The following is a 560,185-nucleotide window of genomic DNA, read 5'->3' on the forward strand; positions in this document are numbered from 1 at the left end:
GGCTCTGGGTATACAATTCCTTTGGCCTTTATCTTAATCTCAGAGCGATTTCCGCATTTGGGTCCATCGGGGAATTAAAATTAATGATGCAAACCTGGCGAACATCTCTCGTTCACCCCGCCGGATGCCAAAAGGTGTAAAATGCACACAAAATAAAAATAAAAATTTATTGAACACGAAATTAAAAAAAAAACAAAAAAAAAATCGAATTACAAATCTTACACAAAATTTGTTGCAAATTAAAAGTCAGGCTGCGCGGGGCATGGGCATGGAGTCTACATAGAAGTGACATTCGCTTGGGGACCGCGTCACGTGCCGCTCATTAAACGCATCGCTGGAAATCTGAGAAATCAGCTGCTCCAGGAGCTATCCCCGCTTGTCAACAACTGTGGGGGGGTGTGGGGGGACGACAACGGCCCCGGCCAGGCCCAGCCGTACCCGGGAGTCTGCTTAATTACCGACAACGTCGCGAGTCGCAAAATCTGCGGCTTAATGCATATTTCAGGGCTGTGCCAACGCCAACCCTTCTCTGGAGCAGGAGGCGCGCACGGCTGGCTACTGGGGCTGCTGGGCTGCTGGGATCTCATCTCTCGACAGTCAGCTCTGGAAAAACACGTTTAGACGTTGAAGTGCGTTTGAGCGCAAATTAATTAGGCCAATTAAAGCGGCTTAATTGAGTTGTTGCGTGCCTGCCTGGCTGCCTGGCTGCCTGCCTGCCTGCCTGGCACAAGGACACAGTAGTCGACATCAGCATCTGGATCTGGAACTGGGTCTGGATCTGGATCTGCCTGCCCCGCGCACAGATTTGCAACCATTTTGCTTTGCTTTTGTCAGAGTCCCTGTTTTATAGCCTTTTATCTGTTGCCCTGCGTCTGGGACAGTGGACAATCTGCTGCCGCCCGTTCTCTCCATCCTCTTTTCGCAGCTGCATTACTTAAGTCATTTGGGGAACAAATCAGTTCCAGTGCTGTCTCTGTCTCTGCTGCTGACAGAGCGACCTTGCCCCAAACTGTGGACGGTGCCCGGCTAATTGCATTTATTTCGAACAGCCCGGTATTTATCTCGTCCTGATTTGCATTGGAGAAGCACTCATTTGTCAGGCCAAATAATTGAGAACTTTGCTAATCACTCGCAATCGAAGGAGATATATGTATGTATGTAGGTGGTGTGGTGCCTTGATGCGCCAGGAGGACATGTCTTCCGCAACATTAGCCACACAGCAAGTTTTCCCTTTTTTTTTTTGGTTTGCTTTCAAGTTTTCACTATCAGGCGAGGCGGCAAAGCCAAGTGGCAGCAGCCGTTGCACTGGCCGCAATAACTTCAAAGGCAGGAAGCCTGGGAAGATGCTGCTAACAAAGTTCTTGAAAAGTCAAAGGAAGCCAGAGTGGCAAACGGGTTGAGACAGAAGGATAAGATGGCAAAGATTCTGGCGAGGAGATGGAAGTCGAGAGCCGTCAGAAATTCCCCAAAGTCGCATAACTCCAACGAGGCAGCAGCAGGAGGAGGAGGAGCAGCAGCAGGAGGAGGAGAAGGAGCAGCTGGAGCAGCAGCAGCAGGAGTGGTGGCAGCAGAAGGAGCATCCAAAGGAGTAAATTCTAACTGAAAGGAAAGTAGGAAATGTGGCGCGAATCCTTTCTGATGGCTCTTCCTGGCCTTTTTGCCAGTTCGTAGTACTCAGTCCCACAGTCCTCAGTCCTCAGTCCACAGTGCCTGTTTTTGTGCGTCACCATCGCTGCCGCTGTGGAAAAATGGTTAAAGCGAACTTTTCACATTATTTTTGAGCCATTTCGACCTCATTGAAGCGCAACACAAAGCAGCACAAAGTGCCACCAATGCCGCGCACACGAAAGGCAACATAAACTTCGGTCGGTGGCAGGCCAGGCGCCAGTTTACCACCCCCCACCCATTTGGGAAATGGTGGCAGAATCCAGGGGACTTTTTCATCCAAGAAGGCGTCTCGCCCGAAAGTAAAGGCAAGGAAATCTATTTGTGATTTATATTTAGTGATGGAAGGCAGCCCAGCGCAGCCCAGCCCAGCCACAGTCCCCAGCCGGCAGGGCACGACGACGAATCCCATAACCAAAATTGTGTGGCTGCCACTCGAAGAGTGAGAGTGAGACCTGAAGTTGGGGCAGTGGCAGTGGCAGTGGCGGGGGTCTGTTGCAAGGCACAGCCCGAGGACCATGAAGTGCAGGTCTACCCTAAAGAATGAATTTCAGCCCCAAATGCTGCCCGCTGGCTGGGTCCCTTTTACAGGAACCCCTCTACGCCGATGACGTCTAACGACTTGTGAAGCAATCGAGTTGAAAGCTGAGCTCACTCGGCAAATTCCACAGACCACGGGGTGGCGGGGGCGGTGGCAAGTTTCGGGCGGACATGATTGCGTTGCCATTTCTGTTTATGCAACTCAATAAATCATGGCCCCATTCCGGCCGCCAATGTGGTCAAAAGCAAATCAAACGAAACAAAGGCTGAAACGAAACCGAAGGACTATTCAGGGGAACGAACAACAGCATAAGCACGGGAGGGGGACAGGAAATAAAAAGAAGAACAGGAAACTGAAACGGATTTCACGCCGTGCGAATATCAATTTCGAAATTTACCAAAGCCCACACGCAAGGAGCAGCAGGAGTCGCGGAATCCCTGCCAGCAACCGGGCACAAACATGGTAGACAGCGACAGGGGAAAGGGTTGGTTGGCGTTGGCTGCCGCTGCCGCTGCGTCTGGCCACGCGTCTAATGAAGTGGCGGCCGTAGCCTGCAGATTGTCGAGGGCTCTTCAACAACTTGAGGGACTTGCAGACAGCACTAGAGCAGCAGCAGCAACAGCAGCAGTAGAAGGACCACCAACAGGAGGTCGCCCTGTGTGGCCATAATTTGTTTGACCTTTCAATAGGATTCATTTAAGTGCTGCACTGTTGGCCAGTGTGCTGCGGATGCAGTGGCTGCTTGCCGATGCTTGCCGCCGCCTGACTTTGTTATCTTAAGCGGCGTGCGTGGCGCGGTCGGTCGCGTGGCACGCACTACAGTGGGGGATCAACCATCTGGGCATAGATACACAGACAGATCCTTAAACCGATACAGTACATATGTATTAGCTTTTGGCACTATACCATTTTCATATTTGTCGCTGGTCTCATTGTCTGGTTGTCGCCTCCGTCTGTCTGTTGGCAGCGTGCAAAAATAATCAGTTTCTCATAAATTCAAATCAGTTTGTGGCACATACGAGTACGAGTGCGAGTGCGAGAGCGCGTGTGCCTCTCTGTCTCTCTATTGTTTTGTGAGATTTATGTGTCTGGAACGAAGAAGACTGAAATATGAGCACATAATAATTTGGAGTTTTACACACAGTAATCGTACAGGGTACAAGGCATATTGTTTTTATGAATTTGCAGGCAACTGATGAGAATATGCTGAATAGATTTTGGAGACTATAAGAGCTGTAGAAACAAAATCTTTTACATAAATAAATAAAGAAAACAAGTTCCTAGTTGGTTTATTATTTCTGCATTCAGAAAATAAAACAGAAATATATAAAATATTTAAATTAAAAAGTCTACAAATTAAATATTCATATTATATTTTTTTAGCATTTTATTTTATTTGGTTTATTTTGTATTTTATTTTATTTATTTCTTATTTATTTTGTATTTTATTTTTACATTTAATCCAAAGTGAATTCCAATTAATTTCACTGCAGTTGTATTTGAAAGCCCAATATTTCATTTCAATGTTTCTCTTAACTATGGCAAATAAAAAATTAATATAATAATAAATAATAATAATAATAAACAATAAATAAAATAGAGGGCATGGCATAGTTCGTATATTCGTTTTTATTGTTTCTTTCTTGCCTTTGCTTGGATTGCACTTTTTGGCCCGCCATGATGGGTGGAGGAGGCGGCGGCACTTGTGCAAGAAAGTTGCCAACTCAAAGACAATGCCCGGCCACGCACTTTCCCCACTCGCAAAGGACTGGCAATCCTGCCAGTCAGCCAGCCAGCCAGCCAGCCAGACCCGACCAGACCAGACAGTAGAACTGCCAGCAAAGAGTCGCTTCCCCCATACTCAGATGCCTCTCACATGCAATCATAATCAGCGACCCCTTGTCGGTCCCTGATTTATGCCTTGCTGGCGTCTCTCCAAATTTAATTACAAAGCATCGCTTTGAAGCGCCCAAAACAGGCAGAAAATTGATAAACAATGAAAATTGAATTGTGCTGCGCCTCATGCAAAAGATTGGGGGGGGGTGAAACTTAAAGGGGAAAAGCCGTGACAAGCGAGGGTTGCGACGGGCGATGGGGAAAGTAAAGGTTGCAAAGGGTTGGGCGGGCACTCCCCTCACCCAGACACATACACACACACACACACAGCTTGTTAATAAAATAAACAAAGTTTTTTACCAGCAACCCCCAGAAACACACGCACCCACCTTGTGCACCCCCGTCACACTTACTTATGTGGTGCAAATTCATTTGTCGCCCTGCAAATCACGTAATCGCTGCCGTTGCGCGACTTTCAATAATCAAATTTAAAATATTCCTTCTGCCCATTTTTCACTCTCTAAAGGGGGGGAAGCATCCTGCCCCATACTGCCACACTGCCGCAGCACTTGCTGGCTGTTTGTTTTTGTCGTACATGCATGGGATTGTGGGGTTCTGGCTCTCGTTTTGTTGTGCGACTTTTATTGAGATTTATTGCAGTTCATTGGGAGGCGCCATGCAACCATCGACGACCACCCGTGTAGCTGGATTTTTACTCGTTCTATTTTATATGGATATATACTCGTACGATACCCTATCTTTCCAGTTGCTACAGACTGCCGTGGTGCTGGTGCAGAGCTGCCAGCCGTTCAAGTCGGGCATTAGTCTAATCCCGAATTCTGACATTTGTGGAGACGACGCTGCAAGGGGGGGCGGGCCAAGACTTCTTGAAGTCTATTTGGAAGTGCAGCTAAGACCCAACCAGGAAAATTCAGATGGATTGCAGCTGAGGCCTGGCCTTCAGAGAAGCTCAAAGAGTATTTAGACATCAGCTTTTGTGTGAAGGAATTTGTGTTTTTTTTTTTTTTACAAATACTTTATTCACTTTGTCTTTGTTTGCGTATAATCTCTGGTTTATTGAACATGTGCCCAGCGTGGCTGCCGGGGCAAAGGGAGATTTATGAACACTCTCTCCAACCCGTACACTTGACACCCGGAGGATGAGCTCCGGGGGGCTGCACCTTTAAGCACCGGGCATGTACGGCGGCGTTTGTATGTGTTGGTGAAATCCGACAAAGGAATCGCGCAGTGTGTGTTGTGTGATCGGCTCTAATTAATTTCATTTGGACTTTAACAAGTCGCACCCGCCCAAAAAAGGGGTGGGAAGTGGACAAACGGACACGCAAAAACCAGGCCAGGGGACCGTGTTGTCCACAAGTAATATCGTATTCCAGTCGCGACTTGATTTGACTTCCTAACTGCCCTGTCATTAGGCCTTCATTTTGTATCTGAGCGCAGCTCATTTCATTACTGCGTTCATTAATTTGTTCGTGTTCGTTCTGTCTGGGTTTGTCACGGGGTTACATTTTTTATTTTTTTTTTTTGATACACTATACTCAAAGAGTTTCAGAGGGTATATTGGTTTTGCGTGAATTCAGTTCGTAGACAAAGCTCACAAGTAACACAACAATAATAAGACACGCACTTTTGTAGGTGCTAGCGAGCGAGAGAGCACAAGAAGCCGATTACTCTTTGCAAAGCAAAGCAAAGCTTATCTCTCGAGCACAAACATACATACATATGTACATACACAGTAGCATCTACCTGCTTGCCTTTAGCAAGCTTCAAAGAGGAGACGAAAAAAGGGTCATTGCTTGCATGCAGTGTCGTCTGTTTATTTGAGAGTGTTGAGTGTGCAAGTGCACCAAAGAGATTGAGTGCGCTGCCAGCTCTCATAGAAAGGAACCGATTAAAAGGTATGCGCAAGGTCTCTACCACACAACTCTCCAATATGCTCAGTGTGCCCGCTGGCCGTGACTATAACGCACTTGCGTGTTTAAATGTTGAAATGCGAATGGGGATGGATGGATGGATGGATATATGTGAATCGAGCGGGGCGGGGAGAATGCACCATATTGCAGCAGTCCTCAAAACCCGACCAAATGAGGGGGTGGCCTGTGCATGCAGGGGTGGCGGCACCTTCGACTGGGTCTCTCGCATGCAACGGTAATTTGTTTTCATTTAGCTTAACGCTTGTATTTGGCATTTGGACATGCACACGGTGCGGCGCGGCGCGACGCGACTCGGCACACACCCAACCAGGGGTTGCTCCACTTTTACTTCTGCCAAATTCCCATTCCCATTCCCATTCCTGGTACTGTGTTCCCACTGTTGTTTCGGCTTGGGCGAGTTTTTTTTTCATTTCGGGGGTCGCTTCATAAATGTCATATGAGTTGTACGTTTCAATTAATATTGTTTGTGGATCGTTTACTTCTGGTTCTGCTTCTCGTTTCTGGGGTTTTCCGTTGTTTGCTTTTGTGCGCCTTCCTGGAACTCGCGTGTCTTAAGTGATGAATGTGGCGTAACATTTGGCATAAGTGATAGACATTTGTACATAGTCCCCACCGAAACGGAGTGACCCGACCGACTTCGTTGAGTGCTACGTTTTTGGAGGTTTTTATTCCTGGAATCCAATGCACTGCAGCCGCTCACGTTATGAAATTTTAATTCGCTTTATGCCAGAACGAGCCGCTTGGCTTGCGTCTGCAAAGTTTGATTCCCAATTGTCTCAAGTTTATTTTGGTGCAATTATCGTGGGCCCAGACAGTAGGGGGGGGCGCAGATCCTGGGGCCTGGGGCCAGCCAATGAATGGCAAATGTCTGCGAAAAGTTGTCTGTTTGCTGGCGTCTGTGCTGCACAAAACAATCCCTGCAGTGGTGGTGGCTGGGCAAGGATCAGATTTTTGGGGCGGCCCGGAGTTTGGTGCCGTTTCTTTTCCTTTTTATGTTTCTTAAGCGGAAGCCGGAAGTTGCTGTTGTAAAATATGGCGAAGAATATGCAGGAAATGTAAAGTTTTGCATCCAAAAATCTCTGCCTCTCTCTCGCTCGCTCGCTCTCTCTCTCTCCTGCTCTGTTTTGTACTTTTTTTTTTTTTGTGTATTCAAGCTAAAAGTTAAGCCCCAGATTCATGGATAAAAGATGGAGCTGCTGAGAGTTTGGCTGAGATTCATTAAAAACATTTCAAGTTTAATGCAAAAAGTTCAATGTCACAAAACAACAACAGCAGATCCACGTCCAGAGCTTCAGCTCCACGTCCAAGTGTTATTCCCTTTTGTTTCTTGGTTTTTATCCAAACTTCCGTTCTGTGTTTTCTGTTCCTGTTTTGTTTTTTTCGCACACATAAAAATGAAGAACTTAAAACTCTTTGGCAGCACAACTTTCCGTGCGACTGTACCACTGTATGTACATATGTTTGTTTGTTTGTTTGTTTGTTTGTATGTACTGTGCCTGGCCCAAGTGCTGTGCATAATTTTCAAATTCACTTTTATGTGTCTTTGGCCCAACACTCTTTCCCCCCCCTGAAAGAAATTGACTTCCTTCTGGGCTGGTTATATGCGCTGGACATGAAGCTAGACCCTCAACCCACCCTTCAGTCCCGGCTAATCATAACGAGATCGGCTGGATGGCAAAAGGAAACCTGCCGCATCATTGCAAAAACATTTCATGCGCTGCCATTTCCCATTTTCGCCCGTCTGCCTTGCCTTTCCTTTTCTTTGCTGGATCTCACACACTCTCCCTCTCACACACTCTCCCTCTCTCACTCTCACTCTCCCTCTCCCACTCTCTCTCTCTCTCTCTCTGTGTTTTTTTTGGGCTTTCAGGTTTATTTTGCACCTTACATTGCAATCGCTGTCAGAGACGCCACCAGCGCCACATCGTGGCAATAACACTCGTTGCCACGTCTCTGGCCAGAGTGCTACGACTGTTGCTGCTGCTGCCACACATTTTGGGTTATGCCCAGTCCCCAGTGCCGTATTACCTTTTTTTTATGTTTATGTGGCAAAAAGTGCCCGAATCCGATTCGTACATTTGGGGGGGGGGTTTACTTCGAACGCTCGCTCTCCCTCTTCCTCTGGTTTTTTTTTTGTTGTTTTTAAGAGGGCGGAAGTTTAAAATGTTTCACATATCTGACAAATATCCATTATCACGCCACGTACTTGGAAGTGGTTGTTGTTGTTGTTGTCGTGCCTCAATATTCGTAATTTATAGTTGATGATATTGCAGAAAATATATATTCCAAACCAAACCAGAACGAACCCCTGTTCCAGTGCCAGTGCCAATCCTGTACCCTGGCCACAGCATTTCTTTTACAGTGTTTCATTTTGTTGTTGTTGTTGTTGTTGCTGGCCCCTTTTTGCCAATTCAGCTTTTAATTCGTCGTCAGTGCTATTTAACAGCCGTAGAATAAGTGGGGCCCACGTGTCCGTCTGTGCTGCTCTGCTCTGCCCTGCCCTGTCCTGGCTGCCATGACTGTCGATACTGTCGCCCCCAAACAGGCAGGAAGAAGAGTACGAGTAGGAGTATGAGAGTGCGATACAGAAACTGGAACGGACATTAAACCTGACAATGGCCAAAATGGTGGATAGACGTCTGGCGGGCAGTATTTGGAGGCGCGTACGTGTGGAACATTTGACGATTGGACGGGCCGTGAATTGCGTTTTTCCCCTAGCTGAGAGAGAGAGAGAGAGATTGCCTTGGCCTTTAAATCTGGATTTGGCTTGGATTTAAGCCGGATGAGCAGGCTAAAAATGATGCGCAATTAGCCACCCCCAACAGCCAATGAAAAGTGAGGCCCAAAGTGCAAAGTGAGGGAGAGCGAGCAGGTGGACAGACAGGCGCTACTGTGATTGAGTGGCCATCACAAAAGTGTGACTAAATATTTTGGGGGGTAGAGAAAACATCAACTTTGGCTGGCTATATCTTCAGGTACAGTCATGGCAACGACACGTATCAAAATGTTTATGAAAGTTCATGCAAGTCTCTTTTCAAGCCATCAAATTTGGGTGTATATCGTGCCGAGTAATAGCCTGCTGCAAATGCATCAAATGCTGCTTGAAATTTATTTACCCATTCGAATCAACGAACATTTTGCTGTTGTGTGCAAATGAAACCACAAAGCTAATTAGCTCTCAGCGGCAAATTTCCGCACGTTTTAATTTTGCAATTTCCTTTGTGATTGCTTTTGGTGCTGCTCGACAGCTCGGCAAAAACTTAATGATTTCCATGCAGCAGACGGGGAGGCCAGGCCAGAGCAGCCACCGAGGCAGATTTTGCACATCTCCGTGGCAATGTTCGATTTGTATTTATCTAAGCACTCTGCAAACGACAGAATCCGGTTGGTTGCTAGGCTGGGTGTATGGTGGAGGAGGCTTTCACATCAATTAAACTTATCATGCAGACATTTGGGGGTGGGACTGGGGCCTGCCTGCCCTGCCCTGCCCTGCCATGCGTGAACTTTTGCATTTCCCACATGGATTGCGCTCTAACCATTAGGTAGAAGTTTACGTACACGTACACGTACATACATACAATACGTAATATTTATGTTTCATTCGGTTGCAAAGAGAGTGCCGTGCCGTGCTCGACAAACAAACAAACAAACAAACAATTAGGCAAAGCATTTCCCACAACTCAATTCTCAATTGGAATTATTGCTGCATTGAATTTTGCAAACGTTTTCTGTGGTATATTTATTACAAATGTTTATGCTAATCTATGATTGCCCTGCTGCAGACCCTGCTCCGCCTCATCGAAATTCCCGGAAGATGGTACGTAAAGCATCGATAAAATAGTTTTGGAAATTTGCTCAAATGAAACGAAAACAAATCGAAGACAGGGCCGAGCGGCCCGAAGATTGTGATTGAGGCAAACTACTTTGGATTGCATTTGAGAGGTTTCTAATTGGATTTCTCTGACCAAGCACAAGGGGGGGTTAAAGTTAAAGCCCATTCCAGATTCCCAACCCCATTGCAATTCCCACCCATCCACAGGCGGACCTTGGATGATGCCTGCACGTCTCCAGAGCTCGACATCGCCTAATGTCTGCGACGTGAATTGCATAAAACTCTAACGGCGGCCAGACGTTCAATGTCGCCCTCGTGTCGCCAACGGAAATAGTCCGCCTCTCCCTCTCTCTCTAAAGTGCAGCTTCACAAAAAAAAGTGTTTAATATTCGGCGGGAGGGCAAAGAAAAAGTTAGCAGGAGGTGACATCAAAGTGACATGTTCGATGGCCATTTCGCGATATTCCTTTTTATTTGAGTGAACCCAAAAATCGTTGTCTGCATTGCAAAATATCCTTGGAGCTGGAGAGGTCGCTTAATTATTTTCAATCCACAATCAATAATCTCTCACGGCAATTGTTCATCTTTATTCACTCGAAATTATCTGCCGTCTACCCTGACATGTGTCAGCTGTCAGAGAAAAACCGCAAAAAAGCTTCCTTCTTGCAGTAGCAGCAAAACGAAAAAAAAAACCAAAAAAAAAAAATAATCATTGGGAAACCCAAGAGAAAGGCAGCAAAGAAGGAGGGGTCGGAGAAGGTGAAGGCAACGCACCGCAGAGGAGGTAAAAAACATTGGGGAAATCTCTTTTTCGAGATCAAAGTGCCATTGTGCAATACAACGGAGCTGCGGCGGGCGCTGGCTGGTTGGCTGGCTGGCTGGCTGGCAGACAGCGGGAAAACTCTGGGGGCAGGATAATGGAAAAGCGTAATCGCGTAAAATTTGCCTTGTACATCGTTCGGTGATAAATGATTGTCATAAATAAAAGCGCAAAAGCGGTCAATGGCGGCGGTGAGCAAAGTGGGTGGGGTGAAGCAGAAGCAGCCAGCAGCCAGCAGCACCCAAAAATCCACGATGGATATTGATGCTTAAGAATTTTTATCGCACGATTTTGTACGGCTCGGCATTTGCTGGAAGTCCTTCTGCTCTGTCTCCTGCAAAACTGCCATTTCCACTACCCCCGTGTGCCCCCGCTTTGCTCAAGTCATTAATCACAAATCGGCACAGCAAAAAGCCAAAAAAAAAAAAAAAAAAAAAAAAAAAAAAAATGAAACCATTTGTACAGTTCACTTTGTGGCTTGGGCCTGGCCTGGCCACACTGCCAGTCTAGCTAATGCCAGTTTTAATTGTGAAAACTTCAGCCAAGATTTGGCAGTGCCAAAACTACAGGCAACTACAATTAGTGGCGACATTTGAGGATAAGGTTTTGGTCGCCAAGAAAACTGCCAAAGTGCGAGGCACGAGGCACGAGAATGATGCAAAGCCAAGGTATTTTCAAGGAATTTCTACCTTTGAATTTGGTTGTTACACACACACACCTTTAAACCATATCCCATAGGTGTGCTGAGGCTGAGTGCCTGATTTTTTGTTGGGGCTTTTGCTGCGCCCCCCCCCCGGCCTGCCCCCCAACATTATTAAATATAAGGCAGCTTTCGCATGGCTCAATGCGCGGCAGGACATCCGCTGGACCAGCTTCAGCTCCTGCTGCTGCTGCTGCTGCTGCTGGTCTGCTGCCCCCGAAATTGTTGCCTAAAATATGAATAGTGTAATATTGCAATAATGTCGTGAATGATGTGTGACACGCCCAGCGGAAATGAGATTCAGGGGGGTTGGGGGGGAAGTCCCGAAATTGATGGTAATGCATTTTTGCATGTCGTCGCCTGCCCTCGCTGGAATGTGTAGAAGTCGTTGTGATATTAACTATTGATTTACAGTTCCGCATGCAATTAGTTTTGTTAATAATTCAGCGAGTGGGAGGGGGGAGGGGGAGCACAAAATGCCAATCCAATACGTTTCATTCATTTAATTGAAACAGCACCAAAGTTAGGGCCATTCCTTTGATATGATTTTTGATGGGGCGTGCCGCACATATGTGATTTTATTGGATCTATATTTGATTGATTACCGGGGTGGAAGGGGGACGATGCAAACTTTAATTGATCTGCGCATTAGCTGCGGATTGTAGCAGTCCACGAGGCGTAAAAACAACTCCCCCCCTACCACCACCACCCGTACGAGTATGCACATAATTATTTGCCATTAAGAAGGGAAAAAACCTCAAAACAAATCGCAATTACCGCACAAGAGCAATAAAGCAAATAAAAAGCAGGCAAAATGCGAGTTTAGGGACAAGCAAGCTGCAGGAACAGAAGGGACAGAAGGGTCTCCTGGCTGCACACAAAAACATCAACAAATGACAATTCTAAGCATATAAATTATTGCCTTTTAACACCTTGCAACCACCCCCCTGAACCCAGACTCAGACACACTATTTTCCATTTGTATGTTTGTTGCTGCTGCTGTAGCTGCTGCTGCTGGTGGTGGGTTTGTTTTCCCAGCCCCCTTGGCCATTTGCAACGTAAAGAAGTCAGTTGGGGTGGTTGCAACATGAAAAACTATTAGCACTTTTAACGTTTAAGCGGATTAAATGCTGGCAGCAGCAGCAGCAGCAGGCTCAACGAAGGACGTTTAAGAGCGAGAGCAGAGGCCAGAAATTCAGACCCAGAACCAGAACCAGACTGTCACTGTCCTTGTCGATGTTGCTGCTGGTCCTGCTGCTGCTGCTGCTGCTCCCACTGCTGCTGCTGCTGCTGCTATTGCATGTCGCATGTGGTCGAGGCTTATGCCAGAAAGTGTCAAACAAAAACTTTCATCAACCTCTCCTCTCCACATCACCCCCATCCAAGCCAAGCCAACAGCCCCAGGCGCAAATTCAACTAATTTGCCAGCAGCAGCAGCAGCGGCAGGAACAAAAAAACTAAAGGCAGCAAATGTAACCACAGTAAAGCAAATAAACAGAACAACAAAAGTAAAGGTGAGCACCATGCCATAACGACTAAAAGGTACCCTGCAATGGAAAATAATCTAAAGAAAATAACTCGAAAATTTATGGCATCGATTTCAAAGCGCTGAATCAAACAAAAGAGGGCTTAAAATTGCTTTAAAAAATATTGATAATTATGCAGAATATGGCTATGATATTATACATATGTGAGGTTACAAATTGTACGTTGAATTTCGAGCGGGGCATCCTTTTGCTCCTGTCGCGTATACCCCTCTCTCCATACCGGGTATACGCACAAAAAACAGCAAAAAAAAAAAAAAACCAAAAAAAGATTTAGCAGCAAAGAATTGGAAATGTGAAAATATGCGCGCTGCGAGTGTTTTGGTTGAGGTGGTGGGTGGGGGGTGGGGGGTGGGGGTCAGCGACTGTTTACATTGCAAAAAGCATTGAAGTGCAGTGAAAACAACACACGGAAGAACAACCACACCCACTGTGGCAGGAACAGCTCCCCCTCCCAGGAACAGTGCCAGAGCCAGAGCCAGAGCCCGGGCACAGATTGGCCATGTTGCAGCAGGAGAATGTGAATCGGCAGCGGCGGCTGCACGCATATCCTGCTGCAGACTGCGCCGAGGCATGCTTAATGCTATCAACACCATTACCGGTCGAGTGAGCGACCCTCCAGCAGTGGCAGGCAGCAGGGCAGCAGCAGCAGCAGCAGGGGGAGTGTAGTGACTGTGGCAGTGGCAGGCAGCCAATCTGCCCCTGGTGGTCTGTTGTTGTCAATTCAATTGAATTCAATTGTTTTGCCTTTTTGCGCTGCTGCTGCTGCAAATGTGCTGCAATCACGACGCGGACTGTTCGCTTGTTTATTTGTTTGTTTGTTTGTTTGTTTGTAGGTCTCTGACGCAGCCACATCTCCAGCTACTGACGCTGCAACATGTCCCGCCTGTTTACCTTGCCAGAGCACTCCCCCTGTCCATGCCCCCTGCCCACTGCACACCACCCCACACACAAAACTGTTGCCTATTTGTAACGCACCCGCATTCTGACTTCCTGGCGACACAAAGTAAATCGAATCCGAAACGTAATCCGCTTGGCCTCTGTCCAGAGCCACAGCTGACTGGACACCATCCATGGATTCACCACCCCCCCGCGCACTGCACTCAGGTGGCCCACAATCTTAATGTTCAATATTGGCTGGCATACAGTGATCAGAAGCAGCAGCAAATATGCAACTGCCACTGCAACTAATTGAGGAATTTTTGTAATAATATTAAAGGCCAACCACCCCCGCACCCGCCTATAGAGCGCATCAATATATTTGCCAATTTCCAGCGACAGTCCTTAGATCCTTGATTTACAGCTTAAAATTCAGCTGCAAGCGCCCTTGGGTCTAAGGTTTCCCCCTTTGAAGTCTGATTAATTTCCAGTCAGCTTATGGCATTTAATTCGATTTTAGTGCAATTTTCATAGCATCCAAAACACAAACTAAAACTAATCAAAGACGCTAGCGAAGGGATTTACAGGGCACAATCAAAAATGGCAGATGGCTTTGCATTTATTGTGTGTGTGGCAACTGATTCTGCATATGCGCTCGTAAATTAAATTATACGCATAAATATGAACATGAAACTCCATTAAATGCATTGATATGGGGACTTCAACAAGTCTTGAGGCCAAAGGCTTTAATTAGGAAAATGCTTTTCCCTCAGTGTTTATTGTCTGCCGAAAATCCAAAGCACAAGCAAAATATTCGACTCGACACACTGGGCCTGGTTTTTCCCCCGCCCCGTTTTGATGGGCCCCTTAATTTGTGCCTAAACCTACCAGCAGACATCTACCAATTTTCCAACATTTCCACCTGCCACTCCCCCCTCTCACTCTTTAGGCCAGCCCACTTGATGTTCATATTTTCGCAAAAACAAATTTATTTTCAAGCGCGTCCAATAAATTGAGGCAGCTGACCCCCCAGCCCCGCCCCCGCCCCCACGCAGCCTGTTGACCGTTGACTCTTAGGTTATTTCCATTTCCGCCTGTACCGGAAAATATGACTGCTGACTGGCCCCGCGCCGTCTCTCTGGGCCGGGGACGCTGTGGAGCGGCGGGGATTATGTCTTTATGTGCATATTTTAAAATGTTATATCCATCGCGCTACACAGCGTGGGGGCTGTGGGGGGTGGATGGCCGCAGCGGACACATTCCTGTTTGTTCACTTTTGATGCAAAATCTGCCATTACTTCTAATGAAGTTGAAGGTCCATGCCGTTGCCGTTGCCCGTTGCTACAGCTACGGCAACAGAAAATAGAAAACAGCAAAACTGAAACAGAAGACAAAAGAGCCCAAAACGGGTCGGCAAAAATATTCAAATTAATTTCTGTGTCGACTTTTGTCTGCTGTTTCCGCGTTTCGCTGTTCCGCTGCTGTCGTCGGCTCCTTTGACCAGGTTGTCGCCGTTATTTTGCGTGTTGCTGGCGACTGACCAGGCGCTGCGCCGTTTTTAATCCTGACTTATGGACTCCGTATTCGGTTTCGTCATCGTCCTAATATCCTGCAATCCGACAGTTGCCTTTTGTTTCCTGACAACGTGGCAGGAGGAGCAGCAGGAGCAGGAGGAGGAGCAGCAGCAGCAAACTGCTGACTGCTGGCTTTTTATGGGTGCCATCAGCAGGAGCGTACGCGAGGTTGTTTTTGGTTCCATGTTGTTTAGTTTTAATTACACGCGAGTCTGCCCTTCGCCGGTTACGCATCGATGGCTTCATTTTCACTACATTCCCATAATAAGAGGAGAGTTTCAGGAGAGTGCAGGAGAGTTTAGCGTAGCTTTCCAAGTTGGGGCAAAGGTTCAACTTCCACTCAACAGAAATGTACCTGGCACATATGCTCGAAATGTTGCGGGCGAAATTCGAAATGTTGCCAGCATATTTCCAGGCATTTTGACTACCCCTGCGATTCGGAGTCGCTTCACACAGTGGAGGGGCAGTGCTTGACAGGCGCTCTCTGTGAGTGGCAGAGCGAGATGGCGCGCGGCGAAGAGAGAGCAAGCGAGCGAGCGAGAGCAGCGAGAGTAATCTTTACGAGTTGCGTGCGACAGGTGAAGCAACGCACGAAGAGAGCGAAAGATCTGTGCGAAGGATCGTCCAAAGAAATTATTTAAGCCTGATTTGATAAATAGTAAAAAAAAGCACACTGGCAGCGACTTCTCATTAAAAATTTAAAATATATTATTAATTTAATTGCATTTTCGAACATATTTTGATGCTGCGACACGATTCAGATAGGGAATCCAATTCGCCGTGGCACAGTTGGACCTGCGGCGAACAGCACCACAGAGAGAGAGAATAACCCGAACCGACGAACAACCACCCACTCGTGCGCGCGCTCTCTCTCTCTCTCTCTCGCGTCTAGCAGTGTTCGGGTCGTTCGTGCTTAAAGCCCGAACCAACAACGAGCACAGAGCCGAAGCCGCCCACGAGTCACGAGTCCGTCCAGAGCGCTGCCAATAATGGCAGGCAAAAACGGTTTCAGTTGCTTCGAAACAGTGACACGATTCGCGCGCGACACGCTTCCACCCATAATATCGAGCAGAGCAACCAGCTACACAATTTCCAGCAGGAACAGCAGCAGTAGCAGCAAGAACTGAGAACAGCTGTGTGTCAGTGGCAGTGGCAGTGACAGTGGCGTATAGGGATTCTTGCAGCAAGAGTGCAGAAATTTTCGCAGTGCTGCCTGTTATTTGGGTCTTCGTGCTAGTTAGTGCCAGTTAAGAGTGGAACTCAGCATATAACTGAATGAAATAAGTGAGAGAGAGCAAAGCAAACAAAACCAACAACAGATACGAGTAATAATAACTGAATCAAATCTGTATGTTATAGTGACACAAAAAAAAAAAAACTAAGAATTTGTGTGTGTGCAAGCAACATCACCTGAAGGACTCCCCAAAACTCGCTCAAAGATAAGGTAAAATAATTTGCACAATATTAGTAAAGAAATATTTTGGTTTTGGGTACTTTTGGCTAGCAGTTTTTGCAAATATTCAAATTTTGGCAGCACAACGCGAAATGTCGCTTAGAATTTAAGCGTGTACGTGCCTCGAAAGGCACACCACACCTCACCACACCACACCGTCGCCTTGCAGTGTTTACATTTTGGATTTTATGCGATAATACTCAACACCACCCATCCAAAGGGAAAGCCGGGCCGGGCTGGGCTGTGCTGAGCTGGGCCCCCAAGTGTAATTGGGAGTTTTTGGCTGACTGGCGGCTGGTGGCTGGCGGCTTCTTTTGCAGCTGCCAAATAAATACAGCAACAATAACAATGGAAAGGAAAGGAAGGCAATAAAAAGCCACCGCCTGAAGGGCCTGAAAGCACACAGCCGCAGCGGCAGGCCAGCAGGCCACCAGCCCACCAGCCACAGTCGCATCCGCAGAGGAGTCTTAGCCAAAGAGCCTTCGAGGGCTGCCTCCGTTTTGGCGGAAAGTAAGCAAAGTAACAAAACCAATTTTCATTGTTTTGCGGCGGCTTCCAATTCGCTTTCGCTTGAAGGGGGGAGGTAGGTAGGGAGAAGTTGTGGCGTAGGTGCCCAAGGAACCGAAAAGTAAGAAACCAAAAAGTATAACAAAATTTCCATCAGCATATAAACACACACACACACACACACACATACTGAGACGCGTATATAGACTGGCAAAAAAAATGTGAAAATGCCAACATGAAATGAACTAGAATGTGGCATGTGGCGGCGTCTTCGGGTGGGCTGGGCAGGGAATGTTGCTGAAAATGAGAAATGAAATAAACACATGCGAAGGCGAAGGCAAAGGCAAAGGCGTTGGCCGAAGCAGGAAAAGCTTAGGATGCCCCCCCAGCCCTGCTTAGGCAACTGATTTTGATCAGAATTTAATGAAATATTTTGTACAATTTTTCAGCCAAAAAACACAAGTTTTAAGGCAAAAAAATGTACCCCCTGAAGTTTTGGGCTACGAATAACATTTGATTTATATACTTAAAAAGTATGTGAAGAAAAAAAAAACTAACTTTTTATACTCCTTTTTCTGACTGGGAAAAAACTTTTTGGCCAGCACTTTACATACGCAAAAGTTAAAGTTAAAGAAGATTTATAAATCAGCAAAGACTTAAGGCAAGGATTCCGTGTGCCGTGTGTTAATCCCCAGCTGTAATAGGGATATCATTCCAGGACACAATAAGCGCAATTCATTGGGGAGAACCAGCCCAATGCCAGGCCCATGCCCATGCCCATACCCCAGCCAGGGGCATCCGTGTGAGGCATAAATAAGTCGTTTGCAGCTGTGCGTCGGCATTTATTTGGTAGCTTGTTCAACCGCCAACACTTTTCGACTGTGCCAATTGTTTTATTTTCTGCCTGGGTGTGAAGCGGGAGGGTGTAAGCCTACATCGTACAATTTCGTATGCTAAAATGTTTTGTGGCATACTTACGCGTCGGCAGAGGCAGTGGCTGTGGCCACACATACACACACACAGACACACAAGCTGACAGCTAGACACGCGCTAGCTGCCATTTAATGCAATTGATTTGTGTTGCCTAATTCGGTTAGACGCGCCTGCCTTGTATGTATTATTATTCGAATGTGCCACTCCAAGCACTCCACTCCAGCCACACGCTACGCAGCAGCAGCAGCAGCGGAGACGCCACAACACAAAGGGCAGGTTTGGCGGTGCCAAAAATTGACAGTTTTAATTCCATTATCAGAGTCAGGACAAGGCCACTTCTACGACTTCTGCTACGCCCACGACGAAAACCAAAGACCATCCTTTGTTCTCCGGCTCCCAATGATTTTCTCCAAGGCCTGCTCGCCATTTTCCCCACGGGGCACGATTTTGGGACGGCACAAAAGTTGATTGATATTCAATTGGTAGGCTTTTGGTAGACCCGTTGTTGGGTCCCCCTTTTGTTTCCCGCTTGCGGTTTGGATTTGCTGCTACATGATACGCTTTAATCTGCCACGACAGCAGAACGGCAGAGTGGCAGAACATATTGTGGGATTCCCTTTTTGGCCGCAACGGTCACGCCACAAGTTGTTGGCCCAGTCCGACTCCCACTCCCATTTGCTGCCCCTCTGGCTTGGCCTTAAGCGCTTTAAGTAATTTATAAACGCCTTTTCGACCAGGCCAAATACAAAACGAAAGCAATAACAGCTTTATTGGATTTTCTTTTCTGCCATGCACTTCCATGCTCGTCTTACCAGCATTTCGCTTTGTCTAGAGCGAGCGAGAGCCAGAGCCAGAGAGACTTTTCCCTCCGTTTTCTTTTGGGTATTTTCTTGTTTTGTGTGTTAATTGAATGCGATTAGACAGTGGACAGCGGACAGCAGCAGCAGGAGTGTGTGGCTGGGAGAGGCTTTAAAGGCTCAGCAAATTGCTAAAGATAAAATGTATCTAAGCTGGGGCTAACGAGCAACGTTGCTGCCGTTGCCGCTGCCGTTGCTGCTGCTGCTGTCAAGGTGACGACGCACCTCCAAGTATTTTTGCCTCATTTGCCTCAAGGGAAATTCCATCCCCTGCAGAAGATGGCGCAAAGAATAGGCGGATGGGCTGGAGTCTACAGTTCATTGGAAATTCAATGCGGTCGCGATATCATTTACGACATCGCCCATTAAAAGCCAGGAAAGCAGCAGCCCAGCAGCTCAGCACAGCAGCCCCGTGACCACGTTTTTAACATTTTAATTATTGTACGCAACGCAAAAGCGAACGCGAACGCGATATCTGTGTGGAATCATATTCCCAAATGGTGGCTGGGGTGGCCGGTGGCCCGTGGCCCGTGGCCCGCCCCAGGGAAAATCAATATACCTGCAAGCCCAGAAATTGCGTAGCTCAGGATTGAGGACTAGGGACTAGGACTAAGGGAATCGTGATGGCAGCGCGCAACCAGCCTTACACTCAGTCTCAGTCACAGCCTCAGCCTCCTAGAGCTACGACTACCTACCTCAATTTCCCTGCGGTTGGGAGCCACTTGCTTTGGCTCTCTCTCTGTCTCTTTCACTCTCTCACTCACTTTGCACAGTTTTTCCTGCCAATTTGCTCAATTTGTATTTCAAATCATGCCGGCAATTTAAATGGGGGAGTTGACTGAGTAGAATGAAGCTGGCTGGCTGCTGCTGCCCTGAAAAACTATGCCACACTCCACACTCCACTTCCGCCTGCGCCCCTTCGCCACCACCATGCTACGCATTCTTTTATTCCCCAAGTTTGAGGCTTGAGACTCGGCTCTCAAAGTGATATATATTACAAAGACGTGGTTTAAGTTCGGGCACAAAGTGGCAGGAATTTCATGAATTTCATTTGAATTCGTAATTGGTTTTTCCTTTTTGCACGCCGCCGCCGCCGCCGCCGCCACCACCCATCGAAAACTGAGAAGATGCTGCCATGCCATCTCCATTGCTATTTCCAACTGGCATTTTTATTTATTTAAATTTCACGAAGAAGTAAAAATAAGATAAAGAAAGAAAAACTCACTTCTAAGCGCATTTTTTTTCTGCTGGCACTGCCTTTTCAATATTCTTAACAAAATGTATGTAAGTAACTCCAGCAAGTTCATAGTTGCTTCTTGCCCCAAATCCAAATCCAAGTCCAAGCCCAAATCGGTAAGAGGCTCAGGTACGAGGCCCAGGCAATTGCACGAGGCACGAGGCACAGCTACGAGACTCGTACAACATTCATTTTGTTGTACGTGGCCTATGTCTTTTTGCGCCTTTCGCTGCATTATGTTGCTTCATTTTGGTTTTTTTGTATTTTTTTGGGTGTAGGCACTGCGCCGCACGCCCCCCTCATACCGTTGTGCCGTTGTGTAGTTGTTTCAAAGTTTTTAATTAAATTTTATGTTGACTTTTGTATGTCTGTGCACGCCCCCACCAGCAGCCAGCCCCACACCAGCCCCATTGCTGCTTCCTAGATTCGTTTCTTGTAATATATGCCGCCTACTGCTCCAGTTTACACACACATATAGACACATCCCGCCAACCTTCTTGTTGTCCTGCTCCGCCTGCTTCTTGGTAAAAGTCTCGACTGTCATTATTGCAATCTTTGTAAATGTTCAACGACTTTACACAAAATATTTAGTAGCTTGTATCAAAATATTTGCGCACAAATTTGTTTGTTGAAAGCAGAAAGCAGCAGTAGCAGTAGCAGCAGCAGCAGCAGTAGGAGTGGCAGCAGCAGCAGCAGGACTAGCACCAGCAGCAGTAGCTACCATGGACCACCCGTCCGTCGGATAAGCCTGGAATGGATGTTTGCATCCAAAAAATCTCTGCATTGGCAGCGGTTCAAAACTTTGCCTCGTTTCGGCTATCCATTAAAAAGTTCACCCAGTGGCACACTCAACTCTCCCTCTGTCTCTCTCCCTCTGCCCAGCACTTTGATTGCCAAAAATGTTCTACGTTCGCCGTGCTCCTCGTTCCCAATAACTTTCATTAATTTTCGCTTAGTTTTTCCTTTGGTGTGCCCCATGCACACACATTAAGACTCTAATTATCTGCATTAGTAATGGCTTACGAGTGCGCGCTGTGCTAAAAGGGAATGTAAGAGAGAACATGATCTTGATAGAAGGAACAGCAGCAGCTAGGAGCCAGGTGGGAGCTGGGAGCAGCAGCTAGGAGCTAGCAGCAGCGGGGAGCATACCTACCGGAAGCTAATATGTCTTTGGGGGCCACGCTACGCCTGAGCTCCTGAAAAATGGTGCAACTTTAAATGTAGAATTTGGTCTGACTTTGCGCGCCGTCGCCGCCGCCGCCGCTGCTGCTGCTGTGCTACGTTTGTGCGCCATTTTCACGCCCAATTTCCAGTCATTTTTCATTGCCACAGCCCCAAATTTTTTTCACTAATTACTTGGTAGGGGGTGTCCCTGTCGGTCCCCCCTCGTGCAAACTTTGCTTTTAATTTGACAAATCATTGCGAGAGGGCTACACATTTCACTCACTTTGACGCGCGGGGGAAGTCCGTCCCTTGGCAGCATCCCTCTCCCCCCTTTCTGCTTGTATCTGCCTGCAGTCAACTCCTTTTGCTGCTTTGCCAACAAAAAGGGTTTCCTTCTTGAGTTTGCTTCGGGTTTTTTTTTGTGCTTTGCTTTGCTTTTTGGAGCGGCGGGCCTGAAATGTTTCAGCCATTTTCCGCTGTTTGCATTTCAAAATGTGCAAATAAAACGTAGACCCAAACTCAGCTTCTGCTGTTTGCTTTAATGCTCGCTGCCAGCTGGAGTTTTTCTTGAGTTTTCTTCAATTTAGTTTTTCTTTTGTTGTGCCGTTGGCTGGAAAATAGTTTTATTTGCATTTAGATTATTGTTTGTCTTGTGATACGATCTTCAGTTTTTATCCATTAGCACTTGTATGGGTAGTGTGTGGCATGTCCCCTACAAGTGGCAGGGTTCCCATTTTTTTTTTTGTGTGGTTTTTGTAGCCAGGTGGGCTGAGCAGCCCCCCATTGTCGTGTTGTTTATATGCCCATTTGAACCGAAAAGATAATGTGTTGACTCGTGGCAAAAGGGTTTCCGTTTGTGCCCATTGTACGGCAAAGGATCAAGCGCCGATGGAATATTTTTCACCGGGCATACACTGGCTCACAAAAGGAAGCCCCAAATTAATCAAAATATTAAAAATAGCCCAAAAGGCAGTTGCAAAATTTTATGAATTGTGTGTGGCCACACACCACAAAGACAGTCCCGTCCCCCCCACCCACAGTCCAACCCGTCCGCTTGCAATGACTCTTTAAGCACGTCTGGACCTTTGCCACCCCACCACTTTTGCTTGCTGTAGACTTTTGCGACAGGCTAAGCAGCTGCAAAAGAAAAGGTCTGCCGGAAAACCTCAATCACGCAGAAACAATTTCACTGGGCTGGGAAATAAAGAAAGGAAAAGCGAAGAAACCCCAAAAACAACAGAGGCGGAGAGAGCAGTGAAAAGCATTTCAAGCAAACAAAAGGGGCCGCAAAGAGGAGAGGCTCCTCGTTTGAAGCGGTAGGATGTTGACCCACAGAAGAATCCCTCAGTCCCGTGGCCCATTGTACTTCGATCTCTGCCACAGAGTGTGGCCAAGGTCTTCTAGCTGGTCTTTCCGCCAGTTGCCAGTCTGGTGTGAAATTGATTTAATGAGTTTCCATCAAGGTTTCCATATACCCCGTGCTCTGTGCTTAAATTAAAGGCTGCTGCTGCTGCTGCTGCCTAAGCCTTGCCCAGCTTTGAGGCGTTGGAGCGCAATGAATGAAGTTTTCATTTGGTTCTGTTTTTGCTTTGCTTTTGGCTCCAGCTCAACATCACACAGCAGACTCGGACGGGCGAGTGTTGTCTCTGTGTCTGTACCTGGGGCCAGGGGCCAGGTATGACTTTGACATGCTCCTTCAAAATGTATAAATTTTCTGCTCTTCACAAAATTGTTGTGTGTTAAATTTAAGTTTTCTTATTGCCGCTGGCGGCTGTGCGTTTCGATTTATGCTCCTGATTGTCCCTAATGCTGGCGTGGGCTGTCCTGCCTAATGGGGCGCCACAGTAAATGAATTGTATGCTGCGGAGGGGTTTTCGCTGCTAATTAATGGGGCATAATTGAAAAGCCATCGCAGTGGAACAGAATCGAGCCAGCAGTGGAACAGAAATGAGCCACCACTGCTGAGTGGTTCGGGGGTGGTGGTGGTGGGGTGTTGTGCCATTTTGTTTGTGTCTGCGCTGCCATCGCTAGTTAGCTGCCATTTGCATACCAAGCGGTAATTACTGCAGCCTCTCTACCTCTCTAGTGCCTTCCCTCCTACCCTGTGCCGCATTAACCTGTGCCTGTCGCTAGCTGGCTGCACGTGAAGGGCTCTCAAAGTCAGGCTCAAACACGGTACCCGAGTCGCGCGCCTCAGTGCTTATGTGTTTTGTGTTGCGAAATAATTGATATTATAATTTAGAAGCGAGGCGACTTTTATGTCTGTTGCCCACCCATTCAGCGCTACGTGCCCCCAAAAGAGACAGCAGGATAGGTGTATGCTGTGTGTGTGTGTTTTTGTGTGTGTGGCGGGGACATGTGCGCGTGGAATTGAAATTAATTTCAACTACTTAAATGGCAGCAAGCAGCAAGTTACAGCTCTCGACTCTAGCTACTATTTTATTTATTGCCACTGTGTGTGTGTGTGTGTCTCCTGTCTCCCGTCTTCTCTGTGCCACTCCGCTAGCTATGCCTCTCCTGCTGCTGCTGCTCCTGCTGCTGTTCCCACTGCTGCTGCTGCTCCTGCTCCTGCCACTCCATTTCTGTTTCAGTTTTCAGTCCAAGGCTCTCGCTGTCGTGTCATGTTCTGGATAGTAAAGTCCCAGCCCATCCCTGCTCCTGCTCCTGCTGCTGCCCCTGTCGTCTACGTTATTAATATGCAAAATTAGCGCTTTACGTTTCTTTAATTAAAATTCTGTCAACGGGTTTGACTTTATAAGCATTCATTAGTTTATTGAGTTACTCTGTGTGTGTGTGTGTGTGTGGGAAAAGTCATTTCCCTGGTGAAGCCATCAGCAGAGCCACATTATCATTATCCCCCTGACAAAACGTTTCATGGCATTAGCACAAATTGTGGCTGAAGAGCTGATTGCCTGGCGACGCTGGCAGCGATGGGCTTTCCAGCCAATTCCCGCAATTTATTTCATCGATACGAATTCGATTGCAACCCACAAACAGACAGGGAGACAGAGAGACAGACAGAGAGACAGATGTAACCTGTCGTACGGGCCGGGCCGTACGTTATTTAGGCCCGCACGTTGATCAACTTTTATCAAAGAAAATCAAAAGCAATATAAACACTAAAACACAGTTAGTGAAATAATTTGTACGCACTCAGACATCATTAAAGCCAGCAACAGCAACAGCAGCAGCAGCAGGTCACAAAGAGTGGCCCAAATATCGGTGCCGCCCCACCCCCCAAAAAAAAACTTTTCCAATAGGCCACACCGCAAAACGACCAAGACACGCATCGGAAAATAAGAAGAAAAAAGAAAGGAATGCGGTTGAGGCAAAAGAAAAGAAAACTTATAATTGAATATTAAGACACTTTGGCGTTTAATGTGGTAATTAGAGTTAATAACGGGACAAAAGTAGGGCCAACGGCTTGGAAGGACGAACCAAGGAACGAAGGAACGTATCACACTAAAGGACGGTTCGTTGCCACAAAAGGACCCGGGCGTAAGCCAAAGAATTTCAAAAGAAAAACTTTCCCCAGAAGCATAAAGGCATTCAGTGCCAGTCAGGGCCTAAGCGGAAAAGCAAGCAACAGCTTTTGTGGCACCAACACACACACACACACACACACACACTATAACACGCATATTCATAAAGTAAATGGAAACTAGAAGAAAAACCTAAGAAAAATCTAAGAAATCCTCAGGATTGAGACTAAAAGTTACCCTACAAGATTAACTCCAAATATTGCAGAATTTTCAGATCATGGAGGTTCCAGGCGTCATTCGGCAGTGCCACTCGGTCTGCCCGTAGCAAGGTGCTGCTGCACTACGATATACCCTTTTAATCTGAGAGCTAGCCAGGGTACATGAAACTAGCAAAAGAAAAGAAAACTGGAAGAGCTACGGCAGCTGGCGACGAAGGAAAATTGCCGCCCAGGAAACACCGACTGCGCAGACCATTCCAGCCAGTGTGGGTAGGGTAGTGGTGGGGTAGGGTTTAGCATTCCCGGAATGCGGCAAAGAACTATGGATGTTGTTGCTGCAGGCCAGACGCTGACGCCGGTTACAGTTGAAATTTCAAGACAGCAAATTTTTAATTGCCTGGGCGGAGTCCAAGTCCAAGTCCATGCCGCACCGCACCGCACCTCCTTTGGTCCGTTTCACCCTGAAGGTCGTTGTCTTTTATGGGGTGTGCGGGCTGGGCTACTCTGTCAGCGTATCTGGTGGCTTGTTTCGCCTGTCCCTCCCGGGCACGGACACGGGACACGGACACGGGGCATGGGCACGGGCACGGGCAAACAATTAAAGAGCACAAACAGTAAATTAGATGTTTACCCTCTTTCTCTCTCTCTGCCGTTGGAAGACGGCGCGTGAAATGGATCCGTAACTGGCACAAAAAACAGACGAGCAGAAGGAGAAGGAAGGCAACGGAGAGCGTGTCACTAAGCCAATATGCCTAAGCTTTTTCGGGGCCCAAACGAACTTCCATTTTGGCTGGCATCTTTTTCAGCCACTTGCACTTCCATTTACATAAACAATTTGTCAAACTGTCAGTATTTTGTGTGCTTTTTTTTTTTTGTTTGTTGTGCTCACCGTCGACCTGTCAGCAAAGACATGACCCCCGCACAGGCGGGTCGCTTCTTCCGCGGGTCAATTTACGTTGTCAACTGTGATGGGAGGCCCGCGGTCAGCAACCTCCTTGCCGTCTGCTGCCGTCTGCTGCTTTGTTTGTACCTGGTTTGTAGTCGTCGTATTTAACGCCTTTTTGCAGGAAATTGCAAACGAAATGAACTTGTTCCCGTGCCCAGTGGCTGTCGCTGAAATTAATGAGTATTAACATGGGACGGGGAGTCCATCAGATGGGCCAGCGACAAGCCCCCAAGCCAGACAGCGGACTAGACCTGGAATGGTGTGGAGTGAGCTGGCGAGCTGGTGCTGGAGGCAGAGGCGGAGGCGAAGTCTCCGTCCGTCAGGAGGAGGTCGTCTTCGTCAACATGCGTTGACATTCTAATGACACTTACTTGACATGCTGTTTGTTAATGGTAATCAATAAATTATCTCTGCGCCGTGTGCGTGTGCGTGTCCGTGCATTGGGACGTTGTTAGAGGCCATGTTTTTGTGTGCTCCGGCTATAATTGATTTAGGCGGGCAGGACAGTGTAGGCGGGTTGGCGGGTAGGCGGGTAGGCGGGTAGGCGGGGTGGATAAGCCAGTGATTTATTGAGTAGCGACTTGGTTTCGCTTTTGGCCAAAAGGTATTTCAATTTGTTTATTAATCACAGCTGCGACTGGAGCAGGGGGCTGGAGCAGGGGCTGGGCTGGGACAGGGGAACTGTGGGCTCGACTGGGGGGCTGAGCCTTGACTTGGCTTTTGTGTTGACAGAATCGTTGCATGTCATCGGCTTGGCAAATATCCGGAATAAAGTCAAAACCTGCCGCATCATGTGCGTCTCGAGTGTGTGTTTGCCTTCGATAGTTGTGGGAGGGGTGGTGTGGGGGTGGTGGGTGTGGCAAGGAATCCCATAATGCCCGAAAACCCGAAAGTCATTTGGGCGTAAAACAAAGAACACCTGCTGCTCCTGCTGCCGCTGCTGCTGCGTTGCTCCCGGCACTTGGCTTACGAGCATTTATCAGCGCATGGGCACCCCATCCCGCCACCCACGCGTCATATGCCGTCATGCGACGAGCAAAGCCAAAATCCTAGCACGCGTCTGCCACGAAACACGGAGAGGGTGTTTGGATGGGTGCCCCTTAATACAGGCAATCAATATATTCCCAATAACGTATTATTATTGCCATTCTCGGGCAGGGCAATGACTATGGCTCTAGCTCCAGCTCCAGCTCTAGCGCTCTGGCTTGGATCTCCCACAGCTGACGCAATGACAACTGACACATGGAAACAGAAAAGGAGAGACAGAGAGAGAGAGAGAACAGAAGGGAAATATTACTAATACGTTGTGGAATCCTTTTTTTTGCGTGGCATCACCCCTTGTGCATTTTTCGTTGTGTTTTTCACATGTTGCGTATTATTTTTTATGTCATACGAGGATTTTCATTCAATCTCGTTGTCTTTTACATTACGGCTGCTGTTACTTCTGCTTTCTGCTGCTGCTGCTGCTGCCGCTGCTGCTGCTATTTGTGTGTCTGTCTGTTTCTGCCCCCACTTTATGGCACAGTCAACAATTTTATTTGTTACACACACGATGCGATGTCGTGGCCAGCCTCCAGATCCGCCTCAGCTCAACCATTTCTATGTTGCGTCATTTCCGTGTGTTTGTTATTTTATTGCATATACCCTTATGGAGGGTATTAGGATTATAAGCAAATGTTTGCACAGCAGTAAAGGTGACTTCTATGGTGTTATGGAAGATATTTAATTGGGTTCTTCAATAGCAGCAGCAGCAGAGCTTGTAAATAATCGTAGGCGAATGTTTTCATTGAGTTCTACTCACTGCAGCTCAAGCCAAGCAGACACGATCTCTTATCTTCCACTGAACCGCACTTCTTTTCTACCTGCGCTTGGTGTGGTGCTCACATCTCGTGCTTTTGGTTGAACACGATTGAAAACGTCTGCGTTCTCACAATAGCAACAACAATGAGAGACACATTTCGGCGTGTGCTGGATTGAGAGAGAGAGGCAATGCACTGATCTCTCTTACAAAGCTTATCTCTCGAGCACAAACACGCGCATGCATGCATGTACATATTTATGTATTGTATGTACACACGCACTTTAGTCAGTTATAAACAGAACACGAAAAATGAAGCCAATTCTGCGCTGGATCTCTGTTCATATCATTCGCTTCTGGGATGCCTAATTTAATGTAACCAAATGTCTCTCCAACGCTCATAGCGCTAATAAGCCTGCTAGGGTATCCACAGCTGCGGCTGCCTACACTAGACTTGCTTTCATGTTTTGTCCCTTTTTGTGTGTTTCGGTTTGTTTACAATATTTACTTGGCCATTTATTTATTTGTAGGTGTCGAAAGGTTAACGCTCCCCTACATACATATCCACCATTGTACTTGTATTGTTCTATTATTATTACCATTGTTTTTTTTTTTTTTGTGCTGTCCCTAACTGCTGATTGCCTTTCAAATGCGGTTGCGGATTTTATGTCGAATTCGGGCTTTGAAAAATGCCAATTTTTCCAATTCTAGAATAATGGCTGGAAAGGCCCGGCCCTGCGGTTGGTTTTTTGTGTTTGGCAATTTTTCATGCTGTCATTTTATTGATTTGATTTATGGATTTAGTGTGCATCGAATTTGCAACAAATGTCGCCGTGCGGCTGGCCCCGAATGTGAATTCAGCGAGAGATGTCCTGACCTGACCAGAGGACAATGCCAGCACTAGAATTTGCATTTAAACTGCACTGAAAAGCCAACAACAGACCAGAGACCCACTGTCCACTGCCCACAGTTCAATGTTCCATTCAATTTCAATTTCAAATGCTTATTTTGTTTAATTTAATTGTGTGCATCGAACATATTTATGCAGGGCGAGCTGCTTGTGGTGGTGGGTGCTGTTGGTACTGGGAAATTTCTATTTAAATGGAAAATGTAGCAGGTTTTGCTTGCTGTCTGCCTGTCACTGGATTAGATGCTAGGGGGCAGCGGTATGCATAGGCCCAGCCACAGAGTCCATGCGCCTTCGTGCCTTGCCTTCATGCAAGTTCCCACTCGGGCGACGACACAACAAAAGCTCTGCACATAGAAGAGAAGGAGAAGGAGAGTGTGCGAGAGAGCCAAGAGAGAGAGAGAGAGGGAGGTATGTCAGAGGTTAGAGCTGGGCTGCACGGCAAATGCTTCGGTATGGAGGGTACAAAAAAAAAAAAAAAAAAAATGTTGACGGCACAAAATAGCAGCACAAGCAGAAATTGCATCCCAGGGCACTAAAAGGGATAATCCATTTCGGCATAATAAATAAAGCAGTAATTGCCAAGTGAATACGGCGCCGAGGCAGGAGAGAAACTCTCCATGAACTCTCCAGAGCCAGATGGATGTGCCGCTGCTGCTGCTGCTGCCTGTGCGAGAGGTTCGTGTTCGTTGTTCGGTGTCCATGTCCTGTGGCGCAGGCCTAGGCTGCTCGGGCTCCCCAGACTGCCTGCCTTGCCTGCCTGCCTGCCTTGCCTGCCTGCCTGCCTGCCACCCTGCATAATAGACGAATTATGTTTGCTTCAGCAAAAATGCATAAGTATCAAGCGGCAGAGGTCCCCCTGGTTCCTGTGCCAGAGATAGGTCTGGGGCGGCTGCATATTAAAGCAGACGTCAAACGCCTTAATATATGCAGAGATTACTTTCATATTTCATGTACGAGCAGGCGAGCACTATTCATGGCCCTAGAGTTTCGGGCGGCAGGCATTGTCCAGTGCCCCCGAAGCTTGAACAGAATTGAAATTTTTCACCGCCTTCACGATGATAACTCAAAGTTAAAGTTAAAGCAGCCCCTTTTTGGCACGACAGATAACCCCAAAGTTAAAGCCTTGGGCGACAGGATTTCGCATTCCACTCGAGTGCTAGATGGGTGCTTGACTCCGCCCACTGCTGCCTGCCCCCTGCCGCCTGCCTGTGGAAAATGTCTGTCAACTTTGTAGACCCATACACACACACGTGAGTCGAGTAGGAGTCAAGGAGTGTGTGAGTGTGTGTGTGTGTGGTGTATGGTGCTGCAGATAACCTTTTGAACCTTTGACAAACTGCTGCAGCGCAACTTTTGCCATTCGTTTGGAAAATTTTAATAATCTTTTATCGAGCGGGACTCTGGGCTCTGGGATCTGTAGCACATCTCTTTGCCACATCTTGGTGCTTCTTCGTTTTTTCATTAAAACTTGTTCAACTGCATATTAGGGGGGAGCACTGGCTCTGGCTCTGCCTGCGTGTGTCAGCCATCTTGCCACATTGTTGCCGTGTCAATCCCCGGCACAGGCTTGTGTGGCCGTGGCAAGTGCTCCAGCTTGAACTTTGCACGCAGCCGGAGCCCAGCCCATCCGCCTTTGTGTGTGTGCCAGTATGAAGGACTTGCCACACACACACGCGCGCGTTTTTTTTTAACATATTCTTTTTTTTGCTGCCAGTCGGCCTTTGTGCTGAAAGTTGGCTTGTTAATCATTTCGATGACAATGTGGGGTGCCCCAGCGACAGGACTTTGTCGTTAGTCGCACGGCTGTCATCGTCGTTGCAAATAATTCACTGCCAGCGGACCGACAGATGAGGTTCTAAGGAGGGGGTGCGGGCTCCTCCGCTAACCGTGTCTTTCCGTTTTGTTAATTTTAATGATGCACTTGATAGTTGACAAGTGTGGCATCCCAGATAGAAGGAAAAACTACGCATGAGAAGAAAACTCCCAGCTAAAAGAACACCCAACACAAAGAAAGTTGCTGCTGCCTTCGTCTACAGGGTATCAACGAACGTTAGAGAGGACACACAGCAATTGCAGATTTTCCTTTTTATCGCAGAAGCCAAAGCTCAAATCGAATCTGCTGCAGCAAGCTCAGTTGTCTTATTGCTGGTACCCCAACCCCAGCCACACCCCCCTGTGTTGCGCTGTGCCACTTGTTTGCCGTTTGTTCGTTTAGTTTACAATGCAATTAACCCATTTTAAAGTTGCGCCAGCAGACCGCAGCAACGGCGCTTGAGCGCTGACAGAAGACGAAGCTATTTCTTTTCGCTTGGATTTAGTTTCAACCGTGCTCCGATCCGCTCCTTTCCGCTCTCCCTGCTGCCAAATGAAAATCAGTTGCACAGTGAAACCAGCAAAAACTAATTACGACTTTGCTCGTTGGGTCGGTTGGTGCGGAGGGGGGGTGAAAACTTGTAGCACAGAACGAGTAGCTGTGGAAATTGTACCGCAAAGTGCAATTTGGTGGCGAAAGTCGAGGCGTGTGAACTGGCAAAAGTCGAGACTCAAGTTGCGATGCGACAGCGAAATGGAGCGCGTAAAAAAATTAAAAAATCTTCCAAGCGCCGGCAGGACGTGCAAAATGTTGTTTTTAAATAATTAAATCCGCTTTATTAGAATATTAAACTTTTATGGTTGCGACCGCAACCGCAATAGCAGCAGGAGCAGCAGCAGCAGCAGCAGGACAAAAGGGTCCCGATAAAATGTTGAAACGTTTAGCCAGACCGTCTGTGACCGGAACGCGACTCAGAGATCAACTTGCAAGACAAACGAGAAACGAACAACGAGACACGAGAAATTTGTAGCCAGTGTGTTTCGGTCGGGTGTCATAAATAAAAGGAATGACCTCCCCCCGCACAGCATGTGGCACTCGTATAAAAAATCTGTAGGCACAAAGCCCATAAAACTGATGATAACCTTGGCCGTCGACGACACGGTCGTGGGCCGTAGCCAGAGCCTGGCGTGGGCTGTCTCCAGGCTCTGGCTGCGGCTCTAGGTTCCGGTAGCCAGCGGTGGCGATGACAACGCTCCTATCCTTGCCCCCGTTCCCGTGCCTGTGTTGGCGCATCTTTTGTTGCCGTTTTATGTGCCGCTGCCTGTTTATTTACGGCTATTTACCGCCTACATGATAAAAGCCTTTTGCTGGGCATTGAGCCTTTATATGACTCCTTTCTCCTACCTCCTCCCATGCCCCGTCGCTGTGGCACTTAGTGGGGCAGCAACTTTTTGAGTAATTATACGAGTGTGGGCCAGTGCAGATTTGTGGCGGCTCCTACGCGCTGCCAGACCCACATAGATACAAATATTTTATTGCTCCTCCAGGATATGAGCCGGCACCACGTAGCGTATACTTGATGCCAGAGCCTGAGGTAATAATGAAAACGATAGATAATTATGCCTACCAAAGCAAGGACTCCAGCAAGGCCTCTCTCGCTCCCTCTCTCTGTCTGTCTGTCTGTATCCTTCGATCTGGCGGCATTTGGTGCGACTTTTAATGGACTTTTCAAGCGTCCCAGTCGGCCAGTCCTACCAGTCCTGGGCGGCCAGCGAAAGTGAGTCCGCTGCATGGGTTAATCTAAATTTATAACTTAATTTTTTTCATGAGTAGTCGCGCGCGTCCTTGTCCACTTCTCGCCGTTTGTTTTTATGGCTTTGGAGCTGCTTTTTTTTCTGCTGGCCATTTCGAGACTTGAGGATTATCCCGTTCATAGACGGCGGCAGTCGATGTACATAGTAGTTCGGGGCGGGGCACACCCTGCACGGAAGTGATAATGAAATAATTTGAATTTTTCTGTACTGGCTGAATTTTTTTTTTTCTTTGGCTTTGGCTTGGGCCACTCGCATGGCCCAGGATAAAGCTGCAAACTCGTAAAATTATGCAAAACTTTGTCATTAAATATGGCACAAGTGTGCGAGAGAGAGAGCGAGAGAGAGAGGGTGCGGGTGAGGGGGAAACTCTGAGGTCCCTGGCCCTAGGAACAATTTGTTATTTGGCTTTGGACTTTGCTCTTGAAGTGTTGTTTACTCGGTTCGCCCCATGGCCCATAGGAGTCTACTTGGCTATGCAGCGACATGTGTGCGTGTGTGTGTGTGGGGCCCAGGATCAGGACTGCAGTACTCAGTACTCAGAACGAAGGGAAAAAGGTTAAAAAACGGAACTTTTATAATTTAACTTGTGTGCTAATTGCACTTTGTGGGGTAATTTTGCGTGTCAGTGAAGTTTTGCAGACGCATTTTGGTACGCCTGTTCGTGTGTGTGTGTGCATATATGTACATACATATGTATGCTGTGTATGGGTGGGTTTATGGAGCGCATGTGAAAACTGGCGAACTATTCGTGAACGAACTCTTTAATGTTCGCTTGGAGCACCAAAAAAACCTTCTCGAGAGCTGCACTTGAAAGTTGGCCGCTTGGCAGTGGCAGCCAACGACTACAGCATACCCTTACGACTCTAAGAAATATCTGATTTTGGAATTTTAATATTACAAGAGGAAATTTCTTAAAATAAAAATTATATAAAATATTATAAATAATTATATTAAATAAAAATAAAATAAATAAATAGGCGATTCCTGTCTTACATTACAATTAAAACAATATTTGTTTAAAATGTAATTCATATTTTAATTAATTTTTTCACATTCAGGTCAAATATACAGATTAAATAAAAAAAATATTTTTAAAGTGTTTTATATTTAGATGAGTTTTGGGCAACATTAAAAACACAAAATGTATTGTATTTAAATCAAAGGGAGTTATATTTAATTTAATTTTAAAACTGAATTTTAAATTTAAAATAATTACATATAATATAAATAATTATAAATATAAATATAATATAGAAAATATAAATATATCGTTTTACATTGCCACTTTTCTCTGAGTGCTTATTCCCAGATCTATATAAATACGGAAGGCAAATTGTGGTTTGTGGTGGTGGTATTCAGTGTGTTGGAAATGGAAATTCTGGGCTAAAACTTTCTCCTGTTTGAGGCGCTCCTTCTGCAACTGAAACTAATATTTATTTATTTATTTATTGCAGATACAGATACAGCCAGACTCTGTCGTAAGCTGGAGCTGCGTAAATAATGTGGAAATTGGAAAACATATATGCACCCAATGATAATTAGTTGGTTGGCACAACAACAACAACAAAGAGCTCTCGCTCAGCGCAATAAAAATTAATTAGAAAATATATTTCAACGCTGCACAATTTGTCAAGGGTAAAGCAAAAGCACCCACCACCACGACGACGACAGAGTTTGCGGTCTTGCGCTCAACTTCTAATTAGAAAAAAGAATAGAATACCAAAAAAAAAAAAAAACCCAAAAATAAACTGCAAATTAAACAAAGCAATAAAGCAGCAGAAGCGACTAGCAGGGAGCAGCAGAAGCGACTGGGAGCAGGCAGCGACTATGCAAAGTATGTTGGCGCTCAACTGAAATGAAAACTTAAAGCGAAAAACGCCAAACAGCAGCAGCACCACACAGGCGCAGTGGGGAAACTCCAGAAAATTTAAACACAAAAGCAGAAGGAACAGAACCAAACACACAAAAAAGAAAAGAACAAAAAAAAACCATCCTTTCCACCTACGGCGCGGCTCGGTCGCACAAAACAATGAAAATAATTTCGCGTAGCATACGTTCGGGCGCCGGTACTGGCGACCCTGCACCTTGGAGCAGGCAACAGCGCCAGCACCGCCGTTGCCGCGCACCGCACCACACAGCGCTCAAAATGAATTGCCCCATTCTGATTGTAATTAGCCTCGGATGGCTGCTGCACACCCACGGCGGCGGTGGGGCAGCCGAGGCCGCCATTTCAAATCGAGGTAAGTGATTCGTGGCACCCGCCACTTGCTACTGCTACTACCACTACTACTACTACTACTACTACTACTACGACTGCCACCCATGTTGTAGTCACATCTAATTTAGCTGCCGACTCTGAACAATGACGACGATGCAACGAGTGGTGGAGTTCTAGAGAGCCAGAGGGGATGCTCCATGCCTTCTCCATGCCCCGTCCATGCCTCCTCCATGCCCCCACCATGCCCCTCCATGCTAGGTGCACGTTTTTTTCTATCCATATTTATTTCTATCCGCCAAGCACTCAACGCAACGCAACGCAAGTTGCATTTATGTTTTTTACATAATACAAAAGGAGAGCGAGGGTAAAAGCGCTTAATATACATATACATATACATGTAATATAAATATAATAAAATAAAATAAAAAAAATAAAATATGAGCACAGAGAGAGCACAGAGAGCAGAGTACTCTGTACCTCCGTAATCCCCTTTTGCTATTTTAATGCCAATGTAACGCTGCATAAATCCAGGCGCCGTGGTCCTCGAGCACGTTGTGGTGTTTAATGTTAAAGCCGCCGGGAAGCAGCGCGAAACAAAAAATGAAAAATAAAGAAAAAAACCGCTAAGCGAAAAGCTCTCTGAGAGATGGAACCCAGCGAAAGGGAAAGGGAGCGAGTGGCAGGTCATTTGTGGGGCTGAGGCCACAACGCTAAGCTTGTGGCATAGTTTGCTGCCCACTAATCCGTTGCACATGCTCCAGCCACCCGCCCCGCCCCGCATCAAGACAATTAATAACTCGTTATGGGCACCCCAAGGCATTAGGCATGAGCAGGACTCAAGCGAATGCCTGCCAAAAAGCGTAGAACTTTCAATTGAAAAGTTTTTTTGGGGGACCAACAGGGGGAAACAGTGAGCAGACAGCAAGACAGGAAGAAAGCAGGACAGAAGGATTCTTCTAGGACCCAAGGACCAGCACAAATAGTTGGCTTATCTTTGGCGCAAGTTTATCTGGGACTTGTAGGCGGGACTTTTCCATTGTCTGCCGACGACCATTTTGCTTGCCTATTCGAAAGGTCAAACAAAAAAAAAATAAATAAACGAAGAAATAAATTGAAAACTCAGGTGCGCCAACAGAGCAAAAACTTAAAGCTGCAAGGACTACTAACGGAACTGTACGCCTGTAATAAAAACGAGAGCTCCCAACCAGGGCAATATTTTTGCCTTTCTTTCCCTCCCTTTTTTTTTTTTTTTTCTGTTAACTTTTGGCCAACCAATCGATAAATTTAAGAGCACAACATTTGTCTCCATTATCGCAAAAATCCGAAGGCAAACACTGTGCAAAAAAATATGGCAAAAAATAAAAAACGAAAAACGACAAAACTGTGGAGCGCATAAAAGAGCCATCGATGCGTGGCACACACACAGAGAGGAGAGAGGGCTTTTGGGGTTGGGGTTTTTAGAGTATGCGGAGTCCGGTACGTACCTTACACCTGTACACACCCCATAGAGGCAGCCATGCAGCTAGCAGCAGCAGCAGCAGCAGCAACAACAACAATAGCAGCGAAAGGGCGTGCTCAATAAAACAGAGCAAACCAAAGACAGAGACCCCGCCTTTATCCCTACTCAGGATCTGTACCGCCCCCCAGGCAGCCCGCATGCCGCGCAGCCACCACCAGCCACCCCCCCAGTGTACTTGCCAGAGCGACAAAAAAAGGTGCAAAAGCAAAAGGCAGTAAAGGTATATCAAAGGTGAGAATGTGCTTTTGTCACTGATCATAAATTTCTTCGTTTGCCAGTTACCTTTGCTGCCAGTCGGGTGTGTGTGTGTGTGTGTGTGTGTGTGCCACATACTGGATGTGTTGTGTAACTGTATCTGCGTGTAGTCAATGCAAAGGACAAGGCAATAAAACGTAACAATTGACATCGAAACGCAACGAAAGAGGCGTGGGGTGGGGTTGCCAGACTCGAAAGATTGCTGAAGGTTGCTGGCTGCTGCACCGCCCTGACAAATGTTTATTGAGTAACACGAGCCATAAACTGAAAGTCAGCGCACAACCCCCCAAAAAAAAAAAAAAGAAAACTTTCTTTGACCCATTTTGCAGGAGCAAGAAGAGCAGCAGGAGCAGCAGGAGCAGGAGCAGCAGGAGCAGCAGCATCAGCAGGAGTCGTCTGTTTGGTGCACGTGATGCACTTGAAGGATGCGCAGTGGCTTCATGTCCTGCATCACCATTTTATAAACTGACAACAATTTTTCATAAGTTTTGCAGCAGCAGCAGCAGGAGAAGCAGCAGCAGGAGCAGCAGTAAACACAAACAACAGCTGTTTTCCGCCTCGAGGGCTTCGGTTTTACGCTGCCATCCCCCCTCCCCGCACTGATAAATCTTATCCATTGGGAAACACCCATAGTGGGTGGGTGGGTGTTCATGTCTACTCTATATCCAACAACCCAGACTTGTGCTGCATTTTTGCATATCTTGCTGTTTTGTTTGCCATTTTAGTGATTTCACTTAAATTTTCATAACAAAATATGCACAGTGCGTGCTTGCAGCACAGTTTTATGATGGTAGAGCAGGCAGCAGCACCAGCAGCAGGGGGGTGTGGCAGGCACTGGCAGTGGCAGCAACATGTTTTAGCTGTCATATATTTTTCCAACAGATTTTTTTTTCCCGCTTGCTTCTCGGTACAGATTTTCTCTCAACGGCTAAAACCGCATTTTGTATGTTTTTTCTGATGCTTTTGGGAAATTGTTCATAGGTTTAGCCTGCTCCCCCTCCCCCTACCACCCACCACCCTGTCCCTACCTCTTTCGCGCTCAAACTACAGTGCCACATGTTGGCATACCAGCCCGGGAACGGAGAGGAGTGGAGTGGAGTGGAGTGGAGGTGGACCGTAGTGAGGCTTGGGGCCAGGCAAATGGCATGACAGGGGGTACGTGTTAGTATGCATTGCGGATGGGGCCCCCCACCCATTCCTGCCTCCATTTTTACTGATCCTAGCTCCAGCTACCGCCCACTTTTACCCGCTGTGGATGTAGTATTATATTTGCGAATCCCTTTGGGTATGTTGCCAGCAATAAATTTCCATCAGTCGTCGTCGTCGTCTGTGACTGTGTCTGTTCGGCCCAGGAGCGATTTTTCCTAGCCCCCCCACCAAACCGACTGCGCCTCCATTTCCATTAACTCGCTGTCGCCCCCATCTGGATGCCGATGTTCCAAATGGTGGACCTGTGTCTGTAGTTTCGAACTGGCACTGGCACTGGCCCTGGCACTGGCACTGGCAACTGCCGTGGTAACAAATCTCTGGCTCAGCTGCTCGTCCTGTTTTGCGGTTTTGTACGGAATACGTTCCGACTGTTCGTCATATTTCTGTGCATACAATTCATTTTCTATTGGCCAGGAAAGCCGCTCTCTCAGCCTCGCAGCCTGGTGTACGGCTCAATTACGTGACCAGGACGACCCCGGATAGCTCTTCTCCGGGCTGACAATCTGCCAGCTAGGCCTGTGGCACTCAACTCAACAAATAGTTGTATATTTTTGTTTGCCATTCCGCCCCCACGCCAACCCCGCGTTTCGATGAAATATGTTCAAAAAAAAAAATGCATATAAAAAATGACTGAATGTAACCTCTGGAGAGGGCCGTCTGCCATAACTTAAAACAAATACAAAAAAAAAAAAAAAAAAAACGCGGAAAAAATCTACGAGCGAGTGGGTGAGGAAATGGAAATTGAAAATATCCTATTACCAGGGGGATTGGCGCCGACAGCAACACCAAATGTAATTGAAGGCATCACTTGGCGGGGATTTGTAGAGGGTCTCTGCTCCCTCTCTGGGATTCAGCTTGGGAGCTCGCAGCTTCAGCTCCGTCAGTTTATTCAGTGTTCAGTGTTTCGGTGTTGCGGTGTTCAGTGTTTCATGGGTAGATACTCGCAGTCGTGTATTAGCATAGACATTTTGCACATTATACGCGTATACCCCAGGCGATTGTCATGTGATAATTATACGAGGGAGTTACGAACAAGACGAAGCGAGAAATCCCCAAGAAATTTATTAATTAGCGCCCTGCCACATTCGACTAAAACTTGCAAGCAGTGCCGGGAAGCCGGGAAGGAAGGTCATGTTTTGTGGCATGCTGCTCTGCTGCTGCTGCTGCTGCTACCAAAAACATTTTACCAATTAAAGCTAATTTTCCAATGTTTCCTCGGCATTCAAATGGGGGCCGAGCTCCAGGACTCGGCGGGGCAAGAGGCGAGGCGGTTTCTGAGTTGGGTCGCTGGATCGGAATGGGTCCGTAGCATCCACTAATCGCATTATTAACGCGCCGTTAACATTTTGCGACATTGACTTGAACTTTGGAAGTGACTTTCATGGCTAAAGCATGCCGCAGGGGCAGGGGCAGGGGCAGCAGAGTGGTGGGGCTGAGGGCGGTGTGGATTTGTTTGGCATTCAAAATATGCTTAGAAGTCTTGGCCAGGGCCAACATTTATATAATACCCTTGAAGTTTTCGGCATTTGCCAAATTCCGGCTGAATGAACGCCAACGAATATGCCAAGGGGGCGGCTACTCGTGAGTTGGGTGGGTGGGTTGCGTTTTGGTTTGGTTGTTGCTGCCTGGAAGAACTCCTTAGAACCTGCTACAAAAACATGGCATGTGCCATGGCGGCAATGCCTGAGTGTCTTCGCCCAATGGGCACCGCACATCCACCCCCAGTCATAATCATAATAATTAATACCCATCTATACGTTCTGCCAAACTGGAATCAAGTCATTATCGCCCATCCACTTGCCGGAGTGATAATTACGGCCCCGCAGTGCACAGATTGTCGGCCGTCCCCCCCCCCGAAAAGTATGCACTACTAATGGCAGTCCTCCAGTATGCAATGCGGTTTGCTGGAGCACAAAGGAATGCCATGCCTCCCTCTTGGCTGGTGGCTGGTGGCTGGCAATGGGAGTGGGAGTGGGTGGGTGTGGGTGTGCATAATGAGTGCACATAAAGTTTTATTGCTCTGCCTGGGATAGTGGAAGGCAACACCTGTGTGGGGAAACACCTGTGAAAGCCATTAAGTTCCCGTTGGCCAGCTATAGATATCGTGCGTGCCAGCCAACAATGTGCTCTGGCCACCAGCCATTGACAGTCCCAACCAGGCATCAACCAGCAACAAAAAATTGTCGGGATTTTTATGGCCATCACAGCAGAGTATTATGAGTATTATGATGTTGACCACAGGTTTGGCCATGGAGAAAATTTCAGACTAGCTGAAGGCATCAAATGTCCAGTTGTTTGTCGAGAGCCACCAGCCCTTAAATTAGAAGCTTTAAGATGGGTATCATTCTGTCTGTGTAACAGACACGACTCTGCGGTAGGAAGACTCAGCCAGAAACAATAAGCAAAGACAACAAAAACAAAACAAAAATAAAATCAAAGCACACCCAAGCCAAGCTTCGTTTCTACCTGCGCTTGGTGTGGTGCTCGCTTTCGTGCTTTCGGTTGAGCACGATTGAACACGTCTGCTCTCACAGCAGCAGAAACAATGAGAGACACATTTCTGCGTGTGTTAGATTGAGAGAGAGAGAGGCACCGAACCGATCTCTCTTGAAAAGCTTATCTCGCGAGCACAAGCACACTCGTGCATGCATAATACATGCATATGTACATATGTTTAGCTGCATGTACATACATATGCAAGACTTCTTTGGCAGCAAAGTGCCCGCAAGCAACAGATTCAAAAAGGGGACTATAAAATTGTCAATGCTTGGATCTAAAATAGAAGAAGAATAGAATGTTTATTTATGTTTGTTCACTTTGCATTGAGTGCGTTAAAGAACTGTTTAAAATTAAATATTATTTTCGAGCTCTGGTTTCTCCACGGGGTCACCAAAATCAAATCAAAATCAAATGCCATGCAACGATCGCTGTTCAAGGGTATCTTAATGCTCGACTTGCGCATCTACATAGTCCACATTCATTGCTATTGTTTTTTTTTTCGTAAAATATATGTGTAAATTTTTCAACATTTTGAAATAATATTCGAGTGAGAGCGAAGTACGATGGTAGCGGTTGTAGGAACAAATAGCGGACCAAATGACTGTAATTTGCATTGGCAGCCCACCCATTGGCATCGCAATGAAACACAAAGAGAGTGAGAGGAGAGTGATAGGAGCGTGATAGGAGAGTGGAGAGCGGGCGTAGTTTAACACCTGCATGAGTGTTGGCCAGCTTCTGTTTGTGTTGGACCTTTCAATTTAAATACAAATACACTCACAGTCATACAGAGAGAAACAAACATGCCTCGAGTGTGTGTGTGTGTGTGTGTGTTTGCACACGGTCTGTTTGCGGCACGTCACAAAAGTTTCCTGCTGAATTTCCCTTCATTTCCTGCCCGAAAGAGATTATTATTTTCATTTAATGGCCGTAGCCAAACGACACAGAAAGTAGGGGCAGAAGTCGTCGCTAGGGGAGAGAGGGGCAGGCCAGAAAGACAGAGAGAGAGAGAGAGAGGTTCATTTTCATATTAATGCTGTCGCTTGAAACTGTTTACTTACTCGTGTACTCCGCACCGCAGCGCTACGCCCTTCATTAACGCTTCATTCGCGGCAAACTTTTAATTTTCGCCGCGACCTGTTAAGGCCAGGGCTTTGTCGGGTACGGGCCGTGGCTGGGGCTGTGGCAGGGGCTGGGCACCTTGCCACATCCGCACATCCGCGCACATCCTTGACGAACAAGAGCCTTGTCCCCAAACGACATCGACATTGCCATCAGCATTGGCCAGAGCGCCCTCGTCTTTGGTCGTTCCATGTCGCGTATATTTGCATACTTCCGGTGCGCGGCAAAATGATGATCATTATTATTTCTGTTGTTTGCTGCTGTCGTTACCGTGGCCATTACCGTTATTGCAACAGCACTTACTCTCGTCCACGGACAGGGCCCATCCCAGAGCAGCAGAGCAGCAGACCAGAGCAGAGCACCAGCAGAGCACCAGCACGCTCTTCGGGCTCGGCTCTCTTACTGCTTGGCTTGGGAGTTCTTTCCGAAAATGGCTGCCATCGACCGACATGCGGTTATGGCTTATTTGTGCAAATGAGCTGAACGCCCGCCCCGCCCCGCCCCGCACGAGAATTTCATTGTCCGTGGGCAGGCGGCATGCAAATGATTGTTTTGTCGCTGGCTGGCTCAATGTCTGTGCGGCACAACAAGGTCACATCACATCACACAACATACTGGCCTGGGCCTGGGCCTCAAGGACGCATGTGCCAGCAACAACAACGAACCAAGGAACGCATCAATTGCGGCTTAAGGACTCTCAAGCGAAAGCCCAGCAACGGCCTTCGCCCTGGATTAGTCGTTGCATGCAACCGCACCCAGCCGCTCACCACTCACCACTCACCCTCTACAGGTTCTCCAGCATTGTTTAAATGCAACTTTACTGGACAGAAGACGTCCTCTTGCCAAATTGCTGGCCACTTTGGTTAGCCGGTAGCCCCCTTCCAATGGGGGCCTCTGCCTGCAGCTCAATTGATTGATTCGTGAGGCGTGCAAGTGCTGCTATAAATTGCAGCATTTACTTATGCTTGCACTTATAAATAAACTGAATAAACTGGAGGAACGAGCTCTTTAAACGCGGCAAAACTTTCGACCACAAAATGGCTGCCAACTTTTGCACGTTGCCCCAAAACAAATTGCAGCTGCTTGAGTTTGATTGGCCACCTGCAGGTCCTGCAGACTATGCTCCTGGCTCTGGTTCTGGCTCAGGCTCTGGCTCAGGCACTGGCACTGGCCCACTTCCACCCACCTCGTAAAACACTTTTGCCTATTTCGCTGAGTTGGTTTACTTACCATACCCTGTAATTGGAGGGGAGTAGTTGAGTATATGCGAAGTATTTTTGCTGCATTTTCCTGTATTTTCATCTTGAATCTACTGCCCGACTAAAGGGTAGCCTTTAGTCGCCTGCCACTCGCCGCTGCTGTTGTTTCAGCGACTGGTACTGCCACTGCCACTGCTGCTGCTGCTGCTGCTGTTGTTGCTTTTAAGAGCCATTTGTCCAATGCCCGCGGCTATTTACAGCCATTGTAACAGACTTGGCGAATTTATCAAGCATGGCGGCAGCGGGTGAATCGCTCAGTGGGTCACAGCAACAGCAGCACCAGCAGCAGCAGAAGCATCTGCTGTGGCTACAACGGATGTTTCTCGCTCTCTCTCTCTCTCTCTGTCTGCTTTGCTCTTCCCTTTTTTTCTTGGCTTAATTTCAAAACAGTTGCGCTTATATTGGCAGTTATGCTGCAAATTTATTGGCATACTCTGCAAACTGGGTTAGATGCATATATCTGGGCGGTGCTGCGGGGCAAACGATTAGCGTTCATTTGGGTTAATGGATGTGGCCCCCCATCAACAGCCACAGCCACAGCGAACATCATTTTTTACCACTCAACTGGCGCTCAGCCGCTCCAGTCTCTCCGCCTCTCCGCCTTTCCAGTCTCTCCGCCTCTCCAGTCTCTCCGCCTCTGCAGTCTCTCTGCATTTCAGCTGTGCTATCAACCAAGTTTCGGTGGCGGCATCGTAATGGCCACCCATAACTTTTCATACATTGTCAAATAATGGCAAAATCTTGTCGGTACCACCCATCGCACCCCCCTAACCACAGCTGGCACAAGTTTGAGCGTAAAACTTGCGCTTTTGCATTGGAAAGTGTTCGAAGCAATCAATCTGGCAATAAAACAATGTTATAGAACATACATACATACATATGTACATATGTATGTGTAATGTATATGTATCAGCTCGTTTTCCCTTTCTGTGGGCTGTTGGTCTCTGATTTCTACTGACAGTAGCAGTGCCAGTGGCATTGGCAATGCATTCATTGGTGGGCAGTCAATGCCTGACACGGGTTCAATGTGGAATGCGAGCTGCTTCTCATTTGCCGGTCATTAGCATAGCGCCCCTCGCCGCTGGGCTGAGCTCTTTTTGGTGCTTTTGGGCTGGGCAGACTCAGAAGACTGAAGACCTTCGTGTGGTGAGAACTGCTGCGCGGCTCCTTTTTGGCTGCGGCATAGAGAGTATTAAGAGTTTTAATAACCCTTCCGCTGGTGTAAAGTAATCGTCAAGGATGCGGCAAAACATCATTGTTCACCTGTATGGCCTGATACGGGACATGTATGCCGAGCATGGCGATCCCCGTGTGGCCCACCTGCCACTGCTTGGCAATCTGTGGATTGTCCTGGCCCTGGTGGGTGTGTATCTCGCCTTTGTGCTCCACTATGGACCCAAATGGATGGAGCACCGCAAGCCATACGAACTGAAGACCGTCATGCAGGTGTACAATGCCGTGCAGGTGGTGGCCAACACGATTGTCTTTCTGTATGGCCTGACGAACACATATCTGCAGCCGGGCTTCAGCTGGACCTGCCAGCCCTTCGACAAAACGGACACCTCGCCCCGTATGATGCATGTGCTGTGTGCCACGTATGTCTACTATATGCTCAAGTACTTGGATCTGCTCGACACGGTCTGTATGCGGTTCTCGGTTATCCGTTCTCGCTTCTCGATTTTCCCGTTTGTTTTTTTTTGCGAAATGTTTTAGTGTAACAACAAAAAATGCCTTTATCCTGCAGGTGTTTATTGTGCTGCGCAAGAAGAACTCGCAGGTGAGCTTCCTGCATGTGTACCATCACGCCGGCATGGTATTCGGCGTCTCCATATACATGACCTTCCTGGGCGGCTCGCATGCCACCATGCTGGGCATTATCAATCTGCTGGTGCATAGCGTTATGTACGCCTACTACTACGCCTCCTCGCTGGGCGCCCTGCGGCACATACTCTGGTGGAAGCAGCGCATCACACAGCTGCAGCTGGCCCAATTTGGTTACCTCACGCTGCACTTTCTGCTGGTGATCGTGCGCAATCCGTGCCGCTTTCCCCCATTCATTGCGTTCATTGGCTTCATCCAGAACATCTTTATGTTCTTCATGTTCTTTGATTTCTACTACAAGACCTATATACGGAAGCAGAGGCAGCAGCAGCAGCCGCCAGTGAAACGGGAGAGTCCAGCAGAGGCCGGTCTAAAGCTCAGCTGAGCTCAGCTGCATTGCCCGTTTCGTGTGTATCCGCCACGTAGAAGTCTTAAACGCAGCCACACACTCGCCATTTGCATATTACACTCACACGTATAGCACACACACACACACACACACACACACACACACACACACACAATATACATATAATTTGCGTTGCTGGCCTAGTCGCTTATGCAAATATATCCACGCGATATAAATAAACATTCGAACTTGCTACCTCGCCCCGCCTCGCATCGCCTTTTGCAGCGTAAATTGTTTTGCTTTGGTAATCAATTTCCATTTGCCAGAAGCTACATTTTTTTGTTTACCCGTGGTGTAGCTGAGTCTGGGGCAAGTTATGAAGTTAGCTTGTGGATTCTTTTCTTGCAGCGGGTTAAATAAAATATCGATGAAGTCGACACAAGTAATGGCCGCCGCCGCCGCCGCCACCACGTGTGGTCTGGCCTGGTCGCCCATCTGTCGCACTGGGCCCGGGGGCCGCCTTTTAACTTTCTGGCCAACAGAACAAACAGTAAAAATGGAAACCCAGAAAGCAAACATGGCAGCGTCACACACCCACCCAGCACCATGTTAAACACATTTGCCTAGAAGGCTGCTGCTGCTGCCCAGAGAACTCATGGCATAGCTTATTTAATTTTCCTTTTTTTATTATTATTTTTTTTTTTTCCAAGCACAATTTTTCCTTTTCCTCAACTCCATGCTGAAGTTTTACATCTGGTTTTCTCACGCTTATACAAGCTTTTGCCCCCAAAAAAAAAAAAACCCAAAAAAAAAACAAACAGAAAACAGAAAACAAAAACGAAAGAAAAACGTGGGGTAAAAACGCTTTAAAAATGCTTGTAAGCGGCAGAAAGTTGTAGGCCGCAGGGCGACGTTTGTGCCTCGTTTAGGAGCAGGCCCAAGCCGAAGCCGAAGCCCGCACAATATTTTTACAGTTATGTAAATTTTTTTTGTGGGTTACAAGAACTCAGGGCACAGGCATCAAAGTCCAACCCCCACAGTGTGTGCAGTGAAGCGAGGACCAGGGACCCTTCGATGGCAAATTAAAAGCCAACAAACCGAAGGTCACACAGTCTTTATTTTTGTTGTGGCAGGCACAAATGGAGCTTATTAAGTGGCACAGGAACAGGCACTGGCACAGGCATAGCCAGGCAGGATCATTCGCAGTCACTTGTGGCCATCATTGGTCTCCGATGGAGTTTCCTCGAAGGAAGCTGTTCTGGCAACAACGACAACTACAACTACTACGTGGGTATCTATCTGCATGTGGAGGCCCAGAGAGTGTTGTGTTGCTCTCTCTCTCTCTCTCTGTGTCTGGGTGTGTGTGTGTTCGTGCGTTTGCCAAAGACATTAAAACTTTTCTAATAATAAACTTGTGCAGCTGAAGCCGAGCGTAAACACAGAACGGAAGCAGGGCACAGTTAGAACTTATGTTGTCGCTGGCCTGCCACAATGTTGCCCAGCATCATCATTAACATCAGAGAGCTGGGCTGCGCTGCGCTGGCTCGAATGGCTATTGCCCAAAAAAGGGGTTGAATGAACCCAAGGCAGGGCATCGTATGCCCCTCTCTTGGAGCTATCAATCAGGCAAAAGTATTGCGGTGCAGTTGCTTCTCTTGCGCTATATCTCTCGCTCCATTTATGACTCCTCGCACACAGTCCAAAAAGCAGTCGAAGGCAGCATTTAAGTGCGCGGCCGTAAAACTGTTATGTAAACTACGAGTGCGAGTACGAGTACGATACGAGAGTGCCAGTGCGAGTGCCCAGCGCCATTGGCAGTGCGATTCTTTACGGCAGCACTCCGGCAGCCATTGCAATTGCCATACATGGCCTGGCCATTACTCAGCATAAAACTGAGGCTGGCCAGAGGACCAGAACCAAGGAATACTTGATTGCACAGCCATATACCCATGTATACCATGATGGTATCCCATACATACATGTACATATATCGAGTGTGTCACGATGACTGGGCCTGCGACAATGTTGTGCCTCGCCAGCCCCTACCCCTCACTTCGCCTGTAAGTAATAAGAGCAGTGGAACTCCACTCGTTCCACTTTTACGACACGTGCTTTGCTCTCTCTTCTCCCATTCCAATCAATCCCATGGGATAACTTCCGCATCCAAATGGGGGCTAGCCAGGAGGCTAGGACCCGAGGGCAATTATCTATGAATGTGTGTGTGTATGCGCCCTAATCCTGTTTATCTTCTAAAATTATCAAGAGCAAATCAATTTTCTATTGATGTTTGGGCCTCGAACATTTAGTAGCCCTAAGCGCTCGAAGCGCTTTATAATCTCATGAAAATGAACCGCCCAAAAATGAAGGTAAATCTGGCATGTGGAATCTCTTTCATGTGTGTTTCATCTCCCCCCCCAACCAACCAACCAACCAGTCACAGACAGACAGGTAATCAACTTGGGGACGGCAAAAGGTTACGTTTTGATGCTCCTTTCACCTGTTGCTGCCTGTAGGCGGCCCACGCGTCGTATGCGTAATGAAGAAATTCAAATTCCATTAAGTATATGCCGCTCGCTCCCCAGCACAGCACACTTCAGTTCAGTTCAGTTCAGTGCTCAGCCCAATGAAAAGCACTTAGAGTGACCTTTTCTACCACACACAAGGCCCACGCCCACCAAAGAGGAGCCACGGGCAGGAGAGCATGTGAGCCCAAATGGGTCACAACATTTTTTCGGTAAGCTTAACGTATTTGCCTAATGGAGATTAGCCGGCATTTGGTTTTTATTTGAATTTGTGTGTGTGTGTGTGTGTGTGTGTGTGTGTGTGTGCCGTGGTTGGGAAATTTATGGCCGATGCCTATCGATTTTTTATCGATGCGAGTGTCTCCTCTTTCCTTTGCCCTCCCAACCTACCTCTTGGGCTGGGCTCTTCCGAATGTCGCACTTAAGCACTTTGTATGTTTTTATCGCTGTAATTTTTGGTCTAACAAAACAATAAATTCTCCCCTTGTGTGTGCAGAGTGGATTGGAGTGGAGTGTGTGCTGCCCTGTTCGCTGGCTCTTCATGTCCTGCCAAATAAGTTGAAATTTGTAATAAATCTACTGCCAGAGGGGCAGGGCGGACGGTAGTCGCGTTGCTTATCTGGGCGCCGCCGTGGAGGCAATTTCGTTAATTTGAAAGTACACGAGTGGCAGCACAAGGGGAGGAGGGAGGTGTAATTAAGAGCGATTTGAAATATGTGACAGCCGGTATCACGCATGTGAGTAACTCTCGAATAAATCAAAGTAATTAACTGGCAAGCGGTGCAGGGACATGCAACAGGTCAAAGGGGTCAACAATTGCCATACCAAAAAAAATGTATCAATATATCACATTCAAGTAGGGTACAATAAACACAGGCCACAGGCACAGCCCCACACCCACACTCACAGCCATGCCTCACACTCACAGCCAACTGTTATTTGATAGTCGCACCAAAAGCGGAACGAAACGGAAGCGCCCCGAAAAGCAGTTCCGTGTTCATTCAATCAATAAACTCAATTAATATTGAAAGAGCGTTATGCCATGCTGGAGCTGGGCTGGGAGGACTGTGGCTGGTGGCAGGATAGCTGGATGGATGGCTGGATGGATGGATAGCTGTGTCAATCGAGCAAGTGTAAAAATCAATGCCCAACGCTTGGGTCATTAATAATGCAGCAGCCAACTAATGCACTGCTAATACCCAACCCATTGACATTTTCCCACACCAACACCCACAACCCACAGGAGGAAACTTTGCTATTTGACTTTGACAAAGTTTACGGCAGGAGAGGGGGAGAGTGAGAGCAGCAGGCAGCAGGCAGTTGGCAGCAGCGACCGAACTTATGACTTATCAATGACCATACTGTAGCCACAGTCAGTCAACCAGCGTATACTTCAATGAACTTTGAGCACGAGCCACAGCCAGGACAAACTTTTCAGCAGCACCAGCAGCAGCAGCAGCAACACAGTCACAGTCCTAGCCAGGACCCACGACCACAAAGTCTCCACCTTGGCAAAGTTCTTGAGCTGTGGCACCACTTGCTGCTGCTACTTCTGTTGCTGCTGCTGCCATAAATCAATACATTTCAATTTCTCCATGCGAATGCATTCCATTTCAGTCAAGTCGAATCGAGTCGAGTGCTCCTGCAGAGTAAATAACCAACAAGGACTTTGCTGAGAACTTGAGCAATATCTCGCATAAATAAGCATTTGTCTTTTCCACCCACACCCCACCACCCACTCAACAGTTCTCAGCACTCGACATTATCCATACAAGCGATAATGAAGAATCAAAGGCAAGACACAGCAGCGCGTTTAATGAGCTGGAAGCCTCTCTCTTTTTAGATGCACTGCCACTGCCACTGCTCTTTGCTCTCTGTGTGTGTACGTCTGTGTGTGTGTGTGTGTAGGATTTCCGAGTAAATCACGTAGCTCTTGCACTCATTAGGCAGCGTCGTCGTAGTCGTCGCCATGTACCACGGGGAGAGAAAAAAAAAAAAAAACACTTTAGCCCTGCCAAATGGCTGCCAAGATGTTGCTGGTGATGGTGAGAGGCCTCCCTCGGCCAGCAGCAAGTAAAATAAATGCTGAAATAATATGCTTTATTGTATTTGCCAGGCGTTGCCATGAATTTTATTTAGCTTTATTTTTATATGGCTGTTTATTTTTATTAGCCCTATCCGTGGTTATCCCCGGGTAGTGGGGCAGAACGAACAAGGGGCAGTGGCCAGGTGCTGGCGTGCCAGCCACCTCAAGTCGAGTCGATTGTATGCTTACCCGAACGCCAAACAGGCAATGGCCCAATGGATCCATGCGCAGCTCCAGAACGAGTGCTGGACAAACATATATCCGGGTTGGACAAAAACAAATATGGCACAACATTTTGTGCAAATAAAATAAAAATGCTAATGCCGGCAACCGCAAATATTTTGCTACAAACTGCAACAAAAAAAAAAATACATTTTACGCACTCCTGGGGCGCAGAGCAGAGCCGAAGAGCAGCAAATGTCCTTCACAATAAACTGGCAAAACAAGAGTCCAGGGGGCAGGACAGGGCTGCGCCTCTCTATGGACTGTGGATCCTGTCAGTGTCAACGGGGGGGAGTCCAGGGAGTGGCAGTTGGGGCATGGGACACACGAAACTCCAGCGTGTTTTTGGTCCGGTCCGGTCCGGAATGGTAGCCCAAAAATTGTTGCCGCACGGACACTGCCCCCAGAATGCAGTAAACATAAACTACAAGTGCAGAGACCACACCCACAACAACCAGAACGAACGCAACGCCCATCGGAGCGCAGTTGCTGCTAATAACTTAGTTTTCTCCACTGTTTTCTCCTCTTTTTTCTATTTTTTATTGTGTTTTTATTTCTTTTATTTTTTTTTTGGGCAGCTCAAAACTTTTCAAAACCAACTCCGTCGCACTTTTCGTTTCGTTTCGCTCCATGAGTCATGCACATTTTTCGGTTTATTTGCGAGATGCTGACCCTGCGCCCCCCCGCCGTGCCGTGCCGTGGCATTGGTCATGCTGCTCACGTAGCCACCGGAATATATAAACCAAAAACTAAAACAAAAACCAAAACCAAACCGAACGGAGCCGCACCGCACCGCACGGAAAACAAAACAAAGTAAAACCAAAAGGGATAAATAGCCACCAAGAAGTTTGCTTTCGAAGGATGAAAGGTGCCTGGCGGCGCAGTGCCCCAGTGGCAGTGGCAGTGGCAATTGTGCTATTTAATTAAAACTACATTTTTGGTTTAGCAGGGGCAGCCTTAAGCGGACCAAGTCCAAGTTCAGTTCCAGGTCCAGGTCCTGGTCTGAGAGCGCTCCTCGGGATGCCGCCAGCCACCAGACACTTGATGCGCACAGCAGAGTGTCAGAATCGGTACTCGTGGCCATAAAAAAAAAAACCCAAGGGAAATGGCCAGGGAAAGGGTTACTTGGTTACTTGGTTAGTTGGCTGCTTCGTGCCGTGAACCTCTTTAATTTGCCCTTTTCACATAATTTACTTTTTCAATAATTCACACAACTCCAGCTGAGGCAGCTCCCCAAGTAAATTGCGACCAAAACATGGCCAAGAAATTAAAAATACAACAGGGTTGGGGGCCAGAAAAAGGATTGCTCTGACAGCTATACTAATTGGTTTGTTTTACTCGTGACTCTAATTAAAAAATTTACTTTACGACTTTGCCACGCCGTTGCCGTCGCGGCGTCCAGCGGACCTAATGACGGTACGACCGGAGCGTGCAACATTATTATTTTGGAGGAGTAAACAAAAAAGAGAAGAACGAGAAATGTAGAGTGTGGCGTGGAGTGGCATGGAACGAGAAGGAAATGCCACGAAAGACAAGATGCTGAGCGGGATGGAGCGACCGGAAGTGGTCGCTGAAAGTGCATGAAAAACCCTCAATAATGGCAGCGAAAATTGGCAGCTAGCTGGCGGCCCCTGCCAGAGATCCCATCCTGGTGTTGCCATTGACATCATCTGTTTTCCGCGAGCATGTGCCACGGCTGGGCCATATCGCCGGCCACAAATCTGTGACCAGAGGACCAAAAAGGGAGGCCAAAGGCGGAGCGCAGCACAGTGCCAAAATTGCGGCACCTAATGCCACACATTTAATTAGAACGAGCGAAGGAAGGAAAAGAAAGGCAAAAGCTGACCATTTCCACTGCTCGGGCATAATTCTGTTGGCATCATTTAGATGAAGATTATCAAGAGGCAGCAAAGCAAAGGATGCAAACAAAAACAGAGAAAAAGAAGAAGAATCAGAAAAGAAAAAGGGATAATTGTGAGAGAATCGCTGTTTGTAGTTTAATTAAGGACTCGCTGGGGCGCAAAAGTATGTGTACTCCAGACAGGAACAGGCGGCAGGGCAGGGCAGGGCAAGGCAACCGGGTAGAACACGGTAGACGGATGTCCGTCTGTCCGTCCGTCCGTCCGTCCGGGCGAAATGTCATCACGGACTTTTCCATTCCGAGATTGAAATATCCATCTTCGTCGCGTTTATCCCTGACAGGACAGAAATGCTCTCAGAGCACTTTGTCCGCCGCAACAACCAGAGACGTATTAAATCGAGTTAAATGCAATCAAAGCAAAGATAAACCTCCCCATCCCCCATCGAAGTAGCAGTGGGAGTAGAATCAACTGCTGTCCGTGCTCCACGCAATTATCGACTGATGGGGCCGGGGCCTGGGCCTCGAGGCCACACGGGCGGGGACCGCAGCCCAAAGAGCTAATTTATCGACAGACCATCAGAGGATAGTTCAACATTTTTTGTTTGTTTGTTTTTTAACAAGTTCGTTCAAGTTTGTTAAAGCTTGGCAGCAGCGTCATGGGCCCGGGCATCCGGCGGATCAGAGACAAGTTGCAGGCGGTGGAGGCGGAGGCGGCCAAAGGGATGGCCAACGGAAAAAACAACGTTGGAAAAACGAAGCAAACGAAGGGATAATTCTGTTCAATGATTGCAATTTCAGGTTGCGCGTACTCTCGAGAAATCAGGCAAACATTTCGAGTATTTCGGTTCGATTAGTTTTTTCCGGCTTTCCGCCACAGGTCTGGCCGGTGCGGGGGCAGGTGTAGATGTTCGTGTGCAGGTGCATTTGCTGCTGCTGCTGCTGCTGTTCTTCTCCTGTTTGCCTACATCTATATCTGTGTCCGAGTGCGAGCACGAGTCCGTGGCCGTGTCCATGTCCATGTCCATGTCCTTGTCTGTGTCTACGTCTATGTTTATCTTCCGTTTTCGTGCACAAATTGGAAAAGTTCCACGCGGTGCGGCTCACAAAACAAATCCAACAAAGCAAAAAGTTCATTTCCTATTTATATTAATTTTCAGCTCGATTTTCCCCACACAAGTGAAGTGGGTGGGTGGGGGTGCTGGCCTGACCCGGGCACTGGCGCTCCAAAGCTTCTTTAATTTCGCTTAAATTAGTCGTCAATTTGTCAGAGCAAACACAGTTTTCCAGGAGGAGGGAGTGGCCGGGAAAAGCGGCTTTTAAAATCAATAATTGTATGTGTGCCCCCCGTCTGGTGTATGTATGTAGGTGGTACAGCCTGTGCCTGACTCTCTCGCTCTCTCTCTCTCTCTCTCTGTTTCGGTACGTGTGCTGTTTGGGACATAATGTGCGCCATAATCATCTCAAAGGACACACAGGATTTGCATATTAAATACATTTCCACTCCACGCCACTGCACCCCCTTCCCGCATGCGGGTAGCATTTCTTTTTTTGGCTTTTGCTGTTGCTTTTGCTGTTGCTGCTGCTGCTGGTGCGCTGTGTGGGGAGTGTTGTTGGAGATGGGGGTGCCCCCCAAAGGAGACAATTTCACTTTGTTTCCTTTAAACAGACAGTTTTGTAAAAATCAAGTACAAAGTGGTGGGCGTGGGCCCACATACATATGCCTTGTGCCTCGTTTGTCAGGATGTCGTCATCAGCAGAATGATAAATAAACAAACACACAACTACATACATTCACAGAGCATACACGTATACGTACATATCTGTTAACTGTATGAATAACTGAGGAGTGTATTACTTTTCGCTTGTTTATACTCTTACTCTATAGGAGACATTTTTTTTTTAATTTTCAGCACTTGTTTGCAAATCAGACTAGAATATTTGTACATATGTACATACATAAATATTAGAATAGAATTTTATTAAAATAATTCCCAAACGATACTAAATTGAATAGAGCTTGCAAATAATTGTAAGCAAATATTTTCAATGAGATCTGCTCACTGCAGCACACCCGAGCCAAGCAGACACGATCTCTTATCTCCCACTGAACCGAATTTATTTTCTACCTGCGCTTGGTGTGGTGCTCTCTTGCGAGCTTTCGGTTGAGCACGATTGAACGCGTTCTCCCAATAATAACAACAGCAATGAGAGACACAATTTGGCGTGTAGTGTGCTGATTGAGTGAGAGAGAGAGAGAGGGACAAAGATCTTAGCGTAGCTTAGCTCTCTTGAGCAAAAACAAAATCAAACCTAACTGCTGGTGCCCTTTTTGCATAGAGTCCGTGGGAGTCTGGAAAGTTGCTTCATCTTTAGAGTATTGTGAGTCTCGGCGAGCAACTCTTATTTTTCCTTCTTGGCTCTTTTTTTGCTGCTTAAGCTTCCCATATTAAAATCTGAATTTAGCTGAAATTCATTTACTTATTGACATAATTTGGCATTGCTTACACACTTCTGGGGATGGCAGCCACAATGCTGATAAGACAGTGCCAAAGGGGGGGGTTGGGAGCTGGAGCTGGGTGGGTATAGCATTTGGGTGGTGAGCCCTTGTGGATGATACTCGTATATCCCAAGCAAAACAAGAAAAAATCAAAGCTAAAAGTTGTCACACCCCTGGGACTTTGGGACTTTGCAGGGGCGCCCCCGACAAGGGGCGATGGAATTCTTTTTATTATCGGCTCGAGATGGCAACAGCAGTCACCCGCACCAAAAAAAACCCGAATTGAGATGCTAAGCACTGCGCTGAGATTCCGGGTGGGCCCCCCAGGAATGCCACCGAACACCGAACACCACGGAACACCACAGAACGGGTGACATCGCTGTGGCAGAGACAAGAGCGGTGGATAAATTACGAGCAGAGCAGCAACAACAATGGACCCCCACCCCATTCACGGTACCGGCGAATAAATGACTCCGGGAAGATGAAGTTTCGCGTGAGTTCTGCTCTTCGCATTTCTTACCCCTGTTGTTTCGCAGTCGTTTTGCTCACCACCGCAAACCGAGAACAGTTGCGTGAAAAGAAATAATGAAGAATCCAGCCACCACCTCCCACAGACCAACCCACAGACCATGCCAGGAGCAAGGAAATATGGGCAGATGTGGGGCACACACCCAGGTGAGACGGAGGGCTGCTGGCAAGATTGAGATAACATGCGAATTTGTCGCGCTGGCAGATTTGATACAGCGACAATGATAAGCCAGCGATTGGAGTCGAGAGTTCGCCAGAGGAGTGACAAGTCGCTCAGGAAACGGCGGAAACGCAATCCACGATGATGGTCGGAGGTGGAGTAGAGCCTCAAGATGACAACAGCCAATGCCAATCACAACGACAAACGAGGACGAGGAACCTAACAAGGCCGCTGGGACAGATTCTCTCGGTGGCTACAACAAATTCCCGGCGATAAGTCAGTCTAATGTCTGGTAGTAGATGTGCTAAGGAGTGCCCTGCCCCCCACCCCCCCACCATGGGTGCCATTTGCCATTGTCTCTGTGCTTTGCATACTAAGAGCCAACACGTTCTGGCCAAATGAGAAACGAAACGTCAACTGCGGAGGGCTTATTGATTTAAGCGCTTTTAATTGCAGACAACAGGCAAACGGACGGACGGACGGACGGACATCCCACGCACTGAACGTAAGAAATTCAATTGAAGATTGAGAGAGAGGCTTGGGAGTTGGAGTTGGAGCTGGGAATGGAGCTGTACGTGATGGTTGCTTTTAATATGCAAGGCATAAATTTGAATTTTAAATTAAGTTCTTTGACGCGCCAACGCCCAAACCCCCTGCAGCATGTCCTGGAGTCAGAGAAGCCCGAAGGGCACCGGGAACGAATTTATAGAAGCTTATGTTTTCAATTAAGCAGTTTTTGCACATCAGGTGCGTTTAATGCCCATCCACTCAGACGGTCAAACAACAGCAAAACAGCCCAACGACACGAAAGCGAACGGTGGCCACAAGAGGGGAAAAGGCAGAGAGGGAGAGGGAGAGGGAGAAAAGAAAACATAATGACAAGGACAACTAAGCGGGCCATCGTTAAGCTTTTTAATGTACAAATTTTGTCGCCAGACGACGCCGTCAGCTGTTGTCAGCGGAGACAAGTCGAGACACCACCACCACAACCCTCCAAAAAAGAGAACTGAGAAAACTGAGAAACTAGACAGAGATACATAAATATAAATATATATTAAAAGCGACAAACCCGACAAGTGCCGAAAATGAAATGAGAAATCGAGTCTCGGTCGAGTCTGGGAAGCGGAGGAGACACTCCGAGCAGCAGGTGGCGGCCATTGATGCTTGGCAAATCCTGCAAAGGAATATGTACAATATTCGCTGGCATAAATGCTGGCCAACTCGTTGGAACTGAATGTGTGTGGGGCTGTGTGGGAGGTGAGGCCCGAGGTGAAGCTGTCACCCAGCATCATCAAGTGCAAACAATGAGCGCTTCAAGTGGCCTGGCAGCAGGGGGGGCGGGTACAGGGTGGATGGGATTGTTTAATGAAAGGACAGAGTATCAAGCGAAAGCAAAACATATGAGCAAAGGACTGTTTAATGAATAGCCCCAGGTTAATATTTGCCTTTGCTTTCTTTCTAGCTGCTGCTCCGGCTCCGGCTCGCTTTTTGCTCTCTCTCTCTCTCTCTCTCCCCTGTTTGTTTCTGGGCAGAAGGGACAATATTGAAGTTTCTCGTTAGGAGCATCACAAAACAGACACACACACAGACAAAAAAAAAAAGAAAGGGTAACCCAAACAAGTAGGAATGTGTGCTGCTGGCTTCAGATCGGCTGCTGGCTGCTGGCTACTGGCTGCCTGCCTGCCCGCCAGTCAGCCAAAGGTTGACAAACAAAGCGGCTTTTGTTTTCAACAGCCAACGGGGGGTAGAGGGGCAAAGGGGGTATGGGCTAAGGACAAAAATGCCGCAGGTGTAAACTTCAAAAGGAGCACTCGGAAAAGGGACGACGACTGCGACGACAGCGAAGACTTTTCTGAGATGGCATGTGGGGGGGACGGTAATGAGGAAAGCGGTTTAGGGTGGGACGACGATTCTAATACGATTTATGTCCATAACGATAGACACATAATACAATAAATCACTTATCTGGAGAGATCTACGAGTGCTGTCCCCCAGAGGGCAGTCATTTAACTCAGCCGATGGCTTATCAAATACATAGTTTCATTCGGGAGTTAATATCAACTCAGAATGATAGAAGCAGCAGGGGGAGCAGTAGCAGGAGCAGCAGCAGGAGGAGAAGCAGAAAAAGAAGGAGCAGCAGCAGCAGCAGGCTCTGGGGAAAGATGTCACTGAGATGAAGTGAAAAGAAAAACAAATATCTGCCGAGAAATAGCAAGTTAATAGCAAAATGCTGTCAAACACATATCCCAGACACAAACTCATTGGCAGCATCATTCATCTCTGCATACGGATGGACAGTAAATACGGATGGAGAATATGCTGAGCCAACGGATAGATGGATAGACGGATAGTGAGATATCCAGGACACGCAGGACAGAGAGGAGACACACACACTTGGTTTTTTCTTTTTTCCTTTCTTTTTTGCCTTGGCTCATCTCAATGGCAGCTTGTTGATTTGCATCTGTTTTTGTTGCGCTACGGAATCCGGAATCCACTGGCTTTGGCTCCTCCCCAGAATGCTTGCTGCATGTTCATTTCCATACGGGGTACAGCAGCTGGAGTATGGGGGGAGGGCGGAGACTTACCCTACCCATCCATCAAATGGGAAATTGAATGGATTTTGATTTCATATTTTTGCTCTTGGCATATTTTAAAATTTGATTTACTTGCCACATGGCAAGGGCAAAAACAAAATGTAAGTCCCCCCCAACCCACCCCCCATGACTGTGTCTTGAAGGGCTGATTGTTGTTGTTGTTTTTGTGGCAATCTTAAAGTTGCATTTTATTTAATTTGTTAGCTGGAAAAGCTTTTAGACAGGCAGATGGATGGATGGGTATTTTATTTGTTTGCTTTGATCTGTTGTGAGCTGGTGGAGCTATTAGGGGTAATGCGGAACAGACATCATCGTCCCCCCACCCCACGCACCCCGTATCATTGCAGAGGAGCTACTTAGCCCCAAGGGACGGGGCTCACGCAATTGCATGGGCAGGTGGGTGGGGTGGGCAAAGTTCCACCCTGATTCCTTGGCCGTGTCTTATGCTTATCCATAATCGTTGGACTGTTTTGCATAATCGTCGCAACGACTGTGACATGGCCTTTTAATGTACAACACACGCAGCGGCATTCCAGCCGAGGGCCACACCCACTGGCACGGGAACAAAAGGCAGCGACGGGAGGCCGTTGCGCGGGGCCCCTTGTACAGTTTTATTAATCGACGCGTGTCACTTATTAGCCGCAGGACTTTTCATATGCAGCACACGCACACATGGAGTCCATGGGTGGGGCGTGCCCACAACCCTTTGAGGGCAAACAAGAGCACAGAGCACCGAGCATTTTGTGCCTTGATAAATGACGCGCACACATACAAATTAACCCGCAGCTGGGTCGCAGTTGGGAAACTTGCCACAGCGAATGGAAATGGAAAACTAACAATCGCATAGAGAAAATCAGCCACAGAAGCCGAGCAACAGCAGCAGCAGCAATTAATTATAATTTTTGCTTACTCCAAATTAGATGTGCATGTTTGTTGCTCATATTTTATCAGATAAGCCACTAAAAGAGGCAGCCAGCACAGTGCCACAGTGGGGCAGGTAAAACTAGAAAACAGTTGGCAGTTTGCTGTGTAAATTCCACACTTTAGTGGAATCAAAAATTCATGCAAAAACAAATGCATACAAAATATGTGAAAATTCAAACAAAGAATTGGCAAAAATATTTTCCTCATTTTTGGCCATGCAAATAACTTCAATGGCAAATAATATTTTGTATTTAAAAATACGAATAGGTAGGCATATATTTAAATACATTTCCTCGGAGCATATATTATTTGTTGGTTTTATCACCAGCATTGTAAATATTATTGAACATTTTGTATTAATTACTTAAACATTTTTGAAAAAAGTCAACATTCTCTGATGCATTGTGTGGTTTTATTTATTTGCAGGTAAGTACCGGCCGGACAGGACAGCACAGTACAGTCGTTCGGTTCATTAAAAAGAATGGCGTAAAACAAATGGGTAAAATACACAACACAACAAACAGGAAAAAAGAGCAAAACTCCACAAATGAATCCGTATATTATTTATTTATTATAAATGGGGGCGTTTATTGTTTAACTTTTGTGCGAGAACTTGAACGGGAGAAGGAATGAAAACAAGGGAAAATAAAATCATTTAAACAGACATAGGGCTGGGCAGGGCTGGGCAAACGAAACGCCTCAATACAACTGAAACAAAAACCTGCTTATTAAAAATGTAATAAATTCCAAAAGATATATGGATGTATTTATCTACACATAAAATATATGTATGTATACGTAATTACGTGTCTGTGTTTGACAGCCAGTCCATAAAAAATGCAACGCCCCCACAGCAGCAGAGGCAACAGCAGCAGAGCAGCAACAGCAGCAGAAGCAGCAGCAACAGAAGCAACAGCAGCAGCAGACAAGCAGAAAATGTTCTGGCTGGGGTTTGGCTGTAAAATGTTTTCAAACTAATTCCTGGCAAATACATGAGAAATATCTCGGCCAACTAATCACAAATGCAGCCACAGCCGGAGGGTATTCCCCAGTCAGACTCTCATCCATACTCGGCACAGAGATTGGCAGCTCTGATTCAATTATAATTGCCAGGCACGGCACTCGTTGCTCATCCCTAAGCCCATCCGACGCAATATTAAAGTCTTAAAAATTCATTAAAGCCGCAACAGCAGCAACAGCAGCAGCAGCAGCAGCCGGATGCTGCCTCGCGTTGACTAAAGCGAAAATCAATAAAATTTATTACATGTCACTTAGCAGAAGGCAGCCAGGACTCTAGCTTACACCCCAACCGCCTCCTGCCACTCGTATCTGCATGGGATGCAGTGCAGCAGCAGCAGCAGCAGCAGCAGAAGAGTTTGTCTATCTGCGGTTGGTGTGTGCCTGTGTCTGTGTCCTGTGCCTGTGCACACATTTGGCACAGTTTTCAATTTCATTTTCTATGCTGAATTAAAAGCAAACTACACTCGAATGCCTCCGCACACACACGGCGGTAAGGTAAGGAGGTAAGAAGCTTTTGGCGTCGTCTTACTCTTACGCTTACTGGCGGTGGCGGCTCTCTATTCAACTATGCCACATTCTGAGGCTGCTTCCCGGATTAGAGTCGTACTCTGCCATTTCTTTTTATTTTTCCGCTTGGCTTTCAGTTCGCCCCATTTGCTGCAACGACTTTGCTGACTAACTGTGCCAGCAACGACAATCTTCAGCACAGCTTGTCCTCAGTCCTTAGTCTCCTGCCTGGAATGGCTGGCTGGCTGGCTGGCACGCCTCCTCCACTCGTGTGGCACAGCTTGTTTCCGTTTCCGGCGCAGACAACATTTGCTTGGCCTCCACTTGGCCGCCGATAACTTTCCTTTCTATCCCACTTGCAGCTGCTGCTGCTGCTGCTGCTCGACCCAGTTGCAACGTTTGCTCTTAGCCTCGCCTCGCCTCGCCTCGAAATTCTCATTGATTTTCGGGCAGAGCATTATCGAGCCAGCAGCAGGCAGCAGCCTTACAAATGGTTTCCTCTTTTTGTGGTTTACAAATTAAAATAATTAGAAAGAGAGATTGTCGAACGACCCTTCTCCCACTGTCACTTTGGGGAGATTAAGTAGAGCCACCCCCCAGACGCACCCAGACGCTGATGCCAGCAATACATTGACACATATCAAAATCCAATATCCTTAGCCTTATCCTTATCCCTGGCAGGACCATACATAATTGATTTGCAAATATGCTAAAGAAGAGCAGAGACGACAAAAAAAAAAAAAAAATATACTGCCCAAGTCGGCTGGATCAGAGCCTGGGCAAACGACAAAAAGACAATATATTCATGCATAAATAAGCAGAGAATTTGATTTTCTAGGTCCTGCTGGGGTGCTCAGTGCTAAGTCTGGACTGTGCTCTGTCTGTCTCCTGCATAGCTGTACATGGGGCCATTAAATTTGGCTTAAATATGAAATAACTTTGTGTGCCACAGAGTCGCCTCCACCTCTCCACTCTACAGCCAGCCAAGAGTCTGCCAAGTGTTTATCTTTAAAATTGAAGCAGACCTAAGAGCTCTGCTGGGGCGGTACAGATTGTGCCCAGTTTCAACCCTCCCCACCCCCTGGAAATTTCTGCTTGATTTATGCCCAGAAAATGAAACCACAAGCAACAATGTGAGCAGAGCAGAGCAGAGACGAGCAACTGTGCCGCTCTTGTCCACTCGTTTAGCCTTGCATGGGGGATCTGAAAAATTGCTTGCCCAATTTGTCTGGCTGCGTGTGGATGCACTTCCACATGGCATGCCTTTGATGTCTCCTGCACTGTCCTGCACTGCCCTGTCCTGTGCTGTGCTGTCCTGTGCTGTGCTGTCCTGCCTCACATTTGCTGGCATTTAAACAAACCTAAATGATGACTGGCCCTGGCAACAAATTGAAATTTACGGGCTCCTCCACTCTTTCTTGACATTGCTAAATGCTGCAGCTTCTGTTTGTGCCCAAAAATCCTTTTGAGTGTCACCTACGAGGGGTCTGGCTCTGGCTCTCCGGCTCTCCGACTGATCGGGGCAACCAAACTCATTAACATTTTGCCTAACAAACGAACCACAAATTATCTGGCTTAATTTATTTTCAAACTGTTCGTTTTACACATTCTACAGCTATACACACAAACAAAAAAAAAAAGACCACTCAACCACTCTGGCAAACAGGGAACAGAGAGGGACACAGCGAGAGGCACTCACAGACAGATAGATAGAGAAAACATGTCTAAATAAATGGCCAGAAATAAGCGCAATGCAAAGTAGCAGACAAACATTAGTTAGCTGAAAATTGGCCAGAGCCACACTCTGCCCTGTCCTGTCCTGCCCTGTCCCATGTGCCTGCCTGCCTGTCCCCTGAGGTTGTGTTTCTTTTTTTGCCCGACCACATTCACCACCCTTCCAACGTTTGTGATTAAATGCACGTAATTATCCCAGTGCAAATGCGGACCAAAAAAGGGACCGAACCCACAACGAGCCGAAATGAGTTTTCACTCTTTAAAGCTTTTTTTCCCCAAAAGTTGAATCCGATTACAGCGAAAACTTCTATATCATGTTCATTGGGTATTTATTTATTCGATGGCTGGCGAAACTTATCAAAAGATATATGGGGGCCAAATGCTAATTTGGAGTGAAATGGCAGGGGCGGCGACAGGACAGCCACGGCCACGGCCAGAGACAGAGCCAGAGCCAGAGCTAGAGCCTTGTTTGCTTTTCGTATTAACAATATTGGGCCGACGACACTCGGCTGACCCTCATAATAAAATAATAGGATTTGCGGGGGCGGCCGCCAAACATTTGCATTTTGGCCTCAAAGAGCAAACACACACACACACCCACACACCCACACACACACACACACACGCATACATACTGTAGCCAAACCGTTAACACAAATATGAGATGAAGGCCCAAAGACAAAGGTCGCTCGTTGTGGCACGAACGCCGCCAATATGGCCGCCGCCGCTGCTCGTTCTAGCGTGAATGTGGAGCCCCCAAAAAATATTCTGCACTTTAGGCTACTTTCTGTGGCAGAATCAAACTCGGCAGGCGAAATTTCCCGCCTATAGTTGAGTGCATTTTCCATCTGCGCTAGCGACTTTCTAGCCTCCAGCTTAGGTTTTGGCTTAGGCGCTAATTAAAGGGAAAAAGAGTGCACGCAAGAGAGCATATCCTATGACAGGCGCCGACCAAAAGACACAGCTGTATATAATGCAGCATTAAATTTGTCAGTCGGTTAAGCAGGGGACGGTGGCAAGGGCAGGGCAGCCATGTCGGAAGCTACTTCAGTCGAATTTTTTATTGCAAGAAACAAATCTGATACATGAAATTGCAGATATCTACAGGAAATAAAACAAAACGATCGCAGTAGCGAAATCAAATTGAAATTTCGTCCAGACAACGGGGCCCAGGAAGCAGAGTAGACAGCAAAGGAATTGATAGGAGGGACCATGGTACAGGGTACAGGGAAAGGGCAGGCAAGAAAAAATCAAGCCAAAAGCGAAATCGAGCGAACCAATGCCCGCCGCCGTCTTCTGGCCATAATAAAACCGACGGCCAACAGGCCAACGGAGCCATGGGCCAAGAGCCTGCGACAGGAACTGGACATGCGGCGCGGAAATGTCTTGTACAAAAAGTACAAATGCTCCACGACAGCCGAAAAAAAGAAAGACGAAAAGCGACAAGAAATGTGAAAAGTTCAAAGACGACGACAAAGATGGGGGGCAAGAGAAAGAGATGGAGAGAGAGAGAGGGAAAAAAAATGAAAATTGAATGGCCACGCTCGGTTGGGTTTTTCATGCTCTGCCCACAGCATCGTTGTGCGCTTTGCTAGGACGACCAGGAGACCAGGAAGATGGCCATTATACTTTATGCAAATCTTGTGGCAGCTTTAACAAACCAAGGCCGGGGCTGTGCCACCATAGCTGCTGCACAGGAACAGGAACAGGACGTACAGCAGACGGCAGGACGGCAGGACGGCTGCTCGGTGTTCCTCCGTTCCACGGTCGATGGTTGGCCAAAAGCCGCAGCCGTAGCAGCAACAGCAACAGCCCCAGCCACGCTCCACGCATTTTAATTTAATTAATTTAAATTCTTAATGTGATATCTTACGCCATCCACATGGCCCTGCTCTAACTATGTGGCCGTACTGTGTGCGGTCTGGTCGGTACTGGTGGGTGGTAGGATTCTTGGTCGCAAGGCTACCCACTACTATGTCTTATATTTAATACGATTTCTTCTCTTTTTTTTCGCTGGCACTGCAATTGCTTAATGTTTCGTAAACAATTTTGAGGCGTTGCAAATTAATGGCCACGCCGACGACGAATGGCAGCGTCTTAAGTGTCGAATGTATCGTTGCAGGAAGTTTTTCCAAGCAATTGACATGGGAATGGGTGCTCGGGTAAATGGTCTTAAAATTCAAATTAGCACTGTGCGCCGCGTCGGCCGAGTGCCATAAGCAGCGACACCCACAGCGGCATATAACTCATGCGCCGTGCACTGCAGAAATGCCAGGGAAATGGGGATTTTTTTCAATGCCATAAAACTTATTTTTTGTGCGGTTTGCTGCGCTGTAAATTATTAGTGAAAATTCCTGTCAATACTCGTACATAACCGCACACGAGCATTGCTGTCTGTCTGTCTGTCTGTCTGTCTGTCTATTCAGGCAGTTTGATTTACGGCCTGAGCAGGGATGTACATATGTAGCTCCTAAGCCACTGGTAGTTACGCTTCGATATCCCGTGGCTTGCCTTCATTTCTGGGGCTTATTAGGCGCACAAATGTATGCGTGCGTGTGCGTGTTGCCCGGGCAATTGGCAGAATTTTCCGGGAATTTACAAAAACATAAACTCCCAAGCAGGGGATCGACTCAACTCGACTCGACTCTCGACTCTCGTCTCAGCGGCGGCGACGGCGGCCACACGTTTGCCGTTTTAATATTTTTATTACGGCTCTTTTATCTGGTTTATGCGCTTAACCCAGCATTTCCCCTCCCTCTGCCATCTATCGTCCTGCCTGCCAGCCGCCGCCGCAAGGGTGCGAAAGGGTTTTCCACGCTGCCGTTTGCCGCCTCAGCGAACTAGTCGGGGAATTTTCCTTCGCCAGCAGCGAACTGGGAGCATGGGGGCTTGGCCAGCATTGTTTTTATTATTTAATTTAAAGGGTTTTCGTTTTGTTGTTGTTGTTTTTTGCCAATGTGCCTGAAATATAAATTGCCAAATAAATAACCGAAAATTCGTAATATGTTTATGGCCCGAGCGCATAAGATATCCTGCAAGGATGTGTGCTGCCATGACAAGGCAATAAAACAATTTACGAGTCGCACCCCGGCATCAAATATGCGGCAAGAGTCGTGTGAGGGGTTTTGGGCTGATGGCTGGGGCTGGCTTGGGGTCTAGGGTTGGGGTCTAGGTTTTTGGGGGCAAGTCACAAGCTCACACGCTTATTACGCATACGCCGAGTGCACCGTCAACAAGCGTAAATCAAACGTGGCTCTCGGCTCGAACTGGGAATGCAAATTGAGAAACTGTCAGCGCCAGCATCCAGTCAGACAGTCAGACAGCAGACAGTCAGCAGCATTCAGCAGCAGCACAGAAAAGGATGCACAGCGATGGGTTGGGATGGGCGGGGTAGGGATGCCAAAGTGCAACGCCAGCTAAGTGCAAACGTAAACGAAAATAGCTCGAAAAAATAGCATTTCGATGTGCGGATTTATTTGGCATTTCAAAATTTAATGCGCTGGGCGGGACAACTGGGAACAGCACACAGGATGCACAGGATGCACCGGGGGTAGAAGCAGCGACACTGCTGCCTCCCCAATAATGTTATGCAAATGATATGTGCATAAAAGTCAATCCGGATTCTGACAGCGGCAGCAGCACCAGCAGCCGGCCACGCCCAGCAATGCAAATGGGCGGATGAGCGGATTTTAGGGTCGGGTCGGGTCGGGAATGTGTGGCAGCTTTCACATGTGAAACCAGTTAGAAAGATGAATAGATTGACTATCGACAAGCGCGAGGGATTGACGGGTTCACGCCCAGCAGCCAAAATGCAGCAGCCAGCAAACCGTTAGAGGTGGAGCAGCAGCAGCAGCCAGCAAACCGTTAGAGGTGGAGCAGCAGCAGCAGGAGGATCTGTAAAAGGACCAGCATGAGGTAGGTGCAGAGCACGCAGCAGGAGATGCTGCCAGCATTTGCATATTTCGGGTGTCAAATGGCTGGGATGGCCATGGCGATGGCGATGGCGATGACGATGACTTCTTGCAGGTACGAGTAGGTACGTAAATGGCATTCGCTGCTTGAATGACATTTCACTCGCACGGTTTTTTGTCATTTTTGTACTTCTTTTTTTTTCTTTCACTCCAGCGAAATTGCTTGGGAATTGCCATGCCGATGCAGCACAAAGCAGAACGTTTCCTCCTCTTCCACGCTTCCACTGTCGTTGACATGCAGTTCCAACCTTTTTGCAGGCTCTCCGTGTGGGGTGGTGGGGGAGCGGAGAGGATTTTGATAAATGCTCTTACGACTCGGGAAGTCAACTGGGTTACACCTATAGAATCCAGCATCTAATGTACGTCATCAGGTGCGCGCTGCGCTGCTCAGCTAAAATTGCAGGCAATAAAAAAATGGAATTGGCCACAGAAAAACAGCGCTTTAAGCCAGCATTTGGGGTGGCAAAAGGGGGTGGTGCATGGTGCATGGTGCAGGGGTTGCCCCTTGGCTAAAAGTCGACACTGTAAATAATTTGCATGCATTAAATATGCAACAAAGCAAAAGAGCACAAAATGCAATATGCTGAGAGTATGCTGCGCGAATGCCATGGATCCGTGGATATAGCCACGTTGCAGGTGTGGCAATGAGCCCCGCGGCTACTGCTCTCCACTCTACTCCAACCGCCCTACCGCTTTCCATATGCATGGAAATCTCGGCTAACAAGCAAACAGTTTGGCCAAAGAAACCGCCCAAACACGAAGCACGAAAGCGAAAGCAGCAACAGCAGCAACAGCAGCAGCAGAAAATGTAATGAACATTCCCGCAGCAAACTAAATTTCTTTCTTTTCGTTGCCTTTCCGCTTTTCCATTGGCTTTTTTTTTTGTGTGTTTTGTTTCCTTTGCTTGGGATTTTTCCCTGCTTTTTTTTTAGTTGCTTCTATGCATATTTTAAAATGCATTGAAATGCAGATAGCGTATGTGAAAGGTAAGGTAAGGCAAGGGTTGGCTAAGAGGTAGGGAAGGGCCCACAGTAAACACTAAACAACTGCCAAAACAAGCCAAGAAATTGTATGTTCAGGGCGGCATTAGATACCCTTACAGATGGAAATATACGCTGACAGTGCCAGCTAAATTCAGGGTAAAACCGAGCGACTCTTTTCGAGTGTACAGCCATGCAAAGATGCTGCTGTTGCTGCCGCTGCTGCACTTGCGACACGTGGCAGAAGTTTTAATGAAACAAAGTGTGGTGGCTGCAACCGGAGGAGGATAGCCGCTCTGTCAGTGGCATGTAAACTGAACCACAGAGCACCCCAAAAAAGAGCGAAGTTAGACGCTGCGCAACCACGCAACGGAAATGAGAAAAGCTAAGCGCTGCATATGCGGGCTGCAAGTGCGGTGCTGTGCGGCTGTGTGGCAGTGTGGCAGTGTGTCTCTGTCCGCTGAAAATAATGCAACAAATTCAGTGCCACGGGCGTTGCAAATGGCGGAGTGTGGCATGCATATTTCAGTCGATTTCTGGCGACAGCAACTCATTGAAAACCGCGCCATGTCGCCGTGTTGCCGTGTCGCTTGTCGCGCGAACAAAATGCCATTCGAATCGCGCGAAGAGTGGAACTGGCAACTGAAACTAAAACTGTTGTCACACACCCCAAGTCGAGGGAGGGGGACATGTGCATCTGATTCCGGCAAAAACAATTTCGAATGCCTCAAATCTAGTGCCGCCACCACATGGCGGGTGAGGGGGTGGCAGTGCGAAATCGAATCCGAGGCAGCCGTGTGGCAAAGTGCTTCGTGTGTTCTCTGTGCCATGATGTGCTGCTGCTGCTGCTGGCCACAGAACTGAGGCCGTTTTTCGCACAAGTATGCCAATGCGTTTCATTTACAAAAGCAAGCGAAAATGCCACAGAGCCAACGATGCCGATGCCGATGCCAATGCCGTTGCCTCCTCGCATCCCCATGAAGAGGCGACACAGCCATTACCTTGTCAGGGGGTAAGCAGCAGCAGCAGTGTGCAGCAGCAAGTGGCGCAGATACTTCACAGCCAGTATTTATGCAACAATGTTGACTGTCCGCCCCTGTCCGACCGCATTGTCATTGCCAGCTAAAACAAGCCTCACCGCCTCATGGAGTGGCGTGGCGTGGCGTGGCATGGGGTGTGGAGTGTGGAGTGGCGTGGCGTGGCGTGGAGTGTTTGTGCAGCAGATAAATTATTGAAGCAACAAACTGCGCTTTTTCTCATCACTTTCGATGCGCGCCATTGTGGTTACGAGGCCACAATCGAGCCAGCTGCCGATGGAAATCAATCAGCATTAAAACGTTGAAAGTCTCCAAAAAAAAAAAAAAAAAAAAACTTGTGCCACATTGTTGAACCGAACACTGGCGCTGTGTGGCGCACTGGGAAGCTGTCGCAGGGTATCCAATGGTTCGACACTCAATGCTGCACGACGTTGCATTCTTGTTCAAATTGAGTTTATTGTGTGGTGGCAGCCCGCTGCCGTTGCCATTGCCGTTGCCGTTGCGGTAAGCAGACGATGCACTCACTCACTGGCAGTTACTCACACACAACCGCAGAGCGCTCTGCATGCTATATGCATTTTTGATGTAAGTGCTCTACACACTCCAACACGCGTGTGTGTGTGTGTGCGTGTGAGCCAACTGGCTGGCGGCTCATGTGACACAGTTTCGCGACACTGCCAGTGCAGCGAGGACACAAAAACCCCATTCGCGGACAGAGAGAGAGTGAGAGAGAGAGAAAGTGTTCGGCGCGGAAGTGGCGAAAGTTTTGTGCCACACGCCACACTAGACTAGAGCTACGTGTGTGTATGTGTGTGTGTGTGTGCGTGTGTGTGGCATGCATTTAAGAACACTTCGAGTTGAGTTCTCTCTCTCTCTCTCTGCTGGCGCCTTTAAGTATGAAACATTATTGCGAGTTGGTCGAGAGACAACGAATAAAGTTTGTCGTTGCATCGAAGCACTCTCTCCCACCCTTCACCCCTTGCACGCTCTTTCACAGTTTTTAATGCAATTTTGTGCATACTTTGAAACCAGTTTAAAATTGTTTAATGCGCCCACAACTCGTTCACCCCAAACCCAAACCCCCAACCCAAGCCCAGCCCACACACCCATCACAGCCATCAGAGCCATCAGAGCCATCACAGCCATCAGAGCCATCAGAGCCACAAAGGCTTACGCACACACACGCACACACACACGAACACCTCTGCCTTTTTGGAGCACTCCGTGCGAGGCCAGGACGAAGTGGCCTGCATGTTTAATGCATTTCATGCATGCAATTTAAGGCCAACTGCATTTTTGGGCCATTTGAGAAATATGTGCAAGTGCCAGTGCCTCGACATGTGCCACTTGGGCTCGCTTTTTGGGCCCGAATGACCAACGTCTGTGGCCCAGCTGCACCAGCCTGCACCACACAGTTTTGCATAAACTCTAATTTCGGAAGGCGCAAACAGCCAAAACACAACAACCCGTAACCTGCCACAGATTTTCTTTTTTTTTGGGGGGGGGGGGAAATTTTTAAAAACCCTTTTTTTGGGGGGTTTTTTTTTTTTTTTTAACAAAATTTTTTTTTTCTCCTTTTTTTTTTTTTTTTTCTTCCCCCCCCCCCCCCCCCCCCCCCCGCCCGGCCAAAGGGGTTTTTTTTTTTCCCCCGGTCCTGTAAAAAATAGGAGTCCAAACGGGGCCTGGCCCGGCCTGGCCTGGCCTGGCCGGAGTGTGCTGCATATCGCTGGCGAGTGCAAAACATAGAAATATTTATGCCTGGTGAGATATTAACGCCGGGAGCGGACTCGTATTTCGACAGCCAGTCCGGGGCTGTTCGGGGCATAAAAGAGATTTAAAGTGGCACTGCCGGGCACTGCACGACACTTTTTACAGCGTCCTTCCCTCGCCACACTGAATGTGTGTGTGTGCTGCGTGCAGTACTTTGTCTGCTTCGTCCAGCTGCTGAAGCTGGGAATTGGCGCTGGAATTGGGGCTGACCCCTGGCTCTAAAACGCAGCGGGGCGGAGGACTGGCGAGGCGGCGTCTTAAAGTTCATTTAGCTGCGAAATTTTCCACAATTTTACACAAGCGTGCACTCTAGTCGAGAGACAATATAAAATCGGAGAGACAGAGAGAGGGAGCTGCGTAGAGCGACAGGGCAGAGCAGGACAGGACAGGGCAGGAGCAGGGGCACGACCAGGTCCCAGCATTAAAGTCTGACCAATTTGGCGTCGCTTCCTTTGTGCGGCTCTGCCCTCGCACCATAAAATGATGATCTGCGAAAATGTCCTTTTATGTCTGTTGGACGCTAAGGACCTGTAAAAGTGTCTCTTAAGAATGTAACTGCAAGGGGCTGGGCGGCTGTGGGGCGGCTGTGGGGCGGCTGTGGGGCGGCTGTGGGGGTCGACTAAAAGCAAAGACAACCAAACCCACCTGGCAGGAGACCATGGCGTGGCGGCAGGACACGTAGTAGGGAGCCAGAATGGCCAGGACCTGCGTCTGGGTGCCATAAAAGATAAAACGAAAGCACAAACGGAAAAGTGCAGCCAGCAGCCAGCCAAGGCGACTTTTGGCCTGTTTGCTGATGCTGCCGTTTTTGCTCAGCTTTTGGCCCCAGCTCCTTGGGGCGTCCTTTTTTGGGCTCGCTCTCTCTCTCTCTCTTGCTGCCGCTCTCTTTGTTGCAAGCAAACTGCAGCTTGCCCCGTTGTTGCAATCAAATTTGTTACGCTGCGTTGGTGTCCCTGTCCCCGTGTCCCCGTGGCACGGGACTTGTGCTCTTGAACTACATGTAGACACCAACCTTTTTTGGGGGGGCATGCCCCTGGCTGGTGGCAGCAGGCAGCAGGCAGCAGGCGACAGGCATTTGCTACGCTTCGCTGCGCTCATTTGTCGCCAAAAGCCAACAATGGCCAGGACTTGCTGGCTGTGTGCCTGGGTCAGACAGTTTTTCCTTTTTCTCTTTTTTTTCCCCCATAGAAATTTTGCGCCTTTAAGCTGCCTTGGAGTGTGTGGGTGTGGGTGTGGGTGGTGGTGAGGGGTGTGGGTACTCTGACAGCAATTTTCACATTGGCCATGTTTGGCGCAGCCCCAAACGATGCCCCAAGGACACCGAGTGCGTTAGCATTGTGCCACACACGCACCGTGGTGTGCTGGCTGGGCCCAAGTACTGACTTTAGTCCACAGACCATTTGACACTCTGCCAGCTCCATAAGCCCCCCTCCCTAACACCGTACGCATTTATTGGCATCCTGGGAGCCATGGGCGCCACCGTATAGGCGTGAGGGGCAGGCAACACATTTTTATGCTAATTGAAAGCCATTCATATGGAAACAAACTGCCATCGATATCGGGCGTGCAAGGAGGAGTGGCGTGGAGTGTGACCCATTATTGAAACCGAAACAAAACCCATAACTCAATGCTCTTCTTTCGCTCTCATTTACAGGCAGCAACAGCCGCTCGATGAGCAACGTGCAACAGTCGGCGGCCGCACCATCATCGTTGACCGCATCGTTGCCGCGTTTCCTGTCCCGTGGCCACACCTATCGCGCCGTGGTCGGCGACACGCTCGTCCTGCCCTGCCAGGTGGAGAATCTGGGTGAGTTTTGATGTCCAATAATGTCTGATGGTTTTGTATAATTAATCCGATGGCATTAGTATTTCGATGCCCCAATATTCGATCATAAAAATCAACAGAGAAGCCGAACAAAAATAATAATAATAATATCAGCGCAGCGCAGCGCAGCGACGTGAAGCAGCATAAAATTATGCAAAAATATATGCAAATATGCTTAGGCAGAATGTCAATTCACATAAATTTAATTTACAACAAAAGCAGAAGCAGCAGCAACAATGCCAACTGGGTAGGCGAAAAAACCAAACAGCTGTCAGCAGCTTGTCGTTTTGGTTTGCTGTTTTGTGCCACCCATCGACACATTTTTCCCTCAGCGCATTTCACAAAAATATTGCAAGCTCACACATATTGGCATTGGCACTGGCATTGGGGCAGCAAATAAATTTGGCTGATTAACGTGCTGCCCAGATGCTGTCCAAAATGCTGTTTAGTTTAGCATCAATTTCCAATATTTGATATGCCAGGATATACAGGAAATATGGGAAATCCGAGCGAGCAGCCATGCGAAAAGGCAGCCGGCCAGCCAGCAGCCATTTTGGTCTTTAAATGAAATGAAATTTGATTGCCCATGGATGCATGAATAGTGGGCAGCTAAAATATGCATCAATTTCGGATATATCTTCGATTGCCAATTGATTGAAATGCAATTTTATAGATATTTTGTGGCAAAAGTCTTAATTAATGAAAGAGGCAAGCGGCAGGAAGCTGTCAAGACAGCAGTCAAAGTCAAATGAGTGGGACGAACCTCTTGCTATACATATATGTACATATGTACATACATACGAGCATTATGTGCTGGAAAACAAGTGCTGGAAAAACTGTTTGTCTGCTTGGGTGCGCTTTGTTTGTGTGCAAACAAACAGCAGGGTTGGCCGGGGGGGGGTCTGTGACGTGTTCCAGTTAGGGCTGGGCAACGTACTTTAATCAATTATAGTTCACAATATTTGCTACGACTAAACAGTTCAACTAATATTTGTACCAGCAGCGAACTTCCGTGGTGATTATCGTACGATCCGCTTTAACTTTGACCCAAATGAAAAGTTGCTGGCCGCCCCTAATGGGGTGGGGGTGTGGGGAGCTGCTGGGTGTGCGGCTGGAAAAAGCTTCAATTGCAACTGCTGTTGACATGCCAATAAATAAAATGCAATTAACCGTTCGCAGCAAATGAAAATAAATTGCACATTGATGGCAATGCGACGACAGTGGACAGTGGACGACGGCGGGCACTCCAACTGGCAGATTGACATCAGTCAAAGGTCCTACCAGAACTTTCCCAGGCGAAAGCCTGAACAGGGGACACAGACAGAGAGAGAGAGACGTACACGGTGAAAAAAACTATGCAACTTTCGAAGAGAAAGTAAAACAGTAGATTAAAGTAGATGCTTTACCAAGGGTAAAGCAGACTCCTCCTCCTGCTGCAAATACGCGCAGAAATTAAAAGTAAGCCCTTAGTTTTTTTCTTCAAGTGTAGGCAACAAACAAATGCCGTGAATATTTCCCGTTTGTGCGTTGTTGTTGCATTGAAAAGTATTTTCAATTAATTGGACACACTTTGGCTGCACAGAGATTCACATTAAACTGCAATGATTTCCCATTAACGCATGATGTTTCGACTTGTTGTTTGTTCTGACCAGCTATTTGACACCGATTTTCCAATCTCTCTGCCGCAATCTGCCACGTCAGTGCACAGATTGCAATTTATAAATTTTTGCCTGCATTTATACGGCACGGCACGGCTCGGCTTGGCTCGGCTCGGCCTGAGACCAGGCAAAAAGCAAACACATAAATTTTAGCTTAATGCATGGCGAGAAGCCTTTGAAGTTCGCTCTCATCGATTTCGATTTAAATGGCAATGTAGAAGCAGTGACAGACACACTGAGACTTTAATCGACCAGCAATTAAATTCAAATAACTTTTAACATTTGTTGCTAAATAATCAGGATAATGCCAGAACGACAAATGACAGTGGAGAGTGGAGAGTGGGAGTAGGAGGAGGATTAGGAGGAGTAATTCTATAGCATAGACAATGCATCGATTGCACTTTGTTCTGTTTGTATTTCTGGTTTTGATTGTCACTTCTGTTGCTGTTGCTGTTGCTGCTGCTGTTTTTCTCTCTAGCTGTTTCTGTTTCCTTTGCTGCCTCTCTCTCTCTCTGCTACTGCTTTTTGTTCGCTGCAGTGTCATCAATCCGCATCAGCTTTTAGCTGCGTTCGGTTTGAGGGCGAGGGTTTGATTTGCAGCAGATCCGGTTAGCTCTCGCCCCAGCGAGGGCGCGAGGTCAAGCAGAAGGTGGAAAAGCCCTTAATCCAATAAAAGAAATTAAGTATCAAATGGTCTATGAAGCCGTTCATTGATTGCACGTCGGAGAGTCCATACATACACACATACATACATATGTGTATATGTATGTGCCAATCAAATACGTATACGTCATGTTGTCACCCGTTGAACGGCGCACCAAAAGTGCTGGTCAATAAATACTGAGCACCGTTTCAAATTGGATTTTCATTGGTCTTGGCTGGGGGTGGGGGTAAGCCAATCCCATAGAAGATATTGACTTTCCAAATTGCCTCCACCTCCCGCTCCCCCACCACCACCACAGACCCATTGAAAACGGTTGAAAAGAATAAGTAATTCATTTAGGAATGAACCCGTTTCGGCTGTGGCTACTATCTCCGAGCAGGAGAACGAACACGCAGCCAGCACTCAAGCTGCGGACAGCATAAACCCAACCCAAAAACGATGGCCATTCTGTGGCGGGCAGGGGGGATGGGGTGCTTTAACGTCCAATACAAATTCATATGTGAATCATATTCATTGACGAGCTATAAAATGAAATTTTTATTGCCTGCGCTGCCGCTGAAACTCGGTCTCTGCTGCCAATAATATCAATATACGACGCAGCGCAGCGCAGCGCAGCTGCCATTGGAGTCTAATAAAATGCAGGACCCACCGAGTATGTTGAGGGGACTAATATAAAATCAAAATAAAACCCACCACCACCTGCAACCACCAGTCACACACACACACGGACAATCATCCCACAAAATGCCACGGCAATTGCTGTGTAAGACTCAAACCGATTCAATAATAATCGAACCCAATAAAACGATGATTGTGGGCGAGTTTCTGTTGGGTGTTTTGAGTACGGTTCGGGTTTCACTTCTTCGAAAAGGACTTTACTTTAACTTTACTGTGGCTGTGTTGCCTTACGGCTTACGGTATTTGCATTTTGGGATGGGGGGATGGGCCGGGTCTCTGCTTTTTCTTTTGTACTGTTAATAACCGGAAGGAAATTGGCACGCGCCCCACTGAACACGCTCATTATGAGTGCGTATGCATTTTTAAATCGGCCATCCATAATGCATCGCTTTAAGCTGTGATTATTTAATGGCCAGCTTAAGGTAGGCCAAAATGTCAGCTGCCGCCACACCCCTCCCCCAGCCAGCAACAGCAATACAACGACGAGTGGGCGTTCGCCCCCGGGGCTTCGCTCATGCGACAAAGGCCCCTCACCCCACCACCACACGGAACAGAAGGTTGGAAAAATGAAAACATTTCATTAAAATTTTATATTCGAATGCTGAAATCATATTCCAACAAACGGTCGAAGCGGCCAATGGCCAATGGCCAATGGGCAATGGGCTGAAGGACAAACGAGTCCTCTACCCTGCCACACCCACTATTGACCTCCCACTCTTACGTATGTACATACATACATTGGATAAACGTTGACGATGTCGTCGTGTGTTTACACAACTCTGATTTTGGGTTTTATGGCACGTATACGTAATATGTCCATGCGGCGCTTTTTCACGTTTTCCACTCGTACGTACGAGTGGTATATTCCTGTATATTTTCCTGTATATTTTTTTAATATTTCCATAATAAATACAAGTTCATAAATTGTTCGAGGGATTTTTGGGTGCGATGCCTGTCGCTGGCCCTGGCCCTGCGCTCTGCTCTGCTCTGCGCTGTGCCTGAACTCTCGAGCAGAGCACATAAAATAAATAAACATATTATACGCCACTTAATCTCATTTAACAAATTCTCGTTTGCCCTTTTGTGGCAACATCCAACAATAAGAATAAGAATAAAAATAACAAAAACACAAAACAGCAAAAAGAAAAACCAGACGGGGGGTGGAGTGAGGGCTTAGGCAACAAACAAAACAAAAAACTAAAGTGGTATAAAATATGCAAAGAATAACAAAAAAAAAAAAGCAAAGAATTATGCCAGCAACATCTGCAAAATTATGTCATTTATATGAGCAAACATACTAAAAATGAGATGAAAACAGAAGACACACACACACACACACACACAGAGAGGACATACACACACATACGCACACACAGGACACAGGACTCCATGCTAGATCTTGCTGCCATACATAGCCAGCGATTCCGTAGACAAACAGAAGTGAATCTTCACAGCTCAACGGGCGCAGGGAGAGTAAGAGAGAGGCAAGGCTAGGCAGGAGATAGATAGATAGACGTAGATATGCCCCAACATATACATACATACATGTATCCGTATATGTGTGTGTGCGTGCAGACAAAAACTATTTCATCTCTCTTTCACTGCTCTGTCATAGTGACAGCTAAAAGTATATATACGCACACACATTCACTCGCACTCGTGTGTGTGCCATGCCATGGAAAATGTTTCATGTTTATATTGCGGCATTTTATAATACATTTTGTAGCCAACAAGCACAAGATACATTTGACTCCATATATTACCCTCTGTGCTCATGAACCGAACCCCCAACTGTATTCTCTACTGTATTCTATACTGTATTCTACACTGTTTTCTCTCTTCTCCTTACTGCTGCACAGGCAATTTCGTTCTGCTGTGGCGACGGGGAACAAATGTGCTCACTGCCTCCAACATAATGGTTACCAGGGATGAGCGCGTAAGACTGATAGATGGTTATAATTTAGAGATATCCGATTTGGAGCCACAAGATGCCGGGGATTATGTTTGTCAAATCAGTGACAAAATAAATCGTGATCAAGTGCACACTGTTGAGATATTGGGTGAGTACAATGTTGACATTTTGGGCGGCGGCATTAGGGTGCCACACACACACACACACACACACATTAATGCTGCACGATTTACACATTTGACAAGTGCCACACCCCCGGCACTCAGCACTCCACACACTACACACTGCAATACATCAATTAATAACTGATTTAACCCAATTAACTGAATGGCCATTTTCACAGTTCCGCCCAGTGTACGAGCCATACCCACATCCGGACAGCTGCAGGCCCGCAAGGGAGGACCCATCACGCTGGAGTGCAAGGGATCTGGTAATCCGGTGCCAACCATTTACTGGACCAAAAAGGTGGGTTGCCCTCCCCTACTCCCCTACTCCTCTACATTTGTTCTTTGTTGTTCTCTGGCTTGCTTCCCACTTTGCAATTCCGATGGTATTTTTAAGTGAATTTCATTTCAGTTTAATTGAATTGAATTTACCCAACTGTTTCGCTTCGTTATGTAAATTTAAATTGTGTTTTCTCACAGACAAAGGACAGTGGAAAACGTAGAGCGTCGAGCGACCATTGCTAAGCACTTTTCCTATTCACTTTCACGGTTCGAGCTGCCGCTTGGCCACCGTTTCTTTTTGTTTTTGTTTTTTGCAGTTAAGCTCCTTAGCAGCGCTTCTTGGAATCATATTTGGCAGGGGCAGAGAAAAAATGTTTGCACTAGGAAAACTTTTTGTTATTAATTAAAAATAATTCGCCAACATTAAAAATCCTGCACAGCAAAATCGCATTATAAATCAACCAAAATATGCCATAGCATCACTCAAAGAGTTTTCAACACACATTCCACGTTGAAATCTGTACAAAGTGAAATGATAAATTGTAAGGCGGCAGCATCCACAGAAGGAGGGTGGGCCAAGGGGCACACAACCTAGGCAACAGGCAGGCAGAGGCAGGCAGCAGGCAGCAGTCAGGCAGCAACAATCTACGATTGTGGCATGTGGCTGTAATGGGAGGCAATTATGAATTCAACAAACACATAATTTTACGCATGAGCCAACAAAGGGATAACATATTTGCCAGCTATTCAAAGTGGGTCAAATGGGTGTGCGGGGGGAGAGAGGCTGCAGCTCCATCTCCATCTCCATACTTGCCACATCCCCGCTAGCATCCTGTCGGGTTATACAAATGAATTTATGCCGACTTATATGACTTGCAAATGCGGATGCGGCTGCGAGTCTGCGAGTTGGCAATTAGTTTTCGCTGCTAATTTGCAGGAGTTTATCAACTTGCTAACTGGCACACCAGGCACTCAATATATCAATTTCCCCCATTTACGATTTACTATATGGAGTGCAGGTCGCGTGGAGTGCAGCCCCCCCCACCATTACAAATATTCGACATTCAGGGTCTGATTCTGGCATTCATTCGATCCATTTAGGTGCCAGAACACTGAGGCATACAAACTAAATCAATGTCAGTGGCAGGCAGGCAGGAAGGCAGGCAGGAAGGCAGGAAAAGAAGCACCAGAAAGCACTGAGATGGAGAGCCAGAATCTGTTCTGACTGTTGTTGAGGCGTATGCAAACAAGCAAACTGTTCACCCAGTCGAACCTGCAGTCAAATTGTAATTAATGCGATTCATAGACCCACAAAAGTATGCAGACGGGAATGGGTATTGGGACAGGGACAGTGTGTGGAGTGTGTAGTGTGAAGACTGGCAAACAGAAAGTGACCCACTGCCTGTCAGTGTCACTTCAACAGATCGATGCCTTACGGAAACCGAGATAGGGAGAGGGAGAGAGAGAGCGAGCGAGCGAGAGTTGGGGTAGGTGTAGGGGACAGGGTCAACAAGCGCACAAACTTTCAATAAAGCAAGTGTCGGAGCAAGGACTCCCCACATGGGTATGGGGATGGGGATGAGCATGAGAATGTCCTGGAGCTGGCTTCATTTTGGTAAGAGTTCCGTTTGCATTACTCTGCACTTTGGCGCATTTGACATTTCCGTTCGATTTGTTTGTCTGCATGCAGCAGGCAGGGTCCCTGCCTCTGCCTTTGCCTTGTGCCCCTCCTCCTACTCCCTACTCCTACTTCTACTGCTATGCAAGGTACTTGCCAGAGTTGCCATGGCCACGCCCACACCAAAGACACTGCCAAGTTATATGTCATTTCGTTTTGTGCCTTTCCTTTCCGTTCCGTTTCAATCTATCCTCGAGTGTTCTTCGTTCTGGCGCTTCCGCTGCTGCTGCTACTGCTGCCCCAGCGTGGCGTGTGTTCAGGTTGTCTGTGGAGCACACGTTGACACGTGTTCCCCATGGGTTAGGGGTAGGGGTAGGGAGATGTCGATGTGGCAGCCAAATCGGTTGCCAAAGAAAAGACGCTCGCTGGCAGCCAGCAAAAGTTGACTTGCTACAACGCCCATTCGTCCCATTGGGACCTGGGACCTGGGACCTGCCACAGTCGTTTGCCATCGCCTCTGTTCGATGTCTGTGTTTGCATACAGTTTTGCATGCTCCACATCCAATATTTGAGCGCAACTTGACTTTTGCCACGACATTGCACTGCATTCGCCCTCAGCCTGCAACCTTTTCTCTACCCTGCCCCTGTGCCCGCCCGGAGTAAGTTTTTCGCTTGCAGATCTCTGCTCTTCATTGGAGTCTTGTTACTCGTTGTTTGTGTCGCTTTCTCATAGTTTTTTTTTTCGTTTGTCCTTTGACATTTGCTACTTCATTTTCACGTTGCTTCGTTTCGGCGATTGATTCAATTTGTGTGTGGTGGCAACCCTGTTTACAGAGCGTCCTTTGCTAAATCGTTTCCCTTTTTTTTGCTTCTCGTTACAGAGCGGCGCTAACAAGTCCACCGCCCGCATTGGCGACGGACCCATCCTGACACTGGAGAAGCTGGAACGGCAGCAGGCGGGCGTCTACCAGTGCACCGCCGACAATGGTGTGGGCGATCCAGTTACCGTCGACATGCGTCTGGATGTGCTCTGTAAGTATGCCACGAGATGCTCAACTGCTGTGTCCATTAATCACAGCGCGAATAAGGCGGCAGCTAAGTCTGTGGCAAGGGATAACCAAATGCCAGCTGCGATTGTGAAATGCCAAAAACCGCATAACCAAAAGAAAGTGTCCTTCAAGGGTGTAGGCAGGCAGGCAGCCACAAGCTCCCACATGGCTCGTAAATCAGGGAGACGCCACACGGATGCAGAGCTGCGAGCCACACGGATGAGTGCAACAGAATGCAGCAGCAATCGGAGTGGCAATCCAAAACCAAATCGAAGGCTGCGGAAAAAACAATTTGAATGGCGAAAAAGAAAATGAAAACGGAAAATCGAGAGCCCAGAGCCCAGAGAGCTCAGGTCTTAGCAACTGTATATAAATTGATTTTTGACTGTAATCAGATTGCTGCTTTCATGTGCTAAATTCTTTCTCTCCCCTTCCTCTCTCTTTGTATTTCTTTTGTCTTCCATCTCTTCATCATGCAACCTGACGGATGCCTTTGTCTGTGCTTGTGCTTGTGTGTGGATGTTGGTGTGTGTGTGTGGTACTGCCACAGATCCACCGGATATACAAGTGGAAAAGTCCTGGATACACTCGGGCGAGGGTTTCGAGGCGAAACTCGTTTGCATTGTCTACGCTGATCCAGTCGCAACGGTTTGTTTGGCTCTTTGAATGCATCGTTTCATTCGTTCCATTGTATCCAGCAGATAGTTTTTGTTATTTTCGTGGATTTTTAGATTATTACGATTACGGGGCAATGGGCATGGAGCGGTAGCATGGGGCACAGAGCTAGAGCTGTGCCTGCCCCCAACGCTCTGCCCTGCCCAGCCCTTCCCTGTTTTATGCAACAACTTTGTTTTCAGGTCACTTTTTCCTTTTTTTTTTGTTGTTGTTGTTGTTGCTGTTGCAGTTATTCAGCTTTTCGTTTCTTCTTTCAATCCTATCCTTGCACGGTCCTACAGCCTTGTCCTGTTCTGTTTTGTTCTGCTCTGTCCCGTTTCTCTTCTCATGTTTTGTGCTCTGCTGGCTTGCAGTTTCTTATACTGATTTTTTTGTACGTTCGTTTTTTGTTTTTTTTTTTTTTGTAGTTTTCTGTGGCAAATTAATGCCATTTTTATTTGCCCAACTTTCGTTTCTTTTCGTTTGGAATTGTGGCAGGAAAAACTTCTTGCAAGTGGGTCAAATTTGAGCTGAATTTATTAGTTGCAATCGTTGTTGCACTCAATTGACATGTCCTTTATCATCGTCATTGCCACCACCGTACCACCGTACCACCGTACCACCGCACCCAGCTAATCCCCAAATGTCTGCCCACTTGGGCATCTTTCACGCTGCAGGTGTCCTGGTACCAAAACTCATTTCCGATACAAACGACCGATAGACGAATCATGAACACCCGGGCCAATCGTCACACACTCACCATACGCCACATCCAGCAGGAGGACTTTGGCAACTACAGGTGAGGAATCGAGTCCTGCTCAACATTGCAGATAGTTTGCAGCCGTGGAAGTGAAGGGGCGTGAGGCAAAACTTGGCCGGGGCCAGCGTTGATTTAGTCAATTTGGTAACTTTTTCTACAACTTATTTCACTTTCTGCCATGCCATTCCCACTGAGCCACTGAGTCGCTGAGCCACTGAGAGAGGGGTTCAAAGTTCCCAGCTGACTGACTGACAAGCTGGAATCAGTCCGAGAACAGCCATCGAGCCATGCAGCCATCGAGCCATGCTGAAGCTGAATACAAGTTGGGCGATGCTTTATTTGCTATATGCTTCCAGCACCCAGGGAATTCTCCGTGTGTCCGTCCAACTCGTATATATGTGTGGGTGGCAGGGGGTCTGGGTCTAGCACTGGCACTGGCACTGCCACTGGCACTGGCACTGTGTCTGTGTCTGGGCGTGTAGCTTGCCCATTTTGCGGACAAACAAGTTTTCCACATCAATGTCAATCTGTCTGAAACATATTAAAGAAGCGGAAGTTTCGCCATGTTGACACAACATTTCATGCACAAAGTTTTAGCCATCTTCCATGGGAATGATGGTGGGGTGGAGTGGCAGGGCGGTGCCACCTGGCCCACCCCACAGTGAGTGGCTTTTGTGCACACGACGTGTCGACGTGTTTGGATTAGTTGGAGTCGACTACTCGCTCAGTCAGTTGCTACTGCCACTGGCACTGGCACTGCCACTTGCCGACTGCCAGTTCGATGCGGGCTCATTGCCACCGACCCGACCCGACCGCCCGCCCGCACATTGTGCCAGGGAGTTGAGGGTCAGGCGCACAGGGCGTATGAGTAATGTTGTCAGAATTTAATGCAAAATTAAAAGGAAATGAGATTTTTTTTTTTTGCTTTTTTTTTTGGTTGCATGGCAAACATGACACACGAAGAAAATTAGCAACGGAAACCCCAAAAGCCAATTAACATTAAAGTCAAATAGGATAAGCCACACACTCCACAGGGAGTACTCCTCTGTGTCTGTGTGTGTGTCTGTGTGTACTCCATTCCCGTGCTAATTAGAAATCGCTTTCAGCTGCGTGGCCGACAACTCTTTGGGACGATCGCGCAAATACATGGAGCTATCGGGACGTCCTGGACCCGCGGAGTTTTACTCGCCCAAGTGGGGCCGCTCGCCGGACAGCTACAATCTGACATGGAAAATCGATAGCTACCCGCCGCTGGAGGAGGTGCGTCTGCTCTATCGCCGTGTGCTGGTAAGTGGAAGCGGAAGGAAGGGGTAGCCAATGGCCATCCGAGGGTCAATCAATGGGTGGAGATTTTTCTTTTTTTTTTTGGGTTCTTGCTCTCTCAATTAATTAATTGTGAAATATGCGCAAAAGCTGCAGCAATCTAGACAATGCCGAAACCTGCCGCAATGTGGAAGGTAACCCGATGCCATGATGCCACAGCGTTGGGGTGGGGAGACGTCGTGACAGGCGACAGGCGACAGGCGACAGAGAGTGAAATGTGCACACTAATGAAGCACGTGATTAAAATAATATTTCGTACGAAAATTTCTAAAAATCGAGCACAAAAAAAAAACAGACACCAAATACCCATGGAAATAAAGAAGCTCGCATAAAACGGCGGGCGCTGAAAACGAAGCAATTATGTTGGAAATACTCGTAAAGCAAAGTGAGAGACAGAGTCAGAGAGGTAAATACAGAGTCAGAGGTGGAGTCAGAGGCAGAATCAGAGGCAGAGTCAGAGGTAGAGACAGAGACAGAATCAGACACAGAGTCAGAGACAGAGTCAAACTCAGGGGAAGCAAAGGTAAAAGGTAAAAGGAGCACAGACAAAAGTGATTTTTAATATCAACGAAAATGTCGCTTAATTGCAACTTGTGGCTAAAAGGGAGAAATCGGAGTACGAGTGGGTGTGGGGTGGGGAGGCGTAATATTTAATGAGATTTTCACTTACGCGCTCTTGACGATGAATGTCAAACTGCACAGTGGCCTGGTCTGGTCTGGTCTGGCCTGGCCTGCCACGCTGCGAGTGCTCGGCGGCTATATTTATGTGGAAGTGGGCAGCCCTGAAGTGCAATTATTGGTAGGATATTCGAGAGGGCTGGGGGGACTGGGGCTGCTTAATTGATGATGTCGCTGTCATAAATGCATCGATCGGATGGAATGGGATGGGATGGATGGGTCATGCCTGGGTCTTGGCTTGGGTTCCTGCGGCAGGACATGAAATTAATTAAGGAAATCAAAGGAAAAACTGTCAATGGTAGAGTCTGACACTTAATTTGCTTCTCTCTTGTTCTCTCTTCTCTCTCCCTCTCTCTCTCTTTTCACACTGATAGATGAATGATACCTTCCAGCAGCCGGGCAGGTGGCACGACTTTATACTCACACCCGAACACCGACCGGCCTCGGAGCCCCTGACACACATCATGTCCTACACCATTAAGAATCTCTATCCTGGGGCTTACTACGAGGCGATTGTGCAGGCCAAGAATCGCTATGGCTGGAACGAGGTGAGTTCTCTCGATGTTCGATGCCAAAAGACCTGGCATTAATCTGAGTCGCCGTCCCCTCCACCCACACAACACCCTGGACGGTGTTCGATACTCTGTCTAAATTGCACGCACACGCCCCCTTTCCAGTTCCCGTTCCCTTTAACGTTCCCTCTCCCACTCCCCTGACCGAACACTGCCACACGAGGCGGCTACTTAATCTTGATTTTGTGCGACTTTCTGTGTACTCAACGCTCGCCGCTTTGCTTGCACTTTCACCCCTGCAGGTCAGCGATATATTTCAATTTATCGTCGCCAGCAACAGCCTGGACATTGCCCCCGAGGACGCCGAGGTGGTGGCCAGCTCCAAGTCGCGCAGCAACAGTGGAGCCATCAGCAGCCTACAAGGCCCACTGCCCCAATGCCTCCTGCTACACATGGCCCTGCTGTTGGCACTGGCCTTGAGTAATTGTCAGTACGACAGGCGTCGACTGGGCCTGGGCCTGGGCTAAGCGACACACACCCACACAGAGATCCCAACACTAGAGCAGCAGCAGCAGCAGCACCGCCAGACGAGGCAGCTCATAAGTACGGGGGCATGGCATGGCATGGGAGGCATTGGCATGGGTGGCCAGAGTGTGAAGAGTCAGAAAACTTCGTGTACGACTGGGCCGTCATTTAATTTGTTGGAATTTTGTACATCTGTTTGGATTGACTACCGCTAATTGTATTCTACCCTACCCAACCCCTGGCCAACCACTTCCTACCACAACAACTACAGCAACTACAGCAAGCTAACCAAAGAGCAAACACCAAACCAAACAGTAAAACTAACAAAAAAAAAAAACTACAACAACTAAGAAAGAAAATGGGAGAGAAGAGAAAGAAAAAAAAAACAAGCAACACATGTAAATAATTTTTGAAGAGTTTTGTCCACGATTAAATTAGCACACATATTAAATGGAAAATGGATAATGCAAAATGCAAAAATGGTAAATGGTTAATCGAAAATGGAAAATATGCAAATCTGGTATTAAAACAAAATCCCCTCCCCAAAAAAAAAACAAACCAAAACCCCACAATGATAGCATAAGCCACTCGAAATAGGTCATGTAAATAAGCATTAGATATCTGAATGTGAATGTGAACTACATAAAGATGAACTCCATCAAGATCCAGAAATTATGTGTATGTAAATTAAGCAAACAACATTATATAGTGATATTATTTAACATAAAAAAAACAAAACAAACAAAAAACAAAATATATATATATTATATCGGTGGGTGGTGGTAAGCCACACCGCGACCTAATGTTAGTTTGTAAATTATTTTCCATATTTGTGTTTAGATGCCCCCCTACCTACCCTACCCTACCCTATGGATTGCAGTTGTTCATTCTTGTAATTGTAATTGTAATTGTAATTTTATTTTAGCTTGTAAGTGCACACCAGCAGCAGTAGCCCAGCAAAAAGAAGAGGCGACGTCATACCAAAACACCACAGCAAAATTTAATATAATGTTTTCTTCGATGTAAATTAGAATTTAAGCAAAACAAAAAAATGTTGTACCACCAAAAAGCGAGACGAAACGAGACGAAAAAACTAAACTAGGCTAATAATAACACTTTGCTCCCACAAAAAAAAAAAAAAAAGAATAGATAGAAGAATACAGGATAGAATAATACTCTACGCGTAATCGTATTTGAATGTGAAATATTTGCATATTGCGACACACATACACGTACATACTCGTAACGATAGGCAGGCACTGTAAATACATTGAACGAATACTTACTTATTGACTGTTGCGAAACGAAACAAAACGAAACCAAGAGCAAGCATTTTATCAGCTTTTGCACCATTTTTCAATTGTACGATCCATAACAGCCGTACAGCCGTTTTGTTCTAGGATCACGCACACCACAGCTCTACCACACACACACACACCTGTACATTTTTAGCCAGCTGAACTCCGAAAATAAAGAAACCGATAGCCAGAACCGAAAACATATGAAAATCAAAGCGTTACAATTTATCCACATAAATGTGTATGTATGTATGTGTGTGTGTACCTAAACATAGCCAGATGAAAGCAGAGAAGCAGCGAAGGAAAAAGATTAACTACAGAATAATCTCTCAAATAGCATAGGAAGGGCAACCGAAAGAGTCTCGCAAGTGGTTATGGTTATTCTGCCAAGGAGTCTGTCTGCCACATTTTAGCGCAAGCAACTAAACTCTAACACATACTCGTGCAAGTCCGAAAATATATAGATACACAGAAGGAACAGAAGTAATAGCAGAGCAGAGAAGAGAGCGGAGAGCACCACTTGGATGGCCAACCGAGCGGTGAAGCATGTTCGTTCATTAATTACTAACTACTTAGTACGATGCTAATTGTATGATTAATGCGCATAAGAAATCCCTAAAATATCCAAAAATTATAAATAAAGCATTAGATGTAAAAACTAAACACTGCCAAATTGGTTTCATTTCCCCCCGCCCGCATTTTATAGGTCAAATCGCTGCCGAAGAACCACTCCACATTCGATGAGGCATGCCTCATGCAAGTTTAAGCACAGTCTCCAAGTGGCGGGCATGAAATTTAAATGTTGCAATTGCCGACTGCCAAGTGGCAGACCGGGCCGGGACCGGTCCGGATCGGTCCGGACCGGACTGGGCAACTTTCTGAACAATTTTGCAAAAGCGAAGAGTTTTTTTTTAATATATAATCGTCAATGGCACTCGCGCCAGCCCAAGCCTAGGGACCTGCTCAGGCACTTCTCCAATATTTTTTCATCATTCGAACTAAGGACATTACCTCGAGCACTTCTAAGCTTTTGCAAGCACAGCGGGCTGACCAGTGGACCAGGGACACACAGGACACAGTGGACATCGGAACAGGGGGGCATACGTGCCCGGCTTAAATTATTAAAACTTTTGCATTTCGCAAAAGTTTATGCATGAAATTTCATGGGGCGCACAAACTCCTTGAGCTGCGTTTTTCTACAGCGTTGTCGTAGTCGTCGTCGAGTGAAGGCATCGTTGAAGGCGGGACGGAAGCTAGGCAAAAATTTTGCTACCATTGCTGCCAGCAAGTTGCATTTGGAACGCAACGGAACGAAGCGGATGCCCCGGATGCCGCTGCCAGTTACAAGTTGCCGTTGCCTCTCCCGTTGCCTCTGCCGTTACCTCTGCCGTTGCCGCTGCCGTTGCCTCTGCCGTTGCCTCTGCCGTTGCCTCTGCCGTTGCCATTGCTGCACTCCTGCCGTATCCTGACGGTATTTGCATGTTGCAAGTAAGCAATGCGTCGTGTGGGAGTGGCACACTTGAGGGCCCCAACCCCACCCCCCTCCCCACCTCTGCAGCCCAGCCCCTAGTTGAGGCACACTGCAAAACTTAGTGACCATTATGCATGCAAGTCTCAATATATTTCACATGAATTTTAATGAAATTTGTGTCGTTGAACTGGCCTGCCCCGCAGCTCTCCTGTTGGTCTTGCCGCTGCCCAAGCGGGCGAGGGTGGACCCCCCTGTACCCACCCTGGTACATGTCATGTGCTATGGTACAGAATTTTTGTGCAAATCATATCGCATAATTGGAAAGCCACAAGCGACTATTTCCAGCTATTTGCATTGCGAAAATCTTGTGCCATTGGTGGCCCTGGGACAAGTTTTGGCGCATATTAATTAGCTCGTTTATCATCTGAACACTTTCCCGACAGCCCGAACAGCGTCGTACTCGAAGCAATGTAAAATTAATTAAGTTGCGCCACAAGGAAACTTTTTCCGCTCTTCCTCGCTGCGCCGCGCCGCGCCTCGCCACTACTCTCTTTGCCCATCCACTACGCTGTCGCACATGGAATGGAGTGCAATTGGTATTCATTTCAAATGTACTCTGAAATAGGAAAGGGAAACACCCAGCAACCAGCACCCAGCATCAGGCGAAGCAAAAGCAATAAAAAAAAAATTTCTGGCAAAAGAAACTGTTAACTAACGAAAATGAAATCATAATTAATATTGGTGGAATCGGCAAAGTGCAGAGCTGCCACTGCCACGCAGCCGCACCCGCCACCCCCACCAATGTTGCACTAATAACAGTTTGAAATGGCTGCGATTCTCCTGCCACTGCCCCCGCGCCAATCCGCAGACAGGACGAGTCAGTCAGGCAAGCAGGCGTCAAGGCGAGCAAGATTCAAACTTTTATAATTAAAATTTTGCAGCTCAGTATTTTTGGATGTTTTTTCCTTTTTTTGTTTTTTATTTTACTTTATTCGCTCGCCAAAAGAATAAAACGCAGGCAAATCATAAAGCTACAGTGGGTGGGCGAAACTTTGCCGTTCGAGTGGGAATTAAATTAATTTTCAACTGATTTGATTTCTGCATAAAGTTATTGCTAAAATGTAAGTTTCAGCCATTGCCAATGGAAAAGTTTTGTCCCGTCCGGCAATCAAATGAACAATTTTTGGCAGAGAATGCGATCGAATTAAATTAACAGAGACAAAAAGGGGTACAAAGAAAAGCCAAAAGAATTTCATATGTTGCGCCACCGACCAGAGAACAAAGGCAAAGACACCACAAGCACAGCACACAAAACTATAGCAACAGAGAGCTGGCCAATAGACCGGCAGCAGCAGCAGCAGCCCCAGCAGACCCTGGCCAGAATGCGTTGCCTGGCCAACGCACAATAACTCAATGAAATGGGCCCAGATAGGAGTCTCAGGGCCAGCACGGGCAGTGCTGTGACCAAAACAAATTTACATAATTCCTCAGTTGGCTGTGCCGCCAAGTGAGAGGCGGCGTTGTCTGATATTTATGGAGGAAACTTAATGGCGGTTTAAAACGTTGCAGCCGAAAGCAGGAAAAATCGCTGTCGGATCCCATCTCCATCCCACTCACAGCCACACACTCGCACAAGCATTATGCTAAAACAAATCTACATAATTTAGGAGTAGGCCGACAGGACGGAACAACAACAAAAATGGCAGCAGCAGCAGCAGCATCAGCGCTGATGCCCCATGCCTGTCATTGCCGCACAAATCAAAAGGCAGCCAGGCAGGCAAGGCGGTTCCTTCGAAGAAAATTATTTGCGGATGCTAAGAAAAATTTGTACATCAATCGATTTTGTTTGATTTTTTTTTTTCTTTTTCTCTGGTTCTGGTTCTGGTTCTTGCTGCCACTTCAACTTCCATTTCTCCGTTGAGTTGGCCACAAGAGATTTGCATAATTCATGGCGCTGATGGCTGGTGAGGATTTCCAGGATGGGAAGGCTCTTCTTCGAGAGCTGTGTGGCTGAGTTATTGGGTGGGGCGGGATGTGTCTGCCTGATTGCTTTGAGTGGCTCATTTCGCACAGCCTGCACCCCCCCGCGCCCATCCGCCATCCGCCCATCCGCCGTTGCTGGTTCGGGCGGGCAAATTGGAAAAGTATGTCTAAGGCTGACACCCTCCGCCCACCGACCCATCGACCCACCAATTCCAAAGAAGTTCTGCTCTTCTCAGCTCAGCTCTGTTTTGTTCTGTTCTGGCATTCGAGCCATATAATTTTCGCCTTGGCCTGCGTGTGGCACGTGAGTGGAACATGTAGTTTTTTAATCAACTTGCAACATGCAAAACCAATGACAGTCGCTGTGCCTGCTGGCTGGCTGCTGGCTGGCTGCGTGCCGGGGAACCGCTACGCTGGCCGAAAAGAAAATACCAACGAAAAGCAAACAAGTTATGCCGTCAATTTCAATTTATATTCTAATGACATATTGTTCCTGCCATTGTCAATTTTTGTTGCGCGTGTCACAGAAACCGAGTCGCAGATGGAAATGGCAATGGAAATGGAAATGGGTAGCTTCGTGAAATTTAAAAACAATTTTCAAAAACTTACCCCAGAGATTCCGTATTATGTTTAACTCATTTTCATAAAGCGCGGACAGAAACAGGCTGGTGGGGGGCTGTACGGTGGGGCAGGCTGAAATTATAATGCGAAAACAGCAACAGCGGCGACACCAAAGCGCGACAAAGTTCAGGCAGAACAAAAGTTTATCTCGTACTTTGTTTGCATACACAAAGCCCCGGACGGAGAAGAAGCTCCGCTCAGCTCTGCTCTGGTCTGGTATACTCGCTTCTGTTCTGGCAATCGTTGCATGAAATTCAGCGCAGGAAACACTGCTTTGCGGTGGCTGCCATCTCATCTATCCACCCAGCCACCCAGCCAGCCAGCCAGCCAGCCAGTCATTCCTTCTGTGGGATAAAACAATGACGCCCCCAGGGCTGAGCGTCGAGTGCTGAGTGCCGTGTGCCATGTGCCGTGTGCCGTGTGCCGGGCGTTGAGCGATTTCTTTTCATAAAGATAAATGCCAGAAAGTTGAGGCTGGCTGGCTGGCTGCAGTTTGCAAGTCGTAGTACAGCAATCTGACGCCGCTTCAGGAGCTTCAGCACGAGCTGCGCTCAGACCGCTACGCGCGAGAGGGAGAGAGTGAAGCTTAGTTCGACTGCTGCTGGGATTCTTGCCTGGGGCTTTGTTAAAGCTCGCCTCTCTCTCTCTCTCTCTCTCTCTCTGTCTGTGTTTCCGTCTCTCGATCTCGCTCGCGCGCTCGCTACTGGCGAGAGCATTAATTCGGGCATGTAAAATAATTTACGGCGCTGCATTGCAAATGACATTGACTTTATACTTTTGCAGCTTTGGTACCCAGTACTTGTTTGAGCAAAGGGTGTGCCTGTGATCTGTGTAACTGGTAAATGGCCCATCAGTCAGCGTGTGTAGAGATTTCTCTGTAGAGATTTCTCTGCAGCGAAAACTTCCACTGCTGATTCTTTACATTTTAAATTGTTACAAGTTGTATGCCACAAATGAAACACACTGCTTCCGTGTAGTACTGGGTATCTTTTAGTCGAAATATGCTCTACAGTGCCCCTCTCTCTCTCTCTCTAGTTCATATTTCATTTGAGCAGAGTTCGCGTTACTTGCACTGCGTCACGCTCGCTTCCGCGGCATCGCCTGTGTGGTGAACATTTCGTCGTATGTTGCATGCGCCGCCCGTCCAGCCTGTGCCGAGAGCTGGGCCAATTGACCAATGGCTGCTTATCAGGCGAGAACATGGTTCTATGGAATTTCATTAGGCTTCACCTCCTCCGTACCCACCCTGCTGCCCTACTCGCCCACGCTGGCTTGCTGGCGGACTTGCTGCTGCTTTTCTACTGCCTGGTTAATGGTCGGTTGTTGGCCTTTTTTATTACCTCATTGTTCGTTGTACGTTGTCGCAACAGCCGCGCTGGCCTAATGGCGTTAGTTCGTTAGCCAAGCGATAAGATTGCCCGCCGAAGGGGGGCCATCTCCATGCCAAGCAGGCGGCAGGCAGGGCAGGGCAGGAAGCCCTTTAATTATGAGAAGTAAAATCCAGTTTAAATCGGTGACCCTTGCCGTCAAGTGTCAGACTGGGATTCCTCACTTTTATTACATTTCTCAGTACACTTCCACAACTAATTTTTGTGATTTTGTATAAGTTAGCATAAAAAAAATCATTCGTTGCCATTATGGGCACTTCACTTGGTAAATTCCTTAATAGGAGTCCCGAATGTCATTTCAACGGCTACCGGAAATTCTTAAGATCCTACAAGCAGAAGCACTCGGAATTGTCGCAGCAGCAGGCGAACCTACAGGCTGCACAGAACTGGGGCAAACTCTCCACATCGCAGAAGATGAGCTTTGTCGATGTGGTAAGCGGTGATTAACCATTGACATACCATTGCATAACATAACATAACAATTCCTACAGGCCAATACAAATTATGACAAATTGGACATGGGCAACCGCACTAAAGCTAGGTCCAGGCGTCGCAGCAACAAGAAGCGCGGAGGCGCCTTGGGCGTGAAAAACTCCACGTCAAGCGTGAAAAACTCCGCCTCTACTGTTCTTAACTTGATTGAAAACGCTGATATTGGTGTCCCCGCCTCAACTGATCTAAACTTGATGGAAAACGCTGATAGTCGGTTCCCCAATTTCATGAATCAATATCGTTTAGCGCACGCTGAACTCACCGCGTCGGACCTACATCTGAAGGGCTGCAATGCCTGGAGGGCACTGACCGAGCAACAAAAGAGTCTGTTCAAAGATAGTCCCAGCAATGCGGAGCTGCTGGAACACTGCACCTGCTCGCCTAGAGATTCCTGCTAAACACACAAAACTTTACTCAATAAATGGCCCGCCCGCTCGTGCATGGTCGCTTGTCACGTGAGAATCCGATTCGGAATTAAGCTTAGCCAAGCGCTTACACAATCGCAGTCTGTCCGGGCTTTCGATAGGTTCCCGAACACGTGTACTCCTGTCACGAGTTTTGCACGCAACTGCCGCCGCAGTGGCACGAGAGCTGCGCTCTAGTCAGAGCAACAGTCAGCCCAAAGTCAGAGCCAAAGCCAAAGCTGGAGTTTGAGTCTGAGCCACAGCTACAATCATTCACATTTAAATTAACATTTCCCGGCCAGCGATTATCCTAATTGGGAGCTGGCCTTAGCCAACTACTAGTAGTAGTTGCTGTCCCGTCCCTGTTCCCGGTCGCTTGGGCCACTTGTTTGGGTGGGTGGGTGCCAGGTACAGTCGGCACGCGAAAGTCTGTTGAAAAATGGATTTAATGTGACGCAAAACAAGCGCGGCGGACTCATAAAAATGAAATGGAAATTAATCAAATTAGCATTTTGTACAAATAGCAGAGCATTACATTGCTTATGCCAGCGATTTGTAATGCCAGACTTGCGGAAGGAGGAGGATGTTGCCTGATGGCTGTAGACGTGGGCTGAAGACGTGGGAAAAGTCGAAAATTACTGGGGGAAAAGGCCGTACATGCAATCCGGCCACGCCAAAAAGTGATTGCATAATTACTCAGAGGGGCAGGGCCCAAGTGTGCCAAGTGGACCACAAAAGTATCTCCGAATGAAAATTTAAAAGTAATGACCACCGCCTCAGGCCACCCCCGAATCAATTAGGCAGCAAGCAGGGGGTAGGGGGCAGGGGCAGCAGACTAAACCTAAACCTAAACGCTGCCGTCCTTCGTCCCTCTGCGAGGGTCAGCCTCTGAGTTGTACTTTATTTTGGGCTATATTTTTGCTGCCAAACGTACAAACATTTGTGTGCTCTCCTTGTGCCAGTTTATTGCAACACAATGGTATTTTAAGTGCAAACAATAAAAATGATTTATGAGCACACAATGAGAGCCGCCGCCCCACCACCACTCCCCCGTCTAAGGTGAAGAGCGAGCCAAGTGAGTCGTGAATATGTAGCAGTTCCAACAGCCAGCTCGGTGCTCGGCATTTTGTTTCAGGTGTAATTACAAATAAAAAATGCATGCCAACTCGAATGCTCCATAACAAATTGAATGATTCCTTGTTTCTGTTTCTATTGGTGTTTCTGTTTCTGTTTCTGTGCCTGTGCTGTGCATCTCCCACCCACCGTCTCCCACCTGTGCCCGAATACACGATTATACACTTAGGCTGAATTATTTAAACGGCTTTTGGGGCAGCATGTCTGAAATGTTCGATATTCATTAGGGAGAAAGAACAGCCAACAGCCTCAGCAGAGGCGAGCATTTTACTTGCTAAGTGCAGCCTGCTGCAGGGCAACAATGAAAGGAAAGCCGTACAAGAGGAGGGAGGGCAAGGAAAAACTATGCCAAATGTGCAAGATGAAAACTTTTAGGAAAACAAAGAAACACCCACAGAGTGTGAGACAGAGACACAGTGAGAGAGGGGAGGTGTTAAGAGAGCAGAAGAGAGAGCAAGCAAAAAGTAATGTCAAATGTGGGTTAATATGATTTATGGAAATTTGCCAGCTTCGCATTGGGAAAAGCACTCGACCCGCTCAGCCTTTGCCAACTCAGGTGGCTGGCCCAGCTATTCACATTTGCGTTTAGCCCCTCCAGGTGGAAAGACCGTGCACACACACAAAGTCGTTTGTGGCGCTGACTCCTCTCCTCCACCACTGCCGTGTCTGGAACATTTTTACTTTTTGCTCAAATTTGTCAACTGAAACAGTTGACGTGAGACTCAATGCAGCCACCAGCTCCGCATAATGCCAGGCATTTTTGGTGTCATTGTTAAGGAGCAGCAGCAGCCGCCCATCCACAGACATCCCAAAGCAAGCACACGGAGACAGAAACAGGGTGAGGAGAGACAGGGAGAGAAAGAAAAGCCAAAAGGCGTAGACTCGACTCCATTTGCCTGTCTCTGGCAATGTCAGTGTCATGTTGGGAGCTGCGCTCGACACTGCTCCTGGTGAAAGGTTTTTCATTTGACAAATGCTGATTAAGCGGCCGACTGAGAGTACAAAAATATTTTCTTATAAGCAGGCAGAGAAGGTTAGGAATTACACACGAGAAGTGGCAGTGGAAGTGGATCCTGAATGCCTGTGTGTGTGTGCACTTTAGATGTCTGGCCATAGTCTAGGCCCATTCAATCAAGTCTCATCTCACCCGGTGAGTGGGTTCCCGGGCACCATAAAGATGTCCTCCCCGCCCCCACCGAAAATGTTTTGCAGCATTAACCAGATTGCTGCTGTGAAATCTCCAGCGTGGAGCTGGCAGAGTTTGGCCAGATTGAAAAGTCAACATGGCCAAAGGTGACAAAAAAAAAAACACACACACACACAAAAAATAAATAAATGGACATGACACGCATATTTAATACGCCCCCCCAAATACACCCACCCCTAGAAACGTACAGCACCCAACCACTGAGGCGCGTGGCTTGTGCCACATTTTTGGCTGATAGGATCGCTAGGCGCAGTGGCAGTGTCAGCGGCAGGGGGCAGGTGGCAGGGGCAGGGGCAGGGTTCGCCCTGCTTGTCATGATATTTGTGTTGCCTTTTCAACTGATTTTATTGTGTGAATATGTGGCACATTATTCATGATTAGGTTGAGGTCGTTTGCTAGTCGTTTTTGTGTATGTGTGTGCTGCGCCCCCTAACTGTATGTGTGTGTGTATGTGGAGTGTTTACCCACTTTGATTGCTTGACAAGGTGGCTGTCCCCTCTCCTGTCCTGTCCTGTCCTGTCCTGTCCTGTCCCACTCGTGGAGCATACGCTGCGTAACCCTGTCCCTTCGTCAGTCTGTGGGGGCGTAATTAGTCGCTCAAAGTTACGCTCTCGGCTCTACGCTTTTCGGTAAGCAAAAAAGCCAAAACGCTAATGAGGCCAATAACTCAATTGCGGCTAAATGAAGGGACAGTCACACAAATCTCAGAAGTTTAAAACGTTTACACACCATTTAAATCAAAATTAATGTCCGATTGCAGGCGGAGTGAAAACCTCGTACCTGCCAGGGGAACGGGAACGGCTGTAACTTCCAGCCGACTCGTGGCAGGGACAGCAGCAGTAGTTGTATTAGCTCTGGAAATCATTTCATTTTAATGACTCCACGCTTCGAATAAACTTTTTAATTACAAACTTCAATTACAATTAACGAGCGGGCAGCTAAGCCAGAAAAGAAAGCCCGCAAAGGGACAGGGACAGGGACGGGGTCTGGGGGCTCAGGGCTCAGGCAGGGCAGCCCAGCTCAGCTCAGCCAGAGCAGCAAAGATTCTGCTCCGTATAGCTGTGTTGTGTGTATTTTGCTGGCTATGGCTACGGCTCCGGCGTTTGCATAATTGCCTCGGACCAACTACGGCCAAACGGGCTGACAATGACGGGCACAAGGCACTGGCTAAGCTGCTGCTGCTGCTGCTCTTCCTTGGCCCTGGCAAGCAACCCATCCATGGATAATTAAGAATAATAATTACCTCCCTTTTTCTGCAGTTTATCTGCGTCTGTCGGGCTCACATTTTTTTCATTTTCTCGGCTCGCCAGACATATACCCAACCCAAAGCTGCAAATAATGTTCTTCGGGCATTGTAGGGCTGTGTGTGGTCTCTGCACAGAAAGCGAGTTTAAGTATACATCGTATAACTCGAAATATACGAGTATTTACCAATTAATGTGTTAATGCACTCGTTCCCTCCGATTGCCCGATTCTATATGCAAATTTAGTCGCAATTTGTTTGCTGACAACTTCTTTCAGGCTCTCGCTCTCTCTCTCTCTCCTCTCTTTCTCTGGCTGTGGCAGGGGAATAAAAAACTTTCTGCGCGAATAAAATTTAAATTGAAACTCAAAAGAGAACACGAAATGTCAGCTTTAACTTTATGCGTTATGTGCCGACGTCTCCCTACCGTTCCTACCCGCCCGTTCCACTCTTCTAGCAAGTTTCAGCGGCTATTTGTTCTGGCTCCAGCTCAGCATTGGCGTTGGCAATGCCAATTGGCTTGCGTATCCCAACTTTGTTTCACTTTTGTCCCGTCGCGGCTTCTAATTTCGACTTTTTGTCTGGTTTTTTTTTTTTTTTTTTTTTTTTGTTAAAATAAAAACTTTTCAATTTGACTTCTTGTTTGCCGAAATGTGAAAGTTTCGAATGAGTAAAACAACAAAACAGAAAGAAGAACAGAATATCTGAATACCTGGAAACGAACAAAAGACTTGAAATGGCCGGGCTGACAGTTCAAAGGAATCTGTCCAAGGCAGCCTCGGCAATAACTTTATTCAAATTCAAACCACCGAAATAGGTCTCCCCCCCATACGTATCTCTCACTCTTATTTTGGGGGTGGGTGTACAAAAACTAAAGGTGAGTTGTCGCCTAATGGCTGGCAGTTCAATTATATTTTGTTTGGTGGCATTGCTCTTTTTTGGTTTTTCGGGCACTTTTGTTGTCACTCTGCACAGCCGTTTTTTGCGCATACATTTTTCAATTTCCATCAGCAACAACGGCGTCCCAGACAACAATAACCCCAGACGCCTGGCTATTCAATTTTATCAAACACCAGGCAATAAATAGGAGCAGCCAGCTGCTTGCTAGAAAGCAGAGCAATCACTGCGGTAACGCTGCTGCATTATCCCTAGCCCATAGCCCATCATCCGCCCCTGTCAGACACGCCGCAATGTGTGACATTCTTTGCATGTCTTACTGACATTTAACATTTGCGTTTCGTGTTTCATACTCGAAACTCCCATGCTCCCATGCTCCCGTACTCAACTCACGGTTGTGTCTCCTGTGTTTGCTGTGTGGCGGTGGTTTTTTTTGCGGTCCTCGCAAATAGACAATCAATGGCTCCCAGAGCCAAATTGAAACGCAAGCAATGGGTATCACTGTATCGCTGTTATACAAGTTTTAGATTGCGTGTACTCGTACTCGTACTCGTACTGGTACATGTCGCTGTCCTGCCCTGCCCTGCCCTCCCCAGCCCATCCCTGTCCGCTGTCAATTCGGCTGTAGGAGTAAATTGAATTTTTTACCCTCAACGACAAAACAAAACAGCTCAATAAAAGTGTCAAATGGGTCAAACGGTACAGACAACAAAGCTTTACTCCCCCCTCGACTTTCCACCATCAGTCTGAAACATTTTTTTTTTGAGTAACTTTTGCAATTGGCTCTCGGCCTCAAATGGGAACAAAGCAAATCCATCAATCAATGCAGAGAGAGAGAGAGAGAGTGTGGCAATCTTTTAACTACTCATTTATGTGCTTTAAGTGTGCTTGAGCCGGACGGGGGGAGAGGTGAAGTGCTGCTGCTACTGCTGCTATTAATTGGCTGAGCTGCAGCAACACTTCTCTTGTTCCTCTCTCTCTCTCTGGCTGCAGTTTCAATAAATTGTTTTACACTGGTTGCCACTTGCAATCGTCATGGCATGGCTGGGCAGGGCAGGGGAGGGCAGGGCAGGGTAGGGGAGGGCGGCTCTGCGAATCGACTACAACAATAACTTCAACAAATACCAGTAGCATAGCACAGCAGGCAACGGCAACGGCAACGGGAACAGCAACGGCAACGGCCAACGGCCAACTGCCAACTGCTACTTCAGCTGGCCATTGTGTGTTGGTGTTTGTTTGTTTGCTGGCCAATGGACCGACGTGACGTATACGTAATATTTCATTTCATTTGTACAACGCACATACGCGTAGCCCTCTCTACATATGTCTGTGTGTGTGTGTGTGTGTGTGCTTGCCTCTGGCCTAGCAATGGGCTTGTGGCTGGGATGGGGTGCCCTGCCATGACTACGACGGTCTTCACGTCTGCAATTGCTGCACACGGCCTACAAACGTTTGCACAAAGGTTCAACACCGTTATTTATTTAATTGCATTCAATTTGCGGTTAATTGTTAAACAATGCCCCCGGCTACAGCTACGGCTACAACAACGGCTACGGCAATGACTACGCTGCACTGCACTGCACTGCACCCCGAACCTTTGACTCTCGCACAAAGTTCGTTTCGCATAATGTCCAAAAGGTGCGTACAGCAGGCCCGCTGTATAGTTGCGGGTGGGTGCTGGTGGGGGGCGTGGTCCGAGTTGCTAGAGTGTGTGTGTGTGTGTGTTTGTTTGTTGAGCAAACAACTACAAGTGCGGTTTTAATTGAACTCAAGTGATGCTGAGCACTGAATGGGCAGACGGGGCTCGCTCACTTTTTACACGGATGCGGGCAAAGCAAAAGGAGCGGCAGAGCGCACAAAGAGAAGGCGTAGGCGAAGGGGGGAAAATAGAAAGAGATAGTGTTCGTGTTAGATGGAGCCCCTCTAATGAGCGGTCAAATATTTACACAGAAATACTCGCTGCGCTTCAAGTAATTAGCTCTTAAATTAGCCAGCATATCTCACTCTCGCAATGCCATAAACTACACACGAATTGCGCGTTTGGCATACTCCCACACTCCCCGCCCACATGCCACGGAATGCATGGACCGGCAGCAGCGACAAATTATAAATACAAATTGCCATTGGTAAAACTAAAATAAATAACAATTATGGGAAACAAATCAGGTTCAGGTTATCAGCCACCTCCGCATTGTTGTCTGGCAAATTAGCGGCCGGACTCGTTGGCCAGTGGCACTGTCCCTGGCCCTGGCCCTAAACCATTGTTATCGCCGACCAGGCGCTGACCAGAAAAAGAAATTTGCATTTCAATGGGAAATAAAGTAACTGCGGACTCTCAACTCCATTGGACGCTAATCGGCCCAAATGTGTGCACAACGGGACGTGGGCCGTGGGCCGTGCCCGTGTGCCGTGTGCCGTGTGCCATGTGCCGGTTGGCATCCAATTAAAATGCATCGCTGTTTGTATGGCAAGTAATGCTGAATTTTGGGTCATTGCTGCTGTGCCAGCCCTCGCACCACCGCCATTGAAAATTGAAACAAAAACTATAATCGCTTTGGCAGGGATTACAACACACAGAAACATGTTGCAGATACCCCCGCGCCGTCTGAGATTTGCTGGACAGAGCCAGAGCAGAGCCCAGAGCCGAGAGCCATAGCCACAGCCACGACAAAAACAAAAATAAAACCAAAATTCCCCATTGATTCTCGGCCGCTCCTGTGGTCATGTGCGACAAGCGAATTATATTTGTGTGTGTGTGTGTGTTTGTGTTTTATCGCAAATTCAATTCAATTGCGATAATAATAATAAAATTTATTTGCAGCAATTTGTTTCTATGCGAGAGAGTTTGGAAATTTAGTGGCTGTCCGCTGGCAAATTATAATTATGTGCCTGGCTGCTTCCTCTGCCTGGCTTCTGCTGCTGCCTAAATTGAAATTATATATAATTATATATAATATTAAACACACAAAAATTCACGCACACAAATAAAGGTGGGTATTATATACCTGAATTTGAATGCGCGCGAATGTGGGCGAACGAGCGCAGGCAGCACTTTTTATCAGCATGGGAAAATGCCATGCCATGGCCTACGGCAGCGCCCATTAAAAGCCGCCCAAAAAGGGCTCCAGAATGTAGCCTTGACAGCAGAGCCCACACGAGAGTTTATACAGGGTATTTGGGGGCATATTAGAGAACAATATTAGAGCAAGCTACGGGGTAAACAAATCATGTTCTAGCAATAAAAATTTAGCCTCCTTCGTTGATCATTTCAACACGCCAAAGACCATCTTGTATATATTGTACAATCAACTGCCAGAGGGTATCCGCTGCTTCAGTGCTGCAGTGCTGCAGTCCTGCTGCCTGCTGTCTCCCCAGCTTATTGTCTGTTTACCTTTGAAGCATCTTTTGTTATACTTTATGTTGCCCGACGGCTGTTTGTGCGCCAAATGCATTTGTTTCGATATGCCGCCCATATAAAATAAATTGAATACATATTTCTATCAGCTCGAATGACTGTATCGAGAGTCAACGACAACGACGACAACGACGTCGGTGTGGCTGTATCGCTTTGGCTTTGGCTCGCCAATAGAGATGCAGTACAGTGGAATGCCGCCGCTAAAACAAACATCCGAGTCATCTGCCGGAAATGGGATACATGTTGAGAGCTGGGGTAGCTCCATCCTTGTGATATCAGCGCATTTGCAGTGGCAATAAATTCCCTCAAGAAACAGCAAAAAAAGAAAACTTGTAAAGTGGCAAAGAGTTGTGCGAATGTGTAGGCAAATAAAGTCAGTGGTGTGGCCAAACAGCTCACAGGGGCTCACAGCTATTATTCTTCTTTAGCTGAATGTTTCCCAGAGCTCAGACTTAAAGCCATTAAATTAACCGCTTGATAACAATGGCAGCAGGTACATGGTTACCCAATTTTTTTTTTGGGTGATAACTGCTGTGGATAGCCAACAAAGCCGACAGCAGACATTGGCTCACAAATGTTTATGGCACTAATTTTATTTGTCAAACTAACAGAAGGAACAGCGCGCAGTCAGGGCAAATAAATGTGTCTGCGAACCGATTGAGAGAGAAGCGCACAGAGAGACAGTCATATAAACAAAGGGACATAAAACTCATACGACATGTGGGCCGGGCCGGCCGGGCAGGCACTCGGGAAAGCGTGCGTAAGCGTGAGAACATGTCACTTCATTCACACCCCCAACTCCAGCTTCCGGGTCTGGTGTCTCTCGCTCAGTCCAAAGTTGGACCAAAAGAAAGACAAACTGAACTAGAAACAAAAGCCAGGGCTAGAGCTGTGCCTGCCGAACCATTTATACGACTATTTGAAAGCTGGAGCGGAGAGTCTGAGTAAACGCTGCTTAAGTGTGCGTAAATCTATAAGGAGCGATGCCGGGACGGCACAGCACACCCATCACAGAACCTACAGAACCGAACCTATTCTATTGAAAGATGTTCGGCAGTCCTCATTGTCACCCCCGCCGCCGACGACATCTTGCTCCCAATGTTAACACATCGTTTGTCGTCTGCTGTCTGTCACAGCCACCCCTTTACGACGCTCCCTCCCCGGCCGAGGCTTGGGTAGTTGTTTTTATGCTGTTTTTAGTTTCATTCCCTTTTTTTTTTGACTGCCTTTCAAGTGCGTTGAAGCAGGAGTGGGGCGGGGCGGGGCGGGGCGTTTTGCTGCTTGTTTGGCTGCTTGGAAATTGATAGTTTTAGCCGACAGATTATGATCTGTTTATTGTGCAAAGTGCTGTGAAGTTTCGGGGCAGCAATTAAGCCGCCTAAGCGACGGGTGTGAAATGTGTGTTTCTGGTGATAGCTGGCGAGGCGCCCGTCAGGCGTTGTCCTTCATGTTCGATGGCCGGGCACCGATAAGGGAACTTTAACTTAATTTACTTGATGGCAGGCAACAGTGTAGGGTCCCCAAGCTACTGCCTAGCCAGCGCAGCTCCTTCAACAACAACAATTCAACTTATTTCCGGCGGAAGTATCAGTATTTGGCAATTTCCGGTCTACCATTGCCTTAGCATCGTTTTTTTTTTTGTCTTATTTTTTTTTTTCTCCTTTCCACACGCCCACGCCCAGCGCCCAGCCCCAGCAGCTTTGACGAAGCAATAAATGTTAATACATATTAAGCGATTTCCTCTCAGTCAGGCAGAGAGCCAGGCAGAGCCAGAGAAGAAGACAATAAAGTTTGCCACGTCCGAGGAAGTCAATTTCCCCGAGTCAAAGTGTAATTAAATGCTTGGAGCAATGGAAGATGGAATCAAGTAAAGATGGAAAACTACAGGCAGCCACTCAGCGTGCTACTCAGCTGTCGAACGGTTATCCATTAGCCTCTGCATTCATTAGAGTCCTTGGCCCCATAATCATCATCAATAATATCGCTCGGAAAACACATCACAAATTAATTTTGACAGCTCTTGGCAACGATTAATATCAATTATTCAAATAGTTTGCAAGCGGCCAAGTCTTATGCTTTGGCATTGGCATAGCTGCTGCTGCTGCTGCTGTCTCAAAGCTGCCTCAATGAGCATCTCTATCTATACGTATTATTATGGAGCGGCCATTGACAATGTCATAAGCATGCCAGCAGGCTGTTCGTGGCCTATTCGAACCCTGGCTTAGGGCTTTGTTATTTTCCCCATTGAATTAAGAGGCAGCGCTTGCATGTGAAGGCTTTTGTGGCAGCCTCTGATCAATGGATATGAATGGCGCGGAGCTAAGCTCCAGCTCATTTCTAATTGGATTCTTATCACTTAAAGCCGCTTAAAGTGCATTTGCCGCCACGCCCTTAAATGTTGTATTTTTATGCCCGTTTTAGATTCTATGCAAATGGTTTGGTCTGATTGTCATGGCTGTGGCTGTGGCTGTGCCCCCTCCCCGACCAGGCCGAGTGTCACACGATTTCCCAAAAATTATGCATGCGCATGTTGCAAATACCAAAATTGACTAATATTTATTTATACAATTTTGCGGTCCACGCTCCATGCAGATAATTCAATTCCTGTGCCAGGTAAATTTACCAAAATGTTCGTGTGTGCACCTGTGTGCTCTGTGCCGCGCTCACCTCAAATGCAATTGAATTTTTGCGATAAACCAATTTAAAGCAAACCAAAAATCGGCTGCAAAAAATTTCCAAATAATATAATTTATAATTTGTGTCGCTTTATCAGGCATTTTCGCTCGCATTCGCATCACTGCTGCGGTCAGAGGTTATCAATCGTTCGTCGAAGTGGCTCATATAAAAACCCACAGAGCTTTGTAGTTGTGCGACAGTCGAAGCGTAAGTACACACACATATATATATACCAGATGTGGTTCTTGTGGTTCTAGTGGTGCTTGCAGGGCAAACTACCATTTAGGCCACGACCAGAGTGCTGCTGAGGACAACAAAATACAGAGAGTAAATTCATGCAAAAGGTCCTTCATATTATTTGTAATTATTTTTGAGTAGTCTGCTGCCTTCCACGCATTCCAAATAGCAACAATAAAAACTCCACGAACTGCTGTCCCACAAAGATTATGCCCCGCCATTGCCCCCAAAGGCGTTTTAAAGGGTAGGGACAAATATTTTCGCTGTCCTGACACGCCAAGTGTCAAACACACCTTCCAGCGGTTGTGGCACCGTCACTGCCACTGCCACTGCCACCGCCAGAATTATGCCACCAAGAGTCGCCCAGTGAGTGGATATTAAAGACTGAGTGAGCAATTGGGAAATGGGCAGAACCCGGGCTGGGTTTCGGGTTTGGGGTTTGGGTTTTTGCGGCTCATGGGCGGAGTCAACAATTTTGTCTAATTACGACACGAGAAACAAGACGCCAGCGACAAGCCATAAAAAATATGCCATTTGCACGAAAATAACTGTGATGTGCTGTGACCTGTGAACCCCCGCGCCCCGCCCCACTACGCTCTGGTATCGAATGCCTAGCAGTCTGAAACGAGCCACAGATACAGATACGAGCCAACAAATGGCTTCATTTGAGCCAGGAGGAATGTTTGGGCGATAAAAAGTACATGTATTAAAATTAACAAAAACAAGGCAGCAGGCAGCAGGCCTAGACAAGCGACAAGAGTCATGAATGGGGGAAGGGTGGGGCATCTATGTCGGAAGAGAGTCAGAGAGAGAGAGAGAGAGAGAGGAGACCCATCACGTGATTGACGCACATTTCGAACTGGAATTTCCAACTGCTAATTCGACGCACCCAACTACCTCCCCCCCCCCACGATCTACAGCTACCCCATCGGGAAGTGGAAATTTTATGTGTCTTCGTCATGTTAATTGTTTTCCTTTTGTTGGTATTCCTGGCTATTGTTGCTGTTGCTGTTGCCGTTGCTTTCCACCCGACTGCCTTGACTGGCTGGACTTGGACTTGGCTTTGTTATAAGCCATAATTTGTGCGCTTATAACTCAAAAGTTTCGCCGTCAAGGCGAACGCAACTAACTTTATTAACCGAAGGAGCCCAGTCTCAGTCGCAGGGCCCAGGCCCAAGCCCAAGCCCGAGACTTCATTTCAGTTCATTCTTTTTGTTTTCTTGATTTCCGTTTCCGACGACGCAACTTTCTTTAGCTTGTTTTTATGGTAATCGGCGCATAACAAAAACCACAATACGCTCCGGCAAGCAGCCACGCCCACAGGCCCTCAAGCCCGAGCCATAGCACACCTGTGTGTGTGGGTATGGGGGTGTGGGTGTGGGTGTGGGGGGTGTGTGGGGGTTTAGCCCCTTGGCATGGCATTTGGAAATTAAACAGCGCATAGTCCTTAAAATTTTATAACTTAATTTCTGTTGGTTTGGCATTTTTGTGAACTTTTTGATTTGATTTCCGTTTGCCACTCGCGCAACTCCTTTTGTGGCAGTATCGGTTGGTGGTCTGAGTTTCTGAGTGTGGGGCAGGATGGCGGGTGGCAGGTGGGTCCTATGGCTGTGGCTTTACCCAAAGGTGCTGACGTGCCTGGCGTTCTCTTTTTTTTCTGTCGGTATTTGGCATGCGAATTAGAATAATAAACTGTTGGAATTTATTTCGCACAGGAAAATACTTTGGCTGCGCTGATAAGGTTGATCTATGGCCGGTGGCACTTGAATGGCCGCGATAAGGCGGCTGGGCTTATGCCTGAAGGATGATGGGGCAGGGCAGCATAAATTGATGCGCCTTGCGGGGGGCATGCTATGCGGCCATTTGCAGGCCGAACATAACTCAATTGTTAACTCAATACTTGGGCTCTTACGCACTTCATTATGAGTCTTCTGGCTGGCTTCAATTATGAAAAGTAAATAGCCAATTCCCTTGAGTGTTGGCCGGGGCCAGAAGTTCCATTTTTTTTGTTTGCTGTGTAAATCTTTTGGCGTAGCACTGTCATTGGGTGCATGGCTGGAACCTAGTTTCATTATGCTAATTGCACGGACATCAACTGCGAAAAACAATGCAACAAATAACAAAGAGATAAGGCAGGGCCAGAGACCAGGCAACAGGCAACAGGCACCAGGCAACAGGCACCAGGCAACAGGCAGCAGTCACCAGGTACCAGGAAACCAAAGAATTTTCATTAAAAAAATGTTCATTTAGTTGCACAATTATTTTTGTGCAGCAATTTTAATAACACTAATTTACCTTCAATTTTCTCAACTCTTTTGCCATGCCACACAAAGGCGACCAATGCCAGCAGCGAACAGAAATGTTCTAAGAGAGATAGAGACGGGAGAGAGAGAGAGAGAGAGAGAGCCAGAGAATTTCCAGTTTAAAAATATGCGCAGCTGCACGGAATACAACAAAAAAAATGATAAGTTTTTTTCCCTCTCGATTCTGTCGTTTTTTCTCATCTTTTTTTCTTTGCCGTCTTTTAATTTGATTCCTTTCAGCATTCACTCAACCAGGCCACAGATGAAGCCCCGACGACCAACTACCACTAGCGTCGGACGTCATGCGAGCGGCAACGGCAACGGCCACAGCAAAAACAAAATCATCAAAAGCGGACACAGGACACAGGACAGCCCGCCAGCACTGAGCCAAGTTCATTCTAAGCCGTTTGCATTGCAAATGGTGCATCTGCCCATCTGCCTGGCGACAAAAGCAAAGAAGATGGCAATTGCCCCACGGCACAGGCACAGGCAGAGTCAGAGCCAGAGTCTTTGGATGTGGATGTGGATGTGGCCTCACAATCACTTTTCAATTAAATGGCATTCTTCTCTTGGCCATTATTTCATGTTTTCTCCACTCGGCTTTTTGTGTGTGTGTGTGTGTGTTTTTTTTTTTCTGCTGTTTGCTGATGCTCTGGGCCAAATGTTCCTGCCACAAAGGCAGCAGGCGTAAAAAGGCGTGGGACAGTGGGGTACAGTGGGGGGGCCGGCACAGTTCTTTGAAAATAACGAAATCATTTTGGGTTCATTTCATTTACTTGACCAACTCAGATGAAAGTCTTTGAGCCTCTGCCCCCGCCCCGCTCCCGCCCCATAGCAGCTGTTTCAATTGTCAATCATTAATTCGGATTGATTTGACATGATGGGCAAAAACACGAGTAAAGACTCCGGCAAACCATTTAAATCCCTTAAAATTAATTAGAAAATCAATTAGCAGCGGCTTCAGTTTCGGGATTAACATAGATTCCAGTCATAATTAGGTGCCGAAAAAGCTTTTCTTTTGAGGCACAGCTAAAGACGCTGAGTGAGAAAAACAATAAAGTCTTTGGCCACTTTTCAAAAGTTCGCTAGGGCTGCCGGGTGGGTGCCGCCGTGTTAGTCCGCCGGGATTAGGGGCTCAACTTTTGTTAATTCAGGGCAAGTTTTTGGGGACCCAGTGCGCAAATAACTGGGAAATTAGGCCAATAAAAAAAAGGTTCTCCGTGTGTACTGCTTAGATTGAAAACGAATTGAAAAACTTACCTCGAATCTGGATCCAGGGTGCACGAAGCGGCCGTAGCTTAAGGATATTTCGCTGTAACTTTTCGCATTTAGTTTTATTTTCATTTGCACTCTGTATGGCAACAACATAAGTACACGCACATAAGTATAAGTACTACACAGGCTAGGGGTAGGTAGGTAGGTAGGGGTAGGTAGGTTATGTAAGTACAACCATCGACACAGTTGGATTAAAAACTTTTAGCTGGAGGAGTTCTGGTTAAGTGAGAGAGTTAAGCCTAATGGCATCCAAATGCAGGGCAAGATCGTTACCCCGCAGCAGCAACAGCAACAGCAGCAGCTCCGTCTATGCCCTTTTGTATGCGTTTGAGGGAGCTTCGGGCACAATTGTAGTTGGAGTGGGGGAGGCATCGGTGGCCTCATCCACTGCATCGCCATGTTTGAGCCAGTGCGGAGCTAGCCGCAGCATGAGAATGGCGCCCAGTGGCGCCGTGAATATAATCGCCAGCACTGAGATGATGAGCACATTGCCCGCCAGGGCCAGCTGCGCTTCGTTGGCCACGCTGGCAGCACGTGCCAGATCCAGTGCCACGGGACCCAGTGCCGCCTGGAGGATAGACAGAAACAGAGAAAGAGAGGGCGAGAGAGGGAGAAAGGAAGGGCACACTGATTAGATGGCTCAAATTAAGAACAGGCAGCCGCTGCGTATGAGTGATATGAGCACAGCGCAGCGTCAAGCAGATTAAATACGGTTTTGCTGTAAAATTTTAATTAAATCAGTAAAACAGCAAGCCAACAACAACAACAAAAAAAGGAAAACGGAGGTGGACAGTGAAATATGTGGCCGCCGCCGGACCGCATATTAGGGCAAAAGTTGAGCAGGCAGCCAGCGAGCGACAGTGCCACATGCCACATGTTGGCTTTGGCCCGAAAACTCAAAATAAGACACATGCAACAGCAGCAGTAATAGCAACAGCAGCAGGCGGCTTAGTAAGCCAGCGGAACATTTAAATTTCAGACAACCACAGACACAGATGCAACACACACAGCCACACACACGCATTGGCCAGGCGACATAAACAAAATGTCCGTTTGCGGTTAAACTGCAAACAAAAGGCTTCCATGCCAACTGCAGCCGGGCGAGAGAGATGAGAGAGTAGACATAGTCCTCGACGTAGACGACCTGCGAATTCGTGTATAACTTAAGCATTTTGGTCGAAAACAGAGACAAAGCCCCCCAGCAGGGCGGTGCTGGGATGGCCAGGCAACGGGCGCACTGAACGAAGGGGCGGAAATAAAAAGTTCCCACCAATTCAGGAGACGCGCAGAAGGGCAGAGGTCGAGCTGGGGGGACTGGGGACCAAACCGCAGCAACATGACACGCGGAACGGGAAACTTACTTGGACAGTTGCTTTGGGAAAACCGGAAATTGTAATGTAGGCACGTTCCTTTCTCGACAGATTTCCGCCATATGTGGATAAATATGCAAAACCCAAGCGAAACTGCAAACGAGAACAAGAAAAGGGTCATCTCTGGTTAGTCGTTTCTCTCAGTTCTCTCAGTCATTTTTTTTTTTCGTTCGTTCTCCCTGCTCCGTTCTCCGTGCTCTGTTTTTTTTTTTCTTTCTTTTCTGTTGTGTGCAGGTAACATTTGCATTGCGGTGCCCGAACATTTTCATTTCGGTTCACCTCACCGCTGTACGTTTCGTACCCCTTGCCACACACCACCACTGGGACCGCGGGGACCGTCACACAGCCGAGTAGTGTACTATTCCCTGCACAAGCTGAGTGAGAGCCGAAAAGAAATTAAATAAGTGGCAAGGCGAACGGCGAACGGAGAACGGAGAACGGAGAACATTGTTGCATTCCCCATCCGCAGAGCCACCGGCAGGGCCACCGGCGGGCGACCGTTTTAATTACCAAACTTCCGACCAGCACCAGCAATGCCCCATAACCGATTACATGGCCCTGCAGCACACTGAAATTAATTTCCTTGCCAATGAGTGCGAACGAGACGGGCTTGAGGAACTTCCACAGCAGATCCAGACGCTTGGGGACACTGGCCTGCAGCAAAAGAAACAGAAAAACAGAAAAAGAGAAGGAAAGAAAGAGAGAGAGAGAGAGCATGAGATAAAGTTCATAAATTCTGATTAGATCAATATATTCCCAATTGGCATTCAATTAGGACTGCTGCTTATGTCGTTTCCTTCCCGTAAGGAGGCAATTAAAAGCCATTGGCTGGCCAGGCAGCAGCATAGGAAAACTCTTGGAAAAACTTTAACTTGTAAGTCAAGTGCAGTAACAGAAATAAAAATGAAGCATAGCAACAACAACAGCTGGGCTAAAGGTATTAGCCAAACGGTTTCAAAAGAAAACAAATCGAGAACTAACATCCAGCTCTGACATGGCACAAGGACGTGATGTCACAAATTACCTAGCAAAAGTCACCACCAGTCTCCACACACACCCAAATGGAGGCTGATGTTGCTGTTTCCTGTCCATTGCTGTTGCCGTTGCTGTGTTGCTCCTTCGTAGGCGTACGAATCATATAAAAAATGGCACGAAATTGCATGCTACATTTTTCAAAAAGGCAAAGCGAAAAAATAACAGGTGGGTCCATATGGCCATGCCCCCAAAGCACTCAGTTACGCAAAGGCTCGACCAAAAACACTCTCAAGAGCATCAAAAAAAAAGCTAGTCACAGTCCCATCCCACCGTCCCCTTTTTTCAACTTACAATCTGATGTGCCTGCAGTTGCTGCGGTGTCAGCTTGCTCTCCTCCCGCCTCCAGCCAATTCTCGCAATAAAGGCAGTCGTTACACATCCCAGGGCACCGGCCGACGTATAGCCAATGACGCGGCTGCCCATCACGGCGATGGTGCCGCCCAAGATGGTCAGCACGAAGCGGAGACCATTTGCGTATGTCTGCAAGGGATGAATCAAAAGACAGATGTGAAAAGAGTGGATGGGAAAATGGTTGAGTTAGGCAGGCAACAACAACAACAACAACAACAAAGAAAAAACCCAAATCACTTTACAAAACTCTGATGGAAACTGTTTTTCCTCTACCACACAACCCCACCTCCATTTTCCCCATTGTTTGAGCTGTTTCTGCTTTGATGGACAGTGCGCCGTGTGGTCAGGATGCGTATACGCAACGTATCGAAACAAAAAAAGAATTCTCTCTCTTCTTCACATTTTCCTTTCCCCGTTTTCCACCGTTCTGTTCGTTTTGTTCGTTTTGATGTTCTTTTGGCTTTTGCTTGCATGCTAAATTTTTTAGTTAGGAACTTGAAAAACTTGTAGCTAAATGGCCTGAACAACGATTTTGATCTGATAAACCTCGCCTCCAACAAAGCTATCTTTTCTCTCTCTGTTCTGTCTTATATTTTGTATATTTTACTCGTTTTTAGTCGTTGCAGACGTGCAGCTTGTTGGTTTTCTGGACAGGTGTTGAAACTGATTGAAATCTTTTAATTTTGCAGCTGCTGGTGCTGCTGCTGATGTGGCTTCTCGTCCTTTGCTGGCTTTCCCTTGCCCCCCAACCCCCCTTTCGGAGCACTCACTTTGGCAGCCACCGCAAATCGCTGCAATTCAATTTTCCTTTACTCCTTTGTCCACAGATTTAGAAGGTTTAAGCTGCATTTTCGCTCAAATCGAATGAAATTGCATTCAATTGCGCTTCGTTAGGCGACCAGGCGACCTGCCTGGCCGGACACTCGATAAGCGAAGGCGAAGGCGAAGCAAAAATGCGACTTTCCTTTCCTCTCCAGCGCTTGAACTTTTAATTTTTCTAGTATATAATAAGTGCAGTTTTCTCTCTACACCAAGGAGTTGGCGACGTTTGCCCCCGAATGTCGTATTGAACAAAAAAAAAATGTCAACGCAAAAGAAAAGCGTAAAATGCGAAGCGTGGAAAGGTGACAGTGGAAATTACAAGAGACTGCGTAATCATAATAAAATAAAAGCAGCACCAATGACACGCGAGAAGATGCTGAGACCAAAAACCGAGGCCTGATGACAGTCACCAACACACACACACATACACAGGGCGAGTCCCTCATCCCCCAACCCCCACTGATGCGCACTGTGAACTGTGAATAGCCTGTAGCTCTATGTGTGTGTGTGTGTGTGTGTGTAAAATATGCAAGGATATAAGGATGCAGCGACTTCAACGTCGCACAGCGTGAAATTTTTGTACAAACTGCAGCGCCGCGTGGCTGCGGATGCCACTTGACGACGACGACGACAACGATGGCAAAAGCAAAGGCAAAGGCGAGCCAGCCCGCGCGTTACAGAAAACAAAAGTTATGAGAGGTCTATGTGGTGTGTGTGTGTGTGTGTGTGTGTCTCTGCATTTGGTGGCACCACCCATGGCGTTTGATTATGCGCGCCATTAGCGGTGTAAGTTGCGGCAATGAGTTTTGTGGCACTGGCTGTGGCTGCGGCTGTGGCTGCCACAATGTCCCCAGCATAACTTCACATAGATGCTGGCAGTAACTGTCGTCGCAAATGTCGCCAGCTCCGTCCTCGTCGTCGTCGTCGTCGTTGCCGCTTTGCATGTAAGTGTCTTTTTATGCAAAATGCACCCACACACACACACACACAAGACAGAGAGAGAGAGAGAGAAAATCTTCTACTGGGTGCATATGGCACCCACTGCCTGCCCAATCCCATCGGTGCTTGTGCGCGTTTTGCATCATTAAATGCGCTGATTGAGTGTCTAAGTGTTCACTGAATGTGCATTTTAAGTGCAGCCGCCTCCACGGACTCCAAAAGAGTGCGCTACCACGTCTGCCGTATACGTGTACGTCTACGTCTATGCCTTTTGTCTGGTATGGACAGGGCTTACCGCGTTGCGAGACGGCAAGAACTGGAGCATCATGCCATAGAGATAACCAAAAACGAGTCCAATTCCAATGCCAATGGGTCCTTGCAGCACTTGCTGGGTGAGCGAGGCTGTAAGCAAAAGCAAAAGTATTTATTTCTCATCCGTAGACAGGCAGACAGACACTCGAGCTGTGTGGCACAACGCACTTGTGGAGAAGATGACGCTGATTATTACGCCGAACATGAAGATGGACACCACATCGTTGCATGTGGTCATCGCGTAGATGAGGGTGTGTATGCCACTGTTCAGTCCCAGACGATCCTCCTTCAGCTTGAGCATAACGGTGACCACCACATTCGGTGATATGGCGGTGATGACCAAACTGTGGGGATTACGCAATGCACATTGATAGCCAATCAATCAACCCAAGCCAGAGACAACCCAAAACCCCAAACACTCACCCCAAAGTAATGCCCCAGAGCCAGGGCATCGAAAGGGTGAGGTAAGCCAGTCCGGCGATGGCCGCCACCTCGGCAATTGTGGGCAGCAGCGTTAGGCGGAGAATCATAAACCACAGGCGCTTAAACGCATCCCCGTCCAGTCCGAGGCCAGCCAGCAGCATGATATTGATCAGAGCCATTTCCCTGTTAGAAGTTTAGACACATTTCGATTGGGAACTGCCCTCTTAGCCCGCACCGCAGCGCACTCTTACCTCAGAAACAGTTCAAATCCCTGATAGCCTTCGAAATTGGCCAGCCCCAAATTGGCGTAGAGCACGCCAAAGAAGAGCATGCCCAGCATGTCGGGCAAGTGCACAAATGTCACCAGAATGCCGGATATCTGGGCGCCCACAAATAGGAATGCAATGCGCATGATGACGGTCTGTGGCTCGGAGAATTCCCGCAGCAGAATCCAGGCCATCGCCCAGATGCCCAGAAAGATGACCAGCAGGGCGACATGCTCCGAAATCAGCGACCAATGCAGCACAATGTGACGCCACCTGCAAGCAACGCATCAAAATGGTTAATTCAATAACGAGTTTAATGATAGTCAAAAACGAAGACCATGCCATGTCCAGCTTGGCTCCGCATTCTTCGGACCCAACCTCAAAGTGCATACAAAAATATTTGTGCGCAGCCGAAACCTAAAAGCTGCTTGCCTTCAGCCGCCTACCTGCTTAATAAAGCTCTGCACTTGCTTGCTTGCCCTAAAAAGCGAGCGCTCTCCCTATCGAAGCGAGCTCTCTCTCTGTCTATTTCTAAGCTCGCTCTCGCTGTGTACATTATCTGCTGTGTGCATTTCTGTGCCGACCGAAACTGCTCTCAGCGTGCGGATCGGCATGCATAAGCATGAATATTCATGCTTGCATTTTGAATGTCACGAACTAAAGAACATTGAGAATTCTTTTTTTTTTGCGCCATTTTTTTATTAAGTGGAAACAACTATTCGGCCAACGGGAGATAAGAACTAGTAGCTCCACAATGTGAAGAGAATCGTCGCTACTGGAGTTTCTTTATGCAATTTAATCGTTAACGCAGAGGAGGTCTGGAATCTGCAGGACGTTGAGCAGAAGAACACAGGCTATATATTTTGGACATACCTGGTCATGTCAATATCTCTCATGAGAACTCATCATCTATCAAGAGACAATGCTGCTCTCTGTGTACACTGAGCGCAGGCTGCATGGCCAACAGGAAGTTCCTCGAAAAGGGTTAAAACTACTCCGTTTGAGCGCTCAGAATATACTGAAGAAGGGAAAGGAAAACCAACCGTGCGGGAGTTTCGTGTGTCTCTGTTTCTCAGGTAAATTATGTAAATATAATTGCTGCTAATTGCCGTGCTCCTTGGGCACTATAAAACCCCCCCAGACTTTAGCAACTGCCGACAAACGCTAACCAAATGGACAGCCACCAGGATAGTATTTCGTCCATGCACCTGATTCTGCAGGTCATGCGACTCTTTGGCCTCTGGCCCTGGTCCTTATCAGAGGGGGAGCGGTGGACTGTATGGAGCTTTGTGAAGCGAAACTATCGCTTTCTGCTGCATCTGCCCATAACCTTCACCTTTATCGGACTCATGTGGCTGGAGGCCTTCGTCTCGAGCAATCTCGAGCAGGCGGGCCAGGTGCTATACATGTCCATCACGGAGATGGCGCTGGTCATCAAGATACTCAGCATTTGGCATCATCGCTCGGCTGCCTGGCGGCTGATGCACGAGTTCCAGCAGGCGCCGGAGCTTCAGCTGCGATCCCAGGCAGAGCTGGAGCTCTGGCAACGGGAGCAGCGCTACTTCAAGTGGTTCTTCTACATCTATATACTGATCAGCCTGGGCGTCGTCTACAGCGGCTGCACTGGAGTGCTCTTTGTGCAGGACTACGAGCTGCCATTCGCCTACTACGTGCCCTTTGACTGGCGCAACGAGCGTGGCTATTGGCTGGCCTATGGCTACGATATGGCGGGCATGACGCTGACCTGCATCTCGAACATTACACTGGACACGCTGGGCTGCTATTTCCTGTTCCACATCTCCCTGCTGTATCGAGTGCTGGGCATGCGATTGAGATCTCTAAAGGATACGTCGGATGAAGGCTACTTTGGCCAGGAGTTGCGTCAGATCTTCAGGATGCATCACAGTGTGCGCAGGTTCGAAGATTCTCATAATAAATATATAATAAATATTTTATTGCTACTCCTCCTTCCTTTGCAGATTGACCCACACCTGCCAGACAATTGTGTCGCCGTACATTCTCTCGCAGATCATTCTGAGTGCGCTGATCATCTGCTTCAGCGGCTATCGTCTCCAGCATGTGGGTATCCGCGCCAATCCCGGCCAGTTCATAGCCATGCTGCAATTTGTCAGCGTAATGATACTTCAAATCTATCTGCCCTGCTTCTACGGCAACGAGATCACAGTCTATGCCCATCAGCTCACCAACGAGGTCTACCACACCAACTGGCTCCACAGCCGGCCCACACTCCGCAGGCTGCTCAATGGATACATGGAACACCTGAAGCGGCCTGTTGCCATCAAAGCGGGCAACTTTTTTGCAGTTGGTTTGCCAATTTTCGTAAAGGTTTTTATCTGTTTTAGGAGGTGCACCACAATATAGTAAACTAATTGATTTTCCTTCTCTTTTGCAGACCATCAACAATGCCTACAGTTTCTTTGCCCTCCTGCTGAATGTCTCCAAATGAGATGAATGATGAATATTTAACATAATTTGAATAAAAGGTGTTACGAGTTGCAATAAAGAATATTAAGAGAAAATAAATGTTACTTTTAATTTAAATAATTCTTGGCCTTTAGAGTAAATAATGGCAAATTTTGAACGGAGATTTACTTAGATATATTTCGAAAGCCACGACAGACCAACAGATTCTATAGCTAGACTGAAGGTTACGACTTTGGAAATGGCTATAACGAATTTTTCTAAAAATAATAATATTAAAAGCGATTAACAGTGGAACAGTAAAACAACAATCAGAACAGCAGAGAAGGAGTAACAGCAGTAACAGAAGAACGAGATTAGCAGCAGATCAACAGTACACAAGCAGTCCAGCAGAGAAGCAAGCAGTAAGGGCAGAAAACAAAAGCAGTCCGCAAAAAGCAGCAACAACAGAAATTAGCAAAGATCGGGCAGAGAGCTGCCAATCAAGTAATAAATAAACATTCAATTAAATAATATCGTACATAGATTCAATAAAAATATTTCATTATTTTTAATTCAGAACATTTGTCAAGATATTCGGTCAAAGGGCACATGAACTTCCTGACAGCCTTTGATGAACTGAAAATTTCAAGTAGCAGCAGCAGCAGGATGTCTCCTCAACTCAAGTCTGTCTGTACTCCACCCACTCTTGTCCGGCATTGCGTGACTGATACATTTTGTAGGAGACACAGACAATCAATGGCTCCCCATTATGTCAGTGGGATAATTATTGTAATTGCTTTTGCCTTAGATGTGTATAAATATTTTGGCTAATTAACTAAACGAATCAGGGCTGGAACATCATTGGAGCAGAACCAGTTCCACTCGATTCAATGATAAATTAAGTAAAAATAAATCATTCAATGGATTCCAGCCACCTTCTTTGGGCTTTATTTGTACAATTTAAATGCGAACTAGAATCGAAAAAGTGTGCTCCAGCGGCAAACGAATCAAGAATACAACCCTAGTTCGGAATTACGTGAAAGGGTGACCGTTTTGGAAGGCCAAAAGTCTATAAAGGCAGCCAAAAGTCATTCGTTTTTCCATTTTAAAATTATTTAAATCACTGAAAATGGAGTCCACGGATCGTTTAGCTGCAGTTCGATTTCTGATTACGGTCCAGCGCTGGGCGGGTCTGCTTAAGTGGCAAGACGAGAATGGAACCGACCTCTGGGCACGGATGAAACGCATTTATCCATTCGTGCTGCATCTGCCGCTGACATTCACCTACATTGCGCTCATGTGGCTGGAGGCACTCACCTCAGCCGATTTCGAGCAGGCTGGCCAGGTGCTGTACATGTCGGTGACGGAGCTGGCTCTGGTCACCAAGCTCATCAACATTTGGTACCGGCGAGAGCAGGTCTCACAGTTCATTCACGAACTGGAGCAAGATCCCGCCTATAAGCTACGCAGTCGCGAGGAACTGGAGTTCTGGCATCGCCAGCAGATGCACTTCAAGCGCATCTTCTACGTCTACATCGGGGGCAGTCTATTTGTGGCTTCGATGGGCTATTCCAGCGTGCTCGTTCAGGAGGAGTACGAGCTGCCCTTCGGCTACTATGTGCCCTTTGAGTGGCGCACCCCGAAACGCTACTACTATGCCTGGGGCTACAATGTGATTGCCATGACGCTGTGCTGTTTGTCCAACATCCTGCTGGACACCATGGGCTGCTACTTCATGTTCCAGATCGCCCTGCTCTATCGGGTGATGAACCTGCGCCTGAGGGCGCTGCAGCAGGCCCCCGAGCAGGTAGCCGCTGCCCAGCTGCGTGCCATTTTCCGGCTGCACACGCGTGTGCGTCGCCTGACGCAGCAGTGCGAGGTGCTCGTCTCGCCCTATGTCCTCGCTCAGGTGGTGTTTAGCGCCTTCATCATCTGCTTCAGCGCCTATCGGCTGGTCCACATGAGCTTCAGGGAGCAGCCGGGTCTCTTTCTCACCACACTGCAGTTTGTGGCCGTGATGATTTTCCAGATATTCCTGCCCTGCTACTACGGCAACGAGCTGACCTTTCATGCCAGCGCCCTGACCAACAGCGTGTTCCACACCAATTGGCTGGAGTATTCGGTGCCCACGCGCAAGCTGCTCAACTGCTACATGGAGTTCCTTAAGCGACCCGTCAAGGTGCGAGCCGGAGTCTTCTTTGAAATTGGTCTGCCCATATTCGTGAAGGTGAGACAGGGGAGAATATCAGCCTGCACTCTGCCACTGTGCCACTCTGCCACTCCATTGCTAACTTTTGTGTGTGTTCCCTCTGCAGACAATCAACAATGCCTACAGTTTCTTTGCCCTGCTCTTGAAAGTATCCAAGTAAACGGAGAGCTAAAGCCACACAGCCTCGCCACAATAGAACAAACCCCCCCGGGGGCCAGGCCACACAAATTGTGTTAAACACAACACCATAACCCAGCAACAGCAGCTACACAGCAGTAACTCATACGCCACGTTGTGCCGTTGTCTGCACCCCGCACGGAGAACAACATCGAGAATAAATGCCGGCAGCCAGCAAGGCATTTCGCCAGCTATTAAAGTAAGTGTCACTGCCAAAAAGGAGACAACAAAAATACAAAAAAAGAAATCAGGCTTGACTGCGACTAGACGACGACGGCGACGACGACCCGGGAATTGGGACCCAGTCGCGAATCCACAGCCAGGCGGATGCACGCGCGGGTGCCTAGTGTGGCAGCAGCAGCGGCAGCAGCAACCATGAGCACCATTGTTAGCGCATAAAAGAAATAGAAATAGAAAACCAAATGCAAAGCAAGGCACAGTAAAGCAAAGCAAAGACCGGATATGCGAAAAACGCGTGCAATGCAAGTGTGAATGGCGGCGCGACGCGGCCTGGCACTGCCTGTCCCGCCGGAAGTGCATTCAAAGGGTTAAGCATGGATCCGCACAATGGTGCAGGAGTCCGGAATCCGGGCCACATGAGCATTTCACTTACCACTTGGGTCCTTTGTATTCCTCGCTCTGGCCTTCTCCGCCGCCTCCGCCGCCGACGCCACTAGGAATGGGCAGGGCTCCCGCATTGTTACCGGCAACATTTTGTGTTGTATTTGTTGTTAAATTTAATGATGTCGGCGTTAAAATTATTGTTGCAGCGTTTTGTGTGGCATCGCCAGCCGCTCCACCCGCACCGACACCGACACCAACTCCATTGCCATCCGTCTGCGCTTTGTTGTAGTCTTCCGGGAATTTTTGTATGTCTAATTTCGTATGCAGCGCGGGGGGAGTGTTGCCACTCTGTGTGTCCTGTGGCACAGAGTTGCCGTTGCCGCTGCCATTGCCATTGCCGTTTCTGCCTTGATCCTGTGTCATGTTGTCAGCCTTTCTGCTGCTGCTGCTGCTTTTGTTGCTGTCTGCTGCGCTTAGCTGTAAGTGGCAAACAGATTTAAATGTTTTAATAGATATGTCAACGTCAGAGCCGCCGCTGCAGGACAGCTGCAGAGTGCACAATGTGTGTGTGGGGCATGGGGCATGGGGCATGGAGCATGGGGAACCGAACCGAAGCGAACAAAACCATCGAATGGAAGCGCTAACAAGCTGCATTTAACCCATTTTGCATTCATTTCTGCAGCTCATGCATAAGTAAAAACCGGTGCAGAAGAGCCCCCACGTCAACGGTGCTGGCATCTCGGCAGTTGGCAGTCGGCAGTCGGCACGTTTAAATTGCAAAGTGCAGCCGAGTGCGGCTTTCATACAACGTACTACGTACTACCTGTAATACCCGTACTACGTACTACTCAAGGTGGTGTCGACGATGGCAAAATGAAGATTGCAACAAAGATTGACAAGCGTTGATTGCGCCCCAGCCCCAGCCCCAGCGCCAGCACCAGCACCAGCTCCAGCGCCACGGAGACCCTCAAAAGAGTGGTGGATGCAACGACGACAGCAGAGCAACGATGCAAGGATGATGATAACCCTGCTGGCGGCAAGGAAATTGTTTTCGCCAGGCCACGACAAAGCCTGCCAGTCGACAGGTGTGTCGAGTTGGCTCTGGCACTGGCTCTGGCTCTGGCACTGACTCTGGGGCCACAGCCTCTGCGAGTCTGCGCCATAATTGCCCTTATTGTTGCCGCGACAACTTCACACTTTTGCACTCGGAACAGGGTGCAGGACAGGGTGGGAGGTCTGCCAGGAGCCTAAGAAATACATAAATATTTCCATTTATAATTAGCGCACTTAATGCCGGTCCGCCTGTCGACAGCCTGTCGAACCATTCCGGCCAATTGACTGACTTCCAGCCGTGCTAATTGGATGGGAGACTTCTGTGGCTCCTCCTATTTTGCATATGAAGCGCTGCTCTAATAACGACAATTTTTCAATCTCAATTCTCACAATTATTATGCAAGACTGTGACTGTGTGTCTATTTGTGTCTGTGTCTGTGTATGTGTATGTGTGTGTGTGTGTGTGTGTGTGTAGGCTATGCAATCAGCAGTTGATTTGATTTTGGATTCTGTTACATTTTTTTTTTTTGTATTTCCTCGACACCATTGACTCGTATTTGTATTTGATTTTAGAAGACAATCTGCTTGTCATTTGGCATTTGTCACCCAACTGCCGGGGCGCTGCTACGTGTTAATTGTCCGCAAATATTTAGCGCCAATTCGAGCTCCAGTTCGACACCGTGTGACAATCTGGCAGTCTGTTTGCGTATCTGTATCCCCTGGATCACGTGTCGCCGCTGAGTCTTCAGGCTATCATGCGACCTTTTCATACGCACACGAAATGAAATGGGAGATGGGGTGTCATAATCCCAAAAAGGGGGGTCTCTTAATCAAGATATGTATATCCCAAAATGGATTTAATGTATTGAATTGAATCAATCAGCAGAAGGTTATATTTTTTTTTGCTCACTTTATAGGAAATCAATTTAATTCTCTGTAAATATTCCATCAGCATTGATTTATCTTAGCAGATGAAAACATGGATCCATGCATAGATAACTATCTCAGAGATCGATTCCAGCATGGGCACTGCACTTAGTCAGATATCACTCATACGCACAGGTGGCTATCCACAGCTGATCTTCTGGGGTTATCCAACACCAATCATTCAGCGGGAGAGAACATTAACATAGTATAACTCTGCTCTAAAATCCACACATAAATTCAGCTCTTTCCATCCCACGCGAGAGATTGGCTCCCTTAGTCTTTCCATTCCATTGTTGACCTTAGATTTATTCATATATTTCCTAACTACAACCACAGCTGATCTCTAGTTAGTATTTCCACCACTGCTGTCATCCAGCGAGAGCAATAGGAAACTAATAAAAACTCAGAGGGAGAGAGAGAGAAAGAGGCAGCAACAGCCGTACCGACAAAAGCGAACCACAACAAGCAATTACCCAGCAAACAATTTCGGTAGACAAAGACAAAAGCCCTCTGCTGCTGCCCAGCTAGTTCAGCACACAATTTAGTTTAAAATTAATTTATAATTACATTAAAAATAAATTATAATCAGCCATGGAATGGGTAAATGCCACCGTTAAACTAACTGAATATAAAATATTAAATAAACAAATTTTTAAAACAAAATAATAATAACCAGCAATCTGAACTTTTTTAATAATCTTGTGCACTCTGTGTTATACATTTTTTCCCCATTATGCGTTAAACACACACAATTATTTTTAATAGATTTTGCCGAAATGTTGAATGAAGCTAAGTCAATTTGTTGTCGGCTACCCTCCACTCCGCACCCCCACCGAAGCGAACACTCACCTGTACAATTTTCTATGAATAAATGAGTTTTTAACCAGCACAAAAATTAACAATTTCCATGGAACATTACGTAGTAAATTCTATGCAGGGAGAAGCCCAACCGAACCGATTGAATTAAAGGCCAAATGATAACTAATCGCATTCGATGCCGGCTGACACCTGACTTCTCCACTGGTTCCTACTATAATTTTCATGGAAAGCATCGCACATCTCGTATATGAAGTCTGTGCCGTATATACATATATATTTTATCTTATGCTAATAAAAAAAACATACAGACACTCAGTCTCTGAGAGAGAGAGATACATAAAATATTTGTTTAATATTTTAAAATTAGCAAACAAATTGGAAGACAACGGGCGAGAGAGCGCGCGCCGAGAGTGAGAGTGAGAGCTGTGAAAAATATGGGATTATTAACAGGAAAAAAAACAATGGAATTAACAGCAGCGTGACATTGAAAGAGTTGCCTGCTGCTAATAGGGAGAGCACTGGGCATGCAATCAAGTTAGTAAACATTAAACAGAGTTAGAACATCGATTAACATTTAAGAGAAGTGCACTGCCACTCCCCTACCCCTACCCGCCGTTAACAAGCCTCTTAGCCTCGAGCATAATTATGATTACGAGCGTTTGCTTATCAATTAATTAGCCCCCCACCCCAATAATCAACAAAGAAACTTATGTACGCTCGGTAAATATTTGCCATTTCAGTTCAGTTGCGTTCAGCAGCGGTTCAGTTGTGGCTTCGAGCCTATTGCAAGTTCAATGAGAAGTTCGCGTTTGAGCAATGGGCAAATATTTAAGTTTAGCTAATTAATTTAAAATATCTTCGCAATAACAAACTGTCTAGCGGCATGGCCTCAGGATGGCACTCAAATGGGTAATGGGAAATGGAAGATGGGAAATGGCAGCAAAGCAAAGCTAAGGGAATGATAGCACATCGCCCCCCTGCACCATTTTTTTGAATTATGTGCCTCATTTAAAAGTTCTTCCCACACCGAAATGTTGTAGTTCTTTTTTCTTCATTTTTTTTTCGTCAGGCATGGGAAAAAAATTATGCATAAATTGTGCAAAGGTGTCAGCAGAGATAGCGAGCAGAGAGAGAGCGAGCGCAGCGCAGCACAGTAAAGGTATTGTAAGACAGGACTTTCGGCTGCAATCAAGTGGCTGGAGAGCCACTGGTAGAGTGCTGAATGGGGGGGAGTGGCAGGGGCAGGGGCAGGGGCAGCAATTCTCTGTGATATTTCATATTCATGCCCTGCACTCGGCAGTGGCAGGACAACAAAAAGACAGCACAGAAAATGTTGAGCCAACTTCAACTGCAAGTTGGGCGGGTCATTAAGGCTTTCTTTGCACTCCAAAGACCACGGTCGGGGCCTGGGCCTGCAGCTCGCCCCATTGATTATTACCTTTGGGCAGAAGAGGGACACCACACCTCTCCCACCATTGACCAGGCAGGGGGGGGCGTATATTTCTTGAGACTTTCGTTCACGCCCATTGTTGCCAATTGAGCGGGGGCTATCGTTGAGCTTTTGCGCAGTTGCCCCGTGCCACTTTTCGGAATTTTATCTTGTCATATTTTCAGCAACTTTCAAGTGACCAGGCACGAAAATAATGCAAAAGTTTTTTAAAGCCAGCGCGCCATAGATGCGATGCACAGAATTTCGCTTTTCAATTGCTGGCGAAACTTTCCACACAAATTATACGACAACGACAACGACGACGACGACGACGACGACTGGCACTGCAACTGACGCACAAAAAACAGACACTCCGCTCTCACGCTGCCCCGGAGATGGCGACGAGTGCATTTCCGGGCGACTGTAAAAGTTTTTGTCATTCGCTTGTCATATGCCCGAGCGTACCAAAGTCTGGCAGCATCGTTGCACTCGCCTTTGCATCGTGGACAATGAGTTGCGTACACATCTGAGGTGTTAATTGGAATCAAGGCAAACACTTTTGCCACAGGCCACAGGACACAGGCACCGGGATTCAGGGCTAAGGCAAAAACCCAAACAAGTTTGGAAAATCTCACCCGAGAGAAAAAGAGAGATAGAGAGAGCGACATCGGTGCAAACTTCTTAAAGATCTAATGGAAAATTTATTGTTCTTGTTGAAGTTGTTGAAAGATTTTGCTCTTTCTTCTTCTTTATCTTCCCGTTTTTTTTTTGTCACTTTTCATTATTAGAATTGTTTTTACGGGGAGAGTCGGGCATGGAGTGGAAACTGCAAAAAGTGTCATAAATTTGTTTTATATATTTTACTGATTCATTCACTGCTGCTCCAGTGCAACTATCTGGCAGTACTTCCTGGGGTGGGCGCCCTCATAACTACTTCAAGTGATTTATATGAGTTATTCAACTATTCATTATTTACAGATCCCTTTTTTCAATATGTTTAAACGGTAAATTGCACAGGACGACGACGATAATGTGGATGCTGATGCTGATGATGATGATGACTGCTGCTGGGTATCCTCCCTGCTCGCTGTGTGTGTGTTTTGCTAAAGAGTTTCAAGTTCCAGGACTCTTGTCTGAGTGTGTTGTGTCCGTGTCCGTGTCTGCAGCATACATATATCAATTCACTCTTTTTTACCCCGTACCTAACATACATTTATTTTGTTTATGTTTACTTAAGCGTGCCACCTTTTAACTATGCCACCACCCCATCATACTTTCTGGAACGCACCCACCTTGCCGTCTGTCGGAGTCGGAGTCGTCGTTGTCGTATTCTGAATGTGTGCACAGAAGGATTCCTGTTGCATCCTCTTATGTACCTGCAACTTGCCTGTTAACCAGTGCGTGGAAGCACATTCAACAACAACAACAAAAATATGTAATTTCTTTACGCAGAATATATTGTATGTACAGAGCACTGATGGCTTCCATCGAGCATCCCAGCAGCAGCAGCAGCAGCACCACCACCAGCACATTGCATTCCCGCCAAGAGATGAACTCACGCTTCAGCGATTCGCATCTAATTTAGTGCTCATGCGAGTATATTGCAACGTCAACAGCAAATCAGTGGAAACTGTCAGCTTCTTGGCTCCAGGCTTCAAGCTTGCAGAGACAGAACGCAACGGAAAAAAAAAATAGATAGAAATAGAAACAGGTCAGCCCCAAAGCCCATTCACAGCTAAGCAAATAAAAGGACAGATTGCAAATGCAAAAACCAAATAAACAAAGTACTCGGCAGTCACTCGCAGAAAAACATAGAAACAGCAAAAGAAAAAACACAGTCAAAGATGATATGCCACACACACACACACACACACACACAGACACACAGACTGGGTACAACGATGGGGAAAGCGCTCGATTAAGCGTAGTTTAGAAATTAGCTGTGGCACTCAAAACTCAGTCAACGGTTTGCGTGACAAGTGCAAGTGCAGCATACAGCGTACAGCATACAGCAAGTCAAAGCGAAATGCTGTGGGGCAAAACGCATCAACGTCAATGCACATGGCGTCGAAAGGAGAGTCTCTCACACACACACACACACACACACATCTGTGCCACAAAAGTCAGGGGCGTCTACACTGTGCAGTGTACACGGCTATGGGTATGTAAGTTGAAAATTTTCCCATTCATTTGGCAGTCATTATGCTCAGTCACAGCGCAGCATCCAGCAACAACAACAACAGCCACAACGTTGGCATTTATAAATGTCATACACTGCGTATACGTAATAAACCGACCTGAGCGCAGTACCGTACCCATACAATACTCTCCACCGGTACAGACCAGGCACATGCCTTGCATTTATCAATAGTCGAGAATGTTTGTGTGTGTGCAAAGCGTATATCATGTTGGCTTTAGTTAACAGAAACGTCGCCAAAGTGACAGACGACCAGAGGCAGCAGGCAAGCAGGCGGCAGGAGGTAGGAGGTAGGAGATCGGGGTATACATCCATTTAAGATTGAGCTTGAGAGATTGCCTGAAACGCAGCATTTAAATGGAATTTATTTAATATAAACGAGCTGGCATTAGCTATGTAGGTGGCCCCCTTTTGTGGCCTGCAGCGAGAATCTATTTAAATATGACTTTTTTCGAGCAGAATCAGTTGCGGGATGGGATGGTGTGGGGTGGCGCAAAACTCGAACTGAATGCACAGGAAATGAGCTCCCCGACTAATGCATATTCATGGAAACATACTTTTCCGAATGGAATGCCTGTGGGACAGAGCCAGGACCAGCATCAGCATCGGCATCAGCGGTGCCCAGAGTGAGTCCGGGACTTTCGTGTTAGTTTGTCTGATTGTGGGCATTTGTGCGCAACTAAAACAGCTCATTATTCGTGTGAAATATTCCATTGCTGGCAGGCAGTGTTAACCCTGCCACAATAGTCCAAAAAGCACAGCGCCGAAATGGCACTGGTAAAAGTTTTTACCCGGACACGGACAGATGCAAAACAATCGCAACTGCATGAGCATTTCAACAATAATAGCTGTTGGATTCGTTGAAAAACAAGCCGCGACCGACCACCTGCCAAAACAGGCGAAAGAGAAGGGCCAACTGACAAATAAACACACAGAAAGTAGCCAGAGCTTGGAGTGCACTAGTCCAGGCGGCCATGAGCATTGGGAGGCTCACATGGGCTGGGCACCCAGTGGGCACATTGGGGCCTTGAATGCATGCTGCTGGTAGCCAAGGGATGTGGCTGTGGCTGTGGCAGTGCCAATGACAGCCCAAGAAAGTGCATGCGAATGAGCCGGGACAGGCAGCCATGCCAATTCCAGACATTCTGGCGTCAATATACGGAAATATTACGTATACGGCTGCCAAGCGTGGAGTATCTCTCTCTGGGAGTATCTATGGCTCTTACAAGCATCCCAGCAGAATGCTCTTTGCAGTATCTGGAGTTCACTTAAAATCGAAATGCCTCAATCAGCTCATGGCAGCTCTGAGCCGGGACTGTGATTCGACTTTAGACACAGCATGCGGCACGCTTCTCCTCCTCCTGCCGCCTGCCTGTCCTCCAACTTGCCAGCGCTGTTTGCACAAATTCAAGCGCAGACTGCGGAGTGAAACAAAAACTTTGAATAAGCAAACTATGAATATATGCTGATACATACATATATATATGTATATAGTATATATATATAACTGTATCTGTATCTACATCTGCATACTCGCATGCACATCTTCTTCATGTGTGCAATGTGCCTTTTGTCTGCGCTCTCTCTTCAGACCCACTTCGCTTGGTTGGCCAACAAAAGCGTTGACGTTGTGCGGAAAGTATGTTCATTTGAATGTCTCTCTCTTTCACTCTCTCTCTCTCTCTCACTCTCTCTCTCTCTGGTCCTGTCATCCTCCTTGGGCTCTTGTGTCTGTGCGGAAAACGAAAAGAATTTCCGTTGCAAATATTTTTGCTCTGCTCGAGCACCAAAATCGTCGTTGCTCTCCATGACGACAATCCCATACGAGCTTCCTACTACCTCCCTCCCCGCCCTGCACACACAAGGCACAATTAGATGTATCACTCACCGTCTGCCAGCATGGGGACTGAGATTTGCTGCCCCTTGAATGTTGACTGGCCATGGCTGCGTGGCGGTGGCTGGGGACGCTCCCTGTTCGACCCAATGCCAGCACATTCCCCCAACAGATGCTCCTTTTCGGGCTCCAAATCGGCAAGTATGCTGGCGGTCACTGTTTCGCTGGCTCGCCGCAACAGTTGCATTGGCAACTGATGGGCATCCTGCTCCTGCTCCTGCCGTTGCTGTTTGGGCATCGCTGGTGCCTGATAGGCGTCATCGAACGGGTTACTGCTGCGAAAGGCCTGCAGCTGGGGGCCAGTGTCGCCGGCCACCACATCGAACACATCTGTCGGTATGAGAGTTTCGGTCATTAGTAGGTAGTTGGCAAAATCAATTTCCCGAAATTCGATTTATTTGCACACGATTCATTTATTGGCACTTTGCCACAAGCACACACAAAAAACAATGCGTATTTAATTGATTAACCATAAACTCGTCAATTAACAGCAGTGGCCAAAAAAAAGTCCACATGCTAAATATAATAAAAATAAATACAGAAAAAAAGATGCGAGTCGCGCATTAGATACCCTTGCGGATCTGTTAAGCAGGGGATAGTTGTTTGTTTTTGATGGAATAAATACATGCTCATGCTTCCATAATACTTTGTATTATGTGGCACTATTTTAACTTTTTTTTGGCTATATGTCTGAGTGTTTAATTGTCAAATTAATTGTTTTTTTCGATTAGTTACAAAATAAATACCTAACACGAATATTCCCCCTTAAAGGGTACTCACCAAATTCGCTGCTCATGTTTCCCTCTCTCCCGCTTCAGCACAAGACTCCACGGCACAGCAACAGAAGAGCCAAGCAAAACAAAACTGAGCAAAAATCAAAAACAACGAAAAAGCACAAAACAAAGAGAGGTCGCGTCGCCGCCGTCGCTGATACTCAATGGATGACGTATGCGTTTGGAGCTTTATTGACAGCCGATTCCGAGAGAAGAACGTACGAACGACAGGGCACAGAGATAGAGCGATAGCTACGCAATCGACCGAGCGACCGCTTGACCGAACTAGACCGAACGCTGCACTGCAAGAAAGAACAATAAGACGCGCGACGCTCGAGGCGCTGAGACACAGCCAGAGTAGGGTTCGGTCTGTGTCTGTGTCTGCTGCTGCCGCTGCTTCTGGGGCCAGCGGGCACATCGGATTTCATTAATTGTATTACACGTGCTCTGGCAAATATTGGCGCAACGCATTAATTAGAAAAGCAATTGAGGCGGCGATTGTGCACTTGCCCGGAGAAGCGGCTGTGGGGCGCTCTCTTCGATTAAAACTAATTGGCAAACAAAATAAGCGTCGCAAAACAAACGTCGCCTTGTCCGCGAAAATGGAGAAATATTAACAAAGAGGAGAGAGATTATGTATGGGCAAGGGTCGTGCGCGTGGGAAGGGTTGGCTGAAGAAGAGAGAGGAAATGGGAGAGTTGGCCTGTCAGCAGGAGTCTGTACAGGCAATGGTAGGTGTGTTAGACAGTGAGAGCGTTCTGTGAGCGTTCTTCTCCTTGTTTTAACACCCCTTGAGCTGGCCAAGACGGCTATGAAGTTGCACAAAAAGTGTGCCGACTGGGAATGAAAGAGGATTGGAATGCACAGTTGAATGCAAAGAACGAGAACAAGAAGGAGTTCTTGGGCGGTTAGACACTTGGGTCAGTCCTTTGGCTGCCCCACTCAACCCCAGAAAATATTGTGAGAGCACATTTTGTGGATTTGCTTACCTCATTTATTAATATGCCTTGCTCCAAGGCGCTTTGCAGTTGCGTGAAAGCTTTGCTGGGTTGAAGTCGAACCGAAGAACCGAAGAACCGGCTGAACCAGAAACGCTTATCTCTCCTACGAATTACGATTGAATTTCCCATATTTTTCTTTTTTTAGCTGCCCAATAACCCGATAAATAAATGAAATGTTAGTACGATAGTAAAATATCCGGAATTGATAAAGAAATGAGCGCTGGCTACTGAAATATTGCGCAACTTGGGTATGTGGTTGTCAAGCAGAGAGCTTCTTAGATTTCATTTCAGTAATAAGTACCCGATCCGGACCGGAATAAAAGTAAATACTTATCAATTTCATTAACTTTCAATCAATCAATCAGAATCTGATTTGTATATTTATCAAGTATCATTAATACTACAAATTCAATTCCATTTGAGAGTTCAAAAACTAGCAACGATTTTTTCGTATCCAATTTGGCAGCTTTCAATCATTTCTGTTGCATTTCCTGAACCAATTGCTTGCATTACCTCTCGAACATTCTTTGATATCCTTAATGGGTCGACTGTCCGCCAAACGATGCATTTTTTTGGTTTTTATAATTGTTTTCTGAAATTTGCATTTTTACTGGCTCATCATTTTTGCCAATTTTTTTCGTAATTGCGATCCGGCATCGGCCTTTTTAATTTACCTGATGGACCGCTAAGGATGCAGCACAGTGTTTTCATTGTCCACCTCCACCCCTCCATCGACCATATTCCGTGTTGGCAACCAGATCATCTCCTCATCATCAGAGGCGCACATAATGTGTCAGGTTGAGCGACAAAAAGTGTCGTATGCAGAAATTTTTAATTTATTTTAACTATAAACTCGTAGTTTTTTTTTCTTTTTCTGCACTGCCCGATACACATGCATGCCATACCTCAATGGCAGCGCAGTGCATAAGATGTTGATGATGATGATGATGGCTCATCAAAAACAAACAGGCGACAGCGTGGAAAGGCTACAAAAGCAAACCGAACCAAACCGAGGCTGGGGTCGAGTGCGCACAAAAAAATTTATAATAAAGCAACAAAATAAAAAAAAACGTTCCTTTATTTGCACGTGCACACGCAGTCAGCGCACCCAAACATGGACTATATAGAAAGTCTGTATGGTATAGCATAGTATAGTATAGTATTATTGTATAGTATAGTTGGTGGGCACTGTGATTTTTGTTGTATGAAAATTGAAGTTTTTTCCTTAAATATGGTAAACATCGATGGTGCAGAGATTTATGTATTGCATGGCACTGATGAAAATTACTCATGGGTTTGGCCCCCGTGTTTACTGTTTGTCGGCCAAACGCACACGGACAGGGCAACAGGAGGAACACGGAGGAGCAGCAGGAGCAGCAGGAGCAGCAAAAACAATATCGGGGCAAAAAACATTAATTTGCATGCAAGTCAATTATCAGGAGGCAGCAAACAGACAAGCGCTAGTCGCTGCTGCCCGTTTCTGGTGGTCTGCAATGCAAATATCGGTGTTATTTTTCAACAAGAAAGAAACATTCACCCATTGAGCCACGAAACCGGAATACTCTTGACAACAACAACAGCAAAACAAAATAGCACGTTATTAAAATATCGGAAAATGGGAAATTGTGCAATAGTGTGTGCATTCCCAACGATCCAAAAATACTGTGGTATCGGTGTGCGAGGTAGCTGCAACTTCCTTTATGCCTTACCAATTCCTAACCAATTCAATGCAGGGTATTTAAAACATCGATGTTTACATGACGTTCAATTTGCGTGGCCAGCAAATTTCTAAATGTTTTTATTAATTAAAAATATTGCACATTAAACACATTTCCAAATTGCGTTTTGCATTTTTGCGAATAAATACACGAACGCGAACACGAACAAGAGCCGATCCGTTAAAAAAATGCAAATATAATTTACAAAGCACACAACCGTCAAGTTCGTCAAGAGATTTTTCATTCCCATGGCTCCACTTGTGCATATTTTGGTATTTCGGTTTTTATTTCAACTGTTTCAACATGGAATGCCATGAAAATTGGTTGCAAATTACACAGATTATAAATGGGCGAAATTCATTTGCAGTCTTCGCATTCCACACACACAAATTAATATTCTAAACTAAACACTAATTAGGGTTAGGCTAAAGCTAAATAGCGGAGAATGCTGGCCGTAAGTCTAGGGCTGGGGGTACTTTCGTTTCACTGTGATATCAAAGGCTGCGCAGGCGTTCTCCGGCAGGTTGTGGCAGCTGAGGAAATGGCCAGTGGCAGCAATCTCCGGCCAGCTGCGCCTGAGTGAGTGGGCGGCACCAAACCACTTGACACGCCCGCCCTGTGTCTCGATGACAGTCTCAAAGTGTGGCTCCTCCTGTGGCCGGTCCAGGTGCCAGAGGAAGACGGCATGCCCATGCCCTGCGCTGATCGGTATGACAGCCAGGAAAAATGTGTGCACTCTGACATTCTCGTGGCCCAAACTGACATCCTCGCTCAGACTGAGGCATGCCACCGTCTGCTGGGACGGCAGCTGGACGTGCAGCCGCTCACCGAACGTGCCGTAGGAGTGCAGCACGGCCAGGCGGTGTTCGGTGCTGAGATGCCTCAGCAGCTGCCACTCGCAGGACTTTATTGATGACGACGCGCCCGACCCCGACCCCGACCCCGAAACCAGCGACGACGTTGCCTGATTTACTTCAGATGCTGGCGCCTGTTTATGGCTCCCCACTGATAAGGTGGCCGCTGCAATTTCGGCTGCCACAGGAGCTGCCACTCCGGCACCCAGTGCCGCTGCGTCTGCGGTGGCGTCCCCATCTATGACGCTTGACAATTTGTTCCGAGAGCCAGCCGCTGGCTGGGAAAGTTTCAGCAGCGCGACGCTGCTGCTGCAGCTTAAGATACATGATTTCCCAGTGGGGCAATGATAATTTTGAAATTGCAGCTGGCCTTTGCCGCCAGCTGACTGCATCACCTGCTCCTGCTTCTGCCCCAGCTGCTCCTCCTCCACCTTCTGCCCCGTTGCTGGGTGTTGCCCCGTATTTATGTTTGCAACTTCATCACAGCGCAATCCGTCTTGATCTTTGCCTGTAATCCGACAACTTTTTCTACTCAACTTTAACTTTGGTTTAACGAGCATATTGTTGCTCTCGAGCACTTCCAGCGCCGACTTCTTCTGCTGCTCGTTGAAACGACTCTCCTGGTGCTGCACTTTTATCAGTGTGCAACGTTGCAGGTCCTTCTCGTCCTGGCCCTGACTGTGCCACCTCCTGGTGATGCTGCCGTTGGCGTTGCCGTTGCTGTTGCCGTTGCTGTTGTGGTTGCTGTTTCTGTTGTCGGCGACATTATTTCGAATTCGAGCATTTTCCTCATTTCCCTTTGGCATTTGCTGGTGCTGGTGCTGCTGCAGCACCCCGCCATTACCGCCATCCCCATCTCCATCTCCATCTGCACCTGCACCGCTGCTGTGTCTGCCATTCAGAACCACAACTGCCACTGCGTCCAGCTGCAGTTGCCTGGAGATTTGTTTGCCGCACTTCTTGCCGGAGTTTGACTTGGCCAGCGCCATTTTTGGTTGATTATGATATTCATTTGTGCACTTGTTGACGCTGCTCAGTTTTCGCTGGACCTGCGGGGCCTGGTCCTGGTTCTGGTCCTGGTCCGTAGTCACCTTGTTGGTTTTCCCTGCAACAACAAAATGGGTAAAAGTTCAACAACAACAGCAACAGAAATGGGTCCCAAAATGTAAATGCAATAACTGTTGCCACGAATAAATATCCATGGGCCCACCACTGTCATTCACTGTACATTCAGCTGCCCCTCAGGGTGCCCCCCTCCATGGCATACGCACAATTGTTGATGGCCTCAAAATTTTCAAGTTTTTCTGCAGTTGGAATTGTCCTTTTGCGCTCGTTAGGTCCCTACACAAACCAGCCCTGCACCTGCCCCTTGGCCAGGCAACTCTCAAGAAGTTTAAGTGGCAAATGAAAATAGAAGCAGAAGAAAAAAAGCAAAGTAAATAAATTTCTTCATCTTTATATAAATATGAACGGGATCAGGAACCGGAAGAGGAGCAGAAAATCTCAGCAAAAACATAAAGAATGCACACTTAATGTAGAAGAAATAAAAACTTACTAAGCAGAGACTAAGCTAAACAAGAGAGGAAACAAAAACAGAAGTGGGGAATACAGTTCATATAATTGCGACTGTAAGATACCCGCTAATCGGTAAATAGTATCCCTGAAACCCTCTGGAATTGCAACGAAAAGAAATTCACACTAAACACCCCAAAACCATTCAAAATCTCATAATTCACTTCTATAAAATATAAATATCTTAAGCTTGCTGTTGCTGCTGTCTTTTGGCTGGTAATAAACCCACGTACTCTGCTGGTACCGTGTACAAGCGGAAAAGAACGCACAGGAAGTTGGCAAAAATGAAGACCAACAAGTAAAAGCAAATGCAGACAACGGCGAAAGAATCTTTCGTGTTTGTTATTGTTGCCGCTTGTTACCTACGATGTAAACTTCACTTGAAGTTGAGTTGGGCGGACGGACGGCGGACACGACACAGATTGAAAATGGCAACGAGGGGCGTCCAAAACTTTAAGCGTAGCCAGAGCTATAAGCAGCAGAAACAACAGAAGCAACAGAAACAACTGGAATATGTAACGCAATGCCAAACAATATGGCAACAGCATAAAGCGTGAAAAACTTTAGCAATTTATGTTACATAATTATGCTATAAAAAAAAAGAAGAAGAACAAAAGCAGAAGCAGAAGATGAGCCATTGCGCTCCATTTCAAGCACTCTTGACTTGCCGCTCCTCACCATTTTTGCTTTCATTTGCTTTCAGGACTTTCTCTCAGTCTCGCTGTCTCTCTCTCTCTGTCTGTTTTAGCTGAGATTTAAGTGAAAAAATTGACACTTGGCGCTACTCAAAAGTTTTTGGGCACAAATTAAATGACAGCTGGATGATGATGATATATCTTTTGATATATTTTGGCTCAAGATCCATCCACTCACACACACAGACGCACACCCAAGACAGATGTCGCCTAATGACAACGCTAATTTGGGTATCGTTTTACCACGATTAGTTAGATAAAAGTTATAAATACAACAAGTAATGTGGGTTGAACTTACCGCCATCGCAGGGAAAACTCTCTGCCAGCAGGGTGAATAATTTATCCGACAGCAGGCAGCGTCCCCTGGGTCCCAGTGGCACACGACACACCGGACACTTGACGGACCGGCTGCGGCAATTATTGCAGAGCACGTGTCCGTTGCAGCACTGCCATCCAGGTGGTTTGATGACCTGATTTTTTGTTGTTGTTGTTGTTCGTTTGCCAGTTGGAGGGAGGGAGAAACCAAGTCAAAGGAAGTGCAGCCACATAGTGAAAATAAATCAAAAAAAAAAGAAATAAAGAAGAGAAAATCTTTATGAAAACATGTACGTTTAATTAATACAATGAGGCATGGGGGCATTGGGGGTTTTATTTCATTTAATTATAACTATCATGGGCAGTGAGCAAACTCAAAGGGCGCGCTGCAACGTTCTCTGATTGCTTCTTGATTGTACACTGTACATCGAATTGGATTCCGAAGAAAGAACAAAACCAATTCTAGTCATATGTAATGCTCAGAACTCAAAACTAAATTTGATTATTGCTTGCTCGTACATATTTTTGGCAATCCCCTGCAACATGGTGCCGCCTTCTTACCGAGGCTGCTCCTGTCTTTTTTCCTTTACTCGCATTGACATGAAAAATGTATTTTATTGGGTATGTTGTGCGCAGAAAGCTTTCCATTTAAATTGAAAATCAAATTGAAAATATTGCAAGCGGATTTAAAATAATACAAATGTACGGGTATTTGATGCGCACAAAAATACTTTTGCGCATTTCAAGCTGGCCCTGGCCCTGGCCCTGGCCCTCTGACAAAAAACACACAGAAAAACAACAGAAAATACCAAAAAAAAATATATATAAAAATAAAACAAAATAAAAATAAAATAAAAGAAAAGAAGAAAAACGTAAAGCGGAAAATCGGATCGACTGACAGACTGAAGAATATGTATTGAAATTTGGATGATGCTTTTTGTCTCTGCCCCTCCATAAAAGGGGGCGGCCACGTGTGCGTCTGTGTTCGGTAGCAAAAACTGTTGTAAATATGCAGCCAAACATAAATTTGGCTGAATAAAGAAACAATTTCTGGTCTGAAGCTTTCAGACTTTCTTCTTTTTTTTGTTTTTTTTTGTTTTGGTATAACGATTTGGCCAAACTGCTTTGCAAGTATTACAAATGTAAAACGATTCGATTGCAATTTAAACACAAAAACAGGTACAGCAGCAGCAGCAAGATTACATCTCTATCGAATGGACTTTCAGATGTTCACTTATTTGAGCTTGGGAGTTACAAAACCCACTTGGAGCTTACTGTCTTTCCTTATAACTAGCGTACACTCTTCTAGTATTCTTCTACTCTATATATGGGAACTGATATTCTCTATAAAATAACAATATACCCTAGCAGTACTCTTTTAAATAAAGCCAGCACCAAAAACAAATACGAAATAAGAATACTGGCTGCTGGGATATATATTCAAGCACGTGTACGTGTTCGGAATAGGAGTTTTTAGTTTGGTTCGTATTTGATTGTTTGTTATTGGCTTAAATGGCCATAAGCAAACGCTTTCAATTTTAATACCCCTGCATACATAAACAACGACTCCAATTAGTGATGGAAATCAATTAAATGATCTAAGCTAAAACAATATTGATGGAAAGGGAAGTGGAAATGGAAATGGAACAGGAAATTAAAACATTCGTTGTACAAAACAAGGAGAGCTTATACAATTGTTTGCACTGACTGAGTGGATTGTTCATTTTCTAAATATATAGTATTTAATTTTTGTTTCGATTTTAAAATCTAATTTATACCTGATTTGTACTACTTTTAATTATTCAGCTTAAAGGTATGCAACACTTTTAGTGTGTTCAACGCATGTAGAATTTATGTAGCATGTACTTGGTACGTAGATATCATGTAGATAAATACCAATGAAAGTACATTTGAAATTTTTGTATAATTTTTAACCGAACATTCTTTTTGCATTATTTTTTTTTGTTACATAAAAGTGAGCTCTAAATTTGTGGTTGCCTGAATTTGGGGATTGCAAATGTTGTTCCACGCGAAAAATTCATGTAAATCCCTAAAGCAGTGCCTAGTACATCCAACCAATAATTGCACTTCTGTTGTGTGTGTGTTTTGCCACACACACAAGTGGGTAAAGGAAAGCTAATAAAATTCAAATGGCAATGCACTTTTCACAATTTGCTCGTTTACTTAAGCCAAGCAATGGCCTTGGGGCCGTTTGGTTTTTGGTTTTTGGTTTAAAGTGTAAAGAGTGTAAGTTAATCATCTCCTTTTGATGTTGAAAGCCAATTTCATGAATTTTCAGGTTTGCTGTTTGCTTGGGAAATTTATGAAAATTAAATGAACTGAAAATTTATGCATATTTAAATGAAACAAAAACATTTTCATGCCCGATTTAATGTCAAACAAGGGAAACCTAATGCTAAATCCTTATCCGACCGCCAGGAGCATGCCACAAGGCAGGATGGAGCATGGCAGGATGGCATGGCTAATGCAGGCGATTATCTTTGAAGGGAATCGAGAATGCACACTACTACTCGTAGTATTGAAAGGCTAGCAAAACAAAATCCCTTAATAACTTAATGGACTTGTGTGTGTTTTTGCATACATAAAATAGCCCCCCAAAAACACGCTCAGACACGCTCGCACATGCATGCATAAAGAATATGGCACTACCATATAGCATATAGCATACATATACACATATACATATGTACATATGTACGAGTGTATGCTCTCATAATACAAAACTCGTATAATGCCTGCTTCGTGCTTCAGTAATAATTGCCAAATCTAAAGGACACTCTCTCTCTCTCTCTCTGTCTCTCCAGCAACTAAGCCGCAGGCCAGTGAGGCAAGGAAAGTACGAGTAGCAGGGTAAGTCCCAGAGATAGTGATAGTGATGGAGATAGAAGACGGAAGAGATGGGTGGGTGGAACTAGCGTAGCCGGCATAAACTGATTTTGGGTTAATAAACAAATTATTCAGTGCAGCTGCAAGTGGAGTTCGAGTCCCAGCTCTCAGCTCTCAGCTCCCAGACACAGCTCTGCGGCTGGCTCTAGCTGGCTGCCCCACTTTGAAGGCGTTGCAGCGTGGCTATTTCTGCTCTTGGTACTGGCAGTGATGTGTCCTTTACAGTCCCTGTCCCTACTCCGCTCCACTCCGGACCGGTGCCGGTTCTCCTGCACATGCTTAATTTATAGCCACACACTGACACTGACACTGACTGGCCAACACACGAACAGTGAGTGCCACACGAAGAGATGTGCTGCAAGCGAGAATTTCATTTGAAAATAACTTTACATTTTAAATGGCCTGCACGGCAGTGCTGCAGTGGCAAGTGGCAAGAGCGGCAAGCGAGTGTCGGTCGGTCGGTTGGGCCGCCTGCAGGTCCCGACACTCTTTATCTTGTCTAATTAATTAAATTTATGTTTTTGCTGACAAGCTGGACATAAATAAATTTAAAGCCCCCCGACACTCGCCGGCAGCTTCAATTTAAATGCACAACGAGCTCTGGGCGCAACAGAATGAGTATCGGGAGCAGCCCGAAAAGTGGGTGGAACATCCGCAGGCGAATGACACGATTAGTCACACTGACTTCCACTACATATGCACATATGTACATATGTATATATGTATACATATATAGCTGTATGTGCACACATCTGCCTAATCGTCAATATTTGATTTTTAAACGACATAATCAATCACATTGCCTGATCTGGTACGCTCTGTACTCGTACTCTCCTATATACATATACATACATATGTACATATGTATATGTATGTATTTTGCCAAACTAATCAAATCACATGCCAGGGCAAACATTTATCAAAAACCCACTTCAATATAGCACGAAAAAAACAAAAACGAAGCATACAAAAACAAGCAGGAAAAACTGGCTGGAATCGATGGCTAAAATACCCTTGCAGTGCCCTTTTTTGTTTTGGAACAATAACTATTATGATTTTATGATACAAATCAAGCGGTTTCGACTTTTAAATAAAGCACTGGAGGGCACTGAAGGGCACTGGCATGCGGACTCAACTGTTGCTGCTGCGCAGGATTAAGTATTAGTTGCAAACAGCTGATTAAATGCATAGTACACTGCTCAGGTAAGGGTGCTCATATAAAAACACTTGGCCAGAACATAACCGACGGCCATTAACTGCCAACATGACGACAGGAAGGCAGGCGGATGCAAAGGCATAGGCGGAGGCGGCTCAACTCGGCTCTGGCGTGGTGCGTCGTTTGAGTAATTGAGTAAACAATGCTAGCACCGTACTATACCTGCTTGACAGAGAGGCTGTGTGAGAGAGTGAGAGAAAGAGAGCGGCGGGAGAGGCGGTAACGGGTGACAGAGCCAAGAGTCAAGGGGGCAGCAATCACTGGCAGGCCAACGTTGCAAAACTTTATATACAGTCAAGTGATTAGCAACAAACTTGCGCAGCAAAATCAACGCAAAACCGGAAGGGTATGAGGATGGGTATGGGGACTGGCACTGCGACTGGGATTGGCACTAGGATTGGGTTGGGATTGAGATCAGGACGGGCAACAGCAGCAGCAGCAGCAGCAGCAGCAGCAGCAGCAGCAGCAGAGCCTCTCAAAGGCAAACAAGCGGCAACTGCTGGCAACTAAGTTTTGAGAGAGTTCCGACGAGTTGAGTTTAGATAATGACGAACTAAAACTAAAGCTACTCCAGCTACTGAGGAGTCGATGCACGGGCCAACCAACCAACCAGCCAGCCAGCCAGCCAGCAGAGCGACCTCATCGATATGCAACGCACATGCAACAGCGGCTGGATTGCCCTTTTCGTGCCAACCCCACACATCCACCCATCACCCATCCACCCACTTACCTCAAGGCACACAGGACACTCCAGTAATTGGGAAATATGTTGAAGGCATGTTGCAAACTTTTGCAGCGATTGTTGATTAATTCCATGCTGCTGCAAAGACACAAAAGAAAGCGTACGAATACTTTGGTTAATTTTAAGGGTTTTGCTTCAAGGTGATCGGAATTCAATCGAATGAATGAATGCATCCAAAGAATGCCTTTAATGCTGTTAAATGCATCCATTTGAGCTGCTGATGTCCATGCAACGCATATTCAATTATCAAAACGAGCAAAGCACTGCATTATTGTAATTCAATAAAATGATTAAACAGCCACCAGTAACACATACATACAACACATCAGTCCATCCATCCATCCATCGGCATGGCCAAGTTTAATCTGTTTAACGTGCCACACACACACACACACACACACAGATACGATGCAGACAGACACTCGGATTGATTCGGTTGCAGATGCCTAGCATAGCCTTCAGCCTTGATTGAAATGGACTTTCCACGTGTGCCATCAGCCAGCAGGTATGCACTCAGCTATTTGTGTGTGTGTGTGTGTGGACTGTCCAGCCAGTTTCCCATTTCACCCTCTGAGCACCATGGCTCAATTGAATTGTAATAAAGTACACATGATGTGTCAAGAACAAAATTGCATTATTTCAATTCAATTGAATTCAATAATAAAATAAACAGCTTCACTGGTCGACAGACAGACAAACAAACCAACACGCCCAGTGGGCAAAGCCCGAAGGCGACACCTACAGGGCGTGGCTGGGATGTTACAGCACGAAAATGAAAAGCATTCAATGTGCGTATCTCAAGGATAGCTAAAGGTACATGGATGCATTTTTTTTTTTTTGTTAGAGCAATACTCTGAACGGGGAAAATTGCTTACGCTGCCCACAAAGTAAGTGGACCAAGCTGCGGAGCGACTAATTACTAAGACAGAGCCACAGTCATTAAGCCAATCAGCATTACGTAACGTGCAGTGGCACGTGAACAGCAGCGGCAACAAGCAGCGGCATTACGAGTACTGCTGCCCACTTTGCAGCAAATTCGTGTATGACAATGCCCCATTTAACCAATCGACAAATCAGCTACAAGTACAAGCTGCCAGCTGCCAGCACTTGAGGCATCAGAATGGCCATGCCAATTATGCAGCGCGTTTTCGTACTCACCACAGCATGGGATGCCTCCTCAGCATCTTCGGGCGATGTGATGGCTGCCTGCTGGCGCCACATCATCATGGTCACACACTCGGCCCCACTGTGCCAGTGCTCGGCCAGTCGATGGGCCAGCTCACTGATCCTTAAGCCGAGTATGTCCACTCCATTCAGCTCCAACAGAGTATCGCCAATGCGTACACCGCCGCGCTCCGCATTTGATTTCGCCTGCACCCCGCTGACCCATGGATACGGATCCCAGGGGGCGCGACTCAAATTCAGGCCCAGCGTACCATTGGCGCACGCGTAGATGGTGCACAATTGGAGCATTATCGTTCAAGTTTAACTGCGAATAAACGGAGAGAAATTGGCTTGAATTAAATTCAGAAACTCTTACAACGACAGCCCTCAAGGTCGCACACGTCTGTGGCATTTCAATGCAATTTATGTCTCGGCACACACACGCACTGCCAAGAGGCCAGACCAGACCGGGACAGGCCACACAAGACCAGACCACACCAGACCAGACCAGACCAGACACTGCTTTTTGGCCGACATAAATATGGCCAATTTTCAACACTTGAGGCGTTTGCCAGACAACTCACACTCGCACTTTCACACACACACCCACACACTCAGTTACATGTCTAATTACCTGCACACACACACAGAAATAGAAGGAAAGACAGTGAGTGAGAGGGAGAGTGATAGGGGGAGAGAGAGGTATGCCACAACGTCTCGTGCTTAGTTTTGCCTGTGAAAAATGGTGCCAAACTGTTTTATATCCCCTTGCTGAGTGGGCGTGTCATCGGCGGAGGCCTCTTCCTGCCTTTGACATTCCCATCACGTACACAGCCACAGCAGCCACTTGTACATACATATATATATTATACATGCGTGTGTGGCTGCGTGTGTGTTTGCATGTGTGTGTACATGTGTGTGTGTGTGGATGGGGCAACCACTTGTATCATTTGCACCTTTATGTGGGCAATTCTTTCACCTTTCGGCAGCTGCGTCGAAGCGCAATTAATTAGCAAAGCTGCTACCCGAAAGGTGGCCAAAAAACTTTGCCACCAAGTGAGGCCGTAATTACGCATACGCCACCGCGTTGGCCTGCTCTGAAATTTGCTCACATAAATCAAAAGTTTGGCCGTAGCGCCAATCTGAACCGCAGGCAAAAACATAAGGGAAAAAGGTTTTCTTGATAAGTTGCACTAACTACAGAAAATCAATTAAAACCCTGGAGCAGAACCCAAAACCCACAACCGGAACTCAATGGCTGGCAAGGCAAAAATTGGAACCACATTTCATTGCAATTCGAGTACCCAGCAGCTGTCGCAGATGTTCTAAACGTATCTCATACAAAACTAAGTTGCATTCCGGACATTGTCTGATGTCTGTCGCATATGTTTTCAGAACATTTTCATTCTGTAGTAGGCAACAATTAGACCCAGAAGCAAAATCTACAGACTGGCGTTCAATTCGTACCTGGCAGCGACTTTTGCAAACCAGATTCTTTCGTCTAGTCATTGACATTGTCGCTTCCAGTCTCCGGTTTCGTGGTGCGTCAGAGTGCGGGGCTGTCAGTTTAGAAGATTCTCATCATGAAATTGATTATTCGTACACTCGAAACTCTTTCAGCGTTGCGTTCAAGCATCTACATACATATATATGTATATCTGAGACTGTGGAGAAGGGGACATGGAATCTATCTCTCGCTCTCTGTACGCACGCGGATACAGATACAACAAACTTGTTGAGCGCGCACTTCACTTCACTTCTTACTGACATTGGCCATGAAATCGCTATGACGTCGACAGCGTAAAGTGAGCGCGCACAAAAATAAAAAGAAAAAACAAAAAAAAAAGAGTTAAATAAATTATTAAACAATAAATCGAAATAAGCTGTAGCAGCAATTAAAAGCGATTGATACTTGTCTGGCCATTATTCAATTATGCATTATGCATGGACACATTTTTGTTGGATTTTTTTTCGTGCATTTTGTATACCTTACTTTCCCCTGAAAGTTGAGGGGCAATTAAGGAGAGTGATTTAATTATTTTTCAAAGCCGCACAAAATTAATTAAAGTTGCGCCCCCAAAAAGTCCATGCCAAAAAACCACCAACAGTTTTGGGGCCTCGGCTGAGTGGGCAACCGCAGCAGCGGAGTTGCATCAATACGAGCAGTTGGTAGGTACACGAGAATCGAGAACAAACCATCGAGAAAGCAGAAGCGACCACAGAAAGCCACGTTTCAGCCATTGTTTTTGGGTTGAAAAGTCAATGAAGCGCGGCAGTTAGCAAACAATTACGAAATCCAACTAAAGGAAGAGCAGCACACACACCACTGCACATTCCGCCGCACGCTCCTACCCATTCCTTACGGGTAGGTAACGCTCCAATTCGAGCCCAACTTTATTAATTAATTGCCACATTTATACCGTAAAGTTTGTTCCTCTATTTATTTGTCTGTATATTTCTTTGTCGGAAGCGAACTGTGCTTAGGCGCGTGCGAATTGCAACTAACCTAACTGGAAGTCAGTCGACGGATCAAGCCAGCCACTTGAAGGTAATGCACATTGCACACGGCAGAAACAGCTACATATAGTAGTACGAGTAGTAGCTGCATCTGTAGCGCAGATTTTTTTTTCTGTATTTTTTTTTGCCGCTTTCGTTTTCAGTACTCAGCAGTATATCAAGTCGTGTTCAAGGGGAGGGGTGGGGGGGGCAGGGGCGCAGCTGACGGTGCGAGACTAAAACAAACTCACACGAAAATTGCGTCACAATTACACGAAAGAAACCGCAAGCGAAAACGTACGACAGAAACAGAGGCAGAGGCGATGGCAGTGGCAGAGGCAGAGGCAAAGCGGAGACGAGAGGCAGAGAGACAGAGACCCAGAAACCCCAAAGCGGGCAAAACTGTTGCGCATGCGCCATTGACGTTGCTGCATCTGACTCTCTCTCTCTCTCTCTGTCACTATCTGTCTCTATCTCTGACTCGGTCTCACTCTGACTCAGCCTACAATTAGCAAGCTAAGACTTGCGTTGCCGTGTAAATTTCCAATTGAATATGATTCGTTGATACTGCCTGGGTTTTTTCGTTTGCTTGTACCCTTGTAGAGAGTCTTACGATGGTGAGCAGATGTTTGAAATGCAGAAAAAAAAAGGCATACCGATGTCCATATTTTTATTAAAATTAATTTATAAGTGCTAAAGCCAGCTGACTAAGATTTTTTTAAATTTATTGAAGAAACAAGTCTTTGTGGGACGAAAGAACTGGTTTGTTGTTCAAGAATCTTTGAAAGAACCAAGCTTAACAAGCCGGAGTTCTAGTTAATATGTGAATTTAAATTAAATACCTAAAGAGTATCTTAAGCTTCGGTTCCTCAGTCTTGCCTGCCTGCCTGCCTGCCTGCCTGCCTGACTGCCTGCCTGCCTTGTTTGTCTTCACTTTGTTTGGATTTCGCACAGAGTGTGAAATTCGCACAAACATTGCGCATGCGTAGAGGCACAGAGACACAGCGGCAGAGGCCCGTCTATGATTTATGAGCGCTTTTCTAATTCACTTTAGACTCGTTTCGTTTGTAGTAGGAAATGAGAATCAAAATAGAATACTCGTAGCTTCAGCTAAACAAACTTGTTTCATGTCTTTAATTATGCGAAATGCGTTTATAATTGTGCGTTACACTTCCGCATTGAAAAGTGCTTCGTAAGGGGGGGGGAGGGGGTAGGGGCGAGCAATTACCACGCAGATTGTGAGGTAGCTGCCGCCTTGACCTAAGACAACGTTACCAAAGCGACCAGGCCAGGCCAGGCAGGCCAGGCCAGACCAGACCACCGACAATAGCTCAGGGCTAGCCGTAAGCGTAAGGTCATGTGGCCCATTAGAGAGGTATAATTTTACAGCATAAGGTCTCGTATGGCTTAACCGAACAATCGTTAATACAATCATTATGTTTGATAGTTACACACACACACGCACACGCACACAAAAACACACCGTTTTATTTTGTAGACGAGCACACAACGCTTTTGGTTTGGCTTCAGCGCCTTGCTGGGAAATCAATTTTCACAACTTTTTCCTTGTGAACTTTGCGGCTTTTCGCTTCGTCACCTCCCACACACACGCACACACACACTCGAAGGGTGGGTGGGGTTAGCTGATGTCTCAATTCGATGTCTTGGTCTGAGCGCCGGCGCCACGCACTTCGCGTCTGCTTGCGGAACTTGCGGAGGCGCGTGCGCACTGCTTGCGAGCTGGGAAGAAACTGAGCAGCTGCCGATCCGGCGTCTGCGCAACAGCTGACCAGCACACGAGCACGAGCAGCGACGAGCAGCGCCCTCTGCGGGCAAAGCTCCGCAGGCTGAGCAAGCTTTCGAACGGTTTTTCAAACATGTAAGCCATAAATAAGCCCATGGCTTGAGCACCAGCCATCCACAAATGGAACTGGATGGCGATGGCTCATGGCGTGACTGCACTTGAATTGGGCCATTTGCCTTTAAGGCCGCTGCCTGCCTGCCTGCCAGCCAGCCTGCCAGCTTCTTGGCTAATTGCTGGCCCGATTAATAAAAGTCAATTGCTTGACTTTGCTGCCGTGCCATAAAGTACGCGTAGGCGTTCGCAGTTCGCAGTTCGAACTCGTCTCTGGCTCATTGAGAAACATGAAATTTGATGTTATTGGCTTTTGTAAGTATTTGGTTAATTTTGACAATGCCGACGGCTGACGTCTATCGGCTGCCGTCCGCTTCTGTGGCCACTCAAATGCCAGGCCATTCTGAATAGCACAAATAAATTCAAATGAAATCTAATTGAACTCACAAATTGAAAACCCCAAAACGAAATCAAAAGCCAAGCCGCGCACCACCACCCAGGGTCATTTAGCTGGGCGCAAAATTTAATGAAATTACCTATTTCAATGTTATTTGGGCAGCAACCTATGCACGTTCATGTCCGGCTAAGCGCCAAACAAAAATTGCCCCATCAATTGGCAGCAAAACAATGGAAAGCAACAAAAAAGCGAAAGTCAATTGGGGCAACGCTTCGGTATGGTTTGTTGTGTTTTGGTGGCAATTCCAAATCCATTTGTCAGCTGCCAATTTCCATCAGTTATCATTGTTAGGGTTAATGGACGAGCTGGCTTTTGGGGCCAGCTATTTATTTAGGGCCTCTTATTTATGTTTATTCTCGCTTGACACCTCCACCTACACTGACACCACCCCCCCCATCACAACCAAACGATTCGATGTTTTCATTTCGCCTTCTGATTTTGCGCCACTCAATGGCAATGCACTGCCATTTGACACTGGGGCTCTGGCACTGGTACTGGCACTGGCACGCAATTAAGCTCCAAAATAATCATATTTATTTTCAAATTGAATTACAATGTTGAAAATAAACATCATACATTTTTGGGCGTTGTTAGCCACACAAAAATTAAGCCAATAAACACAACTTTAAACGTGTAGAGAATGCGGCAGTAAATGTTTGAAGTGAACACTCGGTGGGAATATTATCCAATTATCATACATTATCATTCATTAAACAGCCGAAAGTTAATAGAAGTTTTTATGTCTGTTCTCAATCTGCTACTTCTTTTAGTTTTTTAAGAAGTTTCAAGTATTTTCAGGTAATATTCGTATTATTTGTAATTTAATTTCATATTAGATGAGATTGGCGTGTAATTCCAACAGGCTATTGATAGCCCATGTACTTACCTTATGCCCCCCTATCATGAATCTCCCTCCTTAGTCATATCTGAGTAAATATATATGTGTGTGTTTACCTTTATCTTGGTAGCGCACACAAAAGCTGCATATGTCTTCATACCTCGAGCAAAAGTTCAAATATTTACTTAGCCCCAGCAAGCGGCAAGCACACACACATACTCTACACGTAAGAGTAATTTCCATGCGCACAACCTGCTGCTGTCAGGCAACGAATCTGGCGGCCCTGGTCGCAGCCACAATTCGGCGCCGACAACTTACAACACACATAGACGTAGGCTAGAAGCCGCGGCCAATGGGTGAGAGATGCTGCGAGCGCGGCTGAAAGCTGAAGCCAAAATTTTGTTTCATAGCCGATTGCGTCGGCCCAAAGCGCTCGGCAACTTTTCAGCCGGCCCACATAGACGGCGCGCGAGACTTGCACGAAAAATAAAAATACAGACTCGAAAAAAAAACAGTTTACCAGCTGAGAGCGCAGGTTGAACACGTCTCGCGCTAGCCACTTTATCGGTACCGTCTGGATTTTGGCTGTATGCAACGCGCGAGTCTTTACAGATCTCTGAGGATTAGGAACAATGAAACTGACCGATCGCAGCTCACGGCCAAATGCAGCTTCGGCCGAAAGCGATACGGCGACATCGTGCGTGCGACTCTTGCGGATACCACGTGCTGCACCCAGCATTGAGAACTATGGGTTTCATCTGACCCGTAGCAAGTGGGATCCCTATCCATGGGTAATAAAGGGAAACCATAAGTGCAGATCCTATTACGATCTTTAATCCGATATTGTGTTCACATAAAACAGGTCTGCGAGGTGGCCGCGGGCACACCTGCAGCACTGTGTGGCCTCAAGACGGGTGACTGTGTTCTAGAGGTAAGATGTAATGGGTCTCCCCCCTCCTTAAGTGTAAGTCTCTTATGACACATAGATTTACATATATTATATTAGACTTTGCCTTTTGTAAGCGTTGATTGTTTGCTTTAAATAGCAATTCAATACAGCTTAGTTAATTGTCATCTTAGGATTTTTATAGTAGCTATATCAGATGGTGAGTAGAAAATAGAAAACACTCACCTAAAACTCTGAAACAGTTGGTGCATTCAGAACCAGCTTTTTGCCGGGACAGGCACTAACGACTATACATACATACGTAATATTCAACGCAGCAAATCGGAAAAGATTAATTAGTGCTAACTAAAACAAACAAAGTGGAAAGCAAACAAAAACACTTAAACGACATACAGCGGCGTCAAAGCGCTGTTACTTTGCTTAACAGTGCATGCAGTTTGCTTAAGTTAACAGTGGCAAGCGGTTCTGCATAAAGCAAGCAGTCGAAAGCAGTGCACTGCTAATCAAGCATGCAAGCAGTATGTGAACTTGAAATGTAAACAGGGGGGCAATATTAAAAAGTCTACTTAGAAATAAACGTTTAATTTCATGATTTTTAATGATTTAAATGTAAGAAAAAAAACTAGCTTGCAGCGCAATAAATTAGCTGTGAGAAAATAGGCGAAAACCGCAATCAAAAGATGACAATTGCCCAGAAAGAATGAAATACTTAAACATTACTCACACATTTCAGGTCAATGGCGTAGATGTCCTTGGCCTGCGTGTCGCAGATGTGGCCAAAATAGTCAAGAGCCAAAAGGACTGCGTCACAATGCTCTGCTGGAACAGTGGCTGTGAAAAGGACTGTGATAAGAATGTAAGTAAATCCAATTGAGCGCTCAAAACCGAACTTAATTTTGTGAAACCCAACAGAGCATATGCTGTGCACCCATGCCGACCAGCCTAAGACGGCTCTCCACTGCCCTTGAGAGTATATTGCGGCTGGTCGAGTGCCCCATCTGCAATCTGACCATAATTCCGCCGGCCATGCAATGCCAGAACGGACATGTGCTCTGCGTTGATTGCCGCATTCGGGCCGAACGCTGTCCCATCTGCAGGGACTTTTACACGCCACGCCGGGCCTTGTTGGCCGAACAGATTTACTTGACCATTGCAAATGCCTTTGAGATGTGTCGCTCCGAAGATAAATTGCGACAAAAGCTCTTCGCGGGCATCACCAAAGTCCCAGCCGTGACGCAGCCGGCGCAAACACTTGCTGACCCAAGCATTTGGCGGAAACGAAGGCCGCTGCTGCCAACGAATAAATTTCTGACCAAGCTGCTGGACGGTCGCACTGACTCGCTGGAGAATCTCTTCGAGTCCAATGCGGCCACACTGCTGCGCACTAATTCCACAGACAACTTCAATGCCTCCAATGAAACGATACAATCAGCAGAGACGACAGAGCCGACACAGCCGACAGAGCCGACACAGCCGATAGCCAGTGCCACAATGGCAAGGACGACAACAATGCATCCGTCACATGATGAAATTTCGGGGCATCTTTCACTCTCAACAAATGATTTACGGCATGCAACAGTTAAGCTGAAAGGGCAGCCCAATGCCGAGAGTAATGTCCCAGCTGAAGGCGATGTGGAGCAGGAGGAGGAGGAGGAGTCCGGCAGTAGCCACAGTTCCGTCTCCATCTGCTCCTGGCCAACGCGTCCGCAGTCCGACAGTCTGCTTTTCATAGGAAAAAGTCGACCCCTGGCACTGGCCCCGTCGCAATATCCCCTAAACGAGTATCGTATGCCATGCAATGTCAATGAATCTTCGAGTACGGTCCAGCTGGCAGCAGCACCACCTTCTGTCACGCTGAGTAAATGTGGCACGGATTTGCCCGAGCAGGTGGTCCAAACAAAGCCAGCCTCTCTGCTCTACTGCGAGTGCGAGTGCACCTTGCCTTTTGATGATGAACTGACGCTGCACCAGAACCAGAACCAGAGCCAGGACAAGGATCAGCAGCAGCAGCAAAAGCAAAAGCATCAACGAGAAAACTGCTGCTACAAATCCGCTTTTCGTCTGCTTTGAGCATTCAGTTGCCGCCAGCCAACTTAATCAACGGGCATGCACTTATCAGTGGGACGTTTGCTTTTGGCTGTATTTCTTTTTGGTTTGGTTTTGTTTTTGTTTTTATTTTTGCTTTTTGTTCTTGTGTACTAATTAAATTAAACGCCAGTTGCTTTGCCAAAGTTGCTTATCGCCCGAACAGACCAGACCTTACCCCCATCGGGCACTTGGGCATCTCTAAAAGAAATCTATGCGAGAGCAGAGAAGGGCGCTCCATGAATGCAAAGCAGACTGGTTGGTTTTGCTGCTCCTCCACTCGATGCCAGTCAACCAGGAGGCAGGCAGTTAGAGAACTTGGGCGATGAAGATTTCTAATTTAATCACTGCTGAACGCTTCAATGATTTTTTGTCATTTGGCGTGGCCCGATAATGAAGTTTGCAACGCTCCCAGTCCAACTTTGATGGACGGCTGGACCACAATGGAACCATTTGTACGTATATAAAGGATGCTTGGTGCACTGCAAGTACTTGGGGCCCGCAGCTGCTGGTCAATCAAGAGTGAAGCGCGTAATAAGCTTTACTTATCATTAAGCCGAACAGACTGGCCACTGGCGGAATACCCTCCCTGTCCTGAACGGTCCTGTCCTGTCCCGGTTGCAGCCATAATGACAGCCGCAGAGGGACAGCCATTATGTCGGCCATTTACCATTTAATATCGATGCAAGGCAAGGCAAGGCAAGGCGTTGAAAGAAGGCAAGATGTCAGCTTGGAGTAAACAACGCCAGCAGCAAGCATTCATCCTAGTCCGGACAACCGCACAACTCGTAGTACCAGCAGAACAGAAGTCCAGTCCCAGCAGCAGCACCAGCTACAGTCCCAGCTACAGTCCCAGCTATAGCCCCCATGCTGCCTGCTTGGATTGCTATGAAAATGTCATCAAAACCGGAAGTGGCAGTTTAATTTAAGCGCGTTAATTGAATTTTATTTTCTGCCATGTTGATCGCCCCTGACAAGGCCCAGGAGCCAGGACCCAAGCCAGAGCCGTAGCCGTAGCCGTAGCTGTAGCCGTAGCCCGACCGGGCATCCGGGCAGGATGCGGAAATTGATTTGCTGCTGTTGCATTGTGTGTGTGTGTGAAACGGCCCCGGCCATATCCCGTGGCGTCGTCACTGGCTGGCCGTCAGCGTCACCGTCACCTGGCCTCGGCAAACTTTAATTACAAACTTCTATGCCACATTATGCGGCAGTCAGCAGCTGTAGGAGGGGTTTTTGTTGCTGGGTTGGAAATCTGTTTAAATTGCTGTTATTGTTGCCAGTCTTGTTCTCTCTCTCTCTCTATTTCTGTCTTCTCCATGGCTCTACGTGTATGTGTGTGTTTGTGTGTAGTGTGTGTGTTTGTGTGTCGCACACTTTCTAATTGCATTTCATTATCTATTCGAAATTACAGCAATTTCGAGGGTCGCCATTGATATTGGTAGCATTAATGGAACCGGAACAAGTGCTGCTCCTCCTCCTCCTCCACGTTAATTGCTGCGGTGTGCAGTTCAATTAATTTCTACTTGTGAATCAAAAGAAATCTGAAGGTAAGCAGCCGCTGCCGGGGAAGCCACAGGGAGTCTCATCCATTTGGTTTTTAATTAATGCGAAGCACTCATTATCGACTGCAAAATTGTACGTTGGAGGCACAGGACTTGAGAGATTGTTAAAGCATTCGGTTAGGGCACTTTAGAGATTCTGATTTGCATCCTTGGCCGCACAACCACAACAGCAGCAGCACAGGCAGCAGAAGCAGCAGCAGCAGCAGGAGATGCAGCAGAGGCAGCAGCAGCAGCAGAAAGTTGTAAGTTGTTCGCTTGCATAAGAATAAACGGCACTTTGGGGCAAGTTTTGCAGCCATGCACCAACAACAGCAACAGCACAGGAGCAGTGGCAGGAGCAGTGGCAGTGGCAGTGGCAGGGGGCAGGGGGCATGGGGCAACTCACTAAGTGGTAATGGCCAAAACAATAAATTTACTTTGGAGCAAAATTTCGCTGCCACACCCACTTGAGCACTTGCTGCAATGTTTTTGGGGGTCACGTCAGTGCAGCAGCATACCACACGGCGTATGAGTACCGAACGTACCCTGCCTGCTGCCTGCCTGCTGCCTGCCTGCCCCAAGGGCAGCTTATCAGCCGTGGCCGTGGCAGCCAGCTTTGCAACAATGTGACCATCACCCCCGCTCCCTCCTCCCGCCAAGGAAGGGGGCAATTGAAGCGTGCAACAATTCGGAGAATTCTGCCCTTTTTGGCGGCACAGCTGTTCCGTGTACCGCCACAACCTTAGAAAGTTTCTAACGAGCCACCAAACCCCAACACCGCCCATGCCCCCCGCCCACGCCCTCCGCCCACAGACTGTGCTCTATGTTGCACGCTGCTGGCTGTTGGCTGTTGCCTCATGGCCCGTTATTGTTACTGTTTAGGCGGCAAACAACATGTGCGGTTGTCATAAATTTAACGCCAAAGGAGCATTTTAAGCACTCAGACAGAGTCCTGCCCCGCCCAGCGCCAAGTGCGAGCAGTATATAGAGGGCAGGGTGGGGGGGTCTGTCGTCTAATTACTCTCAGGCAGGGTAAACTTTCGAGCAGGCCCCTCCCACATACATACACACGTGCACATATGTAGATATATCTACATACAGATGTATGTATGTATTTTGTGTAGTGAAAACTTTGACGAGCCACCGGAAATGTTTAATTAATTACACAATGGAAAATGTAATATGCAGATGCTGCGTGCAAAATATTTTCATATTTAAATTTTTGTTCCTTCGAATATTTGAAATTGTCAGTTGTGTATATTGTGCAGGGGCAATACGTACATGTAGTAAATGGAAATTATTTATTGAATTAAATGTTGAAAAACGTGCGCCACGGATGTTTTATTGCATTATCGATGGGGTGCCGGGGCCACAGTAAAATATGCTACATACAGGCATATAGGCGAGTATGTCTGATTTATTTTATTTCTCAGCATTATATCTTTGCACAGACTGGAGGGTATATCGTGTTGATGGCAGTCTTGTGGCATTACGAATATGGCAACTAATTGTGGTCTTTCGTTGAATGATATTGCAGCTTCAAGTTTATTATTTCCCCATTAATTAAATCGGTGATATTCTCACATTAATTGGGTATCTTTTGGTCGTAAACGAAAATCTTATCCACTGCTTTCTTTGCTGTTGTTCCATTCATGGTGCAAGCAGTGCAAAGAAACTTAATTATGGTTGAGCGACGCAGCGCGGCAGCCAGCCTGATTAAATTAAAAATGTGAATACGAATACGAGTATGAAATGAAATGAATGCAGAGCGCTACCATTCAGGCGGCACTGCTCCCATAAATAGGCAACAAAGCGCTTTACTTGCCAGCCACACTCCACAGGACATGTGTGAGTGACACATTTCACACTGAGATTGAATTAATTGAAACATTGCAGGCGCGCCCCTTTAATCGAAAACTCAGCTGGCGATCGGCTTCGCCAAAATGGAAAGTGACATGACAGGGCCCAGCTACCAGCTACCAGCCACAGCCACAACCCTTTGACTCCTTTCCTATCGTAAAATATGAATGTACCATAACCGAGCACTTTGATATCTCATTCAGACCAGAGACCAACCATTTGCAAACAGCAAATTAAACAATTTTTCGCCGACCACAATTACAACAAAACGTGGAAAGACACATTGCAAACAAGGACAAACAAGGCAAGCAGGAAAAATCAGTGGGTGTGGGGGGGTTCCGTTTGAAATTAAAATTAAAATTCCATTGATTAGAAAATTGTAAATGCATGGAATTTTTGTATATCGTTGTGTGGCGATCTTTGGATTTGCATAATTGCGGAACAAACCGCCGAAACGCACTGAAAATCGGAGCCACACAACAGGAGGAACAGCGGCAGCCTGTGGCAGCAGCAGCAGCAGCAGCAGCAGATGCTTATCGGAGTGGAACTTGCCACCGGGCACTGGCGAGCGAAACTCCTCTCTCTTTCCTTCTGCCTTCTGTCGGGTTCTGTTGCAGGAGGCACATAAATATCAAATATTCTAACACATGGGGTTGCTGGGGGGATTGCAGGGGGGTTGGGGTAGCGCCGACCGAGTGCTTTGGCTGGGAACCGTGAAAGCTGCTCCTGCTTTTTTGCATCCTACACCCCTGTACCCCTTTCCATTTGGCTGTGGGAGTTTTTAATTAAAATAAAAACGAACAGCAAAAACGGCAATGGAAATGCCACATAATTGTCGAATTGTTGCCACTTGCCACGCATATGTGCACGGCTATTCATTCGAGGGCGTGGCGCGTCGACTGGGTGGGACTGCTGATTAACAAAAATAAATTGTGAGCGCGCGACTTTTGGTATAACAATTACTCCTACAAACACACACGCACACTCGCACACTCGCACACTCGCACACTCGTACAGGTAGCGGCAGCCATTTTCATAAAACTTCTCACAGCCTCCAGTCAGTTTTGTGTGTCTGCGAGTTTGTGTGCTGTTTGTTTGCCTGTGTGTGAGCTAGTAAATATTTAGCTGCCATCTCTCTCGGTGTTTTTGCTGCACCAATTTCTGCACTTTAACCTCGGAAGCGCAAAAATTCATTTGGGGCCCAAAACCTAACATCCAAAACGGCAGCCCCAACCGAAAACAGAACTTCCAGCCAGCCAGCCAATGACCACTTGTAGCCCACAGCAGGCAGTCCGTGCAAATGATCAGTAAATGGGATCAAGTATGTGGGCATACCCCATTGAGATGTTTTATGTAACATTAACAGATTTATTATGCATAGTGGCATATGGGGAAATATTTATTAAAGAGTAACAAGAGCGATTAATAGTCAATCCAGCAAAGGGATTCCACATTATTTCTACCTTCTCTGAGCAGAAATTCAACTATGATTTTTATTTTATTTTAGAGTGTAACAGCTGTGGGAAATACTACTGCTACCGCTCACGCGCGCTTAGGGGTATCTTTCAGTCGCATCGCACAGACTAGAGAGACAGAGACACAGGATAGAGATAGAGAGAGCACTACATAGTGATTGTAAAAAGACAGCTCCGACAAAAGTCAAAATCATGTGCCCTGTGTGCTCATGTTTTATGTGGAGGATATGCCGCGCTATGTTCTGCGGCGCTGCTTTTAATTGCTTTGCATTTTCGTTGTTTATTTTGTTGATGTTGTCCCTGTGTAGTGTGTGTGTATGTGTTTGGGGGCATGTAATGAAGAGCCGTGTCGGTCTGCATATTAACTGGCACACTTGCAGCATTTTTAAATGCAGCTGCATGACCAAAAAACACCCGCCCATCCCTAAGCATTTTTAGTGCTGTTGTACAGCAAAAACAGAAGCCGCAAAAGGAAACGAGTGAGTGGGTTGTGTTGGGTGTGGCTGCAGCAAGTAAATTTGTGCACGGCTTTCATTGTCTGTCATAAGCATAAATGGTTATTAATATTAAAGTTCATAACGGCCAATGTTAACTGCTCATTTAACGGGGCCATGGTTCTGGCCACTTTATTTTTGCCTGACTGCCTGGCTCTGCACTGCCCTGCCCTGCCCTGCCCTCTACTGTCCTGCTCTGCTCATTGATATGTTGGCAGTTGTTTACACATTAACAGCCCGCTGTGTGCACCATGCACCATGCACCATGCACCACCGTGGCAATTTCCAGCCAGTTAACGAAAGAGCACATTTGGGCCTTATTAAGTCGCTAAAATTGCATTGGCAATGCAACATTGCTGCAGCCAGTAGCGGTGGCAGTGGCTCTAGGGCATTTATGAGTCCCGCATTCATGGGGCAGCCATTCCATTAAGGAAACGAAGGAGTATTCGCTGTTTAATATTAAATCAAATTAGAGGAAAACTTTCTCAATCCATTCAGGCTCGCTGCAAAAAAAAACATTCAATGCGAAATCAATGCACAATCACAAATTAATTGAAGGCTTAAGCCCATTTTTATGAATTTTATATGTATGAATCGTAAATGAATGCGAACGAATATTTACGCGCATTTTATGTGTATGGATGGCGCATCTGAAAATGTGTTAAATTCGTATAATAAATTAACTACATAAATACATACATACAGGGGGGAGGGGGGAGCGGGGTAGCTGCTCCGCTGGTGTAAATTATTTTTTGAATGCACAGCAATTAAGTGAAGTCAGGCGGGCAAACATGAAACGGAAATCCCAGCATGTTGTTTCGGTTCTCTCCCTTTCCGTGTTTTTTTTTCTGCTTCGAGTGTCAGGTGTAATAAACCCATACACACACACACACATATGAAATCGAAGTGGAACCTAAGGGTCATCGGTTACCCAGGAGTGCATACATTTAAGTGGACCCTGCCCTTCCCTTCCCTTCCCTTGCCACTGCAAGATATGAACGTATAAAAAAGTGGCCACAGAAATAAATCTACGGATGATATATAACAGATTAATATGGGATCAGCAAAAAGGCTGCACGTTCCTCTGCTCTGTCTATATGCTATAAAAGTGATTCCGAGGGACAACAAGGGAAAAAAGTGCAATAGATGGGTTGATATTCCCGATTCCCATTTCGGCCTGCACTTGAACACCTTTCCATTGCATTGATTATTCCATTAAATCTGCTTTGATCCAACACATTAACTTTATACGTATATATTCCTTATATTGTCTGTATATATATATTCTCTGTGTTCTGTATTCACGCAGGCAAAGTAATTAATATGCATATTTTAATATAATTACGTTACATATGCAAACAAGTTGCGTAAGAAAAAATCATCGAAATTAATTTAATTAATATGGTAAATGGGCTGGTTTTTTGTTTTGTTTTGTTTTGTTTGAGAACCTTTAACTGCGCACTTCTCGAGTGTACTTAATTGTAGAGCAACTAAATTGATAGTTCACCTCTCGCATGGCTCATGACTGAGCAGGAGGAGAAGGAGGGTGAAGGAAGACGCTTCTAATCACTGGAACTAGCGGATATCTAGGAACGTTTCTTATGCTTAAATAATATGCTATATACAAGTGGTGGTTGGTGGTGTGTCTCTCTTTTTGGGTATGAGGCTTCCTTTAGGGGCTCAGGCACTGAGATCTTTGGATATAGAATTGCTGACTTTTGGTGGGCTCTAGCTAGGAACTAGCAAAGTAAACTTAACCAATCTTAATCTTAATGTCTACAACTCAGATGAACTCCTGAAAGTCCAGCATATCGAAATTACTATCAAATTCCGATTGTAATTGTAAATTAACTGCCGGGCTCTTGGACGTTGTGGGGTCGTACGTGTCCGTGATATACTTTGTCACGTACTCGAACGACACAAACTCGCTCAAATGGCATTTGCCACCCTGTGTGTCCTCCACGGTGCTAATCCCATTAGCTGAGGCTGAGGCTGAGGCAACTGCCGTCCGTACCGTACGGGGCCCATTCGCTGCTGTCAGCAGTTGTTCGAGCTCGCTTAATTGATTAATATTTTCATGGCTGCCATGGCTGTAGCCATTGTAATTGTTGCTATTGCTATTGCTGTTGCTGTTGCTGCTGCAAACGCTCAGCGCATCCGTTTCCGTTGCGGGCGCCATGTTGCCGGTTGCATCGTAAAGAGCATATGTTGTTGCTGTTGTTGCTGTTGCTGCTGCTGTAGTTGCTGCCGATGCTGTTGTCTGTACTGCTGTGGTTGCCACGTTATGGCCGGCTCCTGTTACTGCTGCTCCTGTTGTTGCCTCATTCTGATTGTGCTCAATGATGACAATGCAATTTGACAACTCATTAAAGTTCATTGAATTGTTATTAGCTGCAACATTGCCGCAGCCATTGCGGTTTGTCCTGTCCGCAGTCGTTGGCCCGTTCTCAAAGTGAAGCATCGAATCGCTGCAACTATTGCTGCGGTGCTGTCGCTGCTGCTGCTGCTGCTGCTGCTGCTGCTCACCTGTCGCCGCACCTGTCGTTGCACCTACGGGCAGCACACCACCGCCCAGAGCCAGCGCCTGAGCTTGTGCTTGTGCCTGTGCCTGGGCCTGGGCCAGTGCCGATTCCGAGTGACGGCGTGTTTTGGCCGCCTTCTTGCTGCAGGCGCCATTGGCATTCGATGGGCCAGCCCCGCCGACGCCACCGCCGCCGCCGGCAGATTTGCGGCGCACCAGCTGTCCATTGGCATTGCGCAGCGCGTGATTCTTGACATGTTTGCGCAGGCTGGAGGGATCCGTGTAGCGCTTGGTGCATCCTGGCAGCTGGCAGGCATACGGTTTCTGTATCAATAGAGCGAGAATAGAGCAGACGCGTTGCATTAATATTTGCCAGCTTCAATGGGGACCGCAGCACAGGCGAGCGGCTGCTGTAGCTGTTGCTGCTGCTACCTAAAAGTATGCAATTGATTTGTTCCCCTGCCCACACATGACCAGCACACACACACACACACACACTACAATAGGTACATGGTTAGGTAGGTAGTGGGGGACCTGCATATGGCTTGGCATATTTGCCAAGTCAAATCGTTTTGAAATGTCATGCTGCATTTTGTTTGTTCTGCCAATGTCCTGTGTCCCGTGTCCCGTGTCCTGTCCGCGGGCACCAGGAGCAGCACCCACACTCCAAACCATCCACACATTGTATCCCTTTCAGATCCTGATTGGCAGCTCCCTAGTTGGGTGGGGCGGGGTGTGCGCTGCTAACTCGTTTAGTTTATTCGATTTGCCTTCTGCTGCCTGACTGGTCCTTCATGCTGGCTGTGACCTTTTTTCCGGCTGTACCACGCGCTGACGCGACTGTTGCTGCTGTTGCTGTTGCTGCTGCTGCTGTTCTAGCTGTTGCCGTGTTGGGCCCTTGCCGTGGCTGTTACTTTTGCCGCCGGGGCAAAACTATAAATCACTCAGGCAGCGAAATACGAAATGTGCACATGTCATGCTGGCAGCAGCCACAACAGCAGCAGCAGCAGCAACTGTGCCACACATTTTTGTACTCTTGCAGAGGGTATTGTGATTCGGACCAGCATGTCTGATGGCCTGAGGTATCAGCAGCAGACGTAGAGTCCATAGAGCCAGGTTTATCAATCTATCAATTTGCATTTGTTTCACAGGATCGGATTAGCACATAAAAATTCACTTTTCATGACCCATTGCAGCTGCATCAGAGTATTTAAAGCTGCGACCCACGACCATGTCCTGCCCTTGCATTGTCTTCTTTTTGTTTTATTGTTCTTGTTTTTTATTTAAGTGACTCTGTCTCAGCTGTCTGGACGGTGCCGCTAAGCGCCTTGGCATCCATTAAATCTTTAAGCTGCGCTTGGGAACCCCAACTGCTGCATCTTGCTGCTGCTGCTGCTCCTCCAGCCGCGAGCTCTTCAATTTCCTTTTGACACGCATTGCAAATTGCTTGCCCCACGCACTCACACACACAGGCACACATACGCTGGGGCATGGGGCATGTACTCACCGTATCGTAGTGGGTCCTTTGATGTTTCGCCCGATCCGAACTATTGCTGAACGCTTTGAGGCAACCTTTATACTGACAGCCATAAGGCCGTTCTCCCGTGTGCGAGCGTTGATGAATTTTCAAATTTTCCAAACGCGAGAATGCTTTATTGCAGCTGGGAAACTGTAATGGACAAAAAAGAAAAAACAAACGAAAACAAAAATGAAAGGTGTCATCGAAAATTGCAATTACTGTCGCAGTAGAAGAGAGAGAGGGGAGCAGAAAGCAGCTGCATAAAGGAGGCAGTTTGAGATGAGTGGAGGGGAGTCAGCAGTGGAGGGGAGTCAGAAGTGGAATGGAGTGGAGTTGGGTTGAGTGTCCGAAGGACGTATAAAATTGTGACCTCGATGTTGCTCGTTTCTGTCCCCAGGTGTCGCGCAGGTAGCCATTTCCACACAGACCCTCCCTCCCCCTGACACACACACACACACACACACCTGTCACACACCCAGTGAAAGGGGCAAATTACGCTTTTGCAACACAAACGACAGGAAACAAGTGTAATGGCAAAGGCAGCTCCAAGCTGCTGATGGACATGGGGAATCTATCCAGAGTGCTGGTTATTTTTTAACCCAACCCAAAAACAGCCAAGAATCCATCAATTACTCAAAAATCAAAATGAAAGAGCATGCCGGAGAGAGATGGGACAAAGCAGATAGAGTCAGAATCAGAGTGGGTTTATGTGCGTGTGTGTGTGCCCCTAATAACATTCTATTTCAAGGTGGACTTTCTGGACTCCTGCTCGGGTCCTGGGGCCTGGAGCCTGCAGCCTGCAGCCCCAGAGCCTTACTCTAACTCTGTCAATTTCTGTGATTGCTTTGCGCCGCACAATTCATCATCTGAGCGCTGGCAGGCCCCAATGCCGCATCAAATGTCAACACGTGCATGATAAAAGGAAATACGAAACATTTAAACGACTATAAGATGCTCTCTATATATATGTGGGAATTATTTGGGTTAGGCTCTGACGCAGCAAAGAAACGCTGGAAATCTCTTTGAAAGATTTTACGCAGTGCAACTGATTTTGGGTGGATAGTTAGGGCGCACAGTTCACAGTCCGGCTTTGACTCCACAAGTGCAGGGTATCGTATCAGAAAAGGAAACTAACACAACAATCTTGTTGGGGGTTGTGTTTGGTCCAGAGCCAGAGGATCCTTGAGTGGAAAGTCCTGTTGCGAACATAAACAAATACGAGTATGGCAGCAGCAGCAGCAGCTGTGCAGCTCGCAAAACAATATAAACTCCACTTGTCTGATTTTGAGAAATGGTATTCCAGACGAGATTGGAAAGGTTTTGCCACTGCAGTGGCTGGTTTGACTGGCGACCAATTCTTACCGGACATTTATTTGGCTTCTCGCCGCTGTGGACACGCATGTGAATGAGCAATTTGTAGCGGGCATTGAACGGCTTGTAGCGCCTGGGACAGTCCAGCCAGAAGCAGGAGAAATCCTCGCCCTTGCGCACATCAACGTGACACTTCTCGATATGCTCCACGAAGGCCTGCTGGTGGGGGAACTCCACATTGCAGCCGCTCCAGCGACAGATGAGTGGCAGTGGTTCGGCCTCTGCCTCTGCCTCGACCTCTGCCGCATCCGCATCCGCATCGCAGCAGCTCTCCGGCTTGTACTCGCTGTCCTTGGGCTGGGCAAACACCTCGTTGTCGAGGTCGAGGTCGTGGGTCTCCTCCTCATACTCATTGTCATCGTCCTCGCTGTCCAAGCCCATGACTGCCTCAGTTTTGATCAACTCATCCGCAACGTAATTAGCCATATCGGATTCGGCACTTTGGGATTGCGGTGGCCGCTGATTTGCTGCTGCTGCTGCTGCCGTCGCCCAGCATTAGTTCGTCGAGCTCGTCAATCGTCCAGATGATTTTGTGTTCACGGTTCGGCTTTTCGATGGCGTGCGACATATTATTTTGATAATTTTCGGCCGCATATTGCGCACCCGGGCCCGAATAGAGATTTGAGTAATCGTCGTAATTGCTGGCGCACATGGGAATGCATTTGGGTGTGCCAAATGTGGAGCTCATCGATGGCAGTTTGGTGGGCGAGGACTCCTGCTTGATGTGATGCTGATGCTGCTGCTGCTGCAGCAACAGTCCATCGTACATGTTGCACAGTTTGGGCGATGATGTGGATGTGGATGTGGCGGCTGCCGTGGCGGATGTGTCTGCCGTGGCAGTGACTGGCATCTCGCCGAGATTGAAATTCAACCAGGCATCCAGGTGCGGTGATGAGCACGGTGATTGGTTTTTCGATTGGCAATTAATTTCATCATAATTAAAATAATCAATATCCAGGTTAATGGAGTCGGCCTGCGAGGCGGCCAAAGACGAGGCAGCCGCGACCGCCAACTGGCTGGACTGGGCGCTGCAGGGCGTGTAGGGTGTGTAGGGCGTTGGCGGCGGTGGCTGCAACAATCCGGAAAAATCGGGCTCACCGGTTAACCGGGCAATGTCCTCCGGCTCGAAGCGGAAGATATCCTCGCGATTGAGCTGTGTGTACTGGCCCTGCTGGTACGGCATGCCCGTGTGGTCCGCCGCGGCGCACACAATATCATCCTGATCATGGTCAAAGTCCCGATCCCGATCGTGATCCTGATCCTGCCCCACATAGTTATGGCAGTCGCTGAACACCGAATTGGGTGTTTCGGCGGCAAAGCAGAGGTGCGAAAAGTCCGGAAACTGCAGCTCACCGCTGGTGAAGTTGTTGTACGCCTCGCTGCCGGCTGGCTCCATCTTTAGCGGCGCCCGAAAGGTGTCGTTGCGATGTGCCGATCCGCCACCAATTGTGGCACTCAGCGGGGGCGATATGAAGCCACTGTAGCAAGTGTTCTCCTCGAAGGCCTTGCCGGGCATCGATGGTGCTGTCTTGACGGCGTACATGCCGCCGCTGTGGCTGGGAATGCTCAGTGGCAGTTGCTGTGACTTGAGCGTGGAAGACATATTATGGGACGTCGTTGTCGTCTCTGACGATTTTGCTGATTATTTTATTTTGTGTCACGATGGGGCGACCGCTTTCACTTTCGCATTTCCGGCAGTTGTCTAGCTCTACGATTTTGGCAGCGGTATTGTCCAAGTTTTGGGCCAAGTGCCAATATTTTTTATGGTCACAGAACGCGGGAAATCCCAAAAGAACAGACACACACACACGGCACACACTAACACCACGGCACACTCGCACACACACGGCAGGAGGAGAGAGAAGAGTTTTCTTCTATTTCAATAATCGCTGTTCTTTGGCTCTCATTAGTTGTTGAGTTGAGTTGAGTTGTTGGTACTTGTGATGTTCACGCCACCGCGTTCTATCTGACAATAACCCGCAGCGCTGGTGCCGCACGGTTTTTAAATGCCCGGAACGGGAATGGGAGCGGAATGGATACGGGAGCGGAGATGGTTAGAGGGTAGGGGTGCGGGTACGGGGTACGGGAGCAGCATTGGATCCTGCCTTCGGTTCTGCTGCTGCTGCGACTCGCCCTCTGCCATGATCGGTGTCGCACTCTTCTTTGGTTTTTCTTCTTTGGCACGCACATGTGCTCCCGCTTCCCCTCACTCTTCTGATCGCTCTGCCGAGCCGACGCCGCCGCCGCTGCTGCTGCTGCGACTTACCCCTGCCACTGTCCCCCCTAACTTTCCGTGCGTCCCTCTGTCCATGTCACGGTTTTCCTGTCGTGTTTTTAGTGCTGTTGCTGTTGTTCTTGTTAATACTGTTATTTTAGGCTTATGTTTGTGTATAGAAAATTATGCGTGAGTCGTACACAGAGTGCCCGGTGGGAAATGCGATGATCCAGAAAGGGAAAACTGTTGTGCACGGGCGGAATGGATACAGAATTGAAGCATTTTATTATGATGGGATTCTTTAAAACTGCTTGTACTTTAAGCTGCTTGAACTATTACTTTACTGCTTGCAGTGCACTGTAAATTTTACAGCTTTGACTGCTTGCTCATAGTAAAGCAGTTACACCTTTCACGAACTGCATATTCTGAAGCGAATCTTCTTTCAAAATGTATTCTCTTCAGAAAGGCAGCTTTTATTCATAAATATGTGTAAGCACAAGTACGAGTATGTGTATTACTATTCAAGGAACCACGTATATTTTGTTTAATTTCCCATTTCCATCGCTTTTCCACAAAAGTTTGAGTAACTTCGGTGAGAATTTATGTACGCATCTGGTTTCTAATTTCACTATATGTACTGTATGTTTACATATGCTTCTCCTTTTAATGTACATCTTCATGTGCCTCATTTTCCACCGAGCACTTGACCGTGGCACTGTCTGATATCTTTGCCTCTACGCGCACATTTCCAGCGGTCGACTGCGATGGCAATTGCCGCTGTGTGCCGCTGTCGCTGCTGCTGCTGCCTGCCGATCTTGCCATTGCACCACATGGTGTGCAAGTGTGCTCTTGCCTTCCTTCCACTGCATCGTCATCGTTGCAATGATGCTCTGCTCTTGTGCTACTTGCTGTTGTTGTTGTTGTTGTTTTTGTTGCAGCTAGGCTGTCGAATGTTTTAGCACTATTTTTTATTGCCACATAATTCCCATTTTTTTGCCCCCTCCCATTTTATGTACGTTGGCTTGGCAGGCGGGCGGAAAGTACAGTAAGTACAAGCGAGCGCATGAGCTAAATTTATTAAGGCTCTACAGAAGGGGTGGAGGAGGAGGAGGAGTAGCCGCTACAGAAGAGACAAATAGCACACAGGCAGGCACTCCCTCCCCAACAGGCAAATTGGTCTCTGGAGCGGCAGATCTCTCTCTCTCTCTACCTCTCTCGCTTTTAGGTTATTTTTAGCTCTTAATCCTGAGAGTGTAAGTGGAGTGCCGCCTGCCCGCTAATGCCTGACAATATGTTTTTAATTTGCGCCACAAAAATGCAATTGCGAAACTATTTGCTTGCCCCCGTCCACCACCCCACTCCCAACTGCACTCCTTGTTGTCCTAGGCTCCGGAAAGTGCAGCTGCCAATCCGCCAGTAATTGTAATTGTTGTAATAGTGACATATCCGGAGCATGAATCACCTCCAGCTTCCCATTTCCAGTGCTACCAATATCAATATGAATCACTATACGTTCTAGTTTTTCCCAACCCATCCACAGTGGCCTGTGGGCACTTCATCATTAAATGATGCCATCTTCATTTTCCATATACTCGTAATCTTCATATTTTTTATGTTTTTTGGCAAGCATCACGACTTGGCGCACGTTCGTCGGTATGGCAGCAGCTGCCCCTCGGTCCTCGGTCCTCGGCCTGGGTCTCGGTCTGTGTCTGTTCCTGGGTCTGGGGCCCTCTGCCCCGGTCGCGTCAAGTCAATTCAGAAACGTTTAACACACAATTTTTACCACTTGCGCGTTTGTCATTTTGTGTGAAAGTCGACACACACAAACAAAAAAAATTGGGCTTCTGGCCAAAAAACCGTGTGGCCGCTGCCTTTGTTAGTCGCTCAATTGCGACAACTTACATCATTGTTAAAATTAGTCGATTTTGGCCATTCTTTTTTGTGGCATACTCGCACCAGACCTGTGGTCAGCTCCTGGACTGCGACCGATGCCAATGCGACTTGATGTTTATGGTACTCTATGAAAGCCGATGACGCGCGTTGACTTTTTCTTGGGAAAACACTCAACCATTTCCGCTGTCAAATCCTGCTGTGCCGCCCCTCTGTCGAATATTAATTTTCACAAGATTTAAGGTAATTTGTCTTGGGCGTGGGCAGCACAGCACCGTGCTTCGTGCCTTGCCGTCTCCCAATTTTACGAGTATGATTTTGTCTGAGCAAAAGTTTCAATTTCAATTAAATTGTGGCCGTGAATCACTGCACTGCACTGCACTCTCTTCTCCTTTCTTTTTTTTGATGTTTTTTTGGTGAATGCAATTTCGTTTGAGTGAATTTGTATGAACGTTATTTTTAAAAACTCATCAGATTAATTAGCTGTATAAGCTTTCAACTCCACGAAATGAATGAATGACCCTTGCCATGGCTGGCCACACGAGTGCCTTTACGCAAACATTTCCAATGAAATTCTCATATTTTTTTTTTTTTTTTTTTCTCCTCCCGACTGCAGTTTGCAGACTGCAACAAATACACAACATTAATGGATATACTCGAATGCCGAATGTTTGGTCAACAACATAAGTTCATCACAGAAATGTGGCAGGGGGCGGTGGCACGGACCGCACGTCGAATGACTTTAATGAAAAATCGTAAATAAAATTGCGAAAAAAAAGCGAAAAAAAAAATTGTACTTAATACAATTTATTTGTTGCCAAGTAATGAGACTGTGTGGCGTCGATTTGTTAATGAAATTTTTAACATTATGTTTATCGCTGAAAAATATACATATACATACATATGTATATATACACTTGTGTATATGTGCATGCGACTGGGTTCATAAATTTGTCAATGATTTTCCACTTGACAATGCTGGAAATGGGCGCATTTATTTCCTTCACATTCCCCTTTGACAGGGTCTTGTTTGGTATTGTGATTGGGGGTCGGGGGGCCGTGTCAGATCTAGGGTAATTGTAAGAAAGCAGAAACGAAATGGTTATGGCCTTTTTGTTTATTTCCAATCATAGACATCATCTGGGGGCCCGCTGCTTTGCATGTGATTGGAAAATGTGTTTAAATAAATAAATAAGCAACCAATTGGATTCTGTTGGGTTGAGTTTTACACTAGTACACACTCATTTGTCAAAATAGAATGATGTGTAAACAAAGTCCCTTGATTACCAACATACAGCAGAGAAATCGATGCAGAAAATGGCACCTGATTGAAGAAGGGTGATGCAAGCCCAGAGCAACTATATTGTTAGCTATCAAAATTGTAATGCTGTGATGGCATATACATATGTACATATGTACCTGTTCACAGCATACCTTTAGCTGTGTAAGCCTACGATTCTAGAACAACAACAACTCGTACCATGATGGCTACAACCTTTTGGCACTTGCCTCAAATCTGAAATTGGTATTATTTTTTCAAGAGGTTCTTCGTTCATGTGGCTTCCCCAAAATCCAATTGCCTGAAACACACAAACAAGAAGGCTACAAAAACACTTTCCCCCCGCTTGCTCGCAACTTTGGCAAAATTTCAAAAAATATCTTTGCATTTTCTGTCTGACTGGGGAACTGGCAAAATTTCTCGTCAATTTGTGGAGGTGTTTTTCGAGCATCATCATCAGCATCACAGCTCTGCTGTTTGACTGTTTCCCCATGGATATATCTCATTCAGCAAGTAAATTTGTCAGAGCGTAATTTGATTTTGTTTAGCCAAGAGAAATGAGTGGAGGGAAAACACAGAAATTGTCAATGTTTAATTTGTAATATGAGACGCGCCGGCGCGACATTCAACTTGAACTAGCCTCCGCACATTGCTCTACACTCTCCAATATTCTGTGCCCTCTCTCTCATTTTCCACACACCCCCCCCTCACCCTCTTCACACAGTTTCCTGTCAAAATGTCAAATGATTGCGTTGACATGCATGTCGGAGCAGAGCCGCAGTCGCTATCGGCTCCGTCTACGATTTGGTGCAGCGAAATATGTATGTTTTAGCATAATTCGAATATTCAAAAACGATTTCTGGTTGGATTGTTTGGCTGGTTTCGCTCTCCGAATGTGTCAGTCACTTTGGTTTAGGCGGGCCGGCGGCGGTGGCATTATAATGAGCTGTTGCCGTTGACCTCTTGACATTTTACAACAGCTCGAAAGCCGAAGCCGAACACATGTGGCAGGTTCAAAAGTTGACAGCAAATTGACTGTATTTATAAACATTTTAAAGGCGTCGCACAAAAAAAAAAACGAAGGGAAAGGCAAAGGCAAAGGAGACGATCTGTGGGTAGCATAAAGGGAATCCGAAACAGTTCACGCCCCCCGAATGAATTTTAATATGCAATTTTTATGATTATTGCACCGGGGGGGGACGGGGCATTCGGAGATCCCATCTGCAGCCAGTATTATAATTTTTATGATCGGCCACATTTGTGTGCCCCGAAGGGCGTTTAACGGTGGCATTTTGTCTACTCATTAAACCCCGACATGGACGACATACTAGACGGGACAACAACATCAACCAGTTGACCGGCCCCCAGATCGTTATTTACCGTTTCGTTTTAATTAGTTAAACCAGTGATTTATGCCACCTAGCGAGAGCTAATGCCTAACCAGCTCTCCTCCACTCCCTGCCCCACGTATCTCGTATCGCATTGCAGGACCCTGAAATTTAATGGCCGACTGTCGCACGAGTTTGTGTGTCTGTGTGTGTGTCTGTTTGTGTTTTGCATAGCAAATCAATGGACCATCAAAATTGGTAACGTGCACCTTATCCATGACCATGGCCTGGAATGTTTTTTAATTAGCTTTCACCAGCAAAAACAGTCCACAGTCAACCGTCGACAGTTGCGAGATGCGAAGCCGCAAATCGAAATAGAAAATGTAAATGAAAATTTTGTGAACATCCTGCCAAACAACTCTTCATTAAATTCATTTGGCAGATTGGCAGATTGACAGTTGATATACGCCTTTGATTAGGATTCCCAACTACCAAAACAATGCAGTTCCACTAAGTTTGATTGACTGCTCGACTAGGCAAGTCAGGTCAGGTCTGTCATTTGTGAGTTAATGCAGATTCGAGTGGATATATACAACAGGTAATCCAACTGCTCCCCCGGGGCACCCACGGAGGGCTGTCTGTGATGCATCAACCTTCCCACGCATTTCACATAGCAGCTCATAATTAAGTCGGGGAAGTCGATCGCTGGAGTCGGCAATGAATGCGCATCCCTTCCTTCTCCCAGTGGATGATGCTGTGCCAGAAGCGATAATCAGGCACGGAAATGCCTCGTTTGTCCGCAGACAACTCATCGAAATTAAAAAGTGAGCTCTGCCGCAGCCGCTGCCGTTGGCTCCGCTGGCTCAGTGTCAAAGAAACAGAACAGAACATCAGGGGCGGCGGCACACAGAACTGGGTGTCTCTGACTCCATCAGTTTTGGGGGCAGCACATTTGGGTTTTCAATCAGTCTGCCATTGAGGCGTTCAATGCGACACGTCTGGGGCTTCGATTCCGTTGGGGGTCTCGTCTGTGGGTAGGGGGTGGGGGATCACGCATCATTAACGGCTTTTTAATGGGGAATTATGTTGGCAAGGGCCAGGAAGTAAGTGTTCCCGGGCTAATGCTTTCCCACACAATCGATCCGAATTGCTGACTGAAATATTCTTCTCTCTCCCATACACGAGTATTCAGCTTTTATTTTACAGGTTTTTTTTTTTTTTTCTAAGCTATGCAAAAGGATAAAGTTTTACTCATTTCTTGATGTTGGTTTTTCGCATGTCGCAGCATTATTTTTCCATTTGCAAAAAAGCGTTTCCTTTCTCTGCTGCAATTTATTCTTTTTTATATTATTCTTAATTTTACTAAAATTTTCATGCATATGCTGTGACGAGCGCACAGGCCTCTGCGCCTGTCCTGCCATGGCCTGATGTCCTGGCCTGATGTCCTTGGCTTGCCAGAAACTGAAAAGAAAAAAAAAAACAACAACAACAAAAAGCAGATGCAGCAGGAAAAGAAATTTCGCATAAAAGCAGTTCGTCTCCATTCCCTGTCCTGTTTTATCTGTGTCTCTCTCGCTCTCGCTCTCTCCCTGTCTCTGTCTCTGTCTGTCGTGTACATATCTCTGCCTTTGTATCTGTGTGTGTGTCTCTGCCTGTGTGTGTGTGTGGCTAAAGCATTTCAGGTTGCAGTGATAGCATAAATAAAATAAAAGCGTCCTGGACAGAGAACCCGTGCAGAGCGTGGAGCCAAGGAGCATAAGAAAAGTGCGACGCGTACCAGAGCAGAGCGGGGGAAAATATGCAAGAAATGCAGTGTGTATGTATGTACAATGTCTGTGCTCCCAAAATAAGAAAAATGGGAAAGTCTGCTGCAGCTGCAGCTCCAGCTCTGACTCCATTGCTCCCACTACCACTACCACTACCACTCCCACTGCTGCTTCTCCGCAACGCTGGCAATATTTTTCTTAATGTGTTGCATTAATTCTGCCAACATAAAGATAAAGAAAAGCAACGGCAAAGGCACAGGCAGTCGGGTGGGGGAACTGTCAGGCTCTTTCACTCTGCACAATAGCGAGAGGACAAAAAAAATCTTTTTGGGGGAGGTGGGTGGTAAAAAATCACTTTAACCAAAATAATACAAGTAGTTCTTTCTTCATTCCACTCTTTTTAATGGGCCGCTAGCGCCTGCTCCTCGCCCCCCGCTCGCATTTGACCCTATTACAGAACAATGCGAGCAAGTAGTACAAAAAAAAAAAAAAATAGAAGAAATGTTGCAGGTTTCTGGAACGCGATCCGAAAATGCTGTTCCTAAAACCCTGAATATTCAAATGAAAGCGAACACAAATGAAAATGCAACAGACAAATATTTGTTGTTTGTGTCATGAAATTTTAAAAACCTTTGTAAAGCTTTTTTAATTTTGCAAAATATATAAATCACGCCGCCTCAATGACCTCATAAAAGTTGTATAATGAGATTCAACCGAGATGAAAGAAAAGAGTGTGAAATGGAGAAAAAAAACACAAAAAGAGTCGCAGACAGAGAAAAGCAGCGCAAGAGAGAGAATGGAGAGGAGCAAAACGAGTGCTACGCCTGCTGACAAGTTGATTGCATGTCGCCGCACAATCCTGCCCTGCCGCCCAACTGACAAATGCAGACATCGAGGCACTGTCCAGACACACACACACACACAGGACAAACAGGCGGACACGGACCCGGACGAAGCCCGGATGAAGCTGCAAAATTAAAGCAATGCTGGCTGGCGCTGGCTGACTGGAATTAAATGAAAGAAACACGTGAACCAACCAATCTGTAGATTGTAGACCTGTAGTCCGTAAAATACGTGCCATTTAATCGGTTTTAAACCAAATCTATCCACTACCACCTGTACACTTTACACCTCGTATTTACAGCGCTAAATCAATCGTGAACTCCGCTCAGTTGCGTAGCGCGATGTACTGCTTAAACCTACTGCCAGTACACAGGATCGTCGATCGATCCTGCCAGCTGACGGGCATTAGGGTGATCAGACGATGCAAGAGAGCGGACAGCTCGGGCAGCATTATCTCCCGCTCACCTTTGAGCATACCATCCACAATCCGGCGGGCAGCGCTCTGTGCGCTGATCAGCGGAAACAAATCGGCGATCTTGATCTGATGGGAGAGCTGCACCACATCCTCGTTGGCCTCCAGGAAGGTGGGCATGGCCGTGCACACATGAATATCCCGCTGCTTCTCCAGTGTCAGTTCAATGCGCAGCGCCCGCATGTGAGCCGTCGTGCCGGCCTTGGTGGCGCTATAGGTGGTGTTGTAGGGCATCGGAAACAGTCCTGCAAGCAGTAGAAAGCAGTAGCAAAGCAGTAGCAAAGCAGAGCAAAGCATGCGAACGAACGAACGAACCTGCTAGGGAACTGATGCTCACCAGATAACCTCGGCGCAATGTTTTCATGGTGGGCAGAAAAACCATTTTGGTCTGAAAAGAAAGAGAAAATAATGCTTAACTATAGCGGAGAACTCTCTCTCTCTCTGTCTCTCTGGGAGAACTCACCCAAAAGTGCGCTGCTAGGTTCACATTAATCATTTGCTGCACTTCGGCCGGTTCCGGATCCACAGCGTTGCGGTGCAGCATGATTCCTGCATTGTTTATCAGCACCGTTACTGGCCCCAGATCGCTAACCACTTGGCTGTTTAGCTCAACAAGTTCCAGATAATTGCTTACATCGGCCTTGATTTAAATTAAGTGATTTAATTATATATTATATATAGTTTGATCAAACCCGTTTGCGTACCTTATAGGCCTTGGCACGAACCTTTGCCCTCTCATGGATCTGCTTCACAGTGCTCTCCGCTCCTGTCATATTGATGTCCACAACGGCTATGTGGCAGCCCTTGTCCGCCAGTTCCAGGGCTATGGCTCGGCCCAGGCCATGGCCAGCGCCAGTAACCTATGATGGCCGGAAGCAAACCTCATTGAACTGCCAGCTTTAAACTGGAATTTTGCTGGGCGAAAAACTCACCACAGCTACGTCGCCCACGATGCTTCTGGGAGAGGAGCAGCAGAATAGTTTGCAGAAAAGTTTCCAAAGCAGCGCCGCTGCCACAAGAAGCGGAGTGAGTAACGCAAGGCTTGCCAAAGCGGCAAGAGCTTGCAGCTTCACCTGAGACTTTGCTATCGACATTTTCCGCTGAGCTGGCGAGCGACGACCGGGCTGGGAGAGTTGCGAAAACAATTTGATCGCTCGGCTTGGCCCAAGCGAATATCAGTCAAGAAACGGCATCGACGACGACGACGGCAGCGACTGGCGATGGCAATGGCGCGCAGCACGCGTGAAACTTGTTCAGCGAGCCATTCAATCGACTGCATTCAAGCCATTCCATTCCATTCCATTTCATACCACACTGACCCGGTTAGCAAGTCGAGTTAAAAAAAAAGTTTTTGGCAATTAGCTGAAATGAAACAAAGTGGCTCAATTGCTACGCATCTGTGAACCTCTACGCTTGCCCCAAAAGTGCTTCAAACTCTCAAATGACGAGCCATTTAGAATGTCAGGCAACCCCTTGTAAAAAACGTACACAACAACAACACATTGTCAGCAAATAAATAGAAAATTCACCTCCTGCACAGATGAGACGGCATCAGCCGCAGCAGCGTACGCGGTAAGTAATGTTCAATATGCACAGCAGCAGCAGCAGCAGCCAGACGGCGCCAGAGTCGACTGTTAGATACCCACTAGTCAAATTAGAAATTTAACAGCCATAAACTATATAAATAATAATCGCAAAAATTGTGATAAAATTATTCAAGTGAAAGTAAATAAAAATTGCAGAAATATTCAAAATATTTTTAGCATTAAGATCGGCTTGATCGGTTATTGCTTTCCCTTTTTATGTTGCAGATGATAAACATGTATACAATATGCCCCAAGTAATATACGGCGTATGGCACCAACATTAACAACAGCAGCAGAAGTAGCAGCAGCAGCAGCAGCAATACCCAACAACAACAACATAACAATATACAGCCCATTAGTAATAAATAAAAATCCAACAAAAAGACTACAACCCGCACATGTATGTACCTACATACATATATATTTATGTACATATGTATGTATGTAGATTTCTCTCCTATAGCTAGAGCTCAATAAACACAAAGATGTACAACAAAAACACGCAGAGATGCCAACGAAAAAAAAATGTTCTGATTTTCTGACAATAAAAAGACAAAAAAAAATTGAAAAAGAAAATAGAGAAGAACCCACACCAAAATGGAGCATAGAGACATAGAGGCAGAGCGAGAGCCAAAGGATAAATTGATATTGGGTAAAAGAGAGATGGCAAGTGCCGGAATAAAGTAGTGCCACGGATAGAGTGCGAGTGCCCAAACGGAGTATGGCCAGTGTAGGGAATAGATGGAGCACACAGCACAGTGCAGCGCAGCACAGCACAGCATAGAGTGGAGCGTAGCAGTTGCCGGCTGTGGTTTTTAGTTAAAAATAGCAGAGAGCGAACGACAAAAACGTATAACGTGAAATATGTATATTTCATATTCAGTTTGGGTCCAGGGGATGCCCACAATAAAGGTAGCACGATTTGGGCATACATTTGGTCTGGCAGTGGAAAAAAATGGGGGCTCTGATTTAAATTATATTGAAGGGCATTCAAGAGTCGATGCTAACAAACGTTTAAACGTTTTACACTTTCAATCTCCTCCTTCCCCTCTCTCTCGCTCACTCTTTCTCTTCTGCTTGGGTAAAATAGCATTTTAATAGAGTTTTAGTCCCACAAAGGTGGTGCACGATTTTCCCCTCCCTCCCATCACTTGCACCAACCACATTTCCACTTGCGACACTTTTTGTATCAATTTATTGCACTTGACGCACTCGAGGGCATGTGTCGATCGCTGCCTGACTATAAGGCGTTCCGTTCCGTCTTTTTGCCCTCAGCTTAATGCAAAGCAATATAAATTCAGAGCAGAAAGAGCTTATTGAAGGTTGCAGCTTTGGATACTCTTGCATTTTTATTTATTAATATTTATGTCCAAGTGTGTATAATATATATTTAAATATATATGTAAATGTTCCTACATAATGTACATATTATTTTATTTATTAGTTAAATATAAAATAAATATATAGGCATATAAATATGTTTTAGTCTTTCCACATATCGATGTACACCGTTTAGTAAATTTTTGCGATAATTTTCATTCATAGAATTCCAAAGTAATCCCAAGCCACTCTTTTGCATGACTTCTGTGCGTGGCAAACATCTAGTTAAAAGTAAGGCCACCCTCTTGAAGCATATAATTACGCAGCCGCCAACTCGCACTCCACAGCCATATGGAGGCATGGCATTTTGCCCACTGCTATATCTTTATGCATTTTTTGGCGCAATTATCTGACTGACAATTTGTTCCTTGGGCTGCGCTGTCTGTGTGTGCTCCCGTGAAGAATTTTCCGCATTTCTTTTATTTTCGATTGGCGCTGCGCTACACGTGATGCAATTTTATATTTATTTTAGCGAATGCTCCGTCACTTCTTTTTTTTTTTGTTTTTTTTTTAATGTGGCCAAAATCGGGTCAAACTTTGTGCACGTGGTGCCGCTTGGCAGGCGCTTTTTTATTTGTTTTTTTTTTGTTCCTGTGACGATTCGATTTTGATGATTTATGTGCGCAACGTCTGCGTATGCAAATGGAGGAGCAGCACATGGCTGACACTCCCCCCGTCCGACCGCCTTATCGGGAGTCGAAAGCTATAAAGATACATGCCGTGCTGGCGGCACCACTTCACTGTGTGACCCCCTTAATTGTCAAAACTCTGTGCCACTCAGAGCTGCACTGCTGCCGGTGGCTCGACAACAGGCACTTCAGCCTCAAAGGGCCCTAGAAGAACGAACACTGGCGGCGGGCGAAGAGCGCAGTGGAGTGGAGTGGAGTGGAGAAAAAAATGCAGCAAAGTACTTAAGGTAAAGGATTAGTGCTGGTTAAAACCTGAACACCGAACACCGAACTTTTCCCACGGCAAAGGGGATATGGAGCAGGAGCAGAGGCAGGACAGGGTCCCCGTCTGACAGAAAGTGAAAAGTGTTGAGCGAAGTTGGAGTGGCTCAAACGCGTTAATCTTGATGGCTTCTCCATTTTTTTCCATTATTTCTGTAATATTTCACATTAGCATGTACCGGGTAGGCAAAGGGTCGGGGGGATGAGAGAGCAAAGTCGTGGCAGGGCGAGGCAATTTCTCAAGGCAACTGTCAACACCAAATTTCAAGTGCTACTGCGGCAAACAGGACCTAATGAGCCAGCCACTGGCTGGCGGCGGCAGCATCCCATTTTGATTATTATCCTGGAACATGTGTTGTTCCCGTTGAGACAAAGAGAGGAAAACAATGTAGTAAAATTAAGTAAATAAATTAGCTGGTCGTGTAATGCGTAAGGATGCTCCAGGATCGAACAACATTTTGCCATACGACACCGCTAGCTACGGGTATGAGTACGCGTATGTAGTAGCTGTCTGAAGGATCTGTGGCACAGCTACTGCATCTCCATTTCGTATGTGTTTGTTTAGGTGCAAGGATAACAGTTTCTCACGCCTGCCAGGAGCAGCAGCAGCAGCAGCAACCACTTGACTCTGACTCTGACAGTTGCATGTCATAATTTAACAGTTGGAAATGCGTGGCAGGTTGCCAGGATAATCAAATTGCAGCTCCCGATCCTGATCCTGCTCCTGCTCCTATTTTTCCCCTTGTTTATTTTAGCTGTGGCTGCGGCTTTTCCCCCGCTCTCTGCTATTTTTCCCTTAGTTTTTTTTATGGTTTTTTTTTTTGTAAGATTTCTGTGCGCCTTGGGGTTAAGGGAAAATCCTTATTGACATATTTATGCACGGTTCAAGCAACCAAATGGAAATTTTTGGCGTCGCATGGTTCGTTGGCCGTGCCCGTGCGTGGGTGAGGGCGTGGGCGTGGCCGCGTCCTAATGGGCAACACATGTGTCTCTGTGCGTCCTAGGTGAATGAATTGATGAACCCGCCTCTCGCAGACAATTTCTTGGGTGCAGCCTGTGGATGGATACCAATTTTTCGTATGGGAATTATCTAAGGAAAATACGTTACATTTGTGAGTGCCAACATGCCAACACCTGTGGCGGCTATCAGTCCTTAGTTGCAGCTTAATTCCTGTAATTAATTGTGCATGCCACAGACAGAACAGAACAGGGCAGAGCAGAGCAGGACAGAGCAGCACAGTGGCAGGGCACAATGGTGCACGGCATTAAGTGAGCATGCAAACGATGCGTCAACGATGGGGCTCAACTCGACACGGACACGGAGCAGAAGCCGGAGCCGGAGCAGAAGCCGGAGAGGTAACGCTTTTATTTACCCAACAAACACTTGTAATTGTATGCCGGTGTGCGACAGAGATGGTCACAGGCCGGAGACAGCAGAGCCACAATTAAAAGCGAAAGGATAAACACAAATATGTGAGCGACACAAAAGGGGGGCCGAGGCTGGGACTGGGGCTGACTCCTGCCCTGGAGTGGCAAAGACAAAGGCGACACAGCCCAAGCCCAATCCCAGACGCCAGTCCCAAACACAACGTTAACAAGAGCAACTGACGGACGGACGGACGAACGGACGGACAGGCAGAAGGATGGCATTAAATAATTGCTCATACACGAGGAGTGCTACGCACAAAAGCAGTTTTAGAGCAGAAACAACTGAGGCAAAAAATTGTCAAGCACGTGCCTCCCTCTCTCTCTCTCTCTCTCTCTCTCTCTCTCTCCGTCTATTCGCCGTAGCCTTGTGCCCCCCTCGCACCCTCTCCACTGTCGCTCTCTGTCTGCTCTTCTTTTGTGTCTTGGTGTGTGAAAACTAGTTAACAGCTTTTATTTACTTGGCAAACAGACTGAACCGTTGTAAAACAACAAATACTTAAGCCGCAGGCTATAAGCATAACAGCACACACACACACACACTCCCATGGCTGCCCACTCAGACTCACACACTCACACACACTCACACACACTCACTCAAAATGTAAAGCCTGGCCAAAATACTCACATTGTCCACGGCCTGGAGTGGCCAAGTCGGGTCACGGGTCAGGCGCTGTGGATGAGCTGCCGCACAGAATAAAGATGATGATGGTCGGAGTGGGGTGGTAGGGGTAGGGGTAGGCAAACGTGCAACTGACTACTGGGCGGTCCGCTTTGGACATTTCATAGCCCAAGTGAAAAGTTGGAAAACAATAACAGCCAACGATGCACTGTCCGGCCAACAACAGAGGAGTCATGTCCAGGCAGGACACACACAGCCAGCCCAAATGGGGGGCGAAACGATCTCGAAGCCGTGACAAAGTTTATGAACTTTATTTAAGAGTATGTAGAGCAGCAATGCCAGACCGTCGCCTCGCCTCGCCTCTCCTCTCTCCACTCCGCAGCTGGCCAAGACGAGGACGAGAACTTCGGGTACGTGGCCCTTGCACACCATAAATGAAATGCCTTCATTTGGCCAAAACAATGTAAAAACCAAACGCAGTAGCAGCAGCATCAAGCTGATGACGAAAACAGAGCCAGTGATGGAGTTAAAGGAGGCAGCAGAAGCAGGGCAAGGATAGCTGCTAGGGCCGAGCCCCGAGAAGCCCCCAGTTCCAGTGGAATATAGCAGAACTAAGGTACGATTGCTCACAGAAAGATGACACAGGAAATGCTAGTTTTTCTGTGTGGCTAAGATCTTTTCAATTTCTAAGTAAAAGGTTTTAAAATTGCCCACAAACAAACGATGCAAACGAAGCGGCGCTTTCAACTAATAACGAGGCACACAATTGTGGGGCAGATCTTAAAATGCATACACGATTTTGCTGCAACAAAAGGAAAGACAGCAACAAGTGTGTAAGGCCTACAAGGTTCCTACATTTTCGGCCTTAAATTGTGCGGAAAATGCAATAACGAAGCCGATGACAATCTCAAGCACAGGCCCAAGCAAAATCAAACAACAAAAGCTTAAGGATGTGAGGAGAGTGAAAAATGCAAGCATACATAAGAGACAACGTCACACAACAAAAGCCTCCTTAATGACAATAATAACAGATTTGAGAGTAAGCCACAAAAGAAAACGTCAGGACGTCAGGAGTCGCAATGGACGGACCAAGCAGGCCGGTTAATGGTTGTGTGTGTGTGTGTGTGTGTGGCAGGAAGTGTGCACTTGAGACATTTTGAAGCCGTTGGAGTGGACATTCTTGTTGCAGTCACTTTCAATGAAAATTAATTAAGTTGAACACGACAGAGTCAGCCAAGAGACAGCCCAAAAGTTGGTCTACCGTTGCACCGAGCGAGCTGGCCAACAGGCACCTGAGCCTGTTAATGACAGGAAGAAACCGGAATCATAGGGCAAGCCACAAGCAAAAAGCCATTTGCTTTTAATTCAAAGTTAATTGCGGCAACTAGCTCTTGTGGCAAGTTCTGTGCCACTCCATCTCCACTCCGGCAGCTCTGCCGCAGTATGGGGCCAAAAACAAACAAAAAAAAAATTGATTTTCACTTCGGTTGCACGCCGTATATTTATTTATAGTTTTGGATTGTCATTTTCCACACCATCCACGATACGATGAATGCTTCATTTTCTATATGGAGTACGGAGCGGCTGTGGAGTAAATAAAAATGCATAAATATTCTATTTTGAGTTGACATTTTGACAAGTGAATATGAATATTGCAAGCGCAGCGCACCGATTTATAATTGTTGTGTATGAATAATGGGCAGTGGCATTTTGTAAATGGATTTAATGTAATCAACGATTTAAGCGTTTTGTAATGGTTGCTCATTTTCAAACAAAACATAATATAATGGTGCTGAAATCAGGTATGACAACTATCAGATACCCTCTGAGGAGAGTTCTCTACTGTCTGACCTAAATTCGAAATGTTAGCATTGGATTTAAGGAGCATTATATTTATTATAGTATTTACCATCATAAAGTAAGTTGGACCGTTAGTTAATTTCCATGTACCTAGTTCCTGTAAGTCGTTCTGCAACTAATTCAACATAACTCAACAGAACTTGGACAATCAAACTTATACTGGTACAGGCTGTTCAGGCTGCTCTTCTTTAAATTAAATACTATGCTATATTGTATAATGGAACTGAAGGTATAAAAACACTTGACACTTGATATTAAGTTGAATAATTCTTTGCATCGTTCTTCCAACAGGTGCCAATAAATCCCTGCAAGAAAAACACGATTAAAAAGCGGCTAAGCCGTCTGTTATCTTTACTAAGTGCAGAGAGAGGGACAGAGAGAGACCGAGAAATTTGTATCCATAGACTAACTGCAGAGCCCATCAGTAGAGCAGATATATATATTTTTTTAAATTTAAAATTAACTAGAAAAGCGCAGCAGAAGCTAAAGCCAATTTTTTATTAACAGCTTTAAATATTTCCCATTGTTTTTTTTTTAAATCAAAGTGAATGGAATTTGCTTTACACTTCAGTTTAGCACACTGTAAAAATAACATCCAAATTATGCAGTCAGCATAGCAAAAATTGTGTATTAAATCAATAGCAGTTTCCATTTGCATAGTCGAGAGTTTGTGGCCAGCGCTAAAGACCCCCAAATGGACCGCAGGGAAGACAACGGGCAGTCGTACGAGTTGCAGCGGCACAGAAACCGAGAACTTAATGCCAGCGTTGACGCTTTGGTGATCCTCAGAAGGAACACGGAACGCATTATGGACAGTGTCATTCTGAATCTGGATGCGCTGAATAGAGCGCTGGATCATCTGGAGGAGCGTACAGATCGCGTACTCGCCCAGCTGCGACAGTATATACAGTCCATGGACGATCTGGATGAGTCGAATACGGCGCGCTGGCATGGTGGATACGGCGATCCAGATGCCACAATTTAGACAGCGGCAGCTCGCCGCCAACAACTCGACTGCAAATATTGAAAATACAAAAAATTCATCAACATCGAATTGAACATGAAGCTGGAAAATAAAATCTTTGCGGGGGCACAAAGACACAACCAAAAACCAGAAGGGCTGGGCTGGGGTTGGGGGGGGCAAATACACAGAAGAAGATCCATAAAAATGCTCGACAGTTTGTTTGTTTTTTATGTGAATTGTAACCCTAGCATACAAATAATTAGTGTGCTATTTTTATGGATCGGATCGGGTTAGAGTGGAAGCCACCGCTGCCGCTGCCGCTACTGCGCATGCGCATGGTGAATGCTGCAGGTGCTGGGGGTCTTCTTCCATGCACACTCGTACATAATTGTAATTAGAATTTCTGACTTTCTGAGATATTCCCTCTCTCATTCTGTCTCTCTGTCTGTTTGTACGAGTGCGAGTATTTGTTGTTCTTGGCGCACATGTTGCCTTTGTCTTTGGAGTTGCCTTTGGAGTTGCAGTTTGCATTTGAAAATTTCAACGTGCACTTAATCACTTGAGATGCATTGCTGCAACATATGGGGGGGGTCCTTTGACGTTGCTTCTGGTCTCCGGATCGCTGGGGTTTTTTTTGTGTTCGGGATAACCTGTTACATCGTGGCCCAATCGTATCTCATATCGCGCATCTGACTAAAGATGAATCGAAAAATATGCCACAACATGGCTGTGGCGTTCTGGCACTCGACTGCGTTTAATTAACAATTAATAATATTTTAATTTGCGCACGATTGGCGCTGCCATTGGCCGTTGACAGCAGCGAATATTATGTTAATGACAGTCGGGTAGCTGGGAATTGGATAATGCCCACAGATCCCAGCCATTTGCCCTGGTAATTCTTCATTAATCATCAGCGTAAAAAAGGCAGAGCGGAGCAGTGAAAATCCGGCTGAAAATCGAGCGACACCAAACCTAATTGCAAGTTATGAATATCTCATCGAATATTAAATCGCTTAACTCCCAACAGCCATGTACTACGCATGTATATATGTATATATATATGGATGGATGGATGTGCTGCTGCTGATGCTGCTGCTGCATCCACAAGCTGATGATGGGGATGGCGATGATGGCGATGATGATGTGAATGAATGAGTATGGTCTGTGTGGCCGTGTGGCTGACTGTTTGGCCCTGGGCGGAAGTGGCGACACTTAATTGTGTATTGAGTGCGTTTTCAATTTTATTGAGCTGTGTGCACGCCGCCCGTGTGCACTGTACTATTATGAAGTATTGCGGTTTGCTCATTAAAATCTCTCTCTCTCTCTCTCTCTCTCTGTGTGTTTGTGTGTGTTATCTGCTGGAAAGTATGCTATGGAAATCTGTTGGGGAGGAGAAACATAAATGAGTGGCGCGTAACCTGACATCGTCGAGTCGGTGGCTGTCGGGGCTGTCGGGGCTGTCGGGGGCGCGCCTCACCTGCAAACTCCCAAACTCATCAACATTATCTCAGAAAATTATCACGTAATATTCCAGGCTACAAGGCTAGGTTTCTTATCAGTTGGTCACATGCAAAAATATATTCCGACAGCCACTATCTACAGGCAGCCGCACAGCAGCCAGTCTTGGGAAACAATCGAAGCAAATCGGTCGCACAAAATGGCAGCGAAAAGCAATATCTTCTGGCTCCACATTGGAGCGCTGCTCACCTTCACGGGCCATCGAACTTTGGCCCTGGACTTTGAGGAGTGCGCCAGTGCCCCGCAGCTGGGTGTGTATGTGGCCAGCCACACCAACTGCTCCAAGTATATTTACTGCGCCGGCGCGGGCTCCTTTGAGGCCGAGTGCCTCGGTGAGCACTACTACGACGACATCCTGGAGCGCTGCGTGGATCGTGCGCTGGTGAAGCGATGTCAGGCAAAGGCCTTGGATGTGGATGTGGATTTGGCAGGCAACACAACCGAATCGCCAACGAATCAGGCGAATATTTACGGATTTGATAGTGAACACAGCGACATCACCACAACCGCTGGCCATAACGCTGCGATTGCTGCACAATGCTGGGCCCTGTTATCCCTATATGGTGTGCTACGAGGGCGCGGGCCTGGCCAAGACCTGCACACCCGCCCAGCTGGTGTCGTGCGCTCAGCGGCAGCCGGCCAGAGCCATAAGCAGCTGCCTCACCGGTGTCTATGGCTTCATGCCGCATCCGCGCAATTGCGCCTACTTCTACTACTGCTCCAATGGCTACAAGATCATCCATCGCTGTCCCCTGAACTACAGCTGGAACTACGAGCAGCGCTCCTGTGTGCAGAGATCACAGCAAAAGTGCTACAGTCAGACGCTGAGACTGCGCAAGCAATAGATGCCCGTGCAACATGGTTGGCTGCCACATTAAATAGATTTCAAAATAGATTTACTTTAAGTTTAAAGTTTAGAGTTAGTATAAATAGCTAAACGTGTACTCCATCTCTACAATTAAAAATTAAACAGCTGCAAATGCCGGGCAACATTCGAGAGCTTGTCCATGTAAATGCTGATATGTCCCCTTCCTGCCTTTGCTTCCTTTACTTCCAGTAGAACAGGTGGGAGCTGCGCACATCGAAATGATAGAAACGCAGCAGCATATAATCCTGCCACTTGGTGGGCAAAAGTCTACGAAAACAGAATGTAAAATGAAAATGAAAATTAAAATTGCTGCTGCTGTTAATTCAATTCAATTATTATTACCTGAGCAGCCAAACACTGAGTGCAAAGATTTTTGGCACATACACCATGCGCTCATTGAGCAGCACACCCTTCACAATCTTCGCCGCCACGTAGGGTGTGGGCAGGCCCGGATAACTGCTCGCAATGCTATGTGGGAGAGAGAGAGAGAGTGAGTGCCTTGAATTCGTTATGCACACAGCTGGATTGGGGGCCAGCAGTTTTACCCGGCATCGCTGAGCAGCGGCAAATCGCCGCTGGTGCGCATCAGATAGGCATTCGCCACTGTGGTGCGGACATAGTCGCAGTCCGAGAGACGCAGCTCAGCGCGCAGGGCGGCCATGAAGCCCTCAATGCCATATTTGGTGGCCGTATAGATGCCAGCGCCCGGCAACGGAACCAAACCTGTACAATTAAAGGAGAGGTCATGGGAGTAGGAGTAGGAGGAGGAGTGGCACTTACCCGCCAGGGCATTCACTGCCACCAGGTGGCCGGACTTGCGTGTTATCATTTTGGGCAGAAACTCCTTTGTGGTCTGCAGAGCAAAAACCAATGCACATTAAATGAAGATAGACAGAAAAGAAAATGGGGAAAACGGAAACACACACACACCACCATAATGTAGGAGCCCAAATTCAGCTGCAGAATTGTATCAATTTCGTCGCTCTTCAGCGATGGCGTTGAGGTCATTGGCATCAGGGAGGCATTATTGACCAGTATATCGACCGGGCCCAGCTCCTTCTCCACTTTGGCGGCCATCAGCTGCAGTTCACGCGGCGAGGAGACATCGTTCTGTAAATGGCAAAAAGTTATGGCCAGTTATCAGCTATCCTCTATCCTCTGGAAAGCCATTTAGCCAAATTTTAGTGTTAACTCACCTTGTAGGCCTTGGCCACGCAACGGGGTATCTTGGTGAGCAGCTCCACGGTCTCGTAGCAGCCCTTGGAGTTGACATCGACGACAGCCACCTTGCAGCCGCGACGGGCCAGCTCCATGCAGATCTCGCGACCCAGGCCGCTGCCCCCACCAGTCACCTGGCAGATTAAAACGCATTTAACTCTAATTATACTCGTACCGTACACAGATTAATTGCCTTAATTTGCAAACAATCAACTTAAGCTAATGTGGCTTTGCATTGAACAAAAAGCAACCCTCCAACCGCTCCAAACCATTCCATTTAATGTCAATTATGTGAACAACAGGCACAGAGAGCAGCGACTTGAGCAGCAGTATTACTCATACGCTCCATGGGCCTGGGCCGAACCCTCTCTCTCTATCCACGGGCACATACAATTGAGTGACTTTTGACCGTAATTAAAGCGAACTGTGACCTCAGCTACCCGTTGGGGGTGCGACCAATGCAATGCACGCTGCCACACAGCTCACATTCAGCCACAACTCAAAGTTTTGGCACGTTCGTGAACATATGTGTGGGGGAAAATAAAACACAGAGAGACAAACTAGACCAGAAGATACCTCGACAAAAAAAAAGAACACACCGAAAAACTAGACTAACAGATACGTGGAATTAAATTAATTAAATTAAATTAAATTAAATTACAATTAGTAGTAAAAGATAAAGCAGCGCTGTTAAGGGTGCTCGTATATAGATACATATGTGTGATGGATGATACTAGAGCCTACATGAGCCTAGCCTCATGGCTGTAACGAGGCTGATCAGATAGATACATAGATCGATCACGCACACCCCAAAAGCTGCCTTCTTTTAATATTGGAGCTGCGTACAAGTGCTCGCACCTGAGCTTCCAAAGCCATTGCTTGTGCCGACATACCCTTCTACCCTTCTGCCCCAGGGTATGCCAACAAAAAATCATCGAAAAACGAAAAATAACAGCCACCGCGCAGCGCGCACCTGGCAACGCAGTTGCGACGCTGCGCAGTTGTTTTGTTGATTATTCTATTCCTAAGGAATTTCAATATCATATGCAAATTAACAACAGCAGCAATAGCAGTAGGTAGGCACATAGCTATCTGTCAGTATCAGTATCGGTATTTGTAACTGTATCTGTATGGGGTTGTATCTCAACAACACGCATCTGATAGATACGCCGCTTGCCGCTTGGAGCGAGCATCTCTCGCTGGTTCCAGTGTTTTTTGTTTACATGCAAGATCGACTGCAAACGTCATCGATTTGAACTGAAAACAAAAGTGAAGTTCCTGAGGTTTGCATTTTTTTTTGTATTTTACTTTTGCCTTTTCTTGTTATAAATAGCGACACACAAAACCAGTTTGTGGTTTTCACAGTGGCGTAGCCAGTGGGGGGTAGCTCTCAGCGCTCCCAAAACCAAAAAAAAGCAAAACTCTCAAAAACAATGAAGTCGCAGCAAAAGGTATCTTTGAATGTTAATCTGCTAATTGGGCTGTTTCTCACAGTTAAGTGCCTGCCCCGCGCCCCTGTCACCATCATACTGTATCTGTATCTGGGAGAACGATCGAACAGTCGGAGACTCAAAGCAAAACCCAAGCTGCAATGACTCACAAAGTTATGGCCAGCACACGCCCACACCACACCACACACGCCACAAAAGCTGGCAGACAAGAATGGCATGCTAATGGCCATTTTAATTTACTTATATATAAATTTGATCAGGTTCTTCTTCAGTTGCCCGCACACTTGACCTTGTAACCCCCGCCAATTGACTTTTCATAATGATTCAAAACCAAAGTAACGCCGTCTGCCAGCAGCCATTGGGCTGGCCAGCCCATGTGTAATATGTGATTAATAGAGCGCGATACGATGCCACAAAGTGTTTCGAAATTCAATTAGAGATATTCTTAGATATACAATATGTACAATGGGTTCGGTTTACATTGAATATGATGTCAGATAGAAAAGATAGCTGACCAAAGAGCACCTTTAATAAGCAGTTGAAAAGGAAAACAATCCACAAACATAAACATAAACAGTTGGCCAAGCCAACACGGCCTGGTACCAGACGCGTAAACATTGACTCAAATAACATGGAGCAGCCAAGAGCCAAGAGGCAGCCAACCGATCGTGCCGCACCCAGCTCAGATAACTCGGAGACATTCCATTCCGACAGTGCCGCGAAAGAAGTGGTGGAAAGGTGGGTGGGTGCAAGCAGCCACTGGAAAAGGAAAGTGCGTGACGTTTCATCTATGGCTGGCTGGCTGGTTGGTTGGTTGGGGTTCATAGCTGACTATTGATATCTGACAGTTCCAACGACAACCCAACGACGAGCATTATTAATGGGCCAGCCATGGTGTCTAAGTGAAGCTGCAGCTTCAGTCGCACTTACCAGCGCCACTTTGCCGCTCACATCCTTCTCCTTGAGGCCCAGCGCAAACAGATAGTCCAGCAGATGCTTCAGTCCCACGGCGAGCAGTATCAGCGGCAGCAGCACCAGGAAGAAGATAATTTTCAGATTAAAGATGGCTCGGGTGGTCTCATCGTTGCGACGCGCCTGCGAGGCTGCCGTGGTAGCCGTGGCAGGCGTGCCAGGCGTGGGCGTGGCCGAAGATGAGGGCACTGTGGCAGGTCCAGGCGGTGCCGTGATGGTTGTACGCGTTACAGTCGTTGTGGTAGCCATTTCCACCATTTTTATATACAGTCGTCAGTTGCACTTAACAATGTTATTTAATTACACGTTTATTTACAGCCAAGAAAGCAGCTGAAGCGAACCCACACTCGGATATTTTCGCGGTCAAAAACAAAAATATGGCACAGCTTGTGGGTTGTTCAGGGGTGTGGGGATCTCTATTTTGCTTGGTTGTATTTTTTTTGTTTGTTTTCTCGCCAGCTCCACAGTTCCAACGTAACGTGCCAGCGGAGAGAAGATCGGACAATGCACTGAGTGAGCACCAACACGACAAACGACAAACGACAACGCCAACGCCAAAGCCAACAACCGAATGCGAACGCCAAAGTACGCCGCCTCGACACTGGCCCGGCCCGGGCCCGGGCCCGTTGCTTGTCAAGCTTTCGACTCTTTCTCCCACGAGTGAAGATCGCTTTTGGCTCGAGAGCAGCGCCGCCGTTTGCTTGATATCTGGTTTTTGGGATCTACATCTACAACTCGTACGAACTGCACATTCGAGTGGGCAGTGCCACTCTTTTGAGTGGAATGGAACGAACATTTAGCATGGAGTGGAGTCGAGTGGAGTGGCGTGGAGTGGAGTTGCTGCCTGCAGTCTTCGTTTCACCTGACTTTCTGTTTTTGTTTGCCCACACAGTGGGCATGGCTCTGCCTATGTTGGCAGATAATTCGGTGTAAATCTCTGCCTGGTTTATCTGGCCCTTTATCTGGGCATCGCATCGTAAACTTGAGGCATACGATAAGCAACAGATTCCATGCCCAAAATAAAGTATATCTGCGCAACTGTAAGCTTTACTGCCAGGAAGTCGAAATGAGATTTTGATAAGACATTATTTTTTTTTTTTAAATATCCGTCTTAGATGGCCTTTAAGTCTTCTAATGAATCACCAAAGTTCCATCGAAATCTTAGCTTTTTTTGGGTAAGTTTAGCTAATCTGTTGTTTATCTTGAGAGCTGGGATCACTTAGAAAAATTACCATCAATTCACATTCATAGATCTATGTAGCTCTATCCGTACATCAACTAAAAAGCTTTCTTGTATTTCCCTTTTATCCTTTTATGCCATGTATTATAGTTTTTCCTTCAGGCAATCCTGTAAACATTCCAACAAGACTTTGATAATTTTCGTAAAATCATTAACTCTCGCCCACTGTATCAAAACTTTCCAACTGTCAACATTTTGCCAGCAGCCAATCGAAACAAAACTCAAATATTTAATTGGTTAACTAAGGTGAGTGCGTCGCCAAAGACGAGTCTCTCTCCCACTCTCCCACTCTCCCGCTCAAACGAGAAACGAGAGAGAGAGACTTTGAGCAGTTTATCGTTTCGACCCATTTTCATGCGGCCAATGCCAAAACTGTCGAAAACTGGTAAGGTGTCCGCCGAGGTTATTGTAAGTGGAAAAGGAAAGGCACCCAAATGGAAGCCGATACATCCGCTATGCCTGGCTTATGGTCATGGATAAGAAGGCAACGACAAACGGCATTTGAACATAGTATCATGTGCCCTGCCCTAGGTCAATGAACAGCACCAGCAGCAGCAACAGCAGCACCAACAGCAACAGCAGTCGGTGGGCTGGTTGTGGCGTAAACATTCAGTTGCCGCATGTGGCAAAAGCTAAAGTCGCCTGCAGCTGCGGCATAGTGTCAACATCTGTTGTTTTTTTTTATATATATTTTCATTTTTTTGCATCCTCACGCACATGTGCAACTTTGGCGTGGGCAAAATGCAACGCATGCGCTATTTAACGTAGCGTTTTTTTTTTATTTTTTAATAAGCATAGAACTAAAACCAAAGATGCGCAGCTACGAGCATGCGTATAAATAAAATGTGTGCTTAAATGCAGCAGAACAATTTGCAGCCTAGCTGCGGCCTGAGTCTGAGATAGAACACTGCGGAGCAATGACCGCACCACACAAGCCACATATGTCACAGAGCCAGAGCCCACAGAGCCATAGCATGCGCGATGATGATGATGTACATATGTACAGTAGGATCTGATGTACATTACCTCGGCTAGAAAGTGGGGAAACATCAGGCAGGGGCCTGAACTACACTCGCCTAGAGATTAATCAAAACATGTCGCAGGGCCCTCACAATTGCTGACAATAGGATGATTTCAAGAATGATTAATACGCGCTTTAAACTTAAAAAAAAAACGCCAAAATTGCCCAAGCTGCCAGTCGTACACTGCAGTAGCTATTGAACGCCACCTCAACCTATGTCAATATGTGTCTCTTCCACAGAAAATATACAATTAACTACACAAATACCTGAATGAAACAAATATATAGCACTACAACCGAATGCATAATTTAAACAACATTATTACAGCCTGGGTAATCTCTAGGTAATCAAAAAATGTCTATAAATATTCTGACACATAGTTGGCAGCTAGCTTTATGTTAGACTTTGATTTATAAGAAATTTCTGACATCGCATTAATAAACTTAAAACATTTTTAATTCACCTTCATGGCTTGGCCCTTGCCCAACAGTTTAGTTTGTACACGTTACGTATAAATCAATACTGCGCGTTAAAATAAATCTATATACATATCTGTACTATATTATCTTATCAAAAATAATGAAACTGTATTTTCCTCTGTATCACTTTTACTCCTCAACAACTTGCATTCGCAGTTGGGCAGAGTTTCCTTTGAACTTTAAGCAGATTTAAGCACTTCGTTCTTAATAATAATAAAATAATTAAATATTAGCTTATTCATTTTGGAACGTTGTCAGACTTTCAATAGCCAGGCATCAGGTCATGGCAGATCAAAGGCACGTTCTGGAATTAGATACAAATATGAAATGAAATGGTTTGCATGGGGTGGATGTGCGAGCAAATCTTACTTTTCAGGTTCAACAAATTGTTGGCATAGCTACGCCGCTGTGGCTCGGTCGGACTGCGCAGCACTTCAGCAGCCGATTCCTTGAACATGCCCTCGATATTCTGCAATAGCCATTCCTTTTGGGGCACGTTATGGGCTAGGCAGTATTCACCGTCATGGGTGCGCGACACCTGCCAGTCGATGGGCAGTGCTTGCTCCGTATTATGGCTGTCATTGCTCTCCGTTTCATCCTTCACATCGCGCTTGTACGACACGGTGCGACGACGTTCTTTCAGCGGCTTTACATCGGCATCCTCATCAAGGTCTGATTTGCGTTTCCTGCCATTTACATGGCGCTCGTCCTGAGTGCAATCCCTTTTCGGACACGTGCAGATTTTCACTGCCATAACGTGCTGTGCCAAAATATCACCACTGCCAAAAAAGAGAGTATTAACCAGAGTTGGACTATTTCGCATTCGTATCATTCGCCTACACACCTCGAGTTCTCTAGACAAAAGAGCAAGCTGGTTTCCTTCCGGCCCAGGCACGAGTTCTGGCAGACAAACTTAAAGGCGAGCGTCTGGCGTACGTAGCCGCCGTTGCGACTGCTAGAACGCGACATATTCAATGGCACCAGCACCGAATACCTTTCCGAAATGCCCTTGCCCTGTGCCGAGCCACAGTACGTGGTACTGGGATTCTCGCAACGCACCAAACTCTCGCGCATCTTAAAATTCTGATTCGTAACTGCAAATGGAAATGGAAATGGAGTTAGAACTACATCCTGTATGCCCCTATAGAGAGTTGCTTATGTACTTGCCTGGCTCTGTGCTCAAGTGATTCTGACAGCGCAGCACCGCACCGCTGACGTCTTTATTAAAGCACAGAAAGACTCGCAGATTGAGCGGCTGTATGGGCATTATGGGCTTGAACTGCACATCTATATTGAATGTCTTATCCATGCGTATATAGAGCTTGTTCGTGACATGCGAATACACCCAGTGCGACTTGGGCGGTTCCTTTAGTACCATGCTGAAATTATAGCCACCAATATTGTGGCTTTCCAGTTTGGGCAAACTGTTGCTTTGGTTCTCGAAATCCTGCAGCATCATCTCGCGCAGCACCGATTGCTAGAAAAAATACATAAAAACAGTCAATTAATGAGAGAACAAAACAAGAAAAGAATTGAGCGGATCACACTTTTCGTTCGTAGAGCTGATAGAGCTTCATGTTGCTGCTGGGACAGGTATAGTCGCGACTGACGGCCGTAGCTCGTGAATTGATTTTGTTCTAGTCTTTCGCAAGTGTATGCAAGCTGTAATCTTTTTTTCTTTTCACACTGCGCGGCATACACACATGCAGTATTTTCTGTTCTGTATAGCTTTGTGGCTGTGACGTCATGTCGCTCTTGTGAAATTTGCTGCAAGCACAATCGTGTCTGGCTGCTGAGTCACACGGGGGGAATGTCGCTGGCACGGCACTATACCGCCGCTCCTGAACGCAAGTTCAGTTGATTTCCAACCACCGAACATTAAGCAACTGCTACGCAATGGCATCTGATAGTGTCGTGTCCTTAAGATGGCATCGGTTCGATAATGGGAAAACAATTAAGCAGCCATTAGCCGGCATGCTGCTGGCCGTGTTGTTCGGTGTGGAGCAGAACCTCCGACTAGTCTTTCTTTTGCGGTGAAACAGCATGACATCGGCCATAGATGTAACGCATAGGCGTTTGGTGAAAGTATTAACCATTACACTGATTGTGTTAATGACTGCCTTTGGACTGCTGGCCAATCGCTATGATGAGCGCCACCGGGAACGCTTCAAGCTCTCAAAGGCATATCTGGCGTATGCCATGCTGTGGACCATCGCCTTTGCTGGCATCTATGGGCATCAGATATACCAGGACTATGTGCAGGGGCAGCTCAACCTGCGCGATGCCGTGAGCCTGTATGGTTACATGAACATTATAGTGGCTGTTATCAACTATGTCACACAAATGTTAAAGCACGACGCTGTGGCGAAGAATATGAGTCAAGTGCCATTGTTTGAGACCCTCAAAATGTTCCATTTGGACAACACATCGCTCCTTCGATCGATTGCCATGGCTATGGTGAAGTCAGTCGGTTTCCCCCTGATACTGGAGACAGCCCTCATACTGCAGCAGCGGCGACTGCAGCCGGATTTGAGTTTAATTTGGACCGTGTACCGTCTGATGCCTCTGTTCATCTCAAATCTGCTTAACAACTGCTACTTTGGTGCCATGATTGTGGTGAAGGAGATCCTGAAGGCGCTCAATGAGAGACTGGAGTCGCAACGCCAGCTGGTGAATCTGATGCAGAGGGAGGATCAGCTAAAGCTGAACACTGCGTTCTATCGCATGCAGAGATTCTGCTCATTGGCGGATGAACTGGACATACTGGCCGACCGATACATGGTGATCTATGTACATTCCGACAAGTACTTGTCGCTCATGTCACTGTCGATTATCCTGTCGTTGATCTGCCATCTGCTTGGCATCACGGTGGGCTTTTACAGTCAGTACTATGCCATGGCGGACACATTCATTGGTGGCAAGCCGTACGACGGCCTGGGAGCGCTCATAAATCTGGTCTTTCTGCTCATATCGTTCACCGAAATCACAATGCTGGCACACTTGTGCAACAACCTGCTCGTGGCAACTAGGAGAACAGCCGTCATACTGCAAGAGATGAACCTGCAGCATGCCGACTGCCGGTACCGCCAGGCTGTCCATAGTTTCACCCTCCTCGTGACAGTCAGCAAGTTCCAGATAAAGCCAATGGGTCTGTATGCGCTGGACATGCAGCTGATCATAAATGTGTTTTCCGCCGTCTCTAGTTTTTTGCTGATACTCGTGCAGGCCGATTTGTCGCATCGCTTCAGAATGTACTAGCACTCACCTGGCTAAACTGCATCAGATTTCCCGACTGCACAAAATAAAAGAATATTGCTTGTTGGTGCACCATAAATCTTGCATATTTTTATTTCCACTTACGTTTAGTCCCTGAAGGAAGGCCATCGGTTCGGTGGTTCTATGAAGGCAAACATAATATTAGTTGGAACGCACAAGCCACCTGTGGCCGGGCATACTCACAAGTCGGTGGCCTCATCCACAGTCGATTCAGCTGATCCCACGGAGTTCTCAGCGGTGGTGGCAGCATTAAAATCAATCTTCACATCCTCGCTGTGGTGAAACGTGTCAGGGAGATAAGTAAATAGTTGATAAACTTAAACATATGATGCAAGGCTCTGGCACCTGTACATGTTTGCATTGATAACATTAATACCTCACTTTGTGCCAGGACATGGCTGCAATGTGCACATTACTGGCACTCCTTTTACCAGCTGGCAGCTTGCGGGGAAGCCAACAAATTGTGGATTATTTAAAAAACGCAATAAACAAAACAATAACACCAAAACAATATGATATTCGCGTTAGAGCTGGAGAAACAACGATGTTATCGATGTTGGAGACAGCTGCAGACATCGATGATTTTTCTCAAGCATCGCTGTTTTTCGAAGCACGTTTTTTTTTAAATTAAATTTTAAACTATATTATAAATGCTTACCGCCTATAAACAGCTTTTCGGCCACAATTGTTTACATTTTTTCCAACCTTTTTGGCGTATTCCAAGGAGTTGCCAATGACCGATATGCCACTGTTGTTAGTTGCTCCTGATCCGCTCACATTATTATTTTTATTGACATTTGTGACTAAATTGCCGCCATTTTGGAAATATTCGACCTGAATGATGGCCGGGGGCACGTGAGGCATGCCGCCGGAGTTTATGTTTCCCGATCCGTACACATCACCATTATTGGTAGCGTTTTGTCCACATTGGTTATAATATACTCCGTTATTCATATTTTGTCCGCCATTGTTAAAATATTCGCCCTGCAAATCGCTGCCTGCTACGACAATAGGAGCTAGAATTATCTGAGGCGGCACGTGCGACTTGCCGACGGAGTTTATGTTTCTTGATCCGTAAACATCTGCATTATTGTTAGCCATTTGTCCAGTATTGTTATAATAAACTACATTATTGTTAATATTTTGTCCGCCACTGTTAACATATCGGCCGTAGGTGTTTGCCGTATCCTGATACTGCTGTCCTACGACAGCACTAGGAGTCCACGTGTAAGCCTCTTGAGAAACGGTACTGGAGCTTATCAAATGGGATCCGTTTGTTGAAAAGCCACTGCTGTCCTGACTGCCGCCGGCAATTTGCTCGCTGCCGAAAAACTGCACTATTGTTTGGCTGCTGGTGCGTGATATACCACATGCATTTCTGGCAAAATATCAAACTATATACGGGGCATTTGCGTCATTTATATATTTATCTTACTGTTCCACAGTCAGGGTAAGCGACGATGTTTGTTTGAGCGACATTTTTAGGCCAGGTTTAAAGCCTAGTACTCAGATCCAAAAAAAACACCTCGCGAACAGAATCAGGGTTGATATTCGTATGAAACCGATAAGAACCGCAAGCAGCGGTCTGAGCAGTGTAACCGTTCGGAATGCAGTGCACACCTCTGGTCACACCACTGGCCGCTCGAAGAATATATGACATTTGTTTGCTAGCACACAGTTTTTTAATCTGAGTACTAGGCTTTAGAGACAACTGGTTATAAAAATACTTGCTGGAAATATTATAAATTTCTCATATCACTCATATCTCATATCACCAACTGAATTGCACCACCCGGCTTGTGGGAGCACTGGCACTGCTTGGAGAGAACTAGTTCTAGAGAAAGAGCCTTGTACGATTCAAAATTCATTCAAATTGCGCGCTATTGGGCCATAACTAAGGGCGAAATCATAACATAACATATTTAACAGCCCAAAAAAAAGACATCAAAAAGGAAGAAGAAGAAAAAAATGTAAGTGTTAAATGCTTATCGATACTTCTCTAAGCTATCGATGAACTATTTCTTAAGGTTTTTCGAACGACTTGGCATCCCCATTTGAGCTTGTGCAGTAAAAAGAGCGGCAAGTTTGAAACATTTTTTTAATACGGAAATCTGTTTGGATGCTGGCACAGTTTACGCATTATTAGGACCACTGGTCTTAGTGCATATTGCGAAACATGTCGCTTCACTCTCACGTACGAGGTAGCTGTGCTATAAATAACAAGCATTACGAGCTCTTAGAATACAAAAATATAATCGGATTCCAATCTACAAGTGTTTTTATGAGTATATGAAAGAGCTAAGCATTTATGTATTTACAAATTCGAAAATATACAAATTAAATAATATAAATAGGCACACAAAGCTAATACAGCTACTACGACTACTACAGCACACAGATAAAAGCGCTACTAATATTTCTCAGTAGTCTCGTGTCTCGACTCGATTGGTGTTTGATTTGGGGCTTCTGTAACGGTGGTGAGGTCAGAGTTTGAGGACTCTCTCGAGTGCCTGTAAAAGGTAAAATGTAAACAGCACAATAATGATCAGTTCAGTGTACAAATTGCCGCCATGAATTCAATCTACATCTACTGGGATGGGTAGGTAGCTAAATTAACTAAGTAAATGTATACCAATTGCCACGCTCTTGTTACCTGTAGAACACATAATGCTGCAACATGAAGAATATATCAAATAGCACAGAGAAGAGGCCCAGGCCAAACTTGGTGGGATCGCCGAAAATGGAGGCCCAATCATCTGAAAGTGCAAGCGGCTTAAGCTGCGAAAATCAATATAATACCCAGTGCCTACCATAGTTGAAACCATTCAGTATCATTTGCAGCATACTCAGCATGCCGCCCGTAAAGTCCAGCAGGATATTGCCAATGCTCCTGCAAGTTGGAATTTTCGATTTTCGAATAGGAATCGCGAGTCAGGCAATCATTTGGCATCACTTACCAGCCCGCTGTGCTCTTGCGGCGGTAGTTCATCAGTGCCTGCGGCACATATTTGATAATGGTAATGGCCAGCTTCACATAGCTGCAGTAGTAGAGAAAATCCAGCCAGTGGTGCACAGAGGCAGCGGCCAGCGAGGCGGCAACGATCACAACCACAGCAAAGACACTCAACAAGGAATAGGCTGTCCACGAGACCCTTTGACCAGCACGCTATAAAAATGCCAAAATCCAGTTGAAACTTTAAATTCATTCAAAGGGAATTTTTACCTCATAGATGCAGCACTGAACGATCGTTATGATGGTGGCGAACATGGCATGCAGCGAGAAGACAACATCGTTCAACATCACCGGAATGAGGCCACGCGAATTTCGGCTCTCGTACTCCTGCTGCATGCTATCAAAGAAGTACAGGCCGCAATTGAACATGCTGTACAGCGTGAAGCCCACAATGTTCAGCATGACAAAGTCAAAGTTTAGGCCCTCCACCGATTTGCGCTTAAAGTTGATCCATATTTGTGGATAGAATGAAACCGACCAGGCCACAAAGTACACCCAACCGAACACAATGGAGGTGTAGATGAGACCCTTCGACACGGCCACAGTGACACGCAGATAGACATCCTCAATGCTGCAGAGCACACACACAAAAATATAATAATAATAAATCCAATCATTTAATGGGACATTGATTGACTTACATGGCATTGGAAGCATCGATGGCGGAGACAACCACATGGCCAGCCCTTAGGCCGGTTATCACCACCGTCTGGTTGGCCGCTCCAGCTCCCGCTGCATAGACAAATGACTCAGGATCCAAATTCAAATGATCGTCGTGCTGTTTCACCAGCCTCACGCTCACAGGCTCGGTTAGATCTTCCCTGTAATTAATTTGATAAGAGAAGATCGAGTTGCAAACGATGCCAAGCAAACTCACTGGGCAAAGACAATGAAACTCTCGTTGCTGTTCAACAGAACGGTGATGTCATGGGAGTCGACTGTCAGGCTGCCACTTCCACTGGTTTGTCCATTTACCAAGGCAACTGCCGGTACACCATGGAGAGGAGAAGACAAGTTGAAGTTCCTATTACTAAAAAAAAGTTGTTGGTACAATTAATTACCTGTTGCCCAGCAGAACAGGGCCCACCAGCAAAAGGGTATTCATTCTAATTCAGGTTCTACGGAAATTAAAGTACTTGCGAGCACTTAGATCAACTGATTATGCCCAATGAGTTGTGGTTGTTGTTGTTCTCACACTGAATGGCATTTTCATCGGTGACGCACTAAAAATAAGGAATCGATTTAATTGAATTAGTTTTAATTTGTCGCAATCAACCAGCAGCCAGCAACTTGTGAAAGGGCAAACAAAGGGAGTTGGTGTTGGTTGGGGTTTTCTGCATTCAATTGCCGTATGTTAATTTTCTCCATGATTTATGGCTGATTGCAAGTTCAGTGATCAGAGGAGATATATGTATATGTATATAAATAATCATTAGATAGTATAAATCTATTTATATATCTTTGCAGCTCTTACACTTTACTCCAGTGCGATGCGTGTGTCTCTCTCTCTCTCTCTATCTCTCTTAATACAACTTTCGTGTTAACAATTTCATACGAGATAAAAAAAAAAACACTGTGTTGTGGGGCAGGCAACCTTCAACAGTGCGCCCCTGCCACTGCCCCTGTACCCCCGCTATTCCACACTCAATGTTACAGCTTGGCAATTAGAGCAAAAAGTTTTTTTTTTTTTAGCACGGCACTCGATTGAGGTGCATGGCATCCAGGAGGAAACACATGGCCATAAAACACATGAAACACACAGAAATGATTCCCGGACAAGTGCTAAACTCGTATATGATGGTGATAGGGGGAGGGGTATTTATAATGCGTTCCATGACAAGGCATTTATATAAGTCAAGCCGCCTCAGAATGGGCGCTTATCTCAATCAATGTCGCGCGCTGATAATGTCAATCGGTTTATTCGAATTATTGCCAAAGCACTAAAATTACGCCAGTCCCTAAGACCCATGACCAGATACCCGTCCAGCCGTTGGCTTGAGCAATGCATTGCCAGAGGCAGGGGGGGGATGTGATTTACCCAGGGAGTGTTCTTTAGTTGATTCACTGGAAACATTATCTTGGTACATATATTTTCACAGTAATTATATTCTTGTGCATCTGCTGACCTAAGGTTCTTATTACAAAAAAGTTCTCATTCATTTGAAATGATTCTTATGGCATTTCCCCGAATTGACTTATTGATTTGCTTTATGCATTTCTTGAATTTCTTTAAGATTTATTGCACTGATAAGAAATACCATAGCACTCCACTCCCCTCTAATCCACTCCACTCCACTCCAATCCAATCCACACGTGCGGATCAGAGGCGGAGAGAGAGAGAGAAGAGACCAATTGTGTAAATAAAAATATTAAAAACAAAAGCCAATAAAATAAATAATTCAACACTTGCTGGCAGGGGGGTGTAGGTGGCTGGCGCGAATGTTTAGCGAATGTTTATAAGTGTCTTTACAGCCGGATTAGAACTTTCACTGGTTGCGGACGGAGCACACACTCACTCTCACATATGGGCACTATGGGGGGGCATCAAATGGTCGAGATCCGAGTCGAAACAATGCAGACCCAAAGATCTCGACTCAGAACCGGCAAATTGTTTGCTTAGTAATCAGCGAATATTTCACTTGCCACTTACCGACCGTTTAAACAGAAGTTAAACAATGTGTTTAACCGACAATTAGGCTGGTCTGGGCAGGTCTGGGGCTGGTCTGGATGTTGATGTAGATGATGATGCGAATGAATGCCCCAAGCGATAACGAACGATGTGCCTGCCGACTGTCAAACGACTGAGCGCGTCCCCGGCCAGGCCAATACGTATAAATGGTGCCCATGCCATGCAGTCGCTGCGCAGTTTGCGGCGACAGAGCGACTGACTTCCCATAAACAACAACAACAGAAACAATTGGAGCGAGAGCTAAACAGCAAGAACAGCTTGGCATGGCTTGGCTGGTGTGTGGGGAGGTAGCTTTGTATTACAACTTATGGTTTAATATTACTAAGCACACATTAATATTTAATACTCGTATCAATTCCTATAGAATTCCTACAGAATTTTCTGCGATCGAAATGTGATCAAAAAGGGTATCCGAAAAATCTTCTGCCACCAGCCGCTCGTTTCTGGTTTTGTGTGTAGTTTGCTTCTTTTTTTTTTGCACTTAAAAAACCTCTCCATCAATGGAAAGGGTACTCAAAAATGTTTCTATAAATATTCAGGAGCTGCCACAAGCATTGAACATCATTTTTTTGTAGAAAGGTACGGAAAGGGAAATTTCGAATCTCTAAGCTACAGTCAGTCACATGTGTCTGTGTACCATAAAATACAATTTACAAGATATAAGTCCATATGTACCCAAAACAAAAACTTTTGCTATCAGCAAGCGGGATAGAGAGAGAGAGAGAGCGAGAGGTTTGGCGGAAACTGCAGAACTACCCAGCAGTAAAATGTTTTTATGCGTCCGTTTCTTGGTTGATAACGGTCTTCGCTACGTCTACGGCACTCACTAATCAAGTTTGATCAAAACAACAACAATAAAAAGTATAAATAAACGAAAGATTTTTAGAACTCATCCCACATGACGCGGCGCCCAAGCGAAAAGTGCCAAAGAGAATGCCCAAGAATTTTATATATAAAAACAACTTAAATTGCGTGTGCATGATGCGTCACATAAATGGTCGCAGGTTGTTGTTGTTCTTGCTAAACAGCTCGAAAAATTAAAAACAAAAAACCTGCCCAACGCTGATAAAGAGATTCACTTTCCATAGTGTTTTTTTTTGCCAACATTAAAAAAACTTTGTGCTAAATGCATAAATTTTGTTGCAAACGTAGCAAAAAAAACTTGGCAGGGCAAAATGTGGAAAATTGAATGGCAAAAACTTGGCACAGCACAGGGTATAGCCGAAACGATCCGATTTCCCCATGGCTCCTCAGTTATCAGATACTTACCGAGACTCCCATTGATGGCATTCCTTGGGCGACATTCTGGCTGTTCTGTTAACATTCTTCTGCTGGATATTTGAGCATACAAAAATATTGTTTAATTTGCACAATACAGAGTACAAAACAAAGCAAAGTAAAGAAAAGCAAAGCTCAATTCACAGTACACAATAAAGGGTATAATCGAACGTAAAACATTTCTACGTTAAAACTAGGTTCACAAACGGGCAAACGGATCTGATCTAGATCTGGCTGTGGCTCTCTTTACCTCGTAAAAGTCTTTTCTAAGGCACTGATATCGTTGGCTATTTTATATGGGGGGTTTAAATAAGTTAATGGGTTGTCGATCGTAGGATAACTAAGGCGAGTATCCGGTCTGTTGTGTGTGTGTGTGTGTGTATCAGTCGTCTTCGGGCTCTTCACTACTGGCTCTGGTTCTGGCCGGCGCGTCGATTCTTCTCGAGTATTAAAGCGCGACTGAAAACGAAATGAAAGAGAGTCTTAAAATGGCGGAGAGATGGAGAGAATCGGGCCACTCACCGATAACGCTCGTAGTAGCCCACAATGGTGCCCAGCTCTTGCTTGAAGAGACGCACCAGCATGCTGTCGAAGCCCTCCAGCTCGGGCAGGCTGAACATATTGAACTGCAGCAGATGGTCCTTGGAGGAGTCGGCCTCCGAGTAGACGGCCAGCCACTTGGGTATCTCCTCGAGCAGATACGGATTGGCCGGCACCAGGGCGTTGTGTGTGTGGGCAGGTGGCGCGTACATCGATGCCTCTGGCATGATCGCCTTGGGCGGCTCAGCCGATGTGGTGTACACGTAGTAGGATGTGAGGCACGGATGCTGACGCTGGCACTGGCCCGTGTACTGGTTCTCGTAGTATGTGCCATGCAGCTTGGACACGACGCGACGCCAGCCCACGGGCAGACCCTCGCGCTCTAGCGGATGATTCCAGTGCGTTGTGTGGGCATTGTGATCGATATAATACTTTCGACCGTGCAGCGTGTACTGCGTGGCCCAGCCTGGCGGCAAGGGCAGCTCCTCGGGCTCCGTGAGCGACTGCTGTGACGCCACCTTCTGCAACGAGCCATTCACACTCCCCGCCGCAGCACCACCACCGCCCGTGGGTGCTCCGGCAGCGGCTGGCGGTGTGGGTGGTGGGGCGTACAGAGATTGCACTGAGGTAGAGGCTCCACGTATGCTGCCAGAGCTGCCGCCGCGACCGCTGCCACTTAGCGATCCACCGGCCGAGGGGAACCGTCAGATGGTGATGTGCCGGCACCACCGCCAGGGTGGCCGACGAAGCTGTCGTGTTGCTGTAGATGGGCGACTCCGAACGCTGCGACGGGGTCGCACGCATCGAGGAGACGCGGTACGGATTCTCATATATCGGATAGGAGTCGCTCGAGTAGCTGCCGCCCAAGTGTGCGGCCAACTGCTGATGGTGGAGCTGCTGCTGCTGTTGCAGTGGAGATCTGTGGGATGAGAAAGCACAGCTTGAGGTAGGAATGATTGCCGGGCTAGGGGCAGGGATTACCTTGTCGGCTGATAGCGGGGCTGACGATCCCTGATGGACATGGCAGCCGGATCGAATCGAAGCGTGGATCCGAACGGCGTAGAGGCGTGTTGCTGATGCAGCTGGTGCTGTGACTGATGCTGCTGCTGCTGTTGCTGCTGGAGGGCGTAGTGGGCAGGAGAGTGGGGACGGCGCGGCAGCTGCAACATGTTGGCATAGGAGGCACTCAGCAGCCCCTGATCGGCGTCATAGCTGGCGGCTGCCATGTGTGGATGCGAGTGCTTCGGGGTGGTGGAGTAGCTGCGCTGGAAGCCGCTGGTGGGCGTCTGGAGCAGCGGCGATGACTGCTGGCGCCGCATGCGCTCAATATGCTCGATGTTCACGTAGTTGCTGCTGCTGCCTTGGCCGAGCTGCAGCTGGTTGCTGCTGGCGCGGTACTGCAGCGGCGGCAGCGGTGGATGATGGGCGTGGGTGTGCGGATTGAGCGGCAGCTGGCTCTGGGCACGCCGCGCATGGTAGTAGTCCGGCTGCGCATCGTTGCAGGAGTACGTGTTGCGGCTGGTGCTCGAGCTGCGCGGCTTGAACTCACAGCTGGGCGAAGTGCTGGCGCAGCGCTGGAGCGTCTTCTTCTTGGATCGCTGATCGCTGGTCCACACATTTATGACCGGTATCTCCGGCGGCGTGTCCTTCTTCACATACTTGCCCACCACGCCCTCTTTGTGTTGGGATTTCTCCTTGCTCCGGCGCGAGAGCATCGTCGGTTTTCGATTGCACAGCAAAATTGTTAAATAGTTCATGCAGCGCGGCGATCCTGCGAGAGTTTTGCCTACTATTATTATGTTCCTTCCTTTCAGTTACTTTTGAATTGTTCGACCCGACGCGCGCAGCAACCGCTCAGTTGAAAAATGTTGGATAAAAAAATAAATAAATAAATAAAATAAATGAGACGAATTAGAGGTGGGCATGGACCGTGTTTTCTTCGTGTCACGTCGTGACACGATGGGCGCACGCGTGTGCGTGTTGAAAAATCGTTCAGAGCAAAATCGGCACGAAAAAACACGACGAACAAAAAAATTAAGTTTTATTGCCAGATACAAATGTACTAAAATTTTGGAAGAATGCAAATAACATGAAAGCGTTACAACTTTTAGCTAGAAAAATATTAAATATTCCAGCCAGCTCGGCTACAAGCGAGAGGGTGTTTTCTACCTCGGGACAAATAATAAATGAACTCCGTACACGCTTATTAAGCTCTAATCTTGATAAATTGTTATTTTTATACAAGAATATGTTAATAAAAACGTATATGTAATTAAAATCCATGTTAATAAAGGTATTAAAAAAAAAGTATAATAATTCGTGTTGGACCGTGTTCGGAAATTTTTTAGCCGTGCGTTGCTTTTTTTCTTCCCCCCCCCCCCCCCCCCCCCCCCCCCCCCTTCTTTCCCCTTTTTTTTTTTTTTCCCCTTTTTTTTCGCCCCCCCCGGGGGGTTTTTTTTTTCTTTTTTTTTTTTATTTGTTAGTGCGTATTGAAAATTTTAATTTTCGTGTCGTGTTGGGTCGTGTCGGAAAATTGCAGTCCATGCCCATCTCTAAGACGAATGGTAAGTGGAACTTTTGATTGCGCCGCAAGGTGTGTGACGTATGACGTCACAAAATCCAGAGCTATCAAGAAAAATACCCACCTCACCACATAACTCACCGTGCGGGATTTTGTGCTTTCGCGCAAACATGGTATATTTATTCCGTCGGGGCTAGGGTGAGGTCCTTACGAGGCCCTTAAAAAAGTTTGGCCGTCTTAACACTGGGGCCATACCTTGGCATGACCCAGTCGAAAGACAGCACTCAAAACGCTCTCCGGACTCATTTCTGCGTTAAAATTATGAGCCACTATCGATAGTATCGATATTTTGATACGTTTTGTGGCGCTGCCAGACTCGTGCAATTCGTAGTTGCTGCGGGCTGCCATACCATGATATTTTGTGATATGAAATTCGTTAATTTTGATATTCAGTTTAATATTACTAGATAGCTGGCCCTCTCAGCCCTAAAAAAATTGTTTTAATCAATTCCTCAATGAATTTTGTTAAGGATTGGCTAGTTTTCAGAACTATTTTTAATGGGATTGTTTAGATAATAGGGTTCAAACAAAAACGGCCAAAGCATACGGGAATGTCGCAACAATGAATCTACGTTCCCGTAAGATGCATGTTTCTCACACCACGAAAAGAAGGGGAAAGTCACCAAGAAAATGCTCTCTTCACCACAATAAAGAGAGCGAATTTTGAAAACCCACCACGAATTGAGAGCGAAAAATGTCAGCATTTTTTGTGCGCTAAGTGAGTTTGGCGGTCATTTCGAAAAGTATATATATGGAAAAATAAATAGTTCACTTGATTTGTTTTGTCGAGTGTGACTGGAACCTCAGAAACCGAGAAAAAAAATAGCTTAATAGAGCGGGGCTATTTAATCAGGTTGGTAACCAGTAAATATCAACAAAAAAATAATTAATTATTTGAGCTCAACAGCTATTTTTGGCCCCAATTGCTTTTGTTGTGATAAGTGTGACCGCGCATGTATCGATCTAATATACCCTTCAAGCCCTCAAAAATATACCGCAAATATTCGGTATATTGTTAAATGTTCATGTAATGTAAAATGTAAAAATACACACAATTTGTAGGGCGCCACTGTGAACACGTCTGATCAAAAACAGCGATAATAGTGACAAATAAAATTTTTCCAACGGGAAATATGGGTTATTTTCAAATAACCACAGTTTCAAATGTAGCCAAATTCGTTACAGATTTTGATTTTTTTTTCCCACATTGATACGCCAAAAATGAGCTGTGGTATATTTTGAAAACAAGAAGGTATGCTTCGGTATATTTCTGGGGGTCAGATGGTATGCTTTATTGATGAATCCGCGTTCACACTGCTCTTGTGTTTTGATAATGATAACATATGATTTTTGTTCGCGGCAGACACTGCACTTGTCCCTTCCCGATATAGTTATAATTGTGGGCCAAAAGAAAAACACGCAGCAGATAGTTCAAGTGCAGCCATCCAAACAGTTGGTCAATGAAAAGTCAGTGCTAATCGCGACGCCCCGCCATCCCCCCGCTCTTATTCATTGATCTATTTCCGAGCTGAAAGAAGTACGTACGCGTCGCAGAAACAACAACAAAGAGCCCGTGACCGTCGCGGCGTAACAATTTTTTATATAAACAAAATAGGAATCGAAATCACATTTGCACACACCTGTGAACCACACAAAAGCCAACGAAAGTGCCACAATTGGTTGTGTTATATAAATGTAATCCGTAAATTACCAATATCGAACCCCCAATTATGTTGATTTGTTTCCGAAAAGTGCACAAGATAAGCAGAACTACTACCACTACGACAACTACTAGCACTCGGTGCCATTAACATAGTTCTATTCTGAGAATCCGACAACGCGTGCAAAGAAGAGTAGCCAAAAAATACAAATACAAAAAAAAAAAAACTAGTTGTTGCCAACCGGGAGTACGCTCTTCCGCCGCCACTCTTCCAACCAGTTTCTTTGGGGGCTCATCCTTCTTCAACTTCATTTGCATTTCCTTTGTGGATTACCGCGGCGTGTGTGTGTGTGCGCACGGACCAGTCCCTGAGAGCAGACGTCATCCAGAAAGCAAGGTTAGTTCTATTTTCGATATCTTTCCCAACTAAAGTAGCTCCAAACAGAATCAACCAACCACAGCAGCCTCCCTCCCGCTCGACTTTCTCTCCCGGTTCGTCTCGTCTCGTCTGATTGGCAATTATATTTGTAATTTCCCTATTGGGGCGAACGGAACTTTGGCTGCTCCTCCGTTGCAGAGGCCACTATTTGGTTAGTTATGCAATTGGGTTGATTGGTGTTTCCACACACAATCTTATCAACGTCTGGCGATGCGGCGGCGGCGTCTATCACAAGTTCTGGCCCATGCATCAGGCCCCGAACATATGTTGGACAACTTTCTCCGGTCCCCTCTATTGGGACGCTATTTCCCCCCACCACACCAATCAATGTGCATTTCCTCTATGTAATCCCACTTGAGGAGGCACTTGAGTTCTTCTACTATTACGAAATTGAACGAGTGGGCGCCGCCTCTGAGCCTCTGGGCCTGTGGGTGGTGGTGCCGCCATGTCCATTGCCAGAGGCGGCATCCTGTTGCGTTGTCAACTTTTCTCATTTCCTTCTGCCTGCTGCTGTCGATGCTGTTGGTAGAAAGTCACTTGATTTCCTTGGCCTGTGTGTTCCCCGTTTCCCTAGTTTCCAGTTCCCAGTTCCCTGTTCGCAGTTCCCAGTTCCCAGTAGGATGCCAAAATTAAATTTGCGACATCTGGCAGAGACATACAGAGACAGCAACGAGGACGATGACGATGACGAGTACAGGCACTGACACGCACAGAAAAAAAAACTGGCTGAACGGCCTGCACCGATATTACAGTTATGTGAAGAGCGGCAATTTATCCAAAATCCAAAATAAATTCCGAATAAACATTGGCGGATGACGACTTCGCTATAAAAAGCAAAAGTGAAAAATACCTTGAAGTCCGCGACCGGCACAACAACAACAAGTAAAGCAAGAAAGGATATTCGAGCACCGATGCTAAGATGCCCTTACATATTGCTTTTATTTTACTGATCTGCTCTGTTACTTATCTTTTACCGAATGGCACAAACATCTGCTCAAAGCCGTTATGCCGCTGTCTGTCCAGGGTATTTGGCAGCGGCTCTGTCAAGTGCATTGGCGCTTCCTACTTTTTGTTGTTGCTGTTGTTGGTGTTTCTGGTGTTTCGTGTGGCAAGCCAACTAGAAATATTATTCAATTACAAGCCAATCCAGTTGCCTTGCCCCGCGGGTGGTGGCCGCCTCAATTCGTTCGTTATTGTAAATTGCGAAAGAGTTTTTTTCCTTTTCTTTCATTTTATTTTGTATGCATAAAAGCGAAAAGCGGCAGAAAAGAGATGGCTGCAACCAGGCTGTGCTCGGCTTTGGCTGCGCTGCTCAGATCTCCCTCCCTCTTGCTCGCACCATTTACATTGGATCCGAATATTCGAATTTGAGTTCGAGTTCGAATTCCATTGGCGGCGATTTCATAATTCCTCTGCTCTCCACCCGTTTCTGCCCCCGAACCGTTTCGACCCGACTCCTATTTTGTTGTTTTCTTTTTTTTCCAATTTTGTTTTTTAAACAAATTTAGTTTCGAGCGCGCGCTTCTGCTTTTGGCTTTTTTTATTGCTTTTGTGGCCAGCAAGAGCTTGGGCAACAGCAGCAACAACAACAACAACAACAACAATAGGCAGACAACCGACCGACCAAAAAAAAAGTGGCTTAAATGTTGGTAACTTTCTCCGCCACCTGCGGGCCGCCGCCGCACAACTTACGCGCGTTTTCAGCCGCGCACGCAGCCGCCTCTCTAGCTGTTGCCAACTTTGTGTCTCTTTTACTCCTCTTTCTCTTGCTTGTGCTTTGGGGCTTCGGCAAAAGGGTATATTAATTAAAAGGTAAGGTAACCACCTCTCCAGCCACAAGCATCGCAGTCTGCTTTACCTTAGTATCAATATTCCCCCTGGGATCGTATCCGTATTCCCTCTCTCTGTCTTTTCCTGTTATGCTTCAGCCTCTCCGTTTTACTCCTAAGCCAAGTCATGTATGTGTGCGGCGTGTGTGTGTTTGATTGCGCGATTAGCAAAAAACGCGCGCGCAACTTTACCACCGCATGCAAAACGCGTGCGCGATTTCCAGGCTGTTTGCTGCAATTTCATCACCATCAAAGCGAAAAAAGCATAATTGTTGTTATTTTCAAGTAAATTGCGCTGTTAAATTGTTCAGCGATGAGTCGACACTTGGGTGGAAGTGTGGCATTTCAAAGAAAACCCCCAAGGGAGGGTAGGGCTTTTGGGGGAGAATTGAGAGCGGCAGGCAGCTGCTCATGGCGCAATCGATTTGATTCAAACAATGCGGAGGTGGATCACCTTCAAGCCAGCCTTACAATAGCCGCCCGCAAAGCCTTGCATTGATATGCTTCCGCTGGTGGCTCCCATGAAGGCCTAGCCTAGGCCTGACTTTACCATAAAAATGGGCCAAATCAGTCGAAACCTGTGCAGAGCTGGAGGAGGAGGAGGCTTCACTTTAGATTCACTTTGTAATGCAAATATGTGTGCTCGAAACAAATGCAAACGCAAACACAAACACAATTCTGGGCCATAAACATATCAATGTTTATGGTTATTGGACCCGCCATCTGTCCCCGTACCCCCCATCCCCATCCCCAGCAACAGCAAACGTTTTGCATAACTCCTTGATTTTTGTTGCCGTTGTTGCTGTTGTTGTTGTTGTTGTAAAATGAGGTCAACACTCAAGTGGAGGACAGAAGAAGACATCGGAAAAGTGTTGCTGCTGGAGGTAGCTATCATCCGAAGAAGTAGAAAAACCTGTCAATATTTTCATGTTCAGGGTTCACAAAGTACATAAAAAAAACAAAAACCACCGTTGCAATTGCAACTGGGTTTCAAGTTGCAGCCCCCCTCCCTCCGACCCACATCTTGATATTCGGTTTTTCGCCTTTCTTGGCCTCTCAACCCCAAGTCCAGACGCCAGTCCCCAGTCCCCAGTCCCCAGTCTCAGTCCCAGTAAAACTCGATTTGGTACGCGGGCACGTAAAACCCGACCGAGCCAGGCAATTGGCACTCAAAAATCGTAGTTGACCGCCTTGAATGCTGATGACTCTTAATGGTTAGCCAGCCAGCCAGCAGGCAGCAGACTGCAACGACGCAACAGTACCTGTCCAACAGTCTCCTCTATCCCCACACACTAAGCAGAAACCAAATCCAATGCGTAACTAAAGAAAAAATGCATTAAATGTGGAACTGTGAATGGAAGAACTTTGTATACCCTGAGGTCTTCTTTTTATGGAGTTAATTTTTAATTAAAGTTTAAAACGCAAAATACAAATCGCTTTCGAGTCGAAAATCAATGTGCCCCGTGTCATGTGGCACATAAAAAAAACTCCTACAATCCAGCTGAAAACTACAATAAAAAAAAGGTCTGTTGATATATTTCTGAGCAAACCAATTATTTCCATTGGTAAATATATGATTTGATGGTAGATACCTTCTTTTATGTTGAATTTCACACCTGTCCTCACCTCTCACCTCTTGAACTGTGAGAATTATAGTCGTACAGATGGATGTATCGGGGGAAAAGGTAAATCAAATAAGACTTACCCCATTTGCGGATGCACAAATCCCTTACCGAAATCATGATACCCCTGCCGCTTGGCAGGGCATACAAAAATGCGTTCGCCTTTGGGTTTCGTATTGGTTTATGGCATAATCAAGTTGCACCAGCGCCAAGTTCGGGGCGGATGCATGTGCATGTGGCAGCCAGGTTGTCTATGTCACATGGCTGCCCGCTGTTGCTGTTGCTGCTGTTGCTGCTGCTGCTGTGGTGTGTGTGTTTTTGTTATTGCTGCCACCCATGGCTGATGTTGTTGGCCCAAGTTGTATATTTACGCTGGTCAAACAAACGACAACAGAGACAACAGATGACAACGATGCAGTCGAGGGGTGTAAATATTTAACCAATGCAGAAGCTAGTACCAGGCTACGGTCTACCACATGCATAATTTTATTATCCAAAGGGGATACTTCCTTCTCTCTCTGTCGCACGTTCTATGCTCATCGCGATGTTTGTTTGCCCAACTCTCAGCAGCGATAGATATATCATCCAAAAGGTCTCGCAAATATTGCACAAACGGACGGCTGTGGGGCTGTGTTTAATCTACACTCGTTTCGTTGTTTGTTGGTTCGTGTCTGGAAGTCCCAAAGACAGCCTCAAAGCCACACACAATATGCCTCCAAGGAATGGAATATCGATGGACAAAGACCCATTTGGATTGACCCTCACACTGGCTATATAATCAAACTTCAAAGTCAGTCTGGCACATTTATTGGCCATGTTTTTGCAGCGATACTCGCACGAGAAGAGCAACAAATATTTGTGCAATTTATTTTGTGCGGCTTTGATTTAATTAATTTTTCACAAGGCATGAGGAATGGGATGTGTGTGTGTGTGTGGCACAGGAAGAGCAGCAGCGACAACGGATATAACATCCAGATAAGCCTGTAATTACATGACATCGGGGGGTGAAGTAGAAGTGGTGCTGGGTGGTCTTGTAGCTTAACTCGATTTAAAATGGTTCATCATTTAGAATTTATATGTGAAGTTTAAGGTAATTTGCATACGAGCTTGTGGCATAAATATTCACGTTCTTCTAGGCAGAATTAAACAGGTTATACAACCATTTTTATAGAATTATATAATTAATCTATTGTGAAAACGATAGTCTTTGCTTGATTTTGGGTAGCAAAAGGTAAAAGGTTCCGTTATCTGTGTCGCGTGTCATGCGGCAGCAGTCCACACATTTTGTGTTGCTTGGACCATTAGATCAAGGTCCTAATGGAATCACTTACATAAATATGTAAAATGAAAATGTTTTGGATCGAATTATAATTATCAACAGTTATAAATGTGCTTACTTTATGGGAGTGGATATTGACACGTTCTGTCCATAGCACATGAGTCGCATTACATGTAAATTTATTTATCACGATTGCTATTCATACGTTTTTATATATTTTAAGGGTATTTTGGATAGAGGAAAAACCGCTTGGGGTTCTCTTTCTTTGTGTACTTTATTCTCTTTATTTTGGTCTGCCTTCTACCTCCCATCTTTTATTTTGTGTGTAAAGTCTATGCAAAAATATTTATCTATAGATTTATCTACATATGTATGTATCTCTATGAATTATCTGCAGACTCTCTATAAGATTCCCCATCTGCCGATTCTCACGCTACATCCAAAGCGATGATCTATTTCCATTTCCTGGGAAATGCTCTCCATTCACCAATGTGATCTATTATACATATAGGAATATATAGTGGACCTATAAATCTCTTATCGTAGATCCCCCCACATGACTCATCTTTCAATCGAAAGCGTGTCAAAAGTATTCGCACACTTATAGCAATGAAATCTATGAGAAATCAACGATTTGTTTATGGTACGGCCGTGTACATACGATTTACGATTTTAATTCAACGAATTCAACGAATGCTGTCCAAAGTTCACTTAAACAAATTTCAGGGCACGGGTAAAAATTCATCATCAAGAGAGAGATTTGCATTCGTGATAAGATTGATAAGTCTTCAATGAACCCGCATGGAAAGCCAGAACACCAGAAACAGCACACACAACCCACTCGCATGCGCGTCTCAAATTCAGTTTAAGCCAGGATATGAGGGTAGGCGCAAGCCCACCCCCTTCCAGCCATGTAACCGTGTAATATGACTGGTGATTGGAAATTGAAATTGCATCCGGCAAAACCCATACACGTACACGTACACATCAGAGAACCGGTGAACGATAAAAAAAATCCTTCTTTCCTTTTTTTTTTTATACAAATTTTTGCAACATTCCAACAAGCATCCTTTTTGCCACTTTATGAGCGTTTTAGGCTGCAGATGACAGCCCACATATGATGATGATAATTTCCCCCTTTTTGATGGGCCTCTAATGATGATGTGTGTGCATATTCATGAGGATAGCAGAGAGGGAGTGGAGTCAGTCAGTCTGTCTGCCTGCTGTGATTAGAATTGCCATGGCTTAGTCGTTCGTTTTATTTTTTTTTTTTTTTTTGTTGGCTAACCGAGCATGAAGGCAGGCAGATTTATTTAGCTTCGACACAGAAACTGATGCCTGATGGGCATCGCATGCTGGCGGGCCAATCCCCAAGGCATCTGCCATGCGTCTCTTTAACACACACAACACGAAAACCTTGGCCAAAAACATAAGCAGTGGCAGTGGCGGCATTTCAATTATAGTTTATTTAATAATGGCTTTGATTGCTTAATTTGTTAACAAAGGTTGATTTTATATATGTACATATTTTCGAGTCGCATTCAGCCAGCATTCATGTTAATGGGCAATTAACCGCTGACTGCACGGCGGGGGCTACAGACTACACCAATTAGCTGCGCCTCCGTCTGCACGCCTGCCTGTCTGTCTCGGTCTCTACCCTGGAAGCTACTACTACAGTTTAAAGCCACTAAATAATAATTTATAATGTATGCAATAGACGCAAATACAGATACAGGAACAGCTACAGCAGAAGGCACAACACAATGAACGTGCCGGAACGAGCCAACCAAAAAAAGTTCATTAACAAAATAAAACGAAGGAAATACCTTAATAAAACCGAAATTAAAATGCTCTAATTTTGAATTTGGGATCTGACACGAGTTGAGCAGCAGTGTGCATTGTTGTGCACACGACATGAATTTTGTTTTTGCATTCGTGGGCATTCTCTTTGGTAATTTTCGGTTCTGTATCGGTTCACGAAGAATCAATCTCAGAGTAATGGAAGTAATTGGTAGCAAAAGACATTGTTCAACAGATTCCCACTGAAACTTATAAAAACGAGTGCCACAGGAAGTTTACAATTATGCAATTAATTTATGATTAAATTACGAAAATCCTCGATTTATATTGCTTAAATAAATACTTATGTTAAATGCAGTTTACTTCTGGGCGGGCTTAACATTTCAGAGTAGTTTTTGTACTTAATTCGGAGTATGCTTTGAAGTATTCCTGTCTTTTCCCTTTTTAAATTTCTATTACCAGAGATAAACTTCTATCTGAAATTGAACATTTTATGGCCCTGCGCAGAGAGTTTCTCCATCGCATACTCTACTTAAAACCTAGTTCATGATTTCTCATGGCACACAAAGCGCTCGTTTTTTTAGCTTAAAACCGAAAATACCCCGAAAAAAATATACGTAAACTTTCTATTTCATTGCGTACGGGTTCCGGTTTTCGTCTTTGGATGGCAGGCAGCCAAGCGATCTTTGGTCAAAGTGAATCAATGAATATGATCCACGAGTATTTGGGTCAATGTCAAGCACACGCTTCGAAGAGAAGGATGACGACGATGATGATGATGATGATGGTGATATTGCGATGCTGAAGCACCTGATTAACATATATGAGAGATGTGTACACACTTAATGGCAGTAAGAGCAAAGAGAGAGAGAGAGAGAGGGAGGAATAGGGAGTGTCTTGCGACCTACCCTCATCCCTTGACTGCTCGAAACTTTGATTCGGTTTTAATTTCAAATCCCTTTAGAGGGCAAAACTTTTTACTTGTCTTACGTTTGGCAAAGAAAAAGCGAGGAAAACTCGAAGAAAAGCGCCTGTGAAAAAGCCTTTTGATGTGCCAGCCAGTCAGCCAGCCAGCCAGCCAGCAGTTTGTTGTGGCTTTAACTTTTGCTTCAAAACTGAACGAATTTTTTTGGTGCTGTGTGTTTTTTTTTTTTTTGGCTCTACCGCTCCGCTTTGACTGCATACAAATTAGCAGCAGGCATGGCTCGGCAGTCGCATTCGCATTTTTGGTAGAAAGTAAAACTGTTTCTTGTGTGTGTTTTTTTTGGTTGCCGTTTTCTGTGCGTCGTTGCTTCTTTTTTTGTTGTTGTTGGCTTTTTTTTTTATTAATTTATTTGATTGTGTGGCCCACACGACGACAACTTTTACTTTTTGTTTGTGGATCCAAACTTGTAAATTACACAAAAAAACAAAAATGGGGGAAAAATAATACTCGTACAAAATTGTTTCAGATTTGTTTCTTTCATTGGTGGCCAGGGGGAAAATCTTGTTAGCCTCTGCTTATCCGCCTAATGCCAGGCATTAATCTCTGTGGCAAGTGGTTGGCGACTTGACTTTGCTTTTAGCCAAAAAAATCCTGTTGAGGGGATGGTCAGATAAGAAATTGATTGGTAAAAGCGCAATTGACAGCAGATAAAAAAACATATCGAACTTCGATCTAGATTTATGGTACACCCAAAATTGTCAATATTGTTTATATCTGGCTTTGACCCTGTTTCATTCATATCTAATCGGATGCCAAAAAATTGGGGCCACTTTCTATGTGAACAATTACCCATCAATCCTGTCAAATCTCATCACTCTTCCGGCAAACCAAACGCTTGCAACATCAGAGTGCGGTGTGGTGTGCCCTCAATCCCACGGCAATTGCAATTACCCAGTCTAGGCCACAGTTTGGCCTGGCCTGGCCTGGCCTGTCTTCTCTCTGGCATGAGTCATGGATCGTAATCGTAATCAAGTTTCCCTCAAAGAAGTAGAACAAGTAAAGGCAAAAGAGTAATGAGTCATGAATCCATGGTAGGATCAAGATCTATCAGAAAATGGGGAACTACTTTATTAAGGAAAAAATACCATTGGAATGCAGTTCCCCCACTACTGCCTGAGCGGCAACTCTGTGGCTGTCGGATCCAACAGGCTAACAGGGAGATCCGTGGAGGTGTTTGCTCTCTACCAAGCGAACTTTTATAGTTTCTTAGCCAACAGCTTGAGACTGTTAAAAACAAGCAACAGATTCTTCCAAAATGCACAAAGCAATTCGTTCCCATAACGTTTACATAAGTCAACATCAAAACAACACATATCGAAGTGGATTGTTGTGTTCTACTGACGGATCGATCACATGTCTGTTGAATAAATTGGAATAATATGAAAAACATTTGCCCTTTTTGCAGTGGTGCACATTTTGTCGACTTCTAGAACAAGCAATTTATTCCGAAACTACTACGATGTTGTTCAGAGTTTTCGTGGAGAATCTCAAGACTCACAAAATGTATTATTAGAAATGGAAAACAGAAATACCAGCAGATAAATAGGAAGCAGAGGCACTGCCACTGCCACTTTATATTTCCCCCCCTGGTTAAAAATAATTTAATTTTTTATTGAAAAACACAAAAAAATACGAGGAAAAAACCCCCCCCCGCCCCCCCCCCCCCCACAATTTTTCCCCCGTTGGGGCGGCCCCCACGCGTAAAGAAAGCAAAAAAAATTCAGTAGTTTAACCGACTGCCTAGGAGATAAAAATAATGTAATTATTTATTGAGCATACACATAAATATTTCGGGAAGAAAACACAGCCAAGTGTGCCCCTTATATAAGCGATGTCTAATAAGGTAATCCATAAAATGTCGTCGGAGGAGGATGAGGAGGAGGAGAAGAGCAGAGGGCCCCAAAATATTAATTGGAAAAATTAATGCACGCACACGCCGGGTTCCGCAGGGAGGGATCTGATATTGATACTGCTCCTGCTGCCACTCCTCCTCTCCGATGTGTATTCCTCTTTTTTGGGGTAGAGACACACACACACAGATAATATATCTTTTGGCACACATTTTATGGCACATTTATCAAAATGTTTGTTGATTGTTTTTTGGCATTCCCATCTCAGGTACACATAGACCTGAGACCAAAACAAATCGTTGCACATATCCCACAATTTTTGGTTTATTGCAATCGAATTTTTCTTCCCACATTGTTCGGACTGGCTGCAGCTGGAGAGCAAATATTTAAACAAACAGAGGCAATTAAATTTAAATACTTGACGAAAAGAATATAAACAAAAGGCGTATCGTACGACATGGCATGGCTCTCTCTCTCTCTCTCTCTGTGGGGGGAAAGTACTGTATATACTGTATATAAACAGGCACGAAAAACTAATGTAAATCAAAGTCCAAAGCCAAAACCAAAACCAAAACCATTGCCATAATTCCATATAACGAATCAATCGAAACGAAAGCCAAAAATTCAATAACAAACAGCTATAAATTAGAGGCGTTAATTAGCAATACGTTTAGCATGGAGCCTTTTTTTTGCAGTCCATGCGCAACGGAAATTAATTTTGTTGGGATGGGGGGGAAATGTTTATTAAAATTCCATCCAATGATTGTGTATTTGTTAAAAGAACCTTCCAGAGTGGAGATAATACGATTAGAACAGCAAGGAAAACAGAAATGAATACAGACTAGGGATATTGAAGATATATTTTATTTTTTTTTAATTTGGGAGCAATTCAAATAGCAAAATAATAATAAAAAATAAAATATTAAAACAATTCTTATCAACGAAACGCGATTTCGTCCATGAATGTTCCTCGTTATGCACATGACATGTATTTGGTTGTTCTTGGGAATTCTTTTTTGCAGTTTCGCTTGTGCGTATCGAGTCGAAGAGCAAGGCAAGGATGTGCTAACCGCTTGCTTAAACAGAATGGGAAACAAGAAATTAATATAGCAGGATATATAGGGTTACTTATCAAATACTTTCCATCCGAGTAAATAACTTGTGAAGGAAGTCTTTTTCCGTAACATTTTTGGAGTCATATGTTCACACGATCTTGGTTTGTTTTGCATTATCTTTTAGCAGGGCATTGCTAAGTGTTTTTTGGTTGCTAATTGCCAGGCGAAATTTGTTGTGCCAAAACAATATAGAATTATGTGGAAAATTCCCAGCGGGGGGCCATAAATAAGGCGCGCGCTTTCAGCACCAAAGATTCCAGGAAACCCTCATACGAATACGTTCCGCTATTCCACCCACACCCCAAACAGAGACAGGCAGACTTGCAGAGTGAAACTCTTGGGTCTGACGCATCCCATGATGATCTTGTTCTCCCCCCGAGTTTCTCGGTAGCCTGACAATTACCCGCGCACTCAATGGGCATATTAATTGCCTGCCATCCGTTGGGATATTCCAAGAGGCAGTGCCGCCCAATGACTGTTTTAATTTTGGAAAATGTAAATGCTGAGCGCGTTTCAGCTTAAAATTTTCGCAGAATTCATATTTAAGGGCCGATCCACGACTCAACTGTGCAAATGGCAATTGGATATTCAATTGTGTGCCCTTTGGGGGCAATGCAGGACAGCCGAGCTGTGTTCCAATTATTCATAATTTCGCCATGTGAATAGAGCCAATGGGTATACAAAAATTCTTGTAGCACTGGGATAGTGGAACAGATAAATAAATACAATGACAGAAACAAAAACATTTTAGATCTTTCCAAAAATCTTACAATGCTCTTTTATCCCTATGACTATTTAAACTGATATTTGCATATATGTATATTATGGCTTTTTTCTGGAACTATTTATCTGCAATATATGTACAGGGTATACTGGGTACTGGGTATATTTACTCTTTTGAAAATTAATTCGCTTGTATACTGCTCCTGGAATAGCCCGTGTACTACATAAAAGTATATTCCCCAACTATTTGAATAGTTATTCCACTTCCAAAAACCGCAATAACCCTCTCAACCCACAGCAGCAGCAGGCAGGCAGCATCAGCCATAAGGTTGAGGTCGTCGCCAACATCCGTTCTGTCGAGAGTGCTTTCAAATGTAAACGAAAACAACTACAACACCAACAAAATCATGCAAAACAATGCAGCAACAGCAAAACTCACACGGACAGACCTACAAAAATACGCAGAACGTTTGTTGCCAAATAGAAAAGGTCTTGCCTGCCCGCCGCTGCCGTCCTTGCCCCAGCAGCGGCAGCAGCATCCAATCGTTTGAGAGACATCCTCCAGAATTGTTTTTCCCTCTATTTTCTCCAGTTTTTCAGTTCTCTATTCGAACCGGAGGCTATATTTAAGCATTTCGCCATTCAGCAGCCATTCAGAATTTACCCGGCGCCCTCGTTAATTGTTGTTCTAGAGATTGCTGTTTTGTGGCTGTGGCTATGGCTGGTGCAAAGACCGAAACGAAACGAAACGAAACCACGACCAAAAATAAACAATTTGAATAAAAATGAAACATTTCTGTATAATTTGTTCGGTGGTTCGGTGTTTGCTGTTCTACACCGGATTTGGCAATTCCCATTTACATTTCACACTCGTTCGTGCACTTTTCTTCCATTTTAAAAACCAAACTTCATCATGGCAATTGGGGATGGGGTTGGGATTGGGGTTCCCATTCTTCACACCCAGCTTGATGGACTTTTAATAACAACAATTGGTTGTTTCTCCCTAGAGCTAGGTTCTATTGCAAATTTAGTAGCGGGCAGAGAGTCTTCCGACTAGTCAGCAGTTCAATTACATTCAATGATGATGCTATGCGAATTAGTGGCAGGAAATTGAAGAAAATTGGACAGGAAAGAAACCAGAAACGATCAATGAAAGCTCACAGAGAAGCAGAAGTCAATAAACCCTCGCATGTACCTTCTCTTTCATACGTCGAATGACATCGTGACGAAAAATAAAGCGAAATATTTTACAATTTACAAGATATATTATCACTAATCGAATTTGTATTTTCTGCTTTCTATTGAGATTAAAATCAATCGGATATACTAAGTAACTCCCTTCGCTTCACACCTGCGTTTTCTCTATATCGATCAATACCTCTTCTTCTTTCCCAGTGTGGCTTAGCAGTAAAGGGTTGGCTTTCATTTACTTAAAAAGAGCGCACCACCTCTCTCACTCCACATGTAGCTCTCTACCGAGGAGACTCATACTAGTTAAAGTACCCACTGGCCAACACACTTTCGCTTACAGTATTTTTAATTTTTTTCATAGATATTCCCATCTATATAAACTGAATATCGGGTGGGTATCTGTACTGTCAAAAGTTTCGACTGTTTTTATTTAACTGAACTAAAAACTATCTGTCTGTCGGCTGGAGCCAACATCATTACGCAAATGTGGGAATGCTAATGGAACTTGTGGTACGAGTATCGCAATGAAATGATAATGAGGTAACTCCCAGTCATGTTTTTAAATTGAAAAACTTCTTATAAATTTCTTTTAGTAATCATCTATAAATTGTAAATATTCCCAGTCGTTAACTGCCGTTGTTCCTCTACTGTTCATCAGTATAAGTCTTTGGTCAAACAAACACAATAATGGGGTTTTTTCTTTTGGGGAACTTCAACTTAAGTTCTCTTTATTTAACAAATCAGTGACTGAAATACCCAACTCCCAAAATGTGTCAAACATTGGACGTTACTTGGAGTATTTGCACATTTGATGCCCAGTTTGGTGTACGTGCTTTTTCACAAGTTTTTGCTTTTGACGTAGGCAAGTGCAAAGTATTTGGAACCATTCTAGGAATCTAAATCTGAACAATCCCCTGCCAAAAACAGATTTTGAGAATAGACAAGGCAACAAAATAAGTAAGATCCAAGGATGAATCCCACATTACGTATTCTATTCGGAGTGCCACGGGCACACACACACACACACACACACACACACACACATTCATTCATTTACATGATCTTGATCTACTCTTTCAGCCCTGGCCTTTGGGCAGTGCAACCCCCCGGTGCGGCACGGCTGCTGCTGCTGGTTGGTTTTTTCGCCATAAAAAGCTTTACCAAAAATAGCATCAACAATTGCCAGCCAGGCTCTCATATGCGGGGCCTTTTATTTCAGCCACAGAGAGCAAAGAAACATCATTTCTGTTTGAGTTTGAGTTTCTGTTTTTTTATGTTTTGTATATTAAAAAAGGCATTTGTTTATGCCTCGGGCACTTTTTACGATGACCGACCCCACAGTTCCTGGCACTGCCTGCCTGGCTGCCCCTTGAGGGTGCAAGATCCATTTCTATGACTATAAAAAAAAAAACTATATGTCTGTGAAAGTTTTTGGGGCCAAAGTTGTAACAGTTCCGAAGTGAGAATTCCCCAGAGATGTAATTGCTTTTTCTGTCTAATGAAAGTTCTGGCTGTGTGCACTTGGAAGCAAAAAATGCAAAGGGGGAGGGGGTTCAACAAATGATACGAGTATACTAATGATGTTGTTTTGGAGTTTGGATTTCTAGAATTAATTTAAGTTAGAGTTAACTTTGGCTTTGTTTTGGGTTAAATTGCTTTCTAATTGCAATTTTAAAGGCAGTTTGTACTTGATGGCATCAAACGTGTAATTTGGCAGGGCTTGGATTAATATTCGTTGGGGTTTCACTGCTTTTATTAGAGATAAAACATGGCTTTTGTTTTTGCATTCGTTCAAACGCGATTCGGTCCCAGTCTCGAGTCGAGCAGCAGCAGCAATAGGGAAATGAAAAGAATAACGGAGACACGACACACGATGGGCCTTCGGATACGCGCATAGTCGGGTTTTTTGTTCACTGGAAACAAAAATCTTTTAAGCCAACATATTAATAAAGTTCAGGAACTGTTTAGCCCCCCAAAAATTAAAAGGTAAGGGGGAGCTCTTTAAAAATAAATCCCATTTCCAATTGAATTCGAATTTCCATTGAATTATCCAGTACATCAGTCTCTAGTGGATTCTTCTCTTAAGAGGCGCTCTCTCAAGCACGCCAAGTACTCCAAAAGGACGCCTCTTCAGTCTCTAGAGTGCTGAGGTATTGTTTATGGCCCAAAAGGCTTCGGATTACACAATCTAAAGCCGTAGCCAAAGCCATTGCCTGCCACTCGTAAATCCCATACAACACTCTCTGGAAGCCGAGCCAGAGCCAAGCCAAGCCAAGCCGAGCCCCAAATGGCATCTGCCAAAGTGGCATTTGATTTATTTAACATTTTTTTGTGTGTGTTTCTCCGCTTGAAAACATTGTTTATGGCTGCAAGATAGGCACCCCCAGATACATATGTATATGAGGAATATGCGCCGGCGCATACAGCTACAGAGATCTGGACAGACTTTGAATATTTATGGGGCATTGCCTAACGGCGGGCCAGGACAATTGCGTATGCTGGGCACGTGGTGGGCGAGAGGGGCGAGATCGTTCAGCCACGCCAACTGATGGCTTAATTAAACCAGAGCGAAACGAAACGACACGAAGCGGCGGTATGCGGAACTTGGTCTGGAGCCAGCGGCTTAAGCCATCAATCATGGATTCCCCTTAACACCTGACTGGGAATGGGTATAAAATGGCGTAGGGAGAGGCGTACAGAGGCGTTGCACGCTCAAGGACGACATACGATAAAATCCGCTTAGTGTAAATAACAAGTTTCTTTTTTTTGTTGCTGTGTAAATACCCTTTCTTATAGCGAAAGGTACATCATATCCTACAGAAAGGGACCAAAAGCAAAGAAGAACTGGAAACCAGTTATGATTTATGGGGTATTTATACATGGCAATGGCTATATCTTATTCGTTACAGAAAGTAACATCTCCGATTCCTGTATCCTTTTGTCTGTCTTTCTGTTTCTAGGGAAGTTCCATAGATCTATCTATTCCACTTCCCACTACAGGCTTGAAGCCTGAAAAGAGCGGGTTTTGTGCCTTCAATTTCAGACCCAATAATAATTTTTATAGAAAATTTATTATTTGTTTTTGAAATTATGGGTACGAAGCAGCCAAAATATCTAGAAATGTGGCACTGTGCCACATTTTACTCCCGGTAAAATTCTCTAAAGTTTGCTGGTAAAAAGGAAACCCTCCCTTATGGTTAGGGTATTCCGCATCTGGAGCCTCGTTTTTTTCTTTCTGGTTTCAGTGCAAGCCGCTTAGAGGTCGTAATTATCGCCTGAGCTTCAGCCTCAACCTCAGCCTGTGCCAGGTCCTGTGCCTCATTCTGTGTGTGTGTGTGTGTGTGTGTGTGTGTGTGCCTGGGGCCGCCTTTGAAAGTGTCAACAAGCAAATCGATACGTTTCAGTTGTTTTAGTTAATTCCTTTGCCCTTCCCTGGGCATCCTTCCCAGCAGCCGCTGCTGATGCTGGTAGCACACACACACACACACACACACAAAAGTTGACTGGCCTCCTACTGCCCCTACTGCTGCCGTCGTGCAACGTCCTTGTGGCGGTGGCGGCTCTCGAACATATTGTAGTTAAATAATGTGGAAAAACTCGATACTGACAGGCGGATTTCCCATCCGTTTTTTCTCTCTTTCTTTCTATTTTATTCAACAGCCTGCCAGGATTGGCCCGATCTGGACGAGATTTGGATAGAGGTTCCGCTTCGCCCACAATGATTGGACGTTTGTTTCGCGCCCATGGCGAGTTCTGTGCCTCGCATCCCTGGGAGGTGATTGTCGCCCTGCTGACCATCACGGCCTGCATGCTGACGGTGGACAAGAACAACACGTTGGACACGAGCAGCGGCCTGGGCACAGCCACCGCCACGGCAGCGGGTCCGGCTGCTGCGGCCGCAACTGCTGCTTCGGGTGCAGCCGCACCAGGCACAGCCATACCCATGGATATGCCAGCCACTGCATCGGCCACATCGAGCCGACACAGGCCCTGCCATGGCTGGAGTCAGTCCTGTGATGGTCTCGAGGCGGAATACAATGCCGCCGATGTCATTCTGATGACTGTGGTGCGCTGTACGGCGGTGCTTTATTGCTATTATCAGTTCTGCAGCCTCCATCGCATGGGCTCCAAATATGTGTTGGGTGAGTAGCTCCCAGAGATAGAGACAGAGAGAGAGCAAAGATTACATCACTTTCAACGTCTTGGGTTCCGCTTTGGGACATGGCACGTGTGTTGACCAAAGTGATTAGAATGTTACCGTGCCGTCTCTGCCTGACTGCCTGCCTGAGTGCCTGCCTGCCTGTGGCCATTCATTGTTTGCCTAAAACTATTTATGCGGCCCCCAAAAAAAAAGCCGGCTATATGGAATGTTTGGCCAATGTTTTAGTGAGGCAGGCAGGCGGGTGGGGCACAGGTAGCACAGGTAGCACACTCCCCTGGCATTTCTCATGTGCCCTCTAAACGATTCGACCTCCGCTACGAACTCTAACTTATTGAATGTGTGTGTGTGCTGGGTTCCCTTTTACAGGCATTGCTGGTCTCTTTACGGTCTTCTCCAGCTTCATTTTCACCACGGCCATCATCAAGTTTCTGGGCAGCGATATATCCGATCTGAAGTGAGTAAAACCTCGCGCGTACAATCCTCTAAGGGTATGTGATATAAATCCTTCTGTTTTGCGCTCTTTCAGGGATGCTCTGTTCTTCCTGCTGCTGGTCATCGATCTGTCCAACTCGGGGCGACTGGCCCAGCTGGCACTGTCCGGGAACAACCAAGCGGAGGTCACACAGAATATTGCCCGAGGGCTGGAGCTGCTGGGACCGGCCATCTCGCTGGACACCATTGTGGAGGCGCTGCTGGTGGGCGTGGGCACGCTCTCTGGCGTGCAGCGACTGGAGGTGCTCTGCATGTTCGCGGTGCTCTCGGTGCTGGTCAACTATGTCGTCTTTATGACCTTCTATCCGGCCTGCCTGTCGCTGATCTTTGATCTGTCACGCTCGGGCGTGGACATGTCCGTGGTGCGGGAGAAGGCCAAGGGTTCGCTGCTGCTGAAATCCCTCACCGAGGAGGAACAAAAGGCGAATCCGGTGCTGCAGCGGGTCAAGCTGATCATGACCACGGGCCTGATGATCGTACACATCTACAGTCGCGTTGTCTTCTCCAGCAGCGACTACGATGCGGTGGACAAGACGCTCTCGCCCACGCTCAATCTGAATGTGAGCAACAATCGCACGGAATCCGGCGAGATTACGGACATAATCATCAAGTAAGTCTACCCTACTAAGAGATCCATGTCCAGAGTCAGAGTTCTAATGATTCCCCCTCTCACCTGCGCGCTAGGTGGCTGACCATGAGTGCCGATCACATAGTCATTTCCATTGTTCTGATCGCTTTGGTCATCAAATTCATTTGCTTCGACAATCGTGACCCATTGCCGGATCAGCTGCGTCCCGCCAGCACAGTGGAGACCCAAACAACGCCCATGGAGTCAGCAGCAGCAGCAGTTGCTCCACTGCCCGTGCGTGCGCCCCTCTTCACCATCGAGGAGCAGAGCTCGGCCAATGCATCGACACAAACAGATCTGCTGCCCCAGACACGCAAGCGACTGGCGTCACATGCCAGCCAGAGGCCGGCGCGTCCTGTGCAGGAATGCCTGGAGATATTGAACTCCAGCGAGGAGGGCAATGGGCCCAGTGCCCTCAGCGACGAGGAGATCATTGCCATGATACAGGCTGGCGGACAGGCCGCTGTCAACTGCCCGCTCTACAAGATCGAATCGGTGCTGGATGACCTCGAGCGGGGAGTGCGCATTCGTCGCAGGATAATAGCGGCCCGTGCCAAGCTGCCCGTCGAGCGGCTGGATATGCTGCCGTATCAGCACTTTGACTACCGCCGGGTCCTGAATGCCTGCTGCGAGAATGTGCTGGGCTACGTGCCCATACCCGTGGGCTACGCGGGTCCTTTGATACTCGATGGCGAGAGCTACTACGTGCCAATGGCCACCACAGAGGGCGCCCTGGTGGCCTCCACCAATCGCGGCTGCAAGGCTCTGTCCGTGACTGGGGTGCGCTCCGTCGTCGAGGATGTGGGCATGACCCGGGCGCCGTGCGTGCGCTTCCCCAGCGTGGCCCGGGCGTCGGAGGCCAAGCTGTGGATCGAGGATGAGGTCAATTATAAGGTGATCAAGCTGGAATTCGATTCGACGTCTCGGTTTGGTCGCCTCAAGGACTGTCACATTGCCATGGATGGCCCGCAGCTGTACATCCGCTTTGTGGCGCTCACTGGCGATGCCATGGGCATGAACATGGTCTCCAAGGGGGCGGAGATGGCGCTGCGTCGCATCAAGCGACAGTTTCCGGACATGCAGATCATCTCGCTGAGCGGCAACTTCTGCTGCGACAAGAAGCCGGCGGCCATCAACTGGATCAAGGGTCGGGGCAAGCGTGTGGTCACCGAGTGCACCATTTCGGCGGCCACCCTGCGCTCTGTGCTGAAGACGGACGCCAAGACACTCGTGGAGTGCAACAAACTGAAGAATATGGGCGGCAGTGCGATGGCCGGCACCATTGGTGGCAATAATGCGCATGCCGCCAATATGGTAACCGCCGTCTTCTTGGCCACCGGCCAGGATCCCGCCCAGAATGTTACCTCCAGCAACTGCTCCACCGCGATGGAGTGCTGGGTGGAGAACAACGAGCATCTGTATATCACCTGCACCATGCCATCGCTGGAGGTGGGCACTGTGGGCGGCGGCACGGGGCTGCCGGGACAAAGTGCCTGCCTGGAGATGCTCGGTGTGCGCGGCGCACATCCCACACATCCCGGTGACAATGCCAAGAAGCTGGCGCAGATTGTCTGCGCCACTGTGATGGCCGGGGAACTGAGTCTGATGGCCGCTCTGGTCAACAGCGATCTAGTCAAGAGTCACATGAGGCATAATCGGTAAAGAAAAATATTTAAAAATTATATTTTGTTCCAATTTCTAAACTTGTGTGTGTGTGTGTGTATGTGTTCTCCTCTTTGCAGATCCTCCATTGCCGTGAGCAGCGCGAATAATCCATTGAACGTGACCGTTTCCAGTTGCAGCACAATCAGCTAAGATTGGGTTCAGGACGGGCGACACGCCCCACTCCTCGCCTCTCCTTGTACATTTCTCTTTAGGTGTTATTACAAAACAAAAAAATATGGTTAAATGTTTCCACATTGATGATGATTAATAACCAACCAGCACATACATTGGCCAGGCCAAGAAAGCCGCAGCAGCAGCTACAGCAGCTGCAGCAGGGAAGTCTGAAGAGTCTTCGCGTCTCCTCTCCGTGTGCGCTCTTCGTTGTTATAGCTACTACTATATCTCTACTTCCATTTAGATTGTATAATTCATCATAACGATAATAATATTTTTCTACCTATTATAAATGAAAGAAAAGCAGAAAGCAGCCAGCAGCCAGCAAATATCAAAGACAATTATAATAATAAGATGCGTAACGACAAAGGCCAGAATAGTTGGTATGCAGTGGAAGTTTCTTAACTTTGAGAGCGTACAAATGTAAAATCTGGAGCCCGAAGACGTTTCGCATCTTACTATTTATATTGTCTTTGGGCAAATGTAGTTCTGCAGAGATCAGATCGTACTCCAGACAATGCGATTGTCTTTGAATAAAAGCAAAAAGCGTATTCCTTAAGCGAATAATTAGTAAATAGGGTTTTTGAATAGTGGACTAAATCAAACAGAAACAAAACAAAAAACAAAACGAAAATTTAATTAGAGCAAATGTTATGAATCGTTTTCTTCTACTCTCCTTTTCTCTCGGTTTTAACAAATTTTTTAAACGAAACAAAACAAAGCAGAAACGAAATCGTAAATCGTAATGGATATAGAATGTCTTTTGTAGACGCAGCTTCACTTCATTTATTATACTTTTACGTTTTATTAATAATAATTATTAATAAATTATTATAATTAATTTATAATAATTCACTGCGGATCTCATTCATTTAGTTGTGGGGGGGTTTTCTCTGTTCTCCATTTATATTTTGAAAAAAAAAACACAAACGTAAGCATGCGGCGGTTAATTCTGATCAGTGGACGAGGACTCCTTGGCCTCGGCCTCGGCATCGGCAGCGGCATCAACATCTTCGCTGGTCACCTCCATGACCGGCACGCGGATATCATCGCTGCTGTCGGGCTGCTGGACGAGCACCTTCTTGGGACTGGGCTCCATGCTGTCAGCCTCTGCAACGGCGGCTGCATTGGTGTTGATTGGTGCGACAGCGACGGCGGCGGCTTCGTCATCCTCATCATCGTGTGTGGTCGATTCGGGCTGCAGGCTGGCGGCAGCCTCAGAGGCAACACCATTTTTCGTGTCCTCGACGGAGCATTCTTCGGGATGGGCTAGCTTGCGGCGGGCAATGCGGTCACAGAGCGACTTGTGCAGCTGGGCAATGTCCGCCGGACGGCCCATGGCAAGGAAGATCTTCAGGGAGCCCGTATTATCGATGGCAGTCAGACGCAGTGACTTGGGGCTGGCCCGTTCGGCCACCATGGCCGCCCAGACTTTGGTATTCAGCAACAGGCGGAGGTTGCCCGAGGTACGGAAGACAACGCGCGAACAGTCACGTTCGCCCTTGACATCGTTGAGGCGCAGACTGCCGCGTCCCCGCTCCTCCCAGTTGCTGTTGACCCAGGCGAACAGCTTGCAGCTGACATCGACAATATTCAGTTCGTCCTCCTCACCGGTGAAGGTCTCCACCTCCTCGTACTTGCGCTTCTGGGCGCGGCTCTCCTCATACTCACGCGCCACATCTGTCAGGCTCTTGGCCTCTAGTGCCTCAGATTTGTTGTTGTTGCTGCTGGAGCTGGAGGAGGCCGCTTCGCTGCTGTCTGTGGATTGGGCAGCCTTCTGAATGACGCTGGAGAATAGAAGCTGCGAGGAGGAAGATGGTTCCTGTGTCTGCTGCGATTGCGATGTGGCGGCTGCCGCCTCAACATTGTCTTGGTCTGTCTCGGTTTTCTCCGAGGTGCTGCCTGGGACGGCAGAGGCCACATGGCCGTCATGGCCAACCCCGATCACACGCTCATGCACATTCTGACCGAAGACATAGCCAGTGGTCTGGACATGTGGCATATTGGTTTTGGCCGCTCCGAACATACTGGATCGTTCGATGCCATTGCTTCGAAGCTTGGTCAGCGGATCCGGCCGCTCATCAACTTCCTCGTCGTCCTTCTGTTCTGGTTGTTTCTCAGTGGAAGACTCCGGTGCGGCGACCGGAGGAGCAGCGCCAGCTGCGGAATCTTCGTCCCCTTCATCCTTGTCCTCGCGCAAAAATGGATTGTTTGAGATGGTCTCATCGTCCGACTTCTCGTTGTTGCCGGCCAGCGATGTGGAACTACTGTTGCTGCTGTTGGTCTGGGCACTCGAGCCAAGAACGGAGGGCCCAAGCACGGCCGGACGTAGCACTGCCCCGCCCAGTCGTGAGGCCTTCAAGGTGAAGCCACCTCGGAAACAGTTACTTTCAACTGACGCTTCTAAAATAAAAAACAACAAGAAAAAACAAGACTCGGATTTAGCTTCACTTTTTGGTGCAGTTGCCATGTAGGCGCTGCACTCTTTTGGACGCAGTGCCGGCGAATCGCGGAACAATCCATGTGTGAGCAGTTTGCTGCAGCACTTACCATTGTTTTCCGACATAGCGTATTCACTTTGTATCTATCAGTTTTTATTAAATATAATTTGCCAAAACTTTTCCACAAAAGAGCGTTCTCTGCCAAGCCAGAGATAGTGTTTCAAAGCGAATTTACACTGCTATCGATAACTACTTTTTGTCTTTGTCAGTGGCGCCGCTTCGATAAGCGGGACCTTTCCAACACTGCGCCTAGCTGTCAACGCCAGGGCACTGAAAACAAGAAAATTTACAAGTCATCGACAGCAGAGATCGGCTATAATTTTTCATTAAACTTAAATATTTGTATAGAGCGTTGAATTTGTTTTGCAAGCAGTCCACAAGGTTATCCAAAATGGCGCAAACTCTGGAAGACAAATCAATATGGGAGGATGGCGAGGAGTCGCTGGGCGAGGAGGTGATGCGTATGTCCACCGATGAGATTGTGAGCAGGACTCGACTGATGGACAACGAAATAAAGATAATGAAGAGCGAGGTGATGCGCATCACACACGAGATACAGGCGCAAAACGAGAAGATCAAAGACAACACGGAGAAAATCAAGGTAACCTACCAGAATACATAAAAAGGGGTACAAAATCTATACTACTTCTCGCTCTTTGTAGGTTAACAAAACGCTGCCATACTTGGTGTCCAATGTCATAGAGTTGTTGGACGTTGATCCACAAGAGGAGGAGGACGACGGCTCCGTCACGGTGCTGGATAACCAGCGAAAGGGCAAGTGCGCTGTAATCAAAACATCCACGCGTCAGGCGTATTTCTTGCCCGTCATCGGGCTGGTTGATGCCGAGAAACTGAAGCCCGGCGATTTGGTCGGCGTCAACAAGGACTCGTATCTTATTTTGGAGACCCTGCCAGCTGAGTATGATGCTCGCGTCAAGGCCATGGAAGTGGATGAACGACCCACAGAGCAGTATTCGGATATTGGTGGCCTGGACAAGCAGATTCAGGAGCTCATCGAGGCCGTGGTGCTGCCCATGACGCATAAGGAGAAATTCAAAAATTTGGGCATTCATCCACCGAAAGGTAAACCGATCCACATAGAAATTCTAGTTGATGCTTTAATCTTTTATCTTTGATTAGGTGTTCTTCTGTATGGCCCACCCGGTACCGGAAAAACTCTGCTGGCCCGTGCCTGTGCCGCTCAGACCAAGTCGACTTTCCTCAAGCTGGCCGGACCGCAGCTGGTGCAGATGTTTATCGGTGATGGCGCCAAGCTAGTACGCGATGCCTTCGCTTTGGCCAAGGAGAAGGCACCGGCAATTATCTTCATTGATGAACTGGACGCCATTGGCACGAAGCGTTTTGACTCTGAGAAGGCCGGCGATCGTGAGGTGCAGCGCACCATGTTGGAGCTGCTCAATCAGCTGGATGGCTTCAGCTCGACGGCCGACATTAAGGTCATTGCCGCCACCAATCGTGTGGATATTCTGGATCCCGCTCTGCTGCGTTCGGGCCGTCTGGATCGTAAAATCGAGTTCCCCCATCCCAACGAGGAGGCACGGGCCCGCATCATGCAGATCCATTCGAGAAAAATGAACGTAAGCACCGACGTGAACTTTGAGGAGCTGTCACGCTCCACAGATGACTTCAATGGCGCCCAATGCAAGGCTGTTTGTGTGGAGGCCGGTATGATAGCCCTGCGTCGGTCGGCCAGTTCGGTGACGCACGAGGACTTCATGGACGCCATCATGGAGGTGCAGGCGAAAAAGAAGGCTAATCTTAATTACTACGCTTAAGGCAACAAATTTGCAGTTGAATCTAAACCACATTGTCACTTGCTTATCGATCTTTAAAAAATTTAAAAATAATAAACCATAAAAGTTACAAAATTCTAACACACAAAGTATTTGGATATTTTCACATTCTGGTTTTGCTTTCTTTTTTGATCAGTACAACATTATAATTGGATCGTACTCCAAAAGGTCTTTTTTAGAGTTAATAAAAAATATTAAATCGGGCGAAATTAGATGATAAATATTTACACGCACACTAAATTAAACTAGGAGGGAGTGGGGGTGGTGGTGGTGGTGGATGATTAAACCAACTCTCACTAAGACTAATCAGTGGGATCGAGAGCATTTGCATTGGCATTGGCGCTAGTCGACGGCGCTTCTGACGCGCCGTTGACATTGGACGTCGCCGCCGCCGTCGTCGTCGTCGCCTTGGATGTGCCAGCAGCCGTTGATGGTTCTGGTTCAGGTGACGGTGCCGGTGCCGGTGCTGGTGCAGCTGCAGGAGCGGGTACCGCTGCTTCGGCAACTGCCGGAGGTACCAACTGCACAGGCGCAGCAGCGGCCAAATCATTTGCCGGCTGCACATCAGGCTGCTGGAATGGCCGTCGAGTGTACATGATGAAGCCCAACAGAAGTGTCAGCAAGGTAATCGTGTACAAGTCCCAGTTGGCGGCAATGTTTTCATCCAAATAGAAAATGAATCTATATGGGGACTGTGAGACAAAGTAGATGTTAGATGTTATGAATAACCTCTCTCTATATTTGTATAACCTACCTCTTTGATTGATTCAATCTTGGCCAGCACCTGCAGCTTCAATAGCGCAATGGCCACTGGTACTTTGGCGTCTGCATTGGTTTCGGCAGCCAGATCATACAGCCTCTTGGCCAGATGCCAATCCTTCTTCATGCCCAGCCCCTGCTCATGCATGTAGCCCAAATTGAACATGGCCTGGGCATTGTACTGCTGCTCCGAGGCTTTCCTACAGAGATTATAGCACTAGTTAGCAAGGTATAAAGGTCAAACACAAAGAATGCAGGCACCTATATAGAGCAGCAGCCGTCTCGAAATCCTTTGACGTTCCCCAGCCATAATAGTAGTAGTCACCCAGCTTCACTTGGGCAGCCGAATAGCCCTGGCCAGCAGCCCGCTTCCAGTAATAAAAGGCACGTATCAAGTCCTCATGCCGGTCATTGAACACATGCACCTCCTCGCGGTCCAGCAGGAAGGCGGCATTGCTCTGGGCCACCTCATAGCCAACCTCGCCCATCAGAGAGTATTGCATGTAAGCCTCATCGATGCGATTCCGCTTGTAGTCGCCATACGCATGCATCAGTCTGCTGCTCCAACGTCCACGCTCCGCCACGGACTTGAAGAACTCCACAGCTGCCGGGCAGGAGCGCAGCATACCCATGCCGTAGGCATGCATAACCCCAAGATTGTAGTAGGCCAGCACATGGCCCGATTGAGTGGCCAGATTGAAGTACTTGAGGGCCAGCTTGTAGTCAGTCTTGACGCCATTTCCAGCTGATAAAGCAAAAAGAAGAAGATCCCTCATTAGCGAATGGCAGCCAAATATTGTTGGCAGTTTAAACACATACTGAAATACATGGTGCCCAGCTGGAGCTGGCCATCAACCCAGCCTTGGTCGGCTGCCTGTGTGAAATAGGACAGGGCCTTGACCGGATCCTTGGGCACACCCAGGCCCTTCAGGTACATGACACCCAAGCCGCTCTGGCCCACAGGATCACCCATTTCGGAGGCCTTGGAGAAGTACTGATTTATGGGCAATTAGCAGGGGAAATCAATGATTTCGCTCGATTCTCTCACTCACCTTAAAGGCTGTCTCATTGTCTGCCTTGATCTGTTCACTTCCCTCCAGATAGAGTTTGCCCAGAAAGGCAAAACCAATGGCATTGCCCGCATTGGCCGCCAGTGTGAAGTATTCCAATGCCTTCTGATGATCCTGCTGAATGGCCTTGCCGCCCTGATAGTACAGCTGCCCCAGTCCCACCTGCGACTGCACATCACCCTTGTCGGCCAGCAGCTGGTAGTAGTCGACAATCTCAGTCTCGTGACTGCCGGGATTCTCCAGTTCATCCAGCAGCCGCACGCGATGCACAACCGGCCCATTGGCGAAGGTTACCTTCGAGGCCACCTTCTTGGCCACGCGCTTGTACTGGATCAGTGCCTTCTCGCAGCTGATGGGCACATTGATGCCGTACAGATAGCGATAGCCCAGAGCCATTTGGGCCAGAGTGTCGTCGCCCAGGGCGGCCAGAGTGTAGTGGATTAGGGCCAGTGGCTGGCTCACATTCTTGCCACCAACGCCGGCCGAATACATGAATGCCAGTCCCATGTGGGCCGAGGGCAAGCCCTCGTTGGCCAAGCTCTCAAACTCGTCAGCGGCATGATGGAAATCGAACTCCATCCAGTGACCCATGAGCACGGCCCATGCGAGCGCCGCTCGGGCGTCCTGATGATTGAAGGCCGCCGCCTTCTTCAGCAAAGTGAAGACCACCCGTTTGTCCGTGCGCGGCTTGGCGAGCATTTCCATGGCATTGTTGTACATCAGTTGGGCTGAAGGGGAGATGAACCTCTTGTTAGTTGGCATGCCGTAGAGGTGGGGGAACACAACACACACAACACTCACCTTCCAGCTGCTCGGGCGTTAGCTCAACGGCGGCCGGTTCGGCAGTGGCCTGTCGCCTGGCTTCGATTTTCTCGATCTCTGCCTTTAGCTTCTGTTGCTTCATCAGACTATCGTTCCAGAGGCGTTCGAATAGAGCAGCTGGCATCACTCGTGGCACGAACTCTGTGGCTTCCTTTGGCTTGGACGCCTTCCGCTCATTGCTGAGGGCCGGTGCCCGCGACTCTGTCTCGGCTGTGGTTACCTCTTCCGTTTCGGCCTGACTAGATGGCTCACTTGCTGGCAGACTGGCGGCAGTGGGGGCTGAGGGTCCTGTCGTCGTTTCGCTTGTAGCTGTGGGGCCCTGCAGCTCGGCCCGCAACAGCTGGCCGCGCTTGGCCAGGAGGAGCATTAGGAGACACATCCAGCTGTTTAGTTTCATGGTGCTGCTGTGGTCTCTGTGGAAAATTGGGAAATTTGCAACATAAATTATAGTGCAACACAAAATTTGATCTTCGACTTTTCTTTGCCTCTCTTGACGTCTTTCTTTACTTCTGACGTGTTGACGTTATTTACTTCTTCTTCTTGCGGGAGGGGGGCGGGTAGGAGTGCCCAGCAGATTTCTAGCCTATTCACTGTTCGATTGAGCCGATTATCGCAGGCGCATTTTCAGCCACATATGATTGGTGATTGATTTACCTAGGCCACCTTTTATTAATTTTTCACACGTAAGATTCTTTAATTTTCTTTTTTTTGTTGCAATTTATTTGGTGTTTAGTGTTGCGAGCTGCCAGCAGACAGCTTATTGCCAGTGTTGCACAGCGGCGGGGGGAAAACATACGTTATGCAAATGGTGCGGGGCAGCGCAGGTGGACTGGACGTATATTTCCGACGGAATTGGGGTGATAATTTGGGCGAAGTGTATACTAATTAGAAGGCGAGGAAGATATTGTACACACGTGAATCACACTATTGTCTCGACCGACCAGCAGCTGAGTAACCGGCATGGAGATGAGTGTAAGTAGCGCGAGATTGGAGCCAGACACGACTGGACAGCCTGCTTCAAAAGCCGCTGGCTCATCGCAAACCGAAACCAGTTCCAAAGCGCGCCTCAAGCAAGACAGACAGACAAGACAACCAACGAACCATATTCTGTATTAATGCTCATCTGCCCTCTCCCCCGAACTTGGCTGGTGAAAGTTTACAGCTGTTGCGCGCGCTCCACTCTCCCCACGCTGCCCGAAAACGGAATAATCCATTCCAAATATAATTTAAGGCTGCCATGTTCGCCCGTGTGTCCTTCTACCCCACCCTGCTCTACAATGTCCTGATGGAGAAGGCTTCCGCCAGGAATTGGTACGACCGCATTGATGACAATGTCATACTGGGAGCACTCCCCTTTCGAAACCAAGCCAATGACGTAAGTAAACGCAAATTGAGACGCACAGTTGCACATCTAAAGCCTGGCTTGGTCAACAGTTGATTCAGAAGGAGAACATGAAGGCTGTGGTGTCGATGAACGAGGACTATGAGCTGACAGCCTTCTCCAACAACACGGAGAAGTGGCGTAAAATGGGCGTCGAGTTCCTACAGCTGGCCACCACCGACATCTTCGAGTCGCCCAACCAGGAGAAGCTCTTCCGCGGCGTGGAGTTCATCAATCAGTTCCTACCACTGTCAAATCGCATCAGCGGCTTGAGCTCTACGCATTTGCCAGAGAATGTTGGCTCTGTCTACGTGCACTGCAAGGCAGGAAGAACGCGCAGTGCCACCTTGGTCGGTTGCTATCTGATGATGGTAGGTTAAAGGTTCAGGTTTTTCAAGCAGGGTTTTATCTTTTAAATGGGGAATGGAATCTTTTGTTTTGCAGAAAAACGGCTGGACCCCAGATGAAGCTGTGGACCATATGCGTAATTGCCGTCCGCATATCTTGCTGCACACCAAACAATGGGACGCACTCAGGTTATTCTACACAAATAATGTTCAGGCAAAGTCATGACCTAAGGTGTACAATAGCACAAAATGTTTATTGCCTAGATTACCATACGTAAGTGGAACAACACAGCTTGTTCCCCCAGCTTAACGTTGCCCAACTAATTAAATAGGTGCAGTTGTTCGAAAAATACATTTTTGTAAAAACATGTGCGCCTTTTCTCTTTATACAATTTATTTATTTACTGCCTATATTTGTAACTGCCGGGCCGTGGATTTTGGAACACACAAAACTATCAATAAATAACGGGTGTGGTTTTGCGTGTCTGCGGAAACTGGATTGAATACTTCGGGACTTAGGACTGCTTCTTCTCCTCAGCATCCTTGCCCTTGATGGCCCAGAAACGCTTAATCCCATTGGCCAGACCCACGTCGTTTTGGATGAAGTAGAAGAGACCTCCCAGTGTGGCCACCGAGACGACGATGAGCGCAATGTGAGCCACCTTTGGCAGAATATTGCCCACCACAGATGGACGCATGTAGTCGACGACCATGGCCTCAACACCCCTGCAATATGAATTATAGCTCAGTGATTTGTATTCGAGCAACAAAATGGTATTTACCAATGAGCGTGAATGACCACTGAGATGGCCAGCAGTGCATCCAGTATCTGGGATGGGGCAATGAAGGCAGCTGGGATAATGGCCAAAAGACCAGCCGATACCAGGCGTTCCAGTGTCCACAAGGCGGTGTGGCTGGACTCAGCCGAAGCCATGCGTGGTGCACTCACAGAGATCTCACGAACTACAGGCTGAAAGAACAAAAGGCAGGGCAGGCCAGGGATTAGCATCCAGTCGGTCATTTGTTCCGCTCATCGATGCACTCACCGCGACTATCTTGGTCAGAGCCAGGGGCTTGAGAGTCTGACGTTGGGCGTTAGCCACAATTGTGGAGTAGGCCTTCAGTGGCGTGATGCGCGCCGACTTAACGAGATTTGCGGCTAATTGCGGGGATACCAACAAACATTTTGGTTATATAATAAAAACTGTTTCCTGTCAGCTCTTGCGGATTCTGGCAATTCATTTAATGCTCACCATTAAAGCGCACGGCGCCACGCAGGACCAAGGAAAGAGACATGATGCTTGTGGTAGGATATATGAATTTTTTTCAATTTATAAAAATTCACTTGTTTCGTTCGGCAATACGTCCGACCAGTTTTAAAATTGTACAACACTAGAAGCAGAGGTGCTTGGTTTCGTTTCTATCGCTCATTGAAGTTATCGAAATACAAACGAGAAATTGCTTCACACATTTTATTAGGCTGCTTAAATGGTTTAAGCAAAAACATTTGAGATTCATTCGAGGACGGGACGGAATGGCTGATACTAATTACAAACTTGACATGGATTGTTATTTTTTCTTACAAACTAGCTTACAAATTTTCTCTAAAAAGGCAGATATTTGCATTAAAAGGCACACCGATATTTTCAACGCATAAAAAAGACACTATGGAATGAATGTTAAAATGGACGGAACGTAATTCCTTCGTTGGTAAAATTAAAAATACTTTGAACTCAGTGAGCGACTAAATATGTGAGCAGCATACAAGCCATGGCAATGGCCGTGGCCAGCTTTCCATTTATGGCCGACGCTCCGGCTCTATAGAAATCCCAGTCAAAGATGATGTTCGAAGCATCTGATGGCCGCCAGGGATTCAAGCCATCGTCAAAGTACATGGGGCAATCGTCGCGCTCACGCTCGTATTCAACAGCATCGATGGCCACCGCTGCGCCCTCCGAATGATTCCAAGAGGTGACATCCTGTTCCAGCTTACAAAAGGCGCCCACAGCCTGCGACATTAGCACCCGATTGAGGTCGGCGCGCTGATATACCCAGCAGCGGTACTTGGAAAGCGGATCCAAGTCGTCGTAGGTAATCATATAGGACTTTAGATTTTCCTTCCAGAAGCCAATGCACTTCATGCGATAATCCGGATCACTGTAGATGTCCACCGGTCGTCCCAAATGATCCACAGACAGGCAGTAGTTTTCATCGACAGCCAATTCCTTTTGGTCCGTATCGCACACGGACAAATCGGAGATATTCTGCTTGCAATGAATGTCCGGACGGGGACTCAACGTGACACCACCCAGGATCCTGCAAAAGATTCACGATTAACTATGTGTACGTTGAAGAAATCAATTTTTAAACATGCCTCGTTCTGAAGGGATGCTCTCCTCGTTGTGTAAAGTTGAATTTGCCAGCCACCGGACAACGGACGGGCACTGGATTTCTGGCTAGGAACAAGTCATATTTCCAGGCCTCCGAATTGGGGAACTGCACCCAGGAGCAGACTGTACTGAAGTCATCTTTGATCACGGCCAAGCCCCTGCGGTAGCGTATGATATTATGATGGCGGGGCATAAAATCGAAGCACACATAATCCTTTTGGCAGCCATCGACCGTGAGACGGGCCATCATCACCCGGTTGCCACGCCGCTCGCGGCACACATAGATTGTCTTGCGGTAGCGCGACTTGTCGGGATAATAGGTCTCATTGATGTGCGTCTCACTGATGGACACATCGGCGTCAATGTTAGCCGTGTTCACCCACTCGCCGCTAAAGTTTTGCGGCAGCGTGCAGCCCGGTTCCACAAACTCAGCTTTGACGGGCGTCAGTTTCAGGCGCTCCGGCGATGTCTCGGGCGTTTTCAGTGTATTGCACTCGGCGGTGATGGAGACACCAACGTACAGATCATCGTCTCGATTCTTGAGGAAGCAACGATATTTCTCATCTTTGCGCGACTCCTTCGTGTTGGCCACGGCAAAGTAATGGTTCTTTCCCACAAACCAATCGCCCAGGCAACTGAACTCAACGGGGCCGCTGAATGTGCCCTCCATGCCCTCGCATTTCTGATAAGTGATGTTGAACTTTTGGTTCTGTATAAGAAACTGGGTTCCAGCTGTTTGGCACGACTGTATGCGTGCATCCGGTTGATCGCACACGCCCGTAAATCGGAAACGATTCTGCACAGAAAGAAATGTTCAGAGACGGTTGCTGGCTGCTCTTAATTGTGCTTAATTAATTTTTGTTTGAAAGACCTACTTGATATGTAAAATGCCACACACCCTCCAGTGACGAGCGGCAATTGATAGGCACAAAGTTCTCGTTGAAGAGCGTTATCAGCTGCTGGTCATCCTTAATGCCCCTGCAGATGTTCTCTACGGTTGGCTTCTGGCCGGGCGGCAAGCTCAGGCACGGACCCTCGTACTTCTCAAAGACATTCAAAGTACGGATTTTGGTGTTGACGCAGTGATAGCAGTCCTTCGTGCGTTCCTTGAACACAAATGAATACTCATCTCCGTGGTGGCGCTGGTAGTTGATGCAGTAGCCACGACTCGACATGGATGTGGCATCGATGACCGTCTGTGTGGGCAGGCCAGTCTCCCATGAAAACCAAGATCCCTGCAGTATCTTCGGTATAATACAGTTTCGTTGCTCAATTTGATTTTGATTGAATTGTGCAAGCGCTAAAAATAAACAAAAAATTTAATGATAAGCCGAAAATCACATGAATCACATTGAAGCTGATTTGCATCCAAAGGCGGGGCGCGCTTGGGTGTGGCTTGGGAATGAAGCACACGCGTAGCGTACTGACCTGAGCTCAGGAAGCCCAAAAGGCAGATAGCCCTTAGACAAACATTCATATTGAGACTAAAACGGTTTCACTTAACAACTAAACATAGTTTGAGAATGTAAATTCGTGGAATAAATGGACAAAAGACGCAGTTTTACACAAAAACAAACACGCAACAAACAAATTATACCAAAAACCAAGCCTGGCTTTACAACACTGCACGAACTTAAGCCAGCACGCCTAACAGCACTGGCCCTGGCCTGTATTTCGATTGCTAACAGTTAACAGTTGAATTTGAAATATTCAATTTTCGCTCTATGTCCAAGTCTACAGATCAAAGGTTTACACTTACATTATCTAGTCCAGGCTCCTTGCTATTGTAATAAAACAATGTGTCTGGCTGATTACAGAAATGAGCTACATAGCAACCGACACAGGCACAGACAATAGCTATGCCGCTAAATTGAATTTAACGCTGTCTGGCACGGGCAGACTCGGACTCCCGGTACATCGACCTGAACGCCCCCGCAATTATTTTGTTGAACTGCAGTTTGGACTCGCAGGGGCTCATTCGTCACTTGTTCCAAATTAGCGCCATATAATTCGATAGTTAATCAGGCGATTACGGCCAGTATAATTACGAGATAGACATCAAGTGATTCACATGCTTGGAGTTCCTAATTTAAACACACGTAAGTACATATGTGTGTTTAATCCGGTTGCACTTTGGAACTTATTCAGAGCTTTGCTTTCTATAATGGCATGGCATGGCGTGTTCATGATAAGCATTGGGAAAAATTGTCGAGTCGAGGTGCACGACGGTATTTGTGCTTGCGAAGAGCGAGGCGAGAGCGTCCCGTTTCGTTTCATCCTTATCGCTCGCTAGTGTTAAGGGTCAAAGCGAGCATGATGCGAGTGGTGTCCAGAAAGTGGACGAGTACCCCGTGTCCGTGCAATTTCGATTTAGTCTGTATACACATTCCGTAACGCTTAAAAGGGAGGCGCGATCGGTGCGAACAACTTAGAACGCGTCGCGATTTTGGGTATTCAAATACAAGCACGAATCTTTCGCAGAAGCCAGTCAGTAGCAATTCAGCCTGCGGCCGGAACAGTTCGTTTACCAAGCGACTTCTTCACACACACAAATGGGTTAGTTAGTGGCACGCGCTCATTGCATCATGTGATCTAATCCTAATCCTTTTAAAGCAACTGCAACTATCGGCAGTGGTCTGCACCTAGAGGCCATCGATCGCATTGGCTCCATACCATTGGTGGAGTCGAGCGTCAAGCGGGTGGAGAACATCTACGGCAAGGTGAAGAACAACAATCGTCTGTTCTCGTGGTACTTTGACGCCGCAGAGGCGACCATTTCGGCTGCCTATGGTTCCGTCCAGCCAGCCGTGAAACTCTTCGAGCATCCGCTGAAGCGTCTGGACAATGTCATGTGCAAGAGTCTGGACATACTGGAGCAGCGCATTCCGCTGGTCTATCTGCCACCCGAAATGGTAAGTACACGGCGACTGGCCACTGTCCGCCAATGTGGCTTAGTTCGCTCACAAAAAGGCAATTATCTTGTGCTTAAAGATGTATTGGAACACTAAGGAATACATGTCGGATCATCTGGTGCGGCCAGTGCTCAAGCGCGCCGATTCGGTCAAGCAAATTGGCAACGCTGTGCTGGAGAGTCCCCTGACCACCTATGCGGCGGATCGGATCGATGGAGCCTTTACAGCCGGCGACAAGTTTGTGGATAAATATCTGGTGCCCATTAGCACGGATCAGGATCAGACAGACGGTGAGTAACCTTGAGACAAGGTGCACTCATCTCACGCTCTGCTGCGGCTCGGCTCATAGTTTATATTTAAACTGGCGACGGCGACGATTACGGCTGCTAGTCGTGGAAAGGTTATCTCTTGTGAATTATTCGAGTCACGAGATAAGCGATGGCTCAGGGGTCCGTTCGATCGATCGCTGAGCGAGGCGCTCAATTCGCTGTAACACGAAACAAATCTACAATTCATGGGGGGACCTAAAATGCTATTAAACATTTGAATATATCCGCTTTGCAGCGCCGCAAGAGGATGATAGTGAGGCGGCGAGAGCGGCACTGAATGAGAAGGGTGCCATCAAGGCGATCCATCACGGGCAACGATTCTCCCGCAAGCTGAAGCGACGCCTCACACAACGAACGATTGCCGAGGCGCGCGCCCTGAAGAAACAAAGCAAAGTGGCCATCCATGTGCTCATCTATGCAGTGGAATTGGTTAGTAAAAAGGAGTGCCAACAACCATTACATGTCTAACACATCTTAAACGTGCTCCTGCAGATTGCCTCGGATCCCAAACAGGCCATGCAAAAGGCCAAGGAGCTGTGGGCGTATCTTAGCGCAGATGAGCCCGAGAATCAGGCCAGGCCAGCCACCCTGGAGCAGTTGATTGTGCTGCTCACGAGGGAATCGGCCAGAAGAGTCGTGCATTTGGTTAACTTCAGTGCCACTGTGGCATCCAACATACCCAGGTGAGTGTCCCGTAGCAGAGATTATCCTGACACACTAATCAATGCACTTGATGATCGCCAACAGAAACCTGGCACACACCACCACAGAAGTGGCCCACCAAATCGTATATATTAACCATCGCATCATCACAATATCTCGCCTGGACAAGGTGAAGAGCCTGTCCAAGGAGGAGGCGGAATCTCTATTAAAGCGCGCGCTTGCCTTCTATGGCAATCTGCAGGGCCTGTCCAACCGTTATCTGGTAAGAATGATGCAACCCCCCCACCCTCCTCGACTACTTACCAACCAATTGAATTTTCTAGGAACGTGTGGCCAACTTTCTGTCGGGACGCATTGAGGCCGAGAAGGTGACGGGCACCGACAGTGCCACAACCAATCACAGATCCTCGAGAAGGCGACAGGACAATAACACAAACAATTACTCAGCGGCCCACAACAATATAAATGGTGTCTACTAGGAAATTGAGTTTTTTATTGCAATCGTATTTTTATGTCTTATAATAGAGTTTTGGTTTTGCTTGCATATCCGCACAAGCCATTAAACGATTTTGTTTTTTACACTTAACACTGAATACGTTCCTTCTCGTTCTACTTAAACAAATGCTCCTTATAGTATTTTAACTCTTGTATGCTCTCCATGATATCCTCGAGGCTGCGGTGAGCAAATACCTTGCGCGGTGCAGCTTTTTCCACATCCGGATACCATCTCTTGGCCAGCTCCTTGATGGTGGAAACATCCACGATTCTATAGTGTAGATATTCGTTGACCGGTGCCATGTATTTTCGGAGAAACAACCTATCCATATAGACAGAGTTGCCGGCCAGAGGACACTTGCCCTTGGGGATGTTTTTCTGCAGGTAGGACATCACCAGATCCACTGCCTTGTCGGGCGTTACATCAGAGCTGCGGCACCGGTCGATCAGGCCAGACTCGTTGTGGTGCTTAATGCACCACTCGTTCATATTTTTGTAGACATCCTCGTCTGGGTAGTTGATGGCAAAGCAGGGTCCCTCGGACTTGATGTTCAGGTCCTTGTCGGTAATGATGCACGACACCTCCAGTATTTTGTCCGTATCAACGTTGAGGCCGGTCATCTCGAGATCCATCCAAACGAGATCCGTCTCGACATCGCCCAAACTTGGGGTTGTGCTCATTTTTTTACTTTCAATTGTCACACGCCTACTCTGTATCTGTAGGAACCTACCGCCCACAAACAGTCCCAGGCGTTTCAATTCGGGGAGCATTAAAAATTTGTATCAATTTTCCACAGGTTTGTTTTCATCCGCCATGTGTTCAGCGTGACCGCGCCGATAACGATAAAAATACCATCCGGCTAAAAAATAAATACCATTTAATAACATTTCAGTTTCGAGAAATACCATTTAAATACCATACCATAAAAAACCGGGGCAAACGAGACTTAACCCACTTAACACCCCTTTATTTAAAAAGCTGAGCACCCTTTGTTAAACCGCGGAAAATAATACGGATTTTAAATGCTCCTTGTAGCTCCATCGTCCTCTTTACTTACAAAACAAAAATGACCACCGACATCATTCACCTGTAATGCGTAAAATGTGTTAAAGTTACATAAATTTGCGTGGATATATTAAATACCCCTTCGGTCAACAAAGCGTTAACGTTCTCTTTTATTGATTGAAATCGTATTCCATAATTTTGATATTTAGTTTAATATTACTAGCTAGTTGGCCCTCTCAGCCCTAAACAAATAATTTTATCCAATTCTTCAATAGATTTTGTTCACGATTGGCTAGTTTTCAGAACTCTTTTTTATTGGATTGTTTACATAATAAGGTTCAAACAAACACAACATAAAAAAAATGGGATGTCGTTGTTGGTGGCGTTGCCAGGCTCGTGCCATTCGTTGTTGCTGCGGGCTGCCACACCATAATATTTTGTTACCCGTTTCATTACCAGTTGAGAGCACTGGAAATGAAATCTCTGACATTTGACAACACTGCGCCCTGGTACAGACAGTGCGTTTTTAACAAAAAGTCAATTTTATTGTTAGGGGAAAGCGGAAAGTCATCAAAATATAGTAATATAAGAGATAAGAACGTCACACACATAATGTCCTCCTCATCAGCCAGAGAGCAGCCGAGCACATCGAAGGAATCGTTTGAGGACTTCTACACCGAAGTAAGTTTAATGGATGGCAATGCCAGCGCAATAGCCAGGTGTTGTGGATGTGGGGGGGCCCTCCCATAACAGCACAGGCCAACCACACATTTATTATTATTTTTTGATTGTACACCATAAATAAACGATTTTGTGACTATATTCGCAGGTGAAAGAAATTGAAAAACGCGATTCTGTACTAACTCCTACTCAACAAATTGATCGTTTACTTCGTCCAGGTTCCACATACTTCAATCTTAATCCATTCGAAGTGCTCCAAATCGAACCAGAGGTCGAGGTGGCCGATATTAAAAAGCGCTACCGCACCTTATCCATTCTGGTACATCCGGACAAGAATCACGATAACCAGGAGCGCGCCCAACTGGCATTCGACATTGTATCGCGTTCCTGGAAAATCTTGGAGAATGATTTGTCGCGAAAAAAGTGCCTGGAGGTGTATGAGGAGGCCAAAGGACGAACGGATAAAATGGTTTGGACATGACATTTACCCCATTCTCACAAACTCGTAATTTGAATACCATGCCTGGGGCCACTTTTCAGATTGCAGAGAAACGCAAAAAGCTTAAAAAGGAGGGCAGACCCATGGAGCCCATACCAGAGGATGATCCCACGAAATACAAACATGCCATTTACGTAATGGTTATGAAACTGTTCGCCGACATGGAGCGTCGACGCCAGAAACTGGACCAGCGCGACCAGGAGGAGCGCAAACGGAAGCGAGAAACCGAAATCGAGGAGGAGGAGCGCATCAAATCGGACCGCGAGTGGCAGCAAAATTTCGAAGAGTCCCGCCAGAGTCGCGTGAACAGCTGGCATGACTTTCAGTCGGGCACCAGCAAATCAAAGAAGACTAAAAAACAGAAGCACATGACTGGCATGATGGTGCCGCCCAAATTCAAGCCAGAGTCACGATGAAATTAACCTCCAGCGCGACGTTTGTTCCATCGTTCCGCTGTTGCATGGGTGGCACCCACAAATATTTTTACACTTTTATAAGTCTCCCATTTGGAATTGTAATTGACACACGTGCATGATAAATAGTTTTAAGAAATCCAATTCCTTGTCTTGAATCTCGCATCAGGGCTATGCCCCATTCCCCGTTACAGTTCCGTGTACAGGCTGGCTGTGAATACAATGTCGCGCTTGATGGCCGCCGATGCCTCCTCCATTTTGGCCTGCAGGCCGGGATTTCCAATGCGTATGGCCGCTGTCTTAACGTCACGCAGCGTCTCGTCCAGCTGCTGGATGCAGCGCACAATGATGCCCTCCTGCACTTCGGTCAGTTTCATAATCTCGGCAAAGGGCTGCAAGAATAACCAAACAACAATCAGTTTCAAAACAGAAGCTGCGCTCCAATGCTTCCTACCTTGTTCCTGGCCCACTCGTAGACCACCTCGAGCAGGCCAAAGTTCAGGCGACTCTCCGATTCAGTGGACGCCTGGAAACGCTGCTCCTCGGCTAGAATTTTGTCGCTAATCTGCTCGAAGGCAGCCACGCATTCCTTCAACGGCTCCGGTATGGCTGGCTCGCCCTGGATCTTGGCCTGAAACACCAGACCCGACAGCAGGGCAGCGATTTCCGCTGGCTCGAGATCATTGAACATGTTGCAGAGTATCAATTCCGTGATGAGCAGCTCGTTCTGGCCCATCTCGCAGGCTACTTTGCCCTTGAGCTTCACCTCGTTCTGCTCATCGATGTAGTTGAGGGCGTGCAGGACCTTCAGCTTGTTGCAGTAGTCCGGATAGAGGGACAGATTCTTGGCCGAGTTCTTGAAGCGCAGCTCCTCGATGTGCATCTCCAGCATTCGTCGCTCGTAGACCTTGGCGAACTCCTGCTCGAATCCGGCAATATTTGTGTGTGGCAGCAGCTTGGCCATCTGGCGGCCTAACTGCTCGACAGACTGCAGCAGATCCACTTCGGTGTCCGCATTCACATTGATTTCCTTGGCCAGATTGATGCACTTGATGCTGTCCGCATTGGCGATATAATTCTCATTGAGCTGATGCAGATCGGCGACCGCCTTCACCACCGTGGCACCCGGCGGTGTGTCCTTGAAACGCTCCAGCTGCCGCTGCTCCCAGTTGCGTATGATAATGTCCGCGTCCACCTTGAACGTGGACTTGGTGATGCTCACAATATCAATGGCCATGATGTCCAGCACAGCGTGGCCGCCGATTCCCTCCGGCTGGAAGAACTTGTTCTTGGGCGTCAGCGAGAGTATCTTGTAGTAGAACTCGCCGCGATTGAGCAGGTGGAGGCCCCCTTCGTTCTCCTTGGCCTTGAACTGATGATCCAGGACGAGCACTTTGTACATGGTGTCCTTGCCCAGCACGGACTTGATGTTCAGCAGAATGGCCAACTTGTTGAAGTGCATGCCCTGCGTGATGACAATGACGCGACCCACCTTCAGTTCCTTCTGGATTTTGGCCTGCGTAACGATGAATTTCTGCAAAGATCAGGCCATTAAATAAGCGACACAAACAAGTGGGTAGAGGGGGCTAACCATAACGCGATGCTTCTCCTTCCAGTACTGTATGGACTTGTCGTAGAACTGAACCAGCGGCTGCAGATGCTCCCCCAGGGCGGGCAGCATGGCGAACTTATCCTCGGCAATGCGCAGCTGTTTCTGCTGCGTTGGCAGCTGCAGTTTCTGGTTGAACTCCTTGAAGCTGAACTGCATAATGTCCTCCACCTTGATGCTCTCGATGCGCAGGCAGGTGAGGATGACGGCATACCGCAGGATGAACTGTGATTGCAGCTTCTCCGGCAGGCCGAGTATCATCGGACGCAGTTCCATCGAGGGCGGCACATTTCCCTTGCACAGCACAATGACGGTGCCGGTCTCATCGTGGCCCCGGCGACCCGCCCGACCAGCCATCTGTATGTACTCGCCCGGCTTCAGATTGCGCACCTCCAAGCCGTCGAATTTCTTGTGCGAATCAAAGACGACCGTGCGGGCGGGCATGTTGACGCCCATCGAGAAGGTTTCGGTGGCAAAGAGCAGCTTGACCAGACCATTCTGGAACAGCATCTCCACAATCTCCTTGAGTATGGGCAGAATGCCGCTGTGATGGACACCGATGCCCCGCTCCAGGGCATCCTTGAGCACCAGCACCTGCGGAATGCTGCGATCCGGTGGCTTCAGCTTGGCCAGGCACTGCAGAAAGAACTTCTGCACGGCTCCCTTCTCCTTCTCCGTGTTGAGATCGACCGACTGAAGGGCGGCCACATTGGTGTCGCATCGATTGCGCGACAACGTGAATGCCACCACGGGCATTTTGTTGTTGCGCTTGAGGAAATCAATCAGCCCAATCCACGTGTACTGCTCCTGCTTGGCATTCACATAGTTCTTGGGCCCGCTGGCACCGGCACCGCCCTTCGATTTGCCCTGCATCTCCTTCTTGCGCTCCACGGCCTTCTCGTAGTTGCCCTGCAGATACTTGCCATTGGCATCGACCAGCAGAAAGATGTCGTCGCGACTCTTGCCGCCCGCACCCGTGTAGAGGAAGTGCTGCAGCGGCACCGGACGCTTCAGCGTGCTGATCACATAGACCTTGCGCTTCTTGGTGCTGCCCACCCAGTCGGCCAGCTCCATGGTGTTGGGCACTGTGGCGCTCAGCATGATGATATTGACATGGTCCGGCAGCAGTATGATCACCTCCTCCCACACATGGCCGCGCTCTGGGTTGTTGATGTAGTGCACCTCATCGAAGATCACGTACTCGAGGTCGCGGGTGATGTCGCTGCCGCAGTAGAGCATCGAGCGCAGGATTTCGGTGGTCATGATCAGGCAGGAGGCGGTCGGCTCGATCTGCAGATCGCCCGTTATCAGGCCCACATCCTTGAAGGTCTTGCGAAAGTCGCGATACTTCTGGTTGGAGAGCGCCTTGATCGGGGACGTGTAAATGGTGCGCGTGAGATCCCGCTTGGACAGTGCGATGGCATACTCGGCCACCACCGTCTTGCCGGCCGATGTGTGGGCCGCCACAAACACATACTGTCGCTTCTCCAGCTTGAGGATCGCCTGCTTCTGGAACACGTCCAGCTCGAAGGGGAAATCCATTGCGGGGCAGGGTATCTGCTCCTTGAAGTTGCTGATCGGCTGGCTAATGTCCACCATTTCCGCCCAATCACTGCTGAACGTCTTCGCCGTCGTCGAGATGTTCAGGATCGGCTTGAGATCCGCTTTCATAATCTGATCGTCCACATCCTGGTACTCGGTGGAGGGGGCGGGAAACTTCAGATCCAGCTGCGGTCCCTTGCCAGCCTCATTCTCAGTTCGCGTCATCTGCATCCATTCCTGCACATCGAGATCCTGCTCCAGATTGTCCAGCAGATCGACTGTCGTTGCTGCCACTGGCGGAGCTCCATCCGCGGGTTGCCTCTGGGCGAAGTCATGACCTGTGGCAAAGCCCGGCGGCACCGTCAGCAGACTGTCGCCAAAATCAAAGCAATCCACATCCAAGGCAGCCATCTGCTGTCGCTGCTCGTCAAAGCCACCCGGCCAGAAGGGATAGTTCAGGTGGGAGCCACGCGTCGCCTCCTCCAGCAGGCCCGGCTCCCGTTGCATGGACATCGAATTGTTGGCATTGGCCCCCACATCCTCCAGATCCACCTCCACGAACTCGAGTATCTCTCCGCTCAGGTCACGGCGCGGCATCAGCTTGGTGCTGCCCGGGCATTTGGGGACATGCAACAGGCGCATCGGATCAATCTGCCGTGGCAGCACATCGGGCTGGGGAATGGCTATATCCGGCCGCAGTATATAGCTGCGCAGCTTCTCCACGTTGTCTTCGCCGCTAATCTCGTTCATTTTTCTTATTCCAGTTTGTTGTTTCGGCGTTTGTTTTACATCTGGCAAAACAAAGTGGCGTATAAGAGAATAACACACCGCTTTGGTCACACTAAGGAATATAAAAACAAAGCAATAGCTCTGACACTTTTGGCTAGAAATAGATTGAAAGCCTAGAGGGGATGGAAACCCAAATCACCAGCAGTGTAGCTCGGATTAAATTTAATAATCTTAGTCTGCCAATATGTACAATTTATTTATACATTTAATTTCCATAATTGCATCACATGTGACTGTTAATTTTTTTAAGCCAAAAGTCTGCGCATCTCTATCTTATACTCAAGATTTTGAACGGAATTCCGCTGGATCGGGTAATGGAAACTTTCCTGCTACTTCTTGCGAAAAACCTCCACCTTCAGAGGGTGACACTTGTCGTCGGGCACCTCCGCTCCCACCTGTATGGAGACATCGCCCTGGGGACAGGCACTCAGAGCGACCAACAGATTCATGTCCGCCACAAACTCGATGAAATCCCCTTTGCGTGCGGGACTCGGCTTGCAGAAATACTGCTGCGTGTCCCTGGTGAAGCCGGTGCACATGAATATATTCCACACATCGTGGACATCCTGCTCGGTCAGGCCGCGCTCCTCCACCACTGCCTTGACCAGCGAACTGTGGCAGCTGCCGACGCGATCTCGGCCCGTTATCAGCTTGTAGGTATAATCATCGCAGCGCGTTCCGATCACATCATGCAGAGCGGCACCGTCCTCGTCGATGCCATAGCCGGCCAGTGAGTCGAACACAAATGTGGCCATGGGGCGCAGGTGGGGCAGGCAGCTCCAAAGGCGATCGTAGACCCTCAGGTGGGAGGCGTGCAGCTGACGCGTCTTGCCCGAGTAGAAACGCTCCTGGGTGTTCTCTAGATTCCAGAAGTTCAGATCGCCCACCTGCGCGCCCTCGTGTACTGTGATGCGGCAGAGATCGCCCGCCTGCATTGTCCAGGTGCGCGCCTCACGCTTGGGCACTACCAGCGTCTGCACCAGTTCTCCAGTGATGGCCAGGTAGCGTTTGTCCTAGATCAACAGAGATCGTGTTAGCTTGGAATTGGATTGGATTCGATTAGATATGGGTGTTACATCGTATTCCTTATGGGAGACAATGGATGCACTGGGCTTGTCGTAGCACACGACAGGCGTGTGCTTATCAAAAGTGCGCGGCTTGTAGTCACGTCCACACCAAGGGGCTGTGGCTGGCGCACTTGGTTTGTCGGCCATAGCTGCTGGGCAAAGTTTTGTTATTAAATGCAGTTTCTTGATGGACACACCCCAGCCACATTCACACCTGGTCTTATCGGGGGCGGCGGCGTATTGAGTCTACGCTTCATATCAGCTTTGGCGGCGACTGTTTTGCAGCCCTACATCCGATCGATAGGCACAACACGACGATCTTCTATCGCGTTTGAATTGGGGGGAATGGAAATGAAATGACTGAAGCTGAGCTGTGGCTTTTAGTGTGTAAAAACAATCAAATCAATTTTATTGTTTACCAAAAAGGTCTTACATAATGATAGTCACACGTGCAAGAAATTGGAAATATAATCGAATTAACAAAATAACAAAGACATTTATAATAACTGTGGTGTGAACGTGATCTCCCTTTCTCTCCCTCTCACCGTTGACGAAACGTTTTGCTTAGATCGTAATCTTACTCTAATTCTGTCTTCTTGTTTTTTTTTTTATTTTTTAGGGTAGATGCTAATCAGTGGTTATATCTAGACTTAGATTCGATCTTAACTTTAATTTTCGTGCATTTTCCGTTTTGGCTTAGGTGATATCCATGCCGCTGATCCGCTCACGGAAGGTAGTTTTCTGCTCCAGATCTTCCAGCAGCTCGTCCAGCAGTATGCGCAACTCCTTCGAAAGGAACTCCTGGGGCATCGGCAGCTTTTCGAGTGCCACTTTTAGTACGGCGGAGGACTGAATTTGGGGGCTGACAATGCACATGCCATGCACCAGACAGTTGAGGCTCTGCGAGATCTCCGTCTGGCACAGACGATGCTTGGCCGTGGGGCACGGCAGCAGGCTGATGCGCGAACAGATCTCGCTCAGCTGTGGCTTCAGGTTCTCCCAGCGCGCCTTGATGTCCTCAATATTCTGCACGCTCCGTATCTGCTTGAACTTTGAGCTGATATCGATATAGTCGAGGAATATCTGACCCTGATTGGCCCAGTTCGGCACTCGGATGCTGCTGCTGCTGCCCTCGGTGTCCTCGAACTGGATGAGCAGACGATGCAGATACTCCGTCTTGCCTGCAAAAGGTTCAAGCAAAGCAGCAAATTAACGACTGTATTGGTCTGTCGCCTCTGCTCTGTTCTGTGGCACTTACCATTGATGATGGCATCGGGCGCAATGTACTGAAAGATGATCTCGTGCGCCTCCGCCCAGTGCTTGGCCGTCAGCAGATGCTTCGCCTGCAAATGTCGCTGGCCGAGGGAACCGGCCCGCACAGCCTTGGCATAGTCCAGCCACGACTTGGGCACACCCAGCTGCTCCACAATGAAGCGCTCCTCGTCGTTGTGCGCCGCCTGGGCCAAGACGCTCACGTTGCGCAGCAGCATCTGTTGCACGGCCCTCTCACGCCGCTCACGGCTCTCGATGTGCAGCAGCACAAAGATGCCCCACTGCCAGAGGCCCTCGTTCTCCAACTGGCTGGCAAAGTCCACCGTCAGCTGGGCCTCCGTCAGGGGCGAGCAGTGGCGATAGCCCAAAGCCGACAAGCTTTGCAGCAGCAGCCAACTGTTGAATGCAACGGCAAGGTTAAGGTGGTAAGGCTAAGGGCAAAGGGAGAGTGAGAGTCTTACCTTAAACGAAAGTCCATGGGATCGTTTGTGTGGGTTATGGGATTCAGAGTCTCCTCCAGGGAATGCATCCGCTTGGAGTACAGCTGCAGCAGATGGTATCGCAGGTCGTACACAGGTGTCTTCCTCTCTGCAGTGGTGGACACGCCCTTGTAGGTGGGGCTGGGCGGCTTTGCGTAGCACTCCTCGGACTGGTAGGCCTTGTCGTACTCCATTAGGGCGTCCGTAATGGAGGAGGTGGGTGCCCTGAAGTACCACAGCTCCATGCCCACCACCGTCAGCCAGCTGTTGTCCTCCATCAGATTGATGGTACCCTGGGAGGATTGCATCATATTGACACCCGCCGCCATCATGTACATCTTGAGGCGGTTCAGATCGATGAATTTATCCGATTTGCTCTGCTGCCAGGCGAACAGTTGCTCCTCCATGAGCATGCGAAAGACGGCACCGGATCCCAGCTGGGCGAGAATCAGCGCCAGATTGGCATCGTCGTAGTTCAAGGCCAGATCGCAGGCTTCGCTCACGCGATGGCAGCTGAGCAGATCGAGCATGTGGTCCAGGTAGCTGTGGCTGCTGACCTTCTTGGTCAGCAGATCCCTGCCCACTAGGGTGTTCTCCAGCCACTCGGAGAACAGATTGCGCCGACACATGACCACGTAGTGGCTGTTTGGGTCGTTCGTTTCATCCGCCAGCTCTTCGTGCTGCCCCCACAGCGCATACAGAAGGGACCACACGGACACACCGTATTCCTCGAGGGCTCCAAAGTTGCGCAGCTTCAGGGATTCTCTTAGATGTTTGGCAATCAGCTGCGTGCCAGTGCCCGCATGCAGCCATGGGCATTGGCTATTCTCGATCTCCACGGCAATGCCCTCGCCCAGCTGCACCTCCAAATGGGGCACAATTGTCTCGCGAAAACTAGCATGGCCATGCACCATATTAAAGTTGCACAATTTCCACAAAACTGGCGAGAAATCATTGGCCGAACGTGGCATAAACACCAGAGAGGCTGGCGTCACGCTAGCATCTACAAAACAAAACAAAAAAGAGCATTAATTAATTAATTAAATATTATTTAAAAGGCAGAGCCATGTGGCCGGTTTCTACCTTCTATGGCGCTGCGCACATTGATCAGCGTCTGTGGCACCATCAGTGTGTTGTGCGGGCCAAAGCTCAGCTTCAGGCCGTGTCCCTTGTAGAAGCCCAAATCGGCCACCCATTTGTGGCGTTGCTCGTACAGAATCGAGCGGTTCAGTGGCACTATGGTGCCAAAAACCTTAACGGGCGCCACCTTCGGTTTGCTCACAAACTTAAACGGCCGCAGCTTGGAGGGTGCGGCTGCTGCTGCTGTTCCACCTGCCTTTGGTTTATCCCCAAAGTTGCTGCCAGTGGCCAGCGAAGAGGTCTGAATGAGAGTTGAATTGGATTCATGGTTGTTTATTGGACTCTAAAGGAATGGTTTCCGTTTCTTTATACCTCATCTGATTGCACCAGACTGGTCACAGAGGCCGACGAGGAGACGGGCAGGCCGGCAGATGTGCGTCCAAAATCGTATGGACTGGAGGATTCAGAGGCTCCGCCCATGTCTGTCCAGGCGCTGGGCCCTCCCTGAAGCAAGTTGCGTTGGCGTTGAAAGCGGTTGGAAGTCACTGAAAAATATAAAAAAAAATGTAATGTGGACCGAATCGCGGCATGACTTTGAGCTGCTGCTTCTACCTCTAACTTCATCTTCGCTGGCGTCATCGTCCTCGACAAACAGCGAGGACTTCATCAGTTGCATTTTATGCGGCTCATTGCCGGCCATCTCCTTGGCCAGCATCGCTGTGGGGCTGACAATTGTCTGCTGCTGATGTCGTGGCGCCTCAAACATGGAGAAGTCCGTGCCAGCGCCAGCCTGAAAGAATTCTGTGTGTGTGTGCAAGACATTTGTATGAGTATGGAAAAAGGGCAGGCAACTCTCCTCATTGCACTCACGTGTCTTATCCATTAGCATAAACTCGGCCGAGTCGTCCATGGGCCGGAAACTGCTGCCGGCCACATTCGCCACCAATGCCTTGGGATCCAGCGAGCGTGCCGCATCCTCGGATATACGCTGGGCATGCCGCAACGAATTGAGCGTCATCTTCTCCACGTTATCCTGGGCCGCTGCCGCCGCTGCTGCTGCTCGATAATGTGTCTCGAGGGCCGTCATTTTCACCTTCTTTGGATCGGTGGGCACTTTGTCATTGCTGTCCTCCTCGTCGCTGTCATCCAGGCCGTACTTGGAGAAGTGCTTCACTCGGAACACCCAACTGCCCGTCTCTGGGCGGTACTCGATGAAGCGCGTATCGTTCTTGTCGCAGACGCGACGCAGCTTTCCCTCCCAGTCCATTTCGATCAGACGCTGCGCATCCTTAACAGCCACATGCTGGGTCTTGTCCACGGGCCACACCTGATCGAGGGTGACCTGTGCCTCACGATTGAGGCCTTGGTTGATGGCCGGCTTGTTCTCATCGTCCGGATAAATGATAATCTCCTTGTTACGGAAGTGAACTGCAGTCGGAAAGAGAGAGAGATTAGTTCCTTGCTGTTTGCTGCTTGCCTGGCTCCCCACTTACCAATCTCATCCAGATTCAGTCCAGCCACGTCCATTTCCTTGCCAAAGAAGACATTGCCATAGCCCTCGCGTCCAATGGTGAAATTGGGCACCACACAGGACCCATCCTCGGCCAGGTACGACTTGAGATCATCCAGCGAGGGTATCGTGTAGTAGCCTACGCGTCGCAGCACTATCCCCGTGGGATGTGGCTCATAGTCCGCCGCCTCAGCCGCACCCGCTGCCGCCTCTATGGCCAGTCTGGAGCGATTCGCTGAAGTCTCGTCATCGTGGGAACGATTCGAGTGGGCGCTGTCATTGGCCTGCTGCTGCTCCGAGCCGAAGGTGTCCCGCCGGGCAATGGCACTGGCGCTGGTCTGCGACAGATCCTCGAACGGGTTCTCTGGTATGGTGGAGACGGACAGGCGCATCGTGGAGCTGGTGCGGTAGGTCTCGAGTGGTTTGCGCGGCACCAGCTCGTTGAGGGTACTGTTGTGGGGCGACTGCTGCTGGTCCATGCCCGTCTGGATGTTGCGCTGGCGCACCATCTCCAGATTCTTGGGATGCAGCCAGGACTCGCGCCGACTCGTGTCCTGCTGCTGCTGCTGCTGCTGCTGGTGGTGCTCTCTGCTGTCTCTGGGCGAGAAACCTGCGCTGCTGGCCGACGCGGCTGCTGATGCTGTTGGCGGTGTCTGTTCAGTGGGAATGGCTCCATTAAAGGACTCTCGCTGGGAGCGTCCCAAAGACGTATAGACGCTGTGCGGACCGCTGCTGTTCGCCGGCGAGTGGGAGTTTGAAATATCGGCAGCCTTGTCCTTGGGCTTGATCACCAGACGCTTGGAATTCGGCTTGATGTTGAAGCCCTCGACACTGCCGTCGAACTCCTCGAGACCCGAGAACAGGGACTTTCGGGTGACAGTACCAGCGGCCTTCACCTTCACGGGCGCCGGATTCGCGTTGGTGTTGATCTTGAACTGCTTGTTGTTCATGTCCATCACCGCCTGCTGTGCGGCTGGGTTGGTGGCACGCGTGGCGTCCGCCTCGTCGCCGTTCCGCAGGTCCTTGAAGATGGGCGTATCGCCGTAGGGCGAGGTCACACGGGCCAGGATCTGCTGATGGATGGGCTGCTGTGATTGCTGCATCATGCCACCGCCGACGCCCATCTGCTGGTGGGCCCCCATTCCCATGCCGCCGGTCATCGATGTGTTGCCCCCGAGGCTGCCAAACGCTCCGCCACCGCCGAGTGAGCCACCGCCTGTGCCAAAGGCACCAGTGCCACCGCCAAAGAGTCCTCCTCCGACGCCGCCCACTTGTCCGCCCTGCTGCTGGCCACCCAGCGTGGATGCTCCTCCGAACATGCCGCCTCCGGGCTTGGCTGCATTCCCAAAGAGCGATCCTCCCGTGTTGCCGGCATTAAAGTTGAGCGGCGCCGCGGCTGTGGCTCCAAAGCCGCCAAATCCCGTGGTGGCTGGCTTGTTCATGCCTCCCGCATTGTTGAAGAGTCCTCCGCCCGCGGCGACGCTGCTGTTGGTCATCCCAAAGTTACCGAAGCCCGTGTTGGCCGTTGAGGTGGCTCCGAAGGCGGGCGCCGCAAAGCTGGTGGCCGGCTTGGCCCCAAACAGGCCTCCTCCAGCCGTGCTGGTGGCCGGGGAACCGAAGCCAAAGCCTGTATTGGCCGCCGTTGCAGCTGTGCCCAGGCCAAAGGCCGACTTGTTGGGATCCGCGGCGGGGGTGCTGCCAAAGAGCGACGTCTGTTGCGGCTGTTGTCCTGCCGTCGAACCAAAGGAGCCGAATCCTGTGTTGGCCTGGCCAAAGGCTGGGGCCGCACTGGTGGCGGGTGCCTGGCCAAACATGCTGGCGCCCTGGCCAAAGGCCGGCTTGGCCCCGAACGGATTCGAGGCATCCGCTGCCTGGGGCTGGGCAAAGGCCGTGCCGGGTGTCGCTCCGAATGGCTTCTGGAGGAAACTGTTCTGCTGGGCGGGTGCCCCGAAGGCGCTGCTCGTGGCCGGCTGACCAAAGGCCGATGTGCCGAACAGACTCTTGTTCTCCTGACCCACCGACTGGCCAAAGAGTCCCGCACTCGGCTGGACAGCGCTGCCGAACAGACCCGAGGCTGGGGGCTGGGCGGCTGTGGCCGGACTACCGAAACCAAAGGCACCCGCTGTGCTGCCCGCCTGCGGACCCTTGCGCGAACTGAGATAATCCTCCAGGCGCAGCTCCTCCAGCGACTTGAGTTCGTACTCCTTCATGGCCGTGATGCAGTGCTGCTTGGTGCTCACACTGTTCGGCTGTCCGCCCTTCATCAGCGTGTCTGTGCCCATCGTTGGCTGATACTTGACCAATGCCGTGCCCATATTGACGCCACCGCCCACGGCCGCTGCCTGGGGCTGGGCGAACGCCGATGCGGCCCCACTGCCAAAGACATTTGTGGTGGTGGGCGCTGCCTGGCCAAAGTTTCCGAATGCCGATGCGCTGGTGGCGGCCGTCGTCTGACCAAACAGCGACGATGTCGGCTGTGCTGCTGGCGTCTGACCAAAGGCGGTCATGCCCAGGGTGGCCGGCTTGGCGGCTCCGAATGCCGGCGTTGCTGCCTGGCCAAAGAGCGAGGTGTTGGGTGCCGCCTGTGTCGATCCAAAGATGTTCGCTGGCTGCTGGGGCTGCGAGAACGCTGCAAAAGAGGAAGAGGGGGGAGAATATCGAATTACTGACGCTGCTGTTGCTGGGAAGACTGGCGCTTCGTCTCTAACCTCCAAATGATGTGGGCGCTGCGGTGGTGCCGCCAAAGGCGCTGGACGTACTGGCCCCAAACATGCCACCAGCTGGCTGCGCCGGCGTTGCTGGGGACCCAAAGAGCGATGGCTGGGCGGGTTGGGCGGCAAAGGTCGAGGTGTTGCCAAACGCTGGTGCCGCTGGCTTGCCAAAGGCCGTCTGACCGAATGGTGTGGTCGTGGCCGTGTTGCTAAACCCGCCAAAGCTGGTGGCAGTGGGCGTGGCTCCAAACGTGGGTTTCGAGCCGCCAAACATATTTCTTCGTCACTCCGGGGGCTCCTCAAACAAAGCGCAAACACATGCACTGCACTAAGACTGTTGCTCCTTGTTCCGTCGTCAGCGTCGACCGCGCGTGATTTCACAATGTGCTGCAAACTTTACACCTTCACAACGTGGGGGCAGTGCGCTGCTCTGTCTGTTGCTCGTTAGCCGATCCTCCGGCGCCGTTAACTATAAAATATAAACACTTGCAAGCCGTTTGTTTGGCCAAAATTTGTTGGGCGACGCAAAAATAGAGGAAATGGCGCGCCGATTTTTTCACAATGTCCGAAAATTGGTGATGGCACTCACTGTCTCTTCCGAATCGATAACTTCGCGCGTGTATTTACCAAAAATATCGGCGTAGTGTGTGTAGACTAGTTATTTAGCATACAACTATATAAATATAAAATAAACTTATTTCACAGGAGGTGGCGTTAGCCCGTATCAGACTTGGGGGCCAAATAAATCTTTCAACTAATCACGGCTAAAAATAACTTAATATAAAAAAAAAAAAAACTTATTTCACTTGATAATGATTTTACACTGTCGTTATTTGACGTGGAAATTGAGTCAAGGTGTACTAAGGTTGAGTTATTGCAGTCCGACGATTTATACTTTGGCCGTTTTCGTTTGAACCTTATTATTTTGACAATCCAATAAAAACGAGTTCTGAAAACTAGCCAATCTTGTACAAAATGTATTGATGAATTGCATAAAATAATTTGTTTCGGGCTTAGTGAGCTAACTAGATAGTAATATTAAATCGAATATCAAAATCAAGAAATATCAAACGGATCCTGTCGTGTCCGTCAGTATATTTACGGTATATTATTTAATCAATAATATACTTTTCAAAATGACCGCCAAACTCCATTTAGCGCACAAAAAATACTGACACTTTTCGCTCTCAATTCGTGGTGGTTTTTCAAAATTTGCTGACTTGATTTATGGACTTGAGATATTGTTTGTAATTTCAGGATCCAATTAATGCAGAATCTACTCAGTCTCTTTTTTAAAGACATCAAAGAAACTTTGTAGCTCACGGGTACCAATAATAGGTATCAGAACCGGGATAAATGTATATATAAAACACAAAACATATGCATAGATAGGTAAAAAACAACTCAATCTAACAAAAATGCAATATTAATATTTCAAAGCAGCCTGAAACAACAAATTGAACATCAATTAAAGGAAATAAGGTATACAAAAGTCCATACGCATAGAAGAATCTTGGTTGACCAGCAACAATGACGTTACATTTAGTCAACATTTACGTCTTATGCTTTGGCCGTTTTTGTTTGAACCTTTTTATGTAAACAATTCAATAAAAAGGACTTCCAGAAACTAGCCAATCTTGTGGAAAATTGATGTATCTATCGGATAAAATTATTTGTTTAGGGCTGAAAGGGCTAACTAGCTAGTAATATTAAACCGAATATCAAAATTATAAATTATATACGCATCTTGGGCATGTCCGTCAGTATGTTTACGGTATATTTTGAAAATGAGAGGTATCTTTTGGTATTTTTCTGAGGGTCAGGCGGTTTATTTGAGCGACTAGTCCGCGGTCACACTGACAAACCACATCTAAAAATTCAACCAGCGCGGGAGCTCGACAGAAAAATTAATTAATTTTTGAACAAAACGGCGAGCAATGTGCGCTCGTGTGTGTGTGCGTGCGTATGCGGGACCGTGAGCGTAAGCGGAGATTATTAGCTGAGCGTCGGCGGCCAACTCCCCAAATGAGAACAAATTGAAAAAAAAAACCAGCGCTAAATGCTGTAGTAACAGACAAGCACTAACATTAATAAAACGAAAGGCGTTGTGCAATAATAAGTGTATTAATTTTGTCCCCATTTGTTATTAATTACTTATCGGTATGAAGAAAATGCCAGAAACCGAAATTCAACTACGTGTTGCTTAATTTGTTGTTTTTCTGTTTTCTGCAAACGAAAGTCCATTTGTTGTTGCATGTGTGCGTGTCGCCCCTTGTTAGTGTAAGCGTAAGCGTGATCGTGATCGAGAGTGTGTTTGTGGTAAAAGTTGGCGAAAATAACAACAAAAGCGCGACAAGATGACTTCTGTGTGGAGCGATTGCAATGCTAAACAAGCATTCGGCATTGGTGAGTGTGAAAATGTTTAAACTTTACAGCATGACCATAAATTGACTAGAATATAGCACCAAAGCGTAATGTTTAAACAAAGTGCTTCTGCGGGCGTAAACAACCGTAAAATATTGTCTATGAACTGTTTCGATTGTTTTTTTTTGGCCTGTGGCTTCCCAGAAATCCGCCTACACGCGGTGCTCTCTCTCCTTACCTGCCTTCCTCCCCCTCTCTCTGTCTCTCTGGAGTCTAGCTGTTGTTGAGCGCTCTCTTGCCCCCCGCTGTGCTAGCTGCGTTTTGTACGGTAACTTGTTGCACCTTCTCGCTTGCACTCGATGGCCATGCGGTCGACTGCGTTCTCCTATTTCTCTCACACACCAATTTCGTTTTTCTTTCAATTTCATCCTGTTTTTCCGCCCGCCGCTCATTCAACACTAGCACAGAATTCTGAGATTTGCTCTTGAAACGAAAACCTGTTTTCTATCATCTGCCTGCCTGCCTGCATCAGCCTCAGCCTCAGCCTCAGCCACTGATGTGAACTCAGTTGCAACGCGACTGCAACCCAAGCATCCATATCCATTGTCTCTACACATATCTGTGTTTCTGTGTCTGGCTGTCTGTGTGTGTGTATGTAAGACAAATCCCAGCCTATTCATTGGCAGTGACCATGAAATATCTAATCGCGACCCGTTTTACGTACGAGTACGTGTGAATTTTTTTTTTTTTGCGGCACATTCGCTTTGTTGACCTTTTCTATGCCAGTGCAATGTGATGATCAATAGATATGACATGCTGGGGGCTTTGGGCAGGGCAGCCAGCGCTACAGGTAGACTGGAGTGGTGGTACAGGTAGAATGGAACAGCGGAGTGGAACAGAAAACCCACTCAAATGCACGATATCTATTGTAATCAGTTAACACTCGAACGGAGACCCGTTCATCATTGTTTGTTTGCACTTGTTATTTACACATGTTTGCATTTGCCTCTACCTCTGCCTCTGCCCCTGCCACTTTTCTGACTTTTTTTTGTGCGTGTTTGCGTTTGTACTTACTGTCAAAATCATTTCGCGTACTTAATGCTCCTTCTGTCACCCCACTAACGCCAACCACCACCACTACCACCCCGTACAGTTGCCGTTCCGCTGCAGGGCGTGGTCAGGTGCGTTTACAGTGGTGGCTCAGAAACTAAAACCATTTCATAATAGTTGGGATATTTTCTAATTTTAAAAATCAATTTTATATTTAGTTTTTAAACCGATATATCGGATAGTTTGAACCAAATGTTCATTTTTTTCTCTATATGCAAGCTACAATTACGGGGGTGACCACTGTACTCATAAAATGTAATCTAACGTTGCCTTCTATGATACGTTATTGGAAGAGTGTGCCACACAGGGGGGAGCGCAGGGGTAGAAGTGGGAAGATAAGTTGGCAAACGACATTGAGCTGCGATTTGGGTTTTTGTAATGCGAAATGCCTTGGAATTGAGTCTGTTCTTCCCTTACAGTAATTCTTTTTCTAGACCACACACTCCACCCTCTCCCTTCATCCACCCTGCATGCAATAGCGCTCGTATTTAACTGTTTATCAGCAGCCGTTTGATGTATTCTCTTGTCTTATCGCAGCTCTTTTTTTTTTTTGTATTTCGTTTGCTCTCTGCCCCGCCCGGCGTCTTGAAAGTTTCAACAACACAGCTACAGCTGTATTGAGAGGATTGCAGCGCGATAAACAAGGCATTTGTTGTCCCACATTTGACAAAAGTTTGTTCAACATTTTATACACATTGGCAAATTTGCTAGGGAGTGGACTTTTGGCTGGCATGGGGTGTGGTAGGAAGAGAAGGTGTCGTCTGACCCAATGCCTATTCATTAGAGTTAATTTCCATTTATTGAATAAAACGCGATAAAGATTTAGTAATCGCTTTATCATTTTATGAGCGACAATATGAATGTATGTATGTATGGTCTGGCATACATATACATTAAATATATGCATGTGTGTTATGTATGAGTGTGTGTGAGTGAGTGGGGCTGAGCGTATGCTAAATTAAAATGAACTCAAAGAGCGGTCTCTACCTCCTGCATAGCGGGAGTGGAGTATACACACACGCACACGCACATGAACACACACACTATACACACATCCCGCTCTATCCTGAGGATGCCTTGTGGCTGGCGACGACATCTTCACTTCACTTCTCTACTCCACTGTTCATTGCCTTTAGTGGGGGGGACTGGGCCCTGGGACTACTGCACCTGCAACTCTCCACATCACCACCTCTCACTCCCCCTACCTTTCTGTATTTACACTTGGCCCAACAGTGCCTGGCGGCTGGGGTGGGAGAGGGGAGAGTGCATTCTACTTCTAAATTTGAATAGCAGCAACAACAAAAAAGAGCCTTAATAATAAATACAACAACATGATGAAACGAGACGACGAGAAAGAGGGAGAGGGAGAGGCAGAAAGAGCAGACGTAAAACTTAATGAGGCTTGGGCGCAGGGAAACGTGTGAGAGAGGGGAAGTGAGCAGGGAGTGCAGAGGAGTAGTTTTCTTGTTGTGATTTTTGGAGTCTAGCTTTTCTCGATTTAATTAAAATTTTCCAGCTCGTTGGTCTTGCCCGAAGCATGCAAATGCCCTCTGATTTGCATAATTGCCAAAACGCTTTCCCTTTTCCATATCCCTCGAGTGAAAACATCGATGCGCACTGACCAGGAAAGAGGAAAGAAAAGTTTTTGATCTTTCATGTAGTGTGTGGGAGGGGGGAGGGGGTGGGGGGTGGTGGTGTTCAGTTCTTCAATTTCAAAGATACAAAAAGATACAAGATAGTGCGTGGCTGTATTTGGGGGGTGGGGAGAATAAGTGTCCCCACTCCACACAGCGTTTGTTGTTATCTCTCGTGTCAGATGTCCGCAACCCTCAAATCCCCCACATACGTCTACGAATATTCCCCCCTCCAGGGCTCAGCTGCATCATTGTTTGTTTTGCTGACTCAGAGACGGGACTCAGCCACCAGAGAATGCGAAGACTTCGCCTTGGATTCAAAATAGATTGAGCAACAACTTCCACACATCATCATCCACTTGCGACCGCACAGATCCCACCCCAACTAACCCTCTGCCCAATTCCATTTCCACTTCCATTTCCACCACTTGCAACGAATCTCTGCTTTCCGTTTTGCAATCAAATTGATACTCAATCTGCCTACCCATGCCCCATGCCCCAACCCCAACCCACCCCCCGCTGCGACTCTCTCGCCGACTGACATGCTAATTGGCCAAATGCTATCTTCGATTCGTTGCTGAAATTGCTTAATTAAACATAAATTGCCGGGCCCCAGTGCAGGGCAGATTCCGATTCCGATCGAGAAAGTGGCCACAGCGGGGGTTGTGTCTGTGGCAGGAAAAGGGAGGAGATTGTGTCATTGGAGGCAGTGCGTCATCAGCCAATGCAAGTGAAAACTGGTTTCAGTTGGATATCAAAGTATATAATAAAACTGCTTGGGTTACAAAGGTTATTGGAATATATACATAGTTCATACAGACAAACCTTCTGGCAGTGGAAAGGTTCCTCCACGTTTATCGTGCCACTTCACAAATGCCATAAAACCCCCCCAGCAGATTCTACATTGTCTTCTAGTGATTTTATCAAGTGCCTACCCTTCCCCCCACCCCACCAAATGGGTCAAGTTTGTGTTTACATTTCCTCTTTTCTGGTGGAGAGGAACCGCAATTTTGTATAGCTGTTGCCTGTTGCCTGCTGTTGCCTGCTGTTGCTCCGTAATAATAACTTCTTGTTGTGTTTTATCAGCATTCTTTGCTTTTCGTTTGGTTTCTAATTTTTTTGCTGCGCGTTTTTTACGACCAGTGCGACATTAACCGTAACCGTTTCAACCAAAAGGCAGGACGGTGGTGTACTTGAGACTGGTTTTATGAATTTATGGGCCATCAAATGTTATCTGGAAAATGGGTTTGTTTGGGCACCATCCCCACAACCCCGACATTCTTAGCCATCAACCTATGCAATTTATTTAATTTGTAATGTCAGTTTTAATTTTGATACTGAGAGCCAGCTGAGGGAAGACAACCGTGATCAATCTGTAAGAGTATCTGAAGCTCCAGCTAACCATTCTAAACAGTCATCTCTAGCCTGTCACAGCTTCGCAATAAGTTGCAAGAAGTTTGAAATTGATTGAAAAGAGTGCAAAATCTTTTACCTCCCACAAAATTCAGAGTAATTTATTTGTGGAACACACACACACACACAGAAAATTCCTAATTATAAATTCCAGCCAACATCTCCAATTAGCAGCAATTCCAAATTCCATTTTCCTTTCCTGCACTTTCAATTATTTCCACTAAACAAACAATAGAGTTTGCTCAATCCGCTCATATGTAGATTCGTACTCGTACAAGGTATGTGTACATATATTTCATGGGAGGGAGGATCTGTGTACATTAAACCCCCCAGCATTCTAATTCGAGATGTTCCCAGGGGGAGAAGAATCGTTCTGTGCTCGAGAAGTCTGTGTGTATAATTAGTCAATTGCCAGAGGCAACAACTACAATATAACTTAACAGATGAGAATCGTAATAATTAACCCTCGAAATATACACCAGTACGTACAGATATTTGTAGATATAGAAGACGCTTAGATCATAGAATCCACGTAGTACCTATCCAATAGAACTGAGAGAGAGAGCAAAACAAGCTTTTAGACAGGGGAGAAGCAAATAAATGTACATATGTAGTATTTTGCATATGTATATGAACATATATAGCCATAAAGAATCTTCTCTGAGCACCGCGTGCTATTTAAACCTGAATTTCAAAATGAGCCAAGACGTTGTCGTCGGTCGCTGTGACTGTTGTCTGTCCCCAGTCATCAGCGCACCACCAGTCACGATCATATTTTATGGGGGGCTCTCCAAAGCGCTCTCCAAAGCGCTAACTGAGAGCCGTTGACTGCGACGCCAACTTCCACACCAATTGATGACGAAGCGCCACTGTTTTTGTTTTTGTTTTTGTTGTGGTTTTGTTTTTTTGCATACCCAGTAATTAGCATAGAATAAAAGGGTATGCCGGTTCAACTACACGTGTGTAAAAATCACAGAGAAACACTGCCTATTACCCCCTTAAAGCTAAAATATTTTATTCACCAATATTAAATAAATAAATTTAAAATATATCAGTTGATTTTTCATATTTGTGCATTGAAAATTCCTATTAAATATTAATTGGTACACACACTTCATAGGGTATCAAATAGTTGACTTTCGCTTAATTTGTTGTATTTTGTATTCTTTGCTTTCTTTGGATATCCCTCTTTTATTGTTCTGCTTCATTATCTAGGAAACTTTTTTGCAAGAGGAGTGCCCGAAGGGAGCCACACTTTGTTCACGTGCTGTTGGGGGCAGGCACGTCTCCCCATCACCCATCCCCCATCCCCCATTCCATCTCTCTCCCGCCTGTGCAACTGCAGCTGCATCCGCTGCAGTTGCACCAAAGCTACTGGGGCATATTGTGCATAATTTTGTTTGGTTTACCTGCCTGTTGAGTGTTGTCTGTATTGGCTGGCCCTCTGTATTGTACACTTTTCTTCACTCATTTCCCATGACCATTGAGCCGTGTCCCTAGCTGTCCCTGTCGCTGTGCCTGTCCCACTCCCTTTCCGTTTTGCGTATTTATAGCACTCTCGGAAACTTGTGCATTTCCATATTATTTATTATTGTTTCCGTTAGTCAACAAGTTTACCCAAGTGGTGGAAGTGGACGCAGGAAAGAGACTTGGGATAGGCCGCCTTCGCTTATCATCCGGGGTAACTGGTGGCAAGGAAATGGGCTCGATTTAATGACGTTTTTGATAATTCTTCCACTCCCTCACATTCCCACTCTTTCACTCTAGTTCTGTCTTGTTTTCCCCCACTTCTCCCTCGCACAGGGGTCAAACAAGGTGTGTCGTTCGTCGTCCTCCCCGTTTTGCCTTCTCCCCTCGACGACTCTGAGTGATTGCCTTTGGCCGCAGCGTAAAAGTTAGCGTAGCAGCGGCTGACGCTGACGTCGCTATGATTCATTTGCCATTTCCAAGTAATTTCTTACTTGCGCATAAGTAGCTGCAAAAACCAGAAGCAAAAGCAGCAGCAGCAGCAAAACTCAATATCAATATCAATTCCATTTAATTTTTGTATTTTAATTGCAAAAGTTGGTTTCCTCATTTTCTCCTGCTGCTGTTCCATTTGTGTGTGAAGTGAGAAACTTTCCAGACCTGGGATATGGCTCTCCTAGAACAGGCTCTCTCTCTTGCTCAACTGGTTTCACGCAATTGACCCAGTCCCACTCGCAGTCAACTTTCCACTCAATTGGACAGGCGAAAAGTAACAGAGCAAGCAGATTCGCTCGCTCGGTCTCGCTCCCTCCCCCACTCTTCAGTATGAAATCAAATGTAAAGCCAAAAGCAACAAAAAAAAAACCAACGTGACAGACAATTTGCAGACTCTCTTATCTCCGCACATAGAAACACACACACACACACACATAGAAGAACTACCTTTTGCAAATCGTCATCGTTGACTCTTTCCCACTCTTCCACTTCCACACTCATTGCAAGCGCATAAGCTGACAAAGCGGCACATAACAACAATAACAACAGCAACAAGATACCTTTAGTTTTAGTTGTTGTTGTTGCTGCTTGCTGCTGGCTGCTGCTGCTGTCGCTTTAATGTGCTGTGGAGGTCGTTCTCGCTTTATTTCGCTTGTTATGCTTTTCATCAAGCAGAGAGACCAGGCCCGCGGCAGAGCATCGGTCATTGGACCGTGGAGGATGTTGGAGGTTTTTTTTTTATTTGTTGCTGCTTTTGTTTTTGTTTTGTTGCTTTTGCTGTCGTTGCGCAGCCGCCATTGGCACCACCCGGAGAGCGTGCCACGCGAAGAAGCCGCTTAACTTTGTTTTCTCATTACACTTTCTTTCTCATAGCCGCTTATGACTTTGACCAAATGATCAGAAAACGAATCCATTTCTCCTATGATTTGCCGCTTGGGTTTTTGAACTTTAAAGATATTTGATTGAAACCTTCACACACTGAACCCGATTTTCGTTAATGATGTTAGGGCCACTAGATTTGAGTTGAAACTAGCTAGAAGGTGGTAAAGCTGGTACAGCTAGTGTTTATGCTAGTGTTAGACAAATATATCGTTGTCCCTTTCTTTCAGTATAGAGAGATTCAGTCAGTAGGGATTCATTCAAACCTTTGGCTTGAAAGGGTATCAAACGCTTCGATGTCTTAAGTTATTTACTCTGCTTTCTTTCTTGTTGTCTTTTATGCTTGACAGCGGCACTTCGGTTGTTGCATCCCCCCAATACTATCATCTTAATACATGCTCACATGCATATGTACATATGTATGTATGAGTAAATTGATGTATTTATTATATGGCGCATATCTGAAAAGTTGCATTATCAGCCAAGAAGGAAGTATGTACTGCCGGAGACGATGACGATATCGTCGTTGCATTCCGTTGCGTCGCTTCGACTGAAAACTCTTGATATGTCGCATTATTGGTATGCCTCATCTGGTGCTAAAGCTAAACCATATCTTATATGGAAATACGAGAAAGGCAATTTCCTTAAAGCTAATGAATGGGAATCCCATTATTAGTATTGTCCATACCATCCTCTGGGTTCTATAGTCTGGAAGGTCTCTCTTTATCGACTGCTAGTGCTCTTGGACTCGTATGGCAAAGATAACTTGCATTCTGGCATCTATTTGATTTCCCTTTCCATAGTTGGATTGCATTTTCATCTATTTCGTTGTTCTCGCATGCCAAATGCGTCTCAGACATACTCGTACCGAGAGCTGTTTTGGGTTTATCGGGTTGCCCGCTTTGAGGAAGTGCCAATCCGATTCCCAATTGCGTTTCTGGTTCAAAGTGTATTTGCAGTTAGACCTCACGTAGAATAGAATGGAACGAACTGTGCTGTGCTGCGGATGCTGTGGTGGTGGTGCTGGTGCTGGGGAGAGAGGGAGGGTTTGGTTTGGTTTATCAAATATCCCATCCGCTGTGGGGCGCGCACAGACAGCGACAGCTCCGACAGTTTCCGATGATCAGCGATGATGATTCCCCCACTGTGGGGTGACGGTGGCACAGGGGTTAAATGATAACCTTCCGCTCCCGTTGATGTCGCGGCCCAGATACAGATAGGTGAGCGCTGATTCTGATTTTTGCTGCCGTTACGCTCAGTACACCACGGGCCGACTGCTGGCGAAGGTATTTCTCTATATTATGTACCTACCAAACAGCTCTTTCAAGTGTTGTTTTCCTTTCATTTGACACTAATTTTGATTTATGTTTTTTTTTACAGCCAAGTGCAATTTCGATCAGGAGAGGAAGCCACATCGCTTGAACCTGGATGTGGGCGATGCAGTCATAATACTCAAGGAGACCACCCACTGGTACTACGGCTACAAGCAAAAGTGAGTGTAACAAACAAAACAAAAAAACAAAACAAAAAACATTATGTAACAAAAGTTGTTTGCTTCTGAAAGTAACGAATGAAGCAACTTATCTTAAGACTTACGAGTTACGGCAGAAGATGACCAAGTGAATACTGTGTAATCATTTAGTCCTAGTCGAAACCCTTTATTTTATACCACAATTCATGTAGCAGAACATTCACGGACATTGTTGGTTCTAATGGAAAGTTATATGCCAAGTATTAAATGACCTTTAATGTCATTTAATCAATAATATTTACATCTATATTCATTTAAATCCCAAAAAGTAAACGAATTTCAAAATTATGTTATCGATAAATTATCTGTAACTACGATAAATTGTAGATAAATTATAGATAATTTCGATGAAGTTGAATAAGGGATAAGAGTGATTTTTTTTGGTGAAAAGTATTTTAAATAGCTAGAAAATTACGGGCATTAATTTTCCTTTGGGTAAATTATTGATTTAAACGCTGCTGCTGGTGGCTGCTGTCTGATGGCTGCTTTCTGATATATTTTTTTTTAATCAACAATCAGCTAGTAGATCTTTTCTCCGCGACTTTCACTGCAATCTCTCGTTTTGTCTGATGCATATTCATGAGCAGCCGTTTGGGGTGGGGAAAATACTGGTATCTGCCAGACAACAGACCACAGACAGAAGACTGAAAAAGTTCAGAAGCGGAAATGCTTGAAACACATTTCTCTCACATGCAACAGAAAATCAAATCGTAGATCGTAAATCAGGTACACAAGCGCCGCCCATTTGTTGCATGCGGTGGCACGCTGTGTTCTGTGTGTTTACTCCCATGGATCGAATCGAATGGGATCTGGTATTATTCTGTGTGCGTGTACTGTTCCTGAGGGAAAAATCTGTGCCAACGCCTTGCCCAATCCTCCTCGTCAATCCTTTTCCTGCCAACCGATCCAACAGATGCCACCATATGTGGCAGAGTACAACAAAAAGTTGCATACCAAAAGATAAAGTTTTTCCCCTACCCATTCCACCGTTTCATATTTGACCCTTTTGGTGTTTCTCTGCTTCTGTTTTTGGTTTGTTTGGGTTGGGTTTTGTTTTTCTTTAGAGTTTTCCCATTTTTCGTTTGGGTTTGTTGCTGTGTTGGTTTTTATCTATAGACGAGTCTGTCTTGTCAGCAGTACACAGACTGACCAACAACTGGGGGTCTGTCTCCAGCCACAGTCACAGCCACAGTCTGTTATCGCATTGAAGGCAACAAAAACTAAAAAAAAAGATAGATAGAGTGAGAAGGAGAGAGGGAGAAGGGGTAACGCCAGCACACCCAACAGAATTGACGAGAGCTGACCTTTTTCCATATTTCTGCTGACCCATAGCATACCCCCAACCCTGCCAGCACCCCCTCTTTCCACAGCAAACAACCAAAAACCGAAGCAAAAGAGTCAGAGTCAGAGCCAGGGACAGAAACAGAGATACAGATAGACTGAAGAAGATATAGATAGACTGAAGAACATGCAGATACATTGATGGAGAGACTGAGGAGAACCGCAGACAGTTCTCTGGCGGATGGAAGAACAAATATTCATTAAAGAAAGTAAATAAATAAATATACAAAAATTCCACCCGATCACAGTGGGAACTCACTCGGCAGTGAAGGTTTTTGTTTGTTAATTTTGATATATTTATGGATTATTAAAGATAACAATTGATGGTATTTATATATAGTAACAGAAAAGCACGCATTTCAATTCGAGGAAGAAACATCATATTAAAAACAATCAAAATAAGATTTGTACCACTCAATAGAAATTTCATTTAATTACCAAAAATTGAATCGAAATCCCACTTTAAATATAATATAAATTTTGATTTCCTAGTTTCCTAGTGTTTGGTCAGTGTTCACTGTAGTTACTTCGTATATCCATCCGTACCCAGGAATTGGTGGCACTTAAGAAATTCTCAATGCGAGACCCTGATAACCCCTTTGCCCCCGAACATTTAATGTTTGTTTTCGGTTCAAATCTTATGTGTGTGTTTGTGTGTTTCTTAGCTCTCTCTCTCTTGTTGTTTATAGGAAAATATCAATTTTAATTGAGCATTTTCTCACGATTTTCCAATCGTAAATTAAGACTAAGATGGGAAGGGGAAGGAAAGGCAGTGGACAGGCCTGTAAATTGGAAAATGGTCAATCAACCTGAAGGTTGACTTGAGCGGGGCGGGGATTAACAGATACCCAAAAGGAAACTGAACTGAAAGTTATAGATATACGGGATGTCCCTTATCGCAGAGAATCGAGTCGAGCATCAGGCAAACGACATGTATTTTGTTTTTGGATTAGCAGAGCCGAGCAATGGGAGTCGCTTTTTGAACAAGGAAGTGGCCCACCGTTGTATATAAAAGAATCAGTTCTGGTAGCACTGGAAGAGGGAAAAAGAGATGCGAGAGAAATACGATAAATGATGAATGAATGAATGAATGAATAGATGGAATGGAATGGAATGCCTCTTTTGGAGCAATTAAAGCGGGCCACCCCGCATGTCAAGCAACGAATTGAGGAATTGAGCCAAATTAAAGCATTCATTCCATTTCCATTTCCATTTGACAGTGTCACACTTTGAGCGCACTTGTTCTGCCCCGCCCCCAACAGATACAGACCAGGCAGAGCCCCCACCATGTGCAGCGGCAGACTCAGAATCAGCTTTAGCTTTAAGTTGTGGTGTACTCTGTGGGGTTGGGCAATTCATCAGCACCAACAGCATCACTGGCTGGATGGATGGATGAATGTGAAATTGTGTCAGATATGCATGTACATAAATATGAAGCCCCCACAGTGGAGACTTTTGCTGCAGGGCACAAGCAAAAGTTCTGCACTTAGCGAGCATTCACTGTAGCCGCACACACGCACTGGCAATTTGTTGCATTGTCGTTGACAGCTGGCTGCCCCTCCACTCCCATCTGCAGACCACATTTAATGGCTCCCACTCCCACTCACCCCCTCCACTTTGACTGACTCTGTTTGTTGTTGTTGTTGTTTTTCAGAGCCAAGGAAACGCGCGGCATATTCCCCAAGAGCTATGTGCATCTGTGCGAGTACAGCATTGTCAATGGGGAATTCTGCATCCAGCGCACAGACATTGTCGAGGAGATCACCAAAGTGCTGCTGGAGTGGGGCGCCATAGCCAAGAGTTATTTTTTGGTAAGCCAACAAAAAAAGCGAACCCCAAAGGAAGCCAAATATTTAATTTTTTGTCTCCCCTTTTTTGTTTTGTGTGTAGAGCACAAATCCAAGCTTTCAAAAGATACGCCGCAAGATGAACGAACTGAACAATAATCGAGCCGCATTGATCTCTGGCAACCTGCCACTGGATGAGGTGCGCAAGGTGAAGCTGCTGGCCACGGCCCAGATCGATACGGGGAACAAGATCCTCAGCCTGGATATGGTGGTGCGCGACGAGAGCGGGGATATACTGGATACGAATGCCATCTGCACCACCGAGCTGTACGAGCATCATGTCCACGCCGTGTCGCGCATAGAAAAGGCCAATGTGAGTATAGAGATTCGCCTGCCAGGCAGCATAGATACTGATTGATATTCCTCCCCTGTAGCGGCTGTCAAGCGAACGTGGCACCACCCGCAGTCTTAACAAATACTCGCACAACATCCTGTTGCATGTGAATGCATTCGTTTGCAAATTCCAGGAGGATGCCGACCTGCTGTTCACCCTCTTCGATGGGGAGACACACAAACCGATCAGCGAGAACTATGTGGTCAAGTGGTCGCGCACGGGCATTGCCCGTGACATCGAACAGATCGACAACAATCGGGTGCTGTTCACGGATCTCAGCAGAAGCGACCTGAACATTGCCAAAATGTATCTGGTGTGCTATGCCATACGCATTGGCTCAATGGAGGTCAAGGATTCCGCCGACTCGAAGCGCACCAGCATGAGCATTGCCAACAGTGTCCTGACAGCCGCCAGTCGCAAGCATTCGCAGCTGTCGGTCAGCTCCAATGGATCGGCGGGCAGCACGGGCGAGTACGTGCTGCGACGGCCATTTGGGGTGGCCTGCAAGGATCTGACGCCCATCATTAGCAAATCGGAGGATTATCGGGGCAACCTCGACCTGCCGTTCATCATGTGCGAGAAGGACACGCTGGACGGGACGCTGCGCAAGCTCATTGCCAACAAAGATATCGGCAAGATTGACTCGAAGATGGCCGTGACCATTGAGGTGCTACGCGGTGACATCAAGCAGATCAAAGAGGATTTCCCCCGGCTGGTGCACAACAATGTGCCAGTGGCCCGGAAGATGGGCTTCCCCGAGGTCATCCTGCCGGGCGATGTGCGCAACGATCTCTATCTGACGATCTGCAGCGGCGAGTTGCCAAGACGGCCAAGAACGTGGAGGTGTCCGTGTGCGTGGCCAATGAGCAGGGCAGCCTCATGCCGGGCGTCATTAGCATGGGCGCTGGCCATCCTCCCATCGACGAGTACAAGTCGGTGGTGTACTATCACGAGGACAAGCCCAAGTGGCAGGAAACCTTCAAGATTCATGTGCCCATCGAGGATTTTAAGCAGTGCCATTTGCGGTTCACCCTGAAGCATCGCAGCAGCAACGAGCAGCGCGACCGCCAGGACAAGTCTTTCGTTCTGGCCTATGTGCGTCTCATGCAGGCCAATGGCACGACCATACCGCAGGGCCAGCATGTCCTGGCCGTCTATAAAATCGATCACAAGAAGTACGACAAATCGGAGTCCAATTGCTACATGGAATTGCCATCGACCCTCGCCGAGCTGCAGGGCACCAAGCCCTCCAATAGCGCCATGACGCTCCTGCCCAAGGATCAGCTGACAATTGGCGTGAATCTGTGCAGCACAAAGCTCACGCAGAGCGGTAAGAGATCTGAGCCTTTCTGTAGACACGCCCACTAATCATTTGATCCTTCCAGTGAGCCTTTTGGGTCTGTTGAACTGGTCTGCGCACAAGGAAACGCTCGAGCAATCGCTCAATGCTCTGTGCACAGTGCCTGGGGAGGAAGTGGTCAAGTTTCTGCAGGACATACTCGACGCTTTGTTCAATATTCTGGTGGAGAACGATCATCCGGAGAAGTACGATCAGCTGGTGTTCATGAGCATCATTCATCTGATTGAAACGGTGTCCGAACTGAAGTACCAGCACTTTCTCACCGTCCTCGATGTGTACATCAACGAGAGCTTCTCCTTTACGCTGGCCTACACGTGAGTGCATCACCGAGATCCCTACAGATCCAAACGATGGCTAATCAGTTTCTCTTTGTGTGCCTTTCAGCAAGCTGATGGACGTGCTGCAGAAGAACATCAGCGAAGCGATTGCGCCCCGAGAGAAGTCCGCCGATGCCGAGGAGAGTGCAGAGGTGCGGCGGCTGTACAAGACGACGCGCTACCTGCACTACGTGATGAAGTTTGTGATTAGGTCGCGTGTGCTCTACGCGGAGATGAACTGCAACACGGACTATGTGGACTTTGCCACGCGGCTGCAGGAGCTGTTGCGCATGTTCATCGACATGATTGGTTGCCCGAGCAATCTGTTGAAGTCGGAGGGAGCCCTGCTCAAGAATCTGCACATTATAGCCACCGATCTGATGCAGGTCTTTGATCAAGTGCGCTTGAGGTGCGTTTGATAGATGTTTGACAGGGGTTTGCTTTATTCTAATGTGTATTTTTTTTATAGCATTTCCATTGTGGAGATACTGGAGAAGTTTCCGCCGCGTCGTTTGACCCAGTCCAAGATGGGCTGCATCAAGGACTTTGTGGAGACGAAGCTCTTCAGTTTGCCCAAGTGTCGGGCCATTCTGCTGCCCGTGTTCTGCAAGCACATCAAGGATCATCTCGAGAGCAAGGAGGAGGTAAGTCACCCCCCCACTACTCCATTGCGTGTGTCCCACTAATTTGTCATTACTTGGGAATCCTTATGCATTTTGTTCGTTAATCCTTAATCCGATGCATCCTACTTTCGATTCGTAATTGTCCACGACAAGCGCAAAATTAAAACATAACCCAACACATGATAAAGTCCGGTCCCTGGATCCTGGATAAGTAACTAACTTTAAAGCAGAGCTTCAACTACTATTACTTAATATTCCATATGCTATAAAATGCTCATTGAAATACAGTTACAGTTACCATCAATTGACATATCCAAGAGACACCGATTTTGGGTTTCCGATCCATCCATCTTGACATCTGTGACATGTCTTAATTTTGCTCAGAAATATTAGTACGGACTTTAGTTTAGTATTAGTATTTAGAACAAGTTATTAGTTAGTACGTATGTTAAGCATGTTGCATTTGCTTGAACGTTTTTATTGGCATGCGATTGAACTATTGAATGGAAGGATTATTCGTGTTCTTCTCCTGTTTGCTGTTTGCTGTTTACTGTTATGTTTTATGTGTCGTAGACGTCGTAGACTTAAGCACCCACACCCATACAATATCATGTGTATACAAAAGTAACGATGCAATGATCGTACCATTTTTAGCTAGAGATCTTATTTTTTGATTTGTTTGTGTCTAGACTCTAGAGGGGCCTTAGAGAACACTCGTGTCAATGCTGGGGCGTTATTAGATTAGATTATTGCACCCACCCAACCTACCTGTCATTGTCATAGTCATCGTTATATCGTCCACTGTTCACTGTTAGAAATGCAATGTGCATTTGGCAACACTGCAATCCATAATCACAGCACCACACACAACACACACACATCACAACGTGCACCACTTGGGTGCAGTTCAATTTAAGCTTGCAATTCAAGCAGTGCACTCATACACACACACACACACACATCCACCCACGCCCACGCCAAGAATCAACTTTGAATGTACCGACAACAACAACACACACACACACACACATCCACATGGAACGTGCGCTACTCTCTTGCGATCGATCTCTCTCTATTCACTAGCACCGTATTAATGCGCTCTCTATCTCTCTCTGTGTCTGACTATTTCCTTCTCTTAATTTCATTGCAACTAAATGTTTTTCGTTAAAAATATTTAAACAAATATACAAAAATATTTACACACACACACACAACAAATCAATACATCCAATCTGATGGATTGCTGTTGCCTGTTGTTGCTGCTGTGCTTTGTTGTATCGTTCTCGTTGTTGCTATCACACAAATCGAATCAATCCGCCTTGTACGCAACAAAAAAATAGGGAGACACGAAAACCGATATCTGGCAGCAAGAAAAGAATCTTTCGAAAGCCGCCAAAGTGCTCGGACAGTCGAAATCCCAACTGCACACTCGTGAAACGACTGCCAACAAAAAGGTAAACGATTAATTAATCTCACTCACAAATGCACTCTCACCCAGATCAGGTACTCCCTCCGCACACTCTACTCTACTCTACTCCACTTCACTCAGCGGGGGAGGGAGCATCTATCTGCTCAAGTTCAAGTTTTTGTTTTTCATAACCCCCCATTTTGTTGTTGTGCCCTTGCAGAAGATATTAGATATGTATTTGGCAGATTTGTCTGTTTGTCCCTCTGTGCCTGTAACTATGCACTGATCCTTTGTTTGGCTGCCAATTCCCAATACCAAACCCTTACCATAGGGCACGATTGGGGGGTTTCTTAGCGGCAACCCCCTGTAAATTGTTTCGAAATCGAAGAAACTAATAAACGATCGATCTGCAAGGGCATTAAAAGTTTCGGCACCCGAAGCTCGCCCCTCCCTCTCACTCGTATTATAACTGTTTACTGTAGCGCTTAAGTTCTCCCTTGCTCTCGCTGCTGTGCTGGTGCTTTCGCTCTCTGCAGCGGCAGGTCAGGCAAGCAGCTGTTCTCGCAGGAGCTTTCGTGGTCGCTTCGCCTCGCCCGCTAAGTTAAGCTTAAGCTTAAGTTTGTTTCGAGCTTTTTGACATGCGATGTTCGTGTTTTTTGCTCTCCTCTTTTTTTTTAACTGCAACTGCAACGTTTATTTATGTTAATTATTACTTTAAAGCACTAATGTTAACAGTTAATAGAGTTCTGCAACGCATAGACAGACAGACAGTCCGAACCGAGTCGGAAGCTCCCAGAAGCCGCGATATTCGTATATGATGAACCCCTGACCCCACCCAGATCCTACGCCCACACACACCCACGTTGAGATCTCCACTAACATGTCCTTCCATTGCCAGATTGCCGAGTGCATCAACATCATGAACAACATACTGAAGCTGCTGTATCGCACGGATGTGGGAGCCACCCACAATGACATTCGGGACATCATGATCATACTGCTGCGCACCGTAATGAAGGCGGCCCACTCGCTGGACCGGGACACGGGGCTGGTGGGCAAGTTCTTTGCCATTATGTTGGGCATTCTGCAGCGCATGGATGCCCAGCACTATGAGTACTTTGTCAAGGATCTGCATCAGCGCGGCGAGCTCAAGGACTTTGTTATCGAAATACTGCTGGTGTTCGAGGAGCTGGTGTCGCCGCACCAGAAGGCAGTCTTCCCCAGAGACTGGATGGACATGATCATGCACCAGAACACAGTCATCCTGGGCGCCCTCAAGCACCTCAGTGTGGTCATAACGGACTACTTCCTGTGCCCGTTCGAGAAGCAGATCTGGTCGAATTTCTTCCAGTGCTCGATCGCCTTCCTGGTGCAGTCGCCGCTGCAGCTGAACGACTTTAACGACAACAAGCGGCAGATTGTATTCGCCCGGTATCGCGACATACGCAAGGACACGGCCATGGAGATACGCAAGATGTGGTTCCAGCTGGGCCAGCACAAGCCCAAGTTTGTGCCACAGCTGGTCGAGCCGATACTGGAGATGAGCATGATACCAGAGACGGAGCTGCGACGCGAGACGATACCCATTTTCTTTGACATGATGCAGTGCGAGTACTACAGCTCGCGGCTGGAGCTGGAGAGCTATGGCGACACCAAATACAACAATGCCCACCACAAGGGCAATTTCACCGAGTTCAAGACGGCCATGATTGAGAAGCTGGACATACTGATTGGAGCAGGTGAGTCCACAGAGACCCTTCTTTTATTTCGAATTATTTACTTAATAATCCTCTTCTTCTTCTGCAGGCAAGGGCGATGCCGAGTACAAGCAAATGTTCGAGGAGATCATGCTGGAGCGCTGTGCCGCCCACAACACTTTAAATGTGGATGGCACCTGCTTTGTGCAGATGGTTACACGTCTGATGGACAAGCTGCTGGAGTACCGTTTCATCATTCAGGACGAGAGCAAGGAGAATCGCATGGCCTGCACCTTCTCGCTGCTACAGTTCTACTCGGAGGTGGATCTCAAAGAGATGTACATCCGATATGTCTATAAGCTGTGCGCCCTGCACATGGAGTTCGAGAACTACACAGAGGCCGCCTTCACGCTGAAGCTGCACACGGAGCTGCTGCGCTGGACCGACACGGAACTGTCGCCACAGTTGCGCAGCTTTCGGCACAGCCTGTGCCGCACCCACAGGGACCTGAAGGAGGCCCTTTACTTTGAGATTCTGGAGTATTTCGACAAGGGCAAGCAGTGGGAGTGCGCCATCGATATGTGCAAGGTGCTGGCCCGCCAGTACGAGGAGGAGATCTACGACTATATCAAGCTGGCCGAGCTGCTGAAGCGCATGGCACAGTTCTACGAGAAGATCCTCAAGGAGCTGCGCCACAATTCCACGTACTTCCGCGTGTGCTTCTATGGCCGGGGATTTCCGCGTCTCCTTCAGAACCGCGTGTACATCTTCCGGGGCAAAGAGTACGAGCGGCACAGCGACTTTTGCACCCGAATGCTGGTGCAGCATCCGCAGGCGGAGCTCATGCAAACACTGGAGCCACCCGGAGAGGATATCACGCAAGGCGATGCCCAGTACATCCAAGTCAACAAGGTGGAGCCCATTATGGACGCTGCGTTTAGCAAGTTCGACGACAAGATCATCTCCAACGAGATCATCAAGTACTATACGGCCAACAATGTGCAGAAGTTCGAGTTCTCACGGCCGTTCCGCGACAGCAGTGGCGGCGGCGATGATGTGCGGAATCTCTGGCTGGAGCGCACGGAGCTGATCACGCGCTTTCCCCTGCCGGGCATACTACGCTGGTTCCCCGTCGTCGAGGCGATTACGTTTAAGATTTCGCCGCTAGAACGTGCAGTGGAGATTATGAAGGATGCGAACCGGGTCATCAGGCAGCTGGTAATCCTGCACAAGAGCGACGAGACGCTGCACATCAATCCGCTGAGCATGAAGCTCAATGGGATTGTGGATCCGGCCGTGATGGGAGGCTTTGCCAAGTACGAGGAGGCCTTCCTCACCGACGAGTATCTGGAGGAGCATCCCGATGACAAGGATCTGATTGAGGAGCTCAAAGAACTGATTGCCACGCAGATACCGCTGCTGGAGATTGCCATTCAGCTGCACCGACAGAAGGCGCCCGATAGCCTAAAGGCCCTGCAGGAGCATCTGGAGAGCTGCTTCGCGGATATGCAGCAGCACGTGGAGACGCGCTACGGCCGCAAGACCTGCGACCTGAAGATCGAACGCGATTCGGTGGTGATGCGACGCACCAACTCCTTTCTGCCGGCCCTCTTCGATGGTGGCTGCAATCGTTTGTCGGAGACCAGCATGGGATCCTCAGAGTAAGTCCCGAATGAAGTTACCAACCCCTCTATGCCGCTTACTAATTCCCCGTTCTCTTTATCGCCAACTGCAGCAGCGGCCTGTCAAAGTCAACCATTCTGCCCAGGCCACCCACCAACTCGATTAAGTCCACGCTGGCCAGCCTGAGCTTCAACACGAGGTAAGTGGCAGCACCCCGGAATGAATGGAATGCCTCCCTTCCTAACCAGAAACCACTTTAAACTCTCTCTCTATCTCCCTTTTGTTATGCTAATTGCTGCTTTTAGTTTGAGAATTTAATTTTTGTTTTGATGACTAAATTTGCTTTTACGTTAACTTTTATTTTACTTACGTTCTGTTGCTTTGCTGCTGCTGTTTCTTCCATCCCCAGGCCCAGTTTGGGACACTCGCCCAGCACCAAGAGCAGCAAGAACAAGGACAAGACACCAGCCAAGCGGCGGTCCATGAAGAAGGTACAAAAAAACTCCAATCACCTTTCAACTATAACTCTAACTCCTGTTCTTTATCTCTCTTTCGCTTTGGCAGGAACGTGAAGCGCTTAGCTTTCCCAGCAGTCAATGGTATACGCCACCATTGACCACTATCACCTCGACGCCGGAGAAGGAGATCAACACGTCTATTGGCTCGTTGGCCAGTGCTTCGAACAGCTCGTTAAGTGGTCCCAAAACACCAGATCCTCATGTGCTGACAGAAGAGGTAAAGCTTAGAGAGGAAATTCACTCCAAACACGCCCTACAATTCGCTAAACTAATTGCATTTTTAGCTCACACCAAAGCGGCCTCTGCGCTCGGAAAAGGAGAAGGAACGTCGCCTCTCTAGGCCTGCCAGCATTGCCACGCCCACGGCCAGCATCAAGAACTTCCCGACCGACACACGCTCCCTGTCCGAGAGCAGCAATCGCAATTCAGTTGGTAAGCTAAAGACTAGGACGCGATCAATACGGCGGTGGTAATGAAACAATCTTGTTTTTGGTGCTGCAGAAACGACAGATTCCACATCGGAGGAGGATATTCGACCGCCGCCATTGCCGGCCAAGACACGCGATTCGACCGATTTCACCAGCCTGTCACATAACATGGACTGGACACCGAATGGCTATGCGATGCTCAGCACACAGACCAGCTTCACCAGCAACAGCAGCAGCACGGGAACGGGCACAAGCACGACCATGACAAAGACCAGTATTACAAATAGTACGTACGAGTATTTGGAGGCCACGAACTTTAGTCTGGTGGGTGCTGGCGCTGCCTCACTAGATGGCAGCAAGCCGCGTCCCCCAACGCCGCCGCCAAAGCCATCGCGGCACAGCAAACACATTCCATAAGGGGACAACGAATCCCCCTGCTACCAGTGCCAGCAACAGCGCCAGCGCCATAAATATATATATATATATGTTCAAACGATGTCGAGTGCCAAATATTCCTGTTACTACATACATATAGCATATAGAGAGCGTCGGCGAGCAGACAGCCACAACGATCTTTGCCACAAATCACATTGACCGCCTACCAAATAGCCAACGGCACAGAGCCAGCCGCAGAGCACGGAATCAAGTGTCTTAACGAACGATCAGATAGATGTATCACGTATCCGATAACTAATAATGTTTAGGTTAAACTTTGTGTTAAGTGTTTGGAATGATATTATGTTGAACATGTCATCATTTTCGGTTTAGTTTAGAATTTTTGTCATGTAATTTGTTTACGAACAAAGCCCCAAAAAGCCCTTCCCACTGCTTGTCTTCCACAAGTTTTAGATATCTATATCTTATATATACATATATGTACACGTATTTACATGAAATTCATAATCAGATGAACCTGATTCTGTCAGCAATACGAAGGAACAAACAAGTGCCACAATCTTTATATATATACGCAATAAGCTTATATCACGAGCATAAATGCATGTCTACGATTTTATACGAAGCAAAGCAAATGGATGCTACAGCATCCACTGTGTAGCTAAATTGTGTGTCTATTAAGGAATACGAAATGCGATATGAATGTCTTTTAAATCTTTAAATTAGAACAATTTTTTAAATCAAAGGGCACGAACTATTTACACTGTTTTTTAATACAATTCAGAATAGAGCCATAAAGTAGAGATCTAGCATATATACTATACATATATATATATATATATATAAAAATCCACTTGTTGCACTGCACACCAGTGTGTGTGGGTATTGTATTCTATTCCTAATGTGAACAAATCAAAATTTTATAATTTTATTATAATTATAAAAAACTCGTGTGTAATTACGTACGTATTTTGCGATCTGTGTATCGGCCAAAGATTAAGCAATAATAAACTATAACTAAGCGTAAAAAGCATGCGATCTACTGGCTAGCCTATACCTTATTTGAGCAGAATAATATTTCTACACTACTCAAGAGACTGCCATCTATAGCCCCTGGTATCAGCTATTAGCCCTCCCCTGGTCAGCATAATTTTTTGTAACTAGACTTGTTCTCATTATCTCCCATAAAAAGGACACGCAAATACTGCCCCAAACTATTTCTGCGTATTTTAGAAAATTTCAAATAATATTAGTTTACCCTTTTTAGCAGCTCAACAGTCAAAAGAAAAAGAATTCACTTAATTTGTTAAAAAATAAAAGTTTATTCAGAACATGTATAAATCGTTGGGGTTGTTAAGATTAGTAAAAAGCGCCAAACCTGTTAAATTGAACACATTGTCGAGGGGGCGGATAAAGTTGTTTGTCAAAATGCCAATAACAATATATAAATAATTTATGGTATAGCTACCAGATTAAATAGATCCTGAAAAGGAAAAGTCTTAAGCTTATTAGAGGGTAAAATGGCTTTTGATTTCATTCCGAAAAAGGCACACAATATATCAAATAATACAGTATTAGACGAGGTTTGGGTCGGAGGGTTATTGGAAGGGACATTGAAATGCATGGAATGTTCGTTGTTGTTCCGGGACAGACAGCAGAGTCCTGAGAGGAGAGATTTGAGACCAAAGTCCAATAGACAGACAGAGTGAGTTAGAGAGCATGGAACTCCTTTGTGAGCTAATCAGATGGGTGAATTCAGATCCACGCATATCTTGGAGTTGCGGTTCTGCTTCTGACTTATCTCCAGTACTTGGAACATCTCCTTGAGGGCCTCGCTGGTGCCAGTCCGGCGGCGATTGCGTCGCCGAAGTGTAACGCCTCCCGACTTGAACTCCCGCATTAAAGCGTCAAGACCTGCAAGAGTACAGAGTGGAATGGTGTAAGTATAACGTGCTTGGCAAGGCGCTCGCTATTAGCCAATAAGTCGCTACAGAAGCTTAGCCATGCGGTTAGCTGTTAGGGGGAGGACGCACCCGTAGCCCAAGCAGGCGGACACGGCGTCCACATAGAGAATGGAATACTCACCTCGCAAACAATCAATGAAGCAAGCGCCTGGACTTTAAAATGCGGATGCGGGGATGGGTAGGGGGGTTGGGTTGGGGTCTTGGGTAGGGCATAAATCACGGACAAGGCCGGAACGGGTTGCCGGGCACTCGACAACTGTCACCGACGACAAATGAAGCTGAAGACGCATTGACTTGGATTCAGCAAAGTCAATGAAAATCTATGGTATCCCCCCACTCTCCCTCTTCACCCCTCTCGCTACCTCTCAATGTGTGCATGTGTAAGAGGGGGGTGTGTGTGTGTGCGTGTGTTTGTAAAGGATGGGGCCCAAGGTTTGTGTATAAGAAAAGTGGCGCAATAAAACACGGAAATATAAAACGCACAAATAATAATAATAAGCCATAGCCCAAGACAACAATGCGGTCCGGGCCGCGCCTGAGGTTGCGCCTGCCTTAACACCCCAGTCCCCAGTCCCAGTCCAGCTGTGGACCTGGCCCCTTCTCGTAAAAATAATAAATTGCGTCCTCTCCGCCATCCTCATCACCATCATCATCATCATCATCATCATCGTGGTCGTCGTAGTCGAATTTGATACGTCCCTGCCTTGTGCTGACAGTTTGGTCGGTTCTGGGTGGGGAGGGGCGGTGGGGGGAGGTAACATAAAGCTATGAAACGAACTGAAATATATGAAAAATGTGAACGCTTCGCTTGCTTAAAGCCAGAACGGAGGCAATCCATAGTCGGAGTCCTCTCCACGTTGCCAAGGAATGGAAGCCAAATAACAACAAAAACACACGCACACGTATTTTGCTCCAGTTCCCAGATTTTACAGCTTCAGTTGTGTTCACGGCTCACACGGCAGGGCATGGCGGGGCACAGGGCGTACTCAAATCAAATTTAAGTTTTTCAATGCATCCCATGAAACCGGAAATGGCACTCAGCCTCTGGGTGTCTGTCTCATTCCGGTGACTTCGTGTGTGTTGGAATTTTGCTACTCCAAAAAAAAAGAAAGAGAATTTCTTCCGCTTTCTGCGGACTATCAGCCGTTGGGGGCTTAGCTTAGCTATACATATGTATGTATCATATTTATGTATGTAGGTGCTCGTACACAACGATTTGACACAGGGCAGGTCATGGAGAGGCCATTGAAAGTGAAGCTGTAGGTAGTAGCCATGGGCAGCACAGCAACAACAATAGCAACTACTTGTTGTTATGTATGGTATATACAGATTTATGTATGTATAGGGTGGAATTTCCAGCGAGGCGAAACCTCGCTTTGCTTTATCCATCTTCTGCAGACACCTCACCCAAGTCCCGTTCCGGTATCCCTCTGGTTCATTTGTTTTTGCCACGACAACGAGCAGAACGACGACTACGACTACGACGAGGATGGCTTTGACGAGTGCGGCCAGGACACACGAGCAGCAATGATGCCTAGCTGTAAAGCTGATGTACGGCTCGCTGCCAGCTCAAACGCTTCATGTGCCTCAAGAGACGCGCGCGCGCTACCACGCTCCGCTCCGCTCCACACTCAAAGTAATAGAGTAGGGCTGGCTGGCTCTATATCTCGTATATTCGCGTATATATCGCACTATATATATATGTAGTATATATCCTGTACGTTTCGGCATTTTTCTGGCTTCCAACAATACGGGCGTTGATTGATTTTGATTTGAATGTGCGCTCGTTATGCCTGCGACGGACGCGTTGTGCGCGCCAAAAAGTAGGAAACGACGCTAAGGCGCAACAGCAAGAGCAACAAAGCGGAAACGGAAATACTTAGTGACATACATACATACATACATATGTGTGTGTGGGTGCAAGTGCGTTTGTTTGTGCGTGTGTGTGTGTGATAAGCATTGGCCCTGACATTGTCTGAGAATGTTGTTCGGGTAAGTGGCCCTCCCTCCTCTACTTCGCAGGAGAACAGAACTCACTATCACAATAATTAGTGAAAAAATGTATGGATATTTAATGGACTGTGTACATTCAAGTTTAGTCTCTGCGAATCGATGTTTCATATTTATACGAGTAGATACATATTTGCCAAAGGTATTGCCATTGCCTCCTGGTGGTGCATGCATAATATAATCATGCACTTTCCTGGCATCCTCCGGCATCCTCAAACACACACAGAGAGGGAGCAGAGCTATAGAGCTACGCGAGTATATGGTATATGGTGTTTGCACTCGTACAGAACGGAACCGAACATTTACTGTGTTCTGTTGCACATGCGGGTCTGTGTCTGTGGACTGCGTCTGCTCTTGCTCTGGATTTGCTTTTTGATTTTGCTTATCAAACAAGTGTCATGTGCAGTGATGATATCTCAATCTCTGCTCCTGAATCTACAGCCCCTGAATTACCACATTCCCTTCCAATTTGAGGCGGAGTTGGGTGTGGAACACAGCGATATTTCTTACAATTGTTTCAATCTAATAAAAGCGGAAATTAAATGGCACAGAAGGCCCACAAGCGCACAACGCATACACTTGCATATACCCGTGTATACTCGTACATATGTAAAAGTACGGCTACGTATTGTGCGGAAAAAATGTATTATGAAGTTATGAACAAAATAAAGTGAGAGAAACATGTGAGTCCACACCACACACACACACACACAGCAGGTGAAAAATCCAACGCTAATTAGGTTTTCACTAACTTTATTGGTAGAACCAAGCGCCTGACACAATAACGATCCCGACATCGAAAAAAATTTAATTACAATGGGCAACAAATAAATGGGAATTTTCAATTATAAAAGTGGTGTGGGCACGTCCTTGCTCCCAATTGCTGCGCTACATTGAGGCTCCCCACTCCACGCACAAGCAAAGGCGGCAAAAAAGAATGCCCGAGAATCCAAGAACAAAATACATGTCGTGTGCATGATGCGGCACGGCACATTGAGGCACTCGACTCTAATTTTTCTGATAGGGATTTCTATTGTTGGACTCTCTGATATAAAATATTAAAAATTCTCTTGATAGATTTTCACTTGAAGCTTTAAATTTACAGCAGCAGCAGAACGGCCTATTCCAGGGCAGCACTCACCTGCCCTGCCTTTGGCCCACTTGCCATGCCCATTCCCATTCCCCTCGAAAAGCTGCTCGCAAACTTAATTAAGAAGTTGCTGCTGCAGCAGTCAACAATGGATACTGGATACTGGGAACTGCGTACTGCGTACCGGGCAGCGAAGCGAAGCGGAGAACAGAACTGAACAGAAGGAGGCGGGTGGGATGCAGTGAGCCGTAAAAGAAGCCGACACGACGTGTAGGTAAAATCAATTACAATCGCAGACGGGTTGCCATGTTGCGTGTGCCGTGAGTCGGAGGAGCCGTGCCGAGTGAGTGGCGTGCGGCATGAGCCATAAACTGACAATTGACAGCAACAAGTTGTGGCCCTTCAGCCAGATTTCCCGGCCACCACCAACGACAATGCCAGGCACTTGTCAACGCTCCACGGCTGCCAGGGATTAGCTGGTAACATGAGTGCCCAGCCCCAGCCCCAGCCCAAGCCCAACCGAACCCAAACCAAGCAAAAGGGGTGAATGATTTCGAGGGCTTTCGTTTGGTTTTTTGGAGCCTGCCTGAGGTGACCCAGAAACAATCCGAACAAAGCAGTTTGGGAGATTCACAGTTTTAGCTGGGATGCTGAAACTCAGTTTCAGAGTTTGGTTGGCCCACCTGATGGCCCAATGCATGCCCCCATGATACGCTTCAAATGCTCTGCAGACTTTTCCACTTTCGACTTTTGCATAGTTGGCTCATCCTTGGAGCTGGCTCCACTGCGCTTCTAAACTTTTTAATAATGGCTCTGAAAACTTTATCAATGCCTACGGCTCAATATCGACTCGGACAAATTGGGCTAATTAAAAGAGAGGGACAGCTTCTGGGAAGGAGTGGGGTTGTCCGGCGTTGACACTTGGATTCGACTCTCGAAGGAGGACGCCTGAAGGGGATGTGTTGGTGGGGGGGTGGGTCTGTAAAGTGGTTGGTTTTTGAGCAGTTGGTTACATACCTGTTGCTGCCTCGGCCTGTACCTGATGCTTGACGTTATCTATTATCTTATCGCTGCCCCTGCGCAGATTGTGGCCAACAATGTGATCGCTGAAGCTTCCCGCATCACCACCATCTCCACCCAGTCCCAGTCCGGCCCTCGTCTGTGCCGTGAACAACAGTTTACCAGGCATAGGCGGTGGCGGAGGTGGTGGCATTGGTGGAGCAGCTGGTGGCGGCACTGGAGCCGTTCCCGTTGCCGTTGTCTTTGCCTCCGATTGGTGATAGTGTGCCAGCTGCTCTTCGGCGTGATCGGCACGCGTGAGAGCGTCGCGCAGCTGCTCCTCGAGTATCTCCAACTTAAGTTGTAATTTTTTTAGTTCATCGTTAGTAGTTTTTGCTATAGCCGCATCCATTAGACATTGCTACAAAGGCAAGAAACAGAGAACGAGAGGGTAGAACGGGCGGGGAGCGAGCAGGAGGAGGAGGAGGCATGGGTGTGGTAGGGTAATGGAAAATTAGTAGATCAATCAAAGCATCTGGTTTGGGGGTGGGGGTGTTAAGTTAGTGCAGAGATAGGCAGCCAGAGGCCGAGGCAGAGTGCAGTTAGAAGCGACGCAGAGCAAGCGAATTGCTTACGTTTCCCAGCGATGGTATTGAATGGTGGTGTGTGGACCAGCACCGAATGGGGTAGGAGGAAACAACAACACATCCTGCAGAAGGCAGCAGGGCGGCACATTCCCATGCACTTCTCATTTGTATATTGTATACTGTGTGCCATATTCAGATGTGTAGTTGCTGTCAGTTGCCGCCCTTGAACATATTCGAGAGCGGCTTGAAAATGTCAAACACACTGCGTGCTTGCTAATAGATCGATAGGATAGATACAGTGCAGATAGATAGATAGATAGATAGATTGTAGACAAAACTGTAGATACTAGTAGTACTTAGAGGGAGAGAGTGCAACCAGAACTCTGGACTAACCATTTCCACAATGCGCTCGTTATGTTCGCGCGCCTGTTGCTGCACCTGATCCTTGATCTGCTCGAATTCCGCCTGCTCCTCCTTCAGTGTTGTGGGTGAGGCTGCGGGCTGTCCATCAGTCAGATCGCGTGCCTTGGCAGTGAGTTCATCGTTGCGCTGCTTCAGCTTGATCAGAGCACTCTCCATTCTGCAGGGATACAGAGCTACTACAGGATCTCCATGATTGATGATTGGAGTTGTTGAACTTACTTCTGACTGGTCTCCACGCTCTCCTTCATGTTCTCCGTGAGCAGCTTGGCCACCTTGGTCAGATTGCTGTTCTCCGAGCGCAGCGTTTCGTTCTCCTCCTCCAGTGAGTGTTGCTGTTCACAAGAGAAATCAGTAAGGATCGCAGATTAGATGATTTCATTATTTCTTTACTCACATGCTCCAACAATTCGGCCATCTTCTCATTGGCCTCGTACAGCTGCAGCTCCACGGCATTTGTGGCATTCTTGAGTGACAGGAACTCGTCGGCCAGGCGCTCCACCAGGCCGCTGGTTATGGGCACACCATCCGCATTTACATCCACCAGGCTGTCCAAATCATGATGTCCTATGCTGTCGCCGCTGTCGGTGCTGCCCTGCTGCACGATCTTGAACAACTTTCGCTTGAGCTCCGCCGAGCCCAGGACCAGCTGGGGGGCCGGACCGGTCTCCTGCTCTTGCTGCCGCTCCCGCATGTGCTCCAATTCGCTGGTGAGACTTTGGAATGGCAAATGGATTGGATTAACTTGGAAATTTCACAGGACTTGTGTGCCTTTTCACACTCACTTGCTTATTTGATCGACCTTCATTTTGTGCAGCTTGTCCAGGGCATTCCGCTCGTTCAGGGCCTTGCTGAATTTGCCGCCCAGCTCCTTGATTTGGGTCTCGAAGTTAGCCTGCTGCTGCTGCAGTGCCTCCAGCTGGATGCACAGCTTCTCGTGCTGTGACTGCTGTTCCTCCTGTGTCGTTTTATCTACAATTTTTGTGGGCATAGAAATGATGAGTAATCAGATCGGATGGGATTCAGATTATTTGCTGCACAAACGTGTCTCAATCTCCAGCTTGAGCCCCTTGTTCTCCTCCTTCAGGGCAATGTTATCCTCCAGCAGGGTGAACATATCATGCTCGGGGTCCTGCTCATTGTAGTCCGGCTCCCGAACGCGACTTCTGCTGCGTGCCTTGGCCTCCTGGGTGCGGAACTTGGCCACCGGTATGCGTCCGCGTCGCTCCATCCTGTACTACTGCGCTGCGGAGTATCGGAAAATAAGAGAATATATAATTAGATATTTGTCTTATTGGTTGAACTTAGACTGTGCTTACGTTTGCCTCTGACAAGCCTTAAAGCGTTAGCGTTATCCTTAACCCTTATGATAAGCAAATGCAAAATGTATCTTAAAAGCTGCCAATCACCAAAACAAATGCTGTGTGCGTGAATATGTGTGTGTGTATGGTTATGGGTATGGGTATGTGATAGTGTGTGCTGCATGCAATGTGTCCTTCCTAGGATTTCCGTTCCCTCATGGTGCTGCACCCCACATTGAAAACGCCTTGCCATTTTACTTCTTCTTTTTATTATTTGCAGTTTACACAGTTTTCTTCTTAGTATTTTTTTTCCTTTTCCCCCGCCCGCTTTTCCCTCTGCTGCTTTGTGGGTATTTCTGTTTTATTTATCTTTATTTTAATCGTTTTTTTAGGGATCATTTTCTTATTTGGGATCTCTTCTCCGCTCAGCTGCTGAAAGTGTTAAATGTATCTCAGAAGGTGGTGGCCAAAAACGCATTTGGAATGCCTGCCGAAATGTTGCTACGAAACTAAAAGGTGCCACACGCCCCCCTCAATGCTCAATGGGGAGGGGGAATGGGATTAGCCTTTTCTTAAACATTGTCTTAGCTTGGCTTTAGAAATAGTTTTGCTTTTGAGTGCAGAAGCGTTTCATTTTGTTGTATGTATGGTATCCTCTTCCTGCTGTTATATAATACTTAAATATATTTATTTATTTGTTGTTGGTTTTTGCTAATTTCTTATGCATACAACTCCCCATATCTCTTCTTCGCCTTCGCCGTAAATAAATTTCATTTTTTTTTTTTTTTTGTCACTTGTAGTGTAAAAAATAAAAATAAAAACCTAAAGTTTGTACACACACAAAAAAAAATCTAGTTTCGTACAACTAATTTCTTTTGCTACTCTTTTTTTTTTGTCATCTCTTTTTTTTTTCATCCACTTTAAATGTATTATGTATAAATTTTGGAGATTTTTGTTTGTTTTTTGTTCTTTTAAATTTTGTTTTTCACTCAATTTTATAAAAATAACTAATCGAAGGCGGCTTAGAGCTCTTTGTTTTTTTTCTTCTTTTTCTCTTAATGATGTTGCGAGTGGTTTCTATATGCTTTTACAGTAGATTATTATTTTTTGTTTTTATATATTTTTTTTTCGCTTTCCTTCTCTTAAATTTGGTTTAAATAGCTTTATAGTTAAGAGGGTTGGTTGTTTCTTCATTGATGATTCGGTTTTAAGAATATTGTATTTTTTTCTTTCATTTTTTACAGCTAATTTCTTTAGATTTATCTTTGGATAACCATCATGTATCATGTGTGTGTTTTGTTTTATAAATACTTTACATGTCTTTACTTTTAATTTGTTTATAATTTACAACGTTCTTTTTAATACGTCTAGTATATTCTTCGTTACTTCGTTTCCTTTTTTTTCTTTCTTTCTTCCCTTTTTTTTTTTGCGTATAACTTATTATTTGTTATACTTTATTTTTGTTTGTTTTGTAATATATGTGAAGTGTTTTGCGTCGAACAAGAAAGAGAACTCCTCAGGACTTGAGGTTTTAAATACAGATCTGTTTTTTTTTTTGGGATGAGATTTAGGATAAAGGGTTAGGTTTAGGGTTAGGAGTGTATTAATTTATCGGTTTCGGTTTCATTTTGAGCCGTTTTCGTAGAAATCACAATAATTAAACGTAGGCAATAGTTTTTTTGTTATAATAATAATAAATCGAATAAACAAAAACAATGAAAATTCATAAAGCTTTGTACTGAAAGGTAAAAAATGAACAAAACGTTTCAATTAAGGTCTAGAAAAACGTATATGCTATAAACGAGAGAGATGGCCAACGGAAGAACGTTCGATGTTCTTCCCTCAGCGGAAATAAAATTTTTTTTTTGTAATAATTAACGAAATACTGCGGTTTACGAAAACAAATAGATCCCTAGATATCCTATATCTATGTCAAATATATACTCTATATATATATATGTATTAATGCATGTATATCAATTAATATTTCATTTACCCTGCCTTGCACTGAACTTGAATTCTTTAATGGGAGATTCTGTTATACCATTTCTTTCTTTTTCTTTTCCATTTTTTTTTTTAATTTATTTTTTATTTGATTTTCGATACGGGTTTGATACGGTAAATGTTGTTGTATTTTTGTGTGTTTTTGTTGCTTTTTGGATGACCCAGTCATCGAAAGAAAAGCGTCTTAACATCTCATTTAAGGAACGTATTGTGATACAAAGGAAAATCATTGGCTGGCTGGCTACTTTTTGCCTGTTCTTTCTGTTGTCGTTGTTGTTGTGTGTTTAAAAACCAATAAATTTCAAATCAAATCTCTATTCATTGTCGAACAAATAGGTGTGTGAGGGACGGGCATGGGGCATGCCCCCAAATCATGTCTTTGAAATCATGTTTGATTATAGATTCTTGAGTGTTTCATCTGAACTTGTGTTGTCTGTGTCCGTGTCTTGCCTCGTCGCTGTGCTTGTACGTATTCTGTACGTATACAATGCTGTCTGTTCTCTTTGGTGTTTTGTCTATAGATCCCCGATGAAGCTGTGCAGTTTGTCAATGAAGGGCCTGCGGTAGCGGGACGAGTGTTCGACCTCCAGCTTGTACCACTTGTCGAAGGATTCCTTGGGTATCACCTCGGAGTCGTACAGCACGCTGAACGCATTACAGATGGTCTCACAGGCGGCCATCTCGTCCTCCAGCTCGGTCATGAAGTGCTCCTGCAGCGAGTTAACTGTCGCATCGATGCAGGCGATCTCCAGCGGCTCCTTGGCATCGATGCTGAGCCGCAACAGGGGCGTGCATAGGCTCCTGAAGCACTCGGCGTTCAGCTGCAGCGGTTTGGGGCTGCTGCTGCTGCCGCCCTTGCCGGGTGCCTTGTTGTTGTTGTTGGTGGTTGCAATCACAGTTAGTGCGAAATCACAGCAGAGGAATCGAGTGAGCTCCCTCACAAAGTCGACGGAGGTGCCGACATTGGTGTTAATGTAGTCAATGGCCATGTCGCCGGATTGTCCCAGCAGATACCTGATGCGCACCACATGGTCCTGCGGGGAACGCTGCAGCGGCGTGAGCTTCACTCGCTGGTCACCAGTCTGACCCTGGCTGGGGTCCAGGAAGTAGAATTGATTCGACTTCACAAAATCGCGATGCTTGCGACAGTCGCCCCAGAACATCTGGCCGCGATCCAGCTTGAGGTCGCTGTGCCACAGCTTGCGTATGTAGCCAGCACCGAATTCACGCGCAAAGTAGTTGACGAATGCAAATACAAAGCACTCGCTGACGTCGAAATCTGCCTGCCAGCGCCGCAGCCAGACATCCTTTAGGTCCAGACGTCCCGCATGCATGATGGGGCCCAGGAACTCAAACACATACCCCAAGGCCATGGGCACATCCACCAGCAGTTCGGGCAGCTCATTGGCAAAACTCGCATATGCCTGGGCAAACGTCGCCTTGTCCATGGCCTCCTTGGACATCAGGAAGGCAAAGACATTGCCACAAGCCAGCCGCTCCTGCCGCTTCACTGTCCTCTGGTGCAGGTAGTGCATGAGCAGGTATTCCACCACGGCAGCCTGGTGCTTCGTCTGATACGACCGCCAGATGCCCAGCACCTCTGGCTGCCAGTTGCGCTCGTTGAGAGCCTCCTCCACCAGTTTGATAACCAGATCCTGGCACAGTTTCCTATCCAAAGGCGCGTGGATTTGCGACGGTTCCTGGCTGCTGTTTCTGTTGCTGCTGGCTGGCTGTGTGGTAGCGGCAGTCGCCGATGGCTGTGACTGCTGCTGCTGATACGGCGAGTACGTAAAGTTCTGTCCCCCGGTGTTCACGCGCTTCAAAAGGCTGGTGGGTGGCCCACCCGATGGTGTGGCACTGACCGGACGATTGCCAGCATTGCGCCACTGGTAGTGCGACGAGTTTCCCAGCTTGGCGCTCGAGTCATCGTTGGCGCTGCTGGTGTTGAAGCGCAACTTATTGAGATCAATGCTGAGGGCCTGGTTGTCCTGCTGCTGTTTGTTGGGCATCTTTTGCAGAAAGTAGTTGCTGCTGTCGTGGCCATGGCTGCCGCCATGTTGATGCTGCTTCTGCTGTTGATAGTGCCCCGCCTGTGGGCCCATGTTGCCTCGTCCCCCATGCTGCTGCTGATCCTTGGAGTCGTCGTGCTGCTGCTGCTGCTGCTTGTGCCGCTGACGGCCGCTCAGTTGCTGTGGCGTGACAGGCTGATCCCAGTTCCGTGAGCGCAGATCCAGCACATCCTGCATCATGAAACGCACGCGGCTGCTGATCTTGAACTGCGCCTGGCGATGCGCCGTGCCACGTGAACGATTCACAATGTCCTGAATGCGTCGGAAGATCTTCTCGTTGCGATCTCTCAGCTGGTACTGGTCGGGCAGGGTGCTCTCCAGCAAGTGGCCCACTGTGGTCAGCAGCTTGCACATGTACTCGAGCTTCTCCTCGATGCCGTGCTCCTGCAGCGACTCCACGCAGTGCAGCACACGGTCGCTGGTCAGCGACTGCAGCTTGTAGAGCTCCCCAATGAAGCGGACAGTACCCCAGGCGCGACGCCGGAATTGATACTCCAGGTCCTCCATCTCTGCACGCAGCTCGGCCTTACGGCCCGCATCTGTGCTCTGATTCATCTTGTCCTGCGTGGGCTGCAGCTTCTTGGTCTTGGCATTCGCATCGTTTACATTCGACTCGAACTCGTGCTGAATGCGCGTAATGAGCGACGAGGTGAAGAGCGATTTGTTCTCGGCCTTGATCTCGTGGAACAAAACTTTGCAGAAGCGCGCATATACGGGGGCAAAGTTCGGCTCACTGATGGTCTTCTCAAAGATCAGCAGCATCACCTGGAAAGGGTTTGAGTGAAAGCATTAATTATATAGAAGACAAAACCCTTTGCGTTGCTTACATTTGTCATCTTGCTCTCGGTATCCATCTTAATGCTGGACATCTCCTTGAGCAACACATCAAAGTTATCGGGCGTCAGCTTGTTCAGTATGCCGCGCACCTTCTTCAGCACACCATCAATGTCGCCATCCTCCTCCGAGACACCGGCACCACCACCACCACCACCACTCACTGCGGCGGCGGGAGCCTTGCGACGCAACGGCTCCGGCTGCCACGCATTCTCGCACTCCGACAGCTTGATCTCTTCTTTGAGCGACAGCTGCACGCGTATAATGTCCATGTGGCGTTGATTGGAGCTCGAACTGCCGCTGCTACTGCTAGCACCACCCATGTTGCCCGATCCAGAGGCCATCTGTGGGTGGCCGCCATCGTGATGCTTTTTATTCGAGCCGCCATGACCCCGTCCACGCTTTCCCGGCACAAAGTCCAGCGATTCGCTGAAGTTGATGTGCTGATACTGCGGCAGATGCTGCTGCTGTTGCTGGTGGTTGTGGTGCTGCACATGAGCATGCGGATGTATGATCATGCGGGACACGAACAGCTGCGAGATGCAGTCGCCCTTGTGGCAGGGCACCAGCGGTGCCTTTCGCGAATCTGGCAGTTCGCATAGCTTGCGCAGCTCGTCCATGGAGTAGCGGATAAACCTCACGGTAGTCGTGGGCGTGGGGGTCGTCACAGGGGAAGCCGGCGGCAATGTTTCTTGTTGTTTCTTGCCGCCTCCTCTGGGCTTTGGCGAATCTGAATTTTTGCGTCTATTATGTACCGGAGAGCTCTTCTTGCTGCTCGATGTGCTGCTGGAGGTGCGACCAGCGCTGCTGCTGCTGCTAGTCGTTGTCGATATATCTGTCGTAGTCGTGCTCAGCTTGGGAGCGCAGTCCACATAGTCGGTGCTGGTGCTGGTAGTGCTGCTGCTACTGGCCGCCACCACGGCTGTGGCTGTCACTGCGGCTGCGTTCGGCACCGAAATGTGGCTGCTCTGCGATGAAAGTTCATCGCGTGGCTCCTCGCTGGGCTCCGTTACCGTCGAACTTGACCACGTGGAGCTGCAGATGAAACCAGTGCCGATCTCGTTCTCCCGTGAATCCTCATTGAAGTCCCCAAACTTCAGATCAGCCACGCCGACACTCTCCTCGCTCTTCGATTGCTCTACACTGCACTGCACTGCAGATCGGTTGTTCTCATCATCTCCGCACGTCGAACCGCTGCTGTTCAGGAACTGTAGTTGTGGCGGCGCCTCCTCCCCATGGTTATCCTCCGGGTATTTGTTGGGGCTATCTGTTTGCAAGAATTTCGACACGATTTCATCGACTGGTGTGTGCTGATGCTGCAGAGGCTTTTTCGCCGCTAAAAAGAGAAAAGAAAAGATAGAAATTTTAGGATTAGATTTCTGCGTATTGTTAGGATCTAATGGCAATGGAGCCATGTACTCACGTTTTTCTTTTTCTACGATATCATCCTTTTCGTCATTGTTGTTGTTGTTGTTGTGGCCGATCTGTGGCGTCTCCTCTTTGGGTTGCACGTGGTGCGGTTTGTCACTTAGACTAGAACTTACGCTAGAATTATTACTAGATGATGCACTAAGCTTATCAGTCGTCGGTTGCGCCTTCTCTTCAACTACAGCTGCTGCTGGTGCTGCTGCCGCCGCCGCCTTCCCTTTGGATGTCTCTGCTAGCAGCACTCCTGCTGCTGCTGCTGGTCCTTCTTCCACAATTCTTGCAGGAGCAGGAGCAGCTGGAGCTGGAGCTGCTTCTGCTGCTTGCACGCCACCATTGTGGCTGTAGATGCTACCTTGACTCTGGTCGCTGTTGTAGTTTGTGGTAGATGATGGTTTGCTTACTTTCTTCTTTTCGACATCTTTAGCCCGCTTGAGAGCCTTGCGATTCTTTTTGCTACTCGTGTTGGTGGTTGTGGCGCCCGTAAGCAAGGCGACAGCTGGCGACATGCGCGTCAGTGGCAGTGTGTATGCCACTGGGCCAGCTCTTACTCCAGCTTGATTATGCTGCTGCGGCTGCTGCTGCTGGTGCTGCTGCCTCTGTTGTTGCGTCTGTTTTGGCTGATGTGTGGGCGTGGAGGCTGCCGATGAGGATGCCCCTGAACTCGTTGTACTCGACGACTGGCGCTGCGAACGCTGCAGCACAGACAGCGGTACATTTGCTGGCTTTTCGTTGCTTGAAATTAAAGGCTCGACCGAAGCTGCTGGAATTCCTGTTGCTGCAATTGGAGCTGCGGTGGTGGCAATGGATTTCGTGGGCTTCTGTGCTTGCGGCTGCTCCTGGGTCTCCTCCTCTTCTGAATTAAGCATCGATTCGCTTCTGGACAGGATGGTGATGCGCGTTTTCCCAAAGGCGGCTGCCTCGGCCACGTCATTCGCTATAGATGCGGGCGTGGCGGTGCCTGAAAAAAGGTTTAATCTTTTAGTTCTGTCTGCATTCGGCGTTGTGTGGCTTTGCTTAGAACTTACTTTGTTTGTTGGCCGACTTGGGACGCTGCTGCTGGTTTTGTTGCTGCTGATGCGGCTGCTCTTGGCCGGTAACGCCGCCTTCTCCTTCTCCTCCTTCGCCTACGCTCTTCGTCGAAGTCAACAGCTGCCTGTCATGGGTCTCCGGCACATTGTCCACTGCAAGGGATTGAATATATATATATATATCAAAAGCTATATCTAAGTATATGCCCCAATCTGGGACGTGGCGAATTTATCGAATTCTTCCAATTTTAGGGTCTCGTTTTTTTTGCTGTTAGCTTTTCTTGTTCAACAATTTCAAATCGAAATTAAAATTATAAATTTATATGGAAATTCTTCCTGGCTGTTGATCGAAAGAGTTTTTGTTTCGGAAATTCGCACCAACAAAAAAAAAGGCTCCTACGTTCCGTGGGTAGAGAATTTAGAGAGACTCAAAGTTAAAAAAGGGGCAAAGACTTACCGTCGCTTGTCTGCCAGAAACTGAGATGATCATCGGTTGCATGGCTCGCATTGGCCAGTATATCCTTGACAATGGTGCTTATCTGTTCCTTATCCGTTGTACAGGGCGGCATTGAGACGGGTGAGCTGCCGCGCTGATCCCCCTCTAGATTCACAAAGACCAAGCCACCAATGTGCTCGGACGAAGGCTGCAATGTTTGCAGCTGCTCATCGACCATCACCATCCCAGTGCCATCATCCACATCAACACCAGGGAGCAGTGTGGTTGAAGAAGAATCAACTGCCATTCCAATGGGAGCTAGATCCTGGTACTGGGAGCACAACGTTTCATTTTCCAGCGCTGTGCCTGGAGTCAGCGTCGTGGCGGGATTCGTTTCCGTTTTAATAAACTTCTTCGGATCGAGGATCTCATTGGTATCTGGATGTATGATGGGTATGGCATGACGGCGAACCTTCTCCGAGACAATGGGCAACGGTTGGCCAACTGCTACAGCTGCCGCTTGCGGTGCCACCAACGGTGGGCCGGTGGCAAAGCCTCCTCCCGCAACGGCGGGTACTCCAGCTACTCCGCTCTGTACTGTAGCAGCCACACCCACACCCACACCAGGCGGAACTCCTCCGGCCACTCCTCCTGGCACATTGGCCACTCCCAATGCTGGTGGCGCATTGCTGGTCTGCATGAGTGGGTTATATGCGTGCAGGCCGCCGCCAACGCCAGCCCCTGGCGTTGTGGCGGGTGGCGCTGTCAGCATTGACGGAGCATTGATCCCAGTCGAAGGTCCCAGGGCTATGCCGGGCATAAAGTTCGGCTGTATATGAAATGGGGATGCCCCGTTCAGGGTACCGTTGCGTGCACCCATCATGGGTGGCACAGATCCTGGCGTCGTTGGGCCGACCATCGTGGAACGCGGCGTATTGGGCGCTGCCACCGCATAGGCATAGTAGTTCTGTTGCTGGGGTGTCACCGAGCGCTGGCGTATGCCCCTGTGGGAGTTGCTGCCACTGTTTACATTGGGGATGAGGTACGTAACCTGTCCGCCTCCTGGACCAGTGCCCAGCTGCTGCTGTTGCTGTTGGGCTGCCGACTGCAGCTGCTTCTGATGTGGCTGTGTGGCTGCCGTATAGAAGGCCTGGGCGCCGCCAGCTCCGTTTGGGAATGCCATCGGGGGCTGCATGCCCATAAGCGGTCCGGTTGGATTGAATGGTATGTAGGCGGTGGTCATAAAGGCTGTCGGTGCGGCCCCACCTCCATTGCCGCCGGGGGGCGCGATCAGTCCAGCTGACTGCGGAAAGTGTGGCGGCATGCCCGTATTGTTTAGGACCCGGGATAGGCTGGTGTTGCTATTGGAGGACGATAGCACGTTATTGCCATGCCCATGGCTGCCGTGCGTATGTTGCACCAGGGAATTGTTGCTGGCGGCGGCGCTCAATTGGAGTCCAGCGCCGCCGCCAATGCTGGCATTGCTGTTGCCAGACGGGTGGGGCCCGTATGGCTGATAGAAGAGGAGCGGTTGCGGTTGCTGTTGGTGTTGTTGCTGCTGCTGCTGGTGTTGCTGCTGCAGATGATGTTGCGCCACCTGCTGCTGTTGTTGTTGTTGCTGCTGCTGCTGCAGCAGCTGCTGCTGATGTGGATGAAGGTTGTTGTGATTTGTCACGTACAGGGCGTGGGCCTGTTGTGGATCCTGTTGTGGAATCTGCGGCTGCTGCTGCTGTGAGGATGGGTGATGCAACAGTGTGTTCCTTGTCTGTTGTTGCTGCTGCTGCTGCTGCTGATGCTGGACCGCCTGCTGCTGCTGTTGCTGCTGCTGCTGGAGGTGATGGTGGTGCGAATGCGCCGTCTGGTGGTGGTTGTGGTTCTGTTGGTGTGTAGACTGTGGCCTGGTTCCCTTCCCACCCCCTCCCGCTTGCAGGAACATGGGAGGACCTTCGCAGGATCTGCACGCACGCATTCACGCAGATCACCCAGACAGACACACCACACACACAGAAAGTAACCAAAAAGCACCGGCATGAGCGGCACCCAGGAACAGAACAAATGTACAACAAATCGTTATGTTAGTAAGATGGAAATGGAAATGAAAATGCGAGGAAATGGTCCGATGATGGTCTGCAGATTATTGTAAAAAGCATATTGCATGCATCCGTGTGGGTGTGTGTGGGGGGGTGGGTTTGGGTGTGTGTTGGGTGGTGGTGACAGTGGAAGGAGGAGGAGGAGTCGGAATAAAGCAACCCAAAAAGCGGCATTTCATGCACTTATGACTAACGGAATTAAGTTCTAAAAACAGTTAAACAATATGTACTCTCTGCCCCTCACTCTCTCTGCTCCTCACTCTTGCGGTGACAGAATTGCCTCTCAATTGAGCGGCGCACCATCAATTGGCATGATGTCACGCACACACACACACACACATTCACTAGTGGGGCGTGAAAATATCCAACCCGGCGATCGAAGATGGCCAAAGCTCTGGCATTTGCCGCTGCCTTATCTGCGGGTTTTATCAATGACAAAACAGTTGTCGTTGTGGCACGTCCGAGTGTCGCTAAACAGAGAGGCGTTCTTAGCCGATGACACACAACAACAGGTGGCGCACAACAAAACAAAAAAAAACCAAACCTAACTTGAACAAAGAAGCAGCTGTAGGAGGACCCCCGCACTTGGCGTGGGAGCAACCTCAACACTTTCCTACATAAAATCTACAGTCAAGACTGGCATTCACAGACATCTACCGTATGGAAAATCAATCAGCATTTGCATATTTCTTAGGCAGTACCCACTGTACTGGTGGTCTCCATCTACTCTTGGCCTAGAAAATCCATGGCATTTGGGGCCAACAACCATCTGACAGTGCAACCACCTCGCATTTGGGCCCAATGCACACGGGGGGTGGGCGGTGAAAAACCTGTTCCCAAACGAAGAAGACGCTGACTCCACTCGCTGCATTAGCTAGAAGAACGAAAACTGCTTGCGCGGAATTCTCGGTTGATTCTTGTTTGTTTATAAACAAAAACCAGTTGGCGTCTGTGTGGGTGCAGAACAAAACAGAGCAGAGGTGCAGAGCCCAGAAGTCAGAACTCTGATTGGAAGCCACAGTTCGGTCTGATTGGAAACAGCGTATACGCGTGCATGTGTGTGTGCGTGTGTGTGTGTGAGTGAGGGGGAAAGCAGAGGGAACAATAACCGCTTCCCAAAGGCGTAGCGAAAACTTAAGAACAAATAATAACTATGACAAATTATTTACATTAAGAAAAACAAATGTATTATTTATCTAATTGTTATGTGTGTGTGTGTGTGTGTGTATGTGTGTGTTTGTGTATTTTGCGCTTACCGCTTCCCGTGCTGCCTTTGCTGACGATGCGTCTGCTGCTCTTGCTCCTGCTGCTGCGTTGTTGCGCTGATGCTGCTGCTACTGCTGCTGCTGTGCCAAGCCCCAATATGGGGCGTAATATGTGGTAGGTGCTGCTTCTTCAAGTCCTGCTCCTCAGCCCAAAACTCAGATTAGCCGTGCCTTGTCCCTGCTGCTGCTGTGTTTTCAGTCGTCAGACTTTTGTACTCCCCCGGAATATTTTGCGAATATTCCATGTACCTAGGGTATGTACGAAAACACGCGAACTTTACACGCACATTCGCACCAACAACTGGGATGACTTGTATACGTACATATGTATATATTTTGAAAAGATGTAGCTACTGCTAAAGTTTCACGGTAATTTTTTTTCTACAATTACAAGAAAAAGAAAAAACGTTTTGCTTTAATTTTGCAGGTGAATAATGTTTAAATTGCAGGAAAATAATTCGTCGATTTGAGTTTCCGATCAAGGCTAGGATGTTTTTGTATCCCAAAAAAAAACTGTGTGCGAGTTTTGACTCAAATTTCAGTGCGCCGAGGCGTTGCTTGTTGTTTTTGTCCCTTTTTTTGGTCGAGTCGTCGTCGCTGTCTCTGTCGGTGTGTCTTGGTGTCGGTACTTACTCGATTCGCTCTCACACACAAGCACAAGCGCACATTACCATTACACAAAATGAGGGAAACGAAAAAAAAATGTAGTTCCACGCGGGGAACACGCTAAATGGAGTACTTGCACTGTTTCTTTACATTAGTTCATTGTTTTCTGCACTTCGTTATGTATATATTTCGTTCTATATTTGTTACAAATAATTTTGTATTTTTTTAACAGAAACTCGTCCGCAGCGTGACCGTGACGATAACGATAAGAAATACCATACGGCCAGAAAATAAATACCTTTAAATACCATTTCAGTTTCGAGAAATACCATTTAAATACCACAAATTTAAAACATTAATTGCAAGTGTTTTGTCTATTTAAATAAATAAGAAATATAATTCAGATTGTTAAAAAACATATTTTTGGTTTGATCTAGTGTTTCCCTCTTTTTTGTTTGAATTTGTAGGACTTCCCGGGCATAGGAGCCAGGGTAGAAAAACCAGGGCAATCCGGCGATTAAACGAGACTTAACCCCCTAAACACCCTTGTATTTAAACAGTGAAAACCCTTTACTTACAAAACGAAAATGACCACCGACATCTTTCACCTGTAATGAGTAAAATATGTTAAAGTTTCATAAATTTCGTGGATATATTAAATACCCCCTGGTCGAAAATGGGTTAATCGTCCTCTGTAAAGTTTTCCTTCACGATTTGAGATCTTGTCCCTGCATAAGAAATGAGTGCAGTATTGCAAATAAGCAGTCGGTATGGTCGATACATTAGTGAATGGTTTTTATTACAATTAATTGATTTCAAGGACAAAAATTATTGCCTTTTTCGGTATTAAATTATGGGCATATCGTCCAATTTCTTAACGCGTTTTGTGTACTTTACTTTTTCGAATTTCCGCCAGATGGCGCTACAATTTAAATAAGAACCGCGCACTTTTGAAAAAAAAAAAACATTTTCAAAAATAATATATATACTTAATTCGGGTTGTAAAAATAATCAAATATATATTTAAAATTATTATATAGTGGGCGTTGCTCCAGGAATCTTTAAAAATGTACTCCCATATTGACTTCGTTGCTTTATTAGGTCTGGGTCGTGGGGGGTCTATTGTTTTGCTGTTGGTACTCGTATGCCGGCATGTAAGCTGTGACATCCTATGTACAGGACTCTGCATCTGTGTGAGTGGACATGCGCCGAACGCAGACTTCCATGCGCGGTTACCACCTCCACTCTCGTTTCGAGGGGGCATCGTGGAATGAATACTTGCAGTGTTTACGCGCCTGGTTCGTTCCTCCGCTTGTAGTAAAATTCTTGCTCTTTCTATTCTGCCGGATATGCTGTCATGGCCGTCGTATCTCCTCCCACTGTCCCACTGTCCCACTGTCCCACCACACACCTTCCCACTTCGTGTGGCGGCTGCTCATTTTCGGCTGCCATTTCTGTTGTTGCTGCCCCCCATATCGTTCGAGCTCCATTTTCTTACCCTTCAGCATTCAGCCTGGTCTTTGACCGGCCAGGTCTTGGCGCACTCCGCATTAAAATGCTACGCTGCTCTCCATTTCTTTTAAATGAGTTTTTCCTAGACGTCTTAATATTTTCGTTGCTGGTCGAATTGACTTCCTGAGTGGAGAGACCCTTAAAGTCGACATTCAGTTGAATCATTGGCAAAGAAAATACTTTGTTGGCTTTTGCGGGTGACTTTGCTGCCACGCATATATAAAATATACACAGAACATCAGCAAACGCGAACTAAAAGGATTATTTTGTGGCTGCAACTGCAAAAACAGTTTGACCGCAAATGCAACTGTTTAAAGTTGTGTCAACCACACACACACACACATACATAAATACAGTTCGCAGGGGCAGCCTTTGTTCGTGTGTGAAGTCATTTGCATTGCATGTTTTCCTGAAATTCCTTTCATGTTTTTGTAGCTTCTGCGGTTTGCGGCAAGGCATGACAAAGTGCGAAACTGACAGCAAAATGCATATAAACAGCATTGTTATCGCTAGCTTCATGCTCCCAAACGTTTGAATTTAACCGTCATTCAGTGCCGCCACTGGCGAGAACACTTGCTCGAGAACTCGCTCACTTTTAAAAATACCGAATGGCGGCAGTCAGCGGAATGCCTTGATTATTTCATATTTATTTAATCATTTGTTTGTTTTATTTATCTATTTCAGAAATGATTCAACAAACGCGAATAATAACCAATCCGAGGTCAAGAAACAGCTCCAGAATAGCGAAATTTTGAGCAATTGGCACAAAAATACCAGCGGCGCATGGTACATAAAATACCAGCCCTCTCTTGGTGTTTTGGCCGTTTATCGTTATCGTCACGCTCAAACCCCACGCAACTCGTATCAAACTTAGACTGGAACCGTTTTTTCTTGACTTTTCTTGGCTGATTTGATTCCCTGACGCGCGCGTGAACGCTCTTTCCGTTTAATTTTCCTCCACAAGCATTTGGCGCTGAAATATCAAACCGAATTTTTAACAATAAACCCAATCCGCCCCTGAACCGGATACAAAATAAATCAACTTTTTATAATTATAATTATTAATTCCATTTACAAGCCGTATGAAAAGCCACAAATAAAAGTGCGTGAGCCAAAAAACCGAGTTAATTGAAATGGGCCTAGCCCAAAATACCACTTTTCGTTTGTTTTTTAAATAGTTTATTTAACAACTTACCCATAACACAAATAAAACATTTACTCAAAGTAAATTGTGTGTATAAGCCCCAACTACAAAAATAATAAATGTGAATTGTGCAATAATATAGCAAAACAATTTCTATAAGAAATTTATAAGTGAGAGCAACCACAAAAATATTAAAATTCAGAATTAATAAATGTTATGCAACTTAGAGTTATAAAGTATGTAGTGTAACAAAAAAAGTAACAAAATCGTAACAGTGGAACGTAAATACATATATACAATGTATACACGCATACACACGCAGGCAGTCCACCAATACCATGGCATCCTATGTACATAGCGGAGCCTGAGATACCACGCAAAAGGAACGGCTTACATTTTACGCCAAGTTTTTAGCGACATTTGCACCACAAAAATAAAAACCAAACCCACCAACCGAAGAGAAAAGAATCGAAACGAAACGAAACGAAATCAGAGCCAGTGCCAGAGCATTCCAATCTGATTTTAAATGCGAGCCATCAGCCGCCACCTACCTAAGAGTCGGGAGCATCATTAGCGCCCCCCATCCGTGGGCACCTTATCCGCACAGGCACCGCACACATACACGCACGCAAGCGCAGGTCTTGGAGATAGCAAAACTATTTTCGCTTTGATTTGGCTTTTGTTTTATTTCCGCATCGAAAATGTGGAGGAAAGCGACCAAGTTAGTCGTGGAAACGACATCACCATCAGCATGGAGGAATACGCGTCGTCAGGGACAAACAGGAGCACCGACAACTGCAGCAGCAACAGCAACAACCAGGCGAACGAGGACATCAACAGCACAAGGATTAACCATCACATGGTCCCAGCTTGCCGTTGTGGTTGCTGTTGCAATGCTGCTGAACTGCAGCGTCTGTCAAGGTGAGTGTGTGGTCGATGGTGTCGGTGTGTGTTTGCACTTTTACACATGTAAATGTGCATATATATATTATGTACATATGTATGTATATGGATCCAATACATATACGTATAGGTTATTGATGTCCTTGTGCGTGGGGGGGACACTTTTACTTTTACTTTTCGTTGACTTGACAGACTTGACCACAATATATGTACATACATACATAAATACCAATACCAATATTATCTTGTGGTTTGTTTTTCATCTCTGCCAGACAGCTCAATAAATGCTCAGTTGGTCGAGTAGACTATAACTGAATTTGGCCTTAAGCAATTTTGGTTACAAAAAAAAAGAAAAAAACTTCAATTACGAGTATTTCAAGCCTCAGCTGCAGACCCTCAAGACCCCCCCAATTGAAGCTTGGGCGAGTGCGAACTCAATAAAACTGTTGGCAGTATCGCGAATGATGATGCCTCTTGGCTATGGGGTACTTATAATGAATTCATTTACAAACAAATATAAAATTTGATGCGTCATTTGTGTGGCGCAACCCAACTCAAAACATTGAAAACTGATTGAGCATCTAAGGAAAAGACTACAAAAAAACAATTCGAACGCGGTAATTAATTGACAGATTTACAGAAAGCAAAAAGACTCGTTATATCATTATACTCGTGGAGAACAATTGTCAACGTAGTGTAGATCGTAATGATTGTAGCCAGAATATCCCAGAGTTATCCACCTAACAAAGTTGAGCAATTAAAGTAAAATCTCTCGAACAGGAAGCTCCCCCCACTTCTAGCCAAATGGAGTGTTTATTGTGCTTAGACATATCCCATAAGTCATGTTTGCCTTTCTCACACTCGGATCGTAGCTCGACTCTAACGATCTTCAAACACTTCCACTTCCAAGTCTTGCAAGATTCCTGCATGAGAATCTTCCATACATCCGACTCATTTGGCCTGAAGATTTTGATTCGTTTCGATATGTATAAATTATGCAAATTGGGAGCTCTAAATCAAAGCATTGCCATTCTTTTGCATACTACTTTGGCTATGACTGCTTAATTGCCATAATTAGGCAGGCCAACAAGGGACGTGGCCAGGGCTGGGTGACGCAACGTGCAGGTTCATTGAACCGAAGCCAACTCCGAGCTGGTCACGCAATTGGTCAGCGGTCAGATAATAGAGATTTGAATTGCCACACTGGAGAGAGAGACCTGCTGGGAATGAGGGGCAGAAAGGTGTTGGGCAGAGCTACAAACTGGAGCGTAAAAAGAAAAGAATTGCCTGGGAAGCGCTTTTGAGCCACAGGCGATTATAACGAATGACCAACAAAAGACAGGAAATTCGCCAGGTCTTAGCCACTCCTCAAGTTGTTTCGCATTCGTTGTGCATGTCTTTATCTAGCTGAATAATGGGCAGCACTTAATAGGCCGTGGGAGAGGGAGCCGGAGAGGGCACCTCTCAATCGATTCATTTCATTTGGTACGCAAGTATGCTTGACATTTGCTTATCAATTGCGGAAGCTGCCAAGCCGCCTGGGAACGTGAAAATTCTAATTTATTGCCAAAAATTACTCTGCGCATTATGCAAAATGTCCCGATAAGAAATTAGAGAGGAGGCCAATGAACCGCAAACAAACTAAATCATTCATATCTCGCTCGCTCGCGACTGTGACTATGACTGTCCCCACAGCCCAGTCCCCGCCCAGCCGCTGTGCGAGGTAATGCCCAAAAAAAAAAGAAAAAAAAAATACCTAGAGGGAATGGTGTAACTTGGAAACCGGTTCTCGGCTCGGACTGGCAGACTAGACTGGCGGGGCAAGGCCTTTGTGTACTTCGCCTGTACTGTGTGTTTTGGCCCAAAAGTAACACATCAAGAGACGCCTCCGACGCCGACGACGAGCAGCGACTGCTAGTGGAGCAAACAGAAGTGAGTCGGCAGCAATCTTCGTCGTCGTCGTCGTCGTCTGCAGCAGCTACAGTCCCCAGTCCCCAGTCCGACACTTACGTAACACTCACTTACTATGCTGCGAACAAACCGAAGCACAGAAAAGTTATATGAAATGCACTGCAGCGCCAGTGGAACTGCCACCGATGCCATAGCCGGGCTAAAATGAAAGTGTGTCGGGCCCAAAAAGAGTGCGTGCCTTGACTTCTTACGCATGCGATTCCAGTTCTCAGTGGTCGAAATCGAAACCAGTTTACAAACTAATTGATGTTATTGGCTCGGCTCTGTCTCGCCTGCAGCTGGCCAACAAGGCTTAGTGGATTGAGGAAGACAATGAAAGTGGCTGTGGGTATCTATGTATAATGCAGCCCACCATACGATATAATCTAGCTTGAAATATCTGACTCCCCCAATGCTAGTTAACAGGCATTATTCAGCATTATTCAGCAATGATCAAAGGGGATCAAAAAACCAACACACATACGAGTACGAGCATACGAGTTTTGTTAAGCTCAGCCATCTACGACATTGAATGGCATTTGTGCACATTTGTAGAGGATGTGCCCAAAAATAGTCTGCTGCTTTGCTTGTCTGCAGCCCACGCGGAAAGATTTAGCTGGATCTACATAAATCCCTTACCCCCACCCACCACAAATTCGAGTTGTGGGATGTACCAGCTAGGTGTACCAGCCAATTAAGCGCAGCGCCGATTGCCTGCGCTGCGCTACGCCTGCCCTGCTTGCACTGCTCGCACTGCTTGCCCTGTTATCCAACCATTTGAACCTCCGACTGGAGGTTGGAGCACTCTTCATTGAAATTCAATTGTCTGCGGCGGTGGGCGGTGATCGGTGGGTTGCAGTGGGCGACGACCACGAATAGGGACAGACCCACAGCCATTATGGCAGCAACAAAAAAAAAAAATAATGTCAAACTGATTTGGTTGTGAAATGCAGCTTACATCATTTCCTGTCCACATCCTCATCATCCACTCTTTGCTGTCATTGCGTATTGAACATGTTGTTGTTGTTGCTGTTGTTGTTGTGGAAATGGAAATATAAATGGGAATGGGAATGAGAATGGAGTTTGGCGGGGGGAGGCGGAGTGGTAGAGTGCAGTTTTTAACAAGCTTATCGCATGTTTGCAGTCAACAGAAAACAAACTTTTTTTTTTTCCAGCTCCATGTTCTGGCGTATCCATGGCTATGTAATCTTGCTCACACCAGCAACCAGCCACTCACCCATCCCCCCCTCCCCCCAGATCCAGTCCCGAATTTGGCACCATCTCCAACTCCATCCCAATACCCATCCACAAGGCTATCCATGGCCAAATCTCTTGCTCTCAGCTGGGGGGCTCTCGGATTTCTGTGTGTGTGTGTGTGTGGAGTAGTTCTAATGCCTTGCAGATTGTCGAGCAATTTGCAGCGATTAAATTAGCTCAAGCGTGCCGCGCAGGAAGAATTCCCATTCCCACTCCCCCCCACAAAATGAGGTTTCTCTTTCTGGTCCCCTGTTGCTGTTCCTTCTGCCCCTGCCCCTGCTGCTGCTGCTACGGACTAAAGTATTAAATGTATACAAAATGCTCCAAGAGCTGGCCTGGAGTGGGAGTAGGTCCAGAGTTGGGGAGACTGTGGTTGCATATGAACCACCACCAAACAGAGTCAGAGTCAGACAGAGTCAGAGAGATAGACACACACACACACACAGCAGGGGAGTGAAAGAGAGACCGCACAATGTCTGTGTTTGGTTTTGTGTTGGGTGCAAATGTGCCACGCCTCCAGCCCCCATCCATCTCGGCCAAATAATTCTCTCTGATGTTGGCGCGCAAAATGTTCTAATCTCTACGCTGGATTTACACATTGCTTCCCGCCCCACCCACTTCATCAGCCACCCACTCCACTTCACTCCACTCCTCCCCCGCCCACTCTGCTGCACTCGCGACTCGTTGGTTCGCTCGTTCCTTCCTCCCTCCCTACATTCCACGCACATCAACCACATTGAAACTTTCTGTACATATTTGAGTTTCATTTCGTTTGTGGCTACGTTTTTCGGCTAACACGAAGTCATAAAATTGAAATAAATATAAATGCGAGTTGTGCCAATGATTTCCAGCTGAGCGGCTACGCCTCCGTCCAAGACAGGGGGCGGCGGCGGCGACAGCACAGCGTGTCGCTTACAAATCTCCCAAGAGTGCCGGGCTTACCACGGAGCAGATAATGCGCACGAGGATTTGAATGTCCTTCATGTTTCGTGTGATAACAAAATAAAAGGGATGCTCTCTCCCCCTTCGGCTGAGCGACCTTAGGGGTAACATTTTTTGTTGCATACTTTAGGTGACACTGTACAGATAGTGCACTATAATTCCCAACTGGTTCTAGTCGTGGGGGCATGGAACCCCCGATGCAGAGCGGAGGAAAGCATACTTACCTGGCGTAGAGGTTAACCGTGATCACCAAGGCGTGTTCCTCCGGAGTGAGACTTGGCCATTGCACTTCGGCTTAGTTGACCTCTGCGATTATTCCTAATGTGAATAACTCGTGCGTGTAATTTTTGGTAGCCGGGAATGTAGGGTTGCAAATAAATAAAGACCAACGAGATCTCCCCGCGCCCCCCCTATACCACACAGGAACATTGAAACTTACCTAGTCCCATATAATAGCCACTACACATTACCACGCCCCCCCCACCCACGCCCCCCCACCAATACGGCCCCCCGGCCCCCAGGCAGCCCCCCGCCGCGGACCACTATGGGTCCCCCAATTGGTAGCGGTACAGGTTACATCCTTGACCGGGGCGGGTCAACTGCGGATGTACCCCAAAACCGTCATCCGGCTGTATCCCTGCAATTGGGTAACAAAACAAAAACACAACAACCAAACAACCAACAAAACATAACCAAAAACAAAGGTAAAACGCCGGCCCTCAACAAAACGAGCCACCACAACGCCCCTCGAACCCGCCGACATACTCGCGTGCCGTAGGCCACATCCCCACCCAAGTGGAATACTTACGTACCCCCTCGTCGCGAACCAACACCTCATTAAGTCGGCCCACGGGCCAACCATTGGGCGGTAAATGCCCATGAGCAAACTCACTAACTGAACCATCGCTCACTTGCACCCCCCCCCCCCTTCCGGCGCATGGTGACTGAAAAAACGTACCACTAAAACGCCAAAGTGGGAACGCCACCCAATAGTGTCCCCAATGGGCCCCATGTTGGGCTACAGTTGCGCCCCACCCCACCCCGCGCACGTTCAGAAGTCAATATACCGAACCCATAATAGAGTAATTATAAAAAAACAACAAAGAAAACAAAAAAACCACCCAAAACCTTACCCAACCAAACTCATTGGGGCTTTACCTAATTAAAAAACTATGGCTCAAACGAACCTTTTTTAAATTTTAAAAAATGGTATTTTTTAACTTTTTTGGAGTACCTTTTTTCACATATACCGTCTCTATGAGTTAGTTCGAAGCGGGAATGGTGCCGGGTAGTGTAACCTAATAAGTCTAGAAAAATCAAATAAAAATAAATAAAACCAACCTCGTTCATCTTAACGGCTTGCAAGCAAATCGCCTGTAGTCCTTTGTCTTTTATGAAGTGTGCTGTTATTGTGAGGAATGAGCGAGTCGAATTGGTGATGGTGACACCATCGCAGGTGAATGCTATGTGTTCGACCTCCTTCAAAGCCTCTTTCAATACCGCTGTGCACTTAGTATAGTTGTCTTCCATCAAATACGTTATCTGCGAATAAGTAATTTAATAAATAGACATATATGTATCTATTAAATGCAATGCGATGGGAGTGTTGTGGTTTTATGAGTTTTTTTTTTTTAATAAAACAATAAATAATAAAAATAATAAATAAATACTTGCCTGGCCGGCTAGGCATTTTGTATTTGGGTTGAATAACCTCATCAAATTCAAGCCTTCTTTTTCCACTGCACGTACAGCAAGTTGTCTACAAATAAAAATGTAACGCATTGGTAATAGTTTTATCCATAGGACCGTTTTCTGAAATTAAATAAATAAAACCTTAAATATAAAAACAATTTAAAAATTATAATTCATATCATATTTACCTTAAGCTACTGTGGACATAAAAGTTTTTCGATGGTGAGCTGGCTATCTGGTTTGATATTGAGCTGGTCTCACAGTTGGCTGGATTCTGAAATAAAAATGTACTATTTAATATCAATAACATCCTCACTTCTCATTCATTTTTCGAACAAACCGCACAGCTTGTTCTATTACCCATCGCCTCACATTCCATTTCAATTTCGAACAAATACCCAGCTTGTTCATATTACTTCCATCGCGTTCACACTCTTCAATTTTTCAACAACCCCACTTGTCTCCCATCCCTCCATCTCATTCATTTTCGAACAAATACGCCGCTTGTCTATCTTCCTCGCGTCCTCTCTTCGCAAACAACCCACTTGTTCATATCCCCCTCCCTCTTCGCAAACATCCCTTTCTTCCCATCGCGTCCTTCTCTTTACGTTTTGGTTCAAACCCCGCTTGTTCGTCATCTCCTCTCCTCTACCCTTATACCTTTATATATCTCATGTGTTTGTTTTTAAGGTGGGCTCTTGTGTATTCCCTGGTTTTTATTATTCTTCATAATTGCATTTACCCGAATTTTCCATGAAATGAGAAAAATTGCTTTGCGGAGCTCATACCGTTTCCGTTGGTTGCGAAGTAAATGTGACCAAACGTAAAATATCAAAAAATACAAAAAAAATACAAATATTGTATTTGGCAAAAAAATATCACGATATAAATATATTTTTTTTGAATATATCGATATATCAATATTTTGATATATTTTTGACAACCCTACGGGAATGGCGTTCGCGCCGTCCCGACATAAATAATAAATATCACAATCTTAGAATTGGTTATACTATGTAGATTGAGTGTTTGCCAAAATCATCCTCGCAAACCTATCTGTGCTACAGATTGGACATAATCGTTAATGTGGTAAAAAAATATTAATGACATCGTTGAAGTGTTAAGCGTGTTAAAAGATTCGCTTGGTTTATGCAGGGCTGTAAGAGGGCAAAAATTAAAGAGATATGGAACGATAAATACTCAGCTGTTAGCTGCTCCTCGGAACTATTTCTGTAAAAGCTGCATTACGGATTCGGCAGAAGAAGAAACGGTGGAACATTTACTTATAAAAGTTTAATTTATCATCACTGAAAGTTAAAAATTATTTCTTTATTTTCCGTTAACTGGCGTAGTGCCTCTATTAAACATATATGTATGTATATTGTATGTGTAAGAATTCGACTGATTTAATCTAGAATACAAAATCTTTAAGACTCTAGTTTTGATCGACAAATGACCGAGAACAGCGGCACTGTCAGCATTTTCGTCGAAAGCGGGGAGGGGCGATGGTAGTGTTAAAAACTCTGCTTGAAACTCTCAGGGCATATTTTAGGCAGCAAATGGTTTTTACATTTCGAGTAAATTGTATCGGGTTTCTTGCGCAATGTTATTGCAAATGGGCAATAAATTATTGTGCAAGAGTTTGTATGCTTTATGGTTTTAGGTTTATTTTGGAAATAAGATTTCCCAACTCTTAGGGTGTTGACTTACATACATATGTCCATATATATTTCCAATTGAAGATTTCATTCCTTAAGTGGCCTTTGATATTTTGTAACAGAGCAGCGAGTCTGCAGCACCATTCGTTTAGTAGTTTTCAAGCAACAGTCCTCACACTTTGCAGGAAATAAGTCGCCTAATTCTGAAATAAAGTCTGTCTGTACAAGGGGAAGCTATTCCAATAATAGTTTTTCACGACAGTCGCTTCTTTCGTTTCCCTTGGTTATTCGAGTGCGTATGAGAGACCTGCCGCATGATGCAAAGATACCTGGAGAACGGGCTTAAAACCAAAATTTGAGCTCACCTTCAGATGTAATCGTCAGAAAGTGGACTTCCTGGACTTTCGTCCTGTCTTCCTATTCTAGCCTCACAGCAAAAGATTACCTAATAATTATAGTGGTTTGTCTCTAAACATTAGGTAAGCACGGAAATTTTGATATTTCCATCAACATTGCTTTCTGTAGTCTTTGATCCCAGTCTCAACAGATCTTTCGGTTTTACGGTCAGTTAGCCTTTCAGGTACTCAAACTAACAAAGTACTCCCTCGTACTCCTTTTTCTCAATGCGTGATTTTTCTCTACTTTCTACGATAATAATTCCCAACTGGTTCTAGTCGGGGCTTCAAGGACACCCTTGAATATGGATGAGAAAAGCATACTTACCTGGCGTAGAGGTTAACCGTGATCACCAAGGCGTGTTCCTCCGGAGTGAGACTTGGCCATTGCACTTCGGCTTAGTTGACCTCTGCGATTATTCCTAATGTGAATAACTCGTGCGTGTAATTTTTGGTAGCCGGGAATGGCGTTCGCGCCGTCCCGACATAAATAATAAATTTAATTAACATTATATAGCTAGTGCATTAGCTAAACGGCTCAATCTAAATAGTTCAGTCCGTGTGCACTTTGAAAAATCAGAGATTTCAGTCTGGGCGCGACTGTAGTAGCTGAACCTGGAACCCTGAATTTTCAAGAGCTCCATTGGGTGGTTGGTGCAGTAAAAATCCTAATACAAAATTAAACTCAAATGCTCAGGTTCAAAAGTCGTTTACGGGAGCGAACGATGGACCCGCAAGAGATACATAAATATATTTCAGAGTCTGCAATTTGATAAATTACTGCCATCAAAATGGAAAGCAATGATATGTAATTGGAACAAATGTCTGCACTGCAAGTCCCAGAGAAAAGGTTTCTGGTTCCATTGCTCATCGATCATTGGGGAGGGCTGGCAGGCGGCGCTTCACTTCAGAGCCCATTCCATTCATTAGCAGAGCCCTTGTTTAGTTTTTGGGTTCGTTCCTTGGTCCAGCCTCCTTTTTCGCGCTTTCCTATTTATTTATCATCATTTATTAAACGCTTTCGCTTCGCTGCCAAGTCTTGGGGGGCTAGCCCAGCCCAGCTCAGCTCCCAGCGTTTGCCAAGAAAGAAAGAAGGCCTGCTCCGTCCTGGCCGAGCTCGGGCAAAAAATTGTCGCTGTCAGATTACGGTGCAATATTGCTTCCAGTTGCCATATCCTGCCGCCTTTCCGCCCAAATGCGAACGAAGATGGGAGGACAGCAGGGGACAGGAGAGGACTCCCCCTTTTTTGGCTTTGACACAAGCAACAATTTACTCGGTTTCAGGTTAAAGTCATATCGTTAGCATTAACGCTTTTTGATTTTTATTGAGTCAGCTAAATTTTATTCGATTTGGCCATCCCCCCACACACACACACACACACAACACACATGCTCGAAAAGACAAATACAGATGCAGAAAGAATACCAGCAGCATCCCATCGCATCCATCCCCTGTCAGAAGGGTACAGGACAACATTCCTGGGGAGGAATATTTGCCAGCTTTAATGAGGTTGGGCGGCCAACCAATGAACCCGCCGGCAAGGGGCGACCTGCTTTCCGTTCTGCTCCGTTCTGCTCCGTTCTGCTCCGTTCCGCTCCTTGCCTTTGCTTTGCTCCCGGGTGGAGAGAGTCTATCTCGGAAGTAAATGAAAATTTGATTTGGAATTTCGTGTGTCCTGGTCGTGCGTGCGTACCAGAACACAGAGCCGAACCTCCCCCAACGAGGATACGAATGATGATGATGATGTTAAGGCTGATGCGGAATGAGGATGAGGATGCGGAATGAGGATGCTGATGACGACGTCAAAGTCGAAGATGGGCATGTGATAAAATAAATTACGGGCAGATTAGTGCGAATTTAATTATCATTTGTTCCTTTGATGTCGCCGCCGCGCCAAGCAAATAAACGAAATAAATATGAAGATTATACGAACAGCTCGTCGCGTCGCCCTCGCTCTGTGGCAGTTATAACATCATTAGCGAGGTTTCCCTCGACGCAGTTAGCTGCGCGGAAAATGTCACACTGGCTACCTGTATTTTCCAACCCAACCCCTGTCGTACCCTGGCAGCACCTACTCTGTACGTTCCCTTGCCATATAATTTCCAACTGGTTCTAGTCGTGGCTTTAAGGACACCCTTGAGTATGGCTGAGAAAAGCATACTTACCTGGCGTAGAGGTTAACCGTGATCACCAAGGCGTGTTCCTCCGGAGTGAGACTTGGCCATTGCACTTCGGCTGAGTTGACCTCTGCGATTATTCCTAATGTGAATAACTCGTGCGTGTAATTTTTGGTAGCCGGGAATGGCGTTCGCGCCGTCCCGACATATACGAATACATTTCAAGATCATAAACCAAATAATCCCGCTTATTGCTTGCTTGCTATGCCTAAGCAAATATTTGATGTAAACTGAAGAGAGAGTCAATCAGTTGTCCATCCATCATCATCGCAGCCATCTGTCGTGCAGGGAGATACAAAATCAGATACAGAATCAAATGCACTGGTTGCCTGTGGTTACCCCCACTCTGAACCCACTGACTCACCCACCCTCACCCTGGCTCAGAGTTCTTCATTCGGCTACGGCACTTGTCTGGAAGGAATGTGGTAACGAGAGCGATAGCCAGGAGCAGCAGCCAGCAAGCAACCCTCTTGGTGGCAGAATGCAGATTTGGGCAAAGCCAAAGGAAGGGGTTGGGTTGGGTCCGGGTGTCACATCTCATCGTCATCCCCTGCTAAGTACCCCTGGCAACCCGTTAATTTACAGAGCTTATGTGTCTGCCCCTTTCTCAGGAGATCTGCCTGCCCTGCACTTAAATGCGATTGGTAGATTGAAAACGTTTATTGTTTTCTGTGCGTACCCAAAGCGCATCGAATGGTTGTCCGGGTGATTCTCCTTGAGCTCCTGCTCCCGGACAAATGCCGGGCAAAACTCATTTGGGAAAGACTGAAAATGTCACGCAATGTGGGTCGTGTTTCCATCTGTCCGCTTTAGCTGTGTGTCCGTTTCGTTTGCCAATCAATTTTCCTTTTGCTAGCCTGGCAACAAGTCAAAAAGAAATCCCCCAGCTCTCGCCTGGCAACGTCATTGCCACCGCTTGGCGTTGCCGCTGCCGTTGCCTCCTTTTATTTTATCGGCTGTGAAAAATCTTATCACTTTCAATGACGAAATATCTGGGCGACTCAGTTGTAGACGAAGACGGGCCAGGCCATGCCAGGCCAGGCCAGACACAACCACTCAGCCAGCCAGAAAGATAGACATGTCCATTGACTATTATTTGCTGTCTTGCCATTCTCCTCCATCGAACTCTCCACCTTCCTGGGAATACATCCCATCGAACAGAACAGAGCAGAACAGCTACCAAACATTATTAACAACAACCATCAGCGGTCGTGTGCCGGCTGCCTGGGGCCGGTTCACTTCATTGTGGGATAGATGGATGGGGATGGCATTGGATGGTGATGGGCTGGGCTGGTGATGGGATGGTGATGGTTGTATCTGCTGCTGCCCGGACCTGCTGCTGCTCTGGAGGAGGGAGGATGTCAACGTGCTCGTCATCACTTTGTATAAATATCCTCGAGCACGTACATATATTTCATGGGGCCACGTGCTCTGCTATATATTTGAGCGGCGGTCCAAAGACTTTGGAGATTAATGCACGCATTAGTTGATTTAATTCATATTACGGGTACGGGTACGGGTACGTGGCTACATGGCTACGTGGCTACGGGGGTACGGGGGGGTCTTCTCTACAGTTTCTGTTGTCCTGGATACCGTAAGCAATTGAGACATTCCCGGGGAATACCCTGGCAACAACGGCACAAAACAGCGACGAGGCCAAGCCACCCTCGGAATGAGCTGACGGCATCAGGATTTAATATGAAATCATTTGCTGGAACTTGCACAAACTGAGATTGCAGCGAAAGGATTTGCCAGAGCGATGGATAGGTAGGTGGGTAGCAGCAGATGCCTGCCCCATGCCCTCCATGCCCCCTGACACCTTTCGTGGCTGCTCCTCCTCCATTGATTGCTGCTGGCTTCTGTTTAAACATTTGGCATACATTTGCATTGTTTAGCCAGGAGCGGAGTTTGCTGCTCTGCAGCGTCAGTCTTAGCATTGAATTTCAATATATTTCATGGTTTTCAATCAATTTCAAGCCGAAATCCCAGTGGGAATGGGTATGGGAGCGGGCATGGGAATGGGTCTGGTATGGCAGCAATTTCCCCGGGGACTTGTCAAGAGGATTGCAAACAGAGTTGACTGACTACTGACGCCAGAGCCAGAGCCAGGCCAGTTCGTCATCATCATCAGAAGCAGAAGCCAGCAGCCAGCAGCCAGCATCCATAGCGGTATGAACATCGACAGTTTCAACGGAGAGAGAGTGGGAGGGAGGTAGGTAGCGAGGGAGGTGGGTGAAACTTTTTTTGTATGGCAAAGCTCTCTGCAAAGCTCTCTTCGTGGATTAATTTGTACAGAGCCATGCAGTGCGGCTGGCTGCTGCTGCCTTCTCCTGCTTTCCCGCTTCTCTGTCTCTTTGTTCGTGTCCAGCAAATTTCTTGAGTCTTGCGGATTATGAATCCGTAGAATCAAAGGCAGCAACTACATAAATATATACATGCATATACATATATACGAGTGTACCTGAAACTGCACTCTGAATTGAAATACGAAACTCACTCTGAAAGTTTGTTTAAATGAAATTTCATTACAACTAACAAAAAACCATCTTTCCATCTCTCACTCTCTCTCAGCTGCCAGACGAGCACCGCCGGAGCCCTACTACGGCCGCTACATCGGAGATTTTACCAACTTTGCGCATGGCATCAAGGTGGGTATACGACCGCCTATCTATCCATCCTAGTTTGATGATGATACTATGATATATATATTCTGACACTTTTTGCTTGGATCCAGGGTCACATCTATGCCGTGGACGAGTCAACGATGTTCGTCAAGTCGTTCGCCTACGACGGCACCGGACCGGATGCCTTCTTCTGGGTGGGCAAGACGGCGCGCCCCAGCCCCGATGGCTACATCATTCCCTATCCGGAGGAGTACAAGGGCGTGTGAGTATATTGGAAACAGCCCGCCATATTTCGGGTTCTCTATTGATGGTCAAAGCACAGACCGATTTGGGGGCTGTGGCTCTGAATGGGGCTCTAGCTGTGGCTCTAGCTGTGGATGCTGATGTCCTGGCTACTCAAGCGCAGCAGGGCCATTTCCTACTCGTAGTGTCTGGGTGTTTGTGTGTGTGTGTGTGTGTGTGTGTGTGTGTGTGTGTGTGTGTGTGTGTGTGTGTGGGCCATGTATCCTTGCTGACTTTACGTTACGCACGGCTGACAATGAAACCACTTTCAAAAATTAAAAAACATTTTTCATCTCGCCTGCCAGTTGTGCCCGTTTCTCTCCCTTCCCAGATCTCCATTGTCGCTGCTCTTGTTGTGGATGTGAATGTTGATGTTGTTGGCGTCGCTTCGTTGCCTCCTAATGTGAAAAACTCATTTATTTCTTTACGTTAGATTTGCGGTCATACATATGTGGAGGCAGCCGCCCCCAGTTCCAGTTCCAGCCACAGTCACAGTCATAGCCGCCACAAACAGCAAACAATAAAAGCCGCAAGACAGCAGGAAAAAGAGCGGGGGGGGAAAAAAGATAGCGAAGCTGGCAGGCTCTTGCTTTGCTTTGCGCCGCTCTTGCCACTATTTACTTTGACTCGCCACAAGGTTAAGCCGCTCAACTATTTACCTTGCCGCTTGCCTGTCGATTGCCTGCCGCTGTCTCCTCGTCACTTGAGCACACTAAGCCGCTCTTGGCCTCCGCCTCAGCTTTCAGCCTTAGTCTTAGTCCTAGTACCCGGCTGATCCGCTGGTGCATCCTTCGCTTGCTTAACTGCCGTGGCACGCACACAATTTGACGTCATTTGCCTGCTGCTTAGCCATTGAGCATTGCATATTTCATTATCACGAACAATGCAGCCCCAAACTAAGCCTGCCCTCCAGCCCACCTGCCCTCCTGCTCCCTACTCGTACTAGTACTCGCATGATCCCACTGTAACATTCATTCCCCAAAGCCCAAGGCAAAGGTAAAGTGGCCCGGCCTCTGCCCCACTCGTCATTGACATTTTCTCAGGTGCGCCAAAAGAAAACATGCCGCAGGGGAATTTTTGTATTTGATTTGCATGGCAAAAAAGTGAAGGTGTATGCCACACATGTCGTAGTCCGAGGTATCCACAGTTAAAGATATTTTGGAAACCCACTAAACGATTAGTTCTCAATGTTTGAAAGCCATGAAACTTTGTTTATGCAAAGATACTCGAATATAAATTATTTTTAATTGTTGAGCAATTCTCACGTAGCGGATAAAGTCCTAAGGGCTAATCCCCAAACGTTGTTCAATCGAACTGAGCGCAAATTGCTTTCTGCTACGCTGCTTTGGGTATTATGCACATACCGATTGGTTTGCCTTGAACTATACTCGTATTTGTGTGTGCTCCAAACATGGAAAATCCTACAAAAATCCTACATTTCAATAAAATATAAGCTCTTAATCGTTATAAAATAGTCGATTCCTTTTTGTTTGGTACACCGCTTTTTACGTGTGTTTTCCATAGAAATATATTTTGGCCAAAGCCAAAGAATAACAGAACGTTTCGTGCGGAGAATAAACGAGCCAGCAAAATATACCTCCCCACTGCGCAGGCTCTTTACGCAGTTCCATAAAATAAAAAAATATATATATATATATATGTATATATAAATGTATCTAAGAGTGTTTACGCGTTGGATTTTCCACATTCGAAAAATAGAAAGCTGCTCAGCGCTCTGCTTTGGCGTATCCACGCTCTCGAAGAGGAAGAATGAATCCTTTGCTTTTGATGATGTTTGATGATGTGTATATGGCAGGCAGGCTAACACCAAAGCAAACCAAACCCAACCAAACCAAATCCAGAACTCAGCAGCGAGAGCCCACAGCCGACGCCAGGCTATGCCGGGTCCCCCGAAAACATTCATATTGTAATCGACTTTAATGCGTTTCATTGTTGATGCCACGTGCCGGGCTTTATTAGTTCAATGTACAACGATGGCATCGCCTCCATTTCCATTTCCATCTCATCCTCTTCCTTTACTTCCTTCTCCCCCCCCCACCACCAGCACACAAAGAGCAACATTTGTGTGTGTGGGTCTGGGGTTGGGGCTGGGTGTTGGAAGTGGAAGGCCGGAACGCCGCAGCGATTGCACGCTTTTACGCTTTCAGACACATTACCCATGCCATGCCATGCCATGCCATACCTCCTCCCCCTACCCCTCCACTACACGACACAGTGCGAGGAGTACATTACCGGGTGCACCTTCTGACATTGGCAGGGAAAGGTGGCGACGGAGGGAACGGCATGGACACGATGATGATGATGATTGCTGTATTATGTGGCGCTGTTATTCAAACAAATTGTGCCCGTTTATTATGTCTAATGATTCTGATAGACTCGTGCGCGATCCCCCATTCTGCGGGGGCATGCCGCCAAGCGATAATTGATAGATGCAACTGATTGGCAGGCAGCCTGTCCCCAAAGCTTCACACTCACTCTCACCCCTTTTGCCACAAGTCTCTCGTACTGACACTGACTCTGCCACCGCCCCACCTGCTGACGGAAGAGTGAAAAGAACGGCAAGTGACAGCGCGCCTCAGTTGGCTTCTTGCTAAGCTTCTCGGGCATGCCAATCAACTTTAATTATCCCAACTGTTTCTGGCGGGCTTTGCTCCGTTGAAGGGCTGCCAATCCGAGTCCTGATGCAGCACCCAGCAGCCAGCTCCCAGCTAACAGCTCCCTGCCAACAGCTCCTTTGCTGCTCACTTCTTTTTGTGTTCACGCTCGCTTTGCCTTGCAGGGGAGGGGTTTGGTGTGGACCGTCGCAAGTGGGGAATGTGTCACAATGGATGCATCGAGCATAAGTAATTAAATTAGAATTTTTTGAGAAGCATAAAAGCGACGCCGTGCTGATTAACGCCCGTTGCCATGACAATGGGGGAGGATGACGCCGCCACGTCGCCACGCTGCCATGCCACTCGCCCAACCGCTGTCCGCCTGCCCGCCCCGGGCTGTTGTTCATTTGCATCTCCGTTGTTGCATGGGGCACGGCACCCCTTTCCCTTTCCCTGCACCTTCGTGTTGCTTGCTTGCCTTTTCGCTTAATGCTGATTTATGCAGATTTCATTAAAATTTGCTGCATGCAAAATGAAGTTTTAGTTTTGTCCTTCATTGTCGTGTTGTTACCCCTTTCTCCTGCCCCTGCCCCATCCCACTGCCCCCCCGCATTGTGTTAATCAACACTGACAACGCAGCCGCAACACGAAAAACAGTTTTGGGCTGTCGACTTGCCTCCGATTCTGCCCAGCGGATGATGTGGCAAATGGCTTTAACTCGATTAAACAGCAAAAAGTTGATGGCAATACCCAGAGCGCACCCCAGCCCACCCTCAGCTCGCAGTACACAAGCACAGCCTACCTCTACCACCCTCCCTGCTCTCCACTCAGCCATCAAGTAGTTTCGCCTGTTGCTGTCACTTCATCTGCGCGCTCGAAAGTAGGCAACTCATTTCACACACCTCAGAGGGGGCGGACGGTGGACAGCATATTGGAATTGTGGAAATCTGGCTACAGGCAGGGGATATGCAATATATGGAAAATTCTTGGATACGATGGAACTGAAGATCTTTAGCCTTGAAATGGATCAACTTTATCTATAGCGAAAAAGGGGATTGTATAGCATTCGTATTTATAATAGCTACGAAAATTGAACACAGCCCGAGCAACACTTATCAAATAGTGTACTTTAGAGGCAGATACCCCCCTGGTACACCCTCTCCGTTTATGCCTTACATATCCGAGAGATTGCTCTTCTCAGCAAAAATGCTTTGCTAATTGTTGTTTGCTGCTTGGATGATTAATGCCAAACCCAGCCACCCACGCCCCCACCCCATCCCACCGACAGAATTCCACCCACGCTGCACTTTATTACAAAATTTAATTGAGTAGTCGTTGCTGGGACTCATCTGTTCGTGGTCTGCCGCCGACACAGGCGACAAGTGTGGGCGGAGGCAGGGGCAGGAGCGGTGGCGGTGGCTTCGTCACGGAAACATAAAATATTCATAATAATTTTTGAATATTTTTGGTGGTGGTTTCCTCACCGGCCTTTGTGTGGATGAGGTGAGGAGTCGGTCTGCGGTGTGGGGCACAAAGTATGGTATGGTATGGGGTTGGGATGGGGGATGGGGTTGGGAATGGGGATGGGTCACTGTGACGGGATGATTGGATGGTTTGGTTTGTCTGCTGAGTTGGCGCGTTTTATTGTCCGCAAAATGCTGGCAATTGTTGTGCGTTTTGTTTGCCAGGCGAATGCCAAGCGAGAGAGTCAGCAGGATTAGGAGGGAGTAGCGGCAGGGCAGCGAGCAACAAGTTGCAAAAAGTTTTCCAGCACGAAAATGCTGAAATATTGAAATGCCAAATTGGCGACGGCTTAGGGAGAGTGGCGCCTGCCCGCCTGCCCGAACACACACAGAAATATGGAATGGTAAGCCCTTCCTCGCTGTAGGGACAAAATGCTCGCAAAGCCTTCCTCTTTCACTTGCTCTTCCTTTTTGAATTGTGTATTTCAACTAATTGGGTGAAAAGTGCACAGAGGGAGCGAGAGGCTTGGCTTCTCCTATTGGCAGGCAGGCAGGCAGGCTTCATGAGAGCAAACAGAATAAAATCGATGGATGGTTGGATATCTAATGGTAGGAGTTGTGTCTGTGTGTGTGTGTGTGTGAGTGTGGTCTAAGTGCATCAATAAATGTCGAACTTGCACAGAAGAAGCGGAGAGAAGCCGCCTCTCTGCCTCGACTACCATTGACAAAGCGAGAGGACAAGCAAATCAAATAAAGCAACAAACATATTTGCCATACGGAAGCAGTAATGGAAGCAGAAATCGAAAGCAAACAGAATTCGAAGAAAACTGCTCCTCCGATACACTGGAGAAACGAAGACACTGGAGACAGAGCGACAGATGGGGGGATGGTATCTCTCTTGATACATTTGATGCTCTGTTGACATAGAACCATTCAATTTGTTTTGGCTCATTAGAGGAGAGGACTGTTGCAACTGTTGCCGGAATCTGGAATCTGTACAGGGACATGGACATGGACACATCGAGGTCGTGTCGACCTCTGACCCGCTGTCAACGTCATTTCAAGGGTGTTGGCTAAGTGCTTAGCCGTGTCTAATGCGGATAGCGTGGCCTGTCCTGACATTCATTAGACAGCGACCTTTTTCGTGACTGACTGACTGACTGACTAACCGACACCGACTGACACTTGTCCCAGTTCATCGATCGTCAACCCCCACCAAGCACCCTCGAGAATCCCTCTCAATCCCATCGCCCATCGCCAAGCTGCATGGCTGGCTGGATGGATGGCTGTGCACTTGCTGATGAATGAATATCCAGCCATGACGACAGCCCAAAGCCAGCAGATACACTCACGCTGGGAAGCGAATCCAACCCCCTTGGGATTGGCATACTTAGACTTCAAGTTGATTACCCCTACCCCTCCCTGCCATTGCTTCTTTGGCAAATAGTGGCATTCGGTTCGAATGTGTCTGTGAGTGAAGTTGTGACCGTACAATCATCTCTTGCTAATTACACGAGCATTATATTGTGATAATTTCCGCCAAGTATGCCAAGGCACCAACAGACATTCCCACAGATGCACGGCACAATGATAGATGCCCCAAAAAGTAAAAAAAAAACGTCACTAATTGGCTTTAAGCTTTGAGCACAATGCAAAAAGTTGTAATCGGCATCGCCGTTCACTTGGGAGGGGGCACGGGAGGAGTATTCATACGAGACGTGTGTAATGCCTCGCATCGTTGCATTAGCCATAAATCTTCATCAGAGTGTGCGCTTCATAAATAATGCGAATATGTGAAAATGAGAAATGTTTGTGGTTTGTCGTGCGTTCGTCGTGTGGTTTTTGCCGCACATTTAATGGGCCCCCCCCCAGCAACGGGGCATTCCACTCACCCCAAGCTCCTGTACATACACACATACATACATATATGCAATGCATGTATATGCCACCTAATTGGCTGTGGATGCTGTCCGTAATGAACTGTTGCATTTTGTGACTGTCTTCACATTAATCCAATGCCATGCGCTCGTCCCACTAGTCCCGTACTAGTAATGGAAGTACAAACTGAAGGCGTGCCCCAAGGGTGGATACTTTGGCATGTTTAAATTCCATTTTGTCGCTTTAATTGTGGGTGGGCTCCGTTTCGGATTTAAGTTTTAATAAACTATGCATGGGCGGTACATACATGTCTGCAAACAGACAGAGAGAGTGGCCGTGGCCCCTACAATATTTAATCTTTCCTCGTTTTTTTTTTGTGCTTTGCTTTTCCACCCACAGAGATCCACCCATTCTGCAGGCCCACAATAAAACGGACATCATACTGCGCTTACCCATGGGCAAAAGGATTAAGGACATTCGCTGGCTGTCAGTGTGGTGCAGACGCTTCACGGTGAGTCCTCCTCCCCTTATCTGTTTTTTTCTCTTCTTTTTTTCTAAATTGGTTTTTTCTTCTGTTTAAGATGGCACGCGCCATCCTCTTAGATTTATGTGTGTATTTAGCCGGGCTCTAGGCTTTCGTTTTTTTTTTTTTTGTAATTACATTTTTGTAATTTAACTGCAGCAGCACAAAAAAAGATTTTACCATTATGCCTCTTGCCTCTCCATCGATTTGGTCTTAATAATCTTCCTAATGGCCGATGGGTTTGCTCAGACAAGCCACTTATCCTTTGAATACATATATATATATATATCGTGTATATATATATCCTTCGTACATAATGGACACTCTTCTTAGGGCATCCAGCCTTAAATTTGCTGCTGTATTTTAGTCTTTTGTTCGGGCATTGTGCAGATTTTAATATGGGTCAGGCCGTCCGGGCAAGTGGAAACTTTGCTTTCATTAGAGTTTTAGATTTTAATTACACTTCTGCATATGCAAATCTATTGGCCAAGAGAGCACCCAGCACACCCAGCACCCAGCAGCTCCCCCTTCCATCCTAGCTGCTTAAGTTTGCCTTGGCAACTCTGCCCCATGGCACGGCACGGAGCAGATTTCGTTTGTTGTACGCACACAAAATGAATATGGAAAATGCATTCTCAAATAAAAATCTGTAAATTGTTAGCCAAACTCTTTGACTCGATTTTTGGGGCGCGATGGGTGGAGAGGCGAGGAGCCTTTTTTGGGGGGGGGGCCTGGGCCTGGAGTTTGCTGCTGCTGCTGCTGCACGGTCGAAAAAAAGATGGCGGCCGTAGTAAAATAAATTACAGCAGACATTTTTGATTAACTCAAGTGGTTGCATATAAATACAGACACACTCTCCCACGCACGCACACCAATACACTGGCTGCTATGTAGATACACTCGTAAGGAATACAGGGTGCCCATTTTGTATCTGTTCCGCTCTCTCTCGCTCTCTCTCTGCGGTGTCTCTGTGTGTGTGTGTGCGCTACGCTTCCTTCCATTGACTGACAGCCAAAAAACTTCTTGGGGGCTGGCTGGCTGCCACACACCCACACAGAGGCATCCACATTGGGGTTAGTTTGTGTGTGTGTGTGTGTCCTTGTGTGTGTGTGTGTCCTTGTGTGTGTGTGTCTGTATGGGCGAGTTTTGTTTGTGGAGTTTTGAGCGCGCATGCCCGGTTTTTTTGTTTGTTTGTGTGTGTAGTGGTTCATGGGGTTCATTGGGGGGCTATTGTGGCTTAGGGTAAGGGGTAGCCGGGGTAAGGGTGTGTGGCCCCACACAGATGCATTCATTAACATATATTATGTACAAATGTTTTTGGGTATACAACAACAAAATGTTTGTTTGTTTGCTTGCTTGCTTAGCGCCATGTCAAATGTAGATCATATGTAGATTGCATGTAGTTGTAATGTAAAATAAATTTAAAAAGAGAAATGCATAAAAAAAGGATTCATTCGAATGCATCTTTATGTGTGGCTATGCCACGCCTCGACTGGGAAAGGGAAACCTGCTGACTGTAGATAAAAGATAAAGAAAAGTCCCAAAGGGTAGTCATAAAAAGTTGCCAAATTAAGCTCCCCTTTCTGGTGCACAGAACCCAAAAAAAAAACGTTTAAAATACACGATAAAAAAATCAAGAAAAAAAAAGGGGAAAAATAAAATCATATATATTTATTATAGGTTGACTTTGGTGAGGTATTCATTCCACCTGGTCTGGATATACCCAAGCCGCGGGTACTGCCCGAATTCAAGCGACTGGCCCATGGCCTGCGATCCAGCAACATCAGCGTGCTAGATGCCAAGACCTTCTACATGTAAGCCCCCACTCAGTTCCCGATTTATCTCAGGTATTTTGTTAACACTTTTCCCGTCCCACTTGCCCACTCACAGACCGAACCTGCACTACGATGGCGCCGGACCCGATGCCTACTTCTGGGTGGGCAATGGCAGCGAACCCAACATCATGGGCATAAAGGTCAGTGATCGAATAAGCGCTAGAGCAGGAGATTAATTACTTAATTAATAAATACGTTTGTCCAGGTGCCAAACGAGGTGGGATCGCTGGAACCGCTGCGGGGCTACCAGGGCGAGGATATCGAGATTCAGCTGCCGGGCAGTCTGACCGTTTACGACATCGACTGGCTGGCCGTGTGGTGTGTGGAGTACAGGCACAACTTTGGACATGTCTACATACCACGGGACATGGATGTGCCGCCAGCCCTGGGCCAGACGAAGATAACGGTAAGTGTGGGATCGAGTGAAAGTATCTATAGATCTATATAGATAGTTGTGGACCACGGACCACAGCCCGATCCATCTGCTGGCATTTGCTCATTTGCACAAAACTCATAATGTATATCTCTTTGACTTATGCTCGCCGCATTAGCCTTCATGGTGGTATTCACCCGTGAGTACTAGACTTAGCCTCATGCATGCCTGCCCCGACCCACAGCCCGAGCCGCTCCTCTAACACTCTCCCTCTGTCCCCCCATTGCAGACAACCACCACGCCCAGGCCGGTGTACAGCAACTGCCGGGAGATCCTGCCCAACAAGCTGCAGGTGAAGTGGGAGCTGCAGGGTGAGTATCTGCAGATAGAGCTCTTTGGCCGCATCACCGAGGATCAGTACATGGCCTTTGGCCTCTCGGGTGCCAATGGGCGCGCCCAGATGTCCCAGTCCGATGTGGTGGTTGCCTTCTACGACACCAATGCCCGTGTGTTCCGGGCCGAGGATTACTTCATCTCCGATTTGTCGCAGTGCGATGGACAGCGAGGCGCCTGTCCCGATGAGCGGATTGGGGCACGCAATGATGTGCATGTGTGTAAGTGATTGAAATGCCTGCATCAGCTGGTCCAGTCAAGTCTCCCACTAATCCGCAACTTTCTAGTGAGCGGGGATCGCAAGAACGGAGTGACTAGCATCCGATACAAGCGGCTGCTGCAGACGAACGAGGTCATCTACGACTCGGCCATTCCCATTGACCGCGAGGTGTCCGTTATCGCTGCCATTGGACCGCTCAATGCCCGCAAGGAGGCCAATGCCCACTCGCACACAGCCGGCGACCACAACCAGGAAGACATTCGCATCAATTTCTCAGCTCGGGTAAGTCCTGAATGTTGCCCAATTGCTAGTGGATTCGTTTCGTGACTCAAGCTTTGGGGACTTACTTTACAGAACGATCATGCGTGCAAGAGTTCGCTGTACGAGGTGAAGGACGAGAGCGGACCCAGGCCATGGCCCACGCGAAAGATCGAAGGTGTCAGGAAGTTCCGTGCCAGCATTGGGCCGACGGGTGGCAAGCGAGGCTATACGTCCATCACGGGTGTGCCCTCGTGGGGCATTGCCTGGTATGTGAACGATCTGCTGATACCTGAGATCACTGTGGAGCGTGGCCTGAGCTACGAGTTCGTCATCGAAGGCGGCAACGATCCCGCCCAGCCAGCTAGGTAAGTGCATTCTCAGCATTGGTAGGCTGTATCTCCACTAAAGATTCTTTTTTTGGCACCACAGATATCATCCATTTTACATCACGGACTCACCGGAGGGCGGACTGGGCCAGAAGATGGGTCTGGAGGCCAGGAAACAAAAGGCATACGCCGGTGTGGAATACGACGAAGATGGCAATGCCATACCAACGGCCGGTGGGTGCAGCAACTCCCCCGTAATACTCCCTCCATTAATGGATTTCCTCCCTCCCTCTTTCAGCTGGACGCTATTGCGAGTGGGAGCATCTGACCGTCGATCGTTCAGCCGAGATTGAGACTTTTGAGGAGTACGTTAAAACGCTGGTCTTCAAGTGCGAGGATGGAGAGCCGGACTATCTTAATTGGACAGTTCCCATGAATGCGCCCGATCAGCTGTACTATCAGGTTGGTCCCCCTAGAACCCACACCCACCCCCCAGAAGATATTTCATAATACACAATCTCCCTTTGCAGTGCTTTACCCATAATAATCTGGGCTGGAAGATCAACGTGGTGGACATGGGTGCATCGGGTGGCTCGGTTGGCAGTTGGGCAGTAGGCCTCATGACCTACACAATTTCAACAGTCTTTAGTCTGGTTGCGACACGTCTCCTTCTCACTGGCCATGTACTTGCCTGATAGTGTTCTGGCCGTGGCCAGTTAATTGGCATTAATTAGAGTTCAACTTCAAAATGATCCGACAGACGGGGTCTCCTGGGTCTCCGTTCTTTGAGCACATATCCTAGATCACTTAACACATATCCCGGCCCGCACAACCTACCTGCCCTATTTTTGTTTGGTACTTCCTTCTATTACTCTCGACGAATTTATGATTTTATAACGAAGCCCAGAGCCGTGTCTGTTGGGTATTGTTGGGCCGCTAGGCGATATTCACAACCAGGCTAATATCATCTGAAAAACATATCTTGATAATAATTCATAAGATGTAAAACTGTTGAAATTATGTGTATGCATGCATGTACTGCTACGAAGGGGGGTATGGGGATAGAGAGTGCAAGTGGGTAGTGGGGAAGTGGGAAGTGGGAAGTTAGGCCACAGCCGACGATCCTGTGCGGTTGATGGGAGCAGAGCAAGGATCTTTTTGTAAATTTACGAGTATGGAATTCTACTTTTTTACATGTATACTTATTAAATTTACTTATACATCTACATCTCTAGTACCGTAAAATTGTAATTTTTATAGAAACTACAACAGCAACAGCAACAACAACAAAAACCTAAATAACGAAGAATCAAAAATATTTGCAATGCGATTCCAAGTAAAGTGTAAGCTGACAATAATTATGCGACACAATGACAATAAATTGTAATGCAAAAATGAAGATGATAATAATAATATCGAATAAACCTAAACCTTAGCTGGGCCGCAACTGAAGCCCATTGGCATTGTACAATAGGAATTATAATATATTAATATACCTACAATATATAAGAATTAAGGATGGGAAAGGCAAATGCAATTTGTATGACAATAAAACAAAAATCTACAGATATGTGAACTTTTGAGGAAGAATGTTGGGTGGACAATACAATAATTTTACACAATTTAAATGTACTGAGAAAACTAAAGAGCGAAAAAAAAAACAAAGACGGAAAACTATGTTATTTAATGCTACTAACTACTGTGGTGCTTCTTGTAACAATATTAGATGATCTGTAAATCACACACGACACACCCACACACAGACAAACAAATGTATTAATGTAAATCCCTCTCCAGGACACCCCTCTTTGGTTGGATGTGGAGAGGGAATAAACAGTTTTTGTTATCAGATGGATGGATTTCTTGTAACGTTTTTTAACTATATTTGCATAATTGGTGTTTTTATATAAGCAGGATATACATACATAAATACATAATACATATACTATGTTTACAGTAAGCGATGTGTGTTTATGTATATCCAATATGTTAAGGCAGATCGGCCAGAGAGCAGTGCAACTCCCAAACTAAAGAAAGATGTGCGACAATAGCCGTAGGCAACGGACAAATAAACATGCTGGATGCTTTAGAAATATTTGGCATGGCATTAAATGTAATATTATTAACTGATAACTGACAATTATGCATACGAGTACACCATTTTGATAGTTGTACCCACTATTGTTCTTGGGGCTCTTGGACTCCAATACAAGCTGAGAAGAGATACAAATACATATAGAAAGAATACATTTTGAATCGTATATATAATAGCATAAATCGTAAATGCAGTAACTTTTCTTAAAAGTATGAGTGTATTTAACAATAATGGACCCTAATGTTTGTTAAGTTTCTGTTGTGCATTTTGTTTTCGCACCGCCCCCTCTCTGAGAGTACTTGGAATATACCCATAATGAGATACATACATTTTTGAGTGTGAAGCGATGATCATAAGAGTTTTGATATTGAAATTAGTAATGGGCGCTGGGGCATACTTAAAAATAATTTTTGTATAGTTAAAGCAGCTAAGCGCAGAAGAGTCCAATAAATGAAGAGAAACGAGAGCGATAGCGATAGCGTAAGCGAAACGGGAGATAAGCAAATCAAATACTTTATAAATAAATTCATACATTTATATTCTAATTGCTATACATACATACATATACATACATACAAACATTCAATTAAAACATTAAAATAAATCACAGAAAAAACAAAGGCAAAGAAGAAGAAATATCACACTCAAAGAATATCCCAAGTAAATATACAAACAAATTTCCATGTCGATTATAACTTAACATCTACTTACTTAGATAGCAACATTTTTCTGCATTAACTAAGAAAAGTACTTTCATTACAAAACTACAAATAAAATCAAAATAAAGAAAAAGAAAAACCTAAAAGAAATGAAGCAGTCTCTGATTTATTTAATATTAATACTTTATACTTAATACTTTTAAATGCTTAGAGATCGTTAAAGATCCTCTGGAAACTGGCATTGAAACTAGACCCAACTTGACTCCAACTTCAATTCTCCCAATACATATGGAGCGATATGGTAAGAACCTTCAGCTAATCAGAAATCAAGCTGCTGCGAAACTCACAAATATTCGATCCAAAAACAAAATTGCATCAAATTTATTTTTGGCTCGCGGTACCCGGATTTGTTGTTGCTTATGTTTAATGGCTTTCATGATTGCAACTGCAGATGCCCCTTGACGACAACCTGTACGGATGCGACTAGGCGGCGTTGGTGCGATTGATAAGCCACAGTCCGAGTCGCTGACGATAGCTGCGCACCAAGAGCTTGCGACAGATGGTCAGACCACCTGAGATACACTTGCTGACCCTGAACTTTTACTGAACTGCACTGGACCGAGACTGATATCAACATTGAAACGCTGCCTTGTTCGATATTGGGTGCCTGGGATTTGGGCTATATAAGCAGCGGCCGTGGCTGGAGAAAGGCAACAGTCTTTAGGCATTGGATCCATTCAGTGTGTCTAATCCGGAGCAGTTGAAAGTTGAGTGTGTGTGGTCGAAGGAGTCGTCAACATGAAGATTGCCATTGCATTGCTGGCCTGCCTGGGCCTGGTCGCCGCGGCCAATTTCCACCAAACGCATGAGGTTAAGATCGCCGATAAGGAATTCCTGCTGAAGCAGAAGTTCCTGTACGAGGTGGTCTACCGCATCGAGGATCCTCTGTTCATCGAGGATATCATCAAGCTGGGCAATAAATTATACGTTGAGCAGTCGTACTACACTGTGAGTGTTTGTCCCTTAAAGCCTGCCACCAGCCTAGACAGGTAGTTTCTAATGCCATACAAAACTTTGAATACCCACAGCACTATGACAAATACATGAAGGCATTCTTCGAGGCGTACAAGACGCACTCACTGCTCCCCAAGGGCGAGTTCTTTGGCGAGCTGGTCAAGTCTCATGCCAAGCAGGCGCGCGGTCTCTTCAACTTCTTCTACTATGCCAAGGACTGGGAGACTTTCATGCACAACGCCGCCTGGGCCCGTATTCATGTGAACGAGGGCATGTTTGTCTACGCCCTTACACTGGCTGTCATCCATCGCGAGGACTTCCACGGCCTGATGCTGCCTTCCATTTACGAGATCTTCCCGCAGTTCTTCTTCAACAGCAAGTTCGTTTACGAGGCTGAGAAATTCGACTACGAGATGTGGATGAAGATGACCATGTACGAGAAGGAGTATTTGGATGTTTACTTCAAGGGAGAGCAGCACGGCAACATGTACCAGAACGGCGACTATATGTACATGAAGGACTTCAAGATGTGGCAGTGGTGGAAACTGATGGGTCTGGGCGAGCACTGGTACAGCGAGGACAAGTACATTCTCCGCGAGAACATCTACGAATTCAATCAGGACACCAAATGGCTAGCGATGATGGAGGACGTCAAGATCTTCTGGATGCCCGTCGACTACACCCGCGACCTCGATCTGTACAATGAGGAATCGAAGCTGTCCTATTTCACCGAGGATCTGGGCTGGAACGCTTACTGGTACTACCTGAATATGGACTACTCCTTTTTCCTGGACGGCACCAGCTTCGGTCTGAAGAACGATCGTCGCGGTGAATGGTGGCTGTACAACGTCCACCAGCTGCTCAGCCGCTACTACATGGAGCGCCTGTCGCACGGCTTCGGCGATATTCCCGAGTTCTCCTGGTACCACCAGATCGAGATGGGCTACGATCCCCAGATGATCTACTACAACGGCGTTGGCTACAGCTATCGCAAGAACTATTATGAATTGGAGACGTACGGAAACTTCGAAATGCTCGACAAGATCACCGGATTCATGAAGCGCATCGAGGACATCATTGACCTGGGCTACTACAAGACAATGGACGGTCACATGATTGATTTGCGCAAACCCGAATCCATTGAGTTCATTGGCAACATGATGCAGGGCAACATCGATTCCATGGACAAAATGTTCTACCAATTCTGGTACATGCTGGCCCATATGTACTTTGCCGATGCCGACTACCACCAGATGGAGGTTTACCCCAATGTGATGCTGAACTTCGAGACGATGATGCGCGATCCCATGTATTACATGTTCTACAAGTCGATCGCTTCGATCTACTTCAAGTTCATGCACTATCTGCCCAAGTACACCAAGGAGCAGCTGCTGATGCCCGGTGTGACCATGAAGCACGTGGAGGTCAGCGATTTGACCACCTACTTCGATCTGGTTGATTTTGATGTGACCAACATGCTGAACGACAAGATGGTCTTCCACGATGGAAAGTTCGTGTGGGACAAGTCTCTGTATGCCCGCCAGATGCGTCTGAACCACAAGCCCTTCACCTACACCTACACCATCGAGTCCGACAAGGTCGAGAAGGTTGTGGTGCGCGCCTTCCTGGGACCCAAGTTCGATGAGTTCGGAAAGATGATTTCCCTCACCGAGAACCGCATGAACTTTATGGAAGTCGATGAGTTCTACTACGACCTGAAGGCCGGCAGCAATGTCATCACCCGCAAGTCCAACGATTTCTACTGGACCGTCAAGGATCGCACTACCTACACCGAGCTGTACAATTACGTGATGATGGCCTTCGATGGCAAGTACCAGTTCCCTCTGGACATGAGTGAGCCCCACTGCGGCTTCCCCGATCGCCTGGTCTTGCCCATGGGATGGAAGAAGGGTATGCCCATGCAGATGTTCTTCATGGTGATGCCATACAACGCCCCCAGCCACGAGCAGTTCTCCACCTTTGACTACACCTATTCCTGCGGCATTGGATCCGGTGCCCGCTTCGTTGACAACATGCCATTCGGCTATCCCTTCGACCGCGCGATTGATGAGTACGAATTCTTCGTGCCCAACATGTACTTCAAGGATGTGACTATCTTCCACACCGACACAATGGAGCCCTACTACCAGTACAAGGGATACACCAATTACGGCCAATTCGACTACACCTTTTTCCGCGACTACTATACCAAATACTTTAAGTTGTAAGCGGTGTGGTGCCTATGAGGCATGAGGCAGCCGGCAACGATGGCGAACATGGAACGAACCTTCACCTTCTGAATTGATGAAAATATCAACTCTAGTTTTTAAGTCTTGCAAAAAGTCAAATAAACTTTCGAAAAACAGCAAAAAGTATTTAGTTTTTTTTGCTCAACATCTCAAAATAATCCACAAGAAATCACTTGGTAATGAGTGGGAGTTGTGCACAGTGCCACTAACCATACAGTATACGGAAGGTCTTGGTCTTGGATTTCGATTTGGAGCATTCAGAGTATTCACTTCTCGGTGTGCCAGCAGCAGCCGGCATTTGGAAAATATGTAATTTTAAACAAATCTTTCAAAAATAGGGATATGCATATGTAAATGTGCAATTTCAAATAAATCAAACAATATATTTTATTTTTATATATAGTATTTATTTCCCACCCCAACCCACTTTGCCCATTCATCATTTATGTCGCTACATCAGCCCTCAAAACAAAACGAAAAACCAAGTTCGGTTCAAGCGGACAAAAATTGTAGAACCCACACAAGCACAGAGTGAAATTATCTGCTACTAATTATCATTTTTTTAGTTTTAATGTTCTGAGATTTATTATTTATGTCGGGACGGCGCGAACGCCATTCCCGGCTACCAAAAATTACACGCACGAGTTATTCACATTAGGAATAATCGCAGAGGTCAACTAAGCCGAAGTGCAATGGCCAAGTCTCACTCCGGAGGAACACGCCTTGGTGATCACGGTTAACCTCTACGCCAGGTAAGTATGCTTTTCTCAGCCATGTTCAAGGGTGTCCTTAAAGCCACGACTAGAACCAGTTGGGAATTATTATCGTAGAAAGTAGAGAAAAATCACAACTATCGGCATTGGGAAAAAGGAGTACGAAGGAGCACTTTGTTAGTTTGAGTACCTAAAAGGTTAACGGACCGTAAAACCGACAGATCTGTTGAGAATGGTATCAAAGACTACAGAAAGCAATGTTGATGGAAATATCAAAATTTTTGTTCGTGCCTACTGTTTAGAGACAAGGCACTATAATTATTAGGTAATATTTTGTTGTGAGGCTGGAATATGAAGACAGGACGAAAGTCCAGGAAGTCCACTTTCTGACGATTACATCTGAAGGTGAGCGCAAATTTTGGCTTAAAGCCCGTTCTCCAGGTGTCTTTGTGTCATGCGGCAGGTCTCTAATACGCACTCGAATAACCAAGTGAAACGAAAGAAGCGACTGTCGTGAAAAACTATCTGGAATAGCTTCCCCTTGTACAGACAGACTTTATTTCAGAATTAGGCGCCTTACTTCCTGCAAAGTGTGAGGACTGTTGCTTGAAAACTACTAAACGTATTGTGCTGCAGACTCGCTGCTCTGTTACAAAATATCAAAGGCCACTTAATGAATGAAATCTTCAATTGGAAATATATATCGACATAAGTAGGTCAACACCCTAAGCGTTGGGAAATCTTATTTCCAAAATAAACATTAAACCATAAAGCATACAAACTCTTGCAAAATAATTTATTGCCCATTTGCAATAACAATGCGCAAGAATCCCGATACAATTTACTCGAAATGTAAAAACCATTTGCTGCCTAAAATATGCCCTGAGAGTTTTATGCAGAGTTTTTAACACTACCATCGCCCCTCCCCGCTTTCGACGAAATTGCTGACAGTGCCGCTGTTCTCGGTCATTTGTCGATCAAAACTAGAGTCTTAATGATTTTGTATTCTAGATTAAATCAGTCGAATTCTTACACATACAATGTACATACATATATGTTCAATAGAGGCACACGCCAGTTAACGGAAAATAAAGAAATCATTTTTTTCAGTAATGATAAATTAAACTTTTATAAGTAAATGTTCCACCGTTTCTTCGTCTGCCGAATCCGTAATGCAGCTTTTACAGAACTAGTTCCGAGGAGCAGCTAACAGCTGAGTATTTATCGTTCCATATCTCTTTAATTTTTGCCCTCTTACAGCCCTGCATAAACCAAGAAAATCTTTTAAGACGCTTAACACTTCAAAGATGTCATTAATATTTTTTTTACCACATTAACGATTATTTCCAATCTGTAGCACAGATAGGTTTGCGAGGATGATTTTGACAAACACTCAATCTACAAAGTATTCCTCCCAATTCTAAGGTTCTGGATATTTATTATTTATGTCGGGACGGCGCGAACGCCATTCCCGGCTACCAAAAATTACACGCACGAGTTATTCACATTAGGAATAATCGCAGAGGTCAACTAAGCCGAAGTGCAATGGCCAAGTCTCACTCCGGAGGAACACGCCTTGGTGATCACGGTTAACCTCTACGCCAGGTAAGTATGCTTTTCTCAGCCATATTCAAGGGTGTCCTTAAAGCCACGGCTAGAACCAGTTGGGAATTATTATCGTAGAAAGTAGAGAGAAATCACGTATTGAGAAAAAGGAGTACGAAGGAGCACTTTGTTAATTTGAGTACCTGAAAGGCTAACGGACCGTAAGACCGAAAGATCTGTTGAGACTGGGATCAAAGAGCACAGAAAACAATGTTGATGGCAATATCAACATTTTTGTTCTTACCTACTGTTTAGATATGAGACACTATAATTATTAGGTAATATTTTGTTGTGAGGCTAGAATAGGAAGACAGGACGAAATTCCAAGAAGTAAACGATGACATCTGACGTCTCTGAGGTGTGGGTCATACTCGTAAATGCAAGTGTACGAGTCGTAAGTAAATCTTCCACCGTTTCTTCTTCTGCCCAATTTATCTTTCGACAAATTATTGAAGTATCTGTATAAAAACATTTTAAAATCGATTCTACAAATATAACGGAACACAGTCGCAAAAACATACAACAAATGTTTTTTTTCTCAGCTATATACATACATATGTATATATATTCACACTAATTTAAATGGTCGGGACCTGTTTAAGGATAAGACAGGCTGACATTAGCAGCATTTTGTTTATTTTCTGGTTCTAACCTAGAACGGGGAGACTCAAAATATACCTAAGGTAAATAATGAAAAGAGTTTCGTAATGTAACTTACTCGTTTGCAGCGTTCAACTGTATTTCGTGTAGGTTCCCAAAAAAAAAAAATTAAAAATATGGAAAAATTGGAAAAAGTCTAAGAATAATCTATTTAAATCTTTTAGTCATGAGTGGGTTTTGAACCCAGGCCCGAAAGAGCTGACAACAACATTCGTTGCGTGGCATACTTCTGGGGGTAGTTTTTAGTTTAAGACTCCATACAACATTCAGCGACAACGAATTCCCAACTGGTTCTAGCCGTGGAGGCATGGAAATTCCAATGTCGAGCGGAGGAAAGCATACTTACCTGGCGTAGAGGTTAACCGTGATCACGAAGGCGGTTCCTCCGGAGTGAGGCTTGGCCATTGCACTTCGGCTGAGTTGACCTCTGCGATTATTCCTAATGTGAATAACTCGTGCGTGTAATTTTTGGTAGCCGGGAATGGCGTTCGCGCCGTCCCGACATAAATAATAAATATCAGAACCTTAGAATTAGGAATACTTTGTGAATTGGGTGTTACGAAAGTTGTGTATGTTCTTCGCAGACTTATTTCGATAATATGATTAAGATATAAATATCATGAAAATCACTCGGAAAAGATTCGCTTGGTGTGGATTTATGAAGGGCTATGGGAGTGCAACGGGCAATCTGTACACTTAGTAAAATTTAAAGAGATATTTAACTATAACAGACATACTTCGGTCTAAATGTGTCAGGTTTCTCAAGCAACTTGATAGCTATCTTAGTTTAATGATATTTCTAAATATATTTCAAATTATAGATTTTATTCCCCAAGTGGCCTTTGATATTTTGCAACAGAGCAGCGAGTCTGCAGCACAATACGTATAGTAGTTTTCAATTCACATTCCCCACTAAGACACCTGGAGAACGGGCTTTAAACCAAAATTTGCGCTCACCTTCAGATGTAATCGTCAGAGAGTGGACTTCCTGGACTTTCGTCCTGTCTTCCTATTCTAGCCTCACAGCAAAATATTACCTAATAATTATAGTGTCTTGTCTCTAAACAGTAGGCACGAACAAAAATTTTGATATTTCCATCAACATTGCTTTCTGTAGTCTTTGATACCATTCTCAACAGATCTTTCGGTTTTACGGTCCGTTAACCTTTCAGGTACTCAAACTAACAAAGTGCTCCTTCGTACTCCTTTTTCCCAATGCCGATAGTTGTGATTTTTCTCTACTTTCTACGATAATAATTCCCAACTGGTTCTAGTCGTGGCTTTAAGGACACCCCTGAATATGGCTGAGAAAAGCATACTTACCTGGCGTAGAGGTTAACCGTGATCACCAAGGCGTGTTCCTCCGGAGTGAGACTTGGCCATTGCACTTCGGCTGAGTTGACCTCTGCGATTATTCCTAATGTGAATAACTCGTGCGTGTAATTTTTGGTAGCCGGGAATGGCGTTCGCGCCGTCCCGACATAAATAATAAATATCAGAATATTCACAAAAGAATCAGAGAAGCTTTCAAATTATTTGCCTGTCAGCCAATTTAACAGTTGTTTTATCGGGCAGCGCAGTTTTGGACATAAGCTCAAATCCTACTGATGACCAACGTTCTATTGCATGGTTTATTTTTAAATTTTTGCTATTTTCTGAAATATTATTTGACTTGAGTACAATTTATTTATGTTCCATTTTTTTTAACGTGGCACAATATTCGTCGTCGTCCATTTGGGGTTCAGTGTTCGAGGCTCAGCAAGCAGAAAACGCACCAGCATGAGTGTCTTTTCCTAACAAATATTAAACGTGTCGGGCAAGCCTGAACCTAATTAGACGGAATGCCAGACGAGTGTCAGTTCCTAACAAAGCCATTGATCAGCGGCACTTATCTTGCAAAAAATTAAACGAAAAGAATGGTCGGATGACAGCATTAACAGCAACCAAGGTTCATCCCATTGCAGCAAACGAACAATGCACAGAGACTCAGACTGAATCATTTAAAGATATGTTTTGAAATCATTTACACTACCCACAATTGATGACTACCCGCACGATGCCTTCCCATAAATTAATGTAACTCGTGTTTTGTTTTGTTTTTTTATCGTGTATGTGTGTATTGCTAGAAAGTTATTTTACATTTTGTATTTATTATGAACTATTTTGTTGTTGGTTTTGTTTTGTTTGTTTCTCGTTTTTTGTTAGCGCAATGCTGCGGCGGAACACTCAATGAACACACAAGAGTGTTTAATGCATACAAAATAATAATTATAATAATACAAATACAAATAATCGTAATACATAATAATAAGATGTAAGATTAATTAACATAGTAATGCATAATGCGATTTGGGCAGAAAATGAAAGAATATTTCAAGCCACACATGCTAGTACATCGTTGCAGATAAATGTATGTATATAGATCTGGGAATGTACATATGCATGTGTGAAGTGATTATGGTTCGTACTAAATGCGTTACATTTTGTTTTTTGTTTTGTTTTTTGTTTACTTTTTGACAGAGTTTTGAAACTGTACATGTTGTTATATGCTATTTAGAATATGCTTTACCGCACCTAGCACTTTGATCGAGTCAAATGCTGGCTTATAATTGTTTTTGGGGCATCCACATCCACTGCAGTGGGATGCACCCACTCCTTTCTAAATGTAAGCTCTAGATTTGGTGAGAAATACATAAATGTGTGTGTGTGTGTTGCTGCTTATGGTTTGATTTGAGAATAATTGGATTTAACGATATCATTTGCAAACTTGTTTGTTTTATATTTTTTGTTTGTTTTTTTTTTTACACAATTATACACAATTAATGATGTTTATATATTGGCGATTTACATTCATATGCTTTTCCTATGCTCCATTATGAAAACTTATGCAAGTGCTTTCTCCTGATAGTTGCTAGTTGCCAATCGCTGCCTCAATTAATTCGAAATTATTTATACAAACATCAAAGTTTAACATGCAATTCGAAGTGATAGAAAGGGAAGGGGGTTTGGGTTGCTATGATGATTTGGCAAACATAATCCAGCAATTAAAGAGCAGCAGCAATCGAAACTAATTAAAAAACACACATAATCGGTAATCAGAGTTGCAGTCACAGCAAATACAAATGCAAACACACAATCGTTTGCTTCGCTTTGCTGCTTATTCAATTCAGTTTTTCAGTTAGCAGAAATCCGTTTCAGTTTCCGTTTTCGTTTTCTGATTTGCATTTTAAATATTAATTAATGGTAATAAATAAAGCCTAGTTTTAATGCCTGCTTCAAACTTGGACATCGTTCAATTACTACAAATATCTATATAGACGTAAATACAATTGTTTATCATTTATCATTTTCATTTATATATATATGTATATTTAATCTAGATTATCCTGGAATATTAATTTAATGTAGCCAGTCGCGCCATCCAAGGGCGTCGCACAGAAGGGACAAACAGCCTGAAAGCCATTGGTGCCGTGCGGTATCTCAACATTAGCCCAGTATCTGCAAAAAGATAACCAAACGGATCAGTAGAATCCACGATCAATACGAATACGAATGGCTCTCGTTCTCACTTGACAGTTTTCTCAGTCGCCATGTGTCCGCATGGATTGAATGCGTACGTTGGGGCACCCACATCCACATAGAAGGCTGGCTCCAGGCCCATGCAGAGGGTAACAACGGGACCCAGCTCCAGGCACATGGGACAGCGACGAGCGCCAGTGTTCTCATCCTGACCCCAGTCGTGATGACCTGCAGACCAGAGAGAGAGAGAGAGAGAGACAATTAGTTGTGTGGATCGCATGGTGAGACGGCGGATTTCACTTACCCTGTACATGGCCGCAGTTTAAGTACACATAAGGCTGATTCACCTGATCACTAATGTTTACCTTGCGTGGTATGACCAGCGTGTTGAGGCCCACCGGGCACTGTGGACGACCCGCATTGATGGCATCGATAAGTTTCTCCAAATCGTGTTTGGTCTGCAGAATAATTCATAATTATTAAATAAACCTTCCAGTTGGAAATCTGAGTGGTTCTACTCACCGGCGAGTGTTGCAAGCCCTCGGCGGAACGCCAGAGAAGTGTGGCACCGCAGAGATCAATAAGTGTGCCATCCTGCAGGATGTTGCATTCATCATACACCTACAAGGACAGACAAATGCCACAGATTAATCAGTGATGCTGAAACTGTAATTATAATAATACCCTCTTACCGGTTGACCCTTTTGCTGGGCCGAACGCGATTCGCGCAGGCTAAAGACATCCCCACCCACGGAACATTCACGCCAGAGGCCGCATTTGGCATTGCCGCCACAGAAGGATCCTTTGGGATGCATGATCAGAACACCGTTTGTGGTTAGGCCATCGATTTCCACATTATCCTGCCACTTGGTTGCCTTTTCCTGGTAACAATAAAAGGGAAATATCCATTAGTTATTTGTATTCCATCGACTCCATCGACAAACAAACACTTACCCCAAGGAATATATTTCTGCTTGAATCAAAGCCGGCGGCAAATATTCTCGACTTGGCAGGCTCACACCGATTGACCAGGATGCGGCATGCAAACCGAGAGATTGTGCTCTGCATCACCTTGGCATCCTTCTTATCGCCCGGCAGCGTATCCATCACAACAAAATCAATTGGGGACTCTGAGGAGCGTCCCACCTGCAGCAGAAAAACGAGTGAACGAATTAGTCAAGTTTCGAGTCTGAGTTTGAGTTTGAGTACTGTGAATGAGGGGAGGGGAGGGGATTATGGGATGTGTGTGTGTCTGTTTTTTTTTTCTGTTTTCTATCTGGCAATTTATCATTGTACAAACAAATGGCAAAACATGCGATATTGGCATTACACTTCAGGCCAATAAGGAAAACGTTACTTTGACTGCGCAATCAATACTCGTATAAATATTCAATGCCGTTTTGTCTGTCCGCATGAAGCTTTTGACCTTTTGGCAGGGCAAAGCGTTTCTAAAGGCTAACAGGGAATTGCTGAAGGGTATATTTGTATTCGTGTCGATGTGGGCTATAGACAAAATGAAGTGCTTATGAGTCCATAAAGTGTATCACAATCAACACTAAACAAGTATAGCGAAAGCCAGTTTTGGTGAAATTATTCTGTAAGCCTCGTCATGCAAACGACAGGAATGTTGTTTTGGCATTTTCGAGGAGCATTCTCTTGTGCACTTTAACGCTTGTGCGTCTGGCTGGCAACGATCGTCGAAGTATAAGTCTCGGAGAAACAAAAGCAGTTTGGAGTATTCATGGACTTACCATGAGAAAGAGGTGGTATCCCATAATCGAGACACACTAAACTCTTCCCTTTTTAATTTTTGGCCCGAGTTGAGAGGCAGCCCTTGTGGAAGCTCTAATTAGCCCAAAGAACATTCATCAGGTGCCAAGAAAGCTTAACATCAAACTGAAGTCCTGGTCCCTAGGGCTAACCAACTTTTGCCCCATGGTAGATTTCTACCCCACTTTCGATAGCTTCTTCGTGGGTAAACTCACCTGAAACATATCCGTTTCCATGTCCTCCTTGTACTCAACGATAACCGCCTGGTTGCGTGAAAGCGTGTACGAGATTGAATGCTGATTGGCATCCAGAATGGCCTTCGATGTTTGTGGCGATTGGACGATATAGTGCTTGGAGCGCTTCACGCCGCTGGCCTCTGTCCGTTTGTGGAGCACAAATTTGGAGCGTCGTCGTCCGCGATCGCCCTGTGGCAAGTAGCCATTGTAGCTGCAACAAGCAGAAAGCGAGAGAGAGAGAGAAATATAGTGTGTGTGGTATAGATAACCCAATGGGGGGGCATGGAGCACTATTGCCCAACGTACGTACATATGTATAAACATTCATTTATTTTGTGGGTCAAGTTCTGTTGCTGTTTACACAATTAGTGGGGGGGTTCCACAGCCCCCTTTTTGTTGCTTCCCATAGATAATGATTACCCCCCACAATAATAACTCAAAAGAATTGCGGGTTAAGTTCTCTGTTCTCTGTTCTGTTCTGTTCGGTTCGGTTTGGTTCTCTGCCTCCCTTTTTCGCTACATTAGCTAGACCATAAATGTGTAATTACCGCTTGCGGCTATCGGTATTAAGCAAATGGAAATAATTATTATTGAGTCATGGACACAAGAAAGTGCTCATCAACTCTTTATGGCGTATGTCTGTCTGTATGTATACTCGCGCATGTCGATGACTCGACGTACGGGGCAGGGAGCTTGGGGAAACATTACGATCGGTTGAGCCATTGGAGGTGTGTATGTGTGTGTGTGCGGGGGCTGTTCTATTTTATGATCATTTGCAAACAAATCAAAGCGAAAATGTCACGAAGTGAATGTAGAAGAAAGCTAACTAGGTGGCAGACACACACGTCTTACAATACATATTTATGAATGAACACTTTTGAGAGGGGAGTATGCACATACATATGTGCATACATTTCTACATACATATGTACCTGTCTGAAATGAGACAACCTCTCTTTCGGCATTTTTCTTATCTCTTGATCTCTGATTTACTCTCTCAACAATAAGAGCGCACAATGTTGTTATTGCTGAGTCTTTCGGCCTCTCAGCAAAAACGGAAGCGAGCTTAAAGCACAAGGAACAATGAACTGACTCTGGACTGCTGCGTTGTTTTATGGTTTGGTTATGTTTAAATATTCGAAACATTCTTACTATTTTCAGTTGTTTGAAGAACTCTGAATCAGAACTACCTTTGAAGAGCAATACCAAATGTATTCTCTGTAATATCCATTGATAGAATCACAATTTTATATCACAAAAAAAAGGTTTTTCTAGAAAACACCCACGTTTCCTTAACTATTTTCCGCTTAAGGAACAAAGCAGATAAGCTCTTCGTTAAGAAGAAACATTAGAAAAAGAGTTCGTTGGTAATAAACACAATCTACATGAGTTTTATGGGATTTTATAGTCGAAATGTTTCAATAATATCGCAGAGGCCATAAATTCTTCTAAAAGACACAACTTTCCTCTATAAAACCCACTCTTCTTTTAGATTCTTCCTCATAATTGTTGCCTTCATTATTATCCCTGTTTAATATCGAAACAATTTTATGATCAGACGGCACAAAAAATGTGAATAATACGAGAATTTTCTCCCAATTTTTATTGACAATCATCAAAGGAATGCGTTGAAGAGGTCATCCATTCATATCTAATGTTCCCCCCATAAAAAAAATAACATGATTATTTTCATTTCTATGAAATAATTTTCGTTGGCATTCGTTATGTAAAGTTCTAAGAAGCGGAGGCTGATGGAATCTTTTGGATTTCGGAAATTTCTCACATGCCACACCCAACTTTTGCGACTGAAATATTACTTCACATAGTTTTTTGTTGTTGTATTATTTTAATGGTATGTATATGTTGACAACAATTAAAAAATGTTCCATGTCCATATCCAAGCAGTCATCGTTTACTTGTTCAGCATAATATCACTGACCAGACGACGACTTCCTCAATTTGGCTTCAGGGGAAGCTGCCTCCAAGAGTGACCATCACAAGTCAATGGGGTACCAGCATTCGGGATGATAAATGAGGAATTAATGGAGAACTATGTATACATCGTCTTTGAGTACCCATTACAATTTCCAGAATGCTGAGAGACCGACCTCTCCCTTTGTCCTACAGGCAATTAAAAAGTGTTAAGACTGCAGCCACAGAGTTTCGAATGTTTAAAGCTAATGACTCAAAACGCATTTGAGTTGGCCCGGGAAACGAGAATGAGTCTGGGTCTTGCTCTGGGTCGGGTCTGCTTCGGATATGGCTTTGGCTTCCATTCGAGCCTGCCTTTGACTCTGGTTCTGGCTCTGTTTCTGACTGTGTTTCTGGCTCTGCTTCTGGGTCTCTCTGTGAGTCACACCAAAAGCGTCGGGCCGTGTTGGGTAATCAGCGCAATGTCAAGCGCTTTGCTCGGTCAAATGGACACCAAGATTTACAATCATCCGTCCCAGCAGCCGGCCAAAGCCATCAATCTACTCTCCCAGGCCCGTGAGACGGGACGGTGGCGTGCTGCGGCGTGAATCAAATTTACTAGGTGCCAAGACTTCAGAGTCTATAGGCTCTAAGAAAAGTTAACTTGTTCACGGGTACAGGTACGGTATTTGGTGAAAAAGAGCCGCTTTTTCCCCACCCCACGTTTCAAAGAGGTGTGTCTGCCTGTTTTTGGTGGATTGATCGAACGATCGTTAGTTATGGTCATAGATTTCATAGATCATTGAATGCCTACTCCTTGATTCTTTTACTCTAAGGTTGATGTCTTTAATGGAGACTTCAGGAGTTCCAAAATGGAATTCTAACCCAAAGAACCCTTTTAGATTATTCCCAGGATGTATGAACTAGGTACTTACCCGAGTATAACTAATTCTCCGTAGCGCAAACGCGGTTTATCATGTCCATCGCCACCGTCTTCAGCCAGTATGGGAGATTCTGTGCCGTCGGTGCTGCAAAATATAAATTCAGAAATAGAGTAAGTACAAAATTCAAATGAAAAATGAATAAGTAAAATTAAATTATGTATATGGAAATTTGAAGTTGAATCAGCAACTTCTATAGAGATGCTGTTGCCTCCATTCACATGGTTAAAGTTTCAGGTTGTTGAATGGATGAATTTACATAACGATGGTGAGAGAGAGAGAAAACTTGTCCGAGTTCTATTTGGCCAGAAAGTGGCTCTCTATCTCTCTCTCTCTCTCTGACCAGGCCATTGTGTTATGCAAGAGAAAAGTAAAACAATAAAAGGTAGCAAAACTTTTCTTGCAGAAACAAAGAAAAGAATAAGAACAAAAACAAAAACTAACGAGAAACAATTTTCAAGTAAAATGCCAAAGAAATTGCTCATTTTCCACATGCAATCTCCTCCGCCGCTGCTCTATCTCGCTCTCTTTTAGTCACTCAGCGGTTTCTATATATTTCTATTCCCCACTCACTTCTCTATTTCCCCATTTCTTCAGCTTTCTTTTACTTTTTAGAACTGCAATATGAGAAGGTGTCGCCTCTCTGTCTCCGCTGTCGCCAAGTGCAATGGAAATGTGCCTCTTGCCACATCGTCCCAGGCCATGGAAGTCTTAGGAATGCGGCCTCAAGTTATCCACTCTTTCTCCCCCTCCCATCCGTGTTCAGTTCGATCAGCTGCTAAACTGGCATTATAATCGTATAATTATAATGCAAATTAGTTGAAAAATTGCCCACTTCTATTAGAAATTTTCTCATTAGCGTCCATGACACAGCAACGTCTTGCTGCTGCGCCAAGAGCTGTGCTCGGTTGCTCTCTGTGGTGGGTCCAAGCATGTCAAATATTTTATACACTTTGCATGAGGGTATTATGATGCATTTATAGGCATTTCGAACATTATTGGAGAACTCTGTTATGGCAACCCAGTTCTAGAGCTATTCGCCTGCACATAGCGTTCTTTCTGTGGGAGATTCGAATATAAATTTGTACGAATTAATTAAGATGGGGCTCGAACTACTAAGATCGATTCATGCTATAAAAATGCCACAAAAATTATCGCACGAAGAGCAATTTTTTGTAAAAGGAAACACTCGTGAAGGGTATCTAAATCTTCGGGGCTTCTTTGATGCTAGTTTTATTACAGAACTCTTCTGATATATTTTTTCTCTTTTTTTTTTTTTTTGGCGCATCATAAACTTATTTACAGCAATCTAATAAAGCAGCATGGCGCCGGTTTACGCCCAAAGGGAGAAAGGAAAGAGCAAGAGGGAGCAAGAGGGAGAGTAAGATGGAGAAAGGGGAGAGCAAGAGAGGGTGGTGGTCGGTCTGCTTTGGGGTTGCATTGATTTTTGCTCATTGCATTTAAACTTGCTCCCCTTTTATTTTATTTGTGTGTGTTGCCCCCCATAAAGGGGGTCTTTCGGGGGCGCTCTTTTTGGGCCCCCCTCTCTCTCCTCCCCCCTTTCCCCTTTTATTTAGTACTTTTGGTTTATATAAAAATTATTATCATTTGTTTCGTGCTTTTCGCCTCTGTCCGCTCCCCCCCCCCCTTTGCTTACACATGCAAGCGGTTCATTTTTCTCTTCGGCGCTGGCGCGTGTGGCATTTATGGCTTCCCAATAAGTTGGTCTGACTGACGTTGAAAGGGTGCCACCAACAGAAGGGTGGCGAAGAGGGGGTGACACCGTTGGGGAGGAGGTGGAAGAGGCAGGCGCTGCCACGGTACTTGAATTTCTGCAGCGCAGACAGAAATTGCAGCACACAAATGGGGGTGGCAATGTGGGGGGGTGGGCAGACTCTGGACGCGTGCAAGGTGCAAAAGGCAAATGTTTCTCGTTCGCTCACTCTCCCTCTCGCCCTCTCGCCCTCTCTCTCTCTCTCTCTCTCTCTGTTTGTCTGTCTGTTTTCCATGTCTCATTCGTAGGCATCAAATTAGCGCTGCAACTTGGCTTTAGACACGTCTATAGACATGAATGGACATGCACGAGTTGGTGTACAGTTTCTGTCCTTAAGAATAAATATATATAGAGATAGAGAGCTGAGCTCTTGTAGAGGATATATCTCTCTTATCGTATCCTTTGCTCTCTCCAATCTCTTGAAGCAGTGGGTGTAATCCGCAACAGACAGATGTTTGGGTTCCAAATGAATTTAGTATTTATTTTCCCAAATCAAAAATCAGCTTATTGAATGGAATATGTGTGGTTCCCCTTCTCTGTTGGCCATCAACAGGTGTCTGCCGACAGACTGTTGGCTAGCACTCAACGCGACTCACTGTTGGCCCATCCGGATAAAGATCTTGGGGCAATATCGAACTTAATTATGCCACGCATTGAACACCACCGCCAGCAACAATAACAAAAGGACCACCCACTCGGCAGCAGCAGCAGAAGTACAGCAGGCAGGCAGGCAGGCAGGCAACAAAAAACTGGGTTAAATTGATTAAGTCTGTGTCTGTGCCGCGATTAATAATAATACTGATGATGATGGAAGCGGGGGTCGTTTGTCATTTGACTGCTGTCTAAATTAAATTTAATTAACAAACCAAATCGAGCAGCAGCACAGCACACAGAAGACGATGATTCCATTCCGTTCATTGATGGCATCTCAATCGGAATTGGAGTAAATATTTACACAATACATGCGTGTAGGGGATATATCACAGAATCTACAATTCCTTTAAACTGTTACCCTCATATTACACAATTTTCAATTAAAGAATAGCAACCAATCCCCTCCATTCCGGTTTCCCCCCGGCATTTGCATACTATTTATTCCCTTATATGAGAATTCATTTGGAAATCCCATAAATCTTGATTACGGAAAAGATCGGAGCTTAAATAACATTTCGAGAGTGCTCTCTATCTCTCTCTCACTCTCTGCGCCACGATTTGCGTGACTATTTCCACATGCAATCAGCTGTTGCCCCTTCTCTCTGGAGGGTCGGTCTCCCACTACCATCAAAGAATTTATTGATTTTCAGCGAGTACTTATTTGCATACATTTCAATTTCGAAAACTAACCCAAGCACCGAAACACATTACCAGCGAATAGAGTACACGGTTGGCATTGTCCGTCGTCATGCAAACAGCCAAAAAAAAACCCCAACTAAAAAAGCAGCAAAAATTCAAAAAATGTCATAAAAAAGATACACAAATAAATGGAGTTACCAAACAGCACACACAAACAGAGATACACAGCGTAGTGATACAGATACTGAATGGGGTATCCATGAGATACGATATCTATGCTGGGCTCTGCTTCTGCTGTTTGCTGTATACCCTGTACAGACAGTATTATTATTGGCAGCAGTGGTTGACAATGCTGCACGGGAATCTCAAAATAGAAATTAAATAATAAGGGGTTCTTGTGCACTGTAATCTCTCCATCAGTTATAGGGTATCAAAGCTTCGGCCCACAAGGAAATCCTTGTCTTTTCTGCCTCCTGTTTGCACACATACATACTCGTACATATGTACATATGCTCTGTCTGGTTCTGGTCTATCTGTGGTGCGCCCTGTCTCTTTGGTCTCTTCGGTTTTTGTTCTGCTTTTTCGTTGCTGTCTGCTGTTTAGGGAAATCAATTTCTATATGTATGTACATATATCTATGTGTGTGTGGTTGTGTGTGCGATTGAAGGCTGTACGGACACTGTCATTACAGTGGAAAAGCGTAAAGCAGCAGTATTTCCATTATATTAGGTCCCCCTTCTTTCTGTCTACCCTCCCTCCATTGCCATTCCATTGCATGACAATGGCTCTCGCGTACCATCGATTTTCCTTCACTGCGGCCGCCATGGTAAACCCACAACTAGCCCCACAATCGCATTACAATAAATTTTCCAGCAAAACGCAAAGGGCAAACCACTCTTTCAGCCAACATTTCCCTTGATTGCATGCTAAAAAGTGCACCCAGGACTCCGGGCAACGCTATGGGGTATGGGGGCAGGGTCTTTGAAATCAGGGCAGGTGTACATACATATGCATGTACATAGGCTACTCCCTCTCCCTCCGCGACTCTCTGACCATAGGTTTTTTGTTCTCCTCTGCTGCTACCCGATGTGGAGGGTTTAATGTCACGAGGTCGCAGCTTATGCAAATTAATTTGATTATCAGGGTGCAGATGCATTACATTCATTTCATTAGCCTATCCTTTGCCTCCCTGCCACCTGTACGGACCACCTCTGCTCCCCTCCTACAGGTCTACCCCTCCAGATGCTTTTAGCATTTCATTGCACATCTAATTGAGTTAAACCGGCGGTCACAATGGGGGGAAATGCGTTAAAAGCTAAAAAGCAACAGGAAAAAGTCACTGGGCATACAAATAATGAAAAGAAAAGTACTGGAGAATAACTTCAATAACAGAAACGATACAGATACTCGTAAAAGTTGTTGCTGACATTGAAAATCGTTTGATAGTTTGAAGAAAACTGGAAAAAGTTCAATTTTAGAAAGTACCAAAAGTGAAAGGATTTTTTTATGAATATCATAAATTATCCAATAAATTTAACTACATACATATATGTACAATTCAGCGCCATACATCAGCATTATACATCAGCCCCCATATTTGGATCTACATATTCCCGTTCAATCAAAAAGTGAGTAAATAAAACACCTTAATGGAAAAAGAACTTTGGAGACACAGAGATGGGACACCCTCCTGGCTGCTTCTCTCTTCTTGCATTTTGTTGGTATTTTCATTGATCGCAATTCTCTCACGCAAATATTTTACATGAATTTATTCACTCGCAATTTGTTAATTTTATTTCTGTCTCAGCAGTCCGTTTAATCCTGTTATTGATCTGACAGCAACAACAATCACAAATTTGATAGCCGAGAGTTCACTTTTGCTACTGTAGCATAGGAAAACCAATCAGTTATTTCACCTTGTCTACAGCACAACCAACTTTGTACAACAATTTTTCGGATTCCAAAAGTTTAATAAAAAAAAATTTTGCGTAAGTTTAGGAAATTTTTTTTTTTATTTTGCATAATACAAAGAGCTTTTGTTTCCAGATTACTCAATCATGGTTTCGAATTTGGTGTTGCTGGCCACCACCATCCTAAGCGTTGGGCTTCAGGCCAGACTCTTCGTGAATATAGATGCCTCGATGCCGGTGCCGGTGCAAGTGCCGGAGACCTTCTACGCCAGCATCATGATGTACTGTGGCTTCCTGCACTTCCTGCAGGATATGGTGCTGCTGCCGCAGGGCTACAAGCGTCGGATGGTCTGGCCGATGAGCTTCATGATCGAGCTGACGCTCAGCATGGCCATCATGGAGGTGTTCGCTCTGCTCTTGTGGAGCCGAATCAAGCTCATCATCACTCTGTCGGTGAATTCGGCGCTTAGCTTCTACGGCAGCGTATCCGGAGCAGATTACCAACAGCACGAGGCGACCATTGTGATCTCTTTGATCACAGGATTAGCTGCGTTTTTCTGGACAAATGCGGCTTGGGCCACGGATCCCTGGGAGAAGTCCGATGTGGAGCAGCCGCAGCCTAAAGGAAAGAGCCCCAAACTAGTGGAGAAGGAAATGCAGCAGCAGGAGGATCTACAACAGATGCAGGAGGAATTTGAGCAGTTGTCAATGCCGTCAAAGTACCTCATCCTTGCCGATTCTGAGCTAATGTCTTCGGAAACCTAGAAGTTACTCCATCAGTTCCCCAGAGCCATACAGAGGATGGCTCTTGCAGACCAACAAAAAAAAAACTGCCCAGCAATGTTTATTGGAGGAACATAATACTCCTTGAAACCCACGAAAATCAATAGTCTTTCAACAGAAAAGAGCAATACAAAACTTGGGATGGAAATACCATCATTCAATTATTTACTTCAAATGAAATTATTACTATAAGATTAGTAATTAAAATAGTTCTTGAATTGCATAAAAAAATCCATTTAAATACTGCACATTTTATTGAAACTGATTGGAAACGGGAAGCGGCTTTTATATCGGTTCAGTTAAGGATTCAAATAAATATTGCGTGTATTGGGAATTTTTGTTTTTCTATCGTTTTCTTAGCTTCCTCTCCTTATCAGTTCTTTGCCAACTATTTTCAACATTTTAAAAATATTCCATGGTTGAACTTTTCCGATTCCAAAGTTCTCTGCGGCATTTTCTGCTTCTTCTTTTGCTCCAGTTTTACAGTGTGGCGACACCAGACACAACGCACTTTTTTGTTTGGTTGTGGGGAACAGAGTCGGTTCCACACTATATTTATAACTTGTATAAATCTTTCGAGTTTTTTCTGTCAACAGCAGGAACGGAGAGAGAGAGAAAGAGTGAGAGGAATGTCTCCGCTTGGCTTTATTTACATGCGACAACAATAGCGGAAAAATAGATTTTAAGCAGAAAAGAGACAGCATATGCAGGGGGTTCTTTCTCACTCACACCCCCCTCACTTCCATATCATTCTATCGTTTTATTTTCTTTATTTGTAGAATTTGAAATTTGAGCCGGAGCGAGAGGCAGTGAAATATTCAAAGTGTGCAGCGTGTGACGATGCCTCGGCTCTTCACCTGTCAAAAAAGTACCAAAGGCAAAAGTGCAATGGCAGATTAAACAATAAACAAGAGAGCAAGCAGAACAATGCCAGCAACATACATACACTGGCAGCGGAGAGGATAGAAGAGACGAAGAGCATGGGATAAAGCGACAGACGATACTTCTTTTTTTTTTGCGCAAATGTATTGCAGGTGCTTAAGAGCAGCGCAGTCTGAGAGAGAGAGAGGGAGGGGGGAAGCGAGATGTGTCTTCAGAGGGAGCGTGGCAGAAGGAGTGGAGTAGGGGGTAGGGAGTAGGGGTCTCTGCAGAGCAGGTGTTTCGTTACCATATTTTATGTTTAAATTTTGCGGTTTTCTGAGGTCTTGCTTTTGCCCTGCCCTGCTCTGCCCTGCCCTGCTCTGCTCTGCCCTGCTGCTGGGCGGCTCTCATGCCGAAACATGAGCATTGCCCATGAACATATATTCATTCGCATTTCCCATTCATATTCTTCAGATGTTTGCCTCTCCTCTCCTCTACATGTATCTGTATCTGTGTGCACATGTCTTTGTGCGGCCTGCCACACAGCTGTTTGCATTTCAAGAATGAAACTCTCATTGAGACAACTTCAAAAAAGTACAACAACAAAAAGTATAAGCAGAAAAAGCAGAAACTCGTTTTGGCCAGAAGACGGAGAACCACAATGTTAAAGAGCATACAAAAAAAAAAAAGAAAAAAAAACAATAAATTCAGCAAAAGGCAGCAGAATATATTTATGTATATGTATCTACATGAATGCAAAAGATACAGCCAAAAGTGCTTGTATCCAGCAGATACTGTAATACTGTTGCATCCGCGACAGGGTCAAATAGTTTAATGGGTCTTTTTGGGGCGGGGTCTTTGTTGTTGTTGGCGTCGCTTGTTAGCGTCAAGTCACTAATTCCATTTATGCAAATCCTCCCAAATTCCCCCGCTGCTGCCTTGTCAATTTCTTAACAACTTTTCTTTAAACAAAACTCTTTCTCTGTCTTTCATTTTTCCACCTCTCTTTCTGTTCCTCCTCCACTTCTCTTTCTCTTTCGGTTTGTTACATAATCAGCAGAAATTTCAGTTTTTTGGAGTCTCTTTTTAGCCCAAGACCTGAACAATGGCAGTGTTGTTTTTTGTTTTGTTTCGTTGTCTTTTTGGGTTGTCTGCTGCTGCCCCGATCTTGCGTCTCAGTTTTTGCTTGTTCATGCAGCGGCACGTTTCGTACAATTTTTGTGTTTTTTTTTTTTTGTTAGGAGTTCCTTTCTTTCCAGCTGCTATTTTGGCAAACAAATTTGCACTGCTCCCAGGGAACAAAAAAAACCAAAACTAAGTTAAATTAAACAAAACAAAATACGAAGCGGTAGAAAAATAGTTTACTTAACAAAAAAAAAAGAAGAAAAAAAAGAGTAACCGTCTTTCAACTGCTCTTGAGCACGAATTTTTTATTTCTTAATATCCTCTAAAGAAAATTTCAGGGCATACCAAAATAGGCAGAGAATTTGAATTTCATTTAAAGGAATTTTAGTTTTTCGTGTAAGGCGAATTATTGCGTAGTATATTCTTAGATATAAAGAAAAGTTCTTAGTGCTGGGCTAACGATCCAGAGCATCTCCACAAATTGGCACGAAACTGTAGTAATGAGATTCAATATATTAAAGAGCTCGTTGCTCTATTAAAAATAGTGCCAAACGACAGGTGCCCTTCAACTTGTCTTGCTCCTGCTGGTTCTCATAATGATTAGATTATAAAAATGATCAAATATTGCATGGAATAACTTTTACTTTCATTTTAGAAGGGCAAAAGCCAGAAAGACTCATTGAATTAATTAACAAAAATAATAGTTGAGCCATAATAATAAAATCAATTAATTAGAATAAATAATTTCCAGTGGTATAATTATTATTATTATCAATCTCAAGATCAAATTTTATAGTTTTCCGTTTTGTTAAACTTGATTGTCAACAAGTTTCAGTCGGAAAGCTGTCCAGTTCTACATGGATTTTTGTTCCAAATTACTTTCGAAAACTCCATTAGTAGAGTATTTTCAGCAACCGCTTTGATGTTTTTCCCTGTTGGATTTGTTCCTTAATGTTAGCCTACATTATGTTTCCATGTTTATGGATTTTACTTCAACGCCTGACAGTTTTTTTCGTGTCTAAAAATAAAAGCCACGAGGAGCCCAAAGATGGAGATGGAGAGAGAGAGAGAGAGAGAGAGAGAGAAACAACCTATTTCCGTGCTAACAGTTTCGCTTTTCATTTGTGGAGTGTTTTTCTATTTCCAGAGCCCGCTTTTCCACTAACCAAAACCATCAATGGGACGGCTGACTCCCATTTTAGGCCTGAGTTTTTCGCACTACTTTTTGGCCTTTGTCTGGAGGCCTCAGAATCGGGGCAGAAATGTGCTAATAAGCTAAAACCTGAAATGTACTCATCAACGACTGCAAGCCGTCCGTCAGTTAATGATGGCAGCAATATGCTAATTTCCCATCTCTAATTTCCCATTTCCATGACGAACAGTCGTCGTCGTCGTCGCTTTGCTGAGAGCAATTTTAATAAATAAATGCCAAGTGCTGGGCACCATTTCTTTCCATCTATCCATCTATCCATCTATCCATCTATCTATCTATCTATCTATATATTCTATCCCCTAGTGCCTCTCTATTTATACGTGATTAAGAAATTAATGACCACCTTTGGTGGCAAAAGAGGGGAAACGAAGGAAGAGTCTCGGACTCTCTCGTAGTTGCATGAAATTAAATTTCCCTGATGAAGTACTGTTTTTCTCTCTCTGTCTCGCTCTCTCATGCCATCCATGGATCGTAATTAATTCTGGAATTGTTCATTCTGCCGCTTCTGGCGTCTGGGGGCCGTGCGACAAAAACTGCCATCAACTTATGCAAGAAAGAGTGCAACAAAAATAAATAATCATCATCTCAGCGGCATGATGTCATGGGTTAAAACGCTTACGAATGTGCCGTGCCAGTGGCCTGTGTTAATGTGCATTTCTGTTCTGGTATCAAAAGTTCAAAAGATAACACATTTTGGCGGAGATAAGAGCTAGTTTTTAAACCCCATAAATGTTGTTTACGCTGCTCAAATTTAGTGGGAACTTTAATTAGATTATGAGTCGCTGTTGCTTCTGGCTCTCGTATAATGAAGTATTTATTGAGCCCCGCCAATAAAAAAGACAACCTTTGCAGATCAACAAGTATCACATTCCGATATTGTAGCCATAATAAATATGAACCATTGTGAAGTGAAGGTTGATTCACCTGCTGAACTTCTCTCTGACTAATTCTTGTGTTGGTATTCCCTGCAAAGACACAACATTTCCATAAACCAATTTCAATTGATTTTCTTGCCCCGTCCAATCCGTAGGTTGTTAAACTCATTAGCACCCAAAAAAAGAATAAGGCTCGAGAGGAACACAAATCAACCGAAAAACAACAACAAAAATCCAGTGTTTGACTAGACGATACCCTGTAATGGGGGTTTCTGAATGCTGCACATTGCAGAAAGGAAATAATTAAAAGCCCAATAAGACTGTAAATCAATAGATTTACTCGTACATGCATATGTAATACATATTATGTATGTATGCACAGATGTCGTATCGCAAGATTGTTAGAAGAAGCTCTTCTGCATGTGCATACTCGTTGCTGAGAGAGAATGCATAGTAAGAGAGAGACTCGGTACAGAGAGAGGATCGCAAAAGCTCTCATCGAACGTGTGGCTGAGTGCGAGTGAGAGGCAAATCGCTGTCCATGAATTGCGTTGTACAAACAAAACATTTGGCAAAGGAAGAAGATGTGATACCCTGCGCACTTGTCACAAGAAACTGGAATGGGAATCAGCATACCCTTCGGACTGCTAGGTACGAAAACGTACAACCGCAACCCAAATTTGCAACTATTTTTGTCGGCTGCTCCTCTATTTTGATGGGTGTAGGAGTAGCTGCTGCCGGTGCCTCGCTCGCTCTCTACTTCTGACCAAAAATGGAAAAAGAGCGCTTAATTATGTACCCCTCAGCAACCGTCGAAAAATCAAACAAAAAGCCCACAAGCGTCTAATGAGCAAACGGAAATTGAATCATTTTGGCGCTGCTTAAATAAACATTCAACACACAAAGTGACATAATTTGGTTAAATGAGAGAGAAGAAAAACCAGCCGGCAACAAGCAAAAGAAACTCAATATGTTGCAGGTGCCAAAGCGGTGGAGAAAAGAAAAGCAGCCGCAGTTAAAGAAAATAACGAACACAAAAAAGTTATGAAAACTGTCGACACAGGTAGATGCGTGACTAAAATCGTTATGACATAATATTCAAACGTACTAAAAAGCGTTGTAAAACAAAAATAATATATATATAAAAATAAAACGAGTCAACGCGGATTTTATAACAATAAATAATAAAACGCCAAGGCACGTTGTCTCACGCCACAAAGCTCCCCCTGGAATTATGAGAAAAACGAAACGAAAAACCTAAACGAGAACGGGTGAAAAATCGCTTCAATTTATGATTGGAGTGGGAGAACTTCAGTTAATTGGTAGGGTAAGAGGGAGGCGCACAAATTATCTGACAAGCCATTATCAATAAAACGCACTGGAGGCCCTGCAACATGGCAGTGATCGACAGACTATTGACCCATATACGACGCGTACGATGGGGATCCAATCACTCTCCCCCTTCTAAGGCACTCCATTTGCACACTTAATCGTAGATCAATCATTAGTGCGTTCAATACTTTTATATACCCTTACTTATATGGCATGACAAAGTAGGGTAGCTACTGATAAGGTAATCCCCCTTCTAAGTGAAGGCTAGACCAGCAAGAGCCACCGAACAGATAAATTGTGTACAAATGAGGTTAACGAAGGTAAAGGCTGGTTTTTAGATAAGACAACTGTTCGAATGCTGATTCTTAACTGGCAGAAAACATTTTCAAACAGGATATTGAACTGTGTTTTGTATTTTGTTTGATTTATATATCGATTAGAAAATTGTCGGACACACTCTTCGAATCATGCGAATGACGTTAATCAACGTCAAAAGTTTCATCACAACCCAATCAAATCAAATGTAGACATTCATTTTGCAACGTTTCCTATTCTTTTGTGATACATTTCCCAGTATCTTCCAGAGTATTAGCGGAATCGGTGTTCTAAAAATAGTTATTTTTTTATTCTACTCATTCTTATTGCTTTTTCGTTGCATTGCATTTGCTTCTGCCTCGGCTTCTGCTTCTTTTCTTTTGTTCCCTCTTTCCCTTCGTTTGGTTTTATTTTCCGTCTATGTGTGTGTGTGTTTGTGTGTGTGGCGGTGGGTTATTTTTGGTCTTTATCGTTTTCATTGTTTTTCCATTCCCCGTGCATCGAAGCATGATTGCATCCATCCATCCATCCATCCATTCGATTAAATGGAAACAAATCGAAACCATTCCAATTGGAACCCTACAAAGAAGGGAATGTCTCTATTTTTGGCAGTACTGGGAAGATTTATGATCAAACGTCTGCTGACTGCTGTCTGCCACGCTGACAGTCAATTCGGTTTGGATCCACAGCTACAGCTATAGCTGCAGCTACAGCTTCAGTGAGCCACGTTTACACGGCTTTAATTGCCCGTCCAGCAGAGAGGAACAGAACCAGCAACACGGCACGGCACGACAGGAAATGCTCGGTTCGGGCGGTTCAAAATTGGTTTTATTTTTTTCTTTTTTTTCTGTCGCTGTGGATGTGGATGTGGCTGGTGGCTGTTGCTGGGGGCTGCAGTTCCCCGCCCAGTGACTGACCGTGGTTTTGAGAACTGGCTGGGACTGAGACTGAGGTTGGGGCCGGGACCGGGGCAATGGCCATAATCAAGCCAATTTAATAATATGTTACGCTGCACACAATTTCACCTGCAAGCGGACAGGCAACCGGCAACAACCAGTCCATGGGGCTGGCTGGCTATTCTCCACAAAAGGAGAAGCACGAATAATAAAGAGAAAACCCCCAGAGGAAAGAGGGCAGCCCAGCCTCTCAAATTTTGCTGGCAAGAAACCAAAACAAAAATATATTTATTGCAATTTGATTAAAATATACAAAAATGCTAACGTTTTTAATTCCGAGTATGGAAAGACCAATACATTGAATTAATTTTGGTATATTGTGTAGGAAAGGATCTGCAACAAGAACTACAATTAAAGGAAAACTTTTCAAATCTTCCGAATTTATTCCGAATTTTTGTTCCTCATTTCCTTATATCACACAGACGGAAGCCATTAAATAAAACTTGATCTACGTGGGCTTTAAACAAGTCTACATTCCAAATTTGGTTACCATAGCTTATATAGTAATTCAGATCCAATAGATTATAGCCACATAAAGATCCACTCTGTGGTTTGCGATGTGTCCTACGACGAGAACCAGGTACCTACTATAATTATGATCGTCTGTATGCGAAGCGTAATGCGCAAAGAGGTAACAAGAAGAGAACCCGAAGAACCTGGAGCATGAGCAGATAACAAAAGAATTGGAAGATGCGGAAGAAGGGAAGGAGAAGCAGCGTAAGGGGAAGAAGAATAAGCTTAAGCATACAACGAAAAATACAACTGCTAGCAGGGTTAGAGGAGCAGGAGGAGGAGGGGATCAATCAAATTTGTTTGGCCATGCTCTGTACGTGACACACACGTGAAAAAGGGAAAAGAGAAGGGGCGGGGCGGGGTGGGAGGAGCGACGGAGACAACACAAACAGAACACGTCAAAGAGAATATTTTGTTGCGCATTAGAAAAAAGTCTTTTGCGTCAAGCCTGCGACTTGCATACAGAAAAAACGAAAAGAAACGAAACGGAATAAAACTCCTTTACCCACAATCCAATCTGGCAGCAACAACAAACAGTAAACAGCAGCTGCCGCCACAAAGGGCAACATTTTGCGGATAATGACATGACGATGTTTTTGCTGTTCTTGTTGTAGCGCAAATTTTGCACGTAATTCGTCACGTTGCAAAAAAAAAGAGAAAAAAAATATTGCTGTTTTTGTTGTTGATTATGCATTGAAAATTTGCCAGCCAAAAGCAACAATCTGCATGGCCTCCCATCCGCCACCACAATGCTGTCTGGCAACACTCACTCAAGCATGCACAAGAGCGAAAGGTAGAGGAGAGCGGGAGCGGGTGATCGCGGGCAGAGGGGAAGAGAGAATGTAAAAGTAGGAGCGCTCGAGCTAGATAGCTGGAGGGTGGCTAACTGGAGTGGTAGAGTGTGAGGGGAGCACATTAAGATATACGTATTAGATAGAAGAGAAGATAAGGAATTCGAAGAGTGGAAAAGGCAGGGTAGGAAAGGGCGAATCTACTGCAGTAAGGTGGTGGGGATGCCACACACACAATCGCAGCATAAACAAAATAGGCAACAATTGTCCGAGAGAGAGAGCTGCTTGGAAAGGCCCTACACTTTTTTTATATACCTTGAGATAGAGTAAGATAGCTGCCGTGTGGGAGCTGCAGTTGAGAGAGTGGCAATGGCACTGGCAGAAAGAAAGAGAGTGGATGAGAGTACTTTTTGATTGCCCGCAGCCTCAGTCGAAGAAAAGTAATATGCACATTCACAAGATCGCAAGATGCAACAACAACAACAACGACTAAAGCCGATAAGCAACACTGAACACTGAACATTCACCAATTCGTGCGCCAATTAATACAAAATTGAAATTAAGCCATAAAATATCTTTTTGGCACGCCCACAGCTGCCCCTTTCACTCTTCCAGGCTGAGGCCTATCCTTTTGGTTCGTTGACATTTTGCATTACATTCGGTTTGACATTTGCCCGCACAAACCAATCGATAAGGGCGAATGGGATTTATATGCATATATAATATCCAAGTGTGTGTGTGTATCCAAATCAAGGCGTCTATAACGAATTATGTCCATCAACTGGCGGCAAGCAGTCAAGATGTCAAAGGTCACAGACCAAAAAGCAAACACAAAATCTGAAAACGTGCAGTTTTGGGTCAGACACGGCATGACCTCCAATTCCACTGAAACGACGAAGGCACACAGAGGAGACCCAACCGAACAGCAGGAGTAGAGGAGCAGAGGAGTTGGGTGGAATGGAGAAAGTGTGTGTGTGTGTGTATGTGTATGTGTGTGTATTGATTGACCTGCAGCGTGTACATGGCATAGGTATGTATGAGTGTTATTACGATAATATCGGAAGCAGCATTTGCTTTAATAGCGATAGTTGGAGAAATCAAATCAATTATGTTTTGATTGCAGATCGAACGATAGAGAGGGGGAGATTTCCCCTAAGGGAGATCATCAAAAATCCTTTACAGCCAAAGCGAGTGGACCCACAAAGAGAGCTTTCACTGTACTTGCATCAAAATTTCAATGAATCGTGGAATGAACGAATATTCGTACCCTAATTTTGGGCTTCCAGCGAAATATGCCAATGCCAAGTGTTTTTTTTTTCTTACCATCCGTTGTATAAATCATTAATTAGAATAATCCATAGCCACGTGGCTGCTGGCTCTGGTCTCTTTTGCAAAAGGTAACAATTTCCGAAATTCCATATAAAAACATTTCTTGGGAAATATTCGTGCTGCGATATGTGTGTGTGTGTGTGAGTGTGTGTTCTATGTACACAAGAATACGTTTATTTGAATACCAAGCTGCTAGAACCCTGCTCTCCCTCTCTCTCTCACCTCCCACTCACAGCCCTCGCACATGCAAGTGCCTGGGCCATACATTTGTTGCCAGGCCAACACAACTGTGCCGATTATGTCACTCATGGTGGCTGTATGGGTTAAAGAACAGGTCTCACCCCACCCACCCCACTCCACCTCGGCAAACTCCCCGCCCCACTGCTTGTGCATCCCGCATCTTGCCATCATTATGTGGTTGGCTCTGTGGCTTTTGGCTCTCTCTGGTCTCTGGGGTCTCTGGCGTCTCTGGGCTTCTTAGGCAGCCCCTCCTCCTCATGACAACAGACTTGATTGTGGCGGCTGACTGGCTTATTTCTGTACAGCATGTTGCAACGATCTACAGATTCTTGCTGCTCATACAAGTGTGCCTAAATATGTGAATGCCTCAGAATCGTTGTGGGAACGTAATGCAAATACTACACGTAAGAATGTTGCCTGGAATTTCTATTAGCATGAGACATTCACTAGTTTCCACTTCCATCTATTATTGGTAGAAGGTTTCCCCCTAAAAAGATATCTCTTACAGCATTTAGTCACACATCACACTTAAGTATGGTTCCCTTCCAATGGAGCTTTCACTGTAATATACATACGTACATTTACAGACCCAGAATGGTAGTGAAGGCAAAAGCCTAAGTGACATGTTGAGAAATGGGCTTTCGAGCTGTCAGAACCGTTAATCGTGAAATTCTGTGGTTAATGCCCAAAAATAACATGCGACGCGTACTCCTATTCCATTCCATTCCATTCACATCCAGAGATCCATAACCGAAATGCAAATGTCAAAGAGCCCCAAGAACCACTCTAAGCAAACAGTACAACAATTTAATTGTTGAAAAATGTTTCTTTTCGCAACATTTGGGCAGCGGATTTTTTCTTCTCAATTTTTAATGGGCCCCCTGGGTGACCCGACCACGACCCCATTTTTGGCTGAGCATCAGAAGTACAATCCATACATATACATAAGTACATATGTATGTAGATATTCTTTGTTGTTGTTATTTTAATTTTGCTAATGCAACAACCGTTTGTTTCTCGAAGTTCCGTTCTAGTTTCCAGAGGGGGGGCAGGGCAGGTTTTGGGTGTTGCTGTCAAACCCCCCAACCAACTTAAAAGCCCGACTCCAAAGTGATTTACGAAATGCCAAGAATTTGTCGATTCGATTACGTTGAGTGAGTGAGTGAGTGAGTGTGCCCAAAGGTTATTCATCAGAGAGGGGTTCGTATGGGTAGCGGTACTTTTTCAATGGAAGAAGAAACACTAGAAAGAAGGAAGCCGAAGCTATGAATGCCCTATGGGTCAGTATTATTCTCGGGCATTCTTTTTCGCTTGTGCGTCTCGAGTCCATAGAATCTAAGAAAAAACTAACATTTGAAGGGTGTGTTTTTTTTATTAGATTCACACCTTTTTATGGCTTGTGGATATACCCAATTCCTTGTGTGTGTAAACGTCTTTTCAAAGTTATAAATACCCGCCACTCAAGGGTATACTCGTACTTGTAAGAAATACATTAGTAAAATTTACCATGGCGCACTTTCAATTTTAGTTGTTTTTTGTTTTGCCCCCACCCCTCCACCGTTTTTGTTTTGTTTACTTTTAGCTTGAAACAATTTGGAACGGATATTGACGCAAAACTTTTGTTGCCCCCAACACACACACACACGCACACGCACACTCATAGGCCATAGCCATTGCCATGTACTGGTACTTGAACAAATATGTATACTAAAATAAGTACTAGCATGTGTGCTGCATATACTCGTGGAGCCATAAAATCTGGGTGGGTTTTGTGTTTAGTTTCCCGTTAGGGCTGCACCAAAACCCGAGTTTCTTATCGACGGAAGTGAGAAATGAAAGAAAATACCGGCTGAAAAGTGGATACGATAACCTTCGCACATTTCTGACGAGGCTAACCAACAACATGCATACCACTAAGCTGCATTTATGGATATATGGATCCACCTCTCCCTCTCTTTCGGGGGACTTACCTTGTATTCTATAAAAAGAAGACCCAAAGCCAAAGTTAATGTCATTCCATAGAACAACAGTACAGAAATCGATAACTCATGCATCATTTTGTTTGTCTAATAATAAAGTTTATTCCCATATAGTAGATATCGCAACGTAGTACCCAAGACCAAAACTCGTAAATTATCATGACAGACACCTTAGAAACCTGTCCATATATCCCCCCGCGTTATCGTGCCACGCCACACTCCATGCCACACACCTAACACCACCCCACACCACATATGATAGATAGTGTGTACTCCACATATCAGAGTCAATTGGGGAACCATTACGGCTGGCAAATCGATTTAACGCGCTTTGGGCACAACAACGAACATGCACAGAGATCGGGATAGACAGAAAACAAAACAAAACAAAAACAAAGCACAACCGCAAATACCCCACAGTGCAATTGCACTCTCCCAACCCAACCCAACCCCACCGCGACGAAAAGCCCCCTCTCCATGCTAAACAGACACACAATATCTTGATATTTGTTCAATGAATTCTCAAATCGCCAAAGCGTGCAGATAATTTTGTATTTAATTGAAAAAACACAAGACGCAGGCATGCAACGAAGTCGAAGACTCAGATACCCTTTTGGAGATCAATCATTTTGCTCACATAGTAGTGATAGATGATAGTTTCCAGGTTATATTATATTTAACGATTAAGTTTATATGTACATATATTATACATAGAAATCATAATACCCCCCACTCCCCCGTAGGGTAACAAGAGTAGAAAACGTCAAGCGTGCAAGGGGGGGAGGGGCAAATCAATTTCTCATGGATTTTTAATGCAAATGAAATGCTGTTGGGCATCCATATGGGCAAGCCCAGTTCAGGCCAGGCACACACAGTGACACTCTTATACCCCCACCCCACCCCACTCCCACTCTTATACGAGTACAAACATGCACAGACATGACAAGTAGCAGCAGCCGCAGCCGCAGCAGCTTCAGAGAGACAGAGAGTGAAAGAGAGAGAGAGAGAGAGAGCAGTCGACAGATAGAAACAAAAACCGCAAATTGCGTTGACAAGTGCAGTGCACACACACACACACACACACATACACACACACGCACACCTTTATGATGGCCCGGGGGGATTTATGGATACAGATCTCTGGAGGAGTACGCCATGTGGGGGGTAGGGTCCATGTCAACAACACTCGCCTGACAGCGTCGCCGCCGTTGACTTCGTCAATAATCAGACGCTGAACCCAAAAGACGCAGTGCAGACAGGGGAGTCAGTCTCAAGGCGACAATGACAGAGAGACAACAGAAGCAGCAACAACAACAACAACAGTAGCGAAAGCAAAAAGTATGCACAAAAGTCGAGGTGTGACATACCCTTACAGTTCTGCCATAAAGCGGCAGAACAACTACAGGAAATATCAAAAATCAAAAATAGTAAACAGCAATCCAGACATCAATATAGTCATCCTATCTATCATCTACTGCTACTCCATACCAAAAGCAAAATAATTTGCGTGCATGTTGTGTGTGAGGGAAGAGCATCAAACGTTGCAGTTTTCTTGTCATTAATTTTGTTTGTTTGGCTTTGACTATTGCGTCGAGTTGCGTTTTATATGTTTTTTTTTTGAGTTTTTACTCTTCGTTTACTCTCTTTTTTTGTGATTTTATTTCACATTGTTGGCAGCGACAATTGCAAATTGCCATAATCAGTGCAAAGGCAGACGCCGCCAACAGAAACAAGACAAAGGCCAAGGGGGGGCGGCTATTGCTGCTGCTGCTCACTTTCACATAAAGATAGAAATGGACAGAGAGAGAGAGGGAGGTAGTGGAGTAAAGTTGTTGAAGGTGGAAAAGCTGGTCAGCGACATTGCAGCATTGCCTCATCGATCCGATCGTTTTGGTATTGTATCTGGTGGTGTCGTATCTTTTGGGGCTCGACTCCGAACCAGTTTTACTTCCATCTATGACGCATGCAACACAACAACGAATCCAAGCCGCAAGCAACCATCGAGTTTTCTTTTTTCTTTTTTTCTTTTTTTTTCTTTTTTTTTCTTTTTTTCTTTTTTTTTTTTTTTTTCTTTTTTTCTTTACGGCAGTGAAGCGATGATTTAATCGGTTTGGATTTCATGGTGCAAAACAATCCCCTCGGATCTTTCCGATTCATTTGAAAGAAGAAATAACAGAGTGCTATGCCCAGGCAGAGTTTGCATAGCCTTGAAGCTCTCACTCTTATCGGGCTGGCTTTATTTTGTTGCATGTGTAAACCGATTTTTATATGCATTATCTCTCTATATAGATATTTACTACAGTATTGTTCTAGCAATTATAGACTGTTTTAATGGCTTGCCATCTCAATCGGAATTAATGGAGTTTTCTCAGTATTGATAAGAAAGATCCATTACCCACAAGTTTAATGGGAATGCCGGGCTTGTTATTTATACGATTATTTCTATGAATAATATATAAACAAGTGCCTATCAATTCTTCGACTTGAATTCCAAGTTTTTGTCCAAGTTCAAAGCCTTCACAATATATAAGCATTATCCTAAATTGCGGCAATCAAGTGCTGAAACACTTTAACACAGAAACACTCTCTTCCTTTCTCTTACGGATTTATTGGTTAGTTTTCTTTTTACTTTTAACAGCTTTCAAACACACAGCCACGGTACAGACAGGTCTGGACACAACAATAGTTGATTAAATTTTTGCTTGTTTTTATTTGCTTTGGTTTTTTTGTATTTTGTTGGTTTTTTTAAAAGCATTTTCATGTTTTAATCACTGATCTGCCTCAACCATTTGTTAGTTAATTGCAGCAATTTCAGCAATTTCATGGATGTTTCACTCTGTTTTTTTGTTGTTGTTGTGTTGCTTAAAAATACTTCAATATACTCGTAATTGGTGGCAGATGTTGAGACAAGAGCAGGGCCCCAGATGTCACGAGGGGAGGAGGAGGAGGCGGAGTGCAGAAGGTAATGCAGTGCAAATGTAAGAAGATTGAAACAAAAAGCTCTATTGTGAGCGAAATGATTCACTCAATTCACTTGTGAGCCAGGTGCTACTGAATCGTGTGCATTGTCGTGCCTGTTCAGGTAATGGAGATGATATAATCCATGATCTTTGAACAGGCAAGGGGAATGCTACTTTATCCCAAAAACAATCATAATAAGGCTATTAATCTCTGCTAATCTTATCAGGCCTACCCTACAATGTTCATACAAAATCCCCGCGTTGATCCCAAAATAATCCAGCCCCAGGTACATGTGTACCTGCGATAACCTTGTTTTTGCCAACGACAATAGCAAGGGAGGGAGGATTATAGAGAGGATATTATAAGAAGATTATGTGTAAAAATAGAAAAATTATCTGACATTCGATCGCCATACAGAGATAGAGATCTTTAGGGGAATAGTTTTCCAGCGAAACTGAAAATTAAAGTGCAGATAATATTTTATCTGCGTGTATTTCTATCTTTTAATTTCATATTCAATTCATTGCAAATATTTCGTGAAAAAGTTCTTCATGAGAACGCGTTCAAAGTCACGACCACATTTGAATATTGTAGTATTCCCAGCCACCCACTTCCTCCCCCTTTTGCTTATCAGCCGGGAAAGAATTGTTATTCCGTGCTGTACGTCTCGTCTCGTCTCTTATTTTGCGTTGGTGCGGTTTCTGTTTCTGCTTCTGGGAGCCAAGAGTCAAGACATTGAAGATAACAACAATTACAATTGCAATGTGTGCGCCCCGCCTCTCTTATACCGCCCGCAGGCATACACCCACGTACAGTCGTACAGTGCGGCACAAAATTATACGATTAGAAGTTTAGTTTAAACTGACTGAGCGAGCATCTTGCAGTAGTTTGAATATTATCCATGATATTATTCGAAAACATTTTTAAATAATATTATTTCATTTATTTTGTGGCTGTAAAACTATTGCAATAATAGCTAATAAAACTTAACGCTTTCTAGGCAATGAATCTATCCGGCAATAAACATTTTTATTCAAGGAAAAAACTATTTACTTGGACTTTTTCAATAGTTATTTTATTCATAGATTATCTTTTAGATAAATCTCTTTAATATTTAATGTAATTTTTACACAGCTCGATTGTAATAATTATTTTCATTTAAAGTGGTTAAATTTCAATCGTTTGTCGATGCATACTTTTGCAACGCACTGTACTATCATCCTTATAGTTTTAGGCATCTACAGATACATTTATATGAATATTTAAGTATTTACCATTTTGCGCAGAAAGACGAAAGCAAATACCAGCAAATAATTGATGTAAAATGTAAACATTTTCAGGAGCTTCTTTGTTTCATTTAAGATTCACAGGACACAGGATGCCAGGAACAAAGAGAGATACAGCTATCATTTGCCTCGAATCAATACCATAATTATGCATATAAATAATAGACATAATGGACACCTTGGGTGCCACTTCCTCTGGGTTCCACAATCTCCGCTCCACGTTGGGCGCAACTAAACTATTGGCTGCCAAAAGTGGGTCAACAGCAAAACCACAACAATAACACCCAATAAATGCCACACAGCAAATTGTGTGCCAAGAATGTAACTGTGTGTGTGTGTGCAGTTTGCAATTGCAGTTACAAATCAAAGTACTGACAGACCCAACCCAACTATAGAAAACCAAAATGCACGGCATGGCAGGCGCGCCTTCATCATCATCATCAACAGCATAGAAATCGTAATCATTGCAGTTTGTTCATCAATTTTCGCGTTGCAAATGCGAAAATTACGCCAAAAGTTATGCGAATTTCCACACACACACACAGACAATGAGCGAGAGAGCGGGAGGGAAAGGGGAGGCGTGCTTTGGAGACAGGAACATGGTCTATTAACACTCCAACTAATGCAATTACGCGCCAACTAACATGGAAATTATGCAAGTAAACAGTTTAATTAGGTCACCGAAAATGGGGGCAAAAGTGTAAGCGGGGGAAATAAATTTCCTGAGGTAATGCTAGAACGCTCCCGTGCCCAAGTTAATCTGCTGCAGCAGCAGCAGCCGTAGCAGCGCCTCTGTCTCCTAACTGGAGCAACGAGAACAGAGTTGGCTCTGGGGCTTAACCCGAATGCAAGGGAAAACTCGAAGATAGTGCAGTTTCCAGTGCAGGCAGGAGTGGGGTACCTCTTGTGCGGTATCTACAATAATTAACTCTATTAATACTTCCACTTTGGTTCCGATAAAAAAAAAGTAACAGGAGCAGGATGCGGCTGCATTTGGCTGTTGCTTTCTGTCTGCCGATCGTGGCGAGCTTTCATCCTACAATTATGTACATTGTACATACATATGTACAAATTAACATGCTCTCAAAGCTTCTTTATTATATCGCTCTGTCAGCTCTTTTGCGCTACAGTCGTCCAAAACTGCGTTCTATAGTCCCTTCCCCTGGCATATCCAACGGAAATCTCTACTTTTCTGCGTATTTATTTATTTTAATCTCTCTCTCTGTTAATATGTACATAGCTTCGCTATACATTTTGAGACATGCTAGGGGGGAAATTCTACAAACCTCCCGACATATTCTTCAAGCAAACAAAGTTAAAGTTCATAAATTCCCATGACAATCCCATAAATATTTACATTTCCAAATTAATTACAGTTCTCTTAGCTTTTGTGGGAAATTCAACTGTGTTTTAATCCCTAAACAATACCATTTTTTTGTTTAAGTAGAATTCTTTGCAATTCAAGTTAAAGGTTCATCTTTCGGATGTGCCAGCCCACAAAGTTAAAAAATGCAACAACAAATCAAAACTGGCATAGAATAACGGTAACTGTTCATGAGACAACGCCTAAGCTGGGCAGATAACAAGGCTAACAAGCCTCTCTCTCGCTTGCAGCTGCCTCCTACCTCAGACCTCCCACCCCTCTAAGTCTATCGCCAAACAACTCCAACGAACAGCCCACGCGATTTTCAACTGCTTTTAACGAGCACTATAACATACATATTTATACTCGTACTCGTACTCGTACTTGTATTTATAGAGTCAACAATAAGCATAGGAATTTCCCATTTCTGGTCTTTGTGATCTCTGCAATTTCTGTCCGTGCTGTGTGGGAAATCAATTGTTCAACAAAAAAACAGCCCCAGACATTGAGATTTGGAGTTGGAGTTGGCGGAGTGGTAATTATTTCAAATGAGTTCACAAAACCACATAAAAACAAACAAAAAACTAAACAATAAATGATCGAAAAAAAAAAGAAGAAAAGGTGGAATAAGGTTTGGATACCCTTGCAGATCGTTTATATTATATAGTAATCTGATGCTGATCATATTTGTAGAATCTTGAGGGTTTCCGACTTGTCAGCATATCTGGAAAAATAAATCGTAGTTTTCCCTCAACCTTTAATTTCCAATAAGTTCTGCAATAAGTTCCGCACTTCAAAATCGTCATACCCCCTTTTAGGGCATAGCAAAAAGTTTCAAAACAAATACCATTCCACCTCCGCTGTCGCTGTCAAAGTCAAGTGGTGCCCGTGCACTGCGGGGCGCGCCGGGGACGGTCAGCGAAAACTGTTTCCAAATGCCTCCAAAAAACATTTTGAGATTCAAAAGTTTGCAAGCAAAAAACTTACCTGCAAAAAAATAGGAGAAAACAAAATTCTGTAAGACAATTTATTGAAGTAAAGTTTTTCGTTTTTTTTTTTTTTGGTTTCCCAAGCAGGATAGGGAGAGGACTAGAGGGGGGAGGTAAGAGGTAGAGCAAGGCATCAGCTTGATGGCAAGCCAATGACCCAAGCAGAGAGGCAGAAAGAGACAGAGAGAGAGAGAGAGGGAGATAGCGTGAGAGCAATATCCTCTATCCTTTGTGGCAAACACTGTCCTGTCTGTCGTCGTCTGGTGGCTGGTGCCTGGTGGCACACTCTCCAGCGCTCACTTTCCTGCGGGCGCATTGTCTCTGCCTCAACCCGCCATTCCGCTCTCTGCCCCCAAAGGAAACTAAGCCAACTTCCTTCCACACAAAGGATGTGGCTGCGGCTGCTGCCCATCTGCCCGCCCCCTGGTGGCAGCACGACCACTTAAAGATGGACCAACAACATCTTGCAACAAGGAAGCTTAACCTGAGCTTCGCATCTTCCTTGCATTTTTCTCTTGTCTGTTTCTCCTTATTCATCATTTTCGCACACATACACACACACACACACACACACACACAGACACAACAGACAACGAACAGACCGGAAATGCTCGAAGAAAGAAGAGAACCAAAATGAAAGCAAAGTTCAAAGCGCGCTTAAAGGAGCAGTTTCCGAGCTGCATTTAAAGTGCAGTATATGCACCGGGAATTAAGGTCAAATCATATACAAAAGCCTCCCCCCCACTCTACCCCTTTCCAGCCACGACAAGCACAAACATGTCTGACAGCAGCAGCAGCCAGCAACAGCAGCTGAGGGGGAGAGCTGGTGAAGTGTGGTGAGGCGGTCTAAGCCCGCATTCATCTTTCTCTCTCAGCCAACTTGTCTGTGGTCGTGGTGTCTGTCTCTGAGAGCTGCTCTGGGCATGGTATTAATGACAACGACATGGAACATAGTTTGCTGCATGCCACGCTATATGATACCCCTCAATAAAGGGTGGGGGGGGCATTCCTACTCATCTGATTTACCAAACAATCTGATATAGGATCGTTAACAGGGGATACATGATCGATAACAGGATTAGATTATAGAAAACACACAGATAAATTATCGCTAAAAGAGATAAATGATAGATAACACAGATAAATTAACGTTTGGATAGTTTCTGTGTGTTGCTTCATACGTAGCTAATGTATCCTTTCGCTTATGGGTAAATTATGGGTGAATTAACGTCATATACTTCATTAAAGAATGTCAACATAAACAATTGAAACAATTGTTAACAGACAGTTTCCTTGAGCGTAAAAGTTATTCTACGTTTGGCATGTAAATAATTTCGAATTTCCTTCAACCCATAAATTCTTGGGCTCCCTGTTGGGGGTTGCGGCACCGCCGACTCTGCCGCCATTGTATGCGAATTCAATAAAGCCTGAATTGCATATTATCTTTTTTGTTCTGTGACATTTAATAAAAGTTTAATCGACTGTCTACTGGGTGTCCCAATGGTCGTTCACCCGCTCGACTTCCTCTGGCTGTCTCTCTCTCTCTCTCTCTCTCTCTCTCGCTTTGTTGTTTTTTGTGTGCGACATTGTTGGCACCACTTTTTATGCTGTTTTTTTGTATGAAACATTGTTTCGTTGCGTTTTTTGTTTTGTTTTGCTTTTTTTGCAGGATGTGTGCAAGTTTTCATTGCAGCTGGAAATCGGCGACGCGCATATCCTTCCTGCCCACACACACACCCTGAGTGTAGGAAAGGGATCCTATCCGATCTCTCTCTGGCTGTGAAAACCGCCTCCTGGACGTACTATCCATCAAACAAAAAGCACCTTTCACACACCTTCCTCGATTTGAAAAGTTAAGTGCATTCATTAAATAATTTTCATTTTCACTTTCATATACATATTTTTCACACCACAAACTCCGAAATATTCATTGGAGCACAGAGGCCACCCAATGCAAATTTATCGTAAATTGTTGTAACTTTCACTTGTGGGGAGGAGCAGGAGGGAGGGGCTTACAAGAGGCGGTGGTCGGCCCCACCCTATGTGGGTCAGACCGCAAAGTTTATTGGTTGCTTTTATTTGTTGCCTTTTTTTGGGGGTTTGGGGTAATCTTAAACGGCTTTGTGTTCGAGTTCAAATGGCAATGCACGGGACTGGCGAAATTTGCTTCCAAAACGGTTTGGGTCCATGTCCGAGAGATGGGCGCATTTGATAGGCATGAACTTTGAACCCAACTGAACTTCTCTGCTTGTTCCTCATCTCAGATCAATGCTCGCCAAGCAGTAAATATTACAGTTAAAGCAGTTTGTGAGGGTGCAAAGCAGTTGTTGATTTCTCTCTTTGTCCCCTTCCTCTCTCTAACACTATCGCTCTCTCTACCAAATCCAATTGGAAGAGACCCCGAAAAACACTCATGATTAGTAAGTACCTAAAATGTGTGTTTTTATTTATCCAGTCCAGCGTACCTCGTACATGTTGTTGATTTTGCTGACAATTTGCAGTTACTGCCTGCCTGTGCTTATCACGGCTACACACATGACACACATGCCACACACACAATCCTAATTAAGGTTCACTTCTGAAATCCAGGTCACGTGTGTTTACTTGTCTGATTAAATTCTTCTCATTTTTTGTATTTTTTTGCTGCGTTTGCTGCATCTCCTCACTAATCACAGAGAGAGAGAGAGAGGGAGATATATTTTCGTGCACCTTATCTGAAAGTATTTTGCTCTCGTCTCATTCTATCTTTTTTTGTTGGTCTTATCAGCTGACTGGCGGCTAGCTGGCAGTGCACTTTGTGTGTGTCCGAAACAAAAGTGAAATGATAAGGCAAGGGCAGACGAGTGAGAAGCTGCAGCTGAAAATCTGACAAGACAAAGAGTAATCTCTTAAATGTTGACTGGCAACGGAAATCCATTTAGACAGCCTGAAACGGGCTCTGAAATGCTAATCTCCAGCTCAAACTTTTACAGAAAATTGTCAAGGTGAAACACAGAGTGTGCTGAATGTTTGTAAAATTGTAATTTATAGTGAAACTACATTTTGGCTGTGCGACCCATCGTATACTCTCTTAGCTAGAAAATTCTTCTTATTTGTTATGCACCTCCAAAAATGGGTTATCCCCCTTCTCAAAAAATTATCATCAGCAGCCACACTGAGTCATGAGCATGAATAATAACAGTTAATTATGCTCACACACACATACTAATATTTTAACATGAATCAGTCTGTATATATGTAGGTGTAGTAGGATTTTCATAAATAAATTTGCACTTAACAAATGAGCAGCATAAGCACAAAATGTTGGCAAACTGCAGAGCAACAGGCGGAAGGGGAGGGGAGGCAATAATGCAGCCTGACATGACAAAGAGAAAAGTTATGTAGATAGACAGAGAGAGAGAGAGGGAGGGTGGTGGAGGTGGTACGGGGAGTGTAGTCGACCGACAAGGAAGTCATAAAACAAAGCCATGCCCAATGAAAGACCAACAACAGCAATGGCAGAATCAGCAGCAGAAGCAGCCGTCAGAAGAGCGGAATTAAAATTTAATTTTAATCGCCAAAAATGAATAAAAAGAATGCAATCACACACACACACACCACACACACACACACACCACACACACACATAATGGGGTAGAAAGAGGGATAGGGACAGACAAATAAACAGAGTGGAGAAGACTGGCTGCCTCTGCAAGCCTTCTCCTTCATTCCACACCACACCACACAACTACTCCCCTCGCCGCCTATCCTATGCATGCAGACAAATAAATTTTCAGTCGGAAGGCAACAACTGAAATGCATATACACATCGAAGAATTTAATAAACACAAAACACAGCCAGAGACAGAGAAAGAGGCGAAACGAGACGAGACGAGGCGCAGCAGCTACAATCAGAGGACAAAAGACAGAAGGCATATGCATGAAGGCTAAGGGGATTTAATACATAAATCCATGGGAGACGATCGCCAGAACCACAAAAACACAGCAATAACAACAACTGCAATGAAGAGGAACAGGTCGCGCATCAGGTAGGCAGGCAGCAGGAAGTGTTTGTGTGTGTGTGCGAGGCAATGGACCTAGGGAAGGTGAGGCTTCCTTATTTCCCTCTCTCTCTCTCCCGCAAGCCAAACAAAATATCATGAGGGCAATGCCTCACCTTCTACAAATATACCTTGGATAGGACTACGCTGACTGGCCTCGTGGTCAAAACAAAGCAGGTAAAAAGCAGCGAAACATTGTAAAAGGCAGATAAAACTCCAAGCAAAGATTTTGTTGTATTGATGCTGACCGCAAACACAACACACACAGGGCTGCCGAGTGGGGGCGCGACAAGGAAACCAACAGAACTGTAAAAAAAATGCACCAAGAAGAACCTGCTTGAGAATCATGGCTGGAGGCCGACGCAGAGCAGCCGCAGCAGCGGCAGCAGCAGCGCAGCATGAGAAGGAGGAGGAGAAGCAGAGGGCAACAAGAACACGAAAAACAACGCGACAAAGTAATGGAAAAAATTGTTAGAGGCAAAGTCTAAAATTAAAACAAGCGCAAGAGCGAGACAGGAGACAGAGTGAGGCCGAGTGCAACGTATGCAGTTATTTATGTAGGCAGAGGCAGCGACAGCAACAGCAACAGCAGCACAGACAGAGCGCAGGGCTTATTTTGGAGGCACGCAGAATGGAAATGCATAAAATCGTGTAGAAAATAAAATTGCAGGCAACTCCGCGAGCCGAACGAACCGGACCCTGCTTACAGTTTTTGTTGCTGTTGTTGCTGATGCTATCCGTATCTTTGTTGCCGTTTCTGTGGTCGTGACGTCAATATGCGCATGCGTTGATCTGAATGCCGCTTTTCTGTTTTTGCTGTCATTCCTGCAATGATGTTGTTATATGGCCATATCCCTTAGATTGCAAGGGTATGCCCATTAAGTCGCCAAGTTCGTGACATCAGTACAACAAAAAACAGTAGATAAAGAGTGGCATCAGAGGCATGTTTCGCTCACACTCACAAAGTTCGTCATTTATAGTTATATTTCTCTGACTTTAGCCAAAAAGGAAACCCACTAGAAACCATCTGTTGTTAAACGGGGTTTCGGTTTCCAAAGGGAAGCATACTTCTCCCTGGATCTGGATTTGTATTCTTCTGAATTGCTATTTTGTGTGGGGGGGCGGGGGGAAAACGCACACGAAAATGTATGCTGTCTGAAAGTTGTTGGTGGTGCGACGGCGGCGGCGGCGGTGGTGGGCTGCTGCTGCTGCACCCAGAGGGGTGTTTTTCCAACCCAGGGGTTGCTTGTTGTTTGCCCACTTTGGAGCTCTCCCAAAGTCTGAAGAGATGGAGAAGGAAGGGGACAAGAGTGTGGCGGCAGTGACGAAATGCGCATATAAATAGAAGCAATCTTGCATTGCGCCGCAGAAATGTTGAGAAACGTAGAATCAACGATTAAGAGAGCCCCAAAGAGAAGGAATAAAACAAAAAAAAAAGAAAGCAATCAAAAATTGCGTTATAATTTGTACGATATGATTTTGGTAAATGTTTATCGGTCGAGAGGTTCACACCCGTCACCACACTCTAAACAAAGTGCAACACAAATCCATATCCCTCATACACATTGAGGGAGAGGCCATAAACAGTCTGGGCACGCTAATTGCCTGTCCAAATGGGTGAACGAACCCACCTTGATCGGGCATATATGTATGGGGGATGGATCGAATCGATCCATATGACTGATAAGAGGATAAGGAGGGTGTTTGAGACTTACCGTTTCACCATTTTGTTGGTTACCCCCGAATTGTTTTCCTGCTGCACGCCAATGTCAACGGATCGGTTATAATCCAGTTTTGAGGTAAAGATTTTAATGCGACGGAAATTAATTTTGACGATCTTTTTGTTAAACCTTTAGGGATTATACATGTATAGATTTTATGTTTAATTAATTTAATCTTTCTATTTATTTATATATATATATGCGATATTTTACTTTCTAGAAGTAAAACCAATTAACATTAAAAAGGTGCAGTCAACGTCTGCGCTGGCGTTGGCGTCGACGCTGCAGGAGGTCCAATTGGACTGCCGCTAAACAACAAAAACAAGACAGAGGGCGCAGAATATATAGCAACAGCAGAGATTCGCTCTACGTACATAATTTTATTGAAATTTTCTATTTAAATTGCAAAAATTTCATCTGCTGCCGCTGCCGCTACCCAGCCACACCAAAGAACAGAGACGTGACGCCGACAGCGACGTCGACGTCAAGCTTTGTTTTCTTATGCTGCTCTCCCGCTCTACCCACCGCCAACGCAGAGTTTACTCTTCACTCTTCTTTCTGCAAGCCTTTTTTGCTTCTCCACTTTATTTTATTGATCCGCTTTCGCTATAATTATGCACAACAAAATTAACACGCAATTCGCAATGCACTTTAGATGTTTCCCACTCTGAATTTTTGAATTTTACCTCTACTGGAATATGATTTGTGCGGCAAACTATTAATGCACTTGCTGCTGGGGGCACTATTTCTCATTAATTTTTGGCGATTATTTCGCTGCTGCACACATAAACAATGGTCGCCGCCGTTTGGCTTTTCCGCATCTCGCGCGCTCGCGGAATTTGATTTCGATTGTTTCAACAAATGGCATAAACATTCGCAGAACGCTATTCTACGACGTTTTTCGTTTTGTTGTTAACAATAATATGCAGGCGTGACGACACGAACGGACGACGATGGCTGTGCGGTTTACTTGATTGAATTGTTTGACTAGCGAGGTTTAATATATATTCATATATCGAATATTGATGATATATATATTTTTTAATATATCAACGGATTTCAGAATTCAGGACTTTCTTCGGCACTTTCTTGTTGTTTCATTGTCGCGGCAGAAAAATTTGTGAGATGTGATGTTGTTTCATTGTCGCGGCTAGAGGTGTCAAACCATCGAGGGCACTATCGATAGTATCGATATTTTTCTGCTAGCCTCTACTATCTATGGTTTTAAAACTATCATGATAGTATCGAGCTACAGTCGTTGCGCTTTTAATATGTCATCATCGACAGGTGGCATCTAATTTTTACAATGGACAAGTTCCTAAAAGGTTTCAATGGTTTTTTAATAATTATTAGAGCTATCACGATAGTATCGATTGTTTTTTCAAAACATTCAACGTTGATATTTCTCGATTTTGATATTCCGTTTAATATTACTAGCTAGCTGGGACTCTCAGCCCTAAACAAATAATTTTATCCAATTCCTCAATGAACTTTGTTTAGGATTGGCTAGTTTTTAGAAGTCCTTTTTATTGGATTATTTACATATTAAGGTTCAAACAAAAACAACATAAAATGAATGTGTCGTCGTTTTGTGGCGCTACCAGACTCCTGCAATTCGTAGTTGCTGCGGGCTGCCATACCGTGATATTTTGTGATATGAAATTCGTCAATTTTGATATTCAGTTTAATATTAATAGATAGATGGCCCCCTCAGCCCTAAAAAAATAATTTTATCCAATTCCTCAATGAACGCGTATGGAAGAAGAACATGTTTCTCACACCACGAAAATGAGGGGAAAGTCACCACAAAAACGCTCTCTTCACCACTGAAAAGAGAGCTAATTTTAAAAATCCACCACGAATTGAGAGCGAATTTCGAAAAACCACCACGATTTGGGAGCGAATAATATCGATATTTTTGTGCGCTAAATGAGATTGGCGGTCATTTTCAAATGTGCATATATGGAAAAATAAATATTTCACTTGATTTTTTTTGTCGAGTGGGACTGGAACCTAAGAAACCGAGAAAAAAAATAGCTTAGCCCCGCTCTATTTAATAAGGTTAGTAACCAGTAAATATCAACTACAAAAAAATTAATAATTAATAATTATTTGAGCCCGATACTATTTCTGGCTACAATATGTCCATTTGTGCGGCTCATGTTGCTGGAAAACATGTTGCTGGCGACAAGCGCCACCTCGTTCGGTTGTTACCCCTTGTTCGTACCAAAATCTGACCCTACCTTCTAATTTTCAATATATTCCGTAAATATAGCGAAAAAAAGAACTCGACCATTTGCCACGCTAATATTAAGGAATTAATTTTATGGGATTTTAAATAAGGTTTAACAAAGAATGTAGCTGTTTTTACATGGTAACTACACGGTAACTACACATTTTCTACATATCAACGATTTATTTGTGTGGTATGGCACTTTGCATATCCTATTTTCTTGAATTATTGTTAAAATTATTTTTTAACGTATTGCTTGTAGTTCTTCATCACATCCAATGCAGCGAGCACTCCATTATGGCCATCCTTGACCGTGGACGAGCTATGCTGTCCAGCAGGATGAGCCCGTCCAGGACCTGCTGTGATCATGCAGAGCCTTGTTGAGTCTCGGGGCAGCAACAGCAGGTGGCTGACCCAAATAATTCGCGGTTCCCTGAGCGCTCCCCAAACGAAAATAGACACATGTGCGATGGCCCGTACATGCACTGATGACACGAAACTTCTCAACAGTTTTACAATATGTATTTTGGAATTCGACGACCAAAGACTTCGACCAGTTCTTTGCGTCTTGAAAAGTTCTGGATGGTCGTCTACTCTTTATCAATGATGGATGTGATATAAAGGGTACTTAACAATTATAAATCTTAGAATTAGAACTATTTGCTGGCCAATGACAGCGCTAAAACTCGCTCTTGCCATCGCAGGCCACAATCTTCACCTTGTCAACCTTGACGAATTCGTGCACCTCGCGGAACTCCACATCGTTCAGCATGAGCGTCCAGACATTGTCACAGAAACGATAGGTGTTCAGCTTGCCCGCCTTAAAGGTAACGCGTGCCTTTACGCGCTGGTTGAGGGCGTTGTTGATGCTCTTGTCGAACTGGAGGAGCACCTTGAAAGCCAGTCCTGGCGTGATCTGGCCGTACTGCAATGCAAGCAACAACAGTTATTGTCAAGTGTTTCCATTTGCTATGCGCAAAAATGCAGTTTCTGGGGCCATCTTGTTTCGGGCGCCCTGCGACTCACCTGGATGAGCTCGTCGAGACTCTCCTGCAACGTGTTGCCCAGAGTGGTGTTGCGGTACAGCTGATAGGACATAATGCGTTGTTTTTTGCAGGAAATTTGCTTAAAAACGCAATTACAATTTTTTCACGCTGTTGGCTGTTTTTGGTTTTTTTTAAAACGCCAAACGGCACAACCTTGCCAAAATCCGTATTTGTTTCTGACTCTCAGAAATATACCGAAATATACCACAAAGACGTGTGACACATGCTGACTGATGTGAAACCTGATTACGCGCGTAGCAATTTATTTTTGAAATGAACCCAAACTGATTATTTTATTTTAGAGCATGTGTAACTGCTAATTGATTCATTTTGTGGTAATTAAATTGATTAGAACTAAGGTTGCGAAGCACACAGCCTTGACTTAGTGAACGATTAACTTCAAATTTATGGCTCGTGACCAAAATGTTCCTAATTGATATTGGGCCTACGAAAGGGTATTTCCAAAAAGGGATATCAGATGATCAGCTAATACGCAAATTTCAATCACACCACTTTCGGTCTTTCATTATAACTATATGCAGATCGGATTAGTTGCGTTCTCATAATGAAGCTATAATGTGTGTGGCGGACCCACATAAACAACCTGTCAGCTGGGCCCCTTTGCTCTGCTCTTTGCCCAAGCTATTAGCCAAAAAAAAAAATGTTGGCATAATGTTGGAAAGACACCAAAAGCGCTTTTGTGGCCGGTCAAGGCGCGAAGTAAACAAATAATTTTGGTCAACGATTTGTACGTGTTTGTGCGATTAGCACATTTTTGATGCATAAAGTAAATACAGGAGCAGGGGATTTATCAACGTCATTTCTGTTGTTGTTGTTGCTGTTGGGCTGCGACGTTTCACTTTTATTCGCCATAAATTGATTCATTTCTGTCTGCAAAATTTGTTAAAAGTCAGTTCGATGACACAGCCGGAGGTAATCTCCGATCCACATGTGTGGTGCTATCAGTCTGCGGCAACAGCAAAACCGTAGAACTAGTGTGGCACAGTGAATGGTATTGTTTTCGATTCTAGTTAAAGAATGAAATCAGCCGAAAAACAAATCCATCTAATATTATTTAGCACCTTTTTGGAGAGAGAAAGAAATGGAAAGAATGGAAGTGATAACTGAAGCCTTGGAAATTTACAAGTCAACTCTGTTGTCAACTCTTCAAAGATATCAAGTGAGAAATTTGGCAAGTCCATATATTAACAGTTGCCAAGAGTATACGAATCTGGGAATCATCATCATATAAAAAAAAAACATATATGTATGTATGTTACATACAAAGACTGTCCCAAATATCATTCGCCCTGCAGATTGTTTTGACAGCTGACGCATTCATGGCCCGTTTTGCGGTACACCGCCCCCCCTTAGTTTGTTGTTTTAGTTCAGTAGAAAGATAAGGTTCCATCGATAACAATATATCTAACGTGGATTACCTGGTAGAACAAGCGATGGTGACTTATCTATGACCAAACAGCAGAATCATAATGAAACTTTTTGTTTTGACAGCATTATCATGCGGCCTGCTAAAAATACATTTTTTTGCCGTAATCTGCATACATAAGTACATACATATGTATATATATATATGTATGTATGGAAACGATGACGTTCGTATTGAAGCTGGAAAATTTCCCATTCCATTCAAAAAAGGAATTCCTTTTTAAATTGTACGTTTATCTTGAATGCTAATTGTGGCTTTTATTCTATGACGAATATATGCGCCATTGTCCCCAACAAATGGTATGAAAAACTTCAACAACTTTCAACAGTCCCCCCCTCAGTTATCATTTAATAATCAGGGAGAGGCCAGAAAGAGAGCGGTTGGAGCTGCTTAAGTGATTAGCACATGTTTGTGGATGTCTCTCTCCCCCGTTCTCCCGCTCTTCCGCTCTCTCTTCCTGTTTAGTTCCAGTGTGTTTGCTATCACTATTATCACTTGAATTAGACACAATCAGGCGGCATATGAGTGCCATGCCCAGATGAGCAGGCAGCCATACCATACACTTGCATTAATATCATATACCATCTGGCTATACCCTCCATCATATGTACTTGCATCTGCTGTATGCTTTTTATTTCATTCTTTAATCTCTAGCTGCAACTTGGGCTTAACTAAGCAAGCAAGCAGTCCACCCAAGACATACATACATACATACTAGTGCAGCGAGAGAGAAAAGAGCTGCAGCGATAGAGAGAGAGAGAGAGAGCAACTGCTAAGTACTGGCTAAACAAGATTGCAGTTGCTTTGCAACCAAACAGCAAGAACTAAATTATCTCGATATCTACTCTACTTTCCACTCCACTTGAGAGTGTGTTCACATATTATTACCCATTACTTTAATAAATAATTACTTAAATAATTACTGGTACTGCTGTACCTGTTCTACACAGTGCTTAATGCCACTTTACTCCCCTACAATAAGCCTCTTGCTCACTTCTTAAATGAAACTTAAACTTAATGCTGGAACCAAAGCTAGCTGGAAGAGAGAGCCACTGCGAGAGAGAGAGCGCGAACAACAGCAAGCTTTGATGATCGCGAGTGAACTGCTCCAACGGTCAACGGTGCTCGGGTGTCGGTCGGTCGCTCGGTCTCCACCGGGTTGCCGCTTGCCTCCAATCAGTTGTTTTCGAGAGCTGTTTGAAGTTGGTTGGCATTAAGTTTGGCCCCTAGCAGCAGCAGCAGCAGCAGCAGTGCCTTCCCACCCCACAAGGCTGTGTTTTCTAGTTAGTGTGTCTGTTTAGGCTAATCGTGTGCGCTGCGAAAAACTGAGCTGCTCCAAGCAAACCGCTCGCGTTGTCGCTGCCGCCGTCGTTTTCCAAGTTCCAAGTGTGAGTGTCTGTAAAAACGAAAACAAAATAAAAATAAATAAATAAATAATAAAAAAAAATTTAAGTGAAATAAACGCAACTAAACATTAGAAAACGGGGCCTAAAAAACCCGCTCGAGTTTGAGTTACGGTTAACTGTTAACTGTTCTGTTGCCAAGCGTGGCCCGGCATTATCGGTTCGGTATGGTTCGGTTCCATTCCGTTCCCGGCCAACAATATAATGCTTTAATTGTATATTTATATACTTACTTACGTTTCTGTATTCATTTGCATTGTGACTGTGACAAACAAAAAGGTGGCGTTGTCTCCCCAATCAGCTACAGGCCAAACAGATACTCGTACAAATAATAATCATGGCAAGAAAAATCTGTAAAAATAAATGAATTTTTTCGTAGATAAAACAAAAGTACAGAGTCAGCGTCAGAACTGGTAAAAGATCACGAAACGCGGTACACAAATGCCCGTCCGTATGGCTGTCGTTTTGTCGCAGACGGAAAACAAATACACACCCCCCCCCACACACACTCAAACACACCCACACACAAAACCGCCCACGAGTCTGGAGGTGTATCAAAAGCAGCTACTCTGGAGATTTGCACAAGTGTAAAAAGACACAAAACGAAAGACCAAAACAGCCTTGACTAAAGCAGGAAAATAAAACAAAAACAAAGTAGTTGCGGGTACTAAAGTAAAGGCAGATAAAATAATTGCTCTTAAATTGCACAACGGAAATTTGATTGCAGCAAACACACACACAAAAAAACAAAAATAATAAAAGAAACAAGAAATAATTTCATAATTGTGGAAGAAAAATATTTAAATGAACAATAGAATTGATAAAGAAGCGAACAACAAAAAAACGAAACATATGTACATGCATATAATTCATATATAAAGCGTGAGTGAGGTGTACCCCGAAATACTAAGTATTTTTTATGTTCTTCTTCAGTTGTATAAAGCATAAGGAGAGATCAACAAACCAACTTAAAGACACACGGAAATGGATTACATTGTAAAGGCTTACAAAGATTGGAAACTGCATTCGCAGGTGAGTCACAAATTTATTCCGGGGAGTGAATGATTGTGTAAGGTTAGGTTTCCGCTCATTTACAAATCGATGTCAACCACAAAGAAAGCGATCGTTAAGGAGAAAGATTTTTCGAAATTCTGTTCACGCTTAAACAAACAAAATGCATTAAAAGCATTCAACAAAGAAGTTGAAGAAAGGTTAGTTCCTGCAAAGGGGTACAGTCTGTACCAAACGGCTTGCTGATCCTTTCATGTGAGACTGTACCAAAATACTAGCGTATCCCTTGAGCTAAATGCAAGTTGTTGCTGCCTCCAGTCGCCATTGTATCTACCGGATACTCAAAGTAAAAGATACTTCCTCAGTTCAGTTTCAGAGAACGCCTAACGGGCTTCTTTTCTCTAACTTTGTGGCTTTCTTGAACAAAAAAATGAAATCGATTTCTGTGTTTGCTTGCCTTTTTCTTGTCATTAATATTTTTTTGCAACATTTCTGTGGGCAAGAGACGTAGAGGGGAGGGAGAGAGGCAGAATATGAAAGGCTATAAGCGGTCGTTAGCTCTTGGAGTGGAGCCAAAGTCGATATGTGAATGCACACACGCAGAATACTTATATACGGGTGGGTATAACCAACACCAAGATCAGCAGACAGAATCAAAGAGAAGGAGGAGGGTGGTGGGAGGAGGGAGAAGAGGTAGTGGTAGGGTAGGAGTAGACGATGGACGGTGTGTTCGGTCTCTCTCTGTCTCTGCACGACGGTGAAGCCAAAGTGCTTAGCCGCATTTAAGAAAGACCAAGCCAAAAGCCACACGGCAATAGCCAAACAAAAATAATAAATTATTCTGTGAAATACGATCATGTCGAAATGCTCTCGCATTACCCAAGAAAACTCACAACACAACTTGGCATGAATGTTATGCTACTTTTGTGTACCCTACACGACACGATGACAGTCCTTAGAGATTTGTTTCAAATCATTTAAGAGTCTCTCTAGAGTAGCTTTGGGTGCTAGAGCTGGCATTTCTTTCTTGTTTTTTGGATTTTGTTACTGCCACTGCCACAGCAAAGTGGGCTAAGATCGTGGCCAACGAACCAATGCGATGAGTAAGCCCCAACAGTCGTCACATCTGGCCAAAAGCAGCAGCAGTAGTAGAAGCAGGCGGCAGGCAACCACAGCCGCAGCCGCAATCAACTTATGCGGCGGCTCTCCGACTGAATTGCAAATGAATGGAGAAACAGCAACAGGCAGCAACAACAACAACAACAAAAAAGCAACTGCATTAAAGCGAACACAAAATGCATTTTACACGCTGGACTGCCAGCCGCCTCTAATTGGGCCAATGCACATTTGTACACTGTGGGGGTACGAAGTTAATTCTTGCACTTATTTTGCGCTGCTCGGTGCTGCATTCCTTTTTTTGATGTCTAAAAATATCCTTAGCCTTGGCCAGCTCTCCTTTGGGGGGGGGAGTTCAATGGCCCTCTGCCTAGTGTCCGGTTCTGCTGCCATTCCATCTCTTTCACACACAACGACGCCATCTTGCTTTGGGTGTTTCTTTTTTATAGCTTTGGATTTTGGGGTCAAAACTGAATGCAGTGCAGTGTCAGTGTGTGTGCAGCCATCCGCACAATTCAGACCAGCACCCCTGATGTCTGTCCTTCGGTTAACCCAGCGATAGCGCCGCCTGGCCTGACTGACACACTTGCATTTGAATAAGTTTGTGGGCTCCGTATCCAGTAGCCGTAGCCGTACCCGTACATGTACATTTGTGTGGGATCTCTGGCCTTCAGCAATCAGTTAACTGTTTCACCCACAACTGAAAGTCGAAGCTCCCCCCAAACTGATTTGGTAATTGTTTCTGCGGCACATGCGTGTGAGCTCTAAAAAAAAAAAATGAGCTTCACTTGAAGTTAAGGCATAATTATACATCATCTGATTTTAATTTGGGTCACACAAACCTTGGTATTAGGGACTATCTTCATCTAAGTATAATCACATATTCTTAGATACTTTGTTTCTGTTTCGGATAAATAAAAAAAAAATACCCCTATTTCCATTTGATAATTGTTTTAATTGTATAAAAACTGGATAAGCGACCTTTGTCTATGGGATTAATTAGTTAGCTGACAGTTGAGTAATATGACTTAGCAACGCGGATTCCGTTTCATAATATTCAATATTCAAATACTAAATCTTTCCTAAACAGAAATAAATATACAAACATATATGTATATTTATATGCATGTACTTTCAAAAGTACGAGCATGTATCCAAGGTCGTTCCGCAACAAAATTTTAAATTAACTGCTTCCGACATGAGAGAAAACCTGAGATTGAGAAAAACCTACTTTGAGACGCGTGAAAGTCCCCCCCATAAACCCCCATAAACCGTTAAGCAGCTCAAGTGGCGCATCTTGGGGAATGCCAAATTGTGAGTCAATCTCCTTCGATCATCAGCTAGCTCTTGGGATAATTATCATCAAGTTTTTATTTGCCATTGCAATTTTTGGCCACTCAAAGACTGGTTTTATTTTTTGTGGGTTATTTTATTCTATTTTTCCTTGGGGGTTTATTTCTGATTACGGATTTTTCTATATTTAAGTTTTATCTTTTGTGCGCACAACCGGTTCGGACTAAGCTCCAAGAAATCGATGGCTAATATGCCAGGCCGCATTGTTTTGATTGTGATGGAGACAAATAAAAATAATAATCAGCACTGAAAAGGCAAACAAAATGGGAGCAACAAATGATAAGTCAGCACTTTGTATGGGAACGAAAAGAATCAGACCATATTTGGGACATTTTCTAGAGGCATGTATCGATCGAGGGTATCGATCGGTATTAACCTTGACTCTCAGACCAAAGGCGTTATCAATGGCATATAAGCTGATACTTCGGCTCTTTTGTTTTCCCCCAGAAAAAAGTCTTTGTTTGTAGATTGCTTTTCCGCCACACATATATCTTGTATTAAACCATAAATTGATCATAAAACGAAGGCTGCACCCGTTGTAGTCTCTCTCCTATGGGTGGTGCGACGATACTTTGAACAAAAGCTACAATCTTATCTGCCGATCACTTGTTACTCGGAAAATAAAACGAAATAAAACCAAACAAAACCGACCGACTCTGCCCTAACTGATTGACTGACTGAGTGACTGACTGGCGGTCTTTCATTTAATAAAGGCAATGCAAGCGCAAAAACAAGAACATAAAGAACTCAAATATTGTATATAATTAATGGCTGAATAAATCATATTGATAGTCACTTGATGGCTTCCCAGCTGTTTTAATGACAATCGCATATGTACCTACCAACCATTATGAAACCAAGCGAACAATCAATCATTCGCTCAAGTGCAGAGAGTCGTCAGGGTATAAAAACTTAGAAACGCCACCAGTGCTTATAGAGTATCGACAATACTTTCTGTTGTATATATCTCAAGGGTTCTTGTACCCATTTGTCATTTGTACCCCGCACTAGTTACTATACACATATATATATAATATTTCCTATGACATATCTACCGCAAAAACCACAAAGTGGCAGGAAGAGTCACGGAAACTTTACGAGACGAGACCCCTGACTAAAAATCACCAAGAGAGAGAAAAAGAGAGTCCATGACACACTGATGTTATATCTGGTGCAAACTTTGCAAGATGACGGAAAAGAAACCTCATTACTGACTCTGCGGAAATTCCCACTGCTGTCATTAAGTTATGAAACTCTATGCGAGCATTACAGATCGCATAATTATGAGTACACAGAGGAGTAGATCTAGACTAAGACTGTTTTATCTTTGAAATTCTAAAAGCTAGGAATGTTTGGGCGTGGAATAATTACACCAGAGGCAAAAAGTGCACACGTGTGCAGTTGTCTTCTATGCCCATTAGTTGGCAATGTAGAAGGTATATTTGTGATCATAAAATAAGGCAACCCTTTAGAGTCCAAGTCCATTTAAAAACTGTGTTAACTTTATTATATTTTCAACTCCAATTGATTACAGGGTACAGCCCCCTTTGATCATTCTGAGGGGCAAGCATTCTTAGTCGTTTTCTAATGCATTTAAGTTTTTTTTTAAATATTATAAAATGTCACGTTGATAAATACATACGAGTATACGAGTACGAGTATGTGTAGACATGGTGCCATATTTACATATATCCAAAGTGCACGTAGGACCCACAACAAAAATCTTAGATATTAGGGAAATGCAATTAATAATTGCTATAACTGCAATGACAAACTGCATTCACTGCACTTGGCCTTGGCCAGCAGGGCAGAGAGACAGTGCGATAATCAACAGGTGGCTAGACACCTTAACTAGCCACAAAATCAGGCAATAACTTGAGGCATTTGCCATGTTCGGGCAAAACGACTGAAAAAGAGCCCAGCCCCATCCATTAAATTTATCAAGAAATATAAATAAACTTCAATGAAAAGACCACTTAAGACTCGGAACACTTGACGCGGGCTCTTTGCGTACAAAAGTACATGAGTGCACACGGGGGTTATACAAGCACATTTTCAGACACTTTAAGACCCCCAGAACCCCAGGGGTATTACAAAGTTAAATTCTTTGGGGACTTTCCAGCTAATTCCCCGATAAGCAAATGTCTGTGGCGGGGGCACTGGTTAAATGACATGAAAGGATGTGCTTTTTGGCGATATTTGTGTCAAGGATTGGGCAGCACAAGACTGTTGATGTACCCAGTACCCAGTCAGTGTTTACACATTGATAGGAAAGCCATTGCTATTATCTGCAGAACAGTCACGATCCCACAGAAAATAAAGTGTTAGCAATTTGTGAATCATCTGCAAAAGTCATTGCTATCTTAAGGTCAATATTTATTATCAAGTGACCAAGTAAACCCGAAAACCGCAAGAAATCACGAGTCTCTGGGCTTCGCTTTGTTTGCTAATTATTCCAGTATTTTCCGCCATTAACCAATGCTCCAGATAGTGTCGTGGGGAATGCCATAAGCCAGAAATTAAATGTCTCCAGATACACGCAATATCTGAATAGATATTTTCATTTTTTTTTTTTGGATCTTCTTTTTTCTCAGTCACGTACCGCACCGAGTTGTACAAAATTTGTGTTTTTTTTTGGCTGTCACTGATTTGTTTCTGTGTTGTCGTTTGCCGTTTTGTTGTGTTTATCAATTTGCAATTTCCTTTTTTGGAAATTTTAATTAATACTAAAGATAGTGCCAAGCTGCCTGGCTGTCTGTCTGTCTAACTGTCTGTTTGTCTGCCTGTCTGTCTTTCTGTCTGTTTGTTTGTCTGATTACTTAAGCTTAACCTTCGGTTATAATTTTTGTGCGCTTGCACAATTCCATAAATTTTAGCCAGCTGCGGCTAGCAAATAGAACAAGCAACAAATTAAAATTCGAAATAGATTAGAAACGATATCATTAAATTTATGAGCACAGCACACAATTTAGTTGCTCTGACACATTCTCTGGCCGGCTAATTTATGGCTCCGATCGAGGAGTTATTCGAAGACCTTCACCCCGCCGCTCTGAAGTTATTCTTGGGCCATGGCAACTGGACAATGGTTTGTTACTCCCACGATGCTGCAAATTAGTGACTCACCACCAAACAAAGCACAGGCGACGCACAGTGGCCGCGAAGCGAAGTCTGATGTTTCAATTTTGGCATCCACAGATCGCACTGTCCGAGCGGAGATTTACGGGTGGCTTCTTTTAGAGCCCAAGTGCTAAAAAGTGCCATTAAACATTAATTTTTGCATCAATACAGCGGCACAGGCAGAGACGTAGACGTGTGCTCGTGTTGTGATCATTACTCAGGTGTGTATGGTTTATTGTGACTGGAATTGGCAATTTGGCTAAGAGCTTTCACCGGCCAGGGGAGTCCCCTGGGGTCCCCGTTAGAATGAGTGGCATAGCAAGCAGCTCGTGACTGGACTGCATGTCAATGCATGTCAATGACCGTTTTCCATATTCGTTTCATTTCGCGCCTACTCTACTTTGTGTTAGATCGTCGAGATACAATCATCGGGTGGGTGGGTGTATGCGTGCATTATCAGCCTGGCTTATCACACACAAAATATTTGCCAAACATAAATAAATGGCGTCCAATACACAGAGTGTATGAGCAGCACAAGCAAAGTGCTGCAGACAAGAAACATTTGAACAGAGACAGCCAAGAACAACTTGCTGTTGTTGACCTTAAAAGCGACCGGGCTAATGCAAATAGTTGGCCAAGGAAGTAATTGCCCACAGCCGGGCCCATGCCATGCCAGCTGCAATAGTGCAATAATATTGCGCATACACTGGCTCAGATATCAGTTATAAATAAAGTCACATGGTAATTAACAATCACCGGCACGTCGTCCACTAATTTCAATATTTGCTGCTGCAGCAACACCACCACCAGCACCAGCAGCAGCACCAGCAGCAGCTGTGCTCTCTGTGTGTTGGTGTTTGTGGCCGAGTTGCTTTGTTCAAACAGGTTCGAACCTGACTAAATATATACAATACATTAAAAGACGTTTACGTAGACGACGGCGGCGGCGGATCACGTGAAAAGTGTAGCCACAACAACCACAACCAAAGCAAATTAGCAACAAAGTAAAGTCTGTTTTTGAGACAAAAGGCAACAAAAACCACGCGCCGTGCCCATTGTGTGGGCTGCCAATTCAAAAGCGCGCCATCATTGCTGGCATGTGGCAACGCTGTCATGTATATTTGGGTATATTTTGCCTATAGATCCGCGGTCACACTGGTAAGCACGTAAACACAGAAAAATCACAGCGGCCAAGATGAAAAACATACAAATTATTTACTGGTTACTAACCTGATTAAATAGAGAGGGGTTAAGCTATTTTTGTTCTCGGTTTCTGAGGTTCCAGTCACACTCGACAAAACAAATCAAGTGAACTATTTATTTCATATCACAAAATATCATGGTATGGCAGCCCGCAGCAACTACGAATTGCACGAGCCTGGCAACGCCACAAAAACGACGTCACATTCGTTTTGTGTTGTTTTTGTTTGAACCTTAATATGTAAATATTCCAATAAAAAGGACTTCTGAAAACTTGCCAATCTTATAAAAAATGTATGTATCTATCGGATAAAATTGTTTGTTTAGAGCTGAGCGTCCAAGCTGGGGAGTAATATTAAACCGAATATCAAAATCGAGGAATATCAATTTGGAATGTTTTGAAAAAAACAATCGATACTATCGTGATAGTATCGGGCTCAAATAATTATTAAAAAACCATTGAAACCTTTTAGGAACTTGTCCATTTGTTTACAAATGTGTCTTCGTATTTTATAGCAGCCAATCCAAACATATCAAAAGCGCAAAAGTTACTATATATGGGACGGCACAAAGTCGGCGCGTATGCTTTCGTCGTACGTATGTATTTAGCTGGTTAAATAGCATCGCGAAATTGCAAAATTGAAAGTGCTGCCAGCGTTAAAAGAGAGAGAGACAGCTCGGGAAAAGTAAAAGGCGCTGCTGGGCTTCTGTGATTCGTGTTTGAAAAGTTGCTCTGGACGGGGGGCTCTGCTCTGGAAAGGGGGAGCCTGCATCTGTGTGGGTTCCGCAGTGCGTGCTGGAGTGACAGTTACCGCTTGACACCGTCCGGGGTGGTGCATAGGTGCCTAGAAGCGCCCTCGGGTGAGTGCACAAATTAATTAAGGCGGAAATCGGTGGCACTCCAAATCACACTACAGTCAGTGTACAGTGTATGTGTGTGTGTGGGAGGGGGTGTTACGTTGTGGCCATGACATCACATTACATCGAAAATAAATGCAACTTTCTAAACGAAACCCCCCCTTGGTAATCTCTATTCTTGCAGTTTCAAGAGATCGTACCTGATATGGATGACTCGGAATTCATGTTCAACGAGAAGCAATCAATACGCGACTCCTCGCGCACCCTCAAGCGCTATGGGAGCACCTGCTGCAACAGCATGAGGAACAACGAGACGCTAATAAGGCACATCGTTGAGAAGACGGACACACTGCAGGGTATTGCTCTGAAATATGGCTGCTCGGTAAGTACTGCCCCCACACAGATCGATCAAAGCCAAGGCACGACATGACCCGACCCACATGCCATTATGGTCACGCCAGACTGTTTACAATTTTAAATGTCAACTTAACTCCATGGAATTGGAATTATATCGATTTAATAATCGCAATTGTTGCCCCCAGCAACTCCACACGTGCCCAGCCCAACGCCAACGAGTGGAGGTCCCTTCACTCACAGTGGCCAGCGTTCTCGGTGCGTCTAATTTACGAGCAAACAGCCACCCCCCCACACACACCTGCCCGCCCACCTGTTGGAGCACATGTGGGGAGATGTGATAAGTCGTCTAGCGACTTGGGCAAACAGAAATGGGACAGACAGATAGACACGAGGAAAGGGACTGGCAGGTGTCTAGATATTTATCAGTCGCCTTATCGCTGGGTATACTGCAACCAAATGTTTTGGAAACTCTCCGACTTGACAGATTGCTGCATATGATTTATGTCCACAATGGGTATCCGAACTGTTTTGTTTAGCTATCAACTGGGACAATATTTGGCTAGAACTATAACCCAGAGCATCTCTAATGATTAAAGCAAGCCGAATACAGCCCGACAAAAATCAGTGGATTCGGCTAGACTTGACACCATTGTCCGTATATGCAGGCGGACAGAACAGACAAAACGACTCATCCATACGATTACCAGTAGCCATCCATCAAGCGTACCGTCGATCGATCGATCAATCAATCAACTGTCACTGGTGCAATTGCAAATAATTGAGTGAATTGAGTGATACTTATACGTCCCCACATACATCTATCGCATTTCAGACGGAACAAATACGCCGCGCCAACCGGCTCTTTGCCTCGGACAGCCTGTTCTTGCGTCAATTCCTGCTGGTGCCCGTGGAAAAGAACTCGCCCTACTACCCACAGGTGGGCGGCGGTGATCCAATCGCTGCCTTTGATGTCCTGGCCACACCTCCGGGCACACCCGATGTGAATGTGCAGCGCGAGGCGCAGCAGAGTGCCAATAGCATGGTGCAGACAAACAGCTACATGAACAGCAGCAGCAGTAGCAGTGGCAGCAGCGGCAGCAGTGGCAGTAGCAGCAATGGCGGCAGTAGCAGCAGCTGCAACACAAGTGGCTCTGCCGCGAGCGTGCGCTCTAACACACAGCAACAGCCTCAACGTCCATACTCGATTGCGGGCGAGCTGCTTGTGCAGGCCAGCGATGAGGATCCGGCCATGATGCACAATCACAGTGCGTGCGGCAGCAAGCAGAGCAAGTCGCTGGACTCGGTGGCAGCCATGACGCCCGAGGAGGAGAATCGCAAGTGCATGAATGACTTCCTCAATAAGATAGACAACACCATTTCCGAGTCGCGCAAATATGTGGAGCGTTCCAAGGAGTAAGCCCAAATAGATCCCTAAATGTTGAGCAACAACTCATTGATTCCCTTTCCAGTCTGGTCAGCAGTCAGAGTGATGCAGATATCTGCATCAGCGCCAGTGCAGACGTGTTTCCACAACGCCGCAATCCGCTGAACAACTCCTACAAGAACAACAATGAACGTCCGCCCCAGTACCAGCGCCACAGTTCGACGGGCAGCGGGAACTCGGACACGGCGCAGCTGTTGAACACAACGCAAACGCGTCGCGTGCAAAACTCGCTGAAGCGTCTCGAGAAGCAGCAGGATGACTTCTTTGAGTTGTAGCAGCAGCAACAGCAGCAGCAGTCGTCGCTGGGATTGAGACTGGCCTAAATTCAACTGAGAGTTAATTTTACAAATTGTTTTTAATTGCCGCGCACGGAATGCAGCGTACTCTAAATGTAATATACGTACTATATATAACTGTTATCTATATCGACACGTAGTACACATACCTTATACCTTACCTTATCCTTTACTCTATACCTTATACCGTATACCTACTATATACTACGATAAAGCATAACTAGAACTAATCGTAAGCGCTGCGCTATACAAACCTGTAGTACGATGACAAGGCCCTTTTGTTGTCCATGTTTTATTATTTGATCTTATATTGTGTCAGCCCTCTGTAATTGCCGCCAATTTTCTGCAAGGTCTGACCAGCCCCCTTACCCCTCTGTCTGTATCCTTTTATCTACTCCTATCCAATTATTTTTATGATTTTCTTCGTGTATGACTAGCTTTAATATCGCACTGTGTATAATTTTAGTTATGAGAATTATTAATGTTAATTGTATATAGTCTGTCTGCTCTTTCGTTTTGGCTACGCTAGTCGAAAAATTGGCCACCCTTCTATAACCACCTAATAACTACTGTGTATATGTAATTTATTTGTTAGCTTTCAAAAGAGTATTAAAAAACCGCAACTGAAAATCTATACCCATTTTTGTGTGTCCTATCCAATTCAAGAAAACCCCAAAACCTCTACGAAACCCATTCATATCTGAGCCAAGTCACGTCGCTATTAGAAAGATGGAGAGAGAGAGAACATTTTATAAAAAATAAATTGAGAATTGTGTTGGAATAAAACAAAAAGTTTTAATCGCAAAAGGAGTTACAAATGTTTTAAAATATATATATATATATTTGCAGCTGCATCAATTTTTCATGTTATGGAACATGGAACAAGATACATTTTCTTACAAATTTTTAATTTTATAAATTGAAAATGGAATTTTTTTTTTTAATAATTATAAAATAAATTTTCTTATTTTTGTTAATTAAAAAGGGAAGAATAATGCTTATTTTTAATTATATTATTTTTTTCTAATTTTGATGAAATATTCATTTTAAATTATAATTTTTGTGTTTTTATTTTAAAAATTAAAAACAAACTATTATTTTCAATTTATATTATACAAACAATTTATTTGTAAGTTAAGTAATATTAAAATTAGAAATTCGTGAACTTTCAAGCCCATCAAAGTTTCCATTCACCAACGGAATTTCCCAGCAAAGGAGCATGCGCCCTCGATCCGTCGGTTGGTTCATGGGTTGTCAGGACAACCGTGACGGGGGACCACACAAATAACAGTAGAGGAAAATACAAGCAAATTTTCTAAGAGAACGAAAGAAACACACTTAAGATGTCCGATCAAGAAATGGATGCCATTATCAAGGCGACCCAACAGGCTTTGGGTAAGTATATTAAAAAGCCGCCACTCACGGAGAAGCTGCTGAAGAAGCCGCCCTTTCGCTTTCTGATGGATGTGTTCAATTCGGTGAGTACCCCTCCAGTCCCATTCCTGCTTCAACTTATAAGACTTCTTCTGCGTGCAGTTCATCAAGCAGACGGGCAACTTTGAGGGCCTGTACACGCCTGAAGAGCAGCAGTTCGAGAATATAGGAGACCGCGAGGCCAAGACACGATTCCTGCAAAAGATGATCGATGCAATCAGTGAGCGCAATGGCTAGGAGGAGTGCCCCCGAACCCCATTGACTGATTCATGTCTCATCCACAGAACTAACAACGAAAAAGGACCTCAAAGTGCGCACCTCAAAGATTGTGGCTGGGCAAGAGGCCGAGCTAACCAACGAACTGCTCCAGGCTATGGCCAGTGTGGCTGAGCAGAGTTTGGACTGGCAAACGGCCGTCGATCAGGTTGTGATGGCTGCCACTGCCCCTGCCCCTGCCACCAGCAAACCGGCCAAGGAAAAGCCCAAAAAGGAGAACAAGCCACCCAGCAAGCAAACCTCACCGGCTGGCAAGGAAGAGGAGACAAAACGAGTAGCCAAGGAGAAGCGCTTGTCGCCCCAAGAGCAGAAGTTGCGCAAGGCCACCGCGCTGGCATCCCGCGCTACGCCAACGGAAAAGGAAAAACTAACTCAGAAGAAGACCAAGGCGACTGCTGGTGAGGCAAAGCTCAGTCGGCAGGGTTCCAAGCAGAAGAGCCCGTCGCCAGTGAAGCAGAAGACAAAGACTAAGGCGCAGACTTCAACCGAGAGCGATACGGTGGCCATGTCCATGTCGCCCGTGCCCGTAGCTGCCGCCAAGCTGCCCTCACCTGAGGCTGTAACCAAGAGACCATCCCCTGAAGCTGTACCCAAGAGACCATCCCCTGAAGCTGTACCCAAGAGACCATCACCTGAAGCTGTACCCAAGAAGGCATCACCTGAAGCTGTAACCAAGAAACCATCACCTGAGGCTGTACTCAAGAAACCATCCCCGTCCTCATCCCCAAAAGCTTCCAAAGAAGCAGCGGTGGCTGATCCTGGCCAGGAAACCCATCTGACAGCGCCTCCAACTGAATCGGAGAGTCGCAAATCATCCAGCAAAAGCCGACGCTCCAGTGCCAGTCAGCGGCAGATGGCAGCAGCCCAAGCGGAACCAGAACAGCCAGCCTCCAATGAGGCCAAGATGCAGCAGCAGCCAGAACCGAGTCCACGGGCAGACTCCAACAACAACCAGGAGGCCAGGCCAGAGGCTGCTCCCCCCCTCACACGGGAGAACTCCAAGGAGACCAATCAGCGGCCACGCACTTCGTTGCGGCCGCCAAGTGCTCGGCCAGCCTCCGCTCGTCCCGGTGCTCCGCGGCGTCGCAATGTGGAGATTGTGCTGCAGCCCAACGATCAGGTTAAGATGTCCGGCATCAATGTGAAGCTGGAGACCTTTGGCGACCTGGACGATGACGGCGAGAATCTGGTGATCATCGAAGACGCCAACTCCCACGACATTGAGAAGGGCGCTGCAGAGGAGCCGCTGCTGGAGGGTCAGCTAGATGCACAGGGTCGATTGGTGCAGCAAATTCTGGAAACACAAAAGGAGCTGGTGCATCAGAGCGCCGAGGCGGAGCAGCCGGCCACTCAACCCAATCAGGGCGCCCGTCAGAGTTCTGCACGGCAAGTGAACGATCTACGCGATCTCATCCAGAGCCTGACCAAGGCGGTGAATCCACTTGGCAAGCTGATGGACTTCATACCCGAGGACATTGATGCCATGCAGCTGGAGCTGACAATGTGGCGCGACGCCTACACACAGGCATCCACAGAGCTGAAGCGTGAGAGGAGCCTCACGGCATCCGCCACAGAGCCCATGAAGCATCAACTGCTGCAGATCGATGCCAGCATTGTGGAGTACGAGGAGCTCATCGACGAGAGTCGCCACAAGATTCTCCAGAACAATGCGCGCATTCTCAAGATGCTAATGGAACAGTGAACCATGCACAGAGTACATCTTGGATAATTGTGTTTAATATGTTTTAATATGTCTATTAAAAATAGATGGATAGACTATGCCGCACGAATATACATAATTACGTAGTATGCAATTTGTAAATATAATATCTAAAAATATCCTGCACATTTGTGTCGGCAAAGGTGCTTGTGTTTTTTCTCTCTTCTCTTTTGTGTATAAATCGTTTTAGATGCAACAAACAAATAAACAGACGGTTCGGCTGCATTCATACATTTCTAAGGTCACTTGGTGTTTGAACCGAAACCGGAAAAAAAAGTGTAACTTTTTCTTAACTTAATGCTTAACACTCCATTCTCCCTAAGCCTTATCATCTGTAGGGGCCTCTGCGGTATCCGAATTGTGGTCGGATGCAGCATCATTTTCTTTCTGCTTGCCATCATCCTCCTCCTGCTCATTCTCCTGGTCCTCGTCCCCTAGCACATACTCGATGACATCATCGATGGGGAAATTGTTGAGCAGAGATCGTATGGATTCATTGTGGATGACCACAGTGAAGAGAAGTTTGCAATATTCACGCATACGATCGCCGTATTCCAGCTCAGCGTAGCTCTCATCCTTGCTCAGATCGTGGCCACAGTTCTCGATCACCTTGCAGAGCATTGTCTCCTCGGAGGTGTTGGGCCAGCCGTACTTCTTGAGGATGTGCGGATCGACCAGCATGTCAATCAGTTTGGCGACATTCTCCTTGAGCTTCAGGTCGCATTCGGTGAGTACATCGCCGCTGAAATCGTCCTCACTTGTCGGCTCCTCCATGTTGTCGGCAATAGCTGCGGCCAAGCTGGCCGCCAGCGATTTGCGCTGCTCCTTCTTGACCACCGGGGAAACCACCGCTTTCTTCGACTCACTTTTGTTGGCCTCCGGCTTGACATTGTCCCCTGTTTCGGGCACCTGTTGGTCGCTGCTAGTGCCCCCATCATCCAGGGGCAGAATGGTGTACGTCTCGTTCTCCAACAAGATGGTCTGGGCACTGCCATCGTCCACCAGAAACTCCCTGACCACAACACCATTGCCATCGGTTTTGCTCGAAATAAGCGAACCGCCCGATGGATCAAGATCCACTATTTCAGTATCCTCCTCTGCTTCGACATTCTTTTTGGATTTCTTGCTGCGCTTTGGCGGTTCGACCCCAAAGATGTCATCCGGATCGCATTCGTGGACGCAGCGTATATGCTTGCGCAAGGTCTCGGTGCTGTCGAAGTTCTTGTCACAAATGGCGCAGTCCGTGCGCTCGATAACCTTGGTGGCTGAGCGCTTGGCGCGTTGTGGTTTGGCTGTAAAGAAGAGGGCAGGATAAGTGGGCCAGCCATTTTGCAGGAGCTGTTCAATAGCTTACGCGAATGATCGCCGGCATCCATGTGCTCCTTGAGCAGCGCTGTGGTTCGAAAGGTACGCTTGCAGTCAGTGCAAGCAAATGATGCGCGCTTCTGCCGCGTGTGCTCCTTAACGTGGCGCTCGAGTCTGGTTTGAAAGCCATAATTAATAAGAGTATTACACTCCGCTTACTGGGGTTACTTACTGCTTCTCTGTCTTATACTTTTCGTCACACAAGTCGCAGGCATAGGGACGTATATGGGTTTTGGAATGGGTGCGCAGCTGGGTGGCCTGGATGAAGCTCTTGCCACACTCGTTGCACTTGTGCGGACGCTCTCCGGTGTGTCGTTTCATGTGGCGATTGAGCACCTCCTTGACAGCAAAGGATTGATTGCACTGCAAGACAAATGGGAAATAATGCTAAGGGAAATGCTGGATTTATCTGGCACTTACCACTGTGCAGCTGTAGGGCTTCTCGCCGGTGTGGTAGCGTCGATGCTTCTTGAGAGCCACCAAGGCCGAGAACTTCTTGTCACACAGATCGCAATCGAAGGGCTTCTCCCCAGTGTGGGTGCGTATGTGAATGCTGCAAGAATAAATAGCAATTAATAGAATAGAAATATGAACTATGGAAGACTCTACACACTTGAGCGTGGACAGGCTGTAGAAGCAATTCTTGCAGGTGTGGCACATGTACTCGGGTTTCTTCACCACTTGTGTGCCCAAATGTTGCTTCAGATGCGAGCGCAGATTGTCAAGGCGATAGAAGACGCGATCGCACACCTTACAGCTCATGGTATCGTTCTCATTGGCCGAGCAGGACGAGTACTTCTGGTGGCGCTTCAGGTGATAGGAGCGTGTAAAATCCTTGCCGCAGATCTTACAGGCATATGGCTTGCCACGCGACTTGTGCTGCTCCTCGTGAAGCGTCAGCAATGCGGCGCTGCGCAAATTGGCATTGCAAATGGAACAGGGATACGTATTGAACTCCGAGTGCGTGATGAAGATATGACGCTCGTAGCTGGTCTGCGTCTTGAATGACTTTGGACAATCGGGGCAATTGATGTGGCCCAACTGATGGAGGAAGATAATTAAAGTTTTGAATCGCATACGGAACGGCTGAATACTCACATGAAAGGTGTCATAGCTCTCGCTGCAACAGAAGCAAATGTCCTTTTTCTCCATCACCACAGCATCCTTTTCAATCTTCTCCAAGTTCTTGAGCATTTCCGCCTTGCGCAGATGATAGCCACTGTCGTAGCGACAGAATTCCAAGTGCTTCTTAAGGCTCTTCACACGGCGGAATGTCTTGTAGCACTTGCCGCAAACATGTTCAACCATTTCCTTGATCGCCACCTGGTTGCCAGAGGTGCTCTTAACAGCGCCCTCGCCATCGCCATCCTCATCCTCATCATCCTCATTGTCATCTTCTGTACCTGAAACCACAATCTCCTCGCCATTGGCACGACTAGCCACAGGTTCGATTTCATCGTCGTCGGCTAGGATGAAGGCAATGCTCTCGTCTTCCTCAGATACACTGGATGTGGTGTCTGCTTTGCTGTTCTCGGCCTTGACGGCCTGCAGCACATAATGATCCATCTTCTTCTTCTGTTTGGTGGCGGACGTCTTGATCTTTGTCGTCTCCACAGTCGTCGCCGCGGATGGAGCCAGGCGCTTCTCGTTCAATATCTTGACAGAGCCCGAGGGACTGACTGTCTTTTGTGGGCTGCGTTTCTCGGCTTTTGGGGAGATCAGGGCCTCATCATTCAGAATTTTTATGCGAGCGCCACCAAGGCTCACACGTTTATCCGGCTTGCCAGAGGCGGCGACGTCATTGAGCAGCTTCTTGCGCGTCGTCGGGCCTTTGACGCTTGGCAAGCACAGTTTGTCCACGCCAATTATTTTCACTACAGTTGTGCTGGCCCTGCTGGCCCTTTCGGAGGAGCCATCTGTCTTTCTGCCCTCCTTTGCGGCGGCGCTCATGCTGGCTGGCCTGGCTAGGTGTGTCTATGGGAAGAGGATCTATTAGAGGAAAGTGTTGAAAAATATATCAAGGACCCGCCAATCCATGACTAGTCTACTTTTGGGCACGTAATTTAATTTAATTTGCCTTTTTTTGCCAGCGTCAGCAACGCCTATAAGCAGCTAACGAAGAAAAATGGCGGCCCCCCTCATTTGATCGCTGGAGAGTGATGTGACTGGGGAGAGCGAGCGAGAGCACAATAGTGCTGACGCACAGCTGCAGACGCAACAAGTCTCGCTCCTCGCTCTTTTACGCGTCTTTGTACGAAAAATATATGTTTAAGGGGTTGAAAAGAATTCTAATAGATATTGAAATTTGTTGCATACTTTTCAATATTGTTTACTACTCTGACGTGCCGCACCGCCGAAAACTCCTTCCTTGCAGGCGGTGTCTCACACTAACTGTATCTGTTCTGTCCTCGGCGAAAGAAAGAAAGCGATCCGATCGCGTTCGCCACAATGTCACTATGCAATGCTCTGCCACTTGTATGCGCTGAACGCGCCACTTTTTGTGATAAACTCGAGCTTACAACCGATTGGATATGCTAGATGATTTGTATCATTTACACCACAAAATAATCAAAATTTACCTAACTCTGTGCTTCAAAATTCCAGCACGACAGGCACTGTCGTCTATCGGTAGTGTTGCATAGCGTAGGATTATCATTTTCACAACACCAGCTAGAGGTGGAGAAACACTGATCTTCGCAGACATCGATGTTTTCAAACCAAACATCGATGAAACAATGATGTTTTTCGGTTGAAGTAAATAAAATAAATAAAATAAAAATAGGAACCCCATGCAATATTCAAATTATAAATTTATTTTTACCCACATACTTCTGCGATACATCGATAGTCGCCATAGAATATCGATGTTTCAAAAAATAATAAAACATCGATGCATCGATGTTTCCATCGATGATTTTCCACCTCTAACACCAGCTCGGCTCGGCATTTTCATGAAATCAGGTAAATATTATTAAAATATAACGTTTAAAAGTGAAAATTATAAAGCTTACCCCTCACGTAGACCTAATGACCACTGCGTTCGACGCATCGCACACCGAGGGCCCCGGCTTCGTGGGCATACGGTTCTGCCAGGAGTGCAACAACATGTTGTACCCGAAGGAGGACAAGGAGAACAAAATTCTGCTCTACGCGTGCCGCAATTGCGACTACAAGCAGGAGGCGGACTCCAATTGCATATACGTGAACAAAATTATGCACGAAATCGATGAACTGACCCACATTGTGCCCGACGTTATCTCAGATCCCACACTGCCGCGCACCGAAGACCATGCCTGTCCGAAGTGTTCGCATCGTGAGGCGGTCTTCTTCCAGGCCCAGACCCGGCGTGCCGAGGAGGAGATGCGACTGTACTATGTGTGCACGAACCAAAACTGCACTCACCGCTGGACAGAGTAGACACAGCTGCGGCGCCCATTAATTGTAGTTAATAGCAAATATAAATAACATCTCTACTATATACACTAACAAATGTAGTATTCTGTAAGCTTTATTGGACGGTGTCGGTCTAGACGCGCGCCAGCATTGACATTGAGTTCTCCAGGGCGCCGCAATAACATCTCAGGCTGGCGCGCTCAATACTTGATTGCTGGTCAATGCAACGACTATACTCGTATCAGAGCCAGCAGCAACAGCATGAGAAGTGAAAAAAAAACAACAAATTAATTACTGCTTTGGCGAGAGAGCGGGAGAGCATGCAAATTCCACAGCTCTTCGTTCGAAATGACAATTCTTCATATTTATCATTGTTCTGCTCTAATCGAAGCTGACAAACACAGAACCTAAAAGAAGAAATGATTGAACAAGTTTCTTGTGCGTATCAAGCGGCTGGTGATGCTCGGACCTGGCCTGGCCCGGTCCCCGGACCCGTCGTTAAGTTTAGTTTGTGTTTAGAACTTGGCGCGACGTGTTGATTAAATCGCAGAAATGCGCTAAGAATACGCCAACGAAAATAACTCGAATTGGGAATTCATTATTCGGCGCGCTTTAAAATGGCAAAACCAAGGTCATCCGGGGACTCGGCAGCTGCAGCGGCGGCGTCTTCTCCTGCCGTGGAGGAGCGCAAGCTGAACTACTTCCAGAAGCTGTGGCAATATCGCAAATATCTGGTCATCGAGCCGTTCTTTTTCTTCTACTTCATGGCCTCCGTCTTCAATTCCGTGGCCATGCAGAATTTCCCCCTCGATAAGGCGTGCCGTGTGAATCTCGGCTACAACAAAATCGTCTGTGACACCATGCTGGACAAATCGGAGCTGGGAATCGAATGTGATGACTTTAGCTTTGAGAACACCACCGCAGGGGCCACAGCCGATCTGATCGGGCTGGCCATCGGTGCACCAGGTTTTAACTATACGGTTTGCAAAGCGGAACTCGAGGCGCAAATCCTCGCCGCCGATGTGTCGGGCAAACGAGCACCGATAGGTGAGATTTTATATTTATAAACCATCAACCATAAATTTCTCATAGCACGATTCGTTCATAGCAGACTGGACTGAATATACATAATATATAGCAGAATATACACGTTTTGCCGTTTGGCATTAGCAATGCTGAAATTTCAAGTTTCCAGAAATACACGAAATTCCTCGCCTCTCGCATATTAAATCTCACCTAACTACCATACCCTCCCGGGGACTCACATATTTCGATTCGATTCTTTTGTGTAAAGAAGATTCGCTTCTACAATTTGATGGATATCGTCGGAAATTAGCGGTTATCCAAACATCTAATTACCGCATTTAATTGATTCCCGCATGCGTTTCCTCTACGTCTTATATCCCCCCCATTATATCATTGGGTGATTAATTTAAAGCCAGCGACTATCGTTCGGATTTTCAAACCTGTTCTTTACAACTTTCGTGGGTTCACTGTCATTGGCACTGCCATTGCCATGGATGGCATTTCATCTGCGCTGTCTACAAACATTTTATTTTCAAAATATATTTTTGCTATATACATACATACGTACAGACACATCCAAATATGTCATTTACATAGCGCTTCTCGCGGTGTCTATTCCGGTTTACTGCGAGGAGGGAACATTTATATTTATTTTGTAGATAAATTAAAGAAACATCAATTCCATTAAAATGCATTGCATCAGCACTGGGTGGGGGTGGGGAGGGGGCTAGTAGAGACGGTCTTGAAATACTAATTGAGATTTCATGTATTACATGGAAGCAGTTTTGAGTATATTACTCAGCTTTATTTGATGAGCTTAGCTATGTGCTTTGATATCTCATCTCACGATCAAACAAAGTCCCACAAATAGCAACAGTTGACATCTTAAATGGGGTTGAGTGGAGATTGATGTTATCTTGAAACATGATTAAGTTCAGACTACGAAATGTGTTAATATGTTTAAATTAAGATATCGTGGAGTGTAAATTAGTATGTAAACTTGAGCTCTTTTATGATTTTATTTTTTGATCCCATTAGCTGCTATTTTCCCCCTGATTGTTCTGCTCTTTGCTGGAGGCTGGGCGGACAGGTACAACAAGCGTAAGCCATGCATGATATTGCCCATCATTGGCGAGGCCCTTATCCTTTGGTTGTAAGTATCCAAGCCATATAGCCGCCATGCATATGAAGAAGTACCAACCTTATCGTCGCTTCTCCCCAGGCCAGTTCGTCTCTGCGATATTCTTTGATTCGCTGCCCATGGAATTTGGGGCATACTGTGAGGCCATTGTGCCGGCTTTGTTTGGTGGACTGACCTTCTGTTTGATGGCCATCTACAGTTATATCACCATAGCCACACCCGAAGAGGATCGTGTGTTTCGGTTCGGCATCTTTGCCATGTTCGTCACGGGCGTGCCCTTTATAGGCCAACCGATTAGTGGGCTGCTCTTTCAGACCTTGGGCTATACGCGTGAGTACCGCATGGAAATAAAAAATATTAAATAAATTAATGATTATACCCGCTTTTAGTATCCTTTGCGTCGGCCATTGCGTTTCAGATAATTGCCATCCTGTACATCATCTTCTTTATAAAGGAAATAAAAATCACACCAAAGTCAGCTGCCGCCAATGGATCAACCCCGAATGAGCCACCACCATTGCCGACGACGCTGCCACCCAAGCAGGGCACGGACAACATGGCCTATGAAACAACCAACTTGGATGAGCAGCATCAACAAGTCAACAAGAATGTAAACTTCCAGCTGACACCGCAAATGGAGCCAAAGGTGGAAGTGGTGCCACCAAGACGTTCCTTCCTGAAGGAACTCTTTGATCCCACTCTGGTGGTGGACTGCCTCAAGTTTCCGTTGATTAAGCGTCCCAACAATGGACGCCTGCTGCTCGTACTCCTGCTGTGGGCCTATTTCTTGACGGTGGGACCCACCTCGGGCGAGAACGACTACTGGTATCGGTTCACGTTGAAGAAACTCTCCTGGAATGGTAACGACTTCAGCATTTACCTGACTCTCTCGAGTGGAGCCGCCCTGGTGGGCACTTTCATTGGCACAGCAATCCTCAGTAAACTGCTCAAGGTATCGGACTCCATGATTGGCATGCTCTCGGCCGTCTCCATTGTGTGCTCCCGTGTGCTATTTGTGAGTTTTTATTGGGGTCAATAGAGTTGGATAATCCTCTGATGAATCCCATTTGATTTGTCCAGGCCTTTGCCAGCAACACCTCCTCCTTTTACGTGGCTGGAGTGGTGGACATGTTCGTCAGTCTTCGAGTGATTGCCATCAAGACAATTGGTTCCAGCATCGTGGATGGCGATGAACTAAGTAAGTTATTGAAAGTCGTTACCAAAATTATTATTAATCCTTTTTTGTTTTGTTTTTGGTTAGGTAAAATGTATTCCATCTTTGGGATCAGCGAACCCATTGCCCAGTTCATCTTTCCGCCCATCTTTAGCGAGATCTACAAGAGAACCGTCGACTCCTTTCCAGGTGCAATTTTTCTGTTTGGCGAAATCTTCTACATCCCCAATGTGCTGGTCTTTGTGTACGTATCTTTTTCTTTGAACTCTACTTTAACTAAAAATTATTTAATGAATTATTTCGTTAACTTTTAGCTTGTGCTACTTCATCCTGCGACGTCGAAAGGCCGACCAGGCAAAGAACTCCGTGGAGCTGGAGAGAAATGGCGCAAATCCCGACAGCGAGATAACTAGTCTTTGAATCAATTAACACCCATCCGCCGTGTTGCTTGTGTATATTTGTTCTATTTTTGTATATTTATAAAGAATTTTATTTTCGTAAATGCCCGCCCGCAAATCACATTCCCTGATAACAGATAGGCTTAAGGTTTTCCCCAGTCAACTTCCATCCAGAAGCCTCTGGCAGTGGCCACAAATTGCTTTTTTTGGGGTAGCAATTTTAGTTTATTTTCTGCCACGGCAAAAGGCGCCGAGCCTTTCAACAAGTGGTAGTTTTCCAATCAGCAAATGCATTCAGTTTGAGCAGCCAGCTGGAGAGTAGTGGGTGTGGGCGTGGGTTGGAGCCCGGCCCGGCCCGCACTTTATGTGGGTGTTAACCACTGCCTTAAAACAATTGGGTGCTAATAATTCCAGTTAATCTGCATAAGTGAGAACGTGTGAATATGCCTGGAAGGCATTGGTGCACGAATTACTGGCACATCCTTCGAAGCACTTTGCTCTGCTCTGCTCTTTGATGGCATCCATATAAAAGCCCTAGCCGGAGCCTCACTTACTCAGACGTTGCTCAGGCCTCGTCGTGTGTGGTTTGAACTGGTAAGAATACTTGACTTACCCTTCAAATAAATGGGCTAATATCGCACGAATATTTTCCAGAAACATGATGCGTCTCCTTCTGCTGCCTCTGTTCCTTTTCACCCTCTCCATGGCCTGCATGGGTCAGACGTTTCAGTACTCTCGAGGCTGGACCAATGGCAAGCGGGCCTTGTCGTCTCCATCGTCTCTTCTAAGCAATGGACATTTTCACAGAGCCAACGAGTTTGGTTTCTCAGATCTGTATGACGTTCCGGACTGGAGCAGCGATCGGAGGCTGGAGCGGTGAGTATTACTCTTCGTTAGTACAGAGCTTCTGCTAAAGTTCTGGGAATATTTGCAGCTGCCTGGCGCAGCTGCAGCGGTCGCTACTGAGTCGCGTGTATGGCTCCGGCGTAGACTTCAATGCGAATCGTGCCGAACCGGACACTAGCGACAGTGGCAGCCGCCGCATCAGAGCCAATAACAACAACGAAAATGTTTTATATCCGAATCCCATTCAAAATCGGCATCACTCATCGAATGAACTTCTTGAGGAAATCAGTGCTGCTGTGGCCGGATCCGGACCGACGGGTGCGGGCTCGGGCGAGCCGAGCGTGTTTGGAAAACATTAGCTCAGACTTCGATATGTTATGGTATTTTCAGAACTTTTGAGAAACTAGCAAGCAAATGCTACAAAAATGTAAAAAAAAACACATGTTATATATTTTGGCACATGGTCAATAAAAGAACACTTTAAATTACACTGAATTAACTTTATGGCAAAACTATTATTATTATTAAGAATTATCACAAAATCGGATGTCAGCAGTACTGTTATTTAAAAAATCAAAGTAGGTGACCGCCGAATTCAATTTCCATTTATCGCACAAAAGTACCGATAGACAGGGGTGCATCTAGAATGGTCGTATGATACTATTTAATCTCGTATCTGAAAGACAGAGCATGCAGTGGGAGCGAGAGAAATATATGCTTTAATTTGGATTTTATGATCAAATTGTTACATCAGAAATATGATTAAGGTTAAGCTATCGTTTTTTTTCATTCCATCTCAGTTTTTCAGAAAAGAGAGTTGGTGTAGTGTCATACGACCATACGTAGAATTAAATGTCGCGGAAATGTATCTGATTTAACGGCTTCAAACAACAGATAAATAGTGTTGATTCTGCTGATAATTAAGAAAAGTATGATAATGTATCTCACAATAATATCCATGCTAATATTTTCGCCAGTAGTAGCCCAAAATAGTATCACCTACAAATATATATCGATATACATTTACCATCCCTATGTATTATTGATTGGAAAGAAGCAGAAAGAAAGGCGCAGCAAAATCGAAACCATTTATTTAAATCCAATTTTCTTTCGGAGCAGTGTTAAAATTTCATGTTCCGAACCTAAGTGGACATTCCCTAGATATTGAGGGACTTCAATTGCGTTGAGTTTTGAGTTTTCGTGCAAGCATTCTTGTCGTATACCAAGAAAAAGTGAGGGGGAAGCCTTTCGTTCCTGTGAACACCCCGACCGACAACCGGAACGAACAAATTTGCCGATACACAGATTTTTCTAGAAACGCACAAGGATGAGCAATCTGGAGAAGCAGCACGAGATGGTGAAGCACAGCCTGGTGGAGTTCATCAGTGGCCATATACCTGGCGCCGATTTTCGCGTTGTGGATGACATTGTCCTCTCATATATAATATCCATATTGGAGGAGGCCTCCCAGGATCCTTGCTTTGATGTGGAGGGCTTTGTCGAGATGATGGGCGCCTATTTCGAGGAGTTCCCGACCATTGACCAAGGCGTCATATGCGATTGGATCTACAAGCTGGCCAACGAGTTGACAGAGATGGAGAAGAACCAAGGCAACCATGACGCTGTGGACTTGTCGCTAAAGTGGGTTTTCCCTGCGCCGACTATGTTCGGTCAGCGTGTTAGCATTTATTTATGTTTTTTACTTTTTTTGCAATATTTTGCAGCTTATTGAGCCTATCGAATATTATTCCGGAGTCCAGGCTGCGGGCTCGCAACTCGTCCATTTCGGAGAAGGACGAGCTCTCCTCGAACAACAGCAGCAGCGGCGGCAGCCACGGCAAGCGTTCTCAGCACTTGTCCGAGACAAGCGATGGTGGCTCCACTGATAGCTCCAGCTCCAATTGCGACTACTTTTTTGATGAGGCCGAAGCTCTGCAGGAAATGTTTCCCGACGCAGCCTATGTTGAGGTCAGTTTGGGTAGCTAGTACTATGCGGACTGAGGCCATAACAAACCCGAATTTGTATTTAGATCAAGCATTGCATTGCCATATCCAAGGGCGATATAGACAGTGCCACTCAGATCCTATTGCATCGCCAGGAGACCAATCAGAGCCTGACCGATAAGTCGCACACCATGATCATCAGGAAGAACGTTGTCGTCGATGATAACGAGCTAAAGAATCGCATCATCGCCAGGTAAGTGCTCGCCCATGGATTATTTTTAGCCAATTTATACGTGTGTTTGTTCAGGTACTCGTATGTGGACAAGAACGCCACTCAGCGCGAGTACAAGCCGGTGGCGCCCAAGGTGGAGCCGCGCAAGTTGGTTCGCTATCGGGACAACAAGATTGTCTCGTTGAAGGGCGAACGCTACACCGAGATCAAGCGTGACGAAGATGCTGAGTTAAAAAAACCCAAGAAGCAGATTCAACCGTAACTAAAGATGAACAAAACTCTCTTCAAGTATTTTATCAAGAAGCAAATTAATCCAAATCCAAGTAATTTATCCGCACCCACGACATTGACCTTTAAACACAACAGCAACACCGATACCGACACCGATTCCGAATTTGAATCTGAATCTGAATCCGATTCCGAGCACAGTTTATGCACTCAGCTGCATATTGGAATGACCCGAACGAAAGCCCATTCCTATACCCATGCTAATGCCAATGCCAAGTCCGGCCGATTAGTCCATGCTTCTACCGTAGCATCACCTGCCCAACTTAGCCAACGTTTAGATGCTTCCTTATCCATCGCTGCACAACAAGAGGAGGATCGAGAATATGATAAAGACGAACAACCGAGCAAACGTAAAGCCACCGAATCCCGCTGCCGACATCCATGTGAGTTTGAGTTATCGGCTGGTATTTTGATGTTACTGTTGCTAGTTGGCGTCGGACACCAGTGGACACCACAGAATTACATCTCTCCTCTTCATCAAGTTGTAGACAAAGACAGAAAGACTTTACATACCAAATTAGTTAATAGTTATTATGCTTTAGGACTCCCCTACGTATATTTTCAGAGCCCGGCCGTGGTCGCTTGCTTATGAGTTTCATTACTGGCCAGCGACAGCTGACGAGCAGGCGGCCCAAAAAGATGGCCAGTTGTCGGACGCTGTGATCGCGTTACCGCTTGTGCACGCGATCGCTTATGACGACTGGTGTCGCGCCTGCGATGTGAACGGTTGTGCTCCTTAGTTCCTTATGCAAGCAAATTCGAATTGAAAACTTATCTGTGAAAATTGTGAGGTGCAGTCTACCGCCCGCTAGCGAATCTCGAACCTTGATTGTTCTTAAACAACAGTATTGTCCTCTCCCTTCCCAAAAAACACACACACACTGAAGCAGGTGCGACACCCAACCCGAATTTGGAGCTCAAATAGACTTATTTAGAGATTTTAGGCTCGAATTGAAGAATTGAGTTTTGTTGGCCGTGTGCGTGTTTCAAAAACGCAGCTGCACAAAAACCTTGCCATATCTTTTTAAGATTTGTTTATTGTTTTTTATTGTGTAACTTGTTTTGTTTTTCCATTGGTCCAAGCAAACTAGCAACATTAGCAAAACATACCAAAGCCACAAACTAGTCCAGTCCACTCTCCCCTCACCATATGGAATCGGCTACTGCTCGGAACAAGACAGCAATATTTAACCATAATCGAAGCATATTCAAGCATACAATACATAATTATAAAATAATCGATTTATCAACTATTTATATAGCGTAGCCTTTAGCCTCTCCCAAAATCCCCACAACATTGTAACCCCCCCACTACAATATCACGGTAAACATGTCCAGGCTTGTACTAATCCCACGCCAAATGCAATTCATGTTAGATGTAAGCATCAAGATATTGTTCAAACGATTTAATGAGTTTTCAACGTTTTGTTTGACACAAAAGAATTAATTATGTTCTTAAATATTAGCCTAAGTTCTATGATCCTTGACCACCGTTTTATGTTTTTATTTATGTAACAATTTGCATTTGAAGCGTTTTAAATCTTATTTCATCTATAAGTCCTACACGATCGGTGTTTAACATATTTATATCTATATATACATGCATCGCAAATGTATTTATTATTTCACTGGTTTCGGTTTGATATTAACGATTTCTCATATATATTTTTAGTTTTATATATTATTTTTGTGATATTAGCGTAAAAAAAAAATCAACTTAAAGAAAAGGCAAAAAACACTCGAATTAAACTTTTGAAATTAATAAATAAACAACTATCAATATTTAAAGCATACATACTTGATGCTGTAAACAAAACGTTTTTTAATTTGAATAACAGCCTCCACATCGAAGTGTCTGGTAGAGTTCCCCAATGTTGGAGAGCTGTTATGTACAGTTTTTAGAACTAATAGGACAGTGTTCATATGTAGCATATACAAAGCCATTTATTGATTTAATATATATTATTATAAATAATAGAAAAAACTCGTAGGAGCGACAGTGTTTGCGGCGACGTGACAACCCTGTTGGTTTTGCTGGTGTGCCAGGAGGTATTTAAATTTACGCATGAATATTATGAAACTTGATCATTTTCAGCGCAGTTGAGGGTATTATATTTTGTAATTAAAGAGGAACCTAACTGCGGCTAAACTGTTTAAATAAAAGTGGGTTAAGTTGCCTAACTTCAGTTTTTGCTCGGTTTATTTGCGGTATATTATGACAATGACAAAGTATATTTCGGTATTTTCCTGAGTGTCAGACGGTATATTTGATCAATAAATTCGCGGTCACACTGGCACAAACATTTATGTGGTTTTTTCCACTTTAAAAAAAGCCATAATGACCACAATTGCGGATCTATTTACTAAATATAATTGCACCAATTGCCAGGACGACATCCAGGGTATTCGGGTGCATTGTGCAGAGTGTGAAAACTTCGATTTATGTCTGCAAGTAAGTGACACACATACATATGTACATACATGAATACAGTGTACAGTAAATGTACAGGCGCCCACATCGATACACGACGTACCATAGTGATGCCTCTGTTAGCACCGCTCTGGAACTGTTAACACTGACTCATGCAAAAGTTCATAGTACATTCATACATATATATATATACATACATATGTATGTAGCCGGCGATTTCACAATGTTGTTTAAAAATAACAGCTGTTTACTGAATGCGCAGCAAGTATTTACGTTTTAATTTTGTTGTAGTGCTTCGCGTCTGGTGCAGAGATCGGGGCCCATCAGAACAATCATGCCTATCAGTTCATGGACACGGGCACCTCCATACTGAGTGTGTTCCGTGGCAAGGGAGCGTGGACGGCCCGCGAGGAGATTCGTCTGCTGGATGCCATCGAGCAGTACGGCTTCGGCAACTGGGAGGACATCAGCAAACACATTGAGACCAAGTCGGCGGAAGATGCCAAAGAGGAGTATGTAAATAAATTCGTCAATGGCACAATTGGCCGTGCCACATGGACGCCGGCCCAGTCCCAGCGTCCGCGTCTCATCGACCACACGGGCGACGATGATGGCGGTTCGCTGGGCGCCAGTGCCATGGCCAGTCTGCCACCTCTGGAGATCAACTCCGACGAGGCTATGCAGCTGGGCTACATGCCCAACAGGGACAGCTTTGAGCGCGAGTACGATCCCACAGCCGAGCAGCTGATCTCCAACATTACGCTCAGCTCAGAGGACACCGAGGTGGACGTTATGCTGAAGCTGGCTCACGTGGACATTTACACGCGACGGCTCCGCGAACGGGCCCGCCGCAAGCGAATGGTGCGCGACTATCAGCTGGTCTCAAATTTCTTCCGCAACCGCAATTATGCCTTGCACCAAGGCCTCACCAAGGAGCAGAAGGAGTTTCGGGATCGGTTTCGCGTCTACGCCCAGTTCTACACCTGCAACGAGTACGAGCGTCTGCTGGCCTCCCTGGAGCGCGAGAAGGAGCTGCGGATCCGGCAGTCGGAGCTGTATCGCTATCGCTACAACGGTCTCACCAAAATCGATGAATGTGTGCACTTCGAGCAGCATGCGGCAATGGCATCGCACCGATCCACAGGACCCTATGGTCATGGCAAGACTGTAAGTGCGAGCCCGCTAAATGGGCATACAACGCGTCAGGGAATGCAATTGAAATCAGTTGCAGCCACATTTCTGTATATATGTTGATAGTTTAAGTAGATATTGAATGCAGGCTGCTATTGTTACAATTTAATTCCCTGGTTGTGTGCGCTCGTCCAATGAAAATGCATGACGAGTTGAATATCGTGTGTGCGCTGCTTTGTTCATTCCATTCCTGTACCAAACTTACGATCGCTTTCCCGTCTTGTTCTCACGATATTCAGCTCCTCTGTATTATCAACGCACCAAACAGCGAGCGTTTGAATGGTTGTATAAGACAATGTTTAACCACAGGACCTCACGCAGCCCTCCAATGGAAATCTTCGGCCGCCAAGCTCTTCCTTGCTCTCCCCACAACCGAATCTCAGAAAGGCGTAAGTACTTGGAATACAATTGGCAGCGTGTGCGTTCCTCTTTCTATAACGCTGTTCCACCTTTATTAGCGAAATGTCAAGCGGCGCCGAGGCAAGCTCAAGTTCAATCGCACCAAGAAACACGCACCACACCGTCGACCCGACCTGCTCCGGCGCATTATTGCCCAGCAGAAACTACTTGGATAACTGTCGGGTATCGTCGGCAGCTACGACGCTGCCGACAACAACAACGGGGGCGGAGATGGTGTCGGGGACGGGGACGACATTGGACTCGGGCACAACAGCGATGACGGGAGCGATTTCCACGGCTACGACGATGGCAGCGCAGGCGAATCTGCCAACGACATCAGCGAAGGGAAGCCCACAACTTCAGCAGCAGCAGCATCCACCACTGTCCAAAAACAACCAGCCAATGCATCCAAGCGAGGTCGTCGGCAGCAGCGGAAGCCATAATACGTCCGAGGAGCAGGCGGTGCCCAGCATGAGCTTTAAATTACGCACACAACTGGAGGAGCTTAAACACCTGCCCCAGCCGCTGGGCAGCAACCTGCTTAGCCACAACGAGCAGGAATTGTGCAAGAAACTCAATATCACACCCACCACCTACCTCTCCCTGAAAACGGTCTGTCTGAGTGGAGCGCCATCGTTGGGCAGCCCCATGGAAATCTCACTGCGTAAGTTCTTTATCAAATGCGGCTGGCTGAGCCATTGAATGTCCCCCCTTTTGCCGCCCCCCGCCCATCAATGATCGGATGGTAGGTAAAATGCTAAACACATTTGCTGACTTAGGGACTTCACTTTTATTTTGAAAGCGGCGTTTAGTATGTATAAATTATAAAAGACAACAATTTTCGACTGTTCAACTTTTGTTGCCATCATTTCGAGGTGAAACTACAAAGAAACAAAACAAAAAAATACAAACAAATAAAAACTAAATCCATTATGTATTTAGATCTCACTTGTATCAAGTCAGGCTCAGACGTTCAGACACTTTTGTGTCCCCTACCCATCCCCTTCATTAAATTAGCTAAAATGTTGTTCCTTCGTGTAAGGAGAAATGGTGTCGTCGTCTCTAGCGTAGGCGCCCGATCAAGGTTCAGATCTTTTGTATTATCTATGCGTAAGTAGGCCACAACCCCAACCAATTGAATAATGTATAAAGATAATGAAATTGTAAATGAAGAGAATAAATCTATTGCAAATGTGCAACAATGAATTTGTATGTATAATGTATGTATAATAATCGCAGAGCTCTCAGCTGCCACGGACTGCCTGTCCATGCTAGGATCATTGTATTTCATGAGATATTGATATTCTCCATGGATGTCTATATATAGTCGGCCAAATCGTTAGTGTTAGTCTCGAGCAATCAGTTTGTTGCGCTGAGTATTCATATTTGTATCTTACAGAATGATAATAATGATGATGATATATCCTAGCATAAGCTCGTCCAATTTAGCACCCTATCAAATAACAATTATGTGTAACCGTATACCTACAAAAATTTAATATATATATATAAACGGATTTTTCAATTGGGTTTCTCTTACAACTAACAACGATGTGTGATGCCTGTGGAGCAACTGCAACAGAAACGGCAACAGCAACAGCAACTGCCGATGCACTGCATCACTTATTCCTCAAAAAATAGCGATACAGCGTGTTCTTCTCGGGTCGACTCCGGGCACCAGCGCTGGCCGTTGCTGGTGCGACGCCACCGCCACCCGCTCTTGCTGTGGCCGCACTATTCGCCGTTGTGGTAGCTGCCGTCGTCTGCTCCACTGCTGCCACCAGAGAACTGCGCCAGGATGCAATTAGCTCGTTTTGCAGCTCCACAGGAAGTTCCTTGAAAACTTCGGCATCGACACCAGCTGGGCAGGCAATATCCGTTAGAACTTTATTGGCGTGGACGCTGGCTGTGGTGCTGCCTTCGCTGGCTATGCAGCTATTATTGTTGGGCGCTGGAAACGAATCGGGTGCTGATGTCGGCGTGCAGGGTGCGCTCATGGAATCATCCATGGGCGAGGGCAGTGGCGACGAGGCTGTCGAGCTGGCGTTCGAGCTAATCCGACGGGCAGTGCGCGTGGACATGAAGCGAAGGCTTCCATCGATCCGATTTAGCAGCGTGTTGGGCGGCTGTACTGTTCGGAATCGTGGAGCACCCGCGGAGCAGCCGCCAGCCGACGTGGATGGAGTGGTGGTGCTGGCAATGGGACTCATGGGGAAATCCTTTTCGCTGTCGCGAGAGTTGAGACGCAGATCACAGACACGAAGTTTGCTGGGCGACGCCACATCGGCAGCGGTGTCCATCACGTCCCCCGCCAAACGACTGCGCTTCGAGACCAGCATGCGACCAATGCGGCTCTTCTTTGGCGATGGCTCCACCTCCGTTTCGGAGAAATCACTAACGTCCGAGTTGGTGGCCGCCGACTCGGAGCCGTTGTCCAGCAGCATGGGAATTGGCGAGGCTGTGGTGGCGCGTCGCCTATAGAACTGATCACTCGGCTTGAAGGTGGTCGGCGAGGAGCGGAATGCCGACTCATCGGAGGTCGGACTCTCTGCCGTTGGACTTGTGAGACTCGTGTTGGTCAGTGACGTTATTGACTGCACCTCCAAATCTGCCTTCTTGATGAGGAAATTGGCTATGGATGAGGAGCCCACCTTGCGCTCCTGGAACTTGGAGAAGGCCAATCCAATTAGGGTGATATTGAATGGCTTATTTAGGTCAACGATGCGCTCGAACAGTCGCATTACGATCTTGAGAAGCTTATCCTGTGCCCCATCCACCATCTGCACTTTGCTCACTCCCATCTCGCCCGCGCACATTGAGGTCTTAAATAGGGAGGGCAAGATGTTTGCCTGCTTCGTCTCACGGTGACTGCTTTTCTTCTGCGAGTCAAATTTCCTCAGCACAACCTTGATGGCAATGGGGATGCGTCCGTCTTCGGCCACCTGAGCAAATGGCAGGGGAGATAATAAGTCATTGCTTCTCATAAATGTCTATTTAATCAACAACATACCTGCTCGATTAGCCTTATGAGCAGCATGCGAAACCGTTCCTCCACATCTGTGCACACGGATATGGGCTTGCAGGCATCCTCCATGCCAATGGTCTTCGGCTTGCCGGTGGGACGAACCGTACTCGAATCGCGGCCAAATGCCAAGTCCCTCAGCTTGGTGGCTGTCTCGAAGCCGAACTTCTTGCGCATAACGTCCATGTCACATTGTTGCAGCTGCTCCACCGTAGACATACCCGCCTCCAGGAGCAGGCATTGCGTTTTCTGGCCGATACCCGTCACACGCTTCAGATCGTACAGCTCGCGCATGAACTGTTCCGCATATGTGGAGACCAGGACGGTCTGCTGGTTGGGCTTGTGGCTGCTGCCCACCAGTTTGGCCAACAGCTTGTTGTACGCGATTCCCGCGCAACAGGTTATACCCAGCCGCAGCTTCAGCTCCTCGCGTATTTCCTGAGCAATTCGGGTGCCAATCGCCAGGCGCTGGGCACAGCCGCAGGAGCAGGTGGTCAACGGGAGTGCCATCGGCCGGATAAGTGTGTCCGACTGGCGGCTTTTGTTGCGCCTCGGCGGCATGGGCTTGCCGAAGTTCCACCAGGGCCGACACATCCATGAAGTTCTCATCGAATCCGAGCTTTTCCACCATGGGAGTGTAGTTGAGGAGCAAATCGAAGATCTTCTGCGACATGAGACGGTATGGCGCGAGGTCTTCGCCATTGACCAGCACCAAATCCGGGCACAGGCGCTGAGCCTCGGTGATGAGCATGAGCTTGTTCACGCCCCGAGCACGCGCCACATAGTTGCAGGTGACCACGATATTCTTCTGCTGGATGCCCAAGGCTTTCGTGCGCAGCGTGGGGTCCCGTATCTCCTCCACCTGGGCGTAGAAGTAGTCCATGTCGAGGTGTACAATGGTGCGCTGATGCGCTTCGCTCTTAGCCAGCACGCTGGTGAAATCCATGATTCAAAGCGGCTGCAATGGGAGGAGGAGGGCGAAATAAATGGATGGCGAAATAGTGAATGATGCAAGTCGAGGATTTTTCATTGAAAATGTTTGGCATCCAAACAAAGCAAGTCACAAGAGAGAGCAGCAGTCGGTCCCTCGTACAACAGCTGCTGCTGTTGCTGGCTATGGACCGGGGGTGTGGTGCGGTGCGCTGCGGTACGTTTCGCCTTGACGTGAAATCTTCCACTGTTGCGTGCGCCCCTCGCTCCCCGCGCTCTTTCATTAACAATGGCCGAAGCCGACTTTCTAATCAAACAACCAACCCGACACATGAAACATGACGTAGGCACAGCTCAGGAGCTTGTGCCGGCTAAACATTTAGTTTAACAACAATATTGCACATTTTTCTGTTGTTGCTGCGATGACGCATTAGTTAATAGTCGAGAAAACACCAGAATTTCTCCGGACGCGGATGTGTCTTCCTCAAAAACAGGCACTGTGGTACACTTAATTGGAATGTTATTATTCATCGAGTGTGTAGTCGTGTTTACGCCTAAGTAGCACACAATTATAAGGTTCAATATTATTTTAAATTTACCATAAAATAGAGGTGTCAAACCATCGAGGGCACTATCGTTAGTATCGATATTTTACTGCTAGTCTCTACTATCGACGGTTTTGCGACTATCATGATATTATCGAGCTACAGTCGTTGTGCTTTTGATATGTTTGGATTGGCTTCTATAAAATACGAAGACAAATTTGTAAACAAATCGACAGGAGGCATCTAATTTTTACAATGGACAAGTTCCTAAAAGGTTTCAATGGTGTTTTAATAATTATTAGAGCTATCACGATAGTATCGATTGTTTTTTCAAAACATTCGACGTTGATATTCCTCGATATTGATATTCCGTTTAATATTACCAGCTAGCTGGGACTCTCAGCCCTAAACAAATAATTTTATCCGATAGATACATAAATTTCCTTCAGGGATTGGTTAGTTTTAGAACTCTTTTTCATTGGATTATTTAAATATTAAGGTTCAAACAAAAACAGCATAAAACGAATTTGTCGTCGTTTTGTGGCGTTGCCAGACTCGTGCAATTCGTAGTTGCTGCGGGCTGCCATACCGTGATATTTTGTGATATGAAATTCGTCAATTTTGATATTCAGTTTAATATTACTAGATAGTTGGCCCTCTCAGCCGTAAAAAAATAATTTTATCCGATAGATACATAAATTTTGTTCAGGATTGGTTAGTTTTTAGAACTCTTTTTCATTGGATTGTTTACATATTAAGGTTCAAACAAAAACGGTCAAAGCATAAAACTTAAATGTTGACTAAATGTAACGTCATTGTTGCTGGTCAACCAAGTTTCTTCTATGCGTATGGGCTTTGGTATACCTTATTTTCTTTAATTGATATGTTAAATTTGTTGTTTCAGGCTGCTTTGAAACATTAATATTGCATTTTCGTAAAATTGAGTTATTTTTTACCTATCTATGCATATGTTTTGTGTTTTATATATACATTTATCCCGGTTCTGATACCTATTATTGGTACCCATGAGCTACAAAATTTCGTTGATGTCTTTTAATAAGAGACTGAGTAGTTTCTGCATTACTTGGAGCCTGATATAACAAACAATATCTCAAGTCCATAATATCCATTTTCCCAAGGTATGCAGATTGTTGCTCATTCCGTGCCAAAGTTGCACAACAATGCTGCTACTTCATTTCCCCATGCTGCTGAAATTTTTCCCATACAAATCAAATGTATCATACGGGAACGAATTGAGAGCAAATTTTGAAAACTCTCCACGAATTGAGAGCGAAAAATGTCAGTATTTTTGGTGCGCTAAATTGAGTTTGGCGGTCAATTTGAAATGTGTCTTAATATTTGGAAAAATAACTTGATTTGTTTTGTCGAGTGACAGCTCTAATTCTTAAGTTATTTTTTTTAAAGAGGATGCAGGTTAGAGTGACCGCGCCGATAAAAATAAATAGACTTAACCCACTTAACACCCATCTATTTAAAAAGCTAAGCACCCTTTGTTAAACCGCGGAAAATAATACTGTTTGCAAAGGCTCCTTGTAGCTCCATTCTTCTCTTTACTTACAAAACAAAAATGACCGCCGACATCTTTCACCTTTAAAGCGTAAAATATGTTAAAGTTACATAAAAATAATCCCTTAATATACCGACGAAAAAAATAAACTTAGCGCACTTAACAGCGTTATATTAAAAACCTTGAGTTAAAGCACGGAAAATGACTGTTTGCAAATGCTCCTTTTCATCTCTAATCTAGTTTGCTGCGTAAAATTTGATTAATCAAACAATACAATATATAAACGATACATTCTCAAATCACAAAAACGTCATTGGACATATTGCACGCACCTTTTTTTCATGAGCAGAAATTATGTTTCGGATAAAGAATGTAAATTGCTGGGAAATAAAACCACGCAGAATTACCGCGTAAGTATAAACTTTTGACTCGATGACGGCCAATATACATGCTCGTGTTTAATCGTGACTTATCCTGGCAGCCTTGATCCTGGCAATACCAATATCACAGAGCAGTTGGACGCTTTTAAAAAGCACTCCGCCGAGTTTGAAAAGTCGAGAGCACAATGCCCCAAGACATTAATTCCACTGAAGAACAAGGATAGCGTGATGGACGTGGTTATGAAGCACATCGAAAGCAGTCGTTCCACCATTGTGAACGTGGACGGGGTGCGCTTCCTGTGCCACGATGTGGTTCTTTCGCTTTTTTCGGAACGTCTTAAAGAGCATATGAAAAAGGACTGCCTGCACTTCGAGACACCAGAGCTGGCATCTCGTGCATTCGATCAAATATACTGCTGGATGCATGGCGAGTGCAGCTTTGTGCAGAGCTTTGATCTATCACTTCTTAGAGCGGCTCGATTCCTGGCCATTCCCGAACTGCTCCACGAGATGTGGAAGCTACTGGACAAGAAGAACCTGATGGAATACGATGCATTCAAGATGATGTGCGGGTCGAGCGAAATTCATGAGATTCTGGAACTGCAGAAATTAATGGTGACTCGCATATCCAAGTGCACGGTGGTCATCTTCTCCTCCCCTCAGTACTTGGAGCTGAGTGAGCTTCAAGTGTGGCTGCTGCTAAAGTCCAGTCGGTTGGCAGTCAACTCCGAAATGGAAGTGAGTTTTTATCTGGTCAGTTCTGTTCTGGAACATTCATCGACATTTTATTTATTGCAAAGGTTTTTTATGGTGCCCTCTGCTGGCTGAGATACAAGTGGCCCATGCGTCATGCCAGCATTGGCAAGATCCTCAAGAGCATCCGCTATGGATTTATGTCCATCCTCATGCTGAGGAAGTTCACGCTGCCGTGTCGCACGCAGACCGGTCCGTTCGGAGATATCCTGGATGTGTTCATACAGTTGCCCGAGTTTAAGAAGATCCTGGCCGATGCCATGTTCTACAGCAGCCTGTTGACAACCACTTTGAAGCAACCGGACTGTCTGAAGGAGAGGCTGGCAGTGACCCGGATGAAGCTCCTTAGCCCTCGCCGTTGGATGATCGATGCGCGCTGCGAGTACCATCGCCCTGTATGCGCAACCATACCGAATATGTCCTTTGTGTCGTGGGAGGAGTACACAAAATACATGTTTATGTTGCAAAATGAGAAAACCAATCTCGACGTCTGCATTAGCTGTGTGGATGAGCCGGATACTGAGCGCGCTATCTGTTCGGCCTCGGAGAGCGTTCAGTCGTCGTTCTCCGATCTCCATAGCTCCACATCCTCACAGATTTCGGAGTTGTCCAAGGACACGTCCACCACCAGTTTGTCAAGCAGCTACGAAGACACTTCGGATGCCCTATCACAACTCTGCTTGAGTTCATCCTCATGGGAGAGCCGCCTGACCGCCATGGACTCACATGCATGGCAGCGCTGCCTGACCTCCGCCGATGACGATGACGAATTGTCCACATCGGATGAGTAGGAGTAGTACTTGTCGTGTTCCACTGAAGGGCCTTCCGCACAGTGCCATGCCAAAAGCAAAACAATTTTAAATATATTTTTAGAGAATAAAATAAATAAAATGAACGAAATGACTTTTGTATCTGGTTTTTTTTTTTAAATGTACACTCGATCGTCGCCTTTCAGTTTTCTAGGATTTTTTGAAGTTTTCCGAACTCCAAAAGTAATCTGTACTTGTGCTGGTTCCTCTATCGTTCCTTCCTATGGCAGCTATTTATAAAGGTGTACATATGTATAATAAAACAGACCACCGGTTATCAATACTAGAATATATGATCATAGGCAGGCTTCTGCAAGCTGCTGAATATGTAATCTTTGAGTTAATCATGCAGACGCAACGCATTACACATATGAACCACGAACAATGTCCGAGTGAGTGCTGGCCATAATTTTAATAAAAGGTCCACTCGAAGACACCTTATCAGCCGCAAGACTTTCATGAATGAAACTTTTGCAAAATTTATTGCCAGTGAATCTTACGATAAGGCGGCTTCGCCAGTATAAAAACGTAGCCGAGTTTCGGGAAAGGCATGAGTTTCAGCACTTGTTCAAGATGAAACTGTTCGTATTCCTGGCATTGGCTGTGGCCGCAGCTAGCGCTGTCCCCACTCCCCTGCAGAAGCAGACCCCTGTCCCAGTCAAGGACATTGAGGGCAGAATCACCAACGGGTACAATGCCTACGAGGGCAAAGTTCCGTACATTGTTGGTCTGTCCTTCGCCGGTAACGGCAACTGGTGGTGCGGTGGCTCCATCATTGGCAACACCTGGGTCCTGACTGCTGCTCACTGCACGAACGGAGCCGAATCTGTGACCATCAACTACGGCGCCAGCTTCCGCACCCAGCCCCAGTACACCCACTGGGTGCACCGCAACGACATCGTCCAGCACCACCACTACAACAGTGGCAACCTGCACAACGACATCTCCCTGATCCGTACTCCCCATGTCGATTTCTGGCATCTGGTCAACAAGGTTGAGCTGCCCAGCTTCAACGATCGCTACAACAGCTACGCCGGAGCCTGGGCTGTTGCCTCTGGCTGGGGCGGCACCTACGACGGCAGCCCACTCCCCGACTGGCTGCAGTGCGTCGATGTCCAGATCATGGATCAGGGCGAGTGCAGCCGCACTTGGTCTCTCCACGACAACATGATCTGCATCAACACCAACGGTGGAAAGTCCACCTGCGGAGGCGACTCTGGCGGCCCATTGGTCACCCATGACGGCAACCGCCTGGTGGGAGTGACCTCCTTCGGCTCTGCCGCTGGTTGCCAGTCTGGTCACCCAGCCGTCTTCAGCCGCGTCACCGGCTACTTGGAATGGATCCGCGACAACACCGGCATCTCCTACTAAAGAGTCCACTGAGAGATATTCCCATATTTAGTTTGGGATCCTTCAATAAAAGATTATGCAAAAAAACAACTGTTGAACATTTCGACTGGCAGAGCTATGGGAACATGCCAATAACAATGATTCGAACGCAAACCGAGTCTTGGCGGTTTATTTTCAAATCGATTCGATTATAAAACAGTCGATAAATCGAGTACGGCAACGCCAATGCAAAGTAGGGCTGCCAGATAGTCATACAGGGTTCTGGCACTCCAGTGACGTCAGTGTTGCCCCTAAGAGTTTTGTCCGTTGGATATTTGAAATGTGGCTCTCCAATTAACATTTAGGAACTTGTAGCCTGCCATCGCATTTATTGTTATTACAATAAGTTTACGAGTGAGTTGCCGCGCTTTTTAATGATATTCATGAGTTTTATATTGGTTTATTCTAGTACATAATAAAGGCGCGAGGTGCTTTTTTTTTTGGGGCCAGTCTTGTCCGAGCTGAGTGGGTGGTGATGGGAGGGGGGCTGGGTGTTTGTGTATGTGTGTGCACACTGACGGCTGTTGTGGTCACGCGCGCGTCCATGGCTCGGGCCCCAGAATGTGGAGCAGAGCAGCGCAGCTCAGCGCAGCGTGGCTTTATGGCTGTTGCTGTGGCAAGGTATTGCCTGTGGTGTCGTATGAAATGTGCTTGGAATTTACCAGACAGACCTTTGCCTTGTCGTCCACTCCTCCTACTTGGCCTGGTCTTCGTCCTGCGCCTGTGATAATCGCCCCGCTGGCTGCTTGACAGGCAAACAATGCTGTGAATTTGATTAAAATCAGCCAGCGTGTGCGTCTTCAGCTCAGCTCAGCTCAGTTCAGCTCAGCTCAGCTCTGGCTGCTCTTGTGGTTGTTCCTTCTGCTTGATTTTTGTCGTTATTGGAGCACACACACACACACACTGACACACACGCACACTACACCACACTCACATCTGGGGCAAACAGTGCCGAGCCTGGCTTATAGCCGCCTCGTTTGTAGCCACAGTCCGCTGCAGGCGGTGCGGTGCGTTCCACTAATTGCCAAACGCCTAAATTTGGCCTGGGAAATCGTTGGGTCTTTCATTTTTTTTGTTTCATATTTAAAAGGGGTATTTATGTCATTTTTTTTAATCTTGTTTGTTTTGTTTATTTTAAATCTTAATGATACGATTTAATAACGAGACTAAAACTACTCGTATATTGATGTCCATTTTTTATGGAGCAGCCGTAAAGATCCAAAAAAAAAACTTGCTGGAATGCCACAAATATCTTCGCGTGAATTGCTTGCAGCGGGAAAAGTGTGAAATGCATTTCTTCGTTGGGTTTCAGTGGCTGCTAATGAGCTCCAGCTGCCAGGGCGACACTTATGTATGTATGTATGTATGCCACTCCTCATCTCAGCCACCGCCCATACCTCGAGTTCTTCTTTCTCTTTCTCAGCTGGCTTCTTGTGAATTTGCAATGAGGCTAAAAGCTAATTAGTTGCCTGGATTTCCCAGCTGCCCCTACCCACTCATTCTCACTGTTCGTGGCTTCCTTCCTCCTGCTCCAACCAAGCGTTAATTTTTCCTCTGAATTGCACACAGGAGGCTCCTTAGGTGGAACGGTGGCTACACCCACTCCCACACACACACACACACACACACAGACACACAGAATGCAGGATCATCCACACGGCGAAACGAAACGGATGTTCTCGCGCCACGTTGGCTCCGGTCCCGGTCCAGGACCAGGTCTCCCTGCCAAAGCTTTTTTGTTGGGGTTTCAGAGGGTGTGTGTGTGTGTGTGTGTGCTGAGGGGGCTGCAGAATGTTAATAAATCTTATTTTTATCATTTGGCTATAAATACTGAATTTTTAGCTCCGGCCATGCTCAATTTATGGCCATTATTTATGTCGGAAAAGCGAAAACCTCAAACATGCTGCCACACTTTTTGCTCTCCCTCGACCATTGCTGTTGCTGTTGCTGCTGTTGCTGCTGCTGCTGCTGGCCTGCATTGTGCATCCATTTTTATTTGTTGCTGTTTTGGGCCAAAAGCAGCAACGAAAGAAATAAAGAAAGAAAGATACTCGGGCCATATTATTGCAATTTTCCAGTTGCTCCGCCCACGCCAGATCCGCAGGGAAAACGGAGATGCTGGCAGGAAAGGGAATGGCACAAAGCGAAATGAAATATGAAAAATTGCATTACACCTTAATAAACACCTCAGCTGGCGAACCACACCGGCGCGGATCGGTGCCGGGCATGGAGTGGGGCGTGGGGAGCGGCGAGCAGGGATGTGGGAGCCATCAGGCAGGATCAGAGCTTGAGGTATGACCGTACATACATATCTCCCCAATCGGCGCTGCAGATGGAGTCCAAGCCCGAGTCCGAATTGGATGGGGACGGTGGTCTGGGGTCTGGGGTCTGGTCGCTGGGGTCGGAGTGGAAGCCTGTGTGTGCCCTGCAGTGGCCATAATGAAGATTGTCTGCAGCTTAAGTGGACGCACGTTGCTCGCCCGCTGGATGGATGCTGTACCACTGTGTACGTACCAGTGGGTATGGGCTTGGGCATGGGAAGCAGCAGCACTGGGCCATGGACAGGCGGCGGGCAGGTAACTTTTGCGATCGCGATCATTTAGGCGCTCATCTGGCATAAAATTGTTAGAAACGCCCCGTGTGTGTGTGCGCCTCTGGGTAGGATGCACCTCTCTCTCTCCCTCTCTCCCGTTCCTCCGCTCCCTCCTGGCCATAACGTTTTTGCCATTAAATTAATAAATTAATGCGATCGTGCAACAGTCGATCATGTGGCCAGTTTCCAGCAACAGCAACAGCTACAGCTACATCTACAGGTTCAGCCTGTCAGAATTTCCAAAATCTCAATACAGAAAAGTTTATTCGTCTTTAATCAGAAATTTCTGGACAGCCTCAGCCCAGAAGTTTGAACAGTGCTCTGTGCAGGCACATAAGCGTCCTCTTATTGAATTGATCATCTTGTTTATTTTGGCTATACTTTTCGAACGATCTGCAGACACTGTGCTTGGGTCTGGAGTCTGGGGTCTGGCCGGGCAGAGTACTGGCCAGAGTACACCGAAGCAGCGTAGCGCTGGTCGTGATCGCAAAAGTGGGTGTTGCTAAGTGTTTTGGGGCCTCTTGGATGCTGGAGCATTGCAGACGCAATGGCTGGTTGCTGGCCGCAACTTTCGAGTGGAGCGGCAACAGAACCAGTCTGCCATTTTTACAACCCAACCTCTCAACTCTCTTCTGCCAGCGCGGCTCCTCTGCTCCTCGTGCATCATTAACGCGGGGGGAACGACAACGGCAACGGCAACTGCAACAACTGCAAGGAGAGGAAATAATTGCACGGATGGCACTGGAGGCCGTTCCGTTCCGTTCCATTCCCTGGATGCAGGCAATCCACGGTGGATTGCCGCGCCACGCTCTGGCCGCATCGCTGTGTTGCTCTGTTAATTTTACAGCCATGTCTGATATTGCTAAATGGCTGTGAGTGGATTCGTTTAAGCACCAATTTTATTACCAACAAGCATCACGTTGCATCTGCATCAGTTCGTTTCTCTATCTCTCTCTCTCTCTTCGCTCTGTCTCTTCTCTCTGTCTCTCTTTGGCCCAATGGGGCTCCATGGCTCCAGTCTCTGGCTTCAACTCCAACTCCAGCGCGGGCTCTGGCTCGGGTTTGTGGCAGTTGCTGTTGCTGTTGCTCCTGCTCCTGCTGCTGTCGCTGCAAGTGGAGAGATCCAATCAGGTTGCGCCTTTTTGCTTCAGTTCCAAACAGAAACCACTACAACCTCCACTTCTTGTGGCCATTATGAGCTGGCAGTTGTTATTTTTGTTGCTACGGTTTCTTCTGGTTGTTGCATATTTTTGCATTTGCAAGGAGGCTGGGGATAAGCAGAAATTATACACGATATACATACATACATACCTATACATACTTATACAACGAAAAAAGAGAGGGAAAAACAACGCCCCTGCAGCTGCCATTAATCGTTAATCACTTTTACATTGCACTCAAATTATATACACATTTATTGCAGCCAAAAATATGTTTTGTAATTTTTATTGCAACTTTCAAAGGCCCTAAGCACAGAGCTAGGAAGTTTGCAGCTAGTTTGGCATTGCTTTTAACTAATTCTGGGGAAGGTTTCAAGTTTATTAACAAATGAGTGAACGTTTTAATAAATATCGTAGCTGCTACATAAATTATTTCAACTGGATATCCTCTATATATAATTTAAATCTCCGCTTTGCTAGATCAATTAAACTGTAAGCTGCTTTTCCTTAATTCAATTTGACATTTTTGGATACATTAATTTGCCTGACATTTGTCATAAATATCCAACTTTTGTTGGTGTTGCAATTGTGAAAGAGCAACTGGTTAAAATAATTGCACAGATCGCTGCTCGTTGTAAAGATCAATCTTGGTATTTATTGTATATTTAATTTGTATTTTCGGACTATTTCGATTTCTCACAAAGTCTCATATGTTGAGATAGATACAGCGACTTTTCAGTGTTGTAATGAAATTCGTATTCGCTCGTATTTTTTTTTTGGAATCAGAGGAATTCGGAAACCCTTTGACATTCCTCTACCGTTGATGTTTTCACTAATTTGTTGAAGTATGTAATTCGATCAACTCCTAAGTGTTAACGATAAACCGATAATGATAAGCGATATTTACAATTTAAATGTGGGAAAAAAATCTTATGCAAAGTCGAGCTGATGGCTACAGGTCCGATATGTCACCAGTGTGGGACACTAGACACTTAAGATATATCTATGTACATATGTAGATATCATGAGTGCTAATGGGAAGTGACTTAATCGGAACTTGTCAATCTGCAGCTCGCATTACACTTGATTGGCTCACGTCGGTACTGGGATTTGGATTGGGATTGGGCTCGTTGTCCAGCTGCTGATGATCCCGTTTATGTGTCGACTAACTGCTCCACTTATTCGAAATCGCGCTCGAAATTGTTTGACGGCGGCTCAGGTTACAGTTGCAGCAGCGGCATCCCCCCGGTCCAAAAACTCAATCCCATTTCCAAGGACAATGGACCACCCGCCGGGGCTTTGTTTCTCCTGCTCGTTCGTGTGCTTGCGCAGGGGGAGGAGGTTATTTTTTTAAAGCCAGTCACGTGCCATCAACGACGACACTTCTGACATATCCGGCGGACCACACGCGCCGCCGACGACAACCCCCTTCTGACCCTCTTCTTGAGCCCTTGGGGCAGGGCTGCTGCTGCTGCTGCGGGCAAGTGTCAAGGCAGAGCAGAACAAAAAATTAGCGCATCACGTGCTGTGTCTACTGTGCCGCAATATCCTTTAACTGGCAACGTTGTCCTCATCCTTATCGTTATCAGCATCGCCTATCGATTTCGTTTAATATGTTAATCTGTGCCCGAACGGTGGTACTTGCTCCCTGGCCACTTGGCCACTTGGCCTCTCCCACCCTTTTGGGTTCCCTCCCCCCGCTGCTCTCTGTCAGCCTGTTCATTAGTGCCTCATAAAAGAGGTTTTCCAGCAGAATTTCCCACTGATATTTGGTAGCCTCTTTACTTGTTTTTTTTTCTTTTTTATTGAAGCCCTATAAAAATCATTGGATTGGTCCTGGTCCCCACTTAATGGGCGCCCACCAGAGAAAACGAGACAATCAAATAAAAATCAACGAAACGAAACGAAAAAGGCTTTAAACACCCATAGGACTAGGGGCACTTATCGGTGGAATATGGCGGCAGAGATGCAGATGGAGATGGAAGGAGAGAGCGCATTTATCTCAATGCGAGAAAGAACTAATTACTCCCCTGGAGTGGTTCTCTCCCCCCTACTTTCTCTCTCTGTCCGTATCAACTTAATGCCTGCGTTAATTGCCCAGCGCTGAGATTTTTCACTGCTTACATTTTATTTTTATGGCATTTCCCGGTAAAAACGCGTGAAAACTTCTTGCTAGCTGATCGAAATGACTTAAATTCGGGCCGTGCAACCGTTGACCTTTTTTTTAATGCTTTGACTTCTCACAGTAGTGGATAGTAGCGAGTCCCAGCTGATGTCCTTGCTAGGGTTTATGATCGGAGGATTAGGGGTGGAAGTCTTTTGCTGAAATGAAATTATGGCAGCAAAAAGAGGATAGAGATTTATGAAGTTATGATTGTCAAGGTTAAATGAATAATGAATACAAGTAACCTAAAACTTTATTTCGATTTTCTCATCAGCAGATTTCTTATTGGGGAATAGGAAAAAGAAAATATTGATTTATTTTGGACATGTCCCAGAATAATCTCGTTTACTTTTAGCTAAAATTCCTCAACCATAAATGTTTATCCAAATTGTTATTTGAATATATTCCAAAAAATATTTTTTAATTTAGGTTTCAATTCTGGTCGAAAGGTTCCTCAGGGATTTCCAATCTCTGCCACAGAAAGACAGGAAGAATGGCTAGCGATTTCAGTTAGGATCTGTGGGGTTTTGCTGCTGCTTGGGAAATGCTTAAAGCTTGGAGTTGAGAGTTCCTTTACCTTCAATAGAGCATATTCATCCTCATACATACATACATACATTCATTCATATGTACATTCATATGTTCCATTCGATAAGTGTTTAATGAAATCAAAAATGATCAGATCTCAGGCATCGCTGTGTGAATACTTGTTTAGTTCCATTATACCTCTTCCATTTTCATCTCTGATTTTTTGTACAAATCAGATTAAATTAGATCATGTTACAATTCGTTTATGTGGGGTGATTTCCACCTCTTGTTTTTCTTTAGTTTTTTATGCCTTGATTTCTCACACTGTCTCCCATCCATTCAGCCATCCATCCATTGATTGCTCATTTATATTGTATTTTGTTCTGTCAAAGGAGGAAAATTCTTTTGGATGGGCATATTGTGGCAGTCACTGAGGCAATTTCCCATACGCACACGCCCGTCACAACGGCCACACCCACCACCCACCACCACCCAACAGGCTACAGCACCCCATCACAGCAGAGCAGAGCAGAGCACAGCAGAGCACAAGTTGCAGTTTCCACCACCACCAGACCAACCGTTGCAGCATCATCATCCATCGTGGGGCAGGAGCTGGCACACCGGCCAAGGCTAAGCGGATATTCATTACACGAACCGCACGCTGCCACGCGCCGCCGCTTTAGCACCCTCTTCGGGATGGATGGACTTGGACTTGAACGCGTCCTTGGACGGGCTTACACTTTACATATGTCACGGATATCCCCGTGGGAGGGTTCTCGTTTCTGACTTCTGAGCGGAGTCAACCCGCTGATCCTGTTTGCTGTAAATAATGCGATTAACGGCATCACGCAGCCAGCTTCTGATCCTGTTCACCCGCTCGCTGCTGCTGCTGCTTGAGAATATGCCGTGGGGAGGGGGGGTTGTTAATGAGCCACTGAAGGAACTGCGCTCCACAGAGATTCCCCCGGATTAGTGCTACAAATTTGCGCCTGAGCCTGGTGTGAAATATGAATGGACTGGAATCTGACGGGGGTAGTGTATCAGTGGCGGGGTGGGGTGTGGGGTGTGGGGTGGTATCAGGGAATGAAAAATTATTGGTTTTGGGTTTGGGTTTTTGGGTTTGTCATTGTCTCTACATGTTAGGAGAGGCACCCCAAATCCTCAGGGGCCCCTGCCCCTGCCCATTAAGGCGTCTTTAGTGCTTCACGACGTATGCCATTCACTGGCTTGGAAGTAATTTTTATTAACTTTGCCAAAAGTGCACAAAATAATCGCATTAATGTTGCTCTAGCCTCCCCACCCCCCACCAACCAACTCTAGCCCCTGTGTTGGCCACGTGTGAGCCAAAATGACTAACTGACGAACTGACTGACTGACTGACTAACTGACTGTCAGGTCGGGCCGTGTCATTGTCGTGTCTGCTCAAAGGTTGGGAAACGCCAGCGGGTCTGGCGCGTTTTCCTGCACTTTTGTCTTTGCCCAGCCGGTTGGGGCGTGTCTTGCAAAAGCGCTTGGAAAATCTCATTTTCCAGGCAGGCAACCATCAGCCTCAGCCTCAGTCTCAGCCGGGGCAGCTGGGAGAACTCGAAGCTCGAAAGCCAAGTGTGCGAAAATTTGATAAACGCCGACCCCCAAAAGGCGCATGATTTATGGATCGGCAATGCCAAAAAGGAAGAACCAACCAACCCATAGCCATAGCCATAGCCATAGCCCGTAAACCCAGGTCTAAGTCAGAACCGGAGAGCGTTAAAGGGGTGTGCTGTGTGCTGCGGTGTGGGTATGGGGCGGAGGCTGTGCTACGTTTTCCCGGTATAAAGTGCTAAAAAAACCACACATATAAAAATTGACTAAATACAAAACATGACAGACGGCGTGCGAGTATTAATAATAATGCGTTCAGCCGACGGCCCCGGCCCCAGCCCCGTCCGATCTGGCAGCAGTTCCCTTCGCTTTTGTTGCTGTTGTCGTGGTTTATAAAGTGCAAAAAACGTTGTACTCTTTTTCACATTCACATTCGATAAAAATCGCATGATCATAAATTTACACTTTGCACAGCCTCCGCGGCAACGCCCACCCCGAAAAAAACAAAAAACCAAAAAAGTGGGAGAAATCGGAGTGCAGGCTGAGTGGGGGTGTGATGCGGCGCGGCCCGGCGCGGGGGGCAGGGCAGCGAAATATACACGCAACGGCAATGGCAATACGAACCGGCGGCCTTTTGGGACGCGTGAACGATTGGTAAATTGTTGTGGTCAGACCTGGTCTTGGATTGGCTTGGCACGGTTTGGATTGCCTTCTCAGCGGTCCTTTGCGATACACACTTTGTGGCAATTGTAATCAGAAATGCCAGAGAACTGCACAGGGCTCAACCAGTTGATACTGTGTGAAGGGACAGTGTCCCAGCACAGCACTTCAATTTTCAAACTCTTAATGGGAAAAATAAAAAGAGATTAGCTACCAGAGGCCTCCTCCTGCCCCCTTGTGTAATATAACCCTGGGCAGCCCGACTCTTGCCAAATCCATTCCGATGCCAGCACACTCCATGCAGTACCTCTGCCCATTACAGGGTAGTCTTAGGGGGGAGGAGGGGGCCACGCGAAAAACTGCATTTATTGCCTTTCGATTTTTTACAAATCGTTGAAATATTTTTCACAGAAAAGCCGCGTGCGCTTCACATTTCAAACGCGAATCCTGGGGCGGGGGTGGGCGTCCACACAGACACGCCCATTTAGCGCGCGGTGTGAAGTTATTTAATTGCGAAGCGTTTTGCGCGCGCGTTTTTAATCGCCTGGCCTGCCAGCCACGCACTCAATCGATTATGCGTCTCTCTCGCTGCGCTCTCTCTCTGTCTCTGTGTCTCTCTGTCTCTCGTCCTACGTCTCTGTTTGGCTTATCGCCTTGACCAAATCCTCTGGTGTCGCATAATTAATGAGCTGCACATCATTTGCATATTTCTAATTTAATCAAAATGATTTGATTCGCATGTCCAGCCTATGGCAACAAAAACAACAATGGGTAATCTATGGGCCAGGCCATATAACGACGCTGCTGCTGCTTGGTGCTGCCATTGTGTGTGTGATGCATGTGCATGTCCCTGCAACATTATAAATAAATCAAAATACAATTTCTCAGAAATTGCGATGCCCTATCGAAATCTACCGAGGACGACGGACCCCCAAACATAAACACGGGGCAAAATATCCACCCAAAACATGTTGATAGGCCTTCGGGGTGAAGGATGGAGAGGTCGGGACAGTAGGGGTACAGTATGTTGTCTTGCGGGGGCGGGGCAAGTACCGCGAGACGTCTACGCAAATGCAAACGCCACAAATGCCATGGCCCAAGAGGCAGAGGCAGCAGCAGAGGCAGCGCTGCACATGCAAGAAGTGCCTGAAACCAAGGCGGAAAAATCGTTGTTCAGCTGGTTCCTACGAGTACGAGTACGAGTCGAGTCAATACACCCCCCTATCCCGCCTCGCCTATGTAACTCTTAACTAGAGCCCAGCAGCAGGAGCAGTCCAAGTCCAAGCCCAAGTCCACATGTCCTCCTGTGCATGCCGTGCAATTATTTTGAACTTAAATTCGTATTTTGTTCGAATCTTGTAAATGGATCTTGTTTGGTCTGCTCCGGTCCAGTCCGGTCTGCTCTGCTCTGCACGGGGACTGCTCTGGGCCAGGTCTTAGCCAGACTCGGGCAAGTGGAAGATGTTGTTTCAGCTCTCTTCTTGTCGTTCAGATTTCATATGCAAAATATACACAAGCTCCCGAGGTTGCCAGCGCAAGGTTGCATGATGCATGCGACTTCAGTTTACCCTATCGACAGCGAAATTTGAGAATTTTTTATTTAGTTTTGAGAGTTGATAAAAAAAGAAAACACTTCAGGAAATGCATTGGCGCCAGCTTTTAGAATTTCATAGCAACGAGCTTAGAGCTATATAATTGACATATATTTCCATATGCGTTTCCAACAGCGTTATCTTCTGCGGAGGGGAAATGATTGCTAGATTGAATTTTAGCTTAATATTTTGTTGAGTGCAGATAATGTTATGCATACTCGAAGTCTTGATCTTGATAGTACACACACAGCACTTTGATGTGCTTGAACTTTATTCAATATATATAAATAAATTATACAGCACGAGTTAATAAAATTTTCCCCTACTTCTAAGTACAGCCAAATGTATGTTATAATTTATAATCCTAATCCTACAATTGATAGCAACAGATACTTTCCCATTGTGTGCATATTATTGGCCTTTAGTTTCGCTATACAGCCGAACTGGGACTGCTACAGGGTAGCAAACAAGTTAGTCCGCCGCAAACGACTTTCAGAGTGCAACACGCTCAGCTGGCTAGGCAAGACTAGCCAAAGAGAAAACTACTAGCGCTAAATTGACATCAAATTGACGTTTATTTGGCTAGAGGAACAGAACAGGACAGAAACAGCGGCCAGCAGAGAGATCCTCGCCAACTATTCAGTGGAGCTTTCCTGATTGAAGAAACGGACGGGAGAAAGGGAGAAAATGAGCATACTATGGCTGTGCCAACAACTGCAATGCTTGCCTCATACTTCAGAGACCTGCTCGTTGAGGCGCCGCACGCCGTTGGCGGAACGTTCCGGCCAGCGCCATCTCCGGTATCGCCTGAAGCAGCCCTCCTCCTCCAGGATGCGGTAGAGATGCAGCAGAAGAATGAGAAACACCACCAGCAGCGTGACCATGGCCAGGACATCGCGTAGCGTCCAATACGGATGAATGCCAGCCACCCCGGCCTGGTCTCGTTTTTGGGCCAGCACCTGGCCCTTGGCCGGGGGCCAGTCCGCGTCCAGCTGGGTATTGTTGAACGGAGTGTTGGGCTGTCCTCTAGGCGGCAGATATACCCCGCGATCCGTCAGGTAGGTGGCCATTTTGCGGAAGAAGATCACACCCCACTCGTTGTCGTTGAGGCCCAGCTCCTTGAGTCTTTCGTGCTGGCTGTGCAAGAGTTCGTAGTCCAAGTCGTTCAGCCGATTCCCCTCGAGGTACAAGCTCTCCAGATTCTGCAGCCCCGCAAAGCTGTCGACCTGCACGGCCAGCATGTGATTGTGGGACAGGTCCAGGTGGTTCAGCCGCGGGGAGAGCAGCGGCGAGTCCACGGGCAGACTGCCCACCCGATTGTAGGCCAGATTCAGGTACCGCAGGCTGGGCAGGAGAAACAGCTCTTTGGCGTCGCCGTCCCGAGAGACGTCGCCATTGCCGGGCTGGGGCAGAGCCTCAATGAGATTCTTGGACAGATCCAGGCTATCCAGATTCCACATGCCCCGCAGCAGCGTGTCGGTATCGTTGCCATCCAGCAGATTGCCATGTAAGTTCAGATGAAGGACGGAGCTCTTATCGCCAATGCTGAGATGCGTCAGCTCGTTGTTGTCCGCCAAGAGCCTGATAACGCTGCCCTCGATGACTAGGCTGGTCACCCCGCTCCCCTCCAGGAACACGGTGTGGGCACTGTGCAGACGCAGCTCCGTCAACAGGCCACAGTGACTCAGATCGAGCAGTCGCAGGTCCGCGAGATGGCCCAGGGTCTGGGGCGTGAGCACAGTCAACCGATTGCCGTTGAGCATCAGCGTACGCAGCTTCGAGTTCTGGCCAAAGATGGTGCCCGGCAGCGTCTCGAGCTCGTTGCCGCTGAGATCCAAGTAGAGCAGCTCCACCAGCGGATCGAAGGTATGCTCCAGTATCTGTCCGATGCCGTTGGCCTGCAGCCCGAGCAGCCGCAGGCGAGCGAGTCCCTTGAAGGCCCGCACGTGCACCGTGTGTATTGGTGTTGTGGCCCAGCTGTAGCATCTCCAGGCGGGGCACCGTCGCGAACTGCCCGTCGCGCAGCACCCACAGATTGGTGCGCTGCATCTGCAGCGCACTGAGATTGGACACCGGACTCAGGCTCTCCTGGCTGATGTAGTATGTGCTGCAGTTGCGGATGACCAGGCTGCTGAGGTTCGGGAGTGAGATTCAGCACCACCCACGGCACCGACAGCCTGCTGCAGTTGCTCAGGTGCAGCTCCTTCAGTCTCACAGCCCGATCGGCCGCGTAGGCCACTGACTGATCCCCCAGACTGCAGTAGGCGTTCGGGCAGCTGGCGCTTAGGTTGAAGCGTCCGGTGGCATCGAACACGGACAGGGTCCCCGCCGAAAGGGAAGCAGCGTAGAGCAGCAGCAGCAGCAGATACAGGCACAGATGTAGTTGCATCTTCCGATTCTATGGGGCTTTGTCTGTCACTGAAAGACTCGCTTTGTGCACTGAATGCTCTCTCGAGCCTCAGTTCTGACTGCATCGGCGGCTTATCAGTCGAGCGGGGCAGTGGGCAGTGCGGAAGGGGCTTTTCATGCTGATAATAGCAAAGCGTGTGCTTGAAGCTTAAAGCCCCTGGGAAGCTTTTGCCGACACGAGCGTGCAGGCAACAAAGTAGAGCTTCGCTTCCCCCACATGTCGCTGGCGATAAGTCACAATGTCAGACTCAAACATTGCGATCCAGAGTGGACCCAAGGGCGTGCTTAGCTTTACAGTAAGTTCTACAGCTCCTCGAAATTTCTTTTCATGTTTTATATTTTCTCTGAGTGTATGCAACGTTAGCAGCGGCTGTTCAGCGTTTTGTCAGCATTTTGACACTGATAATAAACAGACTTGGGCTCCATTGGAGCTCCTCTCTGTCTCTCTTCTGCTGCCTTGGGAGACCTTGTGTAAATATATCAAATGCCTGGAACATCTTTGCTTATCAGAGACAACCTTCCAACAAGTTCCACAGAAAAAGGAGTTGGCTTGGCTGTGAAAGAGACAGAGAGAGAGAGAGAGAGAGAGATCCTTTAATTCCCTGCATAATTTCAAATCAGACAAGCGTTAAAAACATTTCATTATAACGCTACACAATCGGAATATTTAATGATTTAATCGCCCCGCCAAATCGGGCAGCACAACCAGAACGAGCCGTGGCAAACACCTAAGCAGATGAGGATGAGTGGCCTGGCCTGGCCTGTGCGTGGAGCTTTAGCTGTAGCAGGGAATGGAACTGGGACTGGGATTGAAGCTGAGGCCCAGAGAAGGAGTCGCTGCAGTCTCGATAAACTGCTTCAAATTCACAGATTTTAAATTTAAAATCGTTGCAGCAGCAACGGCAGCGGCAGCATCACCAGAGGAACATGTAAAGGTCTCTCTCAAGATCTCCCCTAACCATTCTCCACTCCATTCCCAAGCTGGCTGGCTGGCTGGCTGGCTGAATGTCTGGAGCAACGTAGCTTCGATATAATGGCGCGAGTTTCATGTTTACAAAAAAGATTATGCAGTCCCAGCCACAGCCACAACCACAGCCACAACGGACAGCAAACGTGCAGAGGTTGCCGAGAGCTGGAACCTGAAGATGGAACCTGAAAACTGAAACTGGAGTTCTAATTAAACAATTCGTAGAATTTCGCGTTAATTGCGAGAAAACGACTTGAACGTGCTCAACGGATTGGCTCAGACTAAGGAAGGGGGGTGGGTATAGCTATCCCCCCCCCCCACTCCCACTCAAAACAGTTGACACGTTCGCGGAGGGATTTCTTTTGTGTTAGGCAGTGAGAAAAAGCTTTGTGCACTTTGCCTAGATCTGGTCTCATTATGGTGGCAGTTTAAGTGGGGATGAGGGGCCTATTATTAACATGACACCAAACACACACAATTGCACACCCTCCCGGACACGCCCCAGCACAGCGCTACTCTGGGGACTGGCACTGGGACTGAAACTGGGGACCTGGACAGCTACATTGTACATGTGTGGAGGATCGCAAAAACAGAGAGAAAACTCAATTCAAATTATCGCCAAACAAGATCGACAGATGTTCGAACTAAAGCAACAAACACACCAAAACTCTAAAAAAAAGGAAGGAAGATGTAGAGGTAGAGGCAGAGCCAGAGCGAGAGTCAAAGCCAAAAGAGAGGTCAATGAGGTGCAGCGACCGATCGGCCCCAGATCGATCTTCCTCCGTTCACTGACCAAAAGTCCAAGTGCCAGTTGAAGCCAAAGCAAGAGCAAAAGCAACAGCTAAAGCAGTCGCACGTCTCGCTGAGCAAATAACGCCCCAAAAAAAAAAACACACACTACACACTACTCGCAAACCCTTTAATCTAAACCACTTTGGGCAATGGCAGAATGAAGATCGGCCCCGATGCCCGATTCCGATGCCGATGCCGATCATCGACAACAACGCCACGCATATTTCGCATAGCCCAGGCACACCTTTCCACCCAAAGTCCGCCGAAAATGCTAAAGGAAGGAAGGAAGGCAGGAAGGCAGGCAGGGATAACCTCAAAGCATGATCGGACAACAAAAGCATAGGAAAGTGAGGCCAAGGCACTGGCACTGGCACTGGCATTATGGCAAATATGTTTTTTGGTTTGGTTTGTTTTTTATGCCAGGGTATGCTTGGGTTATTGTTGAGGATCCGGAGCCACGGCAAAGGGCAGAGACAGCAGAGGGCAACCCTAACGCAGCGCTACCGTCATCATCAGCACTCCATTCTTCTGGTCGATCATCCTCACTCGTCATCGTGCTCGTCATCATGTCCACATCCACATTCACAGCCACAGCCACAGCACCAGGCACCGCTCGGCTCGGCACTCACAGGGGTTTGTGCTTATCAGAGCCGATTAATCTGCCATCGCTGTTGCTGATAACGCCAGCAAATGGAAGACCCTCTGCCTCTCTCTCTGTCTCTCTGTGAAGAGAGCTTGAACCGAGCCTGCTGGATCCTCTTCAGCCACAGAGCCACAGAGCCACAACCACAACCGCATCCGCATTATTGTTAGCCCAGTGCGCAGTGGCAGCCAACACTCATGTTTGAATTATGATGGCTTCTAACTTGCGCCCCATCCACAGCCCTCGTCGCCCGTCAAATGCAATGTGGGCATATGGGTTACTACCTCTCCTCAACTCTCCTCATCTCTCCATCTCTCTCTCTCAGACTCGCTCACCCTGTATATATCTCTGTCTCGTTTCGTTGTGTGTTGATCGTGTCAGAAGTCATGCTGCTGCTGACATTCCTGACGACCCATTGACAAATGCGCTGATTGAAGACCCATTCTTAAAGCGATTGCCACAGGGAACAAATGCCAGATCGCCAGCACAGAAATTCATCAAATGTTAAAGAGGTTGCTTGAGAAAGAAGGTTTAAGATCGAATGGATAGATGAAAGACTTGCATTTCAGTAGTACTTGTATGTATATAGGGTAGAACAAAATAAAACAAAATAAAATAAATATATGCCATTAGTTCTTGCAGCGATTGCTTATGGAAAATCAAAGCAACATTAAATATAATTTAAATAGTAGATTTGATATCTGAAAAAATATAAACTAAATGCATATCTATGTATGCATAATAAATATACTCGCATAATAATAATAATTCAATTCCCTTTCCCACCTACCCTTGGTAATCGCTTAGGATAATCACACGCAAAAGTTCCATCATTTAGCAGATGGAGAGGCAAACAATTAAAATCAGAAATCATGCGATAAACCATCAGAGCCAACAATAGTTCTGATAAATACTCACAAATTATATCTCATAACCCTATCGGCAGCATCATCTTTAACAGCGTGTTCATCCTGGCGTATGCGTAACGTGCGCGCTGTGTCTCCCGGCAGCTGCGGATCCGCCCCACACACCACACACACAATCGAGAATAATCGAGAATATCTGAAAGAGATTTGACCGAGTGCTTGTTTTTTTTATATTTTATTTAAACACAATCGCTGATGCATAATTAATTAAAAGGTTTTTTCCCAACAATATTATTGTTGTGGTTTTTTGCTGGCTGACTTCTCCTTTGACAACACGCCCCAAAAACGTTGGCCGTTTGTTTGGTTGGTTGGTTGGCTGGCTGGATGGGTCGGGTCTCGGACTCTTATCTTGTAAATTGAATTATGAAATCGTCAACTTGAAACTGAACTGAACTGAATGCAGCAGTAAGCTAACTGAGAGCTGCTCCTTTCTGTCCATAGACTGGAAAATCAGTTAAGAGAGCATGACGACGACAGCAACAGAAGAGACGGGTAGCAGCTGCCCAATGACCAATTCCCTGCCCTCTCTCTATCTCACTCACTCTGCCACTCTGTCTCTATCTGTCTCCCTCTTTCTCTCTCTGTGTGTGTGTGAGTGAGTGAGTGAGCAAACAAAACGAGCATTTAACATAATCATATCATATCGTCGTAGGCATCACATCGCTGCCGAGCAGAAACCACTTAAGTTGGACCGGGCTCAGGACCGCAGGATGGGCCCTGGACTGCCATTTGCATATGTCTTCCTCTCCAGCCCTGCCCTGCACGCCCCTCTGCCCTGCCCGCCCAGCCCTGCCCAGCCCAGCCCTATGCCATATCCATTCAGAGGCTTGTTTGTTCGGCTGCACGAATGAGCAGCATTTAGGAGCTATCTCTCATTCATTGCTATATTTGCTTGTGGCCTGCTTTTGATTTTGCCCTGCTACAGGGGCTGCACTGCCCATCACTTGAGCTTCGCTTTCGCAGCGATGTTGGGTGCCTGGGCCAGGCAGGTTCCGGACCACAACTATGCATCCCTTGTCAAAACACCATTGGGAGAAATAAAAGAGAAGAGAGAGAAGAGCAGAGAAGAAAAAGTAAATCTGAAAACGCTTTCGTCCGCTCTGCTCTAATCAGAGCCACAGCATCAACGGACGGCCTGGTTGGGTTTTGGTAATTGAGAATATAATTACACGAATTACGACGCAGTCGCCGTGCTTATCTGGCCGTTAGCATCGGGCTTTCATCTCCGTGGCCCTGCCGTTGACAGGGCCAAGTGCGTCCGAATCTTTTGTTTGGGGCCCCCGTCCCGCAAGGCGCTTCCATGGCGCTTCGCACTGGACTGGAGCATGTGTCCGCTTTCACAGCAGCGTCGGGCAATTGACAAACGCAACAAGACACACCACAGAGACGGGAGACCCTTTCCATGTACAGATGCCTGCCTGCCTGCCTGGCCCAACAATTGTCACTTCCCAAAGCAATTACGCTACAATTTAAGCGTGTAAACAAAAAATTACAAAGTTGTTAGGCCAAAATGGCAACAGTACTGCAAGTCATCATCAGCTAACAAAAAGCCAACAGAGACAGAGCAGGGGGCCACAGCCACAGAGAGCCACGTAGAGCTACGTGGACAGAGAAATTTTACAATTACGACTAGAATGATGTGTTGTAGTTGTGGGCAGTGAGGATTCCACATGAAGATCCACCGATTCCCATACGAGTATGTTCCATCTGCAGTGGGTATTTTATTTTATTTCGTTGATATTGTTGTCCCTCATGCAGCAGTGTCTACTGTAGCCTTACTCCCTTCGGCCCTGGCACACAACTAACCAGCCAGAAATAATTGCTGCATGGTGGTTTGCTGCTGCCAGAAACCCCCGTTTCAGCGTTTCAGTGGGACACACATCATCAAACATTTTATTGGTCAATTGGGCAACAGTTTGAGTGAGGCTCGCTGCCCCTCTGCCCCCCGCTCCGCAAAAACCAAAAACACAACACCTATGCACGAGTAGTTCTGGCCCCGCTGCAGCTCTGCGGTTGTTGTTGTCACACAAGTGTTACCTTTCCAATAAATATTTGTTTACGCACAAATAGACTTGTAGAGCGCGTTAGAAATTCATTTGGGCGCTGGCCAAAGCAAGTGAAGCGAAGCGCAGCCGCGGGCACTGAGAGAAATGATTCGATTACTCGATAAAGGAAATTGAAGAACGATTTTAGGACTGTTGAAGCAAGAATAAAGTACTCGAAGGATTAGGCCTGCAGATATTTTCTTACTGGAATAATGTCTGAAGCATTTTCTACTCCACGTGATACGATTTTCTCCCACTGTAAGCCTTAAAGTGTGCTTATGTGTGTGTGTTTATCTAGTGCCTTATCAAATTTAGATAATCAACGATTCTTGTATTTGCCTTCATCGCTTGCCTGCACTGCCACCGGCCATTCATTCGACTTGTTTGTCTTGGCTGCGGACACCACACTGGCACACAGAGACAAAATAATAACCAAAAGGAAACAAACTCACAAACGAGCGACAAAATGTTTGCTTAATTTATCGCAGTAGCATCGCCCGAGCTTGTTTCAAAATTCAATTTAATTGGAAGCCCCCCAAGACCCAGTGCCGAGAAATGGAGTCGAACCGAACCGAACAGAACTATCGAACAGGGCGGGAAGAGCGCAATCTGGTGGTTGGACCCCTATGCCTATTCATAATTTGGCATCAATGTTTTTGTGCTTCTCGTTTCCCACTTCCTGCTTCTGGTTCTGGTTCTCTTTCAGTTTCTTTTTTATCTTATCGCAGCATTTGGATCGCTTGTTCGCACCTATTCAAATGATCTGGCAGAATCAGGAACAGAATCAGCAGCATCAGGAGCAGCTGATTGACTCGATTCAACCTAATCTCAGCCAAGTCTCTGCTTCCACAAAAAAACGAGGAAACAAAAAGTGGAGTGGCGTGGAGTCTGGGTTATCAACCTGGGTTTTGTGGCCACCATCGGGTCCATCACGTGTCTAATTTCTCGCTGCCCAAATAGTCCTCAGGAGGGAATCGTCCATTGTGCTTGGACTGACTGGCTCTTGTGGCTCTGCTTTTTCTTACCACCAGTTGTTGTTGTTGTTGCTGCTGCTGCTGCTGGGTTATCTTGATGCTGGCGCGCAAAAATGTTTACAATTTTGCTGCTCACTTTTTTTGTTGTTGTGTGGTTCTGGTGGCTCACAATGCCAGCGAAATTAAAAATGTTTCCAGTGGTTGGCCTGGCCTGGCCTGGCATCGGGTCGGTTCTGGCTTTGGCCTGGTCGGGTCTGGACTGGTCTGGTCTGGCCTGGGCTGGGCTTCATTTTTCATGTTGGTCACTCAATTGTGCTCGAAGACACATGCCAAAGGATGGGTGCCCAAAACAGTCGCAGCCTTGGCACTGTGGTGGCAGGGCGATGAAATAGAAAAATTATTCCAGCTGCAAGCTGTTGAAGTTCTAACAAATGATACAAAAAAACTATGCGAACAATAGTACAATTCACTGTGAATAAAAAAGGCAGCACGGCAGTGCTTGAAGGGAAAATGTATTAGTAGAGTGATGGAAATCGCATACTTACCTCTCTTTGAATTCTAACATTTGAAAATCTCCCAGTTTTCTGCACAGTTTTGGTGCACTGTGCCATCAGTCAGCAATCAGTGTTTTGTGTCAAATAACAAATAAATATCACGCATGGCCAAAAGTGGCAATCAAAGTCCATCAACTGCTGGGCAACGGGCCCTGGCAGATGCCAAGCCAGCGATAAGCAAACCAATGCCAGGGCCAAGTCCGTGCCACACATCACACATCCTTTTGGCATCGCGACCATCGCGAGTCGCAAACATTTCGATCCACTGATCGATAAAGTGCCAGGCATTGTTCCATTCCAGCCTCAATCAGTGTCTGCCTAGTTTGAATGCGTTTTTGGGTAGCCTGTGCTCGGACAGCAGCCAGGTCTATGATAGCAAAGCGCAGTCATAATTATTTCATTATGGCCCATTTGTTTCATCAGCCCCATTGGCCACAACTTCTGCTAACTGTTTGGCTGATGATTTGGGTCTGTGACTCTGCGACGACTGTGTCTCTCTCTGTGGCTGTCTGTCTGTCTCTGTTCTGTCTCTGGCTACGGACCTTATCGATTGGACGCCATCTTAATTGTTTGTTGTTAAACACGCAGCTTGCCTGGCCACAGATTTTCGATCCCCACTTCCAATCCGATACCAATCCAATACGGAATTCGGTTTCACATTTAGGGGTACCCGGCCCCGTCCGCATCCCCATCCACGTCCCCTCGCCACGCATAGATTTTTCTGCTTATTGATTTTTCATTCGAATTTCGTCGTCGTCAGCCATTTGATTTATTGTTGTCCACTTAATTTGTTAGAGATGCTGTCCAGATATTCCCCCTGTCCCTGCCCGCTACTAATTCGCTGTAGATCGTCTCTCGGATGCCGTCTTTACGGGTCTCTCTCTCTCTCATTTATCGCTGAGAAGATTTCGGGCAAAGTTAACTTCGAACTGAACTAGTTTTAGTTTGCCTAACAGCGCTTAAACAGCGTTAAATGCTCGTGTGGGGTGGGGCCAGCAAAACGAAGTTTTTTATGGGGTAATTTGCATAAAGAGCTGAAATTTAATGCGCTGAGAAATGTGGAAGGTATTGAAAAATCCCTTGGGGAATCTTTCTAGTCCCAAATGGAGCACGATTCTGGATAATTTCAACTCTTTTTCCCCATTGTCCCGTCCCAGTGGATTTAATTTGCTAAATTCCATTCGCATTCGGTTTCTGTTTCCAAAGACCCGCAGTTGAATGCAGCAATTAGAGACTGTTGCCAAACAGTGGCCGACGCGACGCTCGTCCAGGTGTGTGGTCACAATAGATGACCACACGAATGCCCTTGGCCCCTGGCCCTTACCTCAACCCCTCACGCTGCCCCTGCTCGCGTCAGACAATGGCAATTGTGGCCGGCTGAGAATGTTGTCATATGTCGCCTTCGTCGCTGTCGTCGCACGTCGGTGTATTTCATGTAAACAAATAACAAATTAAATGAAAATTTAAATAAAAGAGAAGCCAGCAGCGGCAGCAGCAAATAACGATTTATGTGACGGTGGCAGGATAAACCCAAAAAAAAAAAAAAACTAAACCCATACAAGAAGACCCTCCGATAGACGCCAGGTCCTGGTGCTGGGTCCCGGGGCCCTTGTTGTTTTGTGGTTGATGTAGGCGAAACCCCGCTGATCGAATCAAATGAACTGAACACACACACAGACACAGGCACGGACAGGACATATACCCACCCATGTGCAGGGGGCAAGAACGGCTAAAAGGACAATCAGAAGGCTGCCAGGATTTCCTCGATATATCCCAGCCAAGAGGGTTGTCCTGCCCTCGTGTACGGTGACTCTTGCTGGCGAGGCGGGTGGCACTCCTGGCCTGTAATTGGGATTTGTATTGAGCTATTATTTATTGCCCATCCCCAGGAGGACCCAGGCAGCCAGACACAGACACAGACGGAGACGGAGACTGAGACGGAGACCGAGACCTGAAGTCAAAATAGAGAAATTATCGGCAACAACTTTGCGTGTTGAATTGATTGATTTGCTTTCCTACGGCCCAAAGCCAAAGCCAAATTTGAATTTTCCTCTTTGTCTTTGCTTCTCACTCTTTCTCTTTCTCTGTCTCTTTCTCTCTGTCTTTCTGTTTCTCTCTGTCTGTGTGAGTGTGTGGGCATGCGGGTCCTTTGCATGTCAATAGGTGCTAAAAATTGAGTTCCGAGCAACGCCCAGACGGAACCTGCTTGAAACTTAATTAACAAGCCTCGGCTACTCGGATACATACATACATATATACATTTACGAACAGATCTGTGGCAACAGAAGCTATGCCCCATCAAAAGATAAACCACTGACAATCACTCAAAGCTAGCCAGAGTATGGGGCAGGGGACAGGGCCATGGGGCATGGAGCAGGGGCTGGGGCATGCAAAATGCAGCTGCAGTCTGTCCGCATTTACATACTTACAAGGAAAGCAGCAAGAATCTGAAGCTGAAGCCGAAGCCAAAGCCAAAGGGAATGATGTATAAAAACACAAGAAATTTGACATGAACTGTGGAGATTTCAAGGCAAAGATACGCGACAAAAAGATGCGACTCAGACTCAGGAACGAGAGGGAAAGAGAAGGCATGGCATTGCAGCGTTTGGCTCCTTGAATAATGGCGGCCTCAATCAGGACAGAGACGGAGACGGCGACCGAGACAGAGACCGAGACCCAGCAGCAATTGTAAGAAAAACTCAAGAGGCAGAAAGAACTCCAGGCCACAGAGCATCAAATAAAACACACAAGAGATGAGATGAGATGAGAGTTGAGTTGAGTTGAGGTCTGAGAAAGGTCCAAAATCTACCTTCTTCCCCGTATACTCCTCTGTCTACTGTTCTGCTGAGAGAGAGAGAACCAAAAAAGCGATTGCTAGATTTGATAAGCAAAATCATTTGTGATAAAATAAATAATTGAGTTCGTTTGCATATCATGGGAAAGCATCTCCATCTCCATCTCTCGAGCTCTTCCCATTCCACTTACCAACCACATACACATCCCCATCCCCATGCCCATTTCCATTCCCACTCTGGGCTTAATAAATTCATAGGCACACACTCATAATTTTTACCAATTGTGTCACAGATTAAAGCAGAGAGACCCAGACAGGGCACCCACCAAAAAAAAAAAAGAACTAAAGAAAGAAAAACGTCTTTAGACAGACTTCAATCAAATCGGGCTATCGGCGAGCAACTATCTCGGGTATGGAACGCACCGGAGGGGCGCACCTTCAATTGCGATAAGGCGTTAAAATTAATTATCGACTGCCAGCAGGCAGCAGCAGCTCCAGTGCGTTGTGCTGTCAAATCTTTATCGCATAATTGATTTCATAGCTACTGCGTTTGCTTTCAGCGTTCTGCGTTCAGCGTTCAGCGTTCGCCTCAAATTACACGCCAAGGGCCCCCAACAATTGGGGTAAAACGCTACCTCAAAAAAAAAAAAAACACAAAAACAAAACAAAAAACAACAACCACCAAAAAACGGAGGGAGAGCCATCAAAAGACAACAACAAATCAACATCACGATAAGAAACTGTGATTTTTATTTTTGAAAACTGATTTTTGATTTCCTGTACAATTTTGATTAAAAACTCTGCCCCAGAAGCACACTCATAGTCGCCCCACGTCCCACCCGCCCCCCGTCTCTCGTCGTGTCTGTCAGGTTGTCTTCGTTGTGGCACCACTTCGCCTCCCTCCAGCGCTGCACGAATTGAAAGGCTGAAAGACAAATTGAAAACAAAGTCTAATCAGTTGAGCAATTGAGCAATTTTATATACCACTTACTTACCGGATTAGGAGGTATACATAGTTCTAGTACTATAATTCAGATCAAGCCATCAAGAGGTTTAGGAAATGAAGCAAATCAATTCAAGATAACTCATATGAGTATTTTTGACTGACTATGGGATTACAATATATGTAAGATATATGAGTTGTATGTACCACTTGAAGTGGTAAGAACTCTTTCTCTATTGCAAGGTGAGCAGATGTTGCCAGTCAGAAGTTTGCAGCATCTGTGGGCGGGCAGTATCAGCAGTAATTATAGTTAGAAGACTGCAAATAGCATCGTCTCTTTTGGCCTCTGCTAATCTCGCTCCTGCCATTTAGTACACAAAATAAAACATCGTTTCTTTTTTCTTTCTGCTTCCAAGGTACTGCCTTGTCGACTACACAGACATTCCGATGGAAGTGTTGCCTATAATTTTCTTTGTTGCCTTTTTCTAGCATTGTTAAAAGCGAGTTTGGGAATCTAATCACTGACAAGCTATGGCTGCCTGTATTTGATAGATAGTTGCTGATGGCACCCCAACCACCCCGCTTGAAAAAGAGAGCAAAGTAAGTTTGGGGGCTCTTAGCTTGAAATTGATTCGGACTGGGTTGGGAAATACTTTCAGATTTGGCAGCCGATAGGCCCCATGCAAGGTGCCAGGTAGTACCTGTGTTTCAGCGATCGAATATTAGTTCCACTGTCATTATACTAGTCCCTGTATAGCTCAGCCCAGCCCTTCCCCTTTGCTGCGATTTCCACTTGAACAGACCACCATGTGTCGTGGCTGCTTCTGCTCCTTTTTTCCCGGAGCAACCTCCGCCTCCTCCTCCTATGGCTCTTGCTGCTGCTGCTGCTGCTCGGTCTCCAGTTCATTCTCTCGGCCTTTTGTGTCTGGCGTAATTAAAACTTAAAACGCTTTTTGTTTTGCAAGCAGCACTTGAACCATTGTTCTCCACCCCACCAAAACCCACTGCCTGCCAGCCAGCCACCCCCTCGACTGAGGAAAACGGAAAAGGGGTGGAGGATGAAAAAAGTATCTCAAGTGTTCCCATTGTGGAAATTCCAATAGAGAGCGTGCGACTTCTTTGGTACAAAAAAATCCCCCCAATTGTTGAAAACTTTTTACATCGCAGACCACCCGGTAGGAGGTTCACTAAGGAGCAGCAGCAGCGGGCAGCAGCAGCAGTAGGAACCGTAGAAGGAGCGGGATCAGGACCTATACCACCACTTGGTGTACGGGGTTCAAGTACGGCACGAAGCGCGTGCCCTGGCACGGGCCCTTCAAGTGCGCCAATATGTTGCAACTTCGAGCCCGTGGCACATGCCAAGGCATGGCTGCCAGGATGCCAGGACACTTAGATCATATGCACAGCGTATGTGAATTTTATTTACAGCAATGCATCGTCCTCCCGCCACATAGAAAGCTTTTTTAATTAATAAATTTGAGCAATATTGGAGACTTTGGAGTTTTACAAAGTTCTGGAAGTTATTGGGTTGGCTATTATTAGCTTTGAAATTGATCAACTATACTCGTATTTAGATACACTTGAATACAACATATAGCTTTGCCATCTCTTCTTTAGATGCCATTACCCAAGTCGTATGAGGTGAAAATATTTGTTGGGGCAGAGTGAAAGTTCTCAACGAGGGCCTGACCTACGAGGTTTATACTTTCTCCGGAGAGACCTAAATAAACACCACTGAAAACCTTTCACACACTTGACGCTACTCCTCATGGCGTATAAGTATTACAAACAGTACATGGACGCCAGTGCCGAGTATCCAATAAATTCTACAACATTTCCCATCCCTAAGATTGCTTGTTGTAATCTAAGATATTACAACTGAAGTATTGGATCGTGAGTGGTAATAACTATAATTCCTATTGGACTGAATCGAAACAACAAAATTGTTCATTCGCTGGACGTACCTGTAGTCCTGCGATGCGGCTGCACCTGTAACCCTAGCCAGTGCATAAATCATCAATGTAACTGCAGCCAGGCTAGGGTTCAGGGCCATGGACAGGGCCAAATAGAAATCTACCAAAATAAACGCCCGCAGAGCAGTTCGTTTCCTTTGGCCCTTTCGCCTACGCCCTCGTTTACCCCTGCCTGCCTCCGTCTCTGTCTCTGTCTCAGTCTGCGTCTACGTCTCTCCATCTATCTATCTCTGTCTATCGCCCTTTTCCAGAGGCCTGTGACGAAATATTTAGTCGAAAATATTGTCCCTAATGCTGGCGCCAGACAAGTCTTATGCTGATGATGATGACAGACTTAGGCACCGTACACAAAACAAATCCAACCTGTCACACTAACGACTTCTGCGAAGACAATGGGCCTGGTTGGGTCTGGCCTGCTCTCTTGCTCTCCGGCTCTCCGGCTCTCTACTCTCCACTCAGTGCTCTCCGCTTCTGGCCTGTGGTTCGCTTTGGCTTTGTCTATAAGCCAAAAGTGTTGCACTAGTTTTGGAAGATTTTACTGCTGAGACAAAGGGCCCGGGGATGGAGATCTGCATGGCTTTTGTGTTCGTGTTCGTGTCCGTGTCCGTTCCGTTCTTTCGTTCGGCTGCTGTGTGCATATTGTGTATACATTTTATGGTGCAATTCCTTTGTCCTCGCAGCGCCGAAGGCAGGCCAATATTTTTATTGCCCGCTCCTGCCAGAACTATCTATGGATGTAGCCGTATAGTCGTATATGAAATGTACAAATAGCTGCCGCTAAGAGTTATGACCCGGCGCCTAGCAGCTCATCCCTCTCTAACAAAGGGCTGTGAAAGGCAGTTTTCGCCTGCCGGGTATGGGATGGTACGGCATGGGATGGTATCATGTAGCGATCGTGGCCCGACAGCACCGATCTTCGATCTACACAAGCGATGTAGTCAAGTGGCGCAAGCAATTCAAAGGGATAAGCTGTAAAAGTAGTGCAGATTTCAGTTGCCCAAAGAGTTTAAGTTGGGGCAAATGGCTCGGATCGTTATGTTCGTTTTAATTTACTTTTAGTGGGTTGAACTTCAGAGATGTTCAATGATATCAGCCGCAAGCTCTACGAGTGCATTGCATATTTCAAAGTGCTTTAATTTCAATCATGGTTAAAAACATGATGTAGATATATATATACTAATAATATAATATACTACTAATACCCACTAATAACGATAGCTCTGTTGGGATAGGCATTTGCTTGACACGTTTCTATCCATGTTTGATGTACGGATATGAATACATTTTAACATCGGAAAAACAAAGCAATTAAAGTTAGTTTGTTTATTGTTCAATGATATTGCATAAACCTGCATTAAAACCTATAAAACATGATAAACCCAACCGATTCGTTCAGTTCCTAATGCAATCTTTGTTGAGCAACAATGTCGCAGGGGATTTTGTGCCTCGTTATTCTGCTGTTTGCCGATGCATATGTAACGTATCAGTATCAGCACGGGTAATCAAGGATAATTGTAAACTTATAATCCTTATAACTGTGTATCCTGCAGATGCTTTTGTTAATAAAGCCGTACGATGCCCGTTGGATATCCTTCATCTCGCTGGGCGATGTGAATGTCCTACTGAATGTCAGCAAAATTCGTTTCATTGGACGAGAGCGCAAGATGAATGGATCACTCACCATACTGGAAAGCATGGACGATGAACAGTATTCGTTCTACGCTGAGGCATACATCGATACAGCGGGCACTGGCACCTACAAGAAGCTGCCCTACACCATGCCCATGACGCCCGCCTGCAAGGGCTTCAAGATGTATCTGCCCTACTTTGCGGACAGTGCCAAGGTCGGTGTGAACATCGATTTCCCCGTTGACAATCCGCCATGTCCCCTGCCAAAGGGAAAATTTTATCTGAAGGACATTCTTCTGAACACATCCAAGTGGCCTTCCCTGATGCCACGCGGTTACATGAAGGGCATTGCGTACTTCTTCAAGAACGGAGAAAACATAGGAATCTACCAGGTGACTACCCATGTGGTGGATCGAGATTAGTCAGGCCCCAAAACAGGAAAGGAATCGTACGATCAGTCTGCAGATTTTGCAGTTTTCCATATACCATTTTGGGTCTGCTATACCCCCCCGCCTAATCACCAGAAATCCAAACGATTGTTTAAGTTATCTTGTAAATCTCTGCATGATCTCCACCTATGCTTCAATACAGTATTATCAGATATATAATCCCACAGAATTCCAAGCAATCAAGATCCAGGCCAAGTGGCAAAAACACTTTGGATATTTTCTGAATCCCCACAATTGTGCGTGGCAAGAGATTAGCATATCTGCCCGCTGCCTGCCATCCGATCTGCAGTCTGCAGACAATTCGGCTAGCTGGAGATCAGAGACAGCAGCCGCCAACACCTCCGCTCCATCCGCCAACTATGCGCATCGATTCAGCTGCATTGATAGGCAAAAATCCAGCGATTATAGTTCAAATGATTTCCAGGGAAATCTGATATGGGCCCATTTTCCGGGGCACAGAATCAATGCCAGAGATTGCGATATGATCACTTGTCCGATCGGCAATCTACAGAACTCGAGATCAGCAGAGAAGAAAGAAAGGATCGGATCGGACCGGACCGGACCGCACCGATGATGATGTGCACATTTTCTGCTAATCCTTCCACGGCTCGGATTGGTTTTCGGCTAACGCCCAGCACAGACTGAGCACAGACTGAGCACAGACGCAGCAGACGGAGGCCGAGACGATTGCCTGTCGCCGTTGTGGCTTTATGCTAATGATCGGTTCAGCAGGGCCAGAGCCAGGGCTAGCCAAAAACTAGGCCAGGCAGTGGAGGGGGTAGGACCGCAGCGTTAAAACCACTCATGGCTCATTGTCCGGCGATTGTTCCGTCAAAACCGAAACCAAAGAAGAAACCAACAAATTTGCAGTTGCAGTTTCAGTTCGCCTAAATATTGCAAATCTGCCCCGTCGACTGGGCCATTGTTTCGGACTGGCTGGTTGGCTGGCTGGCACAGTGCGGCGAGTGCGAAAATAAAAATCTCTTAATCGGCACTGGCGACAGCATTCAATGTGTTCTGCACTGCCTCTGGCTTGGCCATTGGACATTGGGCACTGGGCACTGGGAACTGGCACTTGAAACATGACAATATCAATTTGTACGTACAATGGCCTAATCTGATAATCAGTGCAAACATGTCCTTTGTGTCCATTGTGCGTGGAACAATGCAAACGGCATAGTTGTGCGCCAGGATTAGGTGCCAAAGCCACAGACAAACACACACAGCCCACAGCCAAAAAAAAAAAAAAGAAAACGACGAGCAGGGATCCCAATCCCAATCGAGCGGAGCAGTGCCAAAGTTTCCGTCGTTTAGTTTTGGTTTTTGGCAAGCAGCCGAGAGGCAGTCACTGAGGCCGTGGAAACAAAAAAAAAAAAAAAATTAAGTTCATTATGCGGACTATTAAATGATTAATGTGCATTTTATGTTAAACTCTTTCGGGGCGAGTCCCAGTCCTGGCCCCATAAAACGAGCGATGATCATCATAAAAGGTAGACAAATAAAAACACGAGAGGCCCAAAGATGATCGCTGCATGTAAAATGAACTCTCAGTCAGTCAGTCAGTCGGAGCGGAGTCGACTCCAACTCCGACTCCAACTCCGACTGGCTTGCTTGTCAATCAAATTGCGGAGGCACACAACATAAAAATGATCGACAACAATGACACTTTGGGCGGCAGGAATGTCGCGGATAAGCATCAACACACACACACACAGACACACGGGCTACGGCAACATTTTGTGGCCAGCGCCAGGCGGAGATCGGAAAAATAATGTTCATTTATCATCGGGAATTGGGAATGGGAATCGGGATGGGAATTGGAATGGGACTGGGAATGGGTATGGAGTATGGGGGGTAGTCTTGAGTAGGTGTGGCTTATGCCCAGCATGAATTAATCATCGCACAAATCAAATTGAAATCACGACACAGCAAAAACTACTAAAAAATATCACAACAAATGCAGGGACACAATTTAATGAGCTGAGGTTCAACTGGCTGTACGAGGGTTGTACTCCCCATTAGACACAGCACTTCAAGAGGGGTTAAACAAGAGATATATATTGTCAGGGTTCGGAGCACAGAGATGGGCTATTCAACCGAAAATTGACTTGTTTTGCATTGTTGAACTCCCCACAAATTAGTTGCTCAATTGGGTAATAAAACCAAATGTGCCAAATGTTACGAAAAGAAACTTTACCCTCCAACTGGAGGAACTTGTTTCAAGGGGGGGCAAAACCCTAAAAACAATTGCGCAATTGTGCATTAATTGCATTGCAGTCAAGTAAGGAACAAAAACAAAAGCCACAGGACATCGCCGCCTCAAATGGTCACTCCATATGCTGGGATTTTTATTGGGTTTGGGTTTAGCATTGGCATTGGAATTGGCTTCTTCGGATGGTGGCTGGCTGGTGTTTTTTTGGTTGGCCGGAGAGCAGCGGTGTACCCTCAATTATGTCATATCGGTGATGCTAAATGGACTTTTAACTTGCTTTGATTGTATAATTTCGCTCATTCTTGCGGGGCTTACCTTTTATGGGCAGGGCCATTAAAAAGGAGAACGAGCTTGCTCAGATTTATCAGCGTGCACGCCATAAAGTAACAAATAAATTTAAATACTAATAATAATAAAAAGTAACACACGCACCGCATGGAGTATGGGTGGGTGACTGGAGGGACTGGGTGGATCACTTTCGGTGGCATCCTCGCCAAAGGATATGCGAGGTCCCGTACAAAAGGCCAACACACATTTATGGCCAGCAATTAAATGGGGCTGACTGCCATTTGTTTTATTATACGACTAACAGCGAGCAGAGCCAGAGCCAGAGCAGCATTCCCCATCAGCAGGAGCATCGGCATCAGCGATAAGGCTCCGTTTTATTATTATCCTTTATACTTTTCGTGGGCTTTTTTTGTTTGGTCCTTTTGGGGCATGGCCTAGGCAGCAGGCGCTACACATTAGAATAGGCAAAGCCGAAACGAGACAGCCGAAGTGAAGTTTGAATACTCTCACATTATATTTTTTGGAAACTAATTTATGCCTACGAATCTGAGTCTAAATCTAAACAATTCCAAAGCTATATACAGATTTAATAGCTGCAGAATATTGTTTACAATCTTTCTTTTTCCGTATCAGCTTCGTTTCAAGGAACATTTTAATAAGGGAGAATACTTTGTGGGACTCGAATCTGCCTACCTATATTCAAAATATTTGAATATGTCTTCTCACTAACCACCCACCAACCCCAAATGTTGCTTAGCCAGACCAAACTCATTGCTGAAGCCAAAGTAATCGCTTTCAGGGGGCAGTGTATCTGGCAAGACAAGGCCATAAAAAGTCGCAATGCGCCATAAAAACAGTTAAAGCCAAGACAAAAGTCACACACAAACAAACACACATACACCTACAATCCACACACACACACACATCACACAAAAGCGATTTGGGAGTCGTTAAATGTGTGTGTGTGTGTGTACGTGTGTGTGTATTTGTGTATGTAAAGTCCTGTACAAATTAAGCCTTTCTACGCAAACAAACGAGCGCATATCCTTGTTAAATTTATACATATAGAAAAATATATATATTCAACAAAATAAAACCCCACAGAGATCTCAACCACCATTGCCCCATCACCATCCCCACCCCACCCCACTTCACCGCCACCCCCCAGGGAGCATGTGCAAAGTAGGTTGCTCAAATCGCACACAACATAAAACATTTTTAATGCCAAACAACAGCAGTGGCAAAAGCAGCAACAAAAAATACAGCCAGAGAAGAGACAATAAAAAGCACACAAAACGAGCATAAAAATGGCAGCTGGCAAAAGAAAATGGCCGCCCAACCCAGCAACCCAGCACTCCTGCCCCCGTCTCACCCAACCCAGTCCAATCCTCTTCCCCACCAACGCGAGCAGCACCCGCGCCCATCCATCTTGGCGGTCCCACCATACAGGATATTGTGTAAAAAGGATTAATGTAGCCCTTTTTCCTTTTGTTTTAATTGCATTGAGGTGCGCGGGGGCGTTCGGAGTTTCGGAGGCTTGGGGCCAAAAAGGAATGGGCCGAAACAGAATGTAAATTGCCCAAAAGTGCCAGAAAATATATTACGATCAGGAGCGTAGCTGAAAATATCCAAAAGGGATGCCATTTCAGCTTAAAGGGCAGACCCTTACTGACAGGCAAAAGGGTCTGCTGGCAGTCATCGCTGGCTACGCCTCTGCTGCTTTGACCACACGACGAATAAAATATATATTTGATGCCATAAAAATGTCACAGACGCCTTGAGTTATGCAGCGTGGCTGTGGCTTATGTGGCACCCACAGCACCCCCCATTCCCAAACCCACTGCCATTCGCTTTACCCCCAATGGAAATCCATTGCCATTGCCACATCTTTTTGGGGGCCCGCAAACTGTAACTGCAAGCGTAACCCTTTTGTTTTGTATGCTTTTAATTTATATGCGAAGCTGCTGGAATTTATTGCTATATTATATAATTGTATTATGTAAAGGGATCTTCTCTCTTTCTCTCTCTTTGGTAGTTAAGATTCTGGATTGGGCGAATGGCAATGGTTATCTGCTTCAATTTGGTTTTAAAATTGTGGCACCATTTTGGAAATGCAACCTTAGGCCTGCATGTCTGGATTAATTTGGACTTGAAGGGGCACTTAGTTTTGGGCTACATGTTCTACGGCTTTCACTTGTTATTCCATCACAAATTAAAGTGTTCACAATAATAAATACACTGCCACAGGTGCCTTTTCCTCTCTATAAGGTTATGTACTTAAAACTTTGTATAGTTTCCCATCACACACAGCCCAGCCCTGTGCCCAACACCAACACCCAGCCAGCTGGAGTTAACCAGGTTCCAATCAGAGCTCCATCTGGAGTCTAGACCCACGCTCTTGATGCGGCCATTGCATGTGGGGTTCGTTCTGCGAGTCTGCTACTTTTTCCGCGGCGTCTGCGAGCGTACGAGTGTGCGAGTGTGTCTCTTAGTTAAACATCTCTCATTTATAAGCGCCCAGAGCCAGTGGAGGCCCGAATGAGCCGCCAAACCAAGTGCGGTAGCCGTTTAGCTGTCCGCACACGCAAATTTCCAGGCAGACGCACACCTGCAGCCAGAGCCAGAGCCGTAGCCAGAGCCTGCCTGCCTGTGTCCCCAGATCAGGACAAGCAGGACAAGTGCGGTGGGGGCTAACTCTTTAATTTATGGCGCTTGTCATATTTTGTTAGACACGGCGATTAATTAAAGTGCAGAACCCGAACCCTACGCAAAACCCAAGAGCCGAGCCGGGCCTAGGGCCCGCAGCGGGCTAATTGAAAACCGCGCCAGGAGATGGAAAGCAGAAGGAAGGCGGCAGGCAGCAGGCGGCGCGGGCAGACCCAGGGGCAACCGCTTATTAAAAACGCAAGCCCAAAAAAAAACAAAAAATAAATAAAAGACAGAAAAACAAAACTCAAGTGGCGCTCTTTGAGTAGTGGGCTAATAAATATCCCAAGATGCGGCGGGCAGACCCTGTCAGTCAGCCAGCACCAGTCAGTGTCAGTCAGCCAGGGAGTCAGTCAGCGAGTCAGTCAGCAGGCACTGAAGGAGCAGGAGGGCCGTGGCCACTCAATGGTCGAGTCATCGATATTAGCTCGATTCTGCGGAAGGCCGCAAAAAGCGCCAATCATTGCAGGAGCGGCCGGCCCCTGAGCCTGAGTGGCAGCCGGGGCGCGGGACGCTGGTAAACACAAATGAGCAGCGCGAACAACCCGCACAAAATATTTAAAAAGTAAATTGATTTTACAGCAAGTCATCGAACGAAATGCACTTCTCTCCGTCCCATCTCCTCACTCTCTCTCTCTCTCTGTGCTTGCTGTGGGCGTGGCAGGAGACAGCTCAAGTGCTGGTGCGGTGCGGTGCGCAGATGACATGCTAATTAAAAGACAGCAGCAAAACAGCCGCCAACACGCTGGAAATGGAGTTAGGGCGAGGTTACAGGTAGAGGTAGAGGTACAGGTACAGGTACTCCCCCAACCCCATCCCTTTCCGCTTCATTCAGGCTAATCTATCTTATGCTGACTGCAATTTGTCAACCACAATTATATAAAGATCAGAGATGGTAACGTGATGGGAACAATACAAACACGAAGCTGAAAGATCATTTGGGGGGTGGTCAAAGTACAACTCCAACTCAATCAGAGATATTTTAGGTACTTCCAAATTTATTTATTTCCATTAAACTTTTGCTTGAAGCTTTCGTGTCCATTTTGTGTTGAATCACCCATCTCAAAGTCATGTGCTAGGCCATCTCTAGATCTGCTCTGCGTGGGCACCACGCATTTCTCGGTAATCCGCTCCAGTTACTCGCATTGCCGGAGCCAAGCGATATGCCTCATATAATTACATAGCTTATTGTCATACGCCTATTCAGCTTATTATCCAAGGAGAAGGCGCGCGCGCGCGCCTTTTGCCTTAACTGATCGATTTGGTGATCGAAACGCGATAATCAGCGCACACACACACACAGTAACACAAAGAGAGGGAGGGAGTGAGGGAGAGAGAGGGGGATCGCATTGAGAGCTTATAGTTCCCCCATTGAGACGCTGGCCAACCTACCTAAAATTTGAGTTTGGCTTTGTTTTTGTTGACTTTGTCACTCGATCGTAGGCGAGAATTTCCGATCAACAGGCTTTGCTCGTTGATTTTGATCGACGGCAGCAGGCCAAAGTAGGCCCAGAGCCAGACACAGACACACAGCCATACAGACACACAGCGACAGAGACAGAGACAGACCTGACTACAAACAGACAGAGTCATAGCCGGGCCAAGATGGATCGTTGACGAAGCCACACAGCGTGTTGATTTATTCCCCATAGACTTGGTAACTGAGCTGACTTGCCCGGCCTGAGTGGCACATATATGGACGCAGATATATAGATGCTTATATCTATGTATATCTATGTGGTATATACAAGATCTCTGCCATAATAATAATAATAAACCACACAACGATGACGACCATAAAATGGAATAGTTTAGAATCGAATGGAGAATGCCCTTATAAAAGTATTAAATGCTCGAAACGAAAGGGGCTTTGGTTACACAGAGTTATTGTCATACATTGTGAGATGATTGATTCGTAAAATGAATACATTTTACTGGAAGTTACTTAATCTCTAACTTTCCTTTGCCTTTGCCTTTCCTCAGCTCAGCTCTAAATTGTGAATTCCACTTGTGGCACGCAATGAATCATTTGGAATTCGCCTTTAAGGGCCCCACAGAGCCTTGATAGGTGCATATTATGGCATGTTAGGCACTACATTATTCCAACACCCTCTTCAAACACGAACAAACAGATATATTTACGAGTTCTTGTACTTTGTGGAGTTATTCATCAGGCATTTGCTAGTTTCGTATGCAGCTCAGGATTGTCGCTTGCTCCTCGTCGTTGTCACTGTCGACATCGTTGATCATTGGCCATGGCCCGAAGGCATGAAGGTAAAGGCAACAGCAACCCAACCAACAAAAATGATGATGATGAAGATGATGATGATTATGTTCTTCCTTGGTGCTGGGCTGGGGCTGTGGCTGTTCTGTTCTGTTCCCTGATTGTGGCCCTGTTGCTTCTGTGATGATTTCGTTGATCGCGACTGCAGCGGCGGCAGTTTGGGGCGCGACAAGAATAATTACAAATGTCACATGAAATCAGAAAACATCATAAATCAAATCAAATTATAATTAAGCATATTTGATCAGTTTGTTCGCCATGGTCGCAGTCGCAGTCGCAGTCCCCGTCGTGTCCCTCTCTCAGTTCCAGTCTCAGTTCCAGTCCCCGCTGCTTATCTGGACACTCTTGGTAATGGTAAATGGTGGCAGTTCCTGGCTCCTTGCACCTTATCTGCTATCTGATGCCACTGTATGTGTGTGTGTGTGTGTGTGTATGTGTGTGTTTTGGGCCTAGTTTCGTTTTGTATCTCCGTTTGCTTTATTGAATCATTTCTACTTATTTGGTATAAGTAATTGAATTCGTGTTTATTTATGCTGTGCTGTGCCGTGCTGTGTGCTGTACTCTGACGATGATGATGATGTCGTTGTCGTTGTCGATGTGGATGTGGCTGGTGATACGGCCCAGGATAATCGCCTGGAAATTCATTAATTTCCAAGGCACTCGCAATGTGTGTGGCTCAGGACGATAGCCGCAAATGAAGCTGCTATATGGATTATTATATTATTGAGTTCTGTCTCCACTGTCTCGCTCCATATTTGCCTTTAATAACATTAACATTTTGCCTCCGATCTGACTCATTCGAGTTGTCGGATTAGAGCCGCTGCTGCGTGTTTGTTTTGACGCGGCTAAGGCCGCCATATCTTATAATTTGATTAATACGTACATACTTATGTGTAAGTACACGTACATATACACATGCATAGACTGTATCTCTGTGAGTGAGAATAATTAGATTGTCATTGGGCTTTTAAAGTGTTTTTGAGCCGCCCCGCTTGAAGCCAATTTCGCTGCTCTCGCGGCGATGTTTGTGCCCCAGAGCCATATATTGCACAATTAATCAGCGCCAAATAAAAGAAAATGAAATAAATACAAGCGCTGCTCATATGCTACAGGGTGCTCAGGGTGTGGGTGGGAATATTTATGTTTAGATTTAAACATTTGCAAAACGAAAAGTCATAAATTACTTCCGCAGTGGCAAGGATGCGCCCAAGGATACCACATCGAGGCAGCAACAATCCACATGAAAAATCTTCATTTTACGATTTTCGGAGCAGGGGGCAGGAGTAGAGGAGGGGTGGGGCAGAGGGGTGACAGGAAGGAAGTACAAAGCCGAAACGAAACACACATATCAAGAAAGAAAAGCCAAAGCCAAAGCGCTTCTCTATGCCTGCTGAGATAAAACGTTGGCATAGAAATCAGTGGCATGTATCTTATGGATACAGCAGCCATTTTTATTGTGGATTCACTTCTTGGCGGGGGGGAAAACAGAGGGTGGTTGGGGCACACAGAGAGGAGCAGAGCACACGCTTGATGGAGCTGGCTGGAGCACTGAGGTGGGCCCAATTGTAGTCCGCTGCCGCTGCCGCAGTATCTGTAGCTGTAGCTGTAGCTGAAGCTGCCTCAACATTAAAATAAATATGTACAAATGCTTAGATAAATAGATACGCCAGCCCAAGTGATGTGCCCCCCTGCAAAGGATGACAACCAAAATGGCGCAAAGGAGGCACAGAACAGAAAGAGATGGATATAGAGAGCGGCAGAAGGAGCAGGACGAACGGACGGACAGAGGGACGGAGGGACGGACGACTCATACACACAACATTTATATTTCAGCGGAGAAAGCTCGTATATTATCATAAAACAAGTTGCTGGATGCCACCAGAGTGAGGGGCATGGCCAGGAGGAGGAGACACCAGGCACGGATAGGAGGATGGATGCTGCTGCTGCTGCTGCTGCTGGAGTGGGTTGGCCTGGGTGCAGGGGTTGGGGGGGTGGCGTGTGATGCGCAAAAGTCGGGTCGTAAATCTTGGCGATAACATTTTATGCGAAACATTTCTTTTTCTGGTCCAGAGGGAGCAGGCACCACGAACAACAAAAACAACAGCAGCAAGGACACCCACGAAAGGCTAAGAGTGTGGAGCGTGAGGGTGTGGGTGGGGGTGTGGGTGTGGGTGTGGGAGCGGGCTGATGGTTGCGGGTGGTTTTGGTTTGGCTCTCGGGAGCTGCGTTTAACATTGGCAATCGCACGGAAAATGGCGCGTACAGTGTGCTCCGGCTCCTTTTCCTACTTTTGCTGTTCCCCCACTCCCTTCTATGTATTCTCTTGCTCCTGCTTTTCTTTTTTCATGTCCTTCCAAAAGGAAAAGGCAAAAGAAACAGCCACAGAAGCAGCAGCAGGAGGAGCGGCAGGAGGAGGAGCAGCAACAACAACAACGCAACTTTTTGGGCCGTGACTTGTGGGCCAGGTTAAAGGCAACTTTTTTTTTTTGGGGGGCTGCAGGATGGAAGGCAGGATGTGCCTTGCCACGTTTTATTGTTTTTGTTGTATTGCCGAGGCTGTGCTGAGGGGTTGGATGGGATGGGATGGCTGTGGTGGCTGGGAAGATGAGTGGGTGGGTGGTTTAGGATCTGCACTGCTCTGCTCTGGGTGTTTGAAGAATTTATGGCTTTCAGAGATGTACATATCTGTGTGTGGCAAGGGAGTTGGGGCCAAAAGGGAGTGGATGCAGCCAGCCCACAGGGACAGGGAAAGCCTGTAAGATAGAAGATGCTTTCCTGATGCTGTGCAAAAACTGTACTTGAATAGGGGCCCAGAGAGTAGAGGAGACTTTACTCTTTCAGGTGTTGACTGCCAACGCATGGAGATTTCATAGTTCTACAGAGGACACCGCTGCCGCTCCCGCTCCCGCTCCGTCTCTGCACTCGGCAAAACTATGTCGAGTGTTTTGGCATAACAATCAGGCTATAACCTGAGTACGGCGAAGGTATGCACATGAAGCAGTGAAACCCAACTCCCTCGAGCACAACAGTGGTAGGAGACGGAGCCAGAGCCAGGGCAGGGGCTTGGATCGGGGACAATGGGATACGCAACATCAAAGCCGGTGCAAATGCAACACGAGAGAGAGAAAGCAGACCGAGACAGCCTCCTCTCCTCTCCTCCATGATGTGACAGTTTTTCATCAATTTCCCTCCCCCCACTGGTGTTTTATTTTTTGTTTTGTTTGTATCAGAGGGAAAAAGAAAATAGAGAGAAAACGCAAACCGAAATTGTTTGCTGTTTGTTGTGCCTGTCTCGTGGTGGCTGTTTAAGTGCCCGAAATCAGTGCAAGGATTCCTTTTTTTTTGTTGTCGTATTTTGTTTGTTGTCATTGCATTTTGTCAAACATGAAAAGCACTTTTCACGATTCCATGTCCTTCCATGTCTCTTTGTCTGTTGCGCCCTGGCCATGTCAGGTGCAGACATTTTGCCCCATTGTCTGAGTCGGCAATGAAAATGAATGGGCTGCAGCCTCAAAGGCTGATGAAAAGGATTCCCTTTAAATGAAATTATCATAATTTTCGTTAAGGGAGCGCGCCCTGTACTTGTGGGAGATTAAGAGTCAGCAAAGTTTCTCACAATTAAAACGAAATCAGGCTGAATGAGGAAACGTTCTCACAGTCCGCACGGTCCGCACAGCACTTGGCCGCTGCTCGATCATAAAAATTGCAATTAAATTATGCGCCTAATTTTTGCATAACAACATTTTCGTAGCCAAACTGTCACAACAAATCACAACACAGTGTGGGGGACGGGGTGGGATGCGGCTGCACTAACCCTTAACGAGGCACAAATTGGTGGCAGGCCCAGAGCATCAGCGCACCAGCGCGCTGCAGCGCTCTCTATGGGCAATAAAATGCCCAAATCGATTCGTTGCGGTCTCGCACAAACAGAGAGAGAAGAGTACGAGGCGGTGGCATCATCCTCCTGCTGTGGTGTGTCCCTCCCCCCCAGTTGCAGTGCTGCTGCTGACTATCTCTCCATATACTTCTTTTCTAATTAGCTTGTCTGGCAATTGTTGTTGGTGTCTCGGGTGCTGGTGCTGGTGCTGCGGCGTGTTGCCCTGTAATTGCTGCGGTTTGTTCAAATAATTGCGCATGCAAATTTCTATTAGTCACACGTGGCCTCCGCTATCGAAGCTGCATCGAACCGCATACACTGCGGGAAATGTAAAGCCAAAGGGGAGCTTCATCTACCAAGGTTATATATTGGAATAGAGATCCCAAACAGGTGCACAACATGACCGAAGCCAAATATTGGCTTAAAATGTAAAAATAGATTCTTCAAATTCGGCGCATATTGATATGCCATGTCTTGTCTCTTTGGAGTCGTGTCTCCTGGCAGAATCTGCTTGCAGTTTTTTTATGTTTGTTTTTCTTAGTGCATATGTGTCTGTTTCCCTCTCACTCTATCAATGCATGTTCTATCTTCGATCTGGCTGCCAGTCTCCTGTGACTTTTATAATTATTTGCCAGCCAACCAACCAGCCAACCAGCCTGCCTGCCTTCCATCCTGCGAGCCTTCCCACCAGACCAACATCGACAAGGATGAGAATTTGATGTAATTTGGTTTTGATTCGTTGGCTCTCTGTCGTGTGCGAGATACATGACATATCTTATATCTCGGAACGGGCAATCTTATCTCAATTGTGGGCCAGGCAATTCCCCCCTCAGAGCCAGCCACCCACTTTAGCCCTGGCAGTGCCACCAGCACAATCCATCCCCTCCCACGCCACGCCACGCACACGTTTGCCGTTTGCCTTTTGGTAATTTAATAGAACGATGCAATCGTCGATATGAGAATGAGAATTTGAGATTGCCAGAGCCAGGACGGGGAGCTCAGGCTGAGGCTGAGCAGGATTTGTCAGGCCTTAAAACCAGCTACGTCTCTCCCTCTTCCCATATACGTATGTATGTACATGTATAAGCGAGTATATCCTTCTTTTTTGGGGGGGTTGCTTGCGCTGCGGGCGAGGGTTGCTTTTGGGTTTTGGGATTGTGTTGGATTGCTCTGAGATTCGAGCTGTTATCGGACCCACAATATCTCTGGCCAGGCCACTTTTTGCGGCATTTGCGGCCGTCCCTGGCAGTTGTTGTCAATTTAATATTTTAACACAATTATTAAATTATTACACAGCAAGAAAATACACTTAAAATGTGGCTAAAAAAGATTGCAAATGTAAAAACTACATTATGTATTTTAGGATATTTTATCACAGTTCCCTTAATGATATCCACCATAAATGATCTCTTCAAAACTGATTAAATTTCATGTGAATTTTTTTCAGTGTTTTTTCGAGGAGGGATACATATATTTGCAACTGAGGATATGCCGCTGAATATTATTACGAGTATTGCGATAAATTTAAAGATGCAACATCATTTGAATTAAATTTGCTACAAATTATATGCGAAATGTAATCGAATAACTTGGAATGATTACTTTGGGGGGGGCCATCCAGCATATTGTGGATGCCAGTGCCACTGCTCCTGGGCTCCCTTTGTTATCAAATGGGATCCATACACGTGAAACAGAAACAGTTAAAATGAAGTCAAGCGACAATTTTCATTAAAATTTTTGCATTGTTTCGTTTTTGTGGCTTTCTGTGAATGAGCGAGCAATCATAATGGAAGGCGGCAGCTTATAAAACAAACAGCATTTCAATCAGCCACAGTTCGGTGACAACTCTGGCTGATTGCCACACTCCTTGTCACACAAGCCACCACCCCACCCACCGCAGCAGGTAAAATGTTAATCTGCATGCGCCTGCACGCTTTGTCGGGCATAGTTCAGCCAAAAGAAAGCGACAAAAATTGTTTGATAAATGACAAAGGAGGAGAGACTGCGGAGGGAATGGAGAGATCTCCTCATACAAATGCAATTATCATGGCAAACAAAAGCGACAGGTTCTCCTTCTGCGCCCGCTCCCCCTGATAACGAACGTCAAAAGGATGCGCCGCAATTGAAATTGAAATCAAATACCAAGCGAAAGGATTGCAGCACCCGAAGGATATGTTCGATGACCAGAAAGAACCAAAGGCCAGGCCAGCCAGCCAGCCAGCCAGTCACACAAAAACTCTAGCACTGCTTGAACTGCTTGCTCGGCGAGGGCCGGGCTGCTGGCAGCCAGAGCGAGACGACCATAGTGTGTTGAGAGCTCGCCATTTTTGATTTGGGCGGCGTTTCTGTTTGACACTCTGTTGACTCTCTCATTGGCCACTGCGAGTGCGCAGTGAGTGTGCGTGAGCATCTGCATCTGTGGCCGTATCTGTATCGTATCTGTGTGTGTGCTGCCAGCAGTAGCAGCAGCAGTAGCCGCAGCAGCAGCAGCAACTGTTGTTGCAGATGTTCGTTGTTGTCAAGAAAAATAGTTTTTTGTTTTCTGTGTTATTTCTCTTCCTCGTTTTTTCGCATTTCGTTGCGTTGCGAGAAAAGTTTGGCCCGCTGGCGTCTGGCCTGGCTTTTGTTGTTTGCCATAATTTTTGTCACACAGCTGTCACACACACACACACATACAGGCACAAATGCAGATGCTCACGCACACTTTCACAGACATGCAGCAGCAGTCGGCAAGCGGGCAGACAAGGAAGGGGCTAGGGAAGCTTGCATAATTTTCTCTCTGCAAAAGTTCAGTGAACGTCAAAAATATTTGCATTGCACACAGACACAGCCACACACGTATGAGGGTGCTGTGCTCGTGTGTGTGTGTGTGTGACACCTTTTTGGTTAAGCCAAGAAAAAGGGGCAAAAGGGTTTGCTTAGGCTTCTAATGCTGGGAGATTGGCAACGAAGCTTGGTTTCTCTTGCGTGGAATTAGAATGGGATCTGAGGCAAAGAGTCGCATAAGTTTACGCTTTATAGAAAATATTATATAGGGTTAGAAAGGATAGGGGAGACCTGTTACTAAGGTAGTAATATTCGACATTTTAACATCTCAGCAATTGGCTAACTTCACACGTCAGAGGGGAACTATTCAACCTACTGCTTTCCTTTCAATTTGTATACCCGGAATATATTTGCATGGATGATAATTTTTTTTGTGCGCTCCTTTTTATGCGGGCTAACATTTGGACGTTATGGAATTTTTTTGGGGTACCAACTGGCACACTCTAACAAACACACACACACACTCATGGGTACACGTATGCAGCAGCATCATATACACATAATAAATAAACCTTTGTTGTGTTTACTTTCCGATGGCCTTGCGGTAAATGTTTGTATCAATCCATTTTTCACAGCTTTTTGTTACTGTTTGTTGCCCTTTCAACACGCCTTTTGCCTCACCCCTCCGCTAATTGCTTCATTTACGAAAAAAGTTGAGAAAACTATTCGCCAGGGAAAATGGCCGCCGCTTATGGAGTGTCAATAGTTTTCCATTTACATTTTGTGGGGTTGGGTAGGGTGTGGGGGGGGGGCGGACATCAAAACTTTTGGGCCCCTCATTAAAATACCAATTTAATTTCGTTGATCGAGTGCTGATTCGTTTCAATTTATTGCAGGATTTTCAAATGCCAATAAAACTATCCATTAAAACTAATCACAGTCTAAAAGGCACTTTCAGATACAAATCGAATCGAACTGAACTGAACTGAACCGCAGATGGAATGTGGTTCGCTGGTTGGACTACTTAAAATAAACTCATTCTCATTAACAAGTACGGCAATCAGTCGGTTGGAGATAAAGGTAAATCAAATACGGTTAAAGAAAGTCTTCTTCGGTAGTTCGGTAGTACCTGCTGGGCGGGGGCGGAGGCTCTTTTTCGTTGGCTGTTGGTCAGTGGCCGAGTCAGTGAAATTAGGCAAAAGCCAGGCCAAAGCCATAAAAATCAAAGTCAATAGCCGACGCAGACGCTGAACGAGTCAGTGCTGTGGCTGCGGCTGTGGCTGGGGCTGTGGCTGGGGCTGGCTGCTGTGGCAAATTCTCAGGAAAACCCATAAAAAAATAACCCAGCAAAGAAACCCAGCAACAAAAGTGACAAATGAAGTAACTCCAAAATCATGCTTAAAAGCAGAGTAGAGCAGAGTTCTCCGGAGAGAGGTGGGATGTGGAGAGGAGAGCAGGGGAGTTCACCGAAAATCTTAACCAAATCAAATCATTTGTATGCGCCACGCAAGACCAAAACACACAACAGCCAGCAACCAGCAACCAGCAAATAATCGTAAAGTGACGAGAGCTCGTAAACCTGAGAGTCGGAGGAGACTCCGAGACTGACCATTAACCATTAACCATTAAAGAAGCGCCGCAGACGCTTACAAGAGTGCCCCGTACCAACAACAACAACAGCAACAACCACACCAGCAGCAGCAGCAGCAAATGCCATGAAAATGAACGCGTGCGAGAGGAAAATCTATAAAAAACAAACAAAAAACGTAGAAAACAAATCTATAGATGCATTACCGTCATTCCAGTCTGAGAAGAAGAAAGGTAAGTTGATCCTGAATCAGCGAATGAATCAGTTGAATAATTGGGTATGAGATACGGGTACTTATGGCGGTACATACGAGTATTCGACTAAGCAATCAGCTTTGATTTTCTTTAGTGGCGCTGAATCTGCTGGAAAGTTAACCACGAATCAACGAATCAAAGGAACAAACACTCGTGCAAAAAAGTTCAATCGGATGTGTGAACCATTAGAGAGCATGATTCATGGAGTAGCAAAAGACATTTGTATGAAAATATAGTATAATACAGTAAATACTCCTCTGTCAAACATCATAAAATAAAAGATTATCCTCTTTTTACTAACTCAAGATTCCTCAGTTCTACTCAGTTCTACTGTTTGCATTGGCTAATCATTATATAAAATATTCGTATCAATGAGAGAATATACTATATATTTTAAATGTTATTTGAGCACTAGAAGTATCTGTCAATATAAAAGATTGCGTGTGGGTTATCTATAAGCATTGATATCTATCAACCAGTCAAGGTTCGCGGTCCCATGAGACATCTAAAAGTATTTGCGAGTGATCAAATATATAGATATATGTACCGTAAACTAATTACACATATATTCTTGTAAGTGTGAGATGCGTTAGCCACTGCTTAAGTAATGGTTCTTAAATATCTTAAAGACCGACAAATTCCATCATCCATCAAAGATTGACATAAGTCGCCGGGGCTCTGGTTATCCCACTCATTGGCTGTCTCGGGTTTCCGACGAGTATATCAGCCGAGTGCCCTAAAAAGAATGCTCAGAATCAGACCCAGACCCAGACCCAGGCCACGACCAAATCAACGCCTACAATTATGATATAAACAAAACAAGGAATAAAGCAAACAGATGGCGGCTAACAAGGATGCTTTCCGATGATCAGACAGGCCTACCGACACGTAGCACATATTGAAAAGAAGCCACTGAGTGAGAGGGAGAGTGATCAACTCTGAAATCAGAGTTATGCCATAGTGCCATCTCTCTCCTCACTATCTTTAAGCATCTTTGGCCGCTTTGGCCCGAGTGTGTGACACAATATGACATCAAATTACTTTGCCGCTGGCAGAGAGAGAGAGATGGACCCGTTCTACCCCTGCCACTGAACCAGCACCAACATCAGCATTACCATCTCTGCATCCATCCCCTTTGCCGTACTACATGCGATTCCCGCACGCCCCGTCGCACACGATCGCCTATCTGATCAGAGCAATCGCAAAAAACGAGAGCCAAGCGACAGAGGGAGAGAGAGAGAGAACTCTCGTTGCTGTTGTTGGTTTTTTTTTCGCTATTGTTGTTCCGGCCCTCAACCCCTGTTCCCGATCCCATTCCTCTCTCATCTCTGAGCCCTGCCTCTGCCTCTGTTTGGGATCGGATCAGAGATCTTTAAAGCGAAATGCGTAAGCGCTTATCGTCCTTATCGAGAGCGTCGCATCTCCTCTCGAGTGGACGACCATCAGTTGAGATTTTTGTCCTGTTCCTTATTTTTTTAAGTAATTTGCAAGCCCGAATCTGGATCCGTATCTGTATCTGCATCTGAATCGTGAGCGTTCATCATAAAGATGGTGTCTCATCTGTTTCGGTTTGTTTGTAGGTGTTGAAAAGATATCCAGGGATCGGATCGCCTTGTTGCAGTCTTTGGTGACGTGTAGCCGAATAGCCTGATTGCCTAATGGCCTAGAGGATTCTCCCCCATTTTTGCTAGGAAATCGTAAAATTATCCTGGCAGACACATCGTAATTTTCAAGCGGCCAGAAGGGACCTGCAAGCTAACCTTGACGCGGCTTTTGGGTCGTTCGTCCGATCGAACACAATGCGCAGGCTAACAATAAGTTTGCTCAGGTGCTTAGCCAAGCTTTCAGGAGCAGGACATACACGAACACAAGCACAAACGTGAAGCGGAAGCCGACATCCTGACGGCCAGACAAGCCATGGAAAAGCGGAAAACTCGCATGCATATGTATGAGGCGAGGCAGTGCCAGTGCCAGTGGCAGTCCGGGTAAGAGGAGCGCTCGACCAGCTATTTGCCAAGCGTATTGGCCAGGACAAAGGCCGGACAAGCGGCAAGGGGCGAAGGATGAAGGACGAGACAGCACAGACACAGACAAGGCTCCATGAATTGGCAGAAAAGTAAAAACCCCTCGCCCAGACGATGGGCAAACAAAGGAGGTGGTGGCACAGGAGCGTCCCAAAGGGTAGTAGGAAAATGGAAACCTTTGGCCTAATATGAGCATTTCTGAGGAGCCCCCACAGCATGGGTCGATGGGCCACCGAATTCCTGCCCTGTTGGAAACGTGCTTTAAATATATGAGTCGGCAAACTCCAGCACCCGAAAACCTAGACAGATCTTTTGTTTGTGGCACTGCGTGCTCTGTTTTTCCACTTCCAGTGCCTCCCCTTGCATACGTACATATGTACGTGCCCGGGCATTTGTTTGACTGCTAAACTGCAACATTCTGGGGGTTGCCATTGCCCAGTCGAAATGGAAAGCTCTCTCTGTGTCTGACTCTTTGTGTCCCTTCCTCTGAGTGAAAGTTTCGTTCTTGGGCATTACATTTCATCGGGCAATCGCACATATTTTGGAGCATGTCTATGTGGTTCTACGCTGCATTATAATGTATGGATACCCAACTGAGAGCCAGGAGCTGCCCTGCCTCTGTCCAACTTAATTTGCCGCTAAAATACTTAATATGAAAACAGATTTACCCTGCCAGGCAACAAATCACTTTCGCCATGCAGTTCGGGCTCCGGCTCCTGCTCCTGCCTCTACCTTTGACCAGGACAACTAGCATACAAATGCAGTCAGGCACACACACACACACAGATACACTCATGTGTGAGTGGAGGACATTTGCATAATTGACCCATGCAGGATTCGCGCACCAACTGATTTCATTTACGATGCAAGTGCTGACCAAACCCAGACCCAGGCCCACTCCCACTCCACTCGCAACTCACCTCCTGTTTGCCCCCCTTTTATCCCATCCTGGCTGTATCCATGTCCTGGCCAACGTATGCTCGAGCTTTTGCCCATTTAGGCAATTTACATTTATAGCCTGGCGCATGAGGTGCTTACGAGCTGCACAGGATGTGCCGCCATTGGCGGTGCACTGCCACAGCAGTGGCTGCCGCTGCTGCTGCTGGAACGGGAGAGACGGTAAGTGGCGGAGAGGGGCAACATGAAATTTACACCCGTTGCGGTTTTGGATCCAGCCAATTTTAGTTGCCGTCGTTCGGCTCGGGATGGAGTTTAGGACTGGGACTGGCACTGGGGCTGGCAGCCAAGTTTATTATGAAATTAGAACGCATGGCCAGGATTGGTTGTGGTGAGGGATAGAGAGAGAGAGAGACAGACGGCTGGGGGGACCAGGCACCAGGGACCTGGGACATGGACGTTGTACATGGAAGAGGAACGGGCGCTGCATTGCAGTCAAAAAACTGGCACATGACATATGAACTGTGCCCCGGCTGCAACATCGTTGTTGTTCCATGTGGCGGCTGTTGCCGTTGTGTTGTGTTGTGTTGTCGCTTTGTTGTTATAGTTATTAAATTATATACTCAGCCTATAACAAAATCAACAGCAACATGGAAGACCAAGAAGCAGCCATATCTGAGGGGAAACAGGGATTTATGTGTAGATGGGTGGCACACAGAACGGGTACGGTGGAGAGAGCGGAAAATGTTTGCCGATTATTGCCAAGGGTGATACATAAACAGAGTAAGTTGATGACAGACGAGTAGCCAGGGATTTGGATTCAGCGGAAAGAGCTTTAGGGCGGAATTATCATCCAGATGGAGATGATAAATATAAATAGTTGTAGCTGTCGATGATAACAGATAGATACAAATAAAGCCAAGTAAGTTAGTTATATAGTTAGTTATATTATATATGAAATTTTGTTAAATTCTTCTAAGCAACATATAAAAAGGTACGCAGATCTAGATATCGATATAAGTAGTACAGAAAAAAGATGCAACAAATCTTAATGTAAATATGATTAGCGGAATTCATTATCTTAATCCTCAATCAATCTTGAGCAGTTCAATCAATCCGTGCAACCAATCATTAAAATGTTCTAGTTAATGTATCCAGAAGTCATTCTCGGCTACATGATTTCATGGCCTCAATAATATGTATAAATATGTAAGCCTACTAGCCAAACTGAGGAGTGGATGGAGCGGCGGTTTCTAATTACAACTGGCAATTTAAATAGAAATTTTATTGTATTTATAAATGGTTGGACCAGCCACTGTTACTGATGATGCTACTGCTGCTGTTCTATTTTGCAATATATAAGCACTTCAACACACATATGTACATACATACAATATACATAGCATATAGGAAAAGGCCAGGCGAGGCGACACTTTTGGAACTAAATCAGAATTTATGCTTTGTTTAAATGCTGTAAAAATGTCGCTGATTTCTATCGCATGACAATAATTATAAAAGAGGCAAGCCAACAATAAAGTGAGCTCAGTAATAATAACTATCTATATGCATAGAAGAACCAAGGGGCACACAGCTATACATACATACATATGTACTCGGATACAGATACGCCACATACCATACTCATATACTCATATAAGTACACAGATAGACAGACAAAACTGAACGCGTATTTAAACCAATTTTATGGAGCATTTAATTGTGGCTGCTTATGGACTACAACTACAACTACAACTACAGCCACAAAACAAGTACACACGGTGGAACACAACCTCAGCACCGCTGAACAAATTAAAAATGGTAACAAAAGGTTAACGTAAATTGTTAAAACTAAATTATACATATAAACAAAACATTTTTATGCGATTAAAATCGGAATTACACGCAACGTGCGTCAGCTTTTTAGGGGGACTATGGTATAGGCAGGGGGGAGGGGGATGGAAATGGGGAGGGAGTGACAGACACAGACGGTGCACACATGGTCTATGGATGGCTTGGGCATGACGATAGCCATGTCTGGTCTCCAGCTCCAGCTCCACGTCACTCCTCCGCCTCGTGCGTCTCTGCTTCTCTGCGTCTCTGCTTGACGGCTTTCCACTTGAGGCTTCACTTTGGATGTCGGACGGAGCCGGAAAAGCTGCGCACGTGCTGGAAAAATATGCATTCGAAGTAAAAGTCACAAGAATCGTGCATGCATATGTGTGCGTGCATGGGTGCTGAACGGGAAGGTACGGGGAGGGAGGGGGTGCTCAGGTGCTCAGATAATGGGCCCCCAAGCTCAAAAGAAAGTTGGCAAATAATCCGAAATAAAGTTCTGACTTGCCAAAAAGATTTTAGGTTACTTTAAAGAATGAAATGAAAATAATGATACCGTCTTGCTGGATAGCTTTCACTCAAAATTTAACTTTAGCTTTAATTTCACAATTATAAGGAATCCTCATTCGATTCGAATCCTTATTTGCAAGATAGGTAAAAACTCATACGAAATTCAATTAAACATTCAGATATCTTGCGGTGGCACACATTTCCTTATCGGTTTCGGTTGGGGAAATACCAATCCACTTATTATTTATACTCATTTATTCATTCACATTTCACTGGCAACAGTCTGATCCATTAAGACCAGCCAATAAATTGTATATAGTAGAAAACCATATATTATATGGTTATATATATTGGGATTATATATATGTACATAACTCTTTGGTACATATGTACATTATATGGCATACCAGTCCCATTTTAGTCTGCTATCTGTGAGAATGTATTTCGGGGCTGCTACAACTTCCTAGACCAATTGAAGATGACGTGTGGCTATCAGCCAAGTGTTTAGTGCTTGACACAAAGACGTGACAATTCATCAATTCTGATACCCCTAAGTAGACATGACTAGGCCCAATCTTATGCTTACTGCGTAGACCTGACTGGCCCAATCTTATCGCTGGCTTACAACCCATTGCGATTTTTATGGCCTGGCGGGGGGAGAGTGTTTTGCCAGATCTCTGATGATATGTATAGTATGGGTAGTGCAGGCGTTTATCTAATCTGTGGACAGCGATGGAACAGATGCCTTATTTCCATGCCATCGAAGATCTGCGATGGCTTACTCTCTGGGAATCCTTTTGTAGATCTTTGCTGGCAGATTGTTTCGAGCTCTTGTTTACGTTGTTTCTGCCTGACACCGACACCGACACCACTCAACAGTGTTTGTGGCTGTTGTTGGTTTGTTGGTTGTTTGTTGTTTCTAGTTGTTGCTGTTGTGATTCGTCGCTCGTGTTTGTTGTTCGCACCGTTTGTGTGTTGATCTGATTTTGGTTACAGGTTTTTTTTTTCTTTATTTTTTTTTGGCAGCCACTTTTTTGGTGTGTATCTTTATCTCCAAATATGTATCTGTAACTATCGAGCGCTCTATCTGCGGCGCCTGTGAGTATTTACATACATAAACTTCTGCTGCTGCTTAGATAGTCGCCACAGAGGCTTTGACAAACGCTTCATTTTGGCCATAAAGCCCAGGCAGTTCTCGTTAGATACGTATCTCTCAGCTACAAGCGCATATGAACTTATGAAGTGCCTTCAAAAAAAAAAGATCTTAAGCCCAAAAATACATTCAAAAATATTCCTGTAAACTTGAGTCAGCCTGGGAAAGTTTTCAGCTTGCAGCTGTCTTCCTGTACCTGTTCCCCCTCCACATCAACCCTGCCACACCAAGAAGCCAGCATCCTTGTGCCACTTTACAGGTGCATCGGCAGCACTTAACCCTTTTGCGCCGAAAAGTTTTCTGCTTTGCAGCCAAAATCAATGCAATGAACCACAAAAGAAACCAACAAAAAGTTTCTCACGTACACTTGGAAAAAAAAACTGCAAATCATCGTGAATTGTACAGGTCAAAAACAAATCATTAAATTAATATTAGGAAATTTACAGACATTAAGTTAAAAATGAAAATAAAATTTCAGTAAAATTTTCCGTACCCAATTCAAAGGAAGGATCGAAACTTTAGAACCGCCAGTTTTCACCTCCATAATATGTGTATGTGTGTGTGTGTGTGTGAGCTGTTTATGCGCAGCAGATGTACCATGTACCAGCAAAGCAGCCCGGAGGAGCCAACTTGCCAGCAAAATAAACGAGCTCAATATTAATAATTTGTATCTAGATACGCGGAAACTATCTTTCGAGTTTGAGTGTTTTGTTTTGTTTTCGCCAGCAAAAAGATGCTGCTGCTGGATGGAGGTGAAGGTTGCCGAGGGGGGTTGTGCTGGGGGAAGCATACAAATAAGCATGGGTATAATTCTGTAGTTTGCTTAATTTCCAGCTGCTAATTTATGCAAATTTCGTTTTATGTGCCAGCTATCTCACTCTACATCTCTCTCACTACTCTCTGTGTATGCCTGTCTCGCTCTCAAAAAGAGAGAGGGAGAGAGAGAGAGACAGTGGCATATAACTCAAAAATCGTCAGACAAATCTGCACACATGTTAAAGCCCATAAATAAACCACATAATCACAAACGGAACGATCGATGATTGTTGTCACTGTTTGACAGCCGGGCAAAGGCAGCAGCAGAGCAGCCGCACAACCGAATAGCACTGGGCAGAAGAAGGAGAGGAGCAGAGAGTGTGTGTGTGTGTGCTGTGGTGTGGTGTGGCAACTACAGAGCAGGAGCAGGCAGAGCGTCGTCGAACAGACAACCAAAACGCAGCCGAGGCACCATGCCAAGTGCAGAGAGGCGTGCCGCAAAGAGATTATTGAACGATGCACTCGAGCATGACGAACAGCAGCAACAACAACAACACACGAACAACATCATGGAGCTGAGCTTCTGGCTGCACAAACAAACAAACCAACGGACATGCAACTGCAGCCCGAAACGAGCCGAACCGAACCGGTTACCTGCTGGCTGCTCTCACACACGGGGCCAAAAAAACACGCCCCGCTCACCAAGCGAAAGAGTGACAAGCATATTGCCGAGTCGGCTCCGGTATAGCCATCCTGCTTGCTCCGCACACAGCACTGCTTGACGGTGCGACCATCTTGTATGTGCCAAACGCGCGCGCACACACACACCGACATACACGCACCGAAGTCCGGCCCTCGTCAGACGAGTTGTTTCTCCCTCAGATACAACGAGCGAGAGTGTGTGTGTGTGTGCGTCTGTGTGAGTGGCTGAACGCGAACGCGCTTGTCTTTCCTGTTTCGCGCTCGTGCCTGTTCAGTTGGACGACGACCGTTGACGTGTTCGATGCAACCCACAGCACAGCAAATATAACTGAAGCGCTATCGTGTTCGCCGTTTGTTGCCTGTCTCGTTCGCCCCGTTCGCTTCGCCGTTCCGTTTACCGTACCGTTTCCCCGTTCGCGTTGGTTTTACGTCGGCGGCGGTGTTTTTCGTGGAAACTAACCAAGAAACAAAAGCAAAGCCCAGAAGAAAGCTCAAAACGCGTCGGCAAATACAACATACACCCCCATTTGAGCCAGGGCCAAGAAAGTGTTAAAGCAAATAGCAAATAGCAAAGCAAAACAAAACAGAGATACAAATCAAAGAGATCCCCACAACGGAGATATACCTAAAAGAGCCCTCCCAAAACAGAGAAACAAATCAAAACGCCCTTAAAAGTGTGACTAATAAATGTGCTAAAATGTAAGATTCAAATGATGGAAAAACCCAAAATACACCTATCAAAAACCAAAAATAAAAACAACAAAAGTTTCCGCAACAATTGATGAGATTTTAACGGTTCAGCGCAGCGCCTTATCGAGCAATCATTAGTGCCACAAGGGACCCATTGCCCGAAATACTGGCTCTGACACAGGCATAGAAAAATCTGGCAACTGGGCTTATCAATTTATTGCTATCAACTAACCAACAAAAAACACAAACACCAACCAGCAACACGGCAGCAACAACAATCAAATATTTTTGAAGACATTTAATGAAAAGTGTTTGCTTCTTTTTCCCCGTATCGCTGGTGCTGCTGCTGTTGCTGTTGCTGCTGCTTCTGCTGATAGATAGATAAATTGATTGAGTTTCAACGCTGCCACGCAGAAAGCAAATCAAAAATTGTTGGATAGTAGCAGGAGGAGAGGAGAGACCTGTTTGTCTTTCTGCCTCCCCAGAGAGAGAAAGAGAGAGTATGTGTAGGGAGGTGTGCAGGGGCCCTGCGTTGAGGTAACAAATTATGTTGCCTTATCATATTTCTGTAGCGCAATTGTCAATCGAGCGATAGGCATCTGGAATACGTACCTTAAAGATAGAAGAAGTCGGGTCCAACCCATGGGTTGTATTATTAATTTTTCGAAGCCAAAGCAAACAAAGAAAGCAAATAGCACAACTCCTGTTGATAATAATCTTTTTTTTTAAAAAAGAAATCAACGAGTGCAGTGCACACACACACACACACACACACACAAACAGACGTACTCCTCGTACTATCTATGGCTGATAAGACCCCGAAAAATTTCCCCCAAAAATGTTGTCGCACCTCTGGAGCTACCTGTCTAAATCAATAGAACTTGTCTGTCTGATTCTCTGATTGTCTGATAGTCTCTGATAGCAATGGTAGGGAGTGGGAGGGGGGCACATAGCATACAGATGCCCGTACTAATTCAAGAAGAATACTAGAAGATAAACCACAGATGAAGCTCTAATTGGGCCCACACACAAACACATACAACCATTCGCGCACACACCTGCCTTGTGTGTCCGTACTCCCACGCACAATTCCAGGCGCCGTCTTTGACATCCCACGGATACGGGTACATGCACATCCTTTTGTCTGCCAGGCACAATTGTCTCGGCTTTATGACAGTGTAAACATTGTGACTGCAGAGAAAGACAATCCCAGAATGTTGTGCCAGGGACATGTTTATTAGATCCCCTGGGATGCAGTGAAGATCATCAATCAATGGGAGGGCTGCAACTGCAATTGCAATTGCAACTGCCAAAATATACTCGCATTTTCCTGCCAAGCAAAATGCGGTGGCGGCTAAAGCCGCACCACACTCTGTAGATCTATAGAGCAGCCGTAAATCAACCTGCGGTGGGTTATCCTAGCACAAAACTGCCACCGCAACTGTACCCATAAAGTAGCTATAAAAAAAAAACAATTGAACAAAACAAAAACAAAAATGTAAAGCGTTGAAGTGCGTTCGGTTCCTGATAAGGAGAGTGCAGAGTGTTGGGGGCATCTTGATAACGCCGGCTACCGTTAAAATCTTATCAAACGCAGACACCTCGAAAGGAAAGTCACAAAATTTCAGTTTCTAAAGTACAAAACATTTCTGAAATTGCAGCGCGTTTTTGTGTGGTTAGGCGCGTGAACAGGAAAATGTGTGGTTGCTGAGAAGCCAGCGCTACTTGCCACTGCAACACACACACAAACACACAGACCCACCCATCCATCCCACAGCTAGAGGAAAGGAGAGTGGAGAGAGAGCAGAAACCTATACGCCCCCCAGTAGCACAGAAAAGCTTTCAAGATTATACTCGAAATGGATATGACCTCAACAGCGGAGGCTGCCGCGCGCAGCTGGTACGACAGTCCGCGCTTAGGCGGCGGCGGCGGCGGCTCCGGATCCGGCAGCAATGGCGTCGCCCACACACCAACGGCCTGGGCAGCGCCGGCAGCAGCCTGGCCCATAGCCATCACAGCCTGTCCAGCGGCGCCTCCTCGGCGGGCAGCAGCGTTGGAGCGGCCCTCGGTGGCGGCGCGGGCGGAGGCTCCGGCCTCGGCCTGGATACCAGCGATATGAGTGCGTTCTATGCGCTGGAGAGCAATGGACACCATCGGCGGTACTATCCGAGCTATCATCAGCACAGTAAGTACCCATTCGGGGGCAGGGAATTTGGGGTTGGTGGGGGAAAGGTTCCACCGCGATTGGATTTATGTTTTATTTAATAGTAATTTCTTCCATCTTTTTTTTTTTCGTCGCTGTTGTTTGTGCCTCGGACATTTGTTCTAATGTCATTTCTAATGCGTTTTTAATGAATGTATTTTGCGGGGAGGGTGGATAGTTGGTGGTGGGTCTGATGGGTCTGATGGGTCCGTTCCCGCCTGTAACCGCCCAACGCCCACAAATCGATTGCTTCGCGCCTTTTTTGTGTTGCTGAGTGAACGTTTCCGGTTGGCCGCCATAAATAATGAGGGGGAGGGGCCCACAGAAATCGCTGGGGGTCTCGATACGAGTACTTGTAGCCAGATTGTATCCTAGATATACCCCAAAGCATTGAATTAAAGTTTGCAGATAGCAATTGGTCAATGTTTAGTTGAAAAAACAGGGAATTTCAAGCACGAGAATGAAGTACGATTAATCGTGTGTTTCCCATTAGAAAAAAAAACACACCACAACCATTTATATGTGCTCTGTAAATTTCTGCACATAAAACCCAAACGAAAGTTTAAGTTTCTTCCATAATTTCCCCTCATCATGTCTCTATGGCTCTATTACAACCTTCTACTCGTCTTTTTTTTGGGTTGTTTTCCCTTCCTTGCCCCATCTGAGAATATCGTCTCGTGAAAATGGAAATTTGTTGGCTGTACAGTTTTTCCTAATTGCCTGAAATTTGTTCGTTGGACTACTGTCTGGGCCAGAGAGAAAATGATCTGGGCTCATTAGTGCGGTGCGCGAGGGCGGCCCGGCCTCCACCGAAACACTGAAACACCAAAACAGAGCAAATGGCAGACGACATTATTTTCAGTTTTCTGTCGCTACGTTTTTCTGTTTTTGTCTGCTGGGTGTATGTGTGGTTCACACGCCTCCAAAAAATTTCCAGTTCCGCTAAGTTAATTTTCAATTTGAGGAGCCACCGCACTGCTGCTTGCTGCTTGCTGCTGCTGTATCCAAGAGTGGCTCTGGGCCAAAGGCAGACTGTGACTCTGCTGTCAGTTTTGACAGCTGATGGCCCAAACCATTTTCACTTGGCACTTAGCATTGCAAGGCCCCATTGTTGTTGCTGCTTCTGGCTGCAGTTTTTTTTTTTTTTTTGGCCTGGCACTGCCTCTGACTCTGCTGGGGTTTGGCTTTTCGCTTTGGGGTCTGAGCTTTGGTGTGGTTTGGTTTGCATTTTGACAGTTCCACGTAAAACGCAACGAACACCCAAACGTGACATGCATCAATGCTCGGTCGGTCGCTGAATTTATTTCCTGCTCTTTGAGTGTGCAAAATTTTAATTTAAAATTTCTGTATATCAGGAATGTGTGCAGCAGCAGCGGGCGGAGGGAAGGGGAAAGAAAGGAAAGATCACTGCCAAAGAGAGGCTGCAAACTGCAAAGTGATCAATCAGCTTTGGAGGCTGCTGCTGCTGCTGCTCCTTTTCCTATTCCCTGCTCTGCCTCTCTCCATCTCTCTCTCGATTCCTTTTGCATTTATGTTTAATTCATGTTATTCATATGCCGACTTTATTGATGCTTGATTTGATTCCATTCCATTCCATCCACTGATTCCAGCTCTCCTTCTTCACCGCTGTAATTCATTCATGCACTCAAAACTTCTCGGATTCAAATCCCGCGCACTGTTCGTTCAACATTTGACAGACAGTTTGTCTGTCTGTCCGAAAAGAGAGAGGGGACTCTGGGGCATCGGCAGTGGCTGTGCCAGTGGCACTCGCATCCATAACGAGCATCGCACCGCAGCGCAGCGCACTGGGGCACCTGTGGCGAGCGTTGATTTTAAAATTCATTAGTCTGCATATGTCACATCTCGTGAGGGCTTAGGAGCTGGGTGTCTGGGTGGGGGCTTCCAGTTGTCAAAATCCCAATTTAGTTGTCAATTATGAGTGGTTGACTTTAGTTGCTGTCATTAGTGGGCAAATTAAGCAACTAGAGCTCTCTTCCCGCCCCACAAATATAGACGCCCGCTGAGCAAATGAAGTTTAATGGCTAACACACACACATAAACACACACACACATACTGGTTAGGAATTGCTCGGAGATTTTTATGTTAGCCAAAGTCATAAAAAGTCAACAACGAGCCGACAGCCCCGTACGAGACACCAACAACAGACTACAACAAATGTGAAATTTAAATTTCAAAAGCAAACATGCCGAACATTTTGGCAATAACTTTTGTCGGCCGCGTGACTCTCTGTATTTGTATCTTTTTGTATGTTTCACTGCATCTGTATCTGTATCTGCGTATGTGTGTGTGTCCCTGTATCTGCATCTTTTTCAGTATATTGTATGTATGTATGTTTTTTTTTTGTTATTTTCTAAAATTTTGTTACCTTTTTTTCTCAAACATTTTCGATGAAAAATATATATTCCTACATATGTCCCACGTTTTATTTTTTTGTTGTTGTTGCTGTTTTGTGTTTGTGTTTTGGTCGTGTTTTGTTTTTTCTGTTTTTGCTATTTGCCTTAGACATGAGAGGCACTTTGGGCAGGTTTCTAGGGTATTCGAGCATTGAATTATATAATTAAGTATACAATTTTAAGCAATTTATTTATCGCCTCGATGGAAATTTAGACAGGCACTAAAAATACCTAAGACTTAAGGATTTTGTTATCCTCAAGTTTTAAATATAAATACAAATATTGATTAGGGTAAATTAACTTGACATTTTATGGGTACAAATAACCATAAGAAAAAAAATATTCTTTTTCCTACTTTATATTTACTAAGAACCCCTTTTTCTCTCACAGTTTTCTTTGGGAATACACCTGCAAAATGCACTCTTTATGCAGCTTATTTTCCCACTCTTGTAACCTTTTGAACGGCCAATTAGTTAGCCTTAATCTGTTAGCCTCGTCGACAGCGCTGTGGCTGTTAAAGTTCGAGCATAAAATACATTGTTAATTGCCAAACATTTGAATACTCATTCTAGCTTGAGTATTTTCCGAGCGAATGCAATTCAAACTGCAAGAATGAAAGAGAAGTAAAGCACACTACCATGTAGCCATTGCACTCTAACTGAAAGATAGAGATAGATATAGATATAGCCATTAATAAATTGGAATGGTAGAAGTGACCAGTGGCCAGGGCGGGGTCCAATATTCGGTCTGTCGTGCATTTGTTGTTAGCAACTATTTTTTTTTTGGGCTTATCGGCCAAGCAGAATCGGCCAAAATGAAAAGTTTTTGCTGGCCAGAATGTTCCCACAATCGGGCTGTGTGGGGACGGCAGCACTTAACGCAAATGTCACGCACAGTGGCAGCGAGTCACAAAAGGATATCAAATGAGATGCGGGCCCATTCAAAAAAGTCTCTTGGAACTACAGCTTCAGCTCCACACTCCAGACTTCTTCTCTAACTCTCAGCGTCTACTCCTGCGCTAGGTCTACATTCAAGCTGGCAACTGCTGCTCCTGGCCAGTTACCAGCTACCAGCTACCAGGTGTTGCACTTGAAGCGCTCGCCACTCATAAATTTTCGTGTGGCCCGGCATAAAACTGCACAAAAATTTCCAAGAAATTACAACACGGCCAAAAGCGCAAAAAGCACACAGGAATACAACTACTAGTCAAGTCACACACAGGACGGAGAGTGCACGTCCCCTCCGAGGGGGGATTGCTGCTTGTCTGTGTATGTGTGTGTGTAATAGTTGTTGTAATTTACCGACTGCAACCACGAGGCCAGGACGGGGCTGGGGCTGAGCATGGGGCAGGAGTCACAGTCAGAGTCATAACCATAGCGTGCCTGCTGCCTGTGCTGCCTTGTGCCTGAACCTCGGGACAGAATCTCGACTGCAAATCTTAATCCCGGTGCGCAAGTTTTCAACGAATTGCGGAGAGCTGTTCGAGAGTGTGTGTGTGTGTGCTTTTGAGTGGATGGCCTATAAAAATGAGTTATGGTATTGCAATTGAACAGCTGGGCCACCGCTGCGTATGATTGATGTGGCCTCTAAGCCCATGAAATTTCCCTTGCCGTGGGCAGGCTTCCCTTGCCGCCGGAGGGCCTTCTATTGCCATCTAGTGTTTTTGGCTTTGGGTGGCTTCGCTGGGCAGCATTCAATTCGCGTTTGATTAAAACGTCTGCCAAATCATGCCACATTAATTATGACCCAAATTCCAGGAAACATTCCTCCGTACATCTACATCGTACGATGCAAAGCGGCAAAGTTGAAGCGCAGTTTGTGTGATTGTTGTTGAATGCATTGACAGTGGCCGGTCATTCATTTATGGAGATGAAAATGAAGATGAAGATGGGGTATGGGGTATGGGGTATGGGGCATGGGTATAAGGCTTTCCACCGCCCGCGTTGCGCATTGCGTTGCACATGTTTGATGTTGATGTTGCATGTTGCTGCTGCTGTTGCTGGCGCGATGTTTTAATTAGTCGTGGCAGCAAGAACTGTCTCTGCTTAATTAAATGACATAATTATAAGAATGCGATGCCGGAGGAAGAGCCAGTGCCAGAGCCAGAGCCAGAGCCAAACTCTCTGCCTACGCCAAAATGCAACATGCAACACGTGATGTTGCCACTGTCGTTGACATTGCTGCGATGCTTCAATTAATTTGCACTCCAGCAACATTTCCTTCGTTCGCCTCGCATCGCCTCGCTCTCTGACTGTGACTGTTGCTGCTGGACTCTGCTGCTGCTGCTGCTGCTGCTGTTGTTGTTGCAGTGTCGCTGCTGTTACTGCTGCTTTGCATGCCACATAGCCAAAGGTGTTGCCGGCAAACCATCACAGGTCCAAAAGGTGCCGCCACAGCCATTGTCCGCCACTGCAGCCACACATTCCCACTGCCAACACGTTTCGCATTCTAATTTGACATTCTCCCTACCCAGCCCAGTCCAGTCCAGACCTGGCCAGGCCGTGCCGCGGCTTAGCTAGCTTCGCCTAGTGTGAACAGCTGTCCTTCAATCACTATCAATGTCGCTGATGTTGCCTGTTGTGCCTGTTGTGCCTGTGTGCCTGTGACTGTTCTGCTGGCTGCATCAATCTGGCCAAGATGGCGAATGCCACAAGCTCCTTCAAAGCTTGCCGACTGCTTCTGGTGAAACGGGGCCGGAAGTCTTGCCCAGCTAGGCCCTGGCTCTGATCCCAGTCGCTGTCATTTGTCAGTTTGAGATTTCCAGGAACTTGTTTCAGTCATAAATACATTATACAGATCTATATATATGTATGTATATACATATATGCAGCACTGTATGATGTGGCATCATCAATAAAGGCAGCGGCTACCGTGCTCTTTTCATTATTAATTTGTTAAATCAAAATGCAACTTGAATGCGATTTATATCGACAACAATCAAGACAAAAGCTTACGCATCTTACACGGCAGCAGCATGGAAGCATGACAGCACGGCAGCATGGCAGCACGGCAGCACGGCAGTGGCAGCCACATGTTGCTGCTGTTGCTGCTGTTGTTGTGATTTGTCTAACACAGCGAGCGGTCGATATGCCCCGTTCTGGCCCATACAATGAGGCAGGCAGTGCCAGGAGGCAGCATTCATTAATTTTCCAGCCAGCCAACAGGAGAAAAGGAGGCAAAGGAGGCAAAGGAGCCGGCCGTCCGTCGCATTGCCTGCAACATGTTGCCAGCGAGTCTCGGGCCCACGATTTGTGCATGCAATTACAATATTGAATATTAGCGCATTGTTGGCAGCTGCCAGCTGCCCCCGCTGTCAATGGTGCAACAGCAGCAACAACAGCAACAGCAGCAACAGCAACAACGACAACAGCATCCAAAGCTGCAACCGGCAGCAAACATTTGTGTGCCTCTGATAAATTGTTGCTAATACATTTGTGCAGCCGTGTTTGGCATTGTGTGGCACCGACTGTAACTCCGACTGTGCCCCTTGGTAACCATCCATGTACTGCGGCAGAGTCCGTGGTCCCATTGCAGTGTCAAGTTTACAAATGACTTTTGCGACATTTCGCCTTAACTGATCAAGCCCCCCGAATGGCTTATTAATCAGCGGAGGAGGAGGCCCACCGAAAGAGTCATTGTACCCGCAGTCAAATTGCTTCCTAGAAAATCCCCCGCACTGCCCCGCCCCGCCCCCAACATTAGCTATCAAACTAGAACAATCTTACTGGGAATTGGAATGGGAAGATGGGCAGATGGGAAGATGGAATCAACCTGTGTAGAAGACCCCCTAACAAATGACGCCTCTCTAATTAACATTTGTCAATGCTCGCCTTCGATGAGCAGCCAAATTTGTTTAGCCACAGCAACCAGTTTTAGCCAACCCGAGAAGAAGAAGAACCGATTACCAAAGTGAACACCACAGCAGCAGAGCACAACACAACACAACACAACACAACAATGCAGCAATAACACGAAAATATGTGGACAATTCATGGTTTCTTTTTGGGGGCCGCCTTGGGTTTCGATCACTGGAAATATGTGTCGCCAGAGACGCCGCCAAAAATTTGTTGCAAGCAAGCCAAGGAAGGAAGGAAGGAAGGCAGGCAGGCAGGCAGCCAGAGGGAGGCAGGCAGACTCACGATTTTTCGTTCCGTTTCGTTTGTGGCCTTTTTTGGGAGGGCGCAGAGCCAAAACTGTTTAGCATAATTTTTCGCAGCGGATCCTCATCGCATCTCATCTTTTGGCTGTTTGGCTGTGGCTGTTTGGCTGTTCGGCGGCGGCGGCGCGTGTGTTTAATAAAATATTTTATTAATATGCGAATATGCCACAAGAGTGGACACAGCCGCCGCGGTCCGAGCGCACAGCTCTGAGAGAGCTCCAAAGTCGAGGTCGCATCAATTGAATTTCTCAAGCTCGCAGCCGCTTATGAATTTATGCAACGTTTTCTTTGGCCAGTTGGTTTTTTTTTTGTCTTTTCATTTCGGGGGAGCAACGGAGGAGGCAGGCCCAAGCCTTTTGTCTTTGGCCCTTTGTTGTGATAAATGTCAACGCGTTCTTATTTATGACATGTGAAGCAGCGCCCGCCGGTGGTCCCAACAGCAAAAAAAAGAAACAGCAATCCGAACAGCAACTTGTCAGCGGCAGCAGCAGCAGCGTAGGAGAGGGCAGTTGAATCCGCCTGCTGGTAGAATCCACGGAGCACACACAGCACAGCACAGCCGACGAGACACACTTTGTTGAACACTTTTAGCGATCACTTCAAACGTTGACCAAATTTGGTTTGTGGCATATAAAAACTTGTCAATTTTAATGATTTCGCTGACGCTTCGAACTGTCATAAGTGCGAGCGAAGGCATTTGTTAGCACAGGACACTCTGCCGAACTCCACACGCACACACACACACACACACACCGGCATCCTTTTTGGGGTGTCCGCTCATTAGCCAGCAAAAGACCACCAGCAGCGGGTGAGACAGAGAGCGAAGAGAAAGAGAGAGCGCGAAAGAAATGGAGGCAACAAAAAAACGCAACCAAACGAACTGAAAACTGTCAAAGCGTTTGACTGACTGACTGACTGAATGACTGACAGCCGAGGTGGCATTTGCATAAATTTCCTTGGCTTTGGGCTTTGGCTTTGGCCATTGCGTGGCAAGGATTCCAGGTGCCCTACTCCCCTACTCTACCCTACTCTACCCTGCCCATAGCTGCAGTTCAATGTGCCACCAAATGCCAACTGCAGCCGCATTATTAACATTTTTTTTCTTTTTCTTTTTTTCGCCTTCCCCCTCGACCGCTTCCAACCACTAACTAAGCTGGAAAATGGTGCGGCTGCAACCGCTAACAAATGGCCACAAAAATGGCGCACTTCACAGCCAAAACCCAACCCAAACGCGACTCCCCTTTGCCCCCTTTACCCCCTTTACCACACTGTGTTGCACTGCTTGTTGTCAACATGTTTTCCTATTTTTTGTTGTTGCTGTTTCTCCTTTAAGCATAGTTTTTTTTGTTGTAGTTTGTGGCAGGCAGCATTGTTGCACGTAGTATGCAAAAGCTGCTGGCAGCTGGGGCTGGGGCACAGGCCACGTAATTCACACGTTGGCCCAAACAACCTGGTTACGGGGAGCCATTATTCAGAGCCAAAAACTAACTCTCCTCTTGCGCCAGAGTGAAATTCTTCACAGAAATGCTCTTGTAATACGACAATTATAAAGCAATTAATAACCCAGAGAATTCCTCAAAAGAGATACTCACAGTTGTGCAACATTGCCCCCTGTTACAATGGGCAGCAGCGGCGGCAGCATAACTTACATACAGGCAGCCGCTGCTACTTGAGTTATTAAACGCATTATCATAAATACAATTGACAACTTATGACTAATGATAAGCTGGCATGCAACTTGAGGCAGGGCCGAGGCTGTGCCTGTAGCTGTGGCTGTAGCTGTAGCTGTGTATGTGCCAGGGGGTGTGCGGCATGCCGCAAATAAAGTGTTAATAATATAGATGGCAGAGGCAGCGCAGTTTGCGCTTAATAATGCAGCCTGCCTCTGACTGCCTCTGTTTCTGTCAGTCAGTCACTCATTCCGGCCCCCAGTACGTCAGTCGGTCTGTCATTCCGTCATTCCGTCAGTCGGAGAGTCACGCAAATGCCATAATGCCAGGCAGGCAAAAGCAAAGAAATAATTAAAACAAACAAGCGCGCAAAATGCTAAGCAGCCCAGAGACCCTCTCTCAGCCACTGTTGTCAGGCTTCAGCTTCAGTTTCAGTTTCAGCCTCGACTTGAGCTCCAACTAAAAACTATCAAGGTGTCTTTGAGGCGGCCAAACACTGACCTACCTGCTGAGCGCACAACAGAGTACCACTGTACCACTGCGGCGGCGGCGGCGGCTCTTGGTGGTGGCTAAAACTGGAATCCGTTATAGTTTATGGCCCGCTGCGGCCGCCGCCGCTGCTGCTGCTGCATGTTTAAACAATTTCCAATTTTGGAGCAGGTGTAAGTGTCTCAAGAGAGAGGCAAAGGCTGAGACAAAACAAGAGGGAGAGAGAGAGAGAGGAAGAGAGACACTTGACCGCATTTTGGAGCCGCCACGCGCCTACAACAGCAACATCTACATCGGAGCAGGTGAAAAGTCCTTGTTATATGTCTTGAGGGTAGCTCTGGCCATAAATTAAGCCAAGCCACCGCCTGCAGACACACATACACGATACGACGTACAAGGGATCAAAACCAGAGGATTCCCTGGCTCCTGCCCGAGTCCTTTGCATGATTGATTGTTGGCCAGCACAGGAAGCAGCTGAATCCACTAATCGACTCCGGAATCCCCTCAGAACAAACATCATCTAGCAATGTGTAGAGAGATGGAGAGTGTGAAGAGTGTGAATGTGTTTCTAGTGTCTCGTTTTACTCATTTGCGGATTTGATTTGTCTTTTTTGATAACGTGGAAAATCTCTCAACCCCTAATCCCATATCTGGGGGGGGGGCAGCTTTTGGTGTGAATTTAATTTACCAAAGAGCTGGAAATCCTTTCTTTTTTTTTTCGTCGTCGCCCCGTATCCTATCAAGATGGCAGTGCTCTTTGAGCGGTGCGATACAGTTGCCCATTGCCTTTTGTTGTACCATTCAAATGTGTTGATGATGATAATAGCAAAAGGGGTATGGGCAATGGTGTAAGGGGTATGGGGTACGGGGTATGAGGATGCTGTGCGTATGAGATGGCCGAAATGATAGGATCCAGCTGCTGGCTGCATTTTACTAATTGAAATTGTTGCGACAGTTGCCATGGGACATCACCTGTTCTCTGGCCGCTCTCTCTCTCTTTCTCTGTCTGTCATGGTCTGTCATCTTCAAATGTCCAACACGTCCGGCTAAGTGCATCGCATACATCACACATAGACATGCTCGTACATACATACATTAATTATGTCATTCACGTCGTCGTTGCCGTCGTCGTCAAGCAAAGTCGATTGCAATTAAAAGGCGCTTTCGGCGCACAAAACCAAACGGATACTACCCGGCTTTGGCTTGACTTCGATTTGACTTGCTTGGCTCTCGACTCGGGACTCGAACTCGAAGCGACGCGGGCTTTGGGCCTAGATGGACAGGCGCTGGAGAGCGTTGAGCGCTGTCAAACGCTTTTAAAATACCATAGAAATGTCCAAAAAGATAGAGAGAGAGAGAGAGCGAGCGAGCAAGCGGGAGAGTCGAGTCAGTCGGCTTTTGTGGCTTTGATCTGTCACTTTGAAGAAATCAAGCGCAGGCCAAAAACTTCAAAAAAACAAAAAACAAAAGCAACAACAAACTTGCTTTTGTTGTACAGGTTGTTGTTGTTGTTGCTGTTGTTGTTGTGTAGAACGTGTCAGCCGGGGACGACCAAGGGCAACCCCCTGCCCCCTGCCACAACACATACGAGTCATACAGCAACAACAACAACAACAACAGAGCTTTTCACCAGCACGAGCTTTGCATACCGACAACAACAATAAGAATACGAAAAAAAATTGTCGTTGTTTCTTGTTGCCTTTTTTTGTTGTTTTCTTCCAACTTTTTGCAACTTTAATTGCTGTGTACTCCGGGCTTGATTTATTAGCGAATTGTTTTATACACACAAAAAGATGCCAACAGCCGCCCCGCACAGGTCCGGAGAGGCTCAGCCTCAAATCCGAGCCGTACCTCAGCTAACAGTGACTCATGCAGATTAACAGCAGCAGGCAGCAGGCAGTACTTACAGACCCACCATTAACAGCGCTCTGTTATCGCCAACACCATCGGAGGGGTTCCAAAACAAATTGAAAGTTTCCAATTAAAGAAGCACCGACATTGATTTGGCCAGAGTCAGAGCCAGAGCCCTTCCTCTCCCTCTCTGACTGAAAGATGCAGCGGGTCCGCGCACTCTATAATTTAGCATGTCCAATGTGATTATTTCCCCGAGTCTGAGTCTGGGGTCTGTCCAAATTATACAAGTACAAGTACGATGATGACGACTTCATATACATTGGTGGGGGGGGAGAGGTGGGTTTATTTTCATTGAAAGATGAGGTGGCACGTAGCTGGTAATCGGGTTTTGTCGTTGTCGGCGCAAAAGTGTGAAGTCTCGTCTCGGGACAAGCAGCAACAACATTTGATTGAGGCATTGGGCCAGGGCAAATATCTTCCACGGAACTCAAAGAAACCACAAGTCCAACTGTTCAACTGTGCAACTGGGCAACTGTGGCTCTTGTGGTTGCCAACTGCAACTGAAACTGCCTCTGCCCTGGCTAATTTCTATAATCAGCCACACGTACATATAATATCGCCACTAAAGCACTGTTATTAGGATAATCAAATGGATATTATCGCAGGCAGCGATCCAACCAACCAACCAACCAACCGATCGATCGATCCATCGATCCAAGTGAACCGAACCATCCATCCATCGAGCGATCATGTTCTTCTCTTCTTTTTTTTTGCAACCGCTGATTGCTGGCGATGAAGGCGATATACCCTTTATCGGGGGCTGAGGAATTATAGCTTTGTTTTGCGGTTCATTTGGGGAGGAGAATCTGGGATTTGATTGGCTGCAGATGGAGCTATCAGAAGGGGGGAGTTTGTGCATAAGTTTCCCATGAGGGAGAAAGATTTAATTCGAAAATTCGACTCCTTTGTAGAGCATTTCTGCTTCTCCATTTGCGCCAAAACGATTGCAAGTTTGTTCTCCTTTGTGGTTGTAGATCTTGATTTGGCCTAATCCATCTTGGCGTGCATTGAACTGACCTACTGTTGGCCAGGCTAGCCAGCTTTGACTTTGCTGGGCTGCTGCTGCTGGTGCTCCTGCTGCTGCTGCTGCTCCTGCTGCTGCTGATTTTTCTTTTGCTGTGGCTGGCTGCTGCATAATCAAAAATAATTTCGCATACAAACAAGCCCCAAAGGCCTGCGACTCTTTGGGGAGCTGCAGCCAGCAATATTAATGATAATAATAAGAATAAGTGCGCCCCAAACAATTGCAGCATGCCTCCTACCCGGCCCAGCCTGGCACCCGCTCCGAGGATACACTCGGCACAGACATAGGGGGATATGCATGGGGCCAGCCTATACCAAGCGGCAGCATTGGCGCACATAAATCTCACTTGGTGTCTGCTAAATTATACACTGCCAGACATTTAGGCTACACTTTTAGCCGAGCCCTGGCATAGGTGAGGCGGCGGCGGCGGCGGCAAACGGGGCCCCCGATCCGATCCAAGCCGTTGATCGATCTTTTTAGCTCTGGGACAAAAGTTTAACGCGATTGTTTATGATACAAATTAAACAATTTATGACAATGCAGAAGTCCCAGCACCAGCACCAGTCGCAGTCGCAGTCTCTCTGTGGCTCTCTTTGGTCTTGGCCATATGCAAAAACGGCCCGAAGGCCGAAAGCGTTGCATCGATGGTGGATCGATCGCTTGATCTTTGCTTGTGCTGTGGTGTGGTGTGGCATGGTGTGGTCAGAGTGCCTTACCGAGGCGTTCTTTGCTCTGCGCTCTCTCTCTCTCTTTGGTGTTTCATAAATTATAACGCAGCTTTTCCGCCTTGGATCGGCTTTTGCTTAGCAAATTTGCGCGGCAGCCACAGAGGGGAAAGGAAAACACAGGCAGGACAGGGCAGAGGCAGAGGCAGAGAACAACCGCGTCGTCGTTTATTATGAATTTTTATCGCTTCTGGTCGCGGCTAAGTCGGTTTATCTTCGTTATAAATTCGGGCCATAATTGATTTAATGCAGCATTTAAGTTGATTTCTTTAGCCGCAGATTTTTATTAAGCACGCATTTTATATTTTTGTTGTTACAGCATCCCGCATGCCCTCCACACATGCCACGCCCCAAGTGTGCCGTCCGCACTTCCACACACCGCTTAGTCCCTGGCTGACCAGCGAACACAAGTCGTTCGCCCCCGCCAGCGCCTGGAGCATGGGACAGTTCGCCTGCCCCCAGGAGCCGCAGGTGGAGCACAAGCTGGGCCAGATGGGCCAGAGCCACCAGACGACGGCCGCCGGCCAGCATTCGTTTCCATTCCCACCGACACCGCCAAAGGATTCGACGCCCGACTCAGTACAAACCGGTCCATCCGAGTACCAGGTAAGTGGAGCGAAGGGGATCGATTCGAAGGCTTACAAATCTGAAATATCGATAGCTTATCGATTAACACTTTAAACAGTGAAACGTTCATTTTGTTGCTTCCATTTGGACTCTAGCCAGGGACTAATTTTTTTGTGTTCTTCCACCCCCCCATTACAGGCCGTTATGAACGCCTTCATGCACCAACAGGCCACGGGCTCTACCTCACTGACGGACGCCAGCTGTGCGCTGGACATCAAGCCCTCCATCCAGAATGGCAGCGCCAGCTCGAGCGGACCCGCCCCCACATCAGCGCCCAAACAGCGCGAAGGTACTAACAGCAATAATAATAGCTCCAACTCCAGCAGCAGCCAGCAGCAGCAGCAGCAACAGCAGCAGCAGCAGAGCGGCAGCAGCAATCCCAACAACAACAACAACAGCAATGCCTCCTCCTCCGCCTCCGCCTCAGCCTCCGCGGCAACCACCTCGAACGGCCTGTTCGACGGCACCGCACAGGCGCACTATGCGGCCTCCAATAATGCCAGCGGCAGCGCGAATGGCGGCAGCGGGGGCAGCTACGACAGCAGCAGTTACGCGTCGTACCACCACGCGGCACAGGCGGCGCACCACCAGGCGGCGGCGGTGGCAGCGGCCAACATGTTCCAAAGTTCCTCCGTGGCGGCGGCCGCCGTGCGGCATAGTATGGGTGCAGCGGCGGCTGCAGCGGCGCACCATCATCACCACCATCACAGTGGACACCATCATCACTCCGCCTCCTCAGCGGCCAGTGCGTCCATGCACGGCATGGGCGGCAGCATGGGCGGCGGCATGGGTGGTGGCAGTGGAGCGGGCGGCAGCTCGGCATCCCTGTCCGGACACAGTGGCTCCGGGGTGGGTGGTGGCGGTGGTGGCGTCGGCGGAGGACTGGATGTGAAGCCGGTGCGGACGAAGCCGAGGACGAGTGCTGGTAAGCAAGACAAAAGTTTTTCCGACATTATGCGATCTTGGTGTGGGTGAATAATCATTGTTGCTTGTTATCGATAGTTATCGATTGTACAACAATTCAATTATGTTTACCCTTTGTGTTGTGTCCAATGGAAACGGTTTACATTTGCTTGCAAATACAAAAAAAAAACTTACAAAAATTATTTTCTGTTAAATTTAATTGCATAATCGGCGCTTTTATGTTTGAATCGATAAAATCTCGGTAATTTATCGATAGCAAATGTAAACCGTTCCCAGTTGAAACACCTTAATGTTTAATTTTCATTATTTTAGTTTGTAGTTTTCATTTCGTCACCTGCCCGTCCGTCCCCCTGTCCACCTGCTTTGATTGACAAAACCCTTTGCCATTGCCGTTTCACACGCTCACGTGGGAAGCTACTAGAACGTCTTCCTCTCTCACTTAACTCCTGCACCACACGGAACTCTTTCCCCCCTGCCCATGCCCCATCCACACACACAAGAGAAGTTGCACTTGACATGTGCTCTGGAGCAGCATGCTGGCCTGGCCTGGCCACATTCCCGCCACTTGAGCATGTTTCCTGCTTTTGCGGGCCGCGTAAAAATATGCAGAAAGATCCCAGCCCAAGCCGCAGACGCAGCCCCAACCCCAGACCATGTCCCGCTCCCCCATTGCGTATACGCGGTGTAGTCGCTTGCCATGAAATCAGCACATTACAATGACAACAACTGCAGCCAACAATGGGAGAGGAGTAGCGGCAAGTGGCAAGCGGCAAACGGCAACTGCTGCAACTGCAACTTCAATGCTATTGTCAACGCTTTGCTTGGCTCCACTGCCTCCCCATCAATGTGGTTGTTGTTGTTGCTGTTGTGGTTGTTAATTACTTCATGTTGTTGCTGCTGCTACTGCTACTGCTGCCAGTGCCGCTGCCGTGGCTGATGTTTGAAAAGACCCACCACACACATACTCGTACAGAGGCAGCCGCATTCATTCGCATTCGCTGCGGAAGTTGGACGCCGCCTGCTGCACCTGCTTTGCCGTTGCGTTTTTGCATGGTCCGACGACAACAACTCAACAACATCAGCAGCAGCAGCAGCAACAAGAACAACAGCAGCAACAGAAACAACGACAACGACATCTTTATAGCTGCCACTTGGGCAGGGGCTACTATGCTATGCGTGAGGGTCGGAGTCGGAGTGCCACAGTGCCAACCCCCAAATACAAGTCGAAAGCGGCCAGCTGGCAATGGCTAAGCGTAGTAGCTGTTGGTAGCACACATTTAGTTAGTTTTAGGGGTAAATTCCAGGCTATACCAGGACCCTATTAGCATCACTCACAGCTCTCTCTCTCTCTCTCTGTTTGACCCCCAGTTGAGGGCAGATTTTGTAGCGCGCGCACCCTGCTTCCCATTCACCTTGCAATTGTTACTGTTGTTACAACACCGAGCGCACCCTGCTTCAAAAGCTGCACCCACAAATGCAAATAGACACGTACCGTATGCCGTATGCCGTATACCGTATCCCATGTGAGCCCCCATAATCATGACTGTATAACAGCGACCACAAATGAGGAAGCGGTACGAACACAATACGAGGGAGAAGCATCTCTCCTGCATCTCCGCTGACAAAATGTTTTCAGATTTCATTTTATTTCATTTTCTTGGCCAGGCGACAGTTTGCTTGCTTTAACTAACCCAACAGAAAGAAAAAAAAATACAAATAAAAATAAAAAATAAACAAAAAAGGTAGAGAGATGAGAAAAAATTGTGTGCAGCCGCATTGTTGGGTTCGTACCTTCGTTAGGCCTGCTCCTCCAACTTGGAGTCATCCTCAGAGCCAGGTCGAGCTACGCTGCTGCCTGTTGCTTGCCTGTTCTGTTCCCGTATTTATTTATCCTTTATCGCATCGCTTGCGATAAGTTTTTCGGGCGCAAGAACATGTGTTGCGAGTTTGTGGCTCGTTGCCACTGCCACTGCCGCTGCTGCCACTGCCACTGCCTCGCAGCATCAGCCACTGGGGATGCGACTGGAACTGGGGACTTGGACTTGGACTGAACTGTACTGAACTGAACTGGGAACTGGGAGACTGGCCACGAATGTGCATTGAATTGATTGGATGCCATTTGGGCTTTTGTCAGGTGAAAATAAAAAATGTTGTGAATGAGCTTTAAGTAATTGATATGGGTATGGGCACTGGGCAACTGGGCATTCCTTCGACTTCGACTTCACCGTCTTCCACTGCCGCCTGTTCCGCTCACTTCACTCAATCAGGGCTCTTGGGCTTAAACAGCAGGGATGAGCCAGGGTTTGGGTATAGGGTCCATTGTTCCTTTGTCCGGGCCCTGACAGCTCTGGCCTCAAAATGAGGCGCTTGCCACTTATGTGTGGCATGCGCAGGATACCCATACCCTCTTAGGATCCCCACATCCATATCCCCACACCCCTTTAGTCTCTCGCAGCGTGTCAATTATTCATACTAGGCGCATACTTTTCATTTTGTTTTGCCTTTTCGCCTTTCTGTTCACTGTTTACCATTAACCGTTTTTACCTTTACGTTTATCTCTCGCTCTTGTTTTATTCCGAGTATTTTAAGCATTTTCATTTGTGAAATTTCAACAATTATTTGAGAACAACAACTATTTACTCACACATCCATGTGTCTTTTGTCTTGCTCACCAGTAATTGTCTCTCTATTCAAGCAAAAGCAATCTAAAACCAAAAAACAACCCAAGACTCAGCCATAAATCTGTATATTAATCCAAGCAACTAATTAAAAACTGTGTGTGACCAGAGACCAGAGAGACCCGAGACCAGAGACCAGAGATGTGGTTTGCTGTTGGTTTGTGTCTCAGGATCTCTCTCCCGCTCTCTCTCTCTCTCGTCTACGTCTACCCACATGCAACAAATTAACGAGAAAAAAGGTACAACACATAAATTCTAGACAATTATGGCCCACTGACGCCAAATGTCAAATCAAGGCAGCAACAGTTAGTTAGACCTCTAGACCCCGGGACAACCTACAACTACAACAAGAAGCACAGCAGCAGCGCCAGCAGCAGCAACAGCAACAGCAACGAAGACGATGCCAAATCGGGGCCCTTAAAAACAGGTTCAGTTTCGGTTTCAGTTTCAGTTTTTTGGTTTTTTGGTTTTTGGTTTTCGGTTATGGGTTTTTGGGACCCCAGACAATGTCACACCGTAAAATACAACAACCGAGACCAGACCCGAAAACGGAGAAGCAGATGAGGAAGAAATACCAAAGTGTGCACAAATTTCCAAGAAATTACAAGGCAATGGATGATGTTGATGATGATGATTGTCCCTGGACCACAGTCCACGAAGAAGATCAGAAAAGTGTGTTGGGGCGGGAGGGACAAGAAATAACAGTTATAAGCAGGCTACTAAATCATAGACCAACCTGCTACGTGTGTCTGGAAAAACACAAATAAATAAATAAATAAAAACCAGAAAAGAAAAACTGTCATGGGGTCAGAGGAGTGAGTAGAGGGGGTGAGACAGGCCGCAGGACAGGCAAATTGATACCAAAAACAAAGCAGAAGAGTGAATAAAACAAAGACTTAATGGCCATAAAACAGAGGGAGGCCCAAAGTCAGAAAGGATACCGAATGGGCAGTGTTCGAGTGCATTTTGCCGTAATGCCATACCTTGAACGAACATACCTTGATTTCAAACTGTCCCAATCTCACTTCCACTCCTCCTACACTTCTCTATGCAGACTCCGCTCTCATTTTCGGCTCCCTGCGCTGCTCGGCGAGTGCAGTGCTTCGGCTGTGTGTTGCTCTTTTTGTGTTGTCACAGTGGCCACATAGGGTAAAAACATCATTAACACATTTGATTTATTAACTGCCGAGCGGGGATATTTATTCCTAAGGAGGATTGCAGCCGAAAACACACACAACTTACCGGGAACTGCGCTAGAGCAAATCCATAACCAAAGAACACAGTACAGAAGAGTCGTGTGGAGGGGAGTGGGGGGAGTGGAGTGGAGAGAGAACAAACAGTCAGAAGAGCAACAATAGCAAGCCACACTTTATGGCTTAATAAGCAGCAAACGAGAGAGAGGGCGGGCGGAGGAGGAGGCAGATCTGTAAGAGGCCAGCCCTTTTATGCTAAATGTTAAAGACCAACAAACACTCGACGATGGCCTTCCGTTGTTCTGTTCTTTTCCGTACGGTTCTGGTTCTGCTTTATGACAAACTAATAAATGCATAAAGTTTTCAATTTTCAACGGCTTCTGTTGGAGGTGGCAAGCGTGTGAGAGAGGCAGCAGCAGAGACACATACATACATATGTATGTACATATGTATGCATATGCATGAGACTGCCGAGTGTGCAAGGCAGGAGAAAAGAGTTATAGCTATTCAGAAAATTGCAGTTATATTTGCCAGAGAGAGAGCGAGAGAGCTTTTGTGTGCACAGTGGAGGGACATAAAAAAAAAGCAAACAGAAATTCAGTTGGAAATTTCTCAAGAAAGCACAAAACAAACACACATCTATTTTCAGACTTCAACAGTTTCGCGATACGAAACTTTTATTATTTCCCTCGCATAATTTATGCAGCTTTAATTCAGGGGGTGTTGCCTGTTTGATTGGCGGCAATTTCGGCCGGGGGCCCTCTTCCTTTCCTTGGTTTGTTACGCAGTTTGGCAAACGCAAAAAAACACAAAAAACCAAAAAGCAACAACAGAAAACGAATGCTAGACTCGAAGTTCGAAACTTGTGATACCCTCGACGGCAATCTTTTGATTGTCATCCAGCAAGCCACTAAACTGTATGAAAATATATTTAGGCAGAAAGCTTAAAAAATAGATGTATTATGGGACCGAAAATTGCCATGCGAAAAATCAGAATACCCACTCCAAGGGGTATAAAAAAGAGCACACCCAACGGCACGGCACCCAAATGTGAGGCAATTAAAAAAGTCAAGTCAAGCCGCAAGTACTCAGGGAGCGATAAAAGAGAGTGAAGAGAGCAAAGCAAACAACAACAGAAAGCAAAGCAGAGCAGAGCAAACTTGCGATTAAATGAAAACAAATGAACTGTTTATTTAACGCGCCTCTGGCTGTGCGCACAGGAGGGAGACAGATGGACAAAGATTACTTGACCACACGCTGTGTGAGACAGAGCGCGAGTGGGAGGGAGTGAGAGTGGCAGTGGCAGTGGTAGTGGGAGTAGGAGTGAGACACGCAGAGCGTTTAATTTAATTTCTTTGAAAGCTCAAGAACAAAATGTTTGGCATGCCAGAGGACAGGACAGGACAGGACAGAGCAGGACAGAACAGGACACGTGTGACAACAGCAGCAGCTAAATCACGTGAGGGCCAAAGCAAACTAAACCAAAATAAAAGGAATAACCGTTAAAGTTCTGTCATCAAAACGCAACTGGAATTCCCCTAATGGCATTTGGGCAGGCGACGCACTTAATGAGAACCCGACACCCGCTCACTCCACCCCCCTTTTGGGTGCGGCCAGTGGGCTAATATTCAATAAAAAGTTATGCTCATGTGGCCATGTAAAAAGGCCACCGGTTAATTAATTACGCCCCCTCTGGGTTAAGCTCCAAAAAGTAGCGTTAAATCTTTCAGTTTTCTCTTTAGCATAGCTAATGGTAACTGTCGGGGGTGTGGAAAATGGGCTGGTGGCTGCGGGCTGGGGGGGGCACCACTTTTATGACTAAATTTCAATTTCAAAGCAAACAGAACCGAAACAAAGGCAACCCAACAAAAACAGCAAAAGCATTAAACACAAAAACCGAAATAATGAAGCCCATTTAGTAGCGTCATTAAATGAGTTGAGCAAAAGACTAGAGCAGTAGTGGGGAAGCGAGGAAGAGCAGAAGAAAGAGCAAAGACAACTGTAATATGGAACGTTAATAACGCGTTACATTTGCAACTTCATCTCTCTCTCTTTGCCACCCTTTATGCTTTATGCGTGCGCGTTGTGTGTGTGTGTGAGAGACAAATCAACTTTGCTTACAAATTATGACTAAACTTATTCAAATGAGGCTGACTTACAGTTAGCCCAAAGAGAGGGAGAGCCGCACAAGAGCCCAAGAGAGCGCGTAACTGCAGTCACTAGAACGAAGCGACAGCGCTGCCACTGCCCGGCCTCTGTCTCTGCCACAGTCGCTGCTTAATTAAAATGTGTAAAGTCAGCAAAAGGCAATGTCGAAGCCCAGTGATAGAAAGAGAGAGAGAGAGAGCGACAGCATCGAAGCCCTGCGATGGAATGAGACAGAGCGAGGGAGTTTAGCGGGGGAGACAGCGAGAGCGACAGAGGGAGACAGAGCCCGACCCCAGCGAATCCATCATTTCCGCTTCCATGCGTTTGGCCAGCAACCAAAAAAAAAAAATAAAATAAAAAAAAAACACACGAGAGAGAAAAAAAAACATAAAAATGACTGAGAAACAGCTGAAAAATGTGGCCCTTTGTTGGTTGGTGTTGTTGCTGCAACATTGGCAAGCACAGTGCCACAAGAAAGTCTGCACACAGAATGTACCAGAAATACACAGACAAAAAAAGATGCTTAGGATCATTACATATTAATGCAACATGCGTTTCCCGTTGAAAATAATATTACGAATTATTAAATAATAATATTTCACATAATTTCATGTAGCGTAAAATAACATTAACTTTTTTTCAGTGTATAAGAAATAGCATATAAGAATCGCAAACTTTTCCATCCACACTGCTCCATTGATTTTGATTAATTTCCCATAATCCTCATATTTTTGTGCATTCTTTTTTGTTTTTTGCAGAGGGTCGCGAGTGCGTGAACTGTGGCGCCACATCGACGCCACTGTGGCGACGCGACGGTACGGGACACTATCTATGCAATGCCTGTGGCCTATACTACAAGATGAACGGCCAGAATCGACCCCTGATCAAGCCAAAGCGAAGACTGGTAAGTCCTATCCCTAGCCATAACTTTTGGTCCATCTATAAGTATGCCAAGCCGCGGGGCTCCGTCATCAAATTAACTAATAAATTCAGCAACTGCAGAGAAAGACAGAGAGACAGAGAGACAGAGAGAGAGAGATTCCTGGGAAATCGCTGCACATAAGCATCCATCTTGGGGCACGTTTCTGTCGCCAAGGGTCATAAAAAGCAGCGTGAAAGTTCTCAAATGTCATAATACTCGTACGATTCCGGGAACCAGAGAGAGAGAGACACACAGACACAGACAGAGGCTCTCACAATTCCACAGTCGCACCACTGATTGCATTTAGCTTGGGAAAAAATGGTTTTGATTTGGAGTCTGACTTGATAACGATCGAGGTGCATCATCATTATCACTTAGCGCACTAAAAACATAATCAGACAACAGCAGCCAGCAGCAAGAGTCAAGTATGTGTGTGGGTCTGAAGAGCCATCAGCATCATCAGCAGCAGCAGCAGCAGCAGCTAGCAACAAACTATTGGAAATATACGAGCATATTGGGTAAGCCCATGTCTGTCGCAGGCGCCAGCCAACGAATGACTTAGGCAACGAACGCAAAACACGGGTAGACGGGTGGACGGGGGGTGGGGTAACCAACACGATTCAGCCAACCAACCACACAAAAAATTGGTCTATTAAAGATGCGTAAAAAGGCAGGCAACAACCTTAACAACCACAAACAACAAACCGAACAACCACATGAACAACCAAACTGTTAAACGCTCGCTTGGCGTTGATTTTTTATTGGCATTTAAATCGTATGCATTTTGATTGCATAACATTAACATAAATAAACCATTATTGCTCCCCTCTCTGGCCCATCTCTCTTTAGCAGCTCCTCTGTGACGTGGCTCGAGAGGGAATTCCCAAGAAATTCACAGCTGGAGAGCAGCTCCAGCTCCAGCACCAATTCCAGCTCCATTCTCTGGTGGAGCCCTCTCTTTCTCTCTCCCTCTCTCTCCCTCGTTCTCTCTCTCTCCCTGTGGAGGTGGAACTGATCGAAAAGTGTTTGTTTGTTGATTTTTTCGTTGACAAAATATGCAACAAATTAAAATTTATGTGGCACTCAGCTGACTTATGGCCCTGGCTAAGGGGGTCTCTCTGCCACACAGCTCTAACCCCTCTCTCGCCACACCGCTCGCTGCTCTTTTTCACTTCTCTTTGCTCTCTGCTTGGCTCACTTTTGTGGCACAGGATGCGGCCCATCAACATCAAATGTCCTTTAGCTGCTTGAAATGCAATTCAATTGTTTAGCTGTGCTGCTCGGCCACTGCTTCACTGTTGGCCCTTTTCCTCCTCCTCCTGCTGCTCCTCCTGCTCCTCCTCCTCCTTCTCCTGCCCCCTGAGGCTGACCATTGATTTTGTTGGCCAAAACTCTTTGGGTGGCAATTGTATTGATTCTGTATTCGTCCGCCAGTCCAGTCGCCGGCGATCAGAGAGGGTCAAGATCTGTTTGAGTTTTGCATACAAAGTTGAGTGGATGCTGCACCTGCCCCTCTCTGCCAGAAGGGGTTTTAGGGGAGGTGGGGAGGAGGTGGGTCCAAGGATAGTCCAAGGGTAGGGGATCTCATTGTCTGCTTTGGGGCCGCCTTTAATTAACTTTCCGAATTGTATGAAAACAGTCAACAAGTCGTTACTCTTTTGCCTGCAAAAATTCTCTCTGTTTGCCTCTTTGTGGATGCATTGGTGGTTGCTGCTTTTGTTGCTGTTGCTGAAACAGAAACAGAACAATGCAAATTTTTAATTTATGTATTTTAGCCTGCAACTCAGTTTCAGTTTCAGTTTCTGTCGGAGTTTGAGCCTGAGTCTCTGTGTTTCTTGGCAACGTTCGCTTACATATGTTTTCCAGTTGTTTTCGCTGTTGTTCTGCTTTTGTGCTGCGGCCCGAACCAAACCGAACCAAACCAAACCGGGCTAAGCAGCCCGCTGGCAACGCAATTATTGCATTTAATTATAAGGCCCAAAAAATAAAGCTTTTATAAGCGTTAAAGTATCGCTTTGTTTTCGCTTTTTTTATTTTGCTGTCGCCCTCAGGCTGTGCGCCGCGCTATGAATGTGGGGGGGAGGGGCCTAGCCTTTGGTTCCAGCCTTGACGGAGATTTGTCACATTTGGCAGGGCAAATGGCAGGGTGACCTTATAGACAGTACAGATTGCCACTAACAGATTTTAATTTGTACAGTGAATTAATTTCAGCATGAAAGTCAATCCATAAAGCTTTCAACTTATTTCTTATTCAATTATTTATAAATATCTTATCCATTTGTCTGAAATTTGTCTTACAATGCCGATACGCACTGTCCAGATAAACTTTTGTATAGCTATGGCTAATTGCCGATCCATGTTAAATCCGCCAGTCGACAAAGAACACAAACGTGGGCTGGCTGGGGTCAATCCGGAGTCTCCGGAGTCGAGGCGAGGCGAGGCAGCTGCTCATCTCAGAGATCGTGACTTATATAAGCAGCATGTGTGTACATGTGTGTATTGGTTGGGGGGAGAGGGGCTTGGCGCTTGCATTTTGCATAATATTTATGCCTCAGGTTGCTGCTGCTGCTGCCGCTGGTGTTGTTGCACTTAATTTATGCGAATTTTCACACAGTAAATTGAACAAAACGACGGCCACGTCAGGCAATGCAACAAAAAGAAGCAAAGGAAAAAAATGGAAAATATTTATCTGTATGTTTATTACATTGTCTTATGTCACAAACAAATAAAAACACTACAAAAGCGCTGCCCATATCCATTTAGAAATAGTTAAACAATAAACCCATCAACACTTGACACAATCGTTTATAAATGCATTTAGAAAGAAAGAGAGAAAAAAAACAAATCGAGCTCAAAGCGTAATTAATTATTAATCCGAAGGCGTATTTCAACGCTAACAACTCAACAGCCATAAACAAATAACAATAAATGATTAAATGCAGCACAGCGGGAAAGATAAAATAAATAAATACAAAAGAAAGTCAAACCGAAGCTTTTGCATACCCTTGCATGAACTTCCACCTGGAAATATAAATTTGAAGCTGAGGCTGATTAAAAATATATAAACTTTAAACGTTTTCAAGAGTATATTGTTCAACGACCTCTCAGCGGGCTGTAAAAGTTTTCTTTAAGCAACACAGAGATCAAACTAGATCCAGAAAGACAGCCAGTTTACCAGTGCACAAATAGGTAGGGGGAGAAAACTAATTAACACATTTTTTGGGGCCAGCTGTGGCATGCCATCCCCTCCGTATCCGAAGCATATCCATCGCATCCCATCCTTGTTGGCGTGGGAAAAATCCGCTGTCTCTGTTGTAGGCAGTGACGCTCCCAAAATTGAATGCAGAAGATCCCAGAGACGAGGACGATCGATAAACGAACGACAGCCAAATCAAAACTAAAGCAAAGCAAAGCAAAACAAAAAATGTATTATAAAAAAAAAAAACAAAAAAGGAGAAGGGCTCCAAGTAAAAGTTCAATGCACGTGGCTGCTTCTTCATCAACTGCCCCAAAACGGGGCGTATACGCAATCGAGAGCATTAAGGTTTTTTTTCGTGGTTTATTTTTTTTTTTTTTTATTGGGGCGCTAGGATCTTGTTAAGCGGGGGGCTAATGTTATTAAAATGCACTTGAAAAAACACAGAAGGCCCTGGGCCAGGGACCTGATCAGAGGGACGACAGAGGGACTGCTGCAACAGTTTCGTTGCTGTTGTGGCTGCTGTGGCAGCCTCGCAGATCAATTAAAAATTAACGATATGAAGCGCAACGCAGCAAAAACGGGGCGTGCCCATAATAATAATGAAAGAGGCTCAAACGCAGGCTCAAAGGCAGGTCCAGCGAAAGGGTTGCCAGGCACTCTTCAGATGATTAAGGCCCAAAGAGTTTGGGACCTTTTTTTCTCCTGTTTTTTTTTTGTATTATTTCGCTGGCTTGTTAAGTGAGAATTCAGCCTTTGCTTTCGCTTTTTGGGCCAGCGCTCTCCCTCCGCCTCGCTTTGCTCTGTATGCCACCCCCTAAGAAATTTATGGTGACTGTTTAATATGCAAATGCATAATTTTGCACAGGTTTCGCCTGCTCCCTGCTCACTATGCTGAGGGAGGGAGGGAGGTAGGGTTGCCAGTGCACTTTCTAACCCTTTTTCCATTTACAGACAACGAACACGCAGTCCGAGGGGTCAGGGGCTGGGGTTGTGCGCGTGTCTAGCAAACATTCATTTTGGTGGCCAGTGGCCAGTGACCAGGCTCCACCTTGCCTCGTGGCTGGTTCCATAATTTATTTGGACTGTGCCAGTGCCTAGGGCCTGTGTTCCTGGGGCCCCATTCAATGGCCGGTGACAAATATTAATGGCAATTCTCATGCCCTCCAATGGGTCCAGTGGGACCGGACCAGTGGAAAACTTAAGCATAGTAGACAGTCTGTTGCAAGTCTAGTCAGTTGCATTTGTCATGCACTCAACAAAATTGATGAGATTTATTTACTTACGGTTCGAATCTTAGGCTCTTTTTTTTAGGTGTTTCTACTGCGTTTTCTTCAGTTTTTCTTTACTTTTAAATTGTTTGTTTTCCTGACAATCACTCCCACTTTCTCACTGTGTAGCTGAACCTGCAGTGGCGCCTCCTGCGAATGCACAACAAAAGCCAATGTGGGGATTTGAGACATGTCCAGGCGACAAGTTCGCCTCAAAGAGCCTTCACCTTTTGCCTTTCCGTGGCCATTCCATTCCCCCTGCAAGCTCGTAAAATTCATTGAGCAGCATTAATGAGCGACATTAATGGCTTGTTTCTGTTTGCTGGCCATAAACCATTTTATTGATTTTTTTACCTCCATTCCGGCGGGGCAGGTGTGATTTTTAGCAACAGTTTCGTGCCGCGGCTGTGGCTGTGGCTGCGGCTGCGGCCCGAGCATGGAAATGAGCTGAGCTGATGTTTTAATTAGTCAAATTAGCCGAAGAGCAAGGAGAGGCCAGAATAGCAGCAACTTCACACAAATACCCCAACCCGAACCCAAGCCGGGACACGCCTCCTTTTTGGAGGTTTAGGGAACAGCTGCAGAGCCACAGAAAGTAGAAAAGGATGATAGGGAAATGAAACGGTATGAAAATAATGATATGAAAAAAAACGAAAGAAATGTCAAAAATACTAAAGAAATAGAAGAGCAAAAAGTGAGAAGATCTAATCGGACGGAATGATACAAAAAATGTCACACAAAAAACTCAGGACTACGCAAAGGCAACGCGAATGGATGGGTGTGTAGTAGAATGAGGCCCACGAGGACATTTTCCTTTGGGCCAATAAAATTTGAATTTTTAAATTAAATTTCACAGTCAGACAAACACACACAAGGACACACGGACACACACACACAGAGCTATACACATTCAGCGTTATAAATGTAACTGTTATGTGCCAGACACAAGCCTCCAACCGCCCAATTTCAGCCCGCATCAGCCCCATTTTGTTGGGGTTTCCTCCTGCTGCTGCTGCTCCTGCTCCTCCTCCTGCTTTCCTTTTGGCCCTCTGTCTCTCTGCCCCTTGTACAGCATCAGATATAGAAATTTTCTGCACGCTATCTTTTTGCCATCTTTCCTGGCTGTACATCTCTGGGGGAAGCAAAGTGTGGGCTGACGAGCTCCAAAACAACCCCCAGAAAGGGGGCGGCCATGCGCTCTAAGCCCTGGCTGAGGGTTGCCACCAGCAGCAGCGGCAAGCAGCAGAGAGGACTGCGAAAAATTTAATGAATGTTTTGTTAGATAACGAAAGAAGTAGAAAAGCGAACAAAAAAAAAAATGAGTTGATAAAATGTCCCCAACACAGATAGAAAGAGATAGAACGAGGGAGAGAGAGAGAGGAGAGAGAGATAGCCTCACTCACTGCCCGCAAGTGAAAGATGTTACACTGAGATAAGACTGTTACATCTACACACTCTCTCTCTCTCTCTCTCCCACCCACTCTGTCTCTCGCTGTCCATCCCTCTTGCTCCCTCTTGGCTTGCCATCTTGACTGTGTCCCGTTGCGTATCTGAGATGGCAAAGGGCATTGCCATTGCCCGTCTCAAAAGAGAGCGCACACAAAAGCTGCGCAATAAATAGAAATGCAGAAGAAGAGATGGCAGCAGTAGGCGTGGGTGGGAGGAGGCAACATATATTTACTTTGTACATATTTACTCTGCCACCCACTCCACTCCCCAATGCTTCTGAGGGTCTGCTGCTGCTACTGCCACTGCCACTGCTTGCCCTTCTGCGCTGAGCTTCGCTCTATGTTTTACTTACAATTAAATATTTAAATGTTTTTTGTGTGAGTGTTCCTGAAAATGAAAACGAAATTTGCATAAAGCAACAAAAGTCTAAGAGAAATATGAGAAGCAAATAGCATGAAAAAACATGAGAAGCAGAAGAAAGATAAGCCAGCAGAGGCGACGACCATTTTGTGGGGAATGGTCAACAAAATATATATAAATCAAGTAAAGAGCAACAAAGGTGCCAAAAACAACAACAGTGAACAATGATGGATTTTGGCTATGCTACATACATATACCCTGCGATACGCATACCTACTATTATTCTGGTTAAATGTTTGTTCATTCGATTTGGATTAAAATTTTTTTTAAATTTTTTCCGAGAATTTAAATTTTTAACTTACACCCAATCGAAGTTGACTTCTTTTAGGCGCTTTAAGCTGTTTAAAATCGTAATACCCTTTTCAAGGGTGTCCAATACAAGAGGTAGCAAAACAGTGAGAGCAAAAAGTCACAGCCACAGCAACAACAGTGAGAGAGACCAAAAAGTCACAGCACTAACAATGCAAACGCATTTTGTCATGCATTGATAAATCACAATTTATGGGCAGCAAACATCATGCAACGAAAGCAACTACAACTCATGTAGCAGAATGTGAGAGTGCACACACACACACCAACACACACACACAACATTTTCTGTGCCGTGCTTTTGTTATTAATCGCAAGCGCCATCTTGTTTTGTATGATTGTTGCTTTTGTTGTTTTGGCGCTTGCGCTTTTTGCATTTCAATTAAACCCCAAACGCCTGTCAATGTCTGACAGTTTGTCAATTTTTCCCATCATCATCTCCTCCTCTCTCTCCACCATTCATTCACTCACTCTCTCTCTCTCGCACTCTCTTGGCTACGATTGCATTGACATTGATTTATGTGATTTGCTTTGTTAAGGTTATGTTGCCTTTGTGAGGTTATGTTTGGCTGGAATTGAGGTTATGTTGGTTGCTCTTTAGGCGTACAAGCCTGATTGAATTGACACTGTTGGCCAACAGAAGTTGCACGCCCACCACCACATCCCATATCGAAACCAGTTGAAATGGGAATTGGAATGGGAATGGAATGCGATCTGGCGATCCTGTTTGTCACTCTATCTCTACCTCTCTCTTTCTCAGTTTCTGTGGTGTTTTGTTGCATTGTCATGTTAACAACTTAATTTATATACGCTTAAGCATTTTGGCCATGTCCTCGCCAAAGTCTGTTGCAAGAGTCCCCACATAATTACCACAAAACTTCCAGCCTGAATCTTTGTGTCTCTCTCTATCTCTCTCTCTCTCTCTCTGACCATCCGTCTCTTTCCCGCCTTGTAGGCGTTGAAATTAATTTTGAATTTCTCACTTTTTCGCATTTGGTTGAAAATGTTACAAGCTCGTTAACACAAGACAGTGCCACCAAAAAAAAAAAAAGAAATAAAAAAAAAATGCAGACACCCAAAGCAAAAGCAAAACCAAAGCAAAGATAAAGAGATATAGAGGAACAGATAGAGGGGGCCCTTGCCATATGACCTCTGATTTATGTTAATCGCCAAATCGAGAACAGGTGAGACACAAAACTAAACAGATCGAGATCAGCTCAGAGCTGAAGCTGTTGCTGTAGCTGGATCTGGAACTGGGGCTTTGGTTGGGTTGCCTTGGCTTGTCTTGGGCTGGAGCTGGAGCTGAGGCAGAGGCAACAATTAAAAATCAAAGTCAAACATGATCAACGCCAGTTTAAGGCCTCGTAGCCATGTGTTGTACCAGCAGCCCGAACACAAGCCCCACCAACTGGATGACTGGAAGGGTATACACACTCGTACGTACTCGTACTACATACAGCACGCTGTGTTGTGGACGGGGGGGCGCAGGGTACGCTATAACGAAGACCAAAACGCAGACAAAGTTTGTGCCACAGAGTGTGCTGCTGCTGCTGCTGGTGCTGGGGCACTAGGGAGTGGGGCGATCCAAGAGGGAACTCTGCTGGGTTTTTGGGCTCTTCGTTCTTCGTTCTCCTCTCGTGGGTTCTTTTGGTTCTTCTTAGTTCTTGTAGCCAATTCGTGGAAATTTAAGCGTGGCACAGACATGATCCCTCCTTGTTGCTGTGCTGTTGTTGTTGTTGCTGCTGTTGTTTTTGGGCAGTTTTGTAAAAATTGTCATTTTAATGAATTGATGCTGCTGTTAACCCAAGTCGAAGGCCCCAGCTTTGGGTCCAGCCAGGAGTTGGAGTTGAAGTTGAAGTGAAGCTGAGCAGCTGGTGGAGTGAGGAGGTTTGGGGTTTGAGTTTGCTTTTGGTATGCCATTTAAAAAATGCTGTTGCCTGGCGTGTTGAGCAACTTTGTTTGGGTTCTGTGCAGAGGGAGAATGGAGGTTATGGGTATGGGTACTGTGCGTTAGTTTTGGCGCTGTTCAATTAGCTGATCGACTGCATTAGCATAATCAATTTTGGGTGGGGAGGGGAAGTAGCTTAACCAGCGGATATCCTTTAGTAACCCTTCATTTTTCTTCTATTTTCCAGACACTGCAGTCGCTGCAGAGTGCGGCCAAGCGGGCGGGTACATCCTGCGCCAATTGCAAGACCACAACCACAACCCTTTGGCGGCGCAACGCCAGCGGCGAGCCCGTCTGCAACGCCTGCGGATTGTACTACAAGCTGCACAATGTAAGTACATCCTTTAAAGATATTTCAACCCATCCATAGATCACTGGTCATCGGAACCCACACCCACACCCCGCTCCCTCATAGAACAGCAGCTTCATCGATTTACGATTTAAGCGATTTCATGCCACATTTAACCGTCCCCGTCCAGTCTGGACCATTCCATAAGTGTCGGACGGAGCGCACAGATTAAATGTGACAAAAATGAAGTGTCTCCCCACCCCCCATCCCGGGGGGTTGGAACTTCCGTTTAGCTTCTTCATTTGTTGCCCCAGCAGGTTGCACCCCTCGTGATGAATGGCTGATGATTATTTAAAGATGCCAGTTAGCCAACCAACCAACCAACCACCCTCTCAACGGGCAGCGGCAGCACACACCACCCCCTGCGACAGCGATAAGCGTCTAGTCTGGTGTTTGGCTGTGAAAATGCGATAAGCTTTTCCCAGATTTCGGTTATGGCCAACGCGTGGCAGGATGCAAGGACCATCTCCCCCTTTTTAGCTACGAATCGGGGTAATTTATGTAATCGAGCACCAGCTAAACTGCATTGGATTGAATAATGTTATGTCACCCCCCGGCCACCCGTTCTTATTAAATATTCATTAGCCACGCTTTTCAGGGGGATAAGCTCAAGTTTTTCTTCGTTTTCCCGTCCCTTTGTCCCTTTTTTTCTTTGGGTTTTTCTATCTTGGTTTTTTCTAAAACTTTTAGGATTCCCCGCGGCAAGTTTTTAATGAGTTTTGCGGGCTGAACTTTTGGCACATTTACATGTCAGTGGCCCCTAAGTGATGGGCCACCTGTCTGGCCCCACTGTCTCTCCGGCTGGGAAAACTAATTAAGTTGCGGCCTGCCGCCTGCCACTTGCCACATTGCCGCATGGGAGGAAAACTGCACTGCACTTCGATGGCTATCGGCAAAGGCGAAATATTTTTAATTGAGCCCGGCCATAAAAGGCAAATATCAAAGAGTGCTCCATTTTCGCTAATCTGATTTGAGACTGCGGGAAGAGAGCAAAATAAATAAAAAAAAAACCACCAATTTTGCAACGTGCCACATGCGGCATATGTATGCACTTTGGGTGGCTTTTCTTACAGCGAAATGTATTTTTGCGAGCATTTTCCCGTCAATTGGACAGTGGCCCATCGCGATAAGATGCCAATCAGCGCACATTTTTGTAGCTATTTCCATCTCTCTCTCTCTCTCTCGCTCGCTCTCCCTCTGTCTCCCTGTATCTATTGCTGCCTCTCTCTGTCGCGCAGTTCATTTCAATTCAATTCGTTTGCTATTCGGCCCGGTCGCCTGTGCGGGCCACACTTCAAGCTCAAGTGATTGGCACATTTTATGGAAATTTTGCCGTACAGTGGGGACTGGCTAGGAGCACTTTTCCCCCGCTCCCAGCTGTATTCCCCTATGGGGAGTGCGAGTGCGAGTGTGCTCTCTTCTTCATACGCTTTCCGCACACTTGCTAAATCTTCTGGTCTGTTATCTGGCATCTGCTGGCATTTCCTTGGAACTGTGAGCCTCATCATGTTAATTAACAGCAAATGAGACAATTGCTGAGCATCGCCTGATAATCTTTATCTCTGCTTATCTCGCGAGGAGCAAGAGAGAGAGAGAGAGATGCGCTGCCCGCTGTGCACCGGCTGGGTGAGTGTGTTGTCCTGGACAATAACTCATAAAGGTGACCTAACGGTGCCCGGCGCGCCGACAGGGCTGCCTGCTGGCCTGCAGCCTGGCGCCGTCTCGCTCTGACCTGACGACCCCCTCCTACACATGTCTCACACAATTTGCCGACAACAGGCCAGTGTCTCTGTCTCGCTACTTGTTTGCATCGGGGACTTGCATCGGGGCTGTGTGCAAGAGTGTGTGTGTGTGTGTGTGGATGGTGGATGTGATGTGGGTGGGCCCTGCTGTCACATTGCAAGTCAACTGCAGCGGCGCGTGTGTGCGCTCCACGCTCGATTTAGATTTTATGCATAAAAAAAAAGTTAATCTGCAGATGCTGCTGCTGATTCTGCTGCTGCTGTTGGTGCTGCTCCTCGGAGTGCATTTTCCTGTGAATTCCCTAATGATCAGGGCCTGTGTGCATTAACAACTTTATGCTTTGTTGCTGCATATCAATTAAAGCTTAAGCGCAGCTGCCGACTTGCTAATTGCCACAATTTGCGCTAAACGCTAGAGAGACTATCAATTACGTGGGCTGTGCCGCTGGGCACTGCCGCTGCCGATCTCGCTAAGTGATCTTGATACAGTTTTTGTTCAGCTTATGTATACTCCCTCCATCCCCTTTCCGCATCCGACTCTGTAAGTGATACGTTTGGCTGGGACAATCATGATCAGATCAACCCCCCGAAATGCACTCAAATCTCGGCACTTCAGAACTCTCTTTTTCTTTTCTATGTGCCGGCAATTTAACAATTTCTCTGTGTTTGCTTTTTGCAAGGGAAGAAAAAAAAGGCACAAACAATGTCGTATAATTCACGCCCAGGTAAGGGAGAACCACACAGCGCCCTACTCTGCTCTGCGCTCTCTCTTTGTCGCTCGCTCTTTGTAATGTAACATTTCGTTATTTCCTTTTGTCATTGCTGGCTGCTGCTGCTGCTCCCTCCTCCTCCTCTCCTTCTGCTGCTGCTGTTGTTATACCCTAGCAGGGGATATTAGGACTTTATACAAATTGTTTAAAGCGCAGGAAACAATCTTGATCCAATACCTGCCATACATTTTGTGTGCCACCGAGGGAATAGTCTGAAACTTAATTTTTGCTGCACTGTAATTTGCAAGTATAGCTGCCATAGGAACAAACAAATCTGCAAGAGTATCTAAAGCTTCGGCTTCTTGCCGCTGGCTGCTCCTAGCTGCCTCTTCCGCTGGTGTTGGTGCGCTGGGAATAGGGTAACTCAATATTGTAATTGTAGCGCAATGAAGCGCATGCTGCCGCTTAGATGTTCGCAAGTGATAAGCGATTGCATATGAAGAGAGCCCAGCAGCAGCCGCAGCAGCAGCAGCAGCAACAATGGCATTGGCCAAGGGAAGACTACGACAACAGCAGCGCTGTAGCGAACGAGAGCACAGCGCACTGAGAGGGAGAGAGGGCACACAAAAAAAAACAAAAAAAAGTTGCCCGGGTGCCGTTGGCAGCGCTTATCAGCGCCAACTAATCGCATTCGCAAATGTCGCTTATCTGATCGTGTAGAAATGCTTGTAATACTTCATTTTCACTTCCCGGTTGCACTCACACACAAGCACACAAGCACAGACACTCGTAGCACCCCCTCCCTCGCACCAACACCAACTGGTAGAGTTGCAACTGCAACAGACAGCGTGTGCAGCTAGCGGCATTTCCGGTCCATGAATTTGCATAAATTTGACCCATTTTAGTGGTCAGACGCCGAGTTTTTTTCTTTTCCTTTTTTTTCCTTTATTGATTTTCCCGCACAAAAGTTTTCACCTCCATTTTTGTTTCCCCCTACGCTTTACAGGTCAATCGTCCGCTCACCATGAAGAAGGAGGGCATACAGACGCGTAACCGCAAGCTGAGCTCCAAGTCCAAGAAGAAGAAGGGTCTGGGCGGCGGCTGTCTGCCGATGGGCGGCCATCTGGGCATGGGCGATTTTAAGCCTCTGGACCCCTCCAAGGGCTTCGGCGGTGGCTTCTCTGCCTCCATGGGTAAGCATCATCTCTGCTCCAGTTCCAGCTGCAGCTGCATCTGCATCTGCCTTCTGCAGCGCCAATTAAACGGTTGTCACTCATACTAACGCCTGTTCTCTTCATTTGTTTCTCTCTCTCTCTCTCTCTCTGTGTGTTTAGCGCAACATGGACACCTTTCGAGTGGATTGCATCCGGCGCATGCGCATATGCATGGCAGCTGGTATACCGGCGGCATGGGGGCCTTGGGAGCATCCAGTGGCCTGCAGGGAGGCTTCTCCACCGCTGGTTCTTTGGGCGGCGGTGTAGTGCCCCACTCGCAGCCCTATCACTTGGGACTCAGCTCAATGGTGAGTACTACTAAAGAGTTGCGAGCAGCTTAAAACACTCAAGGCTTCGGCAAAGCTCTGCCTTGCGAGTGGATTCCATTGAGAGCTTTCTTACTAATGCTTTACTATCTTTCTGCTCTCTCTCTCTGTCTCGGTCTCTTGTAGGGCACCTGGCGCACAGACTATACGTGATGGAGCGGTAATAACTTGAACAATAATCTGTTCAGTTAATGCCACAAATGAGAAGCAATCCAGATGCAAACAAATACAACAAACACAATGCCAAACTGAGGACTCCTTGACAGCCAGCCCTGGACAGCCACAGCCCGTTCGCTATTAGCCCTTGAGATCCACACACCCACACATAATCGTATGTGTGGATGGTACATATGTATGTACATACATATATGTACATAAGTATGTGCGAGTGTGCCAGTGATGCCCAGGCGCTGGTTTTTCCTAATTGTAAACATTGCGTGCAATTTTTAATTATTTAAGCTTTCGTTTTGTTGCTGTCGAATCGGACCGGACTCCGTGCCGAGTGAAGCCCGCAACAATAACAACAACAACAACAAAAAACCCCATTAAAATTAATTAAAGGGCTGCACATTTATTTGTATTTTATTTTCGCCTTTATGGCTTCTCTGTTTCATATTTCGCTTAATTAATTTAATTTCTCTCAGCGTATTCAATTGTGCTTTATGAACTGCCATAAAAAACAAAACGAAACGAAACAGAAACGAGAGGGAAAGAGCAAGTTTCATAAATATTTATTGTGTATATATATTAACAAAAAAAAAAGAAGAAAAATCAAGCACATAGAGAACTAAAAATTATTGCTACAAAACAAAAGCAGACAAAACACCGTTACAACGCACGTCCAAAAGAAGAGAAAAGAAAAGAGTTTTGTAAAATAAAAGTTACAAATAAAACGAAAACGAAATGAAAGACGATTGTCCTAATTCGCGGAATGCAATTGAAAATTGCACAAAATACTTTATAGCGTATGCCTACTGTAAACTAGTTAAATTCTTAGACTCTAAACAAAACAGACGTGATAAACAAAAAATGAAAAAATCTATATATATAAATATTCACTAGGGAGCGCCCTTAGCCATTGTAAAATAAATTTAATACAAACAAAAAAACTAAATCAGAAAGCAAATATATATAAATATTTCAAAGAGCCAGGGCCGCACCCAACTTTTAACTAACAAGAAACACACACATACACACACACACACTTAAATGTTCAATGTTTAAACCTAAGTCTTAAAAATATATACACAAAACAAAAACACATTAATGCATAGAAATAAACATAAAGTACTAAATTTAATTAAATTAAATTAAATTAAATGTTAAAGGCAATTTGTAAAATACATTTGTTAGCAATTTTTGTATAATTTTAGCAAAAGCCAGAAAAGGCGAAAACCTAAAAAAAAACAAAAGCAAAAACAAGAAGAGCAAATCCTAACCATGTATACTCCTAAGTTCTGTGTAAAAAGCCGGTTTAGTCGTAACCCTAATTTATGTGTCCCCACTACGATATACATAACTATCTATATATATAGAGCTATAAATATGTATTATAAGCGATAAATGTATTGTAATTTGGCCATATTGATAGTTGAATATACACAAAAACCAAGCAACATAATGTTTATTTAAAATCGAAAAACAAAAACAAAACAAAAAATCAAATGGAAAATTGTACTAAACTTAATGGCAATCACCAGAAAAATCCAACAAACAACAAAAAAAAATCATAAAAATAAATAAAAATAATTTATGAAGAAACAAATATACATAAAATACGAAAAATACAAAAAGCAAACGATTCTAATTGAGAACGGTAACTGAAGATGATTAATTGCCGCCGGATGAGTGGACACAATATCGAAATTGGTTTGGTAATAAATCCCCCCGTGAGCTGCGGACCCAGAATGATGTCTTCATAATGGCCATTTATGCTTATGAATCGGTCTTTAAATTTCGATGCGTCTTTTGGTACACCAGAAACGTGCTTCAATTGGGGTTTCTACTGGTGCTGTTTTGGTTTTGGTTTTTGGGTTCGGTTCGATTCTGTTCTGTGTTGGTCATTTGTTATGCAGCATTTGTTGCTGGCCATTGAACGCTTGAATTATGAGTTGTTTGGAGGCGTGAAATGGCATGTTCTGCCACAAGAATAGCGCCGCAGAGCACCAGAGCACCAGAGCTACTCAGCAGTGGCCAAGTTTGTTGCCTAAGTCTTTTGTACTTCAATTTGAATGTGCGCAGTCCAGAATTAAGCTACGAAAACTCAACCGAGTTATGTTCTAGCTGCCAAAAACCTGATCGACACAGAATCGAACTATGGGAACTATGGGAACTATGGGAACTATGGGAACACCACACGGATCTGTTAATGGTGCCATCAACATGACAAACGCGTGTCTACTACCCATTACCCAGGCCCTAACCAGACGAACAATATGCAATGCAATGATGACCCCATTAGGTTTTTGTCGCCCCTGCATCCGTTTCCGCTGAACCTTGCCAAAGGTTTTTTTTTTCTGTTCGCGATTATCAATTTTCCCAAATGCTAACAATAATATGAATACGCAGCTATCGGCCGGGTATATCTCATATATCTCATGGCGGTGCAATAATTGGGACAACAATTAAGTGCACGGCACGACAGGGCACTACGAAGCAAAAATGCAGCCAAGCAAGTCCATATTGTTCAGTTATTGAGGCATATATCTCTGGGTGGACAGTGCAGGGCGTTAATGAAAGTATTGCAAGCCAAAAAAAAAAATGTTTAGAGGCAGGGAAATTATTTCAAAAGGATTGCTGACCCATGTCGAATTTTTGATGATCGATATGGAAACGAATGCAACCCCAACCCCAATGTAAGTATTTTAAACAATTGGTTTTATACAATTTAGAATTGTTTTACGATGACTAAACGAACCAATCGATTAGGGAACATAATTATTGGAAACGTTTTACATATTTAATCCATCAGTTTAAAATTGGAAGCCAAATAAATGTCCCCAAAATGCGCTACAATACTGAAACGCTGTGTCTGCATACGACAATTGTAATTACTGTAAAATTCCACATTCATTTGTTTCGACAGCATCACATGACCACTGCGTGCTAGGCACAGCCCGACGCGTCGGCTCGGGCTCGGCCATTACGGCCCGACAACAAAGTTGCTGCCCAAAAACAAAACAAAAGGCACATACTATGTATAATTGCTATATAATTACTATATAATTGAAACAAAATAAGTCATTCGAGTCAGAGCCTTGGCAATTACCCCCGCCCCCCACCGCACACCCAAACACAACAGACAGACCAACAGTCGAAATTCACATGTGTCACGGGCCAATTGTAACAGTTATACTAACTGTAATAGTAACTTCTACCCCAGTCCATCATTTGGCCAAGTGCGGTGATCAATGCATAGGCAATGACCAGCCATATAAATCAGTTAATCAGCATCACAGATAAGCCCGGAACTATGTCCAGCCAATGGGAAACCATTCACACAGACAGACAGACAGACAGAGAGAGAGAGAGAGTGCGAGAGAGAGAGAGAGAGTGAGGAAGGGGCACAGACATGGGATGATAATGGGGCACGCCATCTGAAACCAGTTGGAGAACATGCCACCAACGACATAAATAAACCACACAAAATATGAGCATAAATCAATGGGTTAGGTTCGGTGCTGGGTCCGTTGGAAGGGCTTCGGGTTGGCTAGATGAGTATTAGGGGGAAACGCTTGTCTCTGATGGTCCCATCAAATGCTATTCGGTGCCCCATGCATTAACTAATTAGTAGGGCTTCGACAGTCACAGGAACAACCAAAACAGACAAGAATGGGGAAATTATGCGGCCCTAACTTTATTTTGTTATTTTTTGTAAATGAAGAGTTAACCGAGTTAAATGAGTTTAACAGCTTCAGAGGCTGCTTAAAGCCAGACCTGAACCTGAACATATTTTAAAGGAATAAATTGTTACATGATGAATCCTGTTATTGAATGCATTGAAATTTGCAGGCCAGCCTTTTGAAGAAACAAAAAAAATCTATTTATTTTTTATATTTTAACTAATTTTGTAGGTAATCCTGTTATAGTTCTAGCATAGTTCAAATAAAGAAAAACTAGTCATTTCTGTCAAAATTCAGATCCAATCTGCAGATTCAATCCCCTCCCTCCGATTCCCAAATAATTGTTAGAGAACCCATCCCAACTATTCTGAAATATTCTGTGCTTCATAAACGATAAACAAATACATTGGAATTAATTGTATTGAGTAAATCTATGATTGAACATTTCTGTTGTGGCCTAAGAGCCTCAATCGACTCCTCGCTGCGTGGTCAGAGACCAAGACAGCAGCAAATATTTGGTCATGCATTAACTAATTAGTGGCAACAGCGATAGGGAGCCGGATTGGGGATTGGGGATGGACATGCTGGAGGAGTTTCCCCATTCCTTGCTTTGACAATGTCCATTTCCTCATTTTATCCTGGCCCTGCTCCCCTGCTCCCGACGCCCGCCCTTTCTCTGCTTTTGTATCCGTAGCTCTGACTCTGACTCTGTTTCTGTTTCAGTTTCAGTTCGTGCGTTTTGGTCTGCGTGTTTATCTGATTGGAAATGTGCACCCAACAATGGCGACACACACACACACAGATACGCACGCACACGCACACACGCACACAAACGAACACACAGGGACACTTCTTTAGATGATTAGCAGCGATAGGTCCCTGGAAATAGCTTTTAGCATTGGTAGTGCGAGTGCCAGTGCTGGTGCCAGTGCGAGTGCTATTGGAGTCGATTTAAATGAATTTTAATACGAACAGGAGAGCGAGTGCCTCGATTGCAATTCAATTTAGATGGAAACAAACATTATAATCTGTGGGCCAATTTCCATTAGCCGTATTTATCATTGGCCGACCGAGAGAGAGAGAGAGAGGGAGAGAGAGAGAGCTCATCAATGCCCGGCCAACTGGCAAATGTAATTGCTTCTCCATTCAATATTTTCTACAATAGCCTGCCGCAATTTCAATTAAATTTCAGTTATCACACAGATACCAGGAACACGCACACAGATGCAGCACCATGGAGCAGAGCAGAGCAGAGCAGAGCTAGCTGCAGCTTAGTCCCAACAATGATGGTTCGACTCTGATAGCAGCTACAAGTCATTGCTCTAATTAGAATTATTCTAATGAAATTAAATTGCACAAATTGCATTTGCACTTGCACAAACAGATAGAGTGCGAGAGGGGAGATGGAGATAGTATAGGGACGATAGAGAGTGCTGCAAATTAATTATAGAAATTGCCAGATCTCCATATGCTACCCATTTGCCACAGCAACTTTGTCATAATTTACTCTGGGCCCCCACACACACAAACACAAACACAAACACACACACACACAATCAACTGATTAACCAAATGAGCTTCTGCTTCTGCCTGCCTGCCCCAAACAATCTCATTCCATTACAGTTCTCAGCTAATTTGATTAAATTAGGCATGCATCGGCCACTGCCACTGCCACTGGCACTGCCAATGCCAATGCGCCTGTAACTGCATCTGCATCTGGCCAATGCAATGTCATCACATGTCCAACTCCCAGCTCCAAACATGGCCCTGCCTGAGTCTGGTTGTAGGCCTGGTCCTGGTCCTTGTTGTGGTTGTGGTTCTGGTTCTGGGCCTGGTCATATCAAATGCTTAATGGCAACGGCCCATGTCAATTCGTGGCATATTAAATAGGAAAATTGGCATTGGCAATTGCAACAGATATTAGTTACCTCGTTGGCCTGGCCGAATCATGGCGCAGGGAGCTGGTGTGCTGCCAAGAGGGAGTGTGTGTGTAGGTAGGCCTACGACCATAACAGTGCCGGGCACAAAATGAAGGCACAGTGGGGCTGAGATGATTAAGTTTTTAACCAGAATGCAGTTTTACCTTTTTTTATAGCGATTCCTTTAGCATTTGCTGTAACTTTTCTCAACCATTTTTAAAGTTATTCCTGTAAGTATTTCATGGTTATGTCCCACTGTGGCCAGCCGGCGCTATCTGGGAGTGCGATCAATTTGTCGCTTGATTGTGTGCGTTTTTGCATGGCACATGCAATGAGCCTGCCTTTTAAGCCCCACACTCCAGACCAGTCCAGGCCGTAGCCGTAGCCGGACCTCAAGTCGGTCCTGAAGATGGAGATGACTGTGGAGATGGCTGTGGCTCTGGCTCTGGCTCTGACTGTGGCTGTGGAGAGGTTAACTGGCCTTTGGGTTAGTTGTTGACAACCAGGCACTGGCCATATTTGTGTATTATTGTTAAAAAAAAAATAAACACAAAGAAAAAGAAAAGAAAAAGACACAAAAACAAGAAGGAGCCAAGAGACAGGAGAAGAAGTGCCTGGCAAATATGACAAAGGCACATAAATTCGGTAGCCCCCGAGTGCTACGGATTCTCTATAAAAAAAAAAAAAACAAAAAGCACATGCAACCAGGCAGCAGGCAGCCACAAAATGTTGCCTGTCTGTCTGGCCCAGCTCACGCTGCACAATTTTGTGTCGTCATCTCTTTGGCCAAAAGTGTCAAATTTCACGCAACATGAAGCGCTAAATGTTGCCAGCAACTGTGCTGAAGTCCAAGTCCGATGCCGTGCCACTCCATGTTGCAGCTTCCTTTGAGCGGACTGCCGGACTACACTGACAAAAATCATAAATACACCGCAGCAACAGTCAATTTCTTAGCATTGCAGAGTTCTAACAATTAAATTCGAAAACGAATTTCTTGGTTTTATTCCGCGCAGTGTAGCTCCGCTTCACACAGTTGCATGTTTATTGTAAATATTATGAAATGTTGAGACCTGCGATTGCTGTTCGGATCGGATCCGATCTGTTCTGTTCTGTTGTGTTGTGTTCTGCTTGCTGGGCTTCTGCTTGGGCTGCGAGAATTTATTGATGCTGCCCGATAAATGCGCCCTGAGCATGGGTTCTCTGTGGAGGAGCAGTAGGAGCAGGAGGGAGGCACATACACAGAGTGAGAGGGAGAGGCATAAATTTAAGTTTCCCAGAATTGTGCCAAAACGAATTATTGTTGCCAACATCAGTTCTTGTGTAATTACCAGAGTCAAGGTGATAAGCAGGCAACACTTCTTGATCCCTGCCTGCTGCTGCTGGGGCTAATTGAACATACAATTGCGCTGCAAATCCGCATTCCAGCAGCGAAACTCTACTTTCGTCATCATCATCATTAGCTAGGGGATTGGACAGTAGACAGTAGACAGAGGGGGAACAACAACATCATCGATGGCATTTGACAGGCGATAAGTGGTTCGATCTGGTCACGGCGTTGCAGTGCAGGGCAGTCCAGGCCCCAGCCCCAGCCCCGTGAGGCATGTGAAACAATGGCAGTGCATAGTTTTATACGATATACTTAGTTTTTTTTTTTGTTGCTGTTCAAGTCTCTCTTTTTGGACCCGTGGACAACATTAACCTGTTAACCCAAACTGACGGCGACGGCGACTGTTAAGTCCCCAAGCTCGACTCCGCTTGGCATGGCACGGCCCGGTGTCGCCTACTTTTGGGACCTTGCCTGGAATCGCTCTGGCTTTCTGGCTCTGGCTCTGACTCTGACTCGGGCCTGGATGCAGTGCATGAATAATGCGCGCCCACAGCTCAATAAATTTTCACTCTTTTCGCCACAGCTACAGAGCTGGGGCCGTCCCTGTTTGGCCAGAAACAAAAACAAAAATTCACACATCTTGTGCAGGCAGGTCTGGCCGCCGCCTCCTCCTCCTCTCTATCACTGTGCGGGGACTCGACTGGCCAGGACTGGGACTGCGACTGCGACTCAGCACTCGACGCCACAGCAGGGAGGAGGCGAGCTCCGGCCTCCATGCTCAGCTGGTATGATTCATTTGCTGGCCTCCACGGCAACAAAAAAAAAAAATGCACAAAACCTAAAGGAACTCGACAGAAATTGTTGCCAAAACCATTTAAAGGAATTCTCTGGAGTTAGAAGTGCCAGAGACACGATCAGGGACAGGGGGACTTGGGACATGGTCATGGCCAAAAAGAAAAGCAGAGAGGAAACAAAAAAAAAAACCCAGACCCAGTCACAGACACAGACATTGGGTGCATTAAGAGACCTTAGCAGACTGCTTGGGGTCTGCAACCGCCCCCCCCCCACCCTTTGGTTGCAACTCCTACTGATCGGCCGCCGCCCTCCTGCTTGCAGGCTCCTTCTGCTGCAGTTGCAGTTTGCAGTTGCATCTTGCGATTCCATTTCCTCTTCGCATGATTTCGCGCTGCGCTCTCGGTGTGCGCGCCCACAATTGTCGAGAGATTAGAGATGCTGTAATTCCATGGCCTGCGATGCCGATTGGCCTGGCTGAGTCGAGGTTTAGGCCCAACTGCCACAACAAGAGGAACAACAACAGGAACGACAACGGCAGCCACCACGACGACGACGACAACGACGACGACGACGGGCAATGATGATGATGATGCGGTTGATTTGGGCTTATCACGTTCACGGGAGACTGCCAGACGCTCAAAATGTTTACACGGAACTGCGAGTTTGCGTTGTCTGCCAGAAATCGTTTCCAGAGAGAAATCACAGCATATACGAGGAGTATATTCCAGTCAAATCAAAACTGTCAATAGATGTCAAATCTACATAAAATTTGTAGATTAAAATCTCTAGATAAGTAGAACAAATTTATAGCAGAATTCCATTCAATAACTAGACAAAATAGATTGTTAAACGATTTTCATAACCCCTTATACATATTACCCACTGAAATCGTTTGTGTTTTTGCTACATATTTCACAAATAATTATACTTAGCCATGTTGAAATGTTGAAATTCAATCTTCTACTCGCTGTCTGCGTGGAAAATATTTCGTATTTCAATAATGATATGCAAATGTCCGAGCCACAACAACAGAAAACATGAATCTTTCAGTTCTGTTTATAAAAAAGAAAAACTAGTTTTGCTTTTATGTGAATATTACAGCGAGGAGTTCGTAGAGTGAATAATACGATCAGAAGTTGCCAGGGTTTGAACAGGATCGTGGTGTACATTTTTGTTATATTTATTTTTGTTATTCTTAAAGGTAAGAAAAAATGAGATTAAAAATTTCTATATATTGATTATCAACAAATACTATAAATAATATTTTTATTATTTATGGCCTTTGATACTTTTAAATTAAATGTTTTAGTCAGGCAAATTTAATCTGATTTTAGATTTATATTTAGGCAGACGTTTCACATCGGCCTCCGTGGCGCAATTGGTTAGCGCGTTCGGCTGTTAACCGAAAGGTTGGTGGTTCGAGTCCACCCGGGGGCGGCTCAATTTTTTGTTCTTTTTGTTTATTTTAATGCAAAATATTATTTTGTTTGTGTGCATTATTTTTTGCAACGTGTAAACCAGAAATTTACCAAAGCTGCTTCATGGCGACCATCGCTGGCCTGTGTGGTGTCGCTGTGTCTGCGCCTGCATCTGCTGCGTTTGCGTCTAACAATGGCCACCACTGGCGTAGCAGCAGCCCAGCAGCCGCTGGAGCTGAGACTAAGGCTTAGTTACTTAGTTAGTGCTCCAGCTGGGGGATCTGCCGCTCTATTCTGCTAACCGCCGCCTGCCGCCGCCATCCCTGGTGCATTGCATAAGAGAAATATTTGTGCAATTTGATTTCGCAGAATTGCGAATTCGTTGGAACGAATTCCCGGAGCCAACCTCCTCCCAACCATCTCCCATCGCACATCTGCCAACCACTGGACGGGCAGGCAGGCAGGCGGGCGGCTTATGCGCATTATGATTATGATGATACCTTTGCCGCTCTTTGTTTGTTTGTTGTTGTTGTTGCTGTTGGTTCTGTGGCTGTTGCAAGTTGCAACTTGCAGTTTTGTGTTGTTTTCGCCTTGTTTGCTGGTTTGTTAGTCGCCCGCTCGCTCACTCGCTGCGATTATGCTTGAAATTCTATGCAGTTTCGCAGTGCGCGAGCCCCACAGTCATGATCTGGGGGAAATTCTCTGGAAAAGCATTTTCTTTTTTTGCCAACAGACAAACGGCAAAGGGGGGTGGGAGGGCAGAGAGCGAGCCACAAAGAAAGAGATCAACATGGACAGATAGTGTTTGCAATCATTACAAACGACCACGACCACGAATGAGGATCAGTTTTGATTGGTTGTGGCCGTTTTTGGGCAATTTGTAAATGTATCCGCAGTCGAGCAGTGCTAGCCCCCCACCACCACCATCACCACCCTACCTCACACCACTTTAGACCGGTTCGAAATGGTTTTTTAATTAAAAACTTTTGTTAAAAGAGACAGAAACAGCAGTTTGGAAACATTTAAAATGACATTAATACAAATAAATTTGAATTCCGAGGTACGCTAGGAGAATAAGTGATAAAGCGTGGGGAAGGAAAGGCAGAGCAGTAGGAGGGGAGGCAGAACAAAGAGGGGAGCGAGTCATATGCCTACACCCTCGTACATTTTTTGGTTACATTTTGTTGGAATTTCAATGCAAGTGTAGGGCACTCAAGGTCTTTACCCCTCCACTCTCTGTCTCTGTCTCCTTTTATAACCGCCTCCCCACATCTCACTTGAGGCGACAATTTTTTGTGTGCTGTTGCAACACGCCCCTGTGCCACACGAAATGAAATGAAATGAAATGGAAAACGTGAAGAACAACACAAAACGAGAACTGACCAAAAGCTGTCCCCAGCCCCGGGCCAGGCACTGGCACTGGGACTGCGACTGCGACTGACCATGGACCTGGGCCCGAGGTGGACCCTGGACAAGCTGCTAGGAAAATGAGACGCTTATCTGAATCTTCATAGTTGGCTAAGCGCGGTGCAGCTACCTCCGCCGTTGCCGCTGTTCGCTTGTGGTGGTTCCCTTTCGTTCGGTTTTAATTGCAGCCGAAACGTGAGCGAAATGTAACCAAAAATGCAATTGTGGCTGCAACCGGGACAGCCAGGGTACGTTCCCTCTCTCTCTCTCTCTTTATTCTCTTTTCTCTACTTTTTTGGTCATTCCTTTGGCTAGTTTATCGCGCGCATTCGTGCAGCATTCCTTCGGTTGCCGAGGGAGCCCTACTACATATACCTTCCCCCACACACGGACATTCCACGCCGCTCGCCCACTCCAGCGACAATCCCTAATGAACGCAGTCAGTCCCCTTTCCCCAGGCCTGGCATTTGTCATCCGAACATGTAATTATGCCACTTTGAGACAGGTCACAAACAAGATCTAAGAGCGTCGAGGGAGGAGAGTCAAGGTTAGATCAAATTTGAGTATTTTATATTTTATTACATGTCATTTTTGATAAGAAAATATGTCGATTATATTGTTTATTTTCTTGCCCAAACAAATGTTGGTTTAATATATATATTAAAACACTTTTATAGCTGCTGTGTAAATTTGATGTTTGATGAAGGGATGCTGAGGGAATTCTTAGAGGAATTCTGAGCAATTAAACTTTAAAGGAATTAGAAATTATATTTTCTAATAGAGTGTACGAATATTATTATTTAATAGAGTGTAAGTTTTGTAATTTTTTAGCAACATTTAGTTTAGAATTTTACTCTAAAAATATTATTTGCTTATCACAAATTGCTGATACTTAAATCCTCCTACAATTCGTATAATTTCTCAGGTTTTTTTTTTTTTGCCACAAGAGCTAAATGACATGTGGTTAGCAATGTCTGCTTAAAACTCCTCAGTAATCCATGTTATTTGTAAGCATTTCATATCAAACTGCTCAGCTATCACGCATGCATCTTTTATAACAGGTATTACGCCCGAGCTGTGCTTATATAATCACACCAACTATCTCTAATTCATGTAATTCTCAGCTGAGACAAGTCTTTCACACAGGGCCTGGCAACATTTGAATTCTTTGCAACATGTTGCATGGTGAAATGGTACTGCATAATTGTCGCCTCACGTGCAACTCGAGCATTTCAGCACCCAAAATGCTGTCTGTCTGTCATTCGCCAAACACAGACCCTACACACACACTGAAAATGACAATTAAGTGGGCGAGTGAACCCGAACCCGAACCCCGTCGCACAGGAGACATGCAAGCTGCAAGCAGCAAAGATCTGCCAAAGAGCCGGAATGACAATGGCCTCAATTAGGCCAGTAATAAGCAATAAAAACAGAGAGCACTAACTTGGTTACCTCTGCTCTCTCTCCCTCTCTCTCTGGTCTCTGGTCTCACGCGATGGTCATCAGCAGCGAGAACTCTAAGCTTTACAGTTCTGCAGCCATTATATATCGAACAGAACTCAAACTCTAAGGCGAACAAATGCACATTTCAAAGCCAATTACACAGTTGAATGATTGGCCCCCCCGGAGGCAAGTCAAATTTGCCAAAAGGCAACCAACTTAAATCCATAAAATAAAACAAAATCCAATCCTTTAATAACGTAAAGAAGCAAATAAGTAAACGGATTTATGGGTGGGGGAGGGGGGAAAGCACTGAAGTAGAGAGTGTCCGAGCGGCGAGTGGCCAGCTTTCGGTTTCAGCGATAAACAAACATAAAAACTAAACGTCATTCGCATCGCTTCTTCACAGTTCAATTCTTATTTAAACAACAGCTAGGAACAGCTTCCGAGAAGATATCCCACCCACACACCCTCCACGAGCTTAAGCGGGCAGCGGGAGACACATATATTCTCTCTCTGGCTGAGGGCAAAATTGTATTTTATTGCCAGGGATTAGAGGTAACCCTTTCGGGCTGGCTCGCTGCTGGCCAGACCGGACCACTGATAAAGATGGCCAGTGGTCAGGTCAAGTGGAAGGGTTCCGACCCATTGGAAAGCAATTTATTTACACGTGCCGAGGATTCTCTGAGGATTCACCTCCCGCCCATCACCATTCCGGCTTAGTTTACTCTTTCTCTCAATAATTTTGCCTGATTTGATGCGATTTTTTACGAGTGTCGATCCATAAAGTTTGCCCTGGCAAAGAATCAATTTTTGTGCGTTGTTTATGGCCAAAAACGGGCTCTAAGCCATAATTAAGTGTATTTGTATTTGTGCTAGTGGGCAGTGGATGTAAGTCAAGTGTTTATCTTTATCGCACGGCACACAGCCATCACTAACCGACCGACCAATTAATGCTCACAATTAAAAGCCGATTTAGATGGCATATCGTGATGAATAATGGGTCCAGAATTTGCATTGGAAATGCATTTGAAATTTATTGATTTAACTGTTTTTTTTTTGTGTGTTTTTAATCTTTCTGTAGCACGCACCCCAGCATATGTACAAATAGCAGCAGAAAAAAAATCCCATCCAATGAAATTGAAAGCGAAACGAAAGCGGATCAATTGCCCAAAAGATCAATTGGCAATTGACAAAGCAATCGCTCAGCCGACATCAGATCGCATCAGATCGGTTTCGAATGGGAGTCTGACTGTGTGTGTGTGTGTTTATCCATTGAGGCATTAAATCTTTGGACAAATTTCCAAATCCGACAATTGCCAACAAATTTTCAGTGTTGCGGTTTCCGTCACTCAAGCGGCAAAACGAGAAACGGCATTAATCCGCCTAGAATTGTTTCTCTGCTTCTGCTTCTGCTCTTCTCTTTTCTTTTTTTGAGGGTATGCATTTTGGGTTTGCCTTTCAGCTAAGCCCCCGGTAATTCAATTTACTGATGTGCCACACAGTTCAGTTCCCATTCCCACATTTGATGCCTCAGGCGGCGGCTCTTGCCACTCGACGGCTTGCACCTTGCACTTTCTGTTTCTCAGTTTTCCTGTGTTCATTTTTTTTGGCGGTTTATGTTTTTCTGTTTTCCCTTTTTTCTGGAATACTTGGCACGCGCTGCATTTTTATTGCTTCATCCTGTGGCCGCAGGTTACCCAGGCAGGTGCGATTCCCAGCCGAGTCGAATTCGATTCAAGAACTGAAGAAATGTGTAATTCATGTTTTCCTGCAGAGAGGGGAGCGCACAAGGGACAGCTAAAGAAGATTGTTATGGGGTTTGAAATGCTCGAATGTCCAAAGGCTAAGACTGCAGGGGGGCCAACAGTTCACAGATGAAGAAAGGCAACTTTCTTCAGAACTTTATACAGATACACCGCAGATTGCGATTGTTACTATTGCTAAGTTATGGCTGAATCTTTTCATGCTTGAACTTGACTTTCGTCTAAGATAAATTCTACCGGCAAGGCATCTACTATTGAATTTTAAAATATATTCTTCTGCATTTGCATTTAAATAATTATTATTGTTTGGCTGCCACTTTTATTCATGTGCCAACTCCGCGAATATTTAATATTTAGCATGTAAATGCCAGTTGCGGCTATTTCGCAGCTAGCGGATAGCGGATATTGTTAGCCAGCCCTAGACATGGCCAAGCAGTCAGCGCTGATTGGCCCAAAGGCGGAGCCACAATCCCAATGCGAGTCGTGCGCATAAATTATGGCATTAAGCTAGCGTCTGGGATTGGTGCAAGTGATGCAGGCGAGGGGACAAGTTGCAGCAGCCACAGCAGCCTCCAGCACTTGGCTGCCAAAGCAGGTTTTTCCCCCAGTCCTCCCCCCACCCCCAGTGATCCTGTTCATCTGTATCGGTATGGGTGTATGTGTGTATGTGTGTGTGTCTGAGAAAACTGTTCCCAGCTAGCGGCTCAAATTAGTTGGTCCAAAGTTGGCTCTGAGACAGAGATCGAAACTGAGTTTGCTGAGTTCGGAGACTGGGATTGGGGGATTGAGGATTGAGGATTGTGGACTGTGGATTGAGGATTGGGTCTGACATGTTTATTACGAAACGCTGAGAAGACATAAATCGGAGTTTGGCCGCAGCCAAAAGCCTTTCGTCAGTCAGTGCAAATTCAATTAAAATTGACATTTTCCAATGAACCCAATGCAAATGGGGGCCGGCCCATGACAAACGTCAGGCGTCAATCAGGCGACAAACCAGGATATTTATGACCAAATGCATTATTTATTTGTCTTCTACACAACTCTTCTGTTTGTCTAGCTGCGGATGAAATTTATTATATTATATTATAATGTAACAAATGGCTCAAGCAAGCGACCACCAACCGACCGCCCGGGTTGACTTGTACTTGAGTGTGTACGTGAGTGCCAGCCAAGGAGTTGCACACACACACACATACAGAGTCCTCGAGTGTGTGGCCGCAGAGGTGGAGTGGTGTGGTGTGGCAGTGCCAAAGAGTCGCACAGCAGAGTGCATTCAACTCGCTCTGCATCGAAATTGGCGATAACAAAAGCAATTTGTTAACCGCGAGCGTGTATCCCCCAGCAAAGGGAAAGGAAATCCCACCAAAGTATGAGTACAAGTATGTGAAAATATTAACAACAATTTCGAAACAAGTCACAGATATTAGCCATTAAAATCGAATTTCCAATGCTCTATTTTTGAGTTGCAATTTGCTTTAATCTAAAATAATTCATTGCTTTGATTGAGTTCAGTTAAATATTTAATGGCTAAAGAAACTTTTGAGACAGCCTGCAATTTCTTACAGTTTTTATTGAGTGTTAAATATAATAATAATATTCTGCATTCCATTTAACAGCCTAAAATTCGCTCATACCCATTACGAAAAGTGAGGGCATCGCGGCGTACAATGTAAAATGCTGCAAAACTTATAAAGTAGCCTAAAGCAGCTTGATTAATTTTATGAGCGATCAGCCGTTAAGTTCAGCGCACAAGAAATTCGCGATATTAATCTAGCATTAAGCATACGCCCCGTTAAACTTCACATTCGTTTAACCCTAAAAAAAAAGCATTGCCCAATCCCAGAGTTATTCCCAAAAGGTAAATACTCATTAGTGAAATTTCTTATCACAAAATTCTGTTTCGTTTTTTTTTTTTACTTTTTTACTTCACTGAGCTTGAGGCTGATCGGCTGTGGCCCCTGATCTTGATGCAATTAATAAACGGCGTTGGCCGCGCACATTTAATGGCCCTGGATATCCGGAAGCGAGTAATAAAAGGGTTCGAAATCGGGATCGGGCAGAGATCGCGATTATGATTTTGATGGTCTCCATACTACATTCTATCCCCTCCCCCCACATCCAATACCCAAAGAGCAGAGTCGCGGGCTAAGCCGAGGGACCACACCGAAAGCTGAGGGCAATTGCCAATTGCATTCATCAACATGACAGCTACTCGTCTGGCTCTGGCTCACGGGCTCTCGGGCTCTCGGGCTGTGTGTCTGTGTCTGCTGTCTGCTGTCCTCTCTGCCACCAATAGCTACTCTGGAGTCTCTGGGCCTTTTGTAAATTGACAGCCGCTGCTGCTCAATTTGAATGCAAACCACAAAATTGGATAATTTCCCAGTGACAATCGAGAGGGCTGTCCTCTGGTCTGGTCTGCTCTGGTCCTACCTCCCTGATATATGCAAAGAGCTAAAAGTTTCCCAGGAGCAGGCACTTGCCGGTGACCCCACAGAGTGCAGAGATCCCTCCTGGACCGACACAACAACAACAAAAAAAACAAGACAATGGCTTTTGGGGCGAATATGCAAAATAAATTTCACTTCCGAATCTTCCGAATGCGAATGCGAATCCTGGTGCTGCTGCTCTGCTGGTTGTTTCATGGCTTGTTTTACATATGTCCGCACCTAAGCAGAAGACACAAGACCACGACGACAACGACGGCGACGGCGACGACGACGATGGAGATGGGTCTGGTCACCCACCATCATCAGGCTGGAAGGCATCCAGCAGCCCTGGGGGACACTCGACAATGGGCCAAATGGCCGGCTTGAAAAGGCAAAATGCAGGCCAGGCAACTCGTAAATCCGCATTCGATTGCTTCGCTCGAAATCCATTCGAAATTGATTGCATTTGGGGCAGGATCAGCAAGGGAGGAAGGAGGGCTGCCGACGGGGGTTGGGTTGTTGTTGTGGGTGCCTGCTCAAAATGTTGCAATTAATTTTTGCACAATGCTCTTTGTGCTATTTAGTTATGGCAGACTCCTTCGACTCACTTAATTGCCCCCCGAAAAAAAAAAACAAAAACAAAAAACAGAACAAAACAGAGCAGATCAGAGCAGAGCAGAATCCAAAACGGTAGCTCCAAATCGGGGGATAAGGAAGCGGCAGTCGGAGGGCGACTCCTTTCAGGGTTCCTTCTGGGTCTTTGGCTTCTGGGTTTTTGGGGTATCTCTGCTTTGTGGCCTTTGATTTGCATATATTTTGGTTTTAATTAGTTAACAAGCTGCTTTCGTTTGTTGCGATTGCATGTTGAACCACGACGCGTATCGTAGATGCTGCTGCTGCTGCTGCAGGTATCTCGCCTGCCCCATGCCACACTACACTACACTCCTCGCTGCGGTTGCGGTTGTGGTTGCATGCATAAGGAGAGGACAGCACCAACAGCAAACGTATAAAATCAAACACGATTTTTAGCAGTTTTCAATTCCCGGAAATCTTGTACGATATGTAGCACCATACAACTGTGGATTGTGCTGATTGTTGTTGTTGTTGTTGTTGCCTGGATGCTGTTGCATCCCTATCCTGCTGCCCAGGCCAGGCACTGGCATCAGGCAACAGGCAACTGGCTTAAGCCCGCGCTCGATACGATTTCGATTCCGATTCCCCTCAGTATCGTGCAAATGTTTCATTATTTAACTGATTTCAGTTAGCCAAAGACGACAACAGCTGGGCCCCCAGGCAGAAGGCAGAAGGCAGGAGTCCTCCTGCCGGACAGGCGAACAGAACAACCAGACAACTTCAGTTGCTGGAATACCAGCGAAAATTCCAAGATGTTGTCATCAATTAAGCTGTGTGCCCCGTCCGCGGCCATGTGGATGGGATGGCGAGTGAACTGAGTGGTTGGCTGTTCACACCTGAGAGAACTTTATTAGTCCAGTGCAGGGCCCAAAAAAGGTGGCAAAGATGCGTAAATTATGGTCTAGGCCGAACAGCAAGCAACGAGCACTGGAAAGCAAATGGCGCTGGCCAATAAAATGCCAGATAAATCAAGCCAAAGACAAAGACCGAAGACCCAGTCAGTTGTAGGACCAGGAACCAGGAACCAGGGACCAGGGGCCAGGACCACAACGGACTGCACGCGAAGGTGAAGGTGGAAATCAGCAGTTGGAGCTGAGCAAATTCAGCAGAAATGAGCGGAGACAGAACTTATTTGCATTCGCCTTGTTGTCAGCCAAGTTGTCGTCGTCTCGGGCTCCATCGCTGTCGCTGTCTCTGCCTCTGGCTCCGTCTTCGTCTGGGTTTCTGTTTCTGTTCCTGTCTTCGTCTCCATGGCATCCTGCTACTGACAGTACTGGCTGCTGAGGCTAGGGAGCAGGCACGGGGATGTGTAGAGAAACGACAGAGTGAGAGAGAGAGCAAGAGAGAGGGGTAAAAGCCAAGCATGAAAACTGTTGCCCACGAGTCTGGCGAGTACGCGGTGGAGCATTTTGCCAGACAGCCTTTTGTTTCATCTTGTTAAGGTTTGAACTTTATGCCTGCTCCAGAGCTACTAGCCCCAGTGCTCCCCCCGCCCCAGTATCCCCTACTGCCTGGTTATTGTTTCTGGTTGGGGCTCTTTCTCTGCTCGTTCTCCTTGTTTTTGTTTTTTTTTTCGCTAAATTTCCAGGAACTTTTCAGGTGGCACAGCATGTTTGGGGGCCAGACACACTTTTGGTGGCCTCGTGCAGTCCCCATTGTGGGGGCTTTCAATTAAAATATATTTAAGCATAATTTGGCTAAAGGCAGAGAGATCGTTGGGTTCAGTGGGGTGGGGAGGGGAAATGCACAAAAATATAGAGGAAAATATAAAGATCTCTGTGCTGATCAAATTTCTAACATGTAGAATGGTTGAAAAGATTACTAGCCTATTATTTTTAAGTCTTTGAATCGTCTAGAGTTCTCATAGTTAATCCCAAGTTTTTCCCTTTTGCAGTTCAATCAATAAATAATATTTTATCTCTTTATATATTTATGGTCAACACCCCGCCTAGTTTTTATTTATTGTTCGCTCATTCTGTTCACCATTTTTTTTATTTTTATTTTATTTTGCGCATTTTGTGACGGCTTTTCATCAAAGCAGTCACGATGATGCCAACTCTGTCGCATACAAATGAATGCTTTTGGCTTAATGTGGTTTGCAAAAAAAAACATACATATACATATATAAACACAAGAAACAAAAAGTAAAAAAAAAGTATAAAATTTAAATGTTGTTTGGGCATGTTTTATATGTCATTATATAATCAGCACAAGTCGCACAAATCGCTTAAAATTAACCAGAACGAACTAAGCTCGAATCTGGCCCCTGCGGCGCCGCACCAGCAGCAAAGAATTTTTATTTTTTTACAGGCATACTACACTGCGTAACACAACTGTAAAACCAACTAGAATTTAAGCTGAAATTAGGAACCAAATTTGGAAAATAAAATAAATGATTGGCAAAGAGTTTTTTACCTTGCAAAAACGCCTAGATAAAACTCTTCAATTTAGTTTTCGTTAAGGAAGCGTCTTCCATTAGCTTAAAGCTAATATAGAACTGTATCTATATATAAAAATATATAAAAATATATATAAATCTATATATAAAACTCGCAAAAAATATACGACATCTAGGCTGATGGAATGCGTTATGTTTGTATATGTTTTGAGCGTTTTTATTTCTTTTTTACACCAGTACTTTTAGGGCAAAAACCGCGTAGCGGGGTATCCGCTAGTCGGATAAGCTACTCTTGCCTTTTTACTTGTATTTAATTTAGTTTTTGTTTATATGAAAATTTACGAGCACGTCGTTAGTTTTGGTTTCTTTTTGGGGGGTTCGCTTCGCTTCGAGTTATGGCCGAGCCGAATGTTTGGCTTGTGGCAAATGGCCGCGACGAGAGATGCTTATCGCTTGGGCGGGGGGCAATGTTAATTTCCAGCATTTAAAAGTGTAATTAACGCAATTTGAAATATGAAGCGACACAACAAAGAAAAGACTCAGGCAACAAACTTGCCGAGGGAGCTCTGGGAGGCGTAATGCGGGATGCGTGTACACCCAGACGGCGGCCAAAAGGAAGCAGGAAGCCCGGGACGAGGCATGAGAATATTTGATCATGACTCACGGACGGCTCGTGCTTGACACGTATTCCAGGAACGTTTGTCCATGTCCCTCTGCCCCACACACACACACTCACACACACAAAAACACACGCTAGTGCTAGCCTCCGGTAGCTACTGCCTTGATTCTGCACACAGAATTTCTAATTAGCCAAGGGCTCACACTCCCAGTCCCATTCCTTTTGACTGCTGCTGGCTTGCTCTGTTCTCCTTACCAATATTTATGCGTTCATAGGACTGGGCGCATCTATCAATTGGTAAGCTGCTGTGCGACTGCTCCGTTTGGGTGGCCCAACCACTTGTCTTTTGTCCTCAATAAATTATATTCGAACCGGTGTTTGGAATATTTGATTTGATTTCACTTGTTTTATGTAATTTATGGGATTTTCATGGGGTTTTTTCTAATGTTTTTATAATTTGTCTTTATTGGTTTTTTTCTTTTCTGTTGTGTTGTTGTTGGTATGCCTTGCTCGCTTCCAGTTTGTTTTTTTGTTTTTATCAGTTTTCAATTTGGTTATTGTACGAGTAGCTTATAATTTGCATAACTGTTTCATATAAATTATCGTAATTAACTAGGTGAATGTTAATGAGTATACAAAAAAGCGTGTGACAAGGCTGGCTTAAGGACTTCGATTTGGTTTCTGTTTTCTGTATTTGTATTTGGGGTTTGGGTTTTGACTGCTGCCACTAGTTAAACTCAACAATTTCGTTTTGGTTTTTCGTTCGTTTTGTTTTGCATATCTTACAATGAACTTCCCGGCGTGGGCTACAGCATTCGAATTTCTTTAACTATGACTTTTCCATACTTTAGTTGATTTCACGTACATATAAGTTTTATATTTAGTTTAAAACGCTTTAATAATAATTTTTAGTTTATTCTGTTAATTTTTTTTTACTATTTGTTTCAGTTGTAGTGTTCCTTTTGTTTGTTTTCGCTAAGCAAGAATTCAATTCATAAATAATAAGCGAAATGTAAATATATTTTTTATAAAAAAATTATAAAAAAATAATAATATTCATATATGATCACACCAATAAACGCTAAAACATAACTCTAACTAAACGCGAACACAGACAACGAAATCAGAAGAGACGCCATGAACAGGGGACAAGGGGGACATGGCGATTGAGGGGATTGGAGAGTTGCTCGATCAAGCCAGCATGAAGTGCATAGTTTATGCTTGTGTGTGTGTGTGTGTTGCTTGTTTACGTGTTTGCATGGACTAACTAACAGTACTAACGATTTACACAGATGTCGATAAAGCATTTATTCGATTTGCGAAACGCTTCGAGACAAACAAAGCACCGAAACACTGCCGCGACTCTACACCCTAGAATTCCTACAGGGAAAACACAGTGTAAGCATGACAATTACAAAAACATACATACATATATGCGGACATTCGTACAAAAACAGATCATCAAGGCATAGTTATTACTGTGTGTGGGGTGTAAGTTTAGATTTGTTTTGCATTTTGGAAACATTCTCAATCGATTCACTACTCCAAACCATTTCTCGTTCTCATCATCACTCTGCAAATCATTAATATATAGGTTTTTCGTACATATATATATATAGTTGTTCTGTGTGAGAGATACAGTGCCTATGTTTTTGTGTGTGTGAGTGTATGATGTATTTGTGTAGATTTGTGTGGGTTGTTAGTTAATTATCTAACGACTTTGGCTTTTCGAATGTTGAATTAACCACTGCAGCGTTATGTCAATGTTGTCCTTTTCCTTACACGAAATACTGTAACAGCAAATTTCACGGTCCTGTATGCTCGATAGATTCCTACAATGAAATTTATTATTATTACATGAATTTTAGGGGCCCGATATTACAATATTGTTGCTTCCAGCCAACTTACATTCGCTCGATGAGGCCAGTCTCGTCGAGCGCTCCTGGAAGATCACGTTTGTTGCCCAACACGAGCACTGGAATGCCGACCAGCTGCGGCTTGTCCAACAGCGAGTGCAGCTCGTTCCTCGAGGCCTCCAGCTTATCCAGATCAGCCGCATCCACCATATAGCTGTCAATTACATAATATTTTTAATTTGTGTCCATTATCCAATTATCCGATTGATAAGCTTACACAATCGCATTGACGCCGCGACAATACCGTTCCCACATGGAACGAAAACGGGGCTGGCCGCCAATATCCCAGACCTTGATGGTTACATTGCCTCGGGTTATTTTTCGCATGTTAAAGCCAACTGTGGGTATCATATCCTCAGCAAATTGGCCGGACTGCAAGGACAGAAATTAGTGATTAATGGGGAGAACATCTACATAGAACTAGTATCCAATTTCTACCATTTTAGGACAGCATTTTTACAAGAATGCCTTAAAGCGCGCTACGGTTTTCAATGAGAAGCAGCGGCCCCTGCTACTACTACTGGAACAGATCTTAAATATTTATAAACGAGCACGATAAGCAGTGGAAAACTCCCAAGGCATTCCAGGCCTAAGCTTATTGCATGCGGGTACATTTACATGACTCATAGTCGCCTCCTCCTCCACCGCAATGCTGACTCGAATCGTGGTTGTAACTGCGTTTTGCAGCTGATATTTAAATCTGGATCGCGACTTATCAGCACGCAAATGGAGAGTGAGAGGAGATTGTACATTGTACAGCGAGTAGGTGGAAGAGTGGGGAGCCGGTACAATGGGCGGGGGTCAGCTGGTCCCTGGACGCTGATAATGCGTCATTGTTTCGAACATGCGTATAACGTTTATTGATTATGAGCGAACATAAAATGTAGCGCTAAAATAAAACAGTTAGCACAGCGTTAATAATTAATGCAATGGCGAACAAATGAAGAAGCTGGCCTGCCCGATAAGGCGGCCAGCGAAGAAACAAAGGCAATCAATAACCAAACACCGAGACCTGGGGCCAAGTTCATGGTGATTGCTCACGCTCACTCGTCCGGGAGCGAGGGTCTGTGCTCGCTCGCTCTCTCCTTCTCTCTCTCTCTGTGCGATTCTTTTGTCAGTCGTGGGGTTAATTTCGTTTGTATTATTTGATGGAATTGTCATAGTCCCCGGCTTTCTCTGCCCCTCAGCGCCTCCTCCTACACCATAACGTAAGCAATCAAGCAAACCCTCACACACACACAGTTGCGAAAACGGCGCACACACTGAAACACACCCATATGCAAATACTCACTGCAATAACATTGACGAACGTTGTCTTGCCCGAGAACTGCAGTCCCACTAGCGTCAGTTCCATCTCCTCTTTCCAGAAGATGCTCTTGAACCAGTCCAGGATTCTGTTTATGAGTGCCAACATATTTGCACTGTTTTATTGGGCTTATTATTCGAATTCTTTGGACAAAAAAAGGTTTCCAAAACGTAAATGGCGTTGGCGTCAGTGTGACCGCGGATTTATACATTCAGAAATACACCGAAATATACCTTTGACATTTTCATAATATACCGTAAATATACCGAGGAAAAAACGAACTTGACCCATTTAACCCCCCTCAATTAAGGCAGGCAGTATTGGCAAATTCTACTTCCTCGTTATTTATAAACAAATATTACCACCTGAACTGCGCTAAAATTATTCAAGCTTCATAATATTGTTTGACTGGTCGACAGTGGGTTAATCGTTGGTTGGTCCAAGATTAGAAAACATATTCCTAGATTTTGATATTCGGCTTAATATTACTAGCAAGCTAAGACTCTCAGCCCTGAATGTATAATTTTATCCGATTGATAAATCAGTTTTCTATCAGATTGGTTAATACTAAGGACTTTTTGTATTGGATTGGTATGAAAATAAGGTTCAAACTAAATAGGTAAAATCATAAAACTTAATTGTGTGCGGAATGTGACGTCACAGTGGGACCGTAGTATTGTTGATGTCATCGATACAAATTTTAGATTAAGTCCCAACATACGGAAATGTACTAAAAATCTTGATATCAACTTTATTGTTAAATTTTGAGATGTTTCTGAAGAATACAAAAAAAATAACCATCCAGCAAACATTTTAACAATTCAGGTCCTATATTATAGGATATATATACAAATATATCAGATATATTATTTAGTCCAAAACTATCGAGTGTCAATATCGAAAATGTTTGTCGATCCGTGGCGAATGGCAAAAACGGCAGAACAAGAAAGTAAACAAAATGGTAAGTTGGCGATTTATTTAATGAAATTCTAATAAAATGTGTATAAACTGTGTACTTTTAGGCGAGAAATGCGGAGAAAGCAATGTAAGTGTGTTCAATAAAATGAGTTAAATCGATCTTCAACGTTTCTTGGCCCTACTCCGGCAGGACCACATTGGCACGTTGGCGGGCCGCCAAGGAAGTGGAATCTGGCGAAAAGGAACGCCGCCCGTACCTGGCCTCCGAATGTGGCGATCTGCCCAGATGCGAGAAGTTCCGCTTGGAGATTATACGTGAAATATCCAAGAAGGTTGCACAAATACAGAATGGTATTAATTCGATTTCCATCGCATAAAATGGCGGCTTATTCTCGCTTGGCTTCTCCTTTCAGCCGGTCTTGGCGAGTTCCGGATACGTGATCTGAACGATGAGATCAACAAGCTGCTGCGCGAGAAGCGGCACTGGGAGAACCAGATCTCGTCGCTCGGCGGACCACACTACCGACGCTATGGACCGAAGATGTTCGATGCGGAGGGTCGCGAGGTGCCGGGCAATCGTGGCTATAAATACTTTGGTGCCGCCAAGGATTTGCCTGGCGTGCGTGAACTCTTCGAACAGGACCCACCGCCGCCGCCTCGCAAATCGCGCGCCGAACTGATGAAGGACGTCGACGCCGAATACTATGGCTATCGCGACGACGAAGACGGAGTTCTCATTCCGCTGGAGGAGCGTATCGAACGCGTTGCCCTGCAAAAGGCCGTTCAGGAGTGGCGCGAGAAAATGGCTCGCGACGGACGCATTGTCGACGACGACGAGGAGGAAGATGAGATATATCCACTTTCGGGACCTGCTCGCGAGGCTGCCGAAGATGCCAAGGCCCGGGCAGCTGTGGACGATCCGCATGGCCTGCTGGCGCCCAAATTCACTGCCCATGTGCCCGTGCCGACGCAGCAGGATGTGCAGGAGGCGCTCCTACGCAAGCGCAAACAGGAACTGCTCGAGAAATATGCCGGAGGTACCAATTAGGTTTTCAATAAAGTGTCCCAATTTTCAAACTTGAACGTAAATTTTGGGGTTAAACTTTAATAGCGAAGGGTAACAAAGATACCTCTGGGTGTAAGGGGAAAAATGGGCTTAAGTTCATTCAAACTTAATCGCAAGGCATTGCTCAATGTGCTGTAGTCGCTTAAAACTATCCCTCTTTTTTGTTTGGAGCTTTTGTGCATAGGAATCTTTTGGTTGATATACACCCAAGCCTCATTTGAAGTGTTGTCTGTCTGCATCGGGAAGCATAATACGAAAGGAAATAGTTGAACCGATAATCCTGTCGGTCGTTGTCATCTTCTTGACAAAGAGGGTTAGGGTTAGTGAATGATGGGGGTACGTCTCGTCTCCAGCAGCTCAGTGGCGTGCTTCACAGAGTGTGTGGCTTAAAACTAGAAATTTTGTGCTTTTGTTAATTAATTCAAAACTCAAAGCGATCGAAGCGACCGCCCCCGCCACCGCGTCCTCCACCGCCGCTGCGGCCACCACCACCACCATAGCCACCACTTCCACCACCATAGCCTCCACCGCCGCTACGTCCTCCTCCGCCGCCTCCGCCTTCAGCGGCGCGGCGCTCCTTCATGGCCTTGAAACGTCTGGCCATGTTGTGAAGCTGCTCAGGAACCTCCTGGTCAGCCTCCTGCAAAATGTTAATCAGCTCTTGGGCCATTCCCCAGTCCGAACGTGTGATAAAGCTAATGGAGGTGCCGGTACGGCCAGCGCGTCCCGTACGGCCCACACGGTGCACATACTCCTCGATGTTGCGTGGGAAATCATAGTTGATCACATGACTGCCAAAGATGGAATGGAATGGGATTTAGAAAGCTGCAACAAACCCCCACCCAAGTGCTGCCTTACCTGATATCCTCGATATCCAGGCCACGAGAGGCCACATCGGTGGCTATGAGAATACGCACCACGCCCGACTTAATGTCGGCTATGGCCTGTTCGCGGTCACTCTGATCGCGACTGCCGTGTATGCACTGGGTCATGAACCCTTCCAGGGTCAAGTCACTGGATAGATCGTCGGCGCGTGCCTTGCGGCCGCAGAAGACGATTATTTTGTCGGTCTTTGTCATGTTCTTGACAAAGGATTTGATGATGCCGTATTTCTCAGACTCATCCTCGAGCAGCTCAATGACCTGCTTCACCGAGTGTGTGGCTGCCAGATCGAGGGAACCGACGCACACCTGGATGGGATTGTTCATGTAGCTTTGGGCGAGACGGCGCACGCCAGGCGGCCAGGTGGCCGATGTCATAATGGTCTGGCGATCGGGACGAATGTCCATCAAGACCTTGCGTATCTGGGGCTCGAAGCCCATGTCCAGCATACGATCCGCTTCGTCCAATACCAGATAGGTGATGCTGCTTACGTCTATGACATTGGCCTGAACCAAATCGTTCAGACGCCCGGGCGTACAGATGATAATCTCCGCTCCACGCTCCACATCTGAGATCTGATTGCGACGACTTCCGCCTCCATAAATGCAAACCCTAAAAAGGTGGAGTTGAAATGCGTCAGAGATGTTCTCTCACTCAAAAATACGTTCAAACTTACGCCCTCATGTCGCGGAAAGAATACTTCTTCACCTCCATTTCAATCTGGAGCGCCAGCTCGCGAGTGGGCGCCAGCACAAGGACATTGGCGCCGCCACGCTGACCCCTGGGAATGCTTTGATACTCGGTGTGTATCATGCCGGGCAGCAGGAAAGGCCAGCGTCTTGCCTGTGCCGGTCTGGGCAATGCCAATCATATCATGACCCTTGAGCAGAATGGGCCATGCCTGCGACTGAATGGGCGAGGGCTTGGGGAAGCCCTGCTTCTCGATTTCGCCCAGCAGATCGGGATATTCGGCAAAGCATTGCTCGAATTTCCATACTGGATTCGGTATGGGTGGGGCAGCTTCGCCCTCCTTCGGCTCAAACACAAGGGAAACAGTCGTATTGTTGTTCTCCGTGTGCAGGCGTTGCACTTCCGCGTCGCTTAGGTTCGCCACCTCAGGGGCCTCCTTGTAAAAGTTCTTTGTCAATTGGGGAAGTTTGGCCCAACGCGCTGCTGCAGCTTTTTCCTGTAATCAATTGGGTGGCTTTAAATTGGGTTCAGACGGGAAGTTATGGGATGAGTCACTTACAGAGGCCTTGTTAAGGCCGGCCCAATCAATGGTGCCAGTTAAGTCGCCATCTTGATTATTATTAGATGAGGCATCGTCATAGCTGCTGCTAGGTTCGGTACGATACCGACCATAGCCGGATCCACCGCCACCTCCTGCGCCATAGCTGGAACTACCCCCTGCGCCATAGCTGGATCCACCTCCTGCTCCGTAACTGGATCCACCTCCTGCTCCGTAACTGGAACCACCTCCTCCGCCATAGCTGGATCCACCGCCTCCTCCATAACTAGATGTACCTTCATCGCCGCGACCATGGGAGCCTCTGTCCCTGTCGCGATTTCCCGAATCGCTTGATATCTGATTTCGTATGTAATTGGCGGCATCGCTGACGTTCCTCTGGATATTGCCCAGGATCTTCACAGTCAAATCGCCCTTATCCACGTTGACGCGCACATCGAAATCGGTTTGGATGCGAGTCACATTGGATCCAGCGCGGCCTATAATCCGTCCAATCATGTCTGCGCCAATATTGATCACCTCGGAGAGAGCGTACTCCGCGCTTTTAGCAAACCCTCCGCCACCATTATCACTGCGCTCGCGGCGTCCCTGACCATGACCATAATCGTCATGGTTGTCCCTGTTGCGATCGCCGTAGCCGCGCTGACCACGCGAGTTTTCGTCGCGTCTCACGTTGCGCTCGTACTTGTCGTGAAAATCCTTATTATCACGCTTATACATATTAGTTGCAGGTGCGTGATCAGCATCTGGCTCATCCCAGTCTAGTTCTGACATTTCGGAAACAGCTCTTCGTTTTATTTTGAGAGAAAATGCAGCGCCCAGCCAACACGTGAGAAATTATCACTTTTGCACAATTTTTCTGCTGATGCAGCGCTTAAACGGTAAATTTGTATGTGTATGCGAGGCAAAATGGCGGCAAATGTAGCGTTGGCGCTGGCGAGAGCGAACAAGTCTCTGCGGCCTGCTATCGACGGCTGTGTTCCAGCTAACTTATTTCTCAATGGTGCTGAACAACATTTATTTGGTTTACCTTTCAGTTTAAAATATATATTTTTACCGGCAACCACTAAAAAACGGAGCTTTTGAGTTGTTGGCAGTGTGACCGTGGATTTATCTGTCAAATATACCGCCTGACCCTCGGAAATATACCTTCTCTTTTCCATAAAATAGCGTATCGAGTACGGTAGCACTGTTTTTAGGGTCCGCTTTGGCGGTTCGGCTTGAATTTCAAAAAAAGATAATGGAAAGCAGCATTGTTTGGTTATGTTTATAATTTCCGTTTACTTAACACACGGGTAACACACGTTTCGGGTGCAGCTTAGCCTAATAGACTTACGACCTAATACAAATCAATCAAACTGCATTCAATTCATCTCACGCTCTTGGTTTATATAAATAACTAAAACTAGAAAACACAAACACAAAACTTTCCTCACTTTAAGAATTCATTAAATATGTGTGTGGTGTGGTGTGGCGTGGGGCGGTGTGCTGTGGCTATAGCTGTTTGATAAAACTTATAACAGTTTTGATACGATTTTTCTCGCTTGTGAATATGGCCAAGTGGGGGGAGGAGTTTGGTTTTTGGTTGATTGGGAGGAGTACGCTTTTTGGGGGGTCTGTGTGGCAAGTTAGCAGAAATATAGTTTTCCCGATTCTCATTGTTCTACGTGAAGTTGTAATATATTGTATGCGCGCGTGCGTGTGTGTGTGTGTAGATATAGTTAAGATTCGCTTAGAGTCTAGGTGGAGCTTTTTATGATATAAATTAAGCTAAATTAACATATACGAGGTTTTCATTTTTCTCTTGAACAACTGATGATAGGTTCCTGCACAAGAGCAGATCCATCCCCCTGCTAATCAATTCCAGTTGGTTCTTTTGGATTACATAGTTTTTGTTTGTTTGTTGTTTGTTGTTTGTTGTTGTTGTTGGTTTGGGGGGTGTGGTTTGAAATACATTTACAAAAGCTCTTAACAGTAACAATCGTTGGACGTCAGATGAGGTCTTCGATCTGACCATCCAATTGGTATTCCGTCTGGCATCCAGGAGCAGACATCCCTTAGGTACGGTGTATGTACAATTCAAATTCAACAAATTTAAATGTTCCAGTCTCCAGGTGACGTGACGCAGTTCTGTTGTCCGAACCCACGTCCATGCCGCTGTCGGTGTATGGGAGTACCATACCCAATTTGCATCAGCCAAATGTATACACATAAATTTCAGTTTATTCACAGCTGCTTGGTACGGCGGTACGGCTCCGGTTCTCAGTCCCTTGACGCGGGCACCGCCAGATTGTTGTTGTTGGTGTTCTTGGGAGCATCCTGCATGATCAACTGGTGCTGGGGCAGCGCCTCACAGCTGGGCGTGGCTGGGGCCGTGGGATGCCGTGTGCCAAAGTTTACGGATACGCAGGATATGGATTTTGGTATAGCAGCGGGCGCGGGCGCGTAGCTGGACTCGAGATTGAGCCGGAGCTTGGCGGGGGAGTTGCGCTTGAAGAGGGCCAGCTGCCGCGTCGGCGATGCGGCGGACGACGACGATGCGGAGCAGGCGGAGGCTGTGGACAGCAGGGAGCAGATGCCGCTGCTAGTGGAGGAGCAGGGTGAGTCCAGTTCGGAGACGGTGGCCGCCGCCGAGGTGCTAGGCGCCTCATCGTCCGGCGTAATGGGCGGTGAGGTGAGCCGCGAGGAGCAGTTGCTGCCCGCAAAGCTACCGGCGCCACTGTCCACGTCGTCATAGTCGTACACATCCTCGTCCATGGCCTCGCTGTCCGACTTGGACTTGCGCTGCTGGTGCAGCTCCTCTTCCTCCTCCCGCTCCCGCTCGGGCTGCTCCACCAGTTGACTAGAATGGGATACCGGAGATCCCGCCGTGGAACCGGCCGATGTGGGGGCGCTGTGCGGCGAGGCTGGTGCCAATACGCCGCTCTTGCGCAGGCTCTGCTCCAGCTCCAGCAGCTGTCCCATGAAGTTTAAGTTGGGTGAGATGATGGGTCGTGCCACTTTCACCAGCTTGTAGGCCTCCAGCAGCGAGAGCGCCTTGTGCCGCATGACGTAGGCTATGGCGATGGTGGCGCTGCGCGAGATGCCCGCATGGCAGTGCAGCAGGACGCGGGAACCCGTTTTGCGTGCGTCTTCTGCAATGGAACAAAGAGAGAGAGAAGAAGGGGGATTGGTTAGTAATTGATAAAGCGCTGATGATTTGCATAAAACAATCTGGAATCAATGGAAATGATTGCTCTTGCTCGTGCTCCTCCTCCTCCCCCCTGCCAACCACCCCCCTTTCCCAATTCTATCGTGGGAGAGCGAGAGACGGTCAGAGAGAAACTTTTGTGTGCCGTTGGTTGTTGGCTGTCAAAGCTTTGATGATGTTGCTGCTCGTGCTCTCTCTCGCTCTCGCTGTTGATATTGGTGCTGGCTGTCGATAATGCTTGCACTTGTAGTGGTGTGGTGTGCACACACCAATACTTCTTGCTTTGGCTCGCTCGCTCGCTCGTTCCCTCTCCCACTCTCTAGCTGCTGCTGCTGCTGTGTGAATTTTGCTGGATGAGTCATCGCACGAACAGCGCTTGCTGCTGCTGCTGCTGCTGCCGAGGCTTTGACAGAACATTTTTATACCCCGCACACACACACACATACACATGCACGTGGGCACATTAACTCATAATTTACGTTGTTATTTTTGGGAAAGATAAGCAGAAGCACAAGCAGCTCCAGAGGCAGAGGCAGAGGCAGAGGAAGAGCAGGGCCAGCAGTGCCAGCAGCGGCAGGGGAAGAAGGAAAAGAAGAATCCATGGAGGCAGCATACGGCGTACTTTCGAAGGCTCAACACAAAACGATAAAAAGTGAAGCCACCACCCGAAAAAAATAATCGCAATCTAATCGCAAGGACACACACACACACACACATTCATGTGAATTTTTCAGTGGTGTGGTGTCATTTGGGGTGGGGTGGGGTGGAGTGGAGAGTGGAGTGTGGTGTCGTGGGGCGCATTTCCTAATCGATGGTTACTCATAATGCAAACAGGCGCCCCAGCACTTGTCTGATTTCCAAACATTTACAGCCGATAACGGGCAAAAGCAAAGCAGAGCCTGCCTTCCTGCTGCTGCAGCCGTCAGTCAGTCAATTAGTCACCCAGGCAGGCGCCTGTCTCCTGCACACACACACACCCCCTCCTCCATTCCTTGGGTGATATGAAGGTGATATCAGCGATAAAGCTGGCAACACTCGTAACAGAATTGCAATACTGTCAACCTTACCCACGTCCCTTCCACACCACCCCACCACAACCCGTTGCGAGCAGCTTGTTTTCCATCTGAAGTGGGTGGAGGAGATATCAATGTGTTTGATTTATCAATGAATGGGTGCAAAGTAGACACCGATAAGGCAACGGTAACGACAACTGTAACCGGCCACCCCTAACCTAACCAGCACTATTTCGATTTCACAAATTTCGAGTATTCCCATTGCCATTCCTAGGCCGGAGTCAAGTGAAATCAAATCAAATCGAGTTACCTCGTATCAGGGGGCGACAATGATGATATGGCAATTATAAAGAAAGAAAAAAAGAATGGGAAAATCCATCATAAATAAATAATACCGATAAGCAAGGCAAGCAAATGCCAGGTACTGGAGCACCCGAAATGTACGTCATATTCCCCGAAACGGATGATTGGCTAAGAGTCCCATAGAGAGAGAGAGAGAGAGAGGGGGGAGCCTTCACATGGAGTATAGTAGCCAAAAATAACCACTCTATGAATAGAGATGGAGAGAGAGATGGTCATTAAGCGTACAATGGCAGACAATTGGTCACCGTCCGTTCCCGTCATCGCGGCCGAGTCGCACGGCGCTCATAAATCCTCTTAGTTAATGACCCCGTCGCGTAGACAGTTAAAATCGCGCATAAAGCGCGCCGCCCGGCCGCACAGACACACACACAAACATGACTCATGTGGCAAGAAAAAGCCTAAGAGGTAGATGGGAGGGAGATGGGTGGTTGAAGAGGAGAGAGCAGTCCGTTTAGAAGTTTGGCTCTAAGCAGAAGAGAGTACAAGTTCTACTCTTTGCTTTCCTTTCTCTCTTGAGTTGCTTTCTAGTTGATCCAGAGGAAGAAGGAGGTGAAAGAAGGAGCAGCAGTACTTAAACTTTCTCCCATTCTTTGGGGCACTTTGAAGTTATTGGGGAAAGAGCAGACAAAGACGTTTAGCACTACGGGTTGGATAAATTTATTAATTGCTCGAATTATGGCTCCGACTGATTGATCTCTTGCCCATGCTAAAATGTTGTTCCCCAGCTCCGTTTCCCGCTCAATAGAAACCTGCTAGTCATGCTCTCACTCTCTTGCTCTCTCTTGAGTCATCCGTTGAGCTCTTCTAGTTAAATGATTGATCTCTCTCGTCCGAGAGTGTTCTTCCCCCAAACTCCGTTTATGTCGATTGTTTATTTGTTGATTTCGACGAAAGCTTTAACGGGAAATCGAATCCCTGGGTTACTCATTGGTGGGGAATTATGGAAAATGATGAATTGTTTGTTGTTGATTTTTTGCTTTGCATATTTCTAGGGCTTTTGTTTGTTTACAGCCAAAGCGGAACTCGAAAGCTGTGCAAAAGCATTCCATGCTGGCCTGGCCTGGCCATGCCCCCCCCATGGGATTATCGGGAAACCGGGCTTGGGTAATGTCTGAGTTGACTGTCATATGTTTATGGGTCTGACTGTGCCAATAGAGGATGGGGATTACTAATCATTGGCTAGCAAGCAAGCAAGCAAGGGGGAGGGCGGACGGTCGGTCGGGCGACACTTATGAGTAAGCCCCCCTGGCACACCGGGCGCCGCATAGTCCGGCGATGAGTGATCCCCAGTCGTGTCTCGTCTCCATATTGTGTACCTCTCTCTGACATGACTATAATGGGGCAATGGACATTCATAGGGCTGCTGCTGCCGGCCGCTGTCTGACGATGCGTCGTCGTCGTGACTCCATTTCGGGGGCACGCTGATGCTGATTGTCGTCGATGCGTAATGCCAACATTGGGTAGTCCCCCCACCCCCCACTGCCTAGAAACCAAATAGCTATAGCGCCTGCTGATGATTAAGTGCAGCAGCGCAGCAGTTCTATGGATACCCTTTGCAAGGGGTAATTTGATTGCGATGGATAGAAGAGCCATACTACGGGTATACATTCAATCTGCAAGGGTATCTACAGCTTCGGTTCCGTTCCTCATTTCCTTTGTGTTTTTTTGTGGGACAATGGGCGGTGGTGCGTCATAGCTGATGGGCCGCAGAAGTGGGCCAAGTGGCAGACAACTGTCTGACAGCCGGGATGCCTTACACATATCTCTCTCTCTCTCTCTCTGTCTGTCACGAGATGATGAAGTCTCAGTCTCTGTTCTCATTCTCCCAATTTCAATGTATCATTTCACTTTTGTTCGATGATTAAGCCCCAGTAGTAGCTCCTCCTCCTGCGCAACTCCTCTCTGAGTCATGGCCAGAAACGGCAAACAGAGAATCAGAATTGAAAACAGAAACTGAAACATGGAACATGATATGTGTGAGTGTGTGTGTGTGTGTCCGGCAACAAGTAGTTTTTGTTTATGTTGAAATATTTAATTACTTTCGGAGCCTGTTTATCATTAAGAATGCCCGCTTACTCATGCCCATGTCTGAGTTACAGTCTCCGGTTCGGAGAACTTGTGCCGGAGTGAATTCTGAGAGCGGCAGGTGCCAGGATACCCAAAATGTCGATAAGGCAGTCTCATGAATCATCATCATCACACACACTCGCTCACGCACTCAAGCAGAGACATAGAGTGAGGGAGAGAGAGATGGACATACATATATGTACACTTGACCTTCAACTTGGCGAAGCTTGACTTTGATGTGTCGCCTCGCGTCGAGTCATACGGAAATACAACAAAAGCCCGGCTCAGATCAGCCTGGCCTGCCCTGGCCTGGCCTGCACTTTGAAGTCGCCTTCAACTCACTCCAATAGTGAGTGGAGCGCACTGGAGGGGCATCTCTTGGCGTCTCGTGATTCATAAAGAGCCTGCGCAACAACAAAGTAAATGTTTCATAAACAAATTGCGCGCGAAACAACAAAAAACAAAAAATACCAAGAAAATAAACTGCGCGGGCGCAAATGTCTCAGCACAAAAAGAAATGGGGGAGGCAATGAGTGCGAGCGAGATGGGGGCACTGCGGAAGCGTGGCCGTGGGCAGGGCCTCTGCTTGTGCCCTGGGCGTAGGGTGTACCCTGTAAAATGATTAAGTGTTTTATAATTTGTGCGCATTTTTTCTCTCCTCTGTCCTCCCACCTCACCTCACCCCTCCCTTCATAACCATCCGTGCGCCCGGCACACAACACCGAAACGCAAATTTCGAATTCCTGTGCGAAGATTTTCGGTTTATTTCGCTCGTTTTTGCACTTTATAAATAGCCGGCTGACGAATATTGAAATTATGTGTGCTCTCGGGGGCCAACAAAAATGTCACCTCGAGGCCGGGGCCCGCACTCTTTCGATTTTTGGTTGTTGTAGTTGCCAACGGATTTTCGATTACTCATGTATCTTGCAGGATTGTTCGACGAGTGCGAGCGAGTTCGGTATACAAACTACAGTGGTCGCACGGCATATGAGATTAGCCACAAAACCATGCACGAGCAAAAGCTAATTCTAGTGTTCGGAAAAATTAGTAAAGGCAATGAAATTATTGTAATTATTCGAATGAAGGCCCACTGTGCAGCCAAAGTTTTATCTAATCAATTGTCCGTACCGTCTGTTATACTCCAACATACTTATGTGTACACATCTATGTATGCATGTGTGTATGTATGTAGGTACATATGCACGTATGTATGTATGTATGTATGCTATCACCAAATGACTCGTTGAGGGGGCTCCATTCCAAGTTTACTTAGCTGGGCCCAGTGTCTACGTATAGATTAAGTTAGTTTGCCAAAGAGGCCTCTGTTGGCTGATAAGTTGATAGCCCGATAACTTGGCCGCACAAATAATAGGTACAGTCACAGTCCATACAGACAAGCTGGCGATAGGCCCCACTAGATAAGAAAATTCTTGCCAGCAAGGATATAGAATGATCGAGAAAGTACTGGGGAGAAAGGGAAACAAAGCAAAGTGAAAATCCTTGGATCTCAGTTTATATTCCTCTAGCACCGTTACCGTTCAATTTCCTGACAATTGAAGCTTTGATTGCTTTCTAGGCCAAGTGGCTGGGCTGCCTCTTTATCATGCATGTTAATGACACAGCATAATGACATTAGCATTAAGCATTAGCATTGCCCGGCCGACCCGACAAGACGATCAACGTCGCCTCGTCGGCCCTCGAACTCTCTGCCGTCGCCTAATGAGCCTCCGTTTTGGCTTTGGCTCTGCCCGCGTCGCTGCTAGCGTTGAGCTCATTTCAAGCTTTGCTTCACATAGCGGGCCACCGACACCACCTCCCCCTCTCATCGTACTTCTATTCCAATCCAGCAGCACACCAAGTGCTGTTATAATGAATGGAGGAGACGGACAATGAGAAATCATAAGTTGTACGAACAATCATAAACAGAAAGAAACGAAACGAAATAAAATATAATAATAATAATAATAAGCATAAGGTGACGACGGCAGGCCAAAACGACTGCGCAAAAGGCACCAGCAAACACGGAGCAGCAGCAGCAGCAGCAGCGACGGCAACGGCGACAGCGGCAGAGGCTGAAATCATGACTCATGCACTCAGTACAGTATACAATATTCTCCTCTTCTTCTTCCTCCTCTTTTGCTGTTACTTCGTGCCTGAGTACTAATGTGTATTTGGTTGGGCAGTGTGAGTGCGAGTGTGAGGGAGAGGGGGCATTTATAAAAATAATACTTGAGCATGTTTAACACGGGGATGAGGTGAGAGGAGGTGGAGTTGAGTTGAGTTAAGGTGGTGGGTGTATGTGGGTGGTGGGTGGATGGCGTAGCGGGAGATGGAGATGGGGGAGGATGCTAACAGCACCAACAAAAAGATATGCATTATGACTGATATAGACAGCCACAACAAAGACGGGGATGAGAGCAGCAGCTACAACAGCAAAAACAAAAGAAATGAAGAGAGCGAAACAGCAGCTGTTGCTGCTCACGCACCTGACATCCGCACCAGCAACGAGAGCAACAACAGTCGAGGCCACGCACAAGGATAACATAACGAAACGATGACGACGATGACTCATAAACAGGAACAGAAATGTTTATAAAAATAGAACATATGCCGAAGAGCAGAGGCCAGAGGCCCGAGGAGACAAGAACACGACGGCGGGCAGCTGGCTGGCGGGGGTGAAGTGCCGTTTTGGCGGCGCAATAAATAGCAACAATAAGACGAAAGAAAAATCGATGCGGATGGTTGAATACTACACAAGGAGCGTGTGCCTCGAGACACTCACTGCCGCCTCTCTCTCTCTCTCTCTCACACCCTCTTTGTATGTGTATGTGTATGGCGGCTGTTCCACATTGCATTGTGAACGAGCGACGATGAGTCATGCGATGTCGGCACAGTGGTGGCCAAAAATACGTTTACAGTTTGGCCCCGAAAATCGAAGCCAGGAGGCAAACAGAAAGAAAGGACAACCCTTATCAGAAAGGACGTTTGCGGTTGGCTATCCTGCTTGTTGTTGTTGTTGGTGTTGCTGCTGCTGCTGTTGGTAATCACCATAAAATTTCCATTATCCGAGAAAATCTCTGGTCCCCCCATTATGCAAAATGGCAAGGTAAAAGCAAAGCAAATAAGAAAGTCCAAACGCAGGAGCAGCAACGTCATAGCAGCCGAAGCGAAGCCCGAAGTCGGAACACAGTAACGGCAATGGGCAAACGACACAACTACAACGACAACGTTGCCGCCGCCGCCGCCATGCTGTCTGCCAACGCCAACACGCAACAGCAACAACAATGCGACGATGCCAACGACGAAGGAGAGCGAAGGAATGCAATACGAATGCCATGCCATGGAAAATTGAAGGAAAAGGAGCATTAGTCTGGTCTGGTCTGCTCTGCTTCTCGCCCACACCCAACACCGTAATTAGGCATACACACACACACACACACACGCGCGCAATGATTTGATAGGGGGGACAATGGAACAGTGGGGTAGCTCTGATTCGAAAGGGTTTAATGATAGTCTGCCATGGAAACTAAACAGAATATTCTACTATTCAGCAACAATAATTGCCTCTGTTTAAGAGTTGGGGGTCGGTCGCTATCAATCAGTCGTAGTAGTGGCATTGGCCGCCACCGCCCACATCTTGTTTTAAATGAAATATTTGCACTGCTTAAATCAGAGCAGAGACACAATATAACATCTATAAGAACTACAAAGCTCGTGCTCGCACGTGCCGAGACATTATAGCTGGTCAAACAAAACGAACAAAAAATACAATACAATACATATAAAATACGTTGATGAACAACTTTAGCCAGAGAAAATGGAAATGGAAAAATGCGATTGACGTCAGCAGTATATTCCATGGCTAAACCGCTCTGCTCTGCTCTGCCTTTGCCTCTGTATCTGTCTCTGCCTCTGCCACTGCCACTGCCCATGCCCCTGCTCATCCCATTCTATATCTGTTTCTTTTCTTTTCCCATCTCTTTCTAAAGACATTGTGTGTATTATTATTATTTTCATTTAAAATTAACAAAAGTATATGTATGCATGTACGGATGGAAATTTGCTGAAGGCAGCACAACACACACAAAGAAAATACACAAAAAAAAAAGTCAATAACGAATTTTCCACAGGCCAAAAAGAAAGGGAAGTGGAAGCCAGACTAAGCCCGTTATGCAAAAAACTACAAATAAGCCCGCCAAGCCAACCTCTGCGAGACGGCCCCCTCCCACCCTTCCTCCTCGCCTACCCAACACCCATCGAAATGAGCCAAGCAGGCCCGCAAGGCATCCAATAACAAGTCAAGTTTAGCAATCGAGCCAATCGCAAATCGGCTCCCCAGAGATGATGACTAAGCGTAACTCGGGATTCTTCGACTTTTTTTTTGAAGCGGTGATTTTTCAGGGAATTTGTAACTCGAAAACAAGATAGAATGAATACTCTTGAAATATATTTCCCTAATCTCGAGCTAATATTTGAGCTATATAATCTAATCTGATTTGAGATTTTCAAGCGAATCTAAAACGATTTGCAACAAGACACTCACCAATGAAATCGTAGGCCTCCTGGAAGTATTGTTTGATATTCTGATGGGGCGTATCGCTGGCAGGTATTTGCATATACTTGAGGCCCTGCAGATGACTCTCGCTGGGACTTTGGCAGGTAACATTCAGCACACAGTTGGCGCCCACGCTGCTCGGATCTACGGCGTCGCGGCCATTGCCCAGCAATAGATGTGGGAAGACTGGCGAGGCGGGATGTGTTTCAATATCTGAAAAAGAGAGAGAGGGAGACAGAACAGGGATCATTAGTTTTTATGAGTACATAATGGAAAAGTTCTTCAATTCGAAATTCTCGATTGTCGGTTGTGGGGGTGGGGGCATACAAAGTTTTCATTGTTTGGTTGGGGCTAATTGTCTGTGTGGGGTTCTATGGTTCGGGATGCGATAGGATAGAAATGGAAGCTTCTATGGTTGCTCTATGGAAGTTTGCCAATTTGCGATGTCATGCAACAAAAGAGCAACGCCACACACTACACACCACACACACACAAATGATCATCAGTGATCATTGAGCTGTACATGATAATGATGTTGATGATGATGGTCTGCCCCGGCATGGCCTAGCCTGGCCTGGCCTGGCCCTGTTTTGTGTATCTATTGTGCGATTCAGTTTTGTATACAACGTCTAAATTTTCTACAACAAATTGTTTATTTTTCTTCTCTTTCAGCCGTCTGTTTCGATTTGTTTTGTTTCGTTTCGTCTGCTGTTGATGTTGCATGAGTCACCGTGCCACACAGGCACCGTCCCAGTCAAAGTCCCCACCCCCGTCCTATTTCCCATACCCCATTGCCCATTCCCAGGCACAGTTCAGTTCGGTTCAGTTTTATTGGCAGCTCTTTGGCTGTGGGCGAAACAGGAGGAGGGAGTTGAGAAGGAGGGCAGGGGAGGGAAGGGAAGGGGGGGTGGGTTGCCGTTTGACGTTGCGGCAGTCGTCGTCGTCGTCGTCGTGTCGAGTTCGTAGTACTTTCAATGAGGCGCACAATTGTTTTTATACTCTAGCTGCAGGGCATTACAGCTTTTCCCCGAAGTTTGCCATGCTGAGAAGGAAGCATTTGTGTCGCCCGATGTTGAAGTAAGCGATTGTACGTGCCCCCGTCCATTTGTTTCCCAGAAAACTAGTTTCTCTAAAGCTCAAGCTTTAGACAATTAATTAGTGTAATCAGGAAGTAGCAAATGGTACGACAGGATGTGTTTACTATAAGAACAAATGTTGTTGGGATAAGTTTTTGTTTTTTTTTTGTCTTCTAAAGAGCATTTCAACCGTCGTGTCGGTCTTCGGGTCTGTATTCGTATCTATAATTGTGCACTGTCTAACTAATTTATATCTGGGCCCAGACCCAGGCCAGGCCAGGCCAGCATATGGGCCTGCGGTTTTGCCTATTATGTACTCTGCACCCTGTGGCACCTCACCTCCCGTGCACCACCCAGATAATTCATCGATTATTTGTCATACGGCTCGGCTCGCGTGTTAATTGATAGCAGCACCGAGGAGTCATGGCAACCCCATGGCCGCCGCTTTTTTTTTCGGGTGCCTGCACTTTTGTGGGTCACACGGAAATCACATGCATTAGTCATCGCCTTCGAGAACACACAGCGGTGGACGGACAGACAGACAGGGCGGGGGAAAACTTTAGCACGTAAAGATGATTGTCATGGCATTTACGCCAGCCAGCTGATACTCGTAGTGAAGCCATTGCGTACATAGTCCAAATGCAATTAACAGATTTCATAAATATTTTCGCAGTGACTCAGTGTGTGGGGATCGTAAACACAAATTGCAAATGCATGGCAACAAAATCGCGAAAAGTCAAGCAGCAGGGTGCGAGGAAGCGAGAGGGTGCTAATACTTATTACAGTTGTGCGTAAGCACTCATTCTCCCTCTCTCACTCTCTTTCTTTCTTTCTTTCGCTGGGCGAGGAAGAAGGAAACAACAGTGCGATGCGATCACAAGCCTGTCAGGTGTGAGAGAGAAGGAGAGATAGAGTCAGACACACACACACTCCACCCACCCCCCAGTGGTGGTCACACACAGAACCAGAGCCAGACTCGGCCGCAGGGTAAATGAGTAATGTCCGAGAGTTTGACATTGAAATTTTCACTGTTGTTGTGAATATTGTTTTGCATGTGTTTTACTGCTTGCATACTTCGCATATACTACACACATATGCATGTACATATGTACGGCCGATTTCATAACGTGCAAAAATAAAAGGTAGCGCGAATAACAGATGCCAAGGGAGAGTAGACTGTGAGAGAGAGCGAGAGCACGCGTTTTGTCATGTTTATCTCACGGCACGTGCCAAAACAAAAACAAAAATTGTTTCGTTTATTTTTATGTTAAGCAACGCTTAGCGAGAGCAACAGAGTGCGGACGGCAGGGTGGTAGGGGGGGAATGGCGGAAAGATTGTATGACAGTTTCAGACAATTTATCGCCATGTTGATAGATAGCAGCTGGCGGGCAGGGAGCCCGGGGGGATGGCTGATAGTGATAGGGAGAGATCGAGTCTAAGCTTTGGATCGAGAGTCTGAGTAGGAAATGAAAAGTAATGAAAAGCACACAAATGCACTGTTGCCCCGCATGCAAATATGCAAGTAAAGAACAACCGAGAGAGATTGAGCAATCAGTTCCGCTGCTCTTGATAGAAAAGTGAGCCAGTTTCGGAGACAGTTTCCGCTATTCAACTCACCATAGACCGCTGGGCTGGAGCAGCTGCGCATCAGTGGCGGCGTCCGTCCGCCGCCATTCATTGCCGTGGACGATGACGTCGTCGATGTCACTTGCTGTTGATCGTCACATGCCAGATTCTCCCTGGACCGCTTGTTGGGATAGTCCTTCTGATTAGCTGCAAAAGAGAGAAAAGATTGCAGATTTACAAAATGTTTATGGTCCATTTGTTTTTTCAGTAATTTGTTTAATTTTATACCAAATGATGTCAGCATTTTGGGGGGGATAGCGCGAAAAACTTGTCGCGCCAAGTCCCAGTCCGAGTCGAATAAACCGCAGATTATTTCGACTGCTTGCTCACTGCTTGCCAGCACTGACGTAAGACACTTATTTCGGCAACGGAGTGGAAGTGTGCTTGCTTGATTAGCGCCGAATGCAGAGACCCCAACCCCAACTTTTCCAATTTCGCTTATCGGCGTGAATGGACAAAAACAGAAACGGAATTTGAGAACGCATTGCCTATCTTCTGCTCTATTCGAGAGCGCGAGCTGTAAGGGAGTGGGGGACCGACCTTATCAGCTGTATGGTACTGCTGGGAGCATAGACAAAATGTCTTTTTATGCTGGCTGTTCGTTCAACAACTACTACTATTTGAGGCACAAAATTGCTGTTATCAGCCCAGGCGACCTCAAAAGCCAAAATAACTGAGAACAAAAACAACAACAGCCATATTTTCACTGCGGGCAGCAGGAAATGTTGTGTTGGCTGGCAGTGCGGTTGTAGTTGTTGTTTGCGGCTAGTAAAACAAGTAAAATTGCATGCCAATGCACTGCACACACACGCAACCACTAAAAAACACGCGCCCAGAGGCGCCTGGTATGCGAAAGAGGGGCTTAGCCCCAACCAGCCATTTTTATGGTACTGTTTTTGAACTACTGAATTGAGCTACATTCCCAAAAGATGCCTTAAAAACCCCCATATGACACCCTTTCGGTTTTGCCGCCACTGCATAACTCTCCCTCTATCCCTATCTCTCTCTCTCGCAACGGGCTCCACCAACTTCGTTTCAAAGTTGTTGCTGAGGCTGTTGCTGTTTCTCATTCTCCTGCTTCTTTTTCCTCTTCTTCGCCCTGCTGCTGCTGTTGTTACTGTTGTTGTTGTTGTGCCGCTGAATTCGTACTCGAAAGGTCGTTTCAAAGCGGGTTTTCTGTCGCCGCGACCAGAGCGTTGCCAGGCCGCAGCAGAAACCTGCTTTGCTTTACATTTTTTTGTATTTATTTCTTTTTTTTTTAACCAGCCCAGCCAGCCCAGAGCCAGAGTTAAAAGCCAGCCAGCGAGCGAAACGCTTCTTTTGCTTTTATTTTTGAGAGACACGCGAATTGTGAGTCACGTATGAAGTAGAAACCGACTCTCGACAGTCGTTTTATTTTTTTTGTTGCTTTCTGAAATTGAGAAGGCAGATCTGACGCTTACGAGGCTCCCCTCCTCACCCATTCCCCACCCCACCCCATCTACAGCACCGTCCATCTCCATACCATCGACACAGTCAAGCGCAAAGTAAACAGCGGTAAAATGCTTAAGAGATTAATCTCTCTTTCTCCCTCCCTCCCTCGCTCAGTCACTATCCTATTGAGATTTGTTCAAGTGTAATCTTAATATAAATGATATTGTACTTGTGCTCGTTTTCTACTTACCACCAATGCGATTGTTGTTGTTGGTGTTTTGGATTGGCATAAATAACAGAAGACACGGCGCTTCTCGCTTTATCCGCATTTTCATTTCACTTTTATGACTCACGCTGTTGCTGTCTCCGTCCCACTCGCAGCAGTTGCGTGTTGTTGACGTTGCCGTAGTGTTGTTGCTGCTGCTGCTGCTGACGCTCTTGTTGTTGCTGCTGGCGCTGCTGTTCGTTGCTCGATTCACACACATGCAGGCACACACAAACACACACACTCGTAAAACTGTTTTAAATTTGATATTTACTCCCAGCTCTTTGGTACTATATGTATAATCTGTTATTATTGGTGGGGTGCGTATTGGTTTATTAGATAATCCCAGGCGGAGGCGACACTTGTTGAGTGAGTGGCGGCCACTTCCCGTTAGTTATGCTGTGTTGTGTTGCAACTCGAGTTGTATTTCCACTTGTAGCGCGCTGTCTCAGGCCTTTTCACGCGCGCACATTTGTCTCATTAACCAAAGTTGTTGTTGTTGTTGTTGCTGGGTTTTGATTGGACAATTACGGGCGGGTTTTTGGTTTTTTTTTTTATTTTGTTTCTTGATTGCTGGTTGATGGGATGCTCTTCCTCTAGTCACAGAACCAGGCGCAATCCCAAAATATATCAAGTTCTATCTGAATTTTTCTCTCCGCCGACGAACGACACACGTTCGTTCGTTCACGTCAAAACACGATTTAACGGTAGAACTATAGTTTCGATGATGTCGACGACGACGCGTGCAGCGCAGCCCGAAAATTCAAACTGGCTGAAGTGTGGCCGCGGGCTTGTCGATAAAATATACCGCCTGACCCTCAGAAATATACCGAAATACACATTGTCATTATCAAAATATACCGTTAATATACTGACGGACACGTTGATATTCCTTAATTTTGATATTCGGTTTAATTTTACTAGCTAGTTGGCCCTCTCAACACTAAACAAATAATTTTATCCAATGCCTCAATAAATTTTGTTCAGGATTGGCTAGTTTTCAGAAGACTCTCTTTATTGGATTATTTACATATTAAGGTTCAAACAAAAACGGCCAAAGCATAAAACGTAAATGTTGACTAAATGTGACGTCACATGCTGCGGTCAACCAAGTTTCTTCTATGCGTATGGATTTTTGTATACCTTATTTCTTTTAATTGATGTTAAATGTTTTGTTCCAACTCCATTGAAACATTATTTATGATTTTATCCTAGATTGACATGTTGTTTACCTATTAATGCATAAGTTTTGTTTTAAATATATACATTTATTCCGGTTCTGATACCTATTATTGGAACCCGTGAGCTGACTTTGTTAATATCTTTAGAACAGAGGCTGAATAGTTTTTGCATTAATTGGAGCCTGAAATTACAAACAATATCTCAAGTCCATAATATCCATTTTCCCAAGGTATGCAGATTGTTGCTCATTCCGTGCCAAAGTTGCACAACATTGCTGCTACTTCATTTCCCCATGTTGCTGAAATTTTTCGCATACAATTCAAAGCATCTTACGGGAACCCGTATGGAATGACGCAACAATGAATCTTTAACGCGTCCCGTAAGCTTGTTGTATGGAAAGATGCACGCCACGAAATGGGGAAAGTCTCCAAAACTTCTTCCCACAAAAGCAAATGCAAACTCTCCACAAATTGAGAGCAAATTTTGAGCCGACTAGTACAAATTTTTTTTTCCACAGTTTTACAGTAAAAATTACATTTTAAAATTGTTTTGATTTTTTTAAATTTAGCTGGCACTAATTATTTAACTGGTAAAAATTTAAGAAGAGCTTTTAATTGAGCTTTTAATTAGAGCTTATTTGTTGTTTTTTTCCCTATTAAATGTTGAAAAAATACCATATGAAAATTACAAAAATTTTACTTGAAAAACAGAAAAAAAATACTGAAAAAAAAACGTACACCATAAAAACAAAACAAAAAAAAAGTTTTGCATTTATTTTGGGTTAAAAACTTGGCTAATTTTCAAATTTTACATGTATTTTACACAATTTTACATAGATTATTACATTGATAATTACATCACCACAAGTTGCAAAAAAAAACACGCTAGTGGCGCCACAAAAATTTTAAGTTATTACATTTACATTAGCTTAACATTTACATGTTAACATAACAAAGCTGTGCTATGCTATGACCCTTTAAACCAGGATCTGGAACACGAAACCGGTACCGCTCGGTGCTGCCAACTCGGTTGAAAATGGATGGACGCAGAATGAGAGCACATAAATGGCTAACTTTGCGGGTGATTTTAAATTTAATTTAAATTAAAGTGGTTTCTGAAATTTATGCTGCAAATTTGTGTGTTTGTGTTTAGCTAAACTTTGAAATGTTATCTAACAATTTATGTAGCTTAGCAGGTAAATTTAAAAATAAATAAATAATAAATAAATAAATAAAATAAATATACATATTTATAGTATATATATTTGTGCTCAAATTGTCACTGCCATGGACACGGCCAGCGAGGACTACACAGCGCCCACCACCACACGCATGGAGTGTGATGGGTGACTATGGGCAAGCAGGATATTGATCCTTACTACTGCACCAACTCGAATGCGGTGCGAAAAAATGGTAACCATAGCCAATGCCATGAGTTGTCGATGAGCTTATTGGGATGAGGATGGTGCATGGTACTGCCTACCATTAAGTTAATTTAATTTTGAACAGTTAATTTTGAACAGCAGAAATCAAGTAAAAATAATGTGGAATGCATATATTTCAGGCTTTCTAAAGGTGTATCACTTGTTTAATTCGGATAACTGGAAATGTCTCAAAAATAGTTTCAAATAGTATTTCAAACTGTACATATGTATGTACATATGTACATACCGCCCTGGGAGATGCTAGACAGTCCGCAGTCTCTTCCTCTCTAATTACCCCATTGGGTGGGCGGAGCTCAGGAGCTCTCCTCTTCCCCACTCCCCCTTTGCCTTGTCTCGTATTCTTTTATATTTATAGTTTGTCTAATATTCACTTAAGAATATTTAACCAGAAAAAGGCTAAAACGATTTCCAGAGACAAAAACAAACAATCAAAAGAAGAAAAATAATAAAACTTGAAAATGCAACTTTTTGGGGCTGTTGTGGCTACGCCGTACGAAGGTTGCTGCTTCTTTTGCAGTTGTTGGCTCCTCTTCTTCTTCCTTTGCTGCTGTTGTTGTTGTTGTTGTTGTTGTTGTTGGATGTTGTTGCAGAGGTTTGCAAGTGCCACTGACAAACACAGCTGTCGAGTGTGGCGCTTAAATGGCAAGTAAACTGCAGCACCAGAGCCGTTTGCTTTGCTAATTTTCCAGGCCGCCTTTGGGTGCACTTCTCGTTTACCACCTCCTTCAATTGTGTGGGCGTGGCAGCAACAACAGCAGCCCCAGCACCAGCGCCAGAGTGTGGCAAGGTGGCTGGCTGGGGCATGGGCGTGGCTGTGCACTTGCTGCTTATTATTTGCACTCGGCGGCAAGGCCAACAGCATAATAAATTGCTGTGAGGATGAGAGGCAAGCGTCTGGGGGTGAATCGGAAAATCTTTTATTCATGAATGCCCCATGCCCCCTGCCCCGCCATCGCCCGTAAAAATTGCACAATTTGAAGCGGGCTCCTCGTCCTCCAGCCCCCCATTTTGCCGCAGACGTATGTCCAAAAAATAACAGAAAAAAACGTGGAAAAAATTTACGCGCCTTGGGCGGTTCTCTCAAGGATTTCGGCAATGGCTCTCTTGGTCGGGTAACCAGTCAAACCATCCCCTCACCCTCCTGAACGTCTTGGGCGGGCTGCAGGCGATAGTTGCATAAATCATAAAAGGCGCGTTTCAGCTCCATGCTGCCACACCTCTACCCCGCACTCGAAGAAGGACTTTACGACACTTAAGCACCCGCTTGCCGAGCAGCGGCGAAGAAGTGGGCGAAGGTGCCACAGAGAATGTCTCCAAATGTCTGAATTTGATTGCGCGGCCACAACAGGCGCTTCCTTCCACGGGCTGCCTACTATATCTTCAATGGGTTGCAGCAACTCCCCCCTTGAAATACTTTCAGCATTTATTTATGAAGGTCTGAAGGTCCTATGCTCCGCGAGAGACCAAAACTCTTGAGTGAATATCTGTGGATTTGCGAGGCTGGAAAATTGTGTTACTGTCGGAGTAAAGTGGCACGGAAGGGGGTAGCACTGATGGAGCGAGAAAGAAGGGTTCGGCGGAGATGGAGTGAGTGAGTAGAGATGGAGGCAGAAGGAAGTGGATTCCGTGAGACAGAGAGAGGTAGAGAGATACAGATACATTGTTGAGAGACACTTTCGTGCAACAAGTTTTGTATTGGGGGAAAAATCACTGCAGGCAGACATTTCCCTTCGTTCGGCATTTGACAAACCAAAAAAACTATGCCAAAAATTTGCAAAACTTTGCGAGACAAAACGTAGCGAAAAGTTCAACTTAAATGAAAATTAAGTGAACTAAAATGATAAAATCATCAACTAAAACAGATATCGAAAGATTACAGACACCCATCCGTACGTACATACATACATAAACATAAACATAAACAATAAAGTATTTGCATATTGTGTGAAATATGTGTGGGATTAAGAGAAATGTTTGTGATGCAAAGTGATGCAAAACAATTGCCAAATACTCGTATTGAGTTTGGGTTTGTCCGAACTAAAAGTTTTTTCAGCTTACGAACTCCTAAATAAGAGAAAATAATCAAATATTTCCGGATTTGAAAGCCAATAATTACGAAAAGTTATGTGATGAAATGGAAAGCGGATAAACTATGAAACATTTATGTACAGAATAAAGATTTAAAAAAACAAATATTTAGGGCTTTAGCTATCATCAAACTATAACCAAAATAATGCTAAAATTATCAAGGGCAGATCATTCATTCACTATTCAATTTTAAGTGCACTATATTTATTTAAATATCAATATATGATGCCTTTTCCTCTTTCAATATTTAGATGCAATGTCCTTGAGCAAAAACCAGGCACCTGGCCAACCTTCAACACCACCGTGCCTTTCATCACTCCTCCCCTGCAGCGGCACAGGTCAGGGGGGCCACGCACTTAATTTATGACTTGGCGGGCAATAATTCAAAGTCATAGGCCTCCAGAGACCATTCAGGGAACACTCGACCACTCATTCGTCCAAGTGGCCCAGGGAGTGGAGCCACACGGGCAACACCCCACAAAACAGCAGAGGGTGCTTTAGAGGGCCAACACCTCAGAAGTTGGTCTCGAGAAGGAAGGAACGCGCGGACGGACTGGCAAATTGTGGCTAAGGAATTTTTAATTAAAATATTAAAGCATTGGCCATAAGGTGTTTTTAATCTTGAAAATTGTTTTAATTGTTATTTAGGATTTGTTGTTCCTAATGTTGTTGTGGTTCCTGTTCTTGCTGCTGTTGCTGCTGCTGCTGCTGGTTCGGTGGGTGGCCGGCCAGGCGGGCGGGTTGGATGGTTGGCCATGGCTGTTTGTGGTGCAATTTATGTGCGCCTAATTAGAACAGACAACAACGGTGTCAGAGGTTCGCTCTCAGAGTCGTCTGCTTTCTGTTGTTCCTCTTCTTTTTATTATTATTTTTTTTTTTTTAACCTGCTTTACTTTTTGTTTTTGTTCTCTCTCTGATGCAAAGCCGCCTCATAATTACCATATTTTCAAATTACCATTCGCCAAGTGCGTCCGGGGCCATGGCCATGGCCGCCATTTTCCTTTGCCCGGCGGCCATAAAAGCTAATTGTATGCGTGCGTGGCCCAACCCCCAAAAAGAGTGTGGTGGGAGAGAGGAGTGAGCGGGGGGGAGGCTGACTGAAGAGGAGCTTAGTGGGTGTGAGGTAAATCCTTGGCATGTTGTTGCTCGGTGATTTATATTTAATTGTTGTCATTATGGTCATCAAAATCGTGTGAAGTTCCAGCGGCTCTCGCGGTGGAGCGCGCATTGAAAGAAGGCAAAGAATGGGGAGGGCAGAGTGGTGGGCAGTGGTGTTTTTTCTGTGGCATGATGGAGTGCCTGCTGCTGCCACCTGGCTCAGGACTTTCATATACACTTGGAAAATAATTTTAGGTATTTACTAAACGATAAAAACAGGGCAAAAATTTATAAAAATAAAATTTATAAAAATAAAATTTATAAATATCAAAGAAAATATAAATTTATTAAAAAAAAAAGGAAAATAAATTCTATATCCATACTGAGTTTAGTCTATCCCAAGGGGCAAGGGATTTACTATAAAAAAATTCCCAAAAATTTTAATTAAAAAATTCGAGATTTATATTTGATATATTTTAATTGCCATTAGCTCTGAGATTTTTAATTTAGTAATTTTTATTCGTATCATAATTGTTTTAAGTAAATTTAAAATTCTTTTAAGCCTCCCTTTTGATCTGGATTAAATCGCAAAAAGTAAATGAATTTAGTGCCAAAATTCAGTATGAAAAATTTAGCCCAAACAGCTCCGTATATTATAAAACGTATTTATTGGTCTCCCGGCCCCGTTTTAACCTCCCTTTGATCTGGTTAAGAAAAGTAAATGAATTTAGTGCCAAAATTCAGTATGAAAAATTTAGCTCCAAAATCAAGCTCTCGTATTAATTTATAAAAAAAGCGTAATATTATATTGAGATCTAAAATTTAGCGTACATTTTATCATGTGTTTTTCTCAGAGTATACTTTGTGGTGTCTGTGTAGGAGTATTCCTGCCAGATGCCTAATTGTTGGCCAGCTTTTGGCCCGTGCTGCTGCTGTTTACGTTTCTAGGAATCGCGTCTCTTCTGTGATAAGAACAGCTGCGGGGTTCTCTTAGAGCGCGATTAAAGAGTAAACAGTGAAATAATCAACACTGCAACATTGTGGCAATGGAACACAGAGATATTTGTCGATGGCTCGGCGCATGCCTCGTCCTCGTTTCATTGTGGATTCGTTTCAGTTTCGGGACATCGTTTTGTGGGGCTTCGTCTCAGTCGTTGGCCGTTTATGGCTCCATTTGGACGGTGTCCTGGGCCAGAACCGAATGCGCAGAATGTGCATATTATTATCCTTTGGCTTGGGCTTTCACGTACGAATAATCGTAAATTATATTGGCACAAGAGAGGACATTGCACGGTCCAGAAGTGTCGACTGGAGGTGGAGCAGAGGATATTGTTGTTATTGATATGCAACTTATCAAATTAATTTGCCTTTGAATGCGTTTTGGGGCTGAATTATATTCACACGAATGCTGCACTCGAGCTCGAGTGATGCAAATTTAATTGAACTGATTGGACTATGCGGGATATGATATGGATTTGATTATGCAATTGGGGCTTTAAGTGTGCATGAAAGTCAATTTGCCGTTGCCCGTTGTAGCGGGAGTTGGGAGTTCATCAGCATTCGGGGCCAAAACCCAATAAATAATTTCAATTATTAATGGAATAAAGCGTGCACTTATTTGTCTGATTAATACAATTTTCCCTGTCCGATTCCGCTCGCTCCTTCCTTCCATCTCTCCCTGCCTCTCTTCTGCTCTGAATTGACACAAATTAAATTAAACTCTTTTTTTTTTGTTTTTCGCTCGTTTTGGTTGTATTTTTAAACGAGATGGCGGGGGTAAAAAACAGAATAACATCAGTCTGAAACAGCACGAACCATATTCATTAGTGATATTAATTCAATATGAAATTCCTTTTCTCATTGGTTTTGATGCTGTCTCTGCCGCTCCTCCACCTCCTACTCCTTCTTTTACGTCATCCCCATCCGCTATCCGCCGTAATCGATTGTATTTTAAATAGATTATTAATTTAAATTCGTTGTATGCAATTGTACGCTACCCTTTTTGCGTGCGTGGGTGTTCAAGTTGCGGTAGAAATCAATCTGAGAGTTTTGTTGGGAATATATTGGGCTTCATTCACATAGTCATAGTATTTATAACTTTTTATCAATCAAATATTCACCAATATCATATATATAGCAGCATCATATCATTTTCTGGTTAAACTGATTTCACAGATTACATTACTTTTTGCGGTTCATTACATTTAATTAAAATGTTATTAATACGTATATTTTCATCATAAATAAACAACTGCAAAACAGTTTTTCCATGCAAAAATAATGTTTTTTTTTTCTGCTGAAATTATATTAATATTTTATACACTACTTTTATAATTTATGTAAACGATTGAAATCCTTCTTGGAAAAATATTTTTGTTTTGACTTGATCATAACGAAGTTAAACACTTAAAAATATTTTATAGAAATAGTATATATATATTTTTAAATTTTATTTGATAGTTTTTTATGTATCAAATAATTTTGATCAACATGAAAACTTTCTGCCGTTCGCAGAGTATCTCTATATTCGATTTGCTTTCCCCATTTCCCTCTGTAGTTTTTTTTTTTTTAATTGACTTATCGCATAGTTGTGGCCATCCTCGTGGCAGTTTTTCTTTATTTATTTTTTAAAATTGTTCCTGCAAAACGACAAACGCATTCAACGGTCAGATTGTGCTGATATGCTCGTAATCAGCTCTTTGCTGGTTAACCAGCAGCTACAGATACTTGTGACCATGAATTAGCAGTGGGAAAACCGAGTAAAACAGAGTGATGGGGCCATTTTCTTTACAAATGGAAAAAAGGGAAAATGGGAAAGTAGCACAGCATTGGGGAGGGGGGGAAAAACAAATTACTTAGGTTTGTTTGTTTTGCAAAAATATTTTCCCATTTTCCCCCATCCCCAGTTGCCTGCGACTTGGGCCCTAGACAAAAGCGCCTCGAGAGCCAAATATGGCTTCGTCATTTGCAAATTCGACAGTTTTTCCATGGGAGTGTATCGAATTGAGGCACGGGCATACAATACACACACATTCATATACCCACACAGTGGGGGAAAATGAGTACAGCCCACGTAAATATCTAAAATTGAGTCCCCTTTCCACACAAAAAACACAAAACCAGCAAAAGTATTCCAATAAATATGAGCTGGGGAAATAAAATATCTCTCGTTAACTGATGACAGCAGCAAATATGAAAGCGGCATGCCTGTGGGGCAAAACATCATCCACCAGATACAGATACAATTACAGATCGAGATACGCAGCTTTCCACACCTGTCCAAACAGGGGGCTATGTGGATGGAGCATGTATAGGTGGATGTGGGTGCGTGTGTGTGTGTGGCAGAGAGCATTAATTACAACTGTCTAAGTGCGATTCAAAAAGAAGAATCGCACCCTCTTCAGGGGAGGCTGAGAGGAGGGTGAGCAGGCACAGGCCCACGCCCAGTCAAGTGCTCTCCTGCTAAACAAATATTTAAGTTGATTGGGCGGGCAAGCAAATGCAAAAAGTTTCCACTCAAGGAGTTCACCAAATTCGCATAAATTCAATGCGTGCCCTGGCAGCCGTGAACTTTTTAATGTATTTTAAAACACTTTCCACTAAACATTTTAAGCAAACTGCTTCTCTCTCTCTCTCTCTCTCTCTCTCTCTCTCTCGCTGTTTACAGCCTTTGCCAGCCATCGCCGCTCTGTTTTAGTCGCAGGTCTCTGTCTCAGTCTCAGTCTCAGGCGGAGTCGCAAGTCCAAGTCGCATCCAGTCGCTGGGCTGCCAAGTTGACTTCCTGTGAGAGCGGCAAAGTTTTTCGCTGCTTGGTGCTGCTGCACGAAATCCCACGGAGGCTGAAATCAAGTATTTCATTTTGGATTCAACTGCTGTCCGAGAGCATTGCAACAACTAAATGGGGTCTACCAAAAAGGAAGGAAACGCAACTGGGAATAGTAGAACGAATTTTATATACCTTTCGATGTGGGTAAGCAAATTTTGTACATTCCTCGTGGGGCTTTTTTTTTTTTGGCATGCAAACAAATTTTTAAAAATCTATTAAAACAAAATAATGAAAGAAAAAGTAACCACCCGAAAGTTACAGATTATTTTATATTTCTTCAGATTTGTGTTCCTTGTGGGAAGCTTAGAAAATCCCCTTTTAAATTAATTTCATTATTTTTATTTTTAATCAAAGGTTATTGTTAAAAAGCTTCAAAGTTTTTGCCTTTTTTCTGCTCATTTACTGCTAAGAAAATAATCTGATAATTGCTCAAGCCACACAGTATTTTTCAAAAAGTTCTGGTTCAATTCTTATGATACTTTCGTGGACTTGAATCGCTGATTTCAATTTCTAGGACTCCTGAAAAAGCTTAATCCACAGATTTCACGCCTCTTTTTAAAAAAGGGAACTCGTCTTTCGTGAAGGGCCCGAAGCAATAGCAATAGCAACAGCAGCAGCAACAGCAGCATCTTCAATGTGGTAATAACAAAGCCTGGAATAAGAAAAAGTTCTTGAGGAGTTTTCGGCACTGCTCCTAGGAACCCACTTCGCCCCCCACCTCCACCGTCGGCAGTTGGCAGATGAGTTTCGAGCAAGTTTTGGTCTACAACAAATAAACGATATAAACTCCATTTTGTGGGGCTTGACTGGTCAGTGTGTCAATGTTTGTTTTATGTGCCTGGCTTAAGTTTTACTCTGCCCAAAAGAAAACTCCATCTACCACAAGCACAAAGATGTATTTTTTAATTAATTATTTGCAACAGGAAAAGGCGGATGGCGTAATAATTGAACAAATAGAAGGGAAAATCTTTGATTTGCTCACTTTTGCATTCACACAAGCGATTAATAATGCTGTCGATGCAGTGGCCGGACATAATTTGTGTGTGTTTTTAGGTCTATTTAAAGCGGCTTAGGCCTGCCTGCCTGCCTGGCCTGCCTTCTTCGGCTGTTGAGCATGTAATTGCATTAATTTATTTGGCCAAAACGATGGCCAGAACTCTCTGCCAGTTAGCTCTGATCTCTGACCACGACAACAATTCGTACAGCAGCGGCGTGCGATATGCTCGGACTTGGCCAGTAATTAAAACACTGAAATGTTGCTGGCAAAATCTGAAAACAGAATACAATTTAAAGAGTCTGGTGGGCCGGGAGGAGGGCGGCAAAGAAATGTTACAGCAGGAGGGCAAACAAAAGTTTTCCACATTTGAAATGCAGCTTGGATTTGTTTTAGTTTTTGCTTAGCATTGTTGCCATATATTTGCAGTGGCCCAGAGATTTGTTTGCTGCATTTACAGAGGCTACACAAATTGCACAATGGAAGCCAAAAATGCTTGACGGCTGAAATTGGAATTTGCTTTTAATTGTTTTTAATTAAGTATAATTTATTGTGCAAACATCGTAGGCATACAACGACCGAGTGGCCACAGTTTGTCTGCAAATAGAGCCTTATGCTTAAGATTTTGAGTGGCCAAAACATTCTCTACATTTCCCACTCAGCCACACCCACAACAAAAAGGTTAAAGGTTGCTCCAGTTACTTCAATTTGAATAATAAATGGCCTGCCTTTGAAGGTTAATTTGATTCCGTTTAAATGGTTATTGATTTTGCACAGTAGCTAATGAGCAAAAAATTCTACAAACACTGAGCGGAAAATAATAGTAAAATAATTAAAATTATTTAATGAGTGGAAATATTATTTTGTATTGCAAATATCCTAATACCTTGCATAGATCCTTTTCGTACTCTCACGATTGGGTATTATATTTCCGTTTTTAATCTCTTGATGATTCTGTAATTGTTTATTCTCAGTGCTGCCTTTCTATCGCACAATCCAGGGCTATAAAAGCTTGCGACCCTTGACAGTCCAGTTCCAATTGCATCAACATGCTGACAGAAAAGTTTCTCCAGTTGCAGTCCTTTTACTTTGGCCTCCTGGGACTGGAGCTGTTGCAGCAGCAGGAGGTTCGGGGTGTGAGGCGAAGCATTTGCTGCATCCTGGTTGTAGCCACATTCCTGCCACTGACCATCGCCTTTGGTCTAAGCAACATACACAATATGGACAGGCTGACCGACACACTCTGTTCGGCGCTGGTGGATTTGTTGGCCCTCTGCAAGATTGGGTTCTTCTTGGGGCTGTATACAGATTTCAGGCAGCTTATTCAAAGATTTCACAATATGCTCGAAAGGGGTAATTTATGTCAGTTATGTGTTGGTTATTTTCCAAAGAATTTCTCCCCCTTAGAGAGTCGCTGCGAGATGGCAGCTGAGATCGTTGCCCGGCAGAATGATCGGGATCAGTTTATTAGTTCTCTGTACAAGAACTGCTTCCTGGTGGCTGGTTTCTTCGCCTGCCTGATGTCTCCGCTGCACATGATTATTGGCTATTGCAGAACAGGCCAAACGGAGCCAGCTTATCCCTTTCCCAGCGTGTAAGTGGAGGCAATGAGTGCCATTATCGCACTTCGCAATTTATGTATCTTTCTGCCTTTCAGCTATCCCTGGGACAATCGTCACCTGCACAACTACCTCTTCTCGTATCTGTGGAATGTGTGTGCCGCCTTGGGCGTGGCACTGCCCACCATCTGTGTGGATACACTCTTCTGCTCGCTGACGCACAACCTATGCGCCCTCTTAAAGATTTCCCGTCACAAAATGCTGAGCTTTAGAGGCAAAAATCTAAAGGAGACCAAGCTGAATCTGAGACACATCTTTTACCTTTATGGCGTGTGCCTGTAGTTGGGCAGCTCATTAAATCGCTTTTTCAGCCCGCTCATCTTTGCCCAGTTTATTGCCACCTCGTTGCACCTGTGCGTGCTCTGCTATCAGCTCTCCACGAACCTCATGCACCCCGGTATGCTGTTCTATGCCGTCTTTATGGCGACCATTCTCGGCCAGGTAGCCATCTACTGCCATGGCGGGGCCTGTGTCCAGGCGGAGAGCCAGCTCTTCGCACAGGCCATCTACGAGAGCGACTGGGTGCCGCTGCTGCTGGATGGACATCCGGATGTGGTACGTTCGTTGCAGATTGCCATGGTGCGATGGCTACTTCTTTGTGGCCAATCGAAAGACATTTGTGTTGGTATGTGGCTTGGTCTCCTCTGTGATTAATAAAATTCCAAATTCTCAAGGATTTCCACTCTCTTGCAGATTGTTCAAACTGCCATTTCGTATGTAACGCTACTGCGATCATTCTCCTAGATCATTGATTATATTGTTCCAGTAATAATATCTCTTTTAATATCTCCCTTTTGTTTACCCTCGACGTGCATGGTTATTTTCTATTAAAAGTCTATGTATGCTCTTGAATAAAATGACAAAATTTGCACGAACTTTTGCTACCAGTTTTAAAATTCCCAAAATAATTTCGTCGAAATCTGATTCTTTTATAATTTTCGGAATTTGCACTGTTTTTTGTTGGAATTAAAATTCTGAATAAATCTACCAAAAATACTGACAGAATTCATGAGGTATTCCTGGCCATTAGTAGTGTGTATAAATCCTATGGTGAAATATCTAATGCATAAAGATGTGAAATTTTATGTGCAGGCAATATTTTCTGTTGAATAAAGCCTTGCCCTATGATTTTATTCAGCAGCTCAGCAATTGGTTGCAGTGCAGTAATGGTTCTTGGATTTTATTGAGTTGCTGGTAGAAAGGATACTGTGCCAGGCACCCAAAATTTCGATATATTTCGCCACCCATTCAATATTCATGAGTGCCGCCCCGAAGCGCCGCGTTCTGCTTTGATTAAGCTGCGTGGAAATATTTACAATTATGCTTTAAGCTGGTGCGGTTTAAGCCACTTGGCTAATTAAGCCATGTTAATGGCAATAACTGCGTTGGAAAAATCAGTGCCGGGGCCTGTTAATGCCTTTTGCATTATTGGCCCAGTACTCGTTGTTGTTTCTGTTGTTGTTGCCTTTACCACTTTACTCTGGGCATTGGACATGCAGAGGGAGGAACGCACGTAAACGTAATATTTGCTGTTCGTTGTTGGGTTTCTTTTATTTTTATTTTTATTTTTTTTTTTTTTCATCATAGCCTCGCACAACATTGCGGTTGTCTGCACGTGCCTGGGCCCACGATTATGTATAAAAGTGTGACATGGTCAAAGGATTTTGGGCGATTTAACTTTGTTCCGTCGATAGACACACACACTCTCTCCCTCTCTCTGTCTCTCTATATGTCTTTTTCCCTCATTCTATATGGCTCTGTCTCTGTCTGTCTCTAGTGTGTGTTTGCGGGTGTGGCACGTGAGTGCGGTCGCGGAAAAGCCAATTGCAGTGACATGGATTTTGTACGCATCCGCATGCAACGCTTTGTCATAAACTGCACACAACATGGAGGCTTAAGTTTAGCAGATTTTGTAATTTGACAGTGACCACAATGGGAAGAGGGCAGAAAAGGAGGGCAGCCAGGGAGAGGCTGGAGCAGAATGTACGCCTAGAGGGTAGCAGCAGAGGGGATATAGTACTAGAAATACAGCATTCAAATCAGTTCACTGCACCCGCAGGCAGAATACGGAAAGTATTAATAAAAGTCAGTGCCCAAAGTCGCCCCAGATATTGTCTTGTTTCATGATTCATTTGCTGATTATGCAGCAGTTTCCTTCGATTAAACATGACAAAATGCTGTGTAATTCCTAGTGTAACCCTCTTCATCCGTCGCCCCTTTTCCTATTTGAAGACTCGCACAGCCAGAGGGCAAAGGCCATCATCTACTAGGACACTTGTACCGTTCAATTGTGGGCCCAAGTTTTCGGTGGCAAAAACAGGCAGACAAACAAAATCAAAGACAGTCAACACTTTTGGCCGGGGCGAAAGTGGCGAAAAATATGCCCCAAGGGCATTGGACTATCACCGTCTGCAGTCGGTCGCTTTCTAGCTCTCGCTCTCTCTCTGTCTCTCTTTTTCTTACTCTTTCTATCCTTGTTTGATTCTGTTGCCATCTCCTTTGGCGTGTCGTGTGGCGCTTTGTGGCCCATTGAGGCAAATAGTTTCGGTTTAGTCCAATAATGATGCTATTGCAACAGAGAGTTTGCCAGTCCCTTGCCTCTGATATTCCCTTCTTGTTTGTTTCTCTCTCGGTGTGGGTGTATATTGAGGGTGGTGTGTGTGTGTGTGTGTGGGCGTGGCCGTTGGTCCACTTTCATTCAATTGACGCTCCTCGAGCTGAAATGCCATAATAAATTCAATTGTGCCAGTGGGACCATGCCACCCCGCAGGGCGTCTGTCACTTTTGTGTCGCCACAGATCCGTTGCCGCATTCCATTTGATCTCCATCTTCCTGCTCCGAAATCATTTATTATTTGCTTTCCCAACATTGTCATAACATTTTCCCCTCTTTTACGCCGCTGCAGCGGGGCGCTGTCTTTGTGGAAGGAAATTCCCTTTTTAATTTGCCAATTAATCGAATCAATCGCCTGCACTTCCGCTGCCTTCCTGTGAGTCCTGCCTTTTGTTACGTTTTATTTTTTATTTTTGGTAATTTTATGCCGCTAATTTATGCGGTCAATTGTTTTTAGTTTTATCGAGCATTGCGTTCTTTTTTTTTTGCTGTTGTAACGCTCCATTGAATCTGGGCCGGACGCTTTCTAAATTTGGGTTTCTTTTATGCTTGCTTACATTTTGTTTCTTTTGCAAGGGAGCAAAAATTTGTAGAGAGCCGAAATCGGTATACTCTTGCAGCAAAGAGGGTATCTCTTTTGGCTTGGATTCTCCAGAAATGTTCTATCTAAAAATTGGCAATAAAGTTATATAGTTGCAGGCCAGTAAAAGATTTGTATTCGCTTTAATTTCATAAGATGGATATCTACTCGGTGAGCAATCATTACCATGAGCAAATACTCGTATGACTTAAAGCTGACCTAATGAATGGTGATTGCATGCCCAACAAGCCCAACACAGCACAGGCAGGACAACATTGCACAGGAACCAAGCTGCACCCTCAATTAGAGCATAAATATCAAATATTACGTATACGCCCAGAATTTCGCACTAGGCAAACATGCATATGTATGGGCCAAACTAATGGATTCATTTATTGGATATTGCTTGGTAAATGGCCAATGCGAAAATATATGTATATGTATATGTATGTAAGTATGTATGTATGTATATGCCCTGATGCCAGATGAAGCCATCTTGAGGTTTTGGTTTCCAAGCCCAAGGTTTATTAAAGGCAGCACTTGGTGGAGGATTTTTCTGCCTGCCCCCCCACCGGGGACCTGGATGGCCAGCTAAAGTTCGGCATTGTACATGAAATTGTTATAAAGAGCTAACCGGATATTTTCGGAATTTTTAATTAATTCGTCTGCACATGGCCCCCAAACAACCTACCTATACACATCCTGAGCAGTCGTCCGGTGGCAAGTCCTTGCCTGTTGTCCTGCTGCTTCTGATGCTGCTGCTGCTGCAGCCTCTGCTGTCCTTCTGCTGTCCAGCCACTTGCAACTCAGCTGCTGCCGCACTATACATGCATGTATGTGTACGTGTGTGCGAGTGTGTGTGTGTGTGAGTTCAATTTGCAGTTGTATTACTGTTGTCAAAGAGCGTGGAGCGAGGAGAGCTGCAGCAATTTTCGGCAATTGCTATCCTGGCTAAGGACACACTACTGCTCCTCATGCCCATCCGCTCTCCATGCTCTCCCGGTGCTCTTCATCGCCATCTCCTGCTGCTGCTCCTTTGTTGTTGCTCATTCATTGTGCAAAGTTTGTATAAATTTTTGATTTCTTTACACAAAATGCTGTGCATGTCTCTCTGACTGTCTGATGTCCTGCTGTTCCTGCTCCGCAGGAAGACTTCCTCGTCCTCGTCCTTGTGCTCATTCTCGTTCTGGGGTCTCGGTTCGGTTTCCCATTTCCCCCCACCAGCTTCAGTTCGCTTCAGCCCATCGTTGCCGCCGTCACACAACACAAATGCCATTGATTGAGTCACATCGCCTGGGCATATAAATCTCCACTGATGGGGTGTGACACGGTTGGCTGCTGTCAGAATTTCTGGCTTGCCTACCTTAAAGTTTTGCGCCGTGCTGCATGCCTCAGAGCCCCAGACTGAGCAGACTCACAGTCACGAGTCACAGTCAGAGTCTGTGGCGTTTGGCGTAACTTGCCCGATGATTTCGTTATTGTTCGATTGACAATAAAAAATCAACTGAAAGTTGCAAAAGGCACAAAACTGTCATTGAATTTGCACACACACAGGGGCAGACACTCACACAGAAACAGACATACAGACATACAGATGCGAAATGAATCCTTCGATGAGGGTCAGAACACGGCATGGTCGGGTCCTGGAGGAGAACAAAATGTAAGCATATAAAAATAAGTCGCTTGGGGCTTCCCTCCCACCAACCCCATTTCGGACAAAAGCTTTCCAAATTTGTATGCAAAAATGCAATAAGCGAGTGCAGCTTAAATAAAATGCATTTCAATGATTGCATTTTGGATTAAAACAACAACAACAGTAGCAGCAGCAGCAGAAGAGCAATTTCTACATACAACATACCTACATACATATTTATAAAAAGTTTTTTATCTCCTTTTTTTTCTCTCTTATTTTTTGTTGCTTAAGTTGTAGAATATTCTGGAAATGGAATTGACAGACATGGCATACATATATACCGTTTTGCCTCTCAGTTTGCGTCTAAGTTTAGGTTTAATGAAGTGCAAACAGAAATATTTTCAATTAGAGGAAAGGATAACCGAAGAAACAGCACAGAAACAGAGACCGAGACCGAAACAATGTGGAAAAGGTAAAAGTCGAAATGCCGACAAGAACAACGACAACAACGACATAAGAGCAGAGCAGAGAAGTGCAGGTGAGTGGCATGCAAATGCAGCTTGCCACACTTTCCCTTACCACACCTACACACACACACACACACAGAGACAACAGACAAAGCTGAAGTGCACTCACCCAAAGCTACAAGCTCGAGTCTGCTGTCGGCTTTGGGTTGGCTTTTTTTTTTCTATCCTGCCTGCCATCCTGCCATCCCTCAGAGGGGCTTACACAACCCTCAAAAGTGCCTTCTGGCAGCTACTGAGATCTCCGATCCTACTTGATCACTTGCCTTGACTTTCCAGCACTGAAAGTCACACATTTTTCGGATATCTTTTGGGATAAAACTATGCCAAGTGTCTGTGTTTCAT

At 45.9% G+C, this 560,185-nt stretch overlaps 56 protein-coding genes, 7 non-coding genes and 2 pseudogenes across 84 annotated transcripts; 37 read left to right on the forward strand and 28 right to left on the reverse strand.

The window, feature by feature from the left end:
* Positions 1-34,204: 34,204 nt before the first annotated feature.
* Positions 34,205-83,480, forward strand: LOC111079249 (neuronal growth regulator 1). 2 transcript variants are annotated; one of them, XM_041596383.1, is made up of 10 exons: positions 34,205-34,714; positions 70,790-70,942; positions 75,820-76,020; positions 76,216-76,337; positions 78,818-78,968; positions 79,536-79,633; positions 80,317-80,438; positions 81,506-81,686; positions 82,775-82,948; positions 83,215-83,480. In XM_041596383.1, the coding sequence occupies exons 1-10, from the start codon at positions 34,504-34,506 to the stop codon at positions 83,437-83,439; spliced, it is 1,638 nt and encodes a 545-aa protein (XP_041452317.1). In that variant the 5' UTR covers positions 34,205-34,503; the 3' UTR covers positions 83,440-83,480. The 2 variants fall into 2 exon arrangements, 1 of the variants encoding a protein (XP_041452317.1); XR_005968628.1 differs by lacking the exons at positions 79,536-79,633; positions 82,775-82,948; positions 83,215-83,480 and having other exon boundaries at positions 81,506-81,593.
* LOC111079771 (elongation of very long chain fatty acids protein F) lies at positions 43,669-44,999 on the forward strand. The gene is made up of 2 exons (XM_022375056.2): positions 43,669-44,190; positions 44,297-44,999. Exons 1-2 carry the CDS (start codon positions 43,792-43,794, stop codon positions 44,756-44,758), a joined length of 861 nt encoding a protein of 286 aa, XP_022230748.2. The 5' UTR covers positions 43,669-43,791; the 3' UTR covers positions 44,759-44,999.
* A 6,846-nt stretch (positions 83,481-90,326) lies between the features above and the next one.
* LOC111079246 lies at positions 90,327-91,149 on the forward strand. The gene is made up of 2 exons (XM_022374359.2): positions 90,327-90,630; positions 90,690-91,149. Exons 1-2 carry the CDS (start codon positions 90,448-90,450, stop codon positions 91,086-91,088), a joined length of 582 nt encoding a protein of 193 aa, XP_022230051.2. The 5' UTR covers positions 90,327-90,447; the 3' UTR covers positions 91,089-91,149.
* A 14,381-nt stretch (positions 91,150-105,530) lies between these two features.
* Positions 105,531-124,810, reverse strand: LOC111079247 (sodium/hydrogen exchanger 9B1). Of its 2 annotated transcripts, none has more exons than XM_022374360.2 (10): positions 124,687-124,810; positions 116,423-116,850; positions 110,985-111,272; positions 110,734-110,916; positions 110,479-110,654; positions 110,294-110,400; positions 108,178-108,366; positions 107,362-107,505; positions 106,843-106,944; positions 105,531-106,049 (listed from the first exon to the last, which is right to left on the reverse strand). In XM_022374360.2, the coding sequence occupies exons 1-10, from the start codon at positions 124,738-124,740 to the stop codon at positions 105,789-105,791; spliced, it is 1,932 nt and encodes a 643-aa protein (XP_022230052.2). In that variant the 5' UTR covers positions 124,741-124,810; the 3' UTR covers positions 105,531-105,788. The 2 variants fall into 2 exon arrangements, with proteins under 2 accessions (XP_022230052.2, XP_022230053.2); XM_022374361.2 differs by lacking the exon at positions 124,687-124,810 and adding an exon at positions 119,203-119,360.
* LOC111079253 (odorant receptor 94a) lies at positions 112,172-113,466 on the forward strand. The gene is made up of 3 exons (XM_022374367.2): positions 112,172-112,914; positions 112,979-113,345; positions 113,413-113,466. The coding sequence occupies exons 1-3, from the start codon at positions 112,172-112,174 to the stop codon at positions 113,464-113,466; spliced, it is 1,164 nt and encodes a 387-aa protein (XP_022230059.2).
* Positions 114,553-115,792, forward strand: LOC111079248 (odorant receptor 94b). The gene is made up of 2 exons (XM_022374362.2): positions 114,553-115,650; positions 115,739-115,792. Exons 1-2 carry the CDS (start codon positions 114,553-114,555, stop codon positions 115,790-115,792), a joined length of 1,152 nt encoding a protein of 383 aa, XP_022230054.2.
* Positions 124,811-127,526: 2,716 nt separating the features above from the next.
* On the reverse strand, positions 127,527-141,877 carry LOC111079252. Of its 3 annotated transcripts, none has more exons than XM_041591645.1 (5): positions 141,629-141,877; positions 137,644-137,974; positions 136,474-136,560; positions 131,604-131,775; positions 127,527-130,143 (listed from the first exon to the last, which is right to left on the reverse strand). In XM_041591645.1, exons 2-5 carry the CDS (start codon positions 137,956-137,958, stop codon positions 128,645-128,647), a joined length of 2,073 nt encoding a protein of 690 aa, XP_041447579.1. In that variant the 5' UTR covers positions 137,959-137,974; positions 141,629-141,877; the 3' UTR covers positions 127,527-128,644. The 3 variants fall into 3 exon arrangements, with proteins under 3 accessions (XP_041447579.1, XP_041447577.1, XP_041447578.1); XM_041591643.1 differs by having other exon boundaries at positions 127,528-130,143; positions 136,474-136,563; XM_041591644.1 differs by lacking the exon at positions 141,629-141,877 and adding an exon at positions 140,070-140,145 and having other exon boundaries at positions 127,528-130,143; positions 136,474-136,563.
* A 1,928-nt stretch (positions 141,878-143,805) lies between these two features.
* Positions 143,806-146,439, forward strand: LOC111079245. Of its 2 annotated transcripts, XM_022374358.2 has the most exons (4): positions 143,806-144,086; positions 144,158-144,226; positions 144,936-145,058; positions 145,115-146,439. In XM_022374358.2, the coding sequence occupies exons 1-4, from the start codon at positions 143,928-143,930 to the stop codon at positions 146,270-146,272; spliced, it is 1,509 nt and encodes a 502-aa protein (XP_022230050.2). In that variant the 5' UTR covers positions 143,806-143,927; the 3' UTR covers positions 146,273-146,439. The 2 variants fall into 2 exon arrangements, with proteins under 2 accessions (XP_022230050.2, XP_041447498.1); XM_041591564.1 differs by lacking the exons at positions 143,806-144,086; positions 144,158-144,226 and adding an exon at positions 144,755-144,811.
* A 6,485-nt stretch (positions 146,440-152,924) lies between these two features.
* Positions 152,925-159,092, reverse strand: LOC111079244. Its single transcript, XM_022374357.2, is given in 5 exon segments — positions 152,925-154,502; positions 155,686-155,847; positions 157,060-157,529; positions 157,532-157,552; positions 157,555-159,092. Coding segments are annotated over 5 exon segments (2,832 nt in total). The 5' UTR covers positions 158,672-159,092; the 3' UTR covers positions 152,925-153,440.
* Positions 159,093-166,605: 7,513 nt separating this feature from the next.
* On the reverse strand, positions 166,606-168,016 carry LOC111079241 (estradiol 17-beta-dehydrogenase 11). The gene is made up of 5 exons (XM_022374353.2): positions 167,794-168,016; positions 167,566-167,721; positions 167,325-167,501; positions 167,177-167,249; positions 166,606-167,106 (listed from the first exon to the last, which is right to left on the reverse strand). The coding sequence occupies exons 1-5, from the start codon at positions 167,953-167,955 to the stop codon at positions 166,715-166,717; spliced, it is 960 nt and encodes a 319-aa protein (XP_022230045.2). The 5' UTR covers positions 167,956-168,016; the 3' UTR covers positions 166,606-166,714.
* A 7,227-nt stretch (positions 168,017-175,243) lies between these two features.
* On the forward strand, positions 175,244-175,795 carry LOC111079250. The gene has a single exon (XM_022374365.2). It carries the CDS (start codon positions 175,379-175,381, stop codon positions 175,667-175,669), a length of 291 nt encoding a protein of 96 aa, XP_022230057.1. The 5' UTR covers positions 175,244-175,378; the 3' UTR covers positions 175,670-175,795.
* Positions 175,796-177,254: 1,459 nt separating this feature from the next.
* Positions 177,255-178,206, forward strand: LOC111082706. Its single transcript, XM_022378937.2, is given in 2 exon segments — positions 177,255-177,620; positions 177,622-178,206. Coding segments are annotated over 2 exon segments (705 nt in total). The 5' UTR covers positions 177,255-177,305; the 3' UTR covers positions 178,012-178,206.
* LOC111079242 (estradiol 17-beta-dehydrogenase 11) lies at positions 178,058-182,338 on the reverse strand. Its single transcript, XM_041591641.1, has 7 exons — positions 181,634-182,338; positions 179,231-179,386; positions 178,968-179,144; positions 178,815-178,887; positions 178,580-178,757; positions 178,377-178,502; positions 178,058-178,301 (listed from the first exon to the last, which is right to left on the reverse strand). The coding sequence occupies exons 1-7, from the start codon at positions 181,931-181,933 to the stop codon at positions 178,214-178,216; spliced, it is 1,098 nt and encodes a 365-aa protein (XP_041447575.1). The 5' UTR covers positions 181,934-182,338; the 3' UTR covers positions 178,058-178,213.
* A 2,037-nt stretch (positions 182,339-184,375) lies between these two features.
* LOC111082662 (cellular tumor antigen p53) lies at positions 184,376-189,230 on the reverse strand. 2 transcript variants are annotated; one of them, XM_022378892.2, is made up of 9 exons: positions 189,128-189,230; positions 188,351-189,070; positions 187,876-187,965; positions 187,777-187,813; positions 187,682-187,708; positions 185,584-185,893; positions 185,261-185,510; positions 184,786-185,195; positions 184,376-184,720 (listed from the first exon to the last, which is right to left on the reverse strand). In XM_022378892.2, the coding sequence occupies exons 1-9, from the start codon at positions 189,169-189,171 to the stop codon at positions 184,698-184,700; spliced, it is 1,911 nt and encodes a 636-aa protein (XP_022234584.2). In that variant the 5' UTR covers positions 189,172-189,230; the 3' UTR covers positions 184,376-184,697. The 2 variants fall into 2 exon arrangements, with proteins under 2 accessions (XP_022234584.2, XP_022234599.2); XM_022378907.2 differs by lacking the exons at positions 187,682-187,708; positions 187,777-187,813; positions 187,876-187,965; positions 188,351-189,070; positions 189,128-189,230 and adding an exon at positions 185,964-186,141.
* Positions 186,126-187,733, forward strand: LOC111082687 (putative gustatory receptor 94a). The gene has a single exon (XM_022378918.2). The coding sequence runs from the start codon at positions 186,460-186,462 to the stop codon at positions 187,672-187,674; it is 1,215 nt and encodes a 404-aa protein (XP_022234610.2). The 5' UTR covers positions 186,126-186,459; the 3' UTR covers positions 187,675-187,733.
* A 740-nt stretch (positions 189,231-189,970) lies between the features above and the next one.
* LOC111078528 (cystinosin homolog) lies at positions 189,971-192,779 on the reverse strand. Its single transcript, XM_041591737.1, has 9 exons — positions 192,744-192,779; positions 191,862-191,928; positions 191,583-191,688; positions 191,347-191,526; positions 190,916-191,276; positions 190,650-190,858; positions 190,503-190,582; positions 190,346-190,448; positions 189,971-190,202 (listed from the first exon to the last, which is right to left on the reverse strand). Exons 1-9 carry the CDS (start codon positions 192,777-192,779, stop codon positions 190,103-190,105), a joined length of 1,242 nt encoding a protein of 413 aa, XP_041447671.1. The 3' UTR covers positions 189,971-190,102.
* A 1,952-nt stretch (positions 192,780-194,731) lies between these two features.
* Positions 194,732-197,148, reverse strand: LOC111078415 (scaffold protein salvador). The gene is given in 4 exon segments (XM_022373132.2): positions 194,732-195,131; positions 195,195-195,908; positions 195,910-196,131; positions 196,194-197,148. Coding segments are annotated over 4 exon segments (1,767 nt in total). The 5' UTR covers positions 196,970-197,148; the 3' UTR covers positions 194,732-195,076.
* A 1,979-nt stretch (positions 197,149-199,127) lies between these two features.
* Positions 199,128-220,128, forward strand: LOC111074896 (3-hydroxy-3-methylglutaryl-coenzyme A reductase). 2 transcript variants are annotated; one of them, XM_022367916.2, is made up of 6 exons: positions 199,128-199,850; positions 215,947-216,428; positions 216,815-216,902; positions 216,975-217,550; positions 217,625-219,226; positions 219,311-220,128. In XM_022367916.2, the coding sequence occupies exons 2-6, from the start codon at positions 216,005-216,007 to the stop codon at positions 219,381-219,383; spliced, it is 2,763 nt and encodes a 920-aa protein (XP_022223608.2). In that variant the 5' UTR covers positions 199,128-199,850; positions 215,947-216,004; the 3' UTR covers positions 219,384-220,128. The 2 variants fall into 2 exon arrangements, with proteins under 2 accessions (XP_022223608.2, XP_022223693.2); XM_022368001.2 differs by lacking the exon at positions 199,128-199,850 and adding an exon at positions 215,735-215,753.
* Positions 220,129-220,233: 105 nt separating this feature from the next.
* LOC111075382 (ran-binding protein 3) lies at positions 220,234-222,074 on the reverse strand. The gene is made up of 2 exons (XM_022368677.2): positions 221,958-222,074; positions 220,234-221,810 (listed from the first exon to the last, which is right to left on the reverse strand). Exons 1-2 carry the CDS (start codon positions 221,971-221,973, stop codon positions 220,354-220,356), a joined length of 1,473 nt encoding a protein of 490 aa, XP_022224369.1. The 5' UTR covers positions 221,974-222,074; the 3' UTR covers positions 220,234-220,353.
* An 88-nt stretch (positions 222,075-222,162) lies between these two features.
* LOC111075456 (26S proteasome regulatory subunit 6A-B) lies at positions 222,163-223,800 on the forward strand. The gene is made up of 3 exons (XM_022368791.2): positions 222,163-222,509; positions 222,571-222,991; positions 223,049-223,800. Exons 1-3 carry the CDS (start codon positions 222,300-222,302, stop codon positions 223,702-223,704), a joined length of 1,287 nt encoding a protein of 428 aa, XP_022224483.1. The 5' UTR covers positions 222,163-222,299; the 3' UTR covers positions 223,705-223,800.
* LOC111075027 (protein sel-1 homolog 1) lies at positions 223,740-227,132 on the reverse strand. Of its 4 annotated transcripts, none has more exons than XM_022368282.2 (7): positions 227,028-227,132; positions 226,353-226,786; positions 225,534-226,279; positions 225,301-225,475; positions 224,743-225,226; positions 224,477-224,681; positions 223,740-224,414 (listed from the first exon to the last, which is right to left on the reverse strand). In XM_022368282.2, exons 2-7 carry the CDS (start codon positions 226,768-226,770, stop codon positions 224,025-224,027), a joined length of 2,418 nt encoding a protein of 805 aa, XP_022223974.1. In that variant the 5' UTR covers positions 226,771-226,786; positions 227,028-227,132; the 3' UTR covers positions 223,740-224,024. The 4 variants fall into 4 exon arrangements, with proteins under 4 accessions (XP_022223974.1, XP_022224044.1, XP_022223893.1 ...); XM_022368352.2 differs by having other exon boundaries at positions 226,905-227,108; XM_022368201.2 differs by having other exon boundaries at positions 226,881-227,108.
* Positions 227,133-227,156: 24 nt separating this feature from the next.
* Positions 227,157-228,466, forward strand: LOC111075680 (phosphatidylglycerophosphatase and protein-tyrosine phosphatase 1). The gene is made up of 4 exons (XM_022369164.2): positions 227,157-227,345; positions 227,605-227,748; positions 227,808-228,125; positions 228,199-228,466. Exons 1-4 carry the CDS (start codon positions 227,334-227,336, stop codon positions 228,325-228,327), a joined length of 603 nt encoding a protein of 200 aa, XP_022224856.1. The 5' UTR covers positions 227,157-227,333; the 3' UTR covers positions 228,328-228,466.
* On the reverse strand, positions 228,332-229,489 carry LOC111075764 (succinate dehydrogenase [ubiquinone] cytochrome b small subunit, mitochondrial). The gene is made up of 4 exons (XM_022369281.2): positions 229,355-229,489; positions 229,148-229,260; positions 228,884-229,071; positions 228,332-228,827 (listed from the first exon to the last, which is right to left on the reverse strand). The coding sequence occupies exons 1-4, from the start codon at positions 229,395-229,397 to the stop codon at positions 228,617-228,619; spliced, it is 555 nt and encodes a 184-aa protein (XP_022224973.1). The 5' UTR covers positions 229,398-229,489; the 3' UTR covers positions 228,332-228,616.
* Positions 229,490-229,561: 72 nt separating this feature from the next.
* Positions 229,562-232,113, reverse strand: LOC111075315. Its single transcript, XM_022368551.2, has 4 exons — positions 231,920-232,113; positions 231,367-231,791; positions 230,476-231,287; positions 229,562-230,417 (listed from the first exon to the last, which is right to left on the reverse strand). Exons 1-4 carry the CDS (start codon positions 231,966-231,968, stop codon positions 229,835-229,837), a joined length of 1,869 nt encoding a protein of 622 aa, XP_022224243.1. The 5' UTR covers positions 231,969-232,113; the 3' UTR covers positions 229,562-229,834.
* Positions 232,114-232,870: 757 nt separating this feature from the next.
* LOC111075533 (lipid storage droplets surface-binding protein 1) lies at positions 232,871-234,981 on the forward strand. The gene is made up of 7 exons (XM_022368914.2): positions 232,871-233,047; positions 233,105-233,403; positions 233,483-233,693; positions 233,968-234,161; positions 234,225-234,415; positions 234,480-234,657; positions 234,719-234,981. Exons 1-7 carry the CDS (start codon positions 233,044-233,046, stop codon positions 234,872-234,874), a joined length of 1,233 nt encoding a protein of 410 aa, XP_022224606.2. The 5' UTR covers positions 232,871-233,043; the 3' UTR covers positions 234,875-234,981.
* Positions 234,869-235,732, reverse strand: LOC111075610 (probable oligoribonuclease). Its single transcript, XM_022369049.2, has one exon. The coding sequence runs from the start codon at positions 235,659-235,661 to the stop codon at positions 235,005-235,007; it is 657 nt and encodes a 218-aa protein (XP_022224741.2). The 5' UTR covers positions 235,662-235,732; the 3' UTR covers positions 234,869-235,004.
* A 651-nt stretch (positions 235,733-236,383) lies between these two features.
* On the forward strand, positions 236,384-237,633 carry LOC111064748 (dnaJ homolog subfamily C member 8). Its single transcript, XM_022352510.2, has 3 exons — positions 236,384-236,577; positions 236,726-237,046; positions 237,118-237,633. The coding sequence occupies exons 1-3, from the start codon at positions 236,509-236,511 to the stop codon at positions 237,490-237,492; spliced, it is 765 nt and encodes a 254-aa protein (XP_022208202.1). The 5' UTR covers positions 236,384-236,508; the 3' UTR covers positions 237,493-237,633.
* On the reverse strand, positions 237,557-241,481 carry LOC111064736 (helicase SKI2W). The gene is made up of 3 exons (XM_022352503.2): positions 239,081-241,481; positions 237,944-239,023; positions 237,557-237,881 (listed from the first exon to the last, which is right to left on the reverse strand). The coding sequence occupies exons 1-3, from the start codon at positions 241,388-241,390 to the stop codon at positions 237,678-237,680; spliced, it is 3,594 nt and encodes a 1,197-aa protein (XP_022208195.2). The 5' UTR covers positions 241,391-241,481; the 3' UTR covers positions 237,557-237,677.
* Positions 241,482-241,591: 110 nt separating this feature from the next.
* On the reverse strand, positions 241,592-242,781 carry LOC111064757 (uncharacterized protein C11D3.03c). Its single transcript, XM_022352522.2, has 3 exons — positions 242,711-242,781; positions 242,506-242,645; positions 241,592-242,442 (listed from the first exon to the last, which is right to left on the reverse strand). The coding sequence occupies exons 1-3, from the start codon at positions 242,751-242,753 to the stop codon at positions 241,759-241,761; spliced, it is 867 nt and encodes a 288-aa protein (XP_022208214.2). The 5' UTR covers positions 242,754-242,781; the 3' UTR covers positions 241,592-241,758.
* A 94-nt stretch (positions 242,782-242,875) lies between these two features.
* Positions 242,876-250,315, reverse strand: LOC111064722 (nuclear pore complex protein Nup98-Nup96). Its single transcript, XM_022352492.2, has 10 exons — positions 250,138-250,315; positions 249,546-250,017; positions 246,821-249,466; positions 246,198-246,755; positions 245,940-246,128; positions 245,700-245,872; positions 245,331-245,628; positions 244,230-245,250; positions 243,755-244,164; positions 242,876-243,677 (listed from the first exon to the last, which is right to left on the reverse strand). The coding sequence occupies exons 2-10, from the start codon at positions 249,820-249,822 to the stop codon at positions 243,193-243,195; spliced, it is 6,057 nt and encodes a 2,018-aa protein (XP_022208184.2). The 5' UTR covers positions 249,823-250,017; positions 250,138-250,315; the 3' UTR covers positions 242,876-243,192.
* Positions 250,316-251,402: 1,087 nt separating this feature from the next.
* LOC111082809 (dedicator of cytokinesis protein 1) lies at positions 251,403-273,561 on the forward strand. Its single transcript, XM_022379044.2, is given in 17 exon segments — positions 251,403-251,954; positions 260,291-260,402; positions 263,437-263,593; positions 263,673-263,942; positions 264,004-264,778; positions 264,781-265,293; positions 265,349-265,637; positions 265,708-266,049; positions 266,110-266,284; positions 267,604-267,717; positions 268,570-269,410; positions 269,478-271,029; positions 271,104-271,190; positions 271,401-271,482; positions 271,556-271,726; positions 271,794-271,941; positions 272,011-273,561. Coding segments are annotated over 17 exon segments (6,021 nt in total). The 5' UTR covers positions 251,403-251,905; the 3' UTR covers positions 272,355-273,561.
* Positions 273,562-273,634: 73 nt separating this feature from the next.
* Positions 273,635-291,913, reverse strand: LOC111082851 (shootin-1). Of its 5 annotated transcripts, none has more exons than XM_022379079.2 (8): positions 291,850-291,913; positions 280,448-280,643; positions 280,189-280,375; positions 279,801-280,119; positions 279,626-279,738; positions 279,377-279,563; positions 278,415-278,817; positions 273,635-274,247 (listed from the first exon to the last, which is right to left on the reverse strand). In XM_022379079.2, the coding sequence occupies exons 2-8, from the start codon at positions 280,632-280,634 to the stop codon at positions 274,075-274,077; spliced, it is 1,569 nt and encodes a 522-aa protein (XP_022234771.2). In that variant the 5' UTR covers positions 280,635-280,643; positions 291,850-291,913; the 3' UTR covers positions 273,635-274,074. The 5 variants fall into 5 exon arrangements, 4 of the variants coding, with proteins under 4 accessions (XP_022234771.2, XP_022234763.2, XP_022234780.2 ...); XM_022379071.2 differs by having other exon boundaries at positions 280,448-280,648; XM_022379088.2 differs by lacking the exon at positions 291,850-291,913 and adding an exon at positions 280,723-280,868 and having other exon boundaries at positions 280,448-280,648.
* On the reverse strand, positions 282,683-290,636 carry LOC111082800. The gene is made up of 5 exons (XM_022379035.2): positions 288,525-290,636; positions 288,065-288,220; positions 287,035-287,997; positions 285,605-286,947; positions 282,683-285,542 (listed from the first exon to the last, which is right to left on the reverse strand). Exons 1-5 carry the CDS (start codon positions 290,470-290,472, stop codon positions 283,224-283,226), a joined length of 6,729 nt encoding a protein of 2,242 aa, XP_022234727.2. The 5' UTR covers positions 290,473-290,636; the 3' UTR covers positions 282,683-283,223.
* A 3,661-nt stretch (positions 291,914-295,574) lies between the features above and the next one.
* Positions 295,575-319,976, forward strand: LOC111082841 (protein Skeletor, isoforms B/C). 2 transcript variants are annotated; one of them, XM_022379061.2, is made up of 14 exons: positions 295,575-296,041; positions 308,667-308,743; positions 308,830-308,981; positions 315,357-315,468; positions 317,161-317,294; positions 317,371-317,455; positions 317,521-317,721; positions 317,867-317,887; positions 317,978-318,302; positions 318,369-318,583; positions 318,656-318,927; positions 318,992-319,122; positions 319,187-319,350; positions 319,419-319,976. In XM_022379061.2, the coding sequence occupies exons 1-14, from the start codon at positions 295,822-295,824 to the stop codon at positions 319,581-319,583; spliced, it is 2,274 nt and encodes a 757-aa protein (XP_022234753.2). In that variant the 5' UTR covers positions 295,575-295,821; the 3' UTR covers positions 319,584-319,976. The 2 variants fall into 2 exon arrangements, with proteins under 2 accessions (XP_022234753.2, XP_041452341.1); XM_041596407.1 differs by lacking the exon at positions 317,867-317,887.
* Positions 300,389-300,575, forward strand: LOC121403844 (annotated as a pseudogene).
* Positions 304,238-304,403, forward strand: LOC121403853. The gene has a single exon (XR_005967508.1). It is a non-coding gene; the product is annotated as a U1 spliceosomal RNA (small nuclear RNA).
* On the forward strand, positions 306,076-306,241 carry LOC121403851. Its single transcript, XR_005967506.1, has one exon. It is a non-coding gene; the product is annotated as a U1 spliceosomal RNA (small nuclear RNA).
* A 2,364-nt stretch (positions 319,977-322,340) lies between the features above and the next one.
* Positions 322,341-325,028, forward strand: LOC111082834 (larval serum protein 1 beta chain). The gene is made up of 2 exons (XM_022379047.2): positions 322,341-322,650; positions 322,731-325,028. The coding sequence occupies exons 1-2, from the start codon at positions 322,441-322,443 to the stop codon at positions 324,882-324,884; spliced, it is 2,364 nt and encodes a 787-aa protein (XP_022234739.2). The 5' UTR covers positions 322,341-322,440; the 3' UTR covers positions 324,885-325,028.
* Positions 325,029-325,499: 471 nt separating this feature from the next.
* On the reverse strand, positions 325,500-325,665 carry LOC121403854. Its single transcript, XR_005967509.1, has one exon. It is a non-coding gene; the product is annotated as a U1 spliceosomal RNA (small nuclear RNA).
* A 1,400-nt stretch (positions 325,666-327,065) lies between these two features.
* LOC121403843 lies at positions 327,066-327,231 on the reverse strand. Its single transcript, XR_005967499.1, has one exon. It is a non-coding gene; the product is annotated as a U1 spliceosomal RNA (small nuclear RNA).
* A 990-nt stretch (positions 327,232-328,221) lies between these two features.
* LOC121403842 lies at positions 328,222-328,386 on the forward strand. Its single transcript, XR_005967498.1, has one exon. It is a non-coding gene; the product is annotated as a U1 spliceosomal RNA (small nuclear RNA).
* Positions 328,387-329,198: 812 nt separating this feature from the next.
* LOC121403852 lies at positions 329,199-329,364 on the forward strand. Its single transcript, XR_005967507.1, has one exon. It is a non-coding gene; the product is annotated as a U1 spliceosomal RNA (small nuclear RNA).
* A 1,018-nt stretch (positions 329,365-330,382) lies between these two features.
* LOC111071337 (protein pellino) lies at positions 330,383-367,038 on the reverse strand. Its single transcript, XM_022362663.2, has 10 exons — positions 366,596-367,038; positions 365,904-366,038; positions 336,255-336,347; positions 333,388-333,619; positions 332,357-332,548; positions 332,095-332,283; positions 331,925-332,023; positions 331,707-331,860; positions 331,453-331,630; positions 330,383-331,381 (listed from the first exon to the last, which is right to left on the reverse strand). The coding sequence occupies exons 2-10, from the start codon at positions 365,912-365,914 to the stop codon at positions 331,255-331,257; spliced, it is 1,275 nt and encodes a 424-aa protein (XP_022218355.1). The 5' UTR covers positions 365,915-366,038; positions 366,596-367,038; the 3' UTR covers positions 330,383-331,254.
* On the forward strand, positions 341,204-342,245 carry LOC111071415. Its single transcript, XM_022362782.2, has 2 exons — positions 341,204-341,315; positions 341,374-342,245. Exon 2 carries the CDS (start codon positions 341,385-341,387, stop codon positions 342,000-342,002), a length of 618 nt encoding a protein of 205 aa, XP_022218474.1. The 5' UTR covers positions 341,204-341,315; positions 341,374-341,384; the 3' UTR covers positions 342,003-342,245.
* Positions 367,039-368,647: 1,609 nt separating the features above from the next.
* LOC111076191 (transcription initiation factor IIA subunit 2) lies at positions 368,648-369,326 on the reverse strand. The gene is made up of 2 exons (XM_022369908.2): positions 369,169-369,326; positions 368,648-369,067 (listed from the first exon to the last, which is right to left on the reverse strand). Exons 1-2 carry the CDS (start codon positions 369,238-369,240, stop codon positions 368,822-368,824), a joined length of 318 nt encoding a protein of 105 aa, XP_022225600.1. The 5' UTR covers positions 369,241-369,326; the 3' UTR covers positions 368,648-368,821.
* A 2,480-nt stretch (positions 369,327-371,806) lies between these two features.
* On the forward strand, positions 371,807-382,784 carry LOC111076080. 2 transcript variants are annotated; one of them, XM_022369725.2, is made up of 5 exons: positions 371,807-372,023; positions 372,972-373,070; positions 380,878-381,075; positions 381,883-382,463; positions 382,520-382,784. In XM_022369725.2, the coding sequence occupies exons 2-5, from the start codon at positions 373,023-373,025 to the stop codon at positions 382,767-382,769; spliced, it is 1,077 nt and encodes a 358-aa protein (XP_022225417.1). In that variant the 5' UTR covers positions 371,807-372,023; positions 372,972-373,022; the 3' UTR covers positions 382,770-382,784. The 2 variants fall into 2 exon arrangements, with proteins under 2 accessions (XP_022225417.1, XP_022225490.1); XM_022369798.2 differs by lacking the exons at positions 371,807-372,023; positions 372,972-373,070 and adding an exon at positions 380,332-380,696.
* Positions 382,785-384,121: 1,337 nt separating this feature from the next.
* Positions 384,122-386,633, forward strand: LOC111072226 (TRAF3-interacting protein 1). Its single transcript, XM_041591592.1, has 4 exons — positions 384,122-384,268; positions 384,327-384,444; positions 384,509-385,026; positions 385,150-386,633. The coding sequence occupies exons 1-4, from the start codon at positions 384,134-384,136 to the stop codon at positions 386,200-386,202; spliced, it is 1,824 nt and encodes a 607-aa protein (XP_041447526.1). The 5' UTR covers positions 384,122-384,133; the 3' UTR covers positions 386,203-386,633.
* Positions 386,230-390,248, reverse strand: LOC111072108 (protein suppressor of hairy wing). Of its 2 annotated transcripts, none has more exons than XM_022363789.2 (7): positions 390,165-390,248; positions 388,684-389,559; positions 388,199-388,626; positions 388,006-388,138; positions 387,758-387,948; positions 387,575-387,699; positions 386,230-387,512 (listed from the first exon to the last, which is right to left on the reverse strand). In XM_022363789.2, exons 2-7 carry the CDS (start codon positions 389,533-389,535, stop codon positions 386,539-386,541), a joined length of 2,703 nt encoding a protein of 900 aa, XP_022219481.2. In that variant the 5' UTR covers positions 389,536-389,559; positions 390,165-390,248; the 3' UTR covers positions 386,230-386,538. The 2 variants fall into 2 exon arrangements, with proteins under 2 accessions (XP_022219481.2, XP_022219562.2); XM_022363870.2 differs by lacking the exon at positions 390,165-390,248 and adding an exon at positions 389,902-390,135.
* Positions 390,249-390,436: 188 nt separating this feature from the next.
* Positions 390,437-391,063, forward strand: LOC111071954 (DNA-directed RNA polymerase II subunit RPB9). Its single transcript, XM_022363550.2, has 2 exons — positions 390,437-390,546; positions 390,608-391,063. Exons 1-2 carry the CDS (start codon positions 390,450-390,452, stop codon positions 391,000-391,002), a joined length of 492 nt encoding a protein of 163 aa, XP_022219242.2. The 5' UTR covers positions 390,437-390,449; the 3' UTR covers positions 391,003-391,063.
* Positions 391,064-391,278: 215 nt separating this feature from the next.
* Positions 391,279-394,821, forward strand: LOC111071865. The gene is given in 8 exon segments (XM_022363442.2): positions 391,279-392,025; positions 393,043-393,143; positions 393,145-393,157; positions 393,227-393,475; positions 393,535-394,160; positions 394,226-394,343; positions 394,407-394,563; positions 394,634-394,821. Coding segments are annotated over 8 exon segments (1,800 nt in total). The 5' UTR covers positions 391,279-391,595; the 3' UTR covers positions 394,740-394,821.
* A 408-nt stretch (positions 394,822-395,229) lies between these two features.
* On the forward strand, positions 395,230-396,048 carry LOC111072038 (pro-corazonin). The gene is made up of 3 exons (XM_022363671.2): positions 395,230-395,311; positions 395,372-395,593; positions 395,652-396,048. The coding sequence occupies exons 2-3, from the start codon at positions 395,376-395,378 to the stop codon at positions 395,920-395,922; spliced, it is 489 nt and encodes a 162-aa protein (XP_022219363.1). The 5' UTR covers positions 395,230-395,311; positions 395,372-395,375; the 3' UTR covers positions 395,923-396,048.
* A 548-nt stretch (positions 396,049-396,596) lies between these two features.
* Positions 396,597-399,741, forward strand: LOC111071159 (CUE domain-containing protein 2). 3 transcript variants are annotated; one of them, XM_022362540.2, is made up of 5 exons: positions 396,597-397,204; positions 397,288-397,531; positions 397,594-397,760; positions 397,815-398,027; positions 398,106-399,741. In XM_022362540.2, the coding sequence occupies exons 1-4, from the start codon at positions 396,891-396,893 to the stop codon at positions 397,999-398,001; spliced, it is 912 nt and encodes a 303-aa protein (XP_022218232.1). In that variant the 5' UTR covers positions 396,597-396,890; the 3' UTR covers positions 398,002-398,027; positions 398,106-399,741. The 3 variants fall into 3 exon arrangements, with proteins under 3 accessions (XP_022218232.1, XP_022218064.1, XP_022218146.1); XM_022362372.2 differs by having other exon boundaries at positions 396,597-396,795; positions 396,869-397,204; positions 397,815-399,740; XM_022362454.2 differs by having other exon boundaries at positions 396,597-396,795; positions 396,879-397,204; positions 397,815-399,740.
* Positions 399,742-400,298: 557 nt separating this feature from the next.
* On the forward strand, positions 400,299-403,553 carry LOC111071670 (transcriptional adapter 2B). Of its 3 annotated transcripts, none has more exons than XM_022363258.2 (4): positions 400,299-400,479; positions 400,750-401,625; positions 401,971-402,038; positions 402,108-403,553. In XM_022363258.2, exons 1-4 carry the CDS (start codon positions 400,366-400,368, stop codon positions 402,748-402,750), a joined length of 1,701 nt encoding a protein of 566 aa, XP_022218950.1. In that variant the 5' UTR covers positions 400,299-400,365; the 3' UTR covers positions 402,751-403,553. The 3 variants fall into 3 exon arrangements, with proteins under 3 accessions (XP_022218950.1, XP_022218870.1, XP_022219019.1); XM_022363178.2 differs by having other exon boundaries at positions 401,959-402,038; positions 402,108-403,552; XM_022363327.2 differs by having other exon boundaries at positions 401,889-402,038; positions 402,108-402,311.
* On the reverse strand, positions 402,820-406,583 carry LOC111071483 (DNA polymerase iota). Its single transcript, XM_022362901.2, is given in 3 exon segments — positions 402,820-404,990; positions 405,059-405,571; positions 405,573-406,583. Coding segments are annotated over 3 exon segments (2,280 nt in total). The 5' UTR covers positions 406,017-406,583; the 3' UTR covers positions 402,820-403,667.
* Positions 406,584-408,351: 1,768 nt separating this feature from the next.
* Positions 408,352-410,081, forward strand: LOC111077380. Its single transcript, XM_022371672.2, has 3 exons — positions 408,352-408,483; positions 408,555-409,191; positions 409,254-410,081. The coding sequence occupies exons 1-3, from the start codon at positions 408,428-408,430 to the stop codon at positions 409,995-409,997; spliced, it is 1,437 nt and encodes a 478-aa protein (XP_022227364.2). The 5' UTR covers positions 408,352-408,427; the 3' UTR covers positions 409,998-410,081.
* A 482-nt stretch (positions 410,082-410,563) lies between these two features.
* On the forward strand, positions 410,564-411,387 carry LOC111074049 (serine protease 1-like). The gene has a single exon (XM_022366711.2). The coding sequence runs from the start codon at positions 410,589-410,591 to the stop codon at positions 411,384-411,386; it is 798 nt and encodes a 265-aa protein (XP_022222403.2). The 5' UTR covers positions 410,564-410,588; the 3' UTR covers position 411,387.
* A 10,851-nt stretch (positions 411,388-422,238) lies between these two features.
* LOC111082496 lies at positions 422,239-424,141 on the reverse strand (annotated as a pseudogene).
* Positions 424,142-438,106: 13,965 nt separating this feature from the next.
* LOC111082875 lies at positions 438,107-438,844 on the forward strand. The gene is made up of 2 exons (XM_022379112.2): positions 438,107-438,177; positions 438,253-438,844. The coding sequence occupies exons 1-2, from the start codon at positions 438,127-438,129 to the stop codon at positions 438,751-438,753; spliced, it is 552 nt and encodes a 183-aa protein (XP_022234804.2). The 5' UTR covers positions 438,107-438,126; the 3' UTR covers positions 438,754-438,844.
* A 26,055-nt stretch (positions 438,845-464,899) lies between these two features.
* LOC111077544 (GATA-binding factor C) lies at positions 464,900-499,874 on the forward strand. Its single transcript, XM_022371965.2, is given in 9 exon segments — positions 464,900-465,279; positions 465,282-465,506; positions 478,240-478,526; positions 478,686-479,472; positions 486,249-486,394; positions 495,193-495,336; positions 498,813-498,999; positions 499,141-499,328; positions 499,473-499,874. Coding segments are annotated over 9 exon segments (2,130 nt in total). The 5' UTR covers positions 464,900-465,179; the 3' UTR covers positions 499,539-499,874.
* An 8,718-nt stretch (positions 499,875-508,592) lies between these two features.
* Positions 508,593-508,666, forward strand: Trnan-guu. The gene has a single exon. It is a non-coding gene; the product is annotated as a tRNA-Asn (tRNA).
* An 11,478-nt stretch (positions 508,667-520,144) lies between these two features.
* LOC111065003 (ADP-ribosylation factor-like protein 8) lies at positions 520,145-522,773 on the reverse strand. Its single transcript, XM_022352934.2, has 4 exons — positions 522,544-522,773; positions 521,470-521,624; positions 521,245-521,406; positions 520,145-521,168 (listed from the first exon to the last, which is right to left on the reverse strand). Exons 1-4 carry the CDS (start codon positions 522,664-522,666, stop codon positions 521,048-521,050), a joined length of 561 nt encoding a protein of 186 aa, XP_022208626.1. The 5' UTR covers positions 522,667-522,773; the 3' UTR covers positions 520,145-521,047.
* Positions 522,774-523,431: 658 nt separating this feature from the next.
* LOC111064994 (pre-mRNA-splicing factor ISY1 homolog) lies at positions 523,432-524,566 on the forward strand. The gene is made up of 4 exons (XM_022352923.2): positions 523,432-523,519; positions 523,581-523,603; positions 523,667-523,827; positions 523,890-524,566. Exons 1-4 carry the CDS (start codon positions 523,517-523,519, stop codon positions 524,522-524,524), a joined length of 822 nt encoding a protein of 273 aa, XP_022208615.1. The 5' UTR covers positions 523,432-523,516; the 3' UTR covers positions 524,525-524,566.
* Positions 524,567-524,871: 305 nt separating this feature from the next.
* LOC111064973 (ATP-dependent RNA helicase dbp2) lies at positions 524,872-527,782 on the reverse strand. The gene is given in 5 exon segments (XM_022352900.2): positions 524,872-525,333; positions 525,401-526,036; positions 526,101-526,252; positions 526,254-526,610; positions 526,674-527,782. Coding segments are annotated over 5 exon segments (2,286 nt in total). The 5' UTR covers positions 527,445-527,782; the 3' UTR covers positions 524,872-524,963.
* A 129-nt stretch (positions 527,783-527,911) lies between these two features.
* Positions 527,912-542,985, reverse strand: LOC111064983 (tyrosine-protein phosphatase vhp-1). The gene is made up of 4 exons (XM_022352912.2): positions 542,225-542,985; positions 540,553-540,708; positions 537,847-538,071; positions 527,912-529,804 (listed from the first exon to the last, which is right to left on the reverse strand). Exons 1-4 carry the CDS (start codon positions 542,457-542,459, stop codon positions 528,933-528,935), a joined length of 1,488 nt encoding a protein of 495 aa, XP_022208604.1. The 5' UTR covers positions 542,460-542,985; the 3' UTR covers positions 527,912-528,932.
* Positions 542,986-553,920: 10,935 nt separating this feature from the next.
* LOC111082584 (putative odorant receptor 98b) lies at positions 553,921-555,276 on the forward strand. The gene is given in 5 exon segments (XM_022378808.2): positions 553,921-554,224; positions 554,279-554,465; positions 554,529-555,071; positions 555,073-555,115; positions 555,184-555,276. Coding segments are annotated over 5 exon segments (1,128 nt in total). The 3' UTR covers positions 555,235-555,276.
* Positions 555,277-560,185: the final 4,909 nt, after the last annotated feature.

Source organism: Drosophila obscura, unplaced genomic scaffold (assembly GCF_018151105.1).
Source record: "Drosophila obscura isolate BZ-5 IFL unplaced genomic scaffold, ASM1815110v1 contig_150, whole genome shotgun sequence".
In the NCBI taxonomy this organism is placed as follows: domain Eukaryota; kingdom Metazoa; phylum Arthropoda; class Insecta; order Diptera; family Drosophilidae; genus Drosophila; species Drosophila obscura.

Excerpts from the sequence above, each read along its gene's own strand:
- LOC111075680 (XM_022369164.2), top strand. Across the intron at positions 227,749-227,807 it reads TTCGAAACCAAGCCAATGAC|TTGATTCAGAAGGAGAACAT; the intron begins GTAAGTAAACGC and ends CTTGGTCAACAG. Across the intron at positions 228,126-228,198 it reads TCGGTTGCTATCTGATGATG|AAAAACGGCTGGACCCCAGA; the intron begins GTAGGTTAAAGG and ends TTTGTTTTGCAG.
- LOC111071954 (XM_022363550.2), top strand. The coding sequence starts at position 390,450 with ATGTTTCAAAAAATAATAAAACATCGATGCATCGATGTTTCCATCGAT. Across the intron at positions 390,547-390,607 it reads CGGCATTTTCATGAAATCAG|ACCTAATGACCACTGCGTTC; the intron begins GTAAATATTATT and ends CCCCTCACGTAG.
- LOC111072038 (XM_022363671.2), top strand. The coding sequence starts at position 395,376 with ATGATGCGTCTCCTTCTGCTGCCTCTGTTCCTTTTCACCCTCTCCATG. Across the intron at positions 395,594-395,651 it reads AGCGATCGGAGGCTGGAGCG|CTGCCTGGCGCAGCTGCAGC; the intron begins GTGAGTATTACT and ends GAATATTTGCAG.
- LOC111077380 (XM_022371672.2), top strand. The coding sequence starts at position 408,428 with ATGTTTCGGATAAAGAATGTAAATTGCTGGGAAATAAAACCACGCAGA. Across the intron at positions 408,484-408,554 it reads AAACCACGCAGAATTACCGC|CCTTGATCCTGGCAATACCA; the intron begins GTAAGTATAAAC and ends TTATCCTGGCAG. Across the intron at positions 409,192-409,253 it reads CAGTCAACTCCGAAATGGAA|GTTTTTTATGGTGCCCTCTG; the intron begins GTGAGTTTTTAT and ends TTTATTGCAAAG.
- LOC111072108 (XM_022363789.2), bottom strand. The coding sequence starts at position 389,535 with ATGAGCGCCGCCGCAAAGGAGGGCAGAAAGACAGATGGCTCCTCCGAA. Across the intron at positions 388,627-388,683 it reads AGAGCTATGACACCTTTCAT|TTGGGCCACATCAATTGCCC; the intron begins GTGAGTATTCAG and ends TTCCTCCATCAG. Across the intron at positions 388,139-388,198 it reads TACAGCCTGTCCACGCTCAA|CATTCACATACGCACCCACA; the intron begins GTGTGTAGAGTC and ends TTATTCTTGCAG.
- LOC111082875 (XM_022379112.2), top strand. The coding sequence starts at position 438,127 with ATGTCGCAGGGGATTTTGTGCCTCGTTATTCTGCTGTTTGCCGATGCA. Across the intron at positions 438,178-438,252 it reads TGCTGTTTGCCGATGCATAT|ATGCTTTTGTTAATAAAGCC; the intron begins GTAACGTATCAG and ends TGTATCCTGCAG.
- LOC111082662 (XM_022378892.2), bottom strand. The coding sequence starts at position 189,171 with ATGTCGCTCAAACAAACATCGTCGCTTACCCTGACTGTGGAACA. Across the intron at positions 185,511-185,583 it reads TCACTTGAGCACAGAGCCAG|TTACGAATCAGAATTTTAAG; the intron begins GCAAGTACATAA and ends TTCCATTTGCAG. Across the intron at positions 185,196-185,260 it reads TTTTGTCTAGAGAACTCGAG|TGGTGATATTTTGGCACAGC; the intron begins GTGTGTAGGCGA and ends CTTTTTTGGCAG.
- LOC111075610 (XM_022369049.2), bottom strand. The coding sequence starts at position 235,661 with ATGCTCCCCGAATTGAAACGCCTGGGACTGTTTGTGGGCGGTAGGTTC.
- LOC111079250 (XM_022374365.2), top strand. The coding sequence starts at position 175,379 with ATGGACCGCAGGGAAGACAACGGGCAGTCGTACGAGTTGCAGCGGCAC.
- LOC111065003 (XM_022352934.2), bottom strand. The coding sequence starts at position 522,666 with ATGTTGGCACTCATAAACAGAATCCTGGACTGGTTCAAGAGCATCTTC. Across the intron at positions 521,625-522,543 it reads CGTTCGTCAATGTTATTGCA|TCCGGCCAATTTGCTGAGGA; the intron begins GTGAGTATTTGC and ends CTGTCCTTGCAG. Across the intron at positions 521,407-521,469 it reads CGCGGCGTCAATGCGATTGT|CTATATGGTGGATGCGGCTG; the intron begins GTAAGCTTATCA and ends TGTAATTGACAG.
- LOC111064736 (XM_022352503.2), bottom strand. The coding sequence starts at position 241,390 with ATGAACGAGATTAGCGGCGAAGACAACGTGGAGAAGCTGCGCAGCTAT. Across the intron at positions 239,024-239,080 it reads AGGAGAAGCATCGCGTTATG|AAATTCATCGTTACGCAGGC; the intron begins GTTAGCCCCCTC and ends TGATCTTTGCAG. Across the intron at positions 237,882-237,943 it reads ACGAGTGGGCCAGGAACAAG|CCCTTTGCCGAGATTATGAA; the intron begins GTAGGAAGCATT and ends TTATTCTTGCAG.
- LOC111075456 (XM_022368791.2), top strand. The coding sequence starts at position 222,300 with ATGGCGCAAACTCTGGAAGACAAATCAATATGGGAGGATGGCGAGGAG. Across the intron at positions 222,510-222,570 it reads ACAACACGGAGAAAATCAAG|GTTAACAAAACGCTGCCATA; the intron begins GTAACCTACCAG and ends CGCTCTTTGTAG. Across the intron at positions 222,992-223,048 it reads GGGCATTCATCCACCGAAAG|GTGTTCTTCTGTATGGCCCA; the intron begins GTAAACCGATCC and ends ATCTTTGATTAG.
- LOC111064748 (XM_022352510.2), top strand. The coding sequence starts at position 236,509 with ATGTCCTCCTCATCAGCCAGAGAGCAGCCGAGCACATCGAAGGAATCG. Across the intron at positions 236,578-236,725 it reads TTGAGGACTTCTACACCGAA|GTGAAAGAAATTGAAAAACG; the intron begins GTAAGTTTAATG and ends CTATATTCGCAG. Across the intron at positions 237,047-237,117 it reads AAGGACGAACGGATAAAATG|ATTGCAGAGAAACGCAAAAA; the intron begins GTTTGGACATGA and ends GCCACTTTTCAG.
- LOC111072226 (XM_041591592.1), top strand. The coding sequence starts at position 384,134 with ATGTCCGATCAAGAAATGGATGCCATTATCAAGGCGACCCAACAGGCT. Across the intron at positions 384,269-384,326 it reads TGATGGATGTGTTCAATTCG|TTCATCAAGCAGACGGGCAA; the intron begins GTGAGTACCCCT and ends TTCTGCGTGCAG. Across the intron at positions 384,445-384,508 it reads AAAGATGATCGATGCAATCA|AACTAACAACGAAAAAGGAC; the intron begins GTGAGCGCAATG and ends TCTCATCCACAG.
- LOC111064757 (XM_022352522.2), bottom strand. The coding sequence starts at position 242,753 with ATGAAGCGTAGACTCAATACGCCGCCGCCCCCGATAAGACCAG. Across the intron at positions 242,646-242,710 it reads GCCGCCCCCGATAAGACCAG|CTATGGCCGACAAACCAAGT; the intron begins GTGTGAATGTGG and ends TTTGCCCAGCAG. Across the intron at positions 242,443-242,505 it reads TCTCCCATAAGGAATACGAT|GACAAACGCTACCTGGCCAT; the intron begins GTAACACCCATA and ends CTGTTGATCTAG.
- LOC111079246 (XM_022374359.2), top strand. The coding sequence starts at position 90,448 with ATGGGCACTTCACTTGGTAAATTCCTTAATAGGAGTCCCGAATGTCAT. Across the intron at positions 90,631-90,689 it reads AGATGAGCTTTGTCGATGTG|GCCAATACAAATTATGACAA; the intron begins GTAAGCGGTGAT and ends CAATTCCTACAG.
- LOC111079249 (XM_041596383.1), top strand. The coding sequence starts at position 34,504 with ATGAAAATAATTTCGCGTAGCATACGTTCGGGCGCCGGTACTGGCGAC. Across the intron at positions 78,969-79,535 it reads CATGCGTCTGGATGTGCTCT|ATCCACCGGATATACAAGTG; the intron begins GTAAGTATGCCA and ends GTACTGCCACAG. Across the intron at positions 82,949-83,214 it reads ATCGCTATGGCTGGAACGAG|GTCAGCGATATATTTCAATT; the intron begins GTGAGTTCTCTC and ends TCACCCCTGCAG.
- LOC111079248 (XM_022374362.2), top strand. The coding sequence starts at position 114,553 with ATGGAGTCCACGGATCGTTTAGCTGCAGTTCGATTTCTGATTACGGTC. Across the intron at positions 115,651-115,738 it reads GTCTGCCCATATTCGTGAAG|ACAATCAACAATGCCTACAG; the intron begins GTGAGACAGGGG and ends TTCCCTCTGCAG.
- LOC111078528 (XM_041591737.1), bottom strand. The coding sequence starts at position 192,779 with ATGTTTCCAGTGAATCAACTAAAGAACACTCCCTGG. Across the intron at positions 191,929-192,743 it reads AACTAAAGAACACTCCCTGG|TGCGTCACCGATGAAAATGC; the intron begins GTAAATCACATC and ends CCTTATTTTTAG. Across the intron at positions 190,449-190,502 it reads ACTGAATGGTTTCAACTATG|ATGATTGGGCCTCCATTTTC; the intron begins GTAGGCACTGGG and ends TTGCACTTTCAG.
- LOC111064983 (XM_022352912.2), bottom strand. The coding sequence starts at position 542,459 with ATGTGTGTGAATCGAGCAACGAACAGCAGCGCCAGCAGCAACAACAAG. Across the intron at positions 538,072-540,552 it reads CTCCAGCCCAGCGGTCTATG|ATATTGAAACACATCCCGCC; the intron begins GTGAGTTGAATA and ends TCTCTTTTTCAG. Across the intron at positions 529,805-537,846 it reads GGAGGCCTACGATTTCATTG|AAGACGCACGCAAAACGGGT; the intron begins GTGAGTGTCTTG and ends GTTCCATTGCAG.
- LOC111079242 (XM_041591641.1), bottom strand. The coding sequence starts at position 181,933 with ATGGTGGAAATGGCTACCACAACGACTGTAACGCGTACAACCATCACG. Across the intron at positions 179,387-181,633 it reads TGAGCGGCAAAGTGGCGCTG|GTGACTGGTGGGGGCAGCGG; the intron begins GTAAGTGCGACT and ends TTAATCTGCCAG. Across the intron at positions 178,758-178,814 it reads GGCAGTGAATGCCCTGGCGG|GTTTGGTTCCGTTGCCGGGC; the intron begins GTAAGTGCCACT and ends TTAATTGTACAG.
- LOC111075315 (XM_022368551.2), bottom strand. The coding sequence starts at position 231,968 with ATGAATGTTTGTCTAAGGGCTATCTGCCTTTTGGGCTTCCTGAGCTCA. Across the intron at positions 231,792-231,919 it reads TTTGGGCTTCCTGAGCTCAG|CGCTTGCACAATTCAATCAA; the intron begins GTCAGTACGCTA and ends GTTTATTTTTAG. Across the intron at positions 231,288-231,366 it reads TGTGGCATTTTACATATCAA|AATCGTTTCCGATTTACGGG; the intron begins GTAGGTCTTTCA and ends CTTTCTGTGCAG.
- LOC111071415 (XM_022362782.2), top strand. The coding sequence starts at position 341,385 with ATGGTTTCGAATTTGGTGTTGCTGGCCACCACCATCCTAAGCGTTGGG.
- LOC111074049 (XM_022366711.2), top strand. The coding sequence starts at position 410,589 with ATGAAACTGTTCGTATTCCTGGCATTGGCTGTGGCCGCAGCTAGCGCT.
- LOC111082834 (XM_022379047.2), top strand. The coding sequence starts at position 322,441 with ATGAAGATTGCCATTGCATTGCTGGCCTGCCTGGGCCTGGTCGCCGCG. Across the intron at positions 322,651-322,730 it reads TTGAGCAGTCGTACTACACT|CACTATGACAAATACATGAA; the intron begins GTGAGTGTTTGT and ends GAATACCCACAG.
- LOC111075764 (XM_022369281.2), bottom strand. The coding sequence starts at position 229,397 with ATGTCTCTTTCCTTGGTCCTGCGTGGCGCCGTGCGCTTTAATG. Across the intron at positions 229,261-229,354 it reads TGGCGCCGTGCGCTTTAATG|CCGCAAATCTCGTTAAGTCG; the intron begins GTGAGCATTAAA and ends CCCCGCAATTAG. Across the intron at positions 228,828-228,883 it reads GTGGTCATTCACGCTCATTG|GGGTGTTGAGGCCATGGTCG; the intron begins GTAAATACCATT and ends TTCATATTGCAG.
- LOC111082687 (XM_022378918.2), top strand. The coding sequence starts at position 186,460 with ATGACATCGGCCATAGATGTAACGCATAGGCGTTTGGTGAAAGTATTA.
- LOC111064722 (XM_022352492.2), bottom strand. The coding sequence starts at position 249,822 with ATGTTTGGCGGCTCGAAACCCACGTTTGGAGCCACGCCCACTGCCACC. Across the intron at positions 245,629-245,699 it reads GTCTGGTGCAATCAGATGAG|ACCTCTTCGCTGGCCACTGG; the intron begins GTATAAAGAAAC and ends ACTCTCATTCAG. Across the intron at positions 243,678-243,754 it reads GCCCGATGCCATCATCAATG|GCAAGACGGAGTATCTGCAT; the intron begins GTAAGTGCCACA and ends AACCTTTTGCAG.
- LOC111071159 (XM_022362540.2), top strand. The coding sequence starts at position 396,891 with ATGAGCAATCTGGAGAAGCAGCACGAGATGGTGAAGCACAGCCTGGTG. Across the intron at positions 397,205-397,287 it reads GCTGTGGACTTGTCGCTAAA|CTTATTGAGCCTATCGAATA; the intron begins GTGGGTTTTCCC and ends AATATTTTGCAG. Across the intron at positions 397,532-397,593 it reads CCGACGCAGCCTATGTTGAG|ATCAAGCATTGCATTGCCAT; the intron begins GTCAGTTTGGGT and ends ATTTGTATTTAG.
- LOC111079245 (XM_022374358.2), top strand. The coding sequence starts at position 143,928 with ATGAAACTGACCGATCGCAGCTCACGGCCAAATGCAGCTTCGGCCGAA. Across the intron at positions 144,087-144,157 it reads AGTGGGATCCCTATCCATGG|GTCTGCGAGGTGGCCGCGGG; the intron begins GTAATAAAGGGA and ends CACATAAAACAG. Across the intron at positions 144,227-144,935 it reads CGGGTGACTGTGTTCTAGAG|GTCAATGGCGTAGATGTCCT; the intron begins GTAAGATGTAAT and ends CACACATTTCAG.
- LOC111079771 (XM_022375056.2), top strand. The coding sequence starts at position 43,792 with ATGCGGCAAAACATCATTGTTCACCTGTATGGCCTGATACGGGACATG. Across the intron at positions 44,191-44,296 it reads ACTTGGATCTGCTCGACACG|GTGTTTATTGTGCTGCGCAA; the intron begins GTCTGTATGCGG and ends TTTATCCTGCAG.
- LOC111079247 (XM_022374360.2), bottom strand. The coding sequence starts at position 124,740 with ATGGCCAGTCAACATTCAAGGGGCAGCAAATCTCAGTCCCCATGCTGG. Across the intron at positions 110,917-110,984 it reads GGATTTGAACTGTTTCTGAG|GGAAATGGCTCTGATCAATA; the intron begins GTAAGAGTGCGC and ends AACTTCTAACAG. Across the intron at positions 110,401-110,478 it reads CAGCGTCATCTTCTCCACAA|CCTCGCTCACCCAGCAAGTG; the intron begins GTGCGTTGTGCC and ends TTTTGCTTACAG.
- LOC111079253 (XM_022374367.2), top strand. The coding sequence starts at position 112,172 with ATGGACAGCCACCAGGATAGTATTTCGTCCATGCACCTGATTCTGCAG. Across the intron at positions 112,915-112,978 it reads ATGCATCACAGTGTGCGCAG|ATTGACCCACACCTGCCAGA; the intron begins GTTCGAAGATTC and ends CTTCCTTTGCAG. Across the intron at positions 113,346-113,412 it reads GTTTGCCAATTTTCGTAAAG|ACCATCAACAATGCCTACAG; the intron begins GTTTTTATCTGT and ends TCTCTTTTGCAG.
- LOC111076080 (XM_022369725.2), top strand. The coding sequence starts at position 373,023 with ATGGATTACATTGTAAAGGCTTACAAAGATTGGAAACTGCATTCGCAG. Across the intron at positions 373,071-380,877 it reads ATTGGAAACTGCATTCGCAG|TTTCAAGAGATCGTACCTGA; the intron begins GTGAGTCACAAA and ends CTATTCTTGCAG. Across the intron at positions 381,076-381,882 it reads CTCTGAAATATGGCTGCTCG|ACGGAACAAATACGCCGCGC; the intron begins GTAAGTACTGCC and ends ATCGCATTTCAG.
- LOC111082841 (XM_022379061.2), top strand. The coding sequence starts at position 295,822 with ATGTGGAGGAAAGCGACCAAGTTAGTCGTGGAAACGACATCACCATCA. Across the intron at positions 308,744-308,829 it reads ACTTTGCGCATGGCATCAAG|GGTCACATCTATGCCGTGGA; the intron begins GTGGGTATACGA and ends GCTTGGATCCAG. Across the intron at positions 315,469-317,160 it reads TGTGGTGCAGACGCTTCACG|GTTGACTTTGGTGAGGTATT; the intron begins GTGAGTCCTCCT and ends TATTTATTATAG.
- LOC111074896 (XM_022367916.2), top strand. The coding sequence starts at position 216,005 with ATGATTGGACGTTTGTTTCGCGCCCATGGCGAGTTCTGTGCCTCGCAT. Across the intron at positions 216,429-216,814 it reads GGGCTCCAAATATGTGTTGG|GCATTGCTGGTCTCTTTACG; the intron begins GTGAGTAGCTCC and ends TCCCTTTTACAG. Across the intron at positions 216,903-216,974 it reads AGCGATATATCCGATCTGAA|GGATGCTCTGTTCTTCCTGC; the intron begins GTGAGTAAAACC and ends GCGCTCTTTCAG.
- LOC111082800 (XM_022379035.2), bottom strand. The coding sequence starts at position 290,472 with ATGCGTGCGTGCAGATCCTGCGAAGGTCCTCCCATGTTCCTGCAAGCG. Across the intron at positions 287,998-288,064 it reads CAAGTCGGCCAACAAACAAA|GCACCGCCACGCCCGCATCT; the intron begins GTAAGTTCTAAG and ends ACCTTTTTTCAG. Across the intron at positions 285,543-285,604 it reads CCGAGAGCAAGATGACAAAT|GTGATGCTGCTGATCTTTGA; the intron begins GTAAGCAACGCA and ends AACCCTTTCCAG.
- LOC111071337 (XM_022362663.2), bottom strand. Across the intron at positions 332,284-332,356 it reads GCAGAAATATATTCCTTGGG|GAAAAGGCAACCAAGTGGCA; the intron begins GTAAGTGTTTGT and ends TATTGTTACCAG. Across the intron at positions 331,631-331,706 it reads AAACTGCGGCCATGTACAGG|GTCATCACGACTGGGGTCAG; the intron begins GTAAGTGAAATC and ends TCTGGTCTGCAG.
- LOC111079252 (XM_041591643.1), bottom strand. The coding sequence starts at position 137,958 with ATGCTCCAATTGTGCACCATCTACGCGTGCGCCAATGGTACGCTGGGC. Across the intron at positions 136,564-137,643 it reads AGGAGGCATCCCATGCTGTG|CAGCATGGAATTAATCAACA; the intron begins GTGAGTACGAAA and ends GTGTCTTTGCAG. Across the intron at positions 131,776-136,473 it reads AGTGTCCTGTGTGCCTTGAG|GTCATCAAACCACCTGGATG; the intron begins GTAAGTGGGTGG and ends ACAAAAAATCAG.
- LOC111079241 (XM_022374353.2), bottom strand. The coding sequence starts at position 167,955 with ATGTCGATAGCAAAGTCTCAGGTGAAGCTGCAAGCTCTTGCCGCTTTG. Across the intron at positions 167,722-167,793 it reads TCGTGGGCGACGTAGCTGTG|GTTACTGGCGCTGGCCATGG; the intron begins GTGAGTTTTTCG and ends CGGCCATCATAG. Across the intron at positions 167,502-167,565 it reads TTCGTGCCAAGGCCTATAAG|GCCGATGTAAGCAATTATCT; the intron begins GTACGCAAACGG and ends ATTTAAATCAAG.
- LOC111075027 (XM_022368282.2), bottom strand. The coding sequence starts at position 226,770 with ATGAAACTAAACAGCTGGATGTGTCTCCTAATGCTCCTCCTGGCCAAG. Across the intron at positions 225,227-225,300 it reads GCTGGGCACCATGTATTTCA|CTGGAAATGGCGTCAAGACT; the intron begins GTATGTGTTTAA and ends TTGCTTTATCAG. Across the intron at positions 224,682-224,742 it reads ACGGCTGCTGCTCTATATAG|GAAAGCCTCGGAGCAGCAGT; the intron begins GTGCCTGCATTC and ends TAATCTCTGTAG.
- LOC111064994 (XM_022352923.2), top strand. Across the intron at positions 523,604-523,666 it reads AGAAATGCGGAGAAAGCAAT|GACCACATTGGCACGTTGGC; the intron begins GTAAGTGTGTTC and ends CTACTCCGGCAG. Across the intron at positions 523,828-523,889 it reads GGTTGCACAAATACAGAATG|CCGGTCTTGGCGAGTTCCGG; the intron begins GTATTAATTCGA and ends TTCTCCTTTCAG.
- LOC111075533 (XM_022368914.2), top strand. Across the intron at positions 234,416-234,479 it reads GTGGCATCCAACATACCCAG|AAACCTGGCACACACCACCA; the intron begins GTGAGTGTCCCG and ends GATCGCCAACAG. Across the intron at positions 234,658-234,718 it reads GCCTGTCCAACCGTTATCTG|GAACGTGTGGCCAACTTTCT; the intron begins GTAAGAATGATG and ends TGAATTTTCTAG.
- LOC111071670 (XM_022363178.2), top strand. The coding sequence starts at position 400,366 with ATGACCACAATTGCGGATCTATTTACTAAATATAATTGCACCAATTGC. Across the intron at positions 400,480-400,749 it reads ACTTCGATTTATGTCTGCAA|TGCTTCGCGTCTGGTGCAGA; the intron begins GTAAGTGACACA and ends ATTTTGTTGTAG. Across the intron at positions 401,626-401,958 it reads CCTATGGTCATGGCAAGACT|GACCTCACGCAGCCCTCCAA; the intron begins GTAAGTGCGAGC and ends GTTTAACCACAG.
- LOC111076191 (XM_022369908.2), bottom strand. The coding sequence starts at position 369,240 with ATGTCCTATCAGCTGTACCGCAACACCACTCTGGGCAACACGTTGCAG. Across the intron at positions 369,068-369,168 it reads GTCTCGACGAGCTCATCCAG|TACGGCCAGATCACGCCAGG; the intron begins GTGAGTCGCAGG and ends CTTGCATTGCAG.
- LOC111082851 (XM_022379079.2), bottom strand. The coding sequence starts at position 280,634 with ATGGAGCGACGCGGACGCATACCGGTGGCCAAGTTCCGCACCCAGGAG. Across the intron at positions 280,120-280,188 it reads AAGGTCGATCAAATAAGCAA|TCTCACCAGCGAATTGGAGC; the intron begins GTGAGTGTGAAA and ends GCCATTCCAAAG. Across the intron at positions 278,818-279,376 it reads ACGAGCGCATTGTGGAAATG|CAATGTCTAATGGATGCGGC; the intron begins GTTAGTCCAGAG and ends TTGCCTTTGTAG.